This window comes from Micrasema longulum, unplaced genomic scaffold (genome assembly GCF_059751315.1).
Source record: "Micrasema longulum isolate JH-2025_06_02 unplaced genomic scaffold, ASM5975131v1 h1tg000830l, whole genome shotgun sequence".
Taxonomy (NCBI): domain Eukaryota; kingdom Metazoa; phylum Arthropoda; class Insecta; order Trichoptera; family Brachycentridae; genus Micrasema; species Micrasema longulum.
Window position 1 is genome coordinate 2939 of NW_028278022.1, and position 576716 is coordinate 579654.

The window sequence follows — 576716 nt, forward strand, 5'->3', positions numbered from 1 at the left end:
AAACATTAAACACAATTTAAATGTTCGTATCAAAATCGCTGACCAACAAAATTCAAACGTGGTAAAATTCCATTATAATATTCATCGCAACTATGCAATAATGATGGTATAAGTACAAAATGTAATTTTTAAGTTAAACTTGCAGAAATTTTCCCGAATATATTTTCTATCCGAAAAATTAACGACATGATTCTTTAGAATTCACGTTTGAATTTATTTGCTTAAGTTCTTTCTAAAAATATGCAAAGCTAGACGGTGAGAAAGACCAACTTAACATTACATAAGTTGTGCCTTTGTTTTTGCGAATGAATGTTAGATAACTGATGGGGCAGATTTTTTGTAACTGCTCTCTTGTAAGAACGTTTTTTTTTAAGTTTTGCCTTGTGCCACTGTTATTTCCGAGGTGCAACATGTTTTAATATTTTTTAGAACACAATATAATAAAACACTAAGAAAAAATATCACTTTCAATTAATTCACTAATTAGTATTTTTGGTCTAGACGAACGCCTTTAGAGAAAAATCTTCGATCTCCAATCTGAAAGTGCTCGTCTAAAGCAAAAGTACCAATTTGTGAATAAACTGAAAATGTTACAAAGTATTTTGTTATTATGTTTTAAAAAAAATATTTAAATATGTGCGCCCAAAAATAACAGTGGCATAACTAAAAAAAAGTAAAAAAATTATAGCAATTTTTTGAGTATTTCCAAATGTTTGCAGACTACCTGGATTTCCTCTATTATTATTCTAATCTTAATTCGTTTCAACAGAAGGAAAAATATTTTTGCAAACAACGAAAGTCGGAAAATTGTTTTCAGGCGTTGCCTAGAGGGTAAATTAGTTCAGCCAAGTAAATCTCACCTACATGATAAAGGTTTCAGCTTTTGTAAATCACAGAAATCAACAGAAGATGGAAGAGTTGAGGATGTTGATGTTATAACATAAACAGAATGATGAATGTTACACAGTGTGTAAAGTGGCCACTTAAATCTGGTTATGATAGATAGTAAGCCCTGTCAGTGCTTAGACCTCCATATCCCTTTCTCAAAAATGTTTTTCCTCTCTGTTGCCACAAATTATCATCTAATCATTGTAATTTTAGTATCTTAAAACGTACGCGTCAATGTCAACTTTTTTTCGTAATTTTTATACTGAGACAAAAAAAATGCAATTTATACAATGAATCAGATAAAAAAGTTACCTACGTTACTTGTAGATGCATAAAAGCGGGATTTTAAAAATGCTTTATTCATTAAATGATTAAAGTTGCTTTAAAACCTTATATTAAACACTTTTAGAAAAATAGTACCTTTTTAATTTACCCAATTATAGGTCAAAGGTCCGTTAATGCCCAAAAATCAACAACCCTTTTTAAAGAGGTCCTACATCTTCGATAGTATTTTTATGTTCCAGTCTGTTTGTATCTGGGCGGATGAAGAATACAGTTTTGTGAAATAGAACCAGAGTCCTGGGCGACTGTTGATGACTGGATGACTACTCTCAGGCAAAAATCCTAGAAAGAAAAATTGAGTGGGCGCGATCGTTCACCATGTTTATTGAGTTATTGTTTCACACAGCAATGTTTCAGTATCCTTGAACTGGTACCTGAAGCGTAAGACTGATCACCTGATCTTCTTATAATGGATGATTGAAATACACTGCATTTACTTTACTAATTGCAGTGTCCAATGCACCATCAGATGCGACAAGTGTTTGTTGATTATTATGTCTTAAAACTCATCTTTCATATTTTACCAGCTTTCCATTTATTCTTAATTAGTCAAGTATTAACGTACAAATTTTAAAAATATGACAAAATATAACTTGTATGTTAAAAAAATCTCTAGATTGGTATATGGATCAATATTTATTGTAACGGAGATGGAAAACACTTTCAAGAAAATAAAAAGTAGTCAAGGCATTTACAGTTAGTTTAAGTGGCCTCTTTACATAAGTGTAACATTCACCATTCTGCCTTTGTTTAAACATCCATATTTCCTGAACTCTTCCATCTGATGACTTAAAGAGATGAAATTTTAATTACATATGGGACAGATTCATCAAAAGGGTTAAAGAAATGTGGTTGTTCAAGCGTACGCAGAATGGTGAATGTTATGGTTTCAGTGTGTAAAGTGACCACTTAAACAAGCCAATGACACTCTTTAAACCCTGATAGTGCCTCGACTTACATATTCCTTTATCAAAAATATTTTCTCTCTCAAACTAGACAAAAAAAACACAGTTACATTTTAGCAAACTAAAACATGCATGAGTTTAATTATCAAAGTTTGAAAAACTGTAATTTTCTTTGGATTTCCGCACGGGCATAATATTTTTCTAAATGACACGATTTCTAAAATGTTTCGTTTCCATTCAAGTTGCTTGATAATCGTCCATTTAACTAAAAGTTTCTGATAAAATGAGAGCTGTTTATTATTTTTGGCGTTTTGACCTTAAGCGTGTCACGCACGTATTCGTTTAGTATGTGAAATGCTTCCCTTATTTGTTTTTGGGGCAAGTTGAAACAATTTTATTGACATTTCTGGAAAATAATAAAATATTTATGACCTTTAAAGAATTTCTACGTAATTTATAAAAAAGTATTTTTGCTGAAGTATTTTCGTAGTTCGAAATACATTATTCAATAGACCTTAAACTATTACTAAGAAAAAAAGGTTTTATTTTCGTACAAAGGTTTTGTTAAAAAGTTAAAACAATTTTTTTTCGGAGCTTGATAAAAATACTTGGGTCACTTTTCTGGGTTGTTGTACTGGTTATATATTCTATTTTCTGTCGGCGTTTTCAAAAGCGTCAGGTGTAGTTCTCACGAGGAGAGGAAAATACTGTCTTGTCCCTGCTTCGGACCTATTGTCCTAGGGTGAATAGACATTTAAGCTTCAGGATCATTGGCAAAGACATTCTTCGAGAGATAGACTAGAAGGCAATCTCTGCAGGACAATAGAGAAATATAACTTTTTTTTACATTTTTAAAGTGATCAAGGTCTCTGAAATACTGTCAAGAAATTTTTTTTTATTTTTTGCTAATTATTAGAAGCATAAAACATATCTTTCTATTTGTAATTTTGAATTCCCACAAATACAGATATTCAATTGGCCACGCCCCTAATACGTAATGATTAAAGTTTATTTGTTCTTGGCCATTAAAATTTGTTCAGAACATAATCACGATCTTGACGTCACAACACGTCGTGTTTTTCTACCAACATATTTTTATTAAATTTCTTGTTTACATTTATGTATCAAAACATTTCTCCACAATATCCACATTGATTTTAAAAATACAATTAATTATTTGTCATCCATTTTATAGATTTTTATTGGTATTCGTAGAATGTGATATTTTCCTATTGCTAACCTCCACCAATCAATCGAAGCCCAGCGTTCCAAGTTTGAACTACAGTTGAATTGTAATGTTTTCCCACTGCATTTTTATTTTATTATTTACATAGAAATATAATTACAAAAATACACTTGAGAAAACGACACCTTAAAATAAAGCCATAACATGAATTGGAAAAAATGTCCAACAAAGACTTGAGCGTCTGAGCGTGGGCCATTCCTTTTTTAATTATTAAAAAGGTTTTAGCACATGTATGGTACGACATGACCATTGGCATTGTCCTGTCTTGTCGTGGGAGCTGTTCACAAAGCTTGGAAAGCTTATCATTGTATTGTCCTGTTGTGAATCTGCTTTTATTACTACGCTTTTTCAAAAGTATCAAAACATCTTATTTAGCCGTATCTAGCAAGAAAATTACACTATTTATGGATGAATTTCCGAGTTGCATTTAAATGGTTTCAAAACGCATCAAACAGTGCATTATATCTTGCCTTGGTATGGTTGTTTGACGCATTTACATTAAATCATTTAGTATATTTGGATTTTATTGGTATAACATTCTATCAGAAATAAGATATTCCCTTAATTTCGTCGAAGACATAATTTATTTTTTATAATAAAAGAAAACATTTTATTCCATAAAGCTGGGAATAGATTACAAAACTCTGCTTATCATGTACACTTTTAAAACTTCATCTTACATTACATTTGCATTTTTAAAGTACACAGCTACTACTACTATCAAGATCACACCATTTCGTAGGCGGTGAGATTTGACCGCCACACACATCTATCTGACATACATGTCTAGCTTTTAACACATTCATACATCTTGTCATACATGCCCTTCGGTTTTGCGTGCTTTTGACTTGGCCAGATTAGATTTTGGTTTGTCTGATCATGCCACGTCTTTTTTGGTCGTCTTCGTCCCACGTTACCGTTCATTTTCGCTCTGAATACCTATTTTACTATTCTTTTGTCATCCATTTGTTCTACATGATTAAACTATCTCAGAGACTGTCTTAATCTTATCAATTAAACCTGACTCAAATTTACAGTATTTTATCATTTGTAACCCCGTCATACATTGATTTCCTACACAAACATCTAAGAGATCACATTTTAACAGCGTTAACTCGTCTTTCATCCTTCTACCAGTTCCATGATTTACTTTTATACATGTGTTGGAACTCAACTTTATTGTGCTCAACTGATAGTGACAAAACAAAAAAACGACCTATGCCTGTGAGAACTGGCCTTGACTCGTTATAAAATCCGTGTTGAGCGTGGTAAAAAAACGGTGGTGTCATAAGAGTTGTGCAATAGAAATCCCTCAGGGATATCTTAACGACTTAAACCACTTTAGATTAACAGACGAATTTCATGGTTCGGTACCTTGCCCACCACATACCGCACACCACGTCTGAGGACAAAGTATCCTTGGCGGTGCCCACATTTGTACATGGAAAAATAGTTTGTGGCCGAACGAGAAAAGCTGCCCAAGGGAGTTTTCTGTGACAAGGCTCTACTCGAGATCCCTACCAGAACACCCACGAAGGAGGTGTTTAAACGAGTAGGTGTTCTGAACGTCATGCAATTGTACGCTATGGCACTTCTCGTTCACACATAGAAATGGTGGGAATAAATATAATACAGACTATGACACAAGATAAAAAAAGAGGCAACTATTCGTGCCACCTAAAACGGCAACATCGTTTGGCCAAAGGAGTCATATGTACCTCGCTCCCAAAGTTTATAACATCATACACCTCTTGATTCAAAATTAAATATTTGTAAACAGAAATTCAAATTATTTGTTAAAAAATGACTTCTGGATTTGGGTCCCGAGGACTGACTTAAGATGGTCACCCCACCAAAATAGTAGTTTATTTGAACTCGGAATTAATGTTGCATGACTGCTATTTATGATTTGTTTATAACCATACAGTGTCGTTTATTATATTATATTAGTTTATTGTGTAGTATAATATGAAATAATGTAAATGAATGCCTCGACACGGGTTATGCCCAGTGAGGTGTTCATGGATAGAAATGAAAAAATAAAAAGTTTTATGTGAAATAAATAAATAAAAATTGTAATGTTTTTGTATGTTTTATAAATGCGTTCATGTGTGTGTGTGGATGGCTCAGAGTGTGCAATCGGTATTTTTATTTATTTTAATTAATCACAACGATAACTTCCATGGAAAACGCAAATGTTAACAATTATTCTAGTCTCATTTGAGTTTCTTATTTATTTATTTTTTTTGTCAAATTTAATGTTTACATCTTTTGCATTATTTATAAAACTTAATTGGTTTTTTTACAACAACAACAACAACAAACCATCACGCCGTTTCCCCGTAGGGGGGGGCAGAGAGGATAGAACGCCATAACACTCTATCTTGGCATACAGACCTCGCTTCCTCTACATTCATACATCTTCTTATGCACGCACGCCGATTATTCCTACTTTTGACATGTCCATCTTCAAGTATTTGATGGACTTGATCGTGCCATGTCTTTCTCGGTCTTCCTCATTTTCTGCATCCATCAACATTTGCATCGTAGATCCTTTTAGCCGTTCTTTCGCTGTCCATTCGCTCTACATGTCCAAACCAACGCAGCACCCCTTTCTTAATTCTGTCAATAATGCATGTCTCAGCCTTACACACTTCACGGATCTCGACATTTGTGCACCTATCATACATCGTTTTACCACACATTCGCCTGAGGGATCGCATTTCGACAGCATTCAACCTATAAAAAAATGTTGTTTTTAATACTTATTATGTGTGACTGTATGTTTTCTGAATAAAATAGAATAAAAATAAATAAAATAATAACAAAAAAGGCTTTAAACCTCCACCTTATTTTATTTGTTCAATGGAGGAAATAATACCGCCAAAGCTGTTCACGATATTTTAGCAGCGAACGGTGAAGATCTTTTAATTATTTTTTTTTGTTTTGTCATCATGTTCTCTTCGTTTAGACAAAAAATGGCTGAAAGTTATGTTAACACCCTATATTCAAATTTCAAACACCAGTTGTTTTATCAACAATTGTCGGCCTGGTGGTGTAATGGTCAGCGCGTTTGCCTACCGTGCGAGAGATTTTGGGTTCGATTCCCGACATTGTTGATATGAAATATTTATTTAAAAGTGTGTTTTCACACCAATATTTCATAGTCCCTAGAATAGTACCTGAAGTGTAAAACTGATCATCTTACCTTCATATTCTAACTTCTGCAATGGGTAGATTCCATAAAAAAACCTTGGTATTATCATTGATAAGAATTTGCGATGGGAGGCTCATGTCCAGTAACTAGACTCAAGGTTGAGAAAGCTGTGCCATCTTTTCTGCTCTCTTAGAGACATAATTACACAGAAATTATTATTGAGAATAATATAACAGCGCCCTCCAACATACTCGTCATAACAGTTGTTCCAATATATGAAGGTGTTGGATATGAGACAACTGTACCTGAAAGAAGCACTTACACACTTCTGGTCAAACAATAAGAAGAGGTCTCAGCAGAATATCCGTACGAAGTTTTTCCAGAGCATGAATTATGTCATACCCAAAACCCATACGACCTTTACTCATAGGCGTCTCTCATTTATTGCACCGAGAGTGTTCAATATTTTGAAAGAGCAAATTAAACTCTCAAGGAAAAAAACCATTTTCAAGAAAGTAATTAGGTACTAGATTTAACTTAGTGTGAAGGATTTGAGTAGGAAACTCCTTGATTATTTTCGGAATGTTTGAGTTTACTGTTTACCATATTGATGTGACATATGTATTAAAAAACAAAAAAAAATGTTTCTGATCCTATATTTGTGGTGATATAGGTACTCATGTGTCTGTGTCAACGAATTGCCAGTCCCATCTCAACACAGGACTTTTAGTCCCATGGAGTTGGAACTTATGTCTCAAATAATGTACAGTAATCTTATGTATGTAAATGATTACATAACTCTCTGGGGAGCTATTAATATTAATATATTACAACAAAGTTGAAAATGGAAGAATTGAAGGTATTTAGATTTTCAAATATAGGCAGAATAAAAAATGTTACACAGTGTGTAAAATGGCCACTAAAACTAGCCGATGACAGGTCATAAGCCCTGCAGATGCCTAGACTTCTGTATTAACTTCTTTAAAATGTTCTTAATTTCTTTTGTTATATATAAACAGTTGTTTTGTAGTGGGCAGATAAGCTTGCACACAAAAATAAAAAAAATAATAAAATAATTTGTTTTTCACATAAAATGACGAGGAACGGGGGCTCAAGAAATGTTTTTTTAAAAAAAATCAAAGTTGCTTATTATTTTTCTTGTTTATAATATACCAGGCTTATATGCAACTACTATGGGGAACAAAATCTCAAAATGACGTAAACTGACCACAAAGACAACAAAATAAAATAACAAAGTAAGTATATGACCTTCCTTATCTAACAGCAACTAGAGAACTTTTTAAAAGAACTTAGCAATTAAATATAACTGAACTCTTTCAACTAGAATCATTAAAATTGATCCATAAATTAGCCACTTATGTAATTGTAGACGAAAAACTAAAACTTTTAAAAATGTAGTAAACATGGACAAAATACGAGAATATCAGAAAAATGTCATATACAACTTTCTAAGAGAGGCCAAGGACAGTCGAGACTAACAAACCAGTGACTGAAATTATACAATAAACAACCAGACAAAACTAAACAAAAGACTCTGTTTTTTTTAGAAATTTTTCAAAAGATGTAAAATATATTTTTTTGAACAAGAGAGTATGAATAAAAATGTAAATATTATTTTTATTAAATAAATGAAATAATCCGTAAGGGTAAATAAATCAATTTTCAAATTAAAAAAATATTTACCGCAATATGTATGTTTTTTTTACTACTTTAACTATTGTGTGAGCATCTGGCGGAAAAGTTGGCTTTGGCCTTGTTAAAGAACTTCCGCGTATTTGCTCAATGAAGAGGAAATCATAGGTACCGAGTTCTGAAGAAAACAGGAAGAGGATCCAGGAAAAAAAAATAAATGAAATAAATAATTTGAAACATTAAGGAACGTTAGGGTTCTGAGGATATATTATAATAATGTTTTTAGAGTTACATTAAAAGTGGCCAAGAAATGTTTCACTTGAAGAGGTGGCTTATTTCAAAGTCTGACACTTTCAACAGAAAAAGGATTTCTGAAAAATGATGTGCTATTTCGAGGAATGGAGAGCGTTCTCCCAACCATATCGTAGTTTTGGTTCATTTTTGACACACATATCATTTTTAACGAAATTGAATTTAGTGTGCAGGAGTTCCGAGAAAGCTTTAATTTTTAAAATTCAAATGGAAAAAAATATTTTTATAATTTTTAGGGGAAATTATTTATGGCTATTTCGTGAAAAAAACATTAAAGCTCTGTTTATACAGATTTGAATTGATAGATATCAAACGCAGGTTTGCCTACAACAATCCACTACAGGATCTATGTGGACCTACTAGCTTCTGAATTGAAATAAATTTTTTGACAGTGTTTTATTGTTATAATGAGGACATGTTTTAATTTGAACAATACTGAAATGCTCTTTTTTTTTTCTAAATTTTGTAGAACAAATATCAAAAAAGTATTGAGCGGACATACTGGCGTTCGATATTTATCATGTACTCATTTTTGTCTTGGTCTGTTGGACAAAAACGAACTGAAGCGACGATATAATAACACTAGCTTTTACCCGCCGCTTCGAGTCAATAATTAGTTTCCTCGTTCATCATTAAGAATTTTCCCAATGGAATGATATATTTTTGAAGATAAAAAGAAGCTCGATTGCCGATTTTTAAACTATTGCTTTGCAAAAAAAACGACCATCCGTTAGTCGATTGCGACGTAGCATGGTCATTATTTTTTAAAGTCAATTTATTTTTGCCCTAAGAATTCACTTTTCCCATAAGAATTTTCCAGAGGTAGTGATATTTTTTTTTAGAATGAAATGTATTTTTTTTTCAGTTTTCAGCTCTTCAGTTCATTTGTCGCATGAAATCAAGTCAATCGGTTACTCCGTTGCGACGTGAAAGAAACACAAACCAACACATTTTCGCGTTTATAAAACTTGTATTGATACTTCACAAATGTAATTAAACTGATTTAAATATCATAAAAATGCGTAATGATTATAATATTTGCATGCTTTGTCTCCGAATAGCCTTAAGCTTTTATCCGTAAAACACGTGCAAAATTTTATCTAAAACATTTATGTGGAATTCCGCCCCAAGGAAACTTGCGAGTAATATAGGCCTTGGCACAAAACGTACACACACTTATAGATAGGGAACAGACAGATAGATAGGAAACATACAGATATAGAGACCCTCTAAAATAATACCGTTTAGGGTGGTATTTGTACAATAAAACGTACCTTTTTTAAGGTTTTACCAATTTAGGGGTGAATGAGATACAGGAAAAAAAACAACAAATATTTTTCATGCTATAAAATAACAATAAGATCTTTTTCCATTTTGTGCAAAGGGAGAAAATGACCTTTTTTCTATTTATTTTTATACTATCTTAAATATTGCTTTATTTATTTAAAACAAAAAATGCAAATTTCTATGCCAGTTAATTAATACATTACGCTGCCCTTGTTCTTGTTTGTTCAACAGACCATTTTAAGTTGACTTATGCAAGCCAATATGTTCATTATTTTATTACGCGTCCGTGTTACTAAATAATATTTTTTTTTCCGTTATTCAAAAGTATTTTCAGCATTTTTGAGTGCCAATCTTCATTTACTGATTTTATTTATTTGACTTTAAAAATAAATGAAATGTCTTTTGTACAATTTGCAAAATGGTATTATTATTGAACATGAAAAAACTAGAGCAGCAATTATATTATTTATAACGGTCGAACATACGAGTAATTTATGGATAAAAATGTCATAAACCTAACGTTTTGTTATGTTTAATTGTTCTCTCATAACATTAAAATACACTATTTTTATTAATATTTAACACTCTATTTGTTAATATATGATCGTTTCATTTAAATTTAAATTTCAGTTAATCTCAAAATTAAAGCCTAACTAGGCTATCTAATTGAATAAATATATATATATATATCTTCTTTATAAATATATATATCTTTATAAAAAAGAAGATATATATATATAGATATATAAATCTATATGTATATATATATATCTTCTTCTTCTAGTGCCTTGCCGGGTCCCCCCGGCGTTGGCGATCACTACAGTGAAAGCATATGTATCTGTCCCGAGCTAATGTTACATTTCGCAGCCAGGACGACTGCTTATTGATGTATTCGCCGTAGTGATTCCTGGTAAAAAAAGACCAGAGTGGTTTCCCGTTGCCTTCTCTAGTTAATTTCCTGTCGGTATTACCTTCTCTTAGCTGGTTGGTTTAGGTTTTGAGGCGCCAAAAACTCGCCTTTTATCCTCTCGTTATCTGCTATGATCGCACCGTTATAAGTGTGGTTTCATTGCCCAGGGTTCGCGACGTGGACGCTTACGAGTAGGACTAGTCAGTAGCGTTGCCGGTAGAATGCAACTAGGCGTTGGCAGCATTTTAAAGAATAACATCCTCCAGCTAGGTGTGACTCACTGCGACCTTTCTGACAGTTTGAACCCCATATATATATATTTTTTTAAATACTAGTTTGAAGTAATCAGAAGCAATAACTTCATTATTTTTTTTCATTTTATATTATATCATAAAATATATCATTTTGTAATTAATTGGTTAAGTTGTGAAGTGAAAACTGTGCAAGGTTTGCAATGCGTCTTAGAAAAGCTATAAATATTTTAAAAACGTAAGTAGTGACAGTAAAATAAAAAATGTAGTCGTAAAATAATAAAAGAACGTTAAAAGCAGCAAGCAACAAGCCGAAATATTTAAAGGATTTATTAACATAGCGTGTTGGAAGGAAATTGGTTTTGCGATAATATTGTTATAAAATATATCATGCAGCCGAAAAATTCATTTTACTGGCTGATTTTTCAAAGGAAAGTGTGTTTTAAATACACAAAGTGTTTTGCAATTAAACGGTAATTAATGCGAGCCCCGTGAAATCTAATAGAAAATGGTATGGTATGATATTTTTGAAATACAGGAAAGAAACAGTGCTTAATTTTTCTGATTGGAAAAAATATTTTTGATTTAATCACTTTATGACGACCGCAAACTTTGTGAAATTTGTTGCCTGAAAACGTATATTTATAAACTCAAATAATAAGTTAGTTGCAAACATAATCAAATTGTTATTTTCAGTTTCTGTCAGCAAAAAAAGTTTTTTTATAAATTTAAATCTTCATTTACAATTTACTTATCAACTCAGGCTATCATTTAATTTTATTATTTAATTATTTAAATGCCTAAAAGACCATTAGACAGTTAATATTCACCGAAACATAATAAATCAAAAATGGGATCATATAGTTATGAATGCATAGTTACAGTTCCATCAATAGGCTTTACTATTTTCAGAAAGAATGTTATCGTTAAATTCAAGTTTAAATTTTGATTAAAACGGGTAGAAGTATTCATAATTTATCGTGCACCTATTTATTACGCAAATTCAGAAAACACGCCATATTATAGTTTGCAAGAAATTAAGAGCTAGGGATATTTAGTTTCATTTAAGGCAAGGAAATCATACAATTACGCCAGTTTAAAAGCCGTTTTTTTTTTGTTTTTGATAAAAAATATATTTACTTTATGACCGGAAGATAACGCATCTTGAAATTTTAGATTCTACTTCAGTACGTTTGTACTCATATACATATAAATTAATTAAGTTTATGTTTTTTCAACTTGGTATTTCCCTAATTGTTTTTTTTTACGTTTTTAAAGTAATATGGGTCTTTAAATTGCTATTTAGTAAAAAAAAAATTTTTTAATTTGTACTTTTGAATTTCCGCAAAAACGGTCATTCCATTAGCCACAACCCTAATACGTCACAATTAATGTTGATTATTAGCTTTGTTCTAAAACTTTGAAATTTTTATGGAACATAGTCACAATTATCAATGCCAAACATGTCGCGTTTTTCCAGTAAAATATTTTTTTATGATTTTTTAAAAAGTTTTGTCTGAAAACATTTATCCACAATATACATATTGATTTTGAATGGAGAATTAATTATTCAAAATACATATCATATATATTTTAATTAATATTCGTAGTATGCGATATTTCTCCATTGAACAGGAAAGTTACCAAAGAAAAAAAATAGAAGAAATAAAAGCTTTTAAAATCACACATTTTAGCTGAAATTACTTCTTTCATATTTTTTTTTTTTTTAATTTATCAGGTAATATTATAATCATAAATATTTCATTTCTTAATTATACGTATTCTTGCAGCCAATCTGCTAAAAAATGGATTGTTTACCCTTGAAAATAGACGCACTATATTTGAATTATGCTATTTATATAAATTATTTAAAAATAAAGTAGACTCTTTTAACTGACTCTCCAAAATTAATCTTAATGTCCCCTTTCGCGTGACAAAAAATCTGCCTGTCTGTAGCACTAACTATGCACAACACTCTTTCCCCTATCGTTTTTGCTCTAACTATGATGTTTTTTTTTATCTATTGATATATTTAACACGCCCATTAATTGATTAAAAATAAATTGAGACTTTCTGGCTGCAATCTCACTTACTATTTAATAATGCTCACACTTACACACACCTAAACACTTACTCTCACATACACACAGACACACCTATACACTTACTCTCATGCAAATACACATAAACTCACCCTTTTTTTGTACCACAATTTAATATGTATGATTTTTATTTAGAAACTTCGCCGGTCTGTCCTTAAACCGTATTTTTTTTATGTTATTATAAAATTATTGACTGTTTGTTTCTGTAAAATGAATAAATTAATAGATAGGTTTAGCTGAATTTTAAAACCGCGGAATGGCCGAAATAAACACTAAAATTATTTACCGATGTTTAAACATAGTACTTTTACTGAGAAGTGAATATTATGTTAATATGCAGGTTAAACAAAACAACTGTTACATTTTCAAAGAGAAAAAATGATTATAAAGAAACCATTTACCAAATAAAAAAATGACAAAACGAAACAAAGATAAGTAAATTTTCTGATCGATTTTGCATCGGTCCCGGATGGAAGATAAACAAAACGAATTCGCTCCCAATAATGTCATTTGAGTGTGGGTATAACAACACCCACCCATGAATGTGTGACAGACAGCTCTGCCCCGGGTACCGTGACACTGCCAGTGTAGCGGGGAGTTGTAGAGGGTCGTAGCGGGTCGTAGCGGGTAGCAGCGACGCCGACTAACGCCGACGCCTCAGTCGTGCACAGCGAATCGTAACGGACGCGCGTCTACGCCGCGAACCACCTACGCCGCCTTACGTTCTGATATAAATCACTCGCAAAGTTCCGTTATACGCTAATGGCAAATCATCACACAAATTCAACGGTTAAAATAACACAAGTGAATTATTATATCAATTTATTAAAATAACATGATTACAGCAGTGAATTCGTTTGATTTGTTAGTCTTTTTATTTTTTTTCAAACTCAGTATGGTTAAGTGATTTTTGTAAGAAATTGTGTATAAAATTTTTAGAATCGGTGTAAAAAATTACGCGAGTGCTTTTCAAACAAGTGTGTCGTCTTTAATCGATAATTAGAAACAGTTATTTTATTTTCCGTTGATAGTCAAAATACTGTACTTTATCAATTCATCGTTTGGAGCTACAGGTAAAAATTTATTTTATTTTATGTTGTAAAACGTAAATCAAATTTTACAATTTATCTTTTAAAAATTATATTTTCGAAAAAAAAAACCCCTGTAACAAATGCTAAATTCTACGTGATGGAATTTATTTTTAAAAATATCTCTAGCTTGGTTGTTTATTTATTCCTCAAAAAGGTATTGTTTATTTTTAATTAACTTTTCAGAAAATTTGATTTAAATTGTTCTTTTAATTTGAATGTATTATATTTAATTGGTTAAAAGTCATTAAATTTTCTTTTTTTTTATGAAATTAAAGTTTTGTGTTGAACTGCGATAGATAATTAACTAAAAAAACAAAACAAAACAAGTAATATACAAAATAAGAATCAAAATATTTTTTAAATGCAAATAAAATGAACAAACAATGACAGACATCCGATAAACACGAAATAAACGAATTTGATAAAAGCAATACCTGGTAAATCGTAGTAAATTTTATTTTAGAAATAAAAAAGCGATCAGTAAAAACACGAAGTTTTGTTTAAAAATATATTATTTTTATTTTATTTTATTAACATAAACGGCAAATCTGCCTTTAACAAAAATTTATTTAAAAAAAAAACAAAAATTTCCTAATACCCAAGATTTATAAAAAAAATTAAACCTAAAAATCATACAAGCTTTATATTTAAAAAATTAACCTAAAAATTATACAGCATATTCAGTAGAAAGTACAAATAATTCAAGAATAAATGTAAAAAAAATTAATTAAATAATAAAACATTCTACAGTAATACAACAAGAAAATCATAAGTACTGTTTCATACAGCCGGGCAAAGTGAACAAAAAACTGTATAAGTTATGAAATGCATGAATAAATAAATATAATTACCATTCACCATCTTTGAAAAAGTTCAAAAGGTTTGTTCTAAAGGAACAATACCCTACACTAAATATATCAAATACGTGGGAATAACTATTGCCAAGCTCATGAAGTCTGTTTAATATGGCATTACAAGTATACACTGTCCGTGAATTGTTGCTAAAAAACGGCGGCACTTGTCTAGTCAATCTTCCAGGCACTCCGAAGTTGATGAGAGATAATAGTTCAGGGCAATCCCGTATTGAATTTACAATTTTGAATAAATTTGAAAGGTCTATAATTTTTCTTCTTTCTATTAATGATCTTTATAAAGCATATTGAAGCAAATGAGTAGTTTGCGTAAAATATCAATTTTCAAATATCTCAATTGATTGAACCATTTTAATAATTATTTCAATTAATAAATTTATTTTGATTTGTTTTCTACCTTTAAATCAACTATAATTTAATGTAAATAAAAACTGAATTCCTTTGTTTGCAAGTAAAGGTGTGAAATTCGCATATTCAAATGATCAATACCTTTTTTGTGTTATTATTTTGATTGTTTCTTCAAATATTAACCTTGATAAATCATTTATTCTACTTTCGAACCTGTTGGTGTTAAAGGGTTTTTTTTAAAGTGTACTTCATATCATTTAGTATTTCATTTCTAATTCAAAAATGATTAAAAAGATGATTAAAGCAAACACAAATCATTGTTTTTTTTTCTTATAATAATCCTCCGATTTTATAAATTCCGTTCATAAAACTAAAGAGTTGATTTTGGGTAACATTTAAAATCAAATTTATTATTCGTGTACCGATAAGAGAGAAAATGTTTAAAAATAGAGTTAGTTAATGGTTAATCTAAGTAAAAAGCTTTCACTACGGTATACCTACAGGAAATTAAACCAAATTGAAATTCTGATTTTAAAATGACAACGAAAGAAACAAATTAACTTTATCTGATCCATTACAGCAATAAGATCTTAAATGAAAGTTGAATTGAAAGAATCAAAAGACAATAAATAGATTGAAAAATAACAAAGTTTTATTACAGTACCATAATTAATAAAAACAGACTTCAGAAAAAAAGTCCTTTGCAATAGTTTTGCAAAAACTAATGTGGACATCTTCCAGAATGCGAAACTCGTCGATCGAAAGACCTTAAAATTTTAAAGGGTTATAAAACTATCAACCTCAAGCATTCCAACTTATTTTGCTTTTAATAGTTCTATACTGAATATTGCATTACGAGTTATTATTGATTAAATAAACTAGCAATACGTTGAGTCAAAATTAGAGAAATTTAATAAAGTTTTGTTCCTGGGATACTTTATCAACCAGCTGTTAAATTATAATCACAATAGCTGATGACTCAATATAGAAAAACAGAATACCGACTACTGTAAGGTGACCTTTTATTTAGTAATTGTTTCTTTTTTAAATATATGTTTGTTTTTTGTGTTTATGACTTCTTGTATGACAATATTCTTAATAAATGCTTATTTAAAAAATAGCTGAAAAGTAATAAATTGTAAGCAGATGAGATAACTGGCAACCATACTTACAATTTATTTATAAAATGTACCTTTTTTTTACCCCTTAACTTTATTGTTAAATTTGTTTGAATAATGGTTAGAATAAAGCTGTATTTTTCATTAAAAATGCCAATTTTATCAACAATAAAGCTAAATTTGAAAATGCACTTGTATAAATAGATTTTTTTTTTTGATTAGGAAGAATCGTAATAAAATATTCCCATCCCAACAAATACAGTTAAATAACGAATATATATAAAAAATACCAAGACTTAAAAAAAAACTGTGATTAATCTTTCCGATCTTATTACTAAGTCCATCATCTGGGTTTACGTACCTTTTTTGAAATGCGATCTAAAAAGTCGACAAATTGCGCGATTCAATATATTTTTCTTTGTTTCAAAGAAGGTTACAGTTTGCACAGTATTAATTTGATTTATTTTTGTATTTTATACATTTATTGCATAAAATAAGTAAACATATTTAATAACAGGTAATTTTAATAAAACTAGTGAATATAAAATGATAACGGAGTGTACTTTGTTTATTATAGTCTCCATCTAACCTGGCGCAGCCTCTTCTTAGATGGAATTTTTTTTTCTTTTAAATAATAAGTAGTTTTATACTAATATAACAATAACAAAAAAAACTAAATCTACTTAATTATAAATCCCCAGTTAGGCAAATATAAGAAATATATAATTTTTATTATACAAATAAAAAGTAAATATATGTGCCAAAAGTACACGTTACTTAAAGATAAAAGAAAATGAATGAAATAATATAGTATAATACATAATTAAAAAAAAAAAAAGTAATGCAATACATAAAAATATAAATAATATGTGTACCAATTAAATAAAAAAACAACGTTTATTATCTACATATATTTTTCGAAAAAATCTCTCGCTGCACTATTTATATGTGCAATTATTTTTATTTAAAAAAAATGTTTTATATTTTGAGTCTTTTAATCATTAAATCATTGAATATTTTTAAAATATATTTATTATCTAACTATGGCATTTTTGGCTGTGCCCGTTTTGAAAATTAACTTATTAATAATTACAGATTGAAAAATAACATAATTACGAATAACAAACCAAAAAAAACAAACAAAAGAGCTAATTAATATTAAAAAAATAAATAAAATTGGTGTTAATAAAATTCAATAAAAAATATTCATTTATAAAGTCGTGACACCTAGATTGAAAGTGTCGATAATACATGTACGAGTATAACATTTTATTTTCGGTAAGTCATTTAATATTTTTGGTTGCTTTAAACATTGTATTTAACAATTTTTATTTAAATATAATGGAAAAGGTAAAAAATAGTCCATGAATAAACACAAGTACAGCTCCACATAAATCTTTTCTAATTAGTTTAATTTTCTTTCTTCCGGCAAATTATCGAATTCGTTAATCTTTAGAAACTGTGTACTTACAAGATAAAATTAAAAGGAATTCCAGTCCTTAGGGCATAACTTAAGGAGTTTAGATATTTGAATTCTATATCTGGAGTTAGGTTCTTTGATTTTGATTAAATATTTTAAAGTTCCGGCGTATCGGACCGTTTTATTCAGATTGAGTTTGTAGGAGGGCTGGTTAAGTAAGACAGGTTGTAAAAACTTTACTTTCGGAAGGTGGAATCATCTCAAATTTTATAGATTTGGAAATGATCAATAGTAATCTTGGAGTACGTAATTTGTTTCAATAATTTCATACGTGTACTAAATTTCCGTGTTCACGTGGATGAATAAATCTGTGTAAAATAGAACTAGAACTCTTAACGAGTGTTTTTTGACTCAATGGCTGCTGGCAGGAAAAAATCCTGAGTTAGAAAATCGAGTGAAGATAAGTCAGCCTCGTTTTATAGCGTTTGATTACCATTATTGGAGTTCTGAATTCGATTCCTGGCATGATGGACGTAAACCAAGGATTTTAAACATCATCATCATAACCTTAACAATAAGAATTGAATACTGCCTTCAATAATTAATGTTTATTTTTCATTCATTTTTACTGATTAATTTTTTTTTTTTATAATCTTAAATTTTCTTAAGTTGGTTTAAGTTTTTGGAATTCAGACTTTTAGTTGCCAATTTTTAAAATAATGTTTTTGGAATTTTCCTCTTTCTTTCATTAATTTGTTAGGATATTTTTTTTAAATTTTATATTTTATTTCATACTTATCTTTGTTTTTAATTTTTTAATCTTTCCAAAATTATATTAAGTATTTTTTATTTCTTCATTTTTATTAATATGTAGTTATCATATTGTAAACATAACAAATAACTTTATTGTTTATATAGTACTTATATAATGTACGTGGTTTTGGAAAAGGTATTTTTGTATTTAGTGAAGCTGTTGGGATTTTTTTCTTACAATTTTTACTTGTCCAATACTTATTTTGTTTTATTTTGTGTTGCAAGTAGGTATGTACTTTTTTTGACAACTAACCCCGTATTTTGGCACTGAACTGAATATAATTCCTTTTTCCACACCTAATGGTGCATAGGGCACTGCATTAGTACATCAATCGCAGCTATCTTGATCATTTTGGTTTCGTTTTAGGTTTCAGTCCCGGGGACAATAAAATATTTTAGTGCAAAAACACATTTTCAAAGAAATATTTCACGTCAACCATGTCAGAAATTAAACTCGAGACCTCTCGTGTGGTAGGCAAACCCGCCAATCAGTATATCACCAGGCCAACAAATAAATGTTAAAGGTTGTGTAAACTCCAGTATTTCTTTTTAAAATTTATAATTAAAGCTTCCTATAAATTCCCCAACACCACTTTTGTCAACATATTTTTTTAGTGCAGCCATGGTGTTTGCATCTCCTATAACTCTGCATGTAATAATTTATGTATTTGCTTGTTAGTATAGTGAGTGTTCTGATAAAGAGACGGATATGTCTCAAATAAATACTTTTATTTACTAAAGCATATCATCGTAAGATATAAAATTCTCTAGATTCTTTAGATACCACTATTGAAATTGTTTTTTAAAACACCAGTTGTGCAGTAACGTAACTCATGCTTTTAACAGAATTTTACGGTTTGCTGGTATTAAATCAGTGGATACCGAATAAATTCCACAATTTTTATAATAAACTATCTGTGACGTTAAGAGGGGTTTTGCACAAGAATAACTCTTATTGTCATAATTAACCATACCTAACCATTATGTCATTTTTTTGCTGTTAGTTTCTGTATTTAACTTTGCTTTTTTTCACACACTGTTAACTTTCAATAACTGTTTTATTTCTATTAATATCACGTGTTAAAATTTGTATTTACATTATTAATTCCTGTTTAAATTAATGGCACGTAATCAAATGTTTTTTTTTATAGAAAATCTTATAAAAACACTGTTTTTTATTCAATATTCTACATCACTTTTTATACTACAGTCCGAGGACGAAATAGGGCGTGGGCTGGACGGTTAAAACAATAAACATTGTAATACCATATGTATTTGACCGCCCATACTTTAAATGTTCTTTTCAAAAGCTTATTAATTAAAAAAAACAGCAATAAATTGAGTTTTTACTTCGAGAGATACATTTGAAATAGTTTAACAACTTCATAGCGCTTTCCTGAACACGTGACCAAATATAACTTCCAGCATTTCAGCTTTAAGGTTCAGATATGTCTGGTTTATTTTTCAACCTCTAAAAAACATTAATGCATCTGAAAGAATTTACTTTTATGGATAAATACACATGCAATTAGCGATTTGTCAAAAAAATGATTATCAATCGTTGAGATAGCTCATTCAAATAACTCACCGATTAAACCGGTTCCGTGATTTTTAGCTTTGTTGACGGCGCCGAGATCGTCACGGACTTTAGTTGCCGTGGCTTGCTTTTATTTTTATGTAAAAAAACATAGAGCCAAAAGAAATTGTTCGATGCGACCAATAGCTCAGATCGTATATCATAGAGAAACGGCGAGCGTGCCCCTGCAAAATATATGTGACGACGTGCCTACTCAAATTTTTTCGTCTAAATATAGTTTGTGGATAATACTGTATTTCGCACATTTATAAGATATACAAGAAAAAAATACTTATAATTAGAAAATAAAAAAAAGTAACTTAAATTTACAAAATATTGTACAAACCTAAAATTACTAAAAAAGGTAGAGTTACCTTTTTTATATAAATGTGCGAAATACAGTATTAGGCACAGACTATATTTTGACGAAAAAATTTGAGTAGGTTGAAAGTTCAAGGAAAAAAAGGAAAAAATAACAAAAAATAAAAATATGGAATATGAAATAAATAAAACAACTTTGTTGTTAACCACATTTTTTTATCACCATTTTATTACTTTTAAATGAAAAAATTAAATAGGAATTAGTTCATTTGTTACGCAAACCTTGACGAAGACGCTTGTTTGCTTTGAAACCGGTCGATGGAAAAAAAAAATAAGTGGTTAAAAACAAAGTGGTTTTATTTTTTTTATTATAATGAATAACCACAAGGTTAGTGCTTCAAAAATAAACTTTATGTGTCATATGGTTTTACTTAGGAATCAGTTGTAAAATAGTAAAAAATACACAACATAATTAGAAATATAAACATAAAACGATGAGACTGACAAAGAGCTTAGTAAATATTAATTATCTTCCATAGTTGCAATAAAAAGTTTTTTATAAAATAAATTGGTTAAAACCTTGGCTAATGCGACTGAGATTCATCTGATTTAATATTTTGTTTACTCGGGAAAGCCTGAAAATACTATCAATTTTTATCCCCAGAATCATTTGGTTTAACCAACAATATATTGAGTTTATTTTTTATTGAAATTGCAGATAGAAACTTAATTTCTGGATTTAAGGAGTAATAATTGATATTTTTAATTATAAGTATGGTTATACATTAAATGGTTTGCATTTTTTTTCTATTATAATCTACTTTATATATTTAGTTAATGTACTACTGTGTGTGTTGATGTGTTACTGTAACTTTCCAAATAAAAGACTAGCGTTTGTGTTTAAAGAGTGACTTACACTGAGTTATATAGTAATCTGAAGTTATGTTTATTCAAATATACATAAGAAAAAAAAACAAAATAAAAAGATAAACAGAAAATAAAAATACAGTTATAGTTATTATGCGGTAAAAACAATTTATTAACATTTACTTTGAATTTATTTAATGAATTATATACTAGTTTTAGTAATTTTTAGTTCTAAGCGGAGAGTACTTTATTTATTTTTTTAATCATTTAAAACAGAATTGTTTTTACCATTACTTGTGAGGAATAAAAAAAAAGATATTATTTGGGTGTCTAAGTGATTTGCTTAAATTCGTTAATTTTTTCATCTCTGTTTATTTGTAAAATATAATTTATTTTGTAAATAGTGTCTACTGTTTGAACTTTAAATAATAAAATTATACATATTTAAGAAGTGAAAAACGTTTGTGGAATAGAAAAATGGAAGTCTAGGCAGAAACAGGGCTTACTTCCTGTCGTGAGAAGAATTTTTATCAATCAACATCACCGTTTCCTTTCTTGTTAGAGTTTTTTTTTTGTATCTTTAAAACAAATAAATAAAAAAAAACGTCTATTCATATAAAATCTAACTTTTAGAGTCACTCAGTAACAGATAAAAGTATCATCACGAACAAAATATTTAAACGGTATTGGGTTCCTCTATATATCTCAGTAATTACCAACAAAGTTTCAAAACAAATAATGAAAATTTTCAAATCTTACTAACTTTTTGATCTGAAACCTTAAAAAATGATTGAATTTAAAAAATTAATATTCCACCAATTTGATAAGATTTTTTTTCAAAAATTATCAAATTAATATCATTATTAGAAATTTTATTTTTATCAAAAAAAAATCCATGCATTAGGCCGGGAGGCCCGGCCCAATTACAGCAGTGAATTATAACACCGAACGCACGAACACTCAGACTTGATAAAGAAACACATTTATTTATGTGTTTTCACCAGGGATCGAACCCAGAACCTTTCGTGTATGAGTCAAGCGTCTTAATCAGTAAACTACGAAAGCCATTATCTATTATTAATTTTCCCTCCTAAGGCTCTGAGTAAAGGCTTAACTAAAATTGTCTTTACACAACATTATTTTTGGTACGTGTACTTGTACACACACAAATCTGGATTTTCTCCCAAGGGGGAGTAGGTATATATTTTTATTTATATCCCTACAGAGATGAGGTAGAATTTTTTCAAATTCAGGATTATGGATATTCGAGCGTTTACAGAGGGCTTATGACCTGTCATTGGCTGGGTTAAGTGGCATAAATACAAAAATCAAAAATGTTACCTGGTGTGGATATTCGCTAATAAGCGGAATGGGGAATGTTGTAGTACTTAAAGTGGCCACTTAACCCAGCCAATGAAAAGTCATAAGCCCTGTAAACGCTCGAATATCCATAATCCTGAATTTGAAAAAAATCTACTTCGTCTCTGTAGGGATATAAATAAAAATAAAATAATCTTTAATTTTATGAGCTTTTACAAGTACGTGTTATATTTTGTTTCAGTATAATAATCGCTTTTGTTAATTTAAGCCAGCACTCTTATAAAAATAATTATACATTTTAACAATTTTTGTAACGTCATTTACGTGAGTGAATAAATTATGAAACTAAGGACAAATCCTTTGTGTAATCCTAACTTAATTAAACCTACTTAATTTACGATTAACAAACTCATTTTCGAATAATATTTCAGAGTCTTTTTATTTTATTTACACGTGAGAATATACAAAGAAGACTAAATATATTGAGAAAAATATCAAAATGTTAAAACAGTTTGAAACATTAGGTACTTATGCCTTTTTTGATATTTCTTTGCCTCTATTATTTACATTATAAAACGCACAATAAGATAATAAAAACATAACATAAACTTTGTGGAGCGAAGTGATTCAGTATTAAAATTTATTTTAACAGAGAAGGAAAATAATTTTGAGAAGATAATATTTAAGTCTAGGCATTTACAGGGCTTATGATCTGTCATTGGCTGGTTAAGGTAGCCACTTTACACACTGTGTAACATTCACCATTCTGCTCATGTTTGAACATCCACATTTCCTCAACTCTTCCATTTGTTGACTTTTGTGAAGTAAAAGAGTTGAAACCTTTATTCATCCGGCTGAACCAAATCACCTACTAGGCAACGCCTGAAAACAATTTTCCAATTTTTATACTTCTTCTTTTACCAGGTAGTAATTCAACAATGTTTGAGTATGTCCAAATGCCAGCCAGTCTGCAAGCATTTGGACATACTCAAACATTGTTGATTCAATATTGGTTATGTTGATTTGTTGGTCTCGGGGTGTAATGGCCAGCGCGTTTGCCTGCCTTGCAAGAAGTCTCGTGACCGATTTCCGACATGGTCTATAAGAAATATTTATTTTAAAGGGTGTTTTTACACAAGAACATTTCATAGTTCCTGGACTGGTACCTGAAGCGTAACACTGATTATCTTATATAAAGTTTATATTTGAAGCACTTACTTTGTACAACAACATTCTTTGTGTAACAATAAAATAAATAAACAAAGTTGTTTTATTAATTTTATTGCACTGATTATCTTACATTCAATCAAAATTATCAAAATTATCTAGATATGCTGAAATCGGAGTACAAATACAGTTCCCTATGCACCACTGGGTGAAAATCGCAAAACGATGATTTGTATTTTTGTATTTCTGTATTTCATTAGTTTATTTTATCGTCGCCTCGTGGTGCAATGGTCAGCGCGTTTGCCTACCATGAAGAGGTCTCGGGTTTGATTCCCGACATAATTGATATAAAATGTTAATTTAAAAGGGTGTTTTTAGACTAAAATCATTTCATAGTCCCTGGACTGGTACTTGAAGCAAGAGACAGATCATCTTACCTTCATGTAACAAAAATGATCAAGATACGCTCCAATTGATGTACCGATGCTGCGCCCTATGCACAATTAGGTGTGGAGAGGAAATGATGATGATGATGGTGTTTGAGAAAAGATTGAGGCACAATAAATCGGGTTTTGGTCCCGTGGCTAGTGTCCCTGACTCACAAATCAGAGGTCTTTCGTTCTAATCCCACTCTATCCCAACTTGATTCCCATTTTCTAATAGTGAGTTATTTATTTATTTTAAAGAAACAAACAGTCGACAATGATATAATATTTTTTTTTTAAAAATACAGTTTAAAAACAGACCAGCAAAGTTTCTAAATAAAAATCATACATATTATTAATTTGTGTTACAACAACAGGATGTGTTTATGTGTATTAGTGTGGGAGTAAGTTTTCAGGTGTGTGCATCATTAAAAAGTAAGTGGAATCGTATCGCAGCCAGAAATAATAAGTCTTAATTTATTTTTAAATAAATTAAAGGGCATGTAAAATATATCAATAGATGAAAAAAAAAACATTATAGTTAGAGCAAGAACGACAAAGGAAAGAAGTTATTTACAACTCATTAAAAATGGTCCTCAAAAAAAAATATTCGGGTCAATCGTAAGAACGCAAATATTTAATTTAAAAAAAAATAAAAAAATTAGCAAACATTTAAAAAAAAAAAAAAATCCTCAAGGAACCTTTCCAGCATTGTTTTTTTTTTAGTAGACTTTTATTTCATAAAGCTGTGTGGAACGTATTCCCCGTGTAAAAACAGGTTCCAGTGTAAAATAAAAAACACGTTAGTTGGGTGAAAATTTAATTAAGCTTGATATCAAATTCAAATGTTAACTAACAAGAGAAGGTCGATAAGCGTTCTGAATTCCAATTACAAATTCTCAAAATTCAGTTCTGTCCGTTGAAAACAATTCTGAAGTTGATTTCCTTGTTTGTAATGAGGACGTCAAAAAAATGTTTGTTGTTTGTTCATTTGAGAACTGTTAGAGCTTATGGAGTCGCTGGTATTGAAGATGGCAAGTGATCTGTTTTTGGCAGCCAGTAAATTTATGTTAGCAACAAATCTGAACTCATGGTTCGAGTTTCAGTTCTCTTTAAGTAATAAAATATTTACCTCAACAATATTTTTGTACGTCCAATTGAATATTTTTTTTTATTTATCAATCACAATGACTGCGCTTGTTGGTAATAACCGACGTGATAAAAAATGACAATACTTATATTTATCGTTTTAGCGATTACAATGGAACATTGATTAAAGTTAGATTGGGATTATTATATTTTTTAATATTGTCACACTTCAACCTGATGTGTGGCAATATCATCGTCATCATTTTATATCCGCTCTCTAGTTGGAGCATATGGTGTCCACATAGATCTTCCAAGCATTTCTGTCAGCTTTCAGCTCCTGTGCATCCTTCCAAGTAAGGTTTGTGTCCCGTAGCTCTGATGTGTGGCAAAACCTTATATTGTCATTATTATAATATTATAGTTACGTTACGCAATGAATAATCTCGAGGTTTTAATCATATTTCAATTCTAATTAATGAAATTTGGAAAATACTTCAAAATTGTAAGTAAAGCAAAATAAATTTATTTTATTAACTTATAATTGTGTGTGAACATTTTACGTTTTGCCAGGTAGCCAATAAAGGTTTCAGCTATTTGATTTTACATAAATATTAAAGAGTTCGAGAAATGTGGATGTTTAATTTTAAGGTATTAGTCAAGTATTTATTATTTATTTCAAATCTGAAAGTAGTTCACACATATGCATATTCTTATGTGCGCTCTAATAATAACCCATACTACGAGTATTATTGTAAATGCGAAAGTGCGTTTGCTTGTTTGTGGTTCCTTCACGTCTCAACGGAGCAACCGATTGACACATTTTTTTGCATACATTTATTTTTTTAAATTTATCATTGCCTCGATATTGCGTTTGGCATTATTTTAATTATTTTGTTGTAATTATTCTAGTTATTAAGTTTTATCTTCCTTTATATATTTAACTGTAAGTTTTTTTTTCTGTTGAAGAGGCGCTATCAGATTTGTGGTGGGTGTTTTCTGAAAGAGATTTTTTCAATTTACGTTGGAATTCGGTTAGTTTAGTTATTTGTTCATTATTTAAATTATTATTTTATGTTGATCTTCGTTAATCACTCGTTCAGGATTTTGGTTCTAATTCACACACAGAACGGTTTTCTCCATTTACCAGGAAACGAAGAAAGTATCACAGTGTCAATATATGTTAGAAAAAATAATATTTTCAAAATTGTTATAATTATTTATAGGTACTACGAGCATTATGAGATGAGCTGTGGCCACGTGAGTAGCATTGCGGACCACGGCTTAGGAGGTGCGAGGTTCAAATCCAGTTCTTCTACTATTTATTTCCTATTTTCTTACAAGGTTATTTATGACTTTATGAAATAATAAATTTTTATTTGCTTCAGCTTCACATTTTTAACCACCTTTATTTCTAACGCTTTTACAATTGGGCCTCAGAAATGTCCTGATTTTTTTGTTATAAAATTATATAACCCCGCAGGGGCAAACATTTTACGCAGTATTTATTTTAATAATTAAAAGGTCACTTGTCTTTCCTCATGCAATATCCTTAATAATTCATTCTACCAAAATTATTTATTTGCTTTCCTACAATACGAATTCAAAAGAGCTTTCGGTGTTTAAAGCGCGTAAGGGAGAACGAAAAAAGGTCCCGTTGAACAGCGGAAGCATTTATATGAAAGCATGAAACCTTTTCCGCTGTGGATATTATTATTTAGTTCGCGAGAGAGGGTTGGGTACAGCCCCTTTAGCAATTTAGTCAACGCAGACCGCTAAACAATGAGTTATTGGGATGGTCAAAATCCCCGTTCCCACTTGGGGAAACGGGAGTTGGTAGATTCTGGATGGTAGCCTTCAGAAACATAGTGTTTTAAAAAAGAATGTGTATTTATTTAACGCTAACCACAATTTTTTTTTCTCTTAGTTATTCAGTCTGAACCTGAGTCTATACAATAGACGAAAGAATCACGTATTACAAATACGCATAGGGCACGGGGGTTTTAATTTCATAAAGAACCCACGTTTACTACTGACGTTTCTAGGACACCAAAAATTATACTTTACTGAGAGCGCGATTTGGGCACTATTCTTGTTAAATTTCGCGATTTGATCATACTGTTACGAATAAAACCCCGTGCGTCCCGAATGCACGAACTTTGTTTTATGTGGCTCGTCGCTCTACGTAGAGTGAGGTCCTTGTCCCGGCGCCCAGTGGTGACTGGACCTGGTGACTAACTCGCGGGGTTTTGGACGTAAACGGCTGAGCGCTAGGGCCGAGGGGATGCGCAATTTGTGACGGTTGAAGGGGGACGGGCTTCGAACAAATGGAACTTCCTCTAGCGCATGGCTGCGTTCATACCATCTGGATGCGTTTACAATAATGTCAGAAAGAGCGTCACGCAACACAAGCGTCACACGACAAGCGTAGATGATAGATTATTATTTTATCTTCGTGAATATCTTTTTATCGATATACGCTGTCATTGATACACATGTGAAGTGCCATGAGCACCATTTGGTGCGAAAAGGGAAGTGGTCATAAAAAACTTCTGCTAAAAATACGATTTTGTTATTAATAAATTGATTGAAATAAATTTGTAAATTTTAAATACCCTGTTACTGGAGTAATATTTGAATATGGTATTCTGAAAGAGCGGAAAGCTGAAATCTAAACTTGTAGTACAGTGGGTTCACACATTGTCACTTCAGTAAGATACAACTCCGCTTCAAATTTGTGGTTTATTTCACGGAAAGATACATTTAATGTAAAGTTGGTGGATCTATTTATATAATACTAGCTGAACCCGGCAATGCTTTGCTATTGCTAGATTTGAGTTCTTGATAAATAGTTTAAATGAACAAAATCTAAAGTTTGATATCAATTAGTGTACCTAGTCCATTATTATTTTAATGTTTCGGTTTAGACAAATTGTCTTAGAGAATTTTGATGAATGGGTTTTAGGACATTGTTTTCCTGTCACTGTCTGCAAATGCCTCCCCGATACTGTGCGAAAAAGACAACTGCATGTCAGACCTTTTGTTAGAATAGATAAAATCGACGTTTTGCTGTACCGTTTTCCGCACCTCAAACCTGAACCGATTTTGTTATTTTTTTAGACAGAGTATCAGAATAAAATGTTCTGTAGCGGTATATTTTGCGCTTGCGCCGTGCGTCCATAGACAGCAGATAAAATTGTGCAATATTACGGGTTTGAATGGTTCTAGTTCCCATAATAAGTCTTTTTTTTTTAATGAAACAATATAGGGACACGCCATACCTATAATGTAAAAATATTTAAATTTAAACAACTCTCTGTTGAAATAAATTTAAATATGAACAACTCCTTAGGGCGGAAATCCAGCCAGTCTGCAAGCATTTGGACATAATCAAACGTTGCTGAATTACTACCTGGTAAAAGAAGAAGTATAAAAATTGGAAAATTGTTTTCAGGCGTTGCCTAGTGGGTGATTTGGTTCAGCCGGATGTATCTCACCCACGTGATTTGGTTTCAGCTCTTTTACTTCACAAAAGTCAACAGATGGAAGAGTTGAGAAAATGTGGATTTTCAAACATGGGCAGAATAGTGAATGTTACACAGTGTGTAAAGTGGCCACTTAAACCAGCCAATGACAGGTAATAAGCCCTGTAAATGCCTAGACTTCCATATTACCTTCTCAAAAGGTTTTTCCCTCTCTGTTGAAATAAATTTAAATAAGAACAACTCCCTAGGGAGGAAATTCAGCCAGTCTGCAAGCATTTGCACATTATCAAACATTGTTGAACTTTAAAAACTCCATATTTTGATCATCTGATACTTGAAAAAGACTGGTGAATGCCTTAGTTTTTTCAGTGTTCATGTACGGTGTGGAGAGTAGAACACTAAGAAAATCTGATAAGAAAAAAATCTCAGCTTTTGAAAGGTGTTGTAAGTGGTAAATGCTGCGGATTCCGTGGACGGCCAGAGATACGAATGTATCCATAGTCGAGAAACTGAATATAGGAGAAAAACTAACATCCATGTGCTAAAAAATAATCCAGCAGTTCTTTGGACAAATTTCCAAAGGGATTACTAATAGTTGGAAAAAACCGTTCCCTGCAAAGTGTCGAAAGGACAAGGTCACGTGGACGGCAACTGACAATATGGAGCGGTATAGTCACTGAATCATAAGAATTTTTACTGACGAATACCTATAGAAGAGCACAAGACCGTCCCAGATGGAGGGAGACTGCCCACAGATGACCCATGTCTTGAGTCAGGCGTAATCGTCATCCTCAGACACAAGCCACGGATTGAAGAGAAACTTGATAAAAGGACGGCCAGTTTCTAGCTTAAGATGTTTGTCTATTGCTCGGATTACAATTAAGGAAAGTAAGGCGTTGTTTTTTATTGTTCGCAAAGTGAAAAAGGTTTTTGAAAACGGAAATGTGAATAGTTGTCTGAAAATTTAAAGTGTCTTTGTAGACATGTAATTGAAAATAATATAAATAAAAAAATAGTACCTTTATAGAAAATTGAAATTAACTCTATTAACTAGCTATTTTAATCGGAGCCTAGGGCCTCAAATACAATGGGAGTGTACAGCGATACTTCGACTGTCCATGTAATTTGATGTACTTATTCACCATATCAATGATTTTATGAAATATTAGTCTTGTATGTACAGGTACGTCAGAGATTGATAGGAAATCAAAGAGGCGTATAATTTGACGTTGATTATCAGCATCTTAGCGGCTTAAAATTAATTAACTCTATTGAATGACGTCATACAAAGTAACGGTAATATGACTAAATGATTCGCATACTGCTCGAATATAACAGGGGTGAAATAGTCATAGATTTAACATCTTTCAATATATTATTACCGTTTTTGCATAGTTTAAGAGATCTCGGGTATATTTTAACTATTGTATGGCTGTGATGTCACACTTGTCGACATAGGACACAAGACTTGATATATCTCTATTATTTTTTTAAATTATGGATTCGTATTTTTTATAATCTTCAAATCGACATTTTCACAACCGATTTGGAAAGTAAACATTGTGTAACAATGCTTAATGACAAAAGACAAAAGTATCTATCCTTGCTACGCAAAAAATGAATGTCCGCTAATTTAGAAATACATCTTTACCTATACATATACCTTATACAAGAGAGAGCAAAAAGATAGAAGTCACAACAAAGAAAACAGAGACGCGGTTCTAATTCAGTCTTCAATCGATTGATGACAGTGATGAGGGACGCACGCACGTAACATCAGCAGCATATTTGTGATTTTAAATTATTTTACTATAACAGGGCTGAATTATATGTTTATTTGCATAAATTATGGAAAAGGACTTATTAAATTGAAAGTCTCCCTGTATTTTTTTTTCGAATGTCTGAACTTTAGAATATTCCATTTTTTACTAGTGGTAACGCGATGTTACATCACCGCGCGCAAAATAATTACTTACCATAGTCTTTTAAGAGTTAACAACTTTATTCCTTTAATAAAATATCCGTTGCTGTTAGTTAAGTTAATGATCTGAAACCTTTATTAATGCGGGTGAAATTCATCTAGGCATAAGCCCTGTAGATGCTAAGACTTTAATATTCCCTTTTGTTAGCACCACAGCAGACCAGAAGGCCAAATTTCAGTGGATAATTACATCACAAATCACCCTGGCAGGAACACTCAGAAAAATCACTTTAGGTTATTTGTTCTCATCAAGAATCGAATCCGGATCCTTCATGATGAGTCAAACGTCTTAACCGCTACACTATGTGTTAATATAAACAGCTCCTTAGGGGGTTGAATCCAGTCCTTGCGTACAAAAATTTAGACACACTCAACATATTGAGAACAGCTTATACAGCCTTATTACAGCTTATTACAGCTTGTACAGCTTACACAGCCTTGATATATTTTTTTATAAATTTATTGCACAAACATAAATAATTTATTTATTTCTGGGTAATCTTAATAACCCAATATCATTTTCACATTAATATGTTTAAAATAAATTTAAAATAACTTTCTTAAAAAAATAAGAGAAATAGGTATATCGAGTCTTGAATCGTGTAAAAATTACTGTGAAATCACATCCAAACAAGAGTTAGTGAAAAAAACAAACGTAGGACAGTCAAAAATACACTACAAAGACTTACCACATGAAAAATTATACTGGAGACAAATTTCAAATCAACCTGAAAAAACACATGTTCATTAGACTTACCAAACGAGACACAACATGATTAGAGCTTAATATTATCCACGACAATTTAAACACTATGACAAGAAGAATAACATTTATTAATATATAAATGTGTATGTGTATGTGTGTATATATATATATATATATGTACATGTATATATATGTGTATATATATGTATGTATGTGTATGCAAGGGTGTTTATGTATATGTGTGTGTATATATGTATGAATATTTATGTGACTATGTGTATTTGTATGTATATATGCATGTATAGGTGTGTATGTAAGTGTGTACGTGTATGAATGTTTTTAAGGGATCACACGTGTGTTTAATGTAATAAACTCTTGTGTGGTAAATTAACAAAGTGTTTTATTTTAAATAAAATCACAAGTGTGTGTGTGTGTATATGGAGACATATAAATAAACCTATATATTAGTCTGCCCTAGTACGGGTCTTTTTTTACTAGGCATAACTTTATAATATATGTTAAAAAACGGGTTTTCAAAATTCGTAAAATAAATTTATATAAAACAATTATTAAAGAAATTAGAAATATGTATTGATTATACCTTATGTCACTCCCGCATAAATAAGAAAGGAATAAATATTTTAATTAACTAAAATGATTAAAAAATGCAAATTATGGGTATTAATTGAATAAAGATTAACATCAATTTCGTGAATAGTCATGCATTGATTAGTATCTACATATATTTTAAGACAATATTCCACAATATTTTATAAATATGTTCAGCATTTAAAACAAAATATATATTTTACGATGCTTCCCTACCTTCACTCTTTTGACGTGTGTATCGTCGATCAAGAGTGGTGCAGTCCCAATCGAGGAAACAGCATGACGATGGTTAATTACATAATATCCCAGCCCTTACTTCTTGGTCCGAGTCCACCCCTGAGGGCAGATGATTACATTATAATTATTAGGCAGAAATTAATATCGTCAATCCCTTTGATAACGTTTGCTTAATCTCTTAACCGAGAAAGGAAATGTGAAAGTCACCCCTACCCTTCTACCCGCCTCCGTATTGGAATTAGCACCCCATTGATTAGTTTTCTGGTTCCAATTGAAACCTATGTCAAAACTTAGGTCAAATAACGAGGGGGAAGTTGTCATACAGAAATTAATTATTAAATCAAATTTATTTTATGTCGCATCGAATTCCATTTGGACATCCACCGACACTTCAAATTTAATTAAATTTTGAAAATCACGTTTTTAATTTCCATTGTGTAACAAATTATTAAGATCCTCACACAATAGTTAGAAAATTTAAAAAGGGTTACATTTAATTTAATTGACGACTGTCGTAATTATGCAGCATTTTGTTAAACATAATTTATTTAACACTTTATACATAAAGGCGGGCATATTGTCTTAATGCGATTTCTTCCTACCTACCTAAACCGTTCAATTTGAGAAAATTACAAGTACATGGACATATTGAATCTTTCAATTTTATACAAAATTAAAAATTAAAATTAACAAAATATAAAAAAATTACACTTTACTATGAAAAAGGGAGAGGGAGTGAGGTGGAAAGAAGAAGGATAAAAAAATAGCTTAATTATTTAGATAGTGACATTTCAATCTTGACTTAAATGTAAATAAAGAAGGGGTGTCTCTAACATTAGTAGATAGATTATTCTACAATCGAGCAGCTACTACAATGAAAGAGAAGGCAAAAAAATTGAAGTGATGAAAGGGTATTAAAAGGGTTCTTTCGTTACTAGAACGAAGAGATAGCCCGTGTTGTGATAGAGGTTGCAAGTGTTCTCTCAGATAAAGTGGGATTATTTAAAATATTGTGAAGGAGTGATAGAATGTGAATGATTCTTTTATGCTTGATACTGAGCCAGTGTAGTTGCGTGCGATGTTCGGTTATGTGGTCGAATTTGTGAAGATTAAAGATATAACGTATACAAACATTCTGAGATCGTTCCAACTTATCAAGTAGTTCAGAGTTAGCATCTGGATAATATACATCCGCATATTCAAGGAGTGGAAGAAGTAAGCTCTGGACTAATGTTTGCTTAGCATTAGTTGACAAGAAATTCTGTAATCTTTTAAGTTAGTGAAAACTGCTTTTAAGTTCTTAAATATGCACTTATGCATATAAAAGTGCTTTGTACACCATCTTTATTCTACTGGACAACATTTTAAGTAATTCAACAGAATTTTCATAATTTAGATGAATTAAAATATATATATAACTTTTCAGTAAAATACAATGATGTTTTAAATGAAAAGGCACTCACTACTTCAACTCTCGTAAAGAAAATATTTTTCAGCATTACTCGTATTATTGTAAAAGTCTTGTACGTTTGAAATAAATACATGAACCAGCTAAAAGTACACTTCAAGTCAATTAACTTCTAATTAGATTTTCTGGAATTTAATATTATTACAATACATATAAGTTGGAACTCAAAATAATATTTTCACCAAAGGAAATTTACGTTTCGCCCCAATTTAATTTGTACAATAACCCTTACAAATGTCTTCATAAAATTAATAACTTATATTCTTACTACAAAATTGGTTAAATGTATCGATCTTATTGTGGAATTGTTTAATGATAGCTTTAAACAATATTATCGTTCATAATAATTCTTGTTCTCATTTTAATTTCAGGGTATTTGTAGTTTGATTGAAAAATACAAAAAATTTACGTTCGTAGTCATATATTATAAATATGTATACATATTCCTCAATATTTACACTGTTTCCTTCAAAATAATACTCATCGAATATTTTACACCTAAACCTTCAAACATTTCTTGAACTCGCATTTCGTTCGGTCTTTTGTTCGGTCAGAGATTGGGTCCTTGTTTACTCTACGTCGTCCGTTGTTATAGTCTTCTTCAAAGGAACACATCAGATAAATACTGTGGCTGAAGCATGAATGGGAAATGTTTTTTTTGTTTAAAAGCCGTGAAAACCGCGAGGCATGCGCGGATGTCCGTCATTTTCGCTTTGGAACAATCTTGAATATTCACCGATAACACTAAAACGCGTCTTACTAGTTTGTCTGTCAAAAACCAACTACGCGTGTGATTGTAAATTGGCTGGTTCTATTTTCAAAACAAAATTGTATTTTTCATTTGCTTGCACATTAACAGAACGTACTACAAGACAGCGAGACAAGAAAATATATGTAGTTTAAATATTTTTGAAAAATATGGCATTACCATAAGTATCAGGGTCAGCCGAAAACTAATGTCTCATATTTTCATTATTCTTTTAATTGTCAAGAAATTTAAATACAATTACATATGTAAGTTAATAACTACACAATTGACAGTTAAATTCTGTCACTTTTTAATATAATTTTTGTATATTTCTACAGTTTTGGTCCATCTTTTAACAAAGGCATGTACTCTTATTTCATTGAGGTAAAACACGCGGTCCTGCTTCCTATACCATTGACGCACGGACGTTTTTACGGCATCTTCTTCTTCAAAGTGAATCTCATGATGAGCTTCTTTTAGTGGCCTGCATCTGTAGTTATCCGGCGGTCACCACGAATAATGATGAATGAATCGCTACATGTTACGTAGAGTCACTGCAGTCAACGGCCTGCCACTCCGTTTTTCAACAGACAACGGCGTTTGGCCTTCTGATTCATTATAGCAACAAATCCATCATCTAACAGTGTTGACATCCCCTGTAGCATCACTGTACGCATTTTTCTGTCCTTTGTGAATGCAAATGGGCGTTTTATCTTCTGCATTCAAGAATTCAATCACAGAACGCTCTCGAATACGAACATCGATGTCTGTTATTTTACAGGAGACGCAGTGTTGCCACCTTACTCACTTTAACGTTTTAACTTAACAAACTTTAATTAAGTAGAAATAAAAGGATTTATTTGTTTTTAACCTACCCTCGTCTATTTTTAATATAAGGGCAGTTCATTTCACTAAACGTAGTTAAATAATTGTATATAACCATTTACCAACTTTTAGATATCTACCAGTTTCAAGACGTAACCGTCTCTTTGTCAGGACACTAATTGAATGAACATTCATTGTACGAGTAGTTGTTGCAAAAAAAAAAAAAAACAACACGATATGTTTATTCATAAGCACATGCATTGATTAGGACAAACATTTACTGATTGGATTATGAACAAATTTTACGTTTTTTGAAGGTGTATAGTGGATGTTTCATGTGAGTTTAATTTGTATCGTGACGAAGAGATGGGTACGTCTCGAAACCGGTAGACATAGAAAAGTCGGTAAGTGGTTATATACAAATATTTAATAACATTTAATAAAATGTTTGATTACAAAGTTAATGCTTAAAATATAAGTAACAGTTCACTTTAATACACTGAAAGCCATTCTTAAAATATAATAAAAAATCGGTCTCAGTAAATTAGCTGATTACCCCCGCACTCAAAGGTTAATATCTTGACAAGAACAAACCTCAAACGTACATCACATTAAATGCCGTACGTTAAATGTCGGGAAATATTATTACTCGTGGAAATATACGAGTGTGTCAAGTTGGGTTGACCCCAGTATAGCGTAGGTTAGGGCGAGGCTGGCGTGTAGTAATGACATTCATTAATCGTAAAAGCGCATCTTATTCGATAGCAATTAGTCTTTGTAGTGTTCTCCACAAATCTAGTGCCTAAATTTGAACTGTCTATTTTTCTACGTCACACTTCACTTGAATGAGATTTGTAAAGGATCGTGTTGAATAATAAAAAACCTTCAATGTTCTTAGGTAAACATATTTAAGGTTTTGTCCACCTCGTTGTGTAGTGGTTGGCGCGTCCACCTATAATTCTTGAGGTCTTAGGTTTGATTCGATTCCTGGCATGGTGAACGTCAAACATTTATTTTAAATGTGGTAAAAGTTAAAAGGAAAAAGGTTTTTAAGGTTTTTTTGGTGACACTTCAATACTTTTATATTTCTAGACTGGCATGTGAAGCGTAAAATTGATCACCTTGTCTTCCACAAAACAAACATGATCTAATTACGCGACAATTTGAGTGCCAATGCGGGGTGCGGATAGGGAAAAAAAAAATGATACTGGTATTTTAACAGGGTTGTAAAATTTATTAATAAATAAATATGAAAGATTACAAATTATCGGAGCATAAAAATAACGTTTTATTTTAAATTTTATTTGGGGGTTTACTAAAATATACAATTTATTTAAAATTGGGCTGTTTTTTTGAATTAATGTACTTTAAATGAATTGATTCTCGGCGTCAAATAAAAAACAAACCATCACGCCTTTTCATCAGTACTTTTGTAAAAAGAGTGTTTAATCAAATTGTCGGCCTCGTGATGTAATGGTCAGTGCATTTGCCTACCATTCAAGGGGTCTAGAGTACGATTCCTGACATGATTGATTTGAAAAATTAATTTAAAATGGTGTTTCGCGCTAGAATATTTCATAATCCCTGGACTGGTATCTGCAGAGTAAGACTAAATCTTATTTTTTTATTTATTTTATTGGGTAATTCAACAAAGATACAAACTAGAAAACATACAATTTGAAAGCATTCGTCGATACAATTTTCATGCACATGTATCTTCAATTATAGAATTACACAAAATAGATTTAAACATAAAGTTGTATTACATATTTTTTAATATAAACAGGATACAATGCAATAAAAGATAAGTTGTACGTGTGTACTTATTAAATAAGATTTATTCCTAAGAGATTATTCGCAAAAGCTGAGAGAGTATCATGAAAAATGTCAATTTTATTGTTTCGGCAGTATATTTTATATTCCCGACACATGCGGGCCATAGGTGTGTGGCATATAGCATTATTTGAAAACAAATGCAGTTTAAATATTTCCGGATGTCTGATTGTCCTCAATCCCGCATTAATTTGTATTTTATTTAGGAGGTTAGTATCTACTTTGTAGTTTAATATTTTATACAGAAATTTTATTTCGAAAACAACGCGGCGTTTTATCAGATTTAAAATGAAAAAGAGTTAGAAGTTGCTAGTAATTTAAATTTAAACGTGGGTTAGAAATTTGGAACTTTTACAAAAGGTACTTTAAGAACTTTTTTTGAGCAGATTCTATTGAATTCATATGATTTTGATATTGCGGACTCCATACGCATGAGGCATACTCAAGATAACTGCGAATCAAACTCATATATATATATTACTTTCACGTAACAAAAATGATCAAGATACGCTGCAATTGGTGAATATTTTTGACTTCAACAAATAATAAACAATAAATCCGTAAGTTTTTTTTTATCTTACAAACAAAAATCTAAAGATGTATTTGACCAATATAAGTGATTTTTGCAATTCTTGGTGTTTTCTGCAAATCAAGAAATGCCGTTATTGTGATTGACACCCTTTTCAGAAGGTGATTAATCTAGTTTTTTGTATGAAAGCAGTCTGGCTGTTTTTAACAAAACAAGAAATTGATTTTAATGCACCCAAAAACATTAATAAATCATATTTTCAAAATTGTGGACCGGCTGCTTTCTGCATCACTACGTTCGTTTTTACGTTTTCCACAAAAATATGTACATATTCTTTTGCAATTTTATATTATTTGGTCTCCCAGCCAATATGATGGTAGAAGAAGTTCGGTTTTTTTTCGAGATTTCACAATTTTAGACTGGCAATGAACGTGTAAAATATTGGAAATAAAACAAATAATGAAAACCATTTGAATATATAAACAACAGTATAGGCAATTTACATAGAGCAGGTTCTCTTATATTAATGAGCTTATTTTAATATCTAAGAGGTTTGAAAATTTAAAAACGTCATATCTCAAAACTTTTAATTTTGACATTCATCCTTTATATCGCGTGCCCTTCATATGTCAAGTAGTTACATATTCATCAGTCTTTTTAAACGCGAGGCATTAAATTCAGTGTAAATAAAACGTAAGGACGCAACGTTTTTGTAAAAAATATTTTTCCGACCTCTGATACTGAAGTGATTTTCACTGGTTTCAAAGAATTTTCTTAAGGGTTGACACTGTTAAGCCATATGTTTCTGGCATTGCCAAGCCTCGTAGAATATCTTTGAAGTTTAAGAGAGTTTTCATATTTGGAACTGTGAAATACGATAAAAACAACTTGAGTTCGTGGGTTCACGAAGCATACAACTAACCTTTCCCGACTTTAAGTCAGTATAAAACATCAATTAATTTTTAAATATTTTTCTAGTCCAGGTGAAATGAAAATGCTTTTTGTTCTTAAAATATAAATAAAACTACGGACAAACGTTTTCGATTCCACCGACGGCTACTCTCAGATGAAAAATCTGAAAAGTGAAAATGAGTGAAGATCAGTCTGCATTACGGTGTAGTGAATAGTGCATTTTCCTACCTCCGGCTTCGATTACTAAAAAAGTCGACATTGATACGCACTTTAGCGTAGTTTGTCATTCAGTCAACCATATACATTTTTTGTTTTAGTTTTAGTGCTGCAGAGCAGCATTTATTTGTTTTTTTCAAATACACATTACAATTTGTTACCCACTAAGTCTAAAAACTTTTCAGTGGGAATTTTTTTTTTATGACCGGTTTATTTACTAATAAGCACTTTAAAGTATTAAAATATATTTCTTCATTCCTTTTTTTTTATTTTAAGATCTTCCATGTTAATGATGGTTTGTGGAAGATCATTAAACAACCTTAGAATAACGCAATTTAATGTTCGTTCTCTAGTGTAATTTGTAATTCGGGGAACTATCAGAGAGCCCCTAGTTTTCAATCTACTGTTGTGAGTGTGGTTAACTCTTTTTTTTATATTTCGTATCAACAAAGTTATCTCCAATCAATTTGTAGTCACAATGTTGTTTTTCCGGCAGGACATTACAGAATTTAAAATATACACATTCGCTCATATGTTTCGCCTCACGGATTATGCTATCTGGTACAATCCCTTTTAAAAGTATCACCTGAATTTCATAAATTTTACCCAGATGAGACCGGAAGGCGAGACCCCAGACACGCACTCTGTAAGATATAATCGATTCAACGAGCGAGGTATTCACGGTTTTTCAGGGCCAGAGAGTGAAAATTTAGAAAAACATTTCTCGTAGCCTTAAAAAATCCTTCCAAAAAGTAATTTAAGCAAAAATATAAATATATGAAATCTCAAAATGTGGTAAATCCTTCATTTCTTGGACAAAAAGGCCCTCCACAAACCCCTACCCTTCTTTTACCCAACTGGAAGGGTAGGGGTTTGCGAAGAGATGCTTGTCCGAGAAATCAAATATTTACTCCATTTTGAAAATACTTCGTAGAAATCTGTTATTAGTTTTGAGTTTATATACGATATCTGTTTGTTTACTATAAATATGAATATAGAATTGTTGATTTTCCAAATAAAATAAAATAAATAAAATAACAATAATTTTTTTATTTTTTTTAAATGACTTTTTTCGAATTTTTTTACGAGGATATTTTTTAAAGCTAACCATGAGGAACGTTTCTCGGAAGATTGGAAGTTTGGCCGTTAAAAACCGTATAAATGTATCTTAACGTTTTGAAAGGTAGTATGCTTTTGATTTCTTAAATGACTTTAGGCCAGTATCTTAATCTGTCGCTGTCTATTAATATGAACACCCAAGCTTAATTTAGAATCAATGATTATTCCTAAATATTTATCATTATTTACAACATCTATAATGGTGTGTTTATTTCTGTCCTTTAGAACAATACTAAGTAAACGAGGCAACGCTCCGTTAGTTAGCGTAAAGTTAATAGTTAAATTTGAGTATATATTCAGTTGTTTTTCTGATACTGTTGTGAATGCCTTCTCCGATACTGTGCGAAAAAAACAACCGTACGCGTACGTTTGACCGAATCGACGTTTCGTTGTCGTTTGCGGCACCTCAAACTTTGACCGATTTTGCTGTTATTAAAAAAAAAATTAAATCTTAATTTAATGTTCTGTGTTGATAAGAGGCAAAAATAACTAAGGTCACTTAATTTGAATACAGTTTTTTTGTTGTGACATCACAGTTTTAATGCAATAGGTGGTGGAGAAACCGTGTAAATAGACTTCTCCTTTGCGAATTTAAATATATGTTTTATATAGCGGACAATTAAATTATTTGCTCCAAAACTGCCAATGTAAGCTAGTGGATTATGCAGCCAAGAATCTATTAAATGTACTCAAACCAGAGAAAAGCAATTTGTAAAAACACTGACTAACCTGGTGTTAAGTCTTCTTTTTTGTCGGCGATCAGCTCACGCGCTAACGGGAAAACTGGTGATCGGGAAAACTGTATACACACAATTGTCTGGAGTCTGGAGGCGGCGCGGCGGATGATGATTGATGGCGATAGATTATAAAAATGTTCGCGGCGTTATATTGACTTTTTCGGCGAAAAAGACGAAATACTTTAAAATATTTAAAAAAAAATTTAAATAACAATTAGAAAAGCTTGTGCACATAACTCGTTGAAATAAGCGAAGAAAGGCGCGGAGGACGAGCAGTGTTACCAACCAACAATTGCCCCGTCAGGCGTGGCAACCTCACAAATCAAAATTAGCCAGTATCTACTTACATACGATTCTTCTGGCTAAAATACATTGAAACAAATTATCGGCTCAACCAGGTGGGTAAATCAATTTCATGAAATTTTAATTGCATCCTAATTTTATCGAGGACCCCATGAATAATGTCAACAGTTATTTGAATTATTATCGTTCACTTATTGAAATAAAAAATTAAATTTTAAAGAAATATTAACGTTCTTATGATTTACCCAAATGTTTAATTTTGGGGGCCATTTTCAACGAGTTGTAAATGACTCACAATTAAAAAATGGAATCTAGTAGAAGTAGAGTGGGATTTGAACCACGGAACTTTGGTGCGTGAGTCTGAGACACTATCCACTGGACCACAACCCTAAGTTATTTGTTGTAAGCGAAAAACAGTGATGCATTTTTAAAAAAATCTCAACATACAGCGTAAGTCACTACTAGCAAATATAATTTATTGACCGTTTAGACAGATTTTTTTTATTTTTTAAGTATGACAATTTTTTTTCTCAAAAGCAACGTTTTTCTCGTGTTAAGGTATTTGTAAATAGTAAACAAATTTGTGTACCGTGTGTTCAACGGCAGATGTCGTTTATACGGGTTTCGAGATTGCCATAGTTCCCATAAAAAAACATTTATCAAATAAACAAAACCATAGGAACACGCCAGTAATAAATATTTATGATGTTGAAAAAAATTGCACTTGTGTCATAATTCAGGTAGAAAACACAGAAATGCGTTTGTATGAAAAAAACTCAGTCCGCGTTTTATCTTCTGATAAATAATTATTAAGTATCTTGCAGCACTGCTTCATACTACTTCTTTCTAACCATAGGTTCGGTTTTCTTAAATAAAACCATCAACCTATTAATACATATAGATGCACATTGAGCCCTCTAAAATAATGACATTCCAGTCATGCCCAAACGCTCAGTCATGTCCAACGCGTATTTAGTCGAGTTTTAACGGTAAACTAGGTTTCGACGTAATATTGACATTTAATTTAAAACCAAAATGCTTGGTTGTATCGTAAAAACGGGTAAAAACTGTTTAAATAATCTTATTAAATATGGTGTAACTTTTCGTTAAGTAGGTACCTAGGTACTTGATTATAATTAAATTACTCAACTTAAAATCATTAATTTTCAAATGAAGAATGATCTTTGCATATATCAAACTCTGCTCTTCTTACCAACAGGGGTGCACTTTATGTAGGACTACGATTTTCAAAAATGTAAGTTAATATTATTTTAGCATTACCAAAAATCCAGCTAAAAGAAATAAATAGGTACAAACAAATAAAACATTAAAAAAGATTTTTATACTCAAAATTGAAACATCGTTACAATTAATTAGCCCTGCTAAAACAATGAATGAAACATTTACGCTCCTAACATTTTTATAATTAATTAGATTAACAATTTTGTGAGCTATTAACACACCCGGGGCAAAGATATATATTTTGTAAAAAACCACGCGTAAATCAGTCTTGTAGTTATTTAGTATATAGGAAACACACAAACCAACATTGTATTTTATATATATATAGAAGAAAGAGTATCAAAACAATGTTTTTAAAAAAAGGCTAAGTCACAATTGCTAGCCATCTCAAAATAGGTGAGAAGTCACCTGGCGAGATAGTTAGCAATTAAACAGTTGTAAGAATAAAGTTGTACTTAACTTAAATAAATGCCGATTTTATAGGTACTGAATCGGAACCCGAGCTACAAAACTGGCCTAGGTGGTTCTCTTTTTATTACATAATTTCATAGAAAGAAAAATTACTTTTAATTATAATGGACCAGTGAAGTTTCCGTGTTATCTTTATATGTATAATTCTTCTGTACGTACGATGTCACTGAACTTCTTCTAAACGGCTTAACCGATTTACGTGCGGTTTTCAGCGAAATGTAGATCTTTGCGCTGCGCGTGTTCGTATATATTAAAATTTTTAATTGAATTTGTAAAAAAAAGTAAGAGGCAAAAATGTTTTTATCATCGACTTACCAGGGTTGCATTTGAGGAGAATGCATTTACAAAAAAATAGAAAGATTTTGTTTATTAAAAAGTTTGTTTTTGAATGTTTACAAACAGCATTTGGTTTTTGTGGATCTAAATCAGATTATTTCCTTAATTATTTTATAATTTCTATTCATTTATTTATTTTTACTGTATTTTTAGTAATCCTCAAATAATATGAGTTTATATTCGATACATTTAAAAAAATCGTATTCCTACATAAGTGCACCCATGTTGGTGAGAAAAACGACGTTCAAAATTTGCAAAAAGATTCCATATTCGAAATATATTTTTTTAATGTTTTGAAATTTAACCATAAATTAGTACTTAGGTACCTACTTAAATTCAATATTTGAATATAAATAATTCATCACACGTACAAAAAAATTATGTATACGGCTAGCGATATTACGGTTTTTTATTTTGCTTTTGGCAACAGCAAATCACACATAGCTGAAAGGAAAATATTGAAACGTCGAACTCAATGTCAAACATATATAGAGTTTATCAAAAATCTGAATTTCAAAAATCCGTTTGGTAAACCAGCTCATAGCAGGCAAGCCAACGTTTAGGCAGGACAACGTCTGTCAAGTCCACTAGTATTAAATATAATATAGAGGCTTATCGGATCATTCCTCAAAATAATAATAACAGTTAAATAATTGTTAATAAATATTCGTAATTTACCACAACCTACTTTTTTTTGTCTACCGATTCCAAGACGTACCCGTCTCTTCATCAGGATACTAAACATAAAATGCGAATTCTACTATGTATGTATGTCTACCATTGCAGGTGCCCAAAAATATGAAACAAACGTATAAATAGGACCCATGTTATTAGAAGCCAACACCAACGTGCACTGACTATTATAAATAATAAAAAATGTTTTTTTTGGAAAAATAGTTCAAAAAAAGAGAAGGGCAGGAAAAGACAAATTTGTGTTAACATATTTTAGTACTTGAAGTTCAGACAAACTTTTTTTAACAAAAATTAGCTTTAACAGATATTTTTTTTTTGTAACTTACCCTTTACCAATTATATTATTTTGCTGGTTTTCTCGATACTTTCATTTTCAGAAGACGGCCAACACGTATGAGTTTATAATATTCAAAACAAGCATGCAGAAATAATAATAAAATGACATACGTGAATTTCAATTTCAATCACTGATAGGCATAAATGTTATAGCGTAGTTTTTTTTTTTGATCACTTAACCCAGTCAATGACAAAACAAAAGCTCTGTAAACGCCTGAACGTTCATATTCTCAATAGCCTCATGTATGTTTGATATGAAATACAGTTTAACAAACAATTTAAGATCATTTCTGTATTTAAATCATGATCAAGACTGTTTTGACTGTATTTTTCATCATCATTTGTAATTCTAATTTTACCTTTTTAAGGCCACGCCTGCTGGACGGAGAAAAAAATCATTTTAAGTTTATCCAGCGCTACAGTTGATATTGGATATGTATATATAAAATACTCGGATAAACAAAAACTAAATTAAAAAAGAACGCTTTAAATAAACTCCCGTATTATTATGTCGCGAAGGTTGATGAAAACATAAAGAAAATCTTTTCCACCAAAGGACATATAGAGGACAAATCTGAGGAATTCGAGAAAAACGATGTTCTAAACGTTATAACGTAAACGTAAATGGCACTCATAAATGTATGCTTATTTGTGCTTTGATATCAATTTTACACATTTATTTACAATATTTTGAGTTTGTCCAAATTTTTGTAGACAAGGACTGGATTCAGCTCCCTGGGGAGCTGTTTATATTCAAATATAGGCAGAATGGTGAATGTTACACAGTGTGTAAAGTGTTCACTTAAACCAGCCATTGACAGGTCATAAGCCCTGTAGAAGCCTAGACTTCTATATTACCTTTTCTTAAATGTTCGTCATCCCTGTTGTAATATGTTAATATAAATAGCTCCCCAGGGAGTTGAATCCAGTCTTTGTCTACAAAAATTTGGACAAACTCAAAATATTGTTGATAAATTACCTGGTCCATGAAGAAGTATAGAAATTGAAAAAATTACATTTTTAGGCGTTGCCTAGTATGTAGGTTAAATAATTTAATTAGATGAATCTCACCTGCATAAACAAAGGTTTTCGCACTTAAACTTCACAAACATCAACAGATGAAAGAATTGAAGGAATATATATGTTCGAATATAGGCAAAATGGTGAATGTTACACATTGTGTAAAGTGGCCACTTAAACCAGCCATTGACAGGTCATAAGCCCTGTAGATGCCTGGACTTCTATATTACCTTTTCTCAAATGTTCTTCATCTCTGTTGTTATATGTTAACACATTTATTATAACAAAACAAACATTCTAACTTAGTTACAAATGAAACACAAATAATTAAATAAAAAAAAATAAAAGTAAAAGATAGGATAAAAAATATATTGAAAGTATAAAAATAAACCAACTTTAAAATACAGGTATTTTTAGAAAACAGGTATGTTTAAAAACAAAAAATGCAGAAATAATAAATAGTAAAATGATTTCTCTAAAGGAAAAAAGTTGATTAAGTGTTGCAGTAAGCAAAGAAGAAAAACGTGAGAGGACTAAATAATCAATCAAGTACATTATCAATGAAAAAAGTGAGAAATTAAAACATAAAATGCGAGTTTGCCAATACTCCGATTAGAAAATGGTTAATGGAGTATTCAAGCAAATAAAAACAATTATAAGATTTTATAAACAAACAAGTAAGTAGCAGAAACTGGGGATAATAAATAAAAAAAATATATGATGTAACCCTAAACATAATTTATTTAAAATCAAATATGATATTTTAAGAAGTAAATAAAATAAATCAAATGTTTAAACAGTTTTCAAAGGAAAAACGCAAATTAAAAAGAAAACTCACACAAACATGAAAAGTTTTCTAATATATAACTGTTATAAAATCATTAAGATATTAAATATTGAGGACAAAGAAAAATAGACACATTCAAAAATCAAGTGTATTTTTTTAACAGTTTTCCATTTGATATACTATCAAAACCCCTATAGAGATCAATAAATATACCAATGGTTTTTCCTTTCTTGTCTAGAACATTATTGAAACACAAAATCATTTTTGCTATAGCATCACCAGTACTCAAACTTTGTCTTAAATCGAACTGATTTTCGTTCAAAATTTTAAATTTATTTATATGACATTTCAATCTTATTTTTACATTCTTTCCAGACATTTTTGCCATATTAGGTATTAATAATACCGGTCGATTATTATAACTTATGTTTTCTGGATCTCATATTTTATAAATTGGTTGTATGGTCTATGGTTGATTTAATTTATTCAGTCATTTATTACCTGCTCATAAACAAAAAGCTAGAAAATAAAAATAAATTTGTATGAAATGCTTATTGTTGTACTTATTGACCCATTTTGTATTATGATTCACAGCAATAAAATACTTCAATTTGGGTGTGTTCCGAGTATTTGTTCATTCACAAATGTTACAATATATCCTAACATTATATTATAGAGGGCGAATATCTTAACTTAAAACAAAGTTTTGCATTTGAGTTAGACTCAGGTGTTTTGTTGGAAAGGTAGAATAAGGGTGATTACTGCGAAGTCCAAATACACAAATAATATCGTATGACGTCAACAGTATGGAAGTTGGTTGTAATTATTTAAATATGTACACATAGACGGTAGAAGAAACTTTCAAAAGACAAAAGGCCATTTTGTGAACAAGATATTATAGAATTCATAGTTTAAAAGATAACTTTGCGCACTATGTAACATTCAATTTATGCCTATGTTTAAGAATGCTCTTCATTAACAAGTGTTTGAGAAACTCTTGCTTTTTAGATATTGTGTAAATCAATATTTTTTTGTGGAAACAGCCTAAAGTGTTTAAGTATGAATTAATATTTTAATATCTTAATTTTATATTATTTGAATTAATATTTTTGTTTTATCCTGTCTCATCAAAGAGAAGTAACCTAGAAAGGTTACTTCAAAAGGTAATTTGTAATTGTCAAATGTAGTACAAATAATTTTTCACTTTCACCAGATTAAATCGTTTACATTTAAACAGATTAATGATTCATTTAATTTTTTTTATAAAATGATGCATTAAAAATAATTGCAATAATTCATCATGAGGAATGTAAGTTGAATGTATATTAAAAATAATAATTACCACAAAGGAAATGGATTTCATTTCATGATGATTTGCCCACCACACACAACATATGAGAAATAAGTCTAGTCTTCTTGGAGGTGCCAACATACGAGGAAGAAATTGCTTATTGCCAAACAAAAAAAGCTGTCCTAGGAAGCTCTCTGTTATCTAGTAGCTTTAGCATATTGTGCTGAAAAAAGGTAATACAGAAGTCCACAATATGTTTTTCATTAGATTGAAGAAAAGAAGGAAGTAAGTTCTTTACTGTCTGGGATAAATTTGGCTAAACATGATCAACTCGTCAAAATGATTAATTTTTTTTTAAAAACCTTGAAACTCCTTTTGTTAGCTACCAGATCCGTTCATTTGACAAGACCTACAACAGGGCCACGGATGGTAGTAAAAATTATCCATTTGGTGGTTAAAGAGGGCAAATAGGACAAGACCACATGACGTGTTCAGAATATTGATTGAAATATTCGCAGCCACACAAAGTGGGATATACAATACTATAATCAAATTACTGTTCATTAAATTTACCATGAACTGATAAAACATGGGCAGTCCAGTGATCAGGGATAACCCAAGAAGATTTCAACCACTGACAGATTGAGAGAAAAAAAAAGTAATCCTTTTTGAAGGAAAAGATTCCGATCGCGATTGACAAGTATCAAGAAGGGCATTAAAAGCCATATTTTAAATATACAATTGAGACATTATTTCAGCTGGATGAAGACAGACGCTACTAATTGCAGAGGAATGCTTTCTTTTAAAGTTGAAAAAATCAGTGAACTATTCTTTAAAAATCCGTAATAATTAGGAAACAAAATTCAATACTTGTCTTCGGTCAGCTGGGCACTCTCAAATGTTGGTATTATTACTTACATTTTTTATATTACAAACTTTTAATGAAAATTTCTTCAATGTTGATTGTGTATTCGCAGGTAGCACAGTTTCCAAATCCAGGTAACATAATCGTCTGCTCCGCTTGTGTACATTGAGTAAATATGCAAATCTGTGATTATTTAGCCCATGTACTGTTCTAGGTGTTACTATGTAATTATTTACCCAATCTGTGTCCTCGAGAGTATATTGCTTGGATCAAGAAGATACGGGTTACCTGTGGTATTAGAAGACATTATTCCGAGTCTCCATAAACCTGTTCAGCTTCTTGAACTAACAGGATAAATAATATTTTATCTAACATACTGAAAATTAATGAAAATAATTTACAAATTGAAATACATACTTATTGCATTTTTGATTTTGACTCGTTAAAAAACCATTTAGAAAATGGTGGTATAGTATTATTTGGAGTTTAAACAGATTAACAATTTGGTACTTAATTCAATGAACATCGTATTTTTCTTAAAGTCAAACTTATTTAGCTTCACCTACAGGTCGAATAATTTGGCTAGGTGAGTCTTGTATTTACCGTTGTATTAAAATGTGTTTGAAATAAATAAAAAAAACTTACAAATAGATATTTGTGTGAAAAATATTAAAAGTTGATAGATTTTTTCTAAGGACAATATTTATTAGAACATTCTCCCTTTAAACTTGTCTGCTAAGAAACGGATATAAAAAAATACTTAAAGTTACTTAAAATTAAAAAAAATTCAATTTGTAATAAATTTATTTATGAAAATAATTAGAGAAAGAAAGTTAGGTAAAAAAAAAAAAAAAAAATTTAGTGGTTTTACATAAATTTTGAGTTTGTCCAAATTTTTGTAGACAAGGACTGGATTTAACTCCTTGTTTCATGAAGAAGTATAGAAATTGAAAAAATAAGATTTTCAGGCGTTGCCTAATATGTAAGTGAAATGATTCAATTATATGAATCTCACCCCCATAAATGAAGGTTTCAGCTCTTTTACTTCACAAACATCAATGTATGTTCAAAAATAGGCAGAAAAGTGAATGTTACGCAGTATGTAAAGTGGCCGCGTAAACCAGCCATTGACAGGTCATAAGCCCTGTAGATGCCTAGATTTCATTATTATTTTTTATTAATTTATTAATTATGAATAAAACATATGATACAAAAATTACATATTATACTCCCAGGAGTTATTAAAGAAACTCATTTGGGACCGTACAAAAGAAAAAACATTTTTTTAACAATACATAATATCATACAAATTTATAAAAAAAACATCATTGCATAAGAAACATAAAACACCATTTTATTTAAACTACATTCATAATTATCACTATCAAAAAGATTTAAGAAATATTTTTTAATCGCGACACTTCTGGATTTTTTATTCAATTTTTCGTGTCTTAGCTCATCGAGCAGTTAATTGTATTCGGAATGGCCAATATTTTCCAAGAACCTTCTGCCAAACTTTGTTGAGCAAAACTTAGACAAATGATAATATCTTCTCTTAAATGTTCTTCATCTCTGTTGTAATATGTTTTACATACATTTGTTTTTATATATGTAAGTATATAAAAGTAATATTAAAGTAATAAAATAGTTGGTAGTAAATCTAAGTTTGATCAATTAATAAAAATGTTATATTAATTATAGTTTTTGTATTAGTATGGTTAGACGAAAACTCGAATAGAAACAGCTAAATTATTGCTCAATGCCTTTTTTCCTGATGATAATTCCAATGATGATACGGATGAACAAAAAATCACCAGGAATGGTGCAAAAACTGCATGGGAAACTAAAATACCTGATGATCCACAAATTACTGATTTAGAAGTCGCAAACTCTGTGCAAAAAAAGCACCAAGAGAAAATTTCTTTAGATATCTGTCATCAAGCCATCCGAACAATTTTATCTATTTAACATTTCTGGATAAGGAAGTCGTGAGTAAGCATGTTGATTTTTTGGTGATAAGAGATACATAAAAGTGGCAGTTAATATTTTTTTGTAATACTGATAATAAAACTGATCTGAATAGTGACAAATGCACATGAGAATATTTTTTATTTAATTTTACAAAACGCCCAAGGGGCATTACAAAAAGAAAACAGGTAAGTACAAACATAGTAAGTCATGATTTAAAGTATCAACAACGCTTTTTTGTAAACATGTAGAAACAATAAAAAGCACACTGCCATGCAAAATAAAAAGTGAAACTTTACATGGTAAAAAAGAAAAAAAAAATATGGATATAAGAAAAGTAATTAAATTTAAAAGCAAATTGTAAATAACTTGTAAAGAACTTAAACAAAAAAATATATAAATTTACAAATACTTATACGTATAAAAAAAATGCTATTAACAAATTATTGTTAAAAACAATTAATAAAAATTAGTGTACAGTAAGTATATATATAATAAAATATATAAACAATGTAAAAAATATAAGATATCTAGGAATCGAAATCGATTAAACCTTGGACTAGACGATTCACATAGATAATGTTTGAGAAAAAGTTATAAAAACTTGGTTATGTATTTTTTATTTAATTTTTTTTTTTTAAAGAAATATTTGCGTTTTTTTGATTTATCAAAATATTTCATTTTGAAGGCCACTTTCAACGAGTAGTAAATAACTCACTATTTTAAAATGGGAATTAAGTTGGCGTATTCGAATCACAAACCTTTGATCCGTGAGCCCGAGACACTAGTCATAGCACAACAACCCAATTTTTTGAACATCATAAGAAACATTCTTGACAAAAAAACTTTAATTCAATATGACAAATCATTAAAGATTACTGAATAATTGCATGGGATGGAGCCAGCAAAAGTAGCATACCTTGGAGATTTCATAACAGTATTTACTTAAGGCTTTACTTGGGGCCCCTATCAGAACACCCACAACGGAGGTGTTTGAACAATCAGGTGTTCTGGACGCCAGGAAACCCTATGTTAGGGAACTTCTCGAAACAAGATAAAAAAAATACAACTATTCGTGTAACTTAAAATGACAACCTCGTTTGGTCAGAAGAGTCACATGTACCTTGCTCTTAAAATTAACAACACTATACCTATTGATTTAAAATTAAATATAAATGAACAACATTTCAAATTATTTGTTAAAAAATGGCTTCTGAATTTGAGTCCCGAGAACTGCCTTGAGATGGTTACCCCACCAAAACAGTAGTTTATTTGAACTAGAAACCATTGTTGTACGTCTGCTATTTATAATTTATGTTTCAATCCATACGGTGTTTTGATTATTATACCTAACATTGTCGTATATATACGAGTATATATCTATTTGTGTGGATGTTGGAGGACCGGCAGCTGGCCGGTGTAGAGGAACCTAATAGCCCACGACGGTAGCATGCTTCTCGACTCAATAGTTGCACAGTATCTTTGTGTATACAATTACTTATTCATTTACTAATAGGTAGTTTATTACACATTGTTTAAGACATCAGTCCCAACTCCATAGGACTAAAAGTCCTGTGTTGAGTTGAGACGAGCAATTAATGGACATAGACACATAAGTATATCATCAGAAATTGTATATAGGATCAGAAACACAACAAATGTTTAGCACGTCAATATGGTTCACAGTAAACTCAAACATCCGGAAAATCATCAAGGAGTTTCCCATTCAAATCCCTCTCACTAAGGAAAATCTAATCCTTAACTCCTCTTTTAAAAATAGTTTTTTTTTCCTTGAGAGCTTAATGCGCTCTTCCAAAATATTAAACAGTCTCGGTGCAATAAAAGAGAAATGTTTCTTCTTCATGAATTGGAACAACTGTTATGACGCGTATGTTGGAGGCAATTATCAAGGCTTTGCGCAATATTTTGAGTAGCAGTAAAAATTGCGTCTGTCGTGATTCTACCCACTTAGAAACCAAACTGGTTATTTGATATAGCACTGCTACTTTTAAGAAAATTGAGTAGTTTTTTTTGTAATTATAGTAGAGAGAGAGATAGGACGATAATTTAAAATAAGGGTTTTTCACCAGATTTATAAATATGATATATTACTATTATTATTGTTTTTTTGTTTTTGTTATTATTGATTTGAATTTTTATTTGCTTATGCATGTGTACATGTATGCGTACATTTATGTGTGTGAATATATGCGCAAATATTATTATAAATACCAACTACTGTAATTAGAACATTATAAAAACTAATGAAAATTAATGCCTCTAAAGGGTTATTCCCGGTGAGATACAGGAAATATAATAAATGGAAACTTTTAAATAAAATATATAAATAAAATAAAAAAATATACAACTTTATTTGTTTTTTTTTAAACGATGAAAGGGCAAAATCAAAATATTGTGTCGGTCAAAACTGGTAGGCGAGTGATCATTTATTATCTGCGTTTCACTCCAGTATACTTTAGTACATGACAGGCTGTCATTTTTGTGGTAGAAATGCCAATTAACCTAACATATTACAAAGACCAATGCTTAATCTAGAACTTTCTCGAACAATACTCTACCGATTTCATAGTTTAATCAGCCGAAATTGACGCCAGCGCACTATCTGTTTTGAGCATTGTCTTACACCTACGGAGAGCGGTTCGGTGATCACCTCTGTCGGGCTATAGAAGGCGTAGTGCTATTGAAGGCATAGTGCTATTATACAAGTACTGTACTCCCCTTGTTAAATCCTGGCCAAATAGTTAGTCTGCGTCCTTACAAGTTAAAGTTTATGCTCACACGGCTAATAAATAGTTACTGCACGAGTCACCACTTTGCCAAGCTGATTAGTTATACAGAGTATTGATAAACTTCTAACTAAATGTTTTTAAATATTTGTATATAGCCACTTAATTTTTTTTTTATGTTTACCGGTTTCAAGATGTGCCCGTATTATTGTCAGGACACCAATTAAACCAACATGCAAAACCCACTATACCCCTTCACTATAGTTAATGGACAAAAATAACTTACTTTAATATTTCATAGTCTTTGATCATAAGACTCACTATCATGCATCAAATAATCAAAATACGGTGCAATTGGAGTACTTATCCAGTGCCTTTTGCACCATTGACTACAGATCAGACGCGTTGTAGTTTCGTGGTAGCGTTGCAGACTCCGGATCAATATGTCTGAAGTTTGAACCCCGCTCTATCACAACTTGTTTCCCATTTATTTTTCTAACAGAAAATGGATCGATATTTAAGTAATATTTATTTTTTATTCGACCAATTTGAAATTTTTTATTTTTTTTAAATGTTTTTTTTATTTCTTTTTTTTGTTTTTTTACAATATACATAAGAGTTAAAACAAAGTTTACAAAAAATAAAGGATAATTACATAGCAATGAAATAGAATATGTATATTAACAGTAAAAATAATAAACAAAAAAATCCCACAAAGGCAGGGCCTGTTCGTGGGTATACAAGAAATAATTGTAAGAAGTAATTGGGCCTCCTGGCCTGTTGTTGTGCGAAAAAAAAAAAAATGAAATAAGAAAGAGAAAAGAAAATTTTATGTAAAAGATCATAAGGTACTTTTATTCAATTCAATATTAAACTTCCCGACATTTCAATGACGACCGGTTTCAGTGTGAAAAGTCCCAAACAGATTTGTTTGCGTCACATGACTCCGCCAACAGTTGAATCGGTACTTACTCGTAGGAGTGTGTAAGAGCCTTGCGGGGATTAGAGACGAGAGGGTGTTCCTCCCGCCAACGCTGTGCCTTCACGCGTTGCTGCCGCTCCGTCGTGACGCCACGCGTTGCCGCTACGCTGTACAACCATGTCCTAACGCCCGCCACGCCGCTACGTCATACCTCCATGGCATGACGCCACGTCGTTCCGCAATGACACGCTGCCGCGTCGTGTCACCGCGCCGTTCCGCCGAGCCGCGCCTTCAAACAGAATGGTTGTTGTCATTCTGGGACTCGAGTTTCGAGAACGAGTGGCGTTTAAACTGACAAGCTACTAGTTTCAACATTTAATACTAAAATACTTCAATCGGCTTAAATAAAGACTGACGATAAGAATTCTTGTTGATTGTGAGAATTATATATTTATTTATTTTTTTTACAAACACTTTTTTATTCAATAGGTGCGAAGGTTTTCACGGTCGCTGTTATCAATATTATGTATCTTTTTTGGGTGATACCGTGTATGTTGGATTTGATCCGACGTTTCGGCTACCATTGCAGGAGCCATCTTCAGGGAAATTTTTTTATTCCTTTTTATTTTATTTGATTTAAGGCTGTAGTCTGGTAAAACGCGCGCAAAATTAGGAAATCATAGAATTTAGCTATTTTAAAACGAATGTTTTTTTTTTAATCGCGCAATAATAAAAAACATACCGTTACTAATAAGGGCAGGAACGAAGGTCAATAAGATGTTGTTATAAATTGAATATTACAACCATAATTATCATTTTATTTTATTTTTAAATAATGCAATTCTTTAAAAAAAGGAAGGCATAATTTTACGTAGAAATAAAGGAAAATGTCACAAAAATGTATGTGATTTAAAATGCTTGTATTTCTTTTCAGAAACAAAAAATTAAGATTTTGCTGCCGCCACTTTCATGTTAAATTAATATAGTTTAATATTAATAAAAAAAATAGTTTAATATTTAATCTTTATTGAGATCCCAAATACCTAAGTTTAGTCTAAATTTAAAATGGCGTAATCTGCCAGTCCAAAAGTTTTTATATTTTAGTTACATGAAACTTTAAAGTATATTTTTTAGTAGAAATACCTTTAAAAAAAAAAATTATTATCTAGTTTATGTTTTTTAAAATTATTTTATTATTGCGTGTTTAAAAAAAAATCGTTTTAAAATGGCAAAATCGTGTGATTTTCTAATTTTGCGCGCGTTTTACCAGACTACAGCCTTAACATGGCTTAACGCCTTTTATTATACACAGTAATACAAAATACGTTGAAAGGCCCTATCCACTTACCCGGATCCGTTTAAGAGCTCTTTTTTTTACTAAAGTTAAAGGTTTATAACTTTTTTTTTTTTATTTGTTAATATTATTTGCTCACAAACGATCTATATTTTCTTAGAATAAACATGAGGTACTTTCAATGCTCCTATCTCTCCACTGGTTATTCTGTAACAGTTTATATAAAGGCTCTTATGTCGGAGTGATCATCAAATGTCCCTGGCTACCGCACCCGTCACACGTCGAGCTCTCTATTTCATGTGCCAGCAGTTCGTATGAACTATGCCCAGAACTCTCCACTTATACGTTTAGCTCGTGAATATTATTTAAAATTTCCCCCTATTGATCCGTTTAATTGTCACGAATTTACATTTAAAATGCGCATTTTAAAACAAGCTTCTAAATTACTATGATAAAATCTTATATTTTCTCTAATTTATAATATTATTTATATTTTTATATTTTTGACACTTGTGCAATAATATTTACATACATGTCCACCCTCATTTCATTAAAACACCCACTCACCCACCCTCTCACACACTTACACTAACACAAACACACTATCATATATTATACGAGTATTTAATGTATTTCTGTGGATATCAGTCATTGTTTTTATTCTCTGTATATTTTATTTGTTATATTTTTTTTACATGTGCTACTGTTGATATCCCTAATAAATAAAATAAAAATAAAAATAAACCTTTTTGCATTTTTATTACCTGTTTGAAAAATACTCTGATGAATCATGATGGCTGAAGCCATCTATCGACAGCAAAAAAAAATTCTCAACCCCAAAAGAGAATCAAAGTGCATAAATTTACTCTATTTCCAGAAGCACCCTATTCAACACAAAAACCTGGCATCCACCAATTTACAGCCTGGCATCACCCTAGTCAAGACCTATCAACCTATCAAGCTAATAACCACACGGTATGAAAAACAATCAACATGTGGAAAAGCTAAGATAATGTTGTGGTTAAACATAGGCAGAATGTTATTGTAATACAGTGAGTAAAACGGTCATACTAGCCAATTATAGAGCAATAACCCAGTTAATGCCTAGTCTTCTATGTCCTTTTTTCAAAAATATTTTTTAATTTTTTGTTTTGTCGGAAAAATTATGTAGAAATGAGTTTGAATTACCATAAAAACAAATTTGTAACTATTATTTATCTATGTATTTCAAATTTTTATCTCAATGAATCATTATATTAATATATAAACAAGTATTTTTTATTGAATTAATTTCAACAATGTTTTGAGTACGTACAAATGTTTGCAGACAGGCTGGATTTCCTCTTCACGGAGTTATTTAGATCTCATTCTAATTTATTTAAAAAATATTGGGTCATGTTACTCTTTCAATTTGATGACGTTATCTTACTTCGGAATTTAAGAAAGGTAATTAAATGTATTTTTAGCTAGAAACGTGAAGGATATCAAACAAACCCGGGATTTGTGAATCAAATATATTCCTATTTGGGCGGCCTCCGTGGTGTGGTGGTCAAGACGCTTGACTCACAGACGGTAGGTTCCGGGTTCGATTCCCGGTGAGAACACAAAAATTAAAATGTGATTTTTCTCAAGTCTGGGTGTTCTGTGATGTAATTCACCACTGTAATTGGGCCTCCTGGCCTGTTGTGGTGCAAAAAAAAAAAAAATAATAATAAAAATAAATAAATAAAAATGCTTATCATATTCTCAGTTTATTTTATATACTTAATAAATGGTGACATATTTAGATGTTTGTTTTCTGAATCTTTGCGAATGCTTTCTTCAAATTGAAGAGTATGATTTAAAAACCTTTAAAAGCGCAAAAAAAAGCATAAACTAAATATCACTGTTCTGCCGACATAATTTTGTCATTCGAGGGAATATACTCGTAATTTAAGATGTTTCCTTGACTCTTAAAGTGTTTATGTCCATTTTAAGTGACAACTACAAAATCTGTAACACGATCGAGATGTAACGTTGCGCCTAGAGTGATAAAAAAGAACGACAGTATAGCTATCTTTTTCGCTCACTTACAAAACACAGTGACATCACATTGCCGGTGACTGTAAGTTTGAATATTGACAGGTTAGATCTTGATGCCGGCTCAAATAATTTGGTAATTATAACCAAAGGGAATGGTAAAAAGTTGCAATCTGCATTTTTCCAATTAAATATAAGTTTGTTTTGGTTTTAAAAAAATCTCTTTTCTTTTTGTTTAAATCATAGCCGTTATTGTTTTACCATCGAAAACTTTTTCCTGATTTTTTGTTTATATTTTGGTTTGTCAGAATGGTACTCAATTATCTCAATACTGTGGGTATTTAATATAAAGTATAAAAAATGTGGCTCCATACAAATCCTAGCTAAAAAGTCGTCCCTTAAGAAAAAGGAATGACCAGCGGAAGAAACAAGTATTGTCACGTCAAATCACGTCGACTTTGCCAAGCAAAACAAGTAGTACAGTAAAAAGCACGGACTGTTTACACTGGTCTACTGTGAGTTCTATTCAGTTTGTTGCTTCCTTCCGCATACGCGTCATCTTTGTTTATAGTTTCACTATACACCCAACTAACTGAACAGGACAGAGATAGGAGAAAAATTACAACCAGTTAATACTGGTAACATATAATTGAAACATTTTTTTAGCATTAAAATAGCTATTTAAAACCAATATTGATTAAGATAAAAAAATTACTTACCGGTGAAAATTTTTATCATCACTTTTTCTATCTTCTCCAGATCGATCTTTGCAGTATCTTAGCGTACATTATAAACATTTTAGTAATTGCGAGAAGACAAAAGTTCAAATGTAGCCGGAAAATACTCGCAACAGACTAGAGCCCTTTCTATCAATCTTATGCCAATTGACCGCAGGTTCAAGAACCATATTTCGAACACTCATATTTACTTTTGTTACATATATATACCGTAATGCCGTATCTATTTATTTTAAAAACGAAATAAAATGACAATCATATGCTCAGTATTTGTTAGTTTTTGACCCAATTTTACATAAATACATTTTTTTTTAAATGCGTATAATTTATTGTATATATTTTTTTTTAGACCTAACATATCTCGTATCCCAAAACTGCTTTTAAAAAAATGTTAAGAAAAAAATTAAGATTCCACAAAATACAAGAGTTTTTGATTATTACTAGTATTAATGTGTTATATTCATCTAAGGAACATGTTTCAACGTTTTTTTAAATTAAATGTACGATCAGAGAAACGTAAAACCAAATAAAAAATAAATAAGCATATTTGTAGTTATTAAAACAAGATCTTCAAATCTTCGTCCAAGTTATTACACGTTTCCTTTTATTGTTCAGTCAGTGTTGATTAGGGTTCGTCTTTGTTTTAAAGAACTTTTCTTTTTACAATCTGGTGCCCTTATTAAATTACTGCGGCAACTTTTGTTATCTCGCTCTTGAAATATTGGAGTCTTTGAAGGGCCTCCTCGTGGAAAAGAATAAGTGAGTTACCAACATCTAAATTGAAATTATCAAAATGGCTTTTTGCTAACTTAGAAAACATAATTGTAATTATTTTTCTATATCTAAGGAACAGTGAGTTACCATATTTTTTTATGTAATTACGAACAAATTACAAAATGAAAATATTAAATCAGGAAAAAGGAGAGATGTTCTTACGTGAGAAAGTTGCGGAACACTACAGAAAATAAAAAGTTCACTAGACGTCATTAAGGATACGTCATTAAGCTTACTTCAACTGTAAAAGAAAGAAGAAAAATGTTCGACGTGACCAAACATAAGAAACGTCTTCGTATGTTTTTCCTCTCCAACGTGCTGGCACTTATACGTACATCATTAGTTCTTTTTTTTTTAAGTTTGCCCCTTCCGCGATATTCCACTAATGCGATTATTTTTATAAATGTAGGATTTAGATAGTTAAGGGCTGAAGTTACTACTCCAGTTATAAATCGCCGGAAAAGACACGAGGTTGCTGGTTAATGCGCATTTATTACATGGCGAATAAATAGCGAATTGTGTTGCGCGAATGTAACGTCGATAATGGGTTGAAGAGACTGCTTTTGATCTGCATGCTGGAACTGAGTGACGTCGTCGAGCTGGACTGAGGTGAACTGAACTCGTTGGGCTGACTGACTGGCGTTGCGTCTTGTGGTTTATTTATAGACAACAATCATTTGCAGTTCATTTCTTCATGGTAGGGCCGATGTGAATGTACTGCAGAACGAAACTCCAGATTTATGTGCAATACTGTTAGAGTTGCAAAATCACAAGTTGTATTGGATTCTATAGAAAATGATGACATTTATTTCTTCGCTCATAACACTATTTCAGGTGAAACGTTTGAGCACGTGTGTGACATCGATTATGGACCAAGAACCCTACATATATAAAGAAAAGGTTTTTTAGAATGTAAAACGCTCAAGTAATTAGAATAATTTTTTAATTATAATTTTTTTTATTTGTATTTTTTTTATTTTTCAAATATTTTTTGTTTAGTAAAATAACAAACATTCCATTTTTTTTTTAAATGTTATATTTTGCACCACAACAGACTAGGAGGCCTCACTATAGTGGGGAATTATAACACATAACACTCTTGAGAAAAATCCCATCGAACCCGGAACCTACCGTGCGTGAGTCAAGTGTCTTAACTATTACACCACGGAGGCCCCTATTTCATTACTAATTAATAATACATTACATAAATATTCCAACTATCCGGCTTAATGAGAGCTAGGCGTTATCCGGATATGCACAAATCCGGATAAATGTATAAATCAATAAATATTGGTAATTTTTTAAAAGAAAACGCAAAATATACTATAAAAAGCGTATCTGTGACTACTGGTGTTTTTTGAATTAAAACAAAGCGAACTTCAGATTTTATTTTAACCTTAAAAATACATTTTTACGATGAAACTGGACTTCGGTGTTTTATTCACGTAAAAAATAGCTTATTGCAATAATTTCTGCATATTTAACTTGAAAACGGCAAAAAGTGGACTCCCGTGTTTTATCCTCTAATTTAAGGTACAGGACTTAATTGCACATGTCCCGCAAAGTTAATTTCTCTGACAAAGAATCTCATTTGCGGGACCTCGCTGCTCGCACACGTTTAATTTCCTGAAAATAGCCCGGATATTTAGCAAATAGGATCACTAGAGTTCGGATAAACAGAGTTTTACTGTACTATTGTTTGAATAATAGAAACTTCTCACGCTTCAGGTACCAGTCCAGGGACTATGAAATATTTTAGTTTGAAAACACCCCTTTAAAAAATATTCCATCTCAACCATGTCGGGAATCGAACTCGAGACCTTTTGCATGGTAGGCACATGCGCTGACCATTACACTATGAGACCGAATGATATTGTCACCCAGTACTTTATAATTTTTTTCGTGCGTTATTTGCAAAGATATGATTTTTCAAAGTTACATTTATCAAATACCGCGCCAAATGACTAATCAGTGTGTCACTTTTCAGTAGTGACGTCATGAAACGGTTGGCGTTCTTACTTTCACTAACCTGACAAGAATCTATGGAATATTGCTTTGATTACTTCATTAAGTTGATCGTAATTTGCTTATTTCTATGTTATGGGTGTTTTTACGAACGTTCCGATTTAGAAAAACCTAGAAAGTTGACATAATCTCTGGTTGAAATGTCAAATTATACTCTTTTTTTCTGTGGTTAAAACGTTGCGGGGGCTTTAAGCGGAAACCGGAAATACTACACGTAGATATAAGGAGTGACGTCATTATTTACGATTTTAAAATAATTACTATTTTTAACATTTTTTATTTGTTTTTGCGTGCGTTTTTGAGATATTTCATCCTACTCCAAAATTTTTAAATATTCATGTGTACACGAAAACATTTTTAAAATTTAATTTCGGGTTGGTCTGGAATTCCTCATTATATGTTATAATGTTTGTGTTTAGTTTATAATAACACCTATAGATGGAAAGATCGGTACCTTTCAAAACTGGTAGTGTTTTGAAATAAACTCAAGTAGTCTTAAATCAATGCTTTATTATTAATTATACATTTAATCATGTCATTCCACAAAGCTTATGCCGATTTTATAAATAATACAAATACTGAATTTAATATTGTATGCAATATCAAAAATCAATTTATATGCCGGAAATTTTTTATTATTCATTTATTACTGATAATTTTTCTTTAATCCCAAACTTTTAAAATTTTCGTTCTTTTAAAAAACAGGCACTTTCCTGGGTTCAAACTAAAGATATAAACTCCTTTTTCCTGATATATTTCGTTGCTTTTTAATAGTAAGAAATATATTTTTAATGTTTTTTTATTTTATTTTTTAATTACTTAAAAATAAAAAAAAATCCTCCTTATATTTTATATAATACATTTTTTCTCTCTTTCTTAGATTATGCAAAAATATTTAAGCTGTCTATTGTTTATCGGAGCAAACCATTCATAAATGATATTGTGTACCCACAAACAAGCCATGCTTTCGTGGAGTTTTTTGTTTACTTTTCTTAATTTTAAGATGTATTTCATTGCTTTGTAATTATTATTTTTTTGAATATTATTGCTATTTGATGTCGTTGAAACTTATTTGAAAGGATATTTGAAGCTACAACAAACCTGTCACTCGCTCTGTTATTTCACTCAAGATTTTAGTTGATTTATATTTTGGTGTTATTATACTTTAAAGTACTTTTGCATAACGTGGTTTCATTTATTCAAATTCATTATACCAATTGAATAAACTAAATCAGTTTTGGCTCGCATGCATGTTTCTTGGCCATATTTTTTTATCACGCGAAACAAATCAAACGAATGATTCATAAAACCGTCATGGCTGGTGTTATTTTTGTGTGCACGACAGGTGGAAAGTATGTAAGCGATTTTAGGTGTCTGTTAACGGTCGCTAATTGTACATATTTATGGCTGTTTGCATGCTGTTTACAAAGAAAAACATTTGAATTAATGCGGTTTACGGCCTTGTTCGTAGGACGCTCAGCTAATCAAGCTCTCAGAGAGTTTAATAAGCATTAACTCAATATTAATTAAGGGATAACAAAAGTGAAACATTATGACGAGCGTGTTATTTAAAATATTATGTGTGTATTTGAGATGTTGCACGTATTAAATTTAATCCTTTACAATGAAAAATGTAAAAAAATATTTTTTATCTTCCGAATACATTTCATTATGTTTTGACTTTACACAAAAAAAATAAATGTTTTTTATTATAAAAATGATTAGATGCCAGACTGTTTCTAAACTGATTCATAACTCACGCATAACTTTCATTTTAAAAACTCGATATTATTATCTTTTGTTCAATACATTTCTTTTAACTCTTTTTTATTTAATTTTAATATTTTAGATCGTTTGTTAATATGTAGTTTTTTTTTTTGGAGATGTAAATTTAAATTCGTTAATCATTTTTTCTTTTACTTTTTTACTCTATTTATGAGCATCCACTATTTTTTTCCTTAAGTTTTAAAATTGTAATTAAAATGTTTATTCTTTACTTTTATTGTATTTTTCTCTCCTTTTATATTTTATGAAAAATATTTTAAAGCATTTTATCTGGTTTTTCTAAGTTTTTTTTCTTCTCCAATCATTTTTTTAAAGCATCAGAAACCAAATAAATTTATGTTGTTTATTTCATATGAGGGTGTGTGAGGGTGTGTGTGTATGTGTATGTCTATGTATGCCTATATGGTTCAAAAATTTCATTCACGACTTCAGTCAAAAACTTAGGTATAATCATTCATAAGAATTAAGGGTGGCACGATCAGGTTGACGAAGTTAGCCGTAAATTTTATAGCAGTTTGCACTCACTTAAAAGATTACAGAATTTATTGCCAAATAATGTTAAACAAACATTAGTCCCGAGCTTACTTCTTCCACTCCTTGACTATGCGGATGTATGTTATCCAGATGCTAACTCTAAATTACTTGATAAGTTGAAACGATCTCAGAATGTTTGTATACGTTATATCTTTGATCTTCGCAAATTCGACCGCATAACGGAATATCGCACGCAACTACACTGGCTCAGTATCAGGCATAGAAGAAACATTCACATTCTATCCGTTCTTCACACTTTTTTAAATAATCCCACTTCGTTTGTTTATCTGAGAGAGCACTTCCAACCTCTATCACAACACGGACTATCTCTTCGTTGTAACGAGAGAACCCTTTAAATACCCTTTCATCACTCTATTTTCTAGCCTCCTCTTTCGCGGTAGTAGCTGCTCGATTGTGGAAGTATCTATCTACAAATGGTAGAGACGCTCTTCCTTTATTTACATTAAATTCAAGATTGAAATGTCACTATCTAAATATTTAAGTTGTTCCTTTATCCTTCTTCTTTACTTCCCATCCCTTTTCATCTCTTCATAGTATAGTGTTAATGTTTTTTTTTTTTGTTAATCTTTTTTTTCTTTTATTTTAAATTTCGTATAAAATCGTTAGGTTCAATTTGTCCATGTACTTGGAATTTTCTCAAACTGAACGGTTTAGGTAGGTAGGAATAAAAAGCCTTAAGGCAATATGCCCGCCTTTATATGTATTTAAATTGTATTTGTATATAAAGTGTTAAATAATTACAAAATGTCTGTACTCTTTTTGTTTTCATAATCAAAATGTTTATCTATGGATTCGAAGACAAACCGCTATTTAAAAGTTTAAATGCGAGTATGTTTAAATATTTTATATTTTTTGTGATGTATTAATATTGTAGTTCATGTGTATTTTTTTGAAAAGGTACTTAATAATTTAAAAAAAATAACAATAAAAAAATCAACAATATTTGAATTGGTTCAAATATTTGTTGACAAATACTGAATTTCATCAGATTAGACAGGAGTGGACTAAAGGACATATTGTTTATTTGAATATTGATTAAAACCTTACACCTTCTTCTTTATGTTACACTGATTGAAAACATCGCTTGTATTTTTTTGGTAATTTATTTATGTTGTTCTAAAAACATTATTGTTTGAAATAAAATAATCTATTGTAAGACGTCACTCCCCATTATGTACACAAGAATAATTTATTTCTTTTACGTAATGGGAAACGTTAATGTAAATATATGTATTTGATAAATGTAAAATTGTATGTAGTTGTAATATTGTATTTTTATTTGTTATTAATAAAATATTTATTTTTAATTTTTAAAAAGCTTGATATTACGGGCATATATATTAAAATAATTAACACCGCTAAAATTATAGATTAAGTTTATGTTTATTTTAAAATTATATCGTGAAAAAGAAGCACGTAATAGATCTGAAATTAAATAAAATTAACCGAAATAATTGGTTTCAAAAAAATTGTTTTTATTTTTCATTTAATTATATAATGAATAACAACAGCAAATTAGGGAGAAAAATATATTTACTTAAAAAAACTGGATTACGTTTTTAAGAAAAATCAATAACTGATATTTGAAAAATGATTATAAAACATCCCTTCGAGAATCGGGATCAGTTTCACTGGTTTCCAAAATGTGTTTTGAAACTTCTGGTTTCATAGCGTTGTTTGTTTTCAATCTTCAAAGTTTGTGTTTGTGACAGATGTTTGACCTTATTAAGGCTTTGCTCAATAATTTTAAAGTATCTCCAAAAGCGAACAACTTTCGATATAATTACTTTTGAGCCAAACAAAATAAAAACATCAAAATAATAAAATATCACCATCATCCCTATTTACGCACTAAGTGGTGCATAGGGCACTACATTAGTAACCAAACGCAGCTTAGTTTGATTATCTGTAATTTTTTAATTTATTTAAATTTTTGTACATTATGTAAAGTAAACATTGGCGGGCGCATTGCTAAATGGCTATTTCTTTCAACCATCTAATAAAATCAATGTTTTATTCATGTAATTTGAGTTACAAAACAAATTCAATAGAGAGTAGAATAAAAAGTAAAATCTATACAAAAATAGAAATCACTGTATTTACATAAAAATTAAAAGAGGATATATTAAGGAAGAGAAAGGATGTTTTTCTTTAAAAGTTATTGAAACAGACAATACTCTAGAAATATCTTTGATAGTGGATGGAAGATGATTCCACAATCTAGCCACATAGACACTTTATTTTTATTTATTTTATTTATTTAACATTTTGTACATAATGTTATTTGTACATTGGCGGGCTTATTGTCAAATGGCAATTTCTTCCAACCAACCAATAAAATTAAAGTTTTAAGTTTTATAATTCAAGTTACAGAACATATTCAATAGAAAAAAAAGATTTAAAAGCCAAGGATATATTAAAATAGGTATAAACGAATTCAAAAAACCTATTTAATATCATGATATATAACCTTAAATCAAAAATATTACTCAATGGGAAAAATAAAAAAAAGAGGAAAGAGGAAAAAGGAAAGGATGAGAGATTAAGGAAGAGAAAGGAGATGGTTTTTCAGACGTAATTTAAGCAGAGATAATGTAGTAACGTCTTTGACGATGGATGGAAGATGATTCCACAGTCGAGCCACATGGACACTATATGAGTTAGAGAAGAAAGAGGAATTGTGGATGGGCTTTAAGAGAGTGCCTTGAGAATTAGAACAAAGAGGTAAACCATATGAGTTAGAGAAGAAAGAGGATTTGTGAAAGGCTACTAAGAGGGTGCTTTGAGAACTTAAACAAAGAGATAAACCATAAGCTGATAAGTGTTACATGATAGTAAGTTGATAAGCAACAATACTTCGACTTCATATGGTAAAAATGAAGCCATCACTACACTTCATACTCTAGGCAATAAGTACCACGACGTTAGTGGTTCATTCCAAGTGAAGTTTAGTATCTACAAGGCGGCCCTTCTGCATTTCCTGGATAAATTGGTCGAGTTTTTATTTATTTATTTATATACGGCATTTCTGCTATTTACATATATGTGGTATAAAGAGTGCTTAAAAATAAAAATATTTAAAAAAAATCGAGTATGAAATATCAATTTACTCGTACTGTACACATTATTCATTACTTGAAATACATATATATTTTAAAGAAATTATACTATAACAAAATACATTAATCAATCAAATTATAACTATTCCAACCCAATCTTCTAAAGATGATTTGCTCTTTTTGATAAAAATATGTCGGTCACTTTATTTTTTAAGTTAGGCAGAGATAAACTAAATATATCAAAATGTGATGCATATTCATTCCCGGTATTCTGTAATCTAACAAGAGGTGAGTTATATTGAGCTACCGTTCGAGAATTTCGACAATAAAATATTGTAGATGTTCTGCTTAATCTAGGTGGTACATAAAATGAAATCAATTTCAGTAGATCGGGGGTATCAAACATTGGTTTTATTATTTTATATAAGGTCGTAAGATGGGTAAATGTTCTTCGTTCTTGCAATTTAGTTAATTTAAGAGAGTATAACATTTTGTTATAATTGAGTCTATAAAGGACAAACATACATGATATTTTATAATATTTAGTTTGAATTCGTAATTCCCATGCAAGATTCAAAATTCTTAGCCACACAACGGAGGTTGCTGTGTTTTATGTTTATCAGGTGACGTTGCGCAGTTGTTTAGCCTGCCTAATGTGAAGCTGGCGTCGCTGGTTCGATTTTTTCTAGTTGTCTTTGTGTTGTGGTAATTTTTTTTATTTCTTTCCCATGTGCTTCCATAGCTTTAAAATAGAGACATGAATTTATTTATTTTATTAACATAAACGGCAAATCTGCCTTTTACAAAAAAATTTAATGCTTATATATTTAGCTTATTTATTTTTTTTTTTTTTTTTAAAACATAAATTTCCTTACCCTTAAAAAATTCAACCAAAATATTTTAAAGGATTTTGATTTGTTATAAAAATTTGTGTTCTAACTTCAATATTTTTTTTTGTTTCAGATGAATGCAAATGGACTCCTCTGTGAAAACTCCATACAATGGAAGTAGTATCGTCATTATTATAAACTAAAAAAGTTTTATTATGTAAAAAATACATAAGTTAATTTCATAATGAAGTGAAATAGCTGAGTTTTATGTGCAACATAAAAACAAGTCTAATAAGGATGGAAAGTTTTGTATAACCTAAAAAAGTAATTAAATATAAAACTTCACAAAAAAGTGTTAGCAATGAAGCCAGCTCATCTGATTATCTCTCTCGCCGGAGTCATCTCCCTCTCTCTAACGGACGCTAAAATAGGTAAGAGAACTTTTTCTTTATCCTGACTTATAATTTTGACGGTTTGTTAAGCTATATTAAATTTAATTATATTTAAAATATTGGATAAGAAACAAGACACTACAAGACACGGAATATTTTTTTTAAAACCTAAATTTTCACCTACTTCAAAAAATGAATAATTCAGCAGTTTAAAAAATAGCCTAAAATAACAAACGAACGCTAAAATTGATATTTTTGTTATCACATTATACTTTTCAGCTTACTTTTACAAACCTAGTTACACCCATCATTACAGTTTGTGTAAATTTAAAAAAATATTATTGTTACATAAAAATTGCCAATGCGCAAATATCAAATAGCGCTTTCACAATGCCGATCTTTCAAAATCAAAATAAATAGTATAAACAATCTCTTTCAAAAATACTCATGATAAATAATGTACCAAAAAATCTCTTGTATAAATCTTATGTATATATACATACATATACTCGGATATATTTTTTTTAAGTAAACAGTTAAGTACTTCTATAGATTATCCCAAACATTTCAATTTCGCGGGCATCCCCAACAAGTTGTAAATTACTTACTATTAGAAAATTGGAACCTAGTTTTTGTAGAGCAGGGTGTGAACCTTGAACGTCTAATTTGTGAGTTTGTGACGATAACCATAGAACCACAACCCGGTACAGTTATAGTTACTTTTAAATTCAATTAATTTATAAGTGTTATTAAATTTTTTTAATTTTTTTTATTTTTATTCATTCATTTAAAAGAACATTTAAAAAAAAAATCTGTCCCTATCTATATGAGAGCAAGAGTCTTATATTGAGTTGGGATATAAGAAAATTAAAAGAGGAAACATGCATATTATTATAGAATACTACAAATTAAAATTATAACATATATTTCAATTAACATCTGGACAACACGTTTATTAGTACTATATATAAATCTACGCAATGTCTCGCAGGAGTCTCCTATAGTGGTCTCTTCCCTTAGATAAAATCCAAACTTGTACACTTCTATTAAAAATAGCTTTCGTTTTGGAGAACTTAATATGTTCATCCAGAACATTGAACACTTTTGGGGCCACAAAAGAGTTATTTCTCTGAGCCAGTATAATTAATTTTGTACCGGCAAATTGCGTATCTCAAACTTTTTTTTTATATATCAGCTTATTATACATTTTTTGAGACATAAGTCCCAATTTCATGGGATTAAAGGCTTCATTAACACAGACATATTATATCACCACAAAGGTTACATAAAATCAGCTATATATATTCTCGATTAAACTTAGCCTTCAATAACAGTTTTTTTAATTAATTTTACTTTAATCCCCTTTTTATGGATTCCCAATTTTTTCCCCTTTTAAGAGTTAAAATATTAAAACAGAGATGAGAAACATTTAAAAGAAGGTAATACAGAAGTCTAGGCATCTACAGGGCTTATGACTTGTCAATGGCTGGTTTAAGTGGCCAATTTACACACTGTGTAACATTCACCATTCTGCCCATATTTGAGCATCTATATTCCTTCAATTATTTCATCTGTTATTGTTGTGAAGTTTAAAAGCTGAAACTTTTATTTATGCGGGTGAGATTCGTCTAGTTAAATTATTTCACCTACATGCTAGGCAACGCCTGAAAATCTTTTTTCTTCAATTTCTATACTTCTTCATGGACCAGGTGGGTTTATCAACAATATTTTGAGTTTGTCCAAATGTTTGTAGACAAGGACTGGTTTCAACTTCCTGGGGAGCTGTTGATATTAACATATTACAACAGAGATGAAGAACATTTAAGAGAAGGTAATATAGAAGTCTGGGCATCTACAAGCCACCTTAACTAGTCATTGACAAGTCATAAGCCCTGTAAATAAGAATATTGTTAGTTGCTTTAGTTTGGATTTAAATTAAATAATACTTTCTCAACATGTACAAAGTATGTGATACTGCTTTTTTTTTCAATTTCTGCGAAAAAAAAGTATACCTGTTTTTCTTTAATGTTTCGTTTTTGACGGATGAAGCTGGATCACGTTTTTCCTACAACTAAATATAAGAGAATTTTCTTATTCATATTTTTGATTAAGCTCAGCTTCGCGTCGTTAATATCCTGGCGTTTTCTTTGATATCCAAGATACTGCTGAAATAAGTATATGCGTGAGCGTGTGACACTCGTATTTAAACTTATACCAGATAAATAGGAAATGTCTCCTGTCAAAGAAGGAAGATACGGCCCCACCCAAAGGAGAGAAATACAATGTTGACTGATGCTTTGCACGCGATTCTTGCTTACTGCAAAATGTTTCTTTATAATATATTTTCCTAAAGGAACGTGATGAAGAAATGCCTTCGTGCTGAATTCGTGTTACATATATTAAACGGTACTTCTGTACAAAAATACACAATAATCATTCCCTTTCAGCACCTAATGGTACATAAAGCACTGCATTGGTAGAACAACAGCAGCATATCTTAATCATTTTTGTTTTCTAATTATCAAATAATCATTTTCAAAATCAACCCCTTTCTGCATTTAATAATTTGTAGGGTCATTAGTACACCAACCGCAGCGTATTTTGATCATTAGATAAACATCGGATGATCGTTCCATTTATTTTATTTTATTTTATTTTTTTCAATACAAACAGATGTACAGGTTATATGTACAATGTGCAGATATCACCCATTGAAAATATTTTTAAAAAATTCGAAAAAATCATGTGTTTCCAGCTGAAACGTGAGTTAAGGTACGAACAATATGTTCATTCAAAAACGTCGTGAAATAGCGGATATAATTTATCTACAAAAAATTGCTTCTGGTTCAATCAACTGTCCTGAACTACTGTGCAAGCTTTCTATTAATGTTCCTCCCAAAGTTTTAAGAAATAACCTTCTTCTTCATATACCTCTTGTTTCATCTAATTATAAGCAAAATTCATATTTATGGCGAACTTTCAATAATTTAAACTTAATAACTAAATCATTAAACATAGATTTATTTGCGAGTAATGATAATGACGTACGGCGTTTGCTTTCGAAATAATTTGTAATTTTTTTTATTTTCTTTTGGATTTATATTAAATTACAGTTCATTTTATGTTCGAGAATCTTTTTTAACTTACTGTAATGCTATTTGTGAAAACATGAAATATTTTTTTTTTTGAATTAGTTTTGTTTTATATTTAAGATAAATGAAGCTGTTGGTTATCCAAATAAAGAATACTATAAAAAAAAATATAAGAGTATAAATAAAAACTATAAGAAAATGGATACATAGTAGGGATTTCCATCTAATTATATGTATTCACTTAATTATATTGCAATAAAGCCACGACGATTTAAACTACAGAAATAAATAATATACTAAATAATAAAATTTTAAAATATGAACAAAAAAGGAGATTGTAGGAAGGAAAAGAAGGAAATTGATAAGGAGTGGTGAAGGAAAGCAGGAGTGGAAAATCAGATTTTCGTACCTGATGGTGCATGGGGCACTAAATTGGAAGACCAAAAGCAGCGTTTTCGATTATTTGGATTATGGTCCCGTGTCTAGTGTTGCGGATTAGGGTCAGAGGTCCGAAGTTCAAACCCCACTTTACCTCAACTTGATTTACATTTTCTAGCAGTGAGTTATTTACAACTCGTTGAAAATGGTCCCCAAAATTGAAATGACGGTAGTATATATATTTATTATTCGAAATAGTGCTGTTACATGATGGCAAGATAGTCAGATCACCTTTCTTTTCCAGCACCTAATGGTTTATATGGCTCTAAACTGATAGACCAATAAAAGCTTCTAATCTCCTACTCACTATTTTTTAAATCATCTTTATATATATAATTCCTCTGCAAGTGTGATGTCACCGAACTCCTCATAAACGGCTTAACCGATTTACATGGGGTTTTCATAAAAATATAGATCTTTGCGTTGTGCGTGTTCGTAAAAATTAAAATCTTCAATCTAATATGTAAAAAGGAAGTTAGGAGCATTAATGTTTTATTCATCGATCTACCAGGGTTACATTCGAGGAGAATGCATTTACAAAAAAACTGGAAAGATTTTGTTTTATTGAGTTCATTTTTTTTTGTTTTTGAATGTTTACAAACAGCATCTATTTTTCGTGGATCTCAATCAGATTATTTCCTTAAAGAACTATAATTTCAACCCATTTATTTATTTTTACTGGATTTTTGGTACTAATAAAAAAGTTTAAAATGCAATACAATTTAAAAAACCGTATTTGTACTTAAGTACACCCCTCTGTTGGTAAGAAGACCGAAGTTTGACGTTTGCAAAAAAAATGCCATCTTTAAAAAAATATTTATTTTTCGTTTTGAAATTCAACCATAAACATGTTACTTAGGTATCTACTTAAATTTAATATATTTCAAAAATTCACAATTTTTAGTTTTGGAATTTTATTACAAATAAGTACCGAGGTATCTACTTATCAATGAAAAGTATTTTTTCAAGGTAATAAATAGCAAGCAAGTCAACGTTCGGGCAGGACAACGTCTGTCGGGTCAGCTATTATCTTAATAATAATGTGAAAATTTATATCACCATTTCTGAATATACATCCAGTGGTGCTATGGGCACCGTATTTGAACACGAAATGCAGTATTTCTAAATTATCTGTTAAATAAAAATCAGGTGATCAGCCTTATTCTAGATACAGTAAAATATCCAGTGAACAACCACCTTTAAATAAAACATTTCCCTTGATCCTATCGGGAATTGAACCCGAAACCTCAAACATGGTATGCGCAAATTATTCAACTACAAATTGACTCTTTACTTAAGACGATTTTCACTTAAGAGTAGCCATCTAGTCAAAATGTCGCGCGTCTTGGATTCTGGTTTTATTCCACACCAGAACGGTCATGCGCCCAGACACAAACAAAGATGTATAAATGACAACGAGCAATATGTTACTTTGGTTAGCTTATATTCAAAACTGTCAGCAATTGATAAAATTATACGATAAAAAATGACTAGCTACCATTTATCAACCACGAAATATGAAAAATGATTTATACGTGGTACAACGTGACCCAATTCCACACAAAAAATGGAGAGAATTTACTTTTTTTTGGTCTAGAAAATGTCTTGTATATGGACATTTAGATTATATCGTTCCCTTTATTGTATTTTTTTGTCGTTTTTTAGATCATTTGATTTTTAATTTTTTTTTATTTATTTATTGGGGATATCAACAGTAATACATGTAACAAAAATACAACAAATCAAATATACAGAGAATAAAACCAATGACAGATATCCACAGAAATACATTAAATACACGTAAAATACATACTAGTTTGTTTGTGTGAGTGTAAGTGAGTGAGAGGGTGGGTGTTATATTGGAATGAGGGTGGACATGTGCGTAAATATTGCACAAGTGTCAAGTGTCGAAATACAAATATATATAAAATATTAAGAATTAGAGATAAAATAAAATAAAATAAAATAAAATAAGATAATATAAAATAAGACTTATTGAAACTAAGTATAAGACAAAAAAGTATGTTTTAAGACGCGCATTTTAAATGTTATTTTTTTACAATCAAATGGATCAATAAGGGGAAAGTTCAAATTATATTCACTAAAAAAACGTATAAGTGGAGAGTTCTGGGCATAGTTCGTACGAACTGCTGGCAGATGAAATAGAGAACTCGACGTGTGACGGGTGCGGTAGCCGGGGACATTTGATGATAACTCCGACAAAAGAGCCGGACTATCAAGGCGTCCACTAAGTATGTCATGAAGCATCCCCATGTCCAAAAGTAGACGGCGATCTTCTAAAGTAAGCAAGTGGTGTTTTTGGTAACTGAATTTTATACAAAATATTGCAAACATTCTATTTCTTAAATAATTACAATTTTTACACTTCTTCTTCCTCTTATCAGTCTGTTTTTCTCCAATGCTGGATATAGGCCTCTTCCAATTTTTTCTCTACTCTGTTTCCATGTATGTCTCACGAGTTCGACGTTGCGTCAATCCATCTTCTCTGTGATCTCCTTAATTTCCTTTTACTGTCGTAGAGTCTCCAATTTAATAGTCTGGGGGTCTACCTATCAGCTTTTGGTCTGGCCACAAGACTCACTCACTGCCATTTTTGTTATTCTACTATTTCAACTATATCGGTCATCTTTGTAAGGTGTCTTATCCCATCATTATTTGGTCTCTTAAAGAGACTCCCTACATTTGTAATATTGATGTTTTTTGTTGATATTTCTTGATAAAACTCCATGGCCAATGATTATGAAAAAAATATAAATAAACTTATCAACGAAACTTCTTGGTTTAGTTTTACTTTTTATTATTTTGACTAACGAGTGCTTTCGCCTTGTAGTAGGCATCTTCAAGACTGGTGAATTGTTTACAACGTTTGCAGCTTTTATACTATTCTTAACATATTTTGGAGATAAGATCAAATAAGTATTTGAACAGGAGACAGAAAACATAAATATTTACAACTAGTTTGCTGAACAGTTCATTTTTGGGAGTTTTAGGATATAATTGTGAAGGTACATAAAAAGGTCAAAGTGTCTATAATTTGTCTAAATTCATTTCCAGACCAATCTTTTTAATGGCTTTGTATAACTATTTTACAATAATTTCCAGCTCATTGACCTCTTCACTTATTATAACTATATTGTCTGCAAAACGAAGGTGATTTAGATACTTAGCATCTATTTTGATGCATTTATTATTCCAATTAAGCGTCTTGAAAACGTCTTCCAAGACTAATGTAAAAAGTTTTTAAGATACTGTATCACCATGATTTACGCCCTTTTGATCTTGATTCCCTTTTGATCTTTATCTCCGTTTTAAGATAGTCGTTTACGTTTACGTCCATGGATGTAAAAAAAAATTCTCTAGTTATTCAAGTTCAAAAGATTTGCGATGTGAGACAGTTTAGATAAACGTGTAATTGAATATGGTTTTTCTGTCACCCTCTTGCAAATGCCTCCCCGATGCTGTGCAAAAAAGACAGCCAACTGCACGGCAGACTAATTTTGTCTAGCTAAAATCGACAGAAATGAAGTTTTGCTTTCCCATTTTCCGCACCCTAAAACTGGACCGATTGGTTTTTTTTTTAAAGAAAAGTATCGCAATTGAATTTCCCGAGTCAGTCGGTACCTTTCTTGTTTTTCAAAACTATTTATCATAGTTGCCCGGAGATGGCAGATAAACTAGGCGCTTTTTCGTGTTTTTGGATGGTCCTAGCTTCCATAAAAAACAAATTATCAACAAAACAAAACAATAGAGACACGCTAATGGTAAACATCTTTTGTATGTAAAAAATATTGTTCTTGTGTCATAATTCAGAGAGAAAATACGGGATTATGCTTGTATACAGTAAAATAAATCTGCACTTAACGCAAAACGCCGGGTAACATTCACCATTATGACTGTGTTTAAACATTTGTATTTCTACAATTCTTCCATCCGTTGATATTTATGAAGTTATGCGCAAACATAGGTAGAATGGTGAATGTCACAGAATGTGTAAAGTGGCCACTTAAGCCGCCAGACAATGACATAAGCATTGTAAATGCCGAGACTTTTATATTCCCTTCTTCAAAATATTCTTCATCTCTGTTGTAATGTATTTAAAAATATTATTTGGACAAAATTACGAAACCCACTCAAATTTCGGTTTTTGTGTTAACTTGATTTGATCGCATTTTTTACGTTTCAATAAAATAAATAAAAATAAGTTTACTTGAAAATATTTTCATCTAAAATATTAAAAATAAATATATAATTTTTACTGAAAACCAATAATATACAAAAGCTCTAAATACAGTTAATGGCTCTGGAAAAAACTGATACAACTGTTCATATGGCACTGCATTGTTACACTAAATGAAAAATATATTGTTCATCTGTTACATGAAGGTAAGGTGATCAGCCCAACACCGGTCCAGGCACATGAAATATTGCTAAGTAGAACTACATTTTTAATCATTGTTTTTTTTTTATTCGACTTTTCCGGGAATCAAAACCGGGACCTCAAGCATGGTAAGTGAACGCGCTAACCACTGCAACACAAATACTTATCTCTACTCGATTTCCTTATCCGGGATTTTTACCTGAGAGTAGTCATGGAGTCAAAAGAACTCGTTTAGGATTCTGGTTTTATTTTACTTCCAGAACTGTATTTAATAAGTCTGGAAACAAAGATAGAAAGTAATCGGTAATCTAATTCAAAGAACGATTAAATAAATACTTCGAATGATTCTGTGATTAAAAACTTAGTAGACTAGAGTTTATATCACAAAAATATGACATTAAATTGTTTTGGTAACAAATAACAAAATCAGATGATATTTCAGTCAGAAACCATAACAAGTATTAGAATTTTTAATTACAACATCCCGTTTTTACATTCTTGTTACCATTGCTTTGAATTTTTTCTGCTTTTGACGTAACACCAAATGTTACGGTCATGTAAGGGTTGGTTTCAAAAGGTTTTTAATTAGTGACATTGTTGTAAGTAGTTTTGGCTTTCCTGGTAACCCATCACATAGTATGCTTCCCGCAGAGCATTTTATACATAGCATATCAATTAGATATTGATTAATAGTTCCTTTGTGGTACTGAGAGCTGTAAACACAGAGAGATTCGAAGCCTGCCCTTTGATTGGATATTCTCATTCAGGACACCTCATTCTGCCGACAAACTGGGGACGCGGTATAGTTAAAATTCTACAAAAAGTTAAACATATATCTGTACCTTAAAGCTGAAAGGCTGGAAGTCACGTTTTTTTGCAAAATTGAGTTATCAATGTCATTTTGTTCATAGATTCTATTGATGCTAAAAACATTGGAGTTCTCCGGTATACCACAATTAAAATAGCTTGTTCTAAACCACCAGTAGTGCAGTAATAATATTCATGCTTTCAACAAAATTCAACGGTTTGCTGATATTAAAGTACTAGATACCAAATAAATTCCACAATTTTTAAAACAAAGTACCTCTGAAATAGGCAGGGATTTTGCACAAGATTAAGTTTTATTGTCATTATCAACTAAAATTAACTATTATATCATTTCTTTTTCCGTTAATTTCATTGTATTATTTTACTTTGTTTCACATACTGTTTACTTTCAATAAATGTTTTATTGCTATTAATGTCATGTCATCAAATTTATATTCACCTGTTATTTTCATAAATAATAAAGGGCAAGTAATTTGATTTTTTATCTTAAAGAAAGTTTTATAAATACATTGTTTTTTATCTAATATAAGGTTTATATTTGAAGCAATAACTTTGTAGTTATTCATTATAATAAAATAAATAAAGCAACCTTATTTTAACCACATTTTTTTTACTATTATTTTTTATCCACCGACCGGTTTCAAAGCACACAAGCTTCTTTGTCCAGGTTTACGTAACTAATGAATCGATTCCTTTTTTATTCTTATCATGTTCACTAAATACTACACGTGGACTCACGTAAAATCAAGTCGTTTTTTCCTTACTCGGATGGTAATTTGAAATCAATATTATCATATTTCAAATATTGTTTATTTGGTTTTTAATTATTGTTTATTATTATTAATTGCTTTTTTAATTTCTAAGACTTCTGAGTTGTCTAATCTTAATATTTCATGTTCAACGAGAAGTACTTTGAATCCAGTGTCTTTATTGAAGTTATGATTATTTTCTATCAGATCATTCATAAAAATTATTATTATTTAAGCATCTTACGTGTTCTTTTACTCTAGTATTAAAGTTTCTTTTAGTTTTTAATTTATAACCAAAAAAACAATATTTTTTTTAGTCCTCTCTTGACTATGATCAATGATACTGATATCAAATTACCACCCGTGTAAGGAAAAAATGACTTGATTTATTGAGTCCACGTGTAGTATTTAGTGAACATGATAAAAATAAAATAGGAATCAATTCATTAGTTACGTAAACCTTGACGAAGAAGCTTGTTTGCTTTGAAACCGGTCGGTGGAAAAAAAATAAAAGTAAAAAAATAGTGGTCAAAAACAAAGTTGTTTTAATTATTTTATTACATTGTTTTTCATTCAATATTCTACATTGATTTTTATACTAAAGTCCGATGAGGAATTAGAGCGCGGGCCGGGCGGTTAGAACAAAAAACATTGAAGTTCCATGGTTATTTGATAGTTCAATGTTTTCGTCTCATCAAAAGCCCATAAATCCAAAAAAACACAATAAATTTTGTTTTTACTTCGAGAGATACATTTAAAGCAGCTTTACAACTTCAAATTGATCTCCTGAGCAAATTTATAAATGTGACGTCCAGCATTTCAGCTTTAAGTTACAGATTTTTCATTTATGCTACTGGAATTTTTCTACAAATTTGTCTCTATATTATCTGTTTAAGGTTCAAAAATAATAAAACACTGAACCTTAGTAATGACAGAACAAACTACAGTTTTCAAGCACATAAACCTAAATAGTAAAACTTAAAATTTTAATCAAGACCTGAATCATTTTTTCGTAAATTTCGTCAAATTTGTGTGATTCGTAATATTTGTGCCATGTTTAATTTCAATTCTTTCATTTTAATTCCAACTTTGCAAACAATTCAAGAGGTTTCGGGTTCGATTCCTGACATGGTTGAAATGAAATATTTATTTAAAAAGGTGTTTTAAAAATAAAACATTTTATAGTTCCTGGACTGGTACCTGAAGCATAAGACTGATCATCTTACCGTCATGTAACACATTGATCAAGATGCACAGTAATTTGGTGTACCAATGAAGTGTCTTATGCACTATTTAGTGCGATAAAAGTATGATGATGATGAGTGGATACAATACCTTATATCTACATATTAACAATGTTTTGAGTTCGTCCAAATGTTTGCAGACTGGCTGGATTTCCTCTTTAGGGAGATGCAACAGAGAGGGAAAACATTTTTGAGAAGGGAATATGGAAATCTAGACATTTACAGGGCTATTGACCTGCCTTGGCTGGTTTGAGTGGCCACTTTACATATTGTGTTACCCACCAGCGAAACCGGCTGGTCAGCGGGTTTCTATTTTTTCTTTTTATTATTTTTATACCACAACAGGCCAAGAGGCCCAGTTACAGTGATGAATTACATCACTGAACACCCAGGCTTGAAAAAATCACATTCATTTTTTGTATATTCACCGGGAATTGAACCCGGAACCTTCCATGTTTGAGTCAATTGTCTTGACCACAGCACCATGGAGGCCGCCGCGACTTTACAAAGAAAAAAGATTGAACCAGTTAATTACAGATTTTAAGCCTTGTTAATGACTAGACTTCCATATTCCATTTTCTATAATGTTCTCTATCTCAGTTGTAATCTGTTGACCTTTATGACTTCCAAGGGGGTAAATTCGAGTCTACAAACATTTGGAAACACTTAAAATATTTTAATAAAAAATTAAACCAACTGGTCCAAGAAGAAGTTTAAAAATTATTTTCGGGCGTTGCCTAATATGTGGAATAAATTAATCAGATGAATCTCTTCACAACAATAAAAATTTCAATTCTTTAACTTCACTAAGATTAACAGGTGTAAGAATTGAAAAAACATGGATGTTCAACTACTACTACTACCGTCACGCCATTTCCCCGTAGGGATAGTCAGAGAGAATAGACCGCCACACACGTCTATCTTGACATACATTCCTAGCTTCTTTCACATTCATACATCTTATCCTACATGCCCTTTGGTTCTGTCTACTTTTGATTTTGGACCAGACTTAAGATGTTTATTTGATCATGTCACGTCTTCCTTGGTCGTCCTCGTCTCACGTTACCGTTCATTTTTGCCATGTGTAGTTGTTTTACAATTCTTACGTTGTCCATTCGTTCTATGTGACCAATCCATCTCAGAGACCCTTTCTTAATCTTATCAATTATACTTGAATCAGATTTACACTCTCGTCTGATTTAATCATTTGTAACACTGTCATACATTGATTTCCCCCACATTGATTGATGTTTAAACATAGGCAAAATTGTGAATGTTAAAGTGTGTAAATTGGCAATTTTAATCAGCCAATGATCATAAACCCTGTTAATGCCTAGGCTTTCGTATTCCACTCTCCAAAACGCTTTTTGTCGTGTTATAATTGGTTAATCTCAAGTTATTTTAAACGGGAAAACAATACTGTTTAATTAGAGCAAAATCTTACTTGAAACGGATCAATCGAAAAAATATTTCGAATGGATCCCACGTTTCAGCGTATTAAAGGTACACTCGTATGAAAAATTCAATTCGAATCGATTGATTACATACACATTTTATCTTTAATACGTTGAGTAACACCACATGTGAAATATTCTGCACATCAAAATGGTTTCTCGTGACGTGCGCCCATCTGATGTAACGCAATGAACTGCTTCGTGAAAAATGCGCAGCAGTTATTCATTACCCAACCCTATTTTGAAAAACCTCAGAGGTGGCTCTTAAACCACACAACATTATTTAAAAGTGCTCGAACGTTGTATAAAATAGTAATTTTATTAAATATAAAATTTGTATACGAAGCTCTAACATCGTAATTGTTCATTGTAATAAATTAAATACAAAACAACTCTATTTTTGACCATTTATATTTAACAATGAATCACCACAAAGTAATTGCTTCAAATATCAATGTTATGTGCGAAAACACCAAAAAAAGCACAATAAAAAAAAAAAATATCTGGTTTAAACCAAAGTTACTTTACAGTTATTTAATTAATTACATTGGCCCCGTGGTGAGGTGGCCTCAGCGCATTTGCCAACCATGCAAGAGGTCTTGGGTTCGATTCCTGACATGTGATATGAAATATTTATTTAAAAGGGTGTTAACACACTAGAATATTTCATAGTCCTGATACCTGAAGGGTAAGACTGATCACCTTATCTTCATGTAACAAAGTCGATCGAGATATACTTCGATTGGTGTACCAATCCAGTGGCCTATAGACGATTAGGTGCGGAAAGGGAATGATGATGATGATTATTAAATCTCATTTTTTCCAATTGCAACCCTATTTAATGTTAGAAAAAAAAATACGGCTTAGTCACCATAAAAATATAAAGAACGGTTTTGTATTTTTTGTATGGCCTACATTTTAAATATAATCGAATTAATTTTGTTTAATTTAAATATGAAAAAGTTAACAGAAACGTATTTTGTTAAATTATTATTTTACTGAAAATTAAACCCGAATCAAAATGCTTAGAACTTTTTAATAAAAATTTCCATGTTCAATTAACAGACATTTTTCTTTAATGAGTCGTGTACCTATTGCTATACATAGACGCACCCTATAGTGTAAAATATGTTTAAAAGTAGTGATATGGAAATGTACTTATAGTTACCGAGTTTGTTAAGGTTATAAAACCAGGGCTGCATACACTACAAATACCAAGAGAATACCAATTTTTGGTGTAAAAAAAATGTTTTTAAATTTTTCTAAACAACATTCGTATGAATACTGTTATAAATACAAAAAAAGAACACTCGTGTACAATATCTCAAAAATATATAATATGCTCCCATTAAATATAAAAAAAAACAAAAAACTTATCAGGCTCAAGAGTATGCTGAAAATTTGGCTATTAGAACATGGCTTTTTAAATTGAAAATTTTTAGTGTTTTTCTTTTTTATTTGGACAAATTTTTATTTTTTCTACGTGTAACATATTTTTGATGCACATGCGAATACATATTTTTTTATTTTTCTATGGTAATGAAAGTTTTTATGTGTTATAGAATTTAAGAAATATTAAAACTTAACTATAAGCACCTGCTGACGAACTGCATTTTATGCAGTTCAGTAGTTCTTGATAATTTGTATTTTAAATTTTGTATGTTTTTGATAAACAGATAAAAAAAAATTAAAAATTTGTACCAATCAGTTTATTTACTTAAATTAATTTAATTTTTACCTTTATGCTTATCTTAACTGGATGTTGTGAAATGCTAAAATAATATTAACCCACATTGATTAGAACCGTTTTCTTACAAGTGCATACATGTAAGAAATAAGAGCTCCGTTTTTGTGCCGATAGGCTTAGTTCGACTTTTTAAATGAATAATGCATGTATTTCGAAATAAATTACTTATAGCTTAAGTAATCACATAAAGACCAATTTTTATTTATTAAATTTATAAATTTATTGCAAAAAAATAATATACTTACTTAATAACAAGGAATCCAGATAAAACCAATTAATGTAAAATGAAAACGGAGTGTTCTCTGTTTATGATAGTCACCATCTAACATGGCACAGCCTGTTCTAAGATGGAGATGTTTCTTGATAAAGAGTTGCACCATTATTTTTATAATGCTTATCTAAACGGTTTTTTGGTTTTGATTCACGAAAAAAAACGACTTAATCCGCGTTGGGCACCACTGAACGTTTGGGTACCAGTTAAGTGTCATAATTTTTGTGGGCCATGGGTGCGTTTTTGTGTATTAAAAGGTCGACGGTGTCATGTTATTAATGATATTATTTGTGCGAAATTTACTACTTTTTTCTTTTTTATTGTTTAGGTTAACCTTTTCCTCATTAAGTATCCAAAAATTACACCTGATCCGAATGGGGAGACCAAACGACCCCAGCGTCTACTTGTATATGGAGTCAGGAGAATAAAACGTTGGAAGATGACCGTGCAATAATTTATTCACGTTTTCGTGTAGGTACACATATTTTATGCATTCGTGTATTTTATTTATTTTTGTTAGTTTGCAAAATGCTTTTAAACATAAACTCAAATTGACTCTTGTATTAGTTACGTCTTTTTTGTTTGAATATTAGTTTTCAAAATTTAAAAACAAAAACAGAAAATTGCTTATTTCTATTAATTTCACGATTACAAAAAATATACGCCAAATAGCTTTAATAATACTTGATTTATCGAATAACCATTGGTCTATAGGGTATTCGAATCCCCCATAGACCAATGTTAATTCTAGGCTAGGTTAAAAATGCATGGTTTATAGTATTCTAGATTGTCTGGTTAAAATGATCATTTTTACGAAACAATGTTAGTAATAATACTCAAAACTTAATCTTTTACAATTGACGTATGTATTATCTTTATTAAGTTTGCACTGGACACAAAGGTTGATCTTTGGTTTTTCGTATATTTATGAGTCCTTTGTGCCTGTTTTTTAGACTGTCTGAAAACCCACCACCCGCCTCTGGGAGACCCACGTATCTCTGGAGTGAATACTTGGTATTCCCTTTTTCCTGCCTTTCCTTCTCACTGTATTTTTTAACTCCCGAAGGATTCGGAAGCAAATAGGTCGCAAGAAGATTGATATCACTGATTCACGCAAGCTTACTTAACCGTTATGCGAACAGGAATTTAAAATAATGAAGATGTATAAGAATTCCATCATAAAAATACATTAATCTTCGTTTTACTAAATGCAATATTGATGATGCGTCTTTTGATTTTTCTAAAGCAATGCTTAAATTTATTTATAATCCGTCACAATAATGATGAATGATGTATGAAAAAAAGTGAAACAAAATTAAATAACCCACAGGTAATAATAATAACTTTTAAATGCATGTACAATGGAGTGGGCTGATGATGTATGCATGAAGTTTATTATTTTTTTAGACATCAAAGTGAAAGGGGAATTTAAAGGTTGCATTTTGGATCACATTGAACATAAAAATTATTTAAAAAAATAAAAAAATACTACTTTTGGCCCTTAACCGAGGTTTGAAGTATATGACTGTCCGAATATTTGTTAATTACATATCTTTATTGATAAAATTATTTTTCTGTTAGAAGAGATATAACTTAATCACATTAAAAATTCAAACATGTTTTTAAACTACCGAAATGCAAAAAGTTTACACTCCGCGGGACTAATTCCGTTGAGCGCCTGGCTAATATTGACGAAAACAATGGCTCATTAAAACACCCATTATTACAAAACAAAGTGCAACTCACGTTCTTAAATGCTTATTTAGTAAGATTTAATGCATATTATAAAATTAAATTGGACTGGTTTTCTTACTTGAATACAAAATGACAGTTTAGGGCAAAAAGTTGATTTTTCAAAAAATTCAAGCTATAGTTGAGGGCCAAAAGAACTATTAAATATTTTTTTTTGATATTTTTTGCATTCCGAGTAATCTGAAAGACAACTTTTTAGACCCCTTTTATTTCAAAATTTGGAAAATAAAGTTATTGACCCACCCTAATGTACAGTTTTCATGACAGGACCTTTTACATAGGGGTTTAAAAGGTAATCACACATAATTTTTATTTAATGTGATTTTTTCAAAGTCTAAATTTGAAGTAGTTTACTTGATTTTTTTAATTTTTGAAACCACATTTTTTTTATATTATTATGATTTAAATATAGTTTTAATTTTTAAAATTATCTCGTCAAATCTCTGAAAGAAAAACTAGTACATCTTTATTATGACTATATTGTAATTGTGCCACGTAGAAGGGCTTATACCATGTTAACGGAGAAAAATAAAACCTTTTGTTTCATTGTAAAATGTACGATGTGTTAATGACAAATAAACATTTTTCTATCAAAGAAACGATACAATTATTTTTATTGAGCGATGCCCAAAAGTTTTTGTTGAATTACACTAAAATAAACAAAATCACATAACATGCTCTTCTACGTGGGCATAATTTAATTGTTATAAAAAACTAAAAAGATTTTAAGTGTTTGTATCTGCATTAGTATCAATAGTTTATTTTCTTAGTTTTAAAATTTGTCAACTTTTTAATTAAGGCCTAATGATCACAGAACTGAGATGATTAAAAATCGTTTCAATTTTCATAAATGTCTTTTGGTTATTGATGTTATTATTGAGATAAGTTGAGATCTTTAGTACTAAAATAAACATTGTTTTATTTGTATGTGCCTGTTAAAAAACACAAATAAGTATTTCTGAATTTATTTACTAAGTTAGGTTGTGCCAATTTTTATTAAAATAATTGAAAATACATGATAAAATAAATTCAATTATTATAACATGTAAGGCAATAAAATAACAATCCAGCAAAATTAAATAAAAATAATAAAGATTTAATAAAAAAAACATTACACAAACAAAATAATTAAAATATGAATTTAACATTTTGAGTTACATTGATAACCAAATATACAAAATAATAGAATCATTGAAATCGATAGAAAAAAAATGATATTCGAATGATAATTTAGTTATGGTTTATAGAGTATGAAATTGATGTAATAAATAATATGCTTTATGATGATGAGTACTAAATTAAATAAAGCAAAAATAAGTAATCAAAAAACATAAAAATATCAAGAAATATAATAAGCAAATAAAATAATGGAAGGAAAACAGGTTAGTAAATGTTCACCAGTCTCGAAAATTTACAATCTCATCCCTAACAATGGGAAGAATGGAATGTAGAAACACTTCTATGGTTACAGAAAAGCATTATGAAGTAAAGATTTGTAAGTATACTTAAATTAAACTCATCTAATACATACAGCGCTGCTGAGAATCAGTCTATATGATTTGTTTAGCAGTGCCAATGTACTAAATATACAGTATATAAATATTATTGTTTAGCTTTATAAATATACGAGTATTTACATTGTACTTTTTGAAATTATATTTTTGATAAATGAACCTATATCTTATAACTCAACTTAGATTGTTATTATAATATTGTATAAGTTTATTTTCATGTAAAAGCGTGTTTTAAATAAATTAAAAAATTAAAAATGTTTATTCTTAACAGGAAACGCGGTCTGTGTTTTTTTCATACAAACGTATTCACGTATTTTTTCCATAGGTTATAGTACCAGTTTTATCTGCATTCATCGGGCGCACGGTATGCAAAAATTATAATTATTTTTGAATTACTTAAGACGTGTTTATTCTAGAAATTTAATTTCAATCATCAGCTTAAAGAAGATAATAAGATCAGTTCTAATTTAAGGTGCAAAAATTGGGACAACGCAATGTCGATTTTGTATATTTTAGTTAGGCATAAAAGATCCGACATGCAGTTGTCTTTTTTACACAATATAGGGGATACATCTGTAAGACAGTAACAAAAACACTATTTGAAATACCTATTTATCAAAATTCCCTGTTATCACATATCCTCATATTTAATGTAATCTGAAACACAAAAATATTTTAAATTTGAACTTAATACAAGAATTTATTTTCATTTATTTATTAATTCATTTTTTTCTCTTACAAACTATAATTAATAATCACAATAATGTGACCTTACTGAGGTTATCCGTGCCGAGGACACTTAAATATGTTATTTTTTTTAATGTTTTTACATTTGAGAATAAACAAAGAAGACTTACTTAATAAACAGAGATAATTAACAAAATATTCACAGTTTTAAAAACTAGGTATGTATGTACATGTATATTGTTTATATTACAAAACGCACAATGAAAATAACTAAAAAACCCATTCGACTTTTACCTAGCTCCACTAACCAATTTTTTAAAGTCTTTTTAAACATTTTTTCGTTACAAATTGTTTTAATAGATAATGGAAGTAGGTTATAGGTTTTAATTGAATAATACTCAAAATCCTTTTGTCCGAAAGTGGTTGTTTGTTTGATTTGTTTAAGTTGTCTTTGTGTTAAGGAACTAGTGATTATATTATTTGTATGTGATGTATTGTAGGGGTTTTGTCTTTCATTTGAGTAAGAGTAGTTTCTGAATGTGTAAGTGAGTATTGTTTTAGCGTATAATTGTTTTGGTGTCATAAGTTGTGATTTAAATAACATCAAACTTTCGATTATGTTCATAGAATATATATACGAGTATGTTCTTAAATCAAGCAAAAGCCAAGCATTGTGGGTTTAGTTTGTAATGATATGAATGAACAATCAACTTTTTATATTTTCCTTTAACACGAAGAAAAAGATTTTTCCGGAACGAGTATTTCTTAAAAATATATTTCCTTTATAAATCATTTGAGTAACCATTTTCCTCGTTAATATTTTATTCTCATTTACGTTTGAAATATTTTCAAACATTCGCTGAAAAGAAAACAAGTTTGATAAAGGAAACGGAACTTAATTAAGGAAACACCTACGAGAAGTTGACACAAGGTGCTGAACAAGACATACGTCATTCGAGTCATCGCGAAATCTGCCAAAAGTTTTAATTTATTTTACTACAGCTATACAAGTTCATTATAGGGATTTTCGTGCCATAGGTGATGTAGAGAGGTAACAGAATATTCAAGATAAGTAATTAAATATTTTTGAAAAAATACTTTGAAATTACACATTCAAGAATAAGATGATCATGCTTTCTTAAGCTTGATAATTTCAACCGGAAATTCTAGTAAACCAATCATGGCAATAAAATAAAGTTGATAAAGAAAACTTACAAATTTATGGATCAAAGAATTACAAGGCTCTTTGATTTATATTATTAATTATAATAGACTTCATGAACTCGGCAATAGTTATTCCCACGTATCTGATATATTAAGTGTAGGATATTGTTCCTGTAGAACAAACCTTTTGAACTTTTTCAAAGATGGTGAATGGTAATTATATTTATTTATTCATGCATTTCATAATATATGTGTATACAGTTTTTTGTTCACTTTGCCTAGCTGTGTGAAACAGTACTTAGGATTTTCTTGTTGTTTTACTGTAGAATGTTTTATTATATAAACTTTCTACTGAATATGCTATATAATTTTTAGGTTAATTTTTTTAAATATAAATCTTGGGTTTAAGGAAATTCATGTTTTAATAAAATATATATATATTGAGCCAAATATGTTAATATTATTAATGTTTGTAAAAGACAGATTTGCCGTTTATGTTTATAAAATAAAATAAAAACAAAAATAAAATAAAATTACTTATATGAAACTTCTTCAATGTTTTATTTATTCATTTGAATGCTTCATAATTTTAGTAATTTTTTAAGATTACTGATCCAACCGTCGTTTGTCGGCCTCGTGTCGAATGGCCAGCGCGTTTGCCTACCATGCAAGAGGTCTAGGGTTCGATTCCCGACATGGTTGATTTGAAATATTTATTCAATATGTTTTTTTTACGCTAGAATATCTGTGGTGACACTCAAAAGGTGCAAAAGTCGACTTGGTGTAATTTTACTTTATGCCTGTTTTACTAACCGACTCCCAGATCCTAAATGGTTTTAATCATTACAAAATATATAAGTTACAGGTGTTATTTTTTTTTTAATGGAATATTCAGATTTCAATTTTTATGAGTTGACATATTCATTGACATATTGAAATATTGAAAAACGACATATTTATATATATTTAGGACATGTGCCGTTCTTTCTTGTATTTTTTTTCCCATCAATCGTATTATCACTAAGCGCACTTAGGCCTCAATTCATGAAAATATTTTAACACTTTATATTTCTTCTGCATTCATCATAACCATTCAATGCTTGCTCTCTAGTTAGAGCATATTGTGTCCTCAAAGATTCTCACTTGGTTTAAAACAGAAAAATACGAAATGAAACACTATATTTTTGGCATGCTGTGGTGTAACATTGTGAGAAGCAATAAAATAAAATAAACAAACGGACGCAGCAACTTCTGGCATATCACCCTGTGTTTCCTTACAGATTTCGCCCCTTTTCCATGTTACAAATTTGATGAAGAAATAATCGTAAGAAAACAAAACTCTAATTAGATCTAATTTCTTTAACACCCTATTGCAATTATCGACATGGGTCTAAATGTAAAATTGCGTTTTTATTGTCAAAATGAAAAAAACATCAACTCGTAAATTTTTCCGTCACGTGTCATTGAATGGAGTTTTAAATGACAGTAAAAACTCAAAATAGCCAAAAACCCGACTTGTCCTTTTCCGCGATACCACAGATATTTTGTATTATAGTCCCTGGAGCGCAAGACTGATCATTTTATCTTTATGTAACAAAAATAATCAAGATATGCTGCGATTGCAGTGCCTTATGCACTTTTAAGTGCGGAAAGGGAATGACGATTCAATTGTTTTACATTTTTTTGTTTATTTTCACAGTTTCTTCTTATATTTGATATCCAAAGAATGATGCTGATAATTTAACCTTAACTCTATTTCTGATATTATGAATGTAGTCCGCACATACTGTTATAAACTTAGTTTATTTCAATATCAAAGTCTGGAGTACTGGAGTTCTCATTCTGCCCAAGATTATAGGTGTAACAATTTTTCCATGAACGCTCAGCAGAGTTCTTCCTCGGCAATTGTTACACTCTAAAGGATCGTATTATTATTCCAATCCCCTTGTCAATGTTCCTTACCCCAAACATTTGATTATAAAGTGTGGTGAGGCTGATCATTTGAACAATTGCATTTACACTACTTTTAAAAAGTGTGGAATGAATTTCATCTTTGCCCGGTGCTTTCCCATTCTTCAGACATTTTCCCGATCGAAGAATTTCGTCAATGGTCGGAGAATGTTCCAGAAAATTGGTTACTCTAGGAACAATTATTTTAGCACCTTCAGTCGGGATATCAAAAAAGTACGAAGAAGGTTGGCAATTAAGGACCCAGTGGAAATTATTCTTCCAGATGGCATACACTGGTTTAATTAAAGACTCCAATTAGGGCCTGGGGGCATCATTGTCTAGCCATTTTTTGACGTTATTTAAAATATATTTTTGGAGTCATTTTTCCATCATGCCTCGTAATATAAACATTCCTGATATTCAATAATAGAAGGACACCAAATGTCGAACACTCTTTAAGTAGATCGAAAGGTCTGTTGACGAATGACAACAGCCCGCCTTCTCCTGACGAGTTTTCTATGGTTTTTTCGTCACTAGAGCAAATGCGGAGAAGCTCCTAAAACAGGCCACAGCCAAAACATTCCATTCGATTTTGACATATTATAAACATATTTTATCAATTTAATTTACGTTCTTATGATTTATACAAATATTTAATTTTGAGGGCCATTTTTAACGAGCTGTAAATGACTCAATATTAGAAAATGGAAATCAAGTTGGGGTAGAGTGGAATTCAAGCCACGGACCTTTGAGCCGCGAGTTCGAGACACTAGCCACGGGACCACAACCCGATTAAACTCATCAAATTATTTTTTTAACAAACAAACAAATAAATATCCATTTAAAATAAATATAAACCTTGTTCACTATAAGCAAGGTAAAAAATAATGCAACTCCAATATTAAATAATACACATAGAAAAATTATAAATATTCCTGCCAGTAGATGTTTTATGACTCTATTTTAAATTATTATAATATAATTATTTTATCAATGTTTGATTATGTCCAAATGCTTGCAGACTGGCTGGATTTCCTCCCTAGGGAGTTGTTCATATTTAAATTTATTTCAACAGAGAGGGAAAAAGTTTTCGAGAAGAAATTTGGAAGTCTAGGCATTTACAGGGCTTATGACCTGTCATTGGCTGGTTTAAGTGGCCACTTTTTCCCTTCGGGATTCGTACACTGTCCAAAAGATGGAAAAAAGTGGTGGCCAGCGATGGAAAATACTTGAATGTTACCAATTTCTACAATAAGCCCTCGAATTAAAAAAAAAACGATGGAAACACAGTTGTTCACCTAAAACATTATGTATATGTTACTTGTTATATGTTTATAATGATAAAGAAGACCATGATGCGTATTGAATTATAGAGACTGGATGTGTTTAGTAAGTAAGATGATAATTTATGAAAAAGAATGTAACGATTTATATTCCGCTGTTTCTTATTATACGAATCCCTATTTATTATGAATTTAACTAACAGAACGGCAAAGTTATTCATGAACACATTACGAAAAGTTTGTTGTTATTTTGAAGACGTATTTTAAATGATTATTTGGAGTAATTTTAATATGAACGTATTTTGTGTAGAATCACAATGATTGTAATTTTACAAAAATTAAATACGTTTTTAATATAATTTAATAGCCAACATAACAAAGTTGATCCTTATTTTTTGTACGATGGTCAGATCTCCTCTCCATATTAACTAATTCAACATCAAAATCAGCAATACTGCTTAATTGCTGCTTAAATTGCATTGTTCATTGATATTTTTTCTTAAATTGAAGGAAAGGTTACAGTTTTTTTTGTACGTGTTTTTTTTCTAGATGTATTTTTAAATAAAAATATATATGCAAAAGGCAATGTTTGCATGTGTGTTCTCGATGGATTGAATACTTACTGGACCGTTGATCTTTGCCATGAGCATATTTGTAGCTCTTACAATCATTAATTTATTAAGTAGAAAATAAGTAAGGGGCGTTTATATTTTTTTTTTTTTACCAGGGCCGCATTTTCCAAAAATGCATGTACTAAAAAAATTTAAGATGTTCTTTTTTCTGTATAAAAAAAAATTCATTTGAATTTTTACAAACAACAATTTTTTTTTTTGAATCCCAATCAGATTATTTCCTTAAATTCCCTATATTTTATACCCATTTAGTTTTTTTAACTGTTTTGGTAATATTATAGTAATATTAACTGACATTCGATACATTTTTGAAAATTGCATTCCTGAATACAGTGCACCCCTGTGAGTGAGAAGAGCAGAGTTTGACATTTGAAAAAGGAATCCTATTTTTAAAATGAATAATTTCAAGTTTTGGAATTCAATCATAAACAAGTGCCTAGGTACCTATGAAAAGTTACACCATATTTTTCACGTTTGTCCGAACGGTTTTAGGACTAAGCAATTGGGTTTGAGTTAAGTGTCATAATTTTTTGGCGTTCCGAGTGCATCTTTGTGTATGTGTATTAATAGGTCAATAGTTTTATTTAAGAACACTGAGCCTATTTCTATGGTTATATATAAGCATTATAGAGTAAAGTTTTGTAAGAAAACTTTATAATATTTAATCTTAAGAGAAAACACGATCTGACTTTTCTTTAAATAAACGTATTCCCGTATTTTCTCTCCGGATTATGACACTCGAGCAATGATTTTTCACACTATAAATATTTACCATTGGCGTGTATTTATTGTTTTGTCTTTTGAAAAAATGTTCACTATGGGAACTAGAACCATCCAAAAACCAGTAAAAAAGCACTGTTTTATCTGCTGTCTTCGGGCGCACGGTATACAAAAATTGAACTTTTTTATAATAACTTAAGGTGTACCAATACTGAAAATTTTATTCTGATAATCAGCTTGAAGAGAAACAAGTTCCTCAAAAGAGGTGCGGAAAACGTGACAGGAAAACGTCAATTTTGTCTATTTTAGTTAGTCATAAAAGGTCCGTCATGCTATTGTCTTTTTTGCACAATATTGCAGAGACATCTGTGACAGTGACAGAAAAACAATTTAAAATACCTATTTACCAAATTTTCTCTGTCACCACATATCCTCACTATTTATATAATCTTAAACACAAAAACAATAACGTTTATGTACATGTATAATTTGAACTTAATAGAGTAATACAATATCAAAATTTTGATTGTGTTCATTTTATATATATACGAGTATCTACTCAAATCTAGAAACAGCAAAAAAATGCCGGGTTCAGCTCGTGAATTTATAAAATTTAAAAAATTATGTTTTTCCACTTTGATTTATTTAAGAAAATTAAATTTTTGGGTTAATAATCTTCCCATCACCATAAATATCGTCAGATATTTTCTAGTGCTGGGTGTGTTAACTGAAAAAAGTTTTCTAAGAAATGCCGTTTTTGCGATCAACACTATTTTCAGAAGTTGGTTGATTATTACATTTTTTTTATTAAAGAGGCCTGGCTGTTTTAAGTAGGACATGCATTTGATCTTACTGCACCCGATGACACCAAAATATATATATTTTTTAAATATTGTTTTCTTCAGAACTGTTTTTACATTGACTTATTTTCGACCTTTAGATTTAGTGTTCAATAGGGAAATATCATTTCGTTTTTTTTTTACAATTTTAAAACAATAAGGGTCTTTTTAATACTGTTGAGTAAACAAACATTTTTTTTTACTTCTAATAAGAAGTTTTTTACTTCTACTAATAAGTAACATAAAAAATACTGTTATATTTTGAATTCCTGCGAAAATGGTCATTGCATTAGGCCACGCCCCTAATACGTCACGAGTCATGTTAATTTTCATCTTTGTTTGTAACCGTTTAAATTTATATAGAACATCGTCACGAATCTTGACATCACAATTTTCAATGCCAATCAGGTTCCTTTTTTCTATGAAGATTTTTATAAATATTTTCTTTTATAAAATTATGTGTGAAAATATTTCTCTACCAAACCAATATTGATTTTGAAATTTTACTACAATACTATTCATTTTTCTAAATCCATTTTATATATCTTTATCCGTATTCGTATTATGTGATATTTCCCTATTACTATTGCACGTCCAACTACTATAGCAGCCACCCTCATTTAAAAATTCTAAGTCCTAGAATTCCCAGTTAATAGGTTCGCTCTAGCTTCATCTATTTGATTCCTTCCACTCGCCAGTTTTTCTTCATATTCCAGAAGCGTGAATAATAAATGGCAAAATTCATCCAAGATTGACCCGCAGACAATATTTTAGAAGAGGGTTCCGTGGAGTTCATAAAAATCTTCCGGGTCAAATGAATAAAAGATCAAAGTTTTCTGAATAATGAAGACGGCTAACTTCTGTTGCCGGCGGCTTCTTGGAAAAATCAAAACATGTATTTTTTATTTTGGCGAACGAACTTACAAAAATTAACAAATAATAACAGCGATGGAGAACGTTTCAGAGAAGAAAATATGGAAGGCAAGGCATTTACAGGGCTTATGGTATGTCATTGTATGGTTTTACCTTTAACATAATATGTCAAAAAAACTTCCGAAAGTTCTGGTGTGGTAACCTAAGGTTACCCACTTGAAATTCGTATTTTCTAGCCTTTGAAATATAATCGTTGTAAAGTAACCTTCATTTACTTTTAGATTATAAACTTATTCATTTTGTATTGAAAAACATCTAAAAAAAAAAAGCATTAAAGTATAAATTATAACGCAATTGTCATTAAACACCTCATCCACCCTTCTAGTCTTATTTAAAATTCTCAACTCAGTCTTTGATGCGCCTGAACTACTGAGCTCAATAAAATTAAAAATCCCACCTCAGACGAAACTCTAACTCTTTTATACTAATAACCTTAGAACTAACTATGGTTTTCATAACTTTATATCCAAAATTCATAGGTGTGCCAAAAAACATACCAGTCTTGATTTCTTTGATAACAAGTTGTCTGCTTTCAAACAATCACTGAATCTTAATCAATTATAAATACCTCTCTCCCGCTTACTATCCTACAAAATTTACTTTATACTATTGTGTCTTTCTATTTTCCTTTATAACAATTTTATTTGTTTAAATATGTCCTTATAAATGCCTATTGGGCAATTAAATGAACAAATAAAACAATATTTCAACTGACAACTCGCTTACAGCGAGCGTCTCCATGTCGTGTATTACCTGCTAACGTGCTAACCGTTCCTTATGTCTCTCAGATCGCCGACTGCAAATGAATGCTTGTTAAAACTTATGAATGTTAAAAACATCGAGCCGAATATAAATAATCTCATATAATTCCATCATATTCACCTATCTCATTAAAAAATTAAAGTGCTTTTAAAATTGAAAAAAATAAAAATATATGAATTATTAGTAAGATTTTAATTTTATGTCACTTTTCACAATTCAAAACATAAAGCAACATTTGTTTTGTAGTTGTATAAGATCATTTCATTTCCGGTTCTTGATCAGGAATTTTTTTAAAACAAATTTTTTTTTTTTTTTTACGATAGACCCAAACATTTCAATTTTTGGTCCATTCTCAACGAGTTGTAAATAACTCAATATTAGAGAATGGAAATCAAGTTGTGATCAAGCGGGGCTTGAATATCGGACCTATGGTTCATGAGTCGATACTGGCCACGGGACCACAACCCGCTTAACTCAAAGAAGGGTTCCGTGGGTATAAAATAAATTTATGTAGAAAAGAAATATGAATCAATTTAAAATTTGATTGCGTCCAAATATTTCAAGATAAGAACTTGATGGTACCCATTGTATAGGTTTTACGATATATTTTTTTTAAATGAAAATGAGAAATACTTGAGTACTTATTATTTACTTAAATTTTTAAATTTTTATTTTTTTTAAATAAACTTGTGCAGAAAAAATGGAAATCGAGTTATAGTAGAATGCGATTTGAACCACGGACCTTTGGTGGAAAGCAGCTTTCAAGTCGAAAGCACTCGTCCAGGATTCTGATTCTTTTTTACTCACAGAACTGTATTTTTCATCCGCCAATAAGTATTATTATTAACTTATGTTTTAAAGGTCAGTATCACGAAATACGAATACCGACAATGTGTAAAATGGATTCAGAAGAATCAATTGAACTTTCAAAATCAATATTTCAAATGTTTCCATGCATAACTTCTAAAATTATACTGTTAAAAAATATGTTAACACAAAAACGTGACTTGTTTGGCCTTGACAATTGTGACGTCAAGATTTGTGACGTTGTTCTGTTTAAATTTAAACAGTTACAAACAAAGTTCAACGTTTACCTAAATTGAACTGTTTTAGCGGGAATTAAATAAATTTCAAATAGTTTCATAGATAATTTAAACAAAAAAAAAACGAAATTTCTTTTAAACTATTTTACGCACAACCACACACTTAAACCCTATTATTTTTGGGTCATAATTATTCGATCACTCATTTCTTAGTTTATTTAGTTAGAATTTTGATTTTTTGTTGCGATAAGCCAAAATCACGGAATCACGCGTGGGGCGGGTCACCATTCAAGTGTTGGCAGTAATAATAATGGGTCACTCGATTTACTGTTTCCCAATAAAATTGTGGTCATTTTGTATAACTTACCTTGTGATTTTCAGCAAGTTGGATATTATACAGTTTCAATGTAAAAAAAGTAATATTTTAGGTTAATTTCGTTTTTCGTCGTTTTTAAACACATCAAAAATGTAATATTTATTCCTCAAAAGTTATAACAGAGATGAAAAACCATTTTTTTGTAGGAACATTAATAAAGAGCTTGTGAAATAATTCGAGACAGTCAATTCAACCCTACATTTTTTCAACAATGTTTGAGTATGTCCAAATGCTTGCAGACTAGCTGGATTTCCTCCCTAGGGAATAAATTGGAAAATTGTTTGCAGGCGTTGCCTAGTAGGTGATTTGGCTCAGCCGGATGAATCTCATCCGCATAATAAAGGTTTCAGCTCCTTTACTTCACAAAAGTCAACAGATGGAAGAGTTGAAGAAAAGTGGATGTTTAAACATGGGCAGAATTATGAATGTTACACAGTGTGTAAAGTGACCACTTTAAACAGCCAGTGATAGGTCATAAGCCTTGTAAATGCCTAGACTTTCATTTTCCCTTATCAAAAATATTTTTCCTCTCTGATGCAATAAGTTTACATCTACAAAAATGTTTTTCCTCTCTGATGCAATAAATACATTTTCTTTATTTGTTGTTTTGCGACGTTTTATGCTGAGGTAAAAAGAAGGTTTGGATTTGAACATATTTGAATAAATATTGTTCAATAAAATTAAAATATTAAGCACTAACTTTGCGGTTAATTAAAATATTATTAATAATGAAACGACTTTATTTTTAATCACTAATTATTTTATCTTCTAGCAGGTTTCAAAGCTGTACAAGCTTCTTTATTAGGATAAAATTCACTACTTAATCCTATCCAATTTTATTTAAACAGTGTCAACTAAATATTAAATCTAAACATATAGAGCTAAAAATTCAAGTTTTTTGTCATGTTGTACTTGTAAAGGTAAAAGGTGTGAAGTGAGGGGAATTCTATCTTTAGAACTTGATAGGAGCGGACTTATAATATTAAAATAGTTATTACCATTTTTTTTTTAATTTTCACTTTTACAATTTGTGGGATTCCTTTGTCGCCAAATTTCAGTTTTTTATTTTTAAGATGCAAAACTTTTGATCCAGTGACTTTGTTAAAATTATAATTATTTTCTATCAGATGGTTTGCGAATTAAAAAAAAAATATTATTTCGACAACGTAAGTGTATTTTTAGTCTGATATTAAATTTTCTTTTAGTTTTCCAATGTTAACTGAATCACAATCATAACAATTTAATTGGTATAGGTATAATTGATATTATATTACATTATTATAATTTATTTGATTTGATTAAGGGAATTTATCTTTGTGATTTTTTAAAACAATATTCTTTTATTATTAGTTGTGTGGAATGCAGGTTAAATGTTTAATAGAAGGGAATGAGATAATTTTTGAGAAAAATTGTAATTTATAAAAAGAATCCGTCTTTATTGTTAAAGTGAGTAACCCTTATTTACTGGAATAGTTCAATATTCTTAGTTATTTATTTTTTATTTCATCAATTAAGTTCTTGTTGAATCCATTATTATTTGCGCTCAGTTTTTTTTTTGTGAAAAAAAATCTTGCGTTTTTATGATTTACTCAAATACTTTAATGACGGTGGCCATTTTCAACGAGTTGTAAATAACTCACTTTTAGAAAATGGAAATTAAATTGTGGTAGAGTGGGGTATGAACCTCGGATATTTGATTCATGAGTCCACAACACTAGCCACGGGACAACAAACCAATTCGTTGGTTTTCTTGCATTAATTTATTTAAAAAAATAATTATCAGATAATGGATTATTAATTAGCCTATGAATCATAGAACGAAATGAAAAAAATACTGGTAAAAAATATTTTTTTTTTATGGCTATTATTTAAATACTTGGTAAACTTATTTTGTTTATTTAAAAGACGCGATATTTGCACATTGTTCATAAGATTACATATTTCAAATACATATTCTATGTTGCTTTGCACAAATGTACTTGTAAAAGATTTTCAGAATCTTTACCGAGGTGAATGAGATATAGCAACGCATCAAAAAACCAAGCGCACGTAAAGCTTTTTCGTAGATCAAATTTCATTTTTGTTGTCAAAAATCAGACATTAAATAAATATTTTATTTTTTAATTTTTTTTTTAGATTTTTTTAAATACAGTGAATTAGTACCTTGTTTTTTCATATATTAATGCAATATGTTTTTATGTCGAGTGTTTTGTAAGCCTCGTGGTGTACTGGTCAGCACGTTTGCCTACCATGCAAGAGGTCTCGAGTTCGATTCCCGACATGGTTGACATTAAATATAATTTAAAAGGGTGTTATTACAATAGAGTATTTCATAGTCCCTAGACTGGTACCGGGAGCGTAAGACTGATCATCTTACCTTTACGTAACAAAAATGATCAAGATACGTTGTGATTGGTGTACTAATGCAGTGCCTTATGCACCATTGGGTGCAGAAAGGGAATGATGATGATGATGATGTTTTGTAAGCTTGATAAAACTTTGAATTGAAACGAAAAAAACTAATATTGTCTGTGATGAGTTTTTTAAGTATTTGAATGAATTGAAATACACGTTAATATTTTTAAAATGATATCCAACAAATAATGTCCTGTGCGATAAGTAGTTACGTAACGCATTATGTAAGTCCAATTCATCACCACTTTACTCAAAAAAAATAAAGTTATTTCCGAAAAAGTTCGTGTTGCATAAGCTTCCGATCTTTCCGAAGCTGTTAGTTTGTTTTCAAAGACTCAACGTGGATAATACAATGACGTCAAATCAAAATTTAAAAAATCAACTTGGATTTTTATGAAATAATCCAATGACGTCAAACCCCAGAATTGCAGAGACCAATTAACAGGACATTTTTTTAATGATTCTATCACTAAACTTGTCACATTGTACATTAATTGTTTTATATCAAACTCCATTCGTTTAGTGTACTAGAAACCAATTTTTATAGTCAATTCCCACTCGCGAGCGTTGTTTGCGTTTAAGGGCGCAAAATAAACTAGGTATAATGTAGACGTAGCTTCTAGTATACTCGTACATTGTAAAGTATATTTAATGTAAATATGTACGCAAAGAAAAAAGTTCAGTTCACTGTAAATGAATTAATACCTTGACAAAGAAGCTTGTTTGCTTTGAAACCGGTCGGTGAAATATAAAAATTAGTGGTTAAAAACAAAGTTGTTTTATTTATTTTATTATATTGAATTAATACTCCTTTATGCGTTAGTATTTATTTTACCTGAATGGAGCTTTTCGCTACTCTCTGTGACCCTGTTATAGATCCTGTTGGATAAACAGATCTGGTGGCTTCCAAAAAAAATTAAAATGCTTTTAAATCGTTTTGTACCGGTGAATTGATCATGTCCAATCAGTTAAATTGCAGTCAGTAAAAAATTCACTTGCCCCTTTTCTCAAAAATGAAGTGCATCTATTATGTACTTCTGGATTACCTTCTTTCAGCAAAAATATGCTAAGGCTACCAGATTTCAGAGGGCTCCTTTGGACAGCTTTTTTCGTTGGACAACGAGCAACTTTTTCGTGTACGAGTATGTGGGCATCGCCAAGGAAACTTATGTCCTTAGGTGTGGTGTATGGTATATGGTGGGCAAGCCGTTATTATTATTTTTATGCACAATTTATACACATAGTAATTTTTTGAAAATTACCTCAAAAGCGCTGGACAACAAGTATCCCAACACGCCTTGCAACTACGCTTGCGATGTTTGGGATTCTAATTCCTTGTTTTGAATTATTATATAATTTAACTCTTAAAAGACTGTGGTAAATAATCCTTTTGCACGCAGTGATGTAACATCGAGTTACCACTAGTAAAAGACGGAATATTCTAAAGTTCAGGTTTTTTAAAAAACAACACACTTTTTCATAATTCTTTTTCCATAATTTATGCGAATGAACATATTGTTTAGCCCTGTTAAAGCGAAATAAATTAAAAATTACAAATACGTTCATGTTACGCGCGTGCGTCCCCTGTCATCAACCGACTGAAGACTGGATCTGTTTTAGACAACGCCTGCCGCAGAAGAACTTTTCTGTCTTCTTTGTTATGACTTCTATCTTCGTGCTCTCTCTTGTATAAGGTATCTGTATAGATGTGTTGCTGAATTAGTGGACATTTATTCTTCGAGTAGCAAGGATAAATATTTTTCGTACGAACATTTATCATAGTTATACAAATTTTACTTTCCAAATTGGATGTGAAAATGTCTGTTTGAAGATTTAAAAAATACGAGCTCATAATTTTTAAAAAGATAAGAGATATATCAAGTCTTGTGTCCTATGTCGACTAGTGTGACACCACAGCCACACAAGAGTTTATAATAGTTAACATATATGGGCAAGATTACACCGCATCTTGCAACTACAGACCCCATGAATGGCGTAAAATATGCCTCATTCACGTTATTTCAATTTGACTTTTTGGTGTCCATAATTAATTTTTCAAAATCATTTACAAACAAAGCTGAATTACATTACGCCCTGCAGCTATAGAGCGTATATGGTTGGAATTTTCGTATCTTATTATGAATAATTTTGAGTATGAAATAATTTGATAATTGATGACATTTACATCCAAAAGCTAGACTAACGAACGTCTTGCAGCTACATAGCGCATGAACGAATGGAATTCTAGTCCGTTGTTTCCAATGATGACATAATTTAATAACAGAAAGGAGCTATATTACACCATGCCATGCAGCTGCAGCTACAAAGCGCATACTATAAAATCTAGCCTACCTTCCCCCCCCATTTACATTATTTAAACATTAACTTTTTGTATTTATTTATTTATTTGAAACTTTATATACATATACAATATATATACATATAAGGGCGGGCATATTGCCTTAGGGCAATTTCTTCCTACCAACCCGAACCGTTCAGTTCGAAAAAATTATAAATACATGGACATATTGAATCTTTCAATTTTATACAAAAATTAAAAGCAAAGATTAACAAAAATAAAAGTACATAAAACAAATAACACTATACTTTGAAGAGAGAAGAGGGATGGGAAGGAAAGAAGAAGGATAAATGAACAATTTAAATATTTAGATGGTGACATTTCAATCTTGACTAAAGAAGGGGTTAAATGTAAATAAAGAAGGGGTGCGTCTCTTACATTAGTGGGTAGATTATTCCACAATCGAGCAGCTACTACTGTGAAAGAGGAAGCAAGAAAATAAAATAAAATGTCAATGAAAATAAAATGTAGTTAATAAAAAAATAAAATCTGTTAAAAATGAGAACTGGATGACAATTTGTCATGCAACATCGTGTAATACGTAAACACAAAAAATCATACTGAAATATGAATTAAAAATGCTAAAAATGCATTAGCTGTATTATTAAGTGAATAAAAAATTTAAAATACGAGTATGTGTATTTGTTCCGTTATTTACGTCACATTATTTATTTTCAATAAAATTCCCGTTTCCGATTTTTATATAAATGTGTGTGGATTGAATCGAATAAAAAATCATTTAGACGCAAACCCAATCTTTAAAAATTCAGTTCGATATAAATATTGTAGCAGGACACACGTCGCGTCGCGTCGCTTGAGGTATTGTCGATAATACATCTACCTACAAAAAACGTGTTTTTGTGCATCGCATAAAATAATCAACTCACCCGCACTCTACTACCTTTGAGTATTGTCAATAGCATAAATGTGAATAAAACTGTTATTTAAAGTTTGACAGGATATAGTATTATCAATCGTAAGTTTTTCACGACAAAAAAAATGCTTGCAAAAAACATTTGTACATATGTACCTCTCTATGTGTTTTACAAACGCTCAGGTTCGTGAACAATTCCTCAGCGAGTATGAGAGAATAATCCCGCCCAAATGGAGAATTTATTCTGTAAATGGACAATCAAACGGCTATTCCTCGAAACGGTTTCACTTTATGCGGAACTGGGCGGTAAAATGTTACCCTTTTGTCTCGGGGTCGCTTTTATTGTTCCGATAATCGTGCGAGATTTTCTTTTAAAATGCCTACTAGGTAAAAAATCACGCTCTGTGGTATTCTAGAGATTTGAAAGATCCATCAAAAATAATAAAAATAGCCATTATTTAAAAGCAAAAACATTTATCATGATTTTCATTTCCTTTCCAAACCTTTAGTTGCATAAGGAACTTCAACAGTACACTAAAAACAAGGAATATTGACCATTTCTTATCTTATGAACGGAATCAAACATATTTTTGATGTTTGAAGCACTTACTTTGTGGAACATCATTATTTAATTTATTAAAATAAAATAAAATAATTTTGTTGTTATGTACCACTTATATTTTTTTATAATTTGACAACCAACTAGTTTCGGCAATACTTTGCCTTCTTCAGGGTTAATTACAAACTAACATTACCAATAATAAGTAGCTTACTTTTATATTTGACTATATATAATAATGTTTTACGGTGATGTAATTTACAGAAAAACAAATAAATTATTATTATTCCTTATAAATTATTGCCATCATTTGTATTTTTCTACAAATATAAATAAAGCGCGCTCAGCGCCAGCGATAAGCCAAATAACTAGCCGATTACTTCAGCTTTTGTCTTCATACAAATGAGTGCACTATGTTTTGAACATATTAAACCCAAAGGTCGGATTTTTTTCCTAGAGTAAGCTTGCAGATTAAACAAATTCTTTAAAGATTTTCAATTTGGAAAACAGTATTTCAAACATTAGTTCTTGAAGAATATTTTTCTTTGAGATAATAATTTTGACATGATGTCGCGGCTGTTTATTATCATTTCTAGAACAAATCAGGCAGTTGACATTTCAATTGTTATGAAAATATGTAATACTGACTGATTCCATTGTACTATTTTTTATAAACTTTTAAATGAGTTATGTGTTTAATTAATGGATAATATAGCTACACTATATAATATGTCACAAAGTTACGTCGTTTGAGTTAATTTCATAGATGAGAGTGGTGTATCACACAGAAAAAATAGAAATTTATAGTAAACTCGAATACCGCTTACAATAAAATATAATGTATGTATTAAATACTATAAAAAAAATGTATTATGTACCTACTATTTAAGTACGAATAATTATATTTTTGTAGCTTACCTGTAAATAAAATCACCGTTCGCTACTGTCATATGTATGTCTTGGCGAGCAGGGGCGAATGCTCTTTATAATCGATTATTTTCAGGTTAGCATATTTTTTTGACATCGAAAGTCATGTTTTATGTTGCAGTATTATTAAGAAAAAACACATCACTAAAAGAATATATTGCTTTTCTTGGGTAAGTAAATTTATATCATATTCTTTTATTCCATACAGCGACCAGTTGCGCCTCTATTGGCCAAAATTATTACTAATGGGTTACACAAAATTACTTTGCCGACGAAAAAACACTAATTTAAATACGTCTTAAACATAAAATTTTAGAATCTTGTTCAAAAAATTACACTTGCGATTACAGTAAAATCATTCAGCTTTCAATAATGCAATTTAGTATTTCAATACTTTTTCATAAGGGCTAGTATTCTTTAAAATAAATCAATTTGACTAACTACGGTCTAAGAGAGGTTACAATATACTCACTCGTTATGTGTGAGAAAGAGATAACGAATATATTTTGTACGTCTTAACACGGCAGTTACAATAATACTTGATCATACTTATGTTTCGGTGGTTTGAAATAATTTTGCTTTAAAATAAATTTATATTTTATTCGAAACGAAATGATATTTTAATCCATAGTATGAACGTATCAGTAAAAATCTTTTAGTGGGTTTTTAAAAACAAAGATAAAATATACATTATTAAACGTTTTTGTGCATACAATAACAGCTGAATATTGTAGGTTACTCTTCAGTATCCATTTAAACTTTAAAAGTTAAGTTTGAGTTATGATAAAAACGTTACTAGTGTATAGTGTTAAGAAAACAAATATATGAAGAATTATAAAATGTATAACTTATGTCGTTTTGTGAATAATAATTTGATATAAAAGTCGATGGAACAATGATTCTTAAAACGTAATTTATGTTTTGTTTGGTGAACCATCGTACTTGGTAAGGAATACTTGTAAACTATTTTTTTTTATCTAATTTATTAAGAAATAGTGTTTTATTTTAAGACAAGTTATAATAGTTAGACTCAAACAAAGATGCACCGGTACGCTAATCAATTATCCAGTTTTATGCATGGCCCAAAACACGAAATAGCCGCGCGGATAGGTCGTTGCTTTCTAATGACTAAGGCGAGAGTTCGAGTCCATAGGGGTTTAAATTTTTTTGCAATCATGTTTTTTTTAATGTATTTTTTTAAATCAAATGTTTGTGCTACATTAGAAAACATTTTTACTGAAACTATTAGCCGCTGGTGCCATTTTTTATGGATTGTTTATCAAATATAAAATAGACATGTTTTCTATATGCCATACTACTGCTATGGACATTTTATCAGAATTTTTGTAGCTTACCAATTTTAAAACTCACCACTCGCTAATGTTGGCAAGTTGATTGCGGACTTTTAGGTTAGTATTATTTGACTCGAAAATCTTTCGTTTTATATTTCTTTCGTCCCAGGTAATCCTGCTTCCAAGGTACACAAACTCTTTCGCGTTTTTCAGAGTAACTCTTGACATTAGTACATTCATTGAGTTTCGTAATGATGAAATACTGATGGGTATGTACCTCTGTTAGTGTGAGTGACCACCATCGCCCTCAATAAATATAGGTGTTGGATATCAACAATAAAAATTTCTTACATAAATAATCACTCTGATCTTATGATTTATAATAGAAGAACAAATTAGTCACAAATAAGTTAATATCAAATATTTTATAGGAAAAGAAAACAAATAAAAAAAATAAAAAGTTAACTTCATCATCATCGTCGTCATATCACTTTCTGCACTTAATAGGGCACTGCATCGTTAAACTAAATGCAGCGTATTTTGATCATCTTTTACATGAAAACAAGGTGATTAGTCTTACGTTTTAGGTGTCGGTCCAGGGACGATGAAATATTGCAAAAAAAAACCTATAAAATTAATATTTTACTTCCATCGTACCAGGAATCGAACCCAGAACCTCAAGAAAGGTAGACAAATGCTCCAATCATTTTGAAACGAGGTAACCTTCTTTATCTGATTTCCTTATTTGGGATTTTTATTTTTACGAGTCTAAAACACTCGTCCAGAGTTTTAGTTATAATTTAAATACAGAACTTTATTCTTCACCCGCCTGGATGAGGTTTTGAGAAAACTTAAAAATTAAATTTATAAAATAAAATGGGGTTTCAATGTTCTAATAATGGTTGTGTGAAAACCTTTTCAATTGCTGAGTTTTAGGCGCTATGAGCTCGGCTATTTAATAACAAAACATTCTGATATTATTTTATTTGGGGGAAGATGGGTAAAAGTTTAGGGGAAACATGTTAAAATAGGTAGTAAAATAAAACGAGCAACAAAGGATCCAAGTGTAACACCTAACCCGTATATGGCCTAAGTGCTCCCTTATTTCAAGGACTCGGTATGAATACAAAGGACCCACGGGGGGTGGTTAATATAAGTGTTTGTGGAGGTGGGAAATAAGTTGCAGGAAGAAAGAAATATAAACTTTCAATATCATAAGTGGTTATTCAATCATTTTCCATGGAAGAATATTCGATCCATTTATTACATTACTTTGCATGCTGTAAAAATAATGGATAGTTACATTTAAGCACTTCCTGTATCCGAGCGCGATAAAAATGCAATTTTGTAGGTGAAATAGACTCAGAACTCTGAACGAGTGTTCTTGGTTCAATAGATTCTTTCAGGTAAAAACCCTGAAATGTTAATAGTACAGACATTTGAACGAAGTTATGCAAAAAGCAGCCAGTCTACAATTTAAAAAAATAAAAGATAATTATTTTATCGGGTGCAATAAGGTCAATTCTATGTTCTGCTAAAAAATGACAGACTGCTGTTTTATAAAAAACGGATTAATCATCTCCTGAAAATGGCATTTTTCAATTTGCAGAAAGCACTCACAGCACTAGAAAAATCTTACGGTACTTTAGAAATCATCAAAACTGGTCAAATACATAGTAAAATTCTTGTTTGTCATGTAAAAAAAAAACTAGTGTATTCATTGTTTATCATTTGATCAAGTTAAAGCATTCCAACTGTTGTGTAGATTTGATTATTCACCCTTTTCACAAAAGTGCTATTATCTCAGTTTCACTTTTCTATGGCTGGCTGATTTCTGCATAACTACGTTTATTTGTGCGCCTTGTCTGCTTTTAATTTAATCTATTTATTTAATTGTAAAAGTAAATTATCTCTGTTATCTAGTCTCCATATTATGATGTTCACATCAAAAATATTGATTCAGTTCAACATCGATTTTTGAGAAAGATAGGCTGGAGGTTGGGCTTATCCAGATACCTATATACACGTATAATGAGTTAGAATCTGCGTTAAATATATCTTCTCTTCAAGACCGTCGAAATAAATCCGGCCTTATAGTCCTTTTTAAATCTCAACTCACTCTTTGATGCGTCTAAACTACTAAGCTCAGTAAAATTAAATATCCCAACTAGAAACCTCAAACAAAACTTACTCTTTCATACCGATAACCGCAGAACTAACTATGGTTTTCATTGCCCAGAATTCTTAGGTCTACCAACAAACATACCAGTCTTGATTTTTTTGATAACAAGTTGTCTTCTTTCAAACGATCACTGAATCAAATTCAAATATAAACACCTCTTTCCCGCTTCCACTCCCACAAAGTCTACTATAAACCATTGAGTCTTTCTAATTTTTTAATGATAATTTTCTTTGTATGAATGTGTCCATAAAAATGCCCATTGGGCGTATATATAAATAAATGATTAAACATTAATAAAAATTCAGGTACATAAAAGAAATACACATAATAAATACAAAAACCATACCAAGCCACTTTCTGCGGCTTGTTGGTGAAGTTAACCTATTTAAATAATAATCTAACTTAAAAATTAATATCTTTTATTATGGTTAAAATAAAGGGCAGTTTTCAGACTGTATCTGTTTAGTCAAAAAAAGAAAAACAAATATATCCTGAAAAAAAATATTTACATGAAAATTTAACTTGAACACAATATTTTTAGAATATCAAAATAAAACTTTCGATTAAGAAGCCAATTTCTAATTGTTTTCTTATTATATATTTGATTTAATCTAAGATCTGTAGGATTTTTTTTTATTAGAAATTTGATTCAATGTTCTACTGCCATATTTATAACTCATTTTAGGAATCACTCAACCATAATTATAAGTAAAGTGAGTGTTGTAATTATAATTTTTCTAAATATTAGAGTTATACTGCTCTAAAATGATGCAAAACCACAAAATTTCTTAAACTAGAAAATTTTAAATGATTTGTAGAAGATTTTTTTGTTATTTCTCTGATTGAATAATTCTAGTTGTACAACTTTCTTAATAATGGAATACTGTAGATTTTGCATAATTTTGATATTGGTTATGATTGAATGGCCCCATAATTTTATCCCATATCTTATTTTGGACTCAACCCATGAAAAATAGACAATCTTTAGTGTACATTTTGGCACTATAAAGGATAATTTATAAAAAAGTGGTGGCAAGAGGTGGTAGTATGTTACAAGTTTTGAAAATTTGATAATCCCATTTGAAATTTATTTATTTATTTATTCATTCAAAATTACAAAATTAAATTATGATCAACACAAACACCAAAATGACTTTATTCTTTTTCAAAAGTTAAGAGCTCACAATAACAAGAATAGGGAATTTTATCATGCAAACAATTGGTGCAGTGGGCTTTTAGATTTGGAATATATTCTTAAATTGGTAAATGCCTTTTCCTACCTTTTCTAAGATCTCAGGATCGATTCCCTGTTAGGTGAACATGATTAATTTAAATATAATTTTGTGCTGCAATATTTCTTGTTTGGCATTTTAAGCATATAACACATAATGTTTTTTTTGTTTATGAAGCAAATTATCAACTATGAAGCTATTGGAGTCCAGTGCAGTGCCCTTTGCACCACTGAGTAAAACATGAAAATTGTAATTTTAAACAAGTATATAAATCTTTTATCTACGAGTAGTATCAATTTTTTGCATATAAAAATATAAATTGACAGATACTAAAACCTAATTAGATAAAAATTTTGAGAAGCAGATAGGTATGAAAAATTAGACATTTGGCTTAACATATTTTTAAAATAAAATTTAAAATACATTTTTTGACAGTATTATGATTATGTGTCTAGACACAATCAAAACAGAACAAGCAATTAAGAAAAAGGTAAATAAAAAACCGATATTGTTTTTTAACTTATTAGGTTTGTTAATATGTGTATCATTTGATTTATAATATGTTTTTAGTGGAAATATTTGACTAACTCTTCTTTTGACCAGTCTGTGTTTTGATTGGCTGGAAGAAATTGCTTTAAACAGTAAGTCCGACAAAAGTACTTATTGCTCGTTCTTGAGAATTGAAATAAATAAATTTGTATGTATTTGATATTACGAAATGCAAATTATGAACAGAATGAAATATTTATATATTTAATAATTGTATAAACTGATAATTTAATTACCAAGGAATTTTCATCAGAAAACTTAAGAACAGACTTGTAACAACGTTTATTTAAAAATTACCTTTACCTTTATTTCTTAGGTGTTATAAAAACAAAAGGATTGTAGATACATTTTTGGCGAAAGATTTCAATTTTTCTCGATTGAATTAATGACAGCAGTAATACTTATTCACAATACTGCTCGAAAAAAAATACTGTTTTGTTCCCCAGAACTATTTTTATTGATTTTAGAAAATTTATAAAATGAACAAGTTCTGTGCTGTGAGAAATTGGTATAAATAATGTTTTCTGATGCGCTGTAAAACTTAGAGCATCAAATTGTATCACGAAATTTCTTCAAAATGAACGAAAGCAATAATAAAAACGAACCACTTTGAAGAACGTCACTAGTTCACCAAAGCGTCCTTGCGACGTCATATGCGGAGTTATTTAAACATTACAAAACTTTAAAAAATCATAGCGCTGATATTACGATACATAAAAATATTTTGAAAAAGTTTTTGGCTTAGTTTGATAGTCATTAATATATATAAATATGTTTTTAAAACCATTGAATTTCCCGATTAGCGACTTACTTAATTAAATGCGATGTGTTGTAAGAATTTAGTTCTAAACTTCGTTGACTTCATAGGTCATAAACGTATAAATTTTACTGCACTGCGCGATTTCTCTATTGAGGGCGGGCTGAGTAAATCGAAAATTGTTTTAAAGATAGTGCTGGTGATTTCACAATAACAAATCGAGCTAAACGCCAAATTTTGGATTCAAAAATTCGGATTGAGGTCACTCCTCTACATTCAAAAATTCAAAAATTCGGATTGAGGTCACTCCTCTACATTGCCTCTACTCAATATAACCTCCTGCCTATTCACTTTAAATCAATTTCTTACCAGTCTACGAATGGAAATCAAATAACACTTAAAAATCATTTCCTCAAATTATTTCTCGATAACCCTTAACCCATGTGATTTAATGTTAATATATTATAATTTGTTTTTAAAAAGGTCTCCGAGATATGTCCATTTTTGTTTTAATTATGTTCAACAAAATGTATTTTTATTTTTTATCTGATAATCTTTAATTGTATCAATCCCAGAATGAGTTTGCTAACTCATGGGAATACAATTGTGTTTTTGTACATTTTTGTATTTTGAAATAAAAAAAATAAAAAAAATATATATAATATTTCTATGATTTTTTTGTAAGTGAAACACATTTCTGTTTTATTTTTAATAAAATATAAATCAATAGCAAATTTTTAGTGTGATAGTACCGCGGTATTTTTTAATCAAGTTACCGAATTTCCCCTATCAAAAGTTTTACAGCAAAAAACGTTTCGTGGCGTCTTGAATAATTTTAATAAATTTGAAGGTTTACCGGATTTCTTGTATGATAGCTTCAAATCTGCACATATTTTCTCCTTAAAGAGTCACGTAGCTTATAAATTGCCTCATAGCATAATCAGTTTGGTAGGAAACCTGTTCTACCTTTGAACATGAAGGTAATTTTATACATTTGAGATCTCGGATAAAGGAAGAGGGGAGGGAAATAAACTTGTCTCGAGGGAGGAAAGTTCTGCCGATACAAAATCGACCAAAACTTTGAAGGACAATTTGTTGCGGACATAAACGGCGATTTCCACAATGGCCATCCGGGACAGCGGTCATTTTTTCAATACTTTCGCAAGTTTAACTTTTTTATATGAAAATAGGATATCTGAAACGATGTTTCTAGGTGATAAAAATATACATTCATAATACAGAGATAATCGTGTCTACGACACATTTTTTAAGTGGTTTTAAATGTAAAATAAAAAGTCCCATACTTATTATTTAAACCCATTTATAAATACGGAAGTCGACTTTGTTCTAATTTGAAGTTATAAATGCAGAAAAAATCATAATTAGCTATTTTATACCTAAATCGAAGTCGACTTTCATCATAAAAATGCATTTTTAAGTTTATCTGTAATCCACACAATTGCCCTTTTGTCTATGCTTATCCGACATCCACTAATCTGTTCACTGTTTCTTTTTATATATGATGTATGTTTAGTTTAGAAGAAACTAGTTGGTTGTTTCAATAAAAAAGTGGTCAATGAAACAATGTTATTTTATTTGTCCCTGGAAAATTTTGAAGTTTACATCCTTGTAAGACTGTTTTTTCTCTCATAATTAGTTATGATTATCTGTATTCCTATTTATCATATGTAAATATAAACAATGGTTTATTTATATTAACAAATGGTTTATTCATTTGGTGTTTTTTATTCACGTACAATTTATTTTTAATTTGTTATACTTTACTATGTTTAAAGAGTTTCGCCCCCGGTATACCTTGTTTGATTTTGAGTCATACATTTAAAAAATATATATCTTGTTGACATAGTAGAGCATGATTTCTAAGTAGAAAGACCTAAATTTACTCACCTACAAAATGTTAACAAACGTTTATTCAGAATTTTTTTTTTTAAAGGCCAACTTTAGGACCTAGTTGAATTTATTAGAAGCAAACATTTCTCTAAAAAAAACTAGTTTATTTTATGACGTACATTGACATTTCTGAAAAAGTTTTATTGATATTTTTATTGCCCGTTTCCTTACATAAACTTTCTTCATATCAGAAATTTTTCTTGTATAATAGGCACAATAAAATACATGCCATATTATTCCTCTATTTTTATTTTTGTAGCTTTTCGAAATATTTATGTTAGATCAGTTTTTTCGATGAGTGCTTACCAATCATGTTAGAAATAACATGTTTTATTACATCACTAAAGTGATTGTCTACTTTGCAGTACAGTAGAAAGAGTGTTTGATTACTTTGTATGATGTTCTAGGTTAGATTTCCATCAAAAGTATCTGAAATATTTTAATGACATTCATTTTAATATATCGCTTATCCTATAAAGTCGTTACTTAAATAAATTAGATTTTTAATTTAATTTGCAAAACACATTAAACGTTAAAAAACATGGCAACCCTGAAACCAGAAATCAATAACAACCCTATAATTTATTGGTTATTGACAATAAACAATAAATCCATTTAAAATACTTAAGGTTTATACAGTAAACACTCTTTATAAAGTAAATTCTATAGACCAAATATATGAAAAAGAAAAAATAAAAGAATTTGAGATGAATAAGTCTCTCAGATACCAACATAATATTAAAATTCCTAAATTCCACACAAGTCATGGTCAAAATAGCTTTGTCTTTAAAGCTGTAAAAAATTATAATAATCTCCCCAATGAGCTAAAAACTATTAAAAATAATATATCAATAAATAAATTTAAAGTAAATCTAAAGAAATTTTGTGAACACGTATAAAAACTACATTAAATTTTATTAGTATGAATTTATTATTGTTTAATATTTTTTTCTTTATATATCCTACGTTTTCATTTTTTTTTCTCATATACTCGTATTTAAAATTATATAAACTCTTATAATAAACAATAAACAACTAAAACAGTGTAAGTCACTCTCCAAGTAAAAGAGTGAGTCTCTTTTTTGGAAAGTTACAGTTATAACATCTTAGAGAATATACATCTCTAAGGATAACATTTACCAGATGTGTAAAAATAGATATGTACAGAATTTAAAAAAAATATGTACCCTTTATGAAATACATTAATAAAAAAAACATTTTTAAAAAATAGCTAATTTAAGGCATGTAACAAATTTTTCTTAAATGTTTCCTTCGGCACGGGACACCCCAGTGAGGGAACATTATTATGTTTAAAAAAAAGAATACAAATGATGTGAAAAGTATAAAAAAATATATAAATAAATAAGGACATACTCAAAAAATTTTTGAAGGAGTTTTTTTTGTTTGGTTTTGATTTTTGATTTTTGATTTTTGATTTTTGATTGTCTATTTAATGATTATCTAGGGTTTTTTATATAAGTGTTTTAATATCGGAAGTTATATGTACATGATAGTCCCTTAAGTGACCGTTGAGTTTCAAAGTTCGCTAGTTCATACATTATTCAAGGGTTTCCATAAATTCTCTGGAGGTCTACGCATTAAACAAGTTAGTATTCTTAGTAAAGTCATGATGCTTCAGAAGATATGCTTCCAAATTTTTGTTTCTTTGTTTTTCTGAAAAATATCAGTTTTTTTTCTTTTTCTTAACTTGCATCATCGTAAGTAATTATACCTTCCATCAATGGCAGCATTGTTTAATCATTCGTTACATAAAATAACGGTGATCAGTCTTGTGGTTCTATTGCCAGTCCCAAGACAATGAAATATTGCGATTGTTGAGGAATAATAATAATAATATTTATTGGGTGTTAAGAAAAAAAAACACTCTTACATATTAAAAATAATATAAATACTATGCGTATTTACATTAAAAAATATTTATATAATAAATATAAATATTTATATCCTTAAGATTATTTTGTTGTCTGTATAATTCCGATATTATTTTTTTGTTGCATCTATCTATGTAAGAAAACCCATACCAAGTTGTACATTATGGTGTGGTAACGGTAGGGTACTGCGCCCACAGGTAGCTCAGCAAGAAGCGACAGCAAGTCGATTCACCCGAAAGACAGCGGATCTCCCCGCTATCACCGCTAACTTTACCTCCCACAAGTACATAAACATATACATCATCATAAGTTCAGAATCATGTACACATATCTGCATTAAAAAAATATACATAAATAAAAAACTTTTTGCTAAGGGCATTGTGCCTTGTCCAAAAACCATTTGGCCACCGCTCTTAAAAAACCTCTGTAGTGGTTTCATAACTCTGGACGAGGTGTGAAGAATACCTCGTCCTAGGAGGAGGAAAATTTAGTTCAGTAATTATTCATTATTCCATGTGCGCTCCCTTGTTGGAGCATATGGTGTCCACAAAGATCCTCCAGGCATCTCTGTCGGCTGCCGACTTTTTTGCATCCTCCCAAATCAGGTTTGCGTCCCGTAGTTCTGACACGAACTGCCGACGAAAAGTCAGCAGTAGATGTACAGGACGTCGAGAACCTGATGCCTTGTAAAGTAGGCAAGCGTGGTTAGGGCTCTCAAGAGGCATCCTCAGCGCATAACCAAGCCAACCGTGTTGCCTAAGCTTGATGACAGTTGTCACCGGAGTTTGTTGCGTCTGTTCTCTTATTACTCCATTCCTTAAAATGTCAAACCACCGCACACCCAAGACTCTTCTGAGACACCTTTTCTCAAAACTCTAGTAAGGTGCCACGATTTGCATCTGTAGAGGAGAATAGGGGCTATGCAGGCGTTATATAGGCGGCATTTGGTTTTCCTTGCGTAAATATCCAATCTCCAGAAAGCTTTCATATAATTGAATGTGGCGCCTGCTGTCCCTAAATTTAGTTGGTGGACTATATTATTGGGGAAGCGAGGTTGCGCAACTCCACTAACCTGCTAATGGTGAGGCGTGATGAGTACTGGAACCTGGTTGCTGAAACTGCATGCAATTTTAATGTTGTTACCAGCATTCACACGTAGAATGACTGCCGAAGAAATGGCTTCCGGGCTGCGCCCACCTGGAAGACCCTCTAAGCAATAAAAGGATTGTCGGGCCTCATCACAGGAGACTGAGTAGTCTAAGTAGAAAAGATCATCAGATCTACAAGAAGACAAAGAAAAAGAAGATTGCGAGCGTGGTAGACGAAAACGACAACCACTGCTCTATCAAGCGGACTTATCTTTACTCGATTAACTTTTTAGTGTTTTACTTAAATGACTCAAAAACGGTTTCAGATTTTTTTTCTCACATGCACAGGAAAACTTGACTGTATATCAGTAAAACATTAGCAGAATGGTTTACGTTAAACTTACATTTTTTCTTATTAAAATTGGTCGTATAGAGTTTAAAGTCTAAAGATTGTCATTGACGGCCTTCCAGGACGGCGTGAGCCCGCAGGTTTAAAGAAGAGGCAACTTCGGTTTAGGTTCTCTTGAGGCATGCGCAGCACGTGTCCAAGCCAAGTCCACCGCCGCATCCCCAAGACGCCCGTTATAGGAGGCTGCTGCGTCCGTTTTCGGACTTCAATGTTGGTTATAAAATCGAACGACCTTATGCCTAATATTCTTCTAAATTTTAATCGATTCTAGAATTAAAAACGTATAATTTAAATGTCTTAGAGGTATGAAGGTAAAATGTAATATACTTACAATCTGAAGGCGCGATGCAGAAGCTCGGGTGAAGATCTATGCGACATTCCATTGGTGATAGGTAATAAAGAACTCACACGAGAGGTAGTCTTATACATGATCAATATAGTGCAGGCTATTGGTAAAATAAACCAAAGTAGGGAAGAAAATGCCGAATACTCCTCTAATGGAACGGAAGGCCTGTTGACTACTGCCAACAGGCCGGCTTCTCCTGAAGAGTTTTGAGTGGTTTCCTCTCCACATAAGTAAATGCTGAGAAGTTCCTGATTGGCCCACATTAGTATATCCCTCCTGATCCCAACAGTTAAGATAAATTTAAAGAAATTCAATTGCAGAAAAATCTACGTTTGAAATATAAACCTTGTTTATTATAAGCAAGGTAAATAATAAAGCAACTCTAATATATAAAAAAATATATACTTACAATTCTAAAGATGTTTACATGCAAACCGCTTGTTTTCGCGAAAAAAAAACAAACATCCCTCAAGACTCGAAATGCTCAGATGTTTGGCGAAGTCTAGAATTTTCCATTTGACATTTTTTTATCATTGTACTTTGAATCTAAACAAACAGTAAACGAAATTTCACGTCACCGAGCAATTTGATACAAATCGTTTTGTAAGCATTAATTCACCAAATGTCTTGTTAGAGTTCTGTTCGCCCCAAAAGCTAATAATAATAAAAGAAAATTGATTTCACCAACTCAAACAAAAGATTCTCTGACTTAAATAGCTGTAGGTACTGTGGAGTTATTATATTTGTCAGATGGTATTTAATATTGGAAAACCTGTCAGTTACTCTCGAATAAACACTCTAATTAAACGTCTGTGATTTTAAAATCTGACATTTATGTAATAACTCTAATTTCGCTCATCAAAATGGAATTGATCGGAAGCATTAAAATATAAGGTAACATAATTTTTTTATTAAGTTATTATTATTTATAATGTGAAAAAAAAGAATTAAAAAAAATATATATAAATGGGGTTTCATGAATACAAGTACTACTGATGTGATAAAATAAAAAGCCTTATGGTTTCTGGCCGGCAGATAAGGGAAAAATACATGAGATCATTTATGTTTTCATCATCATAAAATCATCGTTGAGAGTTTTTTAAAAAAATATTTGTACCAAATTAAAATCAATGAAGTGTCATGAAGTTTATTTACTTTTTTTTTTTTTTTTTTATAATATGTTTATTTTTCCAAACATATATTTACAAAGAATTTTTTGTACAAAAAAAATATTATTTTTTTTATTTATACCGTAATTTGAAAATTAAATTAAATTATTCCGAGCGGTTTAGCAAAAAACGTTATTTATTATTTACCAAGATGAATAAAAATTGATTTATCTTCTTAGATTTTTAAGGACGTTCAGATAACAATAAGTATTTTCTGGCTCGGCTACCCCTGAACTATGTAATGCAATCGGTAAAGAGAACAAACGGCACAAGGCATGATTACCCAGAAAAAAATATTGGGCATGTATTGGAATCGTTAAAGGACGAATGTTGCGGGAGCGACATTGTTTTTCCGCCAATGCCGCCGTACGTGATTTCCGAGGTAATCATTGTCCTGCGAGGACAACCTGCCCGTCTATTTATGTGACAATGTATCGAAACAATGCTCTCTCTTTCAAAATTCATTTTACACGTACGTTTCCGTTAATATCAGGAATTGTTTGACGCGGCCTGCACAATTTATCATCCTTCTGTGCCGAAAAAACTAAGTCCATCAACAACGCCATTTCAAAGTACATTGGTCTTATTCTGTATCTCATTCGTTAAGTGAAATTCATTTGTATTGTATGAGGGAGAACGAGAGCGAAATAATATTTGCATTAGAGTAAGATGGATATTCGACAAACGAACGAACTTAGGAAACAAATTATCACAGAATAAGCCTGCAGGTAAAATAAACTTTTTGTTGCGAAATAAAAATCGATGCCCTTACAGAAATAAAAACTCTCATATCGGGTTATGGTCCTGTGGCTAGAGTTGTGGAATCATAGATCAGAGGTCCAAGTAATTCCCATTTTCTAACTTTGAGTTATTTACGACTTGAAAACGACCCCATAAATTGAAATACTTGAGTAAATCATAAGGGCACAAATATTTTTATTTTTTAAAAACCGTTATACTTTCGTAAAAATTCGTATTAATGCAATTTATTATATGAACTTAGTTGTACAGAAACCATCTAGAAAAAAATAGATATTAGTAATATCCGGTGCAAAAAGGTCAATTCTATGTTCTGCTAAAAACAGCCTGACCGCTTTCATACAAAAAACTGTAATAATCACCTTCTGAAAATAGTGTCGATCACAAAAACGGCATTTCTCAATTTGCAGAAAACTCCTACAGTACTAAAGAAGCCTTGTGGTATTTTAAAAATCATTAAAACTAGTCAAATACATAATTAGATTCTTGTTTGAAATATAAAAAAAACTTTCGGATTCATTGTATATCATTTGTCAATGTCAAAATCATTCCAACTGTTGCGTAAATTTGATTTTTCACTCTTTTTACAAAGGAGCTATTATCTCAATTTCACTTTTCTATGGTTGGCTGCATAACTACGTTCATATGCGCTATGTGGTCCATGTATATTGACATATACGAATTTCTTCTTCTTCCTAGGGTGATCACTACAGCGAGAGCATCTCGGTCCAGTGCAACTCCGCAGCAACGACAACTGCTTATTGGATGTATTATTATTTATTTATTTTTTATTTTTTTTCCACCACAACAGGCCAGGAGGCCCAATTACAGCGGTGAATTACATTACAGAACAACCAGGCTTGAGAAAAATCACATTTTGATTTTTGTGTTCTCACCGGGAATTGAACCCGGAACCTTTCGTGCGTGAGTCAAGCGTCTTAACCACTACACCACGGAGGCCGCCATATTCACCAAAGTGACTCCTGCGAAAGATGACCATAGTGATTTTCCGTTGCTTTCTTTGGTGAATTTTTCTTTTAGGGTTACCTTCCCTTGGCTGGTTGATTTTGGTTTTGAGGTGCCAGAAACTCGTCTTTCATCCTCTCGTTATCTGCTGTAATTACGATGTTATGAGTGTGATCTCATTGCCCAGGGTTCGTGACGTGGACGCTAACGAATTGAACTAGTCAGCAGTGTTGCCGGTGGAATGCATCTGGGTGTTTGCAGCATATTATAGAATCACACATTCCAGCAAGATGTGATTTACAGCAACCCTAACAACAGTTTGAACCTCTAGTATACCATTTGTATACAAATGCATTATATTAAATGTGGTCCATGTATATTGGCATTTACAGTTTTGTATTTGTCATCTAATAATAATCTAAATGTTATAATTGTAATATTAATACAAAACACGTTTTAATCAATAATACGCGAAATTCCGTTATTTGATATGCATTACAGAATGCATTTAGCGAATGCATCTCACGCGCGCGTATGATTTAAGACTTTTCCCTTTGCACTGCGCAATACGAAATTAGAGAATTATTTTACCTTGAGCGGGGGGTGGGTTTTGTAGTTCCGCTCTTCTGTGGAGGCGTGAAATAATTCCCGACAATAAAGGGCATTCTGCAGTGAAATAGTTGCGGCCATACTGTACTCGCATACTGCTGGCGTTGCCAACCTATGGTCCGCGGACCACGAAAAAATAGTTCAAATATTTTTGAAAAGTTACATCTATTTTTTGGCATGGTCTCATTGTCTATTAACGAATTGAAAAAAACTGATTTTGGGATAAGATGCGGTTTAGTAAATAACAGCATTTTTTTATTTTATTCCTGGCCAATCACCATTCTTTCCCATCTTTCTTTTGACTCATTTTAATAGTACCTACGTTACATTGAGATCGAAAAAATTTAAAATTAGATGATTTGGATTTGGAATAAAACAATCAACATTTTTGACACATTACATCGAATATAAAAAATCTTTGATTCATGGCGCGTCGTTGTAAAAGTTATCATAAATCGTTAAACAATATAAAGTGAATTTCATCATCCAGTGCCCAAAATTGAAGAATATCATCATCGTATCAAATGTTGGTCCATATTCCATGTTCCTATCCTTTTTTTTTTTTTAAATTTCCAACTTTTACAAAACTGAATGAAATTAGTTTTTTCGCTACAGTCCGCTTTTCGTTAACATGCATTCTTATGATCATTTTTGCTTTATATTCTAACATTAAACAATTAAGAATGATAAATGTTATAAAATTTTTGTATAAAATAATAAACCGAATTTTCTGGGCCTACCGGTTTCGAGACGTACCCATCTCTTCGTCATGGCACTAATTAAACCAACATACAAAACCCACTATACGCCTTCACCATAGTTGTTGCACAAACATTTAAAACCGACACGATATGCATTTTAATAAGCACATGCACTAATAAAGACAAACATGCACTGATAAGATAAGGAAAATATGTTATGTTGTTTGGGAAATAGTTGAAAAAAAGGAGAGGAGAAGGTAGGAGAAGTTTAAAATCAATAGCTTAAGGGTTAACGTCACAATGGGACATCGAATAACTATTTTGAAAGGTTGTTTAATTATTGATCAAAGGAACATTCTTTTTTAAAGCTTTCTTTATGTGAAATATTTCCATATTATTTACTTTTAACACATTATTTTTTATATGTAAAACTCCCGTATTCTTGTTACCGTCGAGATTAAAATTGATAAGGTTGTGTGCGAATTTGGAAAAAAAAAATATTGTGAATACACAAGCTCATACTTCTATCTCCTCTTCTTTTTTTCAACTATATCTCAAATAGCATAAAATATTTTCATAATCTAATCAGTGCATGTTTGTCCTAATGAGTGTATGTGCTTAGTAAAGTGCATGTGGTGTTGGTTTTATATTTTTGTGCAACAACTATTGTGAAGGTGAATAGTGGGTTTTGCATGTTGGTTTAATTGAATTCCTGACAAAAAGATGGGGACATTTAGAAACCCGTAAAAAGAGAAATCGGTAAGTGGTAATACACAAATATTGAATAACATTTAGTCAAATGTTTTACCACAAAGTTAATGCTTTAAATAATAATAAAACAATTATGTTTTAGGAAAAATATTTTGAGATTGTCCAAATTTTTGTAAACAAGGACTGTATTCAACTCCCAAAAATTTGGACAAACTCAAAATATTATTGATAAATCCACCTGGTCCATGAAGAGGTGTAGAAATTGAAAAAATACTTTTTTCAGGCGTTGCCTAGTATGTAGGTGAAATAATTCAATTACATGAATCTCACCCGCATTAATAAAAGTTTCAGGTCTTTAGCTTCACAAACATCAACAGATGAAAGAATTAAAGCGAATTAAAGCAAATATAGGCAGAATGGTGAATGTTACACAATGTGTAAGGTGGCCACTTAAACCAACCAATGACAGGTCATAAGCCCTGTTGATGCCGAGACTTCAATATTACCCTCGATATAATGTTTTTTATCTATGTTGTAATATGTTACAATTATAATTTATCTTTACAGTATTTGCTAGCGCACAAATCAGTTTTTTGTTTTTTAAAATGTTTTATTTTAAGTTTATTATATAAATAAAGGAAGAGTGATACTTTAACCCACAAATTTGAAATATCCAGTGACCAGTTTCATCGTTTTCGCGATATCTTCGAGACTGGTTACTTTATTAAGGAGTTCAATGTATTTATACAAAACTGAAGTAAGGATAGATAATTCAAAATTTTATGAAAGTAAATAGAAGATTTCGTGAAAGCTATGAAACCGATCACTGAATATTCCAAATTTGTGGATTAAAGTATCATTCGTCTTTTATTTATATAATAAATTACAAAATTAACTTTAATCAAGAATTTTCACTTACAAACTTAAATGTTTTTTTACTATGAGTTTTAAAATCTCCATCAATCAAATGAAAAAATATGGTACTAGTCGCTTTTTAATATTGGTTGGCATGAAATACATCGCAGTTCGCAGGTTTAATACGCCTGATCACTGATACGGTCAAAGTGTATTCTGTTGGCACACTCCCAATAAGTGAGTGGATGGTTGCGTACTATATATGATGTACCTGCATAGCGCATTTAAATTCCTCTCGTGTTAGCTATTCTTCATTTTCCGGTCAATAGTAACAATGATTCATACTGTATTTGGTCAAGAGCTTAAAATCTTTTGATTCCTGAACATGGATTCAGTCGAGCCTTTGGACTTACAAACTAATAAAGTTATTTACAGCTTGAAAACAATTACGTATTTATAAATAAAAAACCAACATTATCAAACAACAGAAATACTAAAAAAAAAAAAGATTTGCTATCATAATTAAGTTTGTACAGAAGCATTGATTTAAACAATCAAACGGGTAGCAGCTTTACGAAAAACTGATCCCTGGGAGTCACTTTTCAAAATTCATTACGGAAAAATGGCTAAAACACCGACAGTGATTAGATACATCAATTTTTTCCTCGTATAAGAGGCATGTGAGTTGTTTTGCACCAGGAAAACATTTGTACCATCAGGAGCAAAGAGTTAAGCACATATTTTTTATCCATGTGTCTTAGCGAATTATTCTCCGCTTTCATTTTAACAATATTACCAAACCCTTTAAATAACCGGAAACTGTCATATGTCTATATATGAGTTTGATTCGCAGTAATCTTGAGTATGCCTCATGCGTATGGAGTCCGCAATATCAAAACCATATAAATTCAATAGAATTGGTTCAAAAAAAGTTCTTAAAGTACCTTTTGTATAAATTGCAAATTTCTAACCCACGTTCAAATTCAAATAACGAGTAACTTCTAACTTTTTTTCATTTTAATTCTCTGATAAAACACCGCGTTGTTTTCGATATAAAATTTCTGTATAAAATATTAAACTACAAAGTAGATACTAACCTTCTAAATAAAATACAAATAAATGCAGGATTGAGAACACTCAGACATCGGGAAATATTTAAACTGCCTTCGTTTTCAAATAATGCTACATACCACACACCTATGGCCCGCATGTGTCGGGAATATAATATATACTGCCGAACCAATAAAATTGACATTTTTCATGATACTCTCTCAGCTTTTGCGAATAATTTAAGTATACACGTACAACTTATTTTTTATTGCATTGTATCCTGTTTAAACAAAAATATTATACAATAAATAAAAATATATGTATTACAACTTAACGTATTTATCTATTTTGTGTAATTCTATAATTGAAGATATATATGCACGTCAAATTATTTCGACGAATGCTTTAAATTGTATGTTTTCTAGTATGTATCTTTGTTGAGTTACCTAATAAAGTAAAATAAAAAAATAAAAATAAATATTAACCTTAGGGTCTGTGTCTCTATCCAGGAAAATAAAAAATATTTTTGTGTGTATAAGAAAAAAATAGAATAGGGAATTATCAGACTTTTTTCAACATTTTAAAGTAATGAAGGTATGTAAATTACTGTCCAGTAAAAAAATTATTTTTGTTAATTATTTGTACCATTAAAAATATTTTTAAATTTGTAATTTTGAATTCCCGCTAAAACGGTCATTTCATTGGTCACGTCCTTAATACGCCGCGATTTATGTTTATTTGTTACCGCCCATTCAAATTCGTTTACAACATTGTCACAAATCTTGACGTTATAACTGCCGAGGCCAAAGATGTTGCGGTATCTAAAGACGTATTTTTTAACAAGTTTTTTCTGAAATTTGTATATGAAAACATTTCTCCACAATATCCACATTTATTTTAAAAATATAATTAATATTTCTAAATGCATTTCAATTTTTTTTATCGGTACTCGTTGTATGTGATATTTTCCTATTCTGGACAAGTGTTTATGGCTCGATCGCTGCTCTCAGTAAACATCCTGAAAATGTTTTGTGTTCCTGGGATGGTTGACGTTAAATATATAAGGTTTTAAAGGTGCATTTTATTGTAAATGTATTTCATTGTCCGCAGACCTGTACCGTAAGTTTAAAACTGATCATTTTACCTTCTTATAGCAATTGATCAAAATACACGGCATTTGATTTGACATTACAGTACCGTATGCATCATCAGGTGTGGTTAAGAGTTTGATGATGATGGTAAACCTGAGAGTAACCGTGATGTCGAAAATACAAGTCCAGGATACCGGTTTTCTTTAACTCACTGAAATGTCCCTAATTTTTCTCACATGCGGGGAGAGAAATTATTTATTTATATATGAAATTTTACAATACACCCAAGAGGCATTCACAAAAAAATACAGGTTAGTACAAACATAACTTAAAAAATAAACAACGCTTATTTGTAAACATGTAGAAACATACTACTATGCAAAATAAAAAGTGAAACTTTACATGATAAAAAAAAAAAAGGATATAAAAAAAGCGATTGAATTAAAAAGCAAATTGTTAACAACTTGTAAAGAATTTAAACAAAAAAATATGTACTAGTACATATATACGTATAAAAAATGGTATAAACAAATTAATGTTAAATACAAATAATAAAAATTACTTTGCAGTAAGTATATATAAGATAAAAATATAATACAATATGGTACACAAAAATATTTGAAACATTAATTTCAGAAAGAAAAAATTATCATCATTAAACCCTTATCTGCACTTCATGAAACATATGACACTGGATTTGTAAAGTAATTACAGCGTACTCAATCGGCAGGTACCAGTCTAGGGACAATTAAATATTGCAGTGTAAAACCACCCGCCAAAAAAATATTTTATGTCAAAGCATGTACAAATATAAAGTATACAATACATGTAAAATATACAGTTAAATAAAAATTGATTTCTTCAAGCAAACATTTAAGCTTCTCTGATAATCTCCAAATAACCCCTGATGCATTGCTAGGTTTTTTTTTAAGTAATAGCCCGCTTAGTTTTTAATAAGAAAATTGTCAGCGGGTGGGATAGAGGGGATATAGAAGGACGTAATGAAAAATACAACACAACTCCTGATTAAGAAAAATATATTTCTAAGATTGGTTTGAATAGAACTGGGGGAATCGAGCCCGCAATGCCAGTTTCACAGTTGGCCATCTTACCAACTGCATCCTTAGTAGAAATTTGATAATTATCGTATTTTTTAAGATATAATGATCGCAAACATCGATTTTGAACCTTTCCTATTTCAAAAATGTGGTTCAACTCAGAAAGGTCCCAAATTATGGAACAGTACTTTAATATACTGTGAATATGTGAATCATACAACGTTCTAATTTATTTATTTATTATCATTATATAACAAACACAAAATTATAATTTATACAAAGTTGCTTTGACTGCCTAACTAGGGTTATTTACCCTGTTCTAAGACAGTAAAAAAAACAGTAATCAATATATATAAACAGTTATAAAGATACAGGACAAAGTTATAAACAAAGTAAAAAATGGAGTTAACACATGGTAAAAAATGTAGTAAAAACATAGTAAAAATGTTGTAAAAAAACGAAACAAAAACAAAATAAAAACAATGTAATAAATGTACTGAAAACATAGTAAAAACCATTAAAAATATAAATATGTCTAAAATACTTTTAAACTCAGTAAAATGCGAAATTAAAACAGAATACATAGTAAGAAACATATTTAAAGTCATAGTAAAAAAATGAAAGTATGTGTATAGCAAAAAGCATATTAAAAAAAAAAACATAGCAAAATACAGAGTAGAAAGAGAAAAAAACACATTAAAAAAATAAAGAAAAAGATGTTTTAAAAAAAAAAAATATATGGTTTAAAAAAATTAAAAAGTCATGAGGATCTTAAAAATTTAATCAGTAAAAAAACAGTTCTATTAAAATATTTAATGTTTCGAAGTAAAAATATAAACATTTTACTCGATTTATCTATATTATTAGTAAGATGGTATATTTATAGCTTACAAAAGTTTTTCAATTAATTATCGATGACTAGATTAAAAAAAAAACAATAAAGAAAAGTTATTTTGACGCGGTAAATCTAGAAACATTGAATTAATCATAAATGAACAATTGAAGCAATAATCTGTGAATAACTATCAATCTTCTGTAATAAATGTTGTTCTCTCCGCTTCCAAGTCCCTTAAACCCAGCTGTGGCTTCCGACAAAAGACAAACTGACAAATTATCCCGCGTGTAAAACAGTATTTTAGTGTCCCTATGTGTATATTACCGGCTAAGTGTAAACTACATCACACCGCTCTTGCATATTACCGGCTTAATATAAAAACTAGTTTTTCATAAAATAATGGAAGCATATATCTTTCCAGGTTTCTTCTGGCATATAACAGACCTGCACTACGACGCACACTACTCAACCCTGGGAGATACAAGACGAAGTAAGTATGAAGTATAATTCCTTTGTTGGAACTCCATACAACTGTGGACATTGTATATTTCTTTTCTTTCCTTACAACAAACCATCTTCACTCTGTTCCCTTTGTTTCTCGCTTTTCCCACCCTAAGCGGCGCATTTAACACTCTTTTGAGAAGTCGCCTCTTAAGTGCTGAAGAAAGAGAGTACTTTAACTATTGAATGAAAAATTCAGAGCATCTGGTTTACTCTATAAACCAAAAAATCGGTTTTTATCTCAAATGAAAATATATGTCGTAACTTGTCGGCCTCGTGGCGCAATATTCAGCGCGTTTGCTTACTATACAAGAGGTCTCGGGTTTGATTCTCAACATGTTTGATATGAAATATCTATTTAAAAAGGGAGTTTTTACACTGGAATATGTCAAAGTTCTTGGACTGATCCCTGCAGCGTAAGGCTGACCATCTTACCTTCATGTCACAAAAAAAATATTAAGATTCGCTGATATTGCGCTGATACCAATCTAGTGCGCACCATTAGGTTCGGAAAAGAAATAATGATGATGAAAATATTTATTTTTTATTATTTATTATGGTTCACAAACAATAAACAAAACATATGACATTGGTTTAATAATCCCAAATTGTTGTTTTTGATATTGTTCAACAATTAAATGTAATCACAGCATGCACAAATCAAGAAAAAAAAGTTTATGATAGATTTTTTTTGATTGGCTAGCTTAATTGAAATCTTTGATTGTTATAAAAGTCATAACAATAAAGTATTACTAACAGGTTATTGCAAATTATTTAACCTAAATAACATAAGTGACTAATTGTTTTTTTAAATTGCGTTACAGTTTTTTTTAAATAATTTAATGTACCGTTAAAGATATCAATATCAGCCTTACTTTCTACATTATTATGCAATCTTAACATAAGTAATAATGCATTAAAGTGCGCCATATTATTATTTAAGGTTAGAAGATAGAATGTTTTATACGATCTAAATCGCCGACTAGGGACATTCAGGAGTACATTCTCTAAACAAAATGTAGAATCAACATTACAATAAATTATTTTATAAAAATATGTCATGTCTAAAATCTGTCTCCTAAATTCCAATTTATCTAGACCAAAATGTTCTAGGTGCTGATCATAAGACTGAAGGGTACCGCCCAGGTAACATTTAAATGGTAGGATACGAAGATTTTTTTGCGCAGATTCAATTAAATTAATGTGAGTTATGTAATCTAGTGCCCAGACTACAGATTCTTATTTCAAATTAATACAAACTAATGAAATTTATAAACAAACTATCGATGATACAGATTTTAATGATTTACATATTCTGAATATAAATCCTAACATCTTTTGGGTTTTTTCTTTGATATTATCAAAATGAGTGGAAAATGTAAATCGTGAGTCGAGAATTCCTAGATCTCGAATCGTGTTAACTGAATGAATGCTCAGGCACTGATCATAAGATTGAAGGGTGCTGCTCAGGTTACATTGAAATGTTAGGGTACGATTTTTTTTTTTGCACAGATCCAAATAAATTAATAGAAGTTATGGAATGTGGTGACCAGACGACAGATACAAATTCCAAATTACTACGAACTAATGAATTGGATATAAAAATTATCAATGAGAGAGATTTGAAAGGTTTACATATTCTGAATAACGATCCTAACATATTTAGGACTTTTACTTTGACAATCGTAAAATGCGTGGAAAATATAAAATGTGAGTCAAAAGTTATTCCTAGATTTCAAATCGCGTTTACTAAATTAATGCTTATATTTTTAATACTATTAATACTATAAATGTATTTAAATTTTTATTTATTTTAATAAACGAAAAACTTTTTTTTTTCTATCGCGATCTACTTTTGATTTTTTAATGTTTTACTTACCTTCCAAAAACAAAACCAGCTCATGTGCTTGGAGAATGACTTACACTGTAATATTTATTAATTTTAAATCAAAACAAATCATTTTTCAAGTATGTGTGGTGAGTTATTTATTTGTGTATTATTTGTATAGGGCATGGAAAAAAGTAATCTGTTGAAAATTAGGCGCAGAAAGGTAAAATCTTCTATGTAGTCTGTATTGTTGTATGGCTACGATATGTGGACTCTGAATTTTGAAATCTATGCACAGACTGGAAACTTTAAAGATGTGGTTACATCGCGAAATGCTTAAGATATCTTAAACAGACCCAATAACAAAGTCAGAAGTCTCGAGTTGAGCTTTAAACAAACAACGAACTCTTAGCAGCCGTAAACGTTTGTAAAAATTAAATCTGTAAAAGTACCAGTTGCTTCATTTGATTTTGAAAGGCAAGATTGTGAAGGTTGCTAAGGGGCTGAGAGGAGACAAGTGTCCTGGCTGCGTGATATTTTAGACAGGACTGGATTCAGGACTATGGAGTAGATTATTCAGGTGGTTCAGGATAGACAGATCTTCACCTGAGTGATTGCCAGCGTTGACGATTCCTGACAGGGTATTTAGAGAACAAGAAAATATACGGCCAACTGACCCAGACGAACGTTACTATCTGAAACCATTTATTTTTAACCCTTAGTATGCTGTTCACAAATAAAATATTTCAGAATTATTTGCAGGTGGAAAACATTAATAAAAAAAAATATTTTTGAATTTCACAAAACATCCATATACTTTACAAGCTTTTATGATGTAGAAAAATGCTCTAGGCGTAATTGTTTGAAACTTGTGTGTGCCGCATTAGAGCTAAAGAATAAATAATAAATTAATGTACCGTTGATAATTATCTACTCGTTATGGAACTCTAGATAATTATTTTGATGTGAATTTCTTTACATGGACGACTGCATGTTTGTTTAAAGTAACTAAGAAGTCATTACCAAATGATGATAAAAATATATTAATATTTTATTATTATCACTTTCATTAAGAACAAAAAAGACTAAATTAAAAGACCAATTTATTGTTTACCTGTACCATGATGTAGTGGTTTATATGGTTACAATGCATTTGACATTAAATTCAATTTCAAAAAAGGTTGAGGTACCGATTTCAATGAAAAAATTCAGCGTTACGAGAAATTGGATACTTAAATGGTTTTTTTAAAAGTGGTAAAAAATTTAAGCGTTTGATGTATAAAGAGTTAATCTAAAATTAATTAAATTAACTGCTTTAGAACGTCACAAGTTATTGTGAATATCACCACTGTGATTAGGCGTTTTGACCTGTTGCGGTGAAAAAAAAAAAAATAAATAAAATAAAAAAAAAATCGGTTTCAAGGTAGCCATTATTTTCAACGCATAGTGTATTCTGGTTCTGCTTTTAAATGGCAGTGTACAACTCACCAACGCTTATAACTTTTTAGGAGAATAAACTTGAAATGTTTATCGATGTGGGTGGGTTACATCTGGGTACGCATTCTGGTGGGAAGTTAATATTTATCTTTAATTTTATCTACTAAATTATTAAAATTAAGTTTTCTGTATGAAAAACTGGAAATGTTTACATTTTGTATTTCTAAACATGTTTGATTACCGATATCCGACGAAGATACAATAAATTTGCTTACAAATAAACACACGTTCGTACATAAATATCGATATTAGTTCATATCGTTTCAGTATATGCCGATGAAGATAGCCGTTTATAATCGCGGCCCTGGTTGAATTATATAATCTACTTGGATACGCCTGTAAAAACTTCTGAATTTAAATACATATTTTTATACCAGTTAATTAAATCAAAAATATTTTTTTCTGTCCAAATATTGTTGGTCACATATTACAACAGAGATGAAGAGCATTTTAGAGAAAGTAATATAGAAGTCTAGGCATCTACAGGGCTTATGACCTTTCATTGGCTGGTTTAAGTGGCCACTTTACACACTGTGTGACATTCACCATTTGGCCCATATTTGAACATCCACGTTTCATTAATTCTTTCATATGTTGATGTTTGTGAGGTTGAAGACCTGAAACCTTTTTTTATGCGGGTGAGATTCATCTAATTGAATAATTTCCCCTGCTTACTAGGCAACGCCTGAATTTTTTTTTAAATTTCTATACTTCTTCATGGACCAGGTGGATTTATCAACAATATTTAGAATTCGTCCAAATTTTTGTAGACAAGGATTGCATTCGACTCCCTGGGGAGCTGTTAATATTAACATATTACAACAGATATTAAGAACATTAAAGAGAAGGTTATATAGGATCTACTACTATAAAGCTACTACTAATATAGAAGATACTTGTATATTACATTCTCTAAAATGGTCTTTATCTTTCTTGCCATATGTTTATAATAACAGCTCCCCAGGAAGTCAAATCCAGTCCTTGTTTACAAAAAATTGGACAAACTTAAAATATTGTTAAGAAATGTTGATAAATAAACAAACTTCCTTGTTCATTCTTACTCGTAGGACAATTTCTTTTATAATAAATTTGTTATTGCACTTCAATATAACATTTGAGAGTCGTTTATTTTACTGTCGTGTAAAAATTATTAAGCTTTGTGACACAAGCGTGTAATTTCCCAATCAAACGCGGACTCCATAATATTATCATCTCTATGATCGCACATTCGATGGGATCAATGGCAGGATAATTATTCGATGTCTGTGACTATGAATCCGTGTTACACTAGCATTATGATTACGCGTTTGCAGTTAATCCCATAAGCCATCAAAGTGAATCTGTTGAAATCATGTGGAACAACTACAGATTACATACACCATCAAGCTACTTACACGCTTAATTCCTACAAACGTATTAATTTTACCTGACCACGTTCACTGATATATCCTGTTAGAACTGATCCATATTGTATTTTATAAATAAAACACGAGTGATACTTTAATCCACAAATTTGGAATATCCGGTGACCGGTTTCATCGCTTTCGCAACATCTTCGAGACTGGTATCTTTGTTAAAAACTTAAATGTATTTATACAGAACAGAGGTAAGGATAGATAATTCAAAGTTATATGTAAGTAAATTAAATAAAGTTATTTTTATCTTAAGGATCATTATCAACAAACTTTCTTTGGGTTAACTAATGAATTGATACAATGCTATTTTAATGAGTTTAAGTATTTTATTTTATTTTTGGTGTCCCATCCTTCGTGAGTGTGGTTTTGTAAATAATAATTTCTGAAAAACAAAGGGTAAAAAGTCATTAGTAAAATTATATTACAATGGGTAAAGTAATGGAGAATGCACATGTGTTATCTGTTCATTAAGTAATTCTACGTCAGGTTTATTTTTTAATTTATTAGTTTCGAGAATTTTTAATTTGTCAAGTTTATGGCCTTTAGGTGCAATATGAATTATTTTTACATTATTTTTTAATTCGAAGGAATGTTTATTTTCTATTAAATGATTGGTAAAATTAGAATTATCTTTATTATTAGACCATGATTGTGTGTGCTCTTTTATGCGTGTTTTAAAGGCTCCACCCGTTTGGCCTACGTAGCATGTATTTTTACAGTCGTTACAATTAAGAAGTTCCTGAGTTTGAACACTTATCTTTTTTGTCTTTTGTATTTACCAACAAATTATCTAATGAATTATTATTGTAAAAGACTGCAGTGCATTTATTTTTATTTATATAAATAAATGCGATAAATTTGTGGATTAAAGTATCACTCGTGTTTTGTTTATATAATAAATTACAATGAACTTACATCAAGAATTTTCACTTACAAACTTAAATGTTTCTAATCCATATTGACTGTGCAAGCGTCCATACTTTGTAAAATAACGAAGAGAATATGCACTGTAATGCTTTGATCAAGAAAACGGGTAAATAAAACATACCTTTTCAATGTCAAGAAAGTGCTTTCAGCAAAAACCAACCAAACCATTAACAATGAAGCTTTTTGTTGATGTTAAACTTATCTTTATAGGCTTAAATAGCAGGATAGGCAGCGTTAAGCAGTTGGTGCGACGGCAAACTGTGAAACTGGCATTGTGGTCTTAATTCCTGCCAGTTGCAAGAAAAAAATCCAAAATCGATTTTTTTCTTAATTGGTTTGGGTGTTGGGGGTTATTTTTCATAATTTTCTTCCATATCCTGTCTTTCCCACCTGTTAACGAGCCTCTAAAATGAATAAATTTATGATTTTAATATTTTTTTTTTCATATTTTAGTAATTTTTCTATGTTGGTATCTTCAAATATTGATCTTACCCCCTATTTCATTAAAAAAAATAGCTAGCCTAACAAAAATGGCGAGTTTTGCTAATTAACGTTGTCTGTCCCTGAATAAAAAATACTTTCCTCATGATTTTATTCCCTTAAACTTGCAAATTATTTTTGTTTAAAATGTTGTTAACGAGTTACCAATTTTATTTTACGCCTCACCGAAATCAAAAATCTACGATTTACATCGTTTGATTACGAAATTCGTAAATATTTAAAAAAATGTTTATTCATTCCTAAATATTTAAAACATCCCATTCAAAGTATCGGATATAAGTCACTTATGCCAGCGTTTTTTCAGTCCTCGAAATATTTTTGGAACACGTTCTTTGGTATGGGCTTCAGTTCCAATGATTCAGTCTTTATTATCTTCTATAGTTGTGAAACTTCGTCATTTCATGGTCCTTTTTTATCTTTATGAACGAGAAAAGTCGCAGAGGGCTCGTGAATACGCTGGGGCATCTAAGCGGTCTGGTTTTTTGTCAAAGTCGCAAACAAGCCGCGAGGCGTGAGCGGACGTCCCGTCATTTTGTTCTGAAATAACCTTGAAAATTCCCCGATCCCACCAAAACTTGTCTTACGCTTGTCTGTCGAAAACCAACTAAGCATCTAAAATGGCCGAAAATTTACAATGTTTTTAGACATATGCGTATAATCGAAAAGAAATGATTGGCTGTTAACAATACGCATTAATAATCACCATTCAAATATTCCACAATTTTTTTTTATTAAACTTTAAATACCAATACAGAAACCATGATCGTTAATCATAATTTAACAAAAAATGTCTTAGAACTCCAAAACTTGTTCAATCATTAGATTTAAACATGTTTAAACCTGCTTCAAAATCAGAATGAATAAATAAATAGATTGCTGACCTATTAATGATCAGGAAAAGCATAAGTAAGGCTACAAATATATTTTAAAATTCAATCTTATACCATAGTACTTAATAAAATATTGAATTTTCTTCTTTGATAATGCGTTGCCTATTCAGTCGAGTGGATGTAAAACCAATATCTTAATTAAATACTGAAATAAAATGAATGCAATACAATTTTTCTGGCATATTTATCCATAGCCCATGAATATAGTTATTAATATGATTAATACCTTGAATTAAAAAGTTTTAAGAAATGACTTTCTTTTTTATTCATCATTAGATGTGATACCTGTAGAGAGTAGAGAGTAGAATAACTGTATTTATAAAATATCGAGCTCTCTTTGATAACTGGATCAAAGGACACTGTTTCTACGAACAGCTTTCTCGTTATCTCAACTTCCCAGAGCCAGATTAGTTGACGCTTCTGATGTTTGTGATATCCGAGGTCAGCAACTTTGTACAATATTATTTAACAAAGACTATAATATTTTAAAAAATGAAATATTACGAGGTATTTCTAATTAAACTGAGTCGAATCCTTAATTTAGTACATCCTTTAATTACAGAAATAGATAGGAAGAAAATGCCTTGGCAATATGCCCGCCCTTATTTATTTATATTTGGATAATTTGTATAGCGCCGTTTTTGTGGAAATCACCTCAAGGGCCCTTATATGTATATTTATTGTATACGTACACAAAGTGTCAAATAAAATAAATGAATACCATTAAATTTAGTCTTTATCTGGATGGATTATAAACAGCTTTGTGTGTGAAATAAAACCATTAGTAAAACCTGTCTTTATCTATAAATTTAGTCTTTATCTGGGTGGATTATAAACAGCTTTGTGTGTGAAATAAAACCATAAGTAAAACTTGCGTCTGGGTAGTTGATGAAAATGTTTTTGTCTGAAATAAAGCGAGAATTCTCATAGAAAACAATAGTCCGTGATCCTACACCTGCAGATGAAATGATATTTGCTTTCCAAAACTATATACTATGACTCCAAAATGAATTTAAGTGGTTTCGTAACAAAGTGTTTAATGTAAATAATTAAACAATGATATTAACGTAAGTACTGTTGACAAAATTGAATTGGGAAAATTAAATCAAACTGCGGAACGGCTTGGATAAATCGAGTGAGGTTGGGCTGCTTTAGGAAAGCTGTAACACGTTTTCAGAAATTCCGAAAAATCTATAGACAACAGTTTACAATTTTTGTGCTTAGCCGGTGACAACATACGGTCTTAAAACCATGTTTAAAATAAATGAGAAATAGGGAGACCACGGAGGAGATGAACTGACGATATCGTTGAACTCGTAGGACATATGTGGAAAAAGAATGCCGAAGACAGAAAAACATGAAAAAAATTAGAAGAGACCCATTTCCAGCAGTGGAGAGAAACAGGCCGGTAAGAAGAAAAAAAAACAATCATGTTTTCCTTATTTTCATTATTAGTATCCAATACGGTTTAAATCTTAATGTGAAAAATACCAAGGTTTAGTAAAACGACGAGTGCTGATTTCAATTTCATTGAAAATGGTACAAGACTGAAACATATAAGCTCGTATAAGTACCTTGGATGCATGGTTAGTAAAATATGGGATCATAATCAGGAAATTAAATGCCGCATTGAACAAGAACAAGACATCCTGATCCATAAGGACCCGTCTCTTGATCCAAACATGCATATTGTCCAATATTAAACGTTTCCAGTATTATTATATGGTACGAAAACCTGGACGTTGACTGATGCGACAGAATGTAGAATAAAATATTTTGGATTCTGGATGTATGGAAAAATGGCCAAAACCACTTGGAAAGACAGAGTTCGAAATGAAATTGATTTGCAACGCATGAGAAAGGATCTTGAGTTACTTGGTAATGTAAAAACTAGAAAATTGCCAAACTGTGGCCGTAATTCGCATATGTTACATCTTGGCGGCCTCCGTGGTGTAGTGGTCAAGACGCTTGACTCACTCACGGAAGGTTCCGGGTTCGATTCCCGGTGAGAACACAAAAATTAAATATGATTTTTCTGAAGCCTGGATGTTTTGTGATGTAATTCACTACTATAATTGGGCCTCATGGCCTGTTGTGGTGCAAAAATAAAATAAATAAATAATATTTAAACTGACTCGGTAAGTTTTGATTTCCCAAAAAAAACATCATGTTTTAAGAACTTTATCTATATTTTTGGGTCATCGATTCTAGGTCACGAAAATTCTATCAGCAAACTTTTTGCATATTCGACAGAGTTAATGCAACTCGAACAAGGTATTACAATGAGAACAAATAAATCTTTAATTTTCTCGAACCTTTTACCCGCTGCAGGAAAACTTTATCTGCAGATTCAGGAAGCAATTTTCACGGAATTGTAAGAATTTTGACCGAATTCGTTCTTACGTAACATTTTCTCAAATCGTTTCTACGTTTATCGTGGCATCCATTTGGAAACATTAATAGATAAATATCTAGAATACAAATTTCATATTTTTATTTATGTATTTATTTGAAGATTATTGAGTTCATTAAACAATGGTAAATACATTTCTTCACAATTTATATTGAAACAATTGAAATAAAATGCAACTTTATAAAAATAAATCTAAAGCGAAAATTCAATTAAAATAACAACCTCAAGACAAGATCTGGTCTTAGTGATCGTTGACATCTAGAAAGACTTACACCAAAAAACAATTTAGTATTTATCGACCTATTTTGTTTTCACAAAAAAAAACAAACAAACCAACACGCCATTTCTCTGTAGGGGTAGGCAGCAAGAATAGAACGCCACATCACTCTGTCTTCGGATACATACCTGAATTCCTCTGCATTCATACATCTTCTCACTCACGCACGCTGATTATTCCTACTCTTGACATGTTCATCTTCAAGTATTTGATGGACTTGATCGTGCCACGTCTTTCTCAGTTTTTTTCGTTTTTTGCATCTATCAACATTGCCATTGTACATCCTTTTAGCCATTCTTTTGTTGTCCATTCGCTCTACATATCCAAATCAACGCAGCACCCTTTTCTCGATTCTGTCGATAATTCTTGTCTCAGTTTTACATAGTTCACAGATTTCGATATTTGTGCACCAATCATACATCGTTTTACCACAGATTTGCCTGAGAGATCGCATTTCGACAGCATTCATTCTACTTTTATAAATTTTGTTTTCAATTATGTACTTTGTCTCCCTTATTATTTGTTTAATTACCGTCTAGTCCGAAGTTTCTACATGCTAAAAACAAAACATTAAAATTAGACAACTTAGAAATCTAAAAAAATTAAAAAGCGATAAATAATTTAACAAAAATATTTCCTATGGTTCACTTACATATATTTTCTCCTATTTTTATTACAAAAATATTTGGCTTACAGCTCTCTCTCCACACACCCAGATTTAAATACCCAGGGTCTTCTTATCAGTTTCGCACATACTAAAATATGATTTATCTTTTCTAAAATTGAGTTAATTTATTTTTCATTTCTATTTTGAAAAGAGCAATTTTGAAAATTGTTTTTTTAATCATTGGCATAATATAATATGTAGAGATTACACTCCATGCAAATCCGAGCTAAAAAGTTGTCTCCAAAGAAAAAGGAATAAGCAACGGAGGGAGCAAGTATAATCATGTCAACTTTGACAAGCACAACAAGTGGTACAGTAAAAATCACGGACTGTTTACATCGGTCTACTGTAAGTTATATTCAGTAGGTTGCTTCCTTCCGCATACGCGCACCTTTGTTTATAGTTTCACTACACGCCCGACTAACTGAGCAGGACAGAGACAGGAGATAGCTTACGCCTGGCAATATATATTAAAACGTTTTTTAACATTAAAATAGCTATTTTAAACAAGTATTGATTAAGATAACCTCTCACTTCTGTTCAATGTACTTCATTGTCCTAACGCTCTTATATACCTGCGTGAAAAATTTAAACGCTTATCAGCTCACGGTTAACCTCTTCGTTCTAATTCTCAAGGCACTCTTTTAATACCCATCCACAATTCCTCTTTCTTCTTTAACTCATATAGTGTCCATGCGGCTCGACTGTGGAATCATCTCCCATTCACCATCAAAGATGTTACTACATTATCTCTGTTTAAATCACGCCTGAAAAAACACCTCCTTTCTCTTCCTTAATCTTTCCTCCTTTCCTTTTTCTTCTTTTCTCATTTTTCCCTTTTCCCACTGAGTAATAGTTTTGATTTAAGGTAATTTATTAAGCTATTTTTATATATTTTTAGTTTTTTAATCTTTTTTTTTCTATTGAATATGTTATGTTACGTTACTTGAATTATAAAAACAAAATTTTTATTTTATTGGTTGGTTGGAAGAAATTGCCATTTGGCAATAAGCCCGCCAATGTACAAATAACATTATGTACAAAAAGTTATGTTAATAAATAAATAAAAACTCTGTAAACGGTACTTAGTACGCAACTTCCGATTTAAATTCAATTATGCCGTGTGGTGTCATTTGTAAGTGTCAAAAAACTGCTGGGATTACAAGAAAGTAGAACACATTTTATGTGTAAGAAGCAAATTCACAAGTAATATTATTTAAGATCTTAATTTATTATTTAACTATCTATCAGATTATTAAATAAAAGTACTTGTAGATTTTGTTAGTGTTGCCAAGGTAGTCTTATTTTTACCCAGCTTTTTATTAATAAGCCTAAGTGTAATATTATCATCTCGGTGTCTACCATAATAGTTAATTACTTTTCAATACCCATGTTAACAGCATCATAAAAAAAAAGCCTCACATGTTCTTGGCTTTGTGATGCGTATCTCTACGTCGTTCACCATGGCAAAGACACTTAAAATCATTTACTGTACATTTGTGCAAAGCAATTTGGAATATGCATCACAAATATGGAATCCTATGTACAATGTGCAGATATCACGCATTGAAAAGTACATGTGTTTCCGGTTGAAACTTGATTTGAAATCCGACCAATACATTAAAATATGTCAAAACATCACATAAAACCTCTGCAAAAACGTCGCAAAATAGCTGATATTATGTATCTATTAAAAATTGCTTCTGGTTCAATTGACTGTCCTGAATTGCTATCTAAACTCTTTATTAATGTTCCTCAAAAAGTTTTCAGGAATAACCTTCTTTCTCATACTTCTCTTCTCATATAATTAAAGGTAAAAATCATATAAATGGTGAACTTTCAATATTTTTAATGTATGAACCAAACCATTAAACAAAGCACTCAAATTCGAGTGATACATACCTTGATTTACAAATTTTTTAACGAAAGAGTTAACAATATTTAACGAACGGATCGCAAGTTAACAACTGATGAAATAGGGTCTAACAATAAAATAATAATAAATAATTTATTTTATTTGAATACCTATAATTTTACTTTTGTAATGAATATGGTTTGTAAAAATGTACTTTTTCGTGTTTTCAATTTTTTTCTGTATTTTTTTAAATGTTTGAGTATCACACTACTGATCATATGACAGTTCAGGGAAAGAAGAAACTAAACACTGAGTGGAAAAAATAGACCCAATAAGCAAATTTCTATTAACAATTCGTCATTAGGTAACAATCTGCAATTAAATAGAATGTGATCTGTTGTCTCATCTTCCTCTTCACATTCACGGAAAGTAGATGTCACTACTTGAAATCTTTTAAGTGTAATGCTTACACTGCATGGAAAATTCTCAATTTTCATATTAGAGACACACTTAATTTGGATACTTTGGGGTTAAGTATTGCGAAGAATAAAAACATTTTTTTTTTCATCCACACAAGCAAAAGTGTTTCAGCTATTCGTAACCCTGAAAAGGGCCTTGTACAGTTTTCTTATCTTCTTGAATGCACTATAAAGGTGCTTTCAATTTCCCCCCATGGGAACACAACTTAGAGATAACAATCGAATAAGCCCAAGTAGCAATACAATTAAGGAGTGAAAGAGCCCAAATTTTTTGAATGAATGGGGCGGGCGAGGCAACTCGGGGGCTTTGTGAAGGAACTAAGTAAGGGTTGGAGGTTAGAGTCGTCATTTTAGGGTTGAAAACGCCATGAAAACCCTTCAATAATTCGGATAATTGAGTCATTGTTTTTATTAGGGTGCAATAGATTTGACAATCGATACAATCCTCCCTATTTCTCTTGAATCGAATTCGGTTTAGACCATGCTTTCACGAAATATCAGTTCATTTGTGGTTTAAGAGCAATAAACGTTTTCTACAATAATTAAATTTAGAATATGTGTGGTTAACTTCATTTGGAATTTTAGTTTTTATTTGTATGTCTGTTATTTTTTCATTTGAAGCTAATAATGTTTTTACTACATACATTTAAGTTTTGTATACTATGCAATACAAGTCATAGAAAATGACCCCCAAAATTGAAATATTTCGATAAATCATAAAAACGTTAACATTTATTTTGCATATAAAATATTATATATTCGTTAATTTCTTTTTATTTATTCACATAAAAATATTGGTTTTTTAAATTATCGAGTCACAAGTCCCAAATCTATGGGACTTACTCGTATGTTCAGTTGTGACAATTATACACATTATTTGGATTTGGATATATATTTGCCATGTCTTCCATATTTATTTTTACTCTCACTAATAGTGTAATTGGATTATTTAAATATGTATTAAACACAAAAAATTGACATATCTTATTGCTGTCGGTGAACTAAAATATGTATTATGTAACTTTTTTCGAATAAGTATAAAAACAAAAAATATCAAATGATTAAGAATCACATTTAGCGTCAATAGTAAACATTTGGTTGGTTTGCTATAATATTCCTTAATTTGTTAAAAAACTGTACTGCATACCGAGATAATGAATTTGGATCGGCTTTTTTGAATTGGTTCCAGGGTTCACTTAAAATTTGGACTGCGCAGGCGCGGACTTAGAATTTCAATACTAAGGCCCAAAACAAAGATAAATATTATAGTTTTGAATGTAAAATAGAACGGTAACCCCGAACGAGTCCTTTCAATTCGATGGTTACTCTCATGTAAAAATTATAAAAGGGACAATCGAGTGGAGATAAGACCGCTTCATTGTGTAGTGGTCGGCGTGTTCGATTCCTAGCAGAGCGAATGTGAATATTGGTTTTAATGATGGGTCTACACTTAATTTCTCAAAGTTCCTGGACGGCTACCTAAGACGTAAGATTGATGACATTCCTTATATGTCACAAATTGATCATGATAATTATTGACTAATAATTGCATTGATTTATTTATTTATATATACTTTCAATGGGCATTTTTAAGGACATATATATACAAAGAAAAATATTATAAAGGAAAGTAGAAAGACAAAACGGTACATAGTAGACTTGGTAGGAGTGAAAGCGGAAGAAATGTTTGTTTTTGAATTAGATTCAGTGATCGTTTAAAAGAAGACAAATTGTTATCAAATAAACCAAAACTGGTATGTTTGTTGGCAGACTTGAGAATTCTAGGTATGGTGAAATAAAAAACCTTAGTTAGTTCTATGGTTACCGGTATGAAAGGGTAAGTTTTGTTAAGGGTTTCTAGTTGGGATATTTAATTTTATTGAGCTCAGTAGTTCAGGCGCATCAAAGAGAGAGTTAAGAATTTTAAATACGACTAGAAGGTCAGATTTATTTTGACGGTCTTGAAGAAAACATATATTTAAGCTAGTTTTTAACTAATTATACGTATATTGGTTTCTGGATATGCTCAACCTCCCGCTTATCTTTAAAAAAAATCTATATTGAACTGATTCAATATTTTTCATGTGAATATCATAATATGGAGACCAGATAACAGAGTAATACTCTAGGTGCGGGCGAACTAGGAAAAACAAGAGAGTTTAAAGGGTTTTGATATTTTTGAAGTCAGTTGTGCTTCTGTTAACAAATACAAAATATTATAAATTTTTTTTTTTTAATTTTGACGGTCATTTTCAACGAGTTGTAAATAACTCACTATTAGAAAATGGGAACCAAGTTGTGGTTGAGCCAGGTGCGAACCGCGGACCACTGACCCGTGAGCCCACGACTCTGACCAGAGGACCACAACCCGGTTAATCGATTCATTTTAAGAATTTCTAGATACCTTTTCATAAAAGTATCGTAAAATTATATTCGGTTTATTTTTTTTTTTTTTTTTCTTTCTGTTGACGCCCATGGGGCTTTTACATTATACATACTATATAATAAGAAAAAGTTACACATTAAACATAATTAACATTTTTTCAAATATAAAAATTATTAAAAAATATTTTTAAAATTTAAAAATAAAGTTACATAGTTAACATAATACACTATTAAGACATAATACAAAAATTATATTATGTTTATAATATAAGGCATAACAGGATTCAAATAAAACATAATAATTTTTTTTTTTTATTTTTTTTTTACACCGGTAAACTAAACTTTGAAGTGAAGTTATCCAAAATGTTGAAAACTGAAAAGGGTTTTATAAACTAAAAATATAAAATATAACACGGGCTAACTTTTAAGCATACATAAATACGATCGAAGGTTTATTGACTAGACTCCGTCGCGTCGGTCGCCTGTAGTACTTTGGTCTTGAATATGCTCAATGAGTTACGAAATATATCAACATTGCCATATTCATTACCAAGGCGATGAAGTCTAGCTATAGGTGAATTTACATAGTAGTTGGGCCCGCTGGACACCTCGACAAATACCGACTTATTTCGGTTTTAATCTAATGATTTGCAAGATTAAAACCGTTTATTGGTCCATAAACTAAGTAAAAGTAAGTGTCAATCTGTCATTTAGGGTCAAAGCACCAACAAATGACCGTTAAAGGTTCAGTTTGTAGTGAAATCTACATTAAGGGAATAAATTTCATTATTTAAGCCTACAAAATAAAAGAAAACAATAAAAAACACATTAATCTTTCTAAGTAATTATACTTTTTTATGGAAATACGAGTATGAGAATTATAATTATTATTACTCTAAAACAATAGCAGAATCACCAGTGAATGACTACTACTACCCCAGAAAAATAAAACTCAGATTTAGTTACATCATAACATTATAAAACCCCCTCACACATTAGAATACGGATATATTTAAATAATTGCATAAAAAAATGGCATCAAACAAAACACTTACCACACCTTTCCTTATAAAAAGACTATAAATCTCAGAACAATAACGGGAAGACGCACTATTACCTTTTGACAACTCACTGTTCAAAACTGATAGATTTTTTTCTTAACAAAAGATGTGTCCGCCTACTGTATTTGTCATAGTTTCTAGTGTTAAAAGTTTTTTGACTGGACACATGTAGCAATTTTTATTATATTGAATTTTATTAACCAATGGTCATTTACTGGGGGGTGGTCATTTACTGGTGCTTTGACCCTATTAAAAATATATTTTATCATTTACAATAAACTTCCACCGATAAATTTTCTTAACTAATTTTAATGTTTTTCACAAAGTTCTCCATCTCTATTTAAATATGTAATAAAAAACTTTCACACTAAATTTTTAAACTTATTTGAACGTATATGAGAACAAAGGAAACTAGTTAAATCCCTTTGTGGAAATTATGTCCCATTGTGGTGTCTCTACTAAGAAACACAATCTCTAGAACTATTTGCGGACGCTCTTGATACGCTGAGTGGTTAACTTGTCCTAAATTTCTGGTCAATTACACTCACTCAAGCATACGTAACCAGCATAGACTAGTATACTATGTTGAATATTTTATGTTAATTGGCGCAAGTTTTTCTAGTAAAAATATTTGTATTTTTTAAAATAAGACGATTTGGTTTTGTAAATTATTTTAGTGATAATTTATTTATGTATGCATACACCTAGTGTATATAACATGGACAATAAACATTACATGATAGAAAACAATCTTAATATCAAAACTCTTTACTGCTCGCTTGTTTAAACCCTTCTAGAATATAAACTAGAACGATTTCAGAATACGTGCATAAGGTACAATTTGATATAAAGAAATCACATGAAATCAAAATGATCACATTTTTTACTATCGTAAGCATCTGAATTGGCTCAAAATTAGACAGCGGAGAGACTATCACTCCATCTCACTTCTGTTCAATGTACTTCATAGTCCTAACGCTCTTTTATAATTTCAAGGCTTATCAATTCATGGTTAATCCCTTCGTTCATATTCTCAAGGCACTCTCACACACAATCCCTCTTTTTTCTCTAACTCACATAGTGTCCATGCGGCTCGACTGTGGAATCATCTCCCATCCACCATCAAAGATGTTACTACATTATCTATGTTTAAATCATGTCTGAAGAAACATTGCCTTTCTCTTTCTTAATTTCTCCTCTTTTCCTCTTTCTTCTTGTTTTCCTTTTTCCCATTGAGGAATAGTTTTGAATTAAGGTAATTTTAAAACAAATACGTTTATTTCTGTTTTTATATATCTTAAGCTTTTAATTATTTATTTTCTTTTGTAATATTTTATTGGCCGGTTGGTTGGTTGATTGGAAGAAATTGCCATTTGGCAATAAGGCCGCCAATGTACAAATAACAAAATGCTCAAAAAGTTAAATAAATATGATTCTCCAATTAGGTCTTCATTTTATAAGACTCATATTGACCACATCGAGTCTTTTCAGTACCGTTTTCAGAGAAAAATTGCATGGTTGCTTGGATGGCAAAGGGGTAATTATTCACATTTTGAAATAGAATCTCCTAATCTGCCTTCATTGGAGAAATGTAGAGCTGAGATAGAACTTGGTTTCCTTTTTTTCAAATACTTAATTCTGTTTGTGATGTGTTACCTCTGTTACAATCTATTTCTCTTCATGTTCCCAACCATGTCACCAGAAGTCAAAATCTGCTAATAATCAAATCTTCTAAGACCAACTTTTGTTTTTATGACCCAACGTCCAAAATGTGTAGACTAGTTAACACGTCACACAATTTTTCGGAATAGTTATTCCGGCTTTTCGTCAATTCCTTCGTCATTAAATCAGTGTGGGACGAAGATGGATTGGCATGGTTAAGCTTGAAATCTTTTGTGTTTATCGTGTTTATAAATATAGTTTATCCCATTATTTTATTTCCCTTGTTATTCTTTGCTATTTAGTTGAATATTATTTTTGTTCTGTTTCTCGTACATTTGTTTCTTCGTAAAACTTTTGTTATTGGTTAAAGCCGTATATAATAAATAAATAACATCTTTGGCTTGATACATTCACTAGGTATCATAAAAATCTGTTTTTTTTAATTAACCACCAAAAAAACATTTAAATCTTCCTCCATAAATCCAACAAATACATAAAAAAGTCTTCATGTATTTAAGTCATATAATGAAGATATTAATGTTCTTGACTGGTAGCATTTATGAAGGAAAAGATGATTTTGATTTTGAAGTAACCTTTTTGTAGCATTAGCCAACAATATTTATATAACATATTACAACAGAGATAAATAACATTTTAGAAAACAAAATATAAAAGTCTACGCATCCACAGGGCTTTTGACCTGTCATTGGCTGATTTAAGTGGCCACTTTACACACTGTTGACGAAAAGGCAGACTGTAATGGAAAAACAAATTTCATTCAGTTTTTCAATTATTATTTTTTAATTTCAATTTAACTTATTAATATATATGTACATTACGAAATAATATGTGTTAATTCATACATATAGAAATAGATAAAATAATAAGGTAAAATAAGATTTATAAAAATTAACGCATAACTTTTCATAATATCCAGAGAATAATATGTTAGTAAGAGAATCTTGTAGCGAAAAACTCCCTGAGAGACGTAAAAAATGTCAATGTCCAAAATAATATTGATCAAAATAGATGTAGCTCTTCCAACAGGCATAACCATTGACAAGTTGGTCCTGTTTATTGGAATGTGAAACAGTATATGTTGACGCTGTCTTAGGTAATTATCCGGAACATAAAAGTTGATGCTCAGCATAATTTCAGGGTTGTCAATAATACCGCGCAACAATCGAAAGAAATGCGTAGTTCAATACACATATCAAACTTAGTTGTGTGTTTCGTTGGGTATATTTGAAGAAAGAATAGAAACATGGAATGGATACCTACCTTTGATATAATGTGATGTTCTTCAATCTGAACCACTGGATGATGAAATGCACTATGAATTGTAACGATGTTTTCAACAACGCGCGACAAATCCAAAAAGGTTTTATGCAATTTTATGTACTGTCCAAAATGTTGTTTTGTTTTTGTTCTAAATTCAAATTTTTCTATTTTGAATTTTTTGCATCATGATGTCAGGTAGGTACCATAAGTGTGGGAAAGAAAGGTAATCGGCTAGGAATAACATCGATAAATGCTGTTATTTACTAAACACACACTGTTTAACATTTACAATTTTGCCTTTTATTTGAACATCTGTATTCCTTCAATTCTTAGTGAAGTTAGTGAAATTAAAGAGCTGCAGAAAGCTTCATATACATCGTTCATATTTTTAGCCGTGCTTATTATTTCCAAACCAATGCAAACTTCATTTCTTGATTTTGTCTATAATGTTTATCTTGACCTTACGTAATGCATAAATCTCAACATTTCTGCACCTATCGTACATAATTTTACCTCAAATTCACCCGAAGGATCGCATTTTGACGGCATCTAGCTTGCTTTCATCCATGTTTTCCAATTCTATACTTCGCTTCCAAACATAAGAGTCCACACCAAGACTACGTTGTAAACGTCTAATTTTGCCTCTTACGACAAACATTTATTCGTTTTTTCAATGAAAACTAATACGGAATCACATTTTAGATTTAATAATTTTCTCATTTTTCACCGTATTTACTATTTATGACATTCCAAGTCTTGCAATAACACATTGCGGAAGCGGAAATAACCCTTAATCCGTAACCTTCCCCTAAATCCGGGCTATTTTCGGATGATAAATATTAATTTGATAAGATTTGGGAGGATACGTTTGCCCACATATGAAGACTTATGCCTCCTAGGGGCAACCAGACAAAGAAATTGCGCTTTCTGTTTTTATAATAACACAAGCTTTTGGTCGACGAAAAGAGAAAATAATCCCTCGAGGGGCTATTTTTAAACTAGCACAAAGTACCATTATAAAAAAATCATTTCATTACTCGGCTTATTTTCAGAACCGCTTTTCAAATGTTATGCTTTTTAAAACCTGTATTTACTTACATATGCGAACTATTTATATCTATCTTTTACAGACATCCACACATAAATACATAAACAATCTTCCACAAAAATTAAACTCAGTGTATTGTTACATCATTTGAAGTCCTTAGATATTCCTTAAAAAACGTTCAAAAACATGCATTTTATAAATCCATTCACTGCGTAATACATATGCATACACTCATAATTACTCACCATAATACACACACGCGCTCATACTATAAAAAAAGATCAGCGTTTTTTCTTGTTATTATTTTTTTTAAATTTTTTTTTTATTGAAAACATATTATACATAATTATATACAATATTCCCAAGGAGTTTTTTTAAAAAAAACTCATTTACGGACCTACAGATAACAATTTTTTTGGAGACGTTTTTAAATTTTAAACTATAATATTATTTACAAAAGCAGAAAAATTAAAATTATGATATACTACAAATTAAAAAGGGTATGAAAAATACTTGAAAATAACAAAATAAACAGAATACTAGGCATGGAAATAAATTCAAAATAATGTTTGCATTATGCAATCTGGGAAAGAAAATTGAAAAAGTTTAAAAATTACATGTATGTATATATACATACTGAACTAGTACAAAATAAAATCATTTTTTTTAATTAACAAAATATGCGCACACCCAATACAGGTTAATTTTTTTTTATCAAAAACGTATTGAAATTATGTATACAAGCCAAAAAAAGTATATAAAAAGAAAAAAACACAAATAACATTTAAATAGTATTAAAAATTACATATACAAGCAAAAACGGTAAAATATTAAAAGGTATATGTTCAAGATGCGCATTCTCTATAAACTAACATTATTTATTCAAAGTACTTCTGGAAAAAATAATTCTTCAATTCAATGCGCATTATCTTTATATATTTATGTATCAAAGCAAAAAAAATAATACAAAGCACAGTCAATAAAAGATTATTAAAGATAAAGCGATAGTATGTCAGTATATATTTTTACTTTGTGTAGTACATACGAACGTAAATATTAAAAAAAAATATGAAAAAAAAACGTTTTTCAAGTTGTTTTCATTTTCATATTTCATTCTTTGTTGAGTTACTATGCACGTGCTCAGATAGATTTCTTAGCAAAAACTGTAATATATATGTTTTGTAAACCCTTCTGTGAAAATCGGTTTCATTTTATTATTTATTAGTAAGACAAATAGATAAATGAACATAAAGGATGTACTTAAATTAAATAAAGGTTTTTAACTAGGATATAACTGTCATGTGTCAATCAATCTTAACTCATGTGTGGCTATGCGGTAACGGATGTCTACCTCGGGTAAAAAACATTTAATAACTCTCTTATTTTTTTAAATAACCAACTCATATTTTTTGTAATCTTTATATGGACTTTTTTACACCAAAATAAGGAAACATTTTTATAAAAAATGCACGGGCTTTTTCTATTAAAAAACATTTTCTTCATTTTGTAAAATAAATTAAAACAAACGAAAGAGATGCCAGTATTATAAGTGGTTTATTAAATTTTATAAGAAAGAGCACGAGAATATAGCATATCAGAAGACCGACAAGGACACTATTAGTTAGGGGCGGAGCTTGAGTGACCGAGAAAACAATACCGAAAGAGTACGATACAGAATTATACCACTTGTGGGACAGAGAACACATTAGTCGCGTGAAGTTTTTTGTAGTATATTGAGCTGACGCTGTATTTAACACACCGTGTTCCCGAAATGTTTCTACAATTTATTCACAATTTATCTGATTTAAATTACTTTTTGACAATTCTTGATGGAATTTCATTGTAATGATGTAATATTTACATACATTTACATATAAGTTATTAATCAAAAATAATTGGTACACTTTCACTCATTTCCACACTTAAGATAATATTTTGATTTCTGTAAATCATCCTTACATTGTATAATATTCGCCAGTCTGAAGATGTCCATTAGAGGATGAAAGCGCTAATTGGTCAAACAAATAAGTGGAAGTGTGCCCAAGGATTTTTGATTAAAACCTTATATGTAAATATAAGTTATTACAACATTACATAATTTATCATGTCGCTCATCCGGTGCAATAACGACATAACTGCAGTGAATATGATTTTATTTTATTAAAGATTGTTATAGTCATAAATTACTTTTTAAAATATATTTTCACAATTTTTTTGAATATTACGTTAGTTTGGACTGTTAATTTGTTAACGGATTGCAAAAAGTTTTCAAAAATTACTTCAAATGATCTTAAAATATACCAATAAAAATATTAATACTTATATTTACGTCGTTGTTGTACTGGGATAATATATTTTTAGACAATTATGGCAAGTTATTACCTGTGGGTGAAAATAAGATCAACTGATAATATATATTTATTATTTAAATTTACTTATCGAAAGACTATTATCTCATTATTTAAAAAAAAAAATCTCAATACTATTTGACATTATTGGTTGATTATTTTAGTTAGGGTTCCTTTAATCATTATTTGGCTCATCGCGTATGATTGATACATCAGTACTCGAGCTACTCGATGATGAGCTTCAGTTTGATGATGAGGATGATGAGCTTGATGTTGATATAAGGCTTCTTTTTTCCTTTTCTGCAGGCTTAAATTCAACACCACTATCAGTTAGCGAGAAATCTTCGTCATAATTACAGACATTACTCATCCAATCTCCGTTAATATTTTGTGGTGCTGATGGTCCTCCATCAGTTTTGTGGTCCTGAAAAATCACAGTAGGGTCGTTGTTACACAAAAAAAATTACAAATAGTTTGTCACAATCACCTTTATGTCTACACAGGCACAGACACAAGCGCTTTCGGCAGGTCCCCGCGCGCAACTTACAAATCAGGCGTTGTTGTCACTAGTACTTACAAAATTGTTCAAATTTTTCATTGGCACAAATGCTCCCTGGTAGTTTGTAGTCAAACTATCATTCTGCCGTTTTTGCACCGGATAAAACACGTATTTATAAGACTTGTGACATACTTATCACGGTTTTTAAAAAAAAGTTAGTTGTGTCGTTTTTGCCCCGGATGAGCGATGTCTCGAAATTTTAATAACAAAGAAATTGAGAATATTTAATATGCAAGTGATGAAAGTAACATGGAGATGGAAAATAGAGAAGATGTATTAGACGTGGAAGACAATATTGAGTGTGAAAATACAGAAAGTGAAAATGAGCCTTCCAAAGGAGTTTGAGGGGGGACCAAATTTTAGAATCAGATAATGATAATGAATAAAGAGAAACCGTTTTAGAGGGGAGCGAAAAATCCAGAAATTATACTTCACTACAACCCTACAAAAGTAGTTGTGGATATTGGAGACAAATTAACAAGATAATATTCTTGTATGAGAAAAACTTGAAGGTGCCTGCTTAGAGTTTTGATGGAGCTGATGGATATTGCTTGTTTAAACTCCTTTATTTTTATTTATTTGACACTTTATATATATATATATATGTATATATATATGTATAAATATATATATATATATATATATATACATGTAAGGGCGGGCATATTACCTTAAGGCAATTTCTTTCTACCTACTTAAACCGTTCAGTTTGAGAAAATTATAAATACATGGACATATTGAATCTTACAATTTTATACAAGAATTAAAAAGAAAGATTAACAAAATAAACATTTAGTTAAAAAATATATACTTTACCATGAAGAGCGGAGAGGGGGTGGGAAGGAAAGAAGAAGGATAAAGGAACAATTTAAATATTTAGATAGTGACATTTTAATCTTGACTTAAATATAAATAAAGTAACTGTATTATGGATAAAAAAAACACTGATTAGAGAATCAACGATAGAAGTTTAAGAATATTCTTTCCGCGGTCGTTAGCTTTACAATTTGTAGTTTCTAACGTAAATACACGTAAACATAGTGTGTGAAATTCCACCGAAAGCAAACGAACGCTACCGAAATGTTTTTAGAAACGCACTATTCATGTTCTTTCTCTTCTTGCACCAAACCATCAATTTCCATGATGTTGAATTGCCAACACACGAAAGTTCAGAAGATGTAACAAGAAAAACAGGATGGTGTAAAAATGCCCAAATAAACATAGTGCACGTGTTTTTTCTGAAACTCGTCGAAACTAAATCTGCAATATTTATCGACGTTAAAGGAAAACAATTGTGTGTTTTGAGGTGCCCAAAACATTAATTAAGTAATTATAATGCTTCAGAGTTTTGACTCAATTCTTGGACAGGCTTTTATAATTTATATAAGCGTTTATTGAAGAAGCGATTTGTAATGACATTAAAAAGATTTTTCAACTCTACGTATATTTTTTGAAGTTATAACAAACTGTTGTAAAGTATGTTCAAAGCTTTTTTTAACCGTTAAATCTATTTAACGTTAAATCTAAATAACTTTGGTTCTAACCAAAGTTATTTAATTTAAAGTGTTCAAAAAATTTGTTCGTAACTAGTTTTAAAACACGTGTTTACGTTGTCATTTTTGTGTATGTGTAATTATGATTTAATTATATTACGTATTACGTACTATTATTATATTTCTTACAAGTTTTTTTTTGCTATTTTTTTAGGTATTATTTCAATATTATTCTAAGAATATGTTTTAACAGCGTTTTTATTTATTCTAATAAAATCTAGTATTTATTTGCAATAAAAATTTGATATTCTTTTTTGCATTAAATAAGAGTTGTATTAGCAAAGCATACTTTCTAGTCTCCCGGTTGATCTATTTCCGCTAAATTCAGTCGTAAATGTAATTCGGAATTCAGTCGACAACCAGACGCGAGCGGTAGCACTTGCTGGCGGGATTTTAAAAGGAATGAACACAATTTCTAACTTTATTTTGCATAAATATGCTTTAATTTTATATTTTTTATGTAACATCTTTGAATAAATATCATTTTTAACACATACCATTGTAAATAATTTGGTATTTTAGCTTACATTTCAAAATATCTCGACTTATGCTTGTGGTCACATTGTGTTACCACACCGGCTGCAAAGGGATTATTCAGCACAGTCTTTTAAGAGTTAATCAAAGCAAAATTGTTTGTTCTTAAAAGATACTTTGCTGATAAAAATATATATGGAAAAGGCGTAGCTAAAAATAAACCTAATAACGATTACATTTACCCGATTTACACTCCTTATATACGTTGTATAAAAATACTTTAATTTTATTTTTTGGTCGTCTAAACTATTAACCTTGATTTTAAAACTAAAACCGCTTTTAAAATAAATATTTCATTGCAACCATGTCTGAAATCCAATTCAATATGTATTGCATGGCAAGCAAACGCGCTGGCCATTTAACCAAGTGGCTGATTTATGTAATACATACTGGCTGAAGTATTCTTGGTTATACATAATTTATTAGATTTTAAAAACCCTGATTATTGGATGCTGTCCGGTGCGTATATCATATCGTCTGGAAGAGATGCTGGTTCGATATATTAAAGATTAACTTCATTTTTAATTTTGAAAAAATAAGTTTTTAAAAAAATAGCATAAAGAATGTTTCTATGAAGTTTCAAGGTCTGGCCCTAAAACCCGGTATATGTGAATCTAATCCCAATACACAAAATGTTATTAAAACTTTCAATAAAAAGCTGTATTTTACGGCATGTTTATTTTTCTTCGCAGCCTCAATCCTGTGGATTGGTTTGCAGCAAAGTCCTGCATCTCACCCTCCATTGGTCTCTTTTTTCTGCAGCCCTCTTCAGCTCGACATATGACACACTTGCTCCAAATATTCCCGTAGGAGGCCCCCTCTATAATTTGTCCCCTTAGCCATTCCCTCTATGATGTCGTGCAGGAGACTCTCATGGCGCATAATGTGGCCGATTTATCGGGCTTGCCTCTCTGAGATGGTTTTGATTAGGTGCCTACCTTCTTCGATTATGTTGAGAACCTCGTCATCAGTGATGTGGTCTCTCCAGAAAAGTTTCTGTAGCACCACATCTTGAAGGCCTCTAGTCTTTTTTTATCTCTTTCGGTAAAGCACCACGTCTCACAACCGTACATCAATATGCTCCATACATGTGTCTTGGCAAGTTGCTTGCGGAGTTTTAGATTGATACTATTCGACTCAAAAATATTTGATTTTTGGTTGAACACAAACCTTGCTTGCTGTTAGAGCTAATATTTATTTTAAAAAACCGCAAATAATTCATGAAATAAAAAAACATTTTGAGTATGTCGGCGTGTATTTCATAAAACTTATTTAATGATTTATCCTGAAATACGCTTGAATATTTTAACCCTTAATCTATTCCTTTGAAACTTTGACACGCAACCCTCAACGCACATAATGTAATTATTTTATACTCTGGAATCTAGAGGTCCAAAGGATATTTTAATCAAATTTAAAGTTTTCCAATCAAAACAACTATTTTAAACTTTAAAAAGACATTCCTGTCAGAAGCAGGGACGGGTTATACTTATATCCACTTTAACGGGGTTGTTTTAGTCAATTATACATTTGAACTCAGTTCTTGGTACGTTGTTTTTTGCCTAAGGAAACTTTGCTCTGGTAATTAAAGTAAACAATTATTTGTTTTTTTTTTCAACAGACATTGCAAAATTGGGTTACAAATTTTAATCAACTTTGAACAAAAATAATAAAGGCAAGAAAATATAATGAATAAAACATTAAATTCTCGTTATGCTTTTTCAGAATAAAAATAAATATTATTGTTCTTATGATTTACTCAAGTATTTAAATTTTAAGGGCCATTTTCAACGAATTATAAAAAAATCGATATTAGAAAATTGTAACCAAGTTAGGGTAGAGTGGGGTTTAAACCACATATAAAAAAATTAGTGCTTTAAAACAAAGTTGCTTTATTTGTTTTATTGAAATGAATAACCACAATGTTAGTGCTTCAAATATAAAATTTATAGAAATGAATCTTGTTCGGACCCAATCACAGTGGTAAATTACAACACACCCGGACTTGAGAAAAATCACATGTATTTTTTTGGGTTCTCTTGGGGAATCGAACGCAGAACATTAGGTGCGTTAGTCAAACGTCTTAACTAGTACACCTCTGAGGCCACCAATTTTTAATTTTGTTTATTTCTTACCTTATTATACAGAATGCTCTTTAAATATTTCTAAGTAATTTGTATATTGTGCAAAAGCACTATCTGCCCACTAAAAAACAGCCGTAGAAAAAAATAGTCACGGTGAAAGATTCGAGAAATTTCCTTTAATTATATTTTACAAGATTTTAATTAAATTAATGGAGTGCAATATAAAACCGCGGTGATCATGGTGTCAACCACACCGGTGTAAATTATCGTTGAAGAATTCGACTTAAAAATAAAAACTAGAGTGAAATAGCCACTAACCTGTACCTGCGCTATTTTCCTTTGGATTGGATCCTTACATTTGACACTTTACAGGATGTTAGAAAGACGGTTGTCCAAAGAAAACAGGCGGCCAGTAACAGTAATTGTCGACTCAATCAGCCACAATAACCTGGACTTGACCTTACTTTGACAGAGATTTTTTTATTTCAGTTTAAAGAAAAAAGTCCGATTAACATCATTAACTGAAATAAAAAAAACTGGTGTGGGTTTAAGAGTGAGACAGTATTTTTACCTGTTTTGCGTAAAATGCGATTTCCCACACATAAGTGCAATTTTCGAACGATAACATCCAAAAACAATATAGAGTTAAAATTTCAATTTTAAAAATGCTAAGTTGAACTTGGTTTTTTTAACTCTTTAATTAAATAGTAAAGAGTGAAATATCAAATCTACACAACATTTAAAATGTTTTTGACAAATGATAAACAGTGAATATATTAGATTTTTTTATATTAAGAACAAGAATCTAATCATTTATTTGACTTGTTTTAATGATTTTAAAAGTACCGTTAGATTTTTCTGGTGTTGTGAATGTTTTTTTGCAAATTTAGATGTGCCGTTTTTTGCTCGTAACTATTTTGAGTAAGTGATTATTACAGTTTTTTGTATGAAACCGGCCTGGCTGTTTTTAGCAAAACATAGCATTGACCTTAACGCACCCAACAACACAAATATCTCATTCTAAATTGCGGACTGGCTGCTTTCAGCATAACTTCGATCAATTATTTTTCAAGTTGGTACCTGCACCAAATTATCATTTTATTGGAACAAAACACTAGCTTAACTTAAAAAAAATACTCGTTTCGGCGGTTACTTACAATTTTTGTTTAATTTCAGTTTATGACTTTAATATTGTACTTCTTTCTAAAATTAACATATTACAACAGAGGTGAAAAACATTTAAGAAAAGGTAATATAAAAGTCTAGGCATTTACGGGGCATATGATATTTCATTGGTTGGTTTAAGCGGCCACTTTACACACTGTGTAACATTCACCATTCTGCCCGTGTTTGAACTATTCTAAAAACTTTTTAAACAAAACTTCTCGACAGCGAGGTCAAGTCCAGGTCATTGCTGGGCGATGCTTTTAAATAATTTCTCAATTTTCATACTCTTTATACTAGATAGCTTAATTATCAATGTTTTGAGTAAGTCAAAATGTTTGTAGACGGGCTGGATTTCCTCTCTTGGAAGCTATTTAGATTTAAATTTGTTGCATCACAGAAGGAAATTAGGGAAATGTGGATGATTAAACAAAGGAAGAATGTTTAATGTTACACAGTGTGTAGAATGGTCATTTAAACTACCCAATTAGAGGTCATATGCCCATTAAATGCCTAAACATCCATATCCTCTTCTCAAAAATTTTTTCCTTATCTGTTGCAACAATTATAAATATAAATAACTCCTAACGGAGGAAATCCAGCCTGTCTACAAACATTTGGACATACCTGCTTAAATTGGTTTTTTTTCTTTTTATTTTGATAAAAATTAAATATTTAAAATTGAATGAGATGATTTTCTTTATTATTGTTAATTGTTTACTATTAATTACTTTACCATAAATCCAATAGGTAAAATATGTGATTTTTTAGATTTTAAACTACACAATTGTATTTTGCTGTAAACGTATGAATATTGAATTGATGATGAGTAAATTTTCAAGCAATTTTAAAAATAAATTTCGCAGTTTCAAAATTGATAAAAACGAAACGTGATTCCTTTTTGTATTCCCGGAAATTAAATATTTTCTTAAGAAATTATCATTGACATACAAAAACAAAAATTTAAGCTACAACTACAAACTTTTTTACTGGTTTTATAAACGTTATGCTGATCCCAAACTCTAAAGGGATTTTTTTTCCATTCAATCCTAATTTAAAAATATCTTTTACAATGCTTTGACACAGCTGTGACCAATAATCTCATTTCCCAGGCAAAACGATACTTCTGTAAAGAATACATATAATATAATGAATATTGAGAAACTTTTCTTGGTTTTTCAATATATAAGTTTCAGGATACATGTAGGTAGATTGTGACGTCATGCATACGGAAAATACGATAAAAATCGATGCCAGGTTTTACACCCTAGAAACGGAGGCTTTGACGCCGGAGCGTAGATCAATATTCACGGTCCGATAGAATTGAAGGGGGAAGAAATAACTTGCAACACGAATATCCTTAAATTATTTTCTATCAGATCAGGGAGACATTTATTTTGTTAAAGGATATTTGGTATCAGAAATTTATTCCCAAACAACTTGAATTTTTATCCACACCCAAGACTTTTACGTAGAGTGACATGTTGAACGCACTAGTTTAAAATAAATAATTTTTCACAATATGTTATTAATTCATACATATTAACATGTTAAAACAAAGATTAAAAAACATTTTGGAGAAGAAAATATAGAAGTCTAGGCATCTACGGGCTTATGACCTGTCATTTTCTGGTTTAAGTGGCCACTTTACACACTGTGTAACATATTTTAACATCCACATTCCTTCGATTCTTTCATCTGTTGATGTTTGTGAAGTTTAAGAGCTGAAACCTTTATTTGTGCGGGTGAGATCAATCTGATTCATTTCACCTACATACTAGGTAAGGCCTGAATTTTTTTTTTTTAATTCTATACTTTTTCATGAACTAGGTAGATTTATCAACAATATTTTGAGTTTTTCCAAATTTTTGTATACAAGGACTGGATTCAACTCCCTTGCGAGCCGCTAATATTAACATATTACAACAGAGATGAATTCATACATACGAGTATATATAAAAAAAAATACTTAAGCATATTAATTTTATCTTCTAATTAAAAATAGCCTATTTTGTACAATTTTTATTACAATATTGTATTGTTGGAAGAGATGGTGCTTGTGCCAATATATATTTACATATATGAGGATAATTTATATACCGCCATTTTTGTGACAATCACCTTAAGGGCGCTATACAATAAATAAATATCCTAGCACGTGTTTCAGCTACAGAGCGCATGCACGGCTAGGATTCAAGTTTCTCGTCTATAATTTATATATATTACAATTATGATATAAAGTAGCTTGATTACAGCACACCTTGCAGCTACAGAGCGCATGGACAGTAAGAAATCTAGCCCCTATTTACATTTTATTTATTTTATATATTCAACACTCTTAAAATATTACAAAGATAAATTAACAAAATAATTTTTAAGAAACTATTAGTATTCAATACGGAAAATTAGTTAAATTATTTAAAATTCTTACAGTTGACACACTATTTACAAAATAAAGTACACATATTTAAACTTTACAAAGAAGAAAAAATAAACCAATTTAAGATGAAATAAGTCACCCAGATACCAAATTCCTAAATTCCACACAAGTGATGGTGAAAAAAGTTTTGTTTTTAAAGGAATAAAAAAATACTATAACCTCCTCAACGAACTAAAAACTATTTAACTTAATATGTCTTTCACTTAATAAATTCAAAGTAAATTTGTTTAAATTAATTTTTTTATTAAAATTAGATTTTTTCTTAACCAGAGTTAAAACAGCATTTTATTTTAATTATTAGTAATGTTTTTTTATTTCCTGTCTTTCGCTATATTTCGTGTATTTTTTTTCATGCACTTTTGAAAATATTTAACTTCAATTTACTAAATAACTATATATAACAGTATAAGACACTCTCCAAGCAAAAAAACTGGTCTCTTTTTTGAAAAATAACAGTTATGAGCTAACTCAATATGTTATTGTAATCGAAATAATAAACATTAATCGTGTTATGTAACTATATTAATTAATCAGTAAAAAATCTAAGAAAATTATTTATTATTATTAATAATGTTTAAAGCATTTACTTTATGGTCTAATATTTAACTAAATATCATTAAATGTTTGTATATAACCACTTACTGACTTTTCTATGTCTACCAGTTCCGAGACGAACCATTACTATTTACGCGCCTTTATTAGTTACGTACCTTTATTATTTACGGACGTATTAATTACTTTTTGAAAATGGCCTTAAAATAATTGAGTAAATAAAAAAAAACTTTTGATTTATTTTTGGCTGGTTAAAAGTGGCCACTCAACACGCAGTGATATTCACCATTCTGCCAATGTGTAAATATGCAAATATTTCAAATTATTCAATCTGTTGATTATTGTGAGTAATAATAAAGATACTTGGTAAAAGGTTCCTCTCGTTGAAAATAAAACATATAAATTAGACAATCTAGAAACGAGATAAGGAATAATTAATGACGAAAAAATATTTAGCATTCTAAAATAAAATATGTAAATTTCCTAAGGCTCACTCTTAGCTAATTTTCTGAAAACATGTGCAAATGATTGAATTTTAAAGATCAAATGACTGTTTTAATTTCTTAATTATACCATGATAAGGGAGTTCGTAGGTAGTATGTAGTTTCGAAATCAACAAGTAATTAAGTAAATAGTTAAAAAACAAAGCGTTCTTATTTCAACTATATTTCTTTATTATATTTATTCAAAATATGTATGTTACATACGAAAACAAATTCAAAACCTTTACCACTCTAAAAAACGGCATTTTTGTAGTTTTTTTTGCGAATAAGAAATTTGCTTGAAGTACTCGTATTTAAGCAAAAAAATTATCCCTTTAAAGGGAAAATACTATTTTATTTCGATTTTTAAGACAAAAAAAAATTAAGGAAGCGAGTGTTTTATAACAATTTATATCGAGAAATGTTAACGAATGTCTCGACTTAATATATTTTTTTATCAATAGCATGAAACAGTATTGACAGGGTTCATGCAATATGGCTTTTCCACATAAGCTCTTTATGGTCTACTTTAGAAGTAACTATAAAGTTATGTTTGTTTGGAACACACGAAAGGTTGGAAATTTATAAGCTCTCACCAGACGCAAAATGGTTGAACTCAGTGATAAAATACCTATGAAAGCATTTTATGTGTAAAGTGCTTGGTGTTGGTACTTTCAAAAAATATAAAGTTCATTTTGGTATTAAAACGCGGTTTTTATAATGCACGAGCTGAAACCGGCAATGTTACGCTATTGCTAGATTTGAGTACAAACTGCCATATATATTAAATTAATACAATCGAAAGTTTGATGTAAATTATTGCATTTAGTTCAATTTTTTTTTGTGTTACGGCTTACATGAATTGTGAGTGAGAAGGAATTTCGAAAAATAAGTATTTGAACATTGTTTTCCTGACACTATCTTGAAGTGGAAAATTACGTGGAGCTCTATTGTCGCCAAGAAAAGTCAAAATAAATATCCTCCAATCACAAGAAATAATGCTCCTGCTCTTCCGGCCAGACCTACTGTACTAGTGCACCCCAAAGATTCCCAAATGTCGTCCAAGTCTACACTTGACTTGCTGAAAAAATCTGCTACTCCAGCTTCACTGGGGATCACGGTGACTGGTATACGTGAGATGAAGAATGGTGGAGTACTAGTCCACCCGAGTACCAAGGATGAGGCAATAAAACTTACTAATGCGCCTGAACTCACCAATTCTGGTCTCGTTGCCAAAATCGCGCTGCACAAACTTCCTCGTGTCGCAATTTATGACCTGCCGCAAGATTTTCCCCTTGAAGAAATCGTCACTGCAATACATAACCAAACTAAAGATGACACAGGCTTACCGCTTGATTCGCTTATGGACCAAATTAAATTTTCACACAAATCTGGTCCACGTTCTGGTAACTGCATACATGTTGTCAGAGTGCCCTCTGCAGTCCGACACTCACTAATAACCTCGGCGAGACTAGCTTATAACTGGGACATCCACAAGGTGCGCGACTGGATCGACAATCTTAAATGTGCCCACTGCCAACTTTATGGCCATATAGCCACTAAATGCCCATCAGATGCTCCTACTTGCTCCCATTGTGCTAAAACCGGACACAATAAAAATTCGTGCTCGAAGCTAGACAAGCCTCCAGTGTGCGCCACTTGTACATTCTTCCGAAAACCTGCCACACATCCAACAGGGTCTTCTGATTGTCCAGCGAGAAAAGCTTCCGAAGCCAAGGAATTATCAAAGATCGATTTTTTAGCCAAAAACTAAATCGTCCAGTTGCAACCTCTAACTCATTTTCATACTACTACCAAAATGTACGAGGTGTAAATACTAAATTAAATTCTCTCATGTGCAATATTGCTATCTGCCACTATGACATCATTTTTCTCACCGAAACATGGCTAAATGATAGTATCGAATCTTCTGAACTTGGGCTGACTGACTACAATATTTTTAGATGCGATCGTTCTACAACTTATGGCAAGACGAGAGGAGGAGGTGTTATGATTTGTGTCAGCAAAAGAATATCTTGTAATGTAATTGATTCATCAAACTGTGTAGCTGATCAAATATATTTGTGTGTTAGAATTGGTCACAAAAAACTTGTAATTGGGTGTGTCTACATTCCTCCGACATCGTCAATTGATATTTACAAATCCCATTCTGACATGGTGGAAAAAGTATCGGTAGTTTCTAACTCTATTTTCATCTGCGGAGACTATAACTTGCCTAAAGTAACTTGGATCAACGACAATGAAGGCGTTAATGTGGCAAACCCCATATCTGTAAATGCTTCTCTAATTGTTAACATTTTCTCATATTTAAACATGTTCCAATTGAATTCTATACTTAACTGCTCAAACTATTGCCTTGATCTAATCTTTAGCAATAATTCTAATTCTACTGTCATTGAATCCATTGATCCATTATTACCAGTCGATAAACATCACCCTCCACTTTCTGGAGATATTTGCCATTCATTTTCTAATAACTTACTCAAACCTAATGACTCATTATATCTTAAATTTAAAGATGGTGATTATGCTGGCCTCAGTCAATATCTTTCAGAAATTGATTGGAACAGTATTCTAAGCAATTCTCATATAAATGATGCAGTCATCTTATTTAATGATAAAGTCGCAATTGGGATGGAACAATTTATCCCAAAAGGAAATTTTATTCAACCTAAGTTTCCAAAATGGTTTAGCTCTGATTTAAAGACTCTGATTTTGAAAAAGAAAAGGATCCACAAACTTTATAAACAAACTGGGAATCTCAAATTTTATCAACAATTTTCTCAACTAAGAGAACTTGCGAAGTCTGAATCATCCAATTGTTATAGATCATACATCAATGAAACTGAAACAATGTTGTCCATAAATCCCAAAAAGTTTTGGAGTTTTGTTTCTAATAAGCGTTTCAATAACGATCTGCCAATAAGTATGTTTCTTAAAGATAAACACGCATCTAATGGTACCGACATAGCTAATCTTTTTGCAACGCATTTTTCTTCAGTATATGTTAATAATTCTTCCAATGTTAATTCCTTATTTAGCTATACTAATACTGTAGACCTGAATAATTGTGAAGTGTCAGCTGAGGATGTCAGAATCGCTCTAAGTAAACTTGGTAATGGTAAATGTATTGGTCCAGATGGTATTCCTGAAATACTACTATCAAATTGTAAATCTAGTCTTGCCAAGCCTCTGTCTTTACTGTTTAATATGTCTTTAACAACGAGTGTATTTCCTGATATTTGGAAAATTTCTATAATAAGACCGATATTCAAATCTGGTGATAAATCTAACGTAACTAACTATAGACCCATTTCAATGATATCTCCTGTACCTAAACTATTCGAATCAATTATTACAAAAAAAATAACACCTATATTTAAAAATGTGCTGATTGAGGAGCAGCATGGATTTAGGACAGCCAAATCAACGACGACCAATTTGCTTTCTTTTACTGATACTATTTTTACAGCGTTCGAGAATAATCTTCAAGCTGATGTACTGTATACAGACTTCTCCAAGGCCTTTGAAAAAGTTGATCACAACATTTTATGTGCTAAACTTCGTGCTGTAGGCATTAGAGATCCCTTTTTATCGTTTTTAAAATCCTACCTCTCACATAGAAAACAAAATGTAAAAATCAATAACTTCATATCAAATAGCTTCCTAGTAACTTCTGGTGTACCACAGGGTGCCCACTTGGCCCCTCTTCTATTTAATCTGTTTGTTAATGATGCTGCTAATGTTTTTTCTTTTACAAAATTCTGGCTTTTTGCTGACGATAACAAGATACTTAAGCTAATTAAAAATATTGATGACTGTGTCAGACTCCAAGAAGACATAAATGCATTTCATACTTGGTGCAAAACTAATAACATGGAACTTAACATCGATAAATGCAAAATTATTTCATACCATAAATGTAAGCATCCTTTTATTTTTGATTATAAACTTAATGGCCAAGTTCTTTCGATTGTCACCTCTATAAGAGATCTTGGAGTGATCCTAGATAATAAACTAACTTTTCTGGAACACTTTGATAATATAGTAAACAGATCCTTAAAAATTTTAGGCTTTATTAATAGAACTACGTCTGATTTCCAAAGTATGCTTACACTTAAAACACTTTATTGCTCTTTAGTTCGCCCTATTCTTGAATATGCATCTGTAATCTGGTCCCCTCATTATGCTGTTCATATCAAGCGCCTTGAATCAGTTCAACATCGTTTTATAAGAAAAATTGCATGGAAGATGGGATTGGAAAGAGGAGACTATTCATATTCTGATATGGAGAGGTTTTTAAGCATATCAAGTCTTGAAAAACGCAGATGCATTGCAGATATAATCTGCATGTATAAAATTATGAACTGTCTCATTGATGCCCCTGAAATTTTGCAAAAGATTCTTTTTAACGTTCCCACCCGTAGACTAAGAAATAATGAAATGCTTTTCCTCGGTCACTACAGGACCAATTATGGTGCACAGTCGCCTTTGCCCAGAATGATCAGGCGGGTGAACGATCATCAAGATCTTGATTATTATGGTGTAAGGATGTCTTTCTTTACAAATCAGCTAAAGAATCTGTATAGTTAGCCTATGCTTTTTACTTAATCTAAAAAATCTATCATCTGTCTTTGCTGCTTATTTCTGTTCCTTATATTTTTTTATTCCTTTGTAAAAATTTCTTTTAATTGTAATGTTTATAATGGACTTTGTCCGTAAATAAATAAATAAATAAATAAATAATAAATAAGATGCCTTCCCGATGCTATGCAAAAAAGAAAACTAAATTTTGGACTTTTTGCGACAAAACTAAAACGATTTTCTTATAATTTTAAAAAGACAATCAGAGTAAAGTTTTCTATATCGGTTTGTTGAGCGTTTAAAATAGTTATCATATTTGTATATTGTGCGCCTGAAGACCGTACATAAAAATGGATGTTTTTATAAGTTTTTTGATGTTTCTTGTTCCCATAATACACTATGAATCAATAAAGCAAAACTTTCAAAAATCAGACCGCGTTTCCTCTCAAAATAAAACATGATTCAGTATACTATAATTGATTCATTAATTTCGACATGCTAATTTTACTCTTGTACTTTTCCAGATTGCTGGATCGCCGACACTAGAGGCAGTTCGGGGTACCACAGGCCCCGCGGGCGATACGGGGACTATGCGTGTGACAGTCCCCTGGCCCTCATCGAGTCTGCTGGACACGCCATGAGGCTAAGACAGGGTGACTCCGTTGAGTTTGTGCTGTGGACGGGGTAAGCCAATCGAACTTTTGCAATTAATCCAACTTTATCCAAACAAGAAAAGAGGGGAGATAGCACAGCACAATTTTATTGGAGAGAAATATTTCTTAGCCTGTGAATTAATACGAAATTTATTTATTTACAAATCGTCGTTTTGAGCTAAAAATACCCAAATAAAAAAGGTTTTTTCTTGCACACTTCACGAAATTCTTTTATGAAATGAAAAGTTTATTTGAAGGATAATATTTTCTAAAGTTCGTCCAAATGTTTGTAGACAGGGACTGAATTTCACCCCCAGGGGACTTATCAATACTAACATTTTCCAATAAAGAAGAGTCTGGGTTTTAAGCGGATGTCTGACCTGTTGGTTAATTAATTTATCCATTTTACATTTGTTTATAATTTAATCAATAAATGAAACAAATTAAGAAATATTTTGGTTTTTTTATTTTTATGAACGAGAGTTATGATATTATCCACCTTGTTTATATATATCGAGGTTTATATTTACTTCAAACGAAAAAATCTTTTTATTGCTTACTTTAAAAAAAAAACCTCTTAATTTACTTAAATCAAACTTAGTATTAATATATCTGAGGCTCGGGGGAAATTTTTCAGCTGAAATCTATTTCGAGAGCTTCTCGGTATTTGCTTTAACGACTAGGAATCCACAGAAAATTTTCCAGGGGAAATCGGACTGCTGTCGTTTATATAGATGGGTGGAAAATATAAAAGTCTTTGATTCGGCGACAATGTAAAAAAGCAAAAAAAAATACTTCTTCGCGTGTCAAATAACAATCGACGTAGCCAAACCTGTAATTTTGACGATAAAATAGATCAATCTACTAAAAAAAGTAAAATAATATTTCGATTCTGTAAAAAATCTTTTAGATACTTGATTAAAAGATTTATTTAAACATTTAATGAGATCATTTAAAATATTCTAAATAAGTGACGGAATTTGTAAATGTTTTTTCTATGCCTTAAACTGAGCCGGCCTAGTTGCGTGCGATATTCAGTTATGTGGTCGAATTTACCAAGATCAAAGATATAACGTATACAAACATTCTGTAATCGTTCCAACCTATCAAGCGATTCAGAATTAGCATCCGGATAACATATATCTGTATAATCAATAAGTGGATGAAGTTAGCTCTGGACAAATGTTTGCTTAGCATTAATTGGCAAGAAGTAGATGTCTCTGATAGATATATTGATACTTAATGGTTTAATATTTTTAAAATCATAAATAACACAAACAAATCTGTGGAGCAATATAAAATGATTAGCGCACGCTTGGTTAGAACGTTCAAAAACCCCGTCAACACAGAAATATTTTTTTTAATTTTTATTTATTTATATTTCATATATTTGAAACTCATAGCATTAGATATACAAATCATCATCATTTTTATTCCCTTTCCACACCTAATGGTGCATAGGGCGCTGAATTGGAACACCAATCGCAGCGTATCTTAATCGTTTTTCCCATTTTTAAAAATGTAATTATTATTTTATTTTATTTTTACTTCAGAGCAAGTTTTTCATTCTTTATTTTAATTCTTAACTTTTAATTACTTTTACAAATTTCCTTCATTTTTATTATTTTAATTTTTAAACAACTTCTATTAATGTTGTACTAACTTATATTTACATATAAGTTATTAATTCAAAAAATACTTGGTACACTTCCACTTATTTATTTTGACCAATTAGCGCTTTCACCCTCTAATGGGCATCTTTAGACTGGTCCATTACAATGGAATTCCATCAAGAATTGTCAATAAATAATTTAAATGAAATTTAAGTCTAACTGTGTAAAATATAAAATTTTGTAACTGTGCTGTATGTTTCCTAAATAAAAAAAAATTAAACAATAAAAAAAATTGTTACATGAAGGTAAGGTGATCAGTCTTACGCTTCAGGAGCCAGTTCAGGGAACTATGAAATATTTTGGTGTAAAAACACTCTTTTAAATAATATTGCATATCAACCATGTCGAAAATCGAACCCAAGACCTTTTGCATAGTTGGCAAATGCTCTGAACATTACACTATGAGGCCGACTGATGTACACGCATCAGCTAAACGATGCTAGGAGGTGATTGTAAATATAACAATAACATTGAAGCCCGACCCACTTACCCGAATCTGTTTTAAAGGTCTTGTGGACTCTTTTCAGATCCGCATATTGCAAAGACAATATTTTTTTAGCTGTAATGAACGATAAATTTATTTATTCATTCAAAAAAATCTTTGTTTTCAAATGATTCGCGTATTTTCATTATTTTTAATTAGCATTACTACACTTAATGCCCCAATGGCCGTCAGAGCAACCAGTTATTACAGTCAGAGTATATACAGTCAATTTATCTGTCACCCTCAATCAAATTTTTCCAATTCTGACGGCGATGAGGTATGTTAGTTCATTAACTTGTTAGTATTAATATTACAAAAGTAAAACATCCCTCATGATAAAATCAAATAACATCCAAAAATAAATTATCACCTCAAACTTATTTCAAAGTACATAACTTAACCCGCCGGTTCCTGTGATGTAACTGACATTGGAAATTAATAATGATTAATTAAAATTGCGGCAACTACTATGCATATTACCAGGAATTTTTTATTTTATTTTACTAACATAAACGCCAAATCTGCCTTTTACAAACATTTATAATATTAACATATTTGGCTTAATACATATTTTTTTTAAGATTCATATAAAAAAATAAACTAAAAATTATACAATATTTAAATTTAAAAAATTAACCTAAAAATTATACAGAATATTCAGTAGAAAGTTTAAATAATAAAACATTCTACAGTAAAACATCATGAAAATCATAAGTACTGTTTTACACAGCTAGGTAAAGTTAACAAAAAACTGTGTATATATATATATATTATGAAATGCATGAATGAATAAATATAATTACCATTCACCATCTTTGAAAAAATTCAAAAGGTTCGTTCTAAAGGAACAATACCCTACACTAAATATATCAAATACGTGGGAATAAATATTCATAAAAAAATATCACATATTTAGGTAAATTAAATCATTTAAAATTAAATATTAAGGATCTCCGAAAATGACAAAATACCAAGAACCACATGTCAATATATTTATGAAGAGTAGTCACATGTCAACAATTTATGAAAATTTGATCTATGTGCATAAAATTTTTGATGATTTTAGGAGAAACAGAGATTTCTACAGGTTTAGCACGAGAAAAAAATGTATGCTAGTTGTGCCCACGACTAGACTGCATTTAAAAAAAATATTTTGCCATAAACTGCAAACGATTTTACTACAAGTTACCTCTTGAAATTAAGGCTTCGCAAACAAAAAAAAAATTAAAGTTTTATCAAGCACAATCTGATTAGAAAGAGCTCCTATAGAGTCGATAAATATTTACAGGACAAGACAGCTTGGCATTTGTTTTGTATTTATTGGTATTGGTTTATTTATTTTAATTGGGTCGTTGATTTTAATTTATTCGTTTGTTTGGTGTGATTGACTGATTGTTGAATTATCAGATATATATATTTTTAATGACGATTGTAAGTGATTTAATGAATCTTATGTAAACAATTAAATACTGATACCTTTTGACAAATATAATCAAACTTTCGTTTGAGAGAAATATGTAATCTTATAAGATCTGTGAACTGAGAAAGACACACATATAATCTCAATATGGTGGAAAGAGACAGTGATTATCAAGTGATAATTTCCTAACTTCATGTTACCACGCAATGACTCGAGGGAGTATTTCACACAGTATGTTAAAGTTTAATATTGTTAAAAAAGTGAGAGAACATTTTTCATAATAATTATGTTTCTTTTACGTTTCGACATTAATTTTGTTCTTAATTACTGTCGTGTTAAAATCTCATTAAATTGTCCATAAAAACTACGAACAAAAACTCCTTCATGTAAAATAGAGGCCTTTTTACCTTATTAGAATGTTAAAAACAATAAATTTTAATCTCAATCATTATATTGCTTCTCAGTTCACAAAATTATAAGCTAGATGCTTTTATTGTTTTACAAACACGCACACTGATTGATATGCAAATTATTTTCGGATTTTATCGAGCGTGAGATTGTCCGACGAGAATACGGTTAATACCGTAAAACTAATTTTTTCCATGTTTTCATAGTCTGAATTTTTGATATTAATAAAGCCTTATGTATTAATAAATCGCATTACCCATAGCACATAAAATTTTCATAAATAGTTACTTCTTCAAAAAATAATAGAAATACGCCCAAATATAGCTTGATCTGAACAAAGGCTAAGTATTACATAATTATACCTTTTATTTTATCATTAACGAAATCCAACAACAAATAATACATTAACATTTTACGGCATTTGTTAGCTGCAAAGAATACGACATAAAAATTTTAATTGAAGCGTACCTACCTCAAGCAAAAGATGAATTTTTCTGAAGTTCAGATATTAGACATACATTTGAATAATAATTATTACATCGTTTCAAAAAAAATTAGTATAATGAAGGCCTGTTATAGCAAAATTAATTAAATATCATTCATTAAACTAGCTAGAAAAATATGGCAATAAAGGTTTCTGCTCTTTGATTTAATCACTTATTTTAAGAATTAAAGAAATATGGATATTCAAACAAATGGAGAATACTGAATGTTACACTGTTTATAAAGTGTCCACTTAAACCAACCAATAACAGGTCTGTAAATGTCGAGACTTCCACATTTCTTTTTCATAAATGTTCTCCATCTTTGTTGTAAGTTGTAAAACATTCAAACGTTTGTGTGTTTTTTTTCTTTTTTTTACAGTTTTACATTCTTGGTACTTGTTAAAATCTAGTATATCTCATATTTTCAGAAGCGCTTTATGCTTCATGTTTGTGGTAAGCTTACGAGAAAAAAATGTGGATTATGAACCCTCAAACTATTCTGTTTCCCATAATGATTCATTCTTTTTACCTGTTAACACTTCTTATTTAACATAAATATTTTTGTGTATATTATAATTAAGGGCTTCTAACATTATGTGCAAGAACAAAAATAACCATCACCCGTAGAAAAATTTCATTTGATTCTCAATTACACGAGACTAAAGAATATCAATTGTTATTTTTATCCATATATTTCTAATATATGATCGAGTTATATGTTTAACACACAGTTCTGTGTATGAAATAGATCCAAAACTCCGGACAGTTTCCTCGACTCGATGGCAACCCTCAGCAAAAAGTAATGGAAAATCGAGTAGAGATAAGATTAGTGATTGTCGCGTTAAAATACTACGCTTGAGGTTATGGTTATGTTTGTTACCTACTAAACGTCTGGTTACGTCGACTGCCTAGTAGGTTCCACATAAATTGCTAAATATTTAACCGCATTGATATCGTTCCGTAAAAATCGTCTAGTGAGAACGTTTTTTACTTCACGCTCGTTTCGGATAAATCTTCAGACTAACTTGGTATGTGTAATGCACAGATAGAGTAAAAGATTGTACTTACAGTTTTATTATCTTTTATTAATACAAAATATACAATATATAAACTTAACTTAACTTAATATAATAGAGATTGGACATATTTAAAAATAACTCAAGGAATCTAAGTTGTAAAACGTTAAATAAAGCAGTTTAGAAAAAGTATGAAATCGTAACAATTAAAATTAAATCAAGTTTTTGTCTGAAGAACGTGTGTCACCAAACACAGCTAAAACGCTTCTTCTGGTGTTCGTCCCTCGGACCTGGCGCGCGACGTCGCGTGTGACGTCTATAGTGTCACCACAAGGTCTTAGGTTCTAGAGTTCAATTTCTGGCAGGACGGATGTGAAACATTGGTTCTAATAGTGGTTTTACTCTGCAATATATGATTGAATCTAGATTCTTTATCCGCATGAATACAGTCAAAGCTATTTTAATTAAATATTGTTTTTACAGAGATAAAAATAAACGAAGAAAATAAAAAGATGCTAAGCACTTTACACAAGAGCCGAATCAATTTTTTTTTTATTTATAAAAAAATCCTATATTTTCAATTTTTATTTTAATAAAGTTAGAATTACGCCAAAATGTAAAGTTTATTTGAGATATTTAAATTAATAAAAAAAGAACATTACATTTGACTCTTTTGTAAAGTTGCTACATATAGCTTAAAAACTTTTTCTAACAAAATTACACACTACACAATTATTAATTATTTCCATGTCACGACTTTCTAGATAAAACCATGTCAACTCAGGATTAAGCACACAATTATTTACGTAATTTGCAAATAAGGAGTACAGGATATAAAGGATAAATGTCAATAAATGATGTTTTGAAATGTAACGTTTTTAAGTTTACAAACCTCTTGGACATTTAAATGAACTTATAAATACAAATGAACAAGCCTAATGTTAATGGTCTACACTGTTTTATATAAACTTTCTGTTCAATATTTCTTATTAATAAAAAAATATCGCTTTATTTCTGAACTGACATCCATTTTTTATCCCATGTACGCATTTTTTTTCTTGTTTAGGTATCCTGGAAAGTACAGCCTTACTGTTAATTTTTATTCAACAAAATTGCAGATTATGTGAACTGCCGTCAGATGCTATTATAAGTGTATAAATTTAAACCGACCTGTGATCCCGCGGCTTGTGTTGCGAATTCACGGATCAGAGGTCCAAGGTACTGATAAGGAAATTGAAATATTCGGGTAAATCATAAAAACCAAAATACTTTTTTTTTTAACACTTGAAAAATTTTATTCCATTCTTTATCTCGTACCCTTTGTATGAAGATAGGTTTGTAAAATATTATACTGACATATTCACGTAAGAACAACAAATTGAGGTGAAATTTAAAAAAAAAATACTGTTGAGTTGTTTAATAATATAATTGTTAAGTTATTTTTATATCCAGGTAAGACTTAATATTTAATTTTTAATAACTAATAAATTTTATGATTGTAAAATTTTATTTTATTATTATAATGAAGAAATAACAATACGTATCCCCCCCCCACTCTGGTGGTGCAATAATTGCATAATGGAATACTTTCTAAACAAATATTTTTTTAATTTAATTCAGAAACAATATATAAATGATTTTATATATAAGTGATCAGTATATTAATCTGATAAAGCATATTTAGGTCACCTAATATAAAGAAAGCATTTTTTTTTACGTAAACAAAAAGTCCACGTACTCTCTATCGTACTGCTTTTTTGCGAATGTTCGATGATGAGTACAATTGATTTTTGAAGTAAATACTTAGTATCTTAAAAATAAATTTGAAGATATCTCTTATAGATAAGAAACTAAGCCATTTACACAAACAAACAGTTACAATCGAAAAAACTAAATTTAAAAAAAACTCGAAGCACCTTAGTTAAGTAAGATAGACAGACAGGCTGTCCATTTGAATCTGATTAAGTTTAGGAATCGAAAGGTAACATTTAAAGAACTTCAGTCGTTTTGTATTTAGTAGAGTTCTTTAAAAACTTCACAACTGGGTGAATAGTGATTTATGCTTAATTTACGGTGTAATTACGACAAACGTGAATTTAATCAAATTATCAGAGCCACAATTATGAGGGTTGGACTAAGGGTTAGTTTAGACTTCGATGCACCGTTTCGCCACACAAACTCTTTGAAGATTCTATAAACTTATTGGTAATATCCATACTCATATAAGGGCTGTGGCTGGAGTAATTACTCATGCATGAATTTCATCCTGCTTACAGGTAAAATAATTTATTCCTCACATTTTGTTAATTGAGTGAATTCGTTAACTAATATTTTAAAATGGTTTATTATTTAGTAAAAACATTATAATGCAATATATTTTATGAATATAATTGAAAAACATTTTGAATGCTGGCTAAATTATAAACGGGATCACCCACAAGAGATTAAAATCAGAATACAGATGGCGCGAGAGTGCTTTTCCAGGTTGCGAGACCTCCTTTGCAGTAGAAACTTTTATTTATACAACCTATCAAGTTATTTTATTTTTCAAAAATACTATGAAGAATTATTAATACAGGTAAACGTCGTTCTACGCCGGGATTCCGTTCCAAAAGACACCGGCGTAAAAAAAATCGGCGTAAAATGAACACAAATATAATGGAAGATATGAGGTTAAGTTCCGTGTCAAAATTCTAAAAACAATCTTACATATTTATTTAATAATAATCCTATATATATTCAAAAGAAATCATAAATGTATTAAATAAATACAGTTTCAATTATTTTACAAAATAAAAAATAATCTCTTGATATACATAACGATTTTTTTATAATAAATACCAATTCACCAATTCGTCGGTGCTAAATTTAATTCTCACACTTTTTTGAAAAAAGTATCCAATTTCATTTGCTCTGATCGTTGTTTCTTTTTTAGCTAAATCATAGCATAAACTACAAATATTTGAATATTGTTTTAATTTTAATAATAATAAAAACAAAAATTAAATCTTACATTTTTATTTTTCTTTAAAAAAATCGAAAACAATTTCACATACACAAAAGGCTGCTCGCGTACCCGGTAATATAATAAAACAACGTGTAAAAGTGTGTCAGCTATTAGGATCACGGCGCCTAATGTCATCTGGTGTCGGCCGAACCGAGGAATCCCACGCCGGCACCAACCGGCGTAAGTCGAACCGGCGCAAAGTGACGTTTACCTGTATTTATATTGATGGGCTTGTCCAAAAACCTGCGCTTTGTTTTTTTAATTCATTCTGAAAGTTTTTGGCTTTTTCCGAATAAACATACATTTGGCCTCGGAAATATTCATTTCTAGCCTTTATTCAAACTAGCCGTGTGTATTCTGTCTAATAATAGCTGCAGACTTTCCATACTATCTACTAGAAGGACAGTGACAAATCATTAAATAAATTTATTCAACTAACTGGTAACAAAACATTACTTGTCCTTTGATTATAAATGTGTATTTAAAGATTTGACAAAGAAAAGTCTTGTTTTCTAAAACCGGTCGGCAGATTAAAAAGATTGAGTGATTTTATACATTTTTTTTTTTTTTTGTAATATTTCTTTTTTTTTCTTCTAATGTTAGCTCATATTACAATTGAACGTAGTTATGCAGAAAGCAGCCAGCCATAGAAAAGTGAAACTGGGACAATAGCACCTTTGTGAGAAGAGAGAATTATCAAATTTACACAACAGTAGGAACGTTTTTGACTTCGACAAATGATTAATAATAAATATTTTTGTTTTTTGATAAAACAAACAAGAATCTTTTTATGTGTTTAAACAGTCTAAATGAATTTAACCGTCTAAATGAATATTTAAGAACCGTAAGATTTTTCTAGTCCTGTGGGTGTTCTCTGCAAATTGAGAAATTCCGTTTTTGTGATCGACACTATTTTCAGAAGGTGATTTTTACAGTTTTTTTGTATAAAAGCGGTCCGGCTGTTTTTAGCAAAACATAAACTGACCTTACTGCACCCGATAACACTAAAATATCATTTTTTCAAAATTGTGGACTAGATGCTTTCTGCATAACTACGTTCAATTGGTGTATACACTACTATTAACACTTACTTTGATAACATATGTATTTACTAGCGAACCCAACTGACGTTGTTCTGACCGAATGTTGGCTTGCCTGATATAGCTTAGAAAAAAACTTTTTATTGATAACTAGGTACCTTGGTATTTTTTCATAATTTAATTACAAAACCAAAAATTAATTATATTTAACTATTGAATTTAAGTATGTAATTGGGTACTTTTTAATTGTTGAATTTCAAAACATAAAATAATTCATTTTCAAATATAGAATTCTTTTTACATATCTCAAAATCAGCTCTTTTCACTTACAAGGGTGCACTTTATTCATAAAAGGAATTTTCAAAAAAGTATTTAATATCAGTTTATATTATTTAACCCTTATACTGCTAAACAACGATATATCGTTGTTGTTAATCCCTATCATAAAGTTCCAACTAGACTGATGCTGACGTCATAATCCCCAAAAGGGTAAATGAATTTGGGAACTGCTTGTTGCACTTAACCGTCAGTGGTATAAAACATTTTCAAAACATACAAATTACTTATTCGACAGGTTATCGTTTAGTTTCGTACCTATTTCAGCCCCACGGAAAATTTAACACAAAAAATGTTTTCTTACGCGCGGCTAAAATTTGAGCATTAAATTGTACAGCAAAGTTTCTTGAAATGAATAAAAAATATTTAAATAAAAACGAACTACTTTGAATGACGTCACTTGTTCATATGAATCAACCATTGATAAGAGGATTGTGGAAGATTTCCGGTTTGCTAATCGTCAATGGACCAATTAACAGAACTAACCGAGAAGAAGCGGAAGAGAACTTGCGACGTCACACGCGGGTTAATGTCAGAAATACAAAAATTTAAAAGATCGTAGCGCTGATAACACGATACTTAAAAATTAAAAAAGCTTTGTCTAATAACAATTTTTTTTTAACCACTAAACATCCTCATTATAAATTTACTTATGATGTTTAAATTCGCAGTGCTTTTAAGAAAAGAGAAACGACTAAACACAGGAAACTTCTAGCTAGTCGGGACCTGAAACAGTGAACTTTTTTACATTGCAAAAACAGTCAAATGAAAAATAAATTAATGTTAATACGAGTAGTTAGTTTTTTAATCACTTATATGATATTTGAAGAAAATAATTGCATTCGGTGTTTTTCCCGCGATTAAACCCGACCCAATAATTAAGAAAATATTGATGTACTTCCGTAATGAATAACTAATTAAATATTTTACTTTTAATATTTTAACTTTTATCTAGTGAGGTCCCTATATCACCGGAAAACCCCATAATTAAGAATATAAACAAATAATTAAAGAGCCATAAAACATAAAAATAATTCTCCATGGAACCTAATGATTGTCAATTAGGACGTTTGAATATTAAAAATATCATTTGTTCATTTATTATAATGGGTGCCCACAGCAATGGGAAATTCAAATGTTTTAGCTGTTCATTAGGTAGTAATTATTACTCTACTAACAAAACGTAATTATTACTATACAAACACTATTCTACAAACAAAACGTAAATGAGGTATATCAGCTCGATATTGATCCAAAAGTACTTTAGAAAAAGCTTCTTCGATTTCGTGCTCTTCGTAAGAGTCATATTATAAATTATTATCACTATCACTTAAAAAATGATCGTTATTGTCTAATTCACTTTCGGAATAGGTTTAGCTGCTAAGCCTCCGAGTTTCTCGGTGAGGTACTATTATTTCTTTATCCCTTTCACTATCCGTTATCATTTTGAATGATATATTTTGTAAATTTATTCACAATAAAAAGGACGCTTTGCAGAGTAAAATTATTAGTTAGAGTAACAAAGTAAGATTAAAAATATATTTAAATGTAAAAAATATGTAATATACCTAAGCTGTTTGTAATTTCGGCAACTGTTGTCTATCTCGCTCAATCCATTATGCGTAAACTAGTTATTAGTGAAACGGAATATTTTTCTTAGAAGAGATATCAATTTGTGAGACAGTTGTACAAAAACATTATTTTTTTAAATTAAAATTATATTATAACATCTAACAAGAAATAATATCACTTCTTAGTACATTTACCGGTTACTTTTAAGTTTCAATCTAAATAACTCCCTACAAACATTTGGACATACTCAAAATATTGTTGATTAAAATAACTTGCATAAAAAATTTAAAGTATTTTTAGGCATGACCTAGGTGAAATAATTTATCCAGGTGAAACTCACCGACATCAATAAAGGTTTCAGCTCTTTTAGTTTGCAAAAGTCAACAGATGGAAGAGTTGAGGTAATGTAAACATAGTCATGAATGTGGATGTGTAAACATACCCCTAAAATAGTGAATATTTCGTAGTGTGTAAAGTGGTCATTTAAACCAGCCAATGACAGATCATAAGTCCTGTAAATGCCTAGACTTCCATATTCCCTTGGCAAAAATGTTTTCCCTCTCTGTTGCAACTAATTTCAAGATATATTTTACACAATTTTTGTTTAGCATGCATTGATGGAATTGGTAGGTTTGATAATATATAACAGAGCACTTTGCCCCGCAATCAGCAAAAAACTATCATTATTATTTCGTTTCAATAATAACTATCCAAACAATGCGCCTTGAGATTGCTGTACGAGATCAGTTTTGTTTGTTTTTATTTTCAATCTTAATTAAAAGGGTTTACAACCGCTGTACGAAAATTGTCTATTTGCGGCACGAATTGTCTATCTTGCTCACTCCACTGGGCTTGAATTAGATATTTATGAAATGGAAGATTTTTCTTGGAATTGCTATGAATTTTTAAAACAGTAGTGTGTTTGGAAAACAACGTATTCGATAAAATATTTTTAAAATGTATTAATAATAAGATTTCTGATTAGATTCTTGAAAAACTGCGTAGCAGCGTAAGGGTTAAGCATTACCAAAAAACCAGTAAAAAGATATAAATTGGATGAAATTATATGGAATTCCAGGAAAAAATCTGATTAGGATCTATTTAAACAAATCTTGTTTGTGAACATTCAAATACAAACCTATTTTCAACACAAAAAACATCCTTCCATTTTGTTTGTACATGCATTTTTGTTGAATGCAACCCTGGTAGATCGATGAAAAAAAAATTATGCTCTTAACTTTTTTTTTACATATTAGATTGAAAAAATGTTTAAGAACACGCGCAGCGCAAAGATTTACATTCCGTTAAAAACCGCACGTAATTCAGTTAAGCTGTTTAGGAGTTCAGTGACATCGCACGTACAGAAAAATTATATATTTAAACTCTTTTCATTCTTCATGCATCTTATCATACATTTTTGAATCATATTATACATAATGCTATTTTGGGATTCTGTTTTTTAAATTTATTTTAATGTGAAACTTCTTCTGTCCTTATATCTAGTAACATGCTTATTAAAATGTAAATTTAAGGAGAGACTTGTCAAATTTCAGTTTATTGTAGTTTCATGGATTGGCACGTTTTTGTATTATCAATTCGAAACGTTAACTTAATCTATTGGATCCAATTGTCAACATCGAAGAAGTAATCTAATGCTATAACTCACATTAACATTATCCAGCAGATCTAAACGAGAGAAGGGAGGTACAAAATGAGTTATGAACTTATTTGCCTGATCTTAGGACGAGAATATTAGAAAGAGGGGATCGGATTGTAATGTTTCAAGAGTAAATTATTATACCTTGAAATATCGAATCGAATTACTAAGTTGGGGGGCTAGTAGAATCTGATATGAAAAAGAATGAGATTAAAAAAATTGACGAAAATGTGGGTACGATAACGTTTTCCAATTTTATATTTCGTAGAACTTTGAATATTTTTAGTTTTCGTGATAATAATATTTTAGTTCAACAATCTTTTGAGTATGTCTTAGCAGACATGCTGGATTTCCTCCCTAGGGAGTTATTAAAATCTAAATTTTTGAGCAGCAGAGGAAAAACTGTTTTGAAAAGGGAATGTGGAAGTCTAAGCATTTACAGGACTTATGACCTGTCACTGGCTAGTTTAAGTGGCCATTTAACGCACTGTCTAATATTCAGCATTTTTCCTAAGTTTTAAACATCCACATTTTCTCAACTATTCCATCTGTTGACTTATGTGAAGTAAAAGGGATGAAACTTTTATCATGTGGGTGAGGTTTATCCTGCTGAACCAATTCACTTACTAGGCAATACGGGAATCAATTTTACATTTTTTTACTTCTTTTTTTACCAGTCAGTTGATTCAATAATGTTTTGAGTATGTTCAAATGTTTGCAGAATTGCTGAATTTCCTCCCTGGGAAGTTATTCGGATCAAAATTTGTTGCATTTTGGACATACTCAAAACGTTTTTAAATCAACTAACTGGCTAAAGAAGACGTATAAAAATTTAAAAATTGTTTTCCTGCGTTGCCTAGTAAGTAAATTGGTTCAGCCGGATGTATCTCACCCACATGATAAAGGTTTCAGCTCTTTCACTTCACAAAAGTCAATAGAGGGAAGAGTTGGAAGCGTGAAATGTGGATCTAATGGCCAACAGTATAAATTTTGCACTTTCCATCGAGTTGTTTGGACTTGGGTATCGCGCTGGGAGCTCTTCAGATGCGTAGACGCCGAGGTGGGTTAAATATGGTTGGACAGGCAACTGTTCGTGTAAAATGCTGATACAGTTAGAACTATGCTTGTTTCCGAGCGGAATACTCACTTTCTCTTGTTTTGTCCTCCCTTACGGAGGTAGGATTCAGATTCTCTGCCTCCGATCACCCAAGGAGCCTTCTTTATTTAAGGCTATTCTTTCATCATAAATACCCGTGTTTCTTATTATGTGTGTTGGTTAGTAATGTTTGCTGTGTAACTATAGTTTTAAGTCATTATTTAGTACACGTTTATTTGTGTAAATTGTTTGTAGATATAGAAATTTCTGAATTAAAAAAGAAGATTCATTGAGGGGATTCTGGGGGTGGGGATGACATGTTGACTTGTGTTCATACATTCTCCTCTCCCCTCTTTAATATGCATAGAGTTTGTATTCTTTAGGAATATAGATAATATTTTTTCTCTATGCGCAGCTGACAGAGAGTCTCCCAGAACTCTTTGACAGCTGCGAATGGATGGTGGGCTTAAGAATCCCCCTCAATACAAATGAAAAAGTTGAGGAAATGAGAATTTTTAGACATTTGTAGAATACCAAATGTTACACAGTATGTAAAGTGGCCACTTAAACCAGCCAACGACATGTGATAAGCCCTTTTGATGCCTAGACTTCCATCTTTCCTTCTCAAAAATGTTTTCCCTCTGGTGCAACAAATTTATTTATTACCGTCCATTTTTGGTTTAATTTTGGTGTGGCTAAACGGCATTAAATATGGAATGTTAACATACGACGCGTCTGTTTATTTCCTTATTTCAAAACAAGCACGAAATTAAAAAAAAAACGTAAAATACGTCTTATAAAAAAAAAATTACTCTAAAATAAGTTGCGTATTTATACAAACTGTTGATTTCACACCCCCTTAAAACAGTAAACCAAACATTTTTCTATGAAACTTTACTACAAAGAAAACTGCTATATTGGTAAAGCGATAAAATATTTAATTTATTTTGTGATCTTGTAAAAGCCCGTTCAAATATTAGGATACCTTAAAAATATTTTCTTCAACCTTAGCCAAGCTTATAATTTTATCTATAATGGTTTGATAAAGAAGCAATCATCTTAAGTGGCAATTTCAAAATATTTAGGATTTGTTTGATATAATTTTTCTAAGTTTTTTTCTGTTTCATAACAACGACAAAATATTACCAAAATAAAAATAATGCTATTAAAATAATTCACTCATACCTGAAGACGAATGAGACAGTGAATTGTTACACTCAACGCAACATATCTGGTTCATATAAAGAACATGGGGGTCTAGTATGCTTACACTTAAAACACTTTATTGCTCTTTAGTTCGCCCTATTCTTGAATATGCATCTGTAATCTGGTCCCCTCATTATGCTGTTCATATCAAGCGCCTTGAATCAGTTCAACATCGTTTTATAAGAAAAATTGCATGGAAGATGGGATTGGAAAGAGGAGACTATTCATATTCTGATATGGAGAGGTTTTTAAGCATATCAAGTCTTGAAAAACGCAGATGCATTGCAGATATAATCTGCATGTATAAAATTATGAACTGTCTCATTGATGCCCCTGAAATTTTGCAAAAGATTCTTTTTAACGTTCCCACCCGTAGACTAAGAAATAATGAAATGCTTTTCCTCGGTCACTACAGGACCAATTATGGTGCACAGTCGCCTTTGCCCAGAATGATCAGGCGGGTGAACGATCATCAAGATCTTGATTATTATGGTGTAAGGATGTCTTTCTTTACAAATCAGCTAAAGAATCTGTATAGTTAGCCTATGCTTTTTACTTAATCTATAAAATCTATCATCTGTCTTTGCTGCTTATTTCTGTTCCTTATATTTTTTTATTCCTTTGTAAAAATTTCTTTTAATTGTAATGTTTATAATGGACTTTGTCCGTAAATAAATAAATAAATAAATAAATAAATATTTAGAACTATGAACATGACCCCCAAAATTTTATGTTTATATTCCTTTTTATATTAATGTAGCGGTAGACTGTAATGAAATACTTTGCTCCTCCATAGAATTTTATTTATGGAAGATTAAAGTTATTCCTGGTACTACTGGGATTCGCAAAAATATTTTTTTCGGGATCCAGGCAAGCAAGAGAGGCGCAAGAAAGAGGAACTGCCTTATAATAAATAGGCCACACAAACAATTTTTTATTTAAGATTCAAAATCAATATTAAAAAAAATATAGCCTCTGTGGGTGGCCCTACATAAAACCCAAAATATGACTGTAATATACTGAAAACTAAAGAAAAAGAAACACTTAATCTACATAAAGACATAATATTTTGGCGAATCGTAAAAAACCAAATATGTTGTGCTTTTTATGCAAGAAAAAACGCATTTTTTTCTTGACAGCTCACTGTGTATGTAAATTTGCTAACTGCTGTATTAATTTTTTTACTCAGTTTTTACACAAAATAAAAAACGGTTTTTATCGGTTATTAATTTACTTATTTTTTAAGAATCTATGAATTTTAATGTTTATATTTGTATCTCAGAGGCAGACGGATGCAAATCCAGAATTTGATGAAATGACATTTCGTTTTTCGTATCCAGTTTATTATCATGTCCATTGATTTTGAAGAAAAAAAAGTCTTATAATGAAAAAACCAATGTATTAAAATACAGAAAATACAAATTATATAAGAAAAAGTAGATTCTTTAGGCTTTTGTTGAACATTTGACGATTGGATTTGCATCCGTCTGCCTCTGAGGTACAGATATTATTCTTCAATTCTAATGATATCGCAGCTTATGATTATCGGTAGCAATTAAGATATGCATAAACTGCACCAAGTAATTTATACCTTGGTATGTTTGCATTGATATGAGTTCTGTATTTTCTCATGGCTATGCACTGCAATTATATTATCTTTTTTGTACTTAAGTAATCGTGAAAAATTTCAATATCGCGATTTGAATTTTCCCTCGACTATCCCGTTTAAAGTACCATCAAAAATGCTTCGTAGAAAATGCCCATAAATTCAGTCCGCGCCTTATTTACGAGTTTGAAAACAGGGCGTGATTATTCATTGATTTAAAGTTTCGGCACACAGTGGACTGAAACGATTTTAACTTTCTTTTGTTATGAAGTTATTTTTGTTTGAATAAATCTTGCGATTTTGTAAAATTGATGCTCGGTGTTTTGCTGGTAATCACATTTAACCCAGAATTGAATGTGAAATTTTTCGCCTCGTTGTCTAATATTCAGCGTATTTTTCTACTATGCTAAAGGTAAAAGATTCGATTCCAGACATGTTTCACATTTAATATTTTCTTTGAAATGTTTTTACACTCAAACTCGAATTACATTTCTTAAAAGCAATCCAAAGCAACGCTTGCTGTGCCACACTGGTACTCTAGCGTTGTTTCTTCCTAAATGAAAAAAGAGAGTTCATGTTGGATGGCCTGATAGATTTAGCTAAACTAGTATGGAATCCAGATAAAGTTTACAATGGTAAAAATAACAAATGATTAACTCGGTTTTTCGACTCATGTATTGAATATTTGGAAACAGTATTTCCAAATGCTTATAAATATATACTCAATTAAACTTTTAGTGTTTTTTAAATGAAAATATAACTCGTATTAATTACTTTTTCTTCTTCTTTTCCACGTCTGCTCCTAAATGAAGCATATGGACATCACCAGTTGCCTCCAGGAGACCCTATCGCCAGCAAGTATTTTCGTCTCTTCCCACGTCAATCCAGTGCCCCTCAGTCCCGCCTAATAAAGTCAAAAAATCGTCATCAACAGCCTGCCAGGACGGCGTGAAAAATGAGGCAACTCGGGTTTAGGTCTTCCTGAGGCATCATAGCACGTGTGCAAGCCAGGTCCACCGCCGCATCCTCAAAACACTCGTTATAAGAGGCTGCTGCGTTCGTTCTCGGACTTCAATGTTAGTTATAAAATCAAACCGCCTTATACCTCATATTCTTCTCAAGCACTTACTCTCAAAACTCAGAAGTTGGTGTTTTCAGCTTCGGTAAGATGCCTAAATTTGCAACCATATAGGAGTACTGGTATTATACAAGAGGTAAATAATCGACATTTTGTTTTGACCTAGTATACACTAGAGCTCTAGACAATATGTCAAAAGTTGCTTTAGCAATTTCAAGGCGGGTTGCGAGGTCTTTGTGCATGCTTCTATCTTCAGTTATTATTTTATTTATTTATATACATCAGCGGTTCAAAGAACTTTTTACAAAAAAAATGATTTTCAAAAATAATCACAGCAGTGCACAATACCTATTTTGTACATTATATGAAATAATAGAATAATTAAAACTAAATAATGAAAGGAACATTTAATACAAAAAAAAAAAAAAAAAAAGAAACATAGCATCTCTAAATAAAAGATAACAATAACCATCAGAAAATCGTTTGTTTTAAATACAAATATAATACAGTAAAGTTGAGAAAAACTAGATAATAACAATAATGAAAAAAAAAACAACTTTAGTACTTTATAAATTAAAAGTCTTTTAGAGCAATAAAATAGAAAAATAAACGTAAAACCTAATTTAACTAAATAATTCCTTTATTTTGTGAAATCATCATCATCAGTTGATTAGAAGAATTTATTATTTTGCGTTAAATCCACTAATGTACAATTTAAATTATGTCGAACATATTAAAATAAAGAAATAAAATATCTCGTATTTCAGGAAACAAAGTTTAATGTAATAGTATATTTTGAAATAAATCCATTACTTTTATAAAAAATAACGAGTAAAAATACGTTTTAATTCATGAACAGAATTTGTGTTGAAAATATCAAATATTTCTTCATATTTATTTTCACACCTTTGTTTCTTGGGTAAAAGTGAGTTATGTGAACTCCCAAGTTTTTAAATCGGTCAACTTTTTTAATCAATTAATTTCTTAGCTACCGTATTTTGCTTTATATTGAAAAATGTTTTCAACCGTACCTAGTTGACGCAAAAAACTTTCAAACTAACGTATAATATGTCTTTACTACCATAATCTCTCTTAAGGTAATTCGTCAGTTTTGCAAAAAAAAATAAAAAATCGATTGAAAAGCATGTCAACTGGTGAGAATGGGTTGTTACCACTAAATAAACATTGTTTTCCGTTTCTACGGGTAGAAAAAGAAGTGTAAATACATCGTAACTTCGTAGGGGGTGTATAAGTTAATGTGCTCCACTCACGAAAAGGGGCATTAAGTTTTCTAAACTAAACACAGCCATTCGAGCTCGGTTCCGGGAAATGACGTACCATTGCCCACCGGAAATGAAAAGAAATTTTTCACCATTAGATACGTGGCACTAATTTATTTAAAGCTAATGTTGTATGGAACACAATCAAAGGCAAGCCATTTATAGTTTGCTGAGAGTGCGTCTAAAGACAGTTATTCGTTTAACAAGTTCAATTTTAACCAAATACTAGTTTTGTTCACATAAGTGAACATTGAATTTTTAGTTTTGTTCACATTAGCGAACATGAAAAAAATTATTTTGGTTGCCTAAAAATTATGAAAACATATGTTTAATAAAAAAAATTGCAACGGAGAGGAAAAACATTTTAGAGACGGTAATGTGGAAATCTAGGCATTTACTGGGAGTATTATACCCGTATGCATAGACAACTTAAGGCGAGGAAAGTACATTTTAATCTCAAATGCGGAGAATAACCCAAAGGTGAAGACAATAGAATGTACTTTCCTCACCTTAAATTTTGTCTCTGCATATGGGTATTAGTCACAAAACTTATGTTTGGAATAAAAACAAGGAACTGGCAGAGGAAAGATGAAAGCCGAGTAAACGCGGTTCAAATGCGACTTTTTCGACGAATGTTTGGGAAATCAATGTATGATAGGGTTACGAATTATGAAATCAGGCGAGAGTTCAAATCTTAGTCAAGTATAACTGATAAGATTAAGAAAGGGTCTCTGAGACGGTTTGGTCATGTAGAACAAATGGACGTCAAAATAATGATAAAACAAGTAAATATGGTAAAAATGAACGGTAAAGTGAGACGAAGACAACCAAGAAAGACGTGCCATGATCAGAAAAACCAAAATATTAGGTTTGGTCATGTCAAAAGCAGAAACAACCAAAGAGCATGTATGACAATATGTATAAATGTGGAAGAAGCTGGGAATGTATTCCACGGTAGACGTGTGTGGCGGTCCATTTTCTCTGCCTATCCCAAAGGGGAAATGGTATGATGGCGATAGTAGTAGTAAATGACCTCTCATTGGCTGGTCTATGTGACCACTTTACACACCTATCAATGAGTTAGTCTTACAAGCATTCTAAATTTTAAAGTTTATTCCGTCATTTCCAAAATTATGCTGCATTTTCATTGTTAATAATTATTTTCTATCAAACGCAAACTAAGTCTTTAAAAAAATACTCTGAGATGTACATCTAAGCCGGACGGACGACGCATCACGTGAAGTATTGTTGATTTGTCTGCCCACAAAAAAGGTGTTTTGTGCATTGTATAAAATAACCGACGCGTGCTCGCTAGCTTGATACGCCTAACTCAATATAATTATAAGTTAAATAAATAAAACAACTTCAATTTTAACCACTATTTTTTTTACCGATCGGTTTCAGAGCAAACTAGTTTCTTTTTCAAGGTTTACGTAACTAATGAATTATTTATTTTTAAATTTTATCCATGCATACTAAATACTACACGTGAAGCTAATAAATAAAGTCTTTTTTTCCAAAGTTGGTGCTTCAAATATAAAATTTATAAATATTAGTGTTATTTATTCATTCATATTTTTTTCCATTTTAAACGATGATTTATAATAAAATAATGTGACCTCACTGGGGTTACCCGTGCCGAGGACACTTAACAATATAATTTCAAAAAATATTTTTACATTTGAGAATAAACAAAGAAGACTTAATAAACAGAGGTAATTTACAAAATGTTTAAACAGTTTTACACAAAACTTATTTCTGTTTTTAGTTTGTGCACATCTTTACTAATTATATTACAAAGCGCACAATGAAAGAACAAAAACATAACATAATGTATACATTTGTGGTGCAGTTGGTTCAATATTAGTTTGGGCAAATAAGACAATCCATTTTACTTTTACCTATCTCCACTATCCATTTTTATAGCCTTTTTGAAAATTTTCTCGTTACTTATTTTTTCAATAAATGGTGGAAGTAGGTTATAGATTTTAATTGAATAATACCTAATTTTTTTTTGTCCAAAAGTGGCATTAGTTTGTAATTGTTAAAGTTGTCTTTGTGTTGAGGATTTAGTGATTTTATTATTTGTATATGATGTATTGTAGGGGTTATGTCTTTCATTTGAGTAAGAATTGTTTTTGAATCTATAAGTGAGTATTGTTTTAGCGTATAATTGCTTTTGTGTAATAAGTTGTGAATACGTATGAAAGCATGTTTTGAAGATAACGTAAGGATGAATATTTAAAACCCAGATTTTTTTTTTGTAAAATACACTAGATCATGTTACGCTTCTGATACTAAAATTTTTATTTAATTTTTATTGAAAACTTTCATCATCAGTCAAGAAAAGGAAAAAAAATGTTTACTCCAGCACACACTTAAAAAAGCCATTTTATTTCCTCCAAAAATATTATTAATAATATAATTTATTTTTCACGTTATTAAAACTGCTCTTCAAAATATTTCGGCAGCCATTGCTGACTTGATTTGATTGGTTAGTAATTTTTTGATGATTCTAATTTCGGTAATTTTTAAAGGAATGGGAGATTTTAGAAATTGAAACTCATAATTTTCGCTTATTTCAATTACAAAATTTTAAAAGAAACAGCTTTGGAGTGTACAACTAAATAAAATCTGACTTAGATTGATCGACGATAATGACCTCGGGATGACTGGGCGATAAATGTTACTTAGGGGAAAAAACGTTTCAATTATTCGGGAAAAGGTCCCGAATAAGACCTTTCGGGGGTGGAAACTTTTCCCATCTTTGTACGATCACACTCCCCTGAGAAATAGGGTGACATATTTTCTTTACAACTTTTTGACACTAATCTTAAATAAACGTGATCCACTGTACGTATGAATTGCTGTGACAAGTATCGTTTAATCTACATATGAAGGTATAGGAAGCGAACTTAGAAATCTCCACCAGAAATGGAAAATAAGTTATAAATGCCAAAATTAACAATACATATAAACCTACCTACACAAATAATAGCGTAATTTAAAAATGACTCTAAATCTTGCAAAAACAGATTTCAATTATACTACTTAACACTGCAAACTTTGCATTCTTTATTGAGTTAGTGAGGCATAAATAGAAATCTCACAAATTTTTTCTCAAAGTTTTTTGCAAATATCTCAGTAACTCCTTCAATGGAGATTTCAAATTCTGCTTTACATGTCCTCATATGTATGTGCTCGACGCATTGTTTCGTGGAAACGTCGTGAATAGTTAGTGGTGTAACTGGCATTGCAAAGTACACTGAGTTGATGAATGTCTCAACAAATACTATGAATATTACCATAATTTAATTAGAAAAAACAGATATCACTATGGCGGCCTCCGCGGTGTAGTGGTATGTCAAAAAATACAAAATAATCTTATGAATCTTTATTTCCGATAATTGAACGTAGTTATGCAGAAAGCAGCCAGTCCACAATTTTGAAAAAATGAAATATTGATGTTATCGGGTGCAGGAAAGTCAACTCTAAGTACTGCTAAAACTGCGGCCAGACCGCTTTCGTACATAAAACTGTAATAATCACCTTCTGAAAATGGTGTCGATTACAAAAAAAGCATTTCTCAATTTGCAGAAAACACCCACATCTTCAGAAAAACTTATTGTTTTTTAAAAATCATTAAAACTGGTCAAATACATATTTAGATTCTTGTTTGTAATATTTAAAAAAAAAACCTTAGGTTCGGTCATTGTTTATCAATTGTTAAAGTCAAAAACATTCCAACTTTTGTTTAGATTTGATAATTCACTTAATTTACAAAAGTGCTATTATCTCAGTTTCATTTTTGACTGTTTTCTGCATAACTTCGTTCAATTGTGAGGTGTTTCTCATTTTCATTTTGATTTATTTGTCTACCATCTGTTTCAAGCGTGTCTTCCGGTTTTTCGGACGCATCGCTTCGAAAAAATTATAGTGGTGGGACGGGTCGAAGAAAGTAGAGGGAGATGAAGACCCTCCACTAGATGGATCGACTAAATTAAGGCTGCCATGGGAGCTTTGTGGTTGGAGGTTGAAGCTATGTGGAAAGTGGTGTGCCGGGAGAGGTTGAGGACGACAATTCATAACGTGTAGAAGACAAAGAGAAAGCAAAGTATTTTATCTAGTATTGCTCTTCATGTTAATTACAATTACGTAATGACAAAAGAAGACAAAAAAATATATATTTCAAAGGACCGACAGTTTATGTACACAAAACGCACGTATTTACATTAAAGATACACTTAAGGCCGATTTTATAAACACCAATCAAACTTCCGTAAGAGTAACGAACCGTTGACTATTCGTTACGATAACCGAAGGTTTTGTGTTCTATAAACCATTTTTGTTAACGGACGATCGCCGGTAAGCATTTCCATAGAAATTTAAATTTTAATCTCGACTTCTATACTTTTGTCTATGAAAAAACTATTTATCTAAGCTCTTTCTGTCAAACGCGAACGGTGCGCATTGCTACTCGCTTGATTAAAAATACATCAAATATAAATACTTGACGATTTCGAACGAAGTTTTTACACAAAACAGTACTAAGAATCGAAATTTAAATTATTAAATGAGAGCAAAAAAGCACTAGAAAACGATGAATATTTTTTACTATTATCTATTATTTTTTGTATACATTTATACATAGAATTAAGAATAGTCCAAAAACCGCATACACACATCAAACAGAAAGCGACTTAACTATTTATAAATTACTCGGTTTACGTTTTGAAGTTTCTTTGTAGACGTCGTTTAGTACGCAACTCCTGATTTGAAATTGACCATGCCGTGTTGTGCCCTTTTGAATTGTAGAAATACTGCTAGGATCTTAAAGAAACAGGATGCAATCACATTTCATGTGTTATTATCAAATGAACGTGTTTTTCACAAATGTATTACTTAAAAATTGAATTATTTTTCCATCTGTCAGATTGTCGAAGAAACAAAATAGAAATTTCGTTAGTGTTGCCAGAGTAGTAAAACTTTTTACCCTAGTTTGCTCATATGAGGAGCAAACATTCAAATAGTGATTTGTCCACCGGCTCGGATTGTTGGGTAAATGGAAAAAATGTATTACACCTGCCTATTATTTCTTATAGGTATTCTAGACAGATTTATTTCTTTAGAAATGCATAGGGAATACAGTTAAATACTAATATACCTGACACACACCTTTCAAATACATAAATTTTAAAATACTAGTTTGGACAAAACATGTTTTGCATGAAATTCGTGGACAAAACTCTTTTTGAATGTGCAGGCCCTGGACAAAACTTAGTTTGAATGAAAACCATACAGTATCATTAATATTTTTTTATTAATTGTATTAAAAATTATAAGAATGAAAAGAATTTATTTTCTAGCCTTAAATCCTAACTGCAACTTCTTCCTCTAAACAGTCACAAGTCTCTTCTACTTCCTGTGTTTCAGTGGCAGTTGGCGTTGAAAACACTATATGCTTGTACCATTCAAACCGGTGGTCATTTAAATCTTGCCATCTATCACCAAACATAGCACACAGAAGCTTGTTAACATCAGCTTTCTTCTCGTTTGTGATGCCATGTTCTAATGGTACACCATTCAATCTTATCCGTTGTAGTCGTCTGTTGTTAATATTCCTTTCTGTTAAAGACTGGAACTCTTCCTCTGATTCAAATACAAAGTTTTCCAAGCCGTTCACCTTGACAAAGCGTTGCCTGCCTCTTGTAGTCAATTTTATACAAATCCGCTTCATCTCGCTTATCATAGTCAAATCATTCCAATATTTTTGCAACTCTTTTGTATCCCTTATTACCCAGTCAGTGCCACATTTCTTTACATTTCCAATTTGAGAATAAACTTCATAATAATCATCTTTTGTCAAGATAAATTGTTTTCCTCTCAGTATCTTTTCAACGCAGCCAAAAACTCGATCTGCGGGAAGGTAACTATGACCCCGGACAGGAAAATGAAATTGTATTTCTTGTATGCAAGTTTCATGTGTATATAGGAAATACATAGCAGTTCTCAAAACTATGTTATTTTTATTTTGTGCAACACAGCCATCGCTGAAAAAGCGTAAAAGTGATTTTTCCTGAAAATCAGTATTTTGCAAGAAGTTTAGCAGAGCAGAAGATATTTCAAAACTGCCCTTGCCGGCTTGTTCCTCAGTCCAAGTATAAAATATTGGCTTTGCACATTCAAGATCAGTTACACACAAGCTATAAAAATTAAATTGACGTGCATAAAATGCGTCTTGAATTGGTGATTTCGGCTACTACGTTTTAGGTTATCCTGTCAAGTGACACAAAGAAAACGTGCGTTCAAAAAGTGATTTGTCACACAAACAAACTGACATTTGCAATGCTCTGATTCGTTGCATGGACAAAACATTTTATGAACGAAACAGACTTTTGGAGAAAACACAGTTTGTTTAAAATCTCAGTTTTTACTAATGAAACTATAGGGGACAAAGAATGTTTTGCACGAAACCAATTAAGCAAACATGAAGTATTTTAGCAAGAGTTTAAATTGGTGTTGCCAGTACATTTTTGAAAAAAATGTGACAAATCACTTTTTGAATGTTTGCTCCTCATATAATAAGAGAAATAATGGAAATTGAACCTCGAATTAAACAATGCCATGGTAGACATTTGGCCGACATTATCTTTAAAACATGAAACATTATTTAACATGATTTAAAAATATCCGTTTTATGTAAAATAAAATTTGCTTTATATTTTTAGTTGAAAATTCATTATTTCAATTACTCTTTTTAAATGACCCTGTACTTATCTACTCTGTTGTGTCAATCAATGTTTTCGAGTGCACAATAAAGTTTTAGAAAAAATAACAAATTGTTTTTTTTTTCTTACATTTGTGTTATGGTTATATTTTTCGCGATCTGGCAATATTACTCGGTGACTTGCGCATGGCGAAAGTGTGTTTAAGTGGGGAAATTTTTGGACTTAGTCCGATGTATTTAAATATGATTCTACGCTCCTTCTCGACTATTCTTAATTCTATGCATTTATATCAATAAACCATGTTTGAAATAAGTTTTTTTTTTAATTGCTCAATCCATTAGACTAAATAGAAACATTTATTCGAATAATTAAAACTTCTCTATTTGAATTAATTGAACAAAAAAATGTTAAATAGATTTCAACAAAAATTAAGACCATTTTGTGAAAGAGAATATTTAACGGCTCGTAACGCTACGAACGTTTATAAAACGCAATAATTAGTTGGTATAATAAATATTAGTTTAAAATGGTATCAAGTTTACGAACGGGTGCTTACAAAACCGTCCCTTAAAGGCCAATCAATAACGAGTTTGTCCAAATTTTTGTAGACAAGAACTGGATTCAACTCTCTTTGTAAATAAACATATGAGAACCGAGATGTAGACGGATTAGAGAAGATAATACGAAAGTACAGTTATTTACAAGGTTGATGATTGGCTAGTTTAAGTGTCATTGGCTAGTTTCAGTGACACAGTGTAACACTCATCATTTTGCTTTGAATGTCCGTATTTTTTCAACTCTTCCAACCGTTTTTTTTTTCCTAAAGTTAAGAAGCTATGAAATATTTATTGATACGAGTGAATGTTCCGACTGTGAACCTGCCAACGACATGTCGTGTAATTTGTAAATCAAAGTCTAATTTGTTACCCGGTATTTCATTTTTATTAATGTGTCCAGGCGGATGAAGAATACAGTTCTGTATATGAAATAGAACCCGAATTCTAGACGAGTGTTTCCGGCTCGACGGCAGCTTTTAGGTGAAAATCCAGAAAAAGGCAATCGAGGAGAGATAGATCTGCTTTATTGATAAGTGGTTAGCGCGTTCGTCTATTTTTTTTGAGTTGCTGGGTTTGATTTTTTCTTTAATTTTTTTTAAATTTAATTTTTGTACATAATGTTAATTGTACATTGGCGGGCTTATTACTAAATGGCAATCTGTTCCAACCAACCAATCAAATAAAAGTTTTATTTTTAAAATTCAAGATAAAACATATTCAATAGAAAAAGAACAAATAAGCTTAAGATATATAAAAATATGAATAAATGTTTTTGTATATAAATTACCTTAAATCAATACTTTTACTCAATGGAAAAAAAGAAAAAAGAGAAAAGGAGGAGAGATTAAAAAAGTGAAAGAAGATGTCTCTTCATACGTGATTTAAACAGAGATACTCGTACTGTAGTAACATCACAATGGTGGATAGGAGGTGATTCCACAGTCGAACCGCATGGACACTATTTGAGTAAGAGAAGAAAGAGAAATTGTGGATGGGTATTAAGAGAGTGTTTTGAGAATTAGAACAAACAGGTAAACTATGAACTGACGATAAGCGTTGAAATTACGCAGGCATATAGGAGCGTTAGGACTACGAAGTACATTGAACGGAAGTGAGAGGAAGTGATAGTCTCTCCGCTGTCTAGTTTTGAGCCATTTCAGTTTTCTAAGATAATCAAAAATGTGGTCATACTTCGTTAGACCAAAAATATACCTTAAGTGACATAAATATTTTATGTATTTCACATATTCATCTCATAGAGCGGACACGAAATATTATTTTCTTACTAAAATATTTTAAATTTCGTTGACTGGCACCTGAAGGGTGGGACCTATCACTTTACCTTGATATAACAATATTTAAAAACGCAGCATTTGATTTACAAATTCAGTACCCTATGCACCATTGAGTGTGGAAAGAGGAATAATAATAATAATTCACAATATTGCATTTAAATTATTTTTAACCTAATAATGAATAATAAACTTTTTTTTAAGTTTCCTAAAATCAATTTATGTTTCTTTGTTTTAGCCATATAACAAAGTTATTAAAAAGAAGGGTGTTTGCTCATTATGTTTATTACGGCGCTGTTCTACTTTTGAAAAAATAAATATTTTAACTGCTGTGGTGGTGAGTTACCATTTTATTGGCCGGGGGTTGTAACACGTAATTTTTTAATTGCCCAGATCACGGAGATTACTTTAGCCTCTTACCACGGCACATACGCCAGAGTACGTAGCTTAACCAATTGAGATAACGATGCTTTTTGCCTTACTGTCAAATGTCCATTTCTTTTAACTATTGTTAGAAACAAAATAATTCACATACAATCAAAAGTTTTGTCTATTTATACTTTGCCGAAAATAACTCACGTAAATATTATAACTGTTAAAAGATGGCTTATTACTTTTTATGTTATGCCACTTATATAATATTTTATACATATAAATTTTAAAAGAACACTTTTAATGTTAAATGGGCTCTGAAAAACAAGGACTCTAGTTTACAAGCCTTATTTTAGAGTTAATAGATGCACTGATGTTAGTAGAAATGGACTGCATTTTACCATTTAAAATTATCACGATCAATATATTTTTTTAATTTTTTTATTTATTAATGTATTTCACAGTTTTAAACTGTACAGAGTTTCTTTGTTTCAGGTCCCGACTAGCTAGGAAATTCCCGTGTTTAGGAAGGACCTTATTTTTTAAATGTTTTTTTTTTATTTCATTAAATGATGCTTAATTAATTCAAAGAATAATAATAACATTAGAAAAAATCAATATAAATTAGAAAACATGCAGGTTATAATAATAAAAAATGAATCATAAAAATAAATTATAAAATACGCCGTCAAAAGTAAAGAAATGAGACATAATTATTATTAATTAGAAAACATACCGATAATAATAAAAATTGAAGCTTATGCTTATATATTTATAAACACATTTTACAATATAACATAAGTAATAAAGAAATTAAACAAAAATATAAATTGTAAAATATGTTAGTTGAATGAATGGTACTGTTTATTTATTTATTTATTTTATTGAAACTCTTTATATGCATAATCATTTGCATAAGGGTGGGCATATTTATTTATCTATTAATAACAATTAAACTTAAGGTAGTGGTGTTAAGGTGCAAATACAATAAACAAAAGTGGGGTTTTCTGGAGAGAGATGACATGAACTGCGATTGTGGAGAGGTGCAGGATGATCCTCATCTGCTGCGGTGTCCACGAATGCAGTAAACTTGTGATGATAATGAATTGAGGATGGCCACTGACAAGGCGATATTTGTCGCTGCACACTGGAGTGGCAAGGTCTGAAGTCCGTACCCGATAAATTAATAAATATTGATAAGATTGTACATGCATTTATAGAGACAAAGACACAGTTTATAGCGACACAATCAGGAACAACCTATGCCTGTGAGCTAATGTTCCGACTCGCTAGAAAATCCGGTTGAGTCGGGCCACTTGTAATGTATTTATAACCATACATACGCGCATATATACAAATACTAGTAAATTTGCAAATACATATTCATATTATATTTTATACGAACATATTTATTTATGTATTTTCTTTTATTTATTGACGGACTTATGCAGTCCATTCTAACAATGGTAAATACAAGTTCTTATAATAAATAGAAGTACAAATCAAATAAAATACAACTAAATAAAATTAAAACAAAGACAAAAATAAATGAAAATTACTACCTAAAGACAAGATTCGGTCTATCTTAGTGATTTTTTAAATCTATAAAGACTTATACCAAAAAAGTCCTGATTAAAATTTTGCTTAAATTTATACAACTCATAAATGCTTTAAACATAACACCAATCATTACATTTTACATATATATTCACGTATTGGTCATTCATCAGTTATTCCACAGTCTATCGCAGTAATTCATTCCCGTTCCAGCAAACCATTTATTTAAACCAGATTTGAATTTTGAAAATGACTCAGGCTCCTTTGTCACCTGATCTAGTAAATTAAAAATCTTTGGACCTTAAGACACTTTCTTCCGACCTACCCAACACTTTTAATTATAATGTATCAGTGGTATATTAACATATTACAGTGATATTATAATATTTTCATTATAAAACAAAACATTGATAAATAATCGGGTTGTGGTCCGATGGCCAGTGTTGCGGTCTCACGGATCAAAGGCTTGAGATTTGAATCCCAATAGTTTATTGCAACTCGTCGAAAATGGCCACCAAAATTTTAAATATTGGGGTAAATTATAATGACACAAATAGTTTTTTGTTTTTAAATGTCTTTTTTACAAATAAAATTTGAATAAATATTTACAATTTACTTTGAAAAGAAGTGGGTAAAATAGGAAGAAGAAAGGAAAAACTCAAATATTTAGATTGTGACATTTTATAAGTGATTTGAATGTTTATAAAGAAGAGGCGTCTCTAACATTTGTGAGTAGATTATTGCATAATCAAGTAGGTACAACTGTGAAAATTAAAACGGTAAATGGGTATCGAAAAGGGTTTTCTCGTTACTCAAACAAAGAGATAGTCCTAGCTGTGATAGAGGTTGGAAGAGCTCTCTCAGATAAACAGACAAAGTGAGATTATTTAAAAGTGGCCTCGTAAACCAGACAATTACAGGTCGTAAGCCCTGTAAATACCTAGAGCAACATATTTGTTCAGTATGTATCTGCATTTATCGATAATATTTCTGACCGACTATCTTTGTTTCCCATTCTTCCCTTGACCCATTACCATGTTACCTATCAAGATGGAAGATTTGCAAAAAAATAAAATTTGTAAAATTTGGAACATTATAAACAAAATTTTGACATAACATCACATTGCCTAAGAAATTCTTGGAATCGTTGACCGTCGTTGTGAAAATTATCGTAAATTATTACAAAAATCATAGTCAATTTTCATCATCCAGTGCGCCAATATTGGATAGATCCTCGTCGCATCGACAGTAGGTCCATTCCCGTTCTCCTTTTCTTTATTCAAATTATCCATCTTTATACAAAATTGAATGATATTCGGTTTGACACATATGGTAGACATACTTTGAGCTCTCGATAATGATGACACTTGACTCAAAACGCTCAGTCATGCTCAACGCGTATTTAGTCGTTCTTTGTCTCTTTCCCTCTTTGTATAATTTCCGGATAGAGCTTCTTGCTACTACTAGTAGCACTGTTATAGGTTTTGCCGGATAAAAAGATCTGGTGGCTTCCAAACAGAATTTCAAAGATTTTAAAAAGTTTTTTATCATTTCGGCGAACTGATCACGTCCAATCAATTTAATTGAGTGAGTGAAGAATCCACTTCCATTTTTTTCAATCCAATGAAGTGCGGATTACCTTCTTCAGCACAATGATGCTAAGGCTACCAGATTACGGAGAGCTCCTTCGACGAGCAATTTTTCCGTGTATGTTGGCACCGCCAATGAGACTTATTTCCTCAGATACGGTGTGCAATATGTGGTGGGCAAGCTGTATATGCTGTTATTTGTTTATTCTATAAAGCTGGATGTTAAGCTGTTATATATTAATTCCTTTAAGGTTCTTGTTTTATTTTGCCAATAAAACTGTAGTTTTCTTTACGTCCGGAAAGATGGAAATTTTTACATTCGATTAATAAATATTTTGTGCCATTATTTAAAACTCCGGGTACTGAAGGGGTTAAACTAGCAAAAGAAAGTCACCAAGTTTGCAGCTAGATTTCAGTGTCGATTAATATTGAAACTCTACCATTGTAGGTATTACTGCTAGATTATGGCTCTGTATGTGCAAACAGAATGTGGCGTGCTAACTGTTACCACATATCTTAAAATCTAAACAGTTTTTAAAATTTTACTGGCACGAATATTACAACTTTGCGCAAAAATGGCCACATGAAACAGATTTTGATCATTGTCCATCAACACTTTTATTTTTTTTTAGTCAAACATTACGCTTGTGAAATATTTTGGCATACATTTTTATCCTTTTGTTAAAACAGGTATAAATATCTTAGCCAAATGTTAAATACTGATTTATTGACTGATGATTTAAGTTATAGATGATGAATGAACAAATCTAAAAATATGAGCAACAGGCTTTATTAGAAGGAAAAATAAGCCTATTATCTATTTAACATACTGAACTTTATATATCCGTATGACTACAGAGAAAATGTACCTATCTTTATTATATATATATATATACGATTTTTAAGACCATACAACAAAACTTTAAAGAATGAATTTATGATGTACTATAAATATGTAAATAAATCTTTTTTTTATTTTTTAAATCGAGTCTAAAAAACGTATTTGGCAAACATGGCGATGCGCACCGCACGTGGACTAGAGAAGCGACTGAGTAGGAGAGGGGTAGGAGTTTGTGGAAGCGATTCTAGCGCAAGACATTAAGGGTTGACATTTTTCAAATTATAATTTTCAGTGTATTTCGTTATAAAGAAACGTTTTTTTTTAATAAATAAAAATTACAATATTTAATGGGGCATGTAAAAAATAAACTACATAGCTTAAAATAATATACAATTAGAGAAACGTTTTTTTTTTTTATCCCTAATAATAATGTACAATGTTTTTTATGAATAGTCGCATTCGCAGGCAACACAGAAAAAAGCAACAGCAAGGCCAAAAGCAACATTCGCCCAAACGGCGACTGAAATAATAAAATTGAATTTAAAAAAAAAAAGTTCTTGAGAAGAGAGTATATAAGTCTAGGTATTCTCAGGACTAATGATATGTCATTGACTGGTTTAGGTCGAATCTTTACGTACTGTGTATTATATATCAATATTTCCATGTTTTAACATCCACATTCTTCATCTCTGTTGCAACATGTTTACATCCTTATATCTCCCTAAGGAGGACATCCAGCCTGTCAACAACTACTACTACTACTACTACCATCACGCCATTTCCCCGTAGGGGTAGGCAGAGATAATGGACCACCACACACGTCTATCCTGGCAATTATTCCTAGCTTCTTCCATATTCATACATCTTGCTTGTCATACATGCCCTTCGATTCTGTCTGCTTTTGACATGACCAGACTTAATATTTTGGTTTATCTGATCATACCACGTCTTCCTTGGTCGTCCTCGTCTCACGTTACCGTTCATATTCGACATTTATACTTGTTTTACCATTATTTCGTCGTTCATTCGTTCTACGTGACCAATCCATCTCGGAGATTCTTTCTTAATCTAATCAATTATACTTGACTCAGATTTACACTCTCGCTGTTTTCATCACTCGCAGTTGCAGGGTTTTGTCAAACATTGATTTCCCACAAATTCATCTAAGAGATCGCATTTTAACCGCATTCACTCGGCTTTCATCCTTCCTCTGCCAGTTCCATGTTTCAATTCCATTTACAAGTGTTAGGACTAAAACTCCGTTGTGCACTGCCAGTTTAGCTTCGATTGACATATTTTTATTAGCAATGCTTAGTGCTCCGTTCATTTTGCTACAAACATTCAACAATATTTTGAGTATATCCATTGTTACAAACATTTGGATATACACAAAATGTCGTTGAAAAAACCACTTTCATAAATCTAAACGTCATATTTTTCATTGAGCTTATTGCAATTAACGATACAATCCTCAAATATTCCATGATTTGTCATTGAAACGAATTTAAGTGGCATTTTTCAAATGAACGCTCTCGAATGTACGTGTATTGCTCCATCTAAATAGCTTCGTGATTTGAAAACATTAGATGGAAATTTTCGCCCAAAGCCTTTTGTCTTATTTGCCATTGAACTAATTTCTTCCTACCGTTCCCAAATAATTGTATTTTCAGATATTGGAAACGATAATTACCTTTGGCATGTAACAGAGAAATTAATTCAAAAGTAATCAGCATTAATTTGACAGTAACGAAATATTAATTTGCCTAAATAAAATAAAACAGATGTAGAATAATGTTCGTGATAGTAATGGAACAATCAGCGTCGTGAAACTTCGTGAAATATAAATACAAGTTGCTAAATTTTATGAAATGCTAACAAATTACAACAAAAAAACAGGAATAGCATTTAAGTTTACCGTTTTACCAGTTAGTTGATAGAAAATACAAAATTCATTTTACATTTCACAGCATCATTCGTAGGAAAAAATCAATCAAAATAAAGAACGAAAAAACATGCCGCTCGTGGTGTAATGGTAAGTTTGTTTGCCTGCCATCCGAGAGGTCTTATCATGCTGGGTGTTTTTACAACTGTCTGAACATATTACCTTCATGTAACAAAAATGGTTAAGACACTGTCACTCTAGTTGGTTTTTTTTATGTAAATTAAGTGTAAAAGAGTTCTGAGAAAGCTTACTTGATATAAAAAAATATTTAAAAGATAATTAAAGATTACTTGATTTACTTGTTATTCTTTACTTTTTCACAGCTGCACTTGACATGTTTTTATGCTACAAAATTTCAAAATAACTTTTTCAATTTGATTTTAATTTTTATACTACTGTCATTTATGTTTTTTCCTCTCCTTTTTTGTACTTGAAAAATAAAAGTAATTAATAATTGATAATCTTTGATAATATAATAAAAATGTAATATGAAAAGTTCACTGGTCCATTTGAGTTAAGTCTAACTTTGTATACATTAAAACTTTGCATTTGTACTGTATGTTTCCTAAATAAAAGAAATGAAAAAGCTCTTATTTATAAAATTAAAATTAAAAAATAATAAATTTAAGGGTTTTAAGGTGTTTTTAACGAGTTGTGTCATTGTTAATGCCTATTTGGTAAATAAAACTTTTAAGCAATATTTGAGTTTGTCAAAATGTTTGTAGACACAAGACTGGATTTCACCCCCTCGAGAGTCATTTAGATTAACAAATTACAACAGAGATGGAGAATACCTTAAATAAAGGATGGAGAATACCTATCATTGGCTGGTTGAGGTGGCCACTTTACACAATGTGTAACATTCACCATTCCGCCTATGTTTGAACATCCATATTTTTACAATTCTTCCATTTGTTGATTTGAGTGAAGTTAAAGAGCTGAATTCCTTTATTGTTTGGAAGAGATTAGTCTGACTGAATTATTTCACAAACTTAATGATTCCCGGGGGAGTGAAATCCAGTATTTTGTCTACAAACATTTGGACAAACTCAAACATTGTAATGAAACCAACTGGTCCAAGAAGAAGTTTTAAAATAGGAACATTTTTTTCAGGCGTTGCCTAGTATGTGAAAGAGTTCAGTCAGATCAATCTCTTCACTACAATAAAGGGTTCAGCTCTTTCAATTCACTAAAATCAACAAACGGAAGGATTGAAGAAATATGGATGTTCAAACATAGGCAAAATGATGAATGTTACATATTGTGTAAAGTGGCCGCTTAAACCAGCCAATGACAGGTCGTAAGCCTTGTAAATGCTTAGACTTCTATATTCCCTTATTTAAGGTATTATTCATCCCTGTTGTAATTTGTTCAAACTTTAAAGCTCTATTTCTGGAGATTTGTGTTTTGGCCTGTTGGACAAAAACGAAGTGAAGCGACAATACGCTGCGATCGGTATACCAATGCAGTGCGCTATGCACCATTCGTTGTGGATAGGGAAAAATAATGGAAAAACAAGGCATTCTTTTTTTGGGGAGGAAGGTGAAAAATTTGACTATTGAAAACCAAAATATTCGCATTTTAATGTTTATTTGAATAAATTTTTTCTTTCTTTTTTTAGGGTCTATTTTAACTGAAATAAAAACATTTTTAAGAAGGAAACAATGGCAATGCTCAGCATTTACAACGTTTAATACCCCACCCCTTATTGGCTGTTTTTTTCACACATTGGGTACTATTCAACATTCTGCCTACCGGAAAAACCGTTTTAAAGACCGTAGGTGTTTTCGTCAGTTTTGCTCATACAAGGAAGCAATGTTTTTTTTGTCAATAAACGAGTTACTCTTTTAAAATTTCCAATTTCAGTAATCATGATTTAAGAGAAATTCAGAGTTCCTACTTTTACTGTGAGTTTGGCAAATTATATAAAGGGCATTTGTCGGATTTTAAAATTGCAATTGATCCGCATGATCATGTTGAAAAAACAAATGATAGCAATAAATTGTTTGTGTAAATTAGTAACATCAGATTACATAATTACTATCATTTTTTTTTTCCTTAACTCTGACGCTTTTCGTATAAGTTCTAAAAGATAAATTTGGAACGATATATTCAACTTTCATATTTATAAATTGAAAAGGGAAATAAGCGACAGCGTACAAGCATTGTCGCTGTAGGTAATTTATGATAGATAAATGCAGTACTATTTATTTTTTCTTTTCTATTTTTAATTTACATTTGCATATGTATTATGCGCAAATGCTTGTTTTTCAATTTTGATTCTACTATATAATAACTTGTAAAACATTATATACTTTGTCAATTAAAAGTTGAAAATGATTTTTAGTTTAATATTAAGGTTTACATTCGCATCATCTATTATCATCTTATAGAAAATAACCGTTATTTTAATAAAGACTCTATTAAATGTTTTTCATGTTGAAAATAAATTATTTAATAGGACAACATGGAAATCATAGAAATTAAAAAAAAAACATTCATAATAAGAAAAAAAAAAGTTACTAAATAAACAATATTTCCTTTAGTCCTCTCCTGTCTAGTTTTAATGATCGTATTCATCTCACATAACTATACAAAAAGACTTGATTTATTACCCTAATACACACTAACTGATATAATAAAATAGGAGAGAATTCGTTATTCAACTATATCTTGAAAAATAAGCTTCAAGAGATGGAAGAGTAGAAAAAGATGTTGAAAGAAGAGTGAATGCGGACAACAAAATGAACGGAGCACTAAGCACAGTAATTTCTTATAAAAATATGTCAATCGAAGCTAAACTGGCAGTGCACAACGGAGTTTTAGTCCCAACACTTATGTATGGAAGTGAAACATGGAACTGGCAGAGGAAGGATGAAAGCCGAGTGAACGCGGTTGAAATGCGATCTCTTAGACGAATGTGTGGGAAATCAATGTATGACAGGGTTACGAATGATGAAATCAGGCGAGAGTGTAAATCTGAGACAAGTATAATTGATAAGATTAAGAAAGGGTCTCTGAGATGGTTTGGTCACGTAGAACGAATGGACGACGAGAGAATGGTAAAACAAGTATATATGGCAAAAATGAACGGCAACGTTAGACGAGGACGACCAAGGAAGACGTGGCATGATCAGATAAACCAAAATCTTAAGTCTGGTCATGTCAAAAGCAGACAGAACCGAAGGGCATGTATGACAAGATGTATGAATGTGGAAGAGGCTAGGAGTGTATGCCAGAATAGACGTGTGTGGCGGTCCATTCTCTCTGCCTACCCTTACGGGGAAATGGCGTGATGGTAGTAGTAGTAGTAGTAGTAGCTTGTGTAGCTTTGAAACCGGTCGGTAGAAAAAAAAAGTGATTTATAGCAATGTTGTTTTTTTTATTTTATCAATATTAAGTATTTTTTATATTATTACTGTATCATTGTGTACTATGTTTACATGACTATAGATTTCAATTTATAAAAAATAATCATGCATCTAGCACGGTTTACACTAATTAAATCAAGTCACGGTTGAAGATTGTTAGTAGGTACAACGTTTGTCAATTTCAACACCAAGTATTAGAAAGGCAACACTTATCCTCTTTGACGGGAAAGAACGGTACAATTTTTTTTCAGTTCAAACCCATAGATTTATAAAATTAAGCAACCATTCTGCACATTCTCCATAAGACGAGAGTTAAGAAAATATCGGCCACCATATTACGAGGCACCTCTGAGAATCTCACATTTCTAAATACATGAGCTAATAAACTGACCAAATAATATTTTATGTATAAGTCAGGATTCAAGACTGGTCTGGTAACATCCATCAGAATGTCCAACATTATCTCCTTTACCTCGTCCAGAAAGAAAAAAAGGCCATAATATATTATATTTGACCATGACATATTATATTTGACCATAACATATTATATTTAACCATAACAAAGTATATTTGACCATTAAATATTATATTCGACAATAACATAATATATTTGACCGCAAGCGCAACTTCGATTATAAACAAGACCAAAATAATGAATTGTAAAACCACCAACAAAACCAATATACCTTGCTTACTAGGGTGGTCCTAAAATCGGGATTAAAAAATAACTTAAGTATTTACTTTGGGGCACCCTGTAATCTTAATATTTTCTTTTTTTTTAAATTGTAACTATTTTTTTTAAATTTTTAAACTTAACTTTAGGGGTTGCTAACACAACTATTTTTTTTTTTTTAAAGCAAAAGGGTACTAATGAATAATTGAGACCTATCAATAAATTTGTGAATTATGCTTACAAAAATGAAAATGTTATTATAATATAGCTATATTAGCATCATAATTTCCCTTCGCATCTTATAGTGCATAGGGTACTGCATTAGCATACAAAACGCAGAGTATCTTGATCATTTTGTTACATGAAGGTAAGATGATCAATGTTATGTTTCAGTTACCAGTCCAGAGACTATAAAATATTCTTATTTAAAAACAGGTTTTTAAAAAAGCAATACACATAAAAAATTATCTTATTAAATAGCAATACTATAAAGGATGAAAATATACCCCCCTAATTTTATAACTATACTAATAATTAATTATAATTTTGATGTTTACCAGTGTATTTGAAGTAAATATCTTAAAAATATTAGTTTTTAATAGTAATTATGTATGTCTGCATTTTTTATCAAAAATTAAACACCAAATCCTCAATTATTTAAAAGTCCAAAGTTCGGCAGTGACCCTTAAAACATTTTTTCAAACCTGAAGATTTTATGGAAGCCTCTTTTTAAATCATGTTTCAAAATAAGAGGGTGCCCAGAGTAGATTTTTGATGATATTTTTTTAAGGACCACCCCTACAAGGAATCGAACTTAAGACCTCAATCATGGTAGGCAGATTTGCCAACCACTTATCTACACAGTATTTTCTTTTTCATAATTTTCACTTGAGAGTACCCATTGAGTTGAAATCGCTAGTCCAGGGTTCTGGTTTTTTTCACACACTGAATTGTATTTTTCATCCAAAAAATAAAAATATTTAAGTGTGAAAAGTAAGATATTAGGTAGTCCGTGTATTTGTAAACATGATTATTTCATGAAAATAGCAATTTAGCTTAAGATCTTTTTTCGGTTAGCTTGTTAATAAATTAGCATTATTTCCATCCCTAGTTCGTGATATAGAACTGTAAAAATAATAATTGGTAATGATCACTTAACATGAAACTTACGAACATTTAGCTTTATGTGAATTTCAGTAATTTATTCCTAAAATTCACATATAACTTATTCTAATGTGGCCTGTGGTCACGTTGCTTGGATTCTTTGGTAAGAAAAGTGAAGGTTTTGTTGACTGTAAAAATCAAATCTAAAATTCCACTCTTCGTTTAGTTTTCTACTTTGCATGGAAAGGCACAAACGTGTGCCATGACACTATGAAATATGTACAAATTAGTACCCTGTTAAAATTAATGAAGTCATAAAATGTTGGCGTATATTACGCACGTACGTATATTGCTAACTTGCCAAACACAAAAGCTTGACTCTCTACTAACAATTTGATCCTGAATTAATCTTATTTTTCCTTTAACAAAGGTTTAAAGAAAAAAAAACAATAGAGAAAAAGCACAATCCATTATTCATTCATTTATTTATTTAATAACAACCTAAGCCAACTTGCACAGTTTACAAACATGTTATTTGAAGAAAAAAATATTTATAAATATAGAAAATAATACTAAAGCTAAAGACAGAAATAGGAGCAGTAAATTAGAACAAAAGTATAATGAATAAGTCTGTCAGTAGCTCAGTTTAGCCAGAAAAAATCTACGAAACGCAGAAAAATCCAGCCTAAAGGGCATTGCATTGGTACACAAATCACAGAGTATCTTGATATTTTTTGTTACAAGAAGGTAAGGTGATCAGTCTTTCACTTAAAGTATCATCTATCCAGGGACTATGAAATATTCTAGTTTGAAAACACCCATTCGAATAAATGTTTCGTAACAACTATGTCGGGGATCGAACCCAAAACCTCTCACATAGTAGGTGAAATAATTCAATCAGATGAATTTCACCGGCATCAATAGTAGTTTCAGCTCTTTAAATTCATGAATATCAATAAGTGGAAGAACTGAAAAAATATTTATGTTAAAATATAGACAGAACAGGAAATATTACACAGTGTGTAAAGTTGCTACTTAAAACTGTCAATGACAGGTCACAAGCCTTGTAGATGCCTGAACTGAAATGTGTCTTTCTCTTAAATGTTCTTTATTTCTGTTGTTATTCGTTATTGAACCAAGTACGTGTCCACAAAAATTTGGACAAACTCAACATATTGTTGAAAAATCTCTACACCTATCTTACTTATCTTATTTTTTGGTTTCTATGTCAATTTTCATTCGTGTTTTTTTTCGAAAACGGTTAATTTTTTACAATTATTATTACAGAGACGCCTTGTCCCGCAACCGGTGGAAGGACGACGAGCCTTCAAGGCTCATGGCCCTACGGAACCTCACAGACTTGCTGAGTAGGACCTTTAGCTCTCAGTTCGTCTTCCCAGTCTTAGGACACGAGGAACCCGATACCTTCATGGATCTGAAGGAACTTTGGCAGCATTGGCTGCCCACCGAGGCGCTGCAGACGTTTGAAATCGGTAAAAGCTTACAGTTTTTCTTTTTTTTGTAAACTACTGTACTAAGTATTTTTTCCCACTCTTTGCCTATGCTTCATCAACATTTTCAAGATTGATGGACGCTGCAATGCGATCCAAAACGTAGGCACACAGATTTTAAAACAGGATGTGGCCCCGTGAAGAAAGTATCACTCGAGAGAAATCAAAAGTATGTAATAGTTATTGAATTTAATTATCAAAAATGTTTCAGTTTGTTTGAATGTAGTTGTAGACCAGCCGAATTTCGATTTTTATCACTAAAACAAGCCAATGACAGAACATAAGCTCTGTAAATGCTTAGACTTCAATATTTTCTCATCAAAAATGTTTTCTCTCTCTTTTTCAAATTTCGAATTGAATTATTTTTGTCTGAAGGACCTTTTTTTACCATCGGTAACACTTAATAAAAAGGTCCTTCTGGCAAAAATAATTCAAATCAATAATTTATATTACACAATTTCAAATTCTTCGTTCTTACTGATTTTGTATAAATACGTATTTAAAACCTTTGACTGATTGTTCCGAATATGTCACCCGTCATTCATTTACATGATAAACTGTTTGTTTAGTCTACTTATAACAGACTTTGCTTTACATTAAAATAAATTGAATCCGTTGCTCCCTGATTGTACAAATTTATCCAGGTGTAAAATAACTTATATTTTTTTTTGTATGCATTTGATGTGTTTAATCACTATCGGTATAAATTTTGACATTTTTGAGTAGTTGCGGCCATTTTGAAGTAATTAATTCCATGAGAGCTGCCATTAGATTATATTGAATTACCATTTTTTTACGAACCTCAATATTATGATTACAATAGCAGGTAGGGTTTTTTTTTGCTAATATTTTTGTTGTATCGTAGTAATGCGGATTTCATTCGTATTTTAACAATTTTTTCAACAAGAAAGTACAAGTTTATAATAAAACATGAACAATATAAAATCGTTATTAAGCTGTTAATAACATAAATCTAAAAGAAAGAGTTCAGCAACTCAACTAAATCTGTGTTCAGAGTACAAATTATGGTTAAGTCACACTTAAGTACATATTAAAATCTATTTCATTTCCGGTTTCCGTCATTTCAGATTTATCATTTATTTTGTCGGATTCTGTAAGCTTAAGTCACTTTACTACCATCACTGCATTTCAAGTAAGAACTTTCATCGGATATTTTTGCTTGAAAACCTTTCACTGACTTCACTTATATTATCTTTCCGTTGGGATTCATCTAGTTCTGAATCTGTGATTTTCTTTCACTGTTTATCGAAAGCAAGCATAAGATGCATATTCACTAACTCTGCTTTAGGAGAAGTGATCCCGCTGAAACGTTCCTATGCAAATATTTGTAATCAAAGAGATCTGGAACACATTAAGAATCGACTTTGGAATCAAAAATGTTTGATAAAGAAATTTGATTTCTCTTAGCCTTATTCATTCAAGATTTGAACGAATTTTCATCTCTTTTGTTAGAGAAAAAAACAATCAATTAAACCATTAACATGAAAAAAAAAACATACATTTTCGTTCAAGCTGTATCAAATTCTTTCTAACTCAGATATTTTGACTTCAATCGGCCGTATCAATGTCACTTTTAAAGGTTTGCACTAATTATTTTTGATGATAACTGTAAAATGAAATATTAAAATTTTTTATTGATTTACAATTATATAATATATTTGAACAAAATTAAAGTATTGATTTTAAAAACTTTTTTTTAACTTGTATTTATATTTTTAAATAATGTCTATGCCAAATGTTTTTATTGTCTAGTATATTTATCTCTCTTTACCTTAATATTAAACTTTTTAAAGGAGTTTACTTTGTGTGCCTATTTCACGTCCTTAATAGCAACGAAATATTTGCTTAAAACAATATGAGGGTAGTTTTGAAATAACACGTCTATTTATTACACGTAAGTGACCTATACTCACATTTTGACTAATGCAGTTTGATTTAATGGCTAATTATTATAAATTAATTAAGAATATAAATTGGTATTGTAGACAGTTATATTGAATTTATGAAAATGGTTATTCTGCTGGTTCACCGCCGCCTACCAAGGAAACACGAAATTCCACTTATTCTAATGATCATGCCTTTTGTTTCACATAAATATTGCTTCCTTCCACAATGAACATTATTTACCTTTCAAGCACTTACTCTGACAAAATAAATTGTGAATTTCTTTAACTTTATAAGAATAATATTTACATTTAATCTACTTTTCAAACCTAAATATCTGTCTGTTGATATAAGCAATAAAAATGAAAGTAATATTTGAAGCACTGGTTTTGTGTTTTTTTATGTAGGTTATTTTGACTACGTATTATTTTTGTCAGAAATCACACGTTTGATACTTAAAATGTAAAAAATACATCACATATTTGTAAAAGTGGCCAAAATTAAAACAATTTTCAAAATAGTTATTATTCCTTCATTCAGATACCTATCCGGATCTAATTATTCGAATAATGCAAAAAAAATATTTTTTGTATGATTTCTTCAAGTACAAACTTTATTTGCTCATTAAAAGAAAGTCGCTGTCCCAGTTATCAAGTCCCCAATAGTTAAAACTGTAAAAACGGATTGTCAAATAAACGTTCAAATCAAAAAGTTTAATACTCAAAATGTGTGTTGACCTTTTTTACTTACTACTTTATGTTGCGCGTACTACAGGGTTGAGAGGTAAATAATATGTATTATTATTACCACAATTAATTAACTTAAAAATTAATTTTAATAAATACCTTGCACTAATATTTTTCGATAACCTTAAATGTGTTATTACGTTTATGATTATTATTCGTAATATAGGATATTTATTATTTGCTTACAAAATTTCAATAGCTTTGAGAATATATTTACACTAAAATTTAACTATTTGTCTTCTTCTTTCCACATCCGCTCCCTAAGTGGAGCATGTGAATATCCCCAGATGTCTCCTGGAGACCATATCGCGAGCCAGCATTTTTGCCTCTTCCCATGTCAATCAAGCGTCCATTAGTTTCACCGAGTAAAGTCAAAAGATCGTCATCGACGGCCGTCCAGAACTGCGTGAGTGCACAATATTAAAAACAGGCATATGGGGTTTAGGTTTTCGTGTTTGTGGTTTTGATGATTTTTTTAAATTGATCAAATTATTTAGTTTAACAATTGAATATTGTTACTACATAAAGTGCTAAGATTCATGAATATTGATTTGAAACTGTATTGTGGATAAGTGATGAAACGTATCCGAGATTCTAATTTACCAAGGTTCTCAGAGCCGACCAATTGAGGCCCATAAGGCCGATTTTACAAGACCATAAACACAAACAAACCATCACGCCGTTTCCTCGTAAGGGTAGGCAGAGAGGATAGAACGCCACAACACTCCATCTTTGCATACAGATCTCGCTTCCTCTACATTCATACATCTTCTCATGCACGCGCGCCGATTATTCCGACTTTTGACATGTCCATCTTTAAGTATTTGTTGGATTTGGTCATGCCATGTCTTTCTCGGTCTTCCTCTATTTCTGCACCCATCAACATTCGCATTGAAAATATTCTTTGCCGTTCTCTCTCTGTCCATTCGTTCTACATGTCCAAACCAGCGCAGAGCTCCTTTCTTGATTTTGTCGATAATGCTTGTCTCAGCCTTACATAACGTACGAATCTCAACATTTGTGCATCTATCGTACATAGTTTTACCACACATTCGCCTGAGAGATCGCATTTCGACAGCATTCAGCTTACTTTCATCCTTGTTTTTCCAAGTCCATACTTCGCTCCCATACATCAGGGATGGGACCAGGACTCCGTTGTGAACTGCCAATTTTGCCTCTTGTGACAAGCATTTATTTGCCAAGGTCGATTTAAGTGCACCGTTCACTCTGTTCCCGGCACTCACCCTCCTTTCAATATCTTTCTCAGTCATTCCATCCCTAGTGAACATACTTCCCAGATACACAAATTCCTCTACTTGTTTTAGTACAACTCCATTCACAGTGATTTCACATTTAGTCATACTTTCATTTCTTTCAAAAACCATCACATTCGATTTATCGACATTCATCAGCAAATCGCTTCTCTTGCATACATCGTAGACCTTTGTTACCAAGAATTGCAGTTCCTCTTTGTTATTAGCAAGGAGACCATAAAGATTTCATAAATTAAATCCTTAGCAAGATATTTGGAAGCGCAAGGATTGTGAAGAATATTTTTAAAGAAAAGAGAAAGATTGAATGTTTATGCGCAAATTAAAGATTTTGATATCAGCCTGTTAGTTAAAATTTTTAACCATTAAAATGTAATCCAAGACGTACACTTTATTCCTTTTCTCAGAATTTGTAGCCTGAACGTGAAACACTGAACACACGTTAACTTTGGTGATATTAGAAATATTAAGCCTTTTGTATTAAACATGTAAAGACATTTGTAAAAACATTTCGTTATCCAAGTGACTTGCTCTTCAAAGAATTCAGAGTACTGAATATTATACAACAGTATATATTGAGAACGGTAGTGGTTACACACATAAAAAGAGACATTTACCCAAGCGTCAACCACAACCATAATACAAGATACTCTAATAGGGATCTGATACTAAGTGAAGGGGTCAACACTGTTCTGGCATCGAGACAACACTATTACGTAGGCAAAAAGGTCCATAACCTTTTGCCAGAATCGTGGAAAGACGGGAGTGTTGTCAAGTTACGGAAGGTGTTGACCTCGCTCTTTCATGACATTGGTCGTAGGGAGTCAGAAAAGTTGATGCATGCCACGGATTGGAGAACCTTACTGGATGTCAAAAATAAAATATAAAAAATAAGGAATAATTTTAAAAAAATATATTTATAGATGACAACCATGAAGTTTTGCATAAATAAATTGTCTATGTTTTTATGAATGTATGTATGTGTATGCGCATGGGTGTATGTACGTGTGTGTGTATGTACATATGTATATATGTGTGTATATATGTGTATGTCAAATGTAAATAAATAACGTTTATTTTAATATTACAAGAGAGATGAAAAACATTGGAGAGGAATTTAATTTTATAGAATTATCAATGCATTAATAAAGGTTTTAGCTCTTTAACTTCACAAAGATTAGCAGATTTAAGAATAAAAGAATTTATGCAATTTACATGTTTGAACGTAGGCAAAACAATGAATGTTACGCAATATAAAGTTATCACTTAAATTAGCCAAAGATAAGTCAAACGTCCTGTAAATACCTAGACTTTTATATTTCCTTCTTTAAAATATTCTTAAACTCAAATTTCAAATTTGAAACATCAATGATTACGTTTCCCATATAAATTAAATTAGTTTATAAAAGAATCGTTTGAACTCAAGCAATGAACTATTTCTTTTGTTGACTCCATTTGGATATTCTCTGCTGTATCTTAATATGGTTATAAGGCTGTTATGGTGTAAAAAAAAAATACGTTCAAATATATTAAAACATAGGAGCGAAAACATTTTTAAAAAGGCAATATAGAAGCCTAGACATCTACAGGGCTTATGACCTGTCATTGGCTGATTTAAGTTTCCACTGTACTCACGCTGTAACATTCACCATTCTGCCCATATTTGAACATTTATTTTGCTTCAATTCTTTCATCTGTTAATGATTGTGAAGTTAAAGAGCTGAAACCTTTATTTGTGTCGATGAGATTTATGAATTATGTGTAATTGATTTTTTTACCTACATACTAGGCAACGCTTGAAAATCCCCAGGGAGTTGAATCCAATATTTGTCTACAAAAATTTGGATAAAGGTGATAAAGACCTTTGAAGATTGCCTTTCCGTTCAACAGACCCTTAATTCTCTAGATGAGTGGTGTAAAAGAAATAAAATGTACTTAAACACTAAAAAATGTCAGATCATTCGTTTTCATCGAATAAAAAAACCGCTTATTTTTTGTTACAGTATTGGCGGTGTCAATCTTTCTACGGTATCAGTGATAAAGGATCTCGGGGTAGTTTTTGATGAAAAATTGTCTTTTGTATATCATGTTAATGAAATTTCAAGCAAGGCATTAAAAATGTTGGGCTTTATTTTGAGAAATACAAAAAATTTCAAGTCCATCCGATCATTGAAAATATTATACTGTTCTCTTGTAAGAAGTCATTTAGATTTTAATTCATCAATATGGTCACCCTGCTATAATGTTCATGTTTATAATATGGAAAACATTTAACATAAATTTCTACGATATATAAACTACAAACTAAACATTCCAATACAAAATGTGAATTATGACTATTTATTAACACTGCTTAACCTAACAACACTTTCTGAAAGGAGAACTATTAATGACCTCATTGTACTGTATAAAATTGTGAACTCTCTTTTTGACTCACCAAAAATACTTTAATTGATTAATTTTAGAAAACCTGCTGTCAACACTAGGAGAACTTTATTGTTTCATTGCTCCAGTAGTTCTTCCAACCAACAACACAATTCATTGATACCGAGACTGCATAGGTTAGGTAACACTTATGGAACGGCTGCAGACATTCTGTCCAATTTTTTACCATCTTATAAGTCCACAATTTCAAGTTTATTTGTAGCTGCTCGTCAAACTATTATTGACAATTCAATTCCATAAATTAAAAAAAATACTAACTCGTTTATTTTTATAACCTTATACTTTTTTTTATTTTTTACTATTATATCGAATTGCATTGTAGTATTGGAAACTACGCATTTCATAGATACATATTTTTATTTCTTATTTTTTCGTGATAATATATGCTTGCTTGTTTATTAACTTAACTTAAAAATGTCTTTCTTGCTTACCGTAACACTTTATATAAATAATGTTTGCTTTACAGAATTTATTTCATAAGCTTATATCTTTGCATTTTTTTGTTTATATGCTTACTGTTTTTTCTTGCATACCTTTGTTATTATTGTTTTTTTTTTTTTTACTTTGTAAAACTTTTTATCATATCCTTTGTAACTAATTTCACATTTTTTTTCTGTATATTCTGTTTATTATTTAGTATGTTGGCATGTATTTCATTTTTATTTTTTGTAAATGTCTTTTGGGCGTTAATGAACAAAATAAATAAATAAATAAACTCAAAATATTTTTGATTTTTGAAGTTGGTAAAAAATCCGTTTAAATACCCTAAAACCCTTTAATACAAGTTATTTTTTAATTTCTTTTAGTATTAATTCTTTAAAATGTTTTAGAATTAACCATTGTCGTAAAAATGCCAAATGTACCAAAAAACATAAAAATAACAACTATCTCTCATTATTCTGTAATTAAACTGAAGGGTGACGTTTCTTCCCGTTGTTATTAAAACGCCAGTGTTCATTATTTTAATAAACCGTCAATCTTTATAAAAGCTAGTGATTACTGAATTAGCATACTAGATAAATGACTCCCCTTCTTGAGCCAGACCCGAGTTATATTGTGAGTGCCAGCGTAATGCATTTTGCCGTGACAAAAGTCATAAATCATTCAGCGACTTGGGAACAAGAAGCCTTACTGATAAAACTCTCCTTTTCCCTATCTCAGGGCTCTTCTGTCAAGTCATGAAGTTTCGGGATAAGTGCCAGGCTTTCGGGAATTAGTACCGGGCCATTAAACGCTGGAAACGTCAGTGTTTTTAGATACAATTTTAAAAAAGCTTGATTGACAATAAGTTTGTTTTTTGATCATTCCTGTTAGAAAGAAGATAATATTACAATTTTGCTAACCCCGCACGATGTCTTATATCTAACAACTCAATTTGCCTTTTGAATTGAACGTAGTTATGCAGAAAGCAGACAATCCACAATTTTGAAAAAATGGGCTATTGGTGTTATCGAGTGCAGTAAGATCAATTCTATGTTCTGCTAAAAACAGCCAGACCGCTTGCATACAAAAAATTGTAAAAATCACCTTCTGAAAATAATTCCGATCACAAAAATTGAATTTCTCAATTTGCAAACAAAAAAAAGACTGGAAAAATCTTACGGTACTTTAAAATTCATTTACACTGTTCAAATACGTAATTAGATTCTTGTTTGTAATTTTAAAAAAAACCTTAGGTATTCATTGTTTATCATTTGTTAAAGTCAAAAACATTCCAACTGTTGTGTAGATTTGATAATTCCCTCTTCTCACAAAGGTGCTATTATCTCAGTTTCACTTTTCTATGGCTGGCTGCTTTCTGCATAACTACGTTCAATTACGAGTCATTGTTTTTGTTCGCAACATATTTATTTGTATTACTTATAACGTGTTTTTTAATGTTATTTTTATAAATACTTCTTGATTGACAATGTTTGAAAAAATATAATTTATAGTTATAAATTAGGGGCAGGCAGCTGTCAGCTAATATGTCCATTGCTTTTTTTCTCGTATACTTATTTTTATTTACTATATTAAATATTTTAGATACAAAATTAATTTAAGAATCCTCGTCACAACGTGATCGCGCCCCTTACCTGTTGGCAGATGAACACTCAAACTCAAAATAGACTGGTTCGCGGAATCTTTATTTACTTTACCACCAAACCCGCAACAATGAATGCAATTACCTACCTTGAACTGGGTTCTGGCACCTTATTGTTTGGAACTTCTCTCACGGCAGTCAGGATCAGATCAGATCCTGTGGTCAAGAAGAAGAGGCTCTTGACGAAGTTTTTTATTATTTTATTGAATATTATATGTGATTACACGACACAGTGGATTATATAAGTTATTGATTGCAAAAATAACTTTTTTGCGATCGCAGTTAGATTATCAAAAGCGCATGTTTACATGATGACAGTTCAGTTGTTATTATGGGGCCGGGGCAATATTGTTACCCCCAGTAGGCATTGCAACATCTTCACCAGGGCCCAGTAGGTAAAAAATAAATTTGAACTCCTCAACCTAGTAAATGTGCTTTACACACGTAAAGTAACTGTGGTGTAACCACTACAGAAACCTGTTCTGAGGAGGATTGTACAGTAGTCAATTATTTTTTTTACATATTTCACATGTCATTAAAATATTGTTTTTGATTTCTTCTAGCTTTATTTTCATCATTTTGTTAATTTTAAAATTTTAATTTTTATCCACTCCAGTTGCACATTACGACTAAATGTAAAAACTTCTTTATGTTCCTAGTCATAATACCCGTGCAGCATTTTTAAAGTTTCAATGAGGTTGCCTCTTGGTCTTTGCTACTAAAGTATGGTCAGGATAAGTCTCCGAAGCTTTTCTTCAAATGTCAGTCTTTACAAGGCATGTGGTATCTTAGTCAAGCGTCTTTTCAGTATTTTTAGTACGTCAATGTGCTCTCTGTAATACGGATTTCGTACTTGAAAAGCGCATTCAATTAAAATTGTAGCATGAGATCAGGAGTCATTGCATCTATTTCTAATCAAAAACGTCAGTGTGTTTATTATCATGGGTATTTTTCGAAAACTGTTTTAAATTCTTTGTTATGAAAACGTGCAAATGTTTGTGTTCATTTTCTTTTTTGCACAGAACACGCGTCAACAAACTATTTTAAACAATCTACAATACCTAGAATATGCGACCAATATAACAATATATTTACCGAGGCAGAATTTTGAAAGAAGCAGATATTTAACTTTATTTTTATTTACTTATTTTTTTCATTTCGTTTCTTTTACATTTAGTATATGAAACATAATTTAAATTTTTGTATTCAGCGTAAACAATTTTTTTAGTGTGTGCATGAGTGTTTTACACTAATATACAAAGAAATTGGCAATATTTGAGTACATAATGTTTGTTTACCTAATAAAATAATAGAGAGCCATCCGAGTAGTATTAAATTTAGGGATTTTTCTTCCCAATATGCGGAACTGTACATTTGTTAGGATTTAGGGTAAGCATCAGTGATTGAAACGTGCAAATAAAGATCTCTCTTAGGAAAATTGATATTTTACTTATGGAAAATGACTTTTTAAAAAATAATTGGACCAGTTTTGAAAAGTGTAATTATTTTTCTATCTAACAAAATTTATTAAATTGTCTTATTATTCAACATGTTATTTCTATACCGATTTTAGCTAAACCCTACCAAAAGATCATTTTGCTCTACCACGTGTACAAAACGATCCCTTGAGGATCATTTTACAGGATCATTCAGGAGTTATTATCACTAATAAAACAACTTTAATATTAATTAAATGACATGAATAATGAAGAAGATATGTATTTATTTAAAATATTGTTTTTGCAATATAAATAATAGGCTGTATTGCAACTTTATATGATGTTTAAAAATTATGTACCTGTGATTATACAAATAAAAAATATTTTTTTTTACTCACACCCGTTCTCACTTTACGCGTCTTTCCGCCATTACTGTCCAATCTTTAAAACGTTGTTAGGTATATGTTTATAGAATTAAACAATAGATGGCATTAGTTGTTTCACTAAAATCTCAAGGGATCGTTTTACCTCGAGGGATCATTTTATACATGTTTCCCCGAAACATATTTCCATAAGATATTTGGCTATATATTTTTTTTAAAACATAAATTTCCTTACGCCCAAGATTGATAAAAAAAAAATTACCTTAAACTTAAACAAGATTTGTATAAAAAAAAACATAAAAATTATGCATCATATTCAGTAGAAAGTTCATATAATAAAATATTCTACAGTAACACAACAAGAAAATCATAAGTACTGTTAAAAAAAAATTAAAAAAATAAAATTCAATTTAATTTAAAACAATATCTTATTGACTTTTTACGACCTTCAGACCTGCCTTAATCGTTTTCGTTTTACCAGACTACAGCCTTAAAAATACATAAAAATTCTTCGTTTGGGTTGTTTTACCATTAAGACTACAAAATATTTATGTACACTGCCTACATAAAGTATATTATTTAGGTCATTACTAGTAAAAAAGATGCTGCTTTGAAGTTAAAAAGTTTGCTATGGCTCATTTCTTGGAGTTAAATTATCGTGTTAAATATACTACTATGGTTCAAATAGTCATGATCCTTAACAGCGCCTACATATATGAATATGATATTTTGCCTCGCTCATTCCGCTGAAGGTTGTATCATCTTCAGTTATTTAAACAGCCTTAGTTTTCGCCTACAATTAGAATTGGCAAGGCACCCTTAATGTTTCAGCTAGTTCGTCCTTTGTCACGAGGAATTTCAGAGGGTCTGTTAGATGTATACTCAGCGTCAGTCATTTTACTTCAAGTTATTTACTCTTAGGGGAGGAATTTGCCCCGAGTAATGTCACAAAAGTATGAAGATAGCTTTAGAACTAGCAAAATAATACTTAGCATTAGCATTATAAAATTGTAATGAAATATAATTAGCGTCTACAAATGAAAATTAAGTTTCTTTCATAAACTATTGAGGTATAAAAAAAATATGTCTAACGTTTTAGTGATCAAATCGTTTAACTACCATTCATAATCTCTTTGGTTTGTTTTGCATGGAACACGAAATTGGAAAGTCTGTTTTCACATGTCGATTTTTGAAGTGCTTGGACTGATACCTGCCTGAGGCGTATGACGTTTCATATTGATTATCAACTAGCCAATTAAGCATATAAAGAATTGAGGTAAGCCCCCAAAATAAAACAAGTAAAAGCCCTGTGGATGCCTGGACTTCTATATTACCTTTTCTAAAATGTTCCACTTCTCGGTTGTTATATGTTAATAAAACAGCACCCCCCTAATGAGTTGAATCCAGTCTTTGTCTACAAAAAATTGGAAAAACTCAAAATATTATTGATAAATCCACCTGGTCCATGAAGAAGTATAGAAATTGAAAAAATAATATTTTCAGGCGTTGCCTAGTATGTAGGTGAAATAATTCAATTAGATAAATCTCACCCGCATAAATAAAAGTTTCAGCATTTAAACTTCACAAACATCAACAGATGATGAAATTGAAGGAATATAGATGTATGGGCAGAATGGTGAATGTTACACAGTGTGTAAAGTGTCTACTTAAACCAGCCAATGACAGGTCATAAACCTTGTGGATGCCTGGACTTTTATACTACCTTCTCTAAAATGTTTTTCGTCTCGGTTGTAATATGTTAAGTAACTATAAGTCACTCTCCAAGCACAGGAGTCAGTTTCTTTTTTTATAGAGTTACATTTATAACATTTACAAGATGTTTAATAGTAGATTTGTATGGAATAAAAAAACATGTACCATTTATGAAATGTATTGATTGAGAAAATTAAAAAAAAAAAAAAAACATCATACCGTTTCCCGGTTGAGGTAGGCAGAGAGAATAGAACAGACTATTACTTTGTCTTTGCATTCATACCTCATTTTCTAATTATTCCGTATTTTGGCACGTCCGTCTCTAAGTATTTGTTTTATTAGGTCACGCCTGTCTTTTTCAATTTACGGACAGATGCTCGGTGTTTAACTTAGAAACAGAATAAGAAATGAAAAAAAAAAGCTGAACCCGAAGCAAAGATATCATGGATCGTGCAGCAAAATTAAAATGGGACTGGGCAAGACAGTGTTGGAAGACCACAAAAAGATGGGTCGATGACTTTGCCTCGATATCCGGTAAAACATGAATGATCAAAGCGGACGATGTGAGGGAATGAACGTTTAGAAAATGCCTAAATCCAGCAGTGGAGAGAATAAGGCTGAAGAAGAAGAAGAAAAGGATGTCTTCCTCGTTTACTGCATCCATCATCATCATTTGCATCATAAATCTGTCTTGCAGTTTTTTTGCCGTCCATTCGTTTCACATGTCCAAACCACAACATAACTCCTTTCTTGATTTTATCGAAAATGGTTATTTCAGACTTATTTTATCCACAAATCTCGACATTTGTAAACAGCAGATAAGCAGACAGCACTAAGTTAATTGCAATTAGGAAATATCACATACTTCGAATACTGATAAAAATATGTAAAATATATTTAGAATAATCAATTGTATTTTCAAGATCAATGTGTATAATTTAAAAAATAAATTCAATAAAAATACGTTCGAAGAAAAACGTAACCTGTTTGTCCTTGGTTGTTGTGACGTCAAGATTTTTGAAATTAGTCTGCACAAATTTAAATGGCAGGAACAAAGAAACATGAATCGTGACGTATTAGGAACGTGGCCAATGGAATCACCATTTTTTCAGGAATTCAAAATTACAAAATGTTATTAAATATTTGTATGAAACCAATTACTGACGTTTTTTGTCTACCGGTTTCAAAACGTACCCGTCTCTTCGTCAGGACACCAATGAAACCAACATGCAAAACCCACTATACACCTCACCATAGTTGTTGCACAAAAATATAAAACCAACAAAACATGCATTTCAATAGGCACATGTACTGGTTAGGAAAAACATGCACTGAATAAATTGTGAAAATATTATATGTTGTTTGAGAAAAAGTTTAAAAAAGGTCGGGGGTTTTCATGTTTGTTGGTGTCCTGACGAAGAAGCGGGTACATCTCGAATCCGGTAGACATAGAAAAGTCGGTAAGTGGTTATATATAAATTTTTGATAACATTTAGTAAAATGGTCGACCACCAAGTTAATGCTTTAAATATTAATAATATCAAAATTTCAAATTTAAAGGTTTTTTATGCTACTAATAGCTCGCATAAAATATTTTTTTTTACTGGAAAATATTTCACAGACCTTTATTACTTAAAAAATATATTTTTCCATCAGTACATGAGTTTTAAAATAAACTAATAGTTGGCATTTAGCATTTTAGAAAATATGTGAACACTTGAAAATAGCTCACCAACAAGACAAAGGAAAAATGTAAAAAATCAAAATAAATTTATCAAAAAAATTAACTTTTGTTTTTTCTGGAAAACTTTCTTTATTAAGCGTTTAGCAAAAACTTTTAGCGTATTTTTATTTTTTAAATAGCGTGCGAATAAGTTTTAAAAACATAGCATTCATTTACATTGTTATTTACATAAAACCGTCGTTCCTGTTCGTTTCTATTATATTACAGGGTGGTTCATACCGTGACTTGGCCAGTCAAATATAGTTAGCATATTTTCGTATAAAAGCTTCAGAAGTCTAGCGTAAATAATGACTCGACTAGTGCGATGCCTTTTATGTAGATTAGAGAGTAAGACAGTGAATATTTAATACATCCTTCACGAGACAATAAAGGTTCAGCCTTGTTTTAGAACTAAGTGAATTTAATCACAACCCACCGTATTAACTATTCACAAATGATGATATAAAATTCATTTTCTTAACGAGCAGTCTATAGAAATAATTGATTAACCCTTTGAATCTTGAACATTGATTTAGTAGAGTATTTTAAAAACTATTACGGGTTTTCTTGTTTTTATTTTTAAACATCAAATAAAAACTATTAAAAAGCGCTTTAAATTTGTACCGTCAGAAATTTGCGATATGAAGAACTAGTTGTATTTTTTTTCAATACTATATATTCACAAAAATAAATGAAAAACCAACAATACTTATAAATTTATTTATTAATGAACGTAGCCAATTTGTTCATATTTTAAATTCAAAGTAGAACATAATAAAAGGAAACCATGTAATATATTATATTATTTTATGATATAATATATTTTGAATTGTTTAACGTAATAAAGATAATGCACAATATAAAAAAATATTTTAAGATTTGTGATAAATCAGTGAAACGCCGTTAATCAAATAATACAATTTGAGATATAATATTTACAAACAACAAATGTTTAGTACTCAATTCAGTTTTACAAACAACAAAAATAATGCAAAAAAACCTACCTGTCATCATAATATTAAAAATATTGAATTTCGTAAACATGAAGTAGTTTTACACAACGAAACTGGTAACAGCTCTATGTAAAACTGATCCCCAAGAGTAATTTTTTAAAACTAATTACTTCTAAGTGATCAAAACTACTCAAATATGTCAAAATGTTTTATAAACTTTAAGTACAAAGAATTAGTACTTTAGCGGGCTGCTTGCTAAAAACAACATCTTCCAGCCAACCAAAATACAGGCTGTTAAAAAGAACAGATTGGCCAAAAATTTGTGCTTAAAAAACATTAATATATATCAACAGATACAAATGTATGCTAAAATATTTTTTTTAAAATCTTATTAATTTAAAAAAACAACCGTGTTTTTATTGGGAGATAAGGTTTGCACATATTGTATTTATGTATGTATGTGTATGCGCATAGGTATATGTACATGTGTGTGTATGTATGTATGTATATGTGAGTGTATATGTAAATATATATATATATGTGTAACTATGTATATATGCATATGTGTGTATGTGTGTATGTATATGTATAAAAATGCGTACACGAGTACGTTTATATTTTATTAGTCTGTGCTTTCTATTAACTTAATAAACTATTTCATGTATTAAAATGTAATTGCCTGTCTTGGAATGGGTATGTACCAAAAAATTGTAATTATGATAAAACATTTAAATAAATAAATTAATATTGACATTAATAAAAGTTTCAAAAAGTGCATTGTATTTTACGTATTAATAAATGAGGAATGTGGAATCAGATAAAAAGTTTGGAAGGAGAGAGAAATATATATAGTTATGTTTCAGGCGTTTCTTGAATGTGGCTAGAGAAGGCGCATTTTTATATGAAGAAGTACCTCATTCCACAGTCTAGCAGTTTGAATGTACCTACAGTGAATTAAGTTACATCAAATGCGTTCTCAAAGAAAAGACCTATGAATTATTTTACATCTCAGGACAATTTTGTACCTTCAGAGAACAAATGGTTAAAGAGCAAAACTGTTATCTTCAGAGGATGCGTTGTCTGGCTTTTACCTTACAAACAAATTCCCGCATTTTCTTCCCGGATTATGGCATGAAAACAATAGTATTTTACTCGCTATAGATATCCATCATTGGCATGTCCCCAAAATTCATATTTTAATTTTGTTTATCTTGTTTTCTTTATTTATTTATTGCCTCCATCCGTGTCCAGTATATCTATCATAAAAAAAGAAAGAAAAATAAAAATTCAGGGATTACATCGTAATAATATAATTATTTTTTTTCTATTTTTTTTTATAATTCTGTCAGAATCAATTTGAATATTTATTGTTATCAGACGCAGTGTGTGTGTTAGTGCCTTATCTTAAAGTGAATTCATAGTTGAATGTACAATTTTAAAAAAATAGGTACTGCCGATCATCGACCCCATTTTAAAGCCAAGATTTGTTGGTTTGGAGAAAAATATATGCAGTTCAGGAATATCCAGAACACTTGTTGCATATGAATAAATACTTTATTAATTTATTTGAGATGCCATAAATATACGAATATATTCTACAAAACTTAATTTGTAAAACAAAAATGTTTGTATTAGCGGTAGATTAAAAATAAGTCGTGAGCAGCACAAGTATACGCCATGAGCCGTGTTTTGGATGGTCTTTATTTAAACGATGATTTAATTCGTCATTTTTTATTAAATATGCAAACAACAAAAACACACATCAACACGCATCATGTTAAAAGTTGCTCCAGCAATTCCTAGGCGGGTTGCGAGCTCTTAATGCATGCTTCCATTCTCAGTTATGAGTACTCTCAAGTATTTAAAGCTGTCAACTTTCTCAATCCTCTGTCTATTATTATAGAGAGGGTGATCAGGGTCAGGGCAGGATTTTTTGCACAAATTCTGAGTTTTTTTTTTTTTGATGCCTGTTGTCTGGATTTTTAGTCTAAACTCGGTCAAAACGAAATGCCAATTATTCAACTCATGTAAAGTAGCAGTTCTCCTATATGAGTGAAAATTTCAACAGCTCAAAACACCAAACTTCTGAGTTTTGAGAGTAAGTGCTTGAGAAGAATATAAGTTATAAGGTGGTTCGATTTTATAACAAACATTAAAGTCCGAGAACGGACGCAGCAACCTCCAATAACGAGCCCCTTGAGGTCCTGGCTTGAACGCGTGCTGCGCATGCCTCAGGAGATCCTAAACCCAAGTTGCCTCTTCATTAAACCTGTGGGATGACGCCGTCCTGGAAGGCCGTCAATGACAATCTTTTGACTTTATTCGGCGGAATTAAGGGGCGCTGGATTGACATGGGAAGAAGCGAGAGTGCTTGCTGGCGATAGAGTCTCCTGGAGGCAACTGGTGATGTTCACAAGCTCCACTTAGGAGTGGACGTGGAAAAATAAAGAAGAAGAAGAGCAAAAAAAAATTTACTAGGTTCAAACTCCGCTCAAGCCCACATTGTCTATCATTTTTTTATTACGGTTATTTGCGATTTAATGAAAATCTGCTCAAAGTTTTAATATATTAGAAAATCTTGTAAACGTATTTATCAACTTTTATTTTGTCTCTCAATGTGAACGCAAATGTTTTTGAATCATCTGTATTTATATATTTTATTTATCTGTTGAAGTTAAAAAGCTTAAAATTTTATTAAGTTATTGCATTGATGTTTTTTATTTCATGCACTAGGTGTTGTGTTTTTCAAAAAATACGTTATCTTTATTATTTGTTTCATTTATTTCAGGTGGATATTACACGATAGAACAGTCTCATAGTAAATTGAGGATTATCGCTCTCAACACCAACCTAATGTTAGGAGGGAAAGATAAGTTAAGAGCTGATGATAAAGAAACCATATTAATGACAAAACAGTGGGAGTGGCTTGAGAAGATGCTACAAAAGTCAAGAAATAATAAAGAAATGGTGAGTGATTTGTATATTATTTTTAAAATACCGTATCATAGTATCTACAATTAACAAAAAAATGTGAAAATATGGCAATCATAACTCTATCAGTACCGTTGTTTTTGTTTTGGTACGGAAATACCTTGTTTTAATTTATTGAAACAAAAATTCAATCGAGTATTTAGAGCTTAAAAAAACATATTTTTGTAATAAATCTAAAAAAAATTTATCATAAAATTACTCACTTTAAAATCAAAAACAATCTAAAAAAGGAATTTCATTTTTTAGATTGTTCTTTATGGGATAAAAGCGTATATAACACATGTCATACAATTTTTAATGTCAACAAAAAACTTTAGTATTCTTTTTTTCCACTTGTTATTTTTTTTCGTACTTCTCTATTTTAAGGGTGTAAGTTTAAATTGAATACAATTTTACTGATTGAAATGAAACTCCCTTACTCCTCATTTTTCTATTATGCCACATACGCAAAATAATACATGACATAAAGACTGAAAGGGAAGTGATTTATTACTTTATGTAGTATATGATTTAGATGGACACTGTTAGAGTTACAAAATATAATTTTATCTATTTTTAAATCATACTACTATCGGAGATAGCGTTGTTATTCAAAAACTGATCGCTAATAAATAAAATAAAACCAAGTTGTTAAAAACAAAATTATTTTATTTGTATTTCAATTAAATATTGAATTACCGCACGTTCTTCAAATATATTGTTTAAATCAAAATAACATTAAGTAGGTTAAATTTAACTAATTTATATGTATATATGTTTATATATATATACATAAGACACGTTCCGCCCATACAAACTGTGGATGCGGCGCATCTCCTGAATATTTGAAAATAATATGTATTTTATTATTATAAATACAAATATGAAAAGAAATCTACGCATATTCCAAAATTATCGCAAAACATGTGATGCGCACGTGATTGACAAATTCAAACAATATTTTCAGCTGACATACCTACCTACGTATGCGTATTTTCTATATCAACGCACTGAATTTCAAGGTAACTTGACCCTTGAATTTCGATACTTCTCTTTATTTTAAGTCCATTCCTATAACAATGGTTCGAATTTCCGCGCACGAAGCATTATGATTCATAACGTTGTTGTATAGTTCTTCGAGACTCGTATAGATAAGAGCATCTCATTTGTGAAATGCAAAGAAAAAACCGCTTTAATTACATGTATCACAAGGATTTAAATAGTGTATTATTGAAATTTGGCCAAATTTTAAGAAAATCTCAAGACTGTCCTAATGTTTATAGCTTCACCGCTAGAAGTATCGGCTCCCGAGCTCCGTAAAATTATAGACGATAAACTGTTAATTATTATTATTTTAATGGAAAACTTAAATAGCATAATTCTCATAATATAATACCTTTAGCGCATTTTACAAAAATGATTCTATGCTATGTTGATTTTAATAAAATATATACCTATGTGTACTATCATGCCTACTAAAATAAAACAATGATTATTTTTTGTCAGTAAGTAGTAAGGGGTTTTAAAAGTTGCGTTTTGAATCACATTGAACGAAAAAATTATTAAAAAAATATTTCATACTTCTTTTGGCCCTCAACCGAGGTTTGAAGTTTATCAATGTCTGACCATTTTGTAACTTATCTATATTGATAAAATTATTTTTTTGTTAGTAAAGATATAACTTAATTTCATTACAAATTCGAACACGTTTTACAACTACCGAAATGCAAAGAGTTTACACTCCGTGGAACTGATTCCGTTGAGCGCCTGGCTAATATTGACGAAAATAATGGCTCATTAAAATAATGCTACCCATTTATCACAAAATAAAGTGCAACTCACGCCCTTAGATGCTATTTAATAAGGTTTAAAATTTAATTGTACTGATTTTCTTACCTAAATACTAATTGACAGCCGGTTAAGCGCAAAAAATCGTCTTTTTTGAAAAATTCAAACTCTGGTTGAGGGTCAAAAGTAGTATCGAATATTTTTTTTTTAATTTTTTGCATTCCAAGTAATCTAAAAGGTAACTTTTTAGACCCCTTTCATTTCAAAATTCAGAAAAAAGTAGTACCGGCCACCCTGATGCTCAGACATATTAAAAAAATAAAGATATCTTTACTGATAACATAACATTTTAGTACGACCTTTCATTTACCCTTATAATATTACAATTGCAAAAAACTATACCTTAAAAAAATACTTTGTCTCTAATGTGATGACATTACCATTGTATTAAATAAATTGTGTCGGTAAATACTTAATTTACGTCAATTATTGATATTCTTTTATTATTTGATCATTATAAAGTTTTCAGAAATATTTTATTTCCTCAACTACACCAGCTTATAAGAAGCATTATTGCCCTGTTTTTGTGGAGCGTACTATTATTTTAATTAATTACAAAACCATTAGATGGCCATAGTTTACGAACATAAATTGAACGTTTTTATTACACTAACGATTGTAAGTAATATGATTGATGGTGTGGTTCTATCAAAAGACCCATTATTGATAGCAATATCTAGACCATATTGAATTACTAAAAATGGCTAAAATAACGCAATAAATTTTGATAAAAATACACTTAAAATCTTTTATGTCATTAGCTGGTTTATGTTGCCACTTTACGTTATGTTTAACATTCAATATTCTGCCAATATTTGAACTTTCGTAATTCTTCGATCTTCTTAAATGTTAGTTTTTATGAAGTGGAAACCATTTTTAATGTGAGTGAGATAAAATGAGATTAACAAATACAAACCAATCAATGTTAGGTCGTAAGTCCTGTAATCTATAAAATTTATTGACCATACCTATTTGATAATATTTAATTAACTAAAATGTTCTCTCTAGAATAAATTAGTTAATTAATCAATTAGTTTATCTTCAAAACTCCTTATGGGTTTAATCCAGTCCACTTAAAATATTGTTGAAATATTTCGTAACGTGTTTTTATTGATAACACAGCCAATGATTAAGGGTTTTTTGTGAATTGTGAATATACATGTAAGCGCCATTGATGTATTTAATTACGAAAACGGCGCTTTGCAGGTTAACCATTGTAATAATTTAAATGACTTTATTGATCTCAACTATTACTAAACAGTTACTTTATCTTTTTTTCCATTCATATATTTGCATAGAATTTTCATTACAAAAATAAACTTTAAAAAAAAATCTTAAAATTAAGCTATACCGTAATTTGAAATAATTCCCACAAAGACTTCAGCGTCTGAGCGTGGGTCATTCCTTTTATAATAATGAACAAGTTGATAGTATATAAATATGGTATGACATAGCCATGAAAGGAAAAACCAAATTAACATGTGCCGCCATTACAAAAACAAGATTTATTTGCAGTATGTATTTTATTTTAATTAAAAAAAAAGAATAGATATCTATCTTCCTAAGAACTTAGCCTAATTCTGCTAGAATCTAAAATTGTTAGCAAAATCTCTTTTTGAAAGTATTAAAAATCAACAGCATATAATTTATAAAATTACTTGTAAATACATATGTTTATGATAAAAGTATTTACTAAAAATACGATTTTTGTTAAAAAAAAAAAACATGTTTTAATTAACTTGTGAAATGTATTTTATTACGCTTTGTTGTTAAATCAGCAATTAAATTGGATGGCTAGGTAGTTTATTAAATGCCGGCAATCAATTAAATGACTTGACCATTCGTTGAATAAATGAAGATAGCTCAACGTTTAACGTGTTGGGTGGTTGAAAGCTAGCAATTATGGGAATGGCTGAACCAAAAGCCACCGGGTTAGGTTAGGATAGGATGGATTCAGTTAAGTGAAAAAAAATATTTTTGTTACTCTTAAACTTCAACCTAATTCAACCCAACCTAACTTTACATAAAAATTATTATTTTTTTTTTTTTTATTTATTTATTTTTTTTCATTAAAGACGCTAATACCCGTATGCAGAGACAAAACTTAAGGTGATAAAAGTACATTTTTATCTCATATGCCGAAAATAACCCGAAAGTGAGGACAATAGAATGTACTTACCTCACCTTAAGGTTTGTATCTGCATACGGGTATAAGTCACGTTCAGCCTTTTCGTTAAAAGTTGCTTTTAACATTTTAGCCAAGCTAACATTAGCTATTTAGTTGAATGCCGACATTTGATAAACAGCTTAGAGGTCCAACTAAGTGGTAGTTTCAACTGTTTGGAGTCAACATAAACATTTAAATTGAAATTGGTTAAAATTCACTGTTTCAAATTTCCATTACAAAATTTCTTGATACAATAATTTGACGGAAATTATGAACAAAATGGCCAATTCTTTGTACGCTCAGTAATGATTTTATGATGACGGAAATAATTTCTTCAGCTAGCGAATATACGTGGATCGATAGATTTCAATATCACATCTGGAATAAATACCGGAAAATGTGGTTGGAGAGCATGGTGCATTAAGGGTGCAGTCATTTAAAACAGCTTTGTGTTACCATAACTGAGACCCAAAACTCATTGTAGAAGAAATTTTAATTTTATAATAAATAATACAATTGATAAAACTGATAATATATAATTGATCATGTTCAATCAATTTAATCCCAGTGAGTGAAAAATTCATATCCCTCTTTCTCAATCTGATGAAGTGCATATAATGTGCTTCTGGATTACCTTCTTTCGGCACAAAGATGCTCAGGCCTCTAGGTTGCAGAGAGCTCCTGTGAATACCTTTTCTTGTTCGGCAACAGGCAACTTTTTCGCGTATGTGTGCACCGTCAAGGAGATTTATGTCCTCTGATGCCGGTACTTGATGGTCAAGCTGTATAATGAATAAAGTATTCAAGGATAATCAAATAGAAAATATGAAATTTTATAATTTAATTAGGAAGTACAGTACTACGGGAAATTAAAAATAATTTTAGAAAATTTTACTGCACAGCAAAGGTTTTCTTGAATGTTTGAAAAAAATCATAAATAGGATTTTAATGAAAACGAACTACTTTAAAACATTACAGATTCTAGTAAACAATAACCAACCGATTAAAGCGTTTTTATGTGTTGTGATAAGCTTCAGGTTTCCCGTTAGCCATGTTTTTAAACGTTTTGTGTATTTTTAGAGGTGAAAAATTATCCATTTAAATGTTCACAAAACTCACTGATTTAAACTTGTGACGTCACTGGCGAAGTAATTTTTAAGCCACCAAAATCATAATCATATGCTGTGATAACACAATAATATTTTTGGCCTAGTTTGGTAGTACATTATTTTTTTTAAAATAAAACTGTATTTTCTCACTGCAAATAATGTTTTGAGTACATGAAAAATGATTCGTAATAATTCTTTTTTATTTTTGCTAATAAGATTTTCGGTAGTTTAATCATTTTAACGGTAGGTAAATATATTTTTTTTAACTCTTTAAACATTCATTGGGCTTGTATAAGTTTTAGAAATTATATTTTAATCATTGGTACTGCAACCGTTTTTTTGTGGGGTATCGATAAATAAAAATCGAAAGTTGAAGTTCAAAAGAGTTTACCGGAAATTGTATTCCCAAAACCGCGACCCTCCGTTCACAAAATCACGCCACCGGCTAGGCTACAACGCTAGAACATGACAAGTTTAAATGGCTTCGAAGTTTATTACATAAATCAAAGAAATAAATTAAAGATACAATATTTCAAATGAAAACACCGGTCCTTGCAAAATATGAATTAAATAAAGTAACATTGATACCTTTATTTTTTTATTCAAAATTCTACCCGATTCCAAAATCCATTTAAATTACTAATTCAACCATTTTTGGTTGAAAAAACTATAAATAACTGATATGACTGAAGTCTTGCGCAATAAAATAAATAAAAAATGGCGACGCGTTGAAATCGAAATCTGGAAAAATGTCATTTTGGCCGGTCGCTTCAATAGTCTGGAGTGTTCTATCTGAAGTCATGAGTCATTTGTTTGAATTTGTCATCAAGTCCAACGATTGATACTTTCATTTAAAGCCATGATTTCCTCGTTCAGAAAGTTCCTCAAAACAAGCCAACATTTTGACGCTCATGGTCGTTTTTTGATGCGTTGCATTTTCAATTAGACAAAATTTATTTTGCTGCCTTGGTGTTAATAATTATTAATTAATGGATTACATTATAATTCAGACCACCTATCCATTAATATTGAATCAATTACACTTTGTTTACGTGGCGCTAGCCGTGCATTTTTATTTTCACATGGACACATATTCAATAGTAAATATATACAAGATATAAGAGTTAAAATAAAAAGGACTCTGTGAATTATAATCAAAGATCAATGGGATGTCTGAGACATAGGGTCGGCATGAAGTAAAATTAATTAACCACTAACACTTAATGTAGTCCCTTTCACTGAAGAGTGTTTTCCATCGCCCATCCACTCTCTGCAAGTTCTGTCATGAAAAAAAATCTTAGGAAAACACGACATTGGTAGATGCGTTCGCCACATTCAAAATCACAAAGATAAGTTGCAATTATTTCCTATGACAAACAGCAAATATTACCAGTTACAGTAACCATGATATTTTTTTTTTAAATTACATATTTTAAAAAAATGTATCACTTATGTTTTATTTTAAAAGACAAAATACCCCACTTGATAATGATTTTGGCGTTTATATAATTTTTTGAGGGCTTTAATTTTTCCACAAAAAAGTTATTTTTCAAATTGGTGTCTTATCTTTGGATAATCGAGACAAACTACAATAATTGTTTAACCAATTTACTGCCTTATGCACTACTGGTAGTGGATAATTGCAAGTAAGATATTTTGTTTTTTTATTTATTTTTATGAAGGTTTTAAAAAATGTTTAGTTCGGACAAATCATGTTTATAGTGGGGATTTATTTTTTTTATTTTTACTCTCGTAATGGAAATAGAAAATTTTATTTGCTTCGGTTCATTGCCCGTAGACTCCCTCCTTAAGACCCATTTAAACCACAGAGCACGTAAGTATGAGTAAGGTAAAGGCATAATATATTATTTCGCGTTGTGTTGGTTGGTTACTTTACTTGAAGCATATTCGGTTATGTAATTGGTAAGAATAAAACGCATTAAAACTGTACTTAAATATTTGAAGTTGAAATTATTTCTTATTAAATAAATACAAGCGCTGTTTTCATAACTTTAAAAAACCGTTATTCCAGCAATGCGTCGCTGAAATAAAAACGTTTATCGTCTTTATATATATATAATTCTTCTGTACGTGTGATGTCACTAAACTACCCCTAAACGGCTTAACCAATTTGCTTGCGGTTTTCAGTTAAATGTAAATCTTCGCGCTGCGCGTGTTTGTAGATATCAAATTCTTTTATCGAATCTGTAAAAAAAAAGTTAGTTACATAAATATTTTTTTCATCTACCCACCAGGGTTAAATTGTATGAAAAACATTGATTGTTTTATTACAATATACAAAGTCCAAACAATTAATATTCTTCTTAAATAATATTAAGAATCTTCTCTTAAAATACACCGCCAACACATGTTTTAATAATTTGTCTTACTCTGTTCCATTGAAATATTGCGTATTGTACCATTTTAAACTTATTTTAAAGTGTACCTACACTTAAGATATTATTTAGTATTTTACAAGTTATCCTTACACAGTATAATTTCACAAATCTATAGATGCCCATTAGAGGGTGAAAGCGCTAATTGGTCTAATAAATGAGTCGAAGGGTACCAAGTATTTTTTAATTAATAACTTAAATGTAAATATAAGTTATTACATTACAACATTATCATGACAATGGAATTCCACCAAGAATTGTCAATAAATAATTAAAATAAAATGAAATATTTTATATTTAAAACATGTTAAATACTTTGACATGGACAATTCATATCAACAATTTAATTTGAAAAATGGTGACATAATCTAGTTTTTTTTATTAATCAAAAACATTGTTCCAAAAACGGAAAAAAATCTAAAGTATGAACTATGTAAAAACTCAAAATATCTTGTATGCAACTACTATTGGTAACAGGAAATCAAAATGGCATCAACCGACCACAAAGACAGCAAAATGAAATATTGAAGTAAGTATATGATCTCCCTTATCTAACAACAACTAAAGAACCCTTTTTTACTAAATAAACAATTAAATGTATCTGACATCTTTCAACTAGAATCCTAAAAATGTTCTTATAAATTAGCCACTGATGTAATTGTAAACGATGAACTAAAATTTAAAAAATACTCATAAACCAGGGACTGAAATTATACAATAAACCACCAGACAAAACTAAACCTAAGACTCAGACAACCTTTACAAAATATGTTAAAAATATAATCATTTAAAGTAGAATATGAATTTAAAAAAGCAAAATATGTTGTTGTAATCCGTAATGGTTTATAAATATTAATTGAATAATAAATTATATCTTGTAAAAAATTTCAATTAAATTAAAATGAAAAATTAAAACACTTTATTTAAACCACTTATGAAAGTTAATGGTTTAAAACAAATAATTATAATTTTTATTTGAATAAGAACGAATAACTGTGAATAAAGTGCTTCTTATATACATTACATGTTATTGAATTTATTCAAATAATTTTCTGAACGTGAGATTAACGCTAAATAACGATATTATTTTTTTCATCGACCGCTACAATCTCGCAAAATACACTTAACTATCGGAAGCTGTTGAGTTTTCAAGTCCCCTTTTCATTATTTCATTAACGATCTTTCAGTTTTTCATCCCTTTCGTAAATAAATAAGTATTTGCCCATCCCGCAGAGCGGCTTGGTTGGCAAAAAACCACCCGGGTACTAACACTTTTTTTATCTGCTCCATTTTCTCTCATACGGGCTGTCGAAGCGGTATAACAATCCATCACTTCTTACTTCAATATACTTATTCCTCCGCATACTCTCAACCTTTTGCTGGTGTATGTATTCAGCAAGAATTTGTCTAAAATGCTCTCTTAGCTACAATCAACGTATTTCACGATCATAAAATGTTTATTTTTCATTTCCTTCATTTCTTGAAAGTGGAAATATTAAATATATTACCTCTTTTATATGTTTTTTTACAAAAAACGACTAGGAAGTGTTTTGAATTAAAAATATAATTATAAACAGAGAGCATCAAGATACAAAAAATTATAACAAATTCATTCATTAACCATGAACGTCAATTCAACAATAGAACAATAAAAGACTTGGAATAAATTAACAGCAAAGTACGACATAAAATATACATAGTAAAGTAAATTTTTCGAATATCTAAATTTAACAGAATATGGGACATGAAAATTCTAACAAGAATGAATTTTACCTACATAAAATGATGCAAAAATATCTTAACTATCAAAAAGTACAAATTTACACCATTTAACTTACTGCACAAACTGACAAACCATTTTTACGAATTTAATCATTTGAAACTAAATTCTAAGAATTTAATAATGTATCTCTACAAATTCTGATCAACTGCAAAAAATAAATATCTTCTTCCCTTTCATTGAAATTAAGAATTATTACTGCTACGTTAATTGCAAATTTGATTCAGTTTATTGTATTAAATTTCGTAAGTCCAATTTATCATAATTAATATTGAATTATAATAAATCTTTGATACAAAGTTCACTAAGTTAATTTATGTCTTCATGAAAAACTGTTTTAAAATACACAAAAATTCAGATTAAAAAAAAAAAAATTAACACCAACCATAATTATATTTTAAACCAGAAACGCGAATAATTCAAAGGTTTTTAATTCATTATATAACATAATAGCTGATTAACTAGGTAAAGATGTTTGTTTTTCCACCAATTTTTTAAAGAAAATTATGTTCAATGTTTATGATGTAGTTATTGCCGTATATTTCCAGACAAGTTTAAAATAAACCATGATTATTCAATGAATGATGTAAAATTTAACCAGGTTTATAAAAAAAAAACTGTTTTGGGTTTGAAATAAAACTAGAGCCCTTGGACAAGTTTTTTTTGGTTTGACGACTGCTGTCAGACTTATAAAAATGAAAATTAAATTGTGAATAATCCATAAATTGTACCCATTTAAGCGTTTTCCTACCATACTTAAAGTCTCGAGTTCAATTCCCAAATGTGATTATCGCTGTAATGTTTCATGGTTTCTGGACTGAATATGAAACGTAATATTAATCTTTTTATTTATATCCCTACAGAGATGAGGTAGAATTTTTTCAAATTCATGATTATGGATATTCGAGTGTTTACAGGGCTTATAACCTGTCATTGGCTGGGTTAAGTGGCCACTTTAAGTAGGTACTACAACATTCCCCATTCCGCTTATTAGCGAATATCCACACAGGTAACATTTTTGATTTTTGTATATATGTTACTAATCGAGAAACCATCCACAAGCGAGTTGGAGCGCCATCTATGTATTGATATTGAAGTTAAGTATTTTAATTAGCAGATAACTTTATTTTATGTAGTTAAGACTCTTCCGAGTTAAATTAAGTACTAGTAATCGCCTGCAGATGACTCTGCAATTTATTTTTACTTATATTTGACCAGATCTTATTACACAACATTATTTTGGTACGTGTATTTGTACATACACGAATCTGGATTTTCTCCCAAGGGGGAGAAGGTATATATTTTTATTTATATCCCTACAGAGATGAGGGATGGTTTCTCGATTAGTAACATATATACAAAAATCAAAAATGTTACCAGTGTGGATATTCGCTAATAAGCGGAATGGGGAATGTTGTAGTACCTACTTAAAGTGGCCACTTAACCCAGCCAATGACAGGTCATAAGCCCTGTAAACGCTCGAATATCCATAATCCTGAATTTGAAAAATTCTACCTCATCTCTGTAGGGATATAAGTAAAAATATATACCTACTCCCCCTTGGGAGAAAATCCAGATTTTTGTATGTACAAACACACTTACCAAAATAATGTTGTGTAATATTAATCAATTATGAAACTAATCATATTTAAACTCAAACGAAAATGACATCAGGTAAACAACTATTCAAGGTACCTAAATTCCTTACGGAAAATGGGCATTGAAGTCACCTGTTCGTAGGACCAAGAGTCTTTAACGGTTGCCGCAGAAAAATAGAAATAAAAACATAGATTTTGGATATATTGGAGTATTTAGTGGAAAACTTCATTTATAATATAGCGTGTTCACTGAAAAAACAGAGCAGCCTCGATACCGGGCAACCTAATGGGGCAGGCAATTAAGAAACAAAAAGATTCATACATATAAAATAAATCAATTCAAAATCAAAAATCTAATTCTTTTCATGTTTTAAACGATCGAGTTTTTCGACAATCGAAGGATCAATGTTGTGCCCAGTGTACCATTTAGTGCGGTTCGGGAAATTACGATTATAATGATAATAATTAAAATATCTTTGTTTCATAATTGTAATTCTTTTCAATGTATTACTTTTAAATCCTCAAAGACACTTTAACATTTTTCATTTATTTAACGCCTCACTTCTTAAAGCGATAAAAACAGTTTTATAATGATCCGTGATCATAAAATTCAAAATGGGTGCTTTTTCAATACTTCAAATATATAAATAAAACCAACTCAACAGCTTTATTCTCTATAAGTCAAAAACACTTTATATAATGAATAATTGAATAAAGTACTCTAATAAATTAAAACAACAAGATTCAAAGTGTTTTATGAGCATTTAACGAATTATTTAAGAACAAAAAACAACGTAAGATAGGCATAGTTATATAAATAAATCGTGATAATGTATTGTCCTAGTGATTTTAACATTATTTAAAGTACATGTCAACTGCTATATTTATCTCATATAAAAAACGAAACAAATTTTGCGGTACAATTTAATGCTTTTATTACTACCGCCCGCAAGAAAATATTTTTTTGATCTTATTTCCCGTAGGGCTGAAGTTCCTTACTATGGAAATTATCAGAATATGGAGTAAACGTTAATCTGATACGGGCTATTGCGTCTTATAAAGACAGCACAGCGTGTGTTAGGGTAAATAGATCATATACTCGTACATCGTGGTTCGACATGTCTGAAGAAGTCAAATAGGGATGTGGTTTTTAACCATGGCCGTTCAACGTATATATCGATAACTAGGTGAAATATCTGAAAGGCGTTAATAAAGGAGGAAAAAAATATTATTTAACTGTAAATAGTCTTTTGTATTTTATTGATACCGTGCTTCTTGCTAGTAGCTTAGAGAAATAAATAAAATAAAAATATTTAAAGAAAACAACAGCCATTTTAAGAAAAAAACACAGTATTTACGAGTAAACCAAAATCAAAGGCCAATTATAGTTTTTTATAGAAAATTAAAAACAATGCAAAAAAAAGAAAAATATGGTACCTGCGTAAAGCCACTCCGTATCATTCGAGTTTTTAAAATAAATATTTAATGTCAATGTATTATTGTAATTTAATGTCAGTGGTTAGTAGACAAAACGTTCCTATATTGATTTATTATTTATGTAATATTTATGTGATACATTTTTAAAAAAAATTTATATATATATTTTTTTTTTATACATTTAAAAAAAAAAATTATCCCTCATTGAATACATTTTTGTTATTTTCTTGGGTTAACCTTTTCTTTTCTTTTATTACTTTCTTACTTTCTTATTTCATTTACATTTTTTAGATCTTAATTTTAATATGTACTTTTAATATTCTTATTAATTTTTTTTTCTGTAGATATGAATTGAAATTCTCGATTTACTTTAGTTTGTTTAATTTATTTTTTATCTTGTTTTGATTACATTTATGAGCACACACTATTTATATATGTGTCTATTATTTTTTTTTCTTTTATTTAAAATATATTTAAGTAAATTACTATTCTTTTATTTTAATTGTATTATTTTACTCTATTTTTTTACTTAAAAAAAAAAAATCTTTACACTATTTTTAGGTTAATTATTTTATACGTTTACAGTATTATGTATGTACTCTTCTTATTTGATTATTAATTAAAAATAATGTCTGAGCACCCGATGACAAACTATTATTGAATAGTTTATCGGGACAAAATATATCTTAATATTTTGTTTTCTTTATAATGTATTAATATTGTAATAATATGAATATTTTATTGAATAAAGACTGTATAAAAAAAATCAAATAATAATCATGTCGGGAATCGAACTTGAGACTTCTTACACGGTAGGCACACAAGCTGACCACTACACCACGAAGCCGACAAAGTGTACCAAGTATTTTTAATTCGTAACTTATATGTAAATGTAAGTTATATAATTACAGCTTGCTTACCACATACCGCACACCATATTTGTGCACAAGAGTCTCCTTGAGGGTGCCAACATACACGGAAAAATTGCTCGTTGCTGAATGAGAAAAGCTGCCTGAAAGAGCTCTTTGTAATCTGGTAGCCTTGGTATCTTTGAACTAAAATAAGGTAATCCAGAAGTACATAATATTTACTTCATTGTATTCAATAATAATAACAATGGGATTCCATCAAGAATTGTCAATAAATAATTGAAATTAAAACGTAACAAATTGTAAATTAAAAACAAATAATGTTTACTTTTCCCAAAATACCGTTTATTAATTTACCAATTACATTATGCATTCAAAAAATAATCTTGAATTTCATATTATTTTAAAAAATCAAACCTTTTCTTTACTGCCTCGTGCAAATTTTCGATAAAGCGGAAAGTATATTATTTGGTTATCGTTTATATTGTATTGGTTTCTATTTTCGATAAAATTAACATATAATATCCATACAATATTTAGAACGAAATTTCACAGTTTCAATTACGACTTCTGTATAAAAATGAAACTCACAATAAAAAACATCCACCTTAATAGTATAACTTTGTCGTTAAATATTTCAATACAAACCAACAAACCGTCACCCCTTGCGCGGTAAGGGTAAGCAGCGAGAATTGAACGCCATATCATTCAGTTTTTTTTTATTTAATAAAAAAAAACTATATATTAGCGTTCTTATAATTTACCCAAATATTTCAATTTTGGTGAACATTTTCAATGAGTTGTGAATAACTGTTTTTTAAAAAATAAAAAATAATTTGGGGTAGAGTGGGGCTCGAACCTTGGACATCTGATCCGTGAGTCCGCAACACTAGCCTTGGGACCACAACCCGATTCATTCGCTATAGCATTCGGATCCTCCTTCTTCTACGTTCAGACATCTGCTCATGCGCATGCTTATGTTCGTCTTCAGGTATTTGTCAAATTCGGTCATGCCATATCTTCCTTGTTTTCTGCATCCATCGGCATTCGCATAGTCAATATTTTAAGCTCTTCTTTTGCTGACAATTTGCTCAACGCGTCCAAACTAACGCATAACTCCTTTCTCGAGTTTGTCGATAACGCTCACCTCAGCCTTACACCAACGGCTCTCAAAATTTGTGTTATTTTAGTAAATATGTGTATTTAAAAATAACCTGACGTTTGTATGCCTACCGGCTTCGAGACTACACTGTCCTATTCACGTTCACCACAGTCGATGCACAAAAATATAAAAACAGCTTGCTAATAGGACACACCTTACTACAATCTAACATCAACTTGCGCTGATGATAATATTTAATTTAAAAAAAAAAAAAAAACGTATTGTTTAAACAACTGTTGAAAAAAAAACGTAACTAGTATCCTGACGGAGAGACCGGTAAATGTCAAAGCTGGTAGGCATGGAAACGTTGGAAAGTGGTTATATACAAATATTAAAATATATAATCTTTAACAGCACTTGATGGTGCATACGGCATTGCATTAAAAAAAATTGCAGCGTGTCTTAAACATTTATTTTGAGAAAGTAGGATGATTAGTCTTACGCTTCAGGTGCCAGTCCAGGAACGAGAAAAAAAAAGTGTTAAATCACCTTTCGAAACAAATATTTCATGTCAGGAATCGACCAATACCAATTCTTTACATTTTGATCCCATTGTTTTAAATTATCTTACCAGTTTTTTCAATATTTTTTTGATCGGTTGTAAATAATTTTTGAATAGCGTTAACAAATAATAATAAAGAAAACGGATGAAGGTTTAACGTTTTTTATGAGGAATTCTACGTTGAAAGAACCACTTTTTAAAATAGTCTGCATAAAAAGCAACGGGCTTTTGTCAGGTTTTGTATTTTTTCGTACATCCAACTTTATTCACTTCACGTCCGGAGCTTGAGGCTTCAAAACACCTGTCAAAAGCTAAATACTTAAAATCGTTCGCTATATTTAACATCCGGTCTAAGTGAAGGATGTCAGTTTCATAGTTTTGCGCTCCATCGAGTAGCTGTGTAGGGGTGATATTTTAGTAGGCACACAATATTCCCAAAGGTTTTTTATTCGTTGACCACACGCGATACATATTTATCAACCCTCTCTTCTTTGTTCCAATTTCAAATTCATTTATTTGTAATTCAGTAAATAAAATGACGGTTAAAACAAAAAAAGGATATCTGCAGCCAAGAGGTAAACTACAGTAGGCTCAAAATCCAAGTTTTTAGGAGACAAATAAGTTTTTTTTTATGCTTCATCATCTGGATTTTTTTTAATGAAAGGCTTAAAATTAAATTTATTTTAAAATTTGTGTGAATTTTTATATTTTCTCGATGCCATTATATTTTAATTTTAGTTTTTAGATATTTTTAATGCTATGAATCAAGATACTACTATATTTGTTTTTCCCAAAATATATTTATGGTCCAACATCAAATGCTGTATGGAAAAACAACAATAAATTTAGGGGGTTTCGTTTTCCACGATAGAAAGAAACACTTTTTTTTAATAGGTACAAAATAAGTGATATTTGTTTTTCATAAAAATAAATTTATTAAGGATAATATGGTTTTATGTTTTTTAAAATGTTAAAAGGGTAACTATGCATCGACTTAAGATTTCATTTTTTATGATTTTTTATAAACAAGTAGAAGTAAACAAAAAAAAAAGGTTAGTATAAATAAGTACTACTGTAATATTTTTCTGTTAAACAAATTATATAGTTCTTTTCTTAATTTTTTTCAAACCGTATGTTTTTTATTGTCCTTTACCTCTTACAACCACAGTAGAGTTACAATGAAAAAAATATGTCAAAGAAATGCGGAGTTAACGTTATTTGGCTCGTAATAGAGGACGAAACGATTGGTTTTCGACATATAAATAACTCAATTTTATCATATTTAGAGTAACCCTACTTTACTTCTAACTACCGATATGTTAATTTATCTATATCAAATAAAATAGCGTTGTTTATTCAAGTTGTTATACTTTTAAAAAAATAAAATCCTCAGACTCTCTTTCTACTAAAATGTGGAAATTTGAGATCTTAATTCATACGGTCATTTAATCAACTATTTGAAAGTTATGTTTGCAACATTTTCCATTGAAGTTTTGGTACTATACTAAAGTTAAATAACAAACAATGAAACAAATATAATTTTCCAAAGCATAAAAAATCCGGAAAAATACTGATCGGGACTCAGAAAAAACAGTCTCAAAAAAAGCGACATTAAATTGATCAAAATAAATTCTATTATATAAAATTTTATAAAATACTCAATATATTTTTATCATTTTTAGATGTTTTTTTTTTGGATTTCGTTCCGTATTCATACAAAGCCTAGCACTTCTCTGTATTTACAATATTTCTATAAACAGACTTTACTGCTTCAAACAAAAATCCAGGAGGCTTTGGAAATAGGCCCTTGGTATCAAGACACTGACAGTAGCGTGTTATTGATATTTGGAGTAGACGATATCAAAAGATTTCGGCTCCTTTCTTTCTTATGCATGATCGAGTTTCGTATAAGAGACTACGGTAAATGGTATTCTTTTATTACAGATGAATGAGATCTTCGATAAACTCAGTGGTCTCTAGAGCAGCTTACACAGACTCTTCCGTCGTCATCGGCGCGATTTTTTTCTAGTGATTTTTCTCCTGAAATGGATAAAAGAAAGGTTTTGTTTGAGTTATGGTGCTCTCCTCAATAAAAGATTCAGTTGATTATTTTCTAAATGGGAATATCAATATATTTTCGAAGTTCGCTTTGTATTTGGTTTGTTTCTATAGAATTATTTTGCTTCAGTAAATTAAAACACTCATAGGTCAATATCAAATATCATTAGTACTAATCCTTATTTAAAACTTCAATATGTCGAGTCATAATAGGCAGAACAACGTAAGCGACAAATAGTGAATTGTGCAGAAGAAGGTTATTTTAAATATTTTTGTTCAATATATATATATTTAAATAATTTGGTAAATAGGATTTATAAAAGTTGGTTACTGCCAATACTGAAATGACAGCCAAATTGTTTAAATACCTTCTGTGTTTAAGAAAGTGGCGATAACGCTGTTTTGCCTATAACTCTGACAGTGGTGTGAGCTAGCGTAACCATCTAAATTGTGGTTGGTTACGTAATTTTGCTGAGCTTAAAAATTATATGCCAACATTTTTTTTTTTGTGTTTTGATGCGGAGCAATTCAAAGAAAACTGTGATTGGCCAATAATTTTGGTTTATTTGTCAATATTCTATTTTTTTTTATATAATAATATATAATTAGTGTTTTCTTAAAAAAAGTCAATTGAAATATTGATTGATTTGGTGTTTATTTTGTAGAACTCCATATTTAAACTTATAACATTAGAAATCAAACACTGATTTGAGTCTACTGAACACTTTATTTTATTTTTACAAACTTTAAAAATATAAAAACAAAAACTTCGTGACAACTGTTTTGCCTTGTTAGGGCATTTTCAAACGAATGTTATGAACTAAAGCATGTACATTAATCATAATTGAGGGAAAAACCAATGGTGAAGGGCGAGGCTAAGTGTTTAATTGGCAATGGGGAATTTAGGTCTTTATATTTGAATTTCGGAAAAAAATATAACAAAGTAAGTATTTATTGACAAACAAGTATGTATAGTGAGATAAGTAATGAAGCTTTGTAGTTTTGTAACTTTAGATAATTGCTGTCGAAAAAATATCAATAATATTATAATAATAGGTTGCTGTTTATATAAATTTTAAAACATGATTGAAATATCATAGGAAAATTTATATTTACATAAATGTATTATTATACAATATTTATATTTTTAAGAATTTCTTATCAAAAAATATAAATGCAATTGTAACATGATTCACATTTTAATTACGCGTCATATTAGCGTGTACAACAAGGAACAATGTGAAAAATAGCAGTCTTTTAAAATATTTTTAATAGTGGTGAAGATATTAGGTTGGTTTGTTCATTTATTATTTGCACGAAACAATTGTCTTTGTTTTTATATTTTTAATATTTTTAAAAATAAAATAAAGTGTTCAGTAGACTCAAATCAGTGTTTTATTTCTAATATTATAAGTTTAAATTTAAATATCCTTAAATGTGGCAATAGAATTTTATAGAGCTACGATGTTTTTAACACTTGTGCAGGGGGCAATAAGAGACACTTTTCCTTAAAAAAACGCTATCTGCCGAAAATGCCGCTTTCGCTGTTCTGCCGATTATGATTCGGTATTATATATGCCATCATCACCAACATTTCTTTTTCCACACCCAATGGTGCGTAGGACTCGTTTATTAGAATTCGTTAACAAAATGCGGCGTTTTTCAATAATCTGTTACATGTAAGTATGTTATGTTATGTAAATACCTATATAAAATGCCAATGTAGTTATATTTTTTAAAACTTATTTAAGTAATATCTTGTCTGCTACAATTTTTTATTTTATGTTTGATTCAATATTCTGAAATTGATTATAGCACTGAAGGGCTTTTCTAAAGGGGGACTCTACAATTTCAACCAGATAACTTTTATGACTATTTTTATAAGATCGATACATAAATTAATATAAGTTTCATATTAAACTGTAGGACTCACCCGAAAACCAATGCCTAATGTCATCTGACCTAATATCGTCTTAAAAAGAATGTAGAAAGTGAATCATGTATTTCCTACAATGTTTGCGTGTGTCCAAATGCTTGCAGACTGGCTGGATTTCCTCCCTAGAGATTTATTTATATTTAAATTTATTTCAACAGAGAGGGAAAACACTTTTGAGAAGTTAATATGGAAGTCTAGGCATTTACAGGGCTTGTGACTTGTCATTAGCTGGTTTAAGTGTCCACTTTACGCACTGTGTAACATTCACTATTCTGCCCATGTTTTAACATCCACATTTTCTCAACTCTAACATCTGTTGACTTTTGTGAAGTAAATGCCTAGACTTCTATATTCTCTTCTCAAAAATGTTTTTTATATCTGTTGAAATAAATTTAAACACGTGTTCCTGTTTGTAAACATCAAAATAATCAAAATGACCAAAATACTGGTAACGGTGACCAACAATTTTTATTTTTTGTCTGATAAAGAAAAGTGTTAATAGATAAATTTCTCCTTAATCAAATACGATCCTGGTTTATCCCTATCACACAAGGCTTCTAAGATACGGCCATTTAACATTTCAAACATTTTTATACTTTCTCCGTTCTTAACTGCACGATATTCAAACATTCTGACTTATCTAGAAACTGTAACATTTTTTAATGCTTACCAAGCTGCATTCTCTAGTGGATTCAATAGTTCCTCAAACTTTTCATCATGCATTAGCGATCGTATTTGTAGACCTACAAATATTCCTACTTTAATTTTTGCATTACTAATTTACGGAAACTTCTGTTTGAGGTTCATGAAATTCTCTGGGTGATGGAGAAATTTCGAATAAATATTTGGCAACAAGATAAAAATTTGCTTTAAGTGCACATATTGGTACTTGCGAGACAAAAATAATTTTAACCAGAGTTATTTAGCATGGATGTAAAATTTCTGATAGTATTGGAAATAGTTTAGGTCAGTTCAACTCATATATAGCCGTTATACTCGCGCTTAATTACCAGCTTCTGCATTTTATTCAACATGTAATAAATACACACCGAAGCATAACATTGTTTCATTGATCACGCTTTAGGTGCCTGTACAAACTTTAAAATCAACAGTTTGTGTCCACTCTGCGAAAATTGAACCAACGACTTCAAAAATGGTAGATAAATGCGTCAATCACTACATAACAAGACGGACTTATCTCTACTCGATTTCATTATTCAGGATTTTTACCTGAGAGCAGCGACCAAGTCAAAAACAATTATCCTGAATTTCGAATCTATTTCATATACAGAAATTAAGTTTTCATTTGCCTGGATGCAGAGAAAAAATAAATGATGTTGTTGATCTAAATCATTATTCAGAGTTACTTATGATTCTCAATTGAGCAGTTTACTGACCCCAAAATTGAAATTTTTTGATAAATGTAAGGGCAAATATTTCTGTTTTATTTTTATTTTTATAAAACTTAGGACCAACCTGTTAGGAGTATGAATATATTTACACAGATTGTTATTTTTATCTTTATAAACCGTCTCAAAACGAGTTAACTTGAAGAAATAATATTTTGTATTTTTGAACATATTTTTTTAGATATATGTTATCTTAATTTCATTTGAAAAAAAAAAAAAATTTAGAGCAAGTTCTCATACTCGTGAACATGAAGTTAGTTATTTTTACCGAAATCTCGTTTGTGGTAGATTCAATTTTATTCAGGGGCTGAAAAAAGAATTTCACGTTGACTGATTTTGGCCTTTTCATTTCAGAATAAAATTTAAACCTGAAAATATTGCTGTATATTGTTCATACGTTTATCAAGGTGTCATTTTAACGTCATTTCCAAACAGCTATGAAATCACAATAACGTAGCCTTTGCGTTTTATTCATTGGCACGAGTAAAAATCATTTGAAATATTTTTTTACGACCAATCATTTTTATGAAACATTTTTATTTGATTTAAAATATTCAGAGCTATATACATCCATACATTATGTTTCAAAGAGCACTGCATTCTTTCTTAATAATTTAAAAAATGAAGGTAAAGTGATTAGCTTTACGCGTAAAGTGTCATCCTAGGAATTGTGAAATTGGCGTCGAGCGTTCAATTTTAAGCAAGATTTTTTTTCCTGTATTTTTTGTGCCCTTTTTGTGGTTCCACATTGCAATATTTCTGAACTGGTGCCTTAGTTGTAAGACTCATTAACTTTTTTTTTAAACATGACCGAAGATTTACCCTAAAATGAATATTTTTGGGCCTTTTCAACGAGTTGAAGATAACTCATTAAAATAAAATCGGATTATTGTTGGGGTAGAGTTTGGTTCAAATCTTGGAACTCTGGTCCGCGAACCCGCAACACTAGCCACGGGACTACAACCTGATTCATGTAACCTTACCTTCCGTGCAACAACAATGCAATGCCAATGCAATGCCCAATGCACCACTAGGTGTGAAAAGAGAAATAATATTATTTATTAAGACAAATATGGTGATTGTTGTTCTACATTTTATTTGCACTACAACAGAACCCAATTACAGTGGTGAATTACATCAAAGAACACGCGGGCTTACGAAATATCACATTTAATGTTTGATTTTTCACCTTGATTCGAGCCCAAAACCTTCTGTCTGTGAGTTGAGCGTCTCAAATACTACATTTCAAAGGCCGTCAAATGTGTTCTACTTATATTTAACGTCACCCTTTTTTAAATACTAAAATTGAGGCGGGATCGAGCTATCTACGATTAAATATTTTATCGACACCATTCACGATGCGACTAATCGTGTACTTAACGCAATATGGCAGCAATTTGAAGATTGGTACGATAATACTTTAGTTAAGTTCACAATGCGTGTATAACGCGCGTGCATTTAATCTGTTTTTTTTTATGTAGCCCTTTACAAGTCTGTGTGGATTAGTAGCTTCCGTCTTCTTGATCAAATACCTTGATGTTGGTGTTAGCACAAATATTAATTTATTTTAAAACAAAATTTTTTTAGGGAAAACGATTTGTTTTGTTGAATAACAATGGTAAATATTACAATTAGTTAAACGTTCAGTTAAACCAGCTGATCACATTATTAATTTACATCCATGTAGTTTATTACACATTATTTGAGACATAACCCCCAACTCTATGGTACTAAAAGTCCTGTGTTGAGATGGGACGAGCAATAAGTTGACATAGGCACATGAGTATACCACCACAAATATAGGATCAGAAACACAAAAAATAATTAATACATATGTATATGGCACATCAATATAGTAGGCAGTAAATTCAAACATTCGTAAAATCATTAAGAAATTTCCTAATCAAATCTCTCCCACTAAATCCATCTTAAAAAAAGTTTTAGCTTTCTGCCGTAATAAATTTCAAGGTACCAACTCTTTGTTTCAATTTTCTAAAGTCAAAATGATTAATACCATAATAATTTAACACGCCGGAATCCAGTTTATGTTACATCTCTGCCAATACAATTAAACTTTGTTGAAAAGCTCATTTAAACTCATTTTCCTCCTCCGTTACTAGGTACATCAGCTTTTTGATGCAAATGCAATTACTATTCAAGAAAATGAAATAAATGGTTTTTTGTAATTTAATATTTTTTTGACTAATTCATTATTTTTATTTGACTTTTTCATTTTTCTTACAATAAACATGGTTTCTCTAAGTAACAAAGAGACCGATGTAACGGTGTTGTCCTATTTCCACGCAAAAGTTGCATTTTTTAAATGCAAAAAATGGATAATGTTCATTGAAGTTGTTTTATGATCTTAACTCAATTAAGGTTTTTTTGAGTTAATTTGTTTTCATTTTAATGGTGCAATATGTGTGTCATATATTTTATTTTATTTTTTGAAGAAGCATAAAATAATAAGCATAAAGTAAAATACCTGAATCAAAATAATTTTAAATTACTTATTTTGCATACAAAAAAATGTTTATACATTTGATTTAAGAGTCCTCACTAAGATTACAGAATGCTGTTTATTTGTTTTCAATGCTTTTATGTCACGTTTTGTTTTATGTCAATAACAAATGCTGTTTTTAAAGAAGAAATACTGATATGAATAATTAATATGTAAATATTTATGTTAGCAGGGGGAAGAGGATCTCTATATTTTAAAGATTTATACAAAATACATCAACCCTAATGATGGACGGTGTAATGCGATTGTATGAATGATATACGTTGGAAAAAAATGCGACAAACGACACAATAGTTAAGAAAACCCTATTTTGCTTCTAACCGTTAAGAATTTCTCTGGAGAGATTCAATAATAAAATGCCTTTCTTTAAAGCTTAAAATGTTAGGTATATAACTATTTTTTCAAACAGTTTATTGTTGTTAATATTAAAGTTTAGAATTTAAAACGGACAGATTTACGATCACTTCAAAAATTACTTCTGTACATATAATACATTCCAATATTGACATTATGCCACTTAGAGAAATGGTTTATTTGAGTGATTTATGCGGACGTTTTTGACGTAGAAAATAAAATGTTTTCGATTTTGTTTATTTAGTCACTCACTGCCAGCCACTACACACAGTTTCCAATCAATAACCAGTGGGTGGATGTTAGTGTGGATTAACCTTTTTAATAAAAATGAAATACCAAAAAATAAATTTCTAACCTACATTCGTACTTTATGATTTAAAGAAAATGATACTCAAACATTAGGTAGCAGATTTTATAGCGCGTTTATCAAAAATCTACCGCATTTAAGAAACTTGAAAAAATAACTTTTGCACTAATGACTAACAGCCCGTTCGTTATCAGTAAAGGTTTTTCCAGGCAAGTAAAATTGTTTATTTTTGTTTGATTATTTCACACGTATTTTGACAAACAAATAAATAATCAAAATTTATGTTAATTAAAATTAAAACATTATTTAATTTGAACAAAAGAAAAATTATTTCACAAATTATTAATTGAAAAAATAAAGAAACATTGTATTTAGTAATCCAATGTTAAGTTCAATCAAATAGATAAAAGCTATTTGTCAACCTTTATTTCTGTACCTCACAGGCAGACGGATGCAAATCCAGAATTTGATGAAATGACAATTCGATTTTCGTATTTAGTTTATGATCATGTCCATGGATTTTGAAAAATTGTAAATCTTGAACTGAAAAAACCAATGTATAAAGATACTGAAAATACAAATTAACGCTTTAAATTATTAGAAATCACTTTGAGAACGTAGATTCTTTAGGTTTTGAACATTTGACGTTTGGATTTGCATTCGCCTGCCTCTGAGGTAAAGGTTTCATTGATTTATTATTTGTATTTCTAAAGAACATAGCGTTTTTGTTATACCTACCTTTAGTATTATTTTTTATTACTATAAAAATTTATATTGTGGTAAGTAAAACTTCCTGAAATATTGAAAAGAAAACAGGATGTCACGATTCACGTCATAAAATTTTGAAACGTGAACTATATTATACATAATATAGTTTTGAAAAAATGTCCTGAATAAAATCAAGAGGATCCTGTCAAAGATATCACACAATTTTTTGATAAAAACAGAAATATTCTCGAATCCCGACATGAATTTTTATGTCATGCGACATGTGAAATTGAATTTCAAATCCATAAACCTCGTCAATCGAGCCAGGCTTTCAATAATATCCTTCTTCACAGAATGCAGCATGTGTAGAACACAAGTTTAGTATCGGGAGAACAGGAGTACAGGAGTATGAGATGTGTTGCAAGAGGTTTCGACAGCTCGATATATAGCCGTGTGAATCATAAATGTACTTGGCCTAGAACACGACCCCGGATAGATGCTTTCAGGTGCCTACTTGAATAAAGGTCTCAGGATTCTACAGCATCAATGCTTGTTCAACCAGAATACTTCAATTTGCAATACGAACAAGGAGGATTTTTAAGTTCATCTTTCGAAAATATGAATTTTATATAACGTCTTTTGAAAGACGACGTTTTTCAAATTAAATTATGAATGTTATTAAACAAAAAGTTCCCTATGTTACTCCGCCACATTCAAACGGTCAGCTGAAAAAGCTCACATGCTTTGTAATCATTATATTTTGGAATATTTTTAAATTTTATACTAGAATCATTAAAAGGCTTATTTTTTTAACACAAAATTGTAAAAATAAAAATATTTTACCTAAACATTTGTTTTTTTTTTTTGGTTGCTACTATACTAATCACTATCATTTAACACTAATCAAAGCATACAACAATGAGGTGAACCATATTTTTGATAAGGAAATATAGAAGTCAAGGCATCCATGGGGCTTGGGACCTGTTATTGGCTGGTTTGAGTGGCCACTTTATACTCTGTTTACTATTTGACATATATATGACCTCGTCTACAATAATTTCAATAAACTCATCACGGACAAAAATTGAAAAATATGTCAGGCGTTGCGTTTTATGTAAGTAATTCAATCAGATTAATAGCACCTGCATCAACATTAATTTTAGTTCTTGAAATGCATAAACAAATAGAAGAATTGAAATAATATAGATGTTCAACTATAGTTAGAATGGTGAATGTTAAACTGTGTGGAAAGTGGCCCTTAAACTAACTTATAATAGATTGTCAGCCCTGTAGATGCCTAGAATATATATATTTACTCTCTAAAATGTTTTTCATCTTATTAATAGCTCATATTAACAGCTCTCTCGGGGCTTAAATTCAGTCTATGTTCACAAAAAATTAGACGAACTCAAAATATTCTTAACTATTATTAATCTTGTTAAAATAAATCAAAGCAAACAATTTAATTGCACTTAGTTTTATACAAATGTGTTAGTCACAAAAAAAGCAAATTAAGTTTAAAAAATACGTTTTTCGAAATCGCAAACAATAAACATAGATAAAACTAGAAATATCAAATCACAATATTTATAACTGTAAAGTGTTTATTTTATCTCCCTCAAAATTCAAAGTATTTAAACATTCAATATTAAAATACATTTCTTTATATTTATCTCAAAATACTTGGAGCACATTTTTTTATTAAAATGAAACATAATATAGCACAAACATTATGTTTTGTTATCTTACATATTTAATCAAACAAAAATTGTTCTTTATCATACGACGGTCAGTTGAAAGCTAATGCCTCCTATTTTTTCCTAATTTAATGAAGTTATTAAAATGAAAAATTTTAATTCAGCGATATTCCTCAAAATTTCTTCTAAATCTACTACAGAAGTTACTTTTGGCGTCAACGCATGGCAGCTGAGTTGCTTGCAAAATGTCCGACATCGAGGTTATAATTAGACAGCGTTCTGTGATTGAATTTTTGAATGCAGTAGGCAAAATGCCTTAATGAAAGACTGAAAAATGTATACGTTGATGCAACAGTGGTCAGCACTATTAGACGATAAGTACGTCACTTTAACGAAGCTGAAAGACAAACCCCGTTGGCTGAGAAAAAGCGGAGCGGCAAGCCATTGACTGCAGTGACTCCACGCAACATTCAGCGATTCGATGACATCATTTGTGATGACTGCCGGATAACAGATGAATTTTGTTGCATTTTCTTCTTCAGTAAAGGCAGTGTGATGACGATTATATGACAACAAGTGGCATACTTAAAAAAATGTACTTTTTACCATAGTGGGATACATTCCTTTGTTAAAAGATGGACCAAAACTGTGGCAGTGGACTGAGATTATACTTAATTGAAAAGTAACAAATTAATTGTCAATAGCGTGGTTTTCAATATTTGTCATTGCGTTTGAATATTTTGACAAATAAAAGAAGAAGAAAAGTAGGCAGCACTAGTTTTTGATTGACCTTTATATTAATTTGATATACAAATATACTATGCAGACTGCCGGTGAATAATACATAATACGTTTAGTAATCTTGTTTAGCGGCATACACAATTCTCTTATTCATCCATCAAAAACCTCTCCTAGACATTCGTTCCTGAGAGTATTTTCTTCTACATATAACCCAATTTATTTACAAAATTCATGTATTAAAACCAACAAGAAAAACCGCTTTATTGTAAGTGAAAAGTATTTTTTAGGAAAGCCTCAGTAAATACATTACAAGGCCTCTGCTATGTATTCATAATTATTATTTCATTTTTAGAAAGAGAAATTCTTTGAAAAAGATATCCTCTATATTATAAGAATCTACCCCTGCTTAAGAAAAACGTACAATTCCAGATAAACTCAACGATACAAAATTGTGTATCTACTACCTACGAAAAAAATATGGCGCTTTGAAAATTTTCTTGTCAATAGAGCTTTCGTTTGAGATATATGTGACCGGCTTATAAATGTGTTCACAATATGTGTTTTGCCCCAGTACGTGTCTAGAAAATATTTTTATAATACTGACAACAAATTGTCCGTAGGCGTTCCATTTTACAAAGGCTCGGACCCAAAAATGTGTAGAATCACGTAAACTTTTGGACTTAAAAGCGATCGGCCTTCGATAGTTACGACAAATCTTTGGAACTTTGATAAAGTAAATACGTATATAAAAGGTTTACATTAACTTACGTATATTATATGTATGTAACAATGTGAATGTTAGGATCAAAAAAAGGTTTTATCGTTTTAGGCTATTGCCGTTAAAATTGCAATAATAAAAAAACGGGCATAAAATGTATCGGAGTTACGCAATAATAAAAAAGTTTTTGTGATTACGACCAGACTAGTATTGTCGTCATATCAGTATTTTTTGTGATATTAATAACTTTTGTTTGTGTTTTAAAACAAATTTCTTTTGAAAAGAGAAATTATTTCTGATAAATAGGATTATTCCATTCCAATCATCAAACCAGAGTTTTGTTTAATTAAAAACATTAAAAAAACGAATGACGCCGTGCTTTTTGTTAGCAGCAAAGAAGACCTGCAATTTTTGGAAACAAAAGTCTACGATGTATGCAAGAAAAGCAATTTGCTTATGAATGTTGATAAATCGAAAGTGATGGTTTTTGAAAGGGGTGAAAATATAACTAAATGTGAGATCAGTGTGAACGAAGATATTCTGAATCAGGTAGAAGAATTTTTGTATCTGGGAAGTATTCTTACTTGGGATGGAAAGACCGAGAAAGATATTAAAAGGAGGGTAAGTACCGGAAACAGGGTAAACGGTGCACTGAAATCTACTCAAGCAAACAAATATTTATCGCAGCAGGCTAAACTAGCAGTTCACAACGGAGTTCTAGTGCCAACTCTAATGTATAGGAGCGAAGTATGGAATTGGAAAACTGATGATAAAATTAGGTTGAATGCTGTCAAAATGCGATCCCTCAGGCAATTGTGTGGTAAAACGATGTATGATAGGTGCAAAAATGTCGAGATCCGTGAAGTGTTTAAGGCTGAGACATGCATTATCGACAGAATCAAGAAAAAGGTACTGCGTCAGTTTGGACATGTAGAGCGAATGGAAAGCGAAAGAACGGCTAAAAGACTCTACGATGCAAATGTTGATGGATGCAGAAAACGAAGAAGACCGAGAAAGACATGGCACGATCAAGTCCATCAAATACTTGAATATGGACATGTCAAAAGTAGGAACAATCGGCGTGCGTGCATGAGAAGATGTATGAATGTAGAGGAAGCAAGGTCTGTATGCCAAGATAGAGTGATATGGCGTTCTATTATCTCTGCCTACCCCTACGGGGAAACGGCGTGATGGTTTGTTTGTTAATTAAAAAAAACTTTTTATAGATGAAAATTGATATTTTTAGCACTTACTTTAAAATTAATATTACAATGTGTTTACTCTGTGTGCAATCTTTTTAAAAAATTCATGCCTGCTGTCAAAGCTTATAAATAAATAAAAATTAAATATTTAAAATCTTACCGAATTGCTAGTGAGCGACTGAAAAAAGATTTTCAGACGAAACCGAACCCGAAACTTATTTAAAAATCACTTTAAAACGTCCGAAATTTGACAATTTTATTATCAAACCTTACGAGTTCACTGTAATGAATGTTTAATTCAAAGTGAAATAAAGAGCATCAATTTTCAAATTTGTTTGTTTTTAGCGCTTTTCGTTTCGTTTTACATATGACTTGTATACTTCCGTAAAAGATGCACCCGAGTAGAGCTGAACAAAATCCGACACATTCCGACCGCGGGTTTTGGCTGAGCCGAAGTTTCAGTCAATTTTTGACCGAAACTGACAGAAAACGAAACCAAAATTTTATTCGGTCATTAAAAATAACATGTGTTCAGTATTTTACGTCCGATCTTTAAATTCTCAGATAATCAATAAGGAGAAGGTAGTAGGTCTTGGATTAGATTATGTATAATCATCATTCCCTTTCCGCACAGAATGGTGCATAGGGCACTGCATTGGTACACCAATAGTAGTGTATATTGATGTTTTTTTTGTTACATGAAGGTAAGATGATCAGTCTTTCGCTTCAGGTACCAGTCCAAGGACTATAAAATATTCTAGCGCGAAAAACACCTTTTAAATAAATATTTCACATCAACTATGCCGGGAATCGAACCATGGTAGGCAAACGCGCCGACTATTACACCACGAGACCAACATTGTTTTGTATATTTGTAATTATTTGTAATTATTAAACATTTTTGTGAACGTTATTGAAATTGGGATTTTAGGTAGGAAATGATTATATTGTCAGTTTTTTGGATTTCTAATTTTTCAGAAAAATCTTTTTTTTTTATTTCTTTAAACATATACAAAAATTAACGATATGTTAATCGCGCCAACCTTATGATAAATAAATGTTCGTCTAACTAAAGGCTTTTTTTTAGAAATCTGTATGATATTTATTCCATCATCATTATCAAATGTGTAATTATTTTCAACTAGGTAATTGGCGAATCAGGAAAATATATTTTTACTAAAACACCTTACGTGTTCTCTAGTTTTTCTAGTCATTTCTACAACCACCAATAGGCCTATATTACTCATGCTACAGCTTTTATATTCGTGGTGTTACCACGAATAAAGAATAAATTATTTTGCCAAGATTTTTCAACGTACTGCAAAGAGTTACTTCAATTGCCAAATTCAGTTTTGGCAGAAAAGATTGTTGGGTCAAAAAACGTGTTACTTAAAAATCACGTTGAAAAATGATACGGTTCAAAGAATAATAGAAAGAAAAAATCAAGGATTCAGATTGTAAATATCTGATCATTTATATTAAAAAACGGTTTTAGGCAAAAATATATGTACTATTAACTATTTGATTTTTAATTTACAAATCCAATAGAAGTTCTGCAATAGTTTAAACAATTTGCTTTGTAATGACTATTTGATCTTCAAACAAATTTAAAGACAATATTGACAGAGGAGTCCGTAAAATTAAGTTTACTTGAATATTGATTAGTGTTTATTTAGTTTCATCTACACAAAATGGATATAAAAATTAATTTGAACACTGTTCATTTATATCCCCTCTTAGTAAATTCACCTTTTTTTGTCTTGCTAAATTGCAAACAAACAACTCGCCGACAGGTTCCAACATTAATTGTTATGAACATATTTTATTTAAACCCTTTTATTAAAAACGTTTTCAATAATGAAAATATATATCTTCATCAACCAACATTTGAACATAACTATCACTCCTTCATTAATCATATTTTTCTTCTCTTTTATTTATTTACATATATTATTATTGTAAAAAAATATTTTGCCAATGATAGCAAATAAAACTATCAGCTAAGAGTAAATGGGCGTAGTAATAATAAGTATGGTGTACACTTGTTTTGGTCTATCTCATAAAATGGAGAATATGAAAAGCCTGAACAGTATTTTAAAAAGTTTGTCCCGATAATATAAACCAAAAACTGATGAAGATATAATAAAAAATTTAAGTTCTCTAAAATTCCATATTTTGACCCTGTTTTAAAAGGCTTATCATCACGAAGAAGATCTTGGGACTTAGAGGGGTCGGAAGAAAACGGCTTTCTTGGCTTTGGAATATCGGACAATGGATCAGGATTAGAACTGTGGAGGAGATGTTTCGTACTGATCAGGACAGGGAAACCTTCCCAATTGGTCGTCAACATCGGGAGATCTGATATGACACGTAAAGAAAAAAAAATGATTTAATCATTACGAAAATGAAACACATTAAAATAAAAGCGCATTTAAAAATAAAATAAAAACATTTTTGCCAAAAATGTATCAGTTAGTTATTTTTAAATAAATAAGTATTGAGTTGGCTGTTATCCTTTGGTTAGTGTTGTGAACTCACGAATCAAAGGTCTAAGGTTCGAACTCATCTTTAACTTAACTTAATTTCAAATTTTTATTAGTGAACTATTAATATATCGTTTAAAATAACTCCGAAAATTAAAATATTTAGGTAAATCATTAAAACGCAAACATTTCTTTAAAATAAACAAAATTGTTAAAATATTCAGTGACTCTTACAAATAAAACTAGTGATTGGTTTTAGAAAATATTTAAATATTTATTTTACTTATCCTGAGATTTATATTTGAAGTTACAGAGTACGAATTTGGATTGTACATAAGGAGATAGTTTACCTACGTCTATTAAAAATATTTAAAACTAAAACTGGATAATCGAGAATCCGAACTCCGTCCACACTCGTCTGAAACGTTTCCAAGTTTTGTTATTAGCACAATCGACAAAAACGTGGTTTAACTCCAGCTCAATGTTTCCAAATCAAAATCGCATAACTACATAAAGCGTTTTTTAATTTGAAAAAACATTATACGTTTTATGCGTCAATGGAAGAAGCAATGAAAATCAATAAATGCAAAAATCTTTTTTTACTCTCTTGAACCATATATCTTCAATCTCTTGGATATATTTCTAAAGATAAATCATATTTTCCTGTGATTTTCACTCGCAAAACTCAAGATATTGCCATGACACAATGTTAAAACTGTTTTTAATAACGTTATTTTTATGGAATATAATAAAAACACAAGGATTTCACTACAAACGATAATTGTCTTACAATTACAAATGATAATGGCGCCACTTAACAGATGATCGATCGGCGCCGATCTACAGGTCGCTGGTTAGCAGGTTATTTATATGTTTTTGACTCCAACACAAAATGACAACAAACACTCACCTTATACTGCGGTCTTCTTACTTATTGTTCAGATTCTTCTCGCGGTCAGGCTCGCTGGAGTGATGAGTTGAACAGGGTATTTGCACTTAAATAGTCGCAAACGATGACACGTTGAATTTGTTTGATTAAATAACTTGTTGTGCATGGCAAAATCCATTTTTATTTTTATTAAAAAAATAAATTAAAATGAGTTTTCAAACCCTTACGGATTACATTTATTCAACGGAATTTATTTTTTAATTCATATTCTATATGAATATACAGTCCCTGGTGTATAAGACTCGACTGTCATTGTCTTGTTTATAATGTTGTATGTGATATTTATTTATTTTATTTATTTATTTATTTATTAATTTACACACCCTACGGACTTTTACATGTATTAGATATTACATTCAAGTGCAGCAGTGAAACATAAGTATGTAAATTAAGTTAAAATTAAAGATAACATAAGAAATGCTAAAAGATACCATAATAAGTAAAAATCAGGAAATGTACCAACATAGGTATATGGGTACATAGAAAAATATTTAATAAATTTACATTTGAAAACATACACACATACATATACATACATATAAGTTTATACATTATTATGGAGATACATGAGAAAACAAAATAGTAAATAAAGAACAATATTAAGAAATTTTATACAAATTAATGTATAACCTTTTGCATACTTAACCTATATTTATATTTATATTGTTCGGATATTCTTGTATTGTGTCCGTGTTTACTACAACTCTTTTCAAATTTTAATTTTTGTATACAATTGCATAAGTGGCTATTTTATGAATAAAGTTTAAAGATTCTTGTTTAATAATTCAGTTACATTCAACTATTTAGTTTTTTTAAGAGTTCTTCAGTTGCTGTTTTATTAAAAAGGTCATATACTAATTTTAATATTTTATTTTGATGTCTTTGTGATCAGTTTATCTCATTTTCTTTTCCCTATAATTTTTGCATAAACCATATATTAAATTTGACATACTTTTAACATTTGCTGCAGCTAATAAAATTCCATCGGGACAACGTCCACATGGAAGATCTGCCAAAATATGGGGACAATTGAACCTCATCATACTAGGAGATCAATAATTATCTTTAACTCAGTTCTTGAAACCTATTAAAAAATAAAGAAGAACATGAGAAATGCTTGATTAATTGCTGTCTTAAAATAGGTAATAAAAAAACCAAAGACATTAAAAAATACGAATTTTTAAATAGATTTATTAATTTATTAAATACATTGTATAAATGTTACTGGGACACCGATTAACTCGGCAGTGATTCGCATCCCTGTTTCTTGATTATTTCGTCTCGTATAATTCCATACGTGGTTTTGCTTCGGGACACCCAAACTATTACAGACTTCCGAGTACCCGCTCTCGGAGTGGCTGGGATTCCCACAATTAGAGATATCCCAGTCAAACCACTGATTATTCGGTTCAGTCCAGTTCAGTACAATGCACCGAGGCGAGAGTTCGACGCTTCGGGCAATCTGTTTCAATACGATCACGAGCAAACGGAATATTTGGAACAAACAGTTTCACAAGACCATATTCCGGAAACTATCACAAGTTTTACTATCCGAGTTATTATTTCTTTTAAAATTTTAAAGCGAACGCTGAACTACAGGGTGCTCGGCAGAACGTTGAACATACAAAAATGAGGAGTAGGTGGGGTCATTTGCTACCTACTCAGCCCCAAAAATTTGACCTTGGCCCCAAGATTTTTTCATATGATTTTTTTTTGTTAAATTTGAAATTTCGTAACTTTCATACCTTTAGCTCCTACAACTTTTTTTTATGGGCGATCTGATTTTATTGTATTTTTATTAAAATTTTTAGTTGATAGGTCCTTTTAAAATTAATATTTGTTTCATAGTATCGGTAGAAACAAAATTATGGACCCCCAAACATAAAAAAATAGTTTGAAAAAAATTTAAAGCTCAACTTCGCGTTGCATTTTAAAAAAACTAAGTGATGGAAGACTTCTGATCTTTCACAAACATATCTTAAGTATGAGCTTTCTAACGGTGTGTAGTTTGTTTTGATATCTTTTTTGGAACTAGAGTTATTTGTTGTTATTTACTAGCCGGATCATTTTGACGAAACTCTACTTATGTGGAAAGTTAAATGTTTTGCATAATTTAATTATGCAAATGTGAAAATAATGAAACAGATTATTACTAGGATGGTTACACAAAGCAGGACTTTTTTTTCATTCTTGCGCAGTCATAAGGAGTGTTTTTTCTCTCCTTCACTCTCTGAGGGAAGCGCCCGACGTGGCAGCGGCGCTTCACAAAGGAGGTAATAATGTTAATGTTTCACTAATCAGATAGTTTGTCCTAATTTTTCTATTGTCAAAATCACTATCTTCAAGATCTAGAACATACAAAACAAGAGTTGAATTCACTTCTTACAAAAAAAAAATTCACTACTCTAACTGGATTCCGCAGTTTAGCTATAAAAGCGTAAAGCTTCATCTTTCACAGAAAGATTAGGACAAACTATCTGATTAGGGGAACATTATCATTATTACCTACTTTGTGAAGCGCCGATGCCACGTTTCAAAGAGTGAAAGAGAGAAAAGGTACTCCTTATGACTGCGCAAGAATGAAAAAAAAACCCTGCTTTGTGTAAACATCCCAGTAAATAATCAATTTCATTATTTTCACCTTTGCATTGATAAATTTCGCAAAACATTTTACTTTCCACATAAGTAGAATTTCGTCGAAATGGTTCAGCTAGGTAAATAACAACGAATAACTCTGGTTCCAAAATAGATATCAAAACAAACAACACACAGTTAGAAAGCTCATACTTTAGATATGTTTTTGAAAAATCAAAAGTCTTCCATCACTTTTAGTTTTTTTTAAATACAACGCGAAGTTGAGCTTTAAATTTTTTTACAACTTTTTTTTTATGTTTGAGGGTTCATAACTTTGTTTATACGAAATTTCAAATTTAAAAAAAAAATCACATTGAAAAATTTTTGGGGCCTAGGTCAAATTTTTGGAGCTGAGTGGGTAGCAAATGACCCCACCTACTTCCAATTTTCGTATGTTCAACGTTCTGCCAAACACCCCGTATAAACAAAAGTCATCGACATTTTTTTTTTCACCTGGCGATGCATAGTACATTGTATTTGTATACTAACAGCAGAGTATCTAAATAATTTATTTCGTTACATAACGGTATGATGATTCAGAAATTATGAAATATTCCAATATAAAAAAACATTTTCATTTTTTTTTCCAATAAATACAAAAAATATTTGGATAAATCATAAATACGTTCATTTCGCACCTTTAGAACGAAAACGACTTAACTAAAAAAATCAACTTTTAGAGAAATTACAAAAAAGTATGTAAATTATGACTCCTTCGTATTCTTTCGTCGATTGTTCCGTACTTTTTAACGTTATCGTAAAATTTTGAGTTAAAAATTATACCAAAGGCATGAATTTATAAAAAAACAAACAAATGCACTTTGATAAATAAGATAATGACATAATTTTTATTAAGTCAGATCAGGTCACCAAACACATGTTTTTATTTATTCACGAAATGACACAAACTTGAATAAGTCACTTAGATTATCGGTAAGTTTGAACGAAACAATCACAAAGCTAAATTGGTCGTTTAAATATTTAAAACAAATAAAGTAAAGTTGCCATTTGTATCGGAATAAAATCGACTAAACTGGCGTTTGGTTACTATATGTTTGTCTGCGCTGCGTCTTTCACACAGCAATATAAACACAACACTTATAGCGACGCTTCCGTACTGAGACGGAATCTAAATTCTCCGAGGAACAAAGAAACTGATGTAACTGTTTTGTCCTATTCCCACCCAAATGTTGATTTTTTTTAAATGCAGATAAAATGTATAGTGTTCATTGAAATCGTTTTATGATGTTAACTCGTTTTAAGATTTCTTAAAAATTAAGTCGTTTTCGTGATAAAGGTACTTATCTATTTCTTCAAAAAACCTTCTTTATTACCCTTTTCTCGCCTAAAGATGCATATGGTACTACGTTGCTACATCAACTGTTTCAAATAGATGAACCAAATAACAATAAGCGTATTTTTTTATCTGTTAACGTGATATATTTATGTAAAAAACAATTTTAGGAAATGCTTTTTCTGGGAAGTTTTCATTATTACCCTTAGTCATAATTGTTTCGAGTCTTGAATCGTAATTATAATTAAATCTTTCGAACTGTTTCCTTCCTCAACCCCCTCATATTCATCGTTGTAGTTAGAACTGTAAAAGCCAAACAATTTCCTTTTCCGCCTACATTATGAAAATTTCAACCTTGCCTTTCATACAACGAAAGTCGTTTTGTTTAGGGTTCGAAATAAACGAATTTGTTTCAATTGCTTTCACCCTTGTGAAGTTAGAATTCAAACGAACTAGCGATGTTACTTCTCAACACATATTTCAGGTTGTTTGAAGCTTTCACGCAATATGTCAAATCTTTTACTGGTTTTAAAATCATTTGATGCTAAACATCTAATTTAATTTTAATAAAGTCTGAGCCTCAATTAAAAATAGTTTTCAAAGAAGTTTATCGGCAGATTGTAAAAGAAGAAAAATACGTTTTACATTTTCTTCCGAGTAATAAAAATCGCGAGAAAAATATTTTTGTATTTTTAAAGTTGTAAAACCTGTGTTTAATAAAAAGGGAACATTAAGCCCTCCGAGACAAATCTCTTTTATGGCAACAAGAGTGTTTAATATTTTGGAAGAGAGTATTGAGCTCTCAAAGACAAAAACTATTTTCACGAGAGGAGTTAAGGACTGGATTTTCCTTAGAGGGAGGGATTTGAGTGTGAAACTCCTTGATGATTTTCCAAATGGTTGAATTTTCTGTTTACCACATGTGTCATATTTATATTATTTAAAATTATTATTATGTTTCTATGTCAATATTATATTTGTGGTGATATATAATTGTTTGTCTGTGTCAACTAATTACTCGTTCCAACTTACCACAGAACTTTTAGTCCAATGTCTCAAAAAATGTGTAATGAACTACTCATAAGTAAAAAACAAATTTATTAACATTTTTCAAGTAAAAACCGAACACAAACAGCCAAGTTAAAAATGATCAAATACTAACATTATGTCATACAACAGTTTTTCAGGAAAAGACCGCAAAATTTCAGAGGAATTTTCCTCGCGGTAAGCTTTTAAAAATTCTAAAAATTTTGAAAAAAGTCATTTTAAAAAAAAGCTCAAAATATAGTAAATCTTTCATTTCTTGGTCGAGCAGTCCCTCCACAAACTCCTACCCCTCTCCTACCCAGCCGCTTCACTTGTCCGCGTTTGGTGCGTATTGCTTCGTTGGTCAAATAGGGTTTTATATCAATTTTTTCGTTATTGAGGAGAAGTAGAGGTTTGTGAAAAGGATGGATGTCCAAGAAATTAAAGATTTACTCCATTTTGAGATCATAATGATTTATTTAAAATTTTTAATGACTTCTTGGAATTTTTTTTTTATGATTTTGTAAAAAAGTTACCGCGAAGAAAATCCTCAAAAGTTTTGCGGTCTGGCCCTTAAAAATTTTGTGCAAAAGACGTTTCAAATTTACTCAAGAAACACTTATCTGCCGTAGTAAAAAACAGGCTAATTTGTGTATCTGTTTTTTTTGTTGTTTTTTTACAAAATGATCAAGTACTCGTACACGTACGTATAACAAATTATTTATTCCGTAATTATCAAACATGAATTTCTGTCCACCACTTATGATTGACGCTTTAAATAAACTTTGTACAGGCTTAATAAAAATAAAACACATAATTATGTTCCCATTAGACGGGTTGTGTTCTGGGCAAATGTTCCCGGAGTTTGATACTGTATTAGGGACAGAGTTCTGTTACATGTTGATTCCTGTAACTCTACACGCTAAGGCCGCACTTTAATTTAAGTTTCGGAAAAGTTAAACGAGGAAAAGACGAAACCCATAAGCTGTAAAATTACTCGCTTCCTCACAGAAATGTTAACCGAGGTAAAAAGTTGAATATCGAGTAGCGTGCTGTATGCGCCTAAAGCCTTGCAATATGAAAAATAAAAATTAAATTATATTATATGTAACTTTTTAGTCACATTTTTGACTAAAAAGTTGAGGGGGGGTAAAACTTTTGCCTTTTACAGTACATTGAGTAAAAGTTAGAACTTTTTTAATGCATCTGTTTTTTTGTTCTATTTTTGAAGCATTGTACTCGTAACAAGTAAAAAACCCAGTAGACCGTAGTTTTACTGAAAACAGTAAACCACATTCAGTTTTAATATAAATAAAAATGCACAGAATCAAAACTTCCCCAAAAGTATGGAAAATTATTTAAAATAAAATATGTTTCCATTTTGCAGATTTTTTTTGCAACAGGTTATTTATTTTATTTTTTAATTATTTTTTTTATATAAGCTTACTTTAAAACGGTTTGATGACTATAAATGATATTATTTCAATAAGCATTGTATTATTGAACATGTAGTATATTGAACAGGATCATGGTAATTATTATTTTGAATAACTTATGTGGCGCCATTTTCGTAATATAATAAATAACTCAAGGGCGCTTTACATAGTAATTTTATAAATAAAAAAAAATATTGAAGCTTTTAAATTTCAAAGGAAAAAAACTTACTCATTTACAAAATTCGGATGCAACACAAATGCGTTTTTACTAATTATTTGTATGTTGGGAAAATAAACTTCGATAATATTTCAGAAAATAAAAAAACAATAGCAGATAGTAAAACATCAAAATCTAAATTAAAAGAAACACATGAGACCCACCCTATCTTGAATTCCATAAAGTGGAATATTGTGTATATTTTGAAGTAAAATAACGTATTTTGAAGAATCTGTTCATTAACGTAAAAATTAAATGTAAATAAAATAAAACACATTTATGACTTTTTTTTTAAAAGGAAAAATAAATATTTGGGTTCTTATGATTCAACCAAATATTTTATTTTGAGGGCCATTTTTAAGGAGTTGTAAATAACTCATTATTAGAAAATGGGAATTGGGTTAAGGAAGAGTGAGATTTGAACTATGGATCTTTTGTCCGTGAGTCTAAGACACTAGCCACAGAACCACAACCCGATTCATCATATACACACATAAAAAAATAAAAAATATGTAAAATGAACACGTGTTCTTACTTTATTAGAGAGGTCAAAACGTTATAATGAAATATTTATGAACAAAAAAAGTTATAATTTTATATTTACGTTCTGAAAAAATATTTTCAAAAACCAAATATGTTATCAACAAATGATTCTTAATATTTTGATTTGAACATTTACACATATTTTCCATGCTTTTTTGTAATAATTAGACTATCAATTTTAAATTAATTTACAAAATCAATTTGCTAGAGAGTGAATATTTCATGTCTACTTGTTTTATGACGAACTCGTTTCCTCGTTGGGACATAAATTCCACTAACTCGCATATCCCACCTTACTACTTTTTCATAGAAGTTGCATGAAAAATTTAAACAAACGTCCTTATGAGATATGAAATATGAAGCTGACACCAACGTGCATTGATAATTTTGACAAAAAAAACAGTCTTGTGCGGTATTGGAAACAAAGAGGGAGGGGGGGGGAGAAAGGGAGGAATTTACAGGGTGGATAGAGTATCGTATAAAAGGCTATACTGAAAGTGTAGAAAAGTAACTAATGCCCAGACGAAGAAATGGGTATGTCTCGTAACTGTTAGACGTAGGAAAACTCGCCAGCAAATATGTTTTTGAAGCAATTGTTAATTGATATTTTATTTATTACAATAAAGTTATGAAAAATAAAAAACTGTTCCATCCAAAAATAAAACTCATAATGAAACCCATTTCATCTTTAAAACCGGGCTGTATTAATCGACTTTTGTAGATGAATATTCTGGTATAAATATTTTGGTAAAAATATTACAAAAAATTGTATAACTGTAAAACAAACATGTTTTTTAAACGTGAAAATCTTGTTCCATTAAAAAGGTTTAAACGTTATTTATAAAATTATATGATGTAAATATATATGGTAACATTCACCATTCTGCCTATATTTGAACATCCATATTCCTTCAAATCTTCCGTCCGTTGAAGTTTGTGAAGTTAAAGAGCTGAAACCTTTATCGTTGCGGGTGAGATTCATATGATTGAATTATTTCACCCACATATTTATTTATTTATTTGACACTTTATATACATATACAATTAATATCCATATAAGGGCGGACATATTGCCTTAAGGCAATTTCTTCCTACCTACCCAAACCGTTCAGTTTGAGAAAATTATAAATACATGGACATATTGAATCTTACAATTTACACATAGTAGGCGACGCGACGCCTGAAAATCAAAACGTCAACAGATAGAAGATTCAAAGGAATACAGATGCTCATATATAGGCAGAGTGGTGAATGTTACTTAAACCAGCCAATGACAGGTCATAAATCCTGTGGATACCTAGACTTCTACATTCCCTTCTCTAGAATGTTCTTTATTTCTGATGTAATATGTTAATGTTAACAACTTCCTAGGGGGTTCAATTAAGTCCTTGTCCAGAAAAATTTGGATGAACTCAAAACATTGTTGGTACGTATGTAAGTAATATTTTTTTTATCAAATAATTAAATAAAAATATATTTTTGAATAAAATGAATTTAAGAATCATACATCATTCATATTGTCAAACACATAAAGTTGTACAGAAAATGACTAAATGTCGAATTTCCCGGTGGAGTTTCCGGGATAATCGATTTGCTGATTTCCTGAATCTAAAAATATTCGCAAAATTCAATTACGCGCCGAATTTTTACAACGAATGGCTCGTCCTCATATTTACATGACGCTGCGCGTCGGCCAAACATATTTATCATATCAAACCTTCAAAATCAAATTCAATTACTTTACCAAAATAACAAAATATTAATGCCATTATATAGGGACAACATATCAAACCAGAAACCCTTGAGCAGCGATTCGACATTATAAAGGTACTCTTCAATAGTAAGAGTAATTGCCTCTTAAACAGAGTTTCACTGATGTAACATATGTCGATCTCCAAAGTGATCATGTTCAGCTGCCTGGCTGCTCTTCTAATCGGCATAACCAGAGACAGATTGGTTCTGGAAGCCAAGAGCCGAAACATGTGCTGACGCTGTTGGAGATAAACATCAGTAACGTGAAAATTGATACTCTATAAAATAACCGAGTTCACAATAAAACCTCTTATCGGTCTAAAAAAATGGGTCAGTGTGAACCCACCCCTTCCAAGTTGCAAACTTGTGATCCTTGACATTAATTCCGGATGATATAGCCATGGATAACTACAATACTCCCTCATGTCAACATATTGTGTTAACATATTAGGTCATTCGAATCTAGCAATAAATAAATAATTAGTAAATAGTGTTAGTTAACATACACTTACACACACCTGAACACTTACTCCCACATACACACAAACACACCTATACACTGACTCTCATACAAATACACATAAACTCACCCTTTTCTTGTACCAGAATTTAATATGTATGATTTTCATAAAGAAACTTTGCTGGTCTCTCCTTTAACTGTAGCTTTTCTATGTTATTATGTCATTGTCGACTGTTTGTTTCTGTAAAATAAATAAATAAACATGTGCATATAACCATTAACCGACTTTTCTCTCTCTACCGGTTACGAGACGTACCATTCTCTTATTTAGGACACTAATTGCACTAACAATCAAATTCCACTATACACCTTCATCATTGTAGTTGCAAAAAAATATAAAACGAACGTGCTGTCAAGACACATGCTATTGGAAGCTAACACCAACATTCACTGATTGTGTTGTTATTTTTATTTTTTGCATCACAACAGGCCAGGCGGCCCGATCACAGTGGTAAATTACATCACAAAACACCTGAGCTATTCATTTTTTTTCAGAAAAATGCTATTCATTTTTTTTGTTCTCATCGGAAATTGAACCTAGAACTTTCGGTGTGTGATTCAAGCGTCTTGACCACAACACCACGGAGGCTGCAATGCATAATCTTATAGAAGCAACTGACAAAACATGTGCGCATCCCACAATACACGCAATCATCAAACTCTAATCTGCATCGGATGTTTCATAGGGTACTGCATTGGTACTTTGAACTCAGATTATCTAAATCATCTATTATAAGAAGGTAAGGTGATTAGTCCCATACTTCAGGAAGCAGTCTAGAGACAATTAAATATTGCGGTGTAACCTAATAAATATTTCATGTCAACCTTCCAGGCATTGAAACTAGGACCTCAAACATGATAGGCGAATACGCCAAACACTTTACTATAAGGCGTTCTCATCTCCAATTAATCGTCTTTTACAAAAAAATTCGTGTGGAAATAGAGTCTAAAACACTTGCCCAGGATTTTTCTCTTTCGCTCACATAACTGTATTTTTCATCCGCCCGGGCACAGACTAATACATAAACTAGAATTGTTGCATTAAAATATAAATAAACAGTGCGCTGATAGAAAACGTGCTGTTAAAAGCTAACACTTGTACTTCTAAAAACTTTGGTATGATGTGGAATTCACGAGCATTAAGCGAAATGGTGGTAAAATAATCACTTAAACCATCCAATAACAGCTCATATGCCCTGTAAATGCCTGGATATCTACATTCCAAATAATTCAATAATTTTGTGTGAGCTTTCTTTTTTACGTATTTATTTATAAATGCCTAAAGGGCTTAAACATATACAGAGGTTATACGCAATTTACAAATATAAAAATACACTTTTAAGTTTAAAAAAAAAAACGTATATGAAAAACCAATTAAAATTTTAGAAACTCGATTATGATTAAATTTTTTTTAGAAAAAAAATATCTTTAAGTTTAATGAAGTTATAGCAATTGCATATATTTTTGGTAATCAGTGTGTTTATTCCCAAGAGAGTGAATTCTAGGGAACAGAGAATTAATGTGCAAATTTAACATAGATATACTCGTTTTAATATATCTTAAATAAAAATGATGCCTCCTATTAAGCACAATTAATTTCCTTCATCTCGGTTGAGATATTAGTCTCCATGAAATAATATAAATTGTGTGCAATTATGAAGCAAGTTTTTGTCCGTATTTACATAATATTTTTTGTTGAATTTTAATTAACTTATTCGGTGTGTGGAAGAAAATGCTGATGATTTTAATGAGACTGTAGGTTTAACGTCTATAGGTCAATAATACACACACGTGCCAAGTGATTTTACTAAAAATCTTGAGCGGCGACCGAAGAAGCTGCTTATCATTTTTAATTATCAATATTTTAATTTGAATTCTCGAAACCGGTAGACATAGAAAAGTCGGTGAGTGGTTGTAAACAAATATTCAATAACATTTATATTTTTTTGTTTATCACAATATGTACATTATATTTAACAATATAAGATCAACTTATCAGACAAAGGACTTTGACTCTTGATAACTAAATTGAATGACAAATTCAGTGCAATGCTCTGGAGTGCATCAACTTCATTTACACCATAGAGACGTCAAAAATAATTGAACACGATCTATGAAAGGACCCATCCAATTCAATTCATTTATTTAAATATAACATTTAAAGATTAATATCCTGAGCGATGTTGTAAGGGGGTAACATAGCTCAGTATTCACCTAGTCTCATAATCTGGTTCAATTTGGTTTTCACTTTCCTGTATAATATTCACCATATTATAAATACACAATGAACATCAACATAATTTCTGGTGTAGAAGCTCCAATAAGAAGAACTTATAAAATCCTCCAAGACTTACTTAATTTCAATACAATTGTATTTATTTATTTATATAAACATTACAAAATATTAAATCTTGCTTAATGCATAATATACATATCTGTACCTCAAAGACAGACGGATGTATAATCGGGTTGTGGTCCTGTGGCTAATGTCTTGGACTCACGGACCAAAGGTCCGTGGTTCGAATCTCACTGCACCCCAAATCGATTCCCATTTTCGAATAGTGATTATTTACAACTCGTTGAAATTGGCCCCTCAAAATGAAATATTTGGGTAAATCATAAGAACGCAAATATTTTTAAAAATTATTATTAACAAAAATAATTTAAAAATCCTTTCGTCAAATGTTCAAAAAAACCCTGAAAAATATTCTTTCTCTAGGTGGTTTCATTTAATAAATCACATTTATTTGTATTTTCAACATCTTAATACATTTATTATTTCATTATAAGACTTAGGTTTTTTCAAAATCAATGCACATGATCATAAACAGGATACGAAAATCGAAATGTCATTTCATGAAATTCTGGATTTGCATGCGTCTACCTTTGAGGTACAGATATATATATATATATATATATATATAAACACATATATATTAATATTTATTATGAAATTTAAAAAGCCAATAAAATAACGTTAACACAAAAATAACTCGTGGGTTTATATACATATATTGAATATGTTTTTTAAAAAAAGAATTTTATAACAATTCCCTAAGAGACGTTAAAAGTTTAAATGTCCAAAGCAATATTGATCAACATGGAAGTAACCCTTCTAACTGGCATAATTATTGACAAGTTGATTTTGTGTATTTAAAAAATTAAGAACATAAAAGCCAATGCTCCGCATAATTTGAAGGTTTTTGTCAGTACCGCAAAAGATATACAAAATTTGACACACATCTTTCTGGTCTTTAAAATGTTGTGACCATGCATACACTGGAAAAATTAAATGGGATAAAGCCATGGATAATATCCACACTCCCTCATGTACATAAATTAGTCCATTTTCGCTCCTGAGGTGAAGCATAATATGGTGAACAAGAAATATCTCCAAACTTCTCTATTTGTGGCCAACTCCATCAGTGTTCTTTAATCAGATCCGCGTCCAGACGTGAACTGCAGACGAACTATTATTGTAAAGACAAACGTTGCTAAGGCTCTCGGGAGGCATCCGTTATGTATGGCCTAGCCAGCCGAATTTCATCCGCTGGATGATGTCTGTCTATTTTTTCACATTCCCTTCGAAGTCCTTTGATTAATTTATTACAAAACCGAATGAATCAAGTTGTGGTCCCATAGCTAATGTTATAGACTTACTGATGAGAGATCCAAGTTTAAACTCCGCTCCACTCCATCGTGATTCCCATTTCCTAATGGAGATTAATTTACAATTCATTTTAAATTAAAATATTGGTGTAAATTATTAATCATAAAAAAAACACCCACAAGACTAGAGTTTTCCAATTTCAGATATGTTTTTTGGGAGAACGTTATAAGTTACATATACATGTTAGTATTTATATCTGATATTAAACTTGGGGCTTTATGAAACTTGATAAAATAAATATAAAAGCATTTCAGTGTTCAAATACGAGAGCATTCACATCTTTTCGCAATGACTAGGCGCTGAGAGGGCGGTACCTATATATATAAAGGACACAAGACGGGCAGGGATCTAGTGGACGTTAGGAAGAGGGGCGACCGTGATCGACCCTTAATACGTGAGCTTAAGCTGCGAAGAATGAAACCTCTTTTTCCATTTATTCAGAACAAATAAATAATTAATTTTAAAGTAAATACCCACGAATTTTATCATCATCCTCTCATCCCTACCGTCAGGAATAAACTGTCTATTTAAGCGATTATGCGCAGCTCATTTTTTTTAGCATACAAATAATGTTTACTAGTAACTCTGTTTACAGAAAAACAAACAAATAAAAGTTATCCCTTATAAATCATTGCCACTGTTTGTATCTTTGTTAAAACTATAAATTAAAATATTTTTAAAACTCGACCAGCACCAGTACTGAGTGAGGAAAATAGCCGATTATTCGAGTTTATTTCATCATGCAAATGCAATATTTTTAACCTATGCTATATTTTTTAAATCTTAAACTCAGTTACAGTAGTTTTTTCCTCCAAAAGTAAGCCTGTAGATTACACGAATTATTTGAACACTCTCAATTTGGAAAACAGCATTTCGAACATTGTTTCCTATGAGCTATTTTTCTTTAAATGGTTTAATTGACATAATATGACCACCATCACTTTCATACAGTCATATTGCAGGACATATGGTGCTTGACGGGCCCGTTTTTGGCATTGTTCGTTTCTAGAATAAATCAACCAGTTGACATTTTAATTGCTGTGGTATACGATGACTGAAATCATTTTGATATTTTTAAAACTTATTTTTTAAAATATTAGAGAATATACATTGCTTCACAATATAATATCCCGCGAGTTTAACGACAATCGTCTTTAAGGTTGAATAAATAGATGATATATATTTTTATATCACAAAAAATAGCAATTAATAATATTATGTAATACTCATTTAATATTATATGTAGGTACAACTTAATAAATATTTTTTGTAGCATACCTGTTAACAAAATCACTGTTTGCTATTACTACCCGTACCCGATAGGCCATAATGCACTGCATTAGTAAAAAAATGCAGCAGCAATTTTTTTAGCTATTGAAATGTGTAAATCATACATATTAGGTTTATCAAATCTTGCTCATCAATATTTATACCCGTCTCTTCGTCAGGACAATATTTATACTTACATTCAAATTTCAAAATACATCTTTTCTTCAGTAGTTAAACAAAAATGTAAATCAAAAGATTTTATGGAACACATGCTATGATAAACTGTCACCAAAGCGTACTTCTGAAAATTGTGGTGTAATTTGGAAAACATTAAGCAAAATTGTAATTATTACTCAGTTTGTATAGGAATCACTCAAATCAGCAATTGACAGACAGGTAATGTTAATAACTAGATTTCCACCATTATCAATTTATTTTTTCATTTCAGTTGAGGTATAAATCATAGTTATTTATTTTGTCTTCTTGAGATCTTAAACTATTAAGGTGCTGTTCTAGCGTAATAAAATTACAGTGTCAGTCTGCAAATATTTTGACAAACTGAAAATTTGTGTTTTAATGTGGCGGCTCTCGTGGTATAATGGCTAAGGCGCTGTCAAATTAATCAGCCTTAAATGTTCTTTGCTGTAATTCCCCAGTGTTATCGGGCCTCCTGGCCTGTTGCGATGCAAAAATAAATTCATTTAATAAAAAATTAACCCCACTTTATTTTCGTTTACGTCTTTTCCAAAATGCCCTGAAAAATATACAATTTTCATATTTCTTCCTCCTGTTGACATTTCAAATATGTTGGCACCACGTGCATGAAAATATAAGGTTTTCCCTTATTTTCCCTTTTGGATGGCAAATACAATTTTAATAGTTGAACTTTACTTATGAAGAGCAAACACACTAGATCTAAAATATACGAAAGCATTACACAAATGTTCAGTACAATAAACTCTCGGATTAAAAAACACTTAAGAATTTATTTCTTTACGATGTTTTTCACATATCCATATCGTAATTATTTTTCCATATGTATTTATCAAATGATGCGTACGTAGGTTAAAAAAAATACTAAAATACGAGTATTCGTAAAAAAAAAAGGTATTCATGCACAAAATTGTCGGCAGCTATTTTTACTTAAGTAAGAGATTGCAAAATATTAATTTTAATGTCTCTACTCACCCATAAATACATTACGACTTTTTTGAATTGACTATGTGTAACGCAATTAAAGCATTTAGTATATGTACCCTATAGGGGAGAGTGTTCATAAATCGTACAATCAATTTATTTTCATCAAATAGAAAACAAATGCAAATCATAAATGTTCACAATGTAATCTTGAAATTTAGATTAAAGAAATCAATAAAAAAATGATTTGAGGCGTAGTAAAAAAAAAAAAAAGAGAATGGCCGTTTTATGAACACGGTCTCATGGAACGGACACAGGGAACTGTGAAGTGGATACAATTTTTACTATTACTATTTTAGAAACAAAAGACATCGAATATTTAAAATTACAACAGCAATGGAGAATATTTTAGAAAAAGAACACCTAAGTTTAGGCGTTTACAGGGCTTATGACCTGTCATCTGCTGGTTTAAGTGGCCACTTTACACGCTGTGTAACATTTACTATTTGTTACCTACTAAACGTCGAGTTATGTTGACTGCCTAGTAGGTTGCACATAAGTTGCTAAATATTTATCCGCGTTGATATCGTTCCGTGAAAATCGTCTCGTGAGAACGTTTTTTGTTCACGCTCGTTCTGAATAAATCTTCAGACTAACTTGGTATGTGTAATACACAGATAGAGTAAAAGATTGTACTTACAGTTTTATTATCTTTCATTCATACAAAAGATACAATATATAAACTTAACTAAACTTAATATAATAGAGAATGGAAATACTTTAAAATCATTCAACGTAAAACGTAAACGTAAAACGTAAAATAAAACAGTTGAGAAAAAGTATGAAATCGTAATAATTAAAATTAAATCAAGATTTTGTCTTTAGAACGTGTGGTACCGAACTCAGCCAAAACGCTTCTCTCGGTTTCCGTCGCTCGGACCTGGCGTGCGACGTCGCGTGTGACGTCTATAGTGTTGCCACATCTATGCTTGAATATCTATATTTCCCCAATTATTCCATTTGTTGATGTAAAGAGATCTACGAAAAGCCGAAAGATCTATCCAAAACAATTCCAAGTTGTGTAACGAATTGACTAATTCACATTCTGGACATCGGGGCTTAAAAACAAAAGTTGATCTTAGAAGATTTAATAAATATCTAATTTTTACTTCTGGCGACACGGTTGGGAATATGAAAAGAAATTGATTGCAACAGAAATGAGACATCACTCACAGCATTAAGTATTTTCAAAATGCATATATGGTCCATCTCCATTCTACGTTTCTCCAATGAAAATAGATTGAAAAATTGCTCTATTTAAAGAAATGAATTATTATCCCTTTACAATCCAAGCAATTATTGATGTGACTAAATTTATTTCAATGAATTATATCACATTATTATGTGATACCTATTGGTAACGCCTGAAAACATTTTTCCAATATTTATGCTTTTCGTTTGATCAGTTGGTTTAAATACTGCGTTACATTTGTATATGTGTCTGTAATGATTATCAATAAAGTGACTTTATTTTCCATAGAGGGTGTAATACAAACTCGGTTGGCTTATTTATAAGTCACTGAAAAACTGCTCCGGAACATCTAAAAGCTGACAAACGTCTTACAACTGTATCAGATACCTCTATGAGGTGGCGATAGGCGATAGAAAAAGTTATTATATATGTATGCAACTAGCGCACATAACTCGTAAAAGGGGCATTTGCTGTTGCAAACCCCATGGCATGGAATGCTCTCCCACCAAAAGTCCAAAACTGTAAGTGTAAAGTGACATTTCAAAAAAATAATTCAAACCCACTTGTTTCTATATCTTTTGAATAAATTCGTAGCATGTGATGACAAAACAATTTGATTTACCTCAATTATAAGTTTTTAGTCAAATTTAAATCAAAATTCATTGAATCACTTAGCAAAGCGCACTTTTTTAATTGTTTTTTGTTTTTGCTGATAAATCATCTGAACTGCCTAACTAGGAATAGCTTTCTCGTTTAAAGGCAGTAAATAATGTATTTTTGTCACAAATATCATTTACTTAAATAAAACAGTTTTGTTCATTGTGATAGGATTTCAAACTTAAAGATAACACTTTTACATATTAAATAATTTAAAATAAGATATATGTATTAACAGTAGTATTACTAAAGCATACATAAGAATATGTCCATGTGTGTCCTAATTCCAGATTGAAAATTTAACAATAAATGTACACAAAAAAATATATATACACTACAAATATCTAAATTCTATGTCAATACCATCAAAACAATAAATAAAATTATGTTTTAAATAAATAAATCTATAAAAAAAAATTAAAAAACATACTTCCACGTTAAGAAGAGTAATTATATTTGTATTTAAAAAAATATAATATAATTTATTTTTTTTTATCATTTATATTACATTTTTTTTTGCACCACAACAGGCTAGGAGGCCTAATTACAGTGGTGAATTACATCACAGAGCACCCAGGCTTGAGAAAAATCACAAAAAAAAATATACCGAAAATACCTTAATAATACCCAAATTCCTAAATCTTAAGTCAATACCAGTTAAACTTGTTACTAGTTACAGTAACTTGATGTATTATATTACGAAAATGGCATTGCATAAGTCATTCACAATAATAATTTAAAATAATTCGTATTTTCTAGTGCAGCAATTTGGTTACAATTACAAAATTTGATGTTTTAATAATATTTCGTGCATTTAAAGGACCATCAAATTCCTTTGTTAAAATATAAAAGTATGTTGTTAAGTTCGCAATGGAAAAATGCGCTGGTTTGTGGGAAAATTTACAGTTTGCTAAAAATAAATTCAAACTTTTACCATTTTTCAATTGAGAGTTTGGAAATTGTAGGTTTCCATTCACAATCAATGCACACGTGCATGTTAGTGACATACTCGTAGTTAAATGAACATCGGAAAATTGTTTGGTTTGTGTTCAACACTCCAAAAAACTTTTTTCGCAAATGTTTGGTTATAAAGAAATAAGTAATTGTGAATGTTAAAAAAAAGTATCCAAAAAGTGAGGATACTGTAATAAAATAATTTCGTATCAAAGAACTTAATATGTATAATTTTCAAATACAAAAACCAACCATAAGTAAAAAATCAAATATATTTGACTTAAAGTCCTCTTTTAACGGTATGACTGTTATGATTCCTACTATTGTTTTACTTTCTTTTCTTTCATTCATCTGTTTTTTTCTTAAAATTTTGTTTAATAAAAATAGCAACGCTGGTAAATTCTAAGTAAGTTCCTAATTATGAAGATGAAACCTCAAAACCTGTCGACAAAAACTAAAAAGTTTAAGTGGTTTATACAAATTTATAAACAAAGAGTTAAAAACCTAATTACTCAAAAATACCAATTCGTTTGAGTTCATTCTTATAACGTCGTTTTTATTTGTTTTAAAGTCTAACTGCGTGGAATCAAATAAGATATTTAGTAAAAATATAAATGTTGAACCAACTTTGCAACCATAAAATATGATTTCATTGGGTTTCGACGTGACTGACATTGTTTAGTCTTCAGCCAGTCTAACGAGGACGATCACGACAAAACCCGGTCATTGATAAAACTTGTAAATAATATTGGAATAAAACTTTACACGATGTTCTGAGCATGTCCAAATATTTTTTGACATGCTGGATTTCCTTCCTGGGGAGTTATTAAGATCCACTTTTGTTTCGACAGAGACGGAAAACATTTTTGAGAAGGAAAATGGAAGTTAAGGCATTTACATGGCTTATGACCCTCATTAGGTATTACGATCTACATTTGTTTCGACAGACCGGAAAACATTTTTGAGTAGAAAAAATGGAATTTAAGGCATTTACATGGCTTATGACCTGCTGGTTAGCTGGTTTAAGTGGCCACTTTAAGCTTTTTAGAATATTAAGCAGTGTGTAAAGTGGCCACTTAAACCAGCCAGTAAAAATTATATGCCCTGATGCCATATGACTTTCGTATTCCCTTCTCAGTTTTTTTTCCGTCTTTGTTACACAAAATTAAGACCTAAATAACTCCCTAGGGAGGAAGTCCAGCCTGTCTACAATTGTTCGGACATACTCAAAATATTATTTGTAGGGTTATATCCAAATTAATTAAGAATATTATTTATTAGCCCGATGACAGTCATATAACCTGGACTAATTAATTCTAGGTGCCAACGTGCGTACTAATAAACTGTATCTCATCCGTACGGAGTCCAATCTCACGGCCCTTGATAGAAAATTATGATGAATTCATTATCCTTGTGCCTTACTTCAGGACATAACGTGTCGATGCCGACGAAGGGAAAATGAGTATCCTACGACATACGAAAATCCTTTGTCAGGAATTTTAAACTAAGGATTCTGACATTAAATACAATTTTCAAAAAATTTGGTTTATAAAAAAAAAATGTGAAGTCCAAAAAAAAAATCAAAATTAAGCAAACAATGTTTTAAATATTTCTGACTGATTTCCTTATATTTTTATTTTTTTAAATTTGTTTTATTTATTTATTTGGAAGTTCAACAAGGATATATAAAATACATACATTTTTTAAGTAAGCATTACTTACATTCTTTATATGTATTCTAAATTATAAAACTCCACCATCTTTCATAAATTATATAATATAAGTGTGTAAAATCAATTTTAGTAATAATAAAGATTAAGTTTAGTAAAAGATAAGAATAAAGATTGAGTTAAAGAAATAAAATTGAGTTAAACATAAGAACTACATTTTTTTTTAAGAAAAGGAAAGAGAAAATAAAAACATAAAATATGTAATAAAATAGACTAAAATTAATTTACATACACAAAAATAAGGATTAGGCATTTGATTTAAGACTCATAGTAATATTTTTTCATTAATCATTTGCTTTATCATGATAAATGTCATTGTTGATTCTTTTTTCTTTTTTGTTATAGCGTCTTAACATACTAGCAAGAGGGTTAAAATGTGTCATATTGTTTGTAAAAATTGGAAGGTAAAATGTATCAGGTGATCTCAGACGCCTACGGGGAACGTACAATGACACATTTTCAACACAAAACACTGAATCAACATTATTGTGAATTATATTCACAATAATGTTGATTCAGTGTTTCATACAAGTACATTATATCTTTCATTTGTCTCCTTGTTTCTAACTTTTCAATTTTAAAATACTTTAAGCGCTTTTCATAACATTGAAGTATTCCGCCCATGTTACACTTAAATGACAAAGAACGAAGAAATTTTTTCAGTACAGTTTCAATTATATTTTTATAAATCACATTATGAGGTGACCAAACAATTCTTCCAAATTCCAACTTGCTACGTACAAGAAAATTGTACAAATAAATTATTGGTGCTACAAATTTAAATGGCTTGAATATTCTGTGTATGAAGCCCAGCATTTGTAAAGACTTTTCTTTGACAATATTGAAATGATTAGAAAAAGTTAAGCGTGAGCAAATGTGATTCCATGATCTCGGATTGTGCTTACTTTAATCCAACAAAAATATCTCGTCAGCTGCAATTCAAGAACCGATGCAGTACCCTTTGCACTATTTGGCGCAGACAGAGGTGTGATAAAATAAACAATAAGTGGTTTGCGTTCATGAATAGCAATTTTCAATACACATTTTTTTTATTTATTTTTTTATTATTTATTTATTTAGTTCTATGTATTACATAGTCTTATATATATTTACAACACAATATTTACATCTATACTTATTCTAACATTATTTATCACTATTATACACTTAGTATCCTAATTTATAATATTGACTGTTTCATATGTACATTTTCATTAATTATATTCACGATTTACTACCTAATATTTTTCACATATATACTTTTTACATTAAATTTTAAATATATTTACATTCATTTCATCTTTTATGCTTTCTGGCATTTCTTCAAATAGTTTTATTCCCTTGTACATAAGGCAGTTCTGGGACATTGCTTTTGATTTCTTTTCCAGTCTTATATTTTTAGATCCTCTTGTTGCATAGTTATGAAAGAACTCATTATTTTTTAGTTTATTTCGAAAATATCTCGGAACTATTCCTTTAATAATTTTGTTTATTTCATTGGCAACATTGAATTTGATTATTTGATCAATTGTCATGATATCTAGAAGTTGATTCATTTTCTTAACATTTGTTCGTCTCCCACATCTTAATATTATCCTCATCGCTTTGTTTTGTATCATTTGGAGTCTTTTTAGATCTCCTTCATTACTTAAATATAAAATACTGGAGCAATAATCAATGTGGGGAACGATATTACTTTTAAATATCAGCAGAGAGGTTTTAATGTCTAATTTATTCCTTATCCTTCCTAACAGGGATACCTTCTTTGCGATTTTCTTACTCGTATAGTCTGCATTTTTTGAAAAAGATAATTTAGAGTCAATCCAAACTCCTAGTATCCATTATCACATAAATCAGTACTGTCTGCGCAGTATTATAAATATTTTTTTAGTGCAGCCCATGGGTTTTATAAGTTCAATACACCTGCACCGGGGTAAGGTTTATAGAGGGTGCGAAATAAAAACAGGAGAATATATTTGTCACCATAAAGAAAGGTTAAGCATTCTTCTCCGCCCGTGAGACCTTGAGTAGCGAATGGCGTTTGATTAGTGTGTATCACATAAACATGTCTAGATGTAAATGTGTAATGCATACATACACACGGCTGATATAAAATATGATCACGTTCTATAGGTCCGCTGTGGTGACTACGAGTATTTCAAGTAAAAACGCAGTAACTGACATAAACGAAATGAACGTGTCTTTAAATTATTTTGGTAATGCGGTCGTTTGACATGGTAAGGAATGAAGAAACAACAAAAAATAATATATATTAAAATCAATTAAAATCACTTTTTTTTTACGTACCACTTTTTTTTATTTTTTATTTGACAACCAACTAGTTTCGGCAATACTATGCCGTCTTCAGGGTTAGTTACAAAATAACAAAACATTTTAAATTTTTTCACAGTGAAGGTACAGTGGGCGTGAATTAAAAAATAAAATAATAAAAAAACAAAAAATAATTTTGTGACAACTGTCATGAAGCGGAAACGATACAAATGGCTGAGCTGCATAGTGCGGATGCCTCTTGAGAACTCTAATCACGCTTGCTAACTTGACTTAAGTACTTTATTCTCGTCGTCTTTAACTCATGGAAACCTGGTTTAAAAAGAAGCACAGGAGCCGACAGCTGATACAGCAGCCGAAAAGCTATTTGTAGACACCAAATATTCCATCTGGGGATTAGAAATGAAATGATGATAAACCCACAAATAAAAGCTGTTGATACTATTACGAGCATCTCTCAGTGGATGATGTTATCACATATCACTTGGTACTAGCTATCGTGCCCGCAGTGCTCTTATTGGGCCTGTCACGCACTCGACGAATGGCATGGGAAGTAGCGAGGAAAGGCGGAAAAGACGAAACATTACTTGTCATGGCGCACGTCATGCTCCTCGTCTTGCCCACCACTCCCTATTTTGTCGGTTTTTTGAGCGCGAGTCAAAGGACCGACAATATGAGCGCGAGAGGGTGGCCACATAATCGCGAGGTCACACTACGCATTGCACGCTTACACAAGACACACGCGTCATTTTTGTTACGTTTTGACATAAGCATGAGGTGCCAATAGAGGAACAATAGAATATTGTAGCGTAAAATTATCTTCTTAATCAATATTTTACATTTTTTCTGCCAGAAATCGAACCCAGGACTAGTACCAAGATAGTAAGCGAATGTGTCTATTTATTTACTATATTTTTTTGTAACTTCAAATATAAAAATGGTTTTTTGGCGGACTTTTGCTAAAAGCAATATCATAAAGCCAACCAAAAACAGACTGATTAAAAGAAGATTTGGTCAAAAATTTGTGCTTCAAATCAAAAATATATATCAAATGAATAAATTCATAAAAAAAAAACTTCATTTATACAAAATAACAGCTGTTTTTAAATTGAGAGATTTATTTATCAATACGTGTAAGCATTAGCTTACACGTATTGATAAATAAAGTACATTACGTTATAAATATTAAAGGATGCAGAATGTGGAATCAGATAATGAGTTTGGAAGGAGAGAAAAACAAACCACGGAAAGAAAATGGATAAAAATACATATTTTGAAAAACGAAAAAATACAGGAAGTTCAGAATTCTGAGGATTTATAAAGTCATGTTTCAGACGTTTCTTGAAGGTGGCAAGAAAAGATGCATTTTTTATACTAGAGGTAGCTCATTCCAAAATCTAGCACCTTAAACGGAAAAGAAATAGATGAAAAATGATGTGCTATAACAAGGAATGGAAAGCGTTCTCACCTGAGAAGAACGAAACAAAAAACCATAATCAGAAAGGTAAATGAAATTCTCATCAAAATATTTTGAAGCGCAAGGGTTGTGAAAAATATTATAAAGGATTGAGAAAGTTTATGCACCGATAAAACCGAAGCCCTCCGAGTTTGTCGCTTATTATTTATTATACTTTTAGGCGGGTTTGTTTTCACTCATTTTCCTCTGTCGAGATCCTAATGTTTTACCAATCTGAGTGTGGTTATCGAGTGGAAACACTCGTCTAGGGTTTTATTTTTATTTCACTCATTAAACCTTTATTTTCATCTGCCCAGACAATTGACAAAAATTGATAAAATCGTGTTTTATGAGTTACTGTGTTTTTCCTTGGGACAGCCGTGTGCTGGCAGCTGCCTGCAAATGTCGTTTGTATTCTAGCCTCGTTTGATCATAACATCACGCCCGATTCTCAATTCCACGGAATAGTGGAGCGGAATTCGTTATGTCTATTTAAATCTTACAGTTTCGGACAATATAAGCAGTAATGACAAAGTGGTGGAGAGCCAAGTTGGAAAGGGTAGATGGTAATAAGGTTGAACCGCCCTCTGTTGCGAATTCTCAGTGTTTACTTTCAAGGCTTGCAATATGCAAAATGGTTTATTTTGGCGCTAGTTACGTGCGTATGTATGCATAAAGTAAGTTGTCAGTGTAAATTAGATCTGCATTTTGGATTTTATGTTTCAAATATCGAAAATACGTTTTTATCTTATATGTAACATGATATTTCAATTTAAAGGAGCATTTTCAACGAGTTGTAAGTAAATCATTGTTAAAAAACGGAAACCAACTAAGGGTAGTTCAGGTTTTGAACCTCGGACCTATAATCTGTAAGTCTGTTACCTTATCCACAAAACCACAACCCTGAAATTCTCAAGCGAAAAATCATAATACAATGTTAACAATCTACATGTATTTGGTGTAAAACAGAACTGGAACCCTGGACGAGTGTTTTTGACTCGATGACTGCTCTCAAGTAAAAATTCTGGAAGAGGTAATCAAATTAGTATAAATCCACCTCATAATGTAGTAAATGGTTGGTGCGTTCGCTCCGTACGCTCAAACTAAATTTGTTTACTGACGAGTGGATGTGAACTGCCATATTTCAATGTACCTCAACTGGTCACCTTGTATTCTATGAAACAAAAATGATCAAAATACACTGCGATTGGGGTACTTATACAGTGCCCTATGCATATTTTAATCAAAATACAAAATACCACACGTTAGATCCATTTTAACATGATTTTATTACCAAAAATTAAACTAGTTTTGTAACAACTCAGGACATCATTTATTACAAATACATTTTTTGTACATAACTTTCAAAGCTTAATAAATTTCTTCCCTCTGTCGTACATTTTTTTACCCTTATTACCATAAAAAAGACAATGCTAAAAAATCCCTCGGCGAACAGAGCTATAACGTGATGTCGCATTAGGCAAAATATGAGATATTTTCAAATATAGGTATTAAAAAAGAAAAAAAAAAGAATATAACGATGTAACTCAAACCTGTTAAAGCAAAATTTGAAATTATTATCTAGGCAGCCCCCGTGGAGTAATAATTCGCTTCATGCACGAAAGGTTCTGGATTCGACTCCTGGCGAAAACACAACAATTACAAAATGTGATTTATCTCAAGCCTGGGTTTTTTGTGCTGTAACTCACCAATGTGATTAGGCCTCCATGCCTGTTGTGGTGATTAATATTAATAAAAAAAAGGTATATAAAGTGTAGCATTATAATATTATGTAGACTTATGTAGCACCCAAGAGATAAATATTATACAAAACATGAAAGTGAGATTATTGATATGAATAATTATTTATTTTTATTAAACACAGTTACTTAAAAAAACACATTTATAATAATATAAACATTTCAATAAAATGTGGAAAACTTGAGAATGAAATTGAAAAGTATTATTATATATTAATAGATACTATATATTATTTTGAGTATTATTCAATTAAAATCTATAACCTACTTCCACTATCTATTAAAACAATTAGTAACGAGAAAATGTTTAAAAAGGCTATAAAAAAATGGATAGTGGAGCTAGGTAGAACTAGAATGGATTGTCTCATTCGCTCACACCAATATTGAATCAACTGCTCCACAAGTGTATAGCTTATGTTAGGTTTTTGTTATTTTCATTGTGTGTTTTGTAATATAAATAATATAGATGTACATAAATACCTTGTTTTTTAAATTGTCTGAATATTTGTAGATTATCTTCGTTTTTTTTAAGTAAGTCTTCTTTGTGTATTCTCAAATGTAATTTTGAAAGGAGTATATTGTTAAGTGTCCTCGGCACGGGAAACCCCAGTGAGATCACATTATTTTAATTATTAATTATACTTTGTAAGCAAAAAATATGAATAAATAAATATATAACACTGAAGTTTTGTATAAGAACATATAATTTATATAAAAAAATAATTAAACGATGTGTGCAGATAAAATTTTAAAAGGAAAATAATTTATATATATATATATATATTTATCTTTAAAAGGTACAAAATAAAAGAATATTAAAAACAATAAAACTCTTTTGTCTCAAAATTAAAAAAAAAAAAAATTCTTACAATAATGACATTTAAAGTCATTTAAAAAATAAGTATTCACGCAAATATGGTACACAACAGTACCTATACAATAGTAAACATAGAAAGCACTTTAATCTAAAAAATGTAAGTAACCGTTCATTATCTTTGAAATGATTAAATATAGTTGATTTATATAAGCTATACTATATGTGAAAAATATCAGCAACGTCGGAATAGTTATTGCCGAGTAGAATATTCAGAATAGCATTATCTGAGTATATGGTTCGCGAATTGTTGCAACTAAACGGAGGTACTTGACGAGGCATTCGTCCAGGTACCTTGAAGTAAATGAGTGCTAATAGATTTGGGAAGTTCCATGTAAAGTAAAAATATACCTTTTAATTATACCTACTCTTGTATATGAAAAGAAAATTAAATTTAATTAACCTCAATTTAAAGAAAATAGAGAAATTCTAGGCATTTTCTAATTTGTCAATAAATCGTCTTAAGAATTTCAATAATATTTCCAAACTTATTTGCAATAACTGCCAACCTGTTAATAACGTTACAAACGTTGGTTTGGTAGTTTTTTTTCAGAACTTTTTTTTTCCTTGTGCGTCTTTGTGGTACATAAAGCTTTTTTAATTGTACAATTTCTAATCAGTCAAACAGAAGGTGGACTATTTTATATGGTAACGTTAAAGTAATATTTTCTTTTATATCATACAATGAAGGTTGTTTTAGTTCTGCTTGTATTTATTTAAAGTTAATCATATCTATCGGGATATTGAGCTTGCAGTTAATGCACCTTAGAATTTTTTGTGAATCGATTTAATAAGTTTAATGTGTGCTTTATAATACAAAGACCATTTTTGAGTACACTACTCTACTTGACTACGAACAAATGCTGTGTAAAGAGTTATGACAAGAGCTTAGGTAAATGGTGAATACAAATCACCATTGCATGATAAGTGCGAAATTCTTAACTCTCAAATACTCCGTTCAATTATCGCCATACATAACAATACGAGAGTTGCAACTATAAATAAATAATGCCTTTTCCGTTATTAACATTAAGAATATTTGCGGATGTTTAAAATAGCTGATTTTTTAAACTTAAGTATCTAGTTAGACGAATATAAATATGTTTCTTTTCATTAAAAAAATTGACTTCTAAAATAGTTTAAGCTTTTCATTCTAGCCTTTAATTTTACAAGATCATTATTACCTCTAGATTATTTAATGATATTTAAACTAAATAAAAATTTATGAAATAAAAAAGAGATGTTAAAAAAAAAAATATATTTGTAAAGCGAGTTTATTGCCTATATGCATTTTTTCTTGTCTGAGAAAAACAAACCATTTAAGAAAATACATGATAAATGTTATGTTTTTTTAAATGAAAAAGTATACTCATTTTCATAAATAATAACTATTTTAGAATAGAAAGTTGATCATCTACACAATAATATAATATAAAAGATGAAGAGAGTAAAATTAGAAAGGAAAGGAAAAAATCTATGATTTAGATAATGAATATTTCAATCGTGATTTAAATGTTAATAATGAAGGAGCGTCTCTGACATAAGAAGTGGCTTATCCCAAAGTTAAGGAGCTACTACTATCAAATTGAGTTACTTGTTAATATTATATTACGACTAATTAACATAACGTTTTTAAAACTGAAAGACGTGGATAATTATTTTAAGAATTTACCAAATGGTTTAAATAAGCATCCCGATGTAAGTTTTTTTGATAATACATATAGTTTATGAAATTTTAAAACGTAATTGGTTTTTTTTTGCAATATATACAATTAAGCAGAAAGTTTTCGTTTAAAATTTCATATCAATATTACAGGAATACAGTATCCAACAGTAGCAATGGTTTTAATAAAGAATAAGAGGGAAAAATCTACGGTACGTAAGTTGAAAATGCAATTTATACTACTGAGAGCTTTTACGAATGCGCCACGTGTGGATAATTTATATGTGACCTGTCCAATATTTTATATTAACTGCGACCTATCTTCAAGCAAAAAACATTCGAGTGTATAAAAATCACACTAAATTTTGATTATACTCTAAATATAAAACGCACAATTGATAGGTTATGATAAATTAATGCATTATTTAAAAAAACGCCTTAAATTTTTCAGAAGAATTCGATTTAAATTCTCGGGAACCTTTAAAGGCCTTCAAATATTTGAGATTTTTACCATCCGTCAGTTTACACCATTTTTCCAAAAAATATAATTATTTTCCCTTCCGTGTTAGGCGATATCAATAAAAATAACTTCTCCCTACCGACATAGAAATATCCCCGTAACTTTCAACGTGGGGAGAAATATTCAGAAACCTACCTATATTAAAAAATTCCTACAGAAAATATTGAATACCTTTCACGAAAAACGGAATAGTAAAAATGAAATGGCCGCCTATTCTCTTTAAGCGCACAGTTAAAGAGAAACTATTCGTCACACGCCAGCAGTCGCGATCCCGGAGTTTTAACACCCATCAATTAGAACAAATTTTGACAAAGTGCTTATAATACATAAACCCGTTGGCGAGAACATTCCGGATAACTGGACCGATTATACCCCGAACAAGTCCAATTCATGGAGCATTTTGGGCAAATTAGCCGAATATCGTGCGTCCGCCGATACGACTAACAACGGCCCGATAAGCGAAACTAAGCCATACGGTTAAAGTTACAATCGAAACGTTCCCAGTTATGGGGGGTTAGGGGTACCTGATCCGGGTCACGGACTACTTGTCGCCTTAAAGGCCCAATTTCGCTTGCCGAGGCGGCAATCGTTACGAACACCTGCTCTGACTTGTATGCAAAGCGGACTCCGGTGTATCCGAAGTTAGACGGTACTTTGCGGGACCTCTATATTGGTAATGTTAATCTAGTCTATGATTTTCCGCCATCGTTACCGTAGATTTGTCAATAAATAAATCTGGGGGCCGCCCTAACTGAATTTTGGATAGGCCTAGCGACCGTAGGCGTTGGTTGGCACCGCCGAATCTCATCTCATATTTACCCCTACATTATCCGTTTCAGCAAATACTCTCAGCCGCTCTTCAAAATTAAGGCTCCGGTTCTTAAGCAGGGCAACATACTAATTCCACCTCTGTTCTTTAAAATATTTCTAATCTGCATTTTAGACACGCTTTGAATGCTCCTTAATGAGGGAATATCTGTATTGTGTTAAGTGACAGAGTGACGAACAAAGAGCTCAATTTGCGAGAAAAATCTTATTTTAAATAGAACCTGAAAATATTTTTTATTTCAAAATACGCCTTTAATAAAATGCGGGACGTATTTTCCACGTAGCGAGTCGTTATTCAAAAAATGAATTTTCCCCAAAACGATTTACCTCTCTAGATCTTTGACTCCCGTTTGGTATTTTTCCGCTATATTTTAGGACAAATGGCTACTGATTTGGGCCCCATCCCCTCAGGACTGAGAGGTATATTTCAAAAGGGACGATACTTAAATTCCAATGTCTAAGCGCAGGGCACTAGACTATTTCTAAGTGTGCCGTAAGGCGTCTAAAAGAGTTTAAAAACTTCATAAAGAACCTACGGAAGTATTATATTTATGGACGCCCTCTGACGCCTTCACATCACGAAAATGTGTATTTACTAACATCAAACTTTTCATTTTCTAAATTTTTACGTAATAAAATTCTCTCAACTTAATTTTTGCAAACTGTTTTTTTTACATTCATTTCTTAGTAATAAAAACTCTCACCAAGTTTCTTTGTTATGAAATAATAAGTCTACAACCGTAAAAATAAATCTCACGTCTAAATTCCTCGTCTCGTCATTAATTAATTTTGTTTTAAATTCCGATTTAAATATTGGCAATATTTTATTATTTCGTTATGAATAGTTTAAGTAGTAACGATTCCGTAAGGTCGCAACTTTAGTAATGAATGTTTGAAATAAAACACAAGCTGAATGCTGAAGCTTTGATATAAAAAACTTCCTGGCCTTGTGAATGTAGGAACATTGCGTGATAAATATACTCTAAAATGAAAACCATTTTTCGTTGAAGGAAAACTAACTTGCCTGAAATATATACAAAAAATTGTAGGCAGTTTTTACTTCTTTCAAAAAGTTCATTCTATTTAATGAGATTAAGAAACGTTGCTAATTAAATCGTCAAATAAACAGCCTTTTTCATGATAATTGAAGAACAAGGCTTAGATCACGTAACCTGATCTTTAAATCTTTAATTCTTCAAATATGTTATTTCAGTGCACAAATAGTAAGAAAACGTATGTTGAAATATAATAAATTCAATGAATTAAAGAGTATTTTGTATATTTCGAACACGCAAGCATGATTTCGTTCTAGATTACGTCTCACAAAATAAACACCTGCAATTTAAAGTGATTTTTAAATATTTTGTATCCTTGATATGAAAGAAAAGCGTAAATATTTAAGACAACTTTAATTAACGTAAGCATTTAATAAAGTTAACAATTTAAGACTCAGTGCTATGCGGAAAAAAGTCTGCGCTTTTTCTAAATGAAATAATGTGAAAAAAATATATAAATTAACTGAAATTTTTTAAAATGAAATTTTTACTTAATTTTGGGTTTGAAAATACAGTATTTACCTCAGTCAGTTTTGTTCTAATCTCAACATCAATAAACAGCTTACAAAGTTTCAACCAGCCAAAGCACTGAACAAAGTTTCAGTTAGTTTATTTAGTTGGCCAAAACTAACCAAGGACAATGTTATTATAACAATATTATACCACTCTGTATTTCAAGAGATTGGGTATTCTTTAGAAATGCTTTCAAGTATCTTGATAACCTAATAAAAGGCCTTGATTGAAATAGCAATTTGGTATTTTTTCTAAATGGTGCTTTGTACAACTATTAAAATTTTAAACTTTTAGTCACGTTTCTTTGACGCAGCGAGAAAACTAGACTCTCACCCAAGCTACCACAATAAGATTTAATCATTTTAAAAAAAGAGCCATTCCTATTCTTATTTTTAGAGGTAGAGGTCAGTGCTTTACAAAATCCTGACGTTACTACGACCTACGAATATCTATTGTGACGGGTCCCCGTGAATAGTTCTCGCCCTCCAAGCCCAGGTCAATAAAGAGCCTGGCTACTGTGTGGAAGGCGAGAGTTTACATTTTGCTAAATCTCGCCCTTCAAGGGAGCTGGTACTTTAACATCCTCAGGTTTAACCAGTGGTCCCCCGAGGATGAGGTTCCTTTTATGATGCAAAGCATAACACTCGCATAAAATGTGTATTGGTGTTTTTAAATATTCGTTGCAGAAACAACATCTAGACTTTTGGAGAGGTTCATTCTAGCAAGGTGTTGTGTCCTATAGAAAAATGGTAAAATATATCACTAGTACAAAATGTTTATTTATTTTTATTTATTTATACATACATTTTATACTAGGCAAAATGGCAAAAAAACAATCTAATATTAATATGTCTAATGTTGCAATCGGTTCCAATATGAACAAACGCCTATTCTAGGAACTCGATTTATTGCGGCAAATATTTTTATCGAATATAATTTTAAATACTATTAAAACAATAGAAACAGTTGTAGCCCAAAAAAAAGAAAAAAGTAGTTTACGTCAGTAAAATAAAAAATTAATTTATAAATGATTCGATGGAATTGCGTAATATTAAACAGATTAAGAAATTTTCTGATTCCTTACAAAGTCTGTCAACTAAATCGTAATTATTTTTTTCAATACTGTTGGTTTTTCAGATTTCCAAGCACACGGTATCAGGTTATATAGTTCTGGAAGTTATAAAGAAATGATTCTTGGAATAGTGTACGTTTTATTGATATCACCAAATCGTTTCTTGCTGTATTTCTGGTTGGGCGCGCATGACTAACAATCACCTGAGTGCTCATATTTTTGTGAATGTCGAGTATGACTTTTTTATGTTGATTTGTCTTAAGTCAAGGACTTTTAGGGATTTGAAAGGCTCTTCACACGGATGACCGTACGATTTTTGCAATATTATTCTTAGTATTGATTTATGTACCATAATCAAGGAATCAAGAATAGTATTGGCAGCTCCTCCCCAACAAACTGAAGTCCAAAACAAATGCAAAAAAGATTGCAGCAATTGAATTAAATTCTTAAATCAAGAAGCTTACTCTTAATATTTTGTGCCGGGAGAGAAATGGGAAATAGTTCAAATCGTATTACAATAAAAAATGCAGGGAAAACGCAGTGTAGAAAGAAGACTGTCTCTTGGCCTAAAAAAATTGAAAGAATAGTCCCACTTTAGCTTCAAATCCTTCTTCAAACCCTCTGCTAGAAAAAAAAATACCTTGGTGGTAGTCAACCTCTACCGCAAAGTGGTACAGTAAGAAGTTGAAACTTAATGGAGTATAATTAGGGTTTTTTTCAACTTCTTATTTTTTGTCAAACTTTTTCTGCTTTTTCAATATATCCTTTTGCCTCATATTCAATCGCTAGTAAACCGTTTCCAAACAAATATATTTACTAACAAAATTTGTTGAAAATAAAAAAGGGAAAATAGAAACAGGACAAACAACACAGAATAATAAAATACTTATTATTTCATATCCGTATTCAAGAAAGAGAATATATCATGTTCACAAATAGTTGTTAGGTGTCCTTCAGCATTAATTATACATCCAGCAATTTGTGATTAATTTCTGATGATCTGATAACAGTGGAAATTCGGGACTAGAAAACCTAACACCTTCTTGAGTGGGCAAGTATGGTTAAGATTTTCAAAAGGTTTTCGCGGTAGCTGGATAGCCCACCACCAAATTTAATGCGCGATTTATGTTGTCATCCGTCACATTTAATAAATATAAAATATATACATCTAAAACAACTAATTTGATTTAAAGAGTTAATAATGCTTAATTAAGTGGCGTGTTTGTAGTTAAATAACTCTAAAATGTTAAGATAGGGAGACATTACTCAAAAATAATTGGTATGTGCTTATTATAAACCACATTAAAGCAACTGCTTATTAAATATGATAAATTTGCTTAGCCTTCCTATCTGCGTCCGTTTTACGAGGATTTGTCAACTATAATTAGGGGTAGAAAACACATTTATCTTTCTGTAAATAAATTAACGGATTCCGTGTGTCATACGGGGACATTGAAAAAGCGGTAATATCATCCTCTCCTATAATTAGAGTAATCCTTCTAAGCTATCACAATAGAGGCGAAATTGCTTCGGATAATGTTGTTTGCGGAAGTGTCTCTAATAATATGTATACGAAACTACAATTATGCCGAATAACTTTAACAGTTTATTAAGTTTGTTTAATAAAGGGTAATTTTGATTATTGTAATGCGTGGGCATACTCACGTTCGTGCTGATGTTGGCTCGATTGCGTGGGACTGTTTCTAAAATTGCGAAAAAGGTTTTCGAATACATAGGATTGTTCCAAGAAGTGAAAACGTACATTATAAAAATAATTGTAAAAGTGTTAGTTATTCCTCTTATACAACTCGAAACATAATAAGAGTATAAACGTTTCAATTTTATGAAATTACACAGTGTAAATAAATATTTTAAAATGCACTTTTGTAAATCTACAAATGCTCAATTTGCGGAATGGTTTTATTATGTTATGAAATGTTTTTTGTTGTTTTGTTTTTTTTTCTTTGTTTATTATTTAAAAAATGGTTTTAATTTACAACCAAGATTAAAAAAAACATTTTATTCAAAGATAACGTCAAATTTATGCGCGCGTTTTTTTGCTATTATGGGCTTAAAATCAAAATGAGTCCTTTGAAAAATAGTTTTCAAAAATGTAAATTTGATTTAAACAAACAAAAAAATGGTTGCATTTACGCGAATTTTTTCTAAAGCATAAAATGCATAAATTTAATGTCTTTATAAATAAATATTTGATTTATTATTATTTACCGAAATATTAAAATTTTCAGACCGTTTTTGAAAAGTCGTAAATAATTTGTGCCGAAAAATGGGAATTGGTATGTGATAGTAATGGATTAAATATCTCTGATATGTGAGTCCACAATACTACCATGGAACCAAAAATTGGTTCAATATCTAATAATTTATTACGTACTAAAAATAATTTATGAACAACATTTGACGCTTATTAAACACTTTTCTTTCTAGAACTCCATTTTATTGAGTAATATCAATAAACATACCTTTGACGAGCTTTTCTTTTCTTCTTTCTTCAACAAACTTTTATTGTGATAAGACGTAACGCTTTGCATAAAAATTCCATTGTACATGATGATCAGGAAATGGAAAAATAGTTATGTTTTCTTTTAATTAAAAAAAATAATAAAACATCCCTAATAAATACAGACTTTTTAATGTCTACCGGTTTTAATGACATGCTTCTCTCTTTGTCAGGACACTAAGTGCACTATCTTGGACACCCATTTTACACTTTCATCATAGTAGTTATACAAAAATGTATAACAGACGTGCTTTTAGACGCATGACAACAAAGTGCACGTTAATAAAAGTTTTTTATTAATCCTTTAAATAATAATAATAAAACACATTTACCTAACGTGCAAATATATAAACAAGGATGTGCGAGCATTGTTACAATTTAATGCCATAAGTATTATTAAGTGCAAATTGAAGATTTATGTAGGTGATTGATAACAATCTAATTAGAGATAAATAAATAAGAGAACGGTCTCAGCAAACTCCGGTGACAATTTTCATTAAACGGAGGGGATACGGTTGGCTTAGCCATGTGCTGCAGATGCCTCCTAAGATGCTTACCTACTTTACAAGGCGTCAGGTTCTCAACGTCCTGGATGTCTATTGCTGACTGTTTGTCAGCAGTTCTAGTCAGAACTACGGGACGCAAACCTCACTTGAGAGGATACACAGGAGCTGGTAGTGGACAGAGATGCTTGGAGGATCTTTGTGAATACCATATGCTCCAACTAGGGAGTGGACATGGAATAATGATGATGATAAATAGTATGGACCCCCATTTTTGGATAGTTAAAGAAGGTACAAATGAAAACAACTTTACAAATATATTTTTTTAAAAGGAATAACCCGCTAAGCCTCTTTTTTGTGGCTTGTCGGCTGGTATATGGAAGGAGATAATGAGAAATACACCACACTACCCCGACCAATTGAGAACAAATAATACTTGGATATTTTTCTTACAACTGGCGGGAATCGAACCCGTGACGCCAGTTTAACAGTTGGCCGTCTAACCAACTGTGCCACTATTAAATGTTATATTTATCAACATATTACAATAGAGATCAAGAACATTTAAGAGAAGGTAATACAGAAGTCTACAGGGCTTATGACCTGTCATTGGCTGGTTTAAGTGGCCACTTTACACACTGTGTAACATTCACCATTCTGCCCATATTTGAACATTTTTATTCCTTCAATGTTTTCATCTGTATATGTTTGTGAAGTTAAGGAGCTGAAACCTTTATTTATGCGGATGAGATTCATCTAATTGAATTATTTTACCTACATACTAGGCAACGACTGAATTATTTTTTTTCAATTTCTATACTTCTTCATGGACCAGGTGTATTTATCAACAATATTTTGAGTTTGTCCAGATTTTCTAGAAAAGGACTGGATTCAAAAATTTGGACAAACTCGAAATATTGTCATATTTATTGTTGATATAATTACATATTATAACAGAGATAGAAAATGATTTCGGAAATGTATATAGAATTCTAGTTAGTTAAATTTATTTCAACAGAGAGGGAAAACGTTTTTGAGAAGGGAATATGGAAGTCTAGGCATTTACAGGGCTTATGACCTGTCATTGGCTGGTTTAAGTGGCCACTTTACACACTGTGTAAGATTCACCATTCTGCCCATGTTTGAAAATCCACATTTCCTCAACTCTTCCATCTGTTGACTTTTGTGAAGTTCGTTTTCCCTCTCTGTTGAAATAAATTTAAATATGAACAGATCCCTAGGGAGAAAACTCAGCCAGTGTGCAAACATTTAGACATACTCAAACATTGTCTAGTTCGTTAATGTTAAAGTGACGACTTTACACCCTGTGTAACATTCAAAGTTCTATATTCGTTACTTTAATTCTACCATCGGTTTTATTTTTAACAAGATTTTGACTTGGGTATCCGTGAGTATTTATTCAAAAAATTTTTTGGTCCAGTAATTATTTCAGCTATTTTGTCCGAAAAGTAACGTTTTTGTTTTCATATTCAAACATTTATTTTAAGATATGAGGGTAAACAATTTATTAGTTATCAAAGATAGTAACGTGTTTTTGTGGTTCATAATTCAACCCCCAAAATACTTACGCTCCGAAATAGGCTATTAGTATCGCTCTTACAGATCCGAATAATGTGTATTTATTTCGAAAACGCTCCATACATACTGTATTTCCAGCCTATATACACAAAAATCATCTTCATCAAACCGTAATTCAAATCTGATCGTCTACAGGGCTCTGCATCGGTAAAGTATATGCAGTTTATCTCGATAATGTGTTACAGGAAGTTAAGGTGATAAGTTTTACGCATTAGGTGCCAGTCTAGGGCCAGTGAAATACTGCGGTGTAAAAAAAATATTTTATTATGACCCCTCCAGGAATCGAATTCGGGACCTCATTTTTGTTTGTATGGTGACTTTGCAATGCAATATTTTTATGATGTTGGTCTAGCGCCGGTGCGTTAGACTGATCACCTTACCTTACACGCCAGAATAATGTAACTTTTTTTTATATATTCAATGTATTCAAATTAGAGGATTACTTTTTAGGCTCACAAAACTTAGCGCTCTAATGATTTACTAGATAACTCAAAATCAGAAAACGGGAATCGAGTTGCGACCACAATTTGATAAAAAAATGTTATCCAATGACATAAAATTGAATGGAAATTAATGTCAACTTTCTTTACCTTAATTGAACGTGGTTATGCAGAAAGCAGCTAGCCAAACAAAAGTTAAACTGAGATAATAGCACTTTTGTGGAAAGAGCGAATAATCATATTTAGATTGTGTTTCATTTTAACAATAATGTTTGTAAACAGTTTTATGTTTTTTAAAACAGCCTTTTTAAATAATTTATAATATAGGTAATTAAAAGTAGTTTGAAAGTATAAAAACATGTCAATGCAGCAGAGAAAAAAGAAAGAATAACAGGTATAGCAAGTAATCTTTAAAGTTTGAAAAAGCAATATAAAAAGAAAATTTTAAAATCTGGTTTAAACCAAGAAAAGTGGATAAAATTTCGTTAAAGCGATTCTAGCAGTAATACGAATTTCAGAAAAGAAATTTGATTAAAAATATATAATCTACTATACTTCTATTAACTAGGAGGAAGGCATGTGTCAGGCATCGTGTCGTGAAAGAAGATTGGCCGGCTGTCACCGTGCGCGCCACCTGAGTGTGAAATGAGGTTTCGACTGTTATGTTGGTAGCATTGATCTCCGAACTACCAATTTAGTGGCAAGCACTGGAAAGTGTTCAAGAACCTGTACAAGTATGTAGGAAGGGTGCTATAGTAATTATACATGCTACCCTAATTGGGCACTCTAAATGATTACATTCATTATGATTACAACAAATAAATGTGCCGCGTTTATTTTAAGAAAAAACACAAAAAAAAACATTTTTTTTGGTAGGTTAAATATTATTACTTATTACTTTACTTATTTTAACCATTAGATACGGAGTATTTTATGACCATATCACCAACCCTAATGAGTTATTTTTTAAACTCTATTTAACAATTTTAAAATACATAAAACATAATATTGAGGGCTAGTTTCGTAGCTTTATGATAACAACTTACACTGTTATATATTATGAACTAAGGACATATTTATTTATTAAAAAATTATTGCATAATATAAGTAAACATATTTTATAACAGGGATTTTTTATAAAACTAGTGAATAGAAAATGAAAGCGGGGTGTTCTCTGTTCTCTGTATAGTCTCTATCTAACATAGCTTAGCCTGTTCTCAGATGGAGATTTGTAGATATGTTCGTTCATTTTTTGCTGAGATGCAATTTTGTATTTTTTTAAAAATATTTATAAATCATATAATACATATGGATTACATTCACAGAAGTTATAACTCAATCCGGAACATTAATAATATTAACATGAAAAAAAAAAAAAGAATGGATTTCTGCGATCAAATGTGGACTAACTGGTAAATTATTTTTTGGTATGTGTATTTTTTGTACATACACTGTTGAATGGGAATGTTGTTAATGTTGGGAATGTTGTTAAAAACGTAAAGTGGCCACTCAACCCAGCCAATGACAGGTCGTAAGCCCTGTAAACGCTCGAATATCGATAATCCTGAATTTGAAAAAATTCTACCTCATCTCTGTAGGAATATTGATAAAAAAAAAAAAAAAAAAAAAAAAAAAATATATAACTGGTAAATGATTAATATGTATTTATAAATGAAAAATGTAATAATGTATAAAGTATCAATGATTTGTATAAACTTTTTTTTTTTTTTTAAATAAATAAAAACAACGATAAAAAAAAATATATATGTATATATGTGTGTGAATGTATGGTTATGAATGCATTACAAGTGCCCCGACTTAACACGGATTTTCTAGCGAGTCGGAGCAAGTTCACAGACATGGGTTGTTCCTGGTTGTGTCACTATAAACTGTGTCTCTGTCCTTAACACATGTATGTTTAATGTAATTAATAATAATAAAAATAATAATATTGAGAACAACGAAGAAAGTTTAGCACCTTTATAACTTAGTATAACAGCAATATATAAGCCAAAACCTTTTCTTACACAAACATAATAAATATATAAACACGCTTTCAAGAATGAAGGAATTGGTCAATCTACTAAGGGAGATAATATCGTTAACACCACATCCCCCGCAAACGATGCAGCCATAGTGAGTGATGATTAGAACATATCCATCTCAGTTAGTAAAACATCTGGATGCCTAAGTAATGTCATATTGTACGATAAACACAGACGTATGTGTATCATGGTTGAAAGTTGGTTGACAGGTCTTGATTAGGATGATGCCAGGGTTTTAATAGGTTGAAGCTAGATCCTAATAACCTTTAAAACGGTGATTCTGGAAATACAATAATTATCTTTTGGGGGTCATGGGTTTTTAATTTGTAATAAATGTTTGAAGCAGGGTGTCTTTAAAACTTTCATGAAAAGTTTATCTGTACAAACCATTGTAAAAAAAACCAATGGAACGGTGGCGAAGGCTTTGGTTTGCCCAATTGGTCTTGGTTCTCTCCCAGGAGTACTTAAAGCTTTTGAACTAACATACTTTAACACCGTCAAAATTATTTAAAAAAAAGAATTAATGATGATACACAAATTTACTTTTTGTTCTTAGGTTTGCTGACAGTGATAAGGGCGGGGAAAGTAGTAAATGTTATATTTTATTATCGCGAATCGTTTATGAATAAAGATTTTTTTTTAAATTATTTTTTAATTACCAATCTCAAAATTAAATTTTGCTTTGTAAAGGGGATAATGAATCGTGATTTAATATTTATATAAATATATATTTTTTAGATTTTTGTAGGTAACAAAATATTTTTCAACATTCGATGGTGGTTTTTAACGTAATTCTAAACAAAAATATGAAACTAATTATTCATAAATGGCACTTTTGTAATTTTTTATTGAAAAATGGCATTTTTACGTTTATTTTCAATGGAAATTTTACAAAACATTAACACTTAACTAACAAAATACTAAATTAAATTGTTTTGGTATTTGCTTCAAAAGAAAACTTACGGATTTAAAAAAAAAATGTTATGTTTATTGTAATAATGTAGTTATGTAAGAAATATTTAATAAGTATTTGTTATAATTGTAAATATATTAGTTAATATACAATGTAATATTAACTAACTTAAGTAAATAAATATAAATATATATATTTAATAAATGCGTCTTGTGGTATTACGTGCACAAATTTTAGCTAATTATAAAATTTTCTTATAAACTATTATTCCCTTGTAGTTTTGTTAGGCACCTTTATGTTATTCATTAAATCTTAGCCTAGGATCTGAAATCTCAGGGTGACTATTAGCCTTATGTTTAGATTGGGTCTGAGCAAAGGAAAGCATTATGGTTATAGGACGAAAAACAATGGTTATAGTTAGACAGTGGATGGTGGCACAGAACAATGCGTTAAGTAAAATAATTTTAGTAGATAAGACTTGTTGGAAGTGAGAAAATTCATAAAAACAGATTTTTTTTCTGCTTAGAGAAAAACTAATTCAATTTACTTTTCAGATGAGTTTTAAAGAAGTTGGGTGCATAAACATTTGCTTATAAAAATAGTCTTTACAATTTTTTTAAATATTTTTAGTCACAAATGTTTCTGATGATTTTTTCTGTTATATTTACAGATTTCAGAAATTTTAACAATAATACGAAGAAACAGAATATGAACAAGAAAATGTTAAAAAAGAACATAAAACTATGTAGCAAAGACAAAAAAGGACAATAAAATAATGGTATACAAAATGTTCACAAACACGATCAACATATAAGACTTCGATAAACATGCCAATCCATCTTCAGTTCACACTGTGTTAATGGCGAAGAGATATTCAAAAAGCTGAAAAATCTTTCCCAAAGAATTTCAAGTTGTGTGATGAATTGACTAATCTACACATTTTGAACATTGGGGCTTAAAAATAAAAATTGCATTTAGGAAATTTGATAAATTACTGATTTTGACTTCTGGTAACATTGTTGGGAATATGAAAAGAAATTTATTGCAAAAAGAAGTGGGACATCATTTACAGCGTTGAGATTTTTTTTAAGTGCATATACTCAATGAAGACAGATTGATAGATTGTTCTTTTTCAAAATAGGATTAATAATCCTTTTAAAACCCGGGTGATATGATACTTTTCTGAGAAAACGGTGTTGAACAGACTGTTTTATATGATCAATATAAGTCCTATAGAATTGAAATCAAATTGGAAAAACATAGTCTAGATATCGTCAAACTAGTAAGCAGTAAAGAGTTTTTATAATTTCAATATTTTTGAAGTCCGCCGTCATTCTATTGATAAAACCAAAAAATTTTAGATATTTTTTTGCAGTATCATCAATTACGATAAGAGAGTTTACTAAACTATTGAATGCCAAGATGCCTTATTGATGAAACTATTAAAAGGGAAATATTTTTTTGTCGGTAGTTGAATTGAATAAGATACCGGACGCAGCACACTCCGTTGACAACTCTCATCAAGCGGAGGTGAAGCAGCTGGCTTGGCCATGTACTGCTAATGCCTCTTGAGAACCTTAACCACGCTTGCCTACTTTACGAGGCATCAGGTTCTCAACATCCAGGACGTCCACTGATGACTGTTCGTTGGGAGTTCATTTCAGAACTACGGGACGCGAACCTATTTGGAAGGATGCACGGGAGCTGGCAGCCCACAAAGATACCTGGAGGATCTTCGTAGACACCATATGCTCCAACTGCGGATATGAAATGAATTGAATTGTATAGGTTTTTTTTGTCACGAGATAGACATTTTTTATCTCACCGGGAATTAAAACTGGTGATAAATAATAAAAACTTAAATCAAAATCAATCTGACCCGACTGTTATTTAAGTTTATTTTTATTTGACAATTAAAAAATATGTGTGAATGCTAATCCTCTAACTCGCTCAAATTTTTCATTTCCAAAACGTATTTATATGGAAAATTTATTTGTAATTTTTGTTAAACAATTTTTACCAAAGAAGAGAATTAAATACATCAACTTTAACATCTTTCTTTGTATTCTTTAATGTTTTTTTTTTCGTAAGCGCATTTTTCCTCTGCAACATTTGGGGTAGTTATTTTGCCAGTAGTTCCTAAACCAATATGAATAGACCCATCTGTGGCTACCGCAATTATGGCGAGGTCTTCCCATTATCTCGATTACCGCGTCTAACTTCACTGCGATTGTTTTCACTTACTCTCACCACTAATTTATGAAGTATCTAAACTTTCTAGCTACTGGAACGGTTATGGTTTCACCCAGTTTAGATTTGCTTATTATTAGTTTTATAACATCCTACGTACATTTGAAAAAAAAAAAAAATTTGATATCTTAAACTGAAAAAAGCCTACAGTACAAGTTTCCGAATGAAATTACTTTCTCACACACGACAAAATGATAAACATAAGTAAAACACGTTTTATCAGTAAGGTTCGTCTTTTTATTGATCAACGTAAATTTTTTTCAAAAATGCAAGTGTGTTTGTTTTGATTTGTTAATTTTAAGATTTATGATGCGATTGTTGATCGATGCGGAAATTGAGATGAACCAACAAAGACATGACATGACCGAATCAAACAAATACTTGAAAAGGGGCAAGTGAAAAATTAAAATAATAATCGGCGTGCGTGCTTGAGAAAATAATGAATCTAGAAGAAGCGAAATATGTATGCACAGATAGAGTGCTTACCTTTTTTTCTTTTTGCCTACCCTTAGAGGAAAACCGTCAGATGGTTTTTTTGTTTGTTTTAATATTTTTTTATATTTCTTAGAAGCATAAACCGTTGAATAATTAAAAAAATATATTAAAGATAAAGGATAAAAATTATAAATGTCAAGTTAATAATGGCATCTAACGGCAGTTCACATTTCTGTTTATTAAAATTTGACATCAAGGCTCTACTTTACAAGATAATTGAACAAAAAAAGTACCTACGGGGATAAAGGATGGATTTCAGTTGAATTCAGGAAATAAAGCGATTACTCAATATTACCAAAATGACATTTTAGGTTTTATTAAACACTATACGCTTTATAAACTAAGCAGGTTTCTTTATATTTATGAGTTAATTTTCATGCCCAAGACGTTTAAAAACTTAACAATATTAGATCTCAAAGCTTTACTTTTTGAAATGCATCCTATTTCCGTCGTATATGTTATTCTACCTTAAAATGTATAATATAGATCAATTAAAATTAAAATAATTCATTTGACTCTCTAGAATGTAATTGAGTGCTAGAAAAGAGGCTTCATCCATTAAAATGAGAATTGTAAAATAATAAAAATTGAGCATTCTATACCATTGTTTTGTTGATTGTTAGATTATTGTAAAAATATTGAATTCATTCCAATGAAAAAATGTATTTTTTTCCGTTAAGTGATAGGGGGTTTAATCTTAGATTAATATATGAGTGATAAATAGTAGTTGACGTAAGTAGACAAATTAAATGACAAGCAAAAAATTCACAAAAAATTCATTGAATTATTTAGTTTTCTTCGTAAATCATAATATTTTTTTTATATCTTTAAGACTGAAAAAAATAAATTTTTCCTTTTTATTTTATGTTCCAAAACAACGTTAAAGCCTCTTTTGTAAACCAAAAATCATTTTCAAATTCCAACTGAGCAATAAACATTAACAATACAAAATGTAAAAATCTTCTGAAATGGAAAACAATCATAAATTAATTGTTGCGGTTGTTATCACAAAATGCAAAGCAATAAAAAATACAAACACTCTTCAAGCAATTTGCAGGGAGAAAGGGTGGAGACCGCGTAATATTTATTTTCAACGCACTGTTGATGACTGACTACGTAAAAAAAATGCTTTGTTTTGTGTACGAATAAAAGACATTTACCTTTTTTTAAAACTAGCAAAAATCAAAAACAGTTTTTGATTAAATTTGATTAAAACTAAATAATTTAAAACAGGTGGCTTATTGTTTTTGAGAGTTGATTTAAAAATTACAATGAACGAATACCTCTAATACCTTTAAGCATGTTTATTTTAAATTTTTCTTCTTCTTTTTCTTTTGGTGCTTCTACCGGAGGTTGGCGCCCATCATTCTGAATTCTTCACAATCCTGGGCCCGTCAAATTAGCGCTGCTGCGTCTGGCACACCGAACCACTGTCTAAGATTTCTGATCCATGATTTTCTTTTCCGTCCCATACCCCGCCTGCCCTGTATCTTTTCTTTTATAGTAAGTTGAAGAAGGGCATATTTCTCACTGCGGAATATGTGACCAAAATATTGGGCCTTTCTTCTTTTGACAGTGGTCAGCCTTAACATTTACACATACTTTACAAAGTTTCTTAGAATTTCATTTTTAAATAGTGAGTTATTTACAACTTGTTGAAAATGGCCCTCAAAATGAATTATTCGGTAAATTACAAAAACACTAATGTGTTTTTTTTCAAAAAAATATTTAATTTGATGTTTTAATCTTCAAATTCCTCAGAATTGTTTATCAAATAACCTTGGTATTTTTATCCCTATGGGATAAAGCTTTTGACTTGTTATGCTCAACAGCCCGTTTTACGAGTTCTAGTTCCGACGTTTTGAAATCAAAACACAATTTTTATTCAAATTACACAAAACCCAAGGGGCAAGTTTGATGAAGTATTATAGACGGTGTTTCTTTTTGTTATTTTTAAATTACATCACAAAACTCTTCAACCCGAATCGTATCACAAAGCGATATTAATGAAAAATTCATGCCTTTGATTGTCTCATTCATATTTTAAGTAAAATAAATTTTATTTTTCTTCTTCTCCTTCTGCTTTCTCTCTGTTATTGCTCGGAGCCTGTTCCTAGAATGCAGACCTCCAACTGTCCCGCCATCTTTTTGTTGGTCTTCGGGGGGTCTGCTGCCAACTGGTATAGCACCAAGCACTATATTCACCACTCTTTCTGAATCTGCTCTCTCCGCGAGCTCTCTTCAGAAGCGTCTTCTTGATCTTGCCATGCCACAACATCTTTGACGTTGCAGACCCTTCTTATTTCGGAATTTCTTATTTTGTCTTAGATTGTCGTTGGGGGGGCGCAATGGGTCGAAGATTTTTCATTTCACTCATTTTTGAGAGATTTTTAGTTTCAGTGGTGTCAATTTTGTTTCAATGCCATATGTTTTGAGAGGTCTGATGCAGATTTTATAATTTGAACTTCGCTCTCCTTCATTTCTTAAGCATTCAACAGCAGCTTTGTTTGTTTGTTCTCTTACTTCTTCATAGAGGTCATTGCTGCTGGATATCTCAACACCCAAGTACTTAATTTGCATTATTTGCTCTGTTGTTTTTTATCTATTGCAATTCGGCATTGTTTTGGCTGTCTTGAGGTTTCCATGCATTTTCTTTGAAATGGAGATTTTCATATGAAATTGTTGAGGGCATATGTAAAGTGTGAACAATAACCTTTGGAGATCATCTTTGGAGTCTACTATTAGGACAACATCATCTACGCAGCATATTTTATCTATATTTTAGTATCCCATGTTATATCCCAACTACATTTATTTATTTTATAAATTTATTGCATGAAATAAGTATACACATTTAGTAACAGGATATTTATATAAAACTAGTGAATATAAAATAAAAACGGAGTGTTTTTTGTTTAGGGTAGTCCCTCTAACATGGCTCAGCTGTCCTAAGATGGAGATTTTTTATCTTTTAAAGTACAAGTAGTTGTATACAAATATAACAATGGCAAAATAAAAAACTTTTTAATTATAAATGCCTATCTTATCATTGATATAAAACCTTCGATTGTCTTATCTATAATGATATTGAATAGAAAAGGGTTCAAGCTGTCCCCTTGTTTGATTCCTACTGCGGCTAGGATTTTTTTTGATAAACCATTTTCTATTTTTATGCGTATTTTGTTATTACTATTTAAATTACAAATAACTTTAATAATGGGTGGTGGTAAGTCGTTTTCTGTTAAGATATTTATCACGTCCTCCAAGAGCACTCTGTTAAAGGCCTTTTTCGTTAGGTCAACAAAATACATGTTGACCGGTTTATTATATTTGATGGATTTTTCTTATATTTATCTTACCACAAACGTTGTGTCCATGGTAGAGCAATTTATTCTAAGTCCTTGTTGTTCATATGTTCATTTCTATTTTGTTAGATCTCTTCCAATTCATTTTTAATTATACTTGTTAATAGTTTTTGGGAAGTACGTAGCTAAGATATTCCTCTAAATTTTCCGGGTTTTTTTTTGTACCTTTAATAAAAATGGTAATGGTTATCCTCAGCCTCCATTCATTTGGTATTTTAGATTGTTCCAGTATTTTTTTAAACAACTCTTTTATATCCGTAGCCACCTTTATGCCTCCATATTTTACGTTTTTAAAAATTACGTTTGAAAATGAATAAAAAATACTTTTGTTTAATTTTAGTCATAATTTAAATGTGTACTTTTTGTTTTTTGGTTTTTTAGAGAAATAAAAAACGAGTGAAATTTAAATCCAGAAACTTCCTATGATCCGATTTTTTTTACTTTCGCTTGAAAAATTCAAAACTTTTTACTAATTATAATAAAAAATATTTAGTTGTTATTCTTTTTTATTTGTCTATTTCCAGGCGGATGAAGAATACAAATATGTGTATGAAGTAAAACCAGAATCCTGGACGAGTGTTTTCGACTCGATGACTGCTTTCGGGAAAAAATTATGAAAAAGAAAATCGAGTGGCAGTTCTGTAGTATAATAAATGGTCCATATTTATTGCTTTCTGAAAAATGGTCTTCATCTGCATTGTAGTATCCTTAGCTATTTTTATCTTTAAATTCCATAAACTTTTCGTTTTGTTAAAAAATTGCGTCGTTCTTCAAAAAAACGATATGTTTCATTTATTTTTTGCGTTGGAAAAACAATTTATTACATTCAAGTTATGTTTTATGGTTGAAAAAAGTCATTTTAGACCCACGTTTGATTTTATATTCCAAATGATTGACAATATCATTTTATTCAGTATTGTCACGTATATTGTACTTTGCTCGCGACCGTATAGAGGCATTTGGGCTCTTGAAGTGAAATAAGTATTTCGTATAAGACTCGGTTGCTGCGTAACCACCCTTATATTCAAAACCAAGCGCAACAAATTTTAAAGGGAGCCATGCTCCGCGCAACAACGCAATTTCAAAGGTTCATTTCAGCCAACTTCTGTGATATATTTTAAGTATTTTTTTGCGAAGGTTCTCGTTTTCCTGATTCCGTGATTTTATTTCTCTGGATTCACACAGGGAGGTAGTCGGAATGTAAAGTAGACATTGATTGAAGGGGAGCACCAACGTTCTTGCGATTTACTTTACTGATACTTCTACATTTTCGCTGTAGACTAAAACAGAAATACACACATGAGATGTTCTTATTTAAATCAAAACATTTAAAAATTCACCATACTTTACCGGTAAAAAAGTAAACATTTAAAATAAATCATTTTTATTTGTTACAAAATTGTTACCAGTTTTGTTATTAACAGTGTATTTATCAATCATCGTTTTCTGTCAATTCACACTTAATATTGTGAAGGCAAGTTGATCAATCTAGGGCCCTGATTTCAATTGAAGGTAAACGGAGTAAGTTTCAATGGTCTATAAAGATATTAAAAGGAGGGTGAATGCTGGGAAAAGGGTAAACGGTGCCCTGAAATCTACCTTGGCAAACAAATGTTTGTCGCAGGAGGCAAAACAAGTAGTTCACAATAGAGATCTGGTGCTGACCCTAATTTATGAGCACGAACTATGGAATTGGTAAAAAAAACCATAGAAGTAGGTTAAATGCTGTCGAAATGCGAATTCTCAGGAATGCGTGGTAAAACGATGTGCGATAGATGCACAAATGTCGAGATCCGTGCATAAGGCTGAGACAAGCGTTATCGACAAATTAAAAAATGGGATTTTGCGTAAGTTTTGACATGTAGAACAAATAGACAGTAAAAAGGGCTAAAATGATAAAGAAAGAAAAGAAAGATCCAGAAAGACCGAGAAGACATAGCCCGATCAAATCCAACAAATACTTGAAGATGGGTACGTCAAAAGAACGAATAATCCAAGCCGGCGTGCGCACATAAGATGTATGAATGTATGAATGTGAGATGTATAAACCACCCCAAGAGTGCTAGTCTGTATCTTCTCTACCTCTTAGAGAGTGATTAAGTTGAGGATTTTTTTTTGCATGAATTTAAATTTTGCTTTATACATGCCCACAATGATTGTTAAATGTCAAATAAATTACAACACCCGAAATCAAAAATGCTTTAGCATTACAAAAAACATGTTTTTAGGTTCAATTGACCAAATCGTATTCGTCTGTTTTTCAGTTGTAATGTAATTTTTTACATCATTTGACATTTAATCATCATCGCGGCAAGGAACGAAGCAAAATGTATATTGTGTGCAAAAAATGAAAGTCTCCATTTTTTTCTTCTATACAACGGCGATAAGATCCATAATAGTACTCTCGATCTGTATATCCGAAAAACTAACTACCAAAACAAAACAAAAAAGCCACGGATAGTAGCAAAAAGCTCCATTTAGTATTCATAGAGAGAGAGAGAAATGGACAAGATCACAGGATTTGTTTCTACTCTAGAGATGCTAAAAATATTACAGTGAAAATCACTTATAAAATTAATATTACAAATAAAATCTAAGACATTTGACTAGATAGGAAAACAGTTTAAACACAACAATATTTGAGTACGTCCAAATGCTTACAGACTGGCTGTATTTCATCCCTAGGGAAGTTATTCATATTGTTGCCTAGTAGGTGATTTGGTTTAGCCGGATGAATCTCACCCACATGATAATGGTTTCAGCTCTTTTACTTCACAAAAGTCAACGGATGGAAGAGTTGAGGAAATGTGGATGTTCAAACATAGGCAGAATTGTGAATGTTACACAGTGTGTAAAATGGCCACTTAAACAAGCCAATGACGGGTCATTAGCCCTGTAAATGCCTAGACTTCCATATTCCCTTCTCAATAATGTTTTCTCTCTCTGTTGAAATAATTTACAACAAAACACGATGGTTTTATTTCCTTTTGATTATTCCTTATTTTGTCAAGAACCATTTCATTAAAAAAATATTATTTTGAAAAATTTCTACTCGATTTCCTTCAGCATGACCATCTTAACTCTTAAAAATCTGTGGTAAATAATCCCACTTCGCACAGTAATGTTACATCTTTTTTATTACTAGTAAAAGATAGAATATTTAAAATTTCAGACACTTGAAAAGAAAAAGAAAACATGGAAACACTCCGTTTAATAATTCTTTTTCAATAATTTATCCAAAGTTTACATAAAATTAAGCTCTTTTAGGCAAAATAAATTAAAATCATAAATACGCTACTCATATTACGCGCGTGCGTCCCCCACCACTGTCATCAACCGACACCCGCTACAGAACAGCGTCTCTGTCTTCCTTATAATGACTTATATTTTCATGCTCTCTTTTTTACAAATGTGTTGCTGAATAAGCGTAAATTCATTTCTCGCATAGCAAGGATAAATATTTTTGTACTATATACTATACTAGCGGACATTGGCTTGCCTGCCATACGCTGGTTCAGCAAACGTTTTTTTGATAAACAATTTTTTGATAAACTATATTCTAAGTGATATTTGACACGGATTTCGTTTCGTCATTGTGTGATTTCCTATTGCCCAAAGCAAAACCAAAAAAGTGTTTAGTACCTCGTTATCCTCCACCAATTGGCTTAAGCCCTGTTGTACGATCGTTAGTAATAGTAAAAAATCTGTAGTAATAGTTTAAAATAGAAAAAAAAATAGTTGTTTCATCCATGCTAACTAAAGGTGGATAGTCAATTTTTTTAAACGTTAGCTAAAAATTCAACCCGCATAGTAGAAAAATGAAGACGTAAACGTTTACCGGTTATCTTTATTTACTCACGTCTCTCAGTATTATTTTATTTCCGAAAACGGAATGTTCTATGCTTATCAATGCTTAAGCAATCTCAATTGGAGAGTTCGTTCGACGATGACTTTTTTACTTAATCGTCAAAAAAACAAAAAAAAAATTGAAAACGATTTGACAATATTTTTCCACCAAACCTCAGCCGTTCAATTTCGTGGCAGTCTATTTTTAATTTATTTTTTAAAATTTATTGACAATTTATATTTGTTTGTTTTATTTTTTAAGTTCAAGTTCATTTATTAAATAACTCTTATGAAATCACCCATTACTTATCTTTTCTGCTGTGACAATCAATATTTCCGCGAGTACAAAAAAATTTTAGAGAAATAGCTTTTTTTTTCATTATCTAACATTTATTAACACAAATGTTTTTTGAGTATATTTTTTACGATTTGACATTACGCAGTGACTTTGCGCATGCGTGCGGCGAAAGTGGGGCAAAGTGAGGGGTTTTTCGGACATAGTCCGATGTATTCAAATATGATTTTACGCTCCTTCTGGACTATTCTCAATTCTATGATTATATTATGCATACATTATAATATTTCAAAGCTTGTTGGATTACTGTATTTTTGTTGTCTTTTATTTTTTTAATCATTCTTGTTTTCCAATAAGATATAAAAATATTGCTTTTGTTTTTCGGTTTTTATTTTATGAAATTGTCAAACTTCATTATTATTTTAAGATTCTGTCGACCGATGGTATTATTTGATAGCGTTTAAATATGCCATGTTGTCGCGTGGTTTAATTTGTTCGCCTTTTTGACGATTGCAAAGTCACATTCAGTGTAACAATGTGTAAAAAACGAATAAAACATAAAATTCCATTTTTCAGATTTGGAATTAAAAAAACAGTGATTGTATTTCACTCAAGTAAAAACGCGGGTGAAACAACGCATTGATAGTAGAACGATGGTTAAACCGAATTAGTTAATAAATAAAACTATAGTAAAACTCAACATTCGTTTTCGAAGTACTTGTTTGTGATTAAATTTTAAAACTAAAAATTGACAATATTAAAAGAAAATTGAATTTATGAAGGTACTTGTTTATAATTGAATTCCAAAACATAAAATAAATATTTTATCAAACATTGGAATCTTTTTGCAAACGTCAAACTCCGGTCATCTCACCAACAAAAAGGTGTACTTATGTAGGAATACGATTTATAAAAATGTATTGAATTTCATATTATTTTTGTGTTACAAAAAATCAAATAAAAAGAAATAAATGGGTGGAAATTATAAGAAATTTAAAGAGAAAAATCTGATTGAGATTGAGAAAAAAAAATTTATACACAAAAAAACAACATCTTTCCATTTTTTTTGCAAATGCATTCTCCTCGACTGCAACCCTGGTAGATCGATGAATAAAACATTCATGCTCCTAACTTCTTTTTTACATCTTCGATTGATTGTTTTAATATCTACGAACACGCACAGCGTAAAGATCTATATTTCTCTAAAAACCGCACGTTAATCGGTTAAGCTGTTTAGGAGGAGTACGGTGACATCACTCATACAGAGGAATTATATATATAAAGATATTACAGAAAAATGATACAAACTTCACCTTCCAAATCTGGTGTGAAAATGTTTATTTGAAGGTAACAAAAATAAGAATTCGTCATTTAAAAAAAGAGAGATATATCAAGTCTTGTATCCTATGTCGACTAGTGTGACATCAAAGCCACACAAGAGTGAAAAGTACCTATGAAGTCATAAATTCTCTTTTGAAGTTCTGCCGTTATATTTAATACATTTTAGAGGCCACGAAAATTCCTAGCTGAAAAAATACAACTAGGTATTAATTTTAAAAAAAAAATGAAATTTAACATTCATTTTTTGGTAAAAATATAATTCATTTATTTTTTCCGCAAAATATGGCATTTTCTGATATTTTATATGATATTTTTTACACGAAAATGGAATTTTAATGAGGGAAAGTTATCGTTATATAATCTAAGGGAAAATCTATTTTCTCAAAGTTTTTTTTCTTTCGAAGTTCTAACATTGTGCTTCTAAATTTCTAAGAACATGCGTTTATTTATTCACATATACGAGTACATGTGTGTTCCTACACATTATGCCATACCCACATTTACATATAATCTCGATAAGTTTTTCAACGCGATTGTCGCGAAGATATAAATTTGTAAAAGTTTTTTACTTGCGATAAATGCCACGTTAACAAAAATATCGATAAAAAAATATTAAAATAAACTTTTCTTTGAAATTACTTCCAAGTGAATCTTTTTTGTCGGCATAATTTTTGACGAATTCTTAATTTCAACCAGATTCAAACGGTTTCTAAGTATTTTTATATAATTGAACACTTTATTGACTAATCGAATTATTTCAGTCTACTGGTTTTCATAATTTTTTGATTTAAAAAAATTAAAACTGTATTTACTAATGATTTCTTATCCCTTCAAACAAAAACAATACCTTCATGTTATCACTTTATTAAAATCAATAGCAGTAAAAAAATGTCACTAAATTTTATCGTAAAATTTTAAAAAATTGGTTTTCTTAACAAGCTTTTTTCAAAAAAAAAAATCCTGTGAAGCCTTAATTTAATAGGCTTTTCTGCATGCGGAAAAGTGAGGTTATGGAAGGAAGTTACAAAAAATATACCACAACACCAAGAATAATAGAGAAAAAAAAAATTTTTGAATGTTCTTCTTCCAACTGGCGAAAATCATTTTATCTTCTGCGTCACATCGCCTGTTTTTTAAAAATTAATTTGAATTCTGTTTTATAAGATAATAAATTAAAATATGTTAATGTAAATTAGGTTGTGGTCCCGTGGCTAGTGTCTCGGATTTACGGATCAAAGGTCCGTGGTTTGCATCCCACTCTACCCCAACTTGAATCCCATTTTTATTGAATTATATACAATTCGTTGGAAATGTTTGCATAAATCATAATACGTAAACATTTTTTATTAATATGTGTGAAATAGAATCACTACCTCATGGGCGAGTGTTTTCGTTAGATAAAAGTCATGAATAAGGAAATGTGTTTTGGGGTAGGCGTCAAATATTGATTAAATGATTGAAATACGCTTTATTTGATGAATTTATTTAGTGCCCTATGCATCACTGAGTACGAAAAAGGGAATGACGATGATTATGAATATTGCAAAAAATTCAAAATAACAGAAACGTCATGTAAATAAAAAGATAGTAATATTTTTTTTTTTAATCGTTCATTGGGTACAATTCATCGTTAAAAGAAGCACACGAATTGGCAGCTGATAAAAAGGCCTATTGGCTCTTTGTATATGGCATATGCACTAACTAGAAAGTAAAAAAGAATGATTATAAGTACATTATTTTGACTTTTTGCTATTACAACAATTGGAAAATTTCGAAAGCATTTTTTTTTTCTGATTTAGTGAATCACGTTTGTGTGATAAACATGCTTTATAAATCCGCTATTGTGACCTAAATGAGCACGTTAAGAGGTTCATTGACATACTAAGTAACGTTACTAGTCGGCCTAGGGCGGGGTGCGCGAACTAAGGGGGGTGGGCGAGTCGGGCGTAAGGGCGGTAGGCGGAGTAGCCACTCTGATGGAAATTAATGCTATTTTGGTATTATTTTGTTAGCATATAAAATTAATTTTAGCGTATTTAATCCCATTGCTTATTCTATATGCTAAATGAAATAAATTAAATTTTCGTATTTGCAAAAATTTGAGTTTATTCGTGACGAGGATTTTGTCATTTTAAAACCATTTTAATGTAAACCAGTGTAATGTTGCTCAAAATACGTGATATTAAAATTATGTGCTTAAAGCAAATACTTGTAATTTCAATTGATAAATATTATTATCATTTTTTATCCTCACGCAATGTGCATAGAGCGTTGCGTTGGTATACCTATAAAAAGAGCAAGATGATTAGTCTTAAGCTTCAGGAGCAGCAAGTCCAAGGAGTATGAAATATTTCAATTTAAAAACACTTTGTTAAATGAATCGTTTATGTCAGCTATGTCAGAAAATGATCCTAGGACCTCTTGCACGGTAGGCAAATTTCTTAACCACGTTATCACAAAGCGGACAAACGACAACTGATAAACACGATATGACTTATTTTCTCAGTTTCGACATTTGAAAATCTATTATACTATTTCACAGTTTTCTTGATATGCTAAAAGATGTAATTTAAAAGATAATTTATGCAAATGAATGTGGTCCCATGACTAGTGTCACGGACTCATAGATCAGAGGTTCGAATCCTACTTTACTATAACTTGATCCCATTTTTTAATGATTTAATAACAGCTCGTTGAAAATATCACCGAAACTTAAAATATTTGGGTACGTCATAAGAATGCAAATATTTACTTTTCCTGAAAATTAAAAAAAAAAATGTAAATAACACGAAGATTTTTATAAAGCATGTATTTTAGCAGTTCTTTCTGCTATTCATATTCAATTATGAATTAATAATGCTAATGAAAATAATTTCATATCTAGTTTCATAGGGGTTAATCGCCCGTGACAAAAACCGCCCCACAAATCGTCACCCAGTTCCGGTTTGTTCTATGTCCAATTTTAACGATACGGAGAATCAAAGATAGATCTCCGACAATTTATATTTTTTAAGAAACAATCAGGAAATTGCGTTTTTTCAATAAGAAAAAACGGAAAAGAATACAACATTTTTATTTTTGGCGAAACATTTTATTTTGATGAGATTTCGATTGATTTAAAACATGTAGAGCGTACTCAAATATGTATATCTCTTCTTTTTTTCTTGGCTTTTTTGTTTGGTTTTGGCCTCCTTTAATTTTCGCCTCCAACTCTATCAGTCCTTCTTTTGGTTTCAAATTAAATGCCAAGACCACGTTAAAACCCGGCTGGTGGTTAAATAATGACTATATTTACGTTAGCCATGAGTTGAGGCATGTGATAATTTAAGAGGGCTTAGTGTAAAATGCAGTCTGACTTTTCTTCATTAACACGTATTTCCGTATTTTCTCCCTGGATTATGACACTAGAGCAGTGATTTTTGCACGATTTTGATTTTAGCACGACAAGGACTCTAAGGCCTGGTTGTTTGATTGTTAATAAAAGTAGAGTTTTACTATAGTTTATTTTTTCAACGAATTCGGTTTTACTATGGTTCTACAATCAATGCGTTGTTTCATCCGCGTTTTTACTTAAAAAAAATGTAACCGCTGTTTTTTTGATTCCAAATCTCAAAAATGGAATATTTTATTTTATTCATTTTTAACGCATTGTTACACTGTGGAATGTGACTTTGTAAACGTCAAAAAAGCAAACAAACTAAACCACGTGACAACATGGCATATTTAAACGCAATAAAATAACATCACAATATTTTAATATCTTATTTAAAAACAAAAATGTTAAGAAAAATCAAAAGACAACAAAAATACGGTAATCCAACAAGCTTCCAATGGCAGGCAAGCCAATGTTCGGGCAGGACAACGTCTGTCGGGTCCGCTAGTAATTCAAATATAGCGCGGATTAAATCGGTGCAACGTAAATGTTTAAATTGTTTATATTTAGAATTGGATCGAATATTTTTATAATTAAACATTATGATCGTCTAGAATACTTTCATGTCTTCAGTTGAGAATTCAGAAGAATTTTAGCTGATTTGATATTCTTGCACAAATTAATATCTAACTGAATAGATGCCCATCATATTCTTATTCAGGTTAACCTTAATGTACCTCACCGTAACTTGCGTACCAATGCTGGCTTTGTTTTGGGAAATTATAAAACCAATATCGGATTCTTTTCTCCTCTGCCAAGAATCTTCAGAACAGTGAACAAAATATTATTAAACGGTACTGTCGATGTGTTCCTACAGCAAAGGCAAGCATTCAAAAAGCAAGCGGTGTTGTCACTCCTGACTCGCTCTGACACACTTGCCATGTCCGCCTAGATGCCATATTGCATATTTATATGCCATATTTATACAGTATGTAGATTTTAATAATTTTTAAGATGAAATAATCCAAACAGATTAATTGTTATCTGAATATATTTCATTCTTCTGTACGTGTGATGTCACTGAACTCCTAAACGCCTTAACCGATCTAAGTGCGGTTTCCAGCGAAATGTAGATCTTTGCGGTGCGCGTGTTTGTAAATATTTCAATCTTCTATTTGAATTGCAAAAAAAAAGTCAGAAGGTTATGTTTTTATATCGACCTACCGGAGTTACATTTGACGAGAATGCGTATACTTAGATATTGGAAAGATATTTTTTATTTCGTATAAAAAAAAATTAATTCAAATGTTAACAAAAAGCGTTCCTTTCCTTCCGTAAATACGTTATAATTTTTTACCCGTTTACTCCTTTTAACTCTATTTTTGGTAAACCTAAAATAATGTTAGCTCACATTCAATACATATTTGAAAATCGCAATCCTAAATAAACTACGCCCCTGTTAGAAAAGCATAGTTTGACATTTGCAAAACCCATTCTGTATTAAAAAAAAATATTTTTTATTTTTTAAAACTCAACCCTAAAAAAATACCTAGGTACCTCTACTTAAATTCAATATTTGAATATTAATAATTAAAAATTTTGGGATACAGTCGTAAACAAGTACCTTGGTACCTACTTATCAATGAAAATTCTTTTCCAAGCAGGCAAGCCAACGTTCGGGCAGGACAAAGTCTGTGAGGTCCGCTAGTTATATATATTCTTATCAATGTCAATCTGTTAAGGCTTCCATAAGCCTGTTGATTGGCTTAAAAAAAAGACAGACTTATCTTCATGCCAGCTCAGGGTTTGTTTTTTTTGTAATTTTATTTCTTCATTTACTATTATATGTGTCCATATAAATGAAGAATGCAGTTTAGGGTGTGAAATAGAACCAGAATTCTGGAAATTTGATGTCTAAGGAAAACAAAATTTTATCTACTAAAGTAGTTACAATTACGTTGTAGAGGTTTGGCAGTTGGAACTCTATCGTGACTATTAGAAACCATAGTGTTTCATTGCTGTAATTAATATCATAACATTGATTGATTTGATTGGTTCAATAACAAAGGTAGCTAAGGTATGAAACTAATATAGGAAATAATAAATACCTACACATAAAATAATCGAGGTTGTATTAATACTTCTAGGGTGGAAACATAACTTCCGGGTTAAATAAAACGTGGGAGAAAAATCATGGATATTCCAACGCTATTAAAATTAATATATTTAACACAATAAAAATAATATTAAGGTAACTCTTAATGAAAATATGAAACTATTTATTCATAGATGGATCTTTTATCATATTTTATGGAAAAATGCCATTTATACGTTTATTTTCAATGGAAATTTTATAAAACTTGGTTAACGGAAACTTTACACTATATTGATTGTAACAAATACTGTAACAATATAGATATAAATATATATATTTATTCTGTTTATCTTTTTATTTATTTTTTTTACAATATATACTAGTACATAAGAGGTAAAAGAGAGTATACAAAAAATAAAGGATAGTAAAATAGCAAAAAAAAACATATTAACAGTAAAAATAGGAAACAAAAAATCCCACAAAGGCATAGCCTATTCGTGGGTATACAAGAAATGTTTATGAATTTTTGTTCCTATAATAAAAAAACAGGTTTAATTTTTGATTATTAGTTAAGATTTTTTTTACAAAATGGTGTACAAAACAAAAAATAACTTATCTTATAAAATAAAAATGGTAATTCCGTTGATTGAGTTATTATCTTATATTTTTTTATTCCGAGTATGTGAGGTTGTGTGTGTATGAGAGAGAGTTCGTATATACACACTACAAAACAAGGGACACGATGACCTCTTGCTGTAATTTACCACTGTAATTGGGCCTCATGGCCTGTTGTAAAGCAAAAAAAAAACAGGAAAAATGTATGTTTATATTATCTTTGTATTAGTGTACCATTTTGTGGTTGTGAATTTTCATGGGGGTGATTATGTGTTTGTGTGAGTTCTAATATATATATATATATATATGTATATGTATATAAATGTAACAACAACAACGCCAAACCATCATGCCGTTTATCTGTAAGGGTAGGCTGACAGGATAAAACGCCACATCACCATATATTTGCATTCAGATCTCGCTTCCTCTACATTTATACATCTTCTCATGCACGTTCGCCAATTATTCCCATCCCAAAAATATGACATTTTGCTTTGATTTACTTAATACTAACTTCATTAAAACCGATACCACTGCAGACCATTCTCTGCATATCCAATATTCCAAGTTAACAATTAGTAAAACGGTAATCCTATATGGTTTAAATCACATCGGATCAAATCAGATCAGAGATCATGTCAAAATCAAATCACTCCTCAGTACTACATTAACAAAATAACATGAAGATTTAAGAACTACATTATCTTATCCTTTCTTTTAATAGAAATGTTAAAAGCACTGTGAGAATAATATTTATTATAACTAAATCAGAGTAACCCAATCATTTGTCATATGAAAAATATTTAAAAAAATGGTGAAAACTATCACATTCGATTTATCAACATTAATCAGCAAATCGCTCCCCTGGTAAACATTGTAGACCTTTGTTACATGGAATTTTTTTTTTTTTTTTTTACTTTTTAGATAACATTTTTTTAAAAATATGAATACCTTTCTGGGCACAACCCGTGTCGAGGCATTCGTTTACATGATTTCATATATTATACTTATGGTGTCTAAAAAATGTATATAAAATACATATTGTATTTTATAACATTATGTACCTAGCTGCTTTAAACCTTTAATTGTATTTCTTTAGCTTATTAAAAAAATAGAAATATATATATATTGCTTTAATTTTTTTAAAACCAACTTAACTTTAAAACACAGTTCTATATTTTATAACAGTATATTGTATTTTTTTTTTAAATTTATGTTGTTAATACACTCATCTTTTTATTTTTATACCAACTATACTTCTTAACACTGTTCCTTTATTTTGTTCCTTTATTTTATTTCTTTATATTGTGTTTTTTTTTAAATCTATGCTGTTTATATACTCATCTTCTTTTTTTATACCAACTTTACTTCTTAACACCGTTCTATCTTTTGTTGCTTTATATTGTATTTTTTAAATTTAATGTTGTTTATATACTTATATTTTGTAAAATTTTCATGTATGTAAAAGCCTTATGGGCGTGAAAAAATAATAAAATAAAAATAAAAAATAAATAAAAGAATACATATTCATACCTACATAAATCCACACATACAAATATATACATAAATATTAGTAAAAAAAAAAGAAAACAACATTATTTTATTAGTAAAGCTCACATACTTAACTATTGTGTAGACATTAGGTCAAATAACAGGCAACTGTCAGCTCCCAGTGGCCCAACATCCGCACAAATGCTAAATATACGAGTATATGACATAAATAAATAAATCATTTAACATAGATTTATTTGCAAATAATCTTGATGACGTACGGCGTTTGCTTTTGAAATAATTCGTAGTATTTTTTTCTTTTCCTTTGAATTTACATTTTTGTTGTCACTATTCATCTTATGTTTGAGAAACTTTTTTAACTTACTGTGATGCTACTTGTGAAAACCTGTAATTGACTTATTTGTTATTTGTTTTGTTATATACATATAAAATATATATAGCTGTTGGTTATCCAAATAAATAAAATAATATTTATCGAGACACAGTTTAAATACAAATACAAAAAATGAAATGCTAAAACAATTATACATAAACAAATCTACTGCTTTGGGGGGGTTATTGTACAGGTTATCTGTATTGCCTCATTTATCCACTTCTGAAATTTACTACTCTTATTTACTCCAAAAACTTTTTTTAAAAGGAAAATCAATTCTAAAAGTATTTTTCTTGTACTATCATGTAAGTCTTGGTAATTTACTCAAAAGATTATCCTGTTCATATTTTGGTAAGTGTTTCACAAAAAGACAACATTTTCACCCGTGAAACGTCGTCAAATTAATGTTTTTATTTGCAATTGCTTCTGAAAAAAACAACCGTACAATATTCAATATAAAATAAAACCACGAAATATATATTTCTCGTCATAGTTATTGCCAGTTGAACTCGAAACATTGATATGTGCTTGTTTGACGTGCCCACTTGTACTCCACAAAGCAAATACAAAAAACGTATAATAAAAAAACGGCACTGTTAAAAGTCTTTCGTGGAATGGAATTCGGAATCGGAAAATATACTGTCATTTCTGAGAATCGAAAACAAAACGTATAGCAGTCACCCCTCTAAGCACCCAGTGATCTGTGATGTTCTTTATGGTACTGGGTACTTGGTTACTTGGTCCCTCACTCCCTCCTTTTTCTCTCTCGTTCTGCTTAAAACTTTTGTTCACTTTTGTTCACAGCCTTTAAGAATTATTAGCCCCGGGTAAGAACATTGCCATTGTGACCTACATTGTGTCTTCAACCGGTGTTTATGGATGAGATCTTCTAAAAAACACCCCATAAATCTTGCAAAATGGAAGACACGGTCCAGATACGAAGCTTAATCGGCCGTATCTCTGCAACGCTAACGCGACTTGTCGTCAATTGGTTGCTATCGTTTATTTTATTTTGCTATTTATAAAATTTATATATATTTTAGTTTGTATTGTTATATCTTCGCTTTGACTTGAGTTATGCTGAATAATGTACTTTTGTTTGCAAGAACACATTATATGAAAGCTACACTAGCAGTGCACAGCGGAGTTTTAAATTCGCCATTTTTTTATGTAGGAAGCGAAACATAGAACTGGCAAAGAAAAGATGAAAGCAGAATGAACGACACAATCGATGAACAACAAAATTGATTGACGAGAGTGCCAATGAAGACAGATTTAAATGATAATATGGAAAAAGAGACACTCAAATGAGAAAAATGGGTAAAACAGATAAAATAACATATGGCGAGAATGAATAGTAGCGTCGAATGAGGACGACCAATAAAGACGTTGCATGATCAAATAAACTAAAATCTCAAACCTGTTTAAGTCAAAAGCAAATACAATAAAATTAAATGTTTGTTACGTTATGTATTTATTCTGATAATTGTAAAAAACAACTAAAATAATTAATTATAACTTACATTATACTCAATATGCACAAAAATAATTTCAATTACTATATTTACAAGTTTGTATGTTTGTACGTTCCAAGATATCAGTTTGTATGTTCCTAATAATTATATTAGAGCGAGATCTCATGCATTTTTTTACGCACCCAGAAGCCGTACAAATGAAAGTCAGAATTCACTCATTAATAGGGAAATTTGCTTGCTGTATACGGCTACTTCTGATCGTAAAGATCTATTTTTCTGTACATATCGGCAGTTTAGCAGCTATATATATTATATTATATTCATTAACTTCTAACTTATATTTGTTATGCGTTGCGGAATGAGCTAACATCCCGTTAAATAATGCACACTACAATTTTTCAAATAAAAAAATTGTTAAGTTATTGAATTAATCAAGACGCGTTATATTTTTTTTTTAAATCTTGTTTTTCGTTTTTCATCCGAATTAATTATTTGAACAGCTTTGTACGCGTCATTTCTCTGTTTCTCAAGTTCATACAAGGATTTTTGTTTATTAATTAGTTAACTAAAATATTTTTTATTGTTATTTTTTTATTACAAGATAAATGAATGTGAAAGAATATATAGAATGTTTGTCAAGATGACGTTTGTGAGGTTTTGTCTCTTCGTAGTATTAATAGTAGTAGAATCAGAATTTGAAGTAAAAGTCATAATTGAATTAATTAAATAGAGATTAGTGTCACTATCATGGTGCGGCGTAGTGGTAGGAGCGTATCACACTTTGTTTGGGGTTCTGAATTTTATTTTAGGCAATGCTGGAAAAAATGTTTATCTTAACTCTTAAAAGATTGTGATAAATAATCGCGGTGATGTAACATTGTGTTACCACAAGCAAAATACGGAATATTCTTAAACTCAGACATTTGAAAAAAAAGCATGAAAACATACAGTTCAATAATTTTTGTTCAATAATTTATAAAAATTAATATAAAACTTATCCCGTTATAGCGAAAAAAAAAACCTTGATTCTTCGCTCAAAATTCACGCGTGCGTCCTCGATTACTTTCAACAACCGACTGAATTTTTTTCACACAAAACCGGTACAGAACAGCCTCTGTCTTCTTTATTATGTTTTCTATGTTCGTGCTCTCTTTAATATAGATATCTTGCTGAATTTGCAAAGATCATTTTTTGAGTAGCAAGGTTAAATATTTTTTGTATTAAAATCCAGCATAGTTTTACAAATTTTATTTTCCAAATCCAGTGTGAAATTTTTCATTTGAAGATTATAAAAAATACAACTTCATCATCAAAAAAAATAAGAGAGAAATATCAAGTCTTTGATTTGTTCTATGTCGATTAGTGTGGCATCACAGCCACACAAGAGTTACAAACGGTTTTTTTAGAATTGCCTCCGTACTATTCAACAATTTTACAGGAATATAAATTATTATTATTAATTTTGCAATATACTAAATTAATTATAAGATACAGTTATTATTTTTCATCATCCGCACCCAGTGGTTCATAGGGAACTTTAAATTCATACGGCTTTTACTTTTTATTTCGCTCTAACACGGGAACATATCACCACCGTTAGTCAGTCCTTCGTCCTGCTGTAGTAAAGAAAAAATATTTTATTAAAATCATATGAAATGTACTTTATAATTTTTTCAAAGGGGAAATTCTGAATATAATTCTGCTTTCTTTGTCTATATACTGTTAAGATTAAATAAACTTTTTTGTACCAAGATTGGCTCTTAACTAGAAACTGGATCCAGAAATTGAACACTCAAAGTTTGAATCCATAGAAAATTTTGTACCCATTGACCCTTGAAACCACTCAATCTATGAAGAAAAGTCCTTGCTATGTAAGTTTTGGCTTTTGCAAAGTACAAACCGAAGTTTTCTTTATGTAGAAATGCATTTCAACGGAAAAACGTAGATAAAAAAATAACTTATATTTTTTTTCTGACTTATTTATGTGAAAATAAATATTTACGTATTTTTATAATTATAATAATTATCAATTAAGAAGAGATAAAAATTGGAAACTCCTTGATCATTTTTCAATGATTTCAGTTAGTTGTTTCATGTAAAATAAATATTTCAACGGTCCCTACGTATACTATCGAATCTGAATTTTGCTAGGTTTACAGAAGAGCAAAAACAAAGGTTGATGTTCTTTTTACTTAGCTATCAGACACTGTAGAATCACCAAACATGATTCTACAAAAAATTTATAGACACTTGTTTGGCTGTTCTACAGTATCTGATGGCTTCATAAAAAAATATTAAGTTTTGTTTTAGTTTTCCTGTAAAACTCGCAAAGTGCAGATACGATAGTATAAGTACGGACTGTCGGCGTCGGTTTGTCATTGTTGATCATTTCTATATTAATGTGGCATGGGTAATTTTTAATGACTTAAACAATATATTGAGTTTGTCCAAATTTTTGTAGACAAGGACTGGATTTAACTCCCTGGGGAGCTGTTTATATAAACATTTTTCAACAGAGATGAAGAAAATTTAAGGGAAGGTAATATAGAAGTCTAGGCATCTACAGGGCTTATGACCTGTCAATGGCTAGTTTAAGTGGCCACTTTACACACTGTGTAACATTCACCATTCTGCCTTTATTTAAAACATCTATTTTCCTTCAATTCTTTCTGTTGTAAATATGTTAATTTAATGACTTTCTTTAAATTGTTAATATCGTTTTTTATTCCTACTCATTCGACATATGACTTAAGTTCCATGGAGTTTGAACTTTTGTGAGAATAAATGGATTATTTGTAAATTAATAAATAAATAAATCAATCAACAAAGTTTTGAAAATGTCCAAATGTTTTTTTTTAAGGCTAGATTATACTCCTCATTACCATTGATTACCAAGGTGATGATTCATTGCAACAAAGAAAAAACCTTTTTTGAGAAGGAATTTGTAAGACTGTACAAATCCGTGTTCTCGGGTATTTTGACCACGTTACGAGACAATGTGGAAAAATTAGTGGTACAAGGACGAGTACAAAGAACTTGATCTCGCGAATGAAGTCCTACCAGATGGACAGAATTGATAACAAAAGCGACTGGCGTTCCTTGTGACTCTTGTGTCTAGTTTCTGGAGTATATATATGTTTGTACGTCTAGCTGTTCATGGAATCCGTAGTATTTCACCAACTAGGGAAAGCATAAAAGTACATTTTGTTTTTGAAAAAATTATTTACAACATAAAATCTATATTTGAAGCAATAAATTTGCGGTTATTCATTTAAATCAAATGACTTTACCTACCTTTTATAAAAAAAAAAATAAAAAAAAAAATAAATTATGTAACCCGCAGACAAGTCTCAGCTTTGCAAGAACAACAATACAATTGTTAATGCTATTTATTGTTAAAATAAATCAATATTAATTTAAAAAATTAACACAACTTTGATTTTAACCATTTTGTGTCGAACAGTTTCAAAGCTAGACAAGGTTTTTTATGAAAACACAAAACTAATGAATCTTATTCTATATCATTTAAAACATAAACTGTTTTTACTAAATATGATATTAACTCACATTTATAGAGCAAATAAGTTAAGTCTATTTGCCATTTAGTTCTCGTAAAGATGGGAGGTGTGAAGTAAAAAAGATACGATTTTTAAAGCTAGACCATAGTGGACTGAAGGAAATAATCTAAATTTTATCGCTTTTTTCATTCCTATAATTTACTAGTTGTATTATTTTATTTTCAATGTTAAAATCTTTTACCTAGTGTCTTTATAAGGATTTAAGATATTTTATATCACATGGTTTAAGTATTAACAAAAATAATTATTTAATAAAACGAGTTGGTAAAAAAAATAAACATTTTTTGATAAAAATGTTTTAAGTTTACTTTTTAAAACAGTTTAAAGTGTTTTGAGCGTGTACAAACGTTTTTAGACAAGGCTGTATTTTACTTCCCAGAAAGTTATCAAGATTGAAATTTATTGCCACGTAGAGCAGAAAACATATTTGAGAAGAGAGTGTGAAAGTCAAGGCATTTGCCGGGTTTCTGACCTCTCATCGACTGGTTAATTTTTCCCTAACGAGAAAATAACATAGTTAAATGATTATCTTCATTTTTTTTTTGCATAAAAAATATATTCATCTTAAAATTAGGTATTTGAATCGGTTTCATTTCGTTCGCGTTTTCAATTATCCGCTGGCGCAGCCTTTAAGTGCGGTTTTCTTTGGCTATCTCTTCCTTCGCTCCAATTTCCCTCAGTGTTTATGGCGTCATAAACGCGCAATCCTCGCCTTGATTGCCGATCTGGAACCGATTCTCACCGAATCCAATACAGGAAGAGGCAAGGGTGACGCTCACCCTCCCCAACCCCCCAGCGCCTGGCAATGTGACGGTAAACACACCTCATAGGTCTTCATTAAACCTCATTGTTATACTTCCAGTAAAAGAAGGTGCACGAATCAGACGCTGTTTAAATGTTTTTACATTATAATTTTACAAGTATTTTACGTCATGCTTTAAACAGGAACCAGAGGATTCTAAAGAAAATTCAAAAACAGTGAATTGCGTCAAAAGTATGCGCTCATTTACTGTTTTATTAAAATCATTCAGTCAGGTGTACTTTGTCAATTAATGGGAAAAAAAACAATCCATGCGGACGACTTAGGAATTTTAAATGAAAACAAAAATGACATTGAAACGACTGAAACCATCAACAATGACGTGCAAAAACTATTAGAATGGACAAACAAAAACTTCTTAACACTAAATGCCAAGAAATGCAATATAATACATTTCGAAACACAAAAGAAGAACCATAACATGAACATAAAAATAAACAACGAAACTCTTAAAGAACTAGAACATGTGACTTACCTAGGACTCACAATGGACAGACAATTACTGTGTCAAAAGTAAATTGAGTTACATGATCGCCTTCTGGGGAACTGGTAACAAGACAGACATAACAAGAATACAAAGACAACAAAATAAAATTCTTAAACTAACATACAACCTACCCTACACGACCTCTACGACTGAACTGTACAAAAAAACACACCAGTTTGACATTAACTATTTGACTAAAATTGAGACCTTAAAAATTGTGCACAAAATAACACTGGGAAACATACAAGACGACGACATAATATTGGTCAAAAATGCTGACTTACACAAATATAACACCAGACAACAACAACACTATCATATTGAAAAAGCAAAGACAAACACTGGACAGTCAAAAATACTACATAATGGACTTAAACACTATAACGACCTACCTTACTACTTGAAAACTTTTACTGGAGACAAATTTAAAATCAATCTGAAAAGCACATGATGACTGAACTAACTAGACTAGACGAGACATAAAATGACTAGACAATATTAAATTTCTAATGTAACCCTAACGGGTTTTTTAAAATTGTAAATAAATAAAAAAAATTACCATTTTATCCGTGTCCGAGCAGATAAATAATACGGTTCAGTGTGTGAAATAGAAAAAAAACGTTGTACGAATATTTTCCGCAGCTTTTGGGTCAAAGTCCTGGATTTGATTCCTGGTAGGGGAGTGTGAAATATTAGTTTCATAATTCGATGTCCACTCCCCAGTTAAAGCACATGGTGTCCACGATGATCCTCCAAACATTTCTGACGGCTGCCAGATCTTGCATCCTCTCTGTCAGGTTCGCGTCCCGTAGTTCTGACATAAACTGCCGACAAACAGACAACAGTGGACGTCCAGGACGTCGAGAACCTGATACTTTGTTTAGAAGATAAGCGTGGTTAAGGCTCTCAGTAATCGTCTCCGCTTGATGACAGTAAAGTTGTCACCGGAGTTTTTTTCTGTCCGCTTTCTTATTACTTCATTCCTTACAAAGTTAAGTCACCTATATCCAAGATTTTTCTGAGACATCTATTCTCGAAACTCAGAATTTAGTTTAAATAAATTTAAGTATTTCTTTAAATTTGGTTAAACGCGGCTATATTTCACTGTTCTCTAGACTGTAACATGAAGCTTAATGAATCCACTTTATTTTCTTCTTTTTTTTCCTTTCTTTATTTCCATGTAATAAAATTCATCTGGGTACGCTGTAAAAAAAAGAACAATGCAGTAACCTATGAACCAGTGTATGTGGATAGAAAAATTATGGCAAAGATGAAAACTCTGAAACTTCTGTTTTTTCTTTCTGCCATTATAAGGGAAGTTATTTCTTGCGTCTCTGAGCAATAGTTTTAAAATGTTGGAAAATTCTTAAAAATCTTTTTCTGCTTTATACGACTTCTCTATTAGAGCATATGTTGGCTTCAACGGCTTAAAACCTTATCTTTGTGCTATGTTTTACAGCATATTTTAAGTCTTTTGTGTTTTGTTCTTCTTAATCCTAAAATTTTAAGTTGTAGTTACAATGCTGTAATATTAGAATCATGAGAACTTGTAAAAAAAACAAACGTTTTATTTTTATATTAAATATCAAATTGTATTTATTGTAACATGAGAATGTGAATTTATTTTAATGCTGCTCCTCTCCAAATAAAAACAAACTAATGCTTGGAGAGAGACTTATATTGAGTTACAAAATAATACAAGTAAAATAAGTAGTTTTTATAATAAAAGCTAAAAACATTGTCATTTTTCATTAGTATTTTCTTTCGTCTCTACGAGTACGTCCTCGGTAGGCATAGAAAAGTCGATAAGTGATTAAATTTCTTCTCTTTTCTACATTCGCTCCTAAGTGGAGCATGTGTGCATTATTAAAAAAATATCATTTTTATTTATTTAAACACTTTATATACACATGCATTAAGGTGAGCACATTGCCTTAAGGCAACTTCTTCCTATCAACCTAAACCGTACAATTTGAGAAAATCAGTGGTATATGAACATTTGGTGGGTATATAATATTTTTTTTACAAAACAAAACATTGGTACAAATTAAATTTTTAAGGAAACAAAAATTGACTAAATATCTAATCTCTACTATAAAGAGAAGAAAGGGGTAAATAAGTTAAGATTTCTCTCTATCTTCACCCAGTGATTCTGCATTTATGCTCCAATGACAGGCAATAAGAAGTAATACGTCTTGTATATGCTTGGATTTTCGTATTTTCTTCTGAAAAATGTTATCCATCTCTGTTGAAAAAAGTATATTTTGACACCTTTTACTGAGGCGAAATCCAGTCTTTGTGTACACATATTTAAGCAAACTCAAATAAATTACTGTTTCTTAAAATATGCATGAAAAAATATCTTCAATGAATATTGTTGGTTGTGATAAAATATACACATAATTTTTTGCAAGTGTTTTTGCCATCGTCAAATAAATATATTTATTTTGTTTAAAGATATATTAGACGCTCGATAAAATGGAAAACGCATTCAAATTTTAAAAATTTGGGATTTACATACATGAAAAAAATGTATATACAGTCCTTTCAAATATTTAATCAACTTTGCTCTTGTGTGCATGACAAAAAGTTTTCACACAAATCGTTCACATGCTCGTGCTTACAGAAGCAAAAAATATATCCTTATTCGATTCATTGACAGGCGCGCGAATACATTAACATATTATTATAATGGATAACTTATACAGCACCATTTTCGTAAAATAAAACCTCAAGGGCGCTTTAAATAGTGATTATATAGATAAATAAATTTAATTGAAACTTTTAAATTTGTAAATTAATTCAAACAATTTATTTTGTTATCACATGCAACGGATTTATTCAAATGATTAAGAGAACAAGTGGGGTTAAGTTTTTTTCGAAACATCACTTCACTCTCACAGCCTCGCACCTCTGCTGGAAGAGCATATAACGCCATAGGGTCTGCGACCGCAAACGCGCGTTTACTGAATTTAGCGCGCTGTTTGCGTAGAGGTATTATAACTTTCTCTCGCCGTAGACGTAGCTGATCAAAGCGTAAGCCGCCTGTCAGCTAGTTCATCTGGAATGCATAGTTCTCTTAGATGTTCCGGGGTAGAATTATGCAGTGATTTATACCTAAGCCAACAGAGTTTGTATTCCACCTTCTGTGGAAAACGCAGCTTGTGTAAATCCTGAAGTGGTGGAGTGATAATTTAGGCTTACTAAAGAATTGCACTGTACATACAATACATAAAATAATGCATTGTCAGTAACGTTATAATGAGCAGTAAAATCTTTGATAATAATATTTTATATCCTGTAAAAAGGCTGAATATAGTGCAGAGCTAATTCAACCAAATAACATCATCTATCCTCATCATTCCCTTTCCGCACATAATGGTGAATAGGGCACTGCATTGATACACCAATCGCAGCGTATATTAATCATTTTTATTACATGAAGGTAAGATGATCGGTTTTACGCTCCAGGGACTAAGTATTCTGGGGTGAAAACACCATTTTAAATAAATATTTTATATCAACCATGTCAAGAAACAAACTTGAGACCTCTTGCATGGTAGGTAAACACGCTGACCATTATAACACAAGGCCGGCGTATTTAAGTTTTTTAAAGCAATATAGAAATAACCTTTATAAAATAAAAAATGTTTAAATGAAAGACATAAAAAAAAAAATCTAGCGTAATAAATAATATTATTATAAACTAGCAGACCCAACAGACGTTGTCCTGCCCAAACGTTGGCTTGCCTGTTATTCCTTTGCTCGAAAAAGACGTTTCATTGATAAGTATGTACCTAGGTATTTGTTTATGATTAAATTCTAAAATTGAAAATTATTCATATTCAAATATTGAATTTAAGTAGGTACCTAGGTACTTGTTTATGGTTGATTTCCAAAACATAAAATCATTCATTTTCAAATAAAGAATTATTTTAGCAAATGTGAAACTCGGCTCTTCTCACCAACAGGAGTGCACTTTATTCGTGAAAGCGATTTTAAAAATGTATTTATTGTCCGCTAATATTATTTTATGATTACCAAAAATCCAGTAAAAAGAAATAAATGGAAAGAAATTATGAGGAATGTAGGGAAATAATCTGATTAGGATCCATAAAAAGCGAATATTGTTGGTAAAAATTCAAAAACAAACTTTTTTTAAACACGAAGAACAACATCTTTCATTTTCTTTATAAATGCATTATTGTCAAATGTGACCCTAGTAGGTCAATAATAAAATTATTTATGCTACTAACTTTTTTTTCAGATTCGATTGAAAATTTTAATATGATATCTACGAACACGCGCAGCGCAATTATCTACATTTCGCTGAAAACCGCACGCAAATCGGTTAGGCCGCCAAGGAGGAGTTCAGTAACGTCACACGTTTAGAAGAATTATTTACCTATGAAAAGATAAACAAATGGCAAAAAAAGGAAAAAAAGGCGTTTTTACTGGAAAGAAATAAAATTATTCCGTTTTGGTAAAAATAATATCCTTATAGCGGTTTCAGCGTTTGTAGCCAATGCTTAGTGGGGGTGAGTGGATCTGAAAGCCAAACAAACTTTTGTTTTATTCTTTATTTACTTATAAATGCGAGTGTCTAGCAATAGGGGCATCTTTATAGGATCCCCTAGAAGATATTTAACGTATCAGACTCTCATAAAACCGTTTTCTGTAAACAGTAGTAATTTGATCATTTTTCCAAAGTCGACTTCGCATCAACAACTTTCTTTAAGAAGAAATAACTTTGTTACTTTCTTCTTAAAACGACAGTTATTTTTAGGTTATATTGAAAGGTAAAATTGTTGCGGAATTCCAGAGTGTCCAAAATACAACACACAATTATTGAACGTAGTTATGCTGAAACTGAGATAATAAGGCTTTTGTGAAAAGGGTGAATGATCAAACTTACACACCAGTTTTTTTAATATGACAAATTAAAAATTAAACAGATATTTGTTTTTTTCATAAATAAAAAATTTAAATTTAACCAGTTTTAACGATTTTCAAAGTCTAGTTGACCACAAAACCTGAAATGTGCATTTTGTTAAAAAAAGCCTGCTCTTGTTCACTCTTATATTAATTTTATTATTATGTTATAAATTTAGTATTTATTTTAAGGCACTTGATTGTAATTAATCACTTTTTTAATTTATTGTATGTAATAAGTTAAAATTATATTTTTATCTATTAAGAAAATTTTGGTGTTTTTTTCAAAATCTGGTTGACCACACAAACTGAAATATGCATTTTGCAGAAAACAGACCTTTTATCGAATAATACCTCATTCAAGCTTTGAATGTTTTAGGTGACATTCTGTATTAAAAAAATATTCAGAACTATATTTCTGGAGGCATTTACGTTCCCATTAGCATTCATACCGTAAGATTTTTCTAGTGCTGTTGGTATTTTCTGAAATTGAGAAATGTGGTTTTTGTGATTTTGTTACAGCTTTACAGTTTTTTTGTATGAAGGAAGCCTGGTTGTTTTAAGCAGAACATAAAATCAAGCTCACTGCACTCGATAACACCAAAATCTCATTTTTTCCAAATAGTTAACTGGCTGCTTTCTGCATAGCTTTATTCACTTGTGATTACACGTAATACAAATTAAGAAAAATGTGTATTAATGCAAAGTGTTAGAGTAAGAATAGATTTTTGTTTTTTTTACAAAAATCTAAGAGTTATGAGCTTCCTGAAAAACTATAGCCCGCATGTGTAAAACAGATGCAGCTTAGGTCAATGTTCTTTTGAGGCATCTGTAGCACGTGCCTAAGCTAGGCTCTCATTAGAATGTACCCAAATATTTATAATTTTATTCAAAATATGTATAAACATGTGTTTTCATACATTGGCACTTAAATGTATAAAGTATAAAGTATTAAAAATATGATAATTAATAATATTTTATTTCACAAGAATAGTAGTTGAATTTAATACAACGCTTTCCATGTTCATTTTCTTTATTCTAATTATGTTTTTTTTATTTCAAATTTAATATAAGTGTATTCATTATTACGATCATACATTATATATGCCCATATCTATTGTATTTTTTTTTATCTTACGAATCCAGTACTTCTATATAGAATTTTTTATATCCACTCAAATTGCCTTTGAAAATTCTAAATGTCAGAAAGTCTACTAAAATTGAGGGAAAAAATATAAAAATCAAATCATTTAATTTAATTTTGCTTTTTCGTCTAATCCACGCCTTGCCCTAAACATTATTTTTAATTTCAAGCAACAATATGTTATCTATATTCAGAACAAATGTATCACTTAAGGTTATGTTTACATTTTTTTTAATAATAAAAATAAAAATTGAAGCACAAATTTGAATTAGACAATATACCATTTGTGATTAAAAAATGAAAAATAAATGCAAATAATAACAATAATACGAAAATTAAAATAAATATAAATTACGAAATAAAAAAGTCCAAAATTACAAAAAAAAATTGATCGAAAATATTTATTTATTTATTAATTTACACGCCTTACGGGCTTTTACATTTATTAGAAATTACATTTAAGTGCAGCAGTGAAACATAAGTAAGTGAATTTAGTTAAAATTAAAGATAACATAAGAAAAGCTAAAAGATACAATAATAAGTAAAAATCAGGAAATGTATCAACATAGGTATGGGGTACATAGAAAAATAGTTAATAAATTTACATATGAGAACATACACACATACATATACATACATATTAGTTTATAAATTATTATAGAGATACATGAGAAAAAAAATAGTAAATAAAGAACAATATTAAGAAATTTTATACATATTAATTTATAACCTTTTGAATACTTAACCTGTTTCGGATTCATTTTCTTTTATTCAAGTGTCAAGCCATTCCTTCCTTTGATTCCGGTGGTCCTTGTTTTGAATCCCAATGTACCTACTTCTCCCTGACGGCGAGTCAAGAAAGCAACGCGTGACAACACAACAAAAAAAACCGTACCGCAAACAACAACGAAAACCGTACCGCGAGCGTGACAGTGATTTCGAATCACCAACATATAAGAAAACGTGCAAAGTGACCAGTGCAAACGATATCGGTGTCTTTCTGGACCAGTGCCAAAGGGAGGAAACCGTAAGTCCTTACTCCTTTCATTACTTCCAGGATTGACACTGAAAACCATAACGTCAATTAGTTTACCTAAAATCAAACGTTCCCTGTTTTCTTCGAACACGCGTATCGCGAGAGGGCAGGCCTTGTTTTACAGTCCCGAGGTCGAAGGTATCGAGCATCCAACATTTGGTCTATCTTGCGAACCGGATAATTAATATATTCGGACATTTTGCCCTTTCGCGACACGTTGTCGATGAAAATAAACCTGCATTGGTTAACGATTAAATTCTCATCGTATCATAACATATCATTAATTTATATTTATTTATAATATATTATTAACCTATAATCATCGTAAAAACATTAACAACATTCATTTACATAAATCTCTGTGAGCCTTTTCGTCATACTCTTTTTCTTATTTGCATAAAAACTTTTAAACTACCTTCTTCGCGCGTCAATAATAAGCGCGTGTACTGTCCCGCAAAGCAAACAATAATTTTTAGCAGTAGCATTTAGCATTTAGCATTAGCAACTTATAAATCATTTTCACTTATTTTAACTTAGAATCATGAGTGTTAGCGTAAATGTTTATACAACTAGGCGAAATCACGCGCTAAAAAGATTGAAGGATGCTTTACGATCGGGAAAAAACGCTATGTCCGATCCAGAAAACATTCCACGTTTTTTATCGTGGTGCGAGCGGCTAGATCCTATAATGGATATGTTTAACGAAACACAAATAAAAATTTTGTCCGAAATTTCTGAAGATGAAGCTGCCGTAAGGGAGAACAATGAGATTCAGGAACAAATGGATGAAATCGTGTGTGAGATTTTCAGCATCAAGCGACTGGTTTTACCGCCATTGAAGAAAGAAGTCCAGTCCGAAACGTGTGAAAAGAAGCACTACGCAAAATTGCCATTAATAAAATTACCTTTATTTACAGGTAAAATAAAAGAGTTTCCTGCGTTTTATGATTTATTTTTAAGTTTAGTACACAGTAGAAACGACTTATCGAACGTGGAAAAGTTCCAATATTTAATATCGTCACTATCAGGGGAGCCTGTAAACATTATGCGAGCATATCCAATCACGGCTAATAATTATCGTGACGCATTTGATGCGTTAGTAGCGCGATATAATAATAAACGACATCTTGCATTTTTATGTTGGGAAGAGATTTTATATCAGAAACAAATTACTACTAATACTCCTCAGGCGTTAAGAAAAATTCTAGACATTTTTATGGAAAATATTTCTATCCTAAAGGGATTAGGACTTCCGACATCTGACTGGGATTTTATTCTCTTTCACACTCTTTTGACTAAACTCGATAAAAATTCACGCGAAGCATTTGAATTATCCATTAAAGGGGTAGATTTTCCAGTGTTTTCAACATTACAAGAGTTTCTTGTAGAAAGATGTCAGGCTTTGGAGAGATCGCGTCTTTCCAGAGATCGTTCTCCTGACGTCATTGCCAAGAAGACTCTGTTTAACAAACCGAAATACTCATCAACCTTATTGGCGAATACACAAACGTGTCCTTTATGTTCGGAAAATCACTTCATATATTCATGCGAACGGTTTATGGAGAAACCCACGAAAGAACGTTGGAATGTCGTTAAGCAACTAAAACTGTGCGTAAACTGCCTGAGATCAAATCATAACTTATCAAATTGCAAATCAACTTTCAATTGCAAAAAATGCAATTCTCGTCATAATACAAACTTGTGTTCTTCAAACGTCTCTGAAGTTCATAATTCACAAGAAGTTATCGCTTCCACTTCTAAAAATAATTATATCATTCCAGCTACTACTCTTAGCAATATGTATTCGGCATCACGCCCTACACCTTCCTTTGTCCTCTTAGCGACAGCTGAAGTTGAAGTAAGGGATTATTATGGCAATTATCAAGTCGTTCGTATTTTACTCGATCCTGGTAGTCAAATCAACATAATTTCAAATCGCTGCGTAAACAGATTAGGTTTAAAACGTTGTAAGGTAGATACCCCGATGTCAGGCATTGGTCAGGTACCTACTACCTCTTCTCATAAAGTGAGCATTGAGCTACGTCCAGTAGGTAAACCAGATCCAGTATATTTAACCGAAGCTGTCACACTAGAGCGTATTTGCGGTGACATGCCAACCCACCAAATCACTACTCAATATCGTCACCTATCGAATATTGTGTTTGCTGATAATCGTTATAACCAACCTCGTCCCATTGATATTTTAATAGGCGGTGAGTTGTTTCCCAAGTTTCTTCTTTCAGGCAAATTAGAAGGAGATGAAATGGCTCCGACAGCCGTAAATACCGTATTCGGTTGGATTTTAATGGGAAGAGTCTTGTCTGCTAACTCGAGCAATCAAATCAATTTACTGTCACATTCATTGTCTGTAATTGATGACACTCGACTGGATTGTGCTGTTCAACAACTTTGGGAGATTGAAAATATACCTAACATTGAGCCATCAAATTTCTCTGCGGACGATCAACGATGTGAAGAGATGTACCAGAACACTCACTCCAGAGAATCCGATGGGCGTTATGTAGTGAATTTACCTTTCCGTAATTCAGAGACACTATCATTCGTCAATTCTTATTCAATTGCCCTGCGGCGATTCTATCATCTTGAAAAGCGCCTATTAAAAAATCATATTTTTTATAAGGAATACAATGATCATATCATGGAATATTTATCAAGCAATCATATGGAGCCCATTCCTCCCGGTGAATGTCAATCCTCATCTGCATATTATATTCCTCACCACGCAGTCGTGAAACCCGAAAGTCTTACGACAAAACTTCGCGTCGTCTTTGATGCTTCGGCCAAGGATGAGCGAGGTTTTTCATTAAACAACACCTTGTTGACAGGGTGTAAACTACAAACAGATATCGTAGAAATTCTTTTGAGATTTCGTCTTCATGCAATCGTCTTTACGGCGGACATACGTCAAATGTATCGCCAAATAAAAATGACTAAAGGTCATCAAGATTATCAACGTATTCTATTCCGTTGCTCTTCTAATGAACCCATTCGAGAATATCGACTCAACCGAATTGTTTTTGGAATTTTTTCGGCTCCTTTTCTTGCTATTAGAACTATGCATCAATTGGCACAAGATGAGAGAAATTCGTTTCCCCTTGCATCTAGCGTAATAATGAAAGACCTGTATGTTGATGACGTAGTATCGGGCTGTGATTCGCTAGAATCAGCTCGGAGTCTCCAGACACAATTAAACGGTATCATGTCTTCTGGAGGATTTGAGTTGAGAAAATGGTCAAGTAATGAACCACAGTTTCTGAATGCTATACCCGAAGAACACAGAGCTTCGTCACTACAATTCGATTCTAATCGTGATTTTATCAAAATTTTAGGACTTGAATGGAATTCTGCAGAAGATCAATTTATTTATCACATCAATCCGCTTAACCGATCATGCACAAAAACGACTATGCTTTCAGAGCTAGCCCGTATATTCGACCCCCTAGGATTTTTATCGCCTCTAACATTCTTGACCAAGTTATTAATACAACGACTTTGGCTGCTCGGGGTCTCTTGGGATAACCCCGTCCCGAGTGACATACATAACCTATGGGTAAGGAACACTACGCAATTACCTAATCTTACACAAATTAATGTAAACCGACGTATAACTAACAACGGATCTCATGAATATCAAGTTCATGGATTCTGTGATGCCAGTGAATCTGGTTATGCCGCAGTTGATTACTTACGCAGTTCGACAGCAAATCATCATCACCAGGTGGCACTTGTATGCGCCAAATCTCGAGTATCACCCGTAAAGCGCATGACGTTACCGCGTTTAGAACTCAGTGCCGCTTCATTATTAGCTGATCTCATGCATTACATTCTTAAAACACATTCAGAAATCAGCAATATAACAAAAGTATATGCATGGTCAGATTCAACTATCGTATTATCTTGGATTCAATCACAATTAACCCGATATAATGTTTTTGTTGGAAATCGAATTTCCAACATTCAACGTAAGCTACCGTGTGCTGAATGGAGGCACGTGCCTACCAGTCAAAACCCAGCTGATTGTGCTAGTCGAGGCTTGTTGCCCGATGACCTGATACATCATCCACTTTGGTGGATGGGCCCCTCATGGCTAAAATTGGAACTTAACGACTGGCCGAATTCGATAATTGGTAAATCTAATGACGTAGCAAGAAATATTGAATTAGAAAAACGACCTAACGTTCTTGTTAACGACTCATGTCAGCGTCCATTAGAAGTGCTAATCACACCTAATTCTTCACTTAGAAAAATACAACGTATCGTAGTATACATATTGCGTTTCAAAAATTCATATCTTACAAAAGATAGAGCACTTCGTCAACCAACAAATCAGAAAATGCATAAGGCTTTGATGTATCTTGTAAAATCTGTTCAAAACACCGCCTTCATTTGGGAAATGCAGAATCTGAAACTGGGAAAAGATTTACCGAAATCAACGAGAAAATTAAATCCCTTTATTAACAGTGAAGTATATACGGGTCGGTGGGGAAATAAAATCTTCAGATTTATCATACGACGCAAAACATCCAGCTTTATTGCCTCGAAAACATCTTATCGTATCAGTGCAAACTGCAAGTGGTTTGATCAAAAGACCACTTGTAAAGTTATGCCCTATTCCCGGTGAATAAGTATCGAGTTTTCATTCATAATCATCCCTCATTAGACATTGTTTATAATCACCCATCATCACTTATTATCCATATTCACGTAGTGACAATCGTATTATTCAAACCTTCATCATATCATACATCACATCGGTCGGCATATTTCTTTAACCGTTAACCAAAACAGAACCATTTACTGGGAATATGCCGTCATATTCCGCAGCGCGGGGGAGTATGTTTCGGATTCATTTTCTTTTATTCAAGTGTCAAGCCATTCCTTCCTTTGATTCCGGTGGTCCTTGTTTTGAATCCCAATGTACCTACTTCTCCCTGACGGCGAGTCAAGAAAGCAACGCGTGACAACACAACAAAAAAAACCGTACCGCAAACAACAACGAAAACCGTACCGCGAGCGTGACAGTGATTTCGAATCACCAACATATAAGAAAACGTGCAAAGTGACCAGTGCAAACGATATCGGTGTCTTTCTGGACCAGTGCCAAAGGGAGGAAACCGTAAGTCCTTACTCCTTTCATTACTTCCAGGATTGACACTGAAAACCATAACGTCAATTAGTTTACCTAAAATCAAACGTTCCCTGTTTTCTTCGAACACGCGCATCGCGAGAGGGCAGGCCTTGTTTTACAGTCCCGAGGTCGAAGGTATCGAGCATCCAACATAACCTATATTTATATAAAGACAGACGAAATATATCAACTTCACCATACTCGTTACCTAGCCGGTGTAGTCAAGGTATTGGTGAATTTTAATAATAATTGTGACTGCCAGGAGATTAAAAAAATTAAGTTAGCTGCCGAGTATTTCGAACAGGTACTTTTAAGCTGATAACACTAGTTAATTCCGGGACGTCCAATACGCCATTTGCTATTTCGTATAAATTTAATAAATCATTTTTAATTCTTCTTTTACAAAGAGTTGACATATTTAGTGTACATAATAAATTATCGTAATCAATATTTTCAGTGGGTATATTTTCTTTATATGTGTACAATATTTGTTTTATCTTAAACGTTACAGGAAACATTAACATAAATACGTACATTAAATCGATATAAAAACGTTTTTCTCATTTTAATTTGTGTTCATTTTTTCTGATTAAATAAGCTAAAAAAAAATTCAAAAAAATGTTTTCACCATTTTTATTTTTGAAAAGTCAATTTTAATGGACGAAAATTTTTGACTTCATTTTAAATGATGATAAAATGATGTCTACTATTTAAAGCATGAGTGATAAATTCTGGCTTAATTTATTTCAAAATAGTGCCGGTGTATTATAATATTTTAATTAAGGATTCGTACAATTTTGAAGACAACGTAATTAATGTTTGGGTAATTTAAGCGTCAAGCTAGGGTTTCCTAGGACAGCGGTGCCCGTATTTTAACGGCCGTAGTGAACGGTGATGCAGTGGACAGCCGTCGCAAAGGTGATTAGAGAGTGGTTTCCTAGGAAAACGGTGTTAAATGGTGTTGATAACACCGTTTTCCTAGAAAACCACACTCTAGTCACCTTTACGACGGCTGTCCACTGCATCACCGTTCACTACGGCCGTTAAAATACGGGCACCGCTGTCCTAGGAAACCCTAGCTTTAAACTGAAGAGATAGTCTAAAACTTTACTCCGACAAACAACTAGATAGAGAAGTGGTCGTATTGATTTCCGCATCCGTCCCAGTATCACATAATTTCACGGTACACTGCACTAAGAGAACTTTCGGTTCCCCTTTCCTTTAGTTAAATTCTAACTAAACCCAAACCTACCCTTAAATACGAAGCTTCCTACGAACTGGATAAAACATACTGAATAACGCACTGCTTTACCTAGTGATGCGAATAATCAATCGTGATTGGTTGAATATTTTTTATCGGATTTTTTTAATTAAGACTTAAGTAACATCGTTTTTTAAAAAACGATTGCTGGATGAGTTTTTTCAGTTAAAAATACAATTGAAATGTATTTCAAGAGAGAAGGAAAACATTTTCGAGCAAAGAAATGGAAGTTTAGACATTTACACGACAAATGACCTGCCATTGGCTGGTTTAAGTTTCCCATTTATTTATTCACCATTCTGCTTATGTTTAAACATCCACATTTCTTCAACTCTTCCATATGTTGACTTTTGTGAAGTTAAAGATCTGAAACCATAATTGATGGTGGTGAAATTCACATGATTTAATTATTGCACCTACTATGCAACGCATGAAAATATTATTTTTGGTTGTATTTATTTTTTAACAGTTAGTTCAATCAACAATATTTTGAGTAAGCTTAAATATTTGTAGACAAGGCAAGATTTCACTCCCTAATTTTTTACTCGTATTTGACCAAGATTTTTAGACTTTTTTAATAATATTTTGTCTTAATTTTTATCAAAAGATTTGTAAAAATATAAACATCTTTATATTCTAAGGGTTTCAAAATAATAGTAGTAATATATATTCATTTATTATATGTGTTTGACATGCATGCGTGTGTTTAAATGTGTGTTTGTGTGTATATGAGTGAAAATAAGTGCCTTAAGCACTACTGCGTGTGAAAACGGGAATGATTCTGATGACTTATTTAGGAATCTCTAAGTGTATTCTTTAAGAAAGTACGATGTTAATATTTGTTACAAAACATGGGCACCCTAGCGAATGTCGCTTACCAAAAATTCTATTATCGTCATTAATCGCTGTATTGGCTAAAATTATTAATTTAAAATCTATGCACTTCAAAATTTAAAAAAATGTTTTCGCTAGTTTTCAATAAATAAACTCATTTTCATACTTTTACCAAATGAGCTAATATTATTATGCCCTCGCGAAATTTATTGAAATTCAAATCTATTTTATTGGAAAACATTTACAGGGCTTATGATCTGTCCTTGGCTGGTTTAAGTGGCCACTTTACACACTGTGTAACATTTACCATTCTGCCGATGTTTGAACATCCACCTTTCCTTAACTCGTCCATCTGTTGACTTTTGTGAAGTAAAAAAGCTGTAACCGTGAGATTCATCCGGCTGAACCAAATCACCTACTTAGCAACGCCTGAAAATAATTTTCCAATTTTTATACTTCTTCTTTTACCAGGTAGTTCTTTCAACAATGTTTGAGTATGTCCAGTGTTTGAGTATGAGCCAGACTGCAAGAATTTGGGCATACTCAAACATTGTTATATAAATTCATTTAAAAACTCCATGCTTTTTTCAGGATTTTTATCTGAGAGTACTTATAGAGGGGAAAACGCTCGAACAAGATTCTGGTACTTTTTAACAAACGAAACCGTATTCTTCATTTGCCTGAACATGGATAAATTTCTAAGTAACTTCACGTTTAATTATCTAAAAATAAAAACTTCGTCATTTGTGTTACACGTTTATTCTTAATGAAATTAAAAATAAAAAAAAACACATGAAAAAAATAAGGTCCTTCCTAAACACAGGAATTTCCTAGCTAGTCGGGACCTGAAACAAATAAACTCTGTACATTTTAAAACTGTGAAATACTAAATAAATAAATAAATTTCACTAACCCGCCCGTTCGTGTGACGTAACCGGCGTTGCAAATTGCATTCAATTAATTAATATCTTGGCACCTGCTGTAAATATCACCGCGACTTTAGTTTTTTTTTTAGACCATTATACATGAGATAAAAATACTATTCTTTATTTAGGTATATTAGTAAATTTCAATAAAATATTTTGTTCATAAAAATCCTCAAAAATTACACCCGAGACGACTACCCTAAGAAAAATAAATTGCATATTCATTTGATACAAATAGATTAAATCTAATTAGATCACTTAGCAAGAAACAGATAACTGTAATAATATTTAAAGAGACAATGGTTTTCAGGTGATTATTTTCTATCCGCAGGTTACCAAGCAGTGACTTGAGCAAGTTTTTTTAAAGCAGTAAAGCAGAGGGTAAAATAATAGAATCATAAATACCATGGGAAGAGTGTTTTCCCGAAACTGTAGTTTTGTTATTTAAATAAAATAAACCTTAAGCACTAATAAACAACAAAGTTTTAACCTTATATAAAAGTAATTCATCGTGAAGTGTAACTAAGTAAAAGCGATTCAATCAATAAAATAACATAATGTTTATTTAGCCTTGTTAGGGAGCACATAAATTATGTTTCCACTTTACATAAGTGGTTCAAAGACTCGTTTTACAATTTCGTGAATGTCATTTAAAATTTCGTTTGCATCGACAAGAGTAAACAGTCGATAAAACAGTGTTTCGTTTGTCGACAAGGGGGCGAATAAATTCCGACCAGCAACGCCTTAAATCTAAAATTCAACTGAATTCAAAGGGGTGCGAAAGACGTTATCTACCTTGAGAGCAAAGTGTTGTTAGGGGTGGCTTGAACTTTTTTATTTTATTTATTTTTTATCAGGTTAAGAGTAATATCTATTTTCGCATGGGGCAATGGATTGCGGCAACTCCGTAAAAGGGCGGGTCACAAGATAAGATTAATCTAGGATTTTTAGGAGAATTTACCCACTTTGTCAGGGTGGTTATTTTTTAAGCGTTTCCTTTACTTTCTTTTCTCTTATCTGATGCTGTTTCTCTGTTTAATCCCCCTATTTCTTTATTTCCTCTACTTCCTTTTTACCACCCCGACCCTCTGCCTTGACATCTTGCGCAATCAAGTTTTCGCTCCAGGATGGTTAAAAAGTAAATATTTTTATTTTTATTTTCGTTTTAAAATAAACATAATACAACAAAGATCGCAAATATTTTTAAGAGGAAAATATGGAAGTCTAGGCATTTACATAGCTTATGGTCTGTTATTGGCTGGCTAAAGTGGCCAGTTTACACGTTCTGTTACATTCACTATTCCGCTTATTGTTTCTCAATGTTACTAAAAATATATAAATGAAAAATGAAAAAAAAAAAATTTTTCTTTGAATTTATGTGCACAACATTGTTTCAACAACTTATCATGTTATTTTTTATATGGTTCAAACCATAGTCGCTTGATTTTATTACAATAAAGTGAATACATATTATTCCATGGCAAGCCCTACGATTTTATTTTTTTGAAAAGTCTCTATGTATGTATAAGCATATGTCTTGTTCATTTTTTTGGATTCTCAATAAATTAAAATAAAAACATTATTAAGGGAAAAACAAAAAGCACAATATTTTGAAAATGCTCCGTGGTGAAACAATTGTCACATTTTTTGTCTAAAAAAACAATAAACAACGTATGAAGAATAAAATCAGTATTTGATTTTAATAAAATGTTAATAATAAAGAATTCTACGAAATAAATGCCATCTTAATTAATTGTCATTACATCTTAATCCATCTAGCATCGTGTATTTCTTATATTTTAATTCACTAAAATAAGTTAATATTTGATTAATTATTTTGAACTTTCAATTTCGTCTAAAAGGTAGAAGTTATTCATTTTCGTATATTTAAATGTGAAGCAGGGAAAAGCCATTAATTAAAACTTTTTCAACCTAATTCATTTATCTTTTTTCTTCCTCCCAAACGATCTTTTTTATCACAAATGACGAAACGTTTCTGACCTAGTATTTTTTTATTACTACCGAGTTTTCTTTAGACTTTGTAACCATTCCGATTCGAGGGGAAGAAAATCCCTTCTTCGTAAACATACATTTTATGTAAATAGATACCATGCCTTTCCCAGTGAGAAAATCGGATTGTGAACAAGAAAGATTATGGCTGGAAATAAATGGAACTTTGTTTTACCGCCAATGAAATTTGGTCAACTGGTTTTGCCGTGTTTTCTTGTTTGGCTTTAAGTATTATGGTTGTGGTTTTACTCGTGGTCAGTACTTTTTGTTGTATAATTTATGCCATCAAATAAAATGCTTTGCTTATAAATCACGAACTTATTTCGCTAAAAACGACCCCATTGCATTTAATGTATATCCTGTTTTTGTTTGGTATTTTTATTCTTTCTGCATTACCGATGTTATCGTTTTGTTTCTTAGTTATGATTTTTAATCATAATTATACCCTGTTTATATCCAATGATGCATGGGACACTTTAACAATTGCAGCATATCTTGATCATCTGTTTTTAATGAAGCGTCCAAAGACAGCTCGGTTGATACATTTCTACAGCAAAGATAGTGATACAAAAGTGAAATTATTCGCTTACTTTTCGAGACATAAAACTTACCAACAAGACTTTGTCTTGTCTCTCTGAGATAATATTCATTTCATTGAATATTTTTTCGTTACATTACGTAGTGACAATATGAAACATAAAACTGTTTTGAACATACTTTTTCCATCTTAAATCAGTACACCATTTAATATGGGATTGTAGGGTCCATAGTCCATAGTCGATGACTCACACGTGTTAAATTAGTTCACCTAAAAAAGACTAATGACCGACGATGCAATGTCATCATTGTCAATCGAATCCAATACATTTGTAAAATGCGACTCTGAGTATTTCACATGAAATCAGAGGGCATCGTTCTACAGTACATTCACATCGTCCCTACCATGAAGAAATGAACTATAAACGTCATCTATAAAGAAACCAGTGGACGCAGCCAACGTCAGTCAGTTCAGTTCACGTCAGACCCGCTCGACGACATCACACAGTTCAAGCATGTAGTTCAAGTGCAGTTACTTCAACCCATCATCGCCGCTACGCTCGTGCTACACAACCAAGTGCTGTTTCTTATTCGCCATGTAATAAATAAACATCAAACAGCAATTTCGTGTCTTCTCTGTCAATCTCTAACTGGGGTAGGAACTCCAACCAAACCCTCAACTACTAAATCCTTCAGGTTTATTTAATAAATAATCGATTTGATTTTCAACTACACAAATTGTGAACAGTCAAATACCTGAAGCAGTAGGTTGATAATAATTCTTGATATGAAAACGGCTCAAAGATTTATATAGATCCATATCTATTACCCTGTCTCGATAGAACATTGGCTTATTTGAGTGTCTCCGGAAGTAATAAATTTACCTAAACCCGAGTAAATCGATTCATAAAAGAGATTCACGTCCGGTATATGTCTCGTTTGAGTTTTCATTCCTTCTAAAGGATTTCATTGAAAAACAGAAGACGAAAATCACCGATTCTCGGGCGGATGGAATTCTGCTAAGATCTACAACTACTAACTTAACTCTTTTGTTTGTTTTGGGAAGAAAATACATTTTCTCAGCGAAAATTTTTCATCTAACTTTGAACACAGGTCAATTCAAAATATTTACAAATATTTATGCCGCGTTCGAACATTCTTAAGAATAAAGGTTATATCAATTAAATTACACAGTGAAAACCAAATTAATATAAAATTTATTTTTAAATAACTGCATTTATCCTCTTATTTTTTCCTTTTTTGTTCAAAATGTTAATTGTACATTGGCGGGCTTATTGCAAATGCCAATTTCTTCCAACGATCCAATTAAATAAATGTTTTATTTTTAGAATTCATGTTTCGAAACATTCAATAGAAAATGAAAATAAAAAAACAAAGTGTAAAAAAATATACAGAAATAACTGTATGTGAATATAAATTACGTTTAATTTATACTTTTACTCAATGAAAAAAAAAAAAAATTTGAAAGAGGAAAGGAGTTTACATTGTTTGCGTTGTTTTACATTTACGTTGTTTGATAAAAAAATAAGCAGAATTTGTAATTTTTTTCAAAAATCTTTATTTATTTATTATTTATACGACCTAAGCCAATTACAATAGTTACAAAAAGAAAAACATATACAGGGAACTGAACAAAAAGAACATAAAACTATGTAGCAAATGCAAACCAGGGAAATAAAATAATGGTATACAATATATTCATAAACACGATAAACGTATAAGACTTCGAGCTAAACCATGCCGATCCATCTTCATCTATCACTAAAATAATCCATTAAAATTCCATATGGAGTTGTCGGATCAACTACACTTATGCAAGCGCTTTTTTCAATCATCTAAACATTTTTCGAACGCATTTTTTGTTACGGTCTTCAGATTCGTCAGCGAATCGGCTTTTATCCTCCCTATGGTCGCGAAACGTCATATTTTCCTAGTTTTTTTCATCTTTAATAACAAAGAAAAGTTGCAATGTGCCAAATTCAGGGCATACGGTGGCTGAAGTATCAATGCGGTCTGTTTTTTGACGAAAAATCACGAACAAGTCGCCAGGTGCGAACGGGCGTCCGTTATTTTTGGTTTTTAACAATCTTGAAAATTCACCGATTACACCAAAACGCGTCTTACTAATTTGTCTATCGTTAATCAATTAAACGTCTAAAATAGCCAAATCTGATAAATAATTTACATGCATGTGTGCGTATTTAGAAAACATAAAGACTTTTGAAATCGCGTATCTAAATTTGATAAATAAATATTCCGTGTATTTTTTGACACATTTTACAGTGATAAAATACAGATATTCAAACAACATATATTTATAAAATACAATGAAAAAAATCATAAAGGTTTAGTTCAGTTTAATTCAGTGCCAAAATACGGCGTTTATTGCCTTAAAAATTCAAGAACGTACTTGCAAAAGAAAAATAAAATAAAATAAAAATACGTACTAAAAATGTAAAATGGCAAGAAAATATTCCTAGCAGCTTCACTTAGACAAAAATATATGTTCTAAAGCCACACATATGTTTCGCATAAAATAACAAGAAATATACTATTATTTGATAATAAAAATGTAAAAACAATATTTTTTTTTTTTTTCAAAAAGATTTTAAAAATTAGAAGCAACGGTAAAAATTGGGATACATAATAAATAATCGGAGTTAACAATCTTTATTCCAAAAACTTACATTTAATTTAAAAGGTAATTACGGATTATAAAAATAATATAAAATATAATAAAAAAAATGACGTTGAATCTTGAAGGCCGCCTATTCTTATTATTTTTATTCTAAGGACCTCTTCCAGCTGACTACTAAGGAGCCACTCTTTTATAAATATAATAAAAGTGAATGAATAAATTCGATTATATAAAATATAGAAGAGAGTTGAAGTAAACGCAGTGTATTTTAAAAAATAATTCAAGAATGCCAAAATAATGAAATTCTAATCGGTTGACAAATTTGCTATGTCCCAAAAAATGAGAAAAAAAAAATTGTGTGTGAAATGGGTGATCTGGTAAAAATCTTGAAAAATGAAATTCATTGGAGATCGCTGGTGTGGTGGTTGGTGCATTCGCCTACCGCGTTCGAAGTCTTAGGTTTGTTTTTGGCAGAGTGGTTGTGAAATATTGATTCATCAGATAGATTTACAATTGACAATTCCAATACTTTTTTGCATCATAACAGGCGAGAAGGCCCAATTAGAGTGCTGAATTACAACACAGAACACCTTAAGGCTAAAAAAAAAACTGATTAAATTTTTATGTTTTTATGTGTGAATTGAACCTGGAACCTTCCGGGCGTGAGTCAAACGTCTTGACCACTACGCAATGTAGGCTGTCAAAGTATCCAAGTTATGTTCGTTGAGTGTAAGACTGATCACCTTAGCTTCAGCAAAAAAAATAACCGAGATACGATATTAAAGGGTCAGCTGTTATTAGATAACTCTAAGAACAGTGTATGTAAGAAAGAAACAGAATTTTTAAAAACATAATTTAGCACACTTTATACACACCGTGTTCTCAATAAAGGCACACAAATATTTATTTTAATAACTTTTGATATCCTCGCCGACTTTGGGTGGTCTTCATTCTTTATTCTTACTTTTGAACCGGTTATTTCAAACATTTTGATCAATTCCCGAATAGATTTTGCGCTCGGTGCTTGACTAATGTCTCGTAAGCCGAATTGAGCCCGGTAAATTCGTTCCAAAATCGTCACGGAATAATTGTTTACGTAATATGCGCGATCACAAAATGCGCGCTGCTTTCCTGTGAATGGCTCCATGGCGACTAAAAATTCCAGAAAATAGCGCATCTAACGCTACCCCTCGCACTTCGCCCGCCCTAAGTATAAATAAAAAAAAATACGAAACAAACTGCTAACACAGTTGAGGCTCACCCTGTATATATATAGCATCGAGAATGAGACGTAAACAATGTTTGTGACAACCGTATATTCGGTATTTTTTTTTACTTTATCGCCGCGATAATGCGACACATCGGTAAGTTTTCGATCGTAAAAAATGATTAATTTCCAATTTCTGATAAAATACTTTTTCTGTAACCAATGAGTATAAAAATAAATTAAAATAATTGATACCTACGTAAATGAAAAATGAAGGATTATTAAAAAGTATTATATTTACAGGGATAATTAAGTTACTAAATGCAATGTGCGCTAGCTTTACATCACCGGGAAAGAGATTTAAAGACTTCACGTTGAACTTAAACCTATGTTAAACGCTTCCTAATGCAAACACTGTACCGCAACTCAATTCGAATAATCAACTCGACTGTCCTTCTTATGCTAGAGATAGGTCTCTTAGTCTTTTCACAGCGCTTTATGTTCAACGCTTTGCAGCCACTTGGCTTATCGATTCCCGCCCTGGCCGACAAGTTCCGCCCACCTGAGTTGATTTAATTACGAGCCTTTTGGTGACAGGAAGGAACCCTCTCTTGTGGCATCCCCGCCCATCCTTTACTGCCACCGCAGCCCAAGGACGCACCCAGAGGTTTTCAAAATTAAGGATCACAAATTTTCCAACCCTCAGTGAATATTACTTAGCCAGGCTTACATTAAACCAGTAAGAAAAACCCCTTTGAAAACAAACTTGCGTATTTTTTGTTTTTTACCTTTAAAGCGTTTTTTTGTGTCCCAGTCAATAAAAAAAACAGGTCATCGTTTGAATTTTAATCAGAAGCCCGAAATATTTTGAGTCAATGGCTCTCGAAGTATAGTGGTTGGTTTGATTACCTTCCATGATAAAGGTCCTGTGTTTGATTCTAATTATAAGTTTATAACGTAGTTCTAGACTGCAATATTTTGTTGCCCTTACCTTTAAAAAACGATCCAGATTCGCAGCAATTGGAATGCAAATGCTATGTCCTATTCACTGCTATGTGAAATTATGTTGATTTTATTTTTTGTTTATTAACTACTTACGTATACTTGATTTATCATTAATTTTTATTTACTTTATAAATTTCGTATTATTTTATTGAAATCTACCGATATAAATACATTATTTTTTTATTTATCCATACCCAATGGTGCATAGCGATGAAATGGGTCGTATGAAAAAAGTAAGAGAGAACAACCCATTTTGTACATTTCGATGAAAACGAAACAGTTTTAAAATATTTTAACCAAACCACCGAAAAATATTTTGGTGCCACTTATCCATTGTCTATAACTAATTATTTTTTACTCTAAAAAGGCTGTGCTAAAAAAAACATTTCAACTCAATGCTGTAACATCGTGTTACCTCAAGTAAAAGACGATAATAATAAAAAAAATATTCATAAAAAATATTTTGGTCTGTTATAGCAAAATAAATTAAAAATCATAAATACGCCGATCATCTAACCTGCCTGCTCTCCCGTTTATTGCTTACAACCGGCTGATTGAAGGAAGTCCTTCTTTTGTTTTTGTCTCTTCCACTCAAACACCGGCCACAGGACAGCGTCTCTGTCTTCTTTGTTATAAGTTTTATTCTTGTGCTCTTTTTAGATAGATTTATTGCAAAAAACAAATTTATTGTGGTATTGGCATCACTTTTATTCGTATAATTATTCTTTGCATAGTAAAGATGAATATTTTTGTTATTAAAATTCTGCATATTTTTACAAATTTTACATTCCAAATCCGGTTCAAAAATTGTCATACTCATCTCATTGTCTGTAGGTTAGGTATTCATACTTACATGTAAATCCAACGAAACACATTCAGCATATAAGTTGCACAAAAATGTACAACCAACGAGCTGATAGGACATATGCTTTAACAGAAATTTATTTTACAGATTTAAACAGTAAAAAATGATATTTGAATACCATAAAAAAGATACGATTTAAAAACAGACCAGCAAAGTTTCTAAATAAAAATCATACGAATGTGAAATAAACAAATAAAATAGTTTAATAAAAGGGGGCTGGTTATTTTTATTTTAATTTAATTTTATGTTCTATAAAAAAAGCGGTTACACTTTATAATTTCAGTGATTAACTAAATATTCAAAAAGAATTAGTTGTTTTTATTTTATTTAATGCATAAAATACACAATTTTATCATAAACAACTTTTTTTTTATGTCCCGACTTGTTAGAAAATTCCGTGTTAAGTCGGGACTCTTCGATATATAAATGTAAAATATTTATCAACATATTAAAACAATATACACATTTTTAAAACAATATGCAAAATTATCAAAACAATATACAAAGTAATAATTAAAAAAATTAAATAATAAAAATTTATGTAAAATGAAAAAATCAGAAAAACAAAAAATGTCTCCTCAATATTGACAAAGATGATAACTTCTTGGGGGATCATAATAATATTGCTTCAGGTAAATCAAGGTTGACTTTTTGTTTAATTGAGAAGCATTGGTATCACGTTACCTTAGTAGATACCTGTAGCTACAGGATCTGATACCCTGGCCGTTTGTCTTAGGGTGGAACTGCAATAAATCTAAACCTTGGCTTCCTGAATGTCCTCTCGCAAAGGGTAAGCCTAAAATTACTACAAGATGGAGAGCATAGACTGGCATGGAGTCACCAGAACCGACCAATTTCATAATAAATTCAGTCTTAATCAATGACTCAGTGTAACATTACTCAATGTGCGTTTAATTAAGTTTTGTCGATCAGAATGAGATACAACAAAAGTAAGTAATTAAGCTAAGCTAATAAATTTTGAAAATCAAAATATTGCAACAAAGATAAATAATATTTAAAAAACAAGAAAATAAAAGTCTAAGCATTTATACAACTTATGACCTGTTATTGACTGATTAAGCGTTTGACATACAGTGTTGAAAACTCCATCGAGGCACTGTGTCGTGACCCGGGGTTAGGAAATGATAGTTTGATAATCGTTTTAATATTATTCAAATGATGTATGTGTCTTACTAAGTGATCTACGAGTTATTAGACTACAAATGAGGGTAGCAAACTTAAAAATTTTCAACAAAACGGAAAATTCGTAATTGATGCCAAAATAAACTGTACATAAAAACCTACCTTTCTAAACAATAGCGTAAAAAGATTTCAATTATACTACTAGACACCGCAAAACTTATGATTCTCCATTGAGTTGGTGAAGCATAATTACAAATCTAACAACTCTTTTTTCAAAGTTTTTTGCATTTTTAAAATTTTATTTAATGCACAAAATACACAATTTTATCATAGAGCACAATTATATTTTTTTATATCCCGACTTGTTAGAAAATTCCGTGTAATGTCGGAACTCTTCTATATATAAATCAAAAACATTTATGAACACAATATAGAAAATAATCAAAACAATATACAAAATAATAATAACAATATTTCGAGTTTGTTCAATTTTTTGTAGACTGTATTTAACTCCCTGAGGAGCTGTTTATATTAAAAACACAAAAATTTGGAAATATACGCCTCATTTGGTGTACCAAAACCGTACTTTAAGGACCTCAGAGTGGAGATAAAAACATGATAATTATGATGAATGTCAATATTTTAATTTTTTTTTGGAACTTATTTTTTCTTTCGTCATTACATCAAAAATGCTCTCATCATTTCATAAAAAAAATATATATCGTTTCACCAAAAATTCTTTCATCATTTCATCGAAAATTCTTTTACTTTATTTATCAGTTTTTCGTGTTTTCGAGTGAAAACGTTTTTAGCCGTGTTTTGATTTAGTTGTTATTCTGTTCGGGTTTTTGGCGGTTGAAACATCAAACAATGCGTTTTACCCTAGAAATTTTCATTTTTGGTAATTCATCTCGGTTCGCTGACCTCCACCCCGAATGAAGGGGTTTTATTTGAGAAATTACAATGATGATTGTTTATGCTTGTTACTTTTTGCAGCAGGCCATTTCGGATTCTAGTAAAATATCAAATTTAACGGAGCACAAGAAAGATTCGCTAAATTTATATCAGTTTAATTTTCAAAGGTGGATAAACTTCAACTTTGGGGCTGATTATTTTCTGTTGGATACGCTCAGTTAACCCGGATAATTTGAGGATATTCACACGTAAAGCGACTTGCTTGACGCCTACGTAACTTTCGTGTTTCTTGAATATGATTTTGTATATTTTCGTTTTTAATTACGATTTGAAACACAAATTTACAGAAATAGAATTTCCTAATAATTTGTAAATATACGTTTATATTATACCTTTAATAAATACGAATTACTTATTAATTTTTAGACTTTCAAATAAGTGCTCATTATAAGTAAATTACACGTAGAATAAAATTAAATGTAAAACTTTATAACAATTAAACGTTGTTATGCAAAAAACAACCAGTCCACAATTTTGAAAAAATCATATATTGGTGTTTTCAGGTGACATAAGGTCAATTTTATGTTCTGCTAAAAACAGCCTTGCCGCTTTCATGCAAAAAACTTTAGTAATTACCTTAAAAAAAAAAGTTGATCACAAAAACGGCATTTCTCAATTTGCAGAAAACACCCACAGCATGCGATGAAAAGATTAATGCCTCCAGAAATCTAGTTCTCTTAGATAAAGTTAAGTGGATAAATGCATAAGTATTTTTTTTAATTCGTTAATTTAAAAATACCCGTGATAAATAATACGTTTTAATACAGCTTACTAAGTGCCTATTTACTTTGTGAAAATTATGATGGTTTGCTGTATGGATGGATGGGTCAAAAAAACAAAAAATAACACTCAGTAAAATTTAAACATGCTTTCTTTAAAAGGCAGTTTTTTTAAAACGGTGAAGGCTCACTTTTTTTTAGAACAGTATAGTTTTAATGTTTTTTTTTTAATGTCTTAAAGGTTACAACTGGTTATGACAATGTTTTAGTTTAATTTGCTACTCCGTTGTGGAAACACTTTTGGTGTTTTTTTTTTTATATCGGTAACGACTTCGGGTTGTTTAAGAATGCGGGAGGCTCTAAGAATGAAAAATGGGTTTTTGGGACATATATTTTTTTTATATATCAAATAAAATAATATTTATAAATAAATTTAAAGTGTAATACCACCCTTCTAATACTTCTATTATGGGACAACTTAAAGTGAATCATTAATTTTTAATTGTGAATATAATCAGAAATAAAATGAAGAGACTTATTTGATTAGTATTTTTTAAGAGCAATTTGTTTTTTTTTTAATCATTGAATTCCTAATTCTAAGAAAACTTATCGAAAATCTCACCAAGACAAACCCGAGCAATTGTTCGGTTACTAACCTTTTTTTATTTACTCCAAATAAAGACAATAGGGAAATATCACATACCACGAATACCGATAAAAATATATTTAATACACTTATTTGTTTATAAATTTGTAGAAACCACTTATTTTTTTTTTAAATTACACTTCGACTGGTTTTGAGGTTACTACCTCATCGTCAGGAATTCAACTAACTTATAATTACACGCGTTGCTATTTATATAATAAAATATTGTATGAAAGAGGCAGAAAATTGAAAGAAAGAGAGAGAAAGAAGATAAAATAAATCATAACGGGAATAGTTTTAAAAGAGGACTCAAAGTTAAATTTAATTGATTATTTATTATTTGAAGTTTTTGATAACTGGCTTTACTAATTTCTAATCGTTCTAAATTATCTAAACGAAAACCATTTTTATTGACATGCAAAATTTCTACACACGTTTCTTGATTAAATTCATGGTTTTCGGATATAAGATGATTTGCGAATTCTGAAAAAGTATTATTACTCAGACATCTTATATGTTCTTTGATTCTAACTTTAAATTTACGTGAAGTTTTTCCAACATAGAAATTTGGGCAATTTAAACTATTTAATTCATAAAATGAATAATAAGTCGAAGTGTAATTTAAAAAAAAATTAAGTGGTTTATACAAATTTATAAACAAATAAGTGTAAAATGTCATACCACAAAGTAAAATGTTTTTTTGATAACAATAATATATATTAAATAGATTAAGAAAAATAATTTGTATTTTCAAAATCAAAATGGATATTGTAGAGAAATGTTTTCAAACGTAATTTTTTTTTAAATGATTTAAAAATAAAAAAAAATGTTTCTACAAAAACGCGACATGTTTGGCCTTGATAATTGTGACTTCAAAATTCGTGAATTCGATCTATTTAAATTCAAACGCTTACAAACAAAGTTCAATATTTACCGAATCACGACGTATTAGGGGCGTGGCCAATGCAATGAACCGTTTTTACATGAATTCAAAATTCAATTATTTTTTTATTATTCTATGAAAAAGCAACAAAAAAATATTTTATTGACCCTTTTTAATAAAAACTGTAAAAAGAGTGATGTTTCCCTTATGTTTGTTTTAAAGACCACATTAAAAATACACCATTATTTCAGTTACTCTTATCTGAATGCGTCTAAATAAAAAAAAGTTGTTTAGGTTTTTTGAGTGAGGACAAATGAAAGTAAGAAGGTTACTTCAAACGCCTTTGTAAAGAAAAGCTGACCTGTAAAACGATCGAAAAAGTATTTTCAGAAAAGAAAAGTTTACCCATAAACAAGAAGGTCTATTTGAGGAAACAAGAAATATTGCGCGTGTAAACAACATATGGAAATACCGACAGTTTTATTTCGGGAATATTTTATTGTAATACAAACAAAGAATTCTGTGACAGTGATAAAATGTTTGTTTTTAATTTTACGAAAATCTTTTTCACAACGAAAATGGTTGGTTACATTGTTTAAACGCGATAATGATTTCTCATTCATTATTTGTTTGTTAATGGCGGCGCTTTTGCTGATTATCATAATGGTAATTTTATAAACATTATTCTTTTTCTTATTCTTAGAGGTGGGGGTCAGTGCTATGTAAGCTTCTGACGTCACTGAGACCTGTGAAGATCTATTGTGACGGGTCTTCGTGAATAGTTCTCACCTTACAAGCCCAGGTCTATAAAGAGCCTGGCTTGTGTGAAAGGCGAGAGTTTACATTCAACTTCATCTCAATTTTAAGTTATATGAAAGTAAATTAAATAAAGTTATTTTTATCTGAAGGATCATTATCAATTTTTTTTCCCGGGTTAACTGATGAGTTAATATAATGCTATTTTAATGAGTATTTTAAAGTATTTTATTTTATTTTTCGTGTAGATTATATTTAAGTTATAGTTAATTTGTTGATTAAAGTATCACTCGTCTTTTTTTACATAATAAATTACAATGAACTTCCATCAAGAATTTTCACTTACAAACTTTAATATTTAAGGGATATGCAATACAATAAACTATTACATGCTGCTATTTTGCTAGAAGACAAAGACGCAGAACTCATTGACGCACCGGGTTGTACATTTATATTATAAGAAAATACCAAAAGAAATGAGAGATCAAAAAAATAATTATACTTAAATATGAGTTTAAAAAATACGTACGTAGCAGTTAAGATGAGTTTTACAACTTCAAGAAAATAAATAATTCATTGTTATTATATATAGCGTATAGCTTTATATAGCTTATATATAGCTTACAGCTTATAGCTTTGTTTTTTAATATGGTTAATTTGTTTAAATATTACTGGTATTATAGGATAATGTACTACTGCTTTGGTTGGTGCGTGGATCAGTGTTGTTTCACATGAATCAATGTCAATATATCTTCTGGTTCTTCACAAAATTAAAGGTTCTCATAAAATCTTTTGCTAAATCATATTTGTGTTTTGACGAAGCGTAAATTCAAAATGCGCATGGTTTACAAATATTGAAGATTAATAATTACTAGAATTAAACTTTTCATGATTGTTTAAATAACATTATTTTATTAAGAACATTTAATTTGTTAAAACTTAGCGATTAAAGAAAAAATTCACACTTACTAAACTTATTTAAAATTATAAATTCAATATGGGATGATTGCCTAAAACTGTTATCTCTCATCAACTCCAGGGGAGCTGAAATAATTACTAGACGGGTACCACCGTTTTATAGCAACAATTCACGGACAGCGTATATTTGTAATGCTGTGTTAAATAGACTCTAGAAACTTGGCAATAGTTATTTTTATGCATCGGATATATTTTGTGTAGAAAATTGTTCTTAAAGATCAAACCTACCAAACATTTTCAAAGATGGTTAATGGTAATTAAACTTTTAGTATAATTGTTATATAAAACAATGTTTTATGATTATCCGGTTATATTTATCCTTCAAACCAATATAATATTTAATTTGAATTTAACTTTTTTTAAAAGTTTTATACTAAATGTGATCTTTGATTTTTAGATTGAATTTTGGTTTTTGAGTTTTGAGTACCTATACAGTAATTCAACATGTTTATGTTGTAAAGAACTCTTTTTTTGTGTATAAAATGGTTGGTTTGGCTTACCGCAGTTTTGTTGTAAAGTTGCGTGAAATTAAAATAAAGATTTATCTACATTGTTCTGAGGTTTGAAGGAGAAAATACAAAAGATTACATGAGATTATGCAAAAAGCGATTAAATTAAATATAACACTCAATGAATAAACCGTTACACTAATTTACATTATGTGGGTATTCGAAATTCTAAAGAGAACAAAACGTTAACGAACTGAAGTCAATAAGGGACACGGAGATTTTGACATGCCTCAATCGTGCCAAGGTCAAACAGTTCCGGAATTACTTACGCGGTATTGTTAACGGTTAAAATGCAGCATGAGTGCATGTCCATAATATTATAAACAATATTTTGAATTTCTTCAAATTTTTGTAGACAAGGACTGGATTCAACTCCCTGGGGAGCTGTTTATATTAACATATTACAACAGAGATGAAGAACATTTAAGAAAAGGTAATATAGAAGTCTAGGCATCTACAGGGCTTATGACCTGTCAATGGCTGGGTGAATGTTACACAGTGTGTAAAATGGCCACTTAAACTAGCCATTGACAGGTCATAAGCCCTGTAGATGCCTAGGCTTCTATATTACCTTCTCTTAAATGTTCTTTATCTCTGTTGTAACATAATATTATAAGTTTCGTAAAAGGCAATTTAAGTATAAGTATAAGTTAATAAAATAAAATAAATAAATATATATAAAATAAATAACGTTTATATTATTACCATGGTTTATAATATTTGAACTTTTTTTAAATCAAATAAGTGAATAAATTTTAACAAAGATATTAAAACAATATCCTACATAGAGGACTCTAGACTCCTTAGGCCCGGAAGGGTTAAAATTCTACCCCTTAAGTGTCCGAACGCGTACCGTGACAATACAGCAGTTCTTGTTTCTCGTAATAAACTTAAAGAGAGGCTTAGAGGATATGCGAGCAATTCGGAAGTTTAGCCACGTCATGTGATACTTGCATTCTGCCTAATAACCGCTCCCGGAAACGGGTACCTTCCCCTTATTTCTCGGAATTTCTGGATTTTCCACAACATTCTAACGGCGCGTCACACATTACCGAGGAATGGGCGCTCCGGGATCTTTTATTCTTTTGCTTGTATGAAGAATGTTCTAGAATGCGTTTTATTATAATTAGAGAGCATTCTAAGAGAGTTTTAATATCAAACACACCTGCGCTTTCAACACGAATGTTTTATAACAATTTCACAGTTTAATTGAAATATGTTTTGGTTTATATTGCTATAAATGGTGCTGTTCGATATTTGAAGGAAAATTATTTTAATTATATTTTATTGCTTTTGAAATCATGAAACGAATTAGAATCACCGTTTTCAATTATTTTTTTTTTTATTTTATTTTTTTTTTTATTAACCCTTACGGATTATCAGATTCATTTTACAAAAAAATTATATTTAATTTTTTATTCATGTTGTAAATAAACCTTTTTTTTACATCTATTGAAAAGTTTTTCACAGTCTATTGTTTAGTTTTGTCTAGTAGTTTATTGCATAATTTCAGTGCCTAGTTTATTAGTCTTGACTGTGCTTGACTCATTTTAGAAGGTTGTATATGATATTTTTCTAATATTCTCGTATTGTGTCCATGTTTTACTACATTTTTTTCCAGTTTTAGTTCTTGGTCTACAATTACACAAGTGGCTAATTTATGAATAAATTTTAAAGATTCTAGTTTAAACAGTTCAGTTATATTTGATTATTTAGTTTGTTTAAATATTTTTTTAGTTAATATTACGAAATAAAATACTAACTTTAGTATTTCATTTTTCTGTCTTTGTAGTCTGTTTATGTCATTTTGATTTCCTTTTCCCCCTAGTAGTTGCATATAACATATTTTAGTTTTAAAATTAGCTTCATACATTAAAAAAAAATCGTTTTTGGAAAAAAGTTTATGTTTTTAAAAAAACAACTCGATAATGTCGCCACTTTGCCGATTAAATTGTTAATATGAACCTTCCATATCAATTATTAATTAAAAACTTACTTAATCATATATAATTTTAAATATAACAACTCTTAATCCGTCTTTATTGATTAAACGTAAAACTGATATGGACAATATACGCATTTTAAAAAACATTTAATTCTGAAAGCGATGTCTCATCTCTGTTGCAATTTTTTTTTTCTAAAAAGTCAAAATGTGCTTTTTATCAATCCTTCTTAGACCAACCGTTGTCTTTATGCCCGCATGTCCAGAATGTGTAGATAAGTCAATTTGTCACACAACTTTGAATTCTTTAGGATAGTTCTTCTGGCTCTTTGTAGATCTCTTTGACAATAAGATAGTGTGAGATGAAGATGGATTGACATGGGTAAGCTTGGAATCGTTGAAATGTTGATCGTGTTAATGAATATATTCTTTTCTTGCCTTTGTTTGTTACATTGTTTTATGTTATTTTTGTTTTGTTTTTTGTACATATGTTTCTTCATATAACTGTTGTTGTTGGCTTTGGCCGTATAAATATAATAAATTAATATGTCCAACAAATTCAATTGCATAAGTAAATTACCATAAACATTTTCCCTAATTTATTTATTTCTTGATAAAGATCTGGATATAAAGCAAGCCAGATGACTGGAGTTCAGATAAATGAAGTTCTTCTATACATGTTTACAATATTTGCCCCAATGTTTGAAGACAAAAGACTGGATTTCACCCCCTAGGGAGTTATTAAGATAAACAAGGGAGAACATTTCAGAGAAGAAAATATAAGAGTCTAGGCATTTACAAGGCTTATGACTTGGCATAAACTGGTTGAAGTGGCAACTGCGTAACGTTCACAAATTTTCTTGTATTTAAACATCCATTTTTCTTAAATTCTTCGATCTGTTGATTTGAGTGAAGTCAAAGAGCTGAAACTTTTATTGTTGTAAAGGAATTCTTCTGATTAAATTGTTTCACAAACTAAACAACGCCTGAAAATAATTAAAAAATATTAATACTACTTTATGGACATAACATATTTTACCCAAGACTTAATTACAATATTCAAAGTTCGTCCAAATGTTTTTAGACAAAATACTGGATTACACCCCCAAGGGAGTCATCGTTGTCAATATTATATATTGTGTAAAGTGGCCACTTAAACCAGCGAATGACAGGTTGTAAGCCCTGTAAATGCCTAGACTTCCGTATTTCCTTCTCTAAAATGTTCCTTATCTTTCTTGTAACTTGTTTAACAAATTGTTGTTAGTTTTAAAACAATGAAATCGAACGGCACAGAATCGTCAAATACAACTAGATTAATACTCCACTTGGGTTTTTTACGTTAAGTAGATAATATACTTATTTTTAAATCTCAGCGAAAAGTTTTTATTGTCTTATTTTTCAAGGCATAGCTAGCAATGGAATATTTGTCAACCAAAATAAACGGGTTAAAGTCTTAAAATGCATTTTTTTTTGTTTTTTTACTAATTAAAATAATAACCTTCAAGATGATCCAAGTCTTGACCGGACGCGGAGCTATGAGAAGTTACATAATGTAAAAAATACAAGCTAATATTAAGGGAACCAACAGACAACAATGGGGTTACAAGACAGATAAAACAAGGATACAAAGACAACAAAATGAAATAATTTAACCAACATACAACTTACCCTATGTGACTCCTACGACTGAACTGTACAAAAAAAACACACCAGTTGACATTAAATACTTAACAAAAATTGAAAAGATAAAAATTGTACATTGAATTGTACTGGAAATCATATAAGACATTAGCATAACTTTAATTGAAGCTGCTGACATAAAGAAATATAGTAACACTTGGTACCATAAAGCAAAGACAAACTTAGGAAAATCCAAACTCCTATACGATGGACTTAAAAACTACACTGACTTACTTTACCACTTGAAAAATTACACTGAACACAAATTTAAAATCAATCTAAAAAAGACGTGATAACAACATTAACCAGACGAGATGAAGTATGATTTAATTGTTTTATATTCCTTTAATAACCCTGAAAGGGTTTTTAAAATAACAAATACAATGCGGGGAATGATGACTTTTTTCTATGCGATAATATCTTCTCATAGAGTGTCAAACATCTGTTTATTCGATGTTCGTTTTTTATCTTGCAATGCCATAATCTTGAAGCAGAATGCAAATAAGATGGAATATTCGTAACGGTTTTTTACATTGTCATTTAAAACAACTATCATGCGCAATTGTTCTTGGAGTTAGCGACGATGGCGATTAGACGCATAGGAGTAATTAACCAGAATCAATAACAAATTTTCCGACTACCGAGAATATAAATTGTTATTTTTTTACAGAACCATTGACTTGTACCCAACATGTTAGGCTTCTAACTAAAAGAACTTGTTAAAAAAATTAAACAGTTATTTTAAAACAGTCATTATTTCAAAACAGCTTTAGTCAAAATTAAAATGTTATTTTTAAATAGTTATTCTTTGGAAATAGATAAAACTGTTACTCATCTGTTATTGTAAATATAAAAATAGTCAAAATATTAAATTCAGCTGTTTCTAAAAATAAGGGTTTAAAAGTGCGTAGGCGAAAACAGGCAACTGTTTTTTTAAAGAACTGTTATTCAATCAGCAACTGCTGGGATAATATAGGAAATTGTTTTTTATTTAAACATTCATATATATTTTTTTAAGTTTGGCAAAACCGTGGCAAACCCGTGGTCACCCTCCGCCCCATGAAAAAACACGTCAGGATACGTGAAACTGCTTCTTAAATAACAGTTTACAGCAGCGTGGCTCGTATCTAATAACAGTTTAATAAACTTTTGAGCAACTGTTCCACCAGTTTTTTGTACTACATTGTTTGCCTACGCTGCTCTAAGCCGTTATTTGAAAACAAAGTCACGTACCAATTTAATTTTTAAAACAGTAACTGCAACTTTTACTCCTTTTCAATATCCGAAACACGTATTGTTACTTACTACAGCATCCTAAGTATTTTTTTAAATATACAAAAAAAATGGCTGATACCTTGACTGGTGTAAGCGGCTTTTAGTTTGTCCCCGAAATATTATTACAAATTGGTGAACAATAAACTTGACGAGTAAAAAAATAATACGCTGAAACGAAACGAACATAAATTTGTTTTGCAAAATATTACCTACATCTGCAGCAAACGAGAATTTTTACTTCGTTCATTTTCATCAATTTACAATTTCTCATAAAACAAAATGTCTTGACGTAGCGGAATTGTTTCACAATGCTTCTAGTACTGCAAGCCACTTCTCGCGTGCAGAGTTTTATATAACTTTTTTTGTTTCCACTCAGTTTTACTATCTTATTATTTGGAGAATGATTTAATACTGGAGTCGGGTGAATTCATTTTGCGTTAAGGGGTGCCGCTATTGTGTTTTACGAACATCATTTGAGGAGCCTGGAATCAAAGCATATCTTGAGCGCAAATGGCAAACATTAATTTTTGGCGCATTTATACACTGCATCGCTTTGCTTCGGTAACGACGCAGCTTGCGTTTTTAAGGTTTATTGAGGGGGCCGTCAAACGGTATCAATTAAGTTAACCGTTCTCAAAATAGCTAGCCAATATGATATTTTTTATTCTGATATCACAAACTACTATAAAAAATAGCGTATGGAGGCCTAAGTGATGAAGTGGTTAAGACGTTCGACTTACGCACGTAAGATTATAACCTAACGCTCCTATATACCTGCTTGAAAAATGTCAACGCTTATCAGTTCATGGTTTACCTCTTCGTTCTAATTGTCAAGGCACTCTCTTAATACCCATCCACAATTTCTCTTTCTTTTCTAACTCATATAGTGTCCGTGCGGCTTGACTGTGGAATCATCTCCCATCCACCACCGAAGATGTTACTACATTATCTCTGTTTAAATCACGTCTGAAGAAACATCTCCGTTTTCTTCCTTAATCTCTCTTCCTTTCCTCTATCCTCTTCTTTCTTTTATCTATTTTTATATATCTGTAGCTTTTCAATCTTTATTTTCTATTCAATATGTTATATAACATAAATTATAAAAATAGAACTATTATTTTATTGGTTGGTTGGAAGGAATTGCCATTTGGCAATTAGCCCGCCTATGTGCAAATAACATTACGTACAAAAAGTTAAATAAATACGATTACCAGTGAGAATATAAAAAATAAATGTGATTTTTCTTAAGTTTAGACGTACAGTGCAATAATTCACTACTATGTCGTAGGTTTCTGGCCTCTTGTAGCGCAAAAATATTTATTTTAATCTTTTAATTGTCTTATATATGATTTGAAGAATTCGTTTCCTCTTAAAATCTTTCATTCGTGATAAAAATTATTGCCCTTGTTTTTTTCTTCAACCTCTAGAAAAACATATCATGTACTTCTTGATTGTCGTCTTTTTGCAAATAAATGATGAAACAAAGAATATTATTCAATAGAGTATATTATGAATGCATTGTAAGTGCCCTGACTCAACACGGTTTTTTCAGCGAGTCTGGGCAAGTTCACAGTAATTATTATTATGGATAACTTACATAGCACCTTTTTCGTAATATAATATCTCAAGGGCGCCTTAGCGTAGTGATTCCATAGAAAAATAAATATAATTGAAGCTTTTAAATTTGTAATTTGTTATCACATGCTAAGAATTAATACAAATAATTAATAGAACAAGTGGTTTTTAAGCTTTTTCCGAAACATCACTTCACTCTCACAGCCTCGCACCTCTGCTGGAAGAGCATTCCATGCCAGCATTAGGGCCAGTGACCGCAAATGTGCGGTCACTATTAATATTCTTATATAAAAACACCTTTATAAATAAATATTATATGTCAACCATATCGGGAATCGAACCCGTGACCTGTTACATGGCAGACAAACATGCTAACCACTACATACTACAGCCTGACAAATTTTCACGTCAGTACAGTAAAATAATTTGGTGTGAAGGGTACGTTTATAAGGTACCTAAATAAAAATATATTACACTAAGTAAATTAGCGCAGTCAATAATGCCATTTAAAAAGTTGAATAAATAAAGTATTTGAGTTTTAATTTAAGTAGGTTTTTTTTATTGTATAACATGTCATTTTATTTAAATAGAATTTATTTTACTATGTATTTTTTTTTTGTTATTTATTTTGGTTTGACACAAACACAGACTAAAAAGCTTTGATAAGTTCATTTTTATTTAAACGAGTGTAATTTTGAATGAATAAATAATGTTTTTTTTTTGACAAAATACGTTTTGATTCAACGCTCCTTATTCTATGTTCTCGGCAGAGGCACGTAGATGCTCCAATCGCTACCGTAAACAAAGGGATGCGCTTCATACGACGTACAATATGTAAGAGGTCCTTAGGATGATGTACGTGGAATGTAAACAGGAACGTGCCATGGCTCAATCTTGTTCAGAACAACATGTTTATTTTGGATACTTCGAGCGTCTTGTTGCATCGTTTACACTTTACGATAAGATTACATAATATGATATACATTATAAATCTATTTTATCATTTAAAAATAAATAAAATTTAATGTGCATTAAGTTTCCATGCTGATTTGCATATGTTTTTTATAATGAACGTTTTTAACTCTTGTGTGACTGTGATGTCACACTAGTCAACATAGGACACAAAACTTGATATGTCTCTCTTACTTTTTAAAATGATGAATTGGTATTTTTTGTAATCTTCAAATAGACATTTTCACACCGGATTTGGAAAGTGAATTTTGTATGACTATGCTGGATGTTAAAACAAAAAATATTTATTCTTGCTACGCGATGAATGAAATTTCGCTAATTTCGTATTAGAGAGAGCACGAAGAATTTATATCAAGGAAGACAGAGACGTTGTTCTGTGGCGGGTGTTGTCTAAAACAGATTTAGTCTTCAGTTGGTTGATAACAGTTATGGGGGACGCACGCGCGTAAAATGAGCGGCGTATTTGTGATTTTTATTTTATTTTCCATAACAGGATTAACATAAACGCTTTTAAAAGGTTTTGTAATTCGGCGAATTGATCATGTCCAATCAATTTAATCTCAGTAAGTGAAGAATATACTTCCCTCTTTTCTCAATCTAATGGGGTACATATTATATACTTTTAGATTACTTTCTTTCAGCACAAGGATGTTAAAGCTACCAGATTTCAGAGAGCTCCTTCGGACAGCTTTTCTCGTTTGACAACGAGCAAATTTTCCGTGTATGTGGGCACCGCCAAGGAGACTTATGTCCTCAGATGCGGTGTGCGGTGTGCGGTATGTGGTGGGCAAGCTATATGTTTATTTGCATAAATTATGAAACAAAAAATTATAAAGCAGTAGACATACGGAGACATCCTTGCTTTTTTTTGTCTTTTACAAGTGGTAACACGATGTTACATCACCGCGCGCAAAGGGATTATTTACCACAGTCCTTTAAGAATTAAACAAACAAATACTATGACGTCCCGACTATTCTTCAATAAATACATGTTAATGTTCTATCACCTAGAAATTTTGTTATTTTATTATATAAGACTTTATTATTTATTAATTATTTATTTATTTATGAACGGACATTGTCCATGTATACAATTAATAAGGTTTAAATATTACAATAAAATAATAGTTTAAAACATTTTTTAAAAAAAAAGAAGCATTGACAAACATAGGGGACATCGAGACAAGATCTGGACTATTTATTTAGTGCTCGTTTAAATAGTTGTAAACTCAAACCAAAAAAGTCCAGATCTTGTCTTGAGCTAACAATACGACAAAGACGGGTCATTGGAGAATTTAGGCCATAGTTTGTTCTATGCTGATCGATGAACCGTACTTTATTGTTTCTCAATCTAGGAGTCGGAATATTGAATTTTACTTGTCTCAGTAATGATGGAACATCGATTTTACCATTAAGTATGCCGAACATATATATGGAGTCAATATTAGTTCTACGTTTTTGTAGACGAGAAATATTTAACATTGACTCTATTTCAGCGTAAGAATAATTATCTCTCTCTAGTCTGAGCATCCACGTTATTTTTCGAAACAAGCGATGTTGGACTGATTCAATGTGATTTATGCGATTGACATTGAATAGAGACCAGACCACGGAGGCATATTCTAGAACAGGGCGAACAGTTGAGCAATAAAGAGTTTTGATTATACGGACATGAGTAAAATCAGAGGATATTCTGTTAATGAAGCCAAGTAATTTCAGTGATTTATTTACTGTATTATCTATTTGCTCGTTGTATGTCAGTTTATAGTCCAAAACAATTCCTAAATCTCTGATGGACTTGACTACATCAATTTTGGAGTTTTCTAATAGGTACTCGAAGGAAATTGGTTGTTTTGTTCTATGAAATGACATTATTTTGCATTTATGACTTATTATGATTTCCAGACACCTTTACCCAGAATGATCGGACTGGTATAAGTAGGTTTTCAAATGATTTATTGAGTAAGAGAGAGGAGTCATCAGGTTTCCTACGACATCCTCTTTTTTTAAACTGGTTGGCTAACTACTATTTGGCCAATCCAGAACGCTAAAGCAATTAAGACGCCTAACATCTTCACTTACATCTAGTAAGCTGCGGGCCAGAATATTAATGTGGTTACCGACCCCTTGCTGGTACACCACGCTGAAGTTTCTTATCTAGTCTTTTACTAGAGGTACTTCTAAATACTTGTGCACTTTGGCATTCCTGGCAAACCAGGGGACACTCAGTTTAACACGCAATACTTTTTTTTTAATGCGTTTTAACATTTAAAAATTGAAGTGACTCGCTGTATCAAATCACTTTAAAAAAAGCATTATTCAATAAATTCAACAAATAAATAAAATTAAAAGTGGATTTATGAATGGAAGAGGATGTATGGATCAAATATTTGCTCTGCGAAATATGACAGAAAAGTTTCTGGCTAAACATCAGAAACTTTTCTGCGCATTTGTCGATCTGCAAAAGGCATTTGATAGAGTTGGCAGAGAGAAATTGTGGAAGGTTTTATCGAAGTATGGAGTAAATGGTAACCTGACAAGGGCTATTGCGTCACTGTATAAGGACAGCACAGCATGTGTAAAGGTGAATGTGGTGAAAAAATCGTGGTTTAAAATTCCGAAAGGAGTCAAACTGGGGTGTGTAATGTCACCATGGTTGTTCAACATATACATTGACAACTGTATGAAAGAACTGAATGATTTAAGAATGGGAGCAAAAATGAGTGGTATAACTGTTAACTGTCTTCTGTATGCGGATGATGCCGTGTTTCTTGCTAGCAGCAAAGAAGACCTTCAATTCTTGGTAACAAAAGTCTACGATGTATGCAAGAAAAGCGATTTGCTTACGAATGTTGATAAATCGAAAGTGGTGGTTTTTGAAAGGGATGAAAATATAACTAAATGTGAGATCAGCGTGAACGGAGATATTCTGAATCAGGTAGAAGAATTTGTGTACCTGGGAAGTATGTTACTAGGGACGGAAAGGCCGATAAAGATATTGAAAAGAGGGTGAGTGCCGGGAACAGGGTGAACGGTGCACTAAAATCTACTTTAGCAAACAAATGTTTATCGCAGGAGGCTAAACTAAGAGTTCACAACGGAGTTCTAGTTCCAACTCTCATGTATGGGAGCCAAGTATGAAATTGGAAAAATAATGATAAAAGTAGGTTGAATGCTGTCAAAATGCGATCCCTCAGGCGAATGTGTGGTAAAACGATGTGTGATAGGTGCACAAATGTCGAGATCCGTGAAGTGTGTAAGGCTGAGACATGCATTATTGACAGAATCAAGAAAGGGGTGCTGCGTTGGTTTGGACGTGTAGAGCGAATGGACAGCAAAAGAACGGCTAAAGGATCTACGATGCAAATGTTGATGGATGCAGAAAACGAGGAAGACCGAGAAAGACACGGCACGATCAAGTCCATCAAATACTTGAAGATGGACATGTCAAAAGTAGGAATAATCGGCGTGCGTGCGTGAGAAGATGTATGAATGTAGAGGAAGCGAGGTCTGTATGCCAAGATATAGTGTTATGGCGTTCTATCCTCTCTGCCTACCCCTACGGGGATACGGCGTGATGGTTTTGCAATAAATTCCCAACACCTGTAATCAACCTGTAGTTCAATCACAAATAACTATCGACGTGCTAATAAGCGACGTGATAACAATTTCTCACCATGGTTGTTTTATCGTATTCGCGATCACAACGGAACATTCGTGAACACCTTATATTAAATGACAAAATATTTCCTTTTCGCGACGTGTAATCCTTCTGCGCAATCACATTTTTGAATTTACTGGTGTAAATATGGATAATATTCCAAAACTGCTATTTTTATTTATTTATTTATATTATTTATCATGCTATTTATTGCATTTAGCCGGGGGTTCTCAAGGCAGTTGCCATAGTTATTTTGATTCAATATTCATTTTTTGTATTGGATATACATACTCTTTACTATTTTGCAAATGCAATGCTAACATGAATTTTATCAAAAACTGTATTTTTTTTGTATTCAATTCAATAATTACAGAAGTCAGTTTCCAATTCGATATCATTAATAATATTATTGGATATTTGAAGCACTTACTTTGTGGTTATTCGTCATAATAAAATAAATAAAAACAACTTTATTTTTAACCCCTATTTTTTATTTCTACCGACCGGTTTCAAAGCTAAATAGCTTTTTAATCAGGGTATACTTATTTAATTAATTCAATCATATTTTATTTTATCGATATTTAAATATCATGCTGCGTATGGACCCAGTAAACCATTTTTTCGTCTTGTAAGGATAGGAAGCATAATGTGAAATGGATTCGATCTTTAAAACAAGACAGGAGTAGACTAGAAGAATAATTGTTTATTTGGTTATTTATAATTTTTTTCTTATTATAATGATTTTTTACTATGAGATGGTTTGCGAATTCGAAAGAAAAAGTATTTTTATACTCTTATTTTAAAGTTTGTATCAGTTTTTTTTTAATGTAGATTGAATCGCAATCATTACAACTGAGTTGGTATATGCCAGATTTATTATATTTAGAGACTTTGTCTTTGTGATTTTTTAACAATGTTCCCATATAATTAATTTTTTATAAAAAATATAATTCATAGAAATACTCCACCTTTATTGTTTAGCTAGGCTGGCTTTATTTATTGTGGGAGTAGAATATTAATATTTATTAAGTTTCCGTTTTTGTTTTTGATTTAATGTTTTATCAATGAAAAGTTTACATTGATAAAATTCAATATGATAAAATTAAAAAGTTGAGTACACCTTGATAAAGAAGCTAGTGAAGCTTTGAACCTGGTTGGTAGATAAGAAAGTGGTTTAAAAGAAAGTTGGTTTTATTTATTTTCTTAAATAACATCAATCATTATTTAACTCCGAAAACCTTCATATAACTTACCAAAAGGTTAATTTCATGATCAAGCAACTAAGTCCGCGTATTTAAAGGTTAATAACTAATTTAATTTTCAAGTGTTAGTAAAAGGATTATTAGTACTTAGTTTGACAATTAAAACACCAAGGATTTTCTAACAACACTTTTTTGGGTGAAAAGAAATCACAGAATATTAGTTCACTTCATACCCAGAGACATTGGACTCCTTTGACAATACGTAAAATTACCAACCATTTCTGCACAATTTAAAAAATATACATATTTGTGTACTTATGATTTACCCAGATGTTCAAATAACTGGGGGCATTTTCAACGAGTCGTAAATAACTGACTATTAGGAAATAGGAATCAAGTTTTAGTAGACAGAACAATGAACCTCTGATCCATCATACTGCAACACTAGTCACGGGACTACAGCCCGATTTGAATTATCATTCTCTAAAATACGAAAAATTCACAAATATCGATCAAAACATTAATGGTCACGTATGACCAGCGGTACCGTTATCTGTAATATACTAAGAAAGTATGAGAATGTTGTTAATAATTGTAACTTTTCTTTCTAGGTGTACATAGTCGGCCACGTTCCTCCAGGAGCTGACGAGCGCCAAGGGGGCGCTTCGCCCCCTCCCACCACAGCCATGTCTGAGGAGAGTAATCACCGCTACCTGAAGCTGGTCAAGAGATTCAGTTCGATAATTGCTGGACAGTTTTTCGGGCACCTGCACTCCGACTCTTTCCGGATCATGTACAATGATGGTAAGTAAAAAAAAACAACTTTTTTATCAATTTGTCGAAATTTTTCTACACAAGTACAGCTTGTTTGAATATTTAATAAACTAATGTTTATGTGTGGTGAACCAAATAAATATACAAATTTATTTTGTGTTAAAAGGCATACTAGAATATTTTATTAGAAAACGTTTTCACGGACTGTACTGGATTTCACTCCCGGGACGTTATTAAAATCAACATAATCGACAGAGATCAAAAACGTTTTTAATAAGGAAATATAAAATTCTAGTCAATAACTTGGCTTATGACCTGTCATTGGCTTGTTTAATAGCCACTTTGAATACTGCGTAACATTTTTTTGTTGAAACATGCTGAATTCTACCCCGTTAGGAGTTAAACGATTGACAAAATGTAATTACATAATATAGAGATTTACATACATACGCATTTCAGATATGGAATCTCCAGTATGCCATATATATAACAAGAATATAAAATATTTAAAACAAATTTATAAAGTACCTAAAAAACAAAACCGGTTTTTGTTATGTATCAACTCTCACTGCTCTCACCTACCATGGAATCACTTCTCTACAATACCGCAGAGTGTGTGCGGACCAACTACTGCTGCACAAAATTATGACAGGAATAGTTGACTGTACCACCTGTTTCATGTACCAATTGGTAAAACATCGTATGTTAAAAATGTTTTTTTTCGTATGACTTTTTCAGTGTACAGTACAAAATTTAACGATATATATTACACAAACATCACTCTTTCAGATTTAAAATTTACACCAAAAATTAATTATGTAACTTAGTAAACATTATAATAATAATAGTAATATGTACATCTCCTTTCTCCTCCTTATCCTCCCTTCAAGCATCTTTGTCCCAATCCCGCCCAATTTACAATAACTTACTGTTCTTAAAAATAAAAAAAAATCTTTTGATTGTTGAAAACTATTTACGAGTACATAAAAATAACATTTTTATATGTAATTCTTATATGTATTTATTTGATACGTAATATATTTTATTTACTAACTTTGTATACTTTGTGGAAATTTGATATTAGTTCTGAGTTTATACACTATATCTGTTTGTTTACTATAAATATGCATGTAGAACTGTTGATTTCCCAAATAAAATAAACACATAGATTTTTATTTTATATTTTTTTAACACGATGTATGCTTCAACTTTCCATTATGTTGTTTCCCAAATCAACACAGAACTTATAGCCTGATAGAGTTGAGGATACATTATTTTTTTGAAAATAATTATTATTCTTTTTATAAATATTTTTTTGAAAAATAAAATATTTTTATGGAAATCTTTACATTATTTTTTATTATATATGTATACCCAGAAACACGACATGTAGAAAATAAATTTTCAGCATTTTATGGAAGGTATAACAGGTTAATATATAGGTACCTATCTAATAAATAACTATTAATAAAAAAGTATTGAATGACATTGACATTGAAAATGTGGATTTGCAGGGAAACCCGTCTCCTGGGCGATGTTGGCTCCTTCTGTGACGCCAAGGAAAACGAACGGTGGATATAACAACCCTGGGATAAGACTCTACAAGTTCGATTCTGACCGAGGACAAGTAAGTGCTTATTATTTATTTATTTTTTATTAGAGTACACAGCACAAATGCTTTTTATAAACATAAACATAAATATATTTAACATCACAGTGTTTTATTACAAAATTATGAAATAATATATAAACAGTATATTTATACATATTAAACACTTGTATAATTTAGTTTATTATATCATAAGTATGCGATTTAAAATACTTAACAGACTTAAAAAAAAGATAACGCAGTAAATTAGAAATATTGAAAATAATAAATTCTTTGTTTGTTGGTATTTTAGCAATATAAATTAAATGCCCAAGGTATATTACAAACTGTTTCGTGCTCAGAGCTCAGGGGTTCTCAACAATTTAAAAAATTAATTATAGTTGAAAAACCAAGTCATAAGCCTTTTATAAAAAAAAATAATTTTAAATCAAAAAAGTATTTATATCAAAAATCAAGTCATACGTATATCTGTATATATTTAATGTGTATCTACATATTTATACATTTTTTTTCTCTTTTAACAAATTAACATAAATATTTAAACAGCCGTTAGAATCCTTAACCATTTTTTAATAGCGAGTTTAAATTTGATTTGGCTAATGTGATAAATGTCAATTCAACTGTTAGGGTTCCCTAGATTGTGCAATCTTGAAATAGGTGAATTAACAGCATAATTTGTTGGAGCAATTTCCATATGAAATGGTACAATATGTCTTGTCGTAATAGGTATTCGAAATTCAATAATTTTGCAATTTATTTAATAATTCTTTTTGTATTTTATTTATATGTTCAGCACAAAAACATAACTGTACTGAAAAACATCTTAGTTTTTTTTCGAATACTCACCTTCATTCTTGTGACATATTTATTTATTTTACATAGAACCATAGCCAATTACAACAGTTATATTATGTCGAAACCCATGCACAAGAAATTGAACAAAAATAACATGAAGCATGTAGCAAAGACAAACAATAAATACATAATATATGGGACTTCGATTTATCCCATGCCTATCCATCATGAGATGGATTCGATTACACCCAGCAGTATTAACAATTATCGATTATGTAAAAAAGTTATTTTTATACGTTATATTTTTCAACAAATTCATGAAAAACTGTACACAAAGCTTGAACACACGTTTTTTTTTTGTTGATGGAATAATATTTTTTGAAAAACGAACAAAAAATGATTAAAAGGCGACTTTAAAAACTAGGTCTTATAAGACCCACCACCACGGCTATGCACGCCAGCGGTCTTAAAAGTCAATGGCGATGAGATTTACGGAAGGCGGGTATACATATCTTACAGATCTCCAAGTTGTACGACGAATTTACTAATCTCCACATTCTGGACATGGGGCATACAAACAAAATTGATCTTAAAAGATTTGACAAAAAGCAAATGTTGACTTCATATAAGCATATAAATTCCATCTCCATTCTACATTTCTCCAATGAAGGTAGATCAAGAGATTGCTCTATTTCATATGAATAAATATAACTTCCTCTTTGCAATTATGAGCAACCATGTCACTTTATAAAAAAGCAGTATTGAATACACCCAATATGGTCAATATAAGTCTTATTTAATGGAATCTAAATTGGAGAAGCATATTCTAGGGGTTAAACTAGTTAGCAGTAAAGAGTTTTGATGGTATTATTATTAACATATAATATATTCTCAGGATTTATTTTAAGCCTTTGTCAGAATGTTTTATCACTAACCATCATATTTTATATTTACTACTTTTGAGCTTAAAATATTTCAATTTAACAATCAGAACTTTCAATGGAAATTAAAAATTAATTTTTAATGACATCATAACATGAATATTTATTAAAAACTAACGGACCCCACAGACGTTGTCCTTACCGAGCGTTGGTTTGCCTGCTATTACCTTGGAATAAGACTTTTCATTGACAAGTAGGTACCTAGGTACTAGTAAATAATTGAATTCCAAAACTAAAAATGATAAATATTAATATACTGAATTTAAGTAAGTACCTAGGTACTTTTTTATGGTTGAATTTCAAAACATAAAATAATTCATTAGTAAATAAAGAATTATTTTTGCAAATCTCAAATTTAGGTCTTCTCACCTATCTTTTGTTTGTGTCTATATTGTTGTTCGTGTTTTTCTTATGTTTATTGTAAATTAATGAAATTTGTTTTTGGCAGAGGTTATCATGTTTTAGTAGGAGGCCATATTAAATGACAAAAAAACCGGGTTGCACTTCATTCATGAATGCAATTTTGTGTCTAGTTTTTATAACTGTTGTCAAGATAAAATATTGCTTAATGGCAAGATTTGATATTTCTGTGGTTTCCGTTTTAATGATAGTGTTGTAATAAATTTAATTTTAATTAAAATTTCATAACGTATAAAAAATATTACTGGTGCCATCTGTGTTAAAAAACATGAGCAGAAAATCTAGTTTAATCGAATCCGAAATGTCCACTATAACACCTGGGGACAGATTGAAAAGTGCTCGGGGCCTGCAAAAGAGGTTCAAAGATACTTTAACTTCAAATATATTAAGCAAGGAACAGAAAACTACTCTTACTGAAGCTTTTAATGGTATTATGGATCACCTGATCGCTATGGTACAAGAATCCAGCTCTACATCAACTTCTGGGAATAAAGTAAATGGATTAGAAGAGATCCATCAATCGATTGCGTTACTGGCAAAAAACATTGAGAACTTAAATACTAAAATTGATAACAAAGGTTTATCGTATGCTCAAGCTGTCACTAAAGTACGGCAAAGAGAACAACATCATGCGATTGTCATCAGCTCAGCTGATCCCCAGTGTAAAAATGAAGATTTGGATAAGCTAATTAAAAAGAACGTTAACGTTCGTTCTCTTGGAATTGGTATAACAGGAATCAGAAAAACTGCAAACGATAAAATAGTGGTAACCATGCCTTCCCTTGAGGATAAAAATAATTTCACTTCTGAACTCGTGAAAGGTCTTAAAGATACAATAAATATATCGGAAAGTAAACAATACAGTCCTTTGATAACTATTAAGGGTATTTTAAAAGATACAAATGACGATGATTTGATCGAATCACTAAGACTGCAAAATAAGCATTTGAAATTAGATTTCGATCAAAAAATTTGCATAAAATTTAAAACTAATCAAAGGAATCCACATTTATGCAATGTTATCCTTGAAGTTTCCCCTTATAACTGGACAACCCTTACTAATGCCAACAGAGTAAATGTGGGATATCAACGACTGGCAGTTGAGGATAGATCTCCATTAGTCCAATGCTACCGATGTCTGGGCTATGGGCACACCCAACGAGTGTGTAATGAGAAGGAGAAATGTTTTCACTGCTCAGGGGGTCACAAATATATATCATGCCCTAGCAAAAATGATGAAGCCAAATGCTGCGATTGCGCTGTAAGCGAGTCTAAAGGTCATCGAGCTACTAGTTCTGATTGTCTGCTATGGAAAGCTATGGATATACGAGCTAGGGAAAGAGTGGACTATGGTGACAAAATAACATATGTCGGAAATTTTTAATCTGCAATGGGCGATATCAAAGAAAGTAAGTGTTTGACAATGCAAGAATATGTATCAATTAATACCGGCCTAAGAATTATGTACATGAATGCAAGAAGTATACGGAATAAAATTGATGAGATCGAAGAAACATTAAAGAATGTTAAAGATGTTATCCACGTGCTGATCATAACGGAAACATGGTTAAAATGTGGTGAGGAAGCTTTTTATAATATTGATGACTATTCAAGTTCATTTGCTTCACGAGTGGGAGATCGTGGAGGAGGTGTGGCTATATATTTACATAAAACACTTAGTCATTCACTCATTAATATGAATTGCAAAAACACTACTACATTAAGCATCAAAGTTACGGCGAATTGCTTTAATCCATTAACTATTCACGCCATTTACCGTAGGCCTAATGCAAGTATAGAAGACTTTTTTACTTCATTTGAGAGAATATTAAGCAAAAGTAGAGAAGAATGTCTGATTTTTGGAGACTTTAATATAGATATTCTGCAACCTTCAAACAATACGCATAAATACAAAAACTTGATTTTTTCATATGACTTCAGGATTTGCAATAAAACTTTACCAACAAGAGTTACAGATACCACTAGCTCTCTAATTGATCTTATATTATCGAATAAAAAATATATTGTAGGCACCGTATCAAATGTTGATGATCCAATCAGTGACCATAATGTTCTTATATTTAATTATCAAAATAACTTGACAAACTATGCAAACAACAGAATTCAAGAAATATCTTCAAGTCACTTTAAAATAAATTATCGATACCTGAAAGAGTATTTTCACACTCACAAATTTAAAATTAATGTTAATGAGAGTGTAAATAAAAACTATAACGCCTTTGATGAACACGTCAGAGCAGCTATCGAGGAAAGCAAACGTAGACAAAGGAATATTGGTAATAGAAGACAAGGTAATACTCCATGGTTTAATATGAAACTAGATTTACTTATAAAAAAAAGGAATCAACTACATAAACAATGGAAATCGGATCTTGGAAATGCGACGCTTACGGCTCTCAAAAACAAAGCTAGAAATATTGTAACTAACTACAGGAGAGTAATTAAATTAAAATACTTTAGTAAATCGCTCAATGAATGCGCAAATAATCACAGGAAAACTTGGCAAATTTTAAACTCTGTATTGACAAATAGTCGTCAAAAAACTAATGATAAATGTGTCTGCCTTATAGTAAATGATAAAATTATTGATGAATCGGAACAAATAGCAGAATCATTTAATAATTTCTTCATATCGATTGGAGAAGAACTGGCTGCAAAAATAAAAAAGTTTCCAGGTGATTTAAATACAATAAACGCGCAAACAACAGCTGCCCAATCATTTCATATGACTAAAACATCCAAAACTGAAGTTCTGAGAATCATTTCTACTCTTAAGCAACGAGCGGCTGCAGGAAGGGACGGTGTAACGCCAAAAACGGTAAAAAATTGTAAATACGAACTTGCTGAACCTTTAGTTGACCTCATTAACTTAGCGATAGTACAAGGTATATTTCCTGAAAAACTTAAATTGGCCAAAATTATACCACTTTATAAAGATGGATGCAAAAAAAATGTACAAAACTACAGACCCATATCCATTCTTTCTGTTTTCTCAAAAATTTTTGAACGAGTACTTAAAGACAGGCTTTCCAAATTCTTAAATGACTGTAATTTACTGACTCCATTACAATATGGCTTCAGTAAGAATTCAAGTACAAAAAACGCATCCTTTGACTTTATTTCTACGATACAGAAACATTTAGACCAAGGTGATTATACTGCTGGTGTTTTCATAGACCTAAAAAAGGCTTTTGACACTGTGGACCACAGCATTTTAATCGAAAAACTTCAGTATATTGGTGTAACTGGAATACGTTTAAAAATTTTTAAAGACTATCTTTCAAACAGATCATCTTTGGTAGAAGTTGGAGGTAAGTTTAGCAATTCTGGTAAAATCACCTGCGGGGTACCTCAAGGGTCTATACTCGGTCCGTTGCTATTTCTTATATACATCAACGATGTGACAAAATGGGGCATCAAAGGAGGAATACAGCTTTATGCAGATGATACGACTATTTTATATCACACTAAAAACAAACAAGATTTACAGAAGATGGTTGAAAGTGACGTTTTACATCTGGCGGAATGGCTGCGTTTAAATAAATTGAGCTTGAATGCAAAAAAGACTCACTACCTTCTATTTGGAAACAAGAGTAATGAATCTATTGATGTCTTTATTGGTGTTGATCGTCTGGAGAAAAAAAATAGCACTAAGTACTTGGGACTGTTAGTGGACTCGCAGCTTACTTGGAATGAACATGTTGAGCGCGTGAAAGGAAAGATTGTCCCTGTAGCTGGAATACTGTACAGATTTCAGAGAATGCTTCCAGTTTCGCTGCTTCGAGCAATCTATTTTTCTATGGTCCATTCGCATTTATCATACCTATGCTGTGTTTGGGGTTTTGCAACTAAGAGCTAAATTTCTGAGGTGCAGATTATTCAGAATAGAGCGATCAGAAATGTGTTTCACCTACCGTATGATACTCATGTAAGGGACATTTATTTTGAAACAAAAATCATGCCTTTTAGCATGCTTTCCTATTTCGAGATAACTGACACTATCATTAATACTACTCTCGACTCAATGCACAGTAACATAAAGCCAGCTTTCATTGGAGACATCCATCGGTACAGTACTCGATCAAAAAACAATATATATATTGGATCTGTGAAGTCTACGAAGTTTGGTACTAGATCTTTACAATACATAGGTTTCAAGGAATTTAATAAATTGCCACAAAAATTTAAAGTACCTATTTCAAAATATAGAAACAGGACGTGCGAATTGAAGAATTATTTTTTCCAGAAGTACTTTGAATAAATAATGTTAGTTTATAGAGAATGCGCATCTTGAACATATACCTTTTAATATTTCACCGTTTTTGCTTGTATATGTAATTTTTAATACTATTAAAATGTTATTTGTGTTTTTTTCTTTTTATATACTTTTTTTGGCTTGTATACATAATTTCAATTTTTTCAACGTTTTTGATAAAAAAAAATAACCTGTATTGGGTGTGCGCATATTTTGTTAATTAAAAAAAATGATTTTATTTTGTACTAGTTCAGTATGTATATATACATCCATGTAATTTTTAAACTTTTTCAATTTTCTTTCCCAGATTGCATAATGTAAACATTTATTTTGAATTTATTTCCATGCCTAGTATTCTGTTTATTCTGTTATTTTCAAGTATTTTTCATACCCTTTTTAATTTTGTAGTATATCATAATTTTAATTTTTCTGCTTTTGTTAAATAATATTATAGTTTAAAATTTAAAAACGTCTCTAAAAAAAATATTATCTGTATGTCCCTAAATGAGTTTTTTTTTAAAAAACTCCTTGGGAATATTGTATATAATTATGTATAATATGTTTTCAATATAATAAAAAAAAAAAAAAAAAAAAAAAATGTATTAAATGTCTGTTAAAAATGTTACAAGAAACATCATCCTTCCAATTTTTCCGTATATGCATTCTCCTCGAATGCAACCCTGTTAGATCGATGAATAAAACATTTATGCTCCTCATTTTTTTTAAAGATTAAATTGAAAATGTAAATATTTATGAACACGCGTAGCGCAAAGATCTACATATTTCTGAAAATCGCACGTAAATTGGTTAAACCGTTTAGGAGGAGTTCAGTAACACCACACGTACAAAAGAATTACATGTAAACATATAATTATACATTAATATTTCTGTCACTGGACACCTAAAACGTAGGAATAATCGTGGTTTTTTCATGTAATGAAAAATGATAGAAATGTGTTTTTGCCCCACTAGATTCTAACAGAAAAATAATAATATGTTTTAGATAAATAAAGGAATATAAAATATAATTATTACCTTTTCCATTTATTGAAAATACACACTTGTTGGATAAGGGTTGTATACAATTAAATTATTTCCGGGCTACTTAGTTAAAGGGGGTTTAATGACGTACGCTAAAAAGCATTCCGAACTTTCACAGATTAAATTCATTTGAAGCAGACTAAAAGTTCAATAGCAATCATAAACATGCTCGCGAATTTGGCCTAAATGGCGAAATAAATCTCCGACCCTCGGCTTTTAATTAATTAACTAAAGGTTGCATAACAAATTCAATATCGCTGAGTAACGTGACGTCATATTTCACACGCGATTCCTATATCTGAAAGCAAGACATTAATTTAATGATGATTTTCAATTCTCCATTCAATCCATTCTGAATATTTTCGAATCCATCGCAAACAAACAATGGTGTGTAAATGAACTCTGGAATATGTTCTGAACTACTTTCGTAATGAAAAAGATACATGAATTTTCCAAATTTATTATGGTGGATTTTTTTTTCACAGATTCTCTTTGGTATCCAGAAAAACATGAACACGTTTTAATCTTGAAAAAAAAATGGTTGCGAACTCTTTTCGAGCACGTTCATAATGTACGCGTTTGTGTTAAAGTACATTAAAAAAATATTTCCCGTATCTGGACTTAGTGGAGAATGCATTTTTTTTGTGTTATATAACCAGAACACAGGACAGATACTTTTAAGTCGATAGTTTTTCTCTTTAAAAAAGTAAAACCGATAAGTCGAATACAAATGGGTTCATAGTAAATAAACGTTTTTACATAATTAACCTGCTCAAATCTTTACAGATGGAAGAGTTGATAAAATGTGGATGTTAAAACATAGGCAGAATGGTGAATGTTACACATTGGCCATTCAAACCAGCCAACGACTGGTCATAAGCCCTGTAAATGCCTAGACTTTCCTAATACTTTTTCAAAAAAAAAATCCCCTCTGTTGCAACAAATTTGGATCTCATTAACTTCCTAGGGAGGCAATCTACGTTAAATTTACTAATTATTGATTTGCATTTTATAGATATAATTTTACTGAGGATAATATGAGATTTAGTGAATCATATATAAAAAATGATAATTACTAAAAAATAAATGATGCCTACAAAAAGCAAATGACACAGAAAGATGGAAGGGTATTTAAGAGGCATACATCCAGCAATGGAGAAATGAAAGCTTTGGAAGAAAAAGAAGAAGGAATCAAAAGAAAAACAAAAAGCATTTTAATTTTACTTGGTATTGTCAAAAACATTTTTTTTAATTCGTGTAAAACAAAATAAAAAAATATTTACAAAAACAATAAAATGTAATTTGTAGGCGCTTTCGAACCATCCAATGACAGGTCATAAGCCATGTTAATACATAAATGTTTTCTGTTTCTGTTGTAATATGTTCCTTGGCGTTTGGCGAAAATTCATTACACAGTTTTATATCCTGTCACTGGTTATCTGAAACAATAAATCTTTAGCGTAATTTCCAGGCCAAGTTGTTTCCTAAAATGCCCACATCAATTTGGCACTACATATAATGTTCTGAAATTACTTTTATATCAACAGACTGCTAACGAATTTCGAGCTAAATACTAAAATCTTCTATGTAGTTAAATTGATCTACAGTTCATACGGGTAATTTATGTATATACGAGCGAGTAATTTGCTTTTTTATATTTAAATTATACTATCTTAATGTCTTATTTGATTGAAATAAATCTATTTTGATTCATTTAACTTCACAATGAATCTTCACATCATCATCATGACTCTATGCACATCTTGTGATGCACGGGGAAAGGTATTAGTACACCAAATGCAGCTTGTATTCATAAATTATTCATTCAAAATTACACTAGTTTAAATATTAATGAACTTATTAAGGCTGTTTAGGCTATGCACGTGTCAAGCCTTAATAATTAACAATAAAAATAGGTAGTGAAATATATAAGATTAATGATAATGACATGTGATGCAATATACGAGTAATAACAATCTAGAAAAAAATGTATGAGCAATAAATAATTAAATTCCAAAGAATACAATTCCAAAAAGATAATCGAAAATATTTTTTAAAATATAATATATTAACATATTACAACAGAGATGAAGAACATTTAAGAAAAGGTAATATAGAAGTCTAGGCATCTACAGGGCTTATGACCTGTCAATGGCTGGTTTAAATGGCCACTTTACACATTCTTTACTGTGTAACATTCGTCTTTTCATTACCTATTCAGCTCTTTAACTTCACAAACATCAACAGATGAAAGAATTGAAGGAATATAGATGTTCAAATATGGGCAGAATGGTGAATGTTACACAGTGTGTAAAGTGGCCACTTAAACCAGCCATTGACAGGTCATAAGCCATGTAGATGCCTAGACTTCTATATTACCTCCTCTTAAATGTTGTTAATCCCTGTTGTAATATGTAATAACACTCAAATATTGTAATAAAACCAACTGGTTCAAGAAAAAGTTTGAAAATTGAAAGATTATTTTCAGGCGTTGCCTAGTATGTGAAATAATTCAGTCAGATCAATATTTTCACAACAATAAAGGTTTTAGCTCTTTAACTTCAGTCAAATCAACAAATGGAAGAATTGAAGAAATATGGACGTTCAAACATAGGCAGAATGGTGAATGTTTCACAGTGTGTAAAGTAGCCACTTTAACCAGCCAATGACAGGTCACAAGCCCTGTAAATGCCTAGACTTCAATTTTCCCTTATTTAAGGTATTCTCCATCCCTGTTGTAATTTGTTGATTTCGTAAGCTTTAAAATAATATATTATTTAGACTCAGGATTCATATTCTAATGGGACGTCTAAATTTATCTGCAAAGTAAAATTAAGTTTTCTGTATGAAATATGAGCATATTCAATGTTCAATTTTTAGTTTACCGGCGTAGAAACATGAATTTTTTATACAAATATTCATATTTTCGTACATAAATATCGATGTTAGTTTATACCGTCTATCTTCATCGGTACATATCGATGTACTGATGAAAACAGCGTTTGTTATCGCGGCCCTGGTCGATATTTTGCTTGCAGAGAAAATCGTTTTTGTCAGACAAACGATTAACTAACAGATAAGTACCTTTCAAAAACATTCGTTTAGACGAAAAGCTTGAAGGTATTTAAATTCTCTTCAATTTCAAATTATAAGCCCTTTCACATTATTTCCGTTTCCGGCTTCATCCTATTGAAAGGACATGAAAAGGTTCATTTTCGTTACAAAGAATATAAGCTTGACGTATTAAATGTCTAAATAGATCTTATAAAACGCTATCTACTCGTATATAGATCCTGTATCAATATCTTAATTTGCATCGGGTTTTAGCAAGAACATAATGAATTAAAATACCCTGACATTTTCTCTGAAAATTAACTAAGATTGAAGGCCGTTCTTAGAACGACTGACAAGAGAAAGAGAGACATAAGGAAGATAGATTTGAAGTGTAACAGGAAGTAAGGTTTAAATTTATTCAAATTTAAGGACAAATTATCAGAAATTATCTCTTTTGATTTTCGTTAGACCGGAAAGTTATTGTATTTTCAAATAATTGGTTTTTAGATTGATACCGCTCTAGTTTTTGTTTGTTATTGGATGACATAATATTTTTTTATTCCAGCTTTTATCTTATGTACTACTATGATAAAAACGAAGGGGGATTTTTTTTATTTTAAAGACGGCTCTTCGATTCTGAAATTTCTATTATCAAATAAGGTTGGCAGTATTGTCACTAATATCTGTGCCAAATTTCATGTCAATATCTGCATTTGTCCAATAGTCACGCACGTGTTTTGTGGGCAAAAAAAATATAATTTATCTTTTTTTACAATGTCTTATTTTGTTCAGCAAAGAAGTTGCATGAAATTTCTGCTGAAAAAACATTAAAAATGTCGCAAAAGACCTCCGACGATCAGGTTATGTCACCAAAAATTGTTTACAAGTGGTAAAACAATTCAAAGAAGACATAAAAATTATTTAAAGGATGCATATAGACAAAAATCGCCCTGAATGACCATCAACATTAACTAATGAACAACACGTTAAGGAAATTTATGGTTTGGTACTCGAAAATCGTCAACTTACTATTAGAGTCTTTGTTGATGTTAAAATTTCGTTTGGATCGATCCAGACCATTTTAAAAGATGTTTTGTGCCTGAAAACAGTGATATCTGGTGCCAAAACGACTCTTTTTTTTCTTCTAAAATCAGTGTCTCGTCTAATAAATCTATGAGAGAATGCTTTTTCGCTTTTAGGATAAAATAAAAAGCACGATAATTGGAGATAAAACCTTAATCTATGCATTCAACTCAGAAACAACCGACCAATCAAGCGAGTACCGTGCAAAAGTAACATCCAAAAATATCGAGCCAAAGTCGTACAAAAATCAATATTATGTTTACAGCTTTCTTCGATTATCGAATGTTAATGCATTATGCATTCTTTTTACTGGGCCAAACTGTTAATAAAGGATATTATTTGAGGGTTATGCAATGTTTGCGTGAAGCTATTTGCAAAAAGGAATCAGAATTATGGGCTAATAATACACAATTTTTGTACCGTGATAATGCACCATCTCACCCTGCATTGGTGTTTCGAAACCGTTTTGCCAAAAATTCAACTCCCATTGTTTCACAACCATCGCTTTTGCCTTATTTAGCACCGTGCAATTTCTGGCTATTTATTTTTTTATTTTATTTGGTAAACAAATAGTATTTACACAAATATTGTCAATTGTTTTGTATATTAGTGTAGGACATTCATGCACACATCAAAAACATTGTTTACACTTAAGATAATAATTTTGATTTAGTAAAGTTTAGCAAAAGTAAAAGATAAGAAATTAAAAATATATAGGTATGCAATAATAAAACTAATTTAATATTTACTTCTCTCATAATTTTGAAGATTTTTTGCTTAAATTTACATACATTATCATATTTTGTTAGGGTTATTCTTTGAACTTAAGAAACCGTTTTGGTGAAACCATTTTGACATGATTTAAGAAATAAAAACCGAATCGCTGCGTGCTTTAAATGCTATTCCGAAAATCTACTCTAACAATTGTTTAGACAATTGGAAAAAACGTAAGCATAAGTGTATTGTATCCAGAAGAGAGTACTTTGAAGGCATTGAAGTAGATTTAGAGGAATAAATAAAGACTTCAAAAGTTATAAACAATTTCACCTTATTTTTTTTTTACAATGTTACATACTTATAGGCACGGTGCTATAATTTGTTACATAAAAACAACGGCGGTCCCTATGCACACTATTGAAACTGTATTTAGAGAAATTTACATGAGATCAAAAACGAAGCTTAATAAACTTTATATGCAGGCAAAAAAAAACTATCTAAGATGATCCAAAAAAATCGACTAGGCACAAAAACATATGAGTAGCAAAGGATGGAATGTTTTTTTTATTTTTTATTTATCAAACATATTAAGCGCTAGCTTTATTATTTGAATTTACGAAGGATTTATTAAAAAGCTTTCAGATACTGTATAATTTCCAAAGATATGCAATAGAATCTCTTTTCATACAATTGACAAATCACCGCTCAAATTCAAAAGAGCCACGAAAATTATACTTAAGTCGGTAATTTTATTTTGTTAGAAAAAATCCCAAATTGTATTACAGCCTATTTGACATTTATATCAAAATCGCCATCTGTTTTAGTTTTCTGAGATGGCACAAAATTTAATAATTAAACAGATAAAGCTTTCAAAAACGCATTTTATGATATAAAAAACATACATTTAAAAAGTTTGATTTAGAAAAAAATAAAACAAAAACTCATGTTTAAAACTTTGGCTGCACTGAATAAAGTCAAATTTCAATTTGTGGTACTCTTGAATATAAGCAGCGACATGTTTTACAATTTTACAGTATCTGATAGTTTAAAAAAAAAATATCAAGCTTTGTTTTTGCTCTCCCGTTAACCTCGCAAAACGCAGTTTCGATATACGTATCTACCTTATATGCACTTCATAAGATTGAGAAAAGCGGGACGTGGATTTTCCACTGACTGGATTCAAATTGATTGGACATGGTCAATTCGCCGAAATGATTACAAAACTTTTAAAAAGCTTTGTATTTTTTTTTGGATACCACCCGATCTATATATATGACAGTACCTATAACAAGACCACGAATAGTAGCGGAAAACTCTATTTGGTAATCATAGAGGGAAAAATGGACAAGATAACGAAATATGTTCAGAAGATGTATAAAGACATCAGCAGCAGCACGAAAGGGAATCAACAATATGAAAAACAAACCATTTTCCATCAAATTTACCATGACCTGATAAAAACCGCGTTGTCCAGTGATTGGAGATAGCCCAAGAAGACTTTAAGCGCTGATATATGCAGACGCAAGACGCGGCCTCCGCGGTGTAGTGGTCAAGACGCACGGAAGGTTCCGGGTCCGATTCCGGGTGAGAACACAAAAAATTAAAATGTGATTTTTCTCAAGCCTGGGTGCTCTGTGATATAATTCACCACTGTAATTAGGCCTCCTGGCCTGTTGTGGTGCAAAAAAAATGTAACGTAATGTAATGTAATGTTTTAAGAAATAAAAAGTATAAATTGATCAATAATGATGAATGAATCCTTCCCGAACAGTGAAATCATCTCCTATCCACTATCAAAAACATTTTTGCTGTATCTTTGTTTGAATCACGTCTGAAGAAACATCTCTTTTCTTTTCTTTTATATATTTTCTTTATTCCGTTTTGCATTGAACACTTGTAGTGATTTTTGGTAAGTTTTTTACAATTACTGCTATTTCAATTTTTGTTTATCTCATCCTTTTTTTTATTTTCTATTGAAAACGTTTTGAAACTAAATAAATAACACATCTTTCAATTTGTGAGTTGGGAGAAATTACCATTTAACAACTGACCCGCCAATGTAAAATTTATATTATGTAAAACAAGTCAAATAAATAAATGTATAATATGACGCTCTACAGAAATTCTAAAAACGCTTAATATTAAATTAAATTGAAATTTTCCAACAGTGATCTGATTATAACAATGTTTCTTTCAAGCTGGATTTTTTTTAATTGACGAGAGGAGCACTTTCTGGTTTGTGTCGTGACGGAATTCAAACTAGGATCACTCTTCCCCCACTCCTTCCGATGCCATTGTACGGAGTATAATGGGGCTCACTTGCATCATTAGTCATTGTCAAGTCACTATGGTGGTGTGTGTAAAACTGACTATGTATTTACATATATTCAATACCATTTGCGCATGTACAGGTCTTTTGTTATTTGAATTTGTGCATTCAATCAAGTTTCAAATGATAAAAAAGGATTTGTGTTTAAAGCGCTATTAATGATATAAAAATAGCAACATCCACGTGCCCATACCTGATTTTAAACCACCGGAAACAAATATTTCACCACGACTGTGCCGAGACCTCAAACATGGCAGACAAAGAACCATCTCAGTTGATCATAAAAATCGACAACGAACCATAAAAAAGCAAAGAGTGAATTGATTTTTATTATTTTCTTCGTTTTCATTTATTTGACATACTAGATCCTTACTTTAATTTTCATATTTACGGAAGATTCATTTAAATCCCCAAATGTTAAAACTAGTGAAATAATAAACAGATCTGTGGTTAAAACAAAAAATACAATCATATATGTTACAGTATCATAAAATGAGAAACGAAACAATAAAAGAAAAAACAAAGATAAATACGTATTATTGACAAAACAATTTGGGATGCGGGGGTGCTATTCTGAATCTTCTCGTGGGGTAGTGAGTGGTTCATTTATGGATTTTATTTTTTTGCATGCGACTATACTTTGCTTCATATATTGCCACACTGATGATAAAACCTTAAATTACGTAAAATAAACGGTTTTATAATCATTTGTATGTCATAGCTCGACAAAATAAAACTGTTTAAAAACGGATAAAAAACTAATACAGTCTGGTCAATTAAACCTAATTGAATGTTTTGGGTAATGCCTATGCTCGCAATGATGCTTAAATGAAAATCACGGTTGGTTTCATGGGTTCGTTTTTATTTGACCTGATTTGACGTTTAATCAACAGTGTAGCTATATATGCAGCAAAGCGTAGCCGCATGCCAAAAATAAAAATTCTCTATTTTCAAGAAATCACGAAAACGACTCATAAATATATAATATCGATTTAACTTTTCCACTTGTTGCATTTTGGATGTTTTTACACCGAGAATGGTGAATGTTACATAGAATGAACCATTCATAAGCCTTGTAAATGCCTTGACTTCCATATACCCTTCGCAAAAAAAAATCCCTTCTTGTAATAAATTTCAACATTTGTATTTGTCTCTTATGTGTTTTCAATGCAGCTTAGTCGTATGTGCTACTGCCATTGAAATTTCTATATTCTTTTCTATAAGCTAAGATAAATTTCAAAACTTTTGTTAAGAGGGTTTTCTTACAGAACTAGTTCTAACAAATTCTTTTAAAATATCTCTTTTATTTTATTATTAAAGCTGGATAATTTATAAACCGATTTTTTTTTGTAAAAATCACCCAAAGGGCGCTGTACAATAAATTAACATCCCTGCACGTCTTTCAGCTACAAAGATGTTGTGGTATTTGTTACAATCAATATTCAAGTGTAAAATTTCCGCAAACTAAGTTGAGTAAAAATTCCGTTTACAATAAACATTAAAGTATTATTTTTCTATAAAAAATTATAAAAGCGCCATTTACAAATAATTTGTTTCATATTTTTGTTTCGAATAACTTTAAATAATATGTTAGACCACAAAGTAAATGCTTTAGTATTAATATTTTGACATAAATATGTACCTTAAAGAATAAAAACGTCCACTTTTTCCCGTTTTGGAGTTAAAAATGCAAAAATTATCGTAATTAGCTATTTTATACGTGTTTAAAATATCAAAGTACGGATTCGGAATAAAAATGCTTTTTTAAAAAATACTTGGTCATTTTTGCTTTTTTAAAAAATCTTTGGTCCACTTTGTTTTAATGCCAAAAAACATCAGTAGTCACAGATTCGCTATTTAATTTTTTTTTACATAATTAAAGTGGTCATTATTTAACGTTTAAAATTCTGTAAAGATTGGAATTATCTCATTTGGTTCTAAAGTAAGCATGGTCTGTTTAAATCACTCAATCACAAAATCTCCTTTTCTGGACATTTTGTTCAATGCGACTCCCGTATTTTATCCTTCAGGGTACAGATATTTATATTGTGTTTTGAATAAAAATACAAAATTTAAAATTAAACATATTACAAAGTCGTATTTTCAGCAACGTTAGACGAGGACGACCAAGGAAGACGTGGCATGATCAGATAAACCAAAATCTTAAGTCTGGTCATGTCAAAAGCAGACAAAACCGAAGGGCATGTATGACAAGATGTATGAATGTGGAAGAGGCTAGGATTGTATGCCAGGATAGACGTGTGTGGCGGTCCATTCTCTCTGCCTACCCCTACGGGGAAATGGCGTGATGGTAGTAGTAGTAGTAGTAGTAGTAGTATTTTTCCTTTTTTTTTCTTAAACGGACTTTCTAGGTATCATATGTGATGCGTTCATAGAACGCATGGAACCTTTAGTTTTCCTTAATTTAGACAAATAATGTTTATAAAATAGCATGTTTAATAAATTTACTATCAGTTTTAATACCCAACATTAATATTACTTTAAACAAATAATATAATAATAATGTTATTAATAATTGCAAAGAAGTTTTACTATCACCTAATAAAAAAATGGTTTAAAAGCAACGTAACCCCAAACGTATCCATTCGTCAGCGCTGTCATGCGCGAACTGATCGGCGCGTATTTGCATCTGGCTGGCTGCGTATTGAGTAAAAAACGATCGCGATGGAACCAAATTTAAAACTCCTTTCCAGCGTCGTACTGAACGCGCAGTCCTGGCGCGGGCGCAGACTAAAATTCTCTCTAGGCTGCGAAAGCAATCGAAACAAACCAATACATTATTTTTCGTACATTTTTCATGTATTTTAGACGCGATGCGAACGCAATGCCGCGCAGCACAGATGCAATTTTGGTATTTTGGCACTAAATGTAATACTATAATAATTATTTTGTGATGAAGTAGGAAAACAAAATGAAATAAAGAATTTAATTCAAGCATTACATCAATACAATGTTTATTTGGTATAAAGAAAAAGTTTAAAATCTACCACTTATATTGATTTTTAGGGTTTAAATCATAACAAATTCTTTTTCGTTGAAAAGTCGTGTTTTTAATAATATTCATTTTAATTTCACTGCATTTTTGGCAAATAAAATATAACGCCACACAATATTTTGCAGTTATTTATTATAGTATTATTGTAAAGTTGGTTGATTTGTTATTACCATTTTTTACTAGATATGTAAAATTATTGTTATTATTTCTAATCATTTGTGTCAAGTATTTAGTTTGTCTTTAATTTCTAAAGAACAATGTTTTTTATTATGTACTTAATTACTTATATATTGCATGCACCCCTAATCAAAACCCAAAATTGAATCATTTATTAGCAGGAGTCCCCAGAAGAGAGTATCACAAGTTTTTTGGTATCTTGCTTTTAAACCTTTTTTTGTAGGAAAAATAGGAAAAGTCGACGTGTAAACTAATTGATATTATTTATTAAACTTGTAAATTAAACTTAAAAAATATAAGTACGTATTTATATAAAAACAAAAGTTCAACAAAAGTAAAAGAGCTACTTGTTTTCTCGACAGTGAAACTTCTCAAAGAATATCAACACAATGGTGAAGCATCTTATTGGAAATTTTATCGGCATCTGAAATTGTAAAAACTTCATAAAGCCGAACGGTCTAACGGGAAAAGTGTACCGATAAAAGCGCTTGGTGAGTTTTCTTAGTAAATTGTAAAAATATTTTTTGATTATTATATTTTTTATCGATTTTCGTCGAAAGATATTACCAATATTGTATTAAAGACTTTAACAGCAATTCACAATGGAGTCCTGGTGCCGACTCTGATGTATGAGAGCGAAGTATGGACTTGGAAAAACACGGATGAAAGTTGACCAAATTCTGTCTAAATGCGATATTTCGGGTGAATGTATGTTCAAACCTCAGAGTAATAATGCGCCAAGCTATAGAGGAACCCAAACGTAAAAACACCATTTATTATTTTTATAACTAGTAATATAATTTTTAAACTGAGTATCTTTTTATTTTCCTTTTTTGACTCCTTCATTTGTAAATAACTGTTCAGTAATAATTTGTTTTAAATACTATATTTTACTCATTCCACTTACATGTATTCATTTTATTATATGCAACTGATATTTAAAATGCACTAAGTGCCATTTATTTCAATAAAAAAAAATAAAGAAAAACTTTTAGGTATTAAGTTAGCTACAGTTCGCAGCAAAACAATAAGCCGTACTCAGGTCAAGAATTGCCAAATGAATATTAAATTGCATTGTAAATATTTTTTAATATGTACCTGTTTATTTATTATTGCTGAGTTATTCCAATTTATTTTTCTATAATTCGCCTATATTAATTTTATTGAACTGAAAACAAGTGTGTGTGTTTATTTTTTATTTAATTATTCATTTTATTCTCAATATATCTATGTTACATTTATTGATACATAAATACCAACTCCATGGAAAGTCCTGTGTTGAGTTTGTTTGTTTGTTCGACATATCTCTGAAATGGCAAGCAGAAATTCGGACACGTCATTTTAGATGCAATTTCAAGGTTAACATTGATATTTTCGAGTAAAACTTTAATCGACCTCTACTTGATAAAAACTCAACTTTATATGGATGCCTAGTACGGCCACGACATATTGCTCGTAATCAACTATCATTATCAACAGTAAACATACTTTAATTCACAAATGTATCTACCGAATTTAGAAAAACTAGTATCTGAAGTAAATATGTTGATATAAGGAATGTTTTTTAGCAACATAATCACGTGTCAGGACAATAAATGCCAAAAAGCAATGTTAATCAGGGGAAAATATTCAAAATCAAATACCTGTGAAAACTAACTTCTTTAACACCTTTGACGCTCCTACTTCTGCAACCAAACATACTGCAATTCACCTAGTCGAGTTTAATTTATTATAACATAAATATCCAAGTTATTTACAAACAAAACCAAGCACAGCTAAAAAAGCATTCGATCGAACCGTTATGATTATGTTGTCAAAAAAAACAAAATGGCTACCAATTGGTTGCTAAACAACAAACCAACATCGCTTGAAATCTATGGAACATAGTAATAGGGCTTCTCTCTAGGTCACGCATTATTACTCCGAGGTTTAAACCATATACGATAGATGCAAAAATGTCGAGATCCTTACATTTTGTCAGGTTGATATAATCAGTATCGTAAAAAACAAAAAAAGTTGCTCTGCATTGGTTTTGATGTGTAAAATAATTGGACGGTGAAATAACGCCTAAAAAAATTTACGTTGCAAATGTTATTTATTTATTTAATAAACGCCCAAAAGACTATTTCTTTTGGTTAAGAAGTACATTAATTATTATAGTAATTGACACAAAATAAAATTTAAATTATTTAACTGATATGTTAATTATAAAAAATAAATTAGTAAAGATGAATGGAAAACAAAAAGAGGAAAATTGAGGGAATGGCCTTTTAATGGAAAGAATGGCTAATTTAATAGCAGCAGGAGTGGTGTGGTGTCAGTCCAACAGCTCAACATAATTATTAGCTGTTCTGTGGATGCTCACTAGGGCAGGGAAGAATGGTGTATAAAGTTTGTCCTATTGTACTCACACAAGAACATGTGTTAAAGTCTGTTGGTCCTTGTGGGTATAAGAAAATTTATCAATGACAGTAGTTTTGGGCAATATATTATGGTGCATATTACTTTATGCATTAGAGTGAGGTCAGCAATTGTCGTTCTGGTAAAGATCAATGGTAACCTTAACTCAGACATCAAAGTTTGATAGCAAGATGGTCGCAAAAATAGCAAAAAACCGAGAAAAAGATGTCTGACCAAATCTAACAAACACGCAAAGATGGACATGTTAAAAGTAGGAATAATAGACGCGCGTGCATGAGAAGATGTACGAATGTAGAAGAATCGAGATCAGTATGCAAAGACAGAATGATATGGCGTTATATCCTCTCTGCCTACCTTGACAAAAAAACGGCGTGATGCTACGTTTATTTGTTTGCGTGAATAAAATAACAGAACTCTACTTAAGTCTTGTGCAGTATGGTGGTTACAAGACTTCATACATCTTCTCTTATTTGTTTGAAATTGTGTTTTTTGTAATCGAATGAATACTTTTACACTGGATTTGGAAAGTAAAATTTGTTTGAATATGCTGCATTTAAATACAAAAAAAAACATTTATTTTTGCTTTTCGTAAAATAATTATGAAAATCTTTAGCACTATCTTATTAATGAAGTATTTGAGCATTTGATTGTTTAAGAATTTGAATACAAAAAAAAAACATTTTATACATCAGTTTCTTTTTTATTGTTATCCAATTAAGATCTTCTTACATTTTCCATTTTATTATACCTACATTTCTTTACCACTTTTTTCATGGCTCTGTTTTGAAGTATTCCCAATTTATTTAATTTTCCGTCATTGTCTTAAAATAAACTGTTGAGCGGTATTCTATATGTGGAATGGTTATAGTTTTGTGTATCAATTATGCAGTTTTTCTATTGCATTTATTTCTCAATCTTTCTAGAAAAAATATTTTCTTAGATGTTTTTTTTTAAAACATGCTCAAAGTTACCATTCATTGTTAATTTTAAGTCTAATATTATACCTCAATACTTCTTTTCATCCACTCTCTCAATAGTTTCACTATCTACATATATATATACATTCATCATTATGCTTGGTTTTTTCTTTCCTATTTCCATGTTTTTCGTTTTTTCAACATTTAGTTTAAGTGTGTTGATTTTAAGCCATTCTGATATGACTTATCGTCATTTAATTTTTTGATGATTTCTGCATAATCTTTACCTACTATATAGATGAATGTGTCATCGGTAAATAGTTTCACTTTGCAGTGTTTTTTTTTGGGTTATGTCGTTTTTATTTATGATAAATAAAATTGATCCTATAACTAATCCTGGGGGAACTCATCAATTATTTTCCATTGGTTCAGATATTTCGTTGTCTATTTTAGTAAGTTGTTTTCTTCCTTGAAGATATTCTATGGTATGTTGCATTGCTTGAAAATAAAGGTTATTTCAATGTATCCCTACGTCCGACTATTTTCCACCACTGAATAGGGAAATATTACTTTTTTCAAACATTTTAAGGGTTATAAAGATCTATGAAATACTGTCCAGTAAAATAATTATTTGGTAGTAGTAAGTAGCATAAAATATTACCAAGTTTGTAATTTTGAACTCCCGCAAAAACGGTAATTCCATTGGCTATAACAACATGTTTAGAACATTATTACGATCTTGACGTTACAACTACCAAGGCCAAACATAAGGCATTTATCTTTTTTTTTTTAATTTACTTTTTACATTAATTTTTTAAAACATTTCTCCACAATATTCATATTGATTTCGAAAATAATAAAAATTATTCTCAATCTGTTTCATATGTTTTAATCAGTATTCGTAGCATGTGATATTTTGCTATTATTTGTATTTTACTGAGAAATTCGGTATCTTGTTTAAGTAAAAAGATGTAATATTTTTATGCAATAGTATTTTTTATTTTTTCTCAGGTTCTGGACTATACCCAGTATTATATGGACTTAGACAATGCCAACAGTCTAGGCGAGGCAGAGTGGCAAGCAGAATACAACTTGACTAACTATTATGGTCTGCAGGAAATAAGCGCTAACTCTCTGCACAACCTTGTGGAGAAATTTACCCAAGATAGACCAAGCGTAAACACGCTGTTTTCAAAGTAAGTAAACTGACTGTTTTTTGTAAATTATGATATTTGAAATGAATAAATATTATAATTCTTGTGATTTACTCTATTATTGCAAGCTCAGGGCATTTTTTAAAGAGTAGTATGACGTGTTGTTGGTTGGTTTAAGAAGCTATTTTACAAATAAATATTCGTGAAGCAATTTTAGATTGAATTTAAGTTTCGACGTCACTGCAGTATAATTTGTGTGATATGCGGTTTGTAGTGAGGTTGTATTCCATTTTATGATTAGTTCCTGGCGACAGTCTTCACTATTGCGGTTATGTGACCAGAGCCATTCTCCTAAGGAGAGTTAGTCAAAGTTAGTCTACAATCTTAGGTTAGGGATCCCGAGGGAGATCAACTGCTGAACTTTCCAGCTAAATCCGACCACTACACTCCACAATGTCACCGAAATGCATTAAGTGCATTATATTTATATGAATCCACCATACTGTTGGCAGTTTACTCCTAAATTCAATCTATTATTTTTTTTATAGATACCGTGTATTTAATTAATTGCAAATTAAAATACTATATATTTAAATTGCTGCGCCTAAAAAATAAAGTATGTAATAAAATAAATAAAACGAATTTGTTTTTAGCTACTATTTTATTTTCCATCGACCCGTTTCAAAGTTAAACAAGCTTCTTTCTCAAGGTATACTAAGCTTATGATTTATTTCATATTTTATTTTATCCGTATGCTACCAATGAACGAGTCTTTTTGTCTAGAAAGGAGGGTAAGATGAGACGGATACGATCGAAACTAGACACGAGTGAACTAAAAGAAATATAGTTTATTTGGTCATTTATTATTTTTTCTAATAATGAATCGCTTTTTTTAATTTCTGAGATTTTCAAGTTGTGTTATTTTAATATTTTATTTTCAACATTAAGAACTTTTAATCTAGTGTTTTTATTGAAATTATAATTATTTTTCATCAAATGGTTTGCAAATTCAGAAAAATTATTAATATTTAGGCAGCTTAAGTGTTCTTTTATTTTATAAGTGTGATAAATTAATGATACATAAATGCAATAAAACTGATCTGGTTAGTAGCAAATGCATATGTAACTTTATAAAAAAAGGGAAAAAATATTAGATATCTAGGAATTTAAATAAATTGTACCTTGGACTGGATAATTTTCATCGATAACTGCTCTTTTTCAGCTCTTTTCAGCAAAAGTTAAAAAACTTGTTTATGTATTTAATACCGTAAGAAACATTCTTGTTAAAAAAACTTTAAATCAAGTATACTACTTAATGTGTCAAATTATTATAGATTACGGAATAATTGCATGGGGTGGAGCCATAAAAAGTGCTTTGAATACCTTGGAAATAGCACAAAAGTATGTACCCAAGGCTCTGCTTGAAGTTCATATCAGAACACCCACAACAGAGGTGTTTGAACGAGTAGGTGTTCTGGACGTCAGGCAACTGTACACTAGGGCGCTTTTCATTCACACACATAAAAATGGTTGCAGTAAATATAATACAATCTATGAAACAATATAAAAAAGAGTGCTATTTACAACTGTTTGTGCCACCTAAAATGACAACATCGTTTGGTCAGAGGAGTCACATGTATCTTGCTACCAAAATTTACAACACTCTACCTCTTGATTTAAAATTAAAAACAAATAAAGAGTTTAATTTATTTGTTAAAAATGGCTTCTGGATTTGGGTCACTACTTTGAGATGGTCACCCCACCAAAACAGTAGTCTATTCGAACTCGGAATTATTGTTGCATGTCTGTTATTTATGTTTTATGTTTATATCAATACAGTTTTATTTATTATATTATATTATATTTATCATGTACTAGAACATAATATAAAAATAATTTATTAATGAATACCTCGATACGAGGTATGCTCAGTAAAGTGTTTATATGAAAAATAATAAAATAAAATGTTTTATGTATAATAAATACATAAATAAAAATAATAAATAAAATTTAATAGTTATTACAAAAACCTGCATCAATCAGGGTTGCAGATCTTTAACTTCTCAAAAATCAACAGAATAAAGAATGAAATAAAAGTGAATGTTTAAACATTGGGAGAATGTTTAAAATTACACTGATGTTATTGTGGACGAAAAACTACAACTTTAAAAAAATTGTAGTTAACATGGACACAATACGAGAATATCAGAAAAATATATTAGACAACCTTCTAGAACGAGACAAGGACAGTCGAGACTAATAAACCATGGACTGAAATTCTACAATAAACAACCAGACAAAACTTAGCAAACGACTCATACAACCTTTATAAAAGATGTTAAAAATATTATTATTAACAGTAGGATGTGAATTTCAAAAGTAAAAATATTTTGTTAAATGCATTTAACCCGCAAGGGATCAATGAGATTTTAAAAAAACATATTGTACATATTGGCCACTTAAATCAGACAATGACAGGTCATGCGTAGACTTCGCTTCTCTAAAACGTACCCATTGTAATTTGTTAATGAATTGTATTTACTGTTTGTCCTATTATTTTTAAAGCAGTCGACTACAGACGATGTGATAGTACCCCGAAGTGTACCATGAAATAAAAACAAATCGATATTTTCACACTGTTCTGTTTCCAGGTATTTCCGCGCTAACTCCGTTCGCGCGACCGACTCTCCCGCGAAGGCGGGCTGCGAAAGCGCGTGTGCACACGCTCACTACTGCGCCATCACTCGCGTGGACTACGGAGACTTCAAGCGGTGCGTGGACACTGCAGCCAGCGCCTTAGCTTCGAGCGCAAATGCGCCCAAAAGCGTCCGAATTCTCCAGCCGCTGCTTTTGGCAACCCTGTTTCTGACCATAATCAACGTCTTTAGCGACTTAAACAACCCGTTCTATAAACACAGCAAAGTAACCGCATAAACTCCCGTTAAAAATAAGGGTACTTTAGAATTAGTTCAAATTTTAACCAAAAAAAAACGTGTTTTTATATTAAACGTTAATTTAAATTATAATAGTTAACCTATTCTCGTTGCTTTTTATACATTTGTTTTTTATTGATTTATATATTACTATACTTGTAAGAATTTTTAAAATGTGATGCAAGATTGTGAATGGTATGGACGAGTTTTGATTAAGATGTATATTATTAAATATTTTTAAATTGTGTAGGAAAAGACCAAATGGAAAGCCAAATTATTTATCTGGAAGTCGATTCAGTTGTAAATTATTAAATTATTTGTTATGTTCTCACATTGATAAATTTTTCAATATTTAAAAAAAAAAATCCTCATCATTTTCAAACTTGTTAAAACTCTCACTTTTGTTCAATTGAACTTGAAATAAAGCAGTAATATTCTTATAAATGTCATTTTAAAATGAATATGTGATTAATAAACTGATTAAGTATAAAATACTTACATGCATACATTTTGTAAATACTAATTAAGTACATTTAGTAATGTAACCGCTAGATGTAGTGTCTATGCATTATATTTATAAAAACATTACTTATAAATAAATAAAAAAATACTATCCATTCCGCTTAATTGATGTTTCTTGTTAGTTTCTTTTAACTAGGTGTTTTTTTTTATAAAACGTCCTTCATTTTAACTAAAATAATGATATCTATTGAATATAAAGTATGCATGTCCACCGAAAAATAACCAACCATTAATTTTTCATCTGGTTAAGTATTTTCAACCTTAATTTCACTGTACAAGAATTATGAAGGTTCTGAGTAATATTTTTTCAATAGTGTTAGGGAAAAGCTGCTCTTTTAATTTATTGGGAATTATGTTATGCTAACAAACCTTTTGAAAAGCTTATAACACTTGTATATTTTATAATCAAACAATATTATTTGTTTGTTTTTCATTTATAAAATATACATTTTGTTCTCACGTTTTATTTTATTTCAAAGTTAGTACTTCCAATAGTTAACACATTTTTGTTATTCAAACTATTTTAATGGCGTTTTAGAAAATGTTGAAATATTATGATATTACTATCACATAATTTAAATTTTTTTTAACACAGATCCATATTTTGATTTTCTTTGAATACGTTGATTTTTTTCAAATTTAGTATAATTCAATAACTCATGTAAACTGTGTTTTACCGTTATATTTTTAATGATTTGAAAAAAAAATCTCTCAAATGTTAATGGTTTCATAATCTTTTTTTACAACTTTTTAAAGCAATAAACAATATTTTTGAAAGGTTGTTGCTGAAAATTCTTTATGAAAGTTCATTGTAATTTATTTTTTCTATAAACGAGTAATAAAAAACTTTAAAAATTTCGAAACTGGTCAAGGTTAATTTATTTTATTTCAGAATCATGAGAATGAAAAATTGCAAATTGGAAACAACAAATCAAAATGTGTTTTGATTATCCCAATTTCTTCATTTTTATTTTTATTTATTAAAGCTTTGTTTTTGTTCGTGGAGTATTTTCAAAAATAAATATGAACACAAATAAATTAATCTTAGATCATCAACTTAAAATACCTTATTATCGGTGTTACTAAATATTGTGTACCATTAAAAATAAAATGTATAGAGATAAAATAAATGTATGTATGATATTCTGTTTTTTTTTATACTAAATAAATTAACTTTAAATGCCATAAATCGTTCGTCTCGGAATATTATGTATCTCCACGTGCCTAAGGCCAGATACTAATTATTTATTTTTAATGAAAAATAATTCTTAGGATAAAAAAAAGATATATATTTTGTGTCGCTTCACGTACTTATTCAATACCAACTAAATAAATGTGTTTTTTCTCGTATCGCAAAAGTAAGTTATTTTATAAATTTAATAAATATGCGAATTAAAAAATGTTTTATTTTATTCATTTTGAGTAACTAAACAACTACATATTACTTGCTGGATAATATATGTTAAATAATTTTGTAATAAACGGTTAGATATTATTTTACAATTTATTTGATACCTGAATAAAACTGCGTAATATATTCGCCTAGATAAAAAAATATTGTGCACTTCAAATATTGTTTTTTTTTTACTTCTTAAAAATAGTTAAATTACTCAATTAGCCTACACATTTATAATACGAAATAGTCTATACTTAGTATGATTATTAACAATATTATTTATCTGAAATTTTCATTCATGTTATGACTCTAAAATGTTTCTATGTTGATTTTGTGTAACATTGTCACGGTATTTGTTTTAGCTATGTAATTGTTTTTGTATTATTTTTGTTAATGCATAAACAATTGAATTAATTGGTGGAATATTTTACTTGTAATTCTATAATATTAAACATTTCCCTAAGAAAGTGTTGTCATTGTACCAATAAAGTACTATTTTCTTAAATAAATAAACGTGTTTTACTTACCCAATATAATACTATATTCTTTCCATGTTTGCAAACTTGAAATTAATCTTATAGGCTGACCGAAATTTTAGAATAAACTTTTTTTATATTACCAAGAAGGTAAAATAATAATGAATATTTATGAATTCTTATTCTGATATAAATATCAGAATAAATGTTTATTCTTGATTATTGAATAAATTCAAATGAAACAATTGATATGTGAATATTCAAGATGAATCACAACTTTTTATACAGCAACGAATTAATTGTCAAAAGATTCAAATAATTAATGACAAACTGTTGATATGAGCATATATAAAAATGCTAAGAAACAAGGAATTAGTATACGTCCTTAAGAAGATCTTACTAGGAAGTAAAATGAACAGTTCACAATTATATAAGTTGTTATATTCTTAGTTATAAAATTAGATCAGTTAGTCAGCTAATACACTCAGTATCGTTATGTATATTTGGTTCAATTAATCAGTTATGAACGCAAAAGTTTTACGTATTCACTCTTTCTGTTCCTCTTTTTATTCATCGTGTAGTAAATACGCTTTAACCCATAACATCGTTTTCTTCTGTCAACCTCTAACTGGGTAGGAGTTCGTATATACCCACATACTTCCACATGCATAAAATCCTACAGACATGTAATCCTACAATGATAACGGGAAAATGCAATATTTGAAGAGGGTACCAGGAATAGCCCAGCTAAAATTCTATAAATACGACTTTAAAAAAATGTATTTTTATTTACATGGTAGTGTTTAATAATGTTTTGAGTTTTTTACGGAATTCATGCATTTTTTCCTTAAATAGTATTGCGATAGGATACTGAGAATGACATCGTACTGCTCTTGCTGTGACACATTGAACAGCGCTGATGTGAAATATTGAGCACGGAATTCGGATTTGTGTGGTTATGGCTGGAAAAAAACAGCCAAATAGCAAGAAACACACGTGTAAACTGACCAACATATCAAAGCTTTTTAAACTGTATAGCGATGATTTGTAATGTTTCTTGTTTGCTAGGGAGGAAAACAAAAACAAATGTGAATTATTATTGAAAGAATCGACAGTGTTTTTTAGGAATAATTTTGATACATTCTTCACATTATAGGGTAGGTTTATGCAAATATGAAATCATTATGACGATCAACAAATAAATTTTTGAACATTTTATGCTCCTAGCTGACCCTATATACCTCTATTTGGCTCGGATGTGTTAATGCTTATTTTGTAGTTTATTTTTCAGTGCTCTTTTATATTATATAATAGCACTTAGGTCATGTTTGGATTATTATAAAGAAAATAAAACGAGAATTGCGTGGTTAATGGGACTTTTTAATAACTTCATATTTATTATACTCAGTGGTAAAAATATTTATTTGGTACTTGCATTATTTTTATTAAGTATTTTTATGTTTTTGGTATACAATATTTTGTGATACGCATGTATAAAAAAAAAGGATTTCTTTAACACGGGGAATCGCAGTTGCGTATTGCCAAACTGTACACTGACACAGAACCGATTTGTTTGCACATTGCTTTGAAAATGATAAGCAAACTGTATATCAATACATAAAATTTATATTTGGAACTTTGCTTTGAAACACCTTAGCAAAAGATATGTGAGTAACGCACACTGACTCTTTGTTTTGCACTTATGAAATTAGATGGGTAAGATCAGGTTTGGTTTTGGTTGAGACAGGTTAGATGTTTTAGTGGAGTTGGTAATAGAGAAATATCACTTTTTTTATTTTGTTTTCATATTTTTAAAGTTAAAAGGGTCCATGAAATACTGTCCGTAAAATACTTACTTATAAATAGCATAAAAAATATTTTCATATTTAAAAATTGTAACTTTGTTACTATAAGTGCCAAATATGTCGCATTTTTATCGAAACATATTTTTTATATTATCTTTTCTGAAGTTATACAGGGTGTTTTTTAAACCCTGTCATATCTGAAACCACGATGGTCAGTATGAGTGAGAAGAGAAATTGGCGCATTCAAATATTTTTTTAAAACGAATAAAATTTTAAAAAATTATATTTCAAAAAAAGCAAATGGTTGCTTACTTCTGCAGGGGTGAAACGAGGAGAGGGAAGGGGGGGAGTCTGATACAGCGCTGCGCTTCCCTCACTTCTCGCCTGCAGAAGCAAGCAATCATTTGTTTTTTTAAATATTTTATTTTCAAAAAAATTATTTGTTATAAATATTTTTTTTAAATATGCTAATATGTCTTCTTGCCCATACTGATCATCGTGGTTTCGGATGTGACAGGGTTTAAAGAGCACGATGTATATGAAAACGTTTCTCCTCAATATCCATATTGATTTTTTGGCGTAAGTATAGCCTGTGAGCTCGCCAATACATGACAGATGACATTAACATAACCATAGAAAAACATAGCAGTTGAGCTCTCAGAAGTAAAGCAACGTGAATGCAGCAATGCTTGAACTACATGTCAATAATATTCTAATAATAAATAATATTATTTGGCCATACGGAACTTTAAAGCACACCTTGGTTTAATTACTAATAGTATTTTATCGGTTAGGTAGGTGTATTTAAAAAAAATGTTGCGTACCTGAAAAAAGCACAAATAATTATGTTATTGTAAATGATGTCAGTAGCGACACTCAGAGAGTGGCTTTGTGACGTTTTGACATTTTTTATAAGAAATTCATGGCGTAGCCGAAATACTGTTATAAAAACGAGGATGTTTTTGTTGATTGACGTTAGCAGGCGCTACCCAGGGGCGACTTTGTGACGTGAGAAATTATTTAAAAATAGAGTTTAATGGCGTAGCCAAAATATTGTAATTAAAACGAGGATGTTTTTGTTGATTGACGTTAGCAGGCGCTACCCAGGGGCGACTTCATGACGTGATGAAATTATTAATTTAAATATTTTTTTTCATTTTACATAGCGTAGCCGAGATAAAAAATTGCGTGGTGTTTCGAAATTTAACCGTGTAGGTAGCCACCTAGTTACAATATTATTTTTGTGTTTGTATAACTCCTGTTTTATAATTTTTATGTATTTATCGCTATAAGAATTAAACTAAAGATAGTTTTTACTTTATATCGCTATCCGTTTTTTAAATTATGTTTGTAACACTCAGTAATATTTATTTTTCAAGTATTCAATGTTATTTTTGCATTTTAATTAATATTGTTAATATAAAGCGTATTTTTATTTATTCGAATTTACTAGACTGTTTTTATTACAAAAAATAAAAATGCATATTTCTCTATGTATTTTTCTGTTATAAACAATCTATTAAAATAATACACATCAAATTTCCATTGTCTGTTGATTTTATTTGCAATCTTCTTTTTTTTCGATGGTTAAAACTCTAGGAAATTCAAAGACAATAAAAATTTTACTGTCATATATTGGCGAGCTCACACGCTATACATAGCCCGATTTTTTTTTCAAATACAATTAATTATTCTTAATTCATTTCATATATTTTTATCGGTATTCGTAGAACGTGATATTTCCCTATTGGAAAGCAAAGTATGAGTTTGAAAAACCTTCATTTGACCTATCATGACATAAAGCATTAAAACAAGGGCCAACACTACTCGAACGAAAAGCTTTCTTAGAACCAGTAAAATAAAAACTCTTCGGCAAGAAATTTATTTCAAACCTATTTAATGTATTGCTTCTGCATTTACCTTGCGGAGAAACATTTAAAATAAAATACTTTGTAATTTTTAACGTAGACCAAATTAATATAATTGCACCGTTTATTATAAAAACAAACTATTTTATATTTAACTTGTATGTAATAAGAAATTACAGAGTGCTTTATTGAAAAAAAATATTTCGAACCTTCTTAAAGTAGATCAAGAAGACTTTTCTTAAGAGAGCACGCAAAAAGAAAGAATTTGGAAAGAGGGGTTAATATATTGAGAGAGGATACACCAGTTGGCAGTAGACCCCCGGAAGACCGTCGAATATATGGCCGGACAGTTGGGCGTCCGCAACCCAGGAACAGGCTTCGAGCAATAACAGGACTTAGTCCCAGATTTTTATAGGATTAAGGCGTTTGCAGAAGAAGTAGTTTATTTTATTTTATTTTCTTGCAATTGTATCATAACGTTAAATCAATCATACTCACGATCACGAATAGATCACCCCCAGCTCCCCAACAGGCTGGGTTAAAATTATAGTTCCTCTTTTTAATATTTAAAGCATTAACTTTGTTGTCAAACATTTTAATAAATGTTTTTAAATATGTATATATGACCAATCAGTGCACGCACTTATTAAAATGCATGTCTTGTTGGTTTAATATTTTTGTGCAACAACTATGGTGAAGGTGTATAGTGGGTTTTGAATGTTGGTTTGCATGTTGGTTTAATTGGTGTCCTGACCTTTGTGTTGTCTTTTGTGGTGTCATGACGTCTCTTTAGGCGGGTACGTCTCGAAACCGGTAGACATAGATAAGTCGGTAAGTGGTTATTTACAATTTTTTCAATAATATTTCGTATAGTTCCTCTCTCTAACTTTAGTTTAAAATTAAAAAGTATGTGTTTAATTGTTAAAAACATAACGTTAAGTCGCTTAAGTGTGGATGTGCTATAAACAAAGCGTGAGAATAAATATAATATTGATTTAAAGCATTATTTTATACACGTGTTTATAGTCAACGCTTTGTTCTAACCAAAATATATTTAAACACCACAAACTTTCGTGATTTTATAACTGTGTTTCTGTTAAAACTGATAAAAAATGTGTTTATTTGTGAAGACCAAGTGCCAAAATTCAACTTTTTATTATAAAATAAATTAAATTAAATGGATTGCTATTTATCTACGTTCATTTCAAAACACGAATGACACTTTTTTCCTGTATCACGTAAAATGACTTAAATATCAAAAGTAATACACAAGTTTATCAAACATCTTAATCAAAGTAAAGTTATAAAAATTAGGAATTTCAAGCGGAAAATATGCGTCTAATAACAAAAAAACCTGATGTGATCCCATGGCTAGTGTTGCGGACTCACGGATCAGAGGTCCGAGGTTCAAACCCCACTCTACCTCAACTAATCCTCCATTTTCTAATAGTGAGTTATTTACAACTCGTTGAAAATGGCCACCAAAATTGATTTTTTTGGGTAAAATATAAGAACGCTAATATTACTTTTGAAAAAAAAATTACCAGAAGCGGAGAGATCCCTTGATACCTACACACTATACACACAAATGCTCATCTACTATCTCCCAGGGAACAATCAAATATAAACCAAATGTTTTTCCAGTTATGTACTAGGTAAAGGACAATAGACACTGTATACCTAAAACAGGGACCCTCGAGTATCGGTCATCGCTTCTATCATCTTGTTCCTTAATAATAAGTTGAGGAATGCTATTTTTGTTCAGTTTTTTATAATTTACTTTTTGTGCTGTTACATGTTCACTAAATTGTCGTAGTTACTAGTTTTTTCCTCGATGTATTATCATTGTGTTTTTTTGTTGTAAACTTTTTAAAATCATTCTTATGCTTCTGAAATTCCACTCGTCGATGCGCTTTGAAGCTGCATTACTTTTTATGATTTTAACTTTCATATTATATCAAAGTTATTTTAACTGTAAATAGGGTCTAGATTTTTAACCGCCCATGCGCGCTGTTGCTGCCAGACATGTTATCTAGATTATATTCATAAACGGTTATTTATAAATTAAAAACACCTTCTACTAATTTTTTTGTGCAGTATAAATGGGAGCTAGATTTCAAAACGTCCATGCGCTATGTAGCTGCTAGATGAATTGTAATCTGGCTCCTACATATTTATCAAAATTACATTAATGGGAATGGGGAACTAGAATCTCAACCACCAATGCCCTTTGTAGCTGCAAAATATGTTGTAGTGCTTATTATACAGCGCCCTTGAGATGATTTTCACAAAAATTGCGCTATATAAATTATCCTAAATAATGATTCAAGGGTGTCCGCGTCAGAATTCAGTTAGGCAATACGCATCTTAGTTTTTGTAAATCACAAGAAGTGGCTGCTTCCATTGCGTAATGGCTAAGATGCTTGACTCATACACGGAACATGTTCTAGGCACGTAAATAATCTCAAACTTGGGTGGTCTGTGCTGTAATTCACTACCGTTATTGCGCGTCCTATTCCGTTGTCATACAAAAAAAGGAAAAAAATATTTAATAAATAAAATAACTGTGTAGTTAAACAATGCGAGCGCACAACAAATGCCAAGGGAAATCACCTGGAAAACCTCCTGAGAAAGGAAGGAATAAAGAAAACCTCAGTTTTCCAAGTAACATTGAACTCGCAGTAAAATAATTCTAAAATGTAGAAAGTAATCATAAAACGTTTTAAAAACGATTCGTAAAACATGCTTACTTACTTGCCATAAAATTTGTTTACCTGTTATGTAAGTTTAAAGTCTGTTCATTATTACGAGAATTTTTAAATAAACAAACCAGCGCAGCCGCGTGATATCCGACGGAGAATAGCCTATTTCACAAATATCAACTTAATTTAAACGACATAGTCAAATGATAGTGGATTAACATTTATTTGATTCGCCTGTACCTATTTTAACTTGATAATATTTAAATTCTTCCTTTTTTGTAAAAAATAAAACTCCATAAATAATGATTATAATGAAAATACTTTCAAAAACGCCTCAGGTTTTCGGTCAATCTTGGTTATTATCCACTATTATTATCTACTTTACTCAATGTTTCTCGGTTTGAAATATTTGCGTTCATATTTTACCCAAATATTTAAATTTTGGTGACCATTTTTTAACAAGTAGTAATTCAAAATTAGAAAATGAAAATCCAGTTAGGGTTAAGTGGGGTTCGAACCTTGGACCTCTTATCCGCAACACCAGCCACGGAACCACAACCCGGTTAAAATAATAAAGTCAAACTTAACAAAAAAGATTTCATAGATAGTTTTATCAAAATCATTATTCAAATTTAGTGAGTTCTCTCAGGTAAAAATCCTGCAAAAGAAAATCGACTGGATAATAGTCGGTCTCATAGTGTGCTGGTTATTACGTTTACCAGACATTACATTTAATAATTATAAAACAATAAATATCGATCCACTGTGTTGTATTTTATCATGCTGTTTAGAGTTTTGCCGGGGTGTGAAATCGGCCAATCATGCGATGCGTGAGCAGTAAGCTTGTGTATTGAACGTGCACAGCGGTCCAGTCTTTGTGAATGTGCGGTAGTTTATATTTTTTTACTTTTAAAATGCGGATTAGATCTTCAGAGTACTAATTAAGTGTGATCTTAAATGGACTAAATAATCATTATACTTAATTGCAAAAGAGGCCATTAAAAATTCACAAACATCTTGACTATAGACTGAGATGAAGGGCTGCAATTAAAATCATCCTGGTGCCAAAAAGAATAATAGCAGAAAATCGTAATCGTTTCCAATACAGTTTTCAGATAAGAGGACCGCAACACGGTACAAATCCTAATTACTTAAGGCTACACAAGTTCCATTTAAATTGCTGAAACTAATTAAATGACATAAACAGACTACAAAGACAACAAAATAAAATATTAATAAAGTTAGTATATAACCTTCCCTATTTAACTGCAACTAGAGAACTTTTTAAACAAACTAAGCAATTAAAGATAACTGAACTCTGTCAACTAGAATCATTAAAATTTATCCATAAATTAGCCACTAATGTAATTGTAGACGAAGAACTAAAACTAGTAAAAAAATTGTAGTCAACATGGACATAATACGAGAATATCAGACAAATACCATATACAACTTTCTAAAACAAGACAAGGACAATCAAGACTAATGAACCAGGTACTGAAATTATACAATAAACAACCAGACAAAACTAAACAAAAGACTCAGACAAACTTTTAAAAAGATGTAAAAAATATTATTTTGAACAACAGAGTATAAATGAAAAATGTATATATTATTTTATGTAAAATGAATGTAATAATCCGTAAGGGTTTATAAATAAATTTTCAAATGAAAAAAAATATTCTTTTAGTTCACCTATTCCAAGATTGCATGGCCTGGGAAACCAGATCAGTTGTATCATTTTCTTCACTGGCCAAATCAACTTGCTATTAAAGAAATAGTTTGGGAATCTAACCACTGTTTAAATATTTATGTTATTTGAAGAAAGAGAAAAATAAATGTGTAAATAAATACATGTTTAATAGGACTTTAATTGGATTTTTTAATATTTTTTTTTTGTTTTGTTCTTTTTCTTCTTGGGGTGCCTTGTCAGGTAACACCGAAGTTGACGATAACTACATTGAAAGCATCCACCACATACCCGAATCCGTTTTAAAGACAAAATGTCTTTCTTCGGATTCACTCATTCAAGCAAGCAATTTTTTTTCAATCCGAATTGTTTATATTTCATCCTTTACTAACCAAATTCAGTAAGGAAAAGCGCAAACAAGTATTCACATTTACAATTTTCAATGTCCCTTTCACTGTCGCTCTAAAACCACCCCTCATCGTCTATAAGGTAGAAACAAAGGGGAGTATAAATAAAATAAATAAATACAAATGATTTAGCGTTATAAAGCATCTTTCTCGTGCCACGGTTTTGCCAGATCTGATATTTTTCATACGCATTTGGGGTAAAAACTCGTGCAAAAACAATATTTATGGTGTTAATTAACACATGCACTTGATGACAAGATAAAAAAGTTGTCCTCTAGAATTGATTTCCCTAGATTTTTTGGCGCTAGCGTTCAACAAAATGCAAATAAACCAACCTTTAGTTGCAATTGCCCCTTTTCTTTGTATTACATATTTTTAATTTCAATAACTTATTCATGTAATCAACTTACCAGTTTATTGCACTTATGCAGTATGCACATTTCACCTGTCCTGAAATCGCGTTTGGCTTTGGTCTAAAGACTTATTATTATTTCAAGCAAAAAGCGTTTATTCTGGAAGATCAATAAAAACGATACGATTATTTGAGAGGTAAAGTATTTCTATTGCAAGCGTTTCATCTCTATCTCTATATAATTTCTGACAAATATACCTTACATACCCCAATATAAGTAACATTATTATCCCTTTGTAGAGATATTTTACGTGTACTAGAAACTTCAGACAAAGCTTTTCCGAAATCCGGAAATGAAAAGAAAACAAAGAATGTAAATATGAAAACAGGTAAAACTACTTTCAAAGTTACAAAACATCAACACTATATAAAATAAAATTTTATAATATATTATATTTTTACTTCCTTTGCCTTGGAGGTTACACAGATAATTAATAAAATTACTATTTAAAGCATGAAATTTGTTATTTTCCATGTTAAATTTACATTTTTAATTTCATTTACAGTTTTTGAGACAAACATAAGTCCCACCTTTAAAAAAATCCTGTGTTGAGTTGCAATAAATTTTTAACTTTAACACCATAGCACACAAAAATCAGAAACATAATAAAATAAAACGACATAGTATTATGTTCAAATATGACCCGGAATCTGTAATTTAAAAGAATTGCTGTAAAGATATTGCTATTTTTGCTTCTTCTTAAGATTGCTAAGACTATCATAAATATACGTATTAATAATTAAATTGTTTTTTTCTGTAGTTTGTTTATGACAGCCGTATAAACAAGTCGATCTTTAGTGTGTTCAGAAAATTAATTTTGCTTTTTTTTTATTTCAAAAAAAATAAATATTTACGTTCTTATGATTTACCCAAATATTTAATTTTGAGGACCATTTTCAACGAGTTGTAAATAACTCACTATTAGAAAATGGGAATCAAGTTGGGGTAGAGTGGGAATCAAACTACAGAACTTTGGTCCGTGAGTCCGAGACACTAGCCACAGGACCACAAATTTGAAATCAAATTTAATTTAATTTATTTTTTACAGTAAAATATTGTGTATGGAACTAATAAATCAAGTATTTTTGTATTATTAAGATGATAATGCGAGATGAATACGCTCAAAATGATACAAGAGTGCACTAAAGGAAATATTGTTTATTTGTTTTTTTTCTTTCTGATTACGAGTCGTTTTTTTAATTTGTAAGATTTCCAAATTGTCTTATCTACCTTTATTTTATCTTTCTATCTATTTATATAAAAATGAATCGTTACGCTTATTTTTCTTTAAAAAGATCAACGCAAATTTGTGGCTGAATGTTGCTTTCTACGGAAGATACCACCCTTCAGCGCATCATTAAAGGTGATGTGATGTAAATTTATTAATATGACGTGGAAACAAGTCTACAATTTTTGGAGAGGCGCTTGCCAACTGTGCCAAAGCCCAAGAAACCATTCCAAAGTGGTTCAGAAATCAAGAATATTTACTGTTTTCCTCGATTTTCATAGTGCTGTGCACTCAAAATTGCTTTAAACCGGCCAGGCGGTCGACAAAAAGTAATTTTTAGGCGTACTGTAGCGTTTTAGTATCACGATAAGATGACATTTTACGCATCTTGTACGCGATTATTTGTTAAAAAAAAAACAACGTACAAGTAAATGTTTATGATAAAATTATAAATCAACTTATCAATGAAACTTCTTGGTTTAGTTTAATTTTTAATTATTTTGACCAACGAGCGCTTTCGCCTAAGTAGGCATCTTCAAGACTGGTGAATTGTTTACAACATTTACAGTTTTTATACTATTCTCGACATATTTTGGAGATAAGATCAAATAAGTAGTATAACAGGGAACAGAAAAAACAGAAAAACTAATAAAAAGTAAAACTAAATCAAGAAGTTTTATTGATAAGTTTATTTATAATTTTATCATAATCATTAACTATGGAGTTTTATTAAGAAATATCAACAAAAAACATCAATATTATTGACTTACAGGTAGTTCTTCATCCACCGTATCCACCTGATTAGGCTCCGTGTGATTTTTTTCTGTTGCCTTAAGTCAAATGACTTATGTTCAAAAAGCTTTTTGACTGAATTGAGGTGATAAAAGTAAATTCGCTGAAGAATCTGAAAGCCATTCAGAAATCGGCCTACTAGAAGTGCTGTGATGATTGGAAAAAATGCTGGCATGTATTGCCTCTAATGGTGACTGTTTTGAAAGAAATAAAATTATTATTTGTGAAAAATTGTTAATTTTAGTAATGTTTATGTTATTTAAGCTTCGACCTCTTGGTGTAATGGTCAGCGCGTTTGCCTACCATGCAAAATATCTCGGGTTCGATTCCCGACATGTTTGACATTGAATATTTATTTAAAGGGGTGTTTTTACACAAGAATATTTCGCTATCCCTGTACTGGTACCTGAAGCGTAATATCTAATTGGTGTTCCAATGCAGTGTCCTATACACCATACGGTGCGGAAAGGGCATTATGATGATAATTTCAATTAAAATTTTAATGTAAGGTATATCTACGTTTTTAATTTGGTCAAATTCACTTTGTCAAGGCTTAAAAATAAAAATAAGTTTAAATTTTTTTAGCAGGTGCCGTGGCGCAACTGGTTAGAGGGCTAACTGTAAAACTGGCAACGGGTTCGATTTCTGCCAGTTGCAAGAAAAAAATCTAGGAAATATTTTTTTTCCATTGGTATGGGTGCTGTGGTGTATCTATATATATTTATATTTAAATCTTAAAGTAGGGCACACATATCATACATATTGTTATGTATGTTCTAATAATAACATTGCAAATATATTTAATTTATAAATTGTTTATCACATATGTCTTGACCATTATTTTAAATTTTGATGTATTTTTTTCTTCATAAATATTTTTTTCCATTTCGTAATACTTTTTAATTGCTTTAAATAAAATTGAGTTTTGTGACTTTGCCTTTTTCCTAAATGGAAGTCTAATTTTATTTTTCCTTACCTCCTTCCATATTTCCTCTATCCCACCTGCGGACAAGCCTCAAAATCGAGGCTTAGTGGGTTATTCCTTTAAAAAAAAAATACCTTCTCTAAAACAAGTAGATACTTAAAATACATCATCTCCCAACATTTGTTCAATCTTTTTTGTCATAGCTATAAATTCTCATATGGCGATAAGTCCGCCTAGTAGCGTAGTAGTTGGCGCGTTCCCCTAACATTCTTGAGGTCCTTAATTATTGATTTCTCAATATCCATAGAGTTACATAATATGTGTAAGAAAATGTAAAATATAAAATGAAAACATAAGATCCGGAAAATCATTATTTTTTGGTCGGTTTGTTTTACGAAATATTCAACGATTTTCCAATGTAATGGCTGAATTTTCATTTCTCAAATTACGAATGAAGTTTTTTTTATGAAATGTTATTTCTCGAACGATCAATTTGTTCTCTGCCTCGAAAACGTCTGTCTGTCACTTTTTGTAATTTATCCAACAACCGTGTTGTTTATTCACGCCCAGTTCTTGAATTAATTTAGTAATCTTATTCATTTGATATACCGTTGATGTTGTATGAATAACAATGCTGAAATTTGCATTGACAGTGGATCACATCCAGTAGGTTTTTGCTTTGTATTGCGCTTGGAACAAAGCACCCCCACTTTTAGCCATACATTCCTGTAGGGAGTATGCAAAAATAGTCGGAATTAGAATTTCGAATTACGTACACAGGTATGGATAGATGGTATCAATGTGTGTCATTAGTTAGTCGATATAAAGAGAAAACATGAATTCACAATGTCACCAAAGCGTTATCCCGCAGTTTTTACAAACTTCGCTCTGTATTCAGCGGAAAATATTACACGAAGCAATTTGACTGTTTTATTTTTATCATTTAGTTTCATTTGTTTTTAAAATTTATAGCTTAAGTGCACAATTAATATTTATTTATTTAACACTTAATATACATATACACTTTATATACATATAAGGGCGGGCATATTCCCTTAAGGCAATTTCTTCCTACCTACCCAGACCGTTCAGTTTTAGAAAATTACAAGTACACGGACATATTGTATCTTACAATTTTAAACAAAAATTTAAAAAAAAGATTGACAAAATAAAAATCCCTAAAAAATTAGCACTATACTATCAAAAGAGGAGGGGGATGGGAAAGAAAGAAAAAAATAAAGGAACAACTTAAATATTTCGATAGTGGAATTTCAATATTGACTTAAATGTTAATAAAGAAAGGGCATTTCAAACATTAGTAGGTAGATTATTTCACGATCGAGCAGCTACTACTGTGAAAGAGGAGGCTAGAAATATAGAATGATGAAAGGGTATTCAAAGGGTTATCTCGTTACTAGAACGAAGAGATAGTCCGTGTTGTGATAGAGGTTGGAAGAGTTCTCTCAGATAAACAGGCGAAGTGGGATTATTTAAAATATATTATTGTTTACTTGGGGAAAGTCCGATTAACTCGCCTGTTTTTATGATGTAACTGGCGCGCGTTGCAAATTGTACTTAATTAATTAACTTTTCGGCATCAACTATTTTCATAAACTTTAAATAAACCATAAAACATTAAAAAAATAAATATCACATATTTTAAGTACTTTAGGTAATTAAAAATTACATATTTTGTCTATCAGGATCTCCGAAAATGACAAAATATCGAGACAAATACATGAAACATCAATTTGAGATGAAGAAATGTAGTTTATTGTAATTACTAAGCAAGAGACACAATTTAAACATGACCAAAAGAGACAGTGATGATAAGGCTAATATTTTCTTACCTCAAGTTATCACACAGTGAGTCGAAGAGGTTTTTTTCCATTAAAATGGGTAAGACATGCATATTGTTTTATACGAAATTGAAGGAAATAAAGGAGTTTTCTTTACAAGTTTAACCTGTTCTAAGTAGGACTGTCTAGTATGTTAAATTTAAACTTGAATGGTGAATTTAATAGTAAAAATTATTTTATCGTTAACAACAAAGTGGTTTAAAGCAGTAAATGATGCTTGTTTATTCAGAGCTATAAAATTAGTCACTAGAAGGAACCCAATCTAGAGACGACTTTTTTTACTTATAATAAAAAAAAACTAAATTTTATTAAAAAATATGTTTATATTCGTTGTACATTTTTGGGGTAACTTATTTTGCTATGATTATTATTTTTTTATACTAACAATTTATTTTTTTGTATTATTCTTGCTTAGTTTCTTAACACAATATCTATGTATATCATACTTTTGTGTGTTTATTGCAACAATACGGAAGTATTTTTTCTTTGCATGTCATTACAAATAAATGAAAAACTCTAGCAAATAATTCCTGAATATTTTTCGAATCACCATGATACAAAACTCAATATATTGACATTATATTTTTCTCGACGCTTAATTTCAATTTAAAAAAACACTATCTATTTTTTTGGCATTGGCTATAAGACTATTTAAAACGACGAGGTTGCGGTTTTGAACTCATAAAATTATCAAAAACACAACTACAATCACAATTAAAATAATTTTGTCTAGTTAGACCGTCAATATTTTAAACATGAATCGAATAATTAATATCTAACCTTCAATTTTTGGTATCGTTGGTCGCGACCACGTAATAAATGCACAAAAAAAAACTTGATAGTTGTTATTGTTAAATAAAACTAATACACGTTGTTTTTGTTTAAATGAAACTAATGTTGTCACCGAAGAAGTCTAATTGTATAAACTAAACATATGATTGTATAAAATACATTATAGAAACACTCTTGTGATGGCCCGAAGCATTCTATTTTACATAACCACGACTCTTGTGCTCAGGGTAAAACATGGCGAAAGCCTTTGCCAAAATAAACTTTTAAAATTATTTCGCAGAAAGTTTCCCCGGCAAAACACAAATATAAATACAATCACTATTTCCCGGCCGGTAAACCCCAAGTTTTATTGAGGCGGCTATATGTTTGTTATCACCGCCATACCTGTTGTGACTTCACAGGAGTATCATGCCAGGTCGTAATAAATACCCAAAACCTTGAGAACGACTCGTACTGTTTTACAGCAAGACACGAACTCTTGTAGCGATGAAAATTGTTCGTTTTCCTCGCTTGGGTTTTGAGAGATATTATCTTTCGGAAGGTATCACGGTTACACCTTCAGAAATGAAAACTATGCAGCGCTTGTATCTATTTTAAAATATTTTGCAAACACACGTCCCCTGCAAATGGTTTAATTCGTGATGTTCAGCTCTAAGATTCGTGGCTTTATTCAGTGCCACATATTGATGTTTATTTATAAAAACACATTTGAGGAAACTATTGTTTTATTATACTTAACAATCACAAACAAACCAACCGTCACGCCGTTTGCCTTACAATTGATATAATGCATACTCTTTTAAAAAGAAAACAAAAGAAAAAATCAATCAAACGCTATTTATATCCTGTCAACAGTATTTATAATTGTAAAAATAATTATAATAAATGCAGAAGAATTATTTATGTAAATACTATATTCACCAAACCTGATTTTTATATAAATAACAATGTTGGTATATTATTGCTTAAAAATAAAGAGAATAATAGTTTATTAAATAATACAGGTGTTTACAAAATGCAATACTTGTCCTTCAGTTTACGTTGGAAGAACTTCAAGATATAATGATATTTGTTTTAAAGAACATATGAGGTGTCTTCACAATAATAATTTCTCAATTTACAATTATATAATATTTTCAAAATTTAATCAGTGCATGATTGTCTTTATCAGTGCATGTGCTTGTTAAAATGCATGTCGTGTTGATTTTATATGTTTGTGCAATAACTATGGTGATGGTGTATAGTGTATTTTGCTTGTTGTTTTAATTTATCATAAATCATCCCCGCCGTTTATACTCGTATCTTCCACAAAAAATATCCATGAAGTGCGCCCAGCCCGTTCTCAGTGAACGGTGAAACTAGCCGATTTCCTCAGCTTAAGCTAGGGTTTCCTAGGACACAGGGTTGCCCGTATCTTAACGGCCGTAGTAAACGGTGATGCGGTAGGCAGCCGTCGTAGCGGTGACTAGAGAGTGGTTTTATTTTTCAACGATGTTATCAACACCGTTTTTAAAGGAAACCATTCTCTAGTCACCGTTACGACGGCTGTCCACCGCATCACTGTTCACTACGGCCGTTAAAATACGGGCACCGCTGTCCTAGGAAACCCTAACTTTATTTTTCCATACAAAAAATATACACTGTATTTGATAGCTTTAACCCAAGTCAGATTTTTTAGTACTAAAACAAGCTTGCAGATTACAAATATCATTAAAAGATTCTCTACTTGAAAACTAGTATTTCGAACATTATTTCAAAGGGACTATTTTTCTTTGATAGGATACCATTGACTTATTAAGTATTACATAGAACATATGGCGTTCGCAATGGCCGTTTTTGGCATTATTTATTATTAAAAAAATCGGCCTCATCGGAATCAAATTAGGCTTCCTCTACATTCATACATCTTTGCATGCACGCACGCTGATTATTCATATTCTTAACATGTTCATCTTCGAGTATTTGATGAACTTGATCGTGCCATGTCTTTCTCGGTCTCCTTTGTTTTTTGCGCTAGTTAAAAACTGCACTTATCTGTTATTTTTTTTACGTCTTCGCTAAACAGCTTAATTTGTGAAACGGTAGCTGTTATTACTACTTTTATAAAAAAAACGAAATACCCAACTTTATTCTATACGGTAAAATAATCAGTTTTACGCTTCAGGTATCAGTCCAGGGACTATGAAATATTCTAGAGTGAAAATACCGTTTTCAATCAACCATGTCGGGAATCAAACAAGAGACCTTTAGCATAGTAGACTAACGCGTTAACCACTACACCACAAGGTCGACAGACTTCTCGAGGTCGTTTTCCATAGTAATTATTATGTATTGTTTATTTAATTTTCGCATTTCTAAATATTTTTAACCTTAAATTGTATAAATAAAAAATAATACTTTAATTCAATTTAACATTACATTTACTATAATCCACAAATTTAGAATATCCAGTAAACATCGCTTTCACGATATCTTTGAGACTGGTTTATTTATAAAGGAGTTTAATGTATTTATACAAAACAAAAGGTAATAATAAAGAGTTCAACAGTATATGAATGCAAATTAAATAAAGTATTTTTTGTCCTAAGGATCATTAACAAAATTATTCAGATTAGCCAATGAATTGATATAATGCTATCGAATGAGTTTAAGTATTGTAAATATACTTTTATTACTATAATTTACTCCTCATTAAAAACAAATTTTATCAACTCATTAGCTAACCTGAAATATTTCATTAATAATACATAAGACAAAAACAATTTTATTTAATTTAATTTCATATGATTTTGAATTCTCTATCCTTACCTGAATTTTGTCTGATATTCCCAATTTGTGGTTTAAAGTATCACTCGTCTTTTATTTCTATAATAAATTACAATACACTTCCTTCAAGAGTTTTCATTTACAAACTTAAATTGTCTAAGTTATTTGGCAACAGTTTTATTTACATATTTTTTATTCACACATGCAGTGCTCAATGCAAAAAGGGAATGATAAGAAAGGTTGTAGTCCCGTGCGCAGTGTTGCGGACTCTGGAGCAGGAGGTTTGAGGTTCAAAACTTGCCCTACCACAACTTAATTCCCATCTTTAAATAAAGTAACTAAATAAAAATAAAACCATGTGTAGGTATGTTAATAGTTAAAGCATCGAGTAGTGGGTAAACGCTTTTACCTCATACTATTAATTGTTTGATTACATAAGTAACTACTCGCCACCCTCCTGTAATTAAGGCAAGGTATTCCAATTGGTCACATTGCCAAACTTCTGGAATGTAATTAAGCAATTTGACATGATTGAGTAATGCATGCTTATGATTGTTACATAACACTGTGGCAGCCATGACAACTGTATCTAAAGATAAATGGATTATCACCGGATGTAATGGCGGGTTGTTTTCCCATAGTCATTAATAACGGATATCTGATCCTATAAACTGATGGAAAATACTTGTTACAATGCTAATTTATTATATTATTAATAATACATGGGAACGCGCTCTTAAACACGGGGTACTTAAATATTCATCCCCAAAAACAGGTAGAGGAAATTATATTATATTGGGTAATACTATACGGGATTTGAGTGTGACAGATTTTCTTATCAAAAATTATTTTACTATTTCAAATGAAAAAATAATACATCTCGGTTCGTATTTCACAGTTTTTAGCCTAGTGGTATTGTAGCAAACTTTGCATTAAAATGTCATGATTTTAACCCCGCTTTAGTCACTATTTTATTCTATTTTATTTGAGAACAGTTTTTCATACATAGTTATAGTAAACTTAACAGATATAGTGTATAAACTCAGAACTAATAACAGATTTCCATAAAGTATACAAAGTTAGTAAAGAAACTATTTTACATTTTAAATAAAAACATTTTAGTTTATACATATAAAAATGTTATTTTCATGTACTTGTAAATATTTTTTTAAATATATATATTTTTTTTAATAGTAAGTTATTGTAAATTGGGCGGGATTAGGACAAGGATGCTTAAATAGTGGATAAGGAGGGGAAGGGAAAGGTACGTATTTATTATTATGTCTACTTAGTTACATAATGCATTTTTGGTGTAAATTTTAAATCTGACAGAGTGATGTTTGTGTAAGAATAATTTTTCTTCTTCACGTGACGACTACTTGGAAGAAAGCTTCTTTATCCTGAACAGTGCAAAACCGCTTCTCCATTCTCTAGTTCTCTGGTTCTCTAGTTCTTTCTCGGATTTTTCTCAACCAAGAAATCTGTTTTCTTTCAACCTCACTTAATACGTCAATCTTCTCCTTCATGACAAGTTTAAGCATGGTTTATTTATCACCTCTCAACACATGGCCTAAATATGATATCTTACGGAGCTTAACGGCGATGAATAGTTATCTTTAATTTATTGGTTATTATATCGGTCCAAGATATTACTAACATTCTCCGGTGAATCTCAATTTTAAATTCTTCAATTTGGTTTATAATATTGACTTAAAGAATCCACGCCTCTACACTGTAATGTAAGACAGACTATGACCATTCTTTGTCTTAGCTTAGAGTTTATATTATCGTCACATATAAGATTTTTTGTTTTGTTTAATGCTGTTTGGGCCACTTCTCCATTTTATCTCAGTGATGACGATACTGCTTAAGTGCCTGAACTATTTTGCTCTCTTAATATTGACTCCCTTACGTTGGAGATTTATATTTGGATTACTCTCTCAGCTAAAAACAGTTTAATTTTGGTTCCATTAATATATAAACTAACACGTTCATCGATGGAATTTATCTTATCAATCAGTTCTTGAAAGTCTTGTATATTGTTTTAAATTAGAATGGTGTCGTCTGCGTATCTGATAGTATTGATGGCTTAACCATTTCTCTTAACAACAAGATGTTTTTCAGTCAGCACTACGTTTAAAATTGAAATTAGTTTAATAAAAGTCAACATACAATTGTTTATATAAATAACAATGAAAGTAATGAACAGAAATAATCAAATAGTTTATGTGTATTTAAAACCATGCAGAACCTTTATAATTGTTGTGTAATATTTCACCTCAAAATATTTCGTATCAGCGTACCAGCGTCGTTTTTATGTCGTCCAGTAAAAAGTACTTGAACAACAAAAATTGATCCAAAAAATGATGAAAATTATCTGCTATTTGATGAAACGCTATATTACGGCATAATTTTCAAAGTTCATTCTTTGCAGTATTTTTTACAGCAGTCTAGTAGTTTTTTTTACAAATTACTTTACGTTTTCCATTAGGTTTTTACGAAGACACCTATTAAATAAAGTATCACTGTTTTTCGTGTAGCATTTTTACTTTTAGGTGGAGTTTTATCTTAAATGTAAGCGTCCGTCATTTAAAGAAACGTAGGATTATGTTTTTTGCGATATTCATTAATTATTATTTCAATCAATGTTTATTATTCATTATTATTATTTAAATATACGAAATATATACATTTATAAAACGTTGCTTTGACTATTTAACTAGGGTTATTTACTCCGTTCTAAGCCAGTCAATTTTTTTTTAATAAAAAACAGTAATCAATACATAAAAAAATAAATACAGGTATTCTACATAATGAAAATCATAGTTAAATACAAAGTCAAAAAAACATAGTAAAAAATGTAGTAAATAATATGAAACCCTTGTTTATGCCTGATGGTGAATAAGGCATTGCATTGAAAAAATACACGTAGTGTATCCCAATCATGTATTACAGGAAAAGTGATCACTCTTACGCTTCAGGTGCCAATCCAGGGACTGTGGCATATTGCAATGTAAAACCACCTTATAAACAAATATTACATGTTGTTCCTCCCAAGAATCGAACCCAAGACTTCAAGCATAATCGATGAACATTCAACCGCTACACTATGAGGGGGTCTTTTTCCACTCAATTTTATTGATTTTTACCTAAGATAAGCCAATATTTTTTTGATCTGTTACTTTGTCTCGTACCATTTTTATGTTTTATATTTTATACAGTGGCACATTCCAAAAACCTAATTTTCAAAGAAGAGCCGTTAGAAACACACCTTCACTAATACCAGCTTAAACGAATTATTTTCAGATATAAAAATGGCATTACGATCACTGCACTAATATTATTTCTTGAATATAAGTAAAAATCTAAAGCGTTAAATTCATTTTTCCGCTTTTTAATACCACGTAAATATTTTAAAGAATTGTGTCGTTAATAATGCGTTTCAAAATATATTCAGCAATATTTCGGCATATTTAGCTCAAAAACGAAAAATTCGGAATTGTGTCACTGTTATCACTCGGGTGCGATATTTCAAAAAGAAATGATTTTTTGGCGATGAAAAATGTAAGTTTAATCAGATAAATTTCTTTGTACGGACATTTTCACAAAAAACATAAGACAAGTAAAATTTAACAAAAGAAACCCACTGAAAGTAAAATGAAACAATGGGGAAATTTTAAAATCTTGAAGCTAATTGTGTTTTTTTGGTACTGACCAAATAATTTACAATATTCCTTATGCTAATGAATGAAACGTTAATTTACTAATTTTAAGGGGCGTTTTTTTTTCGTTTTAAGAGAGTGAAGAAAAATTTTTTCTTTGTACAATTGACATGTAAACAGTAATACTGTTTGTTTTTAGTCAATTCACATTTGTTAAATTTAATATATTTATTTTTATTTTGTTATATATTTTTAAAATTTTTAACCTATCCACAGGTTACAAAATAGTTCATTGAAAATCGGTTTATAAACAGTTATTTATTTTTTATATGTAAAATATGTTCAAAAGAACATTAAACGGCATGTTTGGACTAACTCTCAATATAAAATATATATATTCAATTTATTTATATATACGTAAAGTACATAGCAAAATAAGGTATTTTTAATTCATAAACATAAATATTTTAAGACGGATTTTTCTAAAGTGTATTTTTGTAATTTAATTTTTATGAAAATAATATCTGTATGGAAAAATAAACAATAAAAAAAAAAAAAATATATTTTTTTTAAAAGTCAATAAAATTAGGAATACATAAAAATATTACGTTTGTGTATAAAATATATATGTTATTTTATATTCGTTATAAACTAACCTAACGAAGCATAAATAAATAAAGAATGCCCAGCAAATAAAATGTTAAAAAATTACGAAAATCTTGTATCGAAAAACTCCCTCAAAGACGGGAAAAATATCAATATCCAAGAATAACCGTCTAATTTGAAGCAATCTTAAGTAATTTTGCGGTACATAAAAGCCAACGTTGCGCTTAATTTTAGGATTGTCAATAATACCGCGCGAACAATCGAAAGAAATTCATAGTTCAATACACATTCCTGCTGGTCTTCAAACTGTTGTAACCAGGCTTTCCTTAGAGAAATTCCATGGAGATAAAGCCATTGATAATATCCGCACTCCCTCATCTAGAGAAACCGAGGAAATTTCTTATGTATCCTCTCCACCATAAAAGAGCACTTTAACTCGCACGGTCCCCAAATCATCGAGCTACACTCAAGTCAACTTCGTACCAACCAAAAATCTTAGTTTTACCAAAAACCCTGGCACTACGCTGGAAAAACTTAACATATTCAGTAAATTATATAAACTGTGACGATCTGATAATGAAATGTCAGGGAATTCACAAAAATAATACACAGATATTTTACCTTCAAAGTCCGCATAAGATACTGGTCATGCAATATGTAGCGAAAAAATATGTTTTGTGGGCCCTGGTGGAAAACATAACTGAATGGTGAATATTACACAGTGTGTAAAATAGCCAGTTAAAGTAGCCAATTGCAAGTCATAACCCCTGTGAATGCCTACACTCCCATGTCAAATCTAAAAAAATGATTTTTGTTTCTGTTGCAACAAATCGAGAAGATGTCTGTCAATATTTAGACATACTCAAAACTCTATAGTTTTTTCATATTCAAAGACGGAGTTGCTTAATAATAAAAAATAGAAAAAAGTTTTTCACTGTAATTGTACGTTAAAATATATTTTACAAAGAGACAAATTAGTCAATTTTCATGCTTTAAACTTCTATTGTTTTTTAATAAAAATCTAGACGGACACTTCGTTTTCTAAAATATATCGATGCAAAATATAAAAACATACATTTTAAAATACTTAGAGAGTAGAGTACTGAATTTTCATTGTTGTCGTTAACCTCTAATTTGGTGTAGAATGAAGTAAAAAATAAATCAATTATCTTTGTTAAAAACAAAGTTAGGGGTTTATTATTAATTAAGACAGTAATTACTCAATTTCATCATATTAAGGGCTACCGTTGTTTGTTTTTTGCATACAGAAATATAAGCCGAGTGCCCCACTAATAAAGTTTTTAATTTTGCACTCCTGTAAAAGTCATTATTATTTGTTGATGAGTCCGTTTTCGCCGTGTACCCTTCGTATACATCATTCTCTCGGATATAAAGGGTACACAGGCACGGACAAGTTTGTTCTTGTGGGGCAGAGCACTCGTCTACATCGCAATGAAAACTACATACATTATATGAAATATTTGTGTTGAAGCAACTTGTGTTCACAGACCTTAGCGTATTTGAGACTCGAATGAAAAGCGGGAGAAACGCTTCGTAATGGAAAAGTTCCGCCACGATGCGCGATAGTTGATTACTCTTCATTCTTAATGACTCCACAATAAAATGATCGTATTTAAGTGTTAATGTTAATTTTATTATGTAACTGTTTTAGAAATATGGAAAAATATTAGGAATTTTCTGGAGAGACCGCATCATTAATGACAAGGTTCTCAGTAGAATCTAAAAACAAAGGCACCTGATAAAAACCATCTCAGAGAAGCAAGCTTAATGAATCGGCAACATTATGCATCATGAGGGTCTTCTGCATGAATGGCTGAGGGGATAAATTACAGAGGACGCCCCTGACGGAAGTATTTAGAACAAGTGTGCGAGGATTTGAACTGCGCCAATATGTTTAACTGGAGAAAAATGCAGAAAATAAAAAGCAGTGAAAAACAAAATGCAGGATTTAGCTGCAAACCAATCCCTAAGGTTAAGACTGCGGAGAAGAAAGAAAAATGCTTAAGATCACTTGTTTCCTGCAAGCTCTGTGGATCGACTAAGTTGGCAGGAACGGCGAGTGCAGGGGCGCTAAAGCAAAAAAAGTATAAATACTTTTTTTGCTATTTTTCAAAACTGATTACGTCAATTTGGTGTGGGTTATCTTTCAAGGCTTGAAAATGCAAGGTAAAATACATTGCAGGAGAGAATTGGGTCGTCAAAAGATTTCGCGACTCCCAAATGTGAGGCAGTGGTACGGAAGTATAGAGCTGCAATGAACAAGGTGGAGATATTTATGATGATCGCCAACCTCTGCAGGTTAGAAGATACGGCATTTTAAGAAGAATAAGAATTGATAAGTGCTTTTGTTCTCATTCATACAAATACCGGCCACAGAACAGCGCGTTTGTCTTCATTGTTACAAATTCTATCTCTGTGCTTTTTCTTGTACAGATTAATTGCTGTTTGACAAATTTATTACAGTATCTGTATTTTATTACATATGTTGATTTATTACAGAATTCATAATTTAAAAATATGATACATATATCAGTCTTGTATCGTATGTAAACTTGTATGACATCACAGCCACACAAGAGGTTATGAAATATCCTTAGTCCATGGTTGCTGAACTTTGTTTTAACAAAATATCAACCATTTCATAATAAAACCATTATTTCTGATCTAATTGCGAGTTGGTTATTTATTTGTAAGTATTGGAACTTTCAGGCGAGCATCCCAGAACATTCCACTTCGTTGACTATGCGAAAAATATCATTTGATTTGAGTATATTCATTTTTTTAAATAAAAACAATAGTTCAATAATGTAATTACAAATTGTAAAAAATTGTTATTACATAACATAACATATTAATTACAAAAACCACCAAACCCTACATAATACGAAAACTCTTAAAATACCCGTTTTAAAACATTGTTTAAAAAGAGAGTTGTGTTTAAAATTTTGTTGTATACAAATTTTACATGCAAAATAGAAAGGAAAATAAATCTTATACATTCCCCGAAGTTCATTATTGTAATTCAACCTTCATAAATGTCATTCTCTTTTATTTTACGTTTTAAAAAATGTTTCCTACACGTTTGGCTAGTAATGTGTTGACCTTAGCACATTCAGAGTGGACTAAGCATAACATCATCGCGTTAAAAAGGTGAGAAAACAAATAAAATGCCATAAATCTCTTTGGAAAGAGTAGCAAGTACAATCAAGCCTTTTATAACGTAGCAATTTCGGTGCGATTCATTTTGCACGGTTGTGAGCGCCATTATTTAAAAAAAACCGCGACCCTTTGTAGAGGTGACGGGCGCTTTGTTTGCCTTTTCTACCCCATGTGAGAGGGATGTCCTATGTAAATTTTACCTCGCAACGAAGCCTACTCCATTTTTTTATTTCCTTTCGAAGGTATCCCGAGAACAAAAGGGAATTTTCCTTACCGAGGAACTAACCATTTATTTCTTTTTTTTTTCGTTTGACTGTTTTAATTTTAACTCTGATACTTTTAAGTGTCTTTTGTCTTACATAATTTGTGGGCTTAAAATAGGTAAGACTTTTGTAACGTAAATAATTTTTTCAATTATAACCATTTTTATTTTTAAATTATTTCTTACTTACAACTTAAGAGCTAAAGCTCTTATTTCAAATATTATAGACAAATGTAATTTTAAAGTTATGTAATGATGTAATAATTTTTATTTTCATACAAGTTATTAATTTTAAAATACTTCGTACACTTCCACTTATTTATTTGAGCAACCTCTAATGGACATCTTCAATGGAATTCCATCAAGTATTGTTAATAAATAATTTCAATAAAATTTAAGTAATATAAGTTAATAACATAATAATAAAGTACACAACAAAATAATTTACGTGATTATCTATGAAATTGATGTTTTGTTTAGAAAAAACTTAATGAAAATTAATTGTATTGTTTTTTTTTTTAATTATACAGTCAAATATTCAAAATATATTGTTTATTATATTCGTGAAAAAGTGTTGTTATTTCAATGGTATTTAATTAATGCCTACGCTAAAAAATTGCATTTGGACGGGGGTTGACAAATATCATGAAGGCATATTTCACCGACTTTGGAGAGTAAAATATTTTCCCTTTTAAAAAATTGAAATTGAAATTTACAATAAAAAATATCAGGTAGAGCAAAGTCCGGCAAGTACAGTGGAAAACGGAAAGTCTCTAGTATCAGCTTTTGTAACATGGAGACCATCTAACGAGAAATGTGAGTCCGGGGGTAGTCGAGAAGCAACAGTGGCGATGAGCGAAGAGCTATTAACCAGCTTCGGTTGTTTTACAGCGAACTTATCTATCATTTATATTTATTTGAAATAATTCGTGTTTTAACATATAAGAAATTCTTATTTTTATAAATATATATATATATTTTCACTCTACATGTGATGTCGCTGAACTCCTCCTAAACGGCTTAACCGATTTACGAGCGGTTTTCAGAGAAATATAAATCTTTGCGCTGTGCGTGTTCGTAGATATTAAAATCTTCAATCTTATATGTTAAAAGAAGTAAGGAGCATAAATTTGTTATTCATCGATCCACCAGGGTTGCATTTGAGGAGAATGCATTTACAATTTTTTTTTAATATGTTGTTTTTTTGTGTATAAAAAAGTTTGTTTTTAAATGTTGACAAACAGCATTTGTTTTTTTGTGGATCTTAATCAGATTCTTCTTAAATTCCTTATATATTCTACCCATTTATTTCTTTTACTGGATTTAAGGTTACACTAAAATAATATTGAATTCAATACATTTAAAAAAATCGCTTTCCTTCCATATGTTTTTTTTTCTTTATTAGGGCCTACTACCAAAACTTGAGAACATCGGCCAATATCCTTACATAAGTTAGTGAGAAGACCGGAGTTTGACGTTAAAAGACGCAAAAAAAATGCCATATTTGAAAAAATATTTATCGTATGTTTTGGAATTCAACCATAAACAAGTTCCCAGGTACCTACTTAAATCCAATATTTGAATAACAATAATTTTAAGTTTTGGAATTTAATCTCAAACAAGTACCTAGGTACCTACTTATCAACAAAAAGTATTTTTCCAAGCTTATCGCAGGCATGCCAACGTTTGGGCAGGACAACGTCTGGTAGATCCGCTAGTTTAAATGTAAAATTCTTACTGAAATGCATATTATTTACATTTCTAACCTAACTCTTAACTCATCTTTTTTCTCAGCCTGTTTCCGTCCACTCCTGCACAAAAGCCTCCTCCTTTATCTTCATATCGCTCTGTTCTGTGCAGACTGCATCCAGATCACACCGACATGCCGGTCTACGTCACCTTTTTGCCTTAGTTTTGTTCACCTTGCACCTATTTTTGCTGTTGAACTTCAAAATCAAAAAACTGCTTGCCCATTTCTCAGATTCGCCCGATGGCTACGTGACCAGTCCATTTAAATTTTAGGGCCGCAATAAAGTGAATAATATCAGTAACTTTTGTAGTTCTTCTTATCATTTGCCTTCTTAACTTTTACGTACTTACGCATTCGCATTTTCATATGAAATCAACTGCTTTATTTAGAATACGGGTTTTTGAAAGTATTTTATTTCTCTTCAAAATACCTTGAAGTATTAATATCCAAAATGCGTCTTATTTACTCGTATATTAGCCAGGTCATATCGGCATACGTCTTTCTCCATTGCATTTCAAATTATCACTTTATTTTATTAAAAAATGATAGCAGGCTCTACTATTTATCAGATATGTTTCGTAAATCTCCAAGTACAAACAGTTAACCTGTACATCTGTTTGCATACAACAAAAATAAAAAATCTTTAAAATTTTTATTGCTAGTATTTTTTTTTTGACAAAAATTTTTTGTTGTTTTCAATATACTTTATTTTGAACCTCTTAAAGAAAAAAAAAAAGTCTTTTCCTTTTCTGAAAATTTTATCTGCACACATTGTTTATTTTTTTAAATATCTAAGTATGTTTTTTATGCAAAACTGCTATGTTTTTACTTTTTAATTTGATGTTTTTCACAATATAATGAAGTGTTTATATTCTTTTAAATATGTATTTTTGTAAGGTAAAAAGCATTGCGTGCCGTGTATATTAATAAATAAATAATTTACGTCTAAATTTCCCGAACAAAAGCGATCGAACTAAAAATGTTCAGTGAATTTTGAATATTTTAGTAAATAATATAAACTCAAGTATTTTCTTTAAAAAAAGATTTGCTTGCGGTTTTTAGCCCGTATACGTCATTGATGTTACTTGCAGTTAGCATCACGTCAGTACTGCGACAAAAAAACAAATATTAAAATTTTGAATTCCTACGCAAATTATTCCAGTTTCAAAGTTGGAAACGTCCATATCATACGTTAGCATCGTATAAACTCGCAAAAATATATATAGTGGGTGTTACAGTAATAATTGGACATTATTAATCTTATAGTAATAAATAAATAAATATAATGCATTTTACGAAAAAACACGGGAAAAAATGTGTTTTTTTACGTGGGAATCAAAATTTACTTTTTATTATTTTTGACCATCAGATTTTGAGACTTTAATTTCTTTAACGTGTCCAGTTACTCTAGCACCTACCCTAGTGTTTAAAATTAAATGCCCCATGGATACGCCATCATATAAAACAGTTGTAAATATTATAGTTTTTAACTTCTCATGGTAGAAATAAAGAGTGCGCTGAAAAAAAACGGAAAATCCGTTGGGTATGATAAGGTTGCTGTGAAATATCTGAGGAGTGGTGGCCAGATCGTGGGTACATGGCTGCACAGACTTTTCAATATCTGCCTAAAGGAAACACATACGCCTTTGGATTGGAGGAGGGCAGTTGTCATGCCTTTATATAAGGGAAAGGGATCTCGTGCGGAATGTGGAAACTATAGGGCCATCAGTCTTCTTAGTTCTGTCGGTAAACTGTATGGGAAAATTATAATCGAGAAAGTAAGAAAGGTGACGAAAGACAAAGTGTGGGACGTGCAAGGAGCCTTTATGAGTGAACGTGGATGCACGGATCAAATTTTTGCGCTGCGAATGCTAGCGGAGAAGTTTTTGGCAAAAAGTCAAAAACTATTCTGCGCATTTGTCGATTTGCAAAAAGCGTATGATAAAGTAGATAAAATGAAATTGTGGGGCGTGTTGGAAAAGTATGGAGTAAACAATAAACTTATACGTGCAGTATCGTCTCTCTATGAGGAGAGTTCAGCGTGTATAAGAGTTAATGGGGGATTTACATCTTGGTTTGCGATCTCAAAAGGCGTGAAACAGGGATGTGTAATGTCACCATGGTTGTTTAATCTATACATGGACAACTGTATGACAGAGGTAGAATGTATGGGTATTGGAGCAAAAATTGATAATTTTTCAGTAAACTGCTTGTTGTATGCTGACAATGCAGTTTCGTTAGCAAGCAGCAAGGCTGATTTGCAGCAAATAGTCTCTAGAATGTATGATGTATGCCTGGAGAGCGAATTGGCGATGAAAAAAAGTAAGTCAAAAGTGATGGTATTTGAAAGGGATAGTGAGGTTACTGACTGCATAATAAATGTAAACAACGAATGTCTTGAGCAAGTAGAAGAATTTGTGTATCTGGGAAGCATGTTTTCAAGAGATGGAAGAGTAGAAAAATATGTTGAAAGAAGAGTGAATGCGGGCAACAAAATGAACGGAGCACTAAGCAGAGTAATTTCTTATAAAAATATGTCAATCGAAGCTAGTGCACAACGGAGTTTTAGTCCCAACACTTATGTATGGAAGTGAAACATGGAACTGGCAGAGGAAGGATGAAAGCCGAGTGAATGCGGTTGAAATGCGATCTCTTAGACGAATGTGTGGGAAATTAATGTATGACAGGGTTACGAATGATGAAATCAGGCGAGAGTGTAAATCTGAGACAAGTATAATTGATAAGATTAAGAAAGGGTCTCTGAGATGGTTGGGTCAAGTAGAACGAATGGACGACGAAAGAATGGTAAAACAAGTATATATGGCGAAAATGAACGGCAACGTTAGACGAGGACGACCAAGAAAGACGTAGCATGATCAGATAAACCAAAATTTTAAGTCTGGTCATGTCAAAAACAGACAGAACCGAAGAGCATGTATGACAAGATGTATGAATGTGGGAGAGGCTAGGATTGTATGCCAGGATAGACGTGTGTGGCGGTCCATTCTCTCTGTTTACCCCTACGGGGAAATGGCGTGATGGTAGTTGTAGTAGTAGTAGTAACTTCTCGTTAAAATATTTATGTATATCTGACGGTAATTTTCATTTATATTATTATAAAAAAATAATTCTTCTTAAGTATTTTGATGTTGTCCCGTTATTGTTTAAAATTAAGAAATGAACATGCTTCCCACTAGACATATTAAAAAAAAAAATAATATAGTTTATACAATTTCAATAACTGAAGCACTAACTTGCTTTGTGGTTATTCATTAAAAAATATATTTAAAAAACCTTCTTCTAAACCACTTTTTTTTTCATAAGCAGCATAAAATTCAGTAAACATTGATACAATAAAAAGGATATGATTAATTACTTAAGTGTTCAGTGATAAAGAAGCTTTTACAGTTTTGAGTCGGTAGAAAAAAGAAAATAAAGTGGTTAAAAACGAAATTGTTTTTAATTATTCTGTTACAATATATATTGCTAATATTTTAATATATTAATTTAACTGTTTTTGCAGCGAAACGAAGCGATATTTAACGTTTGATCGTTTTAAAAAAAATCGTTTTTGAAAGTCGATGTGTGTAACCGGTGTAACCTACCGTTAATTGGTAATTTTAAATTAAGTTCTAGTTCATGACGAGATTGAATGAATGAATTAAAAACTGCAAAACTGGGGTTAAACGGCGCTCAAGCCGCGTTCTGAAAGGCTCTTTACGATGGGAGCTTTTTTAATTTATTCATCGAGTTTTGTTTGGGGTTTAACAAATGGCAGTAAATCGTAGCCTGACCTTTATTTATGTTAGTGTTCCCTTGTTATCCGCTGGTAAACATTACCGACCATTGCCAATCTGTTTTCTGTTTCCCATACTAGCTACTAGCCGCTAGCTGCATAGGGTGGCCGAGGGTTAATCCGCCAATTGTACGATCACTGGCATATTCATGCATGATTTATTTACAGCAAAAAAAAACATATTTTGGAACAGAGTTATTTATTGATGCAAGCGAGATTATTTGGGGTATTTTTTTACAAGTTTGATAACAAAATCTAGCATAAATTTATATGTTTAAAGTACCGTTAATTAACTCTTGTATGGCTGTGACGTCACATTAGTCTACGTACAATATACGAGTTGGTATATATCTCTTTTTTTAAATGATGAAGTTGTATTTTTATAATCTTCAAATTGACATTTTCACACCGGATTTGGAAAGCAAAATTTGAACAAATATGCTGGATTTTAATACAAAAAATATTCATTCCTGCTAATAATGAATAAATGCGACTCGAATACAGCAATAAATCTGTGTTAGAGAGACAAAGATAGAACTCAGGTCAAGAAAGACAGAGACACTGTTCTATGGCCGGTGTTTGTGTGAAAGAAATTATTCAGTTGGTTATTGACAGGCGTGTTAATGATGTTTTATTTATTTTGCTATAGCAGAACTTAATTGTGTTTTCATTTTTATAAATTATAGAAAAAGAATTATTAAACAATACGTGTCCATGTTTTTTTTTTCTCAAATAAATGAATTTTAATATATTCCGTCTTTTGCTTATGTTAGCATGATGTTTCATCAGTGCGCAAATATTTTTTTTAATATAGGTTTTTTAGAATTAAATTGTATTTGAATGTAGCCTTCAACGGCATTATTAATTACAAGTTTTTGTCTTTTAAGATATTTTACAAGTATGTTATTTATTTTATATTCTTCTCTAAGTACCCTGTTTGGTATCTCCAACAATGGCAATCTCTCTCAGCAAAGGTCTCTGTGTCTTGTACTGCCCAAAAAATTGGCTTCATAGTTCTAAAGCCAGTCCAGTCTCAAAAATTACGAAACCAGGATACCCGTCTTCTTCCAGCACCTCGGCGACCCTCAATCTTGCCCTTCAAAATAAAATGTAGCGAGTAGTGCTTTTTTCCAGGCATTATATCTCTCAGATATGCAATTTCAAGAACTTATGTGATTTTATTTATTTAAAAAAAAGTTATAAATACTTGATACTCATTTTCTTTATTTGGCCAAAAAAATTAATTATTGTGACAGAGAAGAAAACCGTATTTTTGAGAAGGGTTTATGAAAGTAGGTATACATATTTACCGGGCTTGATTTTTGAGTACGCTTTTATATTTCATACAAACTTCAAAAAATAATAATTTTCAATTGATTTTTAAGCCCAGCTTTGTACCATGTTCTCTTGAGAATAAATTTTAATAAATAAGGAAAACATAAATTATTTGGCCTGCTCGAAATAAATAGCTTTACAAAATCTGGAAACTCTCAACAAAATTCTGTTTTCAGCTGTAAATTTAATCTTAATTTTATATTGCAAAAACAAAGAACCGTAAATAATGTAAAATAATAACTATGTAACGTTTTTCGTTTAAATCAAGATAAAATATAAAAATATGGTAGAGATTACATTGTTGACTTCAAAACATGACTCAACTTGTGTTTTTATATAAAAGCTTTAAAAACTAGGAAACGATCGTTATTCACACAACTATCTTCCTAACCTGCTCTCCAACGGCAATTTTATACTGTATTTTAACAATACAAATTTAAAACTTTTTACCAACGTTTGTTTTGAAATTTAGCGTCATTCGTAAATTATCATTATTAAGCCCTTATTTACACTAGGTGGTGCATAGGGCACGGTATTTTTCAATCAAATGTTGCGTATCTCAATCATCTGTAAGAGGAAGGCGAGGTGATCCGACTTACGTTTTAGCTATTAGCCCAGGCATGGTGAAATACTTCAGTGGAATACCACTTTATTTCTATAACTGCTACTACTACTACAACCATCACGCCATTTTCCCGTAGGGGTAGGCAGAGAGAACAGACCGCCATACACGTCTACTCTGGTAAACATTTTTAGCTTCTTCCACATTCATACTTCTTGTCATACATGCCCTTCGGTTCTGTCTACTTTTGACATGACCAGACTTAAGATTTTGGTTTATCTGATCATCCCACGTATTCCTTGGTCGTCTTCGTCTCACAATACCTATATATACTTGTTTAACCATTTTTTCATCGTCTTTTGTTGCCAATTTTTTCGGGTCCACTTTCTGGAAACTGCACCCGGGACCTCAAGCATAAGAGGCAAACACGCCAACCACTAGACTACTTCAAATAACATAAATAATAACAGTGTAATTATGTATTGTATATTCATTTCATTAATTCATTTAACTTTTTTTACAAAGCAGGTACAAAAATTCATTGTTTCAGGTTCCGACTAAACAATTTTTTTTTATTTGTAAGCAGAATCTTTTTTGTCAGATATGTTTTTTCATTGGATAATTCTTATTCAATTTAAATATTTTTTTATAAAAAATGACTAATATATTTAAAAATAACTACGTACAATTCGAATTGAAACAGACGAAATATTAAGTCAAAAAAACAATCAACAGAATTTATTATTAGTGTTATATTTTATACAATTACTTCCTATATCTTTATATGCGGCCTCCGTGGTGTAGTGGTCAAGACGCTTGACTCACAGACGGAAGGTTCCGGGTTCGATTCCCGGTGAGAACACAAAAATTAAATGTGATTTTTTTCAAGCCTGGGTGTTCTGTGATGTAATTCACCGCTGTAATTGGGCCTCCTGGCCTGTTGTGGTGCAAAAATAAAATATAAAAAAATAAAATATGCATTGCAACAGGCATCTTAGTTTTAGAGTCCAGCACGTTAAGAAACCTGGGACCCAATATCGTAAAATGCCTCTGAAAAAAGGCAGTTTTACTTTGAGGTACCCTTAAGTTAATGTTCGTTGCACATCGTGTTTCAATATTTTGTTGTGTTTGATTATTCATTGAAAGATAATTGAGGTTGTTAATACCGCCCTGACAAAGCTGCTGATATGAAGCAAATTAGTTATCTGAGTGGTACAAACGTGGCAGTTTAAGCATTATTATTTTTGCAGTTTTTTGAAGTATAATCAATCTTTCCATTGTTTACATAAATAATGTTTATCTTTTTGAGTTTAGGTACACGTTTATTTTTATGTTTTGTTAACTCTTAAAATGCTTTGGTAAATAATTCCTTCGCGCGTGGTGATGTATCATCGTGTGAACCAATTCTAAAGTTCAGACATTTTTAGAAAAAAAACATACATGCTGTTTATTAATTCCCCATAGGGGAGAACCACCATAAAGAGAACATTTTTTATCTCCTTGCTTTAAATTCTAAATCAAAACACTGTTTCAAAAACTAAGTTTGAAGTTTTGAAGTTTCATTCCTTCTATAATTCCTAAAGTGAATTTTAAATTCTCTTGTTAGATTTTATCTTATGGATAATTTCATAAAACTTGGGAAATGTTTACTTCAAGGGATAGTGTACAATGAACAGCCACTAACGTTCATCGTAATGCGGAATTTTATTTGTCTATCTTTACTTCATTCGACACGTTCTAGAAATAAATGACGATTTAATGAAAATGCAACTTTATAAAAGGAAAAATTCATTATGAAAATCAATGAGAACATGTTACAAAATATGCATCAGGCTTAAAAAACCTTTATGACAAAAAAAGTTAAATTTGCCCATTGACACTATTGACTGCAAATTTTATACTGTAGGCATTCTTCTCAACTTTTATAATAATCTTCATTGCAAATATGGTATACAGTGTTGCCAGTTTTATCAGGGGCGCAATCTATTAGGGTTTGAAGGGTAAGGAAAGAATCTGATGAATCATTGTATACAGAAATTTGTCTATTTTATGATGTAGATTTTTAATATTTTGGCCGTTCTGCGCCGTATTATCATTTTTTACCATTGTCCGATTGTCTGTTTTCCTTTATTTGGTTTTTTCTTTTTTTTTCAATATTTTTCTTGATCAACTTATCTTTTTCTGGTGTATCCGCAATAGTCGACTTTCTTTTTTGTGGTCCTCCTTTTTTCGTATTTTTTCTTGGTGGTGCTTTCGGGATGGTCTAATTACATGAGGAGAAATTATTCCGAGTTGTTTATGACTCTCAGAACTGTTCGATGGTTGAGGTTCAAATAATTGTTCAGTTTTAACACGAAAATTTTCTGTCATGCTGGAAGTCAGCACCGATTCTCATTGATTCTTATCTGGAAGCCGAATTGTGATGTCACACTCCGAAGACGAGTTCTGGGTTATGATATCGGCGGCCTCCGTGGTGTAGTGGTCAAGACGCTTGATTCACGCACGGAAGGTTCCGGGTTCGATTCCCGGTGAGAACACAAAAATTAAAATGTAATTTTTCTCAAGCCTGGGTGCTCTGTGATGTAATTCACCACTGTAATTAGGCCTCCTGGCCTGTTGTGGTGCAAAAAAAAAAAAAAAAAAAAAAAAAAAAAAAAAAAAAAAAAAAAAAAAAATGTAAATTTGAAATTCTCCCTGGCCTGTTGTGCTGCTTTGATCGTTTAATAACTTTCCACAATAATGTTGTTGCTAACGTGTCTCCTTAGCAACACTGAGAATGCCTCTATTGCATCTTTGAATTCATCGTCCATCTTATGTTTTATTTTCGGCATGGCTCAAGATCTAAAAAAATGTATGATTGGGTCAATCCTTTGTGATTGATAATTTAAAATAATATCATTAAATAAATAAAACACACATAAATCACCATAAAGAGAACACTTAACCTATGAAGAGATCGTTCTCTTCATAGGATTGCGGCGTGTTCTTTTCATGGAATTAGGCCTTATTTTCGAAAAACATTGAAATTATCAAGATGGATTTAATATTATTCTTTATAACCTTACCACATAAAGACTATGTAATCACGTTATACTACAGGTAAACCCGTTTTACTCCACGCATACTTTTAAAATGTCAGCAGATGGGGAAAATTCACAGTTTATTTTTTTTACCTCGCGTGTAAAACTCTCTCGTCCACTGTCCGAAGCACACTGAATGGACATGCGGCTAACTTAACGCGCGATGTTGTCACACCACTGTGATCACATGATGGGCCGTGGGGTGTCGCTAGGTTTATTACAATCGTTGCAAATGCAAATGTTCTCTTCATGGCCCGTTCTCTTCATGGTGGTTCTCCCCTACATAATTCATAGAGATAAAAATATAATTAAGTCTCGTTATTGCAAAATGAATTAAAAATCGTTTATACACCGGTCATCTTACATGCATTTGTCCCCTAGCGCTGTCAATAACCGACTGAACAGCGTCGCTGTCTTCCATGTTATAAGTTCTATCTCCATGCTCTATCTAAAATTAATTTATTGATGTATTGACTTCACGTTGATTCTTCACGTAGTATGGATAAATATTTTTATATCAAAATCCAGCACGGTCATCCAAATTTTAAAAACGTCCATTTGAAAATTACAATAAATACAACTTAATCATTCAACAAATAAGAGACTATTTTTAGACCATTTGAATTTATTTTGAAGCAATTCTAGTTTCGAAAAGGACATACTTGCTTTTTTATGCAAACAAAAAAAACGTTGCTCCCTTACATTTGTATCGTGTTTATTGTTGATTTAATATTTATCGCCTAATAATTTCATGCTAAAAATTACATGCACAAGGTAGTTGAGAAATTCTTGCGCTGTACTTTATGGGTCTCGCTAATTTTGAGCTTGAAATTGACGGATTACACGAGAGGGTGGGTATTGTTACTTAACTACGTCACAAGTGTTGTTATCGTATCGCGTGTTGCACATACAAGCGGAGAACATTATTTCACAGCACAAACTAGGGCTGATTTTATGAAATTCCAAGTAACTCCAAGCCTAGACCGCGATAACACAGCATTTGCGAACATTATAATTGTATTTTTTTAAAAAACAATTAAGACTGTTTATAGGCGCTTAAACATATTTTTGAAGCCTAAGATTAGTTAAGATTAGAATTAAACATTGTATTAAAAAAAACTTTAGTCCAAAACAAATAATATCCATCACTGGTACAAACCAGTATTTGGAGACAGATATGACTTTTTATATTTGAGCATTTAAGATTATCATAAATTCAATTCATTCTGTTACTTTCAAACTTATTTCAACAAAGAGGGAAAACATTTTTGAGAACGGAATATGGAAGTCTAGGCATTTACAGGGTTTATTACACTTTACACACTGCGGAACATTCACCATTCTGCCCATGATTGAACATCCAAATTTCCTCAACTTTTCCATCTGTTGACTTTTGTGAAGTAAAAGAACTGAAACCTTTATCACACGGGTGAGATTTCTTCCGGCTGAACCAATTCACCTACGATTAGTATAAGTATCAGTAGTAGGTGATTTGGTTCAGCCGGATGAATCTTACCCACATGATAAAGGTTCCAGCTCTTATACTTCACAAAAGTCAACAGATGGATGAGTTGAGGAAATGTGGATGACCGGCGCCGTGGCGCAGTCGGTTAGACGGCTAACTGTGAAACTAGCTTCGCGGGTTCGATTCCCGCCAGTTGCAAGAAAAAAATCCAAGAAGGAGTTTTTTCTCAATCGGTCTGGGTGGTATAGTGTATTTTCACTACCTCCTTCCATATCCCCTCTATCCCACCTGCTGACAAGCCTCTAAATAAAGGCTTAGCGAGTTATTCCTTTTAAAAAAAAAACGTGGAAAGAATGGTGAAGGTTACAGTGTGTAAAGTGGCCACTTAAACCAGCCAATCGCAAGTCGCAAGCCCTGTAAATGCCTAGACTTCCTTATTCCCTTATCAAAAAGGTTTTCCCTCTCTGTTGAAATAAATTTAAATATCACTCCCTAGGGAGGAAATCCAGTCAGTCTGCAAGCATTTGGACATACTCAAACATTATGTTACTTTTCAAAAAAAAAAAAAAATTAAAATTAAATTTGATCAGTTAACGTCATCTCGCAATCTTTTCGAATAATCAGAAAAAAAATAACGCAATTAGAGTAAATTGAAATCGAATTTCGGCAACTTTTTCGAATAGAAAAGTTCGTAGTAAGTCTGGCTTGGCTAAATGGTTTAAATAACAGCTAACGAAACATGGATCTGTTGCCCAATAGTACTCTGACTTGATTGAATGTGAAGGGTTAATGTTATAAGGTGATTTTCTCAAGGGCGTCCTCTGAATCTAGAAACTTCTGATTACTTTGGTGGATTTAAAAAGAACTGTGATTGTGATAAGATTTCTTTCTTGCGTAATAATGATAAAACAAGAAATACGTCATTTATTAGTTTTCCGATTCCTCTTATCACAGTTCTGTGATGAGGTAAACTATTATAATAAATGCGTTATACACACGGGAATTTTTCAAACAAACTAACTTAAAAAAATAATCAATGTTACATTAAGTAAGCAATAAAAATAAGCTTAGGCTGCCATTTCTTAAAAATTCGCAGAACTCGTCATTGCATCGAGCTGTACTGTACATAAATACAAATAAATATTACAATGTTTGAGTTTGTCTGAATGTTTGTAGACAAAAAAAAATGTTTTCAGGCGTTGCTTAGTATGTGAAATAATTCAATGAAATGAATCTCTTCACAACAATAAAGGTTTCAGCTCTTTGACTTTACTAAAATCAATAAATGAAAAAATTGAAGAAATGTGGATGTTCAAACATAGGCAAAATGATGAATGTTACACAGTGTGTTAAGTGGCCACTTAAACCAGCCATTGACAGGTCGTAAGCCCTGTAAATGCCTAGACTTCCATATATTTATTCTTTAAGGTATTCTCCATCGCTATTGTAATTTGTTAATCTTAAAGAAATATTAGTAAAAGTAATAAACATAATTTACTTATTCAGTTCAGTTCATTGCTGAAAATCGACGTTTATTATTAGCGTTATATTATTATATTTTGATTGCAAAACAGTAAAAATATAAAAACATACAAATAAACAAAATAACAATATAAGCAAACACATATCTTACAGATAGATTTTGCTTCCTCTACATTCATACATATTCTCGTGCACGCACGCCGATTATTCCGACTTTTAACTAGACCATCTTCAAGTATTTGTTCGATTTGGCCATGCCATGTCTTTCTCGGTCTTCCTTGGCCCATTAAAATACAGTGAGCGAAAAACATTTTTGAGAAGGAAATATAGAAGTCTACTCTTGTCTGTCCAATGACAGGTCGTTAGCCCTGTAAATGCCTATATTTTCATATTCCCTTCTCAAAAATGTTTGTTTTCTCTCTTTAGTAACAAATATAAATCTAATATTAAAACATTCAAAACTTATGATTGCACTAGTTAGCGATTAAATAAATAACAAATAAAAATACTAAAAATAATAAAACATATTTTTTAATGACTCTTGACACATTACCTACTTTTTTATAGACTTATTATTACAAGTTTTATCGCTTTTGCAACTTCATCAGATTAGTATAGCTATTTCAGAAGCTTTAACAGGTAAAAATTAAAAATAACCTTTAAAATTCAAGTACATGCGAGGGGTGTTTTTTTAAAAAAGTTTTACACATGACCCTTCACACATTCATACTTGAAATTTACTGCATTTAAAAACATTTCCGGATTAGATATTTCAATAAACTCAATTTTCAAATGTGCTTGATCGACAAAATTATTTATCTTCCGGAAACCTATCAACGCTGAAAAATAATATCCTACATAAAAAATGTCAGCTCATAAAACAGTATTTTTCTCCGAAAGCAGCGCACAGTATTACTTATATAATATATTTCCTTTTCTTTTTCTTTATAGTTTGGGAAACGATAAATTTATCCCAAAATGCTTTTGCTTTTATGGCGAAAAAATTGCCACAGATATGAAATGATTTGATAAAGTATCTGGGGCATTGATGAATAATGCATTTGTAGCCAAACATTTGTTATTTATGGAATTTCACGTGGGCATTAAATTTTGCAACGGTAAAATAATAGATGAGAGGGGAAACGAAAATGAAAAACAACTAATTTCTATGCTAAAATATTCAAACACTATCAAAAACGTTATAATTTACTTACCGGAGTAAGGTTGAAAATTATGTGAAATATATTTTAATGTTACATTATCAAATATCTGACGTTTTCTGTTTTTACGTTTGTTATGGTAAAATTGTTAAGATAACTTTTGGGTATCGTAAATTATTTAGAATGCGAGGAAAAGAATTATACATTTTCAGATTTTAACGTTGTTTTATGGTTATAGGTTATAGGTTACCTTTGTTTTAATCTCATTTAATTAACATTTTTTTATTAATTTACAATAAATTAAGTTTACATTTTAGGATTTTTTTCTTACAAAATTTCGATGTATAAATTGAAACAAAAAAATCACACATAAGCATGATCCATGTGTGGGTATACTTAATCTAAAAATTTAAATGAAATTCATGATGTGGGTGTATATTTAAATATTCCAAAGAATGACAAATAAAATAAAAATAGAAAGTTGCATTCAGTTTTTTTTTAATATGAGTAAGTGGAAAATAAGAGAAAAAAATATTTAAACATATACATTTTACAAAAAAAAATACTTAAGAATCCACACCGTTTCCTTATTTATTTATTTATTTATTTATTAACGGACATTGTCCATGTATACAATTTATAAGGTTTAAATATTACAATAAAAGAATAGTTTAAAACATTAAAAAAAAAAAAAGGAAAAAATCATTGTCAAACATAAGGGACATCTAGACAAGATCTGGACTATTTATTAAGTGCTCGTTTAAATCGTTGTAAACTTAAACCAAAAAAGTCCAGATCTTGTCTTGAGTTAACAATACGACAAAGGCGGGTCATTGGAGAATTTAGGCCATAGTTTGTTCTATGCTGATCGATGAACAATACTTCATTGTTTCTCAATCTATGAGTCGGAATATTGAATTTTACTTGTCCCAGTAATGATGGAACATCGATTATACCATTTAGTATGCCGAACATATATATGGAGTCAATATTAGTTCTACGTTTTTGTAGATTAGAAATATTTAACATTGACTCTATTTCAGCATAAGAATAATTATCTCTATCTAGTCCGAGCATCCACGCTATTTTTCGAAACAAGCGATGTTGGACTGATTCAATGTAATTTATGCGATTGTCATAGAATGGAGACCAGACCACGGGGGCATATTCTAGAAGAGGGCGAACAGTTGAGCAATAAAGAGTTTTGATTGTACGGACATTAGTAAAATCAGAGGATATTCTGTTAATGAAGCCAAGTAATTTCAGTGATTTATTTACTGTATTATCTATATGCTCGTTGTATGTCAGTTTATAGTCCAAAACAATTCCTAAATCTCTGATGGACTTATCTACATCAATTTTGGAGTTTTCTAATAGGTACTCGAAGGAAATCGGTTGTTTTGTTCTATGAAATGACATTATAAACACCTAAAGGTGCATAGGACACTAAAGTTGAGCTGTGGTCTCGTGGTTAGTGTCACGGACTCACGAATCAAAGGTTCTAGATTCGTACCCCGCTCCACCACAACTTGAATTCCATTTTCTAAAAGTGAGTTACTATTTTTTTTTGCACCACAACAGGCCAGGAGGCCCAATTACAGTGGTGAATTACATCACAGAACACCCAGGCTTAAAAATTATCACATTTTAATTTTTGTGTTCTCATCGCGAATCGAACCCGGAACCTTCCGCCTGCGAGTCAAGCGTCTTGACCACTACACCACGGAGGCCGCCGAATTTTAGTTATTTACAACTCAAACACCAAAATTTAAATACTTTGTGGAATCATAAGAACGTAAATGTTTATTTAAAATATATATATATTTATATTTATATGTATATTTATATACATACCACATTGTAATCTACTATTCGAGATTTCATAAAAATATTTTTTGAATATTTTTTAAAAATATTTTTAAAAAAAAAATATTTTATGAATTGGTTTTGGTGCTATAAAAATACTTTTTTTACAGAACATCAATTAATAAATCGAAATGTCTGGGTTAATCAAAAGAATGCAAATGTTAACTAAAAAAAACAGAAAAGAAACCTAAGGAGTAAGACGAATAACCTTTTTTCATGTAATAGATACTCTTTGATCATGACGATTTTTAATAATGACGATTTTTTTTAAAGAAAATGATAATTTTTTAATTTTTATCAAGACGAATTTTGATCATGATGCATTTATATCAACACAGTTACCTGTATTCCATGAAATCGATTGTTAATAGGATAATAATTTAATAAAAAAAAAAAAAAAATTGTGTTAAAAGTTACATCTTAACTCCCCTTTATTTTAAAATGACTTGTGCCCATGTTTAGGAATGGCAATAAAGTTTAAAATCTCTAAATTATTTTTTTAGAAGCAGGTATTTCAGTTCGTATGATTAACCTTAGTATTTAAGTTTTGGGGGCATGCATTTTTAAAACTTACTGTTTAAAATAAAAAATCTAATCTAAATATTCATACATACCGTGGGGTCGAACTTTAAATATCTGATTCGTGAATTTGCATCACATTCACGAGACCAAAACTTGATTAAAAATAACCCAAATATTTTATATGTACAATGTATGATAGCTACATAAGGTAGCCTTACATAATTTTAAATGATCCAAATAGCCACATAGTCATTTAGTTAATACATTATCCAAGTCGATGCAATAACAATTTTGACAAGGGAAATCTCCTTATAGTCTATCGCGGGAAGGAGAAGTTCTGACCCGAAAATGTAATGTCAACACGCCATGTTTGTTAGGAATCAAATAACCTTTATCCCAAGCGGAAGTTGCGGTACCACTTTCGCTTCCACGAAAGGAAAACATTTTGGTTTTTCTAAGATATTAAAAGACATATCGAACTTAGCCGCGTTCACAAAGCTCCATAGTGATACCGTTATTTTTATAACAAAAGCCACTGCTCTGAGATTTTAAAGTCTGATGTTTTTCGCCCCGGCATTTTAGTTTTTTGCCGTCTTGATTGTTTAAAATAAGAAATATACGTTGAGGGATATTTATGATATTATGGTGTACCTTTCATGATATTATTGTTTCTATTATACATCTTTTTTAAGTTTATTCAGAAAAAAATGTCATATTTCAACTAGAGGCGGTTCCTTAGTATGTGCAGAAGTGCAGTGCACTGCCAAGTAAAAATTTGTGTAAATAAATTAGTAATTTTATTGATAATAAAAATATGTTACAAGAAGGTAGAAAAAAACAGGGATTCGTTGCAATATTATCCACGTAAACATCATACTTTTTAATACTAGCGCCAAAAGATCTAGCGAAATCGACTCTAGCGGACGATTTTTTCATCTTGTCTACGCATGCGCAATCGTTCCAGTTCATATTTTGTTTTGTTTTGCACAATATTTTACCCTGAGTTTGTAAGAAATATATTATATCTCCTAAAATCGTCATTTGAGCAAGACAGACAATGCTTCATGCCGATGAATTGTGCGTTAGAGGGAGAAAATAATAGACATATTCCGGTCATTGCCAACGCATGCGCAGATTTGAAGTTCGTTTGTAATGTCACTTTGAACATGCGTAATGACATGATAGTTTTTCACAAATATAATGAGAGAACATGTTACACAGTACAGAGAAAAATTAAATATTACATAAGACATGAGAAAAAAGAGCTCTTAAGAAGGTTAAGGGATGAGGAAAAAGAGTGGGGGAGTGGAGGAGAGGGATTTTCATAATATAGTTGACCAATTCAAAATTTTGATATTATAACAAAATAAACATAATTAAAGGAACATAAACTTTTTACACACTGCTAAATGTTTTATTTTACAGTGTTTCAAAAAGTTTTTTTTAAAGTGATAAATTTTTTTATTAGAAATATCTAAATGGGGACAAAGTAAACAAAATTTGGAGCAGCTACAATAAATAAACGAGTTTTGAACATATTTTTTTTTTGGCAGTAAATTATAAAAAAAAAAACTTGTCGTGTTGACTTCACGGGACAATTGATTGAAATACGCTCTGAGAGATATGGACCATCGATAAAATTGTTTAAAATTTTGAAGAGGAAAGACAGATTAGAAATGCATTTACGTTTAGTAAGGGAAGTTAAACTATGAAAGGAAGAAGAGTCTTCATACGAGTCAAAATATGTAAGAGATTTACGATCCAGAAGTTTAAGAAATCTCTTCTGTATTTTATCTAGTTGTGATATATAAATTGTATATCGAGAATTCCAAACAACAGATGCAAACTCAAGATGGCTGCGAACGTATGCATTACATAAGATTTTGAGGAATGCGGTTGTTTTGAATGTTTGAGTGGTGCGTATAATAATTCCCAGATTTCTGTAAGCCTTATTTATAGACGCCTGAATATGGGAATCAAATAAGAGTTTTTTTATCTATAATCACACCTAAATCTCTCAGCTCGTTTTTCCGGACAAGACAATAACCGATAATTTCATAATTGAAAATAATTTTATTTATGTTTCTAGTGAACAAAATAACGAAACATTTATCAGTGTGTAAGAATAGCTGGTTATGGTAACAGTAATCCGCTAGTTTATTAAGGTCGTTTTGTAATTCCCAACAATTATTTTCTTACTTAACTTTTATAAATAATTTAGTATCGTCAACAAACATGAGAAAATTAGAATGTTTAATAAATTTGCCAATGTCATTTATGTAAATTAAAAATAATAAAGGTCCTATGTGGGAGGAACACCAGATGGAATGTAGATGCTATTTGAGTTAAACCCTAACACAGCTACTGTTTGACTTCTATTTTTGATATATGATAAAAGTCATTTGTACAAATCACCTTGTATTCCCATTTCCCATATCCTGCGAAGTAATATATTATGGTTGATTTTGTCGAACGCCTTAGCGAAGTCGGTATAGATAGTGTCTACTTGGTAATCTTCTTGCATGGCAGTTATTATAAAGAGATTAAATCCAAGCGAATTCGATTTAATTGATTTCGTTTTTAAAAAACTATGTTGATTTTTAATGACGTCCTTTCTAATTACAGAAGTAATTTTTTCAGTTACAATTTTTTCCATAACTTTCCCAAATAATGAGAGTTTGGAAATTGGTCTGTAATTCATAATGTTTGATCGATCACCACTTTTAAAAATAGGTGTTATAAGTGCTGATTTCCAGACAGATGGGAAAATATGTTTGTGAAAGAAAATTATTCTACCAAATTCCAAAAAAAACACTTTCACACTACCAGAAGTCAAACTTAAGGATAGGTCGTGGGGTCTACCACAAACTCTGAATTCGGTCAAAGAAATTTCAGGTTTCTGGGCTCCAAAGTATTAAAAATGTTATCCGAACATTACAAAACCATGACCCAAATTTAGTTTAATAAATTTGTTGAAAAATGAACTGAATTTAGGTAGAGAAAAATCGGAAAACTTACTCAAAAGTATTCTTAAATAATAAATGCTATATTGAAATATTGTTTAACTCTATAATAAATTGACTAGTATGTAGTCATGTTATTGTTTATTTTTGCATAAAAATGTCTGCCTTAAAATAAGTTTTACATAGTAAGGCAAATTAGACATAATCCATAGAAATCTATTACCTAAGTTTGTATGTAGTAGATATAGAAATTGTATTTATTAAATTATTATTATTATTTTCATGATGGTGTTTATAAAACTGGTTCCTAATATTTCCAGTTTTCGTCGAAATTCATTCATTTTTCATTGAAAACTATTACGAGAGTATTCTATATAGAATATAGAAACGCGTTTCTTTTCCTGCTACGTTTTAAATAACACCGATTTATCACGCCACTAGTTAGCGGAGAGGTTTGGCGGGGGGTTGGTAGAGGATAGGCGTACGTGCGATCTAACCGAAGTATCAATGATTACTAAACTGTGGAGTAAATGAAAACAAAGATAAAAGTGAATTATTGTTGAAAAAATTATGCCAAAAAATATTTTAATATTTTTGGCACATTTTCAACATAATGTAGTAGGATTATGCAAAAAATCAAATCAATATGACAATTAACAAATGTGTTGAACTTAAATGCTACCCTGGGAACACTTAATACCCCCCTTTAGGCACGAGAGGGTGAAAATATTTTCAGTATCTTTAGAAATATAATTTCTCAGTACGTGTGATGTCACCGTACTCCTCCTAAACGGCTTATCTAATTTACGTGCGGTTTTAAAAAAAAATAGATCTTTGCGCTGTGTGTGTTCGTAGATATAAAAATCTTTAATTGAATAAAGAAAAAAGAAGTTAGGAGGATAAATGTTTTACTCATCGATCTACTAGGGTTGCATTCGAGGAGAATGCATTTGCAAAAAAAAATGGAGAGATACTGTGTTTATGTGTATAAAAAAGTTTGTTCATAAACAGCATATGATTTTTGTGGATCTCAATCAGATTTTTTTCTTATTTTCCTAATAATTTCTACCCATTTTTTTTTTTTTTATTGGATTTTTGGTAATACTAAAATAATATTAAATTTAATGCATTTTTTTAAATCGTATTTCTACATAAATACACTCTTTTGTTGGTGAGACGACCGTAGTTTGACGTTTGCAAAAGGAATGCCATATTTAAAACAATATATATTTTATGGTTTGGAATTCAACCATAACCGAGTACCTTTTTAAATTCAATATCATTTTTTCATTATGGACAATTTTTAGTTTTAGAATTAATCACTAACAAGTATCTAGGTACCTGCTTAACAATGAAAAGTCTTTTGCCAACGTTCGAGCAGGACAACGTCTGTCGGGTCCGCTAGTAAGATATAAATTACAGTAAAATATATATATACGATGTTTTCAATCAGTACTGCACAAAACATAATTATGAATATAACTTTTTACATCTTTCTTAAATATATTGCATTCCTGACTGCACTTTTTATTTCCTTAGTTCATTTCATTAAAGAAAAATATTCCTCTGTAAGTAAGATGTTACCAGTTGCTCTAGGTCACGTATATATATAGTTATACAGTTGGATAATTTATATAGCGCCATTTTTGTGAAAATCACCTCAAGGGCGCTGTACAATTAATAAATATCCCAGTACGTCTTGCAGCTACAGAGTGCATGGACGGTTGGGATTCTAGTTCCTCGTTTTCAATTAAGATCAATAAAAAAATATAACAGATAGGAGCTAGATTACAGGACGTCTTGCAGCTACAGAGCGCATAGACAGTTAGAAATTTAGCCCTCATTTACACATGTTAAAAATTGACAAATAAATTTAGTGTATTAATGACACTAAAAAAAAATAAAAATTATATGAATAATAAAAAGGAGTAAGATTACAACACGTCTTGCAGCTACTTAGCGCAAAGACGATTGGAATTCTAGACCCCATTTATAAAATTTAGGTATTTTTAAGTTGGTATATGAAAGCTAGATAACCAATCATCGTGCAGCTACAAAGCGCATGGACGAGTGGAATCCTAGCAAAGTTAGAATGATATCAATAAATTTATAAAAAATAGAGCATAGTAGTAAGTTTGTCAAGTGTTCATGCCAAGAACTAAGCAATAAAAAACTAAATAAATAAAGCACGTACTTATGTTTTAAGACGCAAAAACATCACAATTTATGTTGTCTGTGGATTTGAAGTAAATCTATTTATATACATACACCCAGAGGGCTTTTACATGGCAGGTATAAAATTAAATTAGTTTTTTTTATGATACAACAATTTAATATGAAAATACTTATCTAATAAACACTCCCAGTTCTTTTTAAATGCTGTCGTTTTCCGTAACATTTACTCTTAGGTAGGTATTTGAAACTCTCAACCCTTTCGATGACTTAGTTTGACAGAATCAGAGAATTTCGGGCATGAACATACATTGTATAAATCATTTGTTTGTAGTTTGCTTGAATTTAATTAAATAATATAGTCTCCTCAATATAATATTCATATAAAGCGAAACACATAGAGTAATGTCACTTGCACTCGAGCAAATCTCTTCATGGACAAAAAAACATGGACTTCTCATAAATCCAACAAAAACCCAAATTGTACTTGTTGGTAGTAAACAAATGTATTCAAAAGTGAATTTTTCCACACTTCTTCTTTTCAAAATAGATGGTACAAAAATTACATTCATGACTTCAATCAAAAACTTAGGTATTATCATTTATAAGCATTTAGGGTGGCACGATCAGGTAAACGAAGTTGTTTAGTTTATAGCAGTTTGCTCTCACTTAAAAGATTACAGATTTTCTTGCAAATTAATGTTAAGCAAACATTAGTCCAGAGCTTACTTCTTCCACTCTTTGACTATGTGGATGTTTGTTATCCAGATGCTAACTCTGAATTACTAGATAAGTTAGAACGATTGCAGAATATTTGTATACGTTATATCTTTTCTTATTGCTCCTATTCCTTATATTTCTTACTATAATTGAGTGAATTTCTAGAAAACATAACTCAATTATCATTTCAATTATGTTTTTATATATATATTTATATTCTTTTTCTGTTGATTTAAATGATACTCTTATTTTGTATTTTTTTATATTTTTTAATACGACTTTATTTTACTATTATTTTCTTGATTTTAATGAAACCACTATTTTGTATATTTGATTATGTGTGGTTCTTCATTTGTATAATTTATATTTTTGCATTGTATTCTTTGGAATTTGATTATTTATTACATTTACCTTTTTTTCTAGATTGTGACTCTATGTCATTATAATTTGATGCTCTGATTAATTTTACTATGTATTTTTATTGTTGTTTATTGTGGCTTGACACGGGCATAGCCTAAAAAGCCTTAATAAGTTCATAAATATTTAATTTTGTAATTTTGAATGAATAAATAAATAAATAAATAGATCTTTGATCTTTGTGAATTTGACCACATAACCGATATATCTTTGTTCTAGTAACGAGAAAACCCTTTTAATACCCTGTCATTGCTCTAATTTTCTTGCCTCCTCTTTCACAGTACTAGCCGCTCGATTGTGGAATAATCTACCCACTAATGTTAGAGACGCTCCTTTTTTATTTACATTCAACTAAATTATGAAATGTCACTATATAAATATTTAAATTGTTCCTTGATCTTTTTTCTTTTCTTTTCATCTCCTTTCCTCTCTTCATTGTAATGTGTTATTTTTTTATTGTTTTTAATTTTTGTATAAAATTATAAGATTCAATATGTCCATGTATTTGTAATTTTCTCAAACTAAACGCTTTGGGTAGGTAGGAAGAAATTGCTTTAAAGCAATATGCCTGCCCTTTTATGTATATATGTATATTGTATATGTATATAAAGTGTTAAATAAAAATACGAGTAAATAAACGCGGTTTGAATCGGTGCAACGTAATTATTTTAATTTTTAATTTTTAGAATCGGATCAAATACTTTTATAATCAACTATTATGATCGTCTAGAGTACTTTCATATCTTAAGTTTGGAATTCGAAAGGATTTTGGTTGGTTCGATATTCTTGCACAAATTAATATCTAATATGTATGCCCATGATATCCTTACTCAGATAAACCTTACTGTACCTTGTCGTAACTTGCGTACCGATTATGTCTTTGCTGAGGAAATTATAAAACTAACATCGGATTATTTTCCCCTCTGCCAAGGATCTTCAGAACAGTGAACAAAATCTCACTAAACGGTACTGTTGATGTGTTCCTACAGCAAGGCCAGGCATTTAAGAAGCAAGTGGTGTTCTCTACTGACTCGCGATGTCACACTTGCCATACTAGGAACTCAGCAAGCTTGCCCGAAAAATTTTAAGTTCTAACCATTCTGACAGAGCATTTACCACAGATACACCAACACCATGTAATCCACCAGATATTTTTAGGCTCCAGCATGGTTGTTAATTTGAGTAGATTTTAAGAATATTTAGATTAAGTATTACTCATTAATGCCAATCTATTAGGGCTTACTTAAGCCTGTTAATTGGCTTTAAAAAAAATAAATTAAACTCAATTTTATAGTTAAACAATAATTATTTTGTATTTTTCAAAGTAGACAAAATAAACTGCATATAAAAGTAAGATTAAACAACCTTTTTAGTCATGCGTCAAATGAAATAGCTCCCTAAGCACGAGCACTTTTGTCTCTTTTCAATTCCACGTTTTTTTCTTTTTTTATCTACCTGAACATTAATGTTTTTTTTATGCAAATGGGCCGTAGTGCATTTTCTAAAACAAGAAAAAAAAATTATTATAATCGCTTTGCGTGTGGTGTGAACGGTCCTCCTTAAAGAAGAAATGGGTCACTTAGTTCTTCGAACAGGGCGTATGAGAAAAGTTATCCCCAAACAATATAAATGACAACAAACAACATATCGAAATATTATTTATGAACATCACAAGCATCAAATATGAGCTGTGTGCCAATGATATTATTGAACGATGTAAAAGTGACGTAATGTTTTGACGGCTGTTTGGAAAACGAATGTATTGTAAATAAATAATTCGCCACCATTGATCTCGAAAAAAAACATTTCCTAGAAAGGTTTTTCTTGTCATAACAACTTTATGTCGTGTCTGTCAATCGTTTTAATAAAAACTTATCGAAAAATGATACGAAATTTATGCGTTTAAAAAAGCTTTTTATGAAAAATAAATTAACTTTTACTCTGTTTTGCCTCCTTTATGCAATATAACGTGGAAACATGTTAATAACTTGTTTTATTTTATTTATTTAACAAACAAACAAACAATAACGCCGTTTCCCTGTGGGGGTAGGCAGAGAGAATAGAACTCCACATCACTCTGTCTTTGCATACATACATTCATACATCTTATCATGCACGCACGCTAATTATTCCTACTCTTGACATGTCCATCTTCAAGTATTTGATGGACTCAATTGTGCCATATCTTTCTCAGTCTTTCTAGTGTTCTGCATCCATAAACAGTTGCACCGAAGATCATTTAAGCCGTTCTGTTGCTGTCCATCCGCTTTACATATTCAAACCAACAAAGCACCCCTTTCTTGATTCTGTCGATAATGCATATCTCATCCTAACAAAGTTTACCGATCTCGACATTTGTGCACCTATTATACATCGTTTATCACACATTCACCTGAGAGATCGCATTTTGACAGAATTCCAAAGCTAAAACGTCGAAACGAATTCAACTTACAAGGAATTACACAAAAAAGATACATATTGAGTCCAACTCACAAGTTTGGTTTTAAATCTATTATATGTGATAATTTGATGTTTTTTTTAACGGGCGGAAATAGAATACCGTATTATGTCTATGTGGTTTTTTGTGTATTTAACTTGATAGCTACTTTCAAATGAAGAAAATAAATTCTATTTTATTAATCTTGATTTACAAAAGATATATAAGTTATTCATTCGCTTCTCAAGTACCTACATTAAAATGTTGATCCAGTGAGATGTATATATTATATGTATGCATTGCCATTAGTGTCAGTATTATCCCGAAGATGTTTGCATTAGAATTTGAACTTTGTACAATGGCGTGCAACTACAAGAGATTTAATAAAATATTTCTGTCTTCCCATCTCAAAAACGTTTTCCATCTCTGTTGCAATAGATTTCTAGTTTTGAAAAAGATTTCTAGTTTAATTTTTTCCAAGCAAAATATAAATAGGTATTTTATGCACAATGCTTTTTTATTTTTTATCTTGGATTAGTAGATGAAGCATATTACAATTATTTAACCCTGTTAGGTTATCTAAACATTTCATATGATAAAGTCATATTATGTCTTATCTGGTTAGTAAAATCATACTGATTTTTTTATTTTAAAATCTCGTTTACAAAAAAAGTTAAAAAATTATATAATTAGGAAATGCGTTAAATGTAAATTTTGGCAAATTAATTTAACATTTGCTTCAAATCGGTAATTTTCGTGAATACGCGGTGTTTTTAAAAAATTAAATAAACGCTAAAAATTCTTTTGATTTTATATTTAAATTTATATTTGATTATGAAAAAAAATGAGAAAAAATAGTGGATAGTGCCGTACTTTCATCAAACACAAAAAAACGAAAATCAAACAAAATTAAGTATGGATGTTTATAAGATAATCATTAAAAACAATTTTCATTTTTCAAAACCGTCATTACTTAAAATAATAATAATTATATTAACGTTTTATTCGTAATCATATTTCTTAAAACTTTGATTCATCTTAACAATTTATACGAATTAGCATATAAGGATAAAATAACTTATTTTATAAATTAAAAAAATAGGTAGGTATAGAATATACTGGTATAACAAAATGAAAACTATGTTTTCTATGAATATGATTTTTACCAAAAAGTTTTTACCAGTTCTGTGTGAGAAATAGAATCAGAATCCTGGATGAGTATTGTTGACTCGATGTTTTTTTGTTTTGTTTTTTTAAATATTTATTTATTTTAACAAATAAAATAAAATACATAAATTTTTTTTTGTCCCTGCAAAACCGTAGCTTGTCTGCGGGTTACATTACATTTTTTTTTTAATTTATAAAAGATAAGTACATAGTTTAATAATAGATCAAGAAAACAATATATTTATGTGAATATTTAAATTAAACTTGCTGTTTTTAAGTTTTTGACTATTTTTTTTAAATGTGTTTAGGTTTTTTCCTCACGATTTTTAACAGGTATTAAATTAAACAGTTTTGGTACTATACTCCCCATTGTTTTATTTCCATAGTAATTCTTATGTCGTGGCACCGTCAGCTGCTGTGCCGATACTTGTCGGGTCACGATCTGGTGGGTTACTTTGGATTTAAAATTGCGATCGAGGAAATGATCTGTCACTATCTTATACTGACACCGTTTGTTAATAGACAATACGTTAACATAATCAAATGATATTTTATTATTGTCTTTTGCCTCAATCTTTATTTTGACGGATACTATAGTTTTTAAAATTTGTACTTGTAGGTTCAAAATTCGGTATAAGTGTTTCAAATCTTATAACTGTCGGTATAAGATTTGAAACTAAGGCCCTTTCTTCTTAATTCATATTGAATTATTGTTCACAGAAGTCCTGAATAAGTACATCTAGCTGAGATAAGTCAGCTTCGTTGTGTAGTGGTTTGCGCATTTGCCTACAATTCTCGAGGTCCTAGGGTGGACGTGAACTATCTAACTAACTAACTAACCATCACGCCATTTCCCCAGAGGGGTAGGCAGAGAGGATAGAACGCCACACCACTCTGTCCTGGCACACTTCCTTTGCTTCCTTCACATTCATACATCTTCTCATGCACGCACGTCGATTATTCCGACTTTTCACTTGACCACTTTCAAGAATTTGTTGTACTTGATCATGCCATGTCTTTCTCGGCCTTCCTCGACTTCTACAACCAGACACATTCGCATCATAAATCTTTTTAGCCGTTCTTTCATCATTCATTCGCTCCACATGACCGAACCATCGCAAAAGACCTTTCTTAATTTTGTCGATAATGCTTAACTCAGCCTTGCATTCTGCTCTAATTTCGACATTAGGGCACCTATCATACATTGTTTTTCCGCACATTCGCCTGAGGGATCGCATTTCAACAGCATTCAGTCTACTTTCGTCCCTTTTTTTCCAACTCCATGCTTCGCTTCCATACATTAGGGTTGGTACCGGAACTCCATTATGAACTGCTAATTTAGCCTCTTGCGATAGACACTTATTTGCTACGACAGACTTTAAGGCACCATTAACTCTGTTACCGGCACTAACCCTCCTTTCAATATCCTTGTCCATATTTCCATCTCTAGTAAACATACTACCCAGATATACAAATTCTTCGACCTATTTCAAACTATCTCCATTTACTACAATCTTACATTCAGTCATAGTTACATTTCTTTCAAAGACCATGACGTTCGACTTTTGCACATTCATTAGCAAATCACTCTCCTTGCACACTTCGTAAACCTTTGTAACCAAGGATTGCAGTTCCTCTTCGCTGTCAGCTAGGAGGACTGCGTCATCGGCGTACAGAAGGCAACTGACAGTTAGATTACTCATTTTCGCTCCCACATCCATACTTTTCAATTCTTTCATACATTTATCCATGTATATGTTGAATAACCACGGTGACATTACACATCCCTGTTTGACTCCTTTAGGGATGTCAAACCAGGAAGTTAATGACCCATTTACCCTAACACACGCTACACTATCTTTGTACAAAGAAGCAATAGCGCGGACAAGGTTGTCACTCACTCCATACTCCGATAGAACCATCCATAATTTTTTCCTATCAACTCGATCAAATGCTTTTTGCAAATCAACAAAAGCGCAAAAAAGCTTCTGGTTTTTCGCCAGAAACTTTTCTGTCATATTGCGTAATGCAAATATTTGATCCATACATCCTCTACCATTCATAAATCCACTCTGTACATCCCATACTTTCTCCTTGGTCACGTTTCTTACTCTTTCTATCAGTATTCTTCCATACATTTTGCCGACAGCGCTCAGAAGACTGATAGCTCTGTAATTCCCACACTCCACCTTAGAACCCTTTCCCTTGTATAACGGCATAACAACTGCCCTCCTCCAATCAGGTGGAGTCCTTTCCTCCTTGAGACACAAGTTAAAAAGTTTATGTAGCCATGTGAGAATTAATTTGCCACCCGACTTAATAAACTCTGCTGCAATATAGTCATACCCTTGCGCTTTACCATTCCGCATACATTTGACAACACTGTCAAGTGAACTATCAATTTTTCAATAAGTCATTTTTTATGGACTGGAATTTGAAGCGTAGTGCTAATCATCTATAAGCTCTCAGAAATTTAAAGTTGGCCATCTGATGACGAGACACCACAAGATGTCCATTATTTGGTGATGCATTGTTCCGTTTTCAGCTTAAGGCAAATACAGCTTAAGGGTGTACAAGTCTGGATAAGGACCTGGAAGATATCGTAAGTCATATAGACATATTACGTGAGATAATTTCATTCATGTTAAAAATAATGAAGATAATTGTAAACAAAAAAATTAAGAAATAGAACCAAAAATGCCGAACACACTCAAAGGGGAACAAATGACAATGACAACATGTGACTTACCTAGGACTCACAATGGACAGACAATTGAAATGGACAAAACAAATAGACTGACTCACTAAAGTAATGGCATCACTACATAGCCTTCTACAAAATTAAAGTTTTTATACCAAGAAAGGAAAAAATTATGATGTACAAAGCCTATGTCAAAAGTTAATTGAGTAACATGATCGCCTTCTGGGGAACTGGTAACAAGACAGACATTACAAGAATACAAAGACAACAAAATAAAATTCTTAAACTAACATACAACCTACCCTACCTGACCTCTACGACTGAACTGTACAAAAAAACACACCAGTTTGACATAAACTACTTGACAAAATAACACTGGGAAACATACAAGATGACGACATAATATTAGTCAAAAATGCTGACATACACAAATATAACACCAGACAACAACAACACTATCATATTGAAAAAGCAAAGACAAACACAGGACAGTAAAAAATACTACATAATGGACTTAAACACTACAACGACTTACCTTACTACTTGAAAACCTTTACTGGAGACAAATTTAAAATCAATCTGAAAAAGCAAATGAAGACTGAACTAACTAGACTAGACGAGACATTAAATGACTAGACAATATAAAATTTCTAATGTTACCCTAACGGGTTTTTTAAAATTGTAAATAAATTTTTTTTTAAAAAAAGGTCTTTTGATATCTGTCAATAGTTCGGCTTTTCTTAAATGAGTTTTCTGTGGTTCTCTCTTCTCAAAGCAAAAGCGGAAAAGTTCCTTAACATGGCCATAGCCGATTATTCCACCATTAGTTTCATTCATTATTTCACCATAGTTAGAGTAATTAGAAGGAACACACATTTTAAATATATATTGAACTTTTTGCTCACATAAATTTATTTTCTTTAGAAAAAAAAATATTTGCGTTCTTATGATTTACCCAAATATTTATTTTTGAGGGCCATTTTCAACGAGTTGTAAATAACTTATTATTAGAAAATGGGAACCAGTTGGGGTAGAGTAGGATTCGAACTACGGACCTTTGGTCCGTGAGTTCGAGGCACTAGCAGGACACGAGACACTAGTCCGAGACACCACAGGACCACAACCCGATTCAAAATTTAAATACACATTTAGTCATCATGATATTCACGACAAAACGCGTAACTCGGGGAATCTTCGTTTATCCACATTTCACTCAACAAAGTTCGGCAAAAGATCTCTGGAAAATATTGGCCGTTCCGAATTTAATAAATAACTCAATGAGTTAAAACACGAAAAGTCGAATTGCAAATCCAAAACTGTCGCAATTAAAAATATTAATTTTTTGACAGTGATTCATCGTTATTAATGTGATTTATATAGATGGTGAAAAGTACTGTGTTTTATGTTTTTTCTATTTTGGGCCTTACTTATAAATCGGGTATAAACGTGAGCTTGAGAATAGTAAGAGAATAATGATGGTATAGCAATAAGCATTACTTATTAACCTCGCTGAGAGTTGAACTCAGTTTAAATCTGGGATAGCGACCATAGAAACTTATACCTACACATTATATGGTATAACGCTGAAATAAGCACCCGATCTGTACAAAGTCATATTTTTCGGTAATCATAATGAATTGTGTATCAGATTTTTTCTCAATTTTGTCCTGCGACCTTCTCAGGGCGATGCAAGCAATTTTTAATAATTATTTTTACTTATATCTGAAATGTTTGTATGTATTTAAATTAGTTGTGATAAAACAGAAATACGAATTAACTAAAGAACTTGTTTTTACCTTCTCCTCTTCTTCCCAATTTCGATTTATTTTTCTAACGGTTTTCTCCATGTTCTCTTTAACACTGACAGTGGTTTCGGTTTGACTTTGACGTTTGTTTGTTGTTATAAAAGTTACTGCGCACGCGCACATATCAGTGTTGACTGTTTAAAAAAATGAAGCATGAAACAACCTGTGAATTGTTATTCCAGGTTATAAATATTTGTGTAAGTAAGATTTTTTACATCAGTTATAAATAGTTAAACCGGGTTTTGTTATTTTTTAATGGTTACCTGGTATAAAAAAATCTAATAAGTAAGGCCCAATATGTTTTTTTTATCGTTTGTTTTGTATGATATTACGTATTGTGACAAAAACGTTTTCTTTTTATGTACGGTCCCAAATGAGTTTTTTTTTAATAACTCCCGGCAGTATAGTATTTACTTTATGTATTATATGTTTCATTAATAATAACAATAAAAAAACCTTTAAAATAAATATAACATACCAACCCTGTCGGAAAAAACACACAAACAAAATCATGCAATGAAGGTTTGGGTACTAACACGTTTGGCAATATTCAAAGGCTTCGCAGAACGCCTCTGCTTTATACAAAAGTACATTATATGTAGACACGCTTGATCCAGCCATACATATTTCATTATATATCCCGTATGTATTGTTGTACATACGATATAACAATAATACACAGTTCTCTCTATTATATCTACCCGATATCAAGCATTCCATCAGACATATCTAATTTCCAATCATTGTTGTGCAAATTGCACCTTGTTCTCTTCATTAGCTGTATACGTCTGCTAATGAAGATGTTCTGCTACCGGTGTTAACTTTATCACTTAAATAATGTATGCGGTTACCACCTCAATAGAGCTTTGATTACACCGCAAATGGCCATTGGCTTGAGAAATAGATCCGTGTAAAGGCCTCCATAGCCGTAGTGATTTACACGAACTGCCCAATCAGAACGTTCGGTGTTTTTTTTTAATTTATTCATTTGTGAATAGACTATCAACCTAAGCCGATTAAAAAAATATATGTATCATAGAATCAAAAACAGTCCAGAAACCGAATACGCGCATCAAACAGAAGGCGACCCAACTACTCTTAAAGGAGTAGTTTTACGTTTTGACCCATTCGTTTCTTTGTAGACGTCGCTCGGTACGCAACTCCCGATTTGAATTCAACTATGCTGTCATGCGTCGTTTTAAAGTGTAGACATACTGTAGGAATTTTAAAGGAACAGGATCGAATCACATTTCAGTGGCAAATGCATGTGTAAGTAGCAAATGCATTACTTAAAAAAATAATTATTTTTTGATCAATCAGATTATCAAAAAAACAAAATGGACATTTTGTTAGTGTTGCCAGGGTAGTCAAATTTTTTAAGCTACTTTGCTCATCTAATGAAAGAAATATCGAAAATTGTACCTCTCGGATTAAACAACGCCGTGGTGGACATTTGACCGAAATTATCTTTAAAACATCAAATATCATTTGACATGACATAAAAATATTCGTTTTCTGTCAAATAAAATTTGTTTTATTTAAGTTCAAAATTCATTTATTCAATTACTCTTTTCAAATGACAATTTGTTCATCTACTTTGTTGTGTCAATCAGTGTTTCCACGTGTACATAAAAATTTTAGAGAAATTAACAAATCGCTTTTTTTTACATTTCTGTTATGGATCTATTTATCTATTTTTCGCGATCTGGCAACATTAAGCGGTGACTTCACTCACAGTTTTTTGGACACAGTCCGATGTATTCAAATATGATTCTACGCTCCTTCCGGACTATTCTTAATTCTATGATTTTCATGTATCGTATTATCTGTGATTTTTAAGGTTTTGTTATTAAGAAATTACTTCGCGTGTGACAACAAATTCTCTTCGGTGAGTTCTGTTTATTGATGCATTGCTTCCGTAAACCGTTAATCGATTACAACATTACATCATTGGTTGATTTGAAATAATTAGTGACTGAAGTAGTGAATTAGTGAAGTGAGATTTGAAGTCATTCAAAGTAGTTCATTTTTTTATGCGTTATTCATCTTGATTATTTTTATAATTCATTTTCAAGGAACTTTGCCGCACAATTTGTGTGCTCTAAATTCTACATTTTCCATATCCAATTTTCCATCGCACTGAACTTCTTCATGGTGAACAGGTTCAACCGTATATGAAACCATACCGTATACAGGTAAAATACGTTGTGTCCATAGAATTGAGAATAGTCCAGAAACCGCATACGCGCATCAAACAGAAGGCGACTCAACTACTCAGAAATAAGTAGGTTTACGTTTTGATCCATATGTTTCTTTGTAGACGTCGCTCAGTACGCAACTCCTGATTTGAATTTAACCATGCCGTGTTGTGTCCTTTTAAAGCGTAGAAATACTGCTAGGATCTAAAAGAAACTTAGAATGGTGAATGTTACACAGTGTGTAAAGTGGCCACTTAAACCAGCCATTGACAGATCATAAGCCCTGTAGATGCCTAGACTTTTATATTACCTTCTCTCATATGTTTTTCATCTTTGTTGTAATATGCTAATTAAATAAACGGTAAAGCGTTAAGTAAAGAGAATTTATTGAATAGATTATGGAACAACAACAAGTGGATGTTGATTTTTTTAACAAAATCATTTTCAGCGATGAGGCTTATTTTCCTCTTGATGCTTTTGTAAATCGTCGAAATTGTCGCATTAGGGGTTTATAGAATCCAAGAGTGATTGTTGAGAATCAAATGCATCCACAACGTGCCACTGTTTGGTGCTGATTTTGGGCTGGAAGCATTATCGGACCATTCTTCTATGAAAATGCAGCTGGTCAGGCAATAACACTTAATGGCGATCACTATCGCGATGCGACAATCCGGTTTTTTTTAACCCAAATTGCAAGATATAGATGTGGGCGACATATTATTTCAACGAAATGATGCCTTATGCCGTACAGTTAGAGAAACTCTTCAATTTCTACATGATTAATATCATAGTCGTTTAATTTTCCATTTTAGTAATCAGAATTGGCCGTTCATACCATGTGAATTAACGCCGTTGAATTTTTTTCTTTCGAGTAGTTTGAAGTCAATGTCAACAAGCCTTCAATGACCTTAGCTTTGGTGAAAGAAATTAAGCGCTGCATCAGCTAATTTCAGCCATATTAATACGAAACGGACATGGATTTTTTTTACAAAAGAGTCTTTTTGTGCCAGCAAGCCATGGAAACCATATATCCATTTTATTCATAACCCTATAATGTACACGTTATTTATTTTTTATTTATAAATTAATTGCAAAAAAATTATAAACATACTTAAAAACAGGGAATCTATATAAAACCAATTAATGTTAAATGAAAACGGAGTGTTCTCTGTTTATGATAGTCTCCATCTAACATGGCACAGCCTGTTCTAAGATGGAGATTTTTTATCTTTAGAGCGTAAGTAGTCCTATATTAATAAAACAATAACATAAAAAAGAAAAACTAAAACAACTTTATTTTAAATGCCTAGTTAATCAAATGTAAGAAATTAAAAATCATTATTATACAAATATAAAGCATATATGTATGCCAAGAATACATGTTACTTAAACATAAATAATATAGTTTAATATATAATAAAGCAAATTTAAAGTAATGAAAGACATAAAAATATAAATAATATGTGTACCAATTATATGAATTACTACATTTATTGATTAACATATATTTTTCAAAAAAATCTCTCGCTACACTATTTATATGTGCAGTTATTTTTATTTTAAAATTTGTTTTACAATTTGAGTCTTTTATATTTGGCAACAAATCATTAAATATTTTTGGAGCAATTACATTGTACTGCTTTTTAATAATAATAATAATAATCATAGCAAAAAAATAACAATCTATAATTAAAATCCTGTATTTTTTATCAAAATTACTTCTAACGTGAATCTTGGGACACTCGTTACCTTATCTGTCTTTCCATGCAAAAACAGATGCTCGGTGTATGTCTAAAAGACAGAGTAAGAAACGAAGAAATAAGGCGCCGAACCGGAGTCGTGGATATCATGGATCGTGCAGGACACTTGGCGAGACAAAATGATGGCAGGTGGACACCCAGAATAGTAAAGTGGAGACTATTAGCAAACAAAAGAAGTGTTGGAAGGCCACAGAAAAGATGAGTCGACGACATTGCCTCTATTGCCGGTAAAACGTGAATGATGAAAGCGGGTGATAGGAAGGAATGGAGACTTTTGAAAGAGGCCTTTATACAGCAGTGGAGAGAACAAGGCTGAAGAAAAATCAGAAGAAGAAGTTACCTTATAATTTTAAATACCTTTTCAATACTGTTTTTGTATTAATACATTTAATATTAAAATAAAAATACTATCCTCAAAAATGTTGTGAAAGCAATAAAACTGGTCGTTTAATATTCCAAACTTGTGGATTTACATATCAATTATTTTTTGTTCCAACATTTTGTTTCTTTTCTAAATTAAAGTATTTGTTTGCCACAAAAATGAACGTATTTCATGGATTATTAACAAAATGGGTTAATTCTCCTAAACTGAAAAAAAATTATGCCTTGTTTCTCTGAAATTATTTTTCTTCTTATATTTTCGTTTTCTGCATTTTCTCTTATCGTTAATCTTGCGCTGTCATTAGTCTGACTGGTGTAAAAAGTGAAAAAAGTACTCTCAGGACCAGGTAAGAAATGGGAAAAATAAAAAGGAGTCCGCCAAACAACCACTCAATCAATAACGGGGTAGAAAGATTAGTAGGTCAACTGCAATTTGTTAATACATATTGTAATACATTATATCTATATTACTATGTGATAAATACGTCTCTGTAAAATAACTACAGCAAATTGAAATATCGTTTAAAATAAATATCACAGTTCCTTCATTTGCATACCAACAAGTAAGGTTTTAATTTACTATATGGCTTGATTTATGTACCATCTTTTCTGGAACAAGTGGCTTTCGATGTTCTGATCTGCCGGTTGCAAAATAATAATGCGCTAGTTTTTGGTCAGCACAGCACAAACTATAGCTTGCATGCATTAAGTTTCCGATTGTATTGTACTTTTAAACTTGAGATAGGATCTTAACTTTTTTTGTGTAAAGCTAGGGTTTCCTAGGACAGCGGTGCCCGTATCTTAACGGCCGTAGTGAACGGTGATGCGGTGGACAGCCGTCGTAGTGGTGACTAGAGAGTGATTTTATTTTTTAACGGTGTTATCAACACCATTTTTATAGGAAACCACTCTCTAGTCACCGTTACGACGGCTGTCAATCGCATTAATGTTCACTACGGCCGTTAAAATACGGGCACCGCTGTCCTAGGAAACTCGAGCTTTAGTCTTTCTAGATTTAAACAATCACTTAAATAGACCAGTTCTTGTCTCGAAAGCATTTTTTTTCTCTTTTATCCTACATTTCTATTTTTAGTGGGTACGTCAGTATCTTCATCATTTTATTTCCGCACCTAATGGTGCATAAGGCACTGCATTGGTACCTACAATCGCTGCATATCTTGATCTTTTTTTTTGTTACGTGAAGAGTCTTACATTTCAGGTACCAGTTCAGAGACTATGAAATATTCTTGTAGGTATTTTTCTTGGCTATTTTTCGGCATATTGAAGGTAGTGGCAGCAGTTAATTACCAATTACGTACTATGACTTTGACAGTGCAAATTTTCCCAATTCGTCAACTTGAATATTAAACTTAATAATATTAAAACAATGTCTAACATAGTAAACGAGTGAGAATAATATGAGAGACCGCGCGAAACAAGGATCGCTTAATTTGCCATTGTTTTTGTTTGTATACTGCTGTATATCCACCAACATTATATGCACATTTTGCGTATCTTATTTGTACTAATATTATGTTATTACGCATGGTCAAAGTGACGTTACAAACGAACTTCATGTTTCAAATCTGCGCATGCGTTGGCGATGCCCGGAGTATGTATATTGTCTTCTTCCTCTAACGCACGATTCACCGGTATAGAGCGTAGTCTATCTCGCTTAAATCATGGTTCTAGTAGATATGGCATTTTACACGAAACTTTAGGGTAAAAGATTGCAAAACAGAATATGCTCGGTGAGGATTGCGCATGCGTAGACAAAATGAGAAAGTCGTCCACTAAAGTCGATCTCGCTAGATCTTTTGGCAATAGTATTGAATATAATGAAGCAAAATTCTTATTTTTTGGTATTATACATGAACTTTTACTATCAATCTTCCCCTTTTTCTTTCCTTAATGTAATGTTTTATAATAAATATTGTAATTTTGACATTTGTAATAACTGCGAAAATATGAAGTCTGAAAGGTGCATAAAATACCTGGGAGTAATCATTGACTGTCAACTTAAATGGACTTGATCTTGAAGTAATTGTTAATAAACTAAGTTATTTAACCTATGCGTTCAAATATTTACGCCCAGCTAAATACGATTAAAATGGTATATTATGCACTTGTACCGTCTTTGCTTTTCAATGGAATAATTGGATGGGGGGGAACTTACAACAACCACATTAAACCATTAGAAACTGTTCAAAAATTTATATTAAAAATAATGCTTCAAAAAAATCGCACCTTTCCCTTTTTCCAATTGTTTCGAGAAGCTAAAATTTTAGACCTAAGACAAATATTGATTTCGATGTTTAAAATATATATATTCAAGAACCAAAATTTATTTATAAATTAATTCAAATAGATCAAGTCAAAGAAGGAATCGTGTGTTAGGAATACCACATTGTAAAACGAGGCTTGCGCAGAGACATGCATATTTTATGGGCCCAAAAATGTTTAATTCTTTTTTTACTAATAATATTTCATTGATTCCAAACTTTAAATTTTTTTCTTCTTTCTTAAAACACGCACTATCCTGGATTCGAACTAAAAATATGAACTCTTTTTTTCTATGATATATTTTGTTGCCTTTTAATAAAGGGAATATTTTTTGTTTTTTTTTAAATATTTTTTTATTTCCTTTTTTTATTACTTAAAAAAAATACCATTTAATCTTTTAGGGAATATTTTATTTTCTCTTTCTTATGTTACACAGAAATATTATAACTGTCCATTATTTATTATAGGAGCAAAAATTCATTAACATTTCCCAAAGAAAAAAACAAATTACGGACAAAGGCATTATACGTTTCTGGCCCCTAAGCTATACAACTTTTTAAGCAAGGACATATTGGCGAACAAAATGAAAAACAATATTTTCAAAGCTAGAGTACATAAATGGATTACTAAAAAGACTAGACAGGAAGCTGAGGAATATGTTTCATATATAAGAATGTAATTATAGTTTCTTGAAAATCCTTTTTCGTTTTATTGATGTAGATATGTTTTAATTTCTAATTATTTTTTTTATTTCTTTTAAATTTTTATTTCTTTTAAATTTTTACACAATTGATGTGAAATTATGTACAATTATGTATGAAAAAAAAATATACTGACACTCCGGAACGTGCCTGTGGGCCAGTGGAGTGGCTATATCCATAAAAATATATATATATTGAATGTACCTACCTATTGTATAGACATTTTGTTAACTATGTATTTGTGTTGTATTTTATATTGGATTAAATAAATAAATAAATAAAATAAAATAAAATTTTCTTGTATACCCACGAACAGGCCATGCCTTTGTTTTTCGTTTACTATTTTTACTTTTAATATGTATTTCATTGCTATGTAATTATGCTTTATTTTTTTAATATTCTGTATTACCTCTTATGTATATTGTAAAAAAAATAAATAAATAAAATTTTAAAAAATACTTATGTATTTACATATATTTTTACTTGGCAGTGCCCTGCACTTGTGCACATTTCAAAGAAGCGCCTCTGCTCGGGAGATATACTATTTTTGTTTGTGGGGCAAAACAAAGTTACAAGCTATGCAGTTAAGTCACCATACCGAGTCACGCAAACATGCCATTGATCTGATCATAACATAATCTCACAAAATCCAAAACTTTGAAAACACTGTATTTTTTAATGAAGTTTAAAAAATAAAACATTATGGGAACTCACTCACTACAGCTCAGTTGTCTTGAATAACAGCAAAAAAATATTTACTTAAAAACCTGACGTCTAGCAATTGACGGTTTTATAGCGCGCACAAGATGTGTGATGAGTGTTGTATACATACAGACGAAAGTTTTAATGTAAAAAAAAAGTATTTGTTAAAGTACCTACGCAATGATTTTTTGGGTGAGGACAAATGTTTTTGTCAGCGATTTGTAAAGCTTTGTTTACTTTCAAGCCGATAAAAAAATAATGGAAAAATGTCCAGCGATATCCATCACTCCTATAACTAATTCCCAGAAGAATAAATTGTTTTCAAACCAAATGAATTATGCAGGAAAAAACTCGCCTTTCAAATCAATCAAAGCTTGCTCAACTTTCGAATCGGTATATTATTTTCATTGAAAAAAAATTCTGGTATTAATAAAATTTAACGTTTTCCAACAATATATGAGGCAAGTTTTTTCCGTGTTCTCATTTTCTGCAGTAGGCCATTACGCATGTGAATGCTATTTTCAAATCAATGATATATAGAAAATCATAAAGGTCATGTATATACATGGTGTTTCAGGGCCAGACCGCGAAACTTCAAAGAAGTATTCCTTATGGTAATTTCTTTATTAAATCTTGTCAATTTTTTTCCAAAAAAGTTTTTTTTAAACTTTTTTTTGCAATCTTAAAATGGAGTAAATCCTTAATTTATGGACAGGCATCTCTTTCACAAATCCCTACCCCTCCCCTACACAACCACACCCCATGTCCAAGACTGGTGCGTATTGCTTCGCTTGTCAAATACGTTTTAAATATCTTTTTTTTAGTATGGGAGGGGTTTAAAAAAGAGATACTTGTTCAAAAACTCAATGATTTGCTCGATTTCATTCATTACATCCATTAAAAAGTGAGTTTTTGGAAAAAAAATATGAGGATTCTTTGAAAGTTGACTATCAGGAATGTTTCCCTGGAGTTTTGCAATCTGGCCCTTAAACTTATTATAGGTCATAAACTCTATGAATGCCTGGACTCCCATACATTATTTTTTAAAGCTTTCCTAATGTAAAATATTTCCATATTATTTACTTTTTACCCTTTATTATGTGTATTAAAGATTTTGACTCCTGTATTTGTATTTAAGTCATGATTAAAATTGATAGGGTGATTTACGAACTCGGAAAAATTATTATTGTGAAGACACCTCATATGTTCTTTAACACGAATATCAAAATTTATTGATGTTCTTCCAATGTTAACTGAAGGACAAGAATGTTAATTAATTGGTACATTTTGTAAAATGTTTGACCACAAAGTTGGTGCCATATTTTTATTTTATTAATAATATTTAATGTGTCAATTTAGAAATTTGTAAATGTTCGAAACATTAAATTTAAAAAAAAAACGGAAAACGAAATTCTTTGCCCACTCGAAAAATTAATGTAATTTATTATAAGTGAATAGAATGTTAACGCACCCTACATTTCTTTTCTGATTTATTCATCTTAATGTGATTAACTTAAATTGGAAAGCTCTTCCGGTTTATCCTGTTAAAATCTCACTTTTGCCATCCAGTAAAATTATTCTGGATGCACCCCCTTGATTTGCCATATTAAATTCCACCCCCGTTATCGACAGTTTTCTGTAATTTTGTTAACGCTGACTTTTTCCAACGACTGCACCCCTGTTCTGCACTTTTGCTTCCGGTGGAACTTCCTGGTTCAGCTAAAATGTATTAGACCTGCACACTGGAAAATAATTTACATCAAAATTAAATATTTATGTTAAAATATTTTTTTTTTTGCGAATTTATATTTGTGGTCATTCATTTCATCAGTTTGTGGTCCCGTGGCAAGTGTCTCGGACTCACGGACCAAAAGTTCGTCGTTCGAATCGCACTCTACCCCTACTTGATTCCATTTTCTAATAGTGAGTTATTAACAACTCGTTGAGAATGGCCCTCAAAATTTAATATTGGGTAAATCATAAGAACGCAAATATTTTATTTTTTTTTAAGTTTAAAACATCAAAACTGGTTGATAAATAGTTATTTATCCGAACATGAGAGTGATCTCTTATTCCATTTAATATTAATTTAGTGTCAAAATAGCATAGAAAAAGATTCATTAGTTAATTTTATCTTGATAAAGAAGCTTGTGTTGCTTTGAAATCAGTAGGTATAAAAGAAAAAAATAGATTCTTGATTTGTTTTTTGTAATAATTAATAATCACAAAGTTTAAATACAATTGCAAGTTGTTGTTTTTTTTATTGTACTATTTAATTTAATTTTATTATATTGGTGTGTGAATGCAGTAAGCATATTATCAATTCTCGAGTTCAATCGCGGAAGCCTCGTCTGAATCGCGGATAGAACCATATTTCCTGATTCACAGTCGTTTTACAGCTTTCTTATCATTTTCCTCAGACATTTCAATCAGATGCACCTTCAATTCATACATAATACTAGAGAATTTATGTTCTTGAGTCAGTGAGTGAAAATTCAATATCCAATTTTATTGCACATCTTAACCTTAGAGGTTCTAAATGGAAGTGTTTTATTTCGATATAAGTTTTACAGACATCTTAACAGTGACAAAGAATCTTTTAGAAAATGAATCTTGGTCAAAATGAGTATTTTTAACTTTATTCATCAAATATATATCGTTTTTTAATTTAAAAAATAATTTTAATCACATACTACGAGTACTGATAAAACCTACAATATTTATATAATTATGAAACAATATTAATACGGGCTAATGAAAACAAAGTATAAAATCATACTTTGTCCCGAAAAACTGTTCAATAATACAATATTTGAGTTTGTCCAAATGTTCGTAAACAAAAGACTGGATTTCACCCCCTCGGGAGCCCTGTTGTAATTTGTGTTCAATAATAGTTTGTCATCGGGTGCTCAGACATTAATTTTAATTAATAATCAAATAAAAGATTACGGACAAAATACTGTAAACGTATAAAATAATGAACATATGTTATTTTACTTTTTGATGCTTTGAAAAATATTACTAAGAAGAAAAAACTCAACAAAACCAAAAACAAAAAAAAAAAAAAGAATGGTTTAAAGAAATATTTTTTTAAAAGTAAGAAAATAGAGTAAAATAATACAATTAAAATTTTAAAATAGCCAAATGGATAGTTAATAAGTAAATGCTTGAATATATTTTAAATATTGAAAAAAATATATAAACACACGTACAGATAGTGTGTGCTCATAAATGTAATCAAAACAAGATAAAAAATAAAATAAAGCAATGCGAAAGTTTCAATTCATATCTACAGAAAAAATAAAAATAATGAGAAAATTAAAACTGCCCTTTAAAATTAAGATCTAAAAAAAGGTTAAAAAAATAATAAAGAAATAAAAGAAAGGTTTAACCTAAAAAAATAACAAAAATGCATAAAAATGTTTTACATAAATAATAAATAAATATAGTTTGAAAATAGATTTAAAAAAAAAAATGTATTTTCAAGTCCAAGCGCTCTCATTACCTTACGTTTTTCCATGTGCTGTGATCTCCTGAAGATACAACTTATTTTCTGGTATAAAGGATCACATTCAATATAGTATGGATGTTTCATCATCTGCATTGCGGAACTAACATCTAGAAGATTCAGAAAGATTCTTTCTTGGGCGATTTTTGAAAATCGTCAGTCATCTTTCTTTTATACTATTTTATAAAGTAGTATTCAGAACAAAGTCTGTAAACTACAATGGGGTTTTTGCATTTTTTATATTATTTTTATATACGAATAATCAAAATATTGCTAGGGTATAGTTATAATTTTTTTTTTTTGTGTGGCGTCAGATTAAAATTTCCACAAAGGTTTAAAATATGCATATTCTGAATTACCCAAAAAAGTGACGTTACGCGCTCTGAGAGACAAACGGCACGTATGACGTTCTTGCGGTTTGTCAGAAGCGCAGTCGGCGGGCATAACGCGTGACGTCAAAATGACAAGATGCCAACTGCGATTCACTTTTGCATGTGCTTATTTTCAAACCAGAAAATTATAAATAAAAGCTTGTTTTGAATACATTGATAGTAAAATTATAATCGAAAAATATCCGCTGTAAATATTGATTATATTTTTAACGTTATTCCCGACTTGTGAAAATACATAAATATGGATAATCCGATGTAATTATTTTAAACGTGTTTAAGGTCTTATACAAATTCTAGCACAAATTTTCAAACAAAATAACTTACCCAGAATGCGTAAAAGACTCTCGTTATTAGTTAAAAATAAGTTGAAACTAATATAATAACTTTGGCCAAAATTATGGTTTAAAGCCTTTCTCGTGCGCAGTCGATGTGTTATGCAGAATTATTACGGTGTTCGGGAATTCTAATCATTTTCCAGTTGGTGTTTTGATTCTTTACCGCAGTAATCATGTAAGTAATATAATGAAATATTTATTAAAGCACTTACAGAGTAAAACCTAAAAAAGGTTATGCGCTGTGAATAATTTGGCAGACGCGTGTTCGCCAAGTTTAATACTTGAGCGATAAAACTAATACTCGTAAAGTTTGACGTAAAATTTTAACATATATTTTCACTTTCTTCAAAACAGCCTATTTATCCGCGATGAAAAATCCCCCCGTGTTTACCTTTACCCAAGACGAAACAAACGATATTCGTACTTAAACCATGAAAGTATATTAGCTGGCGTAATAAATGAGTTCATAAAATAGCCGAGTAAATGTGTACCGCGGCGTAATAGAGTTTGCGCGCATGCGAGATATTTCTTGTGTAATTTTGTCGTACGTCTTTTGAGTCGCACATGCTTCTCTTTAATAGGTTGTATTATTTCTGTTAAGTAAAAAGTCTCCTTGGTTGTATTTCTCGAGTTTCTGTTGTTTTACGTATTTCCCATAAGACATGCCTTTCATGAGATACCTCTGTTTCTACTGTGTGGTTTATTAAAATAAAATTTTTCTACAAAGTTGTTTTTGAAATATTTAATAATTGCAAGAAAATTATACACATGTAAGTACACATTTAATGTTTTTCTACGTTTAAATAAAAAAGTGGTACTAAATTAGTGTTTTGTATTTTTGTGATTTTGTAAAAAGATGTATCGAAATAAGTATCAATTTTCTTAATTTTTTTAGTATGCAATTTTTCAACTTTTTTATCAACAAACTTGTTTTTGTCCTATTAGTGATGTAATTCGGAATAATTTAAAAATACGAATACCAACCTTTATTTTTTATAAGATAGATTTTTTCTACTTACATTTCTTTGTGGAACTGCATTTTCATTATAATAATAAAAATACGTCAATAATTTAATTTTACTTATATTTATATTTTTTTTACCAGTGGCCGGGTTTCATCGGGCCGACATCGTCAGTCTGTCGATCACTGGTAAAAATGTATAAATAAAAGAAGAATCAAACTTTAAACGTTTTTTTATTATTTATTTTTCAAGTCAGCTACTCATTTTTACATTAGTTTTTCTCTTTCCACACATAATAGTGCGTAAGGCTCTGAATCGGTACACCAATCGTAGCGTTTCTTGATATTTTTTGTTTCATAAAAGTAAGATGATCAGCTTCACGCCGTAGTTTGCCTTTGCCTTTGTGAATGAAATTTTAATATTCAAATGTAAAAAAAATATTTAAATAAATATGTCGACCATGCCCCAGCATCCTGGATTTCTGAATCTAACCCGAGACTTGCATGGTAGGAAAACGCCCTAAATATTATTTAATCACGAAAGTAAACATAATAATAAAATATATTATAATTTATTTATTTTAATGACATACTATTAGTTTTTAGTTTATCGGGACTATTAATTCTTTATATTTTCTAATGTAGGTACACTATTATTGTGATACAACGTATATATTTTTTTAAATAAAGACTCCTTAAAAATAAAAAAAAATAGTTGTCTTCAACGACTTTACGGTTTTTTATTTTAGGTTTATATTAGACGAAATTAGTTTATTCTATTATTTCACACATTTCATTGACTTTAATTATTACAACCGTCCGTGCTAGCCCTTAGTTTGTTTTCCGTAAATTATTCGAATGTTTTGCAAAGTAATGTTGAGACATTTTTTCCCCTCCCCGCGTTACGCAAGATTGAAAAGATAGGATTTTTTCGTGATTAATTTAACGGAAACTCTCCACCCCCTGTGAGTGTCTTCCTAGCCTTCTTGACCCAATAACGGAAGAAAAATACAATCTAAATTTCAAAAGGTTAAATTCTACTCTTGTTCTAAGCCCTTGACGATTAACTACTTAAATATATAGTTATATTAAACACAATTAATATCAGTTTGTGACAGTTTTTGTGTAGCATGCGGTCTTGTGTTTGATTTCAAAGAAAAAATGATAAATTTGAACTCATTTCTTTTAATAATAAGAACATCGTAAAATGTCTAGGTATTACATTTACAATACGAGAAATTAAAAATGTTTAAAAATCTCATCTGCGTAAAAATCGTTAATTCAAAGAGATTTATTTATTGACATCAAATCAATCAAAAAAATATTTTAAATAATTAAAATGTATCAAAATTTTAACGAGAGTGTTAAATCGTCTTTATTATTCCATTTTCGCTCCCAAGTTGGAGCATATGGTGTCCACAAAGATTCTCTAGGCATCTGTCGGCTGCCAGCTCCTGTGCATTCTTCCAAGTCAGGTTTGCGTCTCGTAGTTCTGACATGAAATGCCGACGAACAGTCAGCAGTAGACGTCCAAGATGGCGAAAACCTGATGCCTTGAAAGCTGCCATTTTCCGTTATATATACTCCCAGGTATTTGAAACTCTCGACCCTTTCGATGATTTGATTTGACAGAGTCAAGGGGTTTTGGGAATCAAGGTATGAAATGTTACACAGTACATATTTTTTTGCAAAATTGATTTTTAAATCCATGCAGTACCTATTAAAGCTATCCACAGTGGCCTGAAAACCCGTGACTGAATCGGCAATTATAACCGCATCATCGGCATACTCTCAGAGTTCTCAGAAATCTTTGGTTACAGAGTTTTTGAGTGGAAGAGATAGATATTCCTTGATCAAGTGGAATTGATTTCTTTACGATGAAGTCCATGAAGATTATAAAAAGAATCGGGGCAAGGACGCAACTTAGATAAACTCTGGTGGTAATCTCAAACTAATCTTTGACAAGATCGTTGATTTTAATTTGGCATTCGCTTCTCCAGCGGAGGATTTTGATAAGTTTGACCAGTTTTATAGACACCCCATGTGATTTTAGTATTTTCCAGAGTGAAGGTTTGTGCGGACTATCAAACGCTTTTTTGTAATCCCCGAAGCACAGAGCCGAAGAACTATTTAGTTATTTGTTCTTCTGTAAAAGACAACGTTATGCATCACCCTCTTTGTGCAATGCGATGACTTCACCATTTACCCAGTCTCTTGGGCACCTTTTTTGTTCCTACACATTGATCATGAGTTGTTCTTAAGGGCCAACAATGCCAGTGATGCTGCTCTTCAGTAATTCCGGGTACATATCGTCAACGCCTGATGCCGTTCCGTTTTTAAAGTTCGACACGGTGATTTTTATTTCAGTCAGTGTCGGAAAACCGTCAAAAATGTTGACTGCCAGCAGAATGTTTGTTGCAGCTTCTATTGAGATATCGAGAGTGCAAAGAGTAGGGGGGCGATTAAATACTCTCTAGGAATGACCACGAGATATTTTTTTACACCGTCTGATTTTAATTCGATCACTCCATCAGAGTTAACTTCTGGAGTGATCGCGCGTTTACCACATATCTTATCCGTAATTTGAAATAACTTGTGGGTGTCATTTCTTTGAGCCGCTTGTTTCGCAGTTGCAGCTATAGAATTTAAATGACGGCGTTTATCCAGTCTTGCAGAACGTTTAACCAAACGATCCTGGCGCCTATAGTTATCACTACGGGTACCTACTTGATTAAGATCATCTTCACTCTCTTTCAATTCTTTGAAATTGGCGCGTTCCTCTATTTTATCACATGTACAATCTGAAATCCAAATGGGTATTTTTCCTTGTTTCGAGCCGAGTATATCATTCGCCGAAGAAACAAGTGGTGCTTTGAATTTTTTTTCAATCACTTCAATAAGGTCTGGAGAAGGGGGGTGGTCATCGGACTTTAGTTTCTCTACGTTGACTGTCTTTTGCCAAGGAGGTTTTGGAAGACGTTTTAGCTGTAACCAGATCTTAGCAACGACTAACTTCTGGTCACTTTGAATATCAGCTTCGCTGTAGGTCCTGATGTCCAGAAGTTGTTTTTGGTTAGTGCGGCCATAATGAATGTGATCTAGCTACATTTTTGTTCTTCCATCGGGAGAAGTCCAAGTGTATTTATGAGTAAATAGGAATGTTAAAAGTGTTCTAAATTCATAAATGTTACTTTAGAATAAATGAATATTTATAAGATAAAAAGGAGTAAATTAAAATGTTTTTAATGTAAATAATAAAAGCACCAAGCACCATAACTAAATTTATTTCAAATAAAATCCTTTGTATTTTTTTTTACCACATACGAGTTTAATATAATAACAATACTAGTTTCAGGTATTCTAAATTACCCATCATCAGGTGTAAATATAAACTAAAATAAAATATACATATTAGTACTTAGGTAAGAGTTAGGTGGAAGGAAATAGTCAGTGTATATTGAACTGGGTTTGGTTTTTATAATTATGAGGAATATTGATAGCAGGGGTGATGAATTTTGGAATAAAATATTATTGCCAAAAATTTTGTCTGAATTTCTTTTTTTTATTTTCAATATTTTTATTGTCATTCTTTATTATACATTCCTTTATTTGGGACACAATGCATAAATTTAATTTTATGTGATTGAAAATAATGATTTGTAAGTATAATATGGTTTGCAAATTTAAAAAAAATATTGCTCGAAAGTCCACGGTGGTGTTCGTTAACGAAATCCAAATAAAATAATAAATTGTTTTATTTTTACAAATTAAAAATAATTTTCCAGAAAGTAAATGCTGAAACAATAAATTACACCAAAACTAATACTAGAATTTAATCGTTTATTTTTTCTGAACTTTTTATTAAATATTTAGTTGTTGTTATTATTATCGCATTTTTAAAAGTTTTTATTAGTTAGACTGTAAGAAATTGCCAAATTTAGTCATGTATACCTTTGTTTTATTATTTTGTGAATTGTGGTTATAAAACTTTTTTATTATTTATTTATTTCTGCGCCCTACGGGCTTTTACATTCATTAATTATATGTACATTGTAGTGCATCAGTGTAAATTAATTATATACATTAGGTTAAAAGTAAGAATAACATAAGAAAAACTAAAAGAAATAATGTAATTATTTATTTATTTTATTTTATTTTACAGTACGCTCGAGGGGCTGTTACAAAAATTATACAGGTAAATACAAACATAGTAAGTAATAATTTTAAAAATAAACAACTTTTTTTTGTATACATGTAGAAACAAAAAAGCATGCTGCAATGCAAAATAAAAAGTGAAACTTTGCATGGTAAAAAAGAAATTTAAAAAAAGAATATAGGAAAAATGTTAGAATTGAAAAGCAAATTTTAAATAACTTAAGTTAAAAATAAAAGCAAAATGGTAATTACACGTTAATGTTAAAAACAAATAATAAAAATTAAATAATGATTATTATTTGAAAATTATTGGCTGGTTTATGTAACATTCGCCATTGTTTTTGGGTTTGACCATTCATATTTCTCCAACATTTCTCGGAGACAATATTAAGAAGCCCAAAGGATTAAATGTTTTGGCTTTTCATCTTCTTTACAGCGTTAATCATAGCGGTATCTAAACAAATAACATTAACCCTCATGATGGACGCTGTAACGCAATCCAAAACATCGAAAAAGAGTTAGAACGACTAGGCACAATAACCCAAAAAAACTCATTGTTCATGCCTTGTAACTTTCATATTATCTTCTGGAGAAAATGTAATTTTTCTCTGTTGAAATACTGTAAAGCTTTTTAGCGTTTCCAGTGACATTTCAAATATTTTCCTGACGTTTTGCGTACCTACTGCAAATGCGCTGAAAACCCATGAATATTTGAAGCTTTGGGCTCAACGTTTCATTTTTAGCCCTCAAGAAATGAGTGGCCTTGGAGGAAAGAGATATGATTTATATACCGAGGGGCTGGTTGTCCTCAAAATACGTACTTGTAGAATAAAAAGTTCGAAAGATAAATAAATATAACTGGAAAAGTCCACGAGTTTGTCTCGACAGCTTAAATAACAGCAATGAGTGAATATTTTATTTTCGAATTAATGATGAAATCACTCTTTGATTGGGGAAGCAAGTGTGATAGATCGAAATCATAATTCGCTTCATTTAAAAATATTACTGTGTCCGAAATAATTAAAAAAATAAGTTTTGTGTTTAATGTAGTACCAGAACTTATCGAATTGGCTGAATTTAAACGTTGATGCAACGTTATGATGTGATCCCAAAATCCTTTGACGAGTTTTTTTGTTTCAATGATTACTCTTAAAAATATATGATAAAAATACTAGATAGAGATTAGTCAGCCTCGTGGTGTGCTGTTTAGACCGTTAACCTACTATGCTTGAGGTTCTGGGTTTGATTCAGTAAAATTACTCGAATTCTAATTCTGCGAAATGAAAATTACTGATAAATAAGCTCCTGACATCACCGCGGCCATTAGTTCTCATGCTTCAATCCCAGGTCTTGCCGAGGAGCTTGTCTACTGTGTAGAGTGCAATTGTTTTCATATTGCTAAATCTCCCCCTTTAGGCCCAGATCATTAAACTATCAGGTTATTTTATAAAAGGTGAGCGCTTTCTGATTATTCTTCATTAAAACATATTCCCGTATTTTCTCGATGGATCGGGTTACTGCTACGGTGTTTTTTGTACAAATTGCAGATTTTTACTTTTAGCGTGATTCTGTAGTTTTGTTTATTTGATTAGTTGTTAATTATGGAAAAAAAATATTCATATTTTATTTTTATTTATTTTATTTATTTATTTAATCCAATATAAAATACAATACAAATACATAGTTAACAAAAATGTCTATACAATAGGTAGGTACATTCAATATATATATATTTTTATGGATATAGCCACTCCACTGGCCCACAGGCACGTTCCGGAGTGTCAGTGTATTTTTTATTCATACATAATTGTACATAATTTCACATCAATTGTATCTGTATTGTAAGAAGTATCAGAAAGGTTCATTATATCAAGGTGTTTATTTAATCCTTTCCTGGTGATAACCCTCCCTTGGTTTTGGCTTTCATAAAGTCAAGCATTGTTTTAATTTTCTTGCCTTCTTTTTCACAGAAGAAGCCGCTCGATTGTGGAATAATCTACCCACTAATGTAAACATAAAAAAAATAAAGAATGTTAGGGTTTAAGAATATAATATTTATTCAGAAGTTCTGAAAAAGTGGCTAAAAAGTTTGCATTTTTTTAATATAAAGAGAAGATTCCAAAGTTTAGCATCTTGAACAAAAAAAAATGCAGAACAGCAAATAAAACATTGCGATTTTATTACTAAAACCAAGCCCTATGTGATACAGTCTCAGAGATGAAATAAGAAATGAAATCATTATTACCAAAATAGGAGTGCTGGACATTATTGAAAGAGTTGTAATGTTGCAATGGCGCTGGGCTGGTCATATTGCTCGCAACTCAGACAATAGATGGACAAAACGCCTCTTGTGTTGGTGCTTCCGGACTACTACTGGAAACCCCAGACGACCGCAGCTCCACTGAAAAGACGACGTTGTGAAGCGTTTGGAGCAGCGAGGATGCAAATAGCCCAAGATGGCGTGGAGAAGAATGGAGAAGGCCTACGTTCAAAAGTGGGCGGCTATAGGCTGGAGAAAAAGCACCATTGGGTGCGGATCGAGAAATTATGATGATAATGAAAAAAAAAATGGTGTTATGTACGCGTTGGGTAAACGGCTTAGTATACATCTGATCTCCATACAGCCTTCATGCCGTTAAAGAAGGTTCATGGTACTAAATATTTGTTTGTACTTGAGGAGCTATTGTACGTTTTAATTAATGTTTGAGTATAAAGCTCAGTTAAATAACTGTGCGTGAATAAACGTATCAACATAGCAAACAATATTTATATAATCCTCATCGTGCAAAACGAAGCATGTTGCACTTAGCAATCTAAGCAAAGTCCCCTCTTAGTTACTTCTCACTACAGGGTGATTGTGACTGCGTCAGACCTTTGAAAAAAAAACATTTTTTGGAAGAGTGTATTTAAGTTACGGAAGTTTGGAGAACTTAATATTTTGTTTATCTAAGATGTTGAACACTCTTTGAGCCACATACAAAAATCTGTAACTGAGCAAACGTCGTACGGGTTCTCGGTATTAAATAATTTGGGTTATTTAAAAACCTACAGACTTATAAGCAAGTTAGTGGAGTTGCGGAACCTCAAATATTTCTTGTCTAGGACGGCGTATTCCTATTATTTATTTTATTTTACTACAACATTTGAAAAGCAAAACTTTGTCTTGATGAAGAGCCAAAAACGTTTTGTCACCGGTAATATAGAAAAGTCGGTAAGTATTTTACTGAATGTTATTAAATATTTGTATATAACCACTTACCGACTTTTCTATGTCTACCGGTTTCAAGACGCACCCGTCTCTTCGTCAGGACACCAATTAAACCAACATGCAAAACTAACTATACACCTTCACCATAGTTGTTTTACAAATATATAAAACCAGCACGACATGCATTTTAATAAGCACATGCACTGATTAGGACAAACATGCACTGATAAAAGTATGAAAATATTATATCTTTTTTTGAGAAATAGTTGAAAAAAGGTAGAGGGGCTGAAGGAAAAGGGTGAGCTTTATAGATTTAGTAGGGTTACCATTAAAGTGAAACATCGTATAAAGGAGTATATTGAAAGTTTGCATGATTATTGGAACATTATTTTTTAAAGCTTTCCTCATGTGAAATATTTTCATATTATTTACTTTTATAAATAATAGTTTAGTCATATTCAATGAAAACATTTGATTATGAAGTTTCAAGAAATCAATAGCTGTCTATGTGATGACGAACTCCAAGATTTCCCTCATTTGTTGATGCATTGTCCCATTTTCTGCTTAGAGCGAATGCAGCTAGAAGCGCGATGTAAAAGTCTGGATGAAGACTTAGAAGATATCGTATCAGTAATAAGTCATAAGGACTAATTGCGAAAGGTAATATCATACAAGGTAAAAAAATAAAAGTAAAGTTAAAAAAATAAAGTTTTATCTAAAAAAAAAATCTTTCATTTTTTATAATTTTAAGCCTGTCATCATATAGTTTTAACCGTATGTACATTTAGTTATTGTGCTTTTTTTTTCTTAAGTGGTAGCCTTGTCTTATTCCTATTTCTGCATATCTTGTCCACTCCTGTCTGTATCTAGGCGGATGAAGAATATAAATAGAACCAAAATCCCGGTTTGGTGCATTTGACTTGATGGCTGCTCTCAAGTAAGAACCTTTAAAAAGCGTATGTCGAGCGTAGAAACGCCTCAGTTGTCGTGTAGGTTGGCACGTTGCCTACCATGTTTGAGATCCCGGGTTCGATTTCTGTGAGAGTTGGCATGAAATTGTAAAATAACATTTAAAACCTATTGGTTTTAAATGTTATTTTACACTGGAATATTTTATAAGCGGCCTCCGTATTATAGTGGTCAAGACGTTTGACTTATGTACGGAAGGTTCTGGGTTCGATTCCCGGTGAGAACACAAAAATTACAATGTGATTTTTCTCAAGCCTGGGTGTTTTGTAGTGTAACTCACCACTGCAATTGGGTCTTCTGGCCTGTTGTGGTGCAAAAAATAAATCAAATCAACAATTATTTCTGGACTAGCACCTGAAGCGTAAGACTGATCACCTTTCCTGCCTCTAACGAATAATCAAGGTACTCTTCATTTGTATTGATGCAGTACACCACAGGGGCCTCGATTATAATGGGAAGATAAAGACGTCATACCTTCACCTTGACGGTTTAGTTGAAGATAAATGCACTCTAGCGATTACAAAGATATACTACCGACCCCCCACTTTTTTATTTTGCACAAGTTTTAAGTATATTGATATGAAACAAGAGGAAACATACGTCACGGTACACATATCTACGCTCTAAAATGACATTGCTTCTGTATGACGTCATAGTTGAAGATAAAAATCTCCCGACCGACTAAAAATATAAACTACCGATACCCCAACTATCAAGTTTTGATGTAAGTTCATCGGTTTATACCTGCGGGTCTAGAACCCCTCGGTGCGTTTATCAACGCATTAAAATCGTCATCAATTTTATTCCGCTGAGCAATTATTCCTTTCATTATGATTTATTCAAAAAAAATTATCGTTTTGAAATTGGCACTTTTTTTCTTAAAAGCCTATTAAAAATATAAAAAGAAATTAGCAAATTTTGAAGTCGAATTACGAGTATATTTCGACGTTAGAAAATTACCGCCGTAAAAAAAATAATAAGTTATGATATTTTTTCCTTCTGTTTTACTATCTTTCTGAGAGAACGTATCGAGAGTCGGCCTTGTAATCGCTTAGTACTACCAGTAGATAAATGCAGGCGATCGTATAACATATCGTTTTGGCAATGGTTTAAAGTCTTTTTTAAGCGAGCTTTTTTTGCTTGAATTGGGATTTATTGGAGTTTATAATTGCTTTGAAGTGCGCACTTTCTATCACAGAAGCCTATTTAAAACATAAATAAGAAATATTTTAAATGTTAATGACGTAAGGAACGCGGACTAATTGGTTGCGGTCATTTGTTGGCTTGTTTCGATCATATGATGTCGATATGACAAGTAGGTAAAACATACCGAGTTAAGATACAGATAGTACAGAAGTTAAGTATACCGTCTCGATATATACAGATGAAGATTGCGTTCATAATCGAGGCACAGGTAGGTATAACGATTTGATGAGTGTTAATTTCTTGACAACATTGATAGAAACAGATTCTGTTAAAAACTGTCAAGCCTTTTTCATGTAAAAAAACTGTATAAATCACATTCTGAAAATAGTGTTGATCGCAAAAACTGCAATTCTCAATTTGCAGAAAACACCCACAGCACAAAAAAATCTTACGGTTTAGATTCTAATTGGAAGAATTATGCCTTCAGATATCAAATACCCTTAAATAAATTGGAATGTATTAATACATTAGTACTAACGATTTATTCATTTAAAAATACCTCTAGTAAAAAAAACACGTTTTAATACATTATGTCCCAATATACATTCAAAGTTTGAATGAGGGATCATTAAATATAAGATCGGTATTTTGCATTAGTCAGATTTTTAAAAAATCCCCATGCATCATTTTTAACACATAGTCGAATTATTTTTTTAACTCAGTAAAGATAGTTAATTAAGGAATTCTTTACAATCAAATGTTTCTTTGTAAATTCAAAATAAATACTATATTGTAAAATGAGCTTTTCTCCACAAAATTCATTCTAACTGAATGACGAAGTAAACAATTACTAGCGTAGCAATATAAGTTTTTCGCAAGGGAATATTGAAAGTTTACTTTCTTTTTAAAATAGATTGGAAAATAAAGTAATGTCCCATTCACTTTACATAATGACACAACCAGAGTTTTACTAGGACTGTCTGTTTTTTGCTAAATTCACATCTTAGGTTTTGTCATCAGCCAGACTGTAAAAATTATTGAAACTGATCAAATACACCATTAAATTGTTTTTTGAATGAAAAAAAGCATTTTTATTTTTTTTTTTTGCCAAAAAACCGTGTTCTTGTAAAAATTTGATTATTCACTCTTTTTTTTAAGTGTTATTATATTACACATTACAAAAAATGATTTTTCAAACTACAACCAAAAAGCGCAATTTGAAAAAAATGCCCACAAAGACTTCAACATCTGAGCGCGGGCGATTTCTTTTTATTGCTTAACGTGTAATTATAGTACATTCATTAGATTATACGACACATAAACAAACCTACATAAAAACGAATTTATAAAGGAATATAAAAATTATTGTATTTGACAAGCAAAAACAAAAAAATATCCAAAATAATAGAGGAAAAAAAACAAGCATTTTTTTTATTAAATGTGTCAAGTATCTTCAAATCACTCAGTACCCTCATTTGCATAAACACATATATTGTATAAAATTTGGATGATTTATTTTAATTTTCAATCACGTCTTGTGTATTATGTGTGATATTTTGTCACGCACGTTTGCATATTAGTATTTTATAAGTTGAATTTTATGTAAAATTTTGTTGACAAAATAATTTCATTGTCACATAAAATTTTTCGTTTATTTCAAATACTTCACTACATTTTTTTAGTTTTATTGATTTTTATTTTTTCAACAAAATTGCAATTTTACTAAGAAATGTCAATAGATAACCTCAACTTTTATCACAACTTTTTAATTATTGTATTTAACAACTTTAATTATAAGTTATACGTCGACCGTTTTTGAGGTTACTATCTCATCATCAGAACATATACTAACTTAGAATTATTCGCGTTAATACTAACGTTATAAAGCATTCTAAGAAAATAACACAATAACAAAAGAGAGAAAAAATATAACATGGATCATAAGGGAAATATTTTAAAATTCAAAATTAAAGTCAAATTTAATAGATAATTTATCACGATAAGTTTGTGATCAATAGTTTTACTAATTTATATTTTTTCAAAATTATCTAAAGTCTAAACGAAGGTCATAATTATGGGCATAATGTAAAATTTCTAGTGGCGTTTTACGGTTAAAATTAGAACCAAAGAGTGAGAGACGAGGATGTGTTGTTGTCAATTGCCACAGTGCCCAACACGTTACTCGCCTTTCTCTGCCTCCTACAGTATTCAAATTCACTTAATTACAAGTATTATTTTTTTAACCTCTGTATTTTTGTGAGTAATAAACCAAAAATCGTTAGTTACTAAAATTTTCCATTTATTTATTCCTTGTGGTTAAATCCATTGAATCCATTTTATCGTGTTAAATAATGAAAACATGAAACAACAAATAACTACTATGTAGTTGAGTATAATTAAATACATCCGCAGAAGTTATGCAGAAATCAGCCAGTCATAGAAAAGTGAGACTAAGATAATAACATTTTTGTGAAAAGAGTGAATAATCAAATCTACATAAAAATATATTTTAATTACGTATTTGACCAATTAGGCGACCTCCATAATGTAGTGAACAAGATGTGGTTTCAAGAAGTGGTTGACTCACGCACGAAAGATTCCAGGTTCGATTCCCGGTGAGAACACAAAAAATAAATTGTTAGTTTTCTTGTGTTGTAATATACCACTGTAATTGGGCCTCCTGGCCTGTTATGGTAATCAAAAAAAATATTTTTTTAAATTTAAAAAATGTTAATGATCTTTTATATCTGGATAACTACACAACCGAAGATATGCATTTTGCGGAAAACAGCCAGCCCTAATAAAACTCTGATGTACATTGTATCATTATGTAAGGAACATTTTATTTTGTATTTATATAAAGATATTTAATTTGAAAGGATTACTTAATCGATTGTGTAGTTTATGAATTATCGGGAATTTTTTTAAGTTTGGCTGACCATATAACCTAAAACATGCACTTAACATAAAATGGTCAGATTTAATATTAAATAATATCTCATTCAAAATTTAAATGTTTGAGGTGACATTATGAATTTAAATGTATTTTTTTATTGCATATTTTTTGAAATTCTTACTTATCGTGCACTTTTATTTATTAAGAAGAACTAGATTTCTGAAGGCATTAATCTTCCCATCAAAATCTATTCCGTAAGATTTTTCTGTTGTTGTGGGTGTTTCCTGAAAATTGATAATTTCCATTTTTGTGATCAACATGTTGTTGGCATCGCGGTGTATTGGTCAGCGCGTTTGCGTACCATGCAAGAAGTCTTGAGTTCGATTCCTGACACAGTTGATATGAAATATTTATTTGAAAAGGTATTTTTACACTAGAATATTCCCTAGTCCCTAAACTGGAACCTGAAGCTTAAGACTGATTATCTCTTTTCATGTAACAAAAATGATGAAAATACGCTGTAATTGGTATACCAATGAAGTGCTCTATACATCAATAGGTGCGGAAAGGGAATGATGATAATGATGATGCGATCAACACTATTTTTTAGAATGTGATTATTACAGTTTTTTTTTATATAAAAGCGGCATGGCTGTTTTTAACACAACATGGAATTAAACGTAGTTATGCATAAAATTGCCAGTTCAGAATTTCGAAAAAAATGATTTTGGTGTTGTCGGGTGCAATAAGATCAATTTTATGTTTTGCTGAAAACAGCCAGGCCACATTCGTACAAAAATCTGTAATAAGCACCTTCTAAAAATAGTGTTGATCACAAAAACGTTTTTTCTCAACTTGCAGAAAACATCCACAGCACTAGAAAAATCTTACGGTACTTTAAAAAATCATTCAAATTGGTCAAATGCATAATCAAATTCTTGTTTGTAATATGAAAACCCTAATGTTGTAGTTTTTTATCATTTTTCAAAGACAAAAACATTCAAACTATTGTGTTCAGATTTGATTATTCCCTATTTTCACAAATGTCATATTATCTCAGCTTCACTTTTCTATGGCTGGCTGCTTTCTGCATAACTACTTTCAAAAGATCTTTCTGCACTCGATAACATTTATATCTAATTTTTTCAAAATTGTGGAATGGTTTTTTTCTTCATAACTGCGTTCAATTGTGGTTATCGAATATCAAAACCGGTTGAAATTAAATAAAAAAATAGTTTGTACAAATTTATAAATAAATTCGTGTAAAATGTCATACAACAAAGCGATAAATATTTTTAATCTTATTTTTTTAAATGTTTTCTACAGAGTTGAATTCTCTATTTTAATCTATAATGATCATGACATACTCATAATATAGTTATCTTTTTTTCAAACAGAAATCAAGATTTATAAAAACGGCTTAATTACAGTTTAAAACAAATTTATTGGACTCGTAAAATCTCAAGTGTTTTTCCTGGAAATTCAAAGCTGAAAATATAACCGAAACTTCGGTAGTTCATTCCCCTATTTCCCAATCCAATGATAATTCTGCCTTTTCTACGGTAATGGCGGGAAATTAGGGCCTTCTAGCGGAGACAGGGCCCATAAAACGGCCCGAAGGGTCATAATTCCACCAAACTGTGGGCCCCGGGCCACGTAGATTGACTAGAGGCAATGCAACCAAAACAGATCGCCCGACTAAACAGCCTAAGATGGAATTTATCGATACTGAAAACCAGGGGATTTGAGGTCAGGAGAACTCGAATTGTGTTAGTGGTTACCTTACAACGTTTCTTTATATTATTTACTTTAAAAGACCCACCCTTAATGTTCAACGAAATGATTTTATCTCTAAATACCACCCATCTGATTATTTTTGGATCAACCAAATTCAGTAATAATAATATTTCCATCTCTTTGTTTTGATATTCAAATAATAGTCAAACTACTTAGAATTTAATTAAAATACATTGTCAGAGATAAAATGAAAATATGATAAACATGGTCACAATTTCAATATACGATCACGTGGGGTAAGAATGTCATACTTTTTTCGTTTATTCGAATCAATCGCTCTTAGTATCCAGAATACTGTTTTTTCTTTTAATTTACCACAGAATCAAAGTATATTTACTATTACAATATTTTGAGTTTGCCCAAATGTTTGCAGACAAAAAAATGGATTTTACCTCATAGGAAGTCATTAATACCCGTATGCAGAGACAAAACTTAAGGTAAGGAAAGTACATTCTAATTTCAAATGCAGAGAATAACCCGAGAGTGAAGACAATAGAATGTACTTTCTTCACGTTAAGGTTTGTCTCTGCATACGGGTATAAGATTAATAAATTGCGATAGGGATTGAGAACATTTTAGAGAAGGCAATATGAAAGTGTAGGCATTTACAGGGCTTATGATCTGTCATTGGCTGGTGTACTGGTGTATTTACCATTGTGCTTATGTTTGAACATCCATATTTCTTAAATTTGGACTCAATGGTTGCTTATTGTAATGCATGTAATGATTGTTTTATATTTTTGTGCTACGAATAGTCATAGGGTGAAGGTGAATAGTGGGTTTTGCATGTTGGTTGGATTGCTGTCCTTACAAAAAGACGGGTACGTCTTGAAACCGGTAGACATGTCGGCAAGTGGTTATATATAAATGTTTAATACTATTTAGTAAATCAAAATAATTATACAGAATAGTACTAAGGTTTAATAATGATTGGGTTGGGTGGAGGTCATAAATCGGGGTCGGTCATTTTTTTTATACATTTAGAGTATAAGAAGCTGAGGTGTAGAATTTAAGCCTACAATTTATTAAACTTCTTAGAATTTCAAGGCCGTTAAGATGCACAATAAGTTTTTCTGGCTTATTATTCCGTGTGTCGTTTGTACTTTTTACCGACTTTTCGGATTGCGTTACAGCGTCCATCGTCAGGGTTGATGTTTTTTGTGTATGAATATGTGTTACGTTAGGTACTTAGAATTTGTACCGTACCCTGATGATGGACGCTGTAACGCGATCCGAAACGTCGGTAAAAAGTACGAACGACACACGGCATAATAACTTAGAAAAACTTATTGCGCTACAATTTATCGACAAAATTTCAATCAAAATTGTTTTTTTCCTAGGTTTCTAAATAAATATTACAATTTATATTATATTTGTATGCAACAGGGTGTAAAAGTTTTATTTTATGCTAATGAAAATAATCATTTATATTGAAATAAATAAAAACAGCTTTGTTTTCAACCATTTTTTTTTCTGCCAACCGATTTAAAATCTACGTAATCTTTTTCTTAGAGAGCAGCTTATAAGTCAAGTATTTTTATTATGTTGTTCTTGTAGGTGTAAAGTGAGATGTAAACGATCTTTAAAAGATTTAAGAAAAAATATATTTAAAAAAAAATTGTTTTACATTTTATGTAATAATTTATATATTTTATGAAAAAATGATTTGTATTTGTGTATTATGTGATTTTTTAATTCATATAATTCAAAAAAGCTTTTACTTGTGTGCCTTGTGTTTAATTTTTAGTATTTACAAAGTTAGTGTTTTATTTATTTAAATTTGAAATATTATTTCATAAAATATTTACCGAAAGATAAATTAATAAATCAATATTGTTTTATGGCAATCGTTAAGTGATTCATTTTTTGTAATTCGACTAACATATTAAAATTGTTTTGGGTGATTCTAAACAAAAATATGAAACTAATTATTCATAGATGGCGCTTTTTTCATTGAAAAATGCATATTTAACCGTTATGTTCAACGGAAGTTTAACGAAACTTGGTTTACGGAAATTTACACTAAATTGATTGTAACAAATACCATTCAAATATAATTTAGGACATTTACACAAAATGGTGTACAAAACAATAAATAACTTATCTTATTTTTTTGAAAAGGACCTAAATAATATTGTTATGGTTTTTTTATAAATCAATAGTGTAAAGTTTTCGCAAATTAAGTTTTGTAAAACTTCCATTAAAAATAAATGTAAACTCCAAATTTGCAAACCATCTTATTGAGTCCAATCATGTTTTTGATAAAAATACATATTTGAAATTCCATCACACATACAGCAAAGTTAAAAAATTAGATAAACTTGAAATTTTAGAAATAAACCGCTTAAAAAATTGCCCCAGTAAAATAGTATTAAACGACCAGGTAACACACGTTCATTCCCCATTATTGTATCCATTAAAATACGAACAATGAAACTACTCGATAAGAATTAACTGTCGGGAATTTTTACTTTCAGAGAATCACTTAATTACCCCCAAGCCCGGGGACATAGCTGTCTATAGAACTACCAACCAGAGGCTTCTGTCCCAGTATTAATAATATTTAAATACATTAATTATAAAACTTCATAAATTTTCACGGGTTTTTATTAAATACATTCAAACAAAACTTAAATTCTTACAATTGTTATTATTTTATACTTAAATTATTTAATTTAAACTCTTCTATTTCCATAATTATATAAAATCATGATTTACAACCCCCGCTTGCACTTGTATATAACAGAGAAATTTGTCTCCCAAAAAGTCTCCCACCAGTCTGACGATATCTGTCACGACCAAATCCGATCACTGGTAAAACATTTTAAATAAAAGTGGAGCAAAACTATATACGTATTTTTATTATTTTAATTTTAATTTAAACAATTGTATTTTCAATGCACTAAAAAAAAGTTAATTTGAGAATTTAAACTTTTTCTTGTATTTTTTCGTCAAACTTGAAGCTTAAGATTTTTTTTCCAGCCAAAGATTAATTATGATTTGTGAAAAAAATATCATTAAACCTCTTCACTAAATATAAGCAATCTAAGATATTCAATTATTAAATCATAAAATAGTATGCTGTTTTATTATTGCTGGTAAAAATGTCTTAATTTGTACACTTAACATGTGTAAGCGTCTTATTCATACCGTGAAAGAATGCGTAAATATATTCAAAATATTTCGTTAGCTGTTTAAGACCTCTAAATATGCCGGACATAAAAAAGATAATAAAAATGCCCCATTATTTCTTAGGTCATAAATTGACCGAATAAATAAAAAATTAAATATACGAGAAAAAGAAAATTGTTTTGAGACACAGACAGTTAGTCTTGTTTTCTTTATCTAGATGTTAATTATTAAGAAAAGGCTGGAGGTTTTATGTAGTAGAAAATTAAATGTGGCATTGGTTCTTAACTAAATCATGTTCACATCTTTAATAGTTTTCACCATTGGGTTTACTCTCAGATTAACACAATACAACTTGTCGGCCTCGTGGTGCAGTGGTCAGAGCATTTGCCTACTATGCATAGGTCTTGGGTTTGATTCCCGATACGATTGACATAAAAAATATATTTTAAAATGTACATTCACGCGAGAATATTTCATTATCCCTGGATTGGCACCTAAATCTGAAAACATACATAGACTTTATAAAATCAATTTAATGTCATTACAAATCACTTTTTCAATAAACGTATTATATGCCTGTCCATTAATTACGTCATCAATTTTTAAGCATTCTTAAAACTTGCTATGGAAGTATTATAAACTTACAATTAAACGGTTTCACCTCTTCCCTCCTATTTTATTGATATAATTTATGAACTGATTCCTATTAGAAAACAGAATTTGAAATTGTTTTAGCATGAAATTACCATATTTGTGTGGGAAAAAACTATAAATTGCTCATTAATAATATATTGACGAATATGCTGATTCCAAGAACCCTTTTATTATATGGATAAAAATAACTCTAGAGACTTATCGATAGAATTTTAAAAAATGTCTAAAAAAGGGTAAAAAGTTTTTTACACCACAACAGACCAGGAGGCCCAATTAGAGTAGTGAATTACATCACGGAACACCTGGGCTTCAGAAAAATCACATTTTATTTTTTGTGATCTCACCGAAAATCGATCCCGAAACCTTCCGTGTGTGAGTCAACCGTCTTGACTATAACATCACGAAGGCCATGGTTATTATTTTAATTGTCATTTCAGTGTTATTCCTTAAGTAATGAAACAGATTTATATTTTTTAAAAATAAATACGTCTAAAAAATATAATTATTATTTATAATAAAATAATAAACAATTTTTATTAATTATTTGATATTTTCAGCGATAAAATAAAACTTAAAAGTTGTGTATTTTTAATAATTTTTAACTATTTTCAAAATGTATTTTTATTTTTTATCTGATTATCTTAAATTGTATCAATCCCAGAATGAGTTTGCTAACTCATGGGAATACAATTGTGTTTTTGTACATTTTTGTATTTTGAAATAAATAAAAATAAATAATTATCAAATCTAGCACCAAGATAAAATGTACAAATATCTAATCACGTTTAGGCCAATTTAGTAATCTAAACGCAACAAGAAAAAAGTAAAAATAAATTCACGCACTTACCTTTATTTTTACTGAAAACTGAGTAGGTATCCATTGAAATCGACGTCAACCATATGGTATTATTGTCACAAGTGGTATAATACTGTTTCGTGTTTTTTCCTCTTTTGTTTTCTCGGTCACTAAAGCCCCGCCCCTAACGAGTAGTGTCCTTGTCGTTCTTCTGATATGCTATATTCTAGTGTTCTTTCTTATAAAATTTAATAAAACACTTGTAAAATTGGCATCTCTTCTGTTCGTTTAAATTTATTTTACTCGAAACAGGAAAAAAAAAATACAGAAAAATCTTGTATATTTATTAAAATTACCATTTCTCACTTCGGTATAAAAAAGTTGGTTGGTCATTAAAAAAAATAACATAGTTATTTATTGTTTTTACGTTTTGTAGACTTATGTTGCCTCATAGCCACACATGAGTTAATGAATTAAGTGGTTCATTAAAACGAGGTTTTTGGTAAATTTTTCTAATTAGTTGATAAGATTTTTGTGACCTTACTGATTTGCATATATTCAGGTGTAAAATAATTGTAAATGCTGCAGTAAATGATGCGGTCAAGGTTTTAAAATTTGAATAATAAAAATTGTTTTATTGTCAGCACAATGTATTAAATCTCAGCTAATTACTATGGGGTTTCTGGTAATGTGATGGTGCCTTAACGATTACATTACTCTAATTACACTTCATCCCTTAATTACAACCACAATCTTGACATACAACACCTGTACATTTCTACCCCTTTCATATTGCAAACGACCGGGAAAAACAAATCTTGCTGTTAATTTGAAAAGGATGGTAATTGCTTTTTAATATGCGCATTCTATTCGACAAGAGTAATTTTTACAAATAATGTTGCTTGGGTCAAAAATAAATTTTGACAAAAAATGCTCCTTTTACAATTTGTACAAAGAAAATTTGATTTACTCCTTGAGCGCCTTCATTGTCACTAACCAATGTCGACATTATGAAAGTTTTTTCGAATATTAGATTCATATTCTATTGAAATATAGATTATTTTTTTTATAAACACATTACAACAGAGATGAAGAACATTTTAGAGAAGGTAATAAAGAAGTCTAGACATCTACAGGACTTATGACCTATCATTGGCTGGTTAAAGTGGCCACTTTACACACTGTGTAACATTCACAATTCCACACATATTAAAGCATTTATATTCCTTTAATTCTTTCATCTGTTGATGTTTGTGAAGTAAAAGAGCTGAAACCTTTATTTATGCGATCGAGATTCATCTAATTGAATTATTTCACCTACATACTAGGCAACGTCTAAATTTTATTTATTTTTTTTAAATTTCTATACGTTTTCATGGACCAGGTGAATTTATCAACAACATTTTGAGTTTGTCCAAATTTTCGTTGACAAGAACTGGGTTAAACTCCCAGGAAAGCTGTTAATAGATATATTACAACATAGATGAAGAATACTTTAGAGAAGATAATATAGAAGTCTGGGCATCTACAGGGATTATGACCTGTCATTGGCTGGTTTAAGTGGCCACTTAACAAACTGTGTAGCATTCATAGTTTTGTTTGTTCAAAAAATAACGAAATAGTATTGCAAAAAAAGGACCGAGTTATAGTCTTGTGGTAGTGTAACGGACTGACAGATTAGACATCTGAAGTACGAACCCCGTTATACCACAACTTTATTTTATATCATATCACAGTTATTTACAATATGTTGGAAATGGCAGCCAAATTCAAATATTTAAGTAAATCTTAAGACAACAAAATTCTTATATAAAACTACTTAAGATTTCAACAATCTAAAGGTTTAATTATAATATGTAGATATATTTCGATAGTTTTTCTCTCTAGGGATAGTACTCGAGATAGTAGATAGGATAAATTATATGGTAATATCTTAAATAACTAATAAATTTAAAGAAACAATTAAAATTTATGAATGACATTTTATTATTAATGAAACAAATCAAATTATTTTATCTTATCTCGCTGTTTATTTTAGATAAATGATTATTTTTAAAAAAAATGGGTTCTTATGATTTACCGAAGTATTTCAAATACACGAGTTGTAAATAAATCTCTATTAGAAAATAAGAATCGACTTGTGGTAGAAAGGGTGCAAATTTCAGACTTCTGATTTATGAGTTCACGACTCAAGCAACGGGACCGCAACCTGATTAAGTGTTTAAACAATTACATTAACGTGTATTATTTTATTTCATTTACTCATTCCGAAATAATGTTATCATTATCATAATAAGCTCGACAGCTCTGGGTGGGCCTTGGCTGAATCTAGGAGTCTCCTCCACTCTTGCCGGTCTGCTGCCTTTCCTTTCCAGTTCTTCACTTTCAACATTGTCATATCTGCGCTGATGCAGTCCATCCATCGTATTTTGGGCCTTCTTGGTCTTCGTTATACTTATAACACAGATAAAGTAAGGCGTTTTATAGGGTTTTCGACGTCCATTCTAATTATATGGCCAGCCCACCTCAATGTTAAACTTTGCATATATTCATGAACATATTTTTACCTTTAAAGCCATTTCTGTGCTAAACCATAATCAATTATACCGGGGGAAAAAAACATAATGCACCCTATTAATATTAAATGTATAAAAAACAGATAATAAAAGATTAAAAAAGTAATATGAGATAGTAAAAAAAGGAATAATAAGAGATTTAATTGAAAATAATAAAATGCTACATGAAAGTTTGAATTTCACCTTACATTGATCTATCATTGACTTCCGTTTCGTAAGGCACGCATTGTTGATATTTTTTAAAGGTTTTTTCATTTCTCTCGAAATTTCAATATTGTGACAAAATTTACAGCTGAATAATTCTGGTAAATACGTTTTCACTTTCTTCATAGCTATTTTACTAGATCGTGCGTGTATCAAACCTCAATGCCCGCAATACAAAATAGAATATTTAAGTAGAGGGAAGGACGCGATAAAGCAATATAAACGCCAACACGTCGATCAAGCAAACGATCATTTTTCCTCTCATATTCCTTTATTATTCACAAATCTCTTTAAAGACATTCCGTCACAGATAGTTCCTACCAATGCAAAAGTCGTTCGCTGAATTCCAAGCAGATAAATCCATTTATTCTGTGAAACTCCTCGTGACAAAAGAATTTTCAGGCGTTATCATTTAATATACGGTGCGAAACAATTCACGGAATATTTCTTTCTAGTCCGACCTTTCTCAAGCGTCGTATGGCAAATCAAAGTAACAAATTTTAGTGGGAATTCAATTCCGGGTTCTTCTCCAAAGGTAGACTTTGACCGATCAATTTGTTCTTTATTTTCTCGTTTCGTACTAAGAATAATACGGAATAGGTGAAAATTTAAATTTTTATCACTGAAAATGTATAAAAAACTTAATAAAAAATATTCGTAAAAAGGGTTTTTTCATCATTTTCAAAATTGTAATATTCAGTTCTTAGATGAATTTTAGGATTATAAATTAAAATTTATTGTTGGCTTAACGTAAAACACTCAAAAACTTTGATAATATTTTTTTATTCCAGCTCGATTAGGCGAATATTGCAAAATTGAACCAGCTATTAAATTAGTACAAGTAAAATAAATCAATCAAAAATAAAAAAACAACACTATTATTTGTATAAAAATCGAACTGATTTAGCTGAAACCAAATCTTTTTTTAATAAAGTAAAAGTTACTTTAAAACGCAAAAAATTAGTCGTTTTTATTGTTAAATCTTATGAGTTCATTAAAATATATGTGAAATAAAATACGCAATGAAATAAGTCATATTTCTAAATTAATTTAGTAAATTTGTATGTTTTAAGCGCTTTTTGGATCTTTATTATTTTATTCTTATAACTTATATGTAATTTCAATAATACAAATATGTATTTAGTTTTATTCCACTTTTATTTATAAATGTTAACCAGTGACCGAGTTTCGTCGTGACCAACATCGTCAGACTGGTTGGAGACTAAACAAATTTCTATTTTATATACAAGTGCAAGCAGGGGTTGTAAATCATGATTTTATATAATTATGGAAATAAAAGAGTTTAAATTAAAAACATTTAAGTATAAGGTTATAACAATTACATGGATATTAGTTTTATTTGAATGTATATAATAAAAAACTGTCGTAGATTTTATAATTTTATGAAGTTTTATAATGAAAATGTATTTAAATTGCATGTATTTAAATTTAATTCAAACTTTAACAGAGGCCGCTGGTTGGTAGTTTCATCGATGTTTATAAATATTTAATAAAAAAAAATAAGAATAAAATAAATAATTTAATTAATTTTGGTAGTTTTAGTTTTTTTCCGCAAATTAAAAACGCTCGTGTGTAACGTCTTTTAGTTAAAAGCTATGTGTTGTTACTACTTAATAGTATATCACATGATATGTAATATTTTGCTGACGATTAAAAAAAAGGATAATTAAATTTCTAAAAACCAATCAAGTAAAAAATTGCCTTGAGCTCGCTGATAAAAAATAAAACAATAAATTACACACACGTTTATGAACAAATTTTGATACAATCAAATCTTTACATTTCCTCAACTGTGGATCTCCACATATGCTTTTTACCATCTCTGTTGAGAAACCCTTTGTTCTATTCATTCTATTTTTTAATATTTTCTTCCTAAGATGATATGCATTGCCAGATTATGTTGATGAGTAGGTATTTAAACGTTGTTTTTTTGTCACTCTCTTGTAAATACCTCCTCAATTCTGTGCAAAGAAGACAATTGCACGTCAGACTAATTATGCGTAACTTAAATTGAAAAAATCAGAGTTCCGTTGTTCTGTTTTTCCCTCCCTAAAACTGAACCGATTTCGTTTTCTCTTTGAACGTATCGAATGAAATTTGCTTTGGTTGCTTTTCCATTTTTCAAAATTATTTATCATATTAGTATATTACACGTCCGAAGACAGCAGATGTAACTGGGCCCTTTAATGGGTTTTTTGATGGACTAAGCTCCCATAAGAAACAATTTATCAAAAACCATTAATACACGCTTATGAAAAATATCTATATTGTGTAAAAAAGTCACTGCTCTAATGCCATAATCTAGGGTTATACGTAATTACGTTTTTACGAAGAAAAATCACAGTGTTTCCTTTTAAGGGTCAATAACTGGCGCTTAATTACTAAAACAAAGCATCAATTTTAAAATTTATCAAGTCCTGCTTTTCCAATATATCCAACAAATAATTAGCGTCTTAAAAATTTGCACCATTCCAGATCCCTTTTAAGAAACGTCTGAAGCATGAATAATAAATATGTATCCTTGAGATCCTAATTTCCCTTTATTTCATTCATCTTCTCTCCTGGATCCTCTTCCTGTCTCCTTCCAAACTCCTTAGCCCATCCCACGTTCTATGCATTTCTTACTTGATCATGTAGAATGTCATATTTATTATTGAGTTGACTTTGTTAAAAAACTCATTTAAGGCATGTTTCACTTTTTAACAAATGTTTCCCTCAGCATGGGACACCTCAATGAGATCATTTTTCTGTACAACAAAAGAATACAAATGATGTAAAAGTATAAATAAATAAATAAATATAATAATCTCGTTTTACATTGTAGAAGCTTTATCTGCCAACGATAAACGGCTGTATTTTAAATATATAAAATACGCTCCAACAATGTTACAAACAATAATCAATTAACACTGGTCGTTTAGTGGTTGGTTTGAATATATTGCTCTGAGCAATAAGCCCGTTAATGTGCATTTATTTTGTATAGGAAATTGAAATAAATTAATATTATGGTTCGTTTTACAGACATAAAAAGTCGGTTAATGGTTAAATACTTATGTTTACTAACATAAGTTAAAATGTTTTACTTCAAATTTAATGCTTTGAACATAAAGAGTATTGCATTAAGCTTTCGAAATACTTTAAGTCGTCTCAGTCGAATGGGCACTGGAATTACTCAAACGAGAAATTATTTTAAAAACTAAAATTCTGACTAATATATCATCGTCATCATTCCCTTTCCGCACCTAGTGATGCAAAGGACACTGCATTGGTACACCAATTGCAGTATGTCTTGAGCATTTCTTTGTTACATGAAGATAAGATCATCAGTCTTACGTTTCAGGTACCAATCTAGGACAATGAAATATTCTGGTGTGAAAACACCCTTTTAAATATTAAGCTTTAAATATTTCTCATCAACCATGTCGAAAATCGAACCCGAGACCTCTTGCTTAGTAGGCAAACGCGCTGACTAATACACCACGAGGTGGATCTCAACAGACGAAAGAAATATTTTTTTCACAAACAACCGAGATGGGTCATTATTACGCCTAATGTTTTTGATTTCAGCATCCAAACTATTTTTAGAAGCTATATATATCTAAACAAAGCAGGCGTCCTTTCATATTAATTGACACTAACTTATCCTTAAAAGTGATCTCTGTGGACTTTTTGGAATAATATTCCTTTTTTTTTAGATTCAACTTTTTTCATTTTGTATTTTTTACCGCTATACTAAAAATATTTTTTTGTTTAGGATGTTATTGCCTTTAGATGAAATTTTAAGACGGTAAAATTCCAGTATAAGTCTCTCAATATTTGAACATACTCAAAATCTAAAAACCCGAATTGTATTTTCTAATTTATAATACTGTTTTAGTTTTGTAGCAACAGATATTAAAATTATTTAAATTAAGAATTTTCGGAAAAAACAGGTTTATCACCGGGAATGTTGGCAATCTTATTTTTGTATAACTAAATGGAAAATAAAAATAAAATGGTTAAGTGCTGAAATATTTTTTATTGAAATTTGGGAATTATGTATGGAAAACGATGTCAGCTTAATGTCTGCCTCTGTTAGCCTTTCAAATGCGGGCTCTTGTTATAACATTTCTATCCCATTATCACAAATTTCAAGCGGTATTTCAATAATTTCGTCACGACTGTTTTGTTTCAGTTGCTCAAGTGTTTCTATATTGTTGACATAAACCTTACTTTTAAGACATCCCTACAAAAAAAAGTCCGGGACTCTTAAATTCGATGACCTTGGAGGCTAATCGACATCGGCATTTTCTGAGATAATTTGTTAGAGAAACAAATAAGTGAGCCAACATTGAAACATTGGTTGTATTTGAACCTGCACCATCTTGTTGGAACCACGTGTTAATCAAACCCAAAGCATATAATGCTGATGTCAAAAAGTTTTACTTTTTTTTAGTAAAAACCTTTATTAGCATAAAAATCAATACGTAAAATAAAAAAAGAGTCTGGCTCTTTTGTTTGGAAAGTTAAAAAAACTTCATGTGTTTTTAAATGAATGAATTTATAAACTTTTGAATTTATCTACTACAATTTATTAAACAGAACTAAATTTCTACATGGCATGAATATTTTCATTAGCATCTATACCGTAAAATTTTCTAATGTTGTGGGTGTTTTCAGCAGATTAAAAAATGACATATTTGTGATCAACACCAATTTCAAAAGGTAATAAATACAGTCTATTGTATGAACGTGGCCTGGCTGTTTTTAACGAAACATAGAATCAATTTTAGTATCTAACCTTTTCAAAATTGCAAACTAACTTCTTTTTGCAGAACTTAATGCAATTGAACGTAGTCATGCAGAAAAGAGCCAGCCATAGAAAGGTGAAACCGAGATAATAGCACTTTTGTAAAAAGAGTGTTAAATCAAATCTACCCAACAGTTTAAATGTTTTTTCCTTAGACAAATGATAAATAATTCATGCATTTATTTTTTTTAATTCATAAAAGAATTTAATCGTGTATATGACAAGATTTCATAATTTAATGACAGTCAGATTTTATAATGAATGAGACTTTATACAAACTCTGAATGTATGAGTTAACATAAATTTTTATGACATTTTGACATCATTGAGTTTTCAAAAAATGATTGTAACAGTTTTTTGTATGTAAGCGGCCCGGCAGTTTTCAGCAAAACATAGAATTGACCTTTTCAAATTCAAAAGCGCCAATATCTAATTTTTTCAAAATTGTGTACTGGCCGCTTTCTGCATAACTACGTACAATTATGAATAGTATTTGAATTATCAACACTTAAAATTTTCTGTTGAATGGTAATCAAAGTCACTCTTTTACAATACACATGTTATATTTTACTAGTAAAATGGGCTTAACATAAATAACTAAAGCAAACCATAGATTTTTAAAACACTTTGAACAGTATCGTAACGTTGGTAAACATTTAAGGAACGATTTTACAATTACTGGCGAATGATCAAGGAAAAATAAAATCATTCGACTATATTTAATCATTAATTTGTACTCTACGTAGATTTTTTTTCAGTATTCAAACACAAAGCCTTTGTTGTAAATTAATTATCACCTCTGGATGTGTATACACTGCTCACACAATCAGCTTTTATAATCGAAGCCTTTCAATTCTCGATTTCCGCCGTTTCAGCATTAATCAATCGAAAGCCTACATCCGGTCACTCAGCGCTCCTTTGGGTCAGAATTTGGAACACAAATCACAGCGGATCACTTGGGGGGGAGGTTTGATGGCTAACCGGAGTGGTTACGGATAGGCCCTGAAAATCACTGAAATGTTTGATTAATCAACTTGTACGTGGTGTTATAGTGATACAATATACATAATGTTGAATATTTCGTTAGAAGCATGATTTTTTTTTAAATTAACTTACTATATTATTGGCATGAGGATGTTAAGACATATGCAAAATAGTGAATATTACGGAGTGTAATGTGGCGACCTAAACTGTCCAATGAATTGTCATAAGCAATTTAAATTCCTAGACTAAGTTGCAAAATATTTCGATATTATTAACTCCCTAAGGAAGAAATCCAGCCTGCCAACAAACATTTGAACATACTAAAAAAAACATTGTCGATTAGATTAACTAGTATAAAATAATGTAAATAAAAATTTAAAAAATGTTTTCAGGCGTTGTTTAGACGGTGAAATAATTGAGCCAGATAAATCTCACCACCATTAATAAAGGTTTTAGTTATTTTACTTCACAAAAGTTTAAAGGATGTGTATGTTCAGTACTATATAGACTGTTAAAGGGTAATAAATAAAAGTATATAATGGATTAATGTGTAAAATAAACCTGTCCCCAAAAACTGTATGCCAGCAAACAGTGTTTACACTCGATGAGTTATTGATTATGTGGTACTAAAAATACCAAATAAACGCTGTTCTGTGATACTGATGGTGAAAAACATTGACATAATGATAAATATCACACAAAGTGTAAAGTGACAGATCATAAGCCCTGTACATGCCTCGACTTCCATATTCCCTTTTTAAAAAAAAACATTCTATATTGCAACACGTTTAGAACAACATTAATACTTTCAATATATTTTTTTTAAATTTAGGAGTAATTTGTAACAGCAATTATCGTAGCGACCATTTCTCCTTGACTCTGCATGCGTCTACATGTCTGACTCTCCCGATTTATTAAAGAAAATTAGGAACGACGCGTTGACTTCCCTCAATTTTTCATTTAATTCCCTCTGTTTAATAAGGCTTCACGTTTTAATAAAAATGTATCGCTTTTTATCGAATAAATTTCCACTACCGATATTTTATTATGAGTAATTAAATGCACGCCTTACTTTATCGTTAGTAAGGGCTTTAACATAATAATCGTTAGTTATCTTCTTTCCATTACGATATCTAATCGATTAGGGTTGCCCCATTCTTGGTCGTGTAACGCGTTTTAGTCTTGGTCGTATTTTACATTTATCGTGTACGAATGGTTTCCGTAAGCCCTTGCTAATGTCCTGTTAGGTATGGCGACAAATTGCGAGGGCGACTTCTACTGCTTTCTGTAGCCACATCCACTTCAGAACAGGGTTGGGAAACAGAAACGTTTACTTGAAAATGAAAAACATGCAAAAAAATATAATTTCCAAAAAAATATGTTTTTTTTAGCATTTTAGCATATATTTTGTTTTCCTGTAACCTGTAATATTTTAATAAAAATATTTTTCTTTTGTGTTCATTTCAAATTAAAGTAAAAAGTTATTTTATACCAAATCACGTTCAGTTTTTCCTGCAAAAGTTGCATATAATTAGTAAATAAACACTTGAGTTTTACATTTTAAATGATTTTTTTAGAATTTTAGTTTTTTTAAAGATATACGTTTTTAGTATCGTATTAGAACACATAGGCGTACATAGATGCAACAAAAGTGCAGTAAATAAACATTTTTCCTTCGCGGAAAATAACATTTTAATTTATTTCCTTTCTCAGTAAAAAGTATTGAAAATATAAAAGTAATCAAAACTTAAACACCAAACAAAAGAATCAAATGAAACCTATTTTTGTAATATTTTTTTGAATTATAAATTTTATAAAAACAATTATATTATTTAGTACAATACAACTGTTTACAATAATTTAACGTAGTTATGCTGAAAACAGTCAGCCATAGGAAAGTGAAACTGAAATAATAGCACTTTTATGAAAAGAGTCAATAATCAAATCTAAACAACAGTCGTAATGTTTTTGACTTTAACAAATGATAAACAATGAACACATTAGTTTTTTTTTATATAACAAACAAGAATCGAACAATGTATTGAACCTGTTTCAATGATTTATAAAGTACTGTAAGATTTTTTTGTGCTGTGGGTGTTTTTTGCAAATTAAAAAAGGCCGTTTTTGTGATCAACACTACGAGTATTTTCAGAAGGTGATTATTAAAGTTTTTTGTATGAAAGCGGATTAGTTGGATTTAGAAAAACATAGAACAGTCTTTTTTGCACCCAATAACACTAATATCTATTTTTTTTCCACATTTTGGACTGGCTGTTTTCTGCATAACGACGTTCAATTATAAATAAAAAATATATATTATGAATAAATTTTAAAAAATTGGAACTGTAAAATTAATTTCAAAGAGCATCTCGCTCCATAAGAGATAAAAACGTTTAGTATGTGATGTAAAAATACAAATAAAATAATTGTAAAACTTTTTTGAATAAACAAAACACCAAATTTTTTTTAATATGAACAAAAAACCTAGAGTTAATTGCTTTTTTAAAAACAGTTTCTGAGTTTTACCACCCCTGTTCTATTCGTCGGTTAGTTCAACAATAATTTACGACTCCAGTGCAGTCAATAATTAAGGTTTAACTCCAAGCCAGTCATTAAAAAGCGACAGAGATATATTATTTACTACTTAGATTTTTATTGAAATAATATTTCTAATGCTTTTTTAACTCATGTGGCTGTGACGTCACTAAACTTGTGTCTACATATTATTTCTATTCAAGTACGGACTCGAGTTAAGAACTCTACAATTAATTAATTAAAAATAATATGTAAACTTTATATTTAAAGCACCAATTCATTCATATTCATTATAATAAAATAAATAAAACAATTTTGTCACAAAGACAAAGTCCATAAAAATAATAAATCTGGGATATACTTATCAAATTGTAATGATTGCGATTTAATCTACAGTGGAAAAAATAAAAAAAACTTTAATATTAGAATAAAAGAACACTTACGATGCTTAAATAATAATAATTTTTCTGAATTTGCAAATCATATGATAGAAAATAATCATAACTTCAATAAAGACACTGGATTAAAAGTTCTTCATGTTGAAAATAAAATATTAAAATTAGACAACTTTGAAATCTTAGAAATTAAAAAAGTGATTAATATTAAGAAAAATAATTAATAACCAAATAAACAATATATTTTTTAGTCCTTTTCTGTCTAGTTTCAAAAATATTGATATCAAATGATCACCGTTGTAAGGAAAAAAAGACTTGATTTATTGGGTCCACGTGTAGAATTTAGTGAACATGATAAAAATAAAATAGAAATTAATTTATTTGTCACGTCAACCTTGACGAAGAAGCTTGTTTGCTTTGAAACCGGTCGGTGGAAAAAAAAATCAGTGATTAAAAACAAAATTTTTTTTTTATTTAATTTTTTTTTAAATAAAATGATTTTAAACTTTTATTTATAAGTGGTAGAAATTAAATTTCAAATTGAGATACGTTGTCAATACGAACAAAATGAAAAAAACTTTTTTGTGACGATAATATAAACCTTAATCTGAGATAACGAATGGTCAAATGTTATTTATGGTCTGTCTTACTCTACGGTGTAGAAGCGCGGACTCTAAAATGTAATATTATAAACCCCCTTGAAGCATTTAAAATGTGGATCCAACGTAGAATGTTAAGAATATCTTAGACTTATATGATAGCCAACAATGAAGTATTACGTAGAGCCAATAGTAACAGAGAACTATTCACCTCTGTTAAGCTCCATAAGATTTCATATTTCGGTCATGTGTTGAGAGGTGATAAATATGGCAAACATCAGCTTGTCATGAAAGGGAAAATCGAAGGACGTAGAGGCGTCGAAAGAAAACAGCTTTCCTGGCTTTAAAACATTTGAGCATGGATCAGGATTAGAACTGTGGGGAAGATGTTTCGCACTGCTCAGGATAGGGAAGCTTTCTCCCAAGTGATAATCAACGTCCGGAGGACCCGACATAACACGTGAAGAAGAAGTCAATATAAAGATATTTTTCGGTTTCCAATGGAATTTTTCGTTCATTTCGTTTAGAAACAGAAGTGTTTAGTATTTTGTTTTATTGATTATTTCTTTTATACTTTGTTATAGGAATAAATACTGTGAGTATTTACAATCTCACGAAATCATATTGGATGTGAAAAGTGGGCGGCTATCTAAACCACAATAATTTATACTAAAGATTTGATGATGATATAATAATTTGACGATAACGTGACAAAACTTAGATGTATGGGATAAGCAATATTCGACACACAGTCGCGACACAAAACACGTGTGACACAAAACATTTCTAATCTTCTTTAGAGCGTTTTATTGCTTGACAGATGTTATCTGGGGCGCCCGATTTGTTCCGAAACAGTAACCATACTTGTCATATGAAAGAATACTTCCTGAGAAATACACAAAACAACAAGCATAACCGGTAAAGTAATTCTAGAACAATTCAATTAAATACGTCATCGATTTTCTATGTTTTTCACCCTCGCGTGACAAAATTTAGATTTATTAAAAATTTCGTTATACGAGTGAAGTTACATTTCAAAAGCCTCTAATTGGTTCATTGAGTTCACCCGTTGTCACAGTATTGACTACACATAGCACTTGACCATTTTAAATTAAGATTATTCCTGCAGAAGAATGATTTCATTCCATTTAATGCTGATCGTACTATTTCTATTCTGCTATTCCTATCTGGATCTAGATCAGAAGTGATTTGACTGCTGAGGTATTTAAAGTTACTCATTCTCTCGATTGTTTGATCATTTATACGCAATAAGGCATTATTGTGAGGGTTTTGGCTAAATACTATCATCTTTGTTTTAGCCACAAAAAATTAGAACATTTACTTATTTTGCGAAGTTTTTAAAAAAAATGTGATAATATTGACCACAACGATTGTAATAAAAATGAACTAAAACAATATTTTAGAAAACAGACGAAGATTAAAAGACTCATTTTTGTTTAAAATAATAACATCAATGTTCGATTATTGTGAACATATCAATTTGATCAATGTGCGAGTGCCTGGTCGAGTAACCCGATGTGATACTTTTTTCTACTGCGGTCCATCATCGATCAATTACCGCGCGAATTCACCAGTAGTGCGGATGCATGTACTTGCGAACCAATATGCTAACGACATGGATGTCTTTAACGTGAGTCTTGTCAATTTAAATATCAATGTATATGTTCCATATCAAATAGAACTTAATATTCTGTTCATATAAAACATCGAATGTTAAAAATGCTTTTTTTCGTAGGACTTTTTCAATGTACAATACAAAATTTAAAAATATAGATTATACAAACATCACTCTGTCAGATTTAAAATTTACACTAAAAATGTATTATGTAACTTAGTAGACATTATAATAATAAATATGTACATCTCCCCCCCCCCCTCCTTATCCTCTCTTCAAGCATTTTTGTCCTTATCCCGCCCAATTTACAGTAACTTAATGTTCTTAAAATTAATATTTAAAAAATCTTTGATTATTGAGTACATGAAAATAACATTTTTATATATATAAATTGTATGTGTTTATTTGATATGTAATATATATTTTCTTTACTAACTTTGTATACTATGTGGAAATCTGTTATTAGTTCTGAGTTTATACACTATATCTGTTTGTTTACTAAAAATATGTATGTAGAACTGTTGATTTCCCTAATAAAATAAAATATTGTATTTTATAACGTAATGTACCAGACTGCTTAAAACCCTTAACTGCATTCCTTTAGCTTATTTTCATTTTTATTATTTTATTATTATTATTATTATTATATATTTTTTAAAACCAACCAAACTTCTAAACACCGTTTTTATTTTATTTCTTAATACAGTATTTATTTTAAATTTATGTTGTTAATACACTCATCTTTTTCTTTTTATGCCAACTTTACTTCTTTACACTGTTCCTATCTTTTATTTCTTTATAGTGTATTTTTTTTAATTTATGCTGTTTATATATTCTTCTTCTTTTTTTATACCAACTTTGCTTCTAAACACTGTTCTATCTTTTATTGCTGAATATTGTATTTTTTAAATTTTATGTTGTTTTTATACTCATGTTTTATAAAACTTTCATCTATGCAAAAGCCTTATGGGCGTGAAAAATAATAAAATAAAATATAGAAAAATTAAGTTTATCCAATGTTTGTAGACAAAAAACTGGATTTCACCCTCTAGGGAGTCATTAACATTCTTGATGTCTAGACTTCCAATATCCCTTTTATAAAATTTTCTCCATTCTTGTTGTAATTTGTTAAAAATAAACTACTTTGAACTACGTCACAAGTTCCCTCGGATAAACTAATGATAACGTTGTGATAGTTTTTCGGTTTCCTAGAAACCAACTCACCAACCCGCAGAACACTCTGACGATAACTTGTGACGTAAAATGTGGAGTAATTTCAAATTAACAAGACTTTAAAAAATCATAGTACTGATAGTACGATTCATGAAAAAAAAATCGGCACTTAATAATTCATTTTAAAAAACCACTGAAATTCCTCACTATAAAAGTCTAGGGATTTTGGCTGGTTTAATTGTCTCGTGTAATTAAAACCATTCTGCATATATTAAAACGTTGACTTCCATATAACCTTTTAAAAAAGTTTTCCCCTCTCTTTTGCAAAAAATTTCATCATCATCATTCCCTTTCCACACCTAATCGTGCATAAGGCACTGCATTGATACACCAATCGCAGCGTATCTTCATCATTTTTGTTACACGAAGGTAAGATTACTAGTCCTACGCTTCGGGTACAGTCCAGGGACTATGAAAGAGTCTAGTGTGAAAACACTATTTTAGATAAATATTTCAAATCAACCACGTCGGAAATCGAACCCGAGGCCTCTTGAATGGTAGGCAAACGCGCTCACTATTACACCACGAGGCTGACAATAAAAAATTATGAAAATTAATTTAATCAATTAAAAAAAACAATTTTAATCTTAATCTCCCAAGACATTTAAATCTAACCTTACCTGCAAACATTTGGACACGCTCAAAATATTGTAAGTAACAAATCAGTAATACTAGATTTTAGAAAACCGTTTTTTATTTTTCACTATCTCTAAACATAAATTTTGAAGATGTCTGAACAATGAATTTGGCGGGCAGTATTTAAATAAATATATTTATTTAAAAAACAGTTTTCTCCCTTTACGTTGGGGGATTTATGTTTACTCTCGATTCGTATATCACACAATTACCACCCCGGGCATGGGGTATAAATCACCCCGGTGTCTTTTGTTACATTCCTTTTGACTGTTGACAGTTAGCACCCGCAAGGTAGAAATACCCACTCGACATACTTACGGGAAATTAATACGTTTTAATCAACCCTTTGAGCAACTGAATTAGTTCCTTTACAAATAAAAAAATATTTTGTATTCTATATGTAATATAGTTATTGCGCATTTAATTTATATATGGATGATCTCACCGTGCTCCTTAATTCATCAAAAGTCGGATGTCATGTTAACGGCGTCTGCGCTTACAATATTAGTTATGCAGATGATATGGTATTATTGACTCCATCTATTCATAGAATGAAATTGTTGCTCCTCAATATTTGCGAAAAATATGCAATTGACCACACTATGATATACAATGCAAAAAAATCTGCCGTACTTATTTTTAAACACAAGACGTCAATTTTTGAGTTCGTGCACCCATCACCACCTGTATTAATAAAAATAAAAAAAAATGTATATTAAGGTGGTTAAATTTCTAATTTTTTGGAAAATCATAACGGTCTAGTGCGGAAAAGATATTCTATAGCCTACAAATCGAGGGAAAAATAAACAAAAAAATATATTTTTACGACAACATTTGCGGCGAGACTGTTGAAGTTTAGGTATTTTTAAATTTTCATGGTAGTATTAAAAAAATTTGTTTTTGGGTTAGCAAATATTTTTTTAGTATGTATTGCAAAGATAAAGTATATACAAAATTGACGCAATTTTTTTTTCGATAATATGTATTGAGCAATTTTGGGAAATTATTTTTTTTTTGTTAAAAAAAACATCAAAACTCCAACTGATTGTGTTTACTAGTCTTAAGCACTGGCATTAAATTTCTTAATTTTTGCTGTTTTTTAATAAAACTGTTTCTTTTTTGGTTTTTGCAGACAAAAACTGATGCCTTCGTTACTATTTTTACAATTCGTGTGGCTTGATTGTGACAGGAAAACCCCTTGATGGAAGGTAGTATGGCCTTCTGAATAATCGATGTGTCTTCTATGGCTTCTGAAATCATCTTATACGTAAATTGTTCAGTCATTCGAGGCTCTGATAAATTATCTCATTTAGTCAAATCAACATAATTTGTTGCATAAATATCACATTTTGTTTATTAGAATATTTGCATACTTCTTGCAAATGCAGTCTCTTTTATTTTGCAGGATCTCGGAATTTTCCTGAAAAACATTTTTTCTTATGTGTCTTCTCTTGTCAGCTAGCACTGATAAAATAATATTCTCAAGATACGGAGTAAACCTTTTTTTAAACTGTGTTATAGCAAAATTAAATGAAGGTCTTTAATATCACTTAAATCTCGGATAGATTATTGTGAGACGTATACAGCTTATGATTCATATTTGCGGTTGTAGGCCACCTTTTGTGCAAAAAATTTCTAGAGATTCTCTTCGACAGATTTTAATTGCAATTTTCAAAATTAATAGTTTCACAATTTCTATTATCTTTATTTTTGTTATTATTAATTTTTATATTATTTTTCTACCTTAGTATGTTAAGTATTTAAATCCCAAAGTTATTATTTGAAACATTGTATAACTGTGTAATATGTAGAGATATATTGTAAATATATTAATTGATAATTTTGTAATAGAACACTGTTTTGTTAAATGTATTTATGTTTATGTTTATAAAAGGCATTTGTGCCATGTACACAATAATAAATAAATTAAGTATAGCTGATCAGTGCTTAAAACTTTCTCATTAGCGTCATCGGGTGGCTTGCATTCTATTGAAGTAAATAAAAATATATGCAACTTCTCGCCATCTAACAAATTTTCTATTTTTCCCGTGAATCTTCTGAGCCCAATCGTAGTTCTATCGAAATTTGCAAAAAAACAAAAACGAGGAACGTTATTGGCATGTAACTGGCACACAAACCACTATTCTATCGAATCCAATCGCAAACAGCTTTTTGAGAAAAATATCAGACATTATCTTGTGTTTTTCAATTTTTCTAACTCTTCAGACATTTACAAATATTTTTCCAATATACTCGGACTCAAGTTTTTTTTACCAGACTTATGTGTTTTTTGTTATGATTTTTCTTCCAACATATTATAGCCTTGTCTTTATGTTGGTCAAAATATAAATTAATCAGATCAGAATTTGTTACAACTGGTTGAGATGGTAAAGTAGTTCTCGTTTTTGTTCTCTCACGCCAAATTAAAATTCAATCAACGACGATCGATATGTTGCTTAAGCTAGGGTTTCCTAGGACAGCGGTGCCCGTAGTTCAACGGCCGTAGTGAACGGTGATGCAGTGGACAGCCGTCGTAACGGTGACTAGAGTGTGAAATCCTAGGAAAACGGTATTATCAACACCATTTAACACCGTTTACCTCGGAAACCACTCTCTAGTCGACGTTACGACGGCTGTCCACTGCATCACCGTTCACTACGGCCGTTAAAATACGAGCAACGCTGTCCTAGGAAACCCTAGCTTTAGTCATATAAGGCCAACATCTTGAAGTGCATCTTACACGATAGTTACCCCTCCTCGATCAGAAACGCCATACTGATCTCATGTTCTTTAAGTATGGGGTCTTTGAGAATTTAGGATGGGCTTTCAACAATATCCGACTGTATTGGAATGTTAGAAGTCTCGCTCACACGTTGATTCACAACCAGATTCGAAAGTATGGCAAACCATGTATTTTCTTAATATCTCTTTAGTGCGAAACTAGTTTCAATTCATCGACTCACACAATAAAATAGTAATTTATTTGTCGGGAACTGCGGTTGCGTATACTATTCTGACGGCCGCTCGCTCAGTTTGATGTAGTTTTACGAACTGATTTAAAAAGATGTGGGGAAAGGGTTTATTATCAAGGCCATTGAAATATATTATTTTATTAATTACTATAATTAACGCATATTTATATTGCAGGCAAACATTAATTTAGTATCCAAAATCATCTTACTAAAACATGGCTTTTTTCAAAAAAGTTCTAAAATTCAATCCCCTCGCGGGAAACTTAACCCTTAAAAAATATATATTTTTTTTTTTTCTTATCTAACATACTTTAAAACATCTTTTCCGAATAGAGTCGTTTTGATAATTTCATCATTTTTTTCTCCATACAAGATCGATCCACCTTAATGTATTTACAGTTGGTTATACTGAATCTGGGTTTAGGTAAACTCGGATTATGTTCCAAACATTGTACAGAACAATAATATGAGTTTGTCAAAATTTTTGTAGACAAGGACTAGATTGAACTCCCTAGGGATAAACGGAAAACAATAGAGACGTAATTATAATAATAATGCTTGGATAATTTATATACGGCCATTTTTGTGAAAGTCACCTCAACGGAAGTACCTAAGTAAATAAGTCTTATATATTGTGCATATTTAACAATACACCCGGTGTGAAAGGGTTATGGTACCAAACACAGTATGTAAATACTATATTTGTTACACGTTTTTACTTTAAGGTGTGAAAATTAGTCATTTAGAATCCTGAACGAGCTTTGACTCGATGACAACTCTCGGGTAGAAATTCTCGAAATAGGTGGTATAGTGAAAATTAGTCCACCTTGTAACGTAGTAATTATTTTATTTGCGTACCATACCAGAGGTACCGCGTTTGATCGTAACTCGACTGCCAGGCGTTCTATTATTATTTTATTTAAATGTACAAAACATCACGACTATCTATTACAATATAAATATATGATTAGGTTTATGCTAGAACATATTTTTTTAAAAGTGAACCAAATATGTTGAAGGTTCAACATTTTATTATTAAAGAATTAGATACGTTATATACTTAAATTAATAAATATTTCAAAGCGCATGCGCGTTTTAAAAAAATATGTTTATTCCTTTTATTCACAATACACCTATGTTACATTTATTGAGACATAAATCCCAAGTTTATGGAACCAAAGTCCTGTGTTGAGTTTGTTTGTTTGTCCGTCACATCTCCGAAATGGCGAGTCGTAGCGCCTTGGAATTTGGACACGTTATTTAAGATGCGATTTCAAGGTTAACATTGCTATTTTCGAGTAAAATTAGAATCGACCTCTAGTTGACAAAAACATAAACTTTATATGGATGCCTAGTGCTGCTCTGACATATTGCCTAAAACTAACTGTCATTATTTTAATTCACAAATTTATCTCCCAAATAGAAAAAAAATAGCATCTGAAGTAAATATGTTGATATAAAGAGAGTTTTTAAGCAATCTTATCACGTGTCCAAACAATAAATGCCAAAAATCAATGTAAATCATGGGAAAAAATTCGAAATCAATTACCTATGAAAACTGACTCCTTAAACACCTTTTACGCTCTTACTGCTGCAACCATACATACTGCAATTCACCGCAATCAATTTTTATTTATTATAACGTAAATATCCAAGTTTTTTACAAACAAAGCCAAGCACAGCTACAAAAGTATCTGATCGAAGCGTTATGTTTGTGTTGTCAAATAAAACAAAATGGCCACCAATTGGTTTCTAAACAACAAACCAACATTGCTTGCAATCTATGGAACAAAATGATTGGGCTTCTCTCTAAATTACGCATTATTACTCTGAGCATAAAATGATATTTGTTTTTTTTTTCTATTACAATCTACTTTCATATATTGAGTAAATGTTAAAACTTATCTTTCCAAAAAAAAGACTTGCTCTTGTGTTTAGAGAGTGACTTACAGTGTTATACTTGTAGGTCTTTAATTATTTGAAGTCACACACTTTCAAATACATATGAAAAAAAAAATCCGAAATAAAAAGAAAAAACAGAAAACAACAATACTTATTAAAAAGACTGCTGTTTTTACTAAAAAAATTCTTTCAATTCACTTTGAATTTATTGCGTGGTATATTAATTTTAATAGTTTTTAGTTAATTTGGGAGATAACCTTTATTTTTTATTACTTTCAAAACAAAACTATCTTGACCATGGCTTGTGTGGAATTTTGGAATTTAGATATTATTTTGCTTTTCAAGTGACTTATGCATCCCAAATTCGTTTATGTTTTCTTCTTTGTAGATTTGTATAGTAGAAATAATTATGTAAATAGTGTCTACTGTATGGACTTTCAAATATTTATAAAGATTTGACTTATTGAATGTTTAGGATTTTATTAAAATTACTTTGATAATTTTTCATTGTGTTCGTTTGAAAATGGTTACAGAGCATACATGATTTTAAAAAATTAGATCATTAATTACAAATCAAAAGTTCTATCACGGCATTAAAAACACCTGTTATAAGTTTTTGTCAATCTGAAAGGCATTAAGGCTTTTGTGTCCTCAGACAATACACCTTTGGCTCACCTTTAGCTCGTAAGCGATAGTTAAGTGTTTATGAAACATCAGAAGTGTGCCTTTGCGAAGAGTATTCTTATAAAATTGTAAATAAATTAGCTTGTTAATAAAGTTTAAAGCTTTGTTTACAAAGATAGAAGTGATGAAAAAATAGGGTATTCAAACAAAAACAGAATGCTAAATGTTCACCAGAATTTAAAATGATCATTTAATACAGCCAACGATAGATCTTGTATATATTCCCTTTGGAAAAATGTTCTCTTTAGATGAAAGTTTCAGACTCCCAAAAACAAGAATCTAGGTAACTCAAAACAATCTGTGCCATAGAAGACTTTAATAAATTGTCAAAATAGATTAGGGATGCTGAGTCTATCCCATCGTTTCGTGGCATCCCGATGGCATTCGAGATGATTTTCGTTAAAAAAAAAAACACCCATGGTAAATAGAGTAGCATTGGAAAGCGAATGAATATGAAAACAATTTTTCATTTTTGAAATTATTTTTATGTATTGTAACGAGTCCAATTAGACGCGTAGGTACTCTTGTTAAAATAACCTCCGCTACTGACAACACTTTAAATTTTGTTGCCGAATACTTGGATTTTGTGTTTAAAATGGTGGCAACACCGGATTGCCACAGAGAGATTTCCGCTGTCAAGACGAGACAAGCATAAAGAAATTCGTCAATTCGAAAAAAAACTAAACAAACGTGTAGTCCCAGCAATTTGATGGACGTTTGCTATCAAGCGTAGGTAGTAATTTATTCATAATAGCGCAATATCCAAAATTGTTTTTTTCTGACAAATTTCGTATCTTTTTGTAAAAGGTTCATCGCCCTAACCACGTAAATTCCATACTTCCCAACCTTATTCCTGGTAATATAAAATCATTAACAACCACCGTGATTCACGTGAGCATATTCCACCGTCAATTTGACGACTTGAATGTCGATATCGTCAGATGACGAGCAGGTCAAATGTAAAGACGTTTAATGTGGATCGAGTCCTCATTTGTGCTATGAATTTCGCAAGCAAAATCATTCAATGGTGCTACTGCGAGATATCTCAGATGTTTTACTCGTAAAGCTGGAGAGAGAATTCTGGAGGAATTCTCTCTATACAAATATATCCGAGGAACAATACTTATCTATCTTGGACCATGTGCTTTATCATTTAGAGTAGACGGAGAATGCCAATATCTTTCACCTTGACGAGATGCTGTTTTACTTATTTTTGCAATTTAAATTCATTTAAAATTATGTAGAAATTTTTATTTTTAAATAAGTATTTATTTGATTAATACATTATACATTATTTTGTAGTACTTGTCTTGGGTGAGAAATACCATAGTATATTTTCTAGATCCAATAATTTCATATTTTGGACAGGTCAAGCCATTATTGAGTGAATAAATATAATTTATAAATATTTTGTGGTTTTGTTATATTTAAAGGTATACTTTTATGTTTCTTAACAAGCGACAGAAGCGAGTGAAGGTAGACAATGTTTATTTGAGATAAATTCATTCATTCAAAATTACACTTGTTTGAATATTAATGAACTGATTTAGGCTTTTGAGGCTGTACTTGTGTCAAGCCATAATAATTAACAATAAAAAAAATAAAATTAATTATATTAAATTATGATGACATGTGATGCAATAGAACAACAATCCAGAAGAACAAGGTAAAAGTAATAAAAAATAAAATTCCAAAGAAAACAATGTAAAAAAGATAACCAGATTTAAATATAAATTATACAAATAAAGATTCAAACATAATCAAATATACAAAATAATAGTATCATGGAAATCAATAGAAAAATAATATACATATATAAAAACATAATTGAAATATGTTTTCTAAAAACTCACTCTATACTTAAGTAAGAAATAGGAGTAAAAAATAATATGCCAAATAAGAGTGAGTACCAAATTAAATAATACAATAATTCAAAATCAAAAAGCATAAAAATATATAATAATTTTTTTCTCGCTACGTATTCAAGTCTGGTGTTTTTATTACGAAAATAAATATACTTATTCAGAATCAGTATATAACGAAAAAGAAATAAAATTAAAAGAATTTATTTATTTACAAAAAAAATATTATAAAGTATCCCTAACTCTATGAGACCAAGAGCCTAGTGTTGAGTTGGGATACAACATAATGGAATGTGGAAGCATGTGAATGATTAAATAATATCAAAAATTAAAAAAAAAAAATATTACACAAACATAGATTTCTATAAACATCTTGACTACATGCTCAATAGGGTATAAATTAAAAATTAAATATTCAAAATAATTATCATCGTCTTTTCCCTACGCCCACACAGTGGTGCTGGGGCACTGCATTGCAATTCCAGTTGCAGCGTATATAAATGGATCGTTTTAGTTACATGGAAGGTAAGGTAATCAATCTTACGTTTCCAGTGCTGGTCCTGGGACAATAGGGGAATCCTAAAGCCCGCCATCCAGCTGTTATAGAGTCCTGGGGAACTCTCCGTCAGCTGCGCATAGAGAAAAGTTAGAAAAAATATTACCAAAGAATATAAACTCTATGCAGATTAACGAGGAGGGAAAATGATGTATGGTCAGAGGCCAACACGTCGTCCCCACCCTTCTGGATCCCATCAATGCCTCTTTTTTTTTATTTTATAAAGAATTTTCAAATTTATAAACAATTTACACAAATAAAAGTATGAAAATATAATAATCTAAGACTATAGTAACGCCAAACACACTAAAAATAAATCCAACAATAAATATTTTTATTTTATATTTTCATTTATGAATACATAAAAAAACAAATCAGCGTAATAAACTGTACTGTTAGAAAAAATGCAAGAACGTAAGTACGTAAACGAAAATAAAACGTTTTTCAAATTCATAAAAAAATAAGAAGATGAAGATACGAGTATATACAAATTACAACACACAAAATTAAAATAAATCGGGTTGTGGTTCCGTGGCTAGTGTTGAAGACTCATTGATCAAAGGTCCGTGGTTCGAACGCCACTCTACATCAACTGAATTTTCATTTTCTAATACTTGTTTGAAATGGTCACCAAAATTGAAATATTTGGGTAAATTATAAGAACGCATTTTTTTTTCTAAAAAATAAAATATACGGTTATTTACAAGAAGGACTTTCTGGGTAAACAGAGGCAGAGATTTGAAAACCACACCTGCACAGGACAAACTTAAATTTGAAATATTGCAGTTTTACAGCACCTTAAATACAAATTGACTAGAGGTTTTAAGATGTGGTCCTATAGAAGACTACTAGGAATTTCCTGGAGAGACCACATTACAAATGAGGAGGTTCTCCAAAGAATCGAAGGTAGAAGACACCTGCTCAGGACCTTGTCCGAAAGGCGAGCGAGATGGATCGGCCATATAATACGTCAAGAAGGCCTCCTGCATGTCATAATGGAGGGAATAACCGAGGGGACAAATTCTAGGAGACACCTACGTCGAGAGTATCTGGAGGACCTATTAAAAGACGTGCGCTGCTCATCATATGTTGACTTTAAAAGAGCCGCACAAGACAGGGAGAAATGGAGGAGAAGAATGAAAGTAATTGCTGCCAGCCAATCCCAGGATTGAGACCAGAGAAGAAGAAATACAAATTGTTAACAAGGAATTGAACCTGAGACCTTATGAATGGTAGGCATTACCAGTATACTACGAGGTGGATTTATCTCAACTTGATTTAATTTTTCAGGATTTTTACTTGAGAAACGCCATCGACCCCAAAACATTATATCAGGGTTGTGATTCTGGTTCAAACAAAGAATACACATTTTGTATTTGCTCGGATACAAAATAAAAAATAATCAACGTCGTATTCAAAACCCTTTCGGTACTTGATGAAGTATATATTATGTTAACTCAAAAGCATCGTATCTCGATCATCAGTTTCTAGAAGATAAGAGGATTAGCCGTACGCTTCAGGTGCCAGTCCAAGGACAATGATATACTTTACTTAAAAACCAACTTTAAAAACAAATGTTTTTTTATTTTTTTATATTTATTTATTCATATAAAGATACATATTACAAAAAAATAAATAACGTATCCCTTACTCTATGAGACCAAAAGCCCTGTGTTGAGTTGGGGTACAACATTATACACGCTTATCAGTTCATGCTTTACCTCTTTGTTCTAATTCTCAAGGCAGTCTCTTAATACCCATCCACAATTTCTCTTCCTTCTCTAACTCATATATGTCCAAGCGGCTCGACTGTAAAATCATCTCCCATCCACCATCAAAGATGTTAATACATTATCTGCGTTTAAATCACGACTAAAGAAACATCTCCTTTCTCTTCCTTAATCTCTCCTCCTTTCCCTTTTCCTCTTCTTTCCTTTTTCCCATTGAATAATAATTTTTATTTAAAGTAATTTATAATCAAATACGTTTATTTCTATTTTTATATATGTTAAGCTTTTTAATCTTTATTTTCTATTGAATATGTTATGTAACTTAAATTATAAAAATACAACTATTATTTTATTGGTTGGTTGGAATAAATTGCCATTTGGCAGTAAGCCCGCCCATTTACAAATTACATTATGAACAAAAAGTTTAATAAATAAATAAACATAAGAAAAAGTAAAAGCTTGCATATCATTAATGAAAACTACAAATAAAAATTATTACATAAACGTACATTTTAAAAGACACGCCCAATAGTACTTTATATAAATCTAGCAATATCTCGCAGCAGTCTCCTGCCAACCTTTCTAGGAATTGAACCCGAGACCTCAAGTATGGTAGGCGAACATGCCAACGAGTATGTTGCCAGGCTGACATACTAGTATCTCCACTCGATTTGTCATAATTTTCACCTGAGAGCAATCATCGACCCGGAAACGCTTGTCCAAGGTTTCGGTTTTGTTTTACAATCAGAGATGTATTCTTAATCCTCCCAGACACAAAAAAAACTTTTCTTAAATTTTCATACTAAATAACAATTAAATTCTACCAAAAGTTTTCACTGACAAATGAAAAAGTTATTTTATAAATTCAACTATGTTGTATATAAATATTAATTTTCCTCTCCGTAAACTCTTTCCCGCCTGAAATTTATATGCCGCGCAGTTTGGCCTTTATAACTTGTATTTAATATTTTTTGGCCGTAAAAGTTGGCCACATTTTTTTTCATTAAGGTCTCATTCCGCGCTGTGCGAATAGAAAATAACCGTTTTACTGTGCAGTTACGGCGCGGTGTTAACTTTGTCCATTCCGCATGCTCCGGCCAAAGTTTTTTACGTTTCTGGAAACATACGTAATAACATACATAATGCGTTCTACTATGTTAACCAGAAATGAAACATTTTACGGCGCTCGTGTGTTATGGCGAAACCGACTTAAATGTTCAATATATAATTTACAACATTCCAAGCCACGGCTCAGAGATATTTTCTGTTAAAACCGTGGTCATTTTTGCCAGATTTAAGAAAAAAAAAAATTCATTTTGTAAGGAATGTAGATATTTTGTTGGTGACAACAACATAACTACATTCGTCTGCATATCCACCTATATTAGCACCGTTAGTCTAAATATGTCTCCTTTAATAAACAGTCGCATCTTAGAGCTCAACCTAACAGTATATTAATAAACTTCTACTATTAATAAACTAGTACTTAAGAGTTATTAATTATTATTACTTAATCGGTTTGTGGTCCCGTGGCTAGTGTCTCGGACTCACGGACCAAAGGTCCATAGTTCGAATTCCACTCTACCTCAACTTGATTCCATTTTCTTGTAGTAAGTTATTTACATCTCATTTAAAATGGTCCTCGAAATTAAATATTTGTGTAAATCATAAGAACGCAAATTTTTCTTTTACTTTAAAAAAAAATAAAATTATCACAACCACCTGAGTACCTTCATAAAATATTTGTTTATTGAGAAAACAAATTATGAACAAATAAACAAACTCACACCATTTTCCTTAAAGGGTAAGCAGAGAGTATGAAACGCCATATCGCTCTGTCATTGCAGTCAGCTGTCGCCTCCTATACATTCATACATATTATCATGCACGCACGCCGATTATTTCGAATTTTGACATGTTTTTCAAATATTTATTGAATTTGGTCATGTCATATCTTTCATCTTTTGGCCATTTTTTTTACACGTTAAAACCAACGCAATTATCCTTTCTTGATTTTGACGAAAATTCAAATTAATTTATCTCACCAAAATAACTTTGCAAGTGACAAAATATTTAAGGCGTTATTTTGGGACAATATATCAAACCAGGAATCTTTGAGCAAAAGTTGGACATTATTAAGGTTTAATGTTCTCCAATAGCAAGAGTATTTACCTCATAAACATAGTTTTACTAATGTGATAGATGTCGATCTCCAAAGTGATTATATTCAGCTCCCTGACTACTCTTCTAATCGGTATAACCAGAAACAGGATGGTTCTGAAAGCCGGGAGGTAAAACAGTCACCACAACCATCAGTGAAATTGATACTCTCTAAAATGGCTGAAGTTTTCTATAAAACCTCTTTATCAGTCTGTAAAAATGGGTCAGTATAAACCGATCCATTTTTAGTTTCAAATTGTTGATCTTTAACATGTCTAAAAGTACTGAGATAAAGCCACATATAACCACCATACTCCCTCCTTTAGAGATACCTCAGATTTTTTTTCTGAACCCTCTCCAACATGAGGAAATATCTCGCCTCGTGCTCACTCCATATCACTGAGTCACTATCAAGCCTGGCCCAAACCAACGAATTGAACAGTATTCTGAGTGTATGATGATCATTGATCAATTCAGTAGTTGACATTTTTCCCGGCGAGGTGTCTGGGTGGAGTGGGTAGAAATGATCAAATGTTTGTTTAGTTTTTTCCTCACTCTATCTCAGACGTCTCCGATGACTAAATATCGTTTTTTAAATTATATTCCAGCTTAAGGACTGGGACAAAGGGCCAGGGACTTGCTGCGATGGTACTGTTATAACCCATGGCATATTACTAATACTAATAATTAGGATTTTTCATGTCGTCATTTTGTGATTAAGCGTCTTCCTTTTGATAATTAAAATTGAAGCCAAATTTATATTTGATCGATAGCTTTATCCCGTTTACATCGGAAAATATGCATTTTTCACCTCTGAAAATCCAACGTAACCAACTGATTATTTTATCCTGTTGACGCATTAAAAATTCGCATAAGTAAATTCTGGAAGACGACGCAATAGGTAAATAAATCGGATGTTTGTGGAAATTAAACCCTATAAAAACGGATTGCACATTCCAGTTGCATCATTATTATTCAGTAGTTATACAAATACATAAACAATTGTTCTTGTTTCCTTCTTGATAAATAAATTATTGAGTATCTGCACAAGTGTTATCATTGGTAGACAATCCTGAGGAAGAAAACTACCCCTGGCATAGCCTCCTTCTAAGTTTTTTTACAAATTATTAGCATAACGCTCACGGCTGATTGCCTTCAGTTAAAAGCTCTAACAGTACGGAAGTTTGTTTCTCTGTAGGCTTGCCGAGGTTTTCTAGACTTCCTTTTGAAAACAGAGTCCTTTTTTACATCTGTGTTCATGATTTTTTCCAGCCTTGGTAGCATAGGAAGCAGCCAAGGTCACAGTTAATGAAATTATTATAGGCGGTGCACTAGAGTTTAAAGATTGAGCCCTGTTTATTTCCTCAAGCGCATTTGTTTTCGCAACTGTGAGAATTATAGCCCAAATATTCGGTTGTGAGATATTTTTGTCTGTTTTCCAAATCAACGAGTCAGTAGCAAAAGAGGCGTGAGGATTTATGGGTTGTTAGGCGTTAGTAAAAAGCATTAGCGACATCTTTTGTCGCCTGTGCTGGTTTCGGATTTGGTCGGTAATTAGTACCTGCATTACCGTCAACATAGTTGTAATGGCCGTCACTGACGGTCCTATTTCTACGGCTTGCACAATTGTGAGACATAATTTGCTGCCTTAGATTTTCAAATTCAGAAGTGGGAGTGTTCACCTGAGTTTGGAGAAGCTTCATTTTCAAAAAAATATTCTTCAAAACAGTTTCCACCGTTCAAATAAAAGAATTAAGATAAATATACTATGGAGCACACAATAACGCCACACTCACATAAAGTACAACTGGAATATAATGAATGCTTCAGCCTCACACTATTCCCGAATTTCAACATTTGTAAACCTTTCATTCTTAGTTTTACCACACATTTGCCTGAGCAATCGCAATTTGGCAGCATTCAGCATACTTTCATCTTTGTTTTACCAAGTCCATACTCTAATCTTATACATAACCACTATCATTATTCATCACTCTGCACTCTGCAAACAGTGATACACAGAGCACTGCGTTTGCAAACCAAATGCATCGTATTTAAATCGTCTATTAAAGAAGGTAAGGTGAACAGGCCTATGCTCCAGGTGCCAGTCCAGGAACAATAAAATATTGCATTTCACTAAAATTACTCATCCACCCTGCCAGAAATTGGATCCCGGACCTCGAGAATAGTAGGCAAACACCATTCAGAATTCAGAATTTTTACCTTAAATTTGTAGCTGTATTTGTAATCGGGTTGTGGTCCTGTGGCTAGTGTCTCGGACTCATGGACCAATGGTCCGTGGTTCGAACCCCACTCTACTCCAACTTTTTTTTCCATTTTCTTACAGTGAGTTAATTACAACTCGTTGAAAATGGCCCTAAAAATGAAATATTTGGGTAAATCATAAGAACGTAAATATTTATTAAAAAAGAAAAAAGCATGAATTTCACACACAAAACGGTATTCTCCATCCGCTCGGAGAATATGTTGATATTTCATATTCGTCGATGCAGACTATTCAAGATTTAAATAAAAGAACCAAAAGTTTATGTCTAAAATATTTGATCTTACACACAATGGTATTGAATGATCGATTAACATGTATAAACTGTAATTTAAACAATTTTCATAAACAGTATTATGTGCTCAAAATTTTTCATTAAATTCCTCTTTCAAAAACTATTTGTACCTGTATAGACAAAATACCACTAGTGTTATGATATCATCCTTGAATTTATCTGACTTATATGCTTTGCTTACTTTTCGACATCAAATTATTTATGTTTAACGGTGTTTTTCAATTTAAACCGAGATAATAAATTAAACGGACGCGAGCAAAGCTCACAGATTAATCTTCTGCAATTTCGGCGAATTTTGATAACAAATTGCAGGATACGTGTGAGGAATTTAAGAAGTTAGGAAGGATATGGGGTGAAAGGGGATATTAGAGTGAAAGGAAGGGGAAAAAAGAAACGTAATCGAGAATGAAAACAGAAGGATGAAGCCACAGAGAGTGGAAAGAAAACATTGTTATGAAATCTTCGAGGAAAAAAATTACCCCTCATCCCCTTACTCGGTAATACGAGATTATTGATTAGCTTAGAAAAGAATTGATTTATTGCATTTCATGAACAACATTAATTACGAAAACAAACTATGTTTTTTTTTAGATTTAGGTAGATCTTACTTTGATTTAACTAAATGTTGAAGAAAAAAACACAATTTTACTAAACGAACATAAAAAAAACGTTTTAGTCTCTTAATTACACAAGTTTACAGTACATGTGAATAATGATTGAACAAAATGATAATTAAAAAATTGCATATAAAAATATCCTGTGCATGCTATACCGGTTTAATCAGTTTAACGTGACAGCACGAATTCATGAACAAAATTACACATGCATACTGATACATACATGCACCTAAACATATCTATAAACATAAATGTGTACTCGAAAATACACACATGCTTGCATACACATATATAAGCAGACACTTGTGTGAAAAATACACAATTTAAGTATTTTAGTACAAAAAACAAAAAACGACAATGTTACATATTTTTCAATACATATAAAAATTACATATAAAAATCAAGAACCTCTCTTTCCATGACCCATTTTTTAGCATATTATTGAAAGGTGTAATGATTTTAAGAGGTGTGTATTATTTACATATACTCGTATATGACTTTAATTACTTATATTTTAGTTGAAGTTATAAATAAAAAATACTTATTTATTTGACAAATTAGCGCTTTCACCCTATAATGTGCATCTTATGACTGATTTTTATTCACATAATATACATATATGTTTGTCATCAACGTTTTCTATGAATGCTTGTATTAAGAATAAACAAAAAAAATGCATATCCATATATTGCACACATACATGTGCACGTGTACACGCTGTACATGTACTCTTAATCTCTGTATTTGTATATCGTATACATTTTGATGTACTTAGACTTTCTATACAATTTGAGATTGTACAATGTACAATATACTGATTGTGAGCAATACTTAAAGGTGCTTCGTTAAAATACGAAATTCTTCCAGCATCAAAACACGGCTCTCAATATTCCGATACAATCAATATATGAGTTTGGTTTTCCACTAAATCTCATTAAATCTGTTTACCCACCATGAATCGACAAAAGTCATTCAGATATTTTTCAGACAAATCTGGATTTTATGTTCGCTTTTCGATTCACTCCCTCAGAACTTCTCAATCTTTTAAATATAGAAATGTTTTGTTGAAAAACATTTTAACGTTTTATAACAGAGATGAAAAACATTGTAGGGAAGATAACATGGAAGTCTGGGCAATTGCAGGGCTTATGATCTCTCATTAGCTGGTTCAAGTGGCCATTTTTGTAGTAGCCAGTTTTGTATTTATTTTTATCTTATAATTGCAATATCATTTACTTATTTTTTGCTTTTTTACATTTTTCTAAATATTATTTAAAAATATAAAGTAAACGTACTTTTTTTTCGCTCCTTAAATTTAAGTTAGTAGTAATTATTATTTTACAATTATGTAGTGTTATCAGATGTTATAATGTAAAGGATCTTTACCGACAAGCCATATTAGTTGGCTTAGTGAGTCCTGTAAAAAAAAAAAAAAATTAACATGGTGAATGTTTACACCTTCAATGAGTACAATAAAAGCATCCACCCCTTTCCTTGAACTGTTCATAAAGATTTGAGTCTTTTTTTTAGTTAAATATCTTTTTTTTTTAAAACTAATAAAGTGAAAATTTAATATTTCTTTATAATCAAACCGTGGAAATAACAAAACAAAGAAACTTTAAAAGCTTTCATTGTACCCCTCACTGCAAGTTTGTCAATTTGTGATCAATCAAATACACAAAGTCAGCACAATCACCTTTTTCTAATTTCCCAGTATGACAGTGAAGGAATACGGTGTTAGTTTCAAATTGAGACCGCGGCCGCACGCTCCAGATCCCGCGTCGGAAAGGAGGAAGAACGTAGTAATACAAACAAATCAAACAACGACACAAAACCCAAATACATATAGGAACCATTAAAATAATTTGCCTTATACAACATGCACTCAAGCAGTAGAAGAAAAACAATACTTATCTTTACTAAATCACAGAGGAACATCAAATTATCAAGACACTACTGGCAAAATTCTAACACAGATCCTAACATGATCCCTATAGAACTCAGCCAAAATTACTTTTCGTCATAATTCTGAATTTCTCGCAAAAACCATTATCCTAATACCAAAAGTAGAAACAATCCTATGCGAAGACCTTAATCATCCTAACAATCTCTCAGACCTTGGAGCAGACGAAACGGGTCCTAGAGCATGGTCGGCGCGTGGTTTTCTTGAATTAGTCTACTATTTAGATTTGAAATTTACCACTTCCCTTCCATGGGACAAGAACAACACAGACGCACAAGAGTTCAGTTGAGACAACCGATGCTTGTACCCAAGTATGTATTATTTTATCTTAAACTGATTTAGTACTCATGGTAGGCCTTTACCCAGTTCCTCCCATTTTACCAACCATTCACTCACAAAATGAAAAAATGCTTTAACGTTAGTTAGATTAGCCAATAAGATTGGATTCCACATCTCCACACCTTCAATCAGTAATAAATAATTTTTGAATCCAACAACTTGGACCTTAGTTACATAATTGCGAGACATGATGCACAATTGGAGGTCTTCAAAATGTGGGCCTATAAACAAATTCTTAGATTTTTTTTGAAGAGACCTTTTTACAAATGACAATATTTTCAGCAAGATAGAAGGAACCAGACGCCTGACAAACACCATATCGGAAAGGCACGCAGAATGAATAGGCCATATTATATTGCGACAAGAAAACCCTTTTTACAATTTACTGAAAGAGATTATTTAGGGGTCGATTGTCAGAGGGCGTTCTAGCTGAATATCTGGAGCAAACGATATTTGGACTGTACCTCCTTTACAAAACTGAAGAGGATCGGTGAAGGCAGAGTAGTGTGGAGGAAGCGATGCAGGGTTTTGCTGCCAACCAATCCTCTTGATTGAAACTGAAAAAATAGACTGTTTTTTAACATACGTTAATAATACAGTATTATTGGTGTTATTTTTTGAAAGGGGAATCCAAAATTAATTCATTTACAAAAACATGCAAAAAACGTAATTAATAAAAAAATATTTTATTCAGTTTTATTCTGACCCACCCAAGTCTAAACAAAATAAAATATGACGTTCAAAATCAAAGCCATCGCATCAGATCAACAGAGAGACGTCGTCAAGATAAAATCGCTGAACTGTAATTTTAATTCTTATAATCACAAACTCAACAAGCGGCCCCTCTCTTAGCAACGTTTTATACAGGTACATTTCTTGTCAAATCATTACTTCCCCAGGCAATAATAATCATTATTTGGAGACATTTATCAAATATTATTTCTCCCGTCTTGAGATTTTATTGAAGAAATTGTGCGTAGGTTTATTTTCAAAGAATAATTCAGTTTTTTAATATATTCTCAATTTATAAAATAAAATCACCGTAAACTCAAACATCGTTTCTGATTTAAAACGGAACGAATGTGATCATTTAGGTCAAGAGAAAAAAAAATGATGAATGTTTTTTCATAAAAAAAAAAAATAAAAACAACTTTCTTTCAACCAATTATTTTTAAAAATCAGCAAAAGAAAAAATAAATAAAATAAGTGGTTAAATACAGAGCTGTTTTTATTTATTTTATTATCATGAATATCCACAAAACTTGTGCATCAAACTTAAAACTTATAATGTCTTTTCAGGTTTAATTTGCTATTATTGGAGATTTTTAATTTGCAGATTTTGAGTGTATTTAATTTTTTTTAATGGCAAACTTAAACTGTTTCCAGTTAAAAAATATAATTTTGAATTGCTTTGGTCAGTAAAAATTGTTTTAAATATAACTGAACGTCAAAAATATCATTGGAAAAAAATTAACTGCAGTTAGGAAAAAAAGCTACACTTAGTACAATGATTAGTATAATTTAGCTAAAATTAGTAAAACAGTTACCATCGTAAAGTAAAATTTAAGTCCTGAAAATTGACGTGTATTCAAAAGAATATTATTCTTAAACTTTTCTTTTTATTTAAAAATGTTTTTCCCTTTTTTGTTTTTTCATACTTATGTATTTATTTCGTTATTATTTTTGGTTGCTTTTATGTATTTACCTGCTTGTTACTATTGTTATAGTTATGCAATTTTTATAATTTTTTGTTATGTTTTTATATATGTATTTTTTTTTTTTTTTTCATATTTATGTTCAATATATGTTAAAGGCAATTTATTCCGTTTATGTAAAATAAATAAATAAAAAAGAAACTACAAAAAAAAAAAGTTAACTCATTTTTACGATGGTAATATGAAAATCTACCCAATTATAAAGTTTAAACTAACGTTTCTCATATAATCTTAAGTTTTAGCTTTATTACCAATCAAAATATCACATATTATTAGACATTTATCTTCAACATAGACAGAATGATGAATTTTGCACAGTCAGTGATCTCATAGACATGCTAATGTACATGTTATACACGGTGTTTCAGGGCAAGACAGCAAAACTTCAGGGAAAATCGTAAATCCTCCACAGGGTAAACATTTCATGAAAATTTACTTTAAAAACATATTTTTTTTATTACTCTTTTTTTAATTTAGAAATGGAGTAGGTCTTTAATTTCTTGGACTAAAATCCTTTCCATAAACCCCTACACCTATCAATCATACAGTCAAAAGGTTAAATATGTGTCGTTTTGCTACAGTAATTAAATAAAAAAATACCGAATATACGACTGCTTAATCGCTCTTTACGTCTTTTTCTCGATACTATAACCACGCTGGCCAGCCTTTATCACTGCCACAAAATACTCAGTTGCTCTGGAAGATGCCATAAAGGTGGACCGTCGGCTAACGTTGTAAGCGTTAGCAAACTATATTTCTTGTTTTTAGCGATTATATTTCATGCATTATAAGTTTTGACTTCAAATATAGTTCATGTCGCAATTGCCAATGAATGTTTAATTTTTAGATTTTAAATCCTTCAATTTTTTATGTGTATTGACTTACAGCACCGGGACGCATGGATTTTTTTGGCAAATTAAAGGAAGGGTTAAGTCCTTTGGTGATTATGTAGAATGTGAGATTTAGACATACTCAACATCAAATGCATAAAAACGCAGTTGTCGGTATAAGATTATCTTTATATATTATTAATTAATTGCAGTCCTTTATTATTACGTAGGTTATGGTTATTACTTACTAGGTAGATGATGATAATTTAAATACCTCGACAGTATTCATATAAAGTTTGTAAACCCAGATGTGGAGGAGAAACGCAGGTTAAAAATAGCTTGTAACACATTCAACGAAATGAGAACAATATTCTGCAAAGATAAATTGAATTTCAAACTAAGGCAGATAATAGTGAAATGATATGTTTGGTATGTTCTGTTGTATTGCTCAGAAACCTGGACATTGAAAGCAAACACTATAAACCAGTTGGATACATTTAAGATGTGGCTTCACCGAAATGCTTCGTATTCTGTGGACAGATTTGGTCAGCAATGTAGAAATCTTGAGGAGAGCTAATTACAATATACAGTTGTTCAAATGTTTAAAGGTCCGTAAGATCTCTTATCTGGATCATATCTTGGGTGAAAACAAGTTTAAAATCCTCCAACTTATACTTATGGGCAAGATTGAGAGACGACGAGGACTTGGCAGAAGGCAAACGTCTTGGCAGTGCAACATAAAAGTCAAGACCAGAATGAGATGTGTGGAAGAGTTGTTCCAGGAGCGCAAGACAGAGAGGCCCTTTTAGAAGTGTTTGCCAACGTCGGAGATCCTGATATGGCACAAAAAGAAAAATAGTTATACATGATACGAGATTAGGATGCTTGGCAGATGGCACGAATAATTTAAAATCAAGTGCTTTAGGAAATCAACGTCACATGTTACTTCGGAGGCTGTCGGTGTAGAAAAGAAAAAAAACTCTCTTGCGTTTTTCTTTTTTGGCATTTTCGACAGCGCCATCTGTTGTCGGTCTTGCGTATTGTCCTATGTTTAGGCGTGGCACAGTTTCAATTTCCATATGGTTAGTTTTAATTAAAATATGTTACCTTATTGAACAAAAATTTGAAATAAAACCTCATTTTACACAACTACGACCACCAAAGTATTTTTGACGTAAATTAATAATTTTATTAAAGCATGGTCACTTTTGAAATCTTAAAAGCACTCTCTTTATTATTTAATATAGCTTGTGTGTCCTGAAAATAGCTTTCACATACATACGTGGATAATTCATAACATGACGCATGAAGACGGTAAGGTGGTCAGAAATTACGGGTGGCCACAAGGGACATTCCCTTATTCCTCGCTTTACAAGGTAAAACAACTCCTAGATTAGATTTCTCTCCACCCCTTCCTAATATACGTAACATTCCACGAGCTCTGTCTGAAATTCAGAGGTAATTTTGTAAATGCAGTAAAAAATATTTATTTATTACAAGTGCAAATGTGAACAACGGTTTTAAAAGTATATATTTTATAGTATGGAATAAATGAAAGTCTAATAGAATATGTAATAAAACATTCAAGTCGTATTGAAATTTATCTGTCTCTGTCTTTGTTCACCAACTTTCTTAATTTTGTCGATAATGCTTGTCTCAGCTTTACATAATGAACGAATCGAAATATTTGTTCACCTATCGACATAGTTTATTGCACATTTACCTAATAGATCGAATTTCGACAGAACTCAGCCTACTTTCATCATTTTTTAATTCCACACTTCGCTCTCATACATAAGGGTCGGCGTAAGGACTCCATTGTGAACTGTTTATTTTGCCTACTGCGACAAACATTTATATGAAAAAAAATCTTTTCTTCTCGACCATTCGTAATAATTTTTCAAAAGTCGATTAAAAACTAATCAATAAAATGTTCACTCGGTAATTGGCGCATTTCGTTAGATTTTCATTTGGTTCGTAACTAAGAGTAAATTACTTCATTTTTTAATTTTTATTTCATTTTCTAATAAGAATTTTTATCGAAACCCCATATTTTTAAATCTCGATAATTGGCTGACTTTGGTTGCATTAGTAGATTGAAAACTTACAAAGATTAAATGCATTATAAAAGTTATTTTCAATTGTAAAGAAAGCAAACCTCGTTAACGACTTTTTGTGATTAAGTTGTTACGAAAAACAAAAAATTATTTCCTTAATTGAAAAATGAACTGATGATTCTTTTTGTTTTACACTTTGTTTCATAATAACAAATGGCGCATAATTGCGGATCAATTGAACGTAGTTCTACAGAAAGTAGTCAGTCCACAATAAAAAAAAATAGATATTTATATTTTTGGGTGCAGTAGCGTCAATTTTCAACCAATCAAACTTATTCTGCATAAAATATATAGGTTACAATAAAGTAATCAAAACAATTTTGTTTTATTTTTTTTATTATAATGAATAACCACAAAGTTAGTGCTTCAAATATAAACTTTATATCCGGGTTACATTTGTGAAATTCATAGTTCATTGATCAATGATTTACACACGTGTTAAATATAATGAAATAAATCCGAAAAGAAAGTCAGTGTTTTCTATTGAATTCAATACATTATATTCTGCAAAACACGAGAGCAACGTCCTGTAGTACATGAGCATCGTTTTTACCATGTAAATATGAAGAAGAAAAGAACGTAGCCCATCAAGAGACCACAGGGCGAAGAAACAAACAGTCAGTCAGTTAGTCAGCACTAGCCAGCCCAGCCAGCCCGAAGACTCAGCTCAACGCAGTCACTCAGTTCCAGTATGTAGTTCAAGTGCAGCCAGTTCAACTCCTCGTCGTTGCAACACTCGCGCGACAACAACAACAAACCATCACGCCGTTTCTCCGTAGGGGTAGGCAGGGAGGATAAAACGCCATATCACTCTGTCTTTGCATACAGACCTTGCTTCTTCTACATTCATACATCTTCTCATGCACGCACGCCGATTATTCCCACTCTTGAAATATCTAAATAATCAAATATATATATATATAAATAAATAAAATATAAATAATACTAATTATAAATAAATGCAAACTAATAAATCATATTTTCGTAATTTCAGCATATGTTAATTTGGTTTTTCTTTTATTATTCTTTTCGATTCTTTAATTTTTATTTTCTTTTCTTTTCATGTGCTATAAACTATTTAATAATTAAAAAAGGAATTGCCCACGCTCAGACGCTGTAGTCTTTGTGGGCATTTTTTTCCAATTCATGTTATGGCTTAATTTTAAGATTTATTTTTCTAAAGTGTATTTTGTAATTGCATTTTTATGTAAATGAATATGTATGGAAAAATAAACAAATAAAAATTATTATATATTTTTTTAAAACTATCTTTTTTGGTCTTCCTAGTTTTCTGAATCCATCAACATTCGCACCGTAGATCCACTTAGCCGTTTTTTCGCTGTCCATTCGCTCTACATGTCCAAACCAACGCAGCACCCCTTTCTTGATTCTGTCGATAATGCATGTCTCAGCCTTACACAGTTCACGGATCTCGACATCTGTTATCATACATCGTTTTACCACACATTCTCCTGAATGATCGCATTCGACAGCATTTAACCTACTTTTATCCTTATTTTTCCAATTCCATACTTCGCTCCGATACATTAGCGTTGGCTATAGAACTCCATTGTGAACTGCTAGTTTTGCCTCTTGCAAAAAACATTTGTTTGTCAAAGTAGATTTCAGTAAACCGTTCACCCTGTTACTGGTACGAACCTTCCTTTCAATATGTTTCTCGGTCTTTCCATCCCTAGTCAACATTCTTTCTATATACACAAATTCTTCTACCTGATTCAAAATATCTCGGTTTTCACTGATCTCATATTAAGTTATATTTACACCCCTTTTAAAAACCATCACTTCCAATTTATCAACATTCATAAGCAAATTGTTTTTCTTGCATACATCGTAGACTTTCGTTGCCAAGCAAGAATCACGGCATCATCAGCATATAGAAGACAGTTTACAGTTATACCACTCATTTTTGCTCCTACTCTTAAATCTTTAAGTTCTTCCATACAGTTATCGATGTATGAGTTGAAAAACCATGGTGACATTACACATCCCTGTTTGACTCCTTTAGTAATGTTAAACCACAATGTAAATGACCCATTCACCTTCACACATGCTGTGACGTCCTTGTGCAGTGGTGCAATAGCACTTGTCAAATTACCATTTACTCCATACTCAGATAAAACCTTCTACCATTTTTCTCTTTCAACTCCATCAAATGCTTTTTGCAAATCGACAAATGCGCAAAAAAGTTCCTGGGGTTAAGCCATAAATTCCAATATTGTTTTAAATGTAATAAATAAACATTAAACCGATACCTCATGTCTTTCATCAAAAGGGTAGGAACTTGGTAGCTTCCGTGGTGTAGTGGTCAAGACGCTTGACTCACGCACGGAAGGTTCCGAGTTCGATTCCTGGTGAGAACACAAAAATTAAAATGTGATTTTTCTCAAGCCTGGGTGCTCTGTGATGTAGTTCACCACGGTAATTAGGCCTCCTGGCCTGTTGTAGTGCAAAAAAAAAAAAAAAAAATTACACCCTTAACAAGCAAAATCCTACACATTCGTACAAAAAATAACAATAATCACCTTCTAAAAATACTGTTGATCACAAAAACGGCATTTTTCTTTTTGCCGAAGACTAGACAAATCTTACGGTGTAGAAACTGATGAGAGAGTCCTCCAGAAATCTAGTTCTCTTAAATAAATTTAAATTATAAATTCAATTATTTTAGAACACAAGTAATAAAAAATTCTTTTAATATTGAATTTCACCTCACACATTCTAAGTTAAAAGGGGGTATCATTCGATGTTGGATCTGTCTGTTTTCTGCAAACTGCGTATTTTAGGTTTTGTGGTCAGCCAAACCTAAAATAATCACAAAAATTACTTTCGCGCATAATACAGCAAACGTCAGAGTTTTACTAGGGCTGGCTAGTTTCTGCAAAATGCACATCATACGTTCTGTTGTCCCCCAGACTTTAAAAACCATTAAAATTGTCAAATACATTTTTTTTTCTTTCATGAAAAAAACAAGTATATGCATTATTTATCATTTCTCAAAGTAAAAATCATTTCAACTGTTGTGTTGATTTGATTATGCACTCTTTTCACAAAATAGCTATTATCTCTGTTTCACTTTTCTATGGCTGGCTGTTTCTTCCATAACAACGTTTAATTATTTATTTTTATTACAATATTTTGAGTTTGTTCAAATGTTTGTGGACAAAAAATTTGATTACGCCCCCTAGGGAGTCATTAAGATTAACAAATTCCAGCAGAGATGGAGAACACTTTAGAGAAAGTAATATGGAAGTCAAACAGATATACTTTATATTATAATATGAAACAGATGAAAGTCAGCATTTTCGACACCTCCTTCTGTTTGCGTTCGGTGAAAATGTCGACATGGACAAAAGAATATGGTTTACTTATAAACCCATCTAAAACACAAATTGTGTTTGCGGGTAGTCAAAGATTGCTTCGTAAGTTTGACGTAACTTCTCTTAATCTACCTAGTGTCAATGGTACTAATATCCAATACAGGAGATCGATAAAAAATCTAGGAGTACTAATAGATGAACATCTATGCTGGCGAGCTTAAAGTAATGAATAAGGCCGCAAAGTATTTTTCAGTCGACACTCATTTTGAAGGTTGCAAAAATTCTAACCCATTTATTCTAAATCCTCATTCGTACAAGCATTACCACTACCCATTCTAAATTACGCTGATGTTTCTATGACTAATTTAAGCTGTAAGCAACTCGATAAAGTTGCACGACTTTAGATTACATGCATAATGTATATTGTTGGTCTTAAGAAATAAAACCACATTTCTGATTATCGTAGGCAACTGAAATAGCTCAAAATTAGAGAGCGCAGCGGAGAGACTATTACTTCCCCTTACTTTTGTTTGCGTCCATCATAGTTCAAACTCTCCTATATACCTCCATAAAAAAATCAACGCTTGTCCGTTCATGGTTTACCTCTTTTGTCTAATTCCGAAGCACTCTCTTAATACCCATCCACAATTCCTCTTTTTCTCTAATTCATATAGTGTCCATGCGGCTCGACTGTGGAATCATCTCCCATCCACCACCAAAGATGTTTCTACATTATCTTTGTTTAAATCACATCTGAAGAAACATCTTCTTTCTTTTTTTTAATCTCTCCGTCTTCCCTTTTCCTCTTTTTTCATGTTTCTCATTGAGTAATAGTATTGATTTAAAGTAATTTATATACAAATACAATTATTTCCATTGTTTAATATCTTTAGCGTTTTTATTTTCTATTAAATATGTTTTGCAACTTGAATTATAAAAATAAAACTTTAATGTCATTGGTTGTGGTAAATCCGTGTAAATAGAATTCACTTTGCGTTTTGAAAATGAATTTATGATAGCGAACAATTAAATTAATTTCTCCAAACGGACAATGTGAGGTAACAATGGATTATGCAGCCAACACTTCACTAAAGAAACTCACTCGGACCAGAGGAAATCAATATAAAATAACACTGAATCACCTGGTGTTGAGTCTTCTTCCTTGTCGGCGATCAGCTCACGCTCTCAGGGAAACATGGGATCCGGAACACTGCAGAGACACACTTTCATCTGGAAGCGGCGGATGAACAACAATGGATTGATGATAAATTTGCGGCGTTGTGCGAGTTAACGTGAAGTTATAACTTAAACGACGAAAATCAAAAATATTTTTCAACAATTCAAAATGCGAGCGGACACAACTCGTCAAAAATCAAAGAGAAGTGCAGGGGGGACAAGCAGTGTAGCCAAATTAAAATTGTCCCGTAAGGCGTAGCAACGTGGTGTAGAATTATTGACTAATTTGTTCTTAAATAATGAGGAGAAAACAATGAAAATTTTTCATCGTAGTTACACTAATCTTGTGTTTTGAATTTTAACTATTTATAAACTGTTTTTAACAGCGACTTAATTTAAAAACGTATTCATTCATAAAAAAAATAACATATTGTGATATCGTTTATCTGACGATATAGGGGCGGTTATCGTAGCACTCAACCCTAAGGTTCTGATTTATTATTTCTTACATTTAATACAAACATGTTATTGGCATCCAAAAAATATTACACTAAGTTTATGTGACAGTTAACCCTACTCAACTAACAAATAAGTTCACATTTAGGAAACACGTCTATATATGATTTTGTTTTGTTTTGGGTATTTTTTTCATAATCAAATCAAAATTGTCACAATAATTTAAGTCCCGAATTGAGTTAAAGTAACGCCTGGAAATATAACTCGTGTGTATTGTTCTTTGTTTTATATGATTTAAATAGAAAAAAAATTGCGTAAACTCTTAAATTAATAAATTCAAAAAAAAAATTTTGACGACTTGATCATTTTCATAGCGTAAGGCTAATCACTACCGCCATGTAACAGATGATCGCTTTACGCTGCATAAAGTTATCCAATACAGTGTCAAGTGTCACACAACAGAGCTGATCAAATGTGGAATAATCTACCCATTAACATCAGAAACTCCTATTCTTTACGTACATTTAAATCATCTGAATCAATTGAAATATCACTATCTGAATATTTGAGTTTTTTTTTCCTCTTTTTTCCTTCCCATTCCTCTTTCTATCTAAATAGAAAAGTGTAAATTTTTAGTCAGTTTTCGTTTATAAAAAAAGTGCTTGTCTAGTAATATACCTTGAATATGTTCATATACCTACTATTAATTACCTCAAATTGAACAGTTTGGGTGTATGTATATAAAGTGTATATGTATGAGTTGGAGCTTCTACCCCAGTTAGAGATTAACAAAAGACACGAGGTTGCTGTTTAATGCGTATTTATTACACGGCAAATAAAATTCAGCACTTGGTTCGGTAGCGCAAGCGTAGCGGAGATGACGGGTGGAAGAGACTGCACTTATACTACATGCTGGAACTGCGTTGAACTGAATTTTTGGTCTGGCTAAGCTGACTGGTGCTGAACTGAACTGGGTTCTGTGGTCTTAAAATAAGCCACAATCCTTTGTTATTCATTTCTGCATGTTTTTTTTTTTTTTTGTTAGAGTTGCATAAATTGTTGTATTGGATTATATAGAAAACGATGACTTGCTTCATCGATTGTTGCACTTTAATTTCAAATAAAATTATTTAACAAATGTGTGTCATCAACCATGGACTATTTACCCTACAAAGTATTTATAGAATTTATAATATCATATTTTTATTGTAAACAAATCTCTCAAACTTCTTGGTTTTATCAATAGAATGTCGACGGACTTTAAAAAGATTGAAAGCATCTAAACTCTTTATTGCTCACTTGTTCGATTCCATCTAGAATATGATTGTCCAGTTTGGTCTCCATTTTCTAGGACTCATATCGACTAAATCGAGTCTGTCCATTACTTTTTTAAAAGAAAGGAAATGGCACAGTTGTTCGAATTAAAAATGACTAATTATTTCTATTTTGACATAGAGCAATCTTTTTATCTGTCTTCATTGGAGAAACGTAGAACTGAAATGGACCTTATATGCGTTAACAAAATACTTAATACTATAAAAGATGTTCCACCTCTGTTGCAATTTTTTTTTTTACGTTCCTTACCATGTCAACAAAAGTCAAAATCTGCTATTTATTAAATCGTCAATTTACTCAAAGTCTTATATGTTTATCGTGTTTATAAATATTTGGTATTCAATTTTTTTTTTTCTCTTTTTTGTCTTTGCTTCATAGTTTTATATTCTTTTTGTTCAGTTTCTTGTGTTTACATATTTTCATGTAACTGTTGTAATTGGCTGACGCAGCATATATAAAAAATGAATATATTAATAATAATATATATTTTTTCAATTAAATACTTTTTGATAAAAGTTCATAGTTGATAATATTTTTTTTAAATTATTCATAATATTTTATATCAACCGTATTTTTCGGACCATAAAACGTAATTTTTTACTCTAAAAATTCAACTGAAATTTGGAGCGCATTATATTATGGTCTGATGCGTCTTAGTATCCAAAACGATTTTTTTTCTAAAAATAAATATGAAAATTTTAGGGTGCGTTTTATCGTCCGCAAAATACGGTAGATAATATTTCGTGTTTTTTATTTTTCTTTTATTTGTACATATTGACTAGAAATATTTTCTAATAATACCTTAAGAGCAATGAAATACCTTTAAAGCGTGTGTTTATATTTCTATATATATATGTATATTTTTATAAATATAATCCAATGTTTTCTTAATTTTGTAAATTTGACAACGGGTGTTTTTTTTCACTAGGCTAAAGTAACAGAAAGATTAAACCGACATTTCCGATTTTAAGATACACGTGCTGATATGTTAATAATTTTTTCGAACCAAAATTATCAAAACAATCCGCCAAGTCTCCATTTAAGAAGCATGTCAGTATGATAAGAATTTGTCCCATTGTCTAAAAGACGAAAAACTAAAAGAAACTTTGATATTTGAGTAAAAGAACACATAAGGTGCCTAGATAATAAAAAAAATTCTGATCGTAAATAATCATAATTTTAATAAGGACACTGGATAAAAAGTTCTTCATGTTGAAAATCAAATATTAAAATTGGACCAATTCAACATCTTTAAAATTTAAAAAGCTGTTCATAAAAATAAAAAAAAACAAATATACAATATTTCCTTTTATCCACTCTTGTCCAGTTAAAAATATCGTATCTATCTCACTTCACACTTCTCATCATTACAAAAAAAATAAAACAATAAAACAAAAATCCTTGACTTACTTTCTCCATATGTATCGAAGTAATGTTTAGTTATCACTGTTAAATTAAATAGAATATAATTTTTTCATTAATTATACCTTGATAAAAGATTTGTATAGCTTTGAGACCTGTCAGTAGAAAAAATAAAAAGAAGCCGTTAAAAACAAAATTGTTTTACGTCATATTTATTTTGTCTAATCCTAGAAGTTTGATTAATATTTTATTTCACAATTACTAAGACCATTATGTCAAAATCGAATTCTGAAACCTTATTACTAAACCACAACTATATTCCCTTTTATGTCCACTTCTCCATCAACTCCTCTTCAGATTATATTTCATGAAAAGGTTCTCTAAGCCCCTAACCCCAAAAATAAATCTACTGACGTATTCAACAATCTTTCAGCTTTTTAAAAAGTGTCTATGGCCGAGTGTACTGTATTATTCTCTATTTTCAGGGCGAACTCTTTTAGATTTCACGTTTTATGGTAGATTATTTGAAGCATTGAAGCCGATTTCAAGCGAAATATTTCAAAATGCAACACATCTATATATAAAAATATAGATTCGGTATGTTTGTGGCCACAAATCTCGGAAGGCTATCGACTGATTGACTCTATTTTTTTAATGAACATTCCATTTTAGTTGAAAATAAATATACTTTTCATTCGAAAGTTCTAACGAAGACGAAACATTCTATGCACATATAAATTGACTGATAATTAGACAAAATTAACAAGTACTGAATGATGGCTCTACTAAGTGCTTCCATTTGACTTATTTTGCCCAAAGTTAGAAAACTTAATTTTCCTTACAATTAACAGTAAAAAGAAAAATTAAAATTAAGTTATTTCTAAAAAGTGATATTACTATTTTCAATAATTTGTTTTCTTTTGCCACAGCAAAGCGTGGCCGGGTTCAGCTTGTTATTTTATAATTATCTTCAAATACCAAAAACCTTGAAAAAAGGGTAATAATAATTATGTTGATTCTTCGTACTTTTTTTATATAAAACAAATTTTGACGAAAATCGATCAATTATTTACAGTTTTTAGTAAAACTGATACTTTTATTGTCTAAGGTTAAATCATAGTCCAATTAATACATAGACGCCCTCAGTTATGACAGTTAACTAATAAATGTCCAAGCGCTCAGTGATGACCGCTAGTCAGGTGTGACATTTGGAATCAAAACTAAAATGCATGTTTGTATCATAAAAGTGTTGAAAACCTCTCGGATTAATTTATATTTGTTCATGGGTGAATAACAAACATTAAAATAATTAGTTTTCAAATTAAAATACTTTTTTTAGTAAACGTCAAACTACGCCTAGTGGCGCAATTGCGAAGCTCTTCTTTCTAACAGGGATGCACTGATAAGAATACATTAAAAGAAAAAATAAATATTAGTTTTAAAATAAATTGCCTGCCCTAAAAACCAGTGAAAATAAATAAAAGGATCGACATTATGAGAAATTAAAAGAAAGAATCTTATTGGGATTCACTTAAAACAAATGTTTATTGTAAACATTAAAAAATGAACTTTTTTTGCATTCCAAAAATAAGCCTTCACCATTTTTTTGCTCCGGTTTGAATAAATAAACTCAGAAACTATGTGAACCTTTTCGTGTCCTTATTTAAAAAAAATATTTTACTCTACTGTAGGGCACGTCTATGTATTGGTCTATGGGTTAAGTATATTTGGCAACATACATATTTTATAATATATTTGTTTATTTAAATACAATGTAATTTAAGACAATAATTGACACCAATGCATATTATTTATGCATTAGTGTCAATTATTGTCGGAATCTCAACTAACAATCTACCTCAACCTTATCTACCCTATCCAATTACTTTGACACCAGTTATTGCAAAACCTATAGTTTACCCGCAAGATTTTTTATCAACCTCCGCGCCGCCTTCAAATATATTTTCCATCCGATCGCGCTAGTATGGTGTCCAAAAGCTCGCTCCAGAAAGCCTTTAGCCATAGAATTAAGAATAGTCCAGAAGGAGCGTAGAATAATATTTACATATATGGGAATGTGTCCGAAAATACCCCCACTATGTCCCATTTTCACTGCGTTAACGCTTTAAGCACTGCATAATATTGCCAGATCGCAAAAAACATAACCGTAACACAAATATAGAATAATTATCTATTTTTTAAAAGCAATTTGTTCATTTCTCTAAAATTTTATTGTACACGCAGAAACATTGATTGACACAACAGAGTATATTAGTAAAGGATCTACTTAATGAACTTTAAACTTAAAAATAAAACAAATTATTATTTTACATAGAACGGATATTTTGATGTCTTGTTAAATAATATTTGATGTTTTACAAATAATGTTGGTCAAATGTCCACTACAGCGTTGTTTAATCTAAGAAGTCCAATTAAATGAGCAAAAAATAAGCTAAATTGCCACTAATTCAATTAAAACTAATGTTCTCATAAATAAAAAGTAACGTTAAAAAGTTGACTACCCTGTCAACACTAACAAAATGTCCATTTTGATTTCTTTGAAATCTGACAGGTGGTTTTTTTTTTTTGAGTAATGCATTTACTACTTACTCATAAAATGTAATCTAATCCTGTGTCTATTTGATCCCGGCAGCATTTTTAAACTTTAAAACGACCCAACACGGCATAGTCGAATTCAAATCGGGAGTTGCGTACTGAGCGACGACAAGGAAACAAATGGGTCAAAACGTAAAACTTCTCGTTTAAGAGTAGTTTAGTTGCCTTCTTTTTGATGCGTGTATGCGGCTTCTGGACTATTTTCAATTAAATGCCTTAAGCGTTACGTGTATCGGTACCGCATTTTCAAAAGTGTCAATTGTCAAAATCTAAACAAAAGCTACCGAAAAAAAGAAAATATTATAACAGGTTAGTGGCTTCTCATCAGTCCATCCTCCTAAGTAGATGTTGTAAACGACAATTGACACCGCATATTGCATCGATGTAGTAGGATTATTCAGAAAAATACATTCTGCTTTAATAATATTTAAGCAAAGCATGAAATGTTTAAATCAAATTAAATATTTAAAGAATTTTGATTATCAATATTTGACAGTATATTTAAAAGAACCCGAATATTTCAAGTTATAATATAAAGCTTAACCACATAATGTTGCAGAAATTTGAGGTACCCAAATTATTTTAATTTACATACAAAGGTGCAGTGAATGTGTTACATAGTGCTAAACAATATAATATGCGCACAATAAGTTTTTCTGGGTTATTATGCCGTGTGTCGTTCGTACTCTCTACCGACGTTTCGGATCCCGTTACAGCGTCCATCATCAGGGTTGATGTTATTTGTGTATGAATATGTGTTACGTTAGGTACTTAGAATTTTTACCGTGTCGTAGTCGTTTTTGTGTGATGTTATGTAATTTGTTTTTCCTTTGAGCCGATAATCTTAGGGAGGCCAAAGAACCACCAAACACGACTAGTAAAAGAAGCAATTGAGATTTACAAACATCCCGACAACATAAACAGAGATGATGGGATGCGATTAAAAACATCCTGGTACCCAGTCATAAAGAAATCGCATAAAGATTGCAATGTAACACAGATTTGTGATACGGTATAGATCCTAAGTACATAATGGTACACATTAATCTAAACGACTACGACACGGTACAAGTCCCAAATACATAACATCACACAAAAACGACTACGACACGGTAAAAATTCTAAGTAGCTAACGTAACACATATTCATACACAAATAACATCAACCCTGATGATGGACGCTGTAACGCGATCCGAAACGTCGGTAGAGAGTACGAACGACACACGGCATAATAACCCAGAAAAACTTATTGTGCATCTTAACGGCCGTGAAAATCTAAGAAGTTTAATATAATAGGCATTTTTTAACGCAATAGCAGAAAATTTAGAATCGTAAGTTTTTATCAATTATTCAAACGAAAACTGAAAGCGCATTTTAACCTTAATTTCTATTATTTTTTGCCTTTATTAGAGACTTATGAATTTGTTGCTTTAGTAAAAAAGTCTGTTGCTTTTATTCTTTCTTGTCATTTATTATCAAACAATAACAAAAATGGAGAACAAAGAAAAAGAAATACGGAATTCTAGTCGTATAATTCTAATGATCTGTCATTGGCTGATTTAAGTGTCCACTTTTCAACTGAAAACTAATTTCCACGTGGATGCAGGGCAAGAAATTTCAGGAAGCAAAACCCTAGGGCTTCTTCGATTTTATTTAGCGAACTAGATTTTTTTTAAATTTTAATAAAATAAGTGAATATCTTCGATATGCGATATGCAGTGTCAATCGGTCACAACTTCAACGAATGAGATAGATTAGGAATGGATGCTACTTACCTGATTCGTTCTTCATGGAATTGCGGTTGTCCAAATTGTCAATATCGAGCGGCATCAACACTAGGACAGGCTTACAATCTGGAGCTGAACACTGGTGGTTGATGGAAACAAAGTCTATGATGCGACACACGTTCAACAAAATAAACTCGTGATTCACTACACGAGGTTTTATTGTGGCGGATGACCAAAGGATACTGGAGGGGGGAAGTGAGCAGTTGTTGTGGCTACATCGGATGTTTAAGTTGTGACAATAATTTGAACAATGCATACCCACATAATTCCCAGCCACCTATTTTTGAATATCTGTATTCGGACAAACTCAAAATATTGTTATTGTAATTTATCTTTGCATTAAATATTTAGATAATTTTGTATATATTAAAAGATGTATTTTAAATATCTTTCGTCCATTCAGCAAATTTCTGAAAATAAAAATGGATTATTAAATCGATCAAAAAGAATTTTGAAACTGCATGATTCAATCCGATGTTTAAATGTAACACTCAGCCAAAAACTCAATTCCCTGATAGTTCGTAAATCTGAATAAAACCTTTCGAAGCCTTTCCGCAATAAATAAGGGAAACGCAAAACGCGGTCTAATTTGGCAAATAAATATGGCTCATTCATAACCGGGGCGCAAATAATAACGGTCTTATATGAGGAGTAAACGTGATGGGGTATTCTCCTGAGATTTTCGACGACACGGTCATAAGTTGAACATGTATTCGGCGTGGGATTAATTTATCAGCTGCAGGGTTGGGGGTGTGCGGGCGCTGCTCGAGTGACGCTACGCTAGGACAACCTCCGGGCTTCCTAACCCTCGAATAGCGACAAAAATAAATCTACGGGCCTAAAACTATGAAAGTTTTCTACAAGCGCAAATAGTGAAGCATGGCGAAATAACCGAAACCCCATTTTATTATTTGTATCCAACTTAACATAACCCTTGTACAAAAATTAACAGAATCAATATATTCTGCCAATGTAATTTGTAGTTTATATTCTACTCTCAGTTTAACTGAAAAAAACTGGAAAATAACAAAATATAGTTGCTTTTGTTCTATAGTCAGTTACAAGAGGCTCTTCTCGTTTTTTTTTGCGAGGACAATTATTTATTAATTAACAATATTTTGAGTTTGTCTAAATTTTTGTAGACAAGGACTGGATTCAATTCCCTGGGGAGCTGTTTATATTGACATTTTAAAACAGAGATGAAGACCATTTAAGAGAAGGTAATATAGAAGTCTAGGCATCTACAGGGCTTATGACCTGTCTATGGCTGGTTTAAGTGGCCACTTTACACACTGTGTAACATTCACCATTCTGCCTATATTTGAACATATATTTTCCTTCAATTCTTTCATTATTGATGTTTGTGAAGTTAAAGAGCTGAAACCTTTATTTATGCGGGTGGGATTCATCTAATTAAATTATTTCACCTACATACTAGGCAACGCCTGAAAATATTATTTTTTCAATTTCTATACTTCTTCATGGACCAGGTAATTTATCAGCAATATTTATTTATTATATTTATTAATTACATGTTAATATCTCATGTTAACTGATTTGTTCGTAGTTTTATTTTATTAATTTCTATTAAAGCAAACAGTCAAGGTTATTTAAAAAAAGTTGAATAATGACTTACTTGTACATTGTTAACAAATAAAGTTTAAAAATGTTTGTTGGCGATACTTTATTAAGGACTGAAGGTCAAATCAAAAATAGCGTTTACAAAATTGGAAAAAACGCTCACATAAGTGATGGTGGTTACTTTGAAAAGCATAGTAATATTTAGGAAAAAATAATGATTTTACACTCATTTTCTGTAAATTTTTTGTAAAACTGTGTTTATTGAAAAAAATTTATCAACAGCCAATTCGTTGTTTTGACAAATAGCGTTGGAAAACTTTTTTTTATCGTCAGTTTGTATTTAATTTTTTATTTATTTGTTATTTTACAAATTATATGTTAGCAATTTTTTTCATCAGATAATTTTTCCTCACTGGGGTGTTCCGTGCCGAGGGAGACATTTATATAATTTTGAAATATTCCTTATTAAACATAACCATACCATAATCTCAAATGCATATTAAACATAATAAAAACACATAAAACTCAATTATGATACGACAAACGGGTGAGATTATGTATATTTGTATGAGATTACGTGTAGAGGATAAGGAATAAATTAGACATTAAAACCTCTCTGCTGATATTTAAAAGTAATATCGTTCCCCACATTGATTATTGCTCCAGTATTTTATATTTAATTAATGAAGGAGATCTAAAGAGACTCCAAATAATACAAAACAAAGCGATCAGGATAATATTAAGATGTGGGAGACGAACAAAAGTTAAGAAAATGATTCAACTTCTAGATATCATGACAATTGATCAAAGAATCAAAATCAATGTTGCTAATGAAATAAAAAAAATTATAAAAGGAATAGTTCCGAGATATTTTCAAAATAAACTAAAAAATAATTAGTTCTTTCATAACAATGCAACAAGAGGATCTCAAAATATATGACTGAAAAAAAAATCAAAAGTAATGTCCCAGAACTGCCTTATGTACAAGGGAATACAATTATTTAAGGAAATGCCAGAAAGCATAAAAAATTAAATAAATGTAAATATATTTAAAATTAAATTTAAAAAGTATATATGTAAAAAATATTAGATAATATATAGTGTAAATAGTAAATATAATTGATGAAAATGTACATATAAAACAGTGAATATTATAAATAAGGATATTAATTGTATAATAGTGATAAATAATGTTAGAATAAGTAAAGATGTAAATATTGTGTTGAAAATATATATTAGACTATGTTAATCATAGAACTAAATAAAATAAATAATAAAAAATAATAATAAAAAAGCGGTGTGTTTGTGTGTATTTGTGTGGAGATCATTAAAAAGAAAGTGGGAGAATATCGCAGCTAGAAAGAATTATGAGAAATTAAGGGGCATGTCAGATATAACAATAGATGAAAAAAAATATACATTTGAGAAAGAACGATAGAGGAAAAAGTTTTGTGCATAGTTAGTGCTACAGACTGGCAGATGGAATCAATACTTATTTCTTGTCACGTGAAAGGAGACATTAAAATTATTTTGGAAAGTAGGTTAAAAGGGTCTACATTATTATTTGTCAGAGATATCGTGCGTATTTTTTGTGAGTGTAAGTGTAAAACATCTATTTTGTTAAGTAAATTGGCTGTAAGTGCAAAACTTTTTATTGTTTTTATAATCTAGGTATTTAAAAACAATTCGTTGGACGTTTTTAATCTTTTTAATGTTTGTCATGTATTGTGGGCTTCACACGACGGATGCAAATTCCAAGTTACTGCGCACAAAGGTGACTTTTTGACAGAAAGGAGCGTCACAAGTAATATGTGTAAAAAGACAGCAGAAAATATATCTGTCATGTGAGGGTTCTGTCTCTCGGCTAGAGAGTCCTCGCTGGAGCAGGGGCGGATGGTGATTTACCTTCTGGGCCGCTCAGACACAGGGGTGATTGTTTCCTTGGACGGCCACATTAATTATGTACACACGTCTCCAGCGGAATTGTGCCCACGATCCGGCCCATTAGTTTGCCACCGCCTCCACGGTGGGGTTGTGCTATTGGTGTGTGCGCGTGCTATCGAATTGAAACGGTTAGCATAAAGCATTAGAACAAAAGAGATAACAATTAAACTGCTTCCCCGATAAATTTACTTTTTTCGTATTGTAACGAGTGTTAACCAGTTTGTATGGATGTAAAGGCTTTTTATTATAAATTTGTTTGATCCCTTATTTACAAAGAAAAAAGTTTGGAAACAAATTTCATGCTTAAGTTAATTTAGCAGAACGACGATATTTTTTTAATGAAACCGCGACTAAACTACAAAAAACAATTATTTTATTTTTTCAACGTTCATCATCGTCATTATCATCTACCTTTCCATGCAGCATAGTTCGATTGATTGATTAACCATGCAGCATAGTTCGATCAAATGTTACGTGAATTGTATGTGATCAGTCTGTCGCTTCATGTGCCAATCAGGTAAATTAAAATAAAGCAATGTTTCGCTTAGGAGTTATTTCAAACGTTTTTGAGTAAACTTACTGGTATAAGAAGTACACAATTTTGAAAATTGTTTTTGGTCGTTGCCAAGTAGGTGAATTGGTTTAGCCACATGAATATCACCCACATGATAAAGGTTTTAGCCTTTTCGCTTCACAAAAGTCAACATTGAGGGGAGATTTTTAAGCCCACCATCCACCCGCAGCTGTTATAGAGTCCTGGGGGACTCTCTGTCAGCTGCGCATAGAGGAAAGTTATTATAAATATCCCTAAGGAACACAAAATCTATGCAGATTAAGAAGGGGGGAGGAGGATGTATGGACAGGGGCCAACACGTCATCTCTCACCCCTCAAGATCCCTTCAATGCCTCTGTTCTTTTTATTAAAAAAATATGTATATTCACAAACTTAACAATATGTATATACACACCCACATGATAAAGGTTTTAGCTCCTTTTCTTCGCAAAAGTCAACAGATGGAAGAGTTGAGGAAATGTAGATGTTTAAACATCGACAAAATTGTGAATGTTACACATTGTGTAAAGTGGTAACTTAAACCAGCCAATGACAGGTCGTAAGCCGGTCAATGCCTAGACTTCCATTTCCTCTTCTGAAAATGTTTTCCTTCTCTGTTGCAACAAATTTATATTGAAATACAGCAGATTAAAAACCTTTAAAAATCAATATATTACTTCCGCCCTGCCAGAAATCGAACCCAGGGGAAAAATTGTGTGTATTTGTATGAAAATTCAAAATATCTTCGTCGGTAACATGTAATTGAACATGAAAAAAAAATGTTGGCATGTTATATTTTCATTCAGAAATCTTAATTTTATTTTGTGGATGAAATTGAAGATAAACGTTTACTTCCCGTTATGATGCGAACCCAAAACCGTAAGAAAGGTAGGGGAGCGCGTCATTTAATACACAATTTCACTTCTAACTTCAAGATTTTTACCAGAGATCAGACATTGAGTCGAAGACACTTTTCCAAGGTTTTAAATCTATATCATACACTGGCGGAATTTCTCGTCTTCCTGGACACAGGATATTTGTATTATAAGGCGTTTACATTGCTTATGAACTGTCATTGGCTAGTTTTTTGTTTGAAAAAAACATATAAAGCCTTTTTCCCTTTTTCAAAATTTTATTCAACTCTGTAGTTCGTCCGTGACTCTGTTGTGTTCGTTGTAATATAACATGTGAATATTAAAATTCTTTAGGGGTTTCACTCAGTCTGTCTCACCAAAATTTTTAAACAACATAAAATATTGTTGATATAATTTTTTTTTAATTGGCGGGTGAATGAAAACATAAATATTAATAATAATTAATAAATTTTCGGAAACTTTCATTTTTTTGTTTTTTTTTGCCTTTTTGTGTATATGCATTATTGTGCAAGAAAAAAGTTCAATTTTAAGTATTTATCAGCGAAATATTCTTTTCCTGCAATATTCTTGTGATATTTCATAAGACATACAATTTTAATACTCCCTTCTAAAATTGTATGATATAAGAGAGAGGCTGCCACCGTCGGACAGCACCTAACAACGGACACGGTAGGGAAAAGCTGTATAAAACAAAATATGCAGCAGCGTTGGGAGGATAATTGCCGCGCTTCTTCTACAGGTAAAATCACTAAAATGTTTTTCTCAACGCTGGCTGATGCAGCAAATTTCCGTCATCATCACCAAAGTACTTTCGAAACGACCCAAATTTTTACCGGACACGGAGCTATGAGAAGTTATATATATAGGTTTTAATAAAGGAATGATGACTATTGTCCATGCGATGATATTTCTTCACAGAGTATCGAACATCTGTTATTTCAGTGCCCATTTTTTAGTTTACAACGCCATTATCTTGAAACAGAATGCAGGAAAGACGGAATACCACACTGTCGTTAAAAGTAGTTATGACGTGCCATTGTAATTGAACTTTGCAACCATGGTGATTAGATTTATAAAAGTAATAATCAAAAATCAGTGATTGAACATCCCATTTCCAAGACAAACAAAAACGATTCTTCTCGAGTACCTTAGCCTTGTACATGACATGTAAGGCTACTAAATACAGGGGTCCAAAGATATATAAAAAAACAAAATTAAAAAAATCTAGTGAAAAATGTAGATTTTAAAATTGGGTGTATAAACCATTTGAGCTGGGGATGCCTGGGTATTTACAGAGCGTATATACTATCATTGGCTGCTCTGTACAGTTTGAGTGATAACATTATACGATCTGAAATATTGACCATTTATCAACTCAACCAACGGTTTGTCATACTCGCTGAAAATAAAACCTCCTTGAAAATTCTGACGCTTATCAGTTCATTGTTTACCTCTTCATTTTTATTCTCAAACCACCACCTTTCTTACTCCACATTTAATTCTTCTCCAACTTATACACAATGTGGCGCAAAAGTCATCATCCTATCGGAAGATGCCATAATGTTTGCAAATTGCAGCAAATGTCAGTTCTGTTTTGACGTTTGTAAAGTAAACTGATACAAAATACACGTCAAAAAGAAATAAAGCGCTATATTCTTCAAGAACATGTCCGCTTGCCTAGAAGATTATGGAACAACACGAGACGTAGCAGAGATGTTGCTGCGTTAGCTCTGTTAACGTCACGCCTTAAAAAACACCTCCTTTCTCTTTATATCTCTTCTTTCCTGATTACTTTTTTTCTTTTCCATCGAAGACAAGCATATTCTTTTTGACAAATTCTTTATTCTGTTTTTATAACTATTTTATTTGACTTTTTTAAGCGTAAGTTTTGAAACTGAAATGATTTTACGTGTTTATAATTTGTGTCCGTTTTTTTTCTAATTTAAAAATGAACACTAAAAATAAAACAACGTAACGATAGTAAGTCATTTGCAAGAAAATTTACTGCTTAAGAAAGTATTGTATTTTTAAGGTTACGTGTATTATTTTATTTTATTGCAAACCTTGGAATATAATAAAATGTTAAGTAGACGAAAGTGAGCATTTTAGTCACTTTCTTTTGTTTGTGTATAATCGAGAAAATAATTTTATCAAAGCTGCTTGCAATATTCAAGCAGTGTACGTTGAAAATGAATGCAATGAAATATGTTTTTTTTATTCAAAAAAGAATATTAGCGTTTTTATAATTGTTCTTATATTTCCATTTTGGTGGCGATTTTCAACGAGTTGTAAATAACTCACTATGATAAAATGAAAATCAGGTTGGTTGAGAGTGGGGTTCGAACCTCGAATCTCTTATCCGTAAGTCACCAACACTAGCCATGGGACCACAATAAAAATCTGTTGTAAAATAATGAAGTAAAATGCACTATTCACATTTTTTATGTTTTTTGTTGTCTTCGAGTTCTCTTCTTTTGAAAAAAAACGGGTACAATTTATGTTAAAATTTAATAAAATGTACCTTTTTTATTAAATTGGTTGGTTGGAAGAAATTGGAATTTGGTAATAAGCCCCCTAAAGTACAACAAAGTTTAATGTATAATTACTTTAACTGGAATTTTATATTATTAAACAAATAGTAAGTTTATATTTGAAAATATCTGCTGATTTTCATAAGCTTTCTGAAAAGTAGTATTTGTCTGCAAGAATTTAGAATTCTTGAAAATATTGCGTTATAATCAGCAAATTTTGGTCCATTACCGGACATAGACCTCTTCCTGTTTTTCTCCTTTCCTCATAGTTTCGGGCCATCATCGTATACTCCATCTCAATAAACTTCCAAATATTATCCTACCAAATATATTTTGAATCGAATTGCTAGCTAATCCAACGAATTCGAATAAGTGTGCGAGGCTAGGTGCCTCTCCTCTAATACCAACATAAACCGTGTACATTAATAATACCCCTTTTCTACGAGCTTCCACAAAACCTGTCCGGTTGAAATTTAAGCTCCAAGACACTCCATAACTTGATGCATATTTTTATGACCCGTTTTACGATCGCATGCGCTTCTTTAACTTAATAAAGCAACATTGAAAAATTAAATTAAAAAATATTTTAAATCTCTGAGCAAAAGAGCATTAACGATTTAATTAAAAAGTTACTGGTGGTTTAGCGAAATATTTTTTATTTCCCAAAATTAAATTAAGGTCGTTTAGCAAACTAATTTAGCAAAATGTAGTCATCTCCTCGTTGTATTCTTATTCATACCTGTTGGTGCATACGGCACTGTGTTTATTTACTTACAGCAGAATGTCTCAGGCAAGAACGGTTTAAGGTCAATTCGTTCTACGGCAGCGCTACGCTTAAGCGGCGCAACACGACAAAATTTTCTATGGAGTGCCGCGTACGGTACAATATGTTTCATACAAAATAGTGAAAATCGTATTATGTGTTGCCGCACTAAAACGTTTTGACCATCAAACTCTTCCTTCCCATCGGCTTCTTGGTGTAATGGACAACGCGTTTGCCTACCATGCAAGAGGTCTCGGGCTCGATTCCCGATATGATTGATATGAATTTTTTATTTTATAAAAAAAATAACACTTGAATATTTTATAGTCCTTGGACTGGTACCTGGCGGCCTCCGTGGTGTAGTGGTCAAGACGCTTGACTCACACGCGGAAGGTTCCGGGTTCGATTCCCGGTGAGAACACAAAAAAAAATAAAAATGTGATTTTTCTCAAGCTGGGTGCTCTATGATGTAATTCACCACTGTAATTAGGCCTTCTGGCCTTTATGGTGCAAATGTAAATGTAAAAATGTAAAAATATCTGATCATCTTACCTTTATGTATTAAAAAAAAAAACTTTATAGTTTTTATGTAGTATATAATAATCACTGTATAAATAAAATAGAATAGAATTCATCAGTTAATTAAACCTTGATTAAGAAGCTTGTGTAGTTCTGAAACCAGTCGGTATAAAAAAAGGCGTTAAAATCAAGTGTGTTTTAAAAAATTATGATTAAATTAGAGAACATTTTAGAGAAGGTAATATGTAAGTCTAGGCATTAACAGGGCTTATGACCGGTTATTGACTGCTTGAAGTAGCCACTTTACACACTATATAATATTCACTATTCTGCCCATGTTTGAACATTAATATTTCTTATATTTTTCCATCTGTTGATTTGATTTGATTTATTTGATATAATTTAATTTGTTTTTGCACCACAACAGGCCAGGAGGCCCAGTTATAGTGGTGAGTTACATCACAGAATACCCAGGCTTAGGGAAAATCATATTGTAATTTTTGTGTTCTCACCGGGAATCGAACCCGAAACCTTCTATGCGCGAGTCAAGCGTCTCGACCACTATACTACGGAGGCCGCCAGAAGAAGTGAAGTTAAAGAGCTGAGACCTTTATTGTTATAAAGAAATTTATCTGTTCGAATTATTTCACATAATTGACAACGCCGGCTAACAATTTTCCAATTTTTAAGTTTTTTTTGGACCAGTTGGTAAAGTGGCGACTTGAACCAGCCAATGACAGGTATTTAGCCTTGTAAATGTCTAGACTTCAAAATTTCCTTCTCAAAAATATTTTCTATTCCTGTTGTAATTTTGGGGTGAAATCCAGTCTTTTGTCTGCAAACATTTGGACAAACTCAACATATTGTAATGACCAAAAGACTTGACTTATCAGCTCCATAGGTACAATGTTATATTTTGTAATCACTGTTTAAATAAGGGAAACTTGAGAAAGTTGACAACTTTAAATACTTGGAAGTTCATATAACTGAGGATGGAAGCATGTACAAAAAGCTCGCGACCCGCTTAGAAATTGCTGAAGCAACTTTTAACATGATACGTGTTGTCAAGAACTCTAGTCTATACTCGCTCAAAACAAAATGAGTTTTATTCGATTCTTGTATAATTCTAGTACTTCTATATGGGTGAAAATTTTAACACCTTACCAAAGCTCAAAACACCAAACGTATGTGCAGAGTTTTTAGAGTAAGTGCTTGAGAAGAGTATAATGTATAAAGTGGTTTGATTTTATAACTAACATTGAAGTCCGAGATCGGACGCAGCAGCCTCCTAAATCGAGCGTCTTAAGGATGCGGCAGTGGTCCTTGCTTGGACACGTGCTGCGCATGCCTCAGGAGAAGCCTGCGGCCTCACGCTGTCCTAAAAGGCCGTCGATGACGATCTTTCGACTTTATTCGGTGGAACTAAGAGACGCTGGATTGACATGAGAGGAGGCAAGAGTGCTGGCTGGAAATAGGGTCTCCTGTAGGCATTTAGTGATGTCCACATACTCCACTTAGGAGCGGATGAGGAAAAGAAGAAGGAGAAGTAAAAATAAAATAGGATAAAATTCATCAATTAATTATACTTTGATAAAGAAGCTTGTATAAATCTGAAACCGATCAGTAGAATAGACAAGTGGTTAAAAACAAAGTTGTTTTATGTTTAAATATAAAATTGCCTAAGATCGGTATTTGAGCGTCAGACCTTAGATCATTATGTAGTCTGCGAGACTATTACAGAAAGTATTTGCACTCGTTATGTAAAAACACACTTTTAAGCTAGATTTGTACAAATTTGTTTAATATGCCATTCGTTAAATACCATAGTCTCTTGTATTGTAAATGTTTGTATGGAAATTTGATTAATGTATGGTATTCACATGGTCCAGAGGTAATGGTGATAAATTGCAACTTATTTTGTTTCCGCTAGCTGTGGTGGAGTCTAATGAATATGACTGTGTATGCTAATTATACCCCCATCACACATAAACACAGAATCGCAAATATACAAGAACAAACAATTTTCATTTTTTTATTAAGCCTTATTCATTTATTTAAAAAATGACATGTACATAACAAACTTAAATTGAAGGCGTACATATTATCACAAGAAAAAAAATACATAAGAGACTTTTGTCAAAGTTGTAGGAGAATCCTGCTCCGAAAAACCCCTTCGGATACATGGAATAGATTAACATCAGAACGATGTTGTTCAACATAGCTGTAGCCTTTCCAACAGGCATAAACATCGGCAGGTTGGTCCTGTTTATCGGAATATGAAACAATCTATGATGACGCTGTATTAGGTAATTATCAGGAACATACAAACCGATGCTCTTCATAATCTCAAGATTATCGACCATACCGCGCAACAATCGATAAAAATGTGAAGTCAAATACACATTTATTATAAGTTTTATAAGGCGTGCTACAAAATTATTTTATACGCGGTGATGTAACATTGTGTTTCCTCAGGCAAAGGACAGAATATTCAGAAGGTAAGAAAAAACAATAAGAATCTCCAAAAACTACATACGCGCATCATACTGACTCCAACTCAACCATTCACAAATGAGTAGTTTTACGTTTCGACCACTAAGTAATCTCTAGATGTCGCTTAGTACGCATCTAACGATTAAAATTCAATTTTGCCGTGTTGTGTCGTTTGCAAGAGTCACAATACTGCTTGAATTAAAAGTTAATACGGTAAGATCACATTTCACATGTAGAAAGTGAATCCAGTTATATTATTATTGAATTTGATCATTTTAACATCTGTCAGATTGTCAAATAAAATTACGTGGACATGTTGTTAGTATTGCCAGGTTGGTCGAATTTTTTACCCGGCTTTCTATTATTTATTTACTTTTTATTGTTAAAACTAATGGCCGTAGCCAATTTGTACAAAATTAAAGTTAAATACAATGTTTTTTAGTATGGAGAAAATCAAGTTTATTGTTATGGTTAAACTCAGTAAAAGAAATGTGTAGAAAAAAAATACAGTTAAAGACTGAAGTATAGAAGAAAAATAGTAAAAAAGATATGCATTTTAGGTTTGTAAATCTTCTATAGGCACACATTGTTAAACACAAAAATTCAGCAAAAATTAAAAATAAATAGACATTTATATGAGTTTATTATACACACAGACTAAATCTCCGGTTCATCAGTTATTGTTGCAAAGTCAGTAGTACTTACTTTCTTAGTACAACCGAATGAGCATGAACCCATCTAGGTAACAAGTATGACTACTTGTATATATAATGTTTCAGGGGTAATAAACTAATTGTTTTATTTATTCTTTCTTAAAATTAAAAAAAAATACGTATTAAAAATCAAATAGAAATGTTGCATTTAAAAAATAAAAACAAATAGAAATATTATAAATATATATATATATATATATATATATATATATATATACATATTCACATACATACATATATTTATATATTTATACATATACACATATATACGCATATACTCAATAAGACTTTGTGAGTGTAATATTAAACAGTATTAATTATCTAAATAACTAAATTATTTTTTACGTTTGCTTTATAAAAAGTCTTGCATTTTTAAATATTTCTGTAAGCAATATATTTTTTGTTGTAAAGCATAACATGACATAGCACAAAATTATCTTATATTTGTGTACATTGTTCACGGTCTGACAACATTACGGGGCCACTTCACGCATGCGCGCAGGATAGATGTCGGGTAGAAGGTGGACTTTTAGACACAGTACAATATATATATATAAAATTGTTCATACACGCTTTATGGTTTATTATAATTCTATGGTTTAGACATTTGAAAAAAAACAATGAGACACACTATTAATTAACTCTCTTTTCATAATTTATAAAAATTACAACATAATCTGGTGTAATGGTCAGCGCGTTTGCCTACCATGCAAGAGGTCTCAGGTTTGATTCCCGGCACGGTTGATGTGAAATATTTATTTAAAAATGTGTTTTTCACTAGAATATTTCATACTCTAGATTAGCACCTGAAACGTAAGACTGATCATCTTACCTTCATCCAACATTTTTTTTGTATTTTTTTTTTATTTAAACAATTTATATTAATAAACAGTTAACAAACATATGTTTAAGGGCGGGCATATTACTTTAAGGCAATTTCTTCCTACCTACTAAAACCGTTCAATTTAAGAAAATCAGTGGTACGAGTATACGAACATATTATATACAATTGTTTGTAAGGTACCTACTACTCAAATTTTATGATAAATTAAGTGAGGTCAAAAGAACCCAACAGAATATAAACACTCGTTCAGCAACACGAATTGACTGTATTGTCCCATTTGTATCAACCGCCTTTGGTAAAAAGCAGTACAATGTAATTGCTCCAAAAATATTTAATGATTTATTGCCAAATATAAAAGACTCAAATTGTAAAACGAATTTGAAAATAAAAATAACTTCACATATAAATAGTGTAGCGAGAGATTTTTTTGAAAAATATATGTAAATCAATAAATGTAGTACTTCACATAATTGCTACACATAATATTTAAATTTTTATGTATTTCATTGTTTTATTATATATTATACTATATTATTTATGTTTAAGTAACATATATTCTTGGCACATATATAAACTTTATATTTGTATAATAATGATGTTTAATTTCTTACATTTGATAAGCTAGGCATTTATAATAAAGTAGTTTTAGTTTTTCTTTTAGTTATTAGTATAGGACTACTTACGCTCTAAAGATAAAAAATCTCCATCTTAGAATAGGCTGTGCCATGTTAGATGGAGACTATTATAAACAGAGAACACTCCGTTTTCATTTTACATTAATTGGTTTTATATAGATTCCCTGTTATTAAGTATGTATTTTTTTTTTTGCAATAAATTTATAAATAAAAAAATTAAATATTGTTGATTTATTAAGAATTTTTTAATAGAACAAAATACTGATAAAAATATTTTTTTTAAGAAGTAAAAATTTACTAAATATCTATACTAAACTATGAATAGAGGAGAGGGAAAAGAGGGAAGGAAAGGGGAGGGAAAATGTGATGTACGCTGCTATTTGTATACTAAAGCAGTGCTCTTTGCACTATTAGGTGTAGAAATTAAATGATCATGATGTTAGTGTAAAAATAATAAGTATAATATGAATGTAAGATAAAAAATAATAAACACTAACAAGCTACAAAAAATGGCTTGGTGGGATTTTAGTTTTAGTAAAAATATAACAAGTGATTTTTTTTTAAATTGTAAAAATGTATAATTATGCTATTAAATGATTAAAAAAAAAATTTTTTTTTTATTAGTTTTGAGAAAAAAATATGTTTATTTATATTTCATGCTTTCTTTGACTAAACTCACATAAAATTATTTGCAATTGTACCAAATACGAGAAAGACATTTTCTGTACAATATTACGATTGATAAATTGGTTGCATATTTCAAAATATTATTGTGAATTTAACAATGATGTGAAGTTATCACCATAGATGATAATAATCAACCCTCTATTCGCAATAATCTATCATTTTATTGATCATTATCAGTCACATTAGATGCCATTAGTCATAACTAATTTAATGTGCACATTGAAATCTAATTCCTCGATACATTCATTTGCACTAAACTATGAATTCATGATTGCGCTATTAAATTTCCAGATAATTAATTTGAACTAATATTATTATAAAATTTATATTTGAAGCACTAACTTTGTGGTCATCAAACATTTAACCTGCTTTCTACACAACCAATAATATGGGAAAATTGTTTTGAAATTACAAAGATAAAGTCCTTTAATATAATAAATCTGGCATATACCAATTCAAATGTAATGAATGCGATTTAACTTACGTTGAAAAAAACCAAAAGAAACTTTAATACTAGAGTAAAAAAACAATTTTAGTGCCAAAATAATAATAATCTTTCGGAATTCACCAACCATCTGATGTATGGACAACTTGGAAATTTTAGATATTAAAAATCAATTTATTGTAAGAAAAAAATAACAATTAACCAAATAAACTATATTTACTTTTGTCCACCTCTGTCTAGTTTTAAAGATCGTATCCATCTCACTTCACACTTTTCGTTATGAAAATAAAAACGTTACAAAAACGTTTGACTCATTATCTCCATAATATGTAATAAAATTGCAATATTAAGCTATCGCTGTAAAAATAAAGTAGAACAGAATTCGTTAAAAATGAAAGTAATGTTTACCTTGTAGATTTGAAACCTTTCAGTAGAAAAAAAAAAAAAGTTGGTTGAAAACAAAGTAGTCTTTTTATTTATTTAATATGATTATGATTAAAATTCAGTAAACAGAGAGGGAAAACATTTTTGAAATAAAAGAGTTGGAACTTTTATTTTGACGGGGATAAAATTAATATGGCTGAATTATTTTACCTACTACGCAATACCTGAAACCCACATCAATAAAGATCCCAGCTTTTTACAAAAGCCTCTTTACCTTTATAAAAGTCAACAGATGAAAGAGCTAAGTAAATTTTCAATCATAGGCAGAATAGTGAATGTTATAGTGTGTAAATTTATTGTTTATTTATCCATATGCTTGGCACGTAGTACAATTTACTTTCCAAAAAATACATAGTGTGTAGAAATAAATACTTCATATAATATACAGTAGATAAACAAGAAAAAAAAATAGCTTTTAAAGTTTTTATGTTCATTTTAAAACACAGTGGTTTCATTTAATGAACACGTTTGTAAATTGTGTAAAAAATAAATAATTATAAGGCATATCATAAAAATCAAAAAGTCTGAAAATTTTTTTTTTTGTTTTAGGTTTTTATTTTAAATAGGACAGATAGGTATATCTTTAATCATAGGTACATTGAACAAAAAAAATAAATGTCATAATTTAGTTATACTAATTTGAAGAAAAAAAACGTTTTTTTTAAAGTTAAAAATAAGAATCCAAAAAATATAAAATATATAAATTTACAAAAATAAACAAAAACTCAAAAAACTTCATGAAAAAGCAAATAAACTTTTAAAAATATAATAAAGGTACATAACTTAAGCTTGACAAACGTAAGTTACAGTCCACCATCTTTGAAATAATTCAAAAAAGTTGATTTGTATAAACTACCTTTACGTTAAATATAGCAGCAACGTCAGAATATTTATTGCCAAGTACATGGAGTCGTTTCAGAACAACATTATACTACGAGTAGTGTACCGTTCACGAATCGTTGCAACTCAACGGAGGTACTTGTCAAGTCATTCGTCCGGGTACCTTAAAGTTAATGAGTGGTTATCGATTTGGACAGTCTTATATAAAGTTGACAATCTTAAATAAATTCACCAAATCTATATAAGGCTACATAAAACGGGCAAATAGAGTTCAAAAGCCCTAAAAATGCCCAGACATTTCTATTCTCGTCTTGCAAGTGTATTCCCTCTCAGCAATAAATATCAATTTTTAAATTTCAAGTAATTTTTAAGAAATCCTCAAAATTCAAATACTGAAAGTCTATATAACATATTTAAGGTTTGTACAGTAGACATTTTTTATAAAATAAATTCCACTATACAAATTTATAAAGAAGAAAAAATAAAAAAAATTGTCTACAAAAATTTGGACAAACTCAAAATATTGTTAAAACAATTTGAGATGAATAAGTCACTCAGATACAAACATAATATTAAAATTCCTAAATTTCAAACAAGTCATGGTCAAAATAGCTTTGTCTTTCTTTAAAGACTTACATCTTTGTGTAAAAAATTAAAATAATCTCCCAAATGAACTAAAAACAATTAAAAATAACATATCAATAAATAAATTTAAAGTAAATCTAAAGATATTTTTTGAACACATGTAAAAACTACTTTCAATGTTAATTAGTATGAATGTATTTTTATATTATGTTTTTTTCTTTATATATTCTTTGTTTTTGTTTTCTCACATACTCGTACATTCAAAGCTACCGTATCCGTTATCTCGTATTAAAACTCTTATAAATAAACAACTACAACAGTGTAAGTCACTCTCCAAGCACAAGAATTAGTCTCTTTTTTTGGAGAATTACACTGATAACATAAACTAGATGTATAAAAGTAGATATGTATAGAATTTTTTAAAAACACGTACCTTTTATGAAATTTATTAATAAAAAAAATAATCAAGTTTAATTCGTACTGGTACTTTTTAATCAAATCGGATACAATTAACATTACTTGTTTTCTGTGTCCAGGTGGATGAAAAATACGGTTACATGAGTCAAATTGTATCAGAACTCTGGTCGAGTACTTTCTATTAGAAATTCTGACTAAGAAAATTCAGTGAACAAAGGTCTGCCTTGTTGTGTAGAGGTTTTTATTTTTAAGGTCCTGTGTTCGGTTTTCGACAGGGTGGAATTATTTTAAATGTTTTCAAACTATAAGATTTCATTATTCCTGGAATGGCACATATTAAATCAGATCGAACTTTTTTTATTTGGTTTACTAATGCAGTGCCCCATGCATCACTGGGTTTAGAAAAGGTAAAAGTTATAATGACAATTTGTGTTTTAATTCCCAAAAACGGTAAAAGGCTTTAGCTTTTATTTTTAAGCTTGTTCATTTAACTCCACGTAAGTTAATTTTATCACGTAAAATGCTAATTGGTGAATTCTGCTTCAAACACTGTTATGAGGGTAATGTTTGATGGATGCGTGTCATATTTAATTAATATTTATCATTTCTGTGGGAGGAGTTTTTTAAATTAACTCAATTACTGGGTACAAAATAACAAATTAATGATAAGCTAATATTATTCCCGAGGCTACAATTACCAGGTTATTTTAGGAAATATCTAATTTAATACGCTTTGACGTAATGAAGGAGTTTAGAGACGTCTTACCAAGAAAGTACCGAACGACATAATATGTATCTATATAAAATTTTGGATTATTTTGTTTTTTTTTGCACCACATTGGGCCAGAAAGCCCAATTGCAGTGGTTAATTCAGCACGGGACACCCAGAGCGTTTATTTGATATTTTTTAAATACACATTAAACTTTGTTACCCACAAAGTCCAAAGACTTTTCGGTGGGACACATTTTTTTTTAAAACAGGTTTTTTTACATTATTTTATTTCATAATTATTCTGCCGAACGGAAAAAACAAACAACTGCCGACGAATAGTCAGCAGTGGACGTCCAGGACGCCAAGAACCTGATGCCTTGTGAAGTTGGCAAGCGTGGTTAAGGATTCCTGGAGGCATTCGTAGTATATGGCATAGCCAACCGTCTCGCCTCCACTTGATGATAGTTATCACCGGAGTTTGCTGCATTCGTTCTCTTATTACTTAATTAACCACCGCACGCCCAAGATTCTTCTGAGACACCTATTCTAAAAATTCAGAATTTTGGTGTTTTGGGCCCTAGTGAAGTACCACGATTCGCAGCCTTAGAGGAAAATAGGTGTTATGCAGGCATTTTGTAGGCGACATTTGGTTTTCACTGAGTAAATAACCAATCTCCTGACAGCCTTCTTATTGTAAAATGTAACGCCTGCTACTCCTAACCAAATTCTCAGTACTTTTTGAAATCTCATTTTTTATGTAACATATACTCCCCAGGTATTTGAAACTCTCGACCCTTTCAGTGATTTGGTTTGACAGAGTCAGAGGATTTTGAGCATCATTTTGTTTAAATTAAACATATTTATTTATTATTGTTTAACCGATACTATAGAGTATTTAGATGGTATTTCATTTTTCATGACGATGAAGGTTTGATGTCTGTGTTCTCACCGGGAACCCAACCTGGAACCTACCGTGCGGAGTCATATGTGTCTTTGTTCTTACACATCATGATGGGCTTTAGAGATTTACTTGCTCATACTAGAACTCCGAAGAGCAACTGGCAATATTCTATTAATTTTTAAAATTATGGATTGATATGAATTTATTAACAATATTTTGAGTTTGTCCAAATTTTCGTAAACAAGGACTGGATTCAACTCCCTGGGAAGCTGTTAGTATTAACATATTAAGATCCCAGCAGTATTTCTACACTTTGAAACGACACAACACGACAATATTAATTTCAAATCGGGAGTTGTGTACTAAGTGACGCGTGACGTCTATAAAGAAACTAATGGAACAAAACATTAAACTACTTATTTAAGAGTTAGTTTCTGGACTATTCTTAATTCTATGTTTCTTTCTTTCTAAACTATCTTTCAATTTGAAATCTGTGGCGCTTCACGGTCTACGGTTTTATGTGATTTTGTTGAATTTTTTCACGTACGTCTGTGTCAATCTTGATCAAAATCCAACAGGGGAATATTTCATTTTGTATTTAATATTTCATTTTGTCTGCGTCTATATTTGGGCGGATGGAGAGTACTGTTTTGTGTGTGAAATAGACCCCGAATCTTGAAAGAGGCTTTCCGACTCAATGGCTACTCTCGGGTAAAAATAAAAAAAATCATTTAAAATCTAAAAAAATATAAAAAATCTGCTGGAGAAAAGTCCACCTCATAGTGTAGTGGTAAGACTGTTCGCCTACCGTGCATGCGTGAGTTTCTGGGGTCGATTCCTGTGAGGGTCAACATTAAATAAATTTTATTTAATAAGTACACACGTACAACTTATTTTTTATTGCATTGCATCCTGTAAAAAAAAAATTAATGTATTCAAAAATATGTATTATATCTTTATATATATATCTATTTTGTGTAATTCTATAATTGAAGATACGTATGCATGTAAAATTGTGTCGACGAATGCTTTCAAATTCTATGTTTTCTAGTAGGTATGTATCTTTGTCGAATTATCTAAAAAAATAAGAAAAAATTCAAATAAATAAATAAAATATTTATTAAGAAGGTGGTTTCAATAAAATATGTTTTTGTGCTCCAACATTAATTTCCTAAATATAATTTTTATATAGTCAAAGATTTAATAGTTTACTTGAAATTTTTTATCCCACCCATACTCGGATACAGACACTCACTTTTTATAGCTTCAAAACTGTTTAATAATAATAATAATAAATCATGGTTCATTAACGAAAATTACAATTTCTTAATCTACTACATACATTTCATAAGGACTATTGTCCTTATGAATAGGTGAATATTTATATTTTCATAGATGTAATATTCCTTTTTTATAGATAAATGCTGTAAACCATTGTATACTTTTCCTGATGTTTTTGCTCTTTTTTAATATTATGTTATTTTTTGTTGTATTTTTTTCACTGGTTTTATTGTAATTATGTAAAAGGTTCATGTAACCGTATAAAAACAAATAAATCTATTATTTGATTAAAAAATACAACAAGGATGGAGAGCATATTAGAGAAAGGAACATGGAAGTTAAGGTATTTACAGGACTTGAGACCTGTCATTGGCTGGTTTAATTGGCATTGTCTAGTATGGGAACAATAAACAGCTCTTTTACTTTACCGAAATTAACAAATGGAAGAATAAAAGACGTATGTTTAAAATGGCGAATGTTACGCAGTGTGTAAAATGGCCTCTTAAACTAGCCGACGACAGGTCATAAGCCCTGTAAATGCCTAAACTTCCCTATTCTCTTATCTTAAATGTTCATCATCCCTGTTGTAATTTGTTAATCTTAACGACTACCTGGGGGGTGAATTCCAGTATTTTGTCTTTAAACAGTTGGACAAACTTAAAACATGATTACATCATTTATTTGTTTTTTTTTTTATTTAACTTTTGCTTGGAATTATGGATAAAAAAAAAACAGAATCAAAAGCTTTATTGTTTTTAATTAATCACACATATTTATATTTATATTTTATCATTTTTGTCGACAAAAAAATTGTGCTGACGTTGTTGGAGATAACCATCAGGATTGTAAAAAAATATAATCTCTAAAATTTAATTAAAACGGCACGCACTGCCTTTTACCATAAAAAGATACATTTTAAAAATAATATAAACATTTCAATATAATGTGAAAAACTTAAAAATTAAATTTAAAAGTATTATTTTACATAAATACTGTATATATTTAATACAGCAGTTTTATATAAATAACATATTTAGATATAAAAAAATAATTAAACAATGTATGCAGATAAAAATTAAAAAGAAAAAAAATTTCGAGTTTTCAATAAAATGGTAAGTTTTTTTCCGTAAGTACATTAGGTGCGGATTAGGGGTTGATGATGATTCTCTACAAAAAATACTCAAAATATTAAATACAATCTTTTAATCGAACCAAACTGTATTTTATTTTTTAAAAGGTCATTTCAATATCCGTAACTATTAGAAATAAATACATTTTAACGTGAAAAATATAAAACATTTTTTATTATTAAGCAGATCAAGTTATAATTATAAAACTTCTGGCTTAAAGACTTTATTAAAAAACTTTCGTGTAAAATATTCACAGAGAGAACTCTGTGAATGTATTAGTACCATGATATGTAGATATATTGTACCCCTCCGTCCAGATTGCCACAAGTCTAAATGCGTTAAACTGAAAAATAATACTTTGAAGATTTCGACATTCGCATTTTTTTACCACATATCAATACAAAACAGCGTATTTCATATAATTATACTGTAATACATACATGGATAACACAAGTTATATCCGTTTTTTCCTCATTTTAAAATAAGCACCGAAAAATCTAGAAAAAGGGTGAATGAATAAATTTTATTCCAGTAAAATGGCAATACCTATATATTGCAGAGTCAATATTACCATATAAAACCAAAACATATTTGATTTTCAAATAACAATGTTGAGATTACATAATATGTTTTAATATATTAACAAAAAATTGAAAAGATAAAAACTTCATGATGAATAAAAAATTTACAAAATGAAAAAAAAATTGTTATGAATGACAGAAAAAATAAATAGAATAAAAATAAAATATTGATCTTAAGATTTTCGGCAAAAATGAAATAAATTATCTTTGATTATATCTTTATGGTGGTCCCAGCATTTCCAGCAATCGCTCGAACAGAGATAAATAGATCCACCCTGCAGCGGCTTGGCGAAGCATGTTGTTGGAGCTTTTCAGGCCTTTTTTCAAAGGCTCAAAGTTCTTTGACGAAGTAGAGCAGCGAATGTTACAATATTTTTTTTACTTGATTACAAACCTTTAAAATAGAACGTCAAATAGACAAGGTGAGTATTTTTGACACCTCATTCTATTGGCGTTCAATCGATTGAATAAAGCTATCAAAGCTGTTCGCGATATTTGCGCAATGTGGGGTGAAGATATTATGAATTTTTGACTAATTTATTGTAAAATAATGAAGGAAATTACATTTTTGACTGACGTAACCTTCATTATTTTTTTAAACTTTCGGTGCACGTTTTTAAATTGAGATAAAAACGGACACAACGTATGTTACCAACTATTAATAAGAACAATTACAAATCACAAAAGTATTTTATGGTTAATATTGAGATTTCATAAATTATGTGATAGCTTCATTTCCCATTATGACAGTCTTAACGATTATAAAAAAAATAAAGACAAATATCATGTAACAAGCCTTGATGCCCTTCGTATGCAGTTAAAATAAACGTTTTAGTTATGGCGATTTGGCACAGTGTACAACATTTCATTTTCTATTAAATGTCAAATCTAACTTAAAACACTGTTTTTTTTTTACTTGTGGCACCCTTGACGAGGGGGTGCGATATCTGCTTTGTACACTATGCAAGTATCAAAGTTCAGTGCAACTGAAACTGCCCCCTATGTGGTACAGGGTACTTCGTTATAACTGACTACTTTGCAGTGCTGTAAATACATAACATACATACATACTGGTCATGGAATGAATTATATTTTTACATTTTGTCAGCATGCTAATCGAATAAAATAGCATGGCGATTGTGCTAATTGTGATGTCAATGATTTTCTGTTGTTTTATTTTTTTATGTAAAATTATTACGTTAAGACATTATGATTTGACATGTTTTTGCAACATTTATTTATTTAACACTTTATATACACATACAATGTATATACATATAAGGGTGGGCCTATTGCCTTAAGGCAATTTCTTCCTACCTACCCAAACCGTTCAGTTTGAGAAAATTACAAGTCTATGGACATATTGAATCTTACAATTTCATACAAAAATTGAAAACAGAGATTAACAAAATAATAATATTAACACAAAATATTATTAAATGGATATAAAAAAAATACACTATACTATGAAGAGAAGAAAGAGGATAAGAAGGAAAAAAGAAGGATAAAGGAACAATTCAAATATTTAGATAGTGACATTTCAATCTTGCCTTAAAGGTAAATAAAGAAGTGGCGTCTCTAACATTAGTGGATATATTATTCAACAATTGAGCAACTACTACTGAGAAAGAGGAGGCAAGAAAATTAGAGCGATGAAGGGGTATTAAAATTTTTTTTTCGTAACTAGAACAAAGAGATAGTCCGTGTTGTGATAAAGGTTAGAAGAGCTCTCTCAAATAAACAGGCGAAGTGACATTATTTAAAATATTGTGAAGAAGTGATAGAATGTGAATGTTTTTTCTATGTTTGATACCAAGCTATTGTAGTTCTGTGCGATATTCGGTTATGTGGTTGAATTTGAGAAGGTTAAATATATAACTGAAGCTATTTTCAAAAGGAGTGTACAAGTTTGGATTTTTTCTAAGGAAAGAGACTATTGCAGGAGACTGCTGCGAGATATTAAGCGTGGTGTTCAGATTTTTATTTGAATATATGTTTATGTAGTAATTTTTATTTTTGATATCATTTAATAATGCACATGCTTCCATTTTCCATTATGTTGTATCCCAACTTAACACAGAGCCATTGGCCTCGTAGAGTTTGGGAGGCGTTATTTTTTTTTTGTAATATTATATACATGTACAATATTTTGAGTTTGTCTAAATTTTTGTAGACAAGGACTGGATTCAACTCCCTGGGGAGCTGTTTATATTAACATATTACAACAGAGATGAAGAACATTTAAGAGAAGGTAATTATGGAAGTCTAGGCATCTGCAGGGCTTATGACCTGTCAATGGCTGGTTTAAGTGGCATGGCATGGCATGGATGCAAAATGGTGAATATTACACAGTGTGTAAAGTGGCCACTTAAACCAGCCATTGACAGGTCATAAGCCCTGTAGATGCCTAGACTTCCATATTACCTTCACTTTAATGTTCTTCATCTCTGTTGTAATATGTTATTATATACATGTGTTTGTATGAATAAATAAATAAATAAATAATTATAACATCTAATAGGAACATTCGAATTAGTTAGAATTTTATTAAATTTACCAATATTGAATCACATTTCTTAACGCTAATTATATTTCATTACAAATTAAGAATGCTAATTTTTTATCATCACTTATACATACAAACTTGTGTGTATACTCTTTACACGTTTACAACATGGTGCTCCCATTTTTAATTTAACGAAACATGTTAGCATTTGACAAACATTGAAACCTACAGAGTGATAATTAAGGGTTCATATAAATTTCAAAGCTGTTATTTTTTTGCTTAAATGGGTCAAGATGTCACAGTTCTCGGCACACCCTGGAAAAAAAATGTTAATTGATCAAATTTGTGATTTCACTAGGTTCCGAGTCCCGAATACTGGCGCAATAAGTGATCGTTGCATCATCTTTAATTTTGATCAGCATTCGTCATTCCAGATCTGCTCCGTAGTTTGAGGAGGATATGGTGTCAATCGGCCGCAAAGTTCTGTGCGTCGTCTTAAGTCGGATCTGTGTCTAAAATGCATACAATAGTCGTCGTCAACAGAGAATAATTATTTTATTTTATTTTTATTTTATTATTTTTTCACGCCCATAAGGCTTTTACATACATGAAAGTTTTACAAAATATAAGTATATAAACAACATTAAATTTTAAAAATACAATATAAAGCAACAAAAGATAGAACAGTGTTAAGAAGTAAAGTTGGTATAAAAATAAAGAAGATGAGTATATAAACAACATAGATTTAAAAAAAAACACAATATAAAGAAATAAAATATAGGAACAGTGTTAAGAAGTATAGTTGGTATAAAAATAAAAAGATGAGTGTATTAACAACATAATTTTAAAAAAAAATACAATATAAAGTAATAAAATATAGAACTGTGTTTAAAAGTTAAGTTGGTTTTAAAAAAATTAAAGCAATATATATATATATATTTCTATTTTTTTTAATTCTTTTTTTTTAATAAGCTAAAGAAATACAATTAAAGGTTTAAAGTAGCTAGGTACAAAATGTTATAAAATACAATATGAAAAGAATATTAAGTTCTATTTGATAAGGAACATATACATTGATATTTAAAATTTACAAGACTCACGCTAATATGACTCACGCTAAAATGACTGATAATTATGACGTTAAAAACCTAATGCCTGGTAAATTTGGCAAGATAATTTTATTTTTTCTTAGATAGCTAATGTTATTCTAGTTTTATTCGTATTTTTTTAATTTTAGCATCACAATCCGTATCTGCATATTCATGATGCATATGATACTGCATTAGAATGTCCTTACTAACATCATACATATGTACGCATCCGACCGTGCATAAACCACTGAATTGAAAACTGATTGCTGCGTACCTTGACCGTTTATTACATATTAAAAATTTATTCTTTAAATTTTGATAATTGTCTTTATTTGTGGTTAGTTTGTTTTGGTTTTGCAAAAGGATTTTGTATTTGTGGACAAAATAACAATGTTTTGTCACCGTGGACTAACTGATCATCATGTTTCTTTCATATCGATAATTATAAGACCAAGCTTCTTTCTATCCCGATATAATTCCAGGTAAAAAACTACTTTTGATAAACGATAAAACTAATTCATTAGGTACCTAAGTAATTTCTCCCGATTACTGAGCAAAGCAGCGAGTAAAATCCAGTATTTAAATATATCATTAAATGCGTAATTTAAAAATATTAGAAAAATAAGATACCTCTCTTACGAACAACTCTATTATATTGTAGCGATTCTACTTTCATACGCATACAAATCCTTGTATTTTTTTGTCATCTTTCCACAAATAACTGTGCTGGGGTGAGAAAGCTGTTTGGCTATAAGGGTGTAATAGCTGAGTGGGGTAAGCGGAAAGTAAGATAAAAGTTAATGAACCCTTTTCCCTTGAGCAGTTATGTTGCTAAGAACATTCTTTATTATGCACCAGATACACAAAAGTGTCCCGGTATTTACCAAGAAATAATATACAAAAGTTAATGTAATCGCGTAAAACTTTTCTTGATGTTTTTATTTAAAATAAAAAAATATTGCGTAAATTCTCGATGTCAATCTTATAAAAAAAACGCTGAATTGGTAAAAAAAAACTGTTATTTTACAAAATGTTTTTTTTACCTGCATGATCGGAATAACATGCATATAGCCCGCAAGTTTCCAATACAGAAGATACAAAATATTTATTAATAGAGTTGGAAATCAAAACAAAATAACAGTAGTAGACAATAATTATTTAGGGTAAAATGGAAATCAATAGTATTTGAAAGATCTATTTTTTAATTTTTGAAAATTGAATCGTCAGCTCTCTGTGGTATATTTTATGTACGGCATTTATTTTCAAGGTTAATTGCGTAAATAGGAGAGGTGATGTATCCCCTCTAGACCATACAAATTACGTGTTTTTTTGGCGATTATTGTGGCAGGGAAAATCAGCTATTTTTTTTTTGGCTTAACTATTTACAGACGCATATTGTTTTTTTTTCTACTAAGCAAACGCACCTGGAAAAACACCATCAAGTTGCTAACATTGAAACGCTTTTTAATTGACAACGCTGATCCGGACCCAACTTAGCACTATTCAAAGCGCATCACGTCGGGGTCACCATTTGTGATATGATGGTTTAGCGTGTATTTTGACTCATCAAATGACTCAGGATTGAAAGGTGAACAAGGATTAAGTATAAAGTATTTATTACAAAAATTTACACACTAGATCACTCTACATTATTCAAAAAGAATTTATACTATAGTTAAAACGGGATAGAGGCCCTACGTGGAGGCACGTACAATGGACCAGAGAAAATGCCTTGAGCTATAACAATTAAATAGTGCCTCGTACAGTGTGAAATTGGGTCCCGATCAACGTTGCCAACTGAAAAGCGCAAAGTATTGGCAACCTGACGAAAAAATTCTAGGTGCGTTTGCTTTCCTTACACTCCAAGGTGCTTATTGTGCTTTTATAAAAGAATTTTACTGCGGCAAAAAAGCATTTTGACGGATTATACAGTGCGTTTAAGCCACATCGTCATTTTTATAATTCACTGGTGCATGGTTGCTCTCAGATTCAAATCTGGAAAAAATAAATCGAGTGCACTAGGTCCTAGGTTCGATTCCTGACAGGGTTAGGATGAAATGTTGTGTATTTTATATAGTTCTATGCTGCAATGTTTTATTATTTCTAGGCCTGCACTAGAGCGTAAGATATAACCATACCCTGTATAAAAATATCCATGTCTGCACTTGGAATTTTAATACAGTGCGTTATGTACCGTTGGGTGCTGATAGAAAAATTATTGAGTATATTGACTGAAGTATTCATGATTACACATTGACATCAATGGATTATTTGCGAAGTTTTTGTTTTGCATATATACGTGTTTTATTATTAAAAAATGATTTTTCAATTATTTTGTTCACATAAAAGCCCGGATGTCTTTTAAAAGTGTAGTATATAAAAAAAAAGTTAAGTAATGAATAAAACTGAGAATTTGGTATATTCAAATTCATATACCTTGTGAGAAAACACGTTTAGTAAAAATCTTAAGTATTTCCATAAAAATACACAGTTGTATGTGAGTAGAAATATTTTTTTTAAGAAATCATAAACACGCTTTTAAATTATTAATAGTAAGGGTCTGCTTTATATTTGCTCGTTATATTTGGGTTCTTTTAATTTATTTTAATATTTTCAACGGATTGTAATTAACTTTCTGTTAAAAAATAAGACATAAGTTGGAAAAGAGTGGGGTTCGAACCACGGACCTCTGATGAGTGAGTCCGCAACACTAGCCACGGGACCACAACCCAATTATATTTATGAAACGTAAATCTGCCAAAAATTATTTATATTTTTCATTTCGCCATGTTGCCGTCTATAATCCTAGAAAACGAGGTGTTTTGAAAAAAACAACAAAAAAAACCTTTTATAACATACCTTGACTAGATAAAGAAATGAACGTGGTTCTCTTTAGAAGCTCAATCAGCCTAGCCCGAAACTTTTTGAAACAAATTAGGATTTTGCTCCACATTACGGTACGGCTTAGCAAGGAATAATACAGGATGCGTTTTATACTTAAAGCCGATGTTTTCTGGCCGTCATTTTTGTATGGATGTCATTTGTGGGCTCATATTTTTTATGAGTCATCTAACACCGCAATAACGTTGTTTTCAACACGTGTTTAAAAAAAATGTAAATAACGAATGTTAGTAAATATAAATATATAACCACTTGCCGAATATTTATGCCTACCGGTTTCATGACGTACCCGTCTCTTTGTCAGGACACACCAACATGCAAATACTAAAATATACTTTCATCTTTGCACACACCGTAGTACATATAGTATTTTTGAAAAAATACATAAATTGCACGCAGATTTAAAGGGGATGCAAACAACACCATGTCCGAAGATGCACTAAAATTAGGTTAATAATATTTAGCGATATGTTGCCAAATGTGTGAGGGTAGAGGTTAGGAAGGAAAGGGGCTAGGTGGGTGAATGTTATTTAATAAGTAATTTTTTTAATACACAATTGGATTATATTAAAAAGATATTTGTTTTTTTTTACTGGTACATTATTAACATAAGATTTTATTATTTTTTACAAAAAATTCGGTCTATTATATTTTGAGATATATTGTTTTTTTAACCTCTTTTTCTTAAATTTTTCTGCCTGTTTCATTGTTTTATTGCTAGCAAACAAGATTAAAAGATTACAATGTAAATTATGTATCTCATAGTGTAGTATTATTTTATAAACAATCTTACAATTTGTTATGGAAATAGCAGAAATGCCGTTTAAAATAGATTAATTATTTTTAATAATAGCAGAATATGTTGAAGTATCTGAATTTTGGCATTAAAATTGCCTTTTATATTTTAAAACACGAAATATAATGTTTTATTTTTATTGCAAAGTATCGCATCGAGGTTAACAAAGTAAAAGATCAATCAAAGAGAAAGAAACAATAATTTAAACACCCACAAACACGTAATGTGACTTCATCTACATAATTTTATAAAATAATTCAAGATCGACAGCTTAACTATGACCATTACGTAAAAAGATTTCTGTATTTGAAATGTCACCTTAAAATAAAAAATATACAAATTAACTTTTTTATGAAGTGTCGAAAATCTTATTGAATAACTTGTATTTGTGTATTCGTAGTTTCCCTTTGGCGGCAAAGTTAGAATATATAAAAGGAAAGCTGAAAACATATGTTATAAAATATCAAATATCGTAAAAGTGTTCGAACTAATACTATCATATTTCAAAGTGACATTAAAGAATGATGGAATTCGTCATATCCACTTTCGATGAGGTGTCCTCACTTTATGTATGTTAATATAAAGCCTGCTCGTACGGATTAGAAAACTGATAAAGTATGACTCCGAAAATATTCAATAATATTTTCGAGAAGTCCTAATGTTTGTGGCAAGTTTTTTGTTCAAAATTAAATCAAGAAATGTTATAAATTGTATTTTTCAAAAGTATGTTAAATTTCAAAACCGTATTCTGAAAACAAAGCATTTTATTTTTAAATTTAAATGATACACACTGCATGAATAATGTGTGACGAGTCCCATACAATACGGTAGGTAACCACAAAATGCAGTAAATACGATATAGTGTCAACAATAAAACAAGGTTTGACAATACGCGAAGGTTGATTGAAAATGAACATACAAATACATATTATATGCACCTACATAATATATAAAGAAGAATAACATATAAGTTTGATAGAAATGATTCGAAATTGGACATGTTAGTTCATAAGCTTGTTAGTACACCAGAAGAACCAAGTCCAAACAAGAAAACTAGATGTATCGCTACCCACTATATGTAATGTAATGTACTCGTATTTATTTAGACAGTTGTACAAATAAAATTTCAACACTTAGTTTTGTAATAAAATAACTTCAAAAACAAAACATTGTTATAAAATCCAGACCCTTTCCGATGACTTTCTATCTACCTAGATGGATGATTTTTTTTAAACAAAAATCATCGCCATCCCACGAAACGATGCAATGGATCCAGCATCCGTTATTTTTTCTGGCAAATCATTGAACACCTGAAGTGCTTTATAATACTGATTATTTTGAGTTGTCTGGATTCTTGTTTTAGGGAGTCTTCATCTCCTCTCGTGGGATAGGGATGAATTTAATTACTACGCTGAACATCACAAAACATGTATTTGGACAACAATTTATTATTTAAATAAAATTACTCTTTGCTTTACCGAAAGAATGTTCAGTTACGTCTACATCTCAATATTGTCCTCATTCCCCTATTTATATATGACCACCCTTTTATGACAGTTTTCAGTTTGAAATACACATCGATTCAGAAATTTACCTTACCTTAAAACCTGTTAAAAAATACAAGCAACTACATTGCAACGTTTAAAACAAGAATATTAAAGAGAGAGAGGACCAAATAAGACTGGAATATGAAATTAGAGATATCAAATGGGATATCCTTGAAATATGCGAAACAAGATTGAGGAGAGAGTAAGCCGTAACATTACCATCAGGTCGCTTTTTCAATAGAAATAATATTATTTATTTATTTATTTTATTTATTTAATGCACAAAATACACAGTTTTAGATAGACAAAATTATATGTTTTTTATTTCCCGACTTGTTAGAAAATTCCGTGTTTAGTCGGGACTCTTCGATATATAAATCAAAAATATTTATTTACATATTAAAACAATATACTGGTAATCAAAACAATATGCAAAATAATCAAAACAATATACAAAATAATAATAGAACAATATTAATAATCAAAATTTATGCATGTCTAAAAATGGAATCAAAAGTTATACAATAATACGTATGACAGTGATGATATTCACATATATGGATAATAATGAAAACAGCAGCGATGTTATGTATTTATTCCAGAAGCAATCTCATACAGTGGTCTCTACCCCTCAATACAATCCAATTATGGATCTTTATCTTAAATATAGACGTTGTTTTGGAGAACTTAATATGTTCATCCAAGACGTTAAACACTCTCGAAGCCATATATGAAAAGTGTCTCCGAGCAAACATCGTACGCGTTCTCGGTATTATTTGAGTCATTATTCGATCGAGCAAGTAGCTATTTTAATAAACAAAAAAGATTTAGAACCGTGTTACTTAGATGATATATATCTTACTGAGTCATTGATGTCTTGTTTTAAATAAATAAACAATTCACAATACAAATTATTCGTGATTGTGCTCCCACACGTGCCTCTGAAGAATACGAAGATATTTTGTAAATTGAGTGCAACGAAATTGAACGAAAAGTCTATGAATCGTATATATTACCGGTGACGACATACGGAAAATGCACGCAACGATACATGGAAAGACATATGCTTGGTGTCTGTCTAAAAGACAGAATAAGAAACGAAAAAATAAGGCGCCGAACTGAAGTCGTGGATATCATGGATCGTGCAGCAAAATTAAAATAGCAGTGTGTAAGATACTTAGCGAGACAAAATGGTGGTAGGCGGGCATCCAGAATAATAAAGTGGAGACCATGGGCAAACAAAAGAAGTGTTGGAAGGCCATAGAAAAGATTAATCGATTACATTGCCTCGATAACCAGTAAAACATGGATGATGAAAGCGAATCGTAGAAAGAAATGAACACGTTTGGATGAGGCGTTCATCCAGCAGTGGAGATAATAAGGCTGAAGAAAAAGAATAAGAATATTTGCAAACGTATGTAATTTTATCTACGAGTGGTAACAAGTGGGTATTTTACCAAAAAAATATTGTTTGTTACCTAATAATTGCGCATGTTCACCGACTAATGTGATTCAATTAAAAAATGTACCAAGTCATTGCAATTAAGAAATTTGCCATCTATTTTTTTTCTCGGAATTCAATTTTAACCCTCTGGTACATTTTTCTGATCCATGTGATACGGTCAAGTCAACAAAGATCAATAAATTAAAATTTTCTCACTTCATTTGAAATGGTAAATAAGAAGAGTTAGATAATTGATCATAAATAATAAATATAAATTAAACGGCTAAATGTTTTTGTACTACGCTCACAAAAAAGTAATGCTTTAGTTTAACTTTGGAAAAATTAAATTAATTGAAGTGAAAAAAATAAGTATGACTTTGACAAAAATCGAGATGGGTAATATAACCGTTGTAGTGTCGCAAGCGTTTTTTTTTCTTTAATTTTTTTTTCTATTTTCTAGCGCGGCTATTCACCAATCTCAGAAAATTACTGAGTTTGAAATATTTTGTAAAATAGTGTAGCACAGACAGAAAAAATAATGTTATACAGTGTGTAAACTGATCACTTAAACTTACTTATTACCTTAACAACTCAAAGCAGCCGCACCCCGCGATAAGCCATTCGGCTTGTAAACATTTGGATTCTGATATATCTTTCTTCCATATTTATTGAAACAAGTATTTATCATCATATTTAATTTATCTATTTACATCAAGTGTTGCACAGGGCATTGTTTTGGTATTCTAATTGCTGCATTTTATTATTTTTTTACCCTTCCAAAAATCAATCCTCTGGACCTTAAATATATTTATTACTAGGAAAATTAATTACCACTCAATTTCCTTTTTAAAATTTTTATACCTAAGATTTTATATCTGATCGCGCCACTAGCCAGAAATTGGTGGACGCTTGAATAACTGGTTCGCGGATTTACGTTATCTTTACATTCTTTGCCATTGAACCCTAATACAAATGAATACAATAACCTTCTTTGTACTTGGGTTCTTGGCACTTTATTATTTGGAACTTCTCTCGTGACAAGCAGAATCAGATCCTGTGGTCTGGAAGGATGGGCACATGTCAATTTCTTGATTATTAATGTGCGATAACACGACACAGTGGATTATTGATCGCTTAAACAAATTATTTCCGATTGCGCTAAAAATATGAAATCACATGTTCACTCGGTGACAGTTCGGTTGTTATTAGGACCGGAGAGAAAAATATGATACCCACAGTAGGAATTGCAATATTTTACCAGTGTTCATTAGGTAGCAAATAAATTTAACGCCGCAATCCATCAAATATGTGCTATACACCAACACATATAGTACATGTGGCGTTACCAATATCAAATTAACTCTTCTTGGATGCTGGTTCTATTTCACATGCAGAACTGATTCTAGTTATAATAATGAATTCGTTAATATTTTTTATTAATTCTGTTTGTCAACAAACTATGATAATTAATGTTGAGTTACACATTATATAATATAAATATTTATCATCATTCTGTCAAAACACTCTGTGAGGAATGAATTCCGATGAATATTAATCAGGAGTATAACTTGGTTTTCATCCCTCGGTGGGAGAAATTGGGGCACGCCTTTTATAGGCAATTACATGAATATTGACAGTTTACACAGCAAAACCCCCGAATAATATTACTAACATCAACTTCCTTATTTAATTAGTATGGTAAACGTTTTCTATTTGCATCAACATTTAGGGGTGGGAGTGAGTGGGTGATTCAAAAATACAATTCAGCTCACAGATTTGTCAATTTAATTACAACAGCAGGTAACAGACAAATTGACGTAACGCGCTTGAAAATTCGGCCCTTCAGGCCTAAGTTAATCGGCGCTATGCTTTTGTCATAATTACAAAGGCAGCTATTTGCAAAACCCGTATTTTGAGATATGGTGCTTTTTACTGTTTATCTGCTTTATGAAAATTATTAAAAGCTGTAAGTAATCATAAGTCAAAACACAGTATGTTGTTTCTAAGTATAAAACCAGTGTGTGTCATATTTACACTGTGTTCTGCTTATGAATCTCTAGATACTGTGTTATTCCTTAAAATATTTAAAAACATAAAATCGTTTTTCGTAGTGAAATATTTTTTTTAATTGCTGTTTGCTTGGAATCAAATGGTTTGTCGTTTCTGGTAAAAAATAACCTCTTATCAAACTCGTTTTGTGATTTTTGTCTACCTTATTTTCTTATGAAGGCAGTATAGGCCTCGAAAATCGAGTAAATTTTGCCAACTCAACTTTTCATACTTATTTTTATAGAATGTTTTTAATTTTATGTAATAATATTTGTTTTGTTTCTGTTATCCCGTCATTCGGAAAATTATTACTCTTATTTGAGAACGCTATTATTGCTAGAAAAATCACGCCTATGTTTGAGAATATACCGATTGATGAACAGCATGGATTTAGATCTGCCAAATTAATGACCTCTCACCAGGTAGATTATACCTAGATTATTGTTAAAGCACTTGAAGATGGTCAGCAGATTTACGTTTTCTATACTGATTTTAACATGGCATTTGACAAAGAAGATCATAAAATTCTCATATGTAAATTACATGCCTTGGGAAGAGGAGATTCATTACTCTCATTTATTAATTTGTATCTTACTGGTAGGCAACAAAATGTTCGGATAGATAACTATTTGTCAATCAGTGTTGATGTTATATCGGGTGTACCTCAGCGTGCCCATTTGGCACCCTTGCTTTTCAATTTGTTTATTAATGATGTCGCTAAATCATTATCTACTTATCGATTTTGGCTCTTCACGTATGACAACAAAATTCTCAAAATAATTCAAAATACACAAGACTGTTTTCTTCTACAATCAGACGTTAATTCTTTTAACCAATGGTGTAAAGTAAATATATTAGAACTAAATCTTAAAAAATGCAAATTAATTGCATTTCATAGAACGAAAAAATCGATTTCCTTCGAGTACCTAATAGAAAACTCCAAAATTGATGTAGTTAAGTCCATCAGAGATTTAGGAGTTGTTTTGGACTATAAACTGACCTATAACGAGCATATAGATGATACAGTAAGTAAATCACTTAAATTTTTTGGCTTTATTAACAGAATATCCTCTGATTTTACTAATGTCTGTACAATCAAAACTCTTTATTGCTCAACTGTTCGCGTTTTTCTAGAATATGCCTCCGTGGTCTGCTCTCCATTATATGTGAATCGCATAAATTACATTGAATTATTCCAATATCACTAGCTTGCTTGTTTTGAAAAGTATTGTGGATGCTTGAACTAGAGAGGGGTAATTATTTTTATACTGATATAGAGTCATGTTTAATATTTCTAGTCCATAAAAACGTTGAACTAATATTGATTCCATATATATGTTCGACATTCTAAATGGTATAATCTATGTTCCATCATTACTGGGACAAGTAAAATTCCATATACCGACTCGTAGGTTGAGAAACAATGAAGTACCGTTTATCAATCAGCATAGAACAAATTAAGGCCTTAATTATCCAATGACCCGTCTTTATCGTATTGTTAACTCAAGATAAGATATGGATTTTTTTGGTGTTAGTTTACAAAGGTTTAAACGAGCACTAAATAAATAGTTGAAATCTTGTCTTGATGTTCCTTATGTTTTTCAATGCTTTTTTTTTAAACATGTATTTAACTATTCTTTTATTATAACATTAAAACCCTACAAATTTTTTAAATGAAAATATTTTTTGCTGTTAAACGAGTTTTGTTGATGCCTCCTCGCTCAATTGACTTTTTTTATTTTTTTATTATTTATTTTTATTTAAGAAGGTAAACAGGAACAGAAAAAATATAAAAGGCAAAATAATAAAATCCACTTAACCAAAAAACCGGCTTGTCAGGAGGTTTCTTATTTTTCTTTTACAAAAAAAAACGTTACAGAAATTATATAACTTTTAGAGTAATATAAGCATTATTAAGAACTAAAAGCATACGTATTTTTAACACAAAATTCGTTAATAAAAGTTGAAATAGATGACTATTAAAACAAAATAATCATCAATATAAAGCCTTGTTACATATTAGCAATTTGACAACTTTTTTCTTAAAACTTTTGTCAATATTTTCTTTTAAGATCTTCTTAGGAATCTTATTGAAAATTTTAGTAATTGTATAATGAAGTGTTTTTTGGCCATACTTGTTTACAAACCTCGGTACTGACAAGCCACCTTGACGTTGTGCTAGCCTTGTATTATGTGTATGGATATACCTTTTCTAGTAGTTACTTTCAAATTGATATCTAGTAACAAATTTGAGCTATAGAATAGCATTTACGGACAGGCACCCTTGCTTTTTAAAAGTTCAGGTACTTCTTCCTTATCAATTCTAGTTGATCTGTTAATTAACTTAGCCAAATTTGTAAAGATTGATTTTTTAATGTTGGTTTTACAAGAAAGGCCTCAACTGGTAATACCATACCTAATAATTGATTCCGCTAATGATTGATAAATAAGTCTTCATTTTTTTTAATTGGTTCAAAATATTAAAAAAATATTTGTATCGAGTGTTTTAAACACGTCAACATGTTTTGAGTTATTGCTTGTGGAATGCCTATGCAACGTAATAGCAATATTTCGTTACATTTTATTTACTTTTTTTAATTAACAACTGTATTTTTCCCGTACCTGGGCGGTATAAAATATACAGTTGTGTATTACACATTTCAATATGTGAGCAGATCATCTTAAATATGATATGCATTTGAAACAATTATCGATACATTTCTATTTGAATACCTATGCACCGTTAGGTATGGATTGTTTGATAAAGTACATGAGTATGTCTTTGCAGACAGGTTCTGGATTTAACTATTGTTTGTTAAACAGTGGAAAACAGGAACTGTTTTTGCTTTTTTCCCGTTAAACTTTTCTAGTAATTACGTGACTTTATTTCGAACAAATAGATCCAATAAAAAACAAAACTGTTCCCATTTTTCACATAGTAAATGGACACAGCTAGGGCGTGTGGTTTACTGCAAAATGGAGGTAATTATTTAAAAAGGACGGCACGACATCAACAACCCATCCTCTAACGTAATTTTGCATTTATTTGACAAAATATTCAGTATGAGCCGTTCTACAAAAAACGCTGATTTCTCATTATTAGCAATAAATCAAAATTCAAAACTTTGTAATTTGGTTTCCACGTTTTCTTAAAAATAATTTTTAAACGGCAAAAAATTACGATTTTAACGTTTTGTAATTATTTCCATGCAACCCAAAGTGAGATAAATTTTCCATAATAAAAAAACTAAAAACAAGAAGTTTCACGCCCCATGGTGCAAACGGCACATATTACGTTACCGCGCCATACTTTCACACATTTTTTGTTACAAGCGCACTCGATGGGCATGACGTGTGACGTCAAAGTGACGTGACACTAACTTCCAGCCGGTTTGCATGTGATTGTTTTCAAACCCGAAAATTACGAATGAAGACTATGCATTAATATTCATACAATTAGAATCGTATAATTTCGCCTAAAATATTGAGTATATTTTCAACGTTATTCCTAATTTGTAAAAATACCCTTTTCTTTAAACACATGAAACTAAGTTATTCAGAAGCATCGAAGAATAAATTTGAATATTTAACGAAAATCAGGAAATAATTGCATCCTTAACGAAAAAATTAGCATTAAAAAATTACATTTTTAAAAGTCAAAATCTGACTTTTTATTCATCAATTTCTAGACAACAAGATTGGAAATAAGAAGACAATTGTATTTTTAACTTAAAAATCACATTTTTTATTATTATTTATCTTTTTAGTGAATTTTCGATTTATATGCGCGCAAAGTTTAAAGGGGCATATTTTAAATCCACCCCTTCTCTAATTCTCTCAATTTTTTACCATTTTAACTTAAATGCAGGTCTGGCGTCATTAAAATCATATAAGGGTATCAAGAATTTGTTATTTTTACCTTTGATAAACGTCGAGAATACACATGAGATATATTTGGAACTGGCATGTAAATTAATCTTTCTCTATAGCATTGAATAAAATTTAATGATTTTGTAAAAATATGGCGTGCTTTTTAAATAAAATTTAAATTATTTACACGATTTACTACTATTTTTCGTTTTTTTTAATCGAGATTACAGATATTTCAACAGAAACGAAGGAACCATTAGGTACATTTATTTATTCGTTTACTAAGAATAAATAAACAAAAGTTAATACAGTTCAAGAGTACATACATACATTTTTTTTTTTTTTACTATTGACATTTTTATTTTACCGTTGCCGGTAATATAGAAATACATTTTACAAGATCCTATTCAATGAGGGCCCGCAAGGCTGATCAAACAGGGCTTGAGAGGCATAGTAGTACATTTTATTTTGTCTTTGTACAGGCGCATGAAGAATACAAGTATGTGTGTGAAATAGAACCATAACCAACCAGAAAAGCAATAGAATCGATGTCTAAAACACTAAATTGCGTGTCAACATGGACAAAAGAGTATGGTTTACTAATAAACCCGTCTAAAACACAAATTATGTTTGCAGGTAGTCAAAGATTGCTTAGTAAGCTAGACATACCTTCACTTAATCCTCTTATTGTCAATGGTACCAAAATTCAGTACAGGAAATCCGTAAAAAATCTAGGAGTACTAATGGATGAACATCTCTGCTGGCGAGCTCATACTAATGAATTAAGCCGCAAAATATTTTTCAGTCTACACTCACTTAGAAGGTTGCAAAAATTCTTACCCATTAGTACTAAATGCACTCTTGTACAAGCATTACTACTACCCATTCTAGATTACGCTGATGTTTCCATGACTGATTTAAGCTGTGAGCAACTGGATAAACTTGAACGACTTCAGAATACATGCATAAGGTACATTTTTGGTCTTAGGAAATATGACCACATAGACAGCGGAGAGACTATCACTCCCTCTCACTTCTGTTCAATGTAGCTTCATAGTCCTAAGAGCAAAAATGCTCCTATATACCTGTGCATATTTGAAGTCGTTCAAGTTTTTCCAGTTGCTCACAGCTTAAATCAGTTCATGGTTAACCTCTTCGTTCTCATTCTCAAGGCACTCTCTTTATACCCATACACAATTCCTCTTTCTTCTCTAACTCATATAGTGTCCATGCGGCTCGACTGTGGAATCATCTCCCATCCACCATCAAAGATGTTACTACATTATCTCTGTTTAAATCACGTCTGAAGAAACATCTCCTTTCTCTTCCTTAATCTCTCCTCTTTTCCTTTTTCCTCTTTCCTCTTTCCTCTTTTTTCCTTTTTCCCATTGAGTAATAGTTTCGATTTAAGGTAATTTATAAACAAATACGTTTATTTCTATTTTTATATATCTTTAAATTTTTAATCTTTTTTTCTATTGAATATGTTCTGTAACTTGAATTATAAAAATAAAACTTTTATTTTATTGGTTGGTTGGAAGAAATTGCCATTTGGCAATAAGCCCGCCAATGTACAAATAATCATTATGTACAAAAAGTTAAATAAATTTAAAAAAAAAAAATAACCCTGGACAAGTGTTTTCGACTCGATGGATACTCTCAGGTAAGATCCTAAAAAAGAAATCGAGTGAAGAAAAGTTCGCCTTGTAGGGTAGTGAATGGCGCGCTCGCCTACCATGTTTGAGGTGCTGGGTGGTGGTTCTACACTGCGAATTTCACTGTCTTTAGGGTGCTATTCTAAATTTTGCGAGGGTAAAGAAGAAAGAAAATTTGTGTTTTTTATTTTATGCTTGTGACAACATTTTGCTGGACATATGACAACACTGATGATTAAACGTCGAATAAATACAAACACGAGAATTTAAATATGATGATTATTATTTGGAACATAATTGCAACCTTAATCATCACACAAAATACTTAATTTATGGAATTAAAAAGCGTTTTCTTTTTTTTCCGTGAAATGTCAATAACAAAGCTCTTTCTTTTACGTCATTTGACGTTTAATCATTAGTATAGTCAAATATGCTCGAACTAGTGGTGGAATGGTCAGCACGTTTGCCTATCATGCTATAGGTCTGGGGTTTGATTCCCGACATGGTAGATATAAAGTATTTATTTGAATGGGTGTTTTTACACTAGAATATTTCATAGCCCCTGGGCTGGTACCTGAAGCGCATGATTATCTTACCTTTATGTAACAAAAAAAGGATCGAAATACGCTGCGATTGGTGTACTAATGCAGTACCCTATGCACCATAAGGTGCGGAAAGGGAATTATGATGATGAAGGCCATATATGAAACAAAGTGTTGTCACATGCAAATAATAAAAATCCTGAGAAGATTCAGAAAGCACCCCTGGACTAAAACCTGAAGCGAAAGACTGATTACCTTGTTTTTCTGCAACACATGATCGAGATTCGCTGCTTTTTTTGTGTGAATGCAGTGCCTTATTTACCATTTTTTGCCGATAAGTGTTTGATAATGACAATGATTAATTCGATAGGGTTTATGTGTTGTACATACTAAACTTTTTTTTGACATTTAATAAATTAGCCTGCAACTGGGTGGTTATTTTGATTATTGATTTTACCACAACAGGCCGGGAGGCCCAATTACAGTGGTGAATTACAGCACATTAAACGCAGACTTAAGAAAAAACACTTTTAATTTTTGTGTTTTTACCGGAAGGTTCTGGGTTCAATCGAGCCCAGAACCTTCCTTACGGGAGTCAAGCGTCTTCACCGCTACACTACGGAGACCTGTTATGTGATCCTTTAACGCACGGTGTTACGTTCACAACTCTGCTTCATGTTTTGAACATTTACGTCCCTTCAAAATCATATAAACAGTTTAAGAATCAAGAATATAATAAGATATTATCGAAAATTAATGGAAAATAAGTGGGTTGACAACTGAAAAATAATACCAGTGATGCACTTTAATTTATAGATGTACCAACCTAATAAAATTCTGATTTTAACCGCACCGGGCCTAAGCGTAGATTTTTGTGCCCCCTAGGTTAGAGATGGTTAAAAAAAATGAACCGTTAGTTTAAAAAAAAGTTATTCATCGGAAGCTGTAAGTACAGTTACACATTTATTATGTGCCAACATACAGAACTGCACCTAACCTACATAATATGGCTGCAGATTCAAGGCGCAACATCATAACTTGACTTAATTAACTAAAACAGTTGTTCTAATGTAATAATGGGAAATTTAGACAATTTTGATTGAATTTACGTGCAGTGAATTTGACGTTTGTGTCAAGTGTGCATAGCTATGTCTCGTTACACTTCTGATATCAGCGCTAAACGAAAAGATTCTGATTTTGGTTTCCATTTCGCAGCAGTTGGTGACTTGTTACTTATTGATCTGGTGTTTTATGTAGCCAACCAATTTTATTTTGTCAGTGTTCATTGTTAAATAAATACTCAAATATATTATTAGCACAGCTAATTTTCATCACTCAGCATCCTTTGAAATCATGACAATTTTTTTTTAAATCTTCAGAAATGTAAAAATTTATTTATTTATTTTATTGATTTATTTTTATTTTATTTTATTTGGGATTTTTACAGCTATAACATAAACAAAATAAATGGAACAATATTAACAATACTTAAGCCAATTAAAAAAATCCAATGTAAATCTAATGACACATAATATATAAAAAAATAGTTAACGTAATTTTATGTGTGTGACGTTTGTATTCATGTGTATGTTAATGTGTGTATGCGTAAATGAGTGAGGGAGAGGATGCGTGTGTGTGTATTTTTTTTAAACTTGCAAATATATTAAAAATGGTACAAGAAAGAGCTTGGTAAAAAGTTTGAAACCTTTTTGTTAAAATTTAAATCAATGTTATAAATTGTATTTTTAAAAGTTTGTTAGATTTCAAAACCAAATACTGAAAAATTAGCATTTTATTTTAAAATTGAACTAATACACACTGAATGAATAATGTGCGACGAGTCCCATACAATACGAGTATGGTAGGTAACCACAAAATGCAGTAAATACCATAATGATACACAACATCTAATTTTTCTTCAAAACAATGAAAGTAGATGTCCATTTCAGATGGGTTAGTATTTATATAATTTTGATTGTATTTCCCACATCTTCTGTTGCACTACCAGCACAGATATATTAATTTTGTATAAAGACAACATTTTGAATTTCCACTTAATTTTTTTTAATTTCTATTTCCAATTTTCAATTTTAGCCATAGTTTGTTCGGTGTTTAGTCTGGTCCACAGTAGCCTTGTAATCTAGGCACCCCAAGCCCAAGTCACATGATCACCCGTCCTACCAAATTTCGTGCATGCGGCACACCTCGCTGGGATATCGTTGTCAGAACATGCAACGTCACCATGACCAACCCTGCAAATCGACAAACATTTTAGTTGTGAGGTGAATATAGGTGAGCTCATATCTTTTTTTGACTGGACTATAAAGGGTTAAATTATTCGTTACGTCAGACAACCCGAACGGGGAGGAAATTTAATTTGACTTCCAATTAAAGATAAAACAGTCCGAGTTCCCTCAGGATGGCTTGTGTCACGTGAGCATGATCATCTCCACACCTTCTCTGTCCTTTGTTTTAGGTTCCGGTCAGCTCTCTAGAGACCTGTAATTCGCCGCCTATCTAATATTAAAACTAACCCCAAATTTGAGACTTCCAATTTGGTAACAGTGAGATCAATGAAAAGTTGAAGCGTTAGTTAATTACTCGTATAATAAAATAAATAAAAACAACTTTATTTTTAACCATTTATTTTTTCTACTGACCGGTGTCAAAGCTTTACAGTTAGTAGCTCCATACATTGACATAATAAAATCGGATTGAATATATTAGTTGAGTATACCTTGGTGAAGAAGTTTATATAGCTTTCAAACCGGTCAGTATAAAAAAATAAAAAAGAAGTTTTTAATTTTTTATTTAAATTATTTATTTACAATTCTTGATGGAATTTCATTGTAATGATGTAATAACTTATATTTACATATAAGTTTTTAATTTGAAAAACTTGGTATACTTCCACTTACTTATTTGACCAATTAGCACTTTCACCCTCTAATGGGCATCTTTAGACTGGTTCAGACTGGCTTCAGACAGGCAGACCGGCACCAGTCTGAAGATCCCATTAAAGGGGAAAAGCGATAATTTGTCAAATAAATTGATGAAAGTGTACCAAGTATTTAAAATTCATAACTTTTATGCAAATATAAGTTATTAAATCAAAAAATATGTTGTTTTTATTTATTTTATCTCAATGAATTATCACAAAATTATTAGTTTAAATATAAAATGTATACCTTAGTTAATTGTTTTTCCGTATTATATAATTTTTAGAGCCTGCACCACAAATAGTTAAGTTAGTAAAAGTTCAAAGTAAAATAATTGCTGCAATTTGGTCAACAAAGATTTTTTTTTCCTTGTTTATGCAACATGTTTTGTTAATTCTGATAAAAATGACACAATTATTCTTGTACCTTAAAGGATAAACCACGGAAGTCACATTCAACAAAATGATAAGGAACAAGATTTTGTGATTGTGCAATTTCTAAAACATTGTAACTTTTGAACTAAATGAGATAATTTCAGTCTTTAAAGAACTTTCAATATAAAATAACATTTTTCTATGTGAACAGTATATAATAAAATACCATGTCCGAGACTATTGGTGTTTTATGCATTAAAACAAAGTAGACTTCAGGTTTTTATTTCAACTTAAAAAAGCATTTTTTTAAGTTAATCAACAGGCTTAAGTAAGCCCTAATATATTGGCATTATGAGTCATAATTAATCTTAACACTCTTAAAATCTACTTAAATTAACAAGGAATATAGAAATCTTGGCATCCACAGAGCTTATGACCTGTCATTGGCTAATTTATAGTTTAAGTGCCCATTTTACACCCTGTGTGACATTCACCATTCTGCCTATATTTGAACATCTCTATTCTTCGATTCTTCTATCTGTTGACATTTAAACCAGCTAATTACAGATCATAAGCCCTGTGAATGCTTTGACTTCTATATTCCCTTCTCTAAAAAGTACTTTATCTGTACTGTAATATTTTAATATTTACAGCTCTCTAGAGGGTTTAATCCAGTCCTTGTCTACAAAGGTTAAGATAGACTCAGAAAATTAGCTGTTATTTTCTTTTGCTCTAAATATGTTTTTTTTACTTTATTATTTTCCACTTATTTTTATTAAAAAAAAAACTGAATGCAACTTTTTATTTTGATTTTACATGTTTTTTATTTTTATATATGCATCTACACCATTGATTTAATAATGTATTTTAGATTAAGTATACCCACGGACAGGCTATGCTTATTTGGGCTTTTTTTTGTTTTCATAAATAAAGTGATTTATTATGTAATCAAAAATAGACCAAATGTAAACGAAAAATTGAAAATATAATAAAATAACATAAATGCATTTAATGTTCATCATCTTTCCCTTTCCTTACCTAATGGCGCATAGGGCATTGCATTAGTACACCAATTGCAGCATATCTTGATAATTGTTTTGTTGCATAGAGGTAAAGATGATCAGTCTAACGCTTCAGGTACCAGTCCCGGGACTATGAAATATTTTTGTGAGAAAACACCCTTTTAAATCAATATTGAAATAATTAAATAAATCAATATTCATATCAACCATGGTGGGAATTGAACCCGAGATCTTTTGCATGCTAGGAAAACGCGCTGACCATCACACCATTAGGCCGACTAAAAATGAACACATAAAAAATATTACGTAATCACTTCACCTATTATACTGTCATCTTCGTGCAGGTCTATTTTAGTTTCCACTTCAGGTCTATTTTAGCCAATATGTAAAGAAAACATTGTTAAGTAATTTTTTTTGTACAATCGTATAATGTGATTGCTTTGCTAAAATATTTTCTAGTATTAGGATTAAGTTAAAAGAAAGTTATTAGTCAATAAAAGTTTAAGTGTGTAATAAATATTATTTGAATCACGCAACGGTTCCTTAAGAGAGTGTATAACGCTAACTATGGTTTAAGTCAACTTATTCAATCAAATTTGAAGTATAATTAATAAATACGTTACCTCTAATAATATATGAAATAATTCGTATAAAAACTTTGGTTCGTGCAACAGAAAACTTAATGGAATCCAAATCCGCTTTATATAATGTTTTGAAAGGTAGCGAATCCTAAAACCGCGTTGTTTCTCAACCAATGTATGTTTATACCAATTAATTATATTGGTCTTACAGAAAGTTATTGAAACTCACGGGAATTCAGTATTTTTTATATTATATATTTTAAGAAAATGTTCGGTAAAAATAAAATTGGTTTATTTTATATGACAGGTGACTTTTTAAAATTTGATTTGAATTTTAAAAAAATAAAACACTTGTACTGTTTTAATGATTCATTATTTAAATTTTGAAATCTTCTCGACGATTTATGGAAGGAAAAAATGGATAGTGGAGCTAGGTAGAAGTAAAATGGATTGTCTGATTCGCCCAAACTAATATTTAATCAACTGCTACACAAGTGTATAGCTTATGTTATGTTTTCATTCTTTCATTGAGCGTTTTGTAATATAAATAATATTGATGTCCATTAATTTATTATAAACACAAATACGTAGTGTTTAAAACTGTTTGAACATTTTGTTAATTATCTCTATTTATTAAATTAGTCTTCTTTGTTTATTCAAAATGTAATTTTTTTTTCGAAGTATCTTGTTAAGTGTGTAGGGTCCAAAGTCCATAGTCGATGACACACTCGTGTTAAATTAGTTCACCTGAAGTAGACTAATGACCGACGATACAATGTCATGATTTTCTGTCGAATCCTATACAACTTATATTACAACTCTAGCAATATTGCACTTTAAGACGGGATCGTCGCCTTGCAGTACATTCACATCGTCTCTACCGTGAATAAATGAACTACAAAGGAATATGGTCTATAAAGAGACCACAAGACGCAGCCAACATCAGTCAGCTCGATCAGTCAGCTCGTTTAATCAGCCCAACAAGATCAGTGCAGTTCACTCAGCTCCAGCACGTAGTGCAAGTGCAGTTACTTCAACCCATCATCGCCGCTACGCTCGCGCTACACAACCAAGTGCTGTATCTTATTTGCCATGTAATAAATACGCATTAAACAGCAACCTCGTGTCATTTCTGTCAATCTCTAACTAGGGTAGGAACTTTAACTTAAACCCAACAACCTAATCTTACAAGTGTTTTTGGCACGGGTTACCCCAGTGAGGTTACATTATTTTTAAAATTAATTATAAAAATACGAATAAATAAAAATATATATAAATAAATTATGCTCGGTGTATATCTAAGAAAAAGACGATTTTTGAAAAAATTGGCGCCGAAGTGAATATGGTGGATTGACAGCAAAATTAAAATGGCAGGGGGCAGGACAGTAGATAAAATGAAAATAAAATGGAGACCATAGGTAAGCAAACTAAAATTAAGTGAGGGTTACCACTAGAGCCCTTACATGGCACTGCAGATTGAATAAACACCTATCTGGAACTAACCTTTCCGAAACTTTTAGACGTAGGTTCTGCAGTGCAGATGAGGCAACACCTACACACATTATATGTGCGTGTGATGTTCTACATCATAATAGGAGCTTCATCTTCGGAGAACCACTGGTTAAACCTGAAAATGTTAAAGAACTTGCCCCTTACCAAATAGCCCGATACTTTATAGATCAAGGTTTGGAGAGGGAAATTAAGCAAAGTATAAACTCTCGCCTTCGACGCAGTAGCCTCTTTATAGAGCCGGGTTGAAAGGCAAAAACTCTTCGCTGGGACCCGTCAAAATAGATTTTCACAGTTTGCAGTGACGTCAGTAGCTTGCATAGCACTTACCCTCGCCACTAAGAATAAGAAGAGGTAAACGAACAAGGTGTTCAAGCGCCACTAAAAAATTACACTGGCAATATTCCCTCGATAGCAGCTAAAACATGGTCAATGAAACAGGGTAAAGAAAGGAGTGTTAATGTTTGGATGTTACTTATACCCTGCAGTAGAGAGAAAAAGACTGAAGAAGAAGAAGATAAATATTAAAACAGCTAGGCCGCTTTGATACAAAAAACTGTAAAAATCATCTTCTGAAAATTCCATGATGTCAAAAAGTAATAAAAATTCATTTCACCTTATACACTAAGAGCTTTTATGAAGTTTCATTCAACATTAGATCTGCTGTCATTAAAATCATTATGTCTGGTAATTTACCCTATTTCATTATTTTTTGTATTTTAAAAAACCAATGCATGCATTATTCATCATTTTCCAAAGCTATAAACATTCCAACTGTTGTGTAGATTTGTTTATTCACTCTTTTCGCAAAAGTGCTATTATCTGAGTTTCACTTTTCTATGGCTAGCTGTTTTCTGCATAACTACGTTAAATTTTGGTTCATAAGTATATTATATATAACAACACGCTAAAATCCCGATTACCATTTTAAAAAAAAAACCACATGTTTTTATTTATGTTTAACATACGAGTATTTGAATCGGGTTGTGGTCCTGTGGCTAGTGTCTCGGACTCATGGACCAAAGGTCTGTGGTTCGAATCCCACTTTACCCCAACTTGATTCCCATTTTCTAATAGTGAGTTATTTACAACTCGTTGAAAATGGCCCTCAAAATTAAATATTTGGGTAAATCATAAGAACGCAAATATTTCTTTTTTAAAAAAAAAAAAATAAAAAATATTGAACTCAAACACTTTATTATTTTTTTTGCTTATCAAATACTTTAATTTATGCATCCCTTTTTCCAATTGTTAATATGTAAATTTGTATAAATATCGTATATGTAAAGAGAAACCAGAACATTTGTTAAAATATGTTTCGTAATTTTTTTTTTTAAAGTAGTTAGCCATGTTTTGTTCATTTAGCTGTACATAAAAAGGTCTCCCTTAAAACGGATTGTACCTGTTTAGGCTGACTATACATAATCCATTTATTTGTTCATGAATCTCTTATAAATAAATGGATTATGTGTAGTCTTTTATATTTATTAATCCTTTTAAAATTAAAAATGTAAAAGATAAAGTTATTGTAATTTTTTAATAAACTTTTATTATTGTGATTTTTTTATAATTAATGAATTATGGGTAATCCTTGATATTTATTAATCCTATTACCACTAAAAATGTAAAAGATAAAGTTATTATTGTGATTTTTTTAGTATAATGTTCACTTTAATTCCCCACAAAATAGTAAAATAATTATGGCTCACGCTCATGTTAAAATCTACGTAGATTTTTTTTTAAAGTTGAGCGTAAACTAGTTATAACTGTAATGTATTTACACATTTAACTGTAGTTTAATAATATGACGTTTTTTGTTACTTATATTTTATTTTTC

At 30.8% G+C, this 576716-nt stretch overlaps 1 protein-coding gene across 1 annotated transcript; it reads left to right on the forward strand.

The window, feature by feature from the left end:
- Positions 1–13712: 13712 nt before the first annotated feature.
- On the forward strand, positions 13713–388291 carry LOC148278760 (cyclic GMP-AMP phosphodiesterase SMPDL3A). Its single transcript, XM_088230910.1, has 10 exons — positions 13713–14126; positions 67075–67372; positions 124228–124296; positions 161339–161498; positions 202145–202350; positions 219818–219996; positions 361105–361297; positions 362782–362894; positions 385075–385259; positions 387869–388291. Exons 2-10 carry the CDS (start codon positions 67303–67305, stop codon positions 388149–388151), a joined length of 1458 nt encoding a protein of 485 aa, XP_088087036.1. The 5' UTR covers positions 13713–14126; positions 67075–67302; the 3' UTR covers positions 388152–388291.
- Positions 388292–576716: the final 188425 nt, after the last annotated feature.

Excerpts from the sequence above, each read along its gene's own strand:
- LOC148278760 (XM_088230910.1), top strand. The coding sequence starts at position 67,303 with ATGAAGCCAGCTCATCTGATTATCTCTCTCGCCGGAGTCATCTCCCTC. Across the intron at positions 124,297-161,338 it reads CCTGGGAGATACAAGACGAA|ATTGCTGGATCGCCGACACT; the intron begins GTAAGTATGAAG and ends GTACTTTTCCAG. Across the intron at positions 361,298-362,781 it reads CCGGATCATGTACAATGATG|GGAAACCCGTCTCCTGGGCG; the intron begins GTAAGTAAAAAA and ends GTGGATTTGCAG.